This window comes from Myotis nattereri (genome assembly GCF_964212035.1).
Source record: "Myotis nattereri genome assembly, chromosome: 6".
Lineage (NCBI taxonomy): Eukaryota > Metazoa > Chordata > Mammalia > Chiroptera > Vespertilionidae > Myotis > Myotis nattereri.
The window spans coordinates 10,465,714-10,915,903 of NC_138081.1; the positions used below are offsets into that span (position 1 = coordinate 10,465,714).

Below are 450,190 nucleotides of genomic sequence, written 5' to 3' on the forward strand. Positions count from 1 at the left end.
CTGGGGGAAGAGCATTGCAGGGAGGGGGGCAGCCAGTGCAAAGCCCTGCAGTGGTGAGAGGGTGTGGCTGCAGCTGGGCGGGCAAGAGGAGTCGTAGGAGCTGAGATCAGAGGTTAAGGGGGCAGGTCATTTGGGTCTTGGGGTCATTGCAGGATGCTGGGTTTTACGTGGAGTAAAATGGGAACAATGGTAGGGTTCGAACAGAACAACAGGACCTGACTGTAATTTAACGAGCTCTGGGACCTGGGTGAGGAATTGATTGAAGGGGTGCTATAGTATCCACCCCGTGGGTGCCCAGTAAATGCTTATCACATGAATTGATGAATGAATATTGATGGGGCTAGATTGTAAGTCGGGGAAACAGGCTCACATTGGAAAGGCCAATCTACTTGGATTCTCTTGTAAATTAGTTTACAACTGTCACCAAAGGAGCCCTCACCTTTGAACTTTCCAAGGAACTCCACACCCAGGATCCTAAAAATGTCCCTGTGAGGTACGTTACGACAGGTGGCCCCCTCCACTTTACAGATGTGAAACGGAGGCAACGAGATCGTCACAGGCTGGCTACACAGCGAGTTACTGACAATGCCCGCCCTAGAACGATGGGAGTGGAGGGTACGAAAAAGACAGGAGTCCCTCCCCGATTTCTGGCCACTGGTCACAATTGTGCGCTGCCTCACTGTGTGACCGTCCCTCTCTGGGCTCCAGATTCTCATTTCCGCAATGAGCAGGGCCTAGACTGGTCCGAAGATCCCCCAGCGCAGGCTCCAAAGCCTTGCCAGCCGTGTCTGAGCCAGACATCTGGATGCCACCTTTCCCCACGTGAGGGTCCCCTGGGCTGTCCCGAGCGCCCTCTGTCCATGCTAATGTTGGAACAGGGGGAATTTTGTTTAACTTTTCAGTGGATCAAAAGTAATTTGGTTTTAACACCAGCTTGAAAGCACGTGGTCTCCCCCTCTGAGCAGGCGCAAGGAGTGCTGATTTTTTACTCAGCTCTGCTCCCCCACTGGGAAGAAAGTGATCTTCGGGAAAAGTCCGGTCTCTTGACTATTTATTTGTTAATTAAACAAATATTTATTGAGCTGGACATTTGCCTGCATCACAATGGGCACTCTGTTGGAGACATCCAATAAGTGAAGACAAGGCCCTGCCCTCAGGGAGCCCCGGTCTGAGGGGGAGACACAGCCCTGCCCTCGGGGGCCCCCAGCGGAAGTGAGGAGAATGCTACCCTAGGGTTATGGATCCTGCTGTGAAAACGGAGCCAGAATACAGATGTAGGAACCCATACACTGTAACAGTAATAAAGGTGCACTTCACTGAAGGGCCAAGGGGATGGGGAACAAGGAAGGCGCCGGGCGGGGGCCCCCTCTTACTCTGACTTCTTGTCTCCTAGGGCAAGATGGCTTCCTACCCTTTCAGCCTGGTTGCCTGCGGCCATCCAAGTTTCCACCGAGCCCAAGGGAAGCAGCCTGGCGTTTTATTTGGGGCTTTTCTCCTCATGCAAATGTCTCCCTGGGCCCCTGGGAGCCAGGCCTGTTTGAAGGGAGAGTCAGCACCCACAGGGAGGACAACCCACTCTCTGGGAGGGGACAGGCCCCACCCCAGCAATGAAGCCCCCTCCTCACCTCACACTGCCGGCCGCCCAGGGAGACAGAGGTGGGGCGGTGGGGGGGTGGGGGGGTCGGGGGGGTAGTGGGGGGGGTGGGGGTGGGGGGTAGGGGGGTGGGGGGTGGGGGGGTGGGCATGTGACTGCAGAGCACCTGGAGACCTGAAGGCCGCCTGTACTCCAGGCTCATGGACAGCACCCCACCCGGCTTAGAGGGACACCTGAGAGACAGCACCCCCTGCAGGGCGAGCGCAGGGTAGCTGCTCACTAAAACAAGCCGAGCGGGGTTACCCTGACTCACACAGAAGTCAGCTCCGGGCAAGACCGGGATGATGAGGATGAGGGAGGCCCACATTATCCAGGCACTCTGTGAACTAGAGACAAGCAGAAATAATGCATAAACAAGAAGTGTTTTCATGCGCACAGGTGGGGGGAAGCTAATTCCTAGGGAAGGGAAGCAAGCAGGCGAGGGGCGGGATGCTCTGGGGAGTCCTGTGTAAAGAAGCAGCAGGGGGAAGTGGCCCCCACTGCGGCCTGTCTCTGCCGGGCTGAGGGGCTCTGCCCCCGGCATCTGCCCCCAGGGCCCGCGGCCCCAGGGGAGGCATCACATTTCGCTGAGCCGGCCTTCCTCGCCTCGTCCAGGGCAGCTCTTGGGAGCAGGATCAAATGTTCTCCGGCTTGAAAGGACACGCTGGGGAGTCGGGGGGAGGGGGGGGCGGGGGGGAGGGGACGGGAGGAGAGGGTGAAGATGAGGTCACCCGAGGGGAGGGACCAGCTGGATGCAGGGACAGGGCGTGATTCTCGTTGCTCCCTTTCTGTTTAACTTCCTCAGCAAATTCTTTTACCTTTAGCCATCACCTCTTTTTGACCCCTGCAAAGGCCGGCGGGGGGTGGGGGGTGGGGGTGGGGAGAGGGCGGGAGGTGGGGGCGAGGCGGGATCTGCAATGGAATAATCGTACACACACACACACACACACACAGAGAACCGCTGCGTGGCATAAACTCCAGGGGGCGCCATGCACATAGAATACGACAGGATTGGCGCCCACCTCCCACCCTCAGAGTGCGGCGTGGTGGCTCTGCTGCATCGCCCTCTGCTCTGAGCGGCCCCGGGACAAGCTGGTAGCATCCTACCCTGCACCTCATTTCCCTGCTCCTTCTCTTCCCAGCCCACCCAGCCCCCGCTGGCCCCCCAACCTACAGGTCAGGCCTGGCCTGCCCCATCCCCCCGCAGGTTGCTGGGGGTGAGGGAGGGTCCAGGGCCCCGCCCCGCACGATTGTCCTTCTGGACACACCCCGAGCCCAGGGGACCCGCTGCCTTTTGATGAACTCGCCTCATTATCTGGCTCCCCAGGCTCTCCTCGGGGATCCTCCACGCCACCCTGCTGGGGGCCTTGGGAGCCACATCTGGCCCCTGGCGGGCAAAGGGGGAATCTAGTTGACCCTCCCACTCAGCCCAGTGAGGACGGTCTACCATCTCTCATCCTTTCCATCCCCTAAGCCAGGGCTGACCTGAAGCAGAGTGTGGACCAGAAAATGACACGCCTGAAGGCCACTTGCCCTCACAACCACCCTGCAAGGCTGGTAACTTTATCAGCCTTTGAGAGATGGGAGGACTGAGGAACAGAGAAGTTCAGTCACCCCCCCAAGGTCACACAGCAGGTCAGTGGCAACGCTGGTGTTCAAATGAGAGAGTCTGGCTCCAGAGACTAGAGTCTGTACCCTTCACCACTATCTAGTGCTGCCTTTCCACAGAAGAGGGGCCAACGAACTACTGAGATTAAACAAAGTAAAATTTAAAATTCCGTTTCTGTCACAGTAGCCATGTTTTGAGTGCTCAATAGTCACCTATGGCGGTGGCTACTGTGTTGGCCAGTGCAGATGTGGGATATTTCCATCATCACAGGAGTTTGATAGCAGTGCTTGGAAGTCCTTACGTTTAATGCCAGCTCTACTTACTGCCTACTAGCTGAGCAACTGTGGGCAAGTTGCTTAGCCTCTCTGTGTCTCAGTTTCCTCATCCATAAAACAGTGATAGGAACAGTGCCAACCTCCTAGAGCTGTTAGGAGGGTTAAATGAGAAAAGGCATGCGAAGTACTCAGCACAGGGCCTGCCACATTATAGGCAGGCTACACATTATTAGTTTTATTATTAGGAAACATAGTCCAGTCCTTCATATAACTAAGTAGGTAACTAAGGACCAGAGAAACTAAAGATCTGGCTTAAAGCCACACAGCCAATTAAATGCCAAAATCTGGGGCTCTTAATTCTTTTTACTCCATCGCATGCCTAATGATACCACTATAGCCGAGAAAGGACTTTTCGTATTTCACCCTCCCCAAATGCTGCATTAAATGAGGTTTCATCAACCCCATTTTACAGATTAAGAAACTGAGGCACAGAGAGGATGAGGTAACGTCTTCAGGGTTAGAATGCTGTTCAGTAGCAGGGTAGGGACTTACTGCTCAGTGTGCTTCCCCTGCTGCATTCCCCGCTGTCTGCGTAAATGAACGTGTGAGTGTGTGGGTTTGTGTGGGCGTGTTTATGTGTGTTCTTCATTTGTTCACCACGCAGGACTCAGGGGCCTGAGCTATAGATAGAATATAAATTATATAAGTAATATTAATATGGTCTCGGTTATGTAAAAAGCTGTATATAAAATAAAGATGAGAAGGACTGATAATGCCATTTTAATGATTATGGTGGGCGAAGGGATTATGGATGATTTGCATTTCTGTCTCTATATGTTTCTATTTTTCCCCAATTTTCTACAAGCAGTCTGTATTATTTCTATAATCAGAAATAAACAAATGTGATTTTAAAATACATTTTTTAAAAAATAAAGCTCCTCCAGTGTTTTCCCTGTGGCCTCCTCAACCCTCCAAGCAGTCAGGAGGCCTGAGCCGGGGTTTGGCTTTGCCTGGTGTGCCTCTCAGCTCAGTCCCCTTCATGCTGAGGCCCTCCGGTCCCTCTGCATTGGAGTGGGTTTGAATTTACTCAGCAACATCCACATGCAATAAATGTCATACTGTTTTATTTTTTCAAGTCAAATAAATTCTGATCCCAAGTCTCCACTTGCCAGAGTGCTGAGAAATCAGCCTTAGTTATGTTTGGGGGAAGTCTCCAGAGTCGTAGAAGGTTCTGGGACCCAGGAAAAGAGGCCTCGGGGCCTTGTGGTTGCCATAGTAATTGACTCCCCTTGCCTTGGCTCCTGGACCCTGGGCCAGGGCTCAGTCAGCCGACCTGCCCTGGACAGGCTCTGGGAGGTCTCTGCAGCAGCCCTCTCGGTGGTCAAAGTGGGCCCTGGGGACCCGAGGGCTTCAGCACTTACCATTCAACCTCCACACATATCCCCACCTGGCACTGCAGGGCCAGGACCAGGGACCAAACAAAGGCCCCCAAATCTCTGTCCCTTCAAGGGCGGAAGGAACCTCTCCGTCTCCCTTCTCCCTCCCCCTCCTGTGACCTCCACACCTCCCCTCCGTGCTACCCAGACTCTCTGGCCTGGAGCAGGGCTTGGTTTTTCCAATAACTCATTAGCGCGCTTTTGTCATGATTGAAGAAACAAAAGCCCCAACAAGAAAACCACATTCAGCGGCCTTACAGGTTATTTATGAGAGACCCAACGCGGCCTCAGCACTGAGGAAGCCTGGGGGTGGCAGGGAGGCCCTCTGGTTGGGGGCTGGCATATTTTGGATCTGCCTGGCATTGGCCACCAATGCTCCTGCCCAAAACAGACATAACTTCCTTTCTCCTCCCACCTCCCCCAGCCAAAGCCGGCCGTGAGTCACGGCTGCTCTAGACACTTGATATAACTCCACCCACTCATCCAGCTCTTTCCATTCATTTATTTACGTATTCATTTGTTGATTCTGTCATTCATTCAAATTTATATTGAGGGCCTACTGTGTGCCAGGTACTGGCTGATGTCAACATTTGTAAAGCATAGACATGAATCAACAATTGTACGCTGGAGCCAGCCCATACCAGCTCACAGAGCTGATTGTACACATCTCTTCTCCGCTTCACCTTCAGTGGTGTCACGTCGGCAGCGTACAGTCAGCCACGGCAGGCGTATTTACACCATGGGAAATGGCAAGTGGTACATATCAGGGCCTTCCCCCCAGAGAGCAGGTGGTTGCACATTTACTAACACACCACTGTAGCAGGCCTTGGTGTCTGGCCACACAAAACTGAACCCCAAGAACTTATAGTCTAAACCAGAGAAGGACATCGACCCAATTTACAATGTAACTTAGGCCCATCAAGATCTGTTGGCCTCAGAGCTGCAACGTAGGAGCACCAGGCAGGGAATGTACTAGTAATTCTATCATGCGAGACTAGATGGCACGATAAGGAAGGTGTGTCTGAGCTGACCCTTTAGGGATCGGTGGGATGTCAGCCTGAGGCAGGGTGTTCTGGGTGGCAGGAGCAGTTTCAGCAAAGCTCTAGAGCAGTGGTTCTCAACCTTGGCTGCACATTAGAATCACCTGGGAATCTTTTAAAAATCCTGATTTCTGGGCCTCATCCTCCGGAAATTCTGTTTCTTTGTTATTAATGTTGTTGGCCCCACCCCATAACAAAGAAACAGAATTTCCGGAGGATGAGGCCCAGAAATCAGGACTTTAAAAAGATTCCCAGGTGATTCTAATGTGCAGCCAAGGTTGAGAACCACTGGTCTAGAGGAAAGGCCGGCTGAGTGTCTTCACTCCCCTTAGGTAAAAATGCCAAAGCAGGGCCCTAACTGGTTTGGCTCAGTGGATAGAGCGTCGGCCTGTGGACTGAAGGGTCCCAGGTTCGATTCCGGTCAAGGGCATATATCTTGGTTGTGGGCACATCCCCAGTAGGGAGTGTGCAGGAGGCAGCTAAATTGATGTTTCTCTCTCATCAATGTTTCTAACTCTCTATCCCTCTCCCTTTCTCTCTGTAAAAAATCAATAAAATATATTAAAAATAAAAAAGAAGAAAAAAAAAATGCCAAAGCAGGGAGTCGCTCCCACCTACCACCTACCTCCCCAATCACACAGCAAAAGTGAACTGCTTCCTGGAGGAAAAAATGGATATTGCAAGAGCTAGAATGTCAGGGTGCGTTCACCCCCCTCTTCTGAGGTAGCGTGTGTTTCCCCACCTTTCAGTGGGGGACACGGCCTCATTCCTGTGGCAAAGTTCATGGGAGCCCCAGGGCCTCTCAAGGTGGGCCCAGGACCTCGACTCTTCCGGAGGGACGGAAGCTGACTTCTCGGATGGGACACAGGAATATATTGGGAGCATATTGTTTACAAGCACCCAGGGGTGAGCAGTATGTGAGTTAGAGTGCGGGCACCAGCGGGTCCCGGGAGCACACGAGTGGCCGAGGGTCTGCGGGGCTGCTGGGCCTTGGCTCAGTGCTCCCTGGGCCTCGGGAGAGACCCCCCAATAAGCCCAAATGCTCCAAGATCTCCAATGATCTCTACGACGTGTAAGAGGAGGCTTCTCAGGGAGCACTGAGCCACCTCCTCACTCTGGGAGATAGCTGAGCCTCCCCAAGTGCACATGGCCGCAGACGGAGGCCCACATGTGTGCAGAGGCAAGTCAGCATCCAGGATGCAACACCCTGAACGCCAAGCCATTAGACAAGAGTGGGGACAGGCATGGGGGAGGCCACAGTCCATTAGCCTCAGGGATCCCTCCTGGGCCTGCTGAGTCAATGGCCCACACCTGGCCCACGTCCTCCTAGCCACCCTGCCGGCCTCGTCCTACTTCTCTGCCAAGGACCGGAGCTGCCCACCAGTTCAGGCAGGGCCTTCCCCGGTCTGTTGCCCACTGTCCCCCCCCCCGCCCTCCTCCGGGAGGGCACAGGGGACATGACTGTGACTGCATTCGTGGAACACACGACAGTCCTCAAAGGACAGGCCCGCAATCTCTCGTTTCACCCTGGACCCGGTGAGGGGGGATTAGTGTCCAGCCTGCAGATGAGGAAGCTGCGGCTCTGAGTGACTCACCGAGGGAAGCTAGAGCCAGACCCGAGGTGCTCGGACCCAGACATCTATTCCACAGGCATTTGCTAGTCCTAGACGCTGTGCTAAACTCTGCAGAGTCCAACATGAGCACCCATAACAACGATAATTTAGGCCAATCATAATAGCAATGCCTAAGCTTCATGGAGTACAGGGGCAGCATTACCCCGGCCTTCACCCCCCTCTTCTGAGGTAGCGTGCGTTTCCCCACCTTTCAGGGGGGGACACGGCCTCATTCCTGTGGAGAAGTTCATGGGAGCCCCAGGGCCTCTCGAGGTGGGCCCAGGACCTCGACTCTTCCGGAGGGACGGAAGCTGACTTCTCGGATGGGACACAGGAATATACTGGGAGCATATTGTTTACAAGCACCCAGGGGTGAGCAGTATGTGAGTTAGAGTGCGGGCCCAGAGGGTCCCGGGAGCACACGAGTGGCCGAGGGTCTGCGGGGCTGCTGGGCCTTGGCTCAGTGCTCCCTGGGCCTCGGCTCTTGGCCCAGCTTTTATCCCTTTCACACTCCCCCAGGGAGAGCTCACCCACCCATGCCCTGACCACCCATATTGTGACCCGCAGACAGCTGGTGTGAGGGCAGGGGCACTGCCCCGGAGTCAGACAGCCGCTTCTTGGCTGCATGGCCTTGGATAAGCGACCTCACTTCTCTAAACCCAGTTTCTTTGTCTGTTAAACAAGGCTAATAATAATAATAGTAGTAGTAGTAGTAGTAGTAGTAGTAGTAATAGTAATAGTAAGTTCTGCCTGGTAAGTATCGTCTTGTGCACTGAAAGGTTGCCGGTTCGATTCCCAGTCAGGGCACATGCCTGGGTTGAAGGTTGAATCCCTGAACAGAGCACATAAGAAGGCGACTGATCGATGTTTGTCTCACATCCATCCATCTCTCTCTCTCTCTCCCTTCCTCTCCTCTCTCTAAGCATGTCCTCAGGTGAGGATAAAAAATAAGAATAGTAAATTCTTCCAAAGTGCTTACCTAGTGAGAAGCACTATTCTAAAGCCCTTATGTGTATTAACTCATTTAATCTTCGCCCTGTCCCTGTGAGGTTGGCTTTTAGCACAGAGCCGCGTGCTGCACGTACTCAGTCACTGCTGGTTGTTACAGCTCCATCTTCAGCCCAGGGCTCCTTGAGGCTGCCCAGCTCCCTGCTTCAAATTTACAACCTCATTCTTCTGCCTGCACTTCTTATCTCAGCGACCGGTCACCATTTCCCCATCACCCAGGCAGAGACACCAGGGACTCCGAGGTCTTCCTTTCCTCTTAAAATCCACATTCAAGTCCTGTGAATTCTACCTCTGCCTTGTCTCTCATACCGATGCCCTCCATCACTTCTCACCTGGACTATGCAAAGGCCTCCCACAGATTCTGCTTCCAGCCCCCACACCCTGCAACCTGTGCCCCTGCTGTGCCACAGATTTCTGAATTGCAAATCCACTGAAAATCACAGGCCTCGGGACCAAGTTCAGGCTCTTCAGCTTAGCACACCACATGGCTCTGTGGGATCTGGGCCCTGCCTTTCTCCCCTCCACTGCCCACCCGCTCCCACTGCAATATGGCCACAAGTTATGCCAGCTAGTTCATTCTTCCGGTGCCTTACACATGCAGTTCCCACAGTCCAGAGGGCCCTCATGACTCAGCTCAAGCAACACCTCTTCCCAGAAGTCTTCACGGATCTCCACTAGGGTTTCCACCAAACTGTCACCTGGAGGCAAGTGGTTAAAAGCACAATCATGGTATTCAGATGGTTCTATGTCCACCATCTACTCATTAATTTCAGCTCCACCATATTCTAGCTGTGTGATCTTGGGCAAGTTACTTAACCTCTCTGAGTCCACAGTATGAGGCTAATGATAGTACCGACCACATAAAGTAGTTGTGAGAATTGAAATATAGCAGGAAAAGTGCTTAGCATTGTCTGGCAGAATCCTAATGATCAATAAATGTTAGCTATTATCTAATAATACGATTCTGTCTTATTAATCTTTGTATCATTGTTGCCTAAAATAGGTCCAGCATGTGGCAGATACTCAATTAATGTCTGTTGAACTGAATCAAAGTGAAATAACCTGGAGCCAATTTCCATTTCAATCAGGGTGTCTAGCTGCAAGCAACAGAAACCATTCTGACTGATTTATGCAGAAGAGGCATTTACAACGGATGTTAGGTGGCCCGTGACATCTCTGGGATGACCAGAGGACATGGGCTGGAGACCACATAGCCAGGAAGAGAGTCCAAATAACACGCTAGACCTGCTGCAGTGGATACCTTCTACCCTCAGGACTGGGCACAGACCCTGCAGCTTGTGTTTAATGACACTAGGCACCAAACGCAGAGATAGTGCCTAACATTTGCAGGGCCTGGGGAAGAGTACAAATAGAGGCCCATATACAATGTATCACAACATTTCAAAGTTATAAATCTGACAAGCTATTAAATATATTCAAGCCTGTTCCAGTTACTATGGCTGCATAACAAGTTATGCCAATACCTAGTAGTATAAAACAAGCATTTATTATGCCCGTAAGTCCTGCGGATCAGGGATTCAGATCCTGAATGGTTTGCCTCTGTCCCATAATGTTTGAGGCCTCGGCTGGAAGGTTTGAAGGCTGGAGACTGGAATCATCTGCAGGTTTGTTCACCCACATGCCTGGCAGTTGGCTGGGGCCTCAGCTCCTCTCCCCCTGGGCCTCCCATGTGTCTCTCCATATTGACTCGTTTGGGCTTCTTCTTAGATTGGTGGAAGGGTTCCCAGGGCAAGTGTTCTGAGAAACAGACATTCAGAGAGCTGCATTGCCTTTATGAGCTGGCATCTGAAGTCATGTGGTGTCACCTCTGCCACATTCTATTCGTCAAAGCAGTCGCAAAGCCCTGCCCAGGCTCAAGGGGAGGGGGGATAGACTCTGCCTCTTGGTGGGGATAGGAGAGATCTGCTAGAGAAAGTGGGACAAGAAATGCTGCTGTGAGCATTTCTGGAAAATGCAAGCTTCCAAATATTCTCTCACCTTGACAAATATACCTTTCCAACCACAGGGAAGGTCAGGTTCAGATCTGGAACCCAGAAACCACCCACCCGCTCCCACTGCAATATGGCCACACCAGTTATGCCAAACACAGATGCATGGTGGTGCAGCCCTGTCCCTTCCCCTCAGCCTCCCCTGCACCGCCAGGGGGCCCCTGTGCTCAGGTTTGGACATGCCTGCCCACAGGCCCACGCTCTGTTCATGCTGCCCACAAGCAAACAGCCCTTGGCTGTCCCTCGGGCATCAGGGCACTCAGCAGCAGCATGATCTACCCTCGGAAGACAGACCGGGGAGAGGGCTGCACAGGCCCTGGAAGTGGTGTGGGGCCATTTGGACAGGGAGTTGGGGTCCTGGTTCTGGCAGTCTGATGCAGGTGGGTGGTTGTAGGTAGCATGTCCCTTGGTTCTGCAGATTCCTGGCCCTAAGGGGAGAAATGTTGCGGGAGGAGGACAGGAGCAAGACTCTCTAAAATGTGGGGACCACCTCCCCCAGGTCGAAGGCTGGCACCACCTAGAGCCCTTGCAGCACAGCCTCTGGGAGCCAGATGCCTGTGCTGCCACAATCACCCACAGGGATTCCATGCCAGGTTTCTGCAGCTATCCTGGTATATCTGTGCAATGGAGTTTAATTACATACCTGGTGCAAGGGATCCTGGGGAAGTGAGCTCAGCTTCTATTTAGAGGAAAGGTAGGGACATAAGGTATGGAGGTTCCAAATAAAGGAAGACGGTTTACAGGTCCTCGGCAGCCCAGAGGAATGACAGATGTCCACTATCGCGGCTGCCCAACATCAACATATACCCTTCTTCCATTCTTAAACTTACCCACCACAACCACCACCAAAACCTGCTTCCACCTAGAATAATGTAAGTATTCTTCACAAATAAAAACTTACCCTTTTGCCCAAAGGGGGGGTAAACCCAAATTCATATCAGTAATTACACCAGGATACCTGGGATGCCTATTCTCTCTCTAACTCCATCATGTTCCCATCTTGATATTCTATAATCCATGCAACAAATTGCAAATATTACCATTAAAAGCACCCATCCTATATAATAAAAGGTTAATATGCAAATTGCCTGAACAGCGGAATGACTGGTCACTATGATGAGCACTGACCACCAGGAGACAGACAATGCAGGAGCTGCTCCCTGGTGGTCATTGCGCTCACACAGGGGGAGCACCGCTCAGCCAGAAGCCCTGAGCCAGGCTCATGGCTGGCGAGTGCAGCAGCAATCATGGGAGCCTCTCCCGCCTCCATAGGAGCACTAAGGGTGTCTGACTGACGGCTTAGGCCTGCTCCCCTGAGCGCTCCTGGACTGCAAGAGGGCGCAGGCCGGGCTGAGGAACCCCCACTGAGTGCACGAATTTCATGCACTGGGGCCTCTAGTATAAAAATAACAGGGAACAAGGATAGGAAAAACGAAGGAAACTTTGTTAAAACAGATCAATATACCCAAAGCAAGGGGTACATGGGTGTACACTCTAGCTCCTGCTTCTGCATCTAATCACAAGTTCAGAGCTGGTATGAGTCATTTCATTCCTGTCCCATTTGCCCTTCTCAAGTACCTCAGCTAGTGAGAGCTCTTATCTGGTGGGACAGCTGAATCTTCAGTCTGGAGAAGGCTGAGCCTTTCCAGGAGTTGCCTGATTAACAATGGGAAACAATAGGTCATGGAGGTGCCCGGGGCATCCCCTAGTACTTCTAGAAAGACCACAGCAACCTTAATTAGGATCAGTCACCCCAGCCAACACTGTAAACCTCCCCTCACCTTGCATGAGAAACCAAAGGGGCCTGGTGTCAAACTCACCTTCCAGTTCAATGGAACCTTTTTGTCCCCTGCTGGAAGCGTTCCTACCTTGGCTATCCAGACTTCTAAACCAGAAAAGTCTGGAGTCACATGGACAGGAAGCAAAAAACTTGCAAATGGGTATTTAGGCAAAAGAGTGGGAGAGGTCTGGGCTACAGATTTGAACATGGGTTTCACCAGCGCATTGAAACCAAGATCATGGTCGGGGTGCCCCAAAGAGCATGGAGATAAAGACAAGAAGAGAGCAGAAAAGAGGTCCCCGGGGAATGTTGCTTTGCAAGAACAGGGGAGGCAGGAAGTTGGGGAGCCAGAGGTTTGGGTGGTCTTTCTACCAGAGTCCGGCTCTCTCTCTAGTGATCTTTTCAATCTCTGGGCAGCAGCATTCCTCACAGGAGCAGGCATGTCAGGCGTTCACGCCCCCTGGATAAAGCTCACATCCCTCACGCTGTGCTGCAGACCCAGTATTACAATGCAGCAATAACGTCTTCCTGGCATTTCTTGGGAATTCTCTTTGTCAAATCCAAAACCCCAAGGAATGCCAGTCAAGAAAACTGAAAAAAAATGGGGAAAAAAATAATAATTCTCCTCTAAGACTTAAAGCTTTATAGTCAGCACAGAGACGTTACTGGCTTGAAGGGATCCACCGATGTCAAGTTGAAAGCAAGAGCTGGGAACCCTGATAGGTGCAGGTGAAGGTTAACTTCAACATCTCTGGGAGCTGGGGCAGGAACGCAGAGGTGAGACTCACCATGTAATCTGTTGGTCTTGCTTGTCACTGCTGCCATCACACCATGTATGTTTGTGGCCCTGTCTGCTATCGATGGTGAGTCATTTTTACAAATAAAATAAATATTAATAAGTTTATATGCATAGCACACTTTATACAAATCCTATGAGCAATATCCCAAGCAAAATAAGCCCTTAAATTGGCAATTTTTGGTATGTGTTACCTTGCTAGGATTTAAATGTCACATTTTCAAATCCTATCCAATCATGGCCAGTGGCATTTTCTAGTGTTTGAATGGAAACACTAGAAATTGCTGCGGAAGAAATGCAAAGAGGAGAAAATAGGAATGTTGTGAAATTCTCAGACATGACATCAGAAACTGATCTAAAATCTGAAGGAGCAAAAGCAATATCAATTTCAGTGGGGAAAAAAAACAACACAAAAAATGAGTCAAACAGACAAAGTATATTCATTTTAAAAAAGAAGAAGAATCCTGTAGGAAGCACTGATGCCCTAATATCCAAACTGAAGACACCTAAGACATTTTCTTAATGGTTTAAGCGATGTCAACACAAACTATTTTTCTGTCTGAAATGCTTATAGCAAAACAAAGATCAAGACTGACAGATCAATTAATGCTTCGTGTGATGTAGAATGTTCACTTTAAGAATAAAAATGTTCAAATATTAAATGTTTGTACCTTTCCATTTTTAATGACTTTTATTTGCCATTAATTTTGTGTTAATGTTTCCTTTATCTTAATATTTCCTCTTAGCATATGTCTATATTGTGTAGGGAACTATTTTACATATTGGAGTAAATAATCTTGTAAAAATATACTGGTTCATAGTAATAATAAACTATGCATTTAACATTATATTCTTTTCAAACAAAAGACTTCTGAAACTTTTAGCATAACCCTGTGACAGAAAAATAACTCGCTCTTTATTATATAGGGCCACTCATTATTTAAAACATGTAAAGATAGTGTTATGGAAAATGCAGACTAACTTATTATTTGGGGAATTTCCAAGAATTCTCAGATTTTCAGTTTCTCACTCCCAAATCCCCCAAATTGGCAGCTGCTGGGAATTTGGGAACACACTGCAGACCCCTGGTTGGCACCCTGGGTTTACCCAGCTCAGGGGCGCTGGCACCAGCCCCAGAAACTTCCACTGCAGCCCACCAGCACCTCCTCCTCCTGCAGTGACCTCATGCCCAGCACCCAGCACCCTCACCAAATTTGAAACAATCAGAACCCTGCGTCTGCCTCCCTTCTCTCGGGTCCCAGGAGAAGAGTAACATTTACCTTCCTCCTAATTCTGTCCTTTCCAAATGTCACCAGGGAAGGGAGGGGCTCCGTTCCTCCCTCAGCTCCACACCCGCCTCCCCAGCTGGCTCCCTCACTCCACAGCTCACTGCCAGCTCCTGTGGGATGCCGGAGGGGGGGCGGGGGGTGTGGGGACACCCCCTGAAGATCAGGGAGGCTGCCCTGTTGCTGGGAGGAGCCCTGGGCACCTCTCCTCCGGGCTTCCTGGAGCCTGGTCATGTGTAAGGGACGAGAAACCACATAAGGAAGAGACCGTGGCAGGCACGTGAGGCCGACTGGCCCTTCGCCTGAGGATAGATAGCAGTTTTATCAGCCACACAGCCCGAAGTCCCCAAAGCTCAGTAGTTTAAAACAGCAAACCGTTTATTTGATCACAATTGTGTGGTCAGAGATTCAGACAGTCGCAGCAGGGGCAGCTCACCTCTGATCCATGTGATGTCTCCCGGGCTGGCATGCCCGTGGCCTCTTCGTGTACAGGTCGGACGCCTCAGCTAGGAGGGCACAGAGGCTGGGAGCCGGCTGGCATGGCTGACGCGGTCACTCATCTGGGTCCCTCGGCCCACCTCCATGTCGTCTCAGGGCCTCTCCTCTCCGTGGGGCCTTTCCCGGCAGCCGTCTTTCCTAAAAGGCAGCTGAACTTAGGTGGCAGTTGGGGTTCACAGAAGTTCAAAAGTGGACGCTGCCAGGTCGTTTGAAATGAGTCTGTGTAAGTATTTACACCACAGAAATTGACAGGTACTACAAATCAGGTTCCTTCCCCTCTCCCCCCTTTTTTTCCTTTCTCACCTTCCTTTTTCTTTCTTTCTTTTTTTTTTTTTTAAGGAGTTTATAGGAAGAGTGTTTTTTTTAAAAAATATATTTTTATTGATTTTTTTACAGAGAGGAAGGGAGAGGGATAGAGGCTTAGAAACATCGATGAGAGAGAAACATCAATCAACTGCCTCCTGCACATTCCCCACCGGGGATGTGCCCACAACCAAGGTACATGCCCTTGACCGGAATCGAACCTGGGACCCTTCAGTCCGCAGGCCAATGCTCTATCCACTGAGCCAAACCGGTTAGGGCCCTTTTTCTTTATTTCTATGGAGCCAGTTATCAGCACACCAGAGCTACCAGGCTTTCTCAAGGTTTGGGCCAGGAATTGACCCAATGTTACTTCTGCCATCATCTATTGGGTAAGGCGGGTCTCAGGCCAGCGCCGAATCCACGTGGGACGGGAGTACACAAGGCTACTATGCATGGAGTTGTGCTCCATCAGTGGGCACCAAAGTAACTGATTCCCAGGGACAATAAAACTGATCACAGCTTTCGTTACCTTGTGCCCATGAGGTGCCCCACACATGGGCCAGGCATTTTGCAAATATTACCCCCTGTCAGCCTGATGACGTAGGTGTTATTAACCCCCTTTTAAAGATGCGAGCCCTGTGACCAGAGAGGGGGCCCAGCGTGTCAGCCTCAGGTCCTGTTGCCTCCAGGAGCGAGGCATCTCCTCTCAGGAGGGGGAGCATTATGGTCATTAGATGGCATTAGGGAGCTTAAGCTACTGGGGAGCACAGGAAATTGACTCTTCTTTTTGTTGTTGTTAATCCTCACCAGACGATATTTTTCCCATTGATTTTAAGAGAGAGTGGAAGGGAGGGGCAGGGGGAGGGGAGGACGGGAGGAGATCCACCTGAGAGAGACACATTGACTGGTGGCCTCCCCCACGCCCTGACTGGGAGTGTGGTGGGAATGACATGCATGAACATGTAGCAGAAGGGCAAAGAGAATAAGAACGAACTCACCCAAATCCTAAAATATTAATCACAGCACAGCAACTGAGAGCGCTTACTATGTGCTGGGGATGTTGATAAGAGTTTTACACTTCTCGTCTCATTGAATCCTTGTGCTCCTACATGGAGGCATGAGCGTTAGCCCTGTTTTACCAATGAGGAAACGGGCTCAGAGACTTACCTGGTACGTTAGTCTGCTCGAGCTGCCATAACAAAGTCCCAGACGGGGTGGCTTAAGCAATGGACACTTATTTCTCACGGCTCTGAGGCTGGAAGTCCAGGATCCGGGTGCCTGCGGGTTAGTTTCCCACGAGGCCTCTCTTCCTGGGTTGCGATGTCTATTGTCTCCCAGTGTCCTCACATGACCTTTCCTCTGTGCAGGTGGAGAGAGCGAGCTGGGGTCTCTTCCTCTTCTTATTAGGACATCAAATTAGGGTCCCACCCTATGACATCACTTAAAATGCCCTGTCTCCTAAGGATCCATGGCACAAAGGAAGGTTAAGAATGTGTTCAAAGGCAAGTACCAGTAAGAAGCAGAGCTCAGCAGGCCTGTGGTACCCAGAGAGGTGGTACTGGCTGGGCGAAGACACAGCACTGGTTTTAGGGAGCTTCTGGGTGACAGGTGGGGCTTGAGGATACTTCTTAGCCTCAAGGCTGGTGCTGCCAACCCAGAGCTCCACGTCCATGTCAGGGACCGTGAAGCTGGCCAGGCCGGGGACCAGGACTCTGACCTGCTGGCGCTGGTCGGTAAGCGGGAAGGTTGATCCTAAAGGCAAGCTGGTCTCCCCTTCGGCAGACGGCCTTCGGCTGGCTCTCCGCCCTCTTCCCTACCATGTGTGGGCAGCACGGGCATCGCCGGGAGCCAGGTGCCTGCTGCACCGAGAGGCAATTTATGAACCGTGGGTATTTTGTCTGTTTACTTGAAAGCACAAAAATTTGTCACTTGTGTGGGTAATTTGCTGCTAATTACGAGCTTACAATCTGCAGATAGGAAAATCAGGGCCAACGTGCACTTCTTGAGGAAGAGGAAAATTACCCCAAGTACTGTGTAATTATACACTTAGCGGGCACCGCACTCCCAACCCTCACCCTTCTTCCCACGGAGGGCTGACGGTGCAGGGTGAGTTTGCACACACGCCCACGGAGGCTCCCTCCTGGGGAGGGGAGGGCCTGCCTGTTGCTGACACCCAAGACTCAGGATGATTTGGCTTCATCCTTCCCCTCCTCCACTGAGCAAAGGGCTTAGAAACCTCATTCAGGGAGCATCCAATCTGAGTGGGAGACACCATATCTGCCCTGAGGGGCTCCCAGTCTGATGGAGAAGGCATAGGCCACAACCTCAGGAGCCTCCAGTCTAATGGAGGAGACACGGTTCCTGCCTACAGGGACCCCACTCTGACTGGGGGTACAGAGAGCCTGCACCAGGAGCCCCTGATCTGACAGCAGGTCAGACAGCAGATCAGCCCAGTCATCAGAGAGCCCTGGGTTTGTTGGAGAGGCACATCCCTGGCCCTCAAGGGCCCCAAAGCTGATGGAGGGGAACACTCTTGCCCTCCGGGAGCTCTCTGATGACAAAGGCATAGGCCCTGGCCTTGGGGCTAGAACGCCCCCCCCCCCCCCAGGTTCTTGGCGGGAGATACAGCACCTGTCTACAGGGCTCCAGTGTTGATGGAGGAGACACAGCTGCCGCCCTCAGGGAGCCCCTGGTCTGTGAGGGAGAGAAGTGCCTGCACTCAGAGTAACCTCTTGGTTTGATGGGGAGACATCGCCCCTATTTCTAATTGTCTCTGAGCTTCTCTCTGTCCATCTCCTTGTAAAAGGAAGAACTTGGCAATGAAACTCGGGTTAACCACCATACTATCCAGCTCTGGAAGGCGTGTCCCAGCACCCAAAGCCTTCCTGTAGGTATGCCCAGCACCCCCTCCCCAAGACCCTCGCTGCTTTCAGATTCCCTCCGGCCATTCCCGTGGATGAGTTAGGTGATCCTAGAAAATCCTTCTCCCTCCTCTTCCTGATCCCTTTTATTTGCTGGCCTAAATCATTCATGACTTGCAATAAAGGCTCCTTGCCCCCTCCCAGCCCCCCGGAGAAAATATTATTTAACAGAAAGGTGACAGTTATGTAATTTAGTCGCGGTCTCCATTATTGATGAATTTGACCATGAAATATTTAGGTTCCTCTGTGTTCTGCCGCTCGGGGTCTGACAATAACAATGTCATATTCCAGTTTGTCCTCATGCAAGATGTGTCAATCAGGAATTCCCTGCCTCACCCACCCAAGGCTGCATCCCACCGCTCCACACAAACCCCAGCTCTCTCCACTCAGAACTGACAATAAAGGTTCTTTGGTCCCCCAGGGATCCATCAAAGTGGCCCGAGTCCTCAGAGAGCCCTGTAAATTCAAGGCAGTCTGAGAAAAAAGGGAACAAGGAAGGGAAGGAGGGAAGGAGAGAGGAACTCATCATGTCTTGAGGATCTATGTGTTGGCACTGTATTAACTCATTTAATTCTCCCACCAACCCCATAAGGTAGGTATTATAATCCATTTATATTTGAGGAAACGAAGGCTCAGAGAGGTTTAGACACTTTCCTCAGGTCACACAGCTAGCTGAAATGGAACAGCTTTGCAAGCCTCTATTCTCTCCACTCCACCATGGTGGAAAGAGTCTCTGCAGCAGATATAATGGGCCCGAAGACGTGGCTTGGTGAACATAGTGCATGCATTCAGTGACTCTGTTCTGGGTCATAGTTCTGAGCTATGGTGGAGTGAAGAAAAGATAGGAAATGGGAGAGAAGACAGGGTTCTTGTTCTCAAAGGATTTCCAGCCTGACGGGGTGACAGTATCCTTGAGGAGCTGACCTTGTTGGCAGGAAGCCACAGCCAATTCTGCTGGCCCAAGTGGGGGTAGAGCTGCAATTGAGGGAACTGAGGCCTGAGCATCATCTTCCTGGCCTGGAAGCTGGAGGGATGGACTTTGGGACTTTTTACGTAGCACAGCCCTCCAGGGTACTCCGTAACCTTCTGGGGGTGCTGCACCCCTGAAAGTCACTAAGAAGACATTCTTCCTCGTGGCTCTGCAGGTTGACTGTCTGTCTGTCTGTCCTCAGCTGCAGATGATTGATGAGCGGCTCTGGTGTGATGTTAAAATATGCATTAGGCTAATTGCATGCTAATTAAACAGACGAGGCCATTACTGCTGTTCAGGGGCCCATCTGTGCTCTGGGGCATCCAGGGTGGCTGGCAGGGCTGGGGCCTCAAGACACTGAGAACCCAGGATGACAGGGGGGTGGACAAGGTGACCCTCAGAGGGAGCCGAAAGGCTGTCAGACTGAAAAAGGCTGGTTACTGGAGTTTACAGGCGTTGCAATGCAAGGGTATCTTTGTAACCACGAATCACCAGCTATTAAATGAGGGTAATGAGCTCCCTGTTCTCAGAGTTAAGCAAGCAGATAAATGAGGGTCCCTGAAGCAATTCGGGGAGAGAAGGATGAATGACTTCTGTGATTGCTTCCATTTCCGTGATTCTGAGTTTCTAGGATACAGGACAAGCCTTTCTTGCTTCTCCTGCCGCCCCTCAGCCACCCCCTGCCGAGCAGAGCATCCTTGTCCTCTGGCAGGGCTAGGGAGGGATGCACACACAGGGACGGGGGGCGGGAGGGGGGACGGGGGTCTGGAGATTTGCTTCTTCCACCAAATAAACATGTAGCATGTGCCCTGGGGTCCCAGAGCTTTGGGGGATGGGGCCCATGTAGACACCCTCACTTCGCAGCTGCATTCCTGTTCCTGCAGGAGAGGGTTCTGCCAGGGTCTGGGGACAGGCTCGTTTCATTTCATTGTCTGGCGCCTCATGTGTAAATATTTTATATCCCCATTGAATATTTTGGGATGATTATGAATTCTTGATGTGATAAGAACCTTGATATGTATGAGATGCAGTCAGTGCCGGGAGGGGAGACACAGGAGAGGGCAAATCAGATAAATCATTACATACCCTGAGTCCGGAGCGAACCAGCCGATACCTACACACACTCCCTGGCTACATCTACGTGACAACTCCACGCCACCCCATTTCCCACCTGCATACCATGCACATGGCAACCCACATACCAGCACACAACCACATGTCAACACACTCCACCCACATACCACCAATGCAGCACCCACACGCCACCCACATGCCAGTTGCACATCACCCGTATCCCCACCACACACGCACCATCCATTTACTCTCTGATCCTGGTACTTACCATTGTCATCATCACCAGCTCCCATCCACCTAGCACGCGGTCATTCCCATCGACCTCCATGACCAGCATCTTCCGTGAGGTCAGAAGGACAGTGATCATGACCTTGCAGTGACAACGGCACACAGAGGAGAAACCTGTACCCCAAGACCAGGCAGAGCCAAAACAACTGCTCGCAGCAAGAAGTTCTCATTGGGTTGATGAAAACAATCTTTCATTTGGTAATTAAAATATCCAGTCCCTTAGGGGAAAGGGATAGGGTGAGGGTAGAGATGACACAAGACTGGCCATGTGCTGGTCACTGCTGCAGCTGGGTGGTGGTACCTGGGAGTCCATTATAGTATTCTCATTACTGGGAAATATGTTTGATCTTTTCCGTGATAAAGCTTGTGTTTTCTTAAAGTCCAGTCTCTGTATTGCCAGAGAGGCCCCTTCATATAAAGGTGAAGCATCCTCCTGGCTGCCAGCCCCCTGCTGGAGGAGGCGGGGAGACAGTTTCACTTGTCTCTTTCCACAGTGGAGCCCCCTTTCCCATCCCCAACTCACCAGGCCACTTGTGCCCCTCCAAGTCTGGGGGTGGGGTGGCTGAGGCAGGAGAGCGTTCACTCACCCGGTGCTGTCACGGACTCTAGCGGAGGTCTCCGTGGGCGTGGCATGTGTACCAAGCTGCCTCTTCCTCTCCTGGGGATTTTCATGGGTGCTTTTGAGACATCCCCCTCCCAAGCCATTGCTGGGCTTTCGCACCTGTCATCGTGCCCTGGCACGGGTGTGGCACCCATCTGTGCTCAATCTCTGGGCACCGCTGGTCCACTGGAAACACCAAGTTGATCCCGGTGGCCCCCACTTGCTCCATAGGACATCGAAGCATCCTTTGTCCCTACAAACGCTGACTCATCTGCCATCCAAGCAAGTGGCAAGAGCAGCCCCTGACCCTTCAGGTTTCCCAGGCGGGAGTCCTAAACCCAGCCACCATATCCCACCCTCCACACACGGGGCGATGAGACCCAGCTCCCCAGTAGCTCTTTCCTCCTAACCTCCCCGTGGGCAGCGAGTCCCACCCTGCTGGGGTGGTCTCCCATTTCACTCTGGATGGGGGCCAGTGGCACCTGTTGACTTTGGGGCCTCAACTGAGACAGAAATAGTGCCATTTAATGACTGCTGAGCAAAAGTGATTCTCATCATTTGAGAGAGACAGGAAGTACTCTGAAAGGTCCAAGCCGGACTTCGCTTGAGAGCAGGGAAGGCTTCACGGAGGCGGTGTTTGAAGTATGGATGGTGCTTCAATGTGTGTAGATGAGGAAGGCCCAGCAAGAGGAAGAGCATAGAAAAGGCTCAGAGGTGGGAAATGGAGGAACACCTGCCTGACTCAGTTTGTACTCAAGGATCTACTACACTCTGTAATGGAGTAGCCAGGGAGGGGATGTGGGGGACAAGATGGGAAAGTGGGTGCTCTGGGTCTGATCACAGATGGCCTTGATTGCCAAGTGAAGCAGTACAACTTTCACTAGGGGATTCCACTGCTCTATTGAGAGTCGTCTCAGGTGGGCTTCCCAAAAGCAGAGCCTGTGACAGGTACTCAAGCATTGAAGGAAAATGCAGGTGAAAGTGGGGACAAGGTAGGGCAGGGGAGGGGGATAAACAAGGTGTGGTGTCCACTTAGAGTCTAGCTTCAGCCTGATCCCTCAGGAAGCTCTGAAGAATAAATTCCACCTCAGACGTGGCCCTGCTTTGAGGAAGAGGCTGGCCTTTTGCTTCCCTGCATCAGTCAGTCATCGGCTGTGGGCAGCAAGGACCTAACCTCCTGATGGCTTCCATTGCCCAGGGAAATTCTGCAAACCTGGAACGATTATGATTATTATCAGTGAACACTCACAGCAGCTGGGGCTGCGTTCTCATCAGAGGCTTGATTGGAGAAAGATCTGCTTCCACGCTCCCTCCGGCAAAATCAATTTCCTTGTAGAAGTGGGACTCAGGGTGACTTGCTTCTTTGAATCCAGCAGGAGCGAGTCTCTGACCTCAGAGAGGCCCCCAGGCCCTTTCCAAAGGGCTTTCACCTGATTCAGTAAGGCCAACCCAGGATAGTCTTCTGTTTTGATTAATTCAAAGGTAATTGGTTTGGGACTGTAAAATCCCAGAACTCTTGTCATAGCCTGTAGATTAGAAGCAAATCACAGGTTTCACCCACTCTCAAGGGATGGAACACATTGAGAGGTCATCTTAGGGTATGTCTGCCCACAGAAGGAATTAAAAGGGTGATAATTGTTACAAAAGAAAAAGTGCAAGGTGCTGTGGGAGACAAGTGTAGAACTTGTCTGAGCATGGGAGGAACAGCCTATGAAGGGAGATCTCAGTTCATGCTAAAACAGGAATCAGATAGGCCATGTGTGAAGGAAGGGTGCTCTAGGAAAAATGAAATGGCATGTGCGAAGGCCCTGGAGCCAGAGAAAGCTGAGTGAGACTAGCCCAGCCAGTGTGGCTCAGTGGATTGAACAGTGTCCCATGCACCAGGAGGTCGCCGGTTTGATTCCCGGCCCAGGGCACATAACTGGGTTGTAGGCTCAATCCCCAGTGGGGGGTATGCAGGAGACAGCGGGATGTTTCTCACTCATTGATGTTTCTCTTTCTCTCCATCGCTTCCTCTCTAAAATCAATTTTTAAATTTTTTAAAAAAACTTTCCTGTATTAAAAAGAAGAAAAGAAACTTAAGGACCAGTGTGGCTGGCACACAAAGAGGTGGGAGAAGACTTGGCCCTGCAGCGATAGATGCTGCTCACCCCCGGACCCTGCTCTCTTCCCGACCCCCAAACAGCCCGTTGTTGCTGAAGTCCACATAAGCATCGATAAAACCAGAGCCACACAAACACTTGAAGAGTGGTTATCTCTGCAGGGGCTGCTGCTAGGAAGGGGCGCAGGGCCCTTCTGAGGTGCTGGACATGTTCTCGCTCGAGCTCCAAGTGGGGGTTACACCAACATGAATATTTGTTAAAAACCATCGACTTAGACCTAGGATTATGGCGCTTTAAGTTATACTAGTATCTCAATAAATTAAACAAACCACAGCCACAGGTAGGTCCACATGTGCACCAGCTCCAGGCTGTGATCCCGACAGGGACCAGGCACCTCCAAAGCCACACTGTTTGTCCCCGGGGAGGAAGGACCTGAGATGCTCAAGGGCTCAATGTGACTGACACACTCACTGAGCACCTTCTCTGCCCCACATGCAACTGGCCATGAGGAGGCTCAAGGCTGTAGACGTCACTGCCACTGCCCCCAAGATTGCACAGTCTAGGAGGGGAGCCCAACCCCAGAACTGACTTTAAGTAGACAGCGGAGAGAATTTCTAGTAAACACCGTAGGCCTGAGCCCAGGGAGAAGTGTTCATCCCATGAGAAGGCACTCGAAGGGAGAGGCACTTGAATGGGTCTGTCAGATGACACTAGAGACTTCTAGTTGTTCCCCCAACATCCTCTCTCCCTTTCTTCTGTAGCAGAAAGACCCTAGACAAGATGTTTAGCCAGGTGCATGATTCCAAATAAATTTCCCATCCTCCCTTGCAGCTGCCAATGGGTGGAAGTGGAGCGCAGCGCGGTGCCGCTGCTAGCCTGCCTTCAAAGCAGCCGCGCATGCCCCTTGCCCCCTTTGCTGCCTAGGACACAGAGGTGATGGCTGGCGCTCTCGCTGTTGTCTTGGATCATGAGGATGGGAGCCGCACTCCCGGGAGGACAAACCAGTACCTGAATGAGTCTGGGGCCCTGAGGACGTCCTGGAGCAGAGCTCCACCTGGACTTCTGCATGAAAGAGAAATAACATCTCTGACGTTTAAGTGACTGTTACAGTGGGGCCTTGACTTACGAGTTTAATTCGTTCCGTGACGGAGCTCGTAACTCAAATTACTCGTATGTCAAATCAATTTTCACCATTACAATGAATTGAAATGCTGGGCTGATGTTGTGGCGTTCACTGTGACGTTCGCTGCGCCAACTCGCGGTGGGGTATCTGAAGCTGGCTCGTAAGCCGAATTTTAGCTCACAACTCAAAGCAAAAAATCGGCCGAGAGACGGCTCGGTTCGTATCTCAAAAAACTCGTTAGTCGGGACACTCGTAAGTCAAGGCCCCACTGTATTTGGGATCGCTGTTATTTGCAGCTAACCTAATACGGACTAATCAAGTGAGCAGATTGGAATAGATAGGAATAGGGGAAGGGGCAGGGAGGGGCCCTCATGGCTGAGGGACAAATGTATGCAAGTTGCCACCCCCAGGGTGATGCTTAGGCAGAGGTTCAGGGAGAGAGGAGTGACCACGGGGAGGTGGGGTGGAAGGAGCTGGTTGTGATCAGCCACAAAGAGCTCTCCTGTGCCTTCCCGAGGAGTCTGCACTTTGTACTCTGGCTGGAGGGTGATGGGAGAGAACATGATGAGGGCAAAGAATCCCTGTGAGAGGACAGAGGCTTGAGCCAGGAGGGTGGTCAGTGGGAGGGCGAGGAGGGGGAGGAGGATGAGATATTCAGGATGGAGCTCCCCGGGATCCTCATGGGGGCTGGGGGTGACTACCAAGTCTCTAGATAAAGGGACTGAAAGGGTGATGGTGCTGGCTGAGGGTTTAAGGATTGCAGAAGGATAATCTAATCTGCAGACGAAGATTGTGACAAATTACTACAGACAAATTGAATTTGAGGGTCCAGCAGGAGAGCCCAGGGGAAGCGTCTAGAACACGTGGGGAACGCTGGCTGGCGTCCTTGGAGAAAGAGCAGGACAGAGATAGGAATTTATTTGGGAGTCTGCTTGGTGGCAATAAAGGATCTGAAGACAAGAGCATCAAAGAGATCAGTCAAGGGGGACAGGTGGTGCTGGACTTGACCTTCGCCTGCATGTCAGGGAGGACAGAGCGAGGAGCCAGGAACGTGGAGGAGGAGACAGGGGAGGAGCTGAGCTGCCCGAAGGTAGGAGAAGTGAAGAGTTCAGTGTCAGCAAAGTAAAGGGAGAGAGAGTTCCAAGAAGGAAGGAGATGGACACAAAGTGTTAGTGTTGTGCAGAGGAGTGGACAAGCCCAGGAAAGTGGGGCCTCCCCACTGCGGGGGGCAGGGCGGGAAGGCCATGGCAGAAATAGACACCCCTCTTCTATATGAGAACCAATATCTACGGAGTGCATGTGTGTCCTAGGACCAGAGCATGCAAGGCCTCATTAAGTCCTTCCCCAGCCCTAGGAGGACCGCGCTGTTATCTGCATCTCATTTTACAGGTGAAGTGATACACTGTCTGGGACTGACTGGTTGTACCAGTAAAATCCTCAAACAACAAGTATAAGAACGGAAGGTGGAAGAGAGAAAACAAGATTCGAAAAATACTGATAATTCGTAGAAGCTTGGTGTTGAGTACTTAGTTCGTTAGGAACAATTCCCTCTTTGTATGTTGGAAAATTTCCATAATTAAACATAAAACAGTAAAAATAAAGAAGCGGTTCTGGCACATAGTATGTGCTCATTAAATGCTTATTATTATTGCATAAGGATTAACTGAGATAACAGGTGAAGAGCCTAGTATAATTCTCGTGCTCCATGGAAAGCAAAGGTGATTGCTGTTTTGTTACTGCTATTATTATTATTATTATTATCCAGAGCCGGCCTCTCCTGCTCTACCGCCCTGTCCTGCACCTCGGCCCACAGCCGCCTTCTCCCGGACAAGCTCTGTCCTGGTCTCTTCCACCCACCAGCTCCCTCGGGGAGGGCGCGGCAGGCCTGGAAATGACACTTGGCTGTAAAGTCCGGGAGTGAGGGCGTGTGCCTGCCTCCCCGGGTCCGGAGCCCGAGGAGCGAGCACGCAGGCGGCAGGAGCAGGTGTCTCCTCTGTGCACCCAACAAACACCTTTGCCACCCGGCGCCGTGGGAAGCGTGGCGCTCTCGGAAGCGTTGGCTGCCTGGGCTGCGGAGCCCTTGGCTAACGTAGGACCCGGAGCAGCCCGAGGGACCTGCGGGACCCCGGATCCCCAGGGTGCGCCTGCGCTCCCTCTCAGCCACCCCACCCCGCCTCCAGGCCAACGGAGGCGGCACACGAGTGGGGCGGGGGCGCCCCTGCGGGCCTCTCCCTACATCCCAGACGCCCACGCAGAGGGCGGCCTCCTTGGGCTCTAATTTTAACCCGAGGAAAGTGCCAGTCGTTCATTTGCAAAGCTGTTTCAAAGTGACTCTGATAAGCAAATTGCTGGCAGCCCTGGCGGGTGATTATTCCTGCATTAATCAGGGAGAAATTATGCCAGTTACTGATTAACTAATTACAGCAATCAGATCGGCTGGGAGAGCAGGGCAGAGGGAGGAGGCCAAGGTAAACACGACCTGGGAAAGGTGAACGAGGCAAGTGGGGGGGGGGGGGGCGGGAGAGGGGGGGGAGGCAGAGGCGGCCCTGCCTCCTCTTGCCCAAACCACCCCAGCCCAGCCAAGCAGCCCCTAGCACAGAGCTGGGTGCCCAGTCTGATGGGGGAGGCAGGGCCCGCCGCCTGGGGATCAGTGCCCAGGCTGATGGGAGTTGTCCTCTCCCAGCCTTTGCCAGTTCCCAACCTGCTAGAGGACAGGTTCTGGCTTCAAGAGGCCCATTTCTGCTTTAACATAAAAATTAAAATTAAAGACTGAGGTTTCCACACCTACCCCAACCCCCTGCCTGAGGGGAAACAGCCTGGACTTGGTCATTAAGACGCAATCTCAGAAGCAGGGAAACACGTGACAAAAGGGAGTGAGGCGTGGCAGCCAAGGCTTCAGAACCCAGAACCCAGGAGCCACCTGGTCAGCCTGGTACAGGGTAAGCTGTCTCCGCCCACCAGCTCCGCTCCCCCACCCAGAAAGGAGAAGGAGGGCGCCCTGCCCTCCCAGCACTCAGCCACAGCGCCCGCGGCCCAGCCCCCTGGGGAGAGGCAGGGGCTCCGTTCAGAATCCTCTGTGCCCACTGCCTCTCTTCTGCTCGTGTTTGCTTGGGGTGTGTATGTGTGTGTGTGTGTGTGTGTGTGTGTGTGTGTGTATGAGACCAAAGTTAGAGCCTGGTTCAACATTTTCCACTGCAACTTGACTCAGTACAGAAGGTGTCACTGGATGAGACTGACTTTGTCAGAGCAGAAACCACTCTTCCGCCCATGACCTCTAATTATGACGTGGAAGTGGGCGGTGCTATGTCCTCTGGTTACACAGGACTCTGGGGAGGAGTTGTAACTGTGGGGCCCTAGGGAGGCCACGGCTGGCATGCATGTGCGTGTGCGGGTGCGTGTGCAGGTGCGGGTGCGTGTGCGTGTGCGTGTGCGTGTGCGTGTGTGTGTTCCATCTACAGGCTGGATTTACAGGGTTCCCAGGCTTGGAATAGAATCTTGTTCCTCTGCATGGGAAGCCCCTGTGTGTTCCCTCCCCAGAGTTCTAGATGATTTTTATTCCTGGGGTGGCAGGCCCAGGGAAGGGGTGTCCAAGGATGGGGTGAGGGCTGCCCAGCCAGAGGCTGTAGGGTCAGCTGCCAAGGTATCAGCTGGCGGTGGGGTCATGGAGGAAGGTCTCTTCCCCCAGGGGCACCTGCTCTCTTCCTGGAGAACCGGATCTGCCTAGTGCCCCACTCCCCACCCACGAGAAGGGTGACTCAAGGTCCTGTGAGTAGAAAATGGTTTTTCTGATCAATGAGAAGGAAATGGAGACAGCGGCAAAGACACTGCCCAGACCGCTGAGTTCTGGGAAGAGCTGCAGGAGAATGTGCTGGAAAAGGGTGGTCACTTAGGGACGTCAGACTTCTGTCCTCCTCCTTCCCTCCCATTCCCGCAGCTTCCATGTGAGGGCTGCTGGGAGGAGAGGCAGGGCTGGCCTGGCCAAAGGGCTGGACAGAGGGTGTGAGCAGCATCCCACACTGGACTGGAGGAAGGGTAAAGAGAGGAAAGGAGAGAGAAAGATGGCATCTGATAGTCAATAATCACTACCAGTTATTCAGTGCCTACTGTATGGAGACCTGTATTATAAACTGATTTACAGATGGGGAAACTGAGGCTTTAGAAAATTACTAATTTACCCGAGTATTATTACTTGAACCCAGGCCTGCCTGATTCCTCATCTATAACCACCATGCAATATTGTTTAAAAAATCAATATTCAACTACTCTCCACGCCCTTTTGCAAAGTGATTGCCTAAAGGGATCGATATAAAATTTATTTCAAAAATAAATAAATAAATAATTTCCCTGGGCAGAGAAATTAGTTGTTTCCTGATATCAATACTCTTTTTCCTAAAGAACTTTTATCTGGGCACATCCATGTGGAATGAAAATTACATTTCATGCCCTGGTTGGGTGGCTGAGTTGGTTGCAGCATTATGCCATACATGAAAAGGTTTTGGGTTCAGTTCAGGTCTGGGCACATATGGGAGGCAATCGATAGATGTTTGTCTCACACCCATGTTACTTTCTCTCTCTCTGTCTCTCTCTCTCCCCCCCCTTCCTCTCTCTCTAAAATTAATAAAAACATAACCCCAGGTGAGGATTTTTTTAAAAAAGGGAGCATTATATTTTTTAAAAAAAATAAAATTACATTTCTCAGCCTCTATTGCAGCTAGATGTGTCTATTGGGCCAGGTTCTGGTGAATCAGTTATAACCAAAATTAATATGAGACTTTAAAGAAGTGACCTTTTAAGGGAAGAGGGCATGCTACTCTTGGTGCCTTCCTCCTTCTTGTTGGTTAGGATACTGAAGTGATGGCTGAGCTAAAGCAGCCACATTGGGCCATGAGGTGACCTTGGGATTGGAGACCACTCATGGTGGATTGAAGGAACCTGGAGGACTTCTTGGGTAGAACTACCAGGCCAACCCTGAACTACTTACCTCCAGGAGTTTAAGTGACGGAGGAGTAAACTTTACCCTGTTTCAAACACTGCTGTTTTGTGGTCTTCTTTTCTGTTGCAACAGAACCTAATCCTAATCTGACGCTTCCCTGTGCTTTTCCTTACCTACCCCAAAATACAAACATGTCCAGATTTTCATTCTTTTTTTATTTTTTCAATATACAAAGTAAATCTATCACCAGATTGTAGATACAAAATAATTAGCCATTTACATGCAGTAAACATTAATATTTCAAGAAAAAATATTTTAAATATGATAATATTACCAAAACTGTACTAACATAGTATAATATCACAAAAGTTGCAGAAATATTAAAAATCTGCAAATAACAGGATTATTTCTATTATATTCTAAAATATTTTTTTCTCTGGCTCTATTTTTGTTCATCAGTTTATGTTGTTCATTATATTCCACAAATGAGTGAGATCATGTGATATTTATCTTTCTCTGACTGGATTATTTCACTTAGCATAATGCTCTCCAGGTCCATCCATGCTGTTGCAAATGGTAAGAGTTCCTTCTTTGTTTTTACAGCAGCGTAGTATTCCATTGTGTAGATACACCACAATTTTTTCAGCCACTCATCTGCTGATGGGCAGTTAGGCTGTTTCCAAATCTTAGCTATTGTAAATTGTGCTGCTATGAACATAGGGATGCATGTATCTTTTCTGATTGGTGTTTCTAGTTTCTTGGGATATATTCCTAGAAGTGGGATCACTGGGTCAAATGGGAGTTCCATCTTTAATTTTTGAGGAAACTCCATACTGTTTTCCACAGTGGCTGCACCAGTCTGCATTCCCACCAGCAGTGCACGAGGGTTCCTTTTGCTCTGCATCTTCCCCAGCACTTGTCGTTTGTTGATTTGTTGTATGTAGCCATTCTGACAGATGTGAGATGGTACCGCAATGTTGTTTTGATTTGCATCTCTCAGATGATTAGTGACTTTGAGCATGTTTTCATATGTGTCTGGGCCTTCTGTATGTCCTCTTTCGAAAAGTGTCTATTTAGTCCTTTGCCCATTTTTTGATTGGATTGTTTATCTTCCTTTTGTTAAATTGTATGAGTTCCCTGTAAATGTTGGAGATTAAACCCTTATCTGAAATATCATTGGCAAATATGTTCTCCCATGCAGTGGGCTCTCTTGTTTTGTTGATGGTTTCTTTTGCTGTGCAGAAGCTTTTTATTTTGATGTAGTCCCATTTATTTTCTCCTTAGTTTCCATTGTCCTAGGAGCTATTTTGCTGCCTGTGGATTCTTCTAAGATTTTTATGGTTTTCCATCTTATGTTTAAGATCTTTATCCATTTTGAGTTTGTTTTTTGTGTATGGTGTAAGTTGATGGTCTAGTTTCATTTTTTTGCATGTATCTGTCCAGTTTTCCCAACACCATTGTATGCTCTTGCCTCCTGTGTCAAATATTAATTGAATATAATGACTTGGGTCGATTTCTGGGTTCTCTGTTTGGTTCCATTGGTCTATATGTCTGTTCTTGTGCCAGTAGTAGACAGTTTTTAGAACAGTGGCTTTGAAATATAGCTTGATATCTGGTATTGTGATCCCTCCAACTTTGTTCTTTTTTTTCTCAGGATCGCTGCGGCTATTCGGGGTCTTTTTTTATTCCATGTGAATTTTTGGAGAGTTCGTTCTAGGTCTGAGAAATATGCCATTGGTATCTGAATGGGGATTGCATTGAATCTGTGTCCAGATTTTTTAAAGTGGAATCCAAACACATATTTACTCTGCAATTTGATTTTCTCATGAGCAACTTTCCAAGTCAACAATTAGACCTTCCTCCTTTTCAGCAATTACATAATATTCCAAAATTGGACCATCATTTATTCAACCTCCCTCCTGGTAATGCACATGCAGGCTCCCAGTGTTTGGCTATCACCAGCAACGTGGCAACAGATATCAGGTACGAGAGTCTTGCGGGCTAGCGGTTTGGCTTGGTTTTGTCTTTTTCTTTTGGATAAATTCTGCAAAAATAGGCTTGGGTCAAAAGGAACGTGCCTCCCGAGTCCCTGGCCATTAAGGCAGAGCAGGAGGCCCTTATCAGGGACCTGATAAGGACCTCCTCCTCCTCTTGCTCCCACCCCCAGAGGTGCTTAATCTATGAGGATACAAGTAGTTTTGCCCCACAGGTGGAGACAAGACTTGGTCACATCGAGGTGAGGAGCCACTTAAGCCCACGCAGAGACACAAGTCCTTGAAACAGGTCATTTCTCGAGAGCAAATCCTGAGCGTGAAGCGGCCCTGTTCCCCGAAGAGGGAGTGAAGAACCCTTAAGACAAAGGAAAGGGAGTTCAGAAAGGGGTGCTGAGGGCTCCAAAGACAAAACCTATGCAAAGACCCAGAAGACCAAAGCTTGCGACCTCCAGCCTCGTCCATGCTGAGTCGCTCTGCAGTCTCAGGCTGCCTCGCACTTCCCTTAGCCCAGCCGTGGGCAAACTACGGCCCGCAGGCCGGATCCGGCCCATTTGAAATGAATAAAACTAAAAAAAAAAAAAAGACCGTACCCTTTTATGTAATGATGTTTACTTTGAATTTATATTAGTTCACACAAACACTCCATCCATGCTTTTGTTCCGGCCCTCCGGTCCAGTTTAAGAACCCATTGTGGCCCTCGAGTCAAAAAGTTTGCCCACCCCTGCCTTAGCCTCTGTGCCCTGGTGGTCAATGGGCTCAAAGCTACTGTGCATTTTGCTCAGGGTGGGCCTGATACAGGCCTTCCCAATCCAGGCCCTCTCCCACATCACCCTCACCCTCACCCTCACCCCCCCCCCCACCTTGTTCTCCTACTGTCCCTACTCCACATGGCCCAGAAGAGCGAAGTGGTGCTCCCGGACTCAGTTTCCCTCGGATTCCGGTTCGAGGTTGTCATCCTTGCTCCCCGGGGCAGGTGGCAGTTCCGGAAAGAAAGCTGCGCGACCGGCGGCAGGAGGCCCGGCAGAGCTCGTGCGGGCTGTCAGGGGCCGATTTAGGGCGATTGCTTTCTGCTGGGCACATTGTTTCGCTGCAGCAAATATTTCCTCAGTGTTGCTACAAGGCATCCATTTGGCAAATCGCAGCGGACCTGCGGGCCCGCGCTCGCCGGTAAAGAGGCAGGCGGGCACCGCTGATGTCTGGAGTAAATCTGAGCTCACAATTAAAATCTCTTTAGAGATTGCAGCCCAGCGACTGATGGATAGGACCCCGGGCTCCATCCGTCCCCCTCCACGCTCCTCTGCCAAGACAGATATCGACAGGGCATCATAAATAGCCCTGCATATCCTGCGCCTCGGAGGCTGGCGGGCGGGCAGGATGGCGGAGACATTCAAGGAAAGGGCTGCACTGGGCTCTGCTCTGCAGGGTCCGAGTTGCTGGGGAGGTCTTTGCAAATCGTCTTGCGTGAATAGGAAAGGTGTTTTTATTCCTTTTCCATAAACAAGAAAGCTGAGGCGCAGGTATGCAGAGCCAGCCCTCTTGGACTTGAACTTCGGAGCCATCCAAAACGATGTGTGGGCTCCTGAGCGCCTCGGCCCTCACTCACACTGTCCACCTGTCTGGCATGCCCTTCCCTGCCCCCAACACCTACCCTGGCAGGTGGTGTCAGCACCTGGCTGGGCCCCTTTTTCCTGACCACTCCAGTGCTCACCAGCCTGACCCCGTAACCTGGGTCCTTGGCTTGAAGGCAGGCTGGGATGTCGAGGGATTCAGGCCTCCCAGAGTGGCCTCACCAGTGACTGATGGGAGTTGATGGGAGTGTGGGCACCCAGCTCCCTCACCACTCAGCTGGGACACTCTGAGACATGCTCTACTCAGTCTCCCAGAGGTCCCCAGAGGGAGTGAGCCCTGGCTGCCCACATTGGGGGCCCGCTCATTGAGGTCCCCGTCCCCTCCCCTACGAAGCCTCCTTGGATCCTCCCAATCTTTGCACTCTTTTCTTCGTCTTAGGGTCTGCTTCTGGGTGAGCCAAATCAAAACATCTACTCATCTTTCAATTCCCTCGCAACCTGCTCTCTGCGCAGGAAACCTGTCCCGCTCCCTCCCTGTGTCCCGTCCTACCCGATTGCACATTGGCACGGCGCCGCCCCTGTCTTCTGGTACATGTCAGTGCCCGAGTCAGCTCCCCCAGCTAGACAGGAGCCTCTTGGGGGCAAGAACATTGTTTGTGTTATCTATATGTCCCTGAGCCCAGCACAGTGCCTGGCACACAACTGGGCTCAATAGCTGTTTACTGAGTAATTTACTGACTAGATGAGCCAGGCAGTGAGTTAAATGTTCCTGTCAACTAAGGGAATGAGGAGGAGGAATATTTTCTTCCTACAAAAAAGACATAAGCAAGCAAGAGCCACATGAGCAAAGGACAACTTAACTTAGGTCTGTCTTGACTTAAGCAAGGAATATAAAGCATTTTATCGATCTGCCTTTTAAATTAAGAACAGTAAATGTACAGCCATTTAATAAATAAAACATAATGAAAACACTTTGGTTCCAAAGTATGGCTAATTAAGGGAGACAAACAGAGAGAACAAAGTGGGAGCGAGGAGGGGAAATGAGAGACAGGCAGGAGAGACCAGGACAGGGTCAGAGACAGAGAGACAGAGGCAATGAGACAAAGAAAAGCTGCCGTGGTGCTGAGTCACGGAGACACAGCAAGAAACACGAAGCTGGAGGCCACTGCAGCTGGGCCCCTCCAGAGGCGAGGCTGCTGGGGAGATGCAGGGCAGAGGAAAGGCAATTCTGTGCTGGCATTTGGGGGCCAGGAGTAAAGTCTGCCGCAAAGAAGATGCCCCCTTCCCACCTGGGAGGACAGGGCTCTTTCCCTTGAGCCCTTGGAAGGAGACTTCTTAGGGCTGGTCAGGGTTATGAGATTTGTTGAAGTTAGAGATGAGGCCAAAGTGAGTGCAGAAGGTGAGTCACAGGTGTCTGGACACCTGTAGTAGTTTTTCTCTTTTTTTAGTGATTGATGAGAGGGTGGGACGCGAAGGGAGAGAGAGTTTGATTTGTTGTTCCATTTATTTATGCATTCATTGGTTGCTTCTTGTATGTGCTCTGACCAGGGATCGAACCCACAACCTTGGTGTATCGGGACAACGCTCTAACTGAGCTACCCAGCCAGGGCCTGTATTAATCCTTCTAATAACGACGGTGGATTAAACACGTCCCGCCTGCTAGGCTACATGGGCTAAGTATTTAAGTGCCTACGTGTATTGAAACATTATAACAACTCTGTGGGACAGGTACTGTTATTATCCCCATTCCACAGATGAGAAAACTGACGGTCAGAGGTGTTAAGTAACTTGCCCAATATTATCACATGGCAAGGAAGTAGTAAAGCCAGCCAGACTCTAAGGGGGACATAGGTTGTGGATGGTTCATGAAGAAAGAGGAGATGTCGTCCATACTATAGCCTCTGAGTCAGCCAGTCCTGCCCCCACTGCTTTCTGTGCTTCTCTATGCCTGCTCGGTATGTTTTCTAACCTGTCATAAGTACAATTTAGCACTGGCCATGGAGAACCTAAAGAGCAAAGTATAGTGCTAGCCTGCAGACTGAAGGGTCTTGGGTTCGATTCGGGTCAAGGGCACATGCCTGGGTTGTGGGCTTGATCTCCAGTAGGGAGAGTGCAGAAGACAGCTGATCAATGATTCTCTCTCATCATTGATGTTTCTCTCTCTCCCTTGCCCTTTTTCTCTAAAATCAATAATATCCTATCTAATAAAAGAGAAACATGGTAATTAGCCGTATGTCCGCTACCTTTCCCATTGGCTAATCAGGGCGATATGCAAATTAACTGCCAGCCAAGATGGCGACCGGCGGCCAGGCAGCTTGAAGCTAACATGAGGCTTGCTTGCTTCAGTGACGGAGGACTCCAACGTTCCCCGCCTGCCTTGCTGGCCTCTGAGCTTGCAGTTTGAAACATTGTTACAAATATAGAAGCTAAACAAAACCCCAGAAACCTGCTTTCAGCCAGCCGGGATCTCAGAGCTGGAGTTGATACAGTGTTTCGATTATAGAACCCAAACAAACCAGATACCTGCTTTCAGCAGCCTCAGAGCTAAAGCTGGCCCAGAATAAAAAAAAGAAAAGAAAAAAGGAGCAGTTGGGAGCTTCAGTCACCCACCAGCCTGAAAACAGCCCTCAGCCCCTCACCCAGACTGGCCAGGCACCCCAGTGGGGACCCCCACCCTGAAGGGTGTGTGACCAGCTGCAAACAGCCATCATCTCCTCATCCAGGCTGGCCAGGCACCCCAGTGGGGACCCCCACCCTGATCCAGGACACCCTTCAGGGAAAACCAGCCAGCCCCACCCATGCACCAGGCCTCTATCCTATATAGTAAAAGGGTAATATGCCTCCCAGCACCAGGATCAGCGTGACAGGGGGCAGCACCCAAACCCCCTGATCGCCCTGCGGTTCTGTGTGTGACAGGGGAAGGCGCCCCAACCCCTTGATCAGCCCTGCTCTGTTCCTGATAGGGGGGAGCTCCCCAACCCCTTGATCGCCCTGCGGCTCTGTGTGTGACAGGGTGCGGCGCCCCAACCCTCCCCCCCCCCCCCCGCATGGGCCCTGCTCTGTGTGTGATGGGGTAGAGCCATAACCTCCCCATCGGCCCTGCCCTGAGTGTGACAGTGGCATGCCCCAACCCCCTGATCGGCCCTGCTCTGTGTGTGACAGGGGACGGTGCCCCAACTCCCCTATCGGCCCTACTCTGTGAGTGACAGGGGAGAGCTCCTCAACCCCCTGATGGGCCCTGCTCTGTGCATGACAGGGGGGAGCTCCCCAACCCCCTGATTTACCCTGCTCTGTGCGTGACAGGGTACGGAGCCTCAACCCCCCAATCAGCCCTGCTCTGACCCGACCAGGGGCTGCACCTAGGGATTGGGCCTGCCCTCTGCCACCCGGGAGCAGGCCTAAGCCAGCAGGTTGTTATCTCCCGAGGGGTCCCAGACTGCGAGAGGGCACAGGCTGGGCTGAGGGACCCCCCTCCCCCCCGAGTGCACAAATTTTTGTGCACCGGGCCTCTAGTCCTATATAATAAAGAGCTAATACGCAAATAGTAATCACACCATTGCACCCTCACACCGGAGCCGGGGGGCCTGAGGCTGTGCCCCCCCGCCCTGCGGGGCTTGATAGGGGTGAGGGTCTGGGTCTGGGAGACCCAGGTCTGGGTCTCGCGTGATATTGAAGAATGAATGGGTGGGCAGGGACTTGACTCTGGATCCCTCGGTATGCCCCAGACTCTGACAGGAGGGAGATTTTCATATACATTTTACTAATTTTCTTTCATCTCTGACACTTCTATTATAGAGAAAGGGCAAATAGCAATATTAAAACATTTCCTCTAATTAATTCCACTAGTGTGTGTGTGTGTGTGTGTACACACGCACACACACACACACACACACTTTGATAAAAGCAAAGTACAGTGGGGGAGGAGAGGTTTACACGTTGGCCCAAGGCTGCCCACCACTACTTTGAGGGTGTCAGAGGACTGTGGGTTGGGCATCTAGAAAGAAGAGGGACTATCTTCTGTGGGTGCCATCACTTCAGGTCCTGCCATGCCAGTCCATCTGTGGGACTAGGATACTTACACCTGCCTGGCTGAGGTCATGGAACCCCTGCCCAGAGCCTTATATGAACTTAGATTCTCCCCCAGTGACACCTCCCGCCCCATCCAACTCCTTTCAGCCCTTCGGGTCCCGTGCTGGGTCCTTCAGGGTCTATGGGCTGGAGTATCCCCTTTCCCTCTCCCTCTCCATCTTCTATCTTGCCCAGAATTAGCTGGTCTCGTGCCTAGATCAGGGCTCAGGGCAGAAGTCCAAGAGCTCAGGACACTGCTGTTCCTTTGTAAAGAAGTCAGGGGAGGGAAGGCCCTCCTATACCCAGTGTCCCCATGGGCCTAATACATTCCAATCTAAAAAAAAATATATACTCTGGGTAAGGAAATAAAAGAGGAAGTCAAATAATTGAAAAGGATTTTGTGATTGTCTTCATCCCCAAACCCTAAACACACAAAACCCCTTCCGGAAGCCTGCTCAGGCCCACCGCACCCTATGTGAGCTCCTCCCTCTGCCTTCACTCAGCCTTGGTCCCACCACTCATTCTTGGCTCGGCCAGACCAAGCTTCCGTAACGTCCGGGGACCTCAGTGACTTCCCAGTGGATTTTAATTGCCTGACAAAAGTAATACCAATATTTATAAGGGAACAAACACAGTTACTATAAATAAATACATTACTCACTCATTGAATTAATTAGTGTTTAATTACTTGAAATTACCATCAGTTACTACCAATTACTTGAACAAGGAATGCATTCTTTCTCCATTACGGATGGCAATTCCCACGGTTAAATCCAGAGATCTCAGGTTCCATTAGCTCTCCCCTGGCCCTTCCCCCACTGCTCCCCTCTTTTGTTCATTCATTCACTCCTTCATCACATATTTATTGACCACTTATAATATGCCAAACATTGAGGTACATCAGTGGGCAAAAACAGACAAAATTCCTGTCTCATGAAGTTTACCATCCAATGGGTGAAGATAAACAAACAAAAATTACATAGTATTTTCGCCCAGCCAGCGTGGCTCAGTGGTTGAGCATCAACCTATGAACCAGGAGGTCATGGTTCGATTCCCAGTCAGGGCACATGCCCAAGTTGCAGGCTCGATCCCCAATAGGGGGTGTGCAGGAGGCAGCTGATCAATGGTTTTATCTCTCTCTCCCTCTCCCTTCCTCTCTGAAATCAGTAAAAATCCTATATAATAAAAGGCTAATATGCCAATTAACTGAACAGCGGAACGACCGGTCACTGTGACATGCACTGACCACCAGGGGGCAGACGCTCAATGCAGGAAGCCGGGCTCACAGCTGGCAAGCGCAGCAGAGGTGGCAGGAGCCTCTCCCACCTCCACGGCAGCGCTAAGGATATCCAACGGCTGTCAGTCAGACATCCCTCGAGGGCTCCTGGACTGTGAAAGGGCGCAGGCTGGGCTGAGGGACTCCCCCCCCCCCCGCCCAGTGCACAAGTTTTGTGCACTGGTCCTCTAGTATATTATAAAAAATGATATGGCATTTTAGAAGGTGATAAGTGGGATACAGAAAAATAAACAGAGATGAGGTACAGAGAGCTGGAAGTGACATTTAAATAGTGCAGTCATTGGGGACGAGCTGACTGCCTTTGGTTTGCCTCTTCAGACCCTCTCTCCACCCTTCTCCTGTGCCTGGAGAGACTGACCTCCTGGAGTGCATCACCCAGCCCCCTCAGTCTGGCTCTGTCAGTCCGCCAGCACCCAGCTGGCTGCATTCCTTGACCAAAGACCTTAGTCCCTTTCCACTCACTCCTTTTTGCCTCCAGGATTTTGTAACAGCTGCCGCTCTCCAACCCCACCTCCCCACCCATCGTCTGGCCTTGAGATGGCCACAGCCTCTCACTGTTAATAGCTTAGGGGTCCTCGTGGTTTCCAAACACCCTGCCCACTTCTTTGTAAACCCTCCTCAAGGATGGGGATTTGAGTGTGCCATCTGCTTTCTGCTGGGGCCTGACCAACAGCGGTGGCTCCACTGATAAGGTGACATTTGAAGGAGGCGAGGGAACAAGACGTGCGGCTTTCTGGGAGGGAAGTTTCCCAGGCACAGAGAACCGCAAGCGCACACGCGAGAGACAGGCCTGTGAGTGGCATCTTCGTGGCTGGAGCAGAGCGAGCGAGGGGGCGAGTGATCGAGACAAAGTCAGGAGAAGGCAGGAGGCAAGGGCCCCGCAGGCATGTTAAGGACTTGGGCTTTTCCTGTGCGGAGACGGGGACCCTGCAGCACTTTGAGCAGGGAAGTGACTTGGTGGGACACATTTGAAAGGAGATGCTGGCGGCTGTGCTGGGAGCTCACTGTGATGGGAAGGGAGACCACAGTTGACTGTTACAGTCAGCCAGGCAGGTGGCTTGGACCAGGAGGGGAAGAGTGGGGGTGTGAGGAACAGCCGCATTCCAGACATATTTTGAGGTAGAGCTAATGGATTGGACTGAAAAACAAAAAAGAAAGGAATTGTGGACGGCTCCAAGGATTTAGTCTGAGCAACTGGCGGATTTACTAAGATGGGAGACATCCGGAGAAGCAGGCTTGGTGGTAGATCCGGAGCTCGACTGGAACACGTTACGTAAGGGCACAGCCTAGAACAGCGATTCTCAACCGTGCGCCGCAAGAACATGCGATTCCAGACGGTTTAGTCAGGGGCACTGACATCTTTTCCCTCAGATTGTCAACTAACAACAGCCAACACAATAGCCGCCCAGTGTGAACGAATCAAAATTATACCTTTTTTTTGGTCATAGCTGCAAAAAATATATATTTTTTGGCGTGCTGCAGAATTTTAGTAATTAGTTTATGTGCCATGAGATGAAAAGTTTGAAAACTGCTGACCTAGAATGTGGGTGAACGGTGTCCCAGGTATTGGCAGGTTAGCTTGCCATCCCCCCGCCCCCCCCCCCCAAACACAGCTCCTCACTCAGCCTCTCCTGCTGGGCAAAGACATTCCAATTCCTCTCAGTCTTCTCCTATCCGCCCCCCCACCAGCCCCTCCTGCTCCCCACTTAATGGCAGAGTGCTCTGGTCTGGGTGCACCTGCAGCAGGAGAGGAGATGAAATTAGGGAAGTCGGACAATTCTCTCCTGGGTGCAGTGGAGGAGGAGGGAGGCCGCTGCCAAAAAAAAAAAAAAAAAAAGTGGATTGAGAGTAACCCCAATCTCACTTGGGTCAGAGCAATCAAAATGTAATTGGGTTTGTGAATAACTAATGTTTACACTGATGTCGTCCTAATAGGACGATGAGACCTGGAGATGTGACTTTGCTGTCTGCTCAGTGAGAACGCGTTTCCAGAGCCTGAGTCAGGCGGCGGGATGTGGAGGGGAAGTCCCAGTGCTGGGCTCGGCGGCCGGGATGGGAGGCTAGGGAATCCCCCGGGACCTGGGGGACGAGGAAAGCCATCTCACCCTGGAATAACGATCATTATGATCATCATTTTATGCTCAATACCTGGTGTATTGAGCACGTACATTGCATGTGCTAAGTGTTCCACTCTGTTATCCCAACAATGATCCACGAGATGAATTTTACTGTCCCTGCTTTACAGGTAAGGCTTCGGAGGCAGGGGGAAGCATGGGGCTGCCTCTCCTCTGGTCAGTGACACAGAGGAGTCCAGGTCAAGCTCCTCTCAGGACCCCACGCTATCTCCATAGAACCTGGGAAGGCAGACCAAAAGGGTGCTGCTTCGTTCCGCAGTGAGGAATGGAGGTAGAAACAGCCATACAATTTCTAATTATCTCGTTTCTCTGAGCCAAGCTAAAGTGGGAAATGAAGGCAGGATGGTAATTACCTTCCTGTTGGTGATAAAGACGATGCTGGCAGTGGTAGGGATGCTGACTGCGGCAGCGGCAGCTCGAAGGTGATGTCACCAGTGATGGTGTCAGTCTCACCAGCGGCGGCAGTGCCCGGGTGGTGGGAGGGGTGACGCCCTGAGTAGGTGTTGGGATGCTGTTAGTGGTCCTTTAAGCGCCGCCAGCTTAGCTGTGGCAGGGAGAGTGATGTCCGTCCCTGTGGTCCTGGCAATGCTGCGAGACCTCCTGGGAAGCTGGACTCAGCTGGCCTTGCAGCTGGTGCCTTGCCCCACCCCCCACCAGGAGAGCCCCTCTCTCCCTCCCAACCTCAGCGAAGGGGCTGAGGGTCTCCTGTAGAACTGGCTTTATTGCATTCCTTGTTCTGGACAGTGTAAGTGATGGCCCTGTCTCTCCAGAGAAACAAATGTGATAAATAACCAGGGAGGACACGCGGGAGGAGGTGGCCCAGCCTCCAGAAGTCATAAGTCTCTGTCCAGCCATGTGGCAGGCTCATTACAGAGAGCTCCAGGGCTGTACTGGGCTGCCTGGCCTGCGGCTCAGGAGAGTCCCCCATGCGGCTCCCAGCTCTGATGGCTCTGCAGATCCTGGACTCACCAACCTCACCCCCTCAGCCCTTCCCTGCACGCCGGGCCTGGCATGCTCAACCCACGCTGCCGCTGTGTCCAGGCGCTCAGGCCTCTCTTGTCCATTTCCTCCCATCCCCCCCCCCCAAAAAAAAAATCCAAGGAGGCATTTAAGGAGGGTTTCCCTAATGTCCTTGGAAACAGGGTGGACAGCTATGAGCTGGATGGCAACCCAGTTAGATGCGCTGGATTGCAGCAGACCCACAGAGGCCCGGGGTCAGCTCTGGTACTTACAAGTCACATGACCTTGGGAATTCACCTAACCTCTCCTCACTTGCAAAATAGAGACGATAGGATAAAAATGTGAGATGACATATGTAAGCTCCTGATTATAATAGTAATAGTTAATATTTGTGTGCCTTCTCTAAGCCTGGTAAGGGTCTTTGCATAAATTATTTAATTCACACGCTGGTGCGGTGGGCTTAGGTACTACCCTATTCCTCTTTTAAAGATAAGGAAAGGAAGCACCAAGATTGTAATTAACTTGCCTAATGACACATCCCTAGTAAGTGGTGGAATTGGCATTTGAACCCAAGTAATCTGACACCAGAGCCTTTTACCAACAGGGTGCCAGTCCGGTATACATCAGGCACTCAACAATGCACATTTATTGAGCAGCTACTATATGCCGGAATGATGGGGTCCTTCCAACTCCAAGACATACATGACATTTGCATGGAATATTACATTTAATAAACTACTCTCTTATTTAAACCTCAGGAAAGCCTGTAAAATGGGTGTTATTATCTTTATTTCCTTGAGGAGAGACTAGATGCTTAGAAAGGCTAAGTTACTCGAAATGACACAGTTGGAAGCGGCAAGTGAGGCCAGTGCTCAAGCTCGGGGTTTCTGACAAGTAACCTCAAAGTTTCCATCAAGGCTGTTGGGGTTGTCCCTTCTGCCCTGTTCGCTTCAACATGTGGTTTCTGACTCCTTTCGCCTTTCACACCCTCACCGCTTTTTAATCAGGCAACATGGCAGCTTGATTACAAACGATGACAATTGGCATCGCCAGCCCCTCCCTGACATGGCTTCTCACTAAAGGGACACTCATTTCCTCCCAGTTGTCTCCTGGGATCAAATACACTCATTTGCAAAAATAATTGGCTGAGATTAAGAGCAGAGCCAGTGCACATCCAGAATATAAAAAAGGAAACTACTAGAAATCAATAAGTAAAAGGCAGACAGCCCAATAGAAAAATGAGCAAGAGATTTAAACAGACACTTCACAAAAGAGGCCAGCCAAATGGCCAATAAGCCCATGAAAAGGTGCACTCCACATCATTAGTCATCAGGGAAATGCAAACTCAATGAGAGACCACTTCACGCCCACAGAAGGGAGAAGATGAAAAGGATGGACGATACCAAATGTTAGTGAGGATGTGCGTGTGTGTCTGTTGGGAGTGAAAAAATGGTACAACTGCTTTTCAGAACTGTCTGGCAAAATCTACAAAATGCATACATCATGACCCAGAGACTTCACTCTTAAAGACAGATTCAAACTATGAGTACATATGTGCAATGTGCACCAAATTATAAATAACAGAATGTGCAGAGCTGTGCTGTTCATGGTCGCCCCCTCTGGAAGCAGCGCTAATCCGCAGCCGTACAATGGATAAATAAGTTGTGCTAGTTTCATATCCTGGAATATTGTGCAACCATGAGAGCGAATATCTAAAACTACATGCAACGTGGACGCACCCCACATGTAATGTTGGGCAAAGAAGCCAGAAACAAAAGAATACGGCCCCTACCATTCCATGTGTACAAAGTTCAAAAATGGGAGGGGCCAATCTATGGTGTTAGAAGTCACAGAGGGTAATTCTTGACAGGGGGAGGTGACCAGAAGGAGAAATGGGGGGATTTCGGGGGACTGGTATTGTTATTTCTTGATCTGGGTGCTAATTATATGGCGTGTCACACTTATGATATGGGCCTTTGCTGAATGCATGCTTCAGTGAAAAGATTTCTTCTTAAAAGTGTCATGTCAGGGGCTGCAGAACGGAATCCACTCCTCTTCTCTTTACAGGGCTGCTGGGCTGAGGAAGGAAACCGTGTGCCTGGACTTCACTGAGGGATGTGACAAGGCAACTTGGGATGTCCTTGTGAACAAGATGAACTAATACGGCTGGGTGACCCTGTAATTAGGTGGATTGAGCCACTGTCCCCAAAGGGTGCCAATTAAGGAATAAGTGTCCACCTGGAGGGAAATTTCCAATGCCCCCAGGCTCTGTCCTTGTCCTGGGCAGTCCAACGCTGTTATCCAGGCGGCAATGAAGACATAACCGGCAGGCTTATCACATTCACGGATGACATGAAGCCGGAGGGAGCGGAAGGACAGGGCATGGTCCAAAATGATTTTGGCAGAATGGCCAAGTAGAGCAAATCTAATAAGATGAAATTGAGTCAAGGATCTGTGCAAGGCTCTGCAAAGCTAACTTGGTGGGAACAGAATGGGGTGGGCGTCGTAACTTGACCAGTGCTGCTCTGTAGATGGAGGTGTACACTCCCCAAGGTCAGGGACCCTCCTGTTTTATCTCTGGATCCCTCGAGTCTACCTCAGGCCGAGCACAGATGAAGCACTCAGAAACAGTTGCCAAATTAATTCTGAATGAAAGATGGGGCAGTGCCTGATTGTGACCCCCTGGCCCCAGGCCGTGGGAGGGGATCCGTGGCCGTGGGAGGGGATCCGTGGCAGTGGGAAAGGATCCGTGGCCGTGGGAGGGGATCCGTAGCAGTGGGAAAGGATCCGTGGCCGTGGGAGGGGATCCATGGCAGTGGGAGGGGATCCGTGGCCGTGGGAGGGGATCCGTGGCCGTGGGAGGGGATCCGTGGCTGTGCAGACCTGGATGTCTGCTCTGGCAGGTGGCATCAGCAGCCTGCACTCAGTTCTGAGCCCTTTTAAAGGGATGTAGGCAAACTGCCTCCAGGTCAGAAAGGAACCAGGGACCTGTCTTTGAGGAACAAGGCACTGATGTGTTTAACCAGCAAAAGGGAAGCCTGGTGGTAGAACAGAGGTGAGGATGGTCAGGGCCCTCAAACGCCAGCAGGGCTGCCCTGCCCCCTGGGCACTCAGAGCTCCCGGGCAGAGATGGATTCGCCCTGGAGCTGATGGCGCTTCTGCTTCAGGGCCCCTCATTTAAGTAGGCCCCCTCCAAGATTCTTCAGAGGGGAATAGGCAAAACTATTCAAGTGGTCAATGGCTTTGTCAAATTTGCAGACGTAGATATTTTAACCCTAGGCAGTTAAGATCCCTGTCTCTTTCTACTCTGACTTCCCTTCTTCACACTTTCCCTCAGTTGGGTGGCATCAGAGTGGCTGTGGGAATTGAACTCCCAGCTCCCAGGGAAGTAAGTAGTGGACATGTTTATGTGATTTGAAGTCACTTCCATGTTACAGCTGCATGATTGCTAGCCATCCTGGCGCAGGGGTGACATTCAAGAACACTCCTACCATCCGCTGTGCTGACTTACCCTGCTCTGGGACACAAAGGGGCAGAGTCAGAGGGGCGGGTCCATGAGTGTGCCGTGCCTGGCTGACGCCAGAACAGTGGTTCTCAACCTTCCTAATGCCACGACCCTTTAACACAGTTCTTCATGTTGTGGTGACCCCCAACCATAAAATTATCTTCGCTGCTACTTCATAACTGTAATTTTGCTACTCTTATGAATCATAATGTAAATATCTGATATGCAGGATGTATTTTCATTGTTACAAATTGAACATAATTAAAGCATAGTGATCAATCACAAAAACAATACGTAATTATATGTGTGTTTTCTGATGGTCTTAGGCGACCCCTGTGAAAGGGTCGTTCGACCCCCAAAGGGGTCGCGACCCACAGGTTGAGCACCGCTGTGCTAGAAGCACGTGGATAATGGGAAAGAAATCAAGTGAAGAATGTGTGGAACCAAAAGCAAACAAATGAAACCCCACAGGGCAGTCCTATGCAAGGACTCCCTCTTTCTCTACTACCCTGAGGCCGGGAGCAGGTCCTAGGGGTGAGGTGTGGGCCTCATGCAAGTATAGACTTCCTAATAGAGCTACACAACGGACACCCTGGTTCAAATCTGCACCTTCTCAGATCATCTTGCATTGCTTGTGTTGAAAGTGTGGATGGAGCAAGCTCCCTGTCTCTCGAAGGTGGATGAGCACAGGCTGGCCATCACCTCGCAGGGCTTTTGTCGGGGAAAGTTCAAGAACCACATGGACAGGCTTACATTCTCTGACCTTGAGATTCCAAAGTTATAGCCAGTTCGCTCAGGAGCTAAATCCCTGGTCAGTACTATTCAAGGGCAACCATTTATCTTCTCATGCCTCTTGACTCCATGGAATAGTTCAACTTTGAGGGCTTTATTTTTTAATATTTTTTTTAAAAATCTGATAAAATATACATTTACCATCCTAACCATTTTTAAGTGTACAATTCGGTAGTTTTACGTATATTCCTATAATTGTGTAAACAGCCTCTAGAACTTTTTCATCTGGGAAAACTGAAACTCTGTACCCATTAACCAACAACTCCCCTTTGTCCCTGCCCCCGGGCCCTGGCAATCACCATCCTGCTTTCTGCTTCTATGAGTTTGACTACTCCTGATACCTCTGTAAGTGAAATTACATCGTGTTTTGTCTTTTTGTGACTGTTTAGGGCTTTCATTTTTGCAATGTGTAAAATGAGGCACAATTTACATACAAGAAAATGTATAAATCTTTAGTGTGAAGTTCAGTGACTTTTACCTAGTCATACAAGGGTGTTATCACCACAGAAATGAAAATATGGCCCTCCCAGTGTACCCTGGGCCCTCTACTACCTCCGCCTAAGGGTAACCACTGCTCTGATTTCTGCTAAAGTTGTTAATAGCAGAATACATGCTAAGCTTGGAATTGAAAGGCCCAAGAAACGGACAATAATTAATTATTCCCCTTATTCATAGTGTCACTTTAAGGAAGTAATTCTGAGCCATGGTTTCCTCAGCTGTACAACAGGGATGCTAAATTGCAACATAGGCTGCTGTAGGGGGGATCAGATAACGTGGGTTATGAGAGAGCCCAGAAGAGACTCGGTAGATGTTGGTTGAACATGAATGCCCTCCCCTTACAATGGTGCCACAATAGGGTGATGAGGGAAGGACACTAGTCAATGGGTGTAATGAGGGGAGACCTAGGCTATCGAGGACTTTGAGGATGAAGGTGTGTGGGGGGATGGTGGGGAGTATCTCCACGGCTAGATAACTCTGGTCAAACCAGCTGAGCTCCTCGCCACAAACCCACGAACAGACCCATGTGCGTCCTGCTGGTCTGGCCACACTGGACTCTAAGTCCCATGAGCCCTGGGATGGTGGCTGCACTGCTCACCTGTCCCCTGTGGTTCATGGTTCTCCAGAGTGAGCAGGCCTCACACCTACCGGGAGGATTGTTGAAAACAGAGCTGGCTGGTCCCACCCCCAGCGTTTCTGATTTAGGGTCCCTGGGACGGAGCTTGGCAGTGTTCATTTCCCAGATGCTGCTGGCCCAGAGACGGACTTTGAGAATCACTGGTGCAGTAAAACCTGCTGAGTCCTTGCCCAGAAGCCCTGCACCCAGGCAGGTGCGCCGCCCCTCGCCCCTCGGCTGCTGTGCCTGCTAATGGCTCCCAGCTGCCTCTGCTGATGGGCAGCTCCTTGTCCTGGAGGTGACCCACCTCCCATACTCCACAGCCAATGACCGATGGGTGAGGGGTGAAAAGGGCTGGCCCTCCTCGCAAAGGGGGAGACAGTTTTGCAGTTTGGATAAAGCTCCAGAGCTCCCTGCAGATCAGGCCAAGCTCAGCTGTTAGCTGAGACCACATTCTTGCTCAGCTCCTGCTGTGGAATGAATATTTGTGTCCACCCTGACGTGCTGGTGTTTGGAAGGGGGGCCTTTGGGAGGTGATTAGGGTTAGATTAGGTCTTAAGCATGAGACCCTCATAATGGGGTTGGTGCCCTTATAAGGAGAAATAGAGATAGAGATAGAGATAGAGATAGAGACAGAGATAGAGATAGAGATAGAGATAGAGATAGAGAGAGAGACCTCCACGAACAGGCGCTGAGGAAAGGCCCAGTGAGTCTGCAAGCCAAGAAGTCTAATCGGTCCGCACCTTGGTCTTGGACTTCCCGGCCTCCAGAACTGTGAGAAATAAATGTCTGATGTCTATGGCACTCTGTAGAGCAGCTGGAACAGACTAAGACGTCTCCCTCCACTACTAGGGGTTCCTGAAAAGCAAGCCATCCACACCCCCCTAATGAACCATGTCTGTGTGAACCCCTGCCTCGGGCTCTGCATTCAGGGCCTCTGACCCAAGACACACTGCAGTGAGTGCTCCAGGTGCTTGTGGAATGAGTGCACACACACACCCGCTCCCTACCTCTCCCCTGCCCCTTGCAGAGGAGGCCCCGGCCCCACGGCTGCGCTTGGCAGGGCCTCCCAGGCCTAACCTGGTTGGAGGCGCTGCCATCTCTGCTGTGCTGTGTGGGGAGAAGCTGCCCACGCTGCCGGGGCCTCCGGATGGGCTGACTAATTAATTACCGCCAGCACCGGCAAGAGGAGGCAGCCAGCGTGACAGCTCCGGGCTGCTGGCAGCGCCCCTGGCGCCCCTCCCAGCTCCTCTTGGCAGGTGAGGTCTTCATTTCCCAGCACTTGGCAGAGTCGGGCTGGGGAAGGGGTAGGACTGGATGCAGGGGGGTGGGGAGTGTAGTCAGGAGAGCAAGGTCATTTCTTAGGCACCTGCACCCCCATCCAGGGTCTCTTGCGCAGAATTAATCCCACTGTCTAGAATCAGTGGTTCTCAACCTTCTGGCCCTTTAAATACAGTTCCTCATGTTGTGACCCAACCATAAAATTATTTTTGTTGCTACTTCATAACTGTAATGCTGCCACTGTTATGAATCATAATATAAATATCTGATATGCAGGATGGTCTTAGGCTAACCTTGCGAAAGGGTCGTTCGACCGCCAAAGGGGTCGCAACCCACAGGTTGAGAACCGCTGGTTTAGATAGAGAAACTGAGACCTAAGGGGCACAGATTTACCCAGGGGCACAGATTTAGTTGGGGGCGGAGTGACACCCCAGGCCCTCTGCCGCCCAACCTGGCTTTGGCTTGCTTTGCGTGGTAAAGGGTGGCGGGGGGGGGGGGGGCAGATTTCTGGCAACTTCTCTCTTGTCTTCTCCCTACTGCAAACCTTCGCCATCAGCAGGTGCCTTCCCAGCCGGAGACAGACCAGGAGAAAGACTCCGAGGAAGGCCCAGGTCCGCTGCAGGAGGGGCAGGCAATGACGAGGCACTGTCTCCAGCTCTCTGAGTCTCTTTGGGGCTCCCCACCCCACCTCCACTCCTCACCCCACCCTCCCCTTTCCTGAGGCCTGAACTGGGCTGGTAGCTGTTGGGCTGATAGGAATGGCAGCCGCTTCCGTGATTAATCACGGTGCACCACACACGGAGAAGGGAGCAGGGAGTGGGGGCAGGGAGAAGGGAAGACCCTTCAGCAAAGAGAGGGTCAGGGAGGGAGTTTTCCAGGCGGGCCCCCCCTCCGGGGTGTTCTCTGGGGCCCTCCACACAGCTCTGCTGCGGTTGCAAGCCTGGCATTGGTGTTGACAAGGCAACCCCTGGGGCTGTCCACTCCTTGAGGGAGAAATGAGAATTCACCTCTCTGTGCCTCAGGTTTCCCATCTGTAAAGTGGGAACAGTAAGAGTTTCTGCTCAGGAGTAGTTGGGAAGCCCTAGCGTGTTAATACACGCAGAGCAGTTGGGACCGTGTTGGTGTGTGGGAAGCACTGTAGGCAGAGCTATTACTAAATCGAATCAAATCTAAGCTGCCGTGGTTTGGATGCACCACGACTTTATGTGCTCCAAGAAAAATAAAACACTGCTGAAGATAACGGTGCCCTTCGCTGCATATAAGACACATCTTGATTTCAGCAATTTTAAAATTGTGGGGAAAATGTGCTGCTTAGGAAGATGAATACGGCATTATTCTCATTCTTATTGCTCCCTAACTGGAGCACTGAGCCCCCCACCAGCTGCATGGCAGGTGCTAAAATAAACACTTGTTGAGTCAATGAATGAGTGACAGGTCAGCACCCAAGCAAGTGTGAGGAAGGTGAGGGGAGCCCAGCACCTCTCTGCCAGCCCCGCCCACATGGTCCTCCACTCCGGCCCCCAGGCCCCTCACTGTGGAGCCTGCCAGGCCCCAGGCCTTCTCAGTTTCTGCCTCTCCCCCTTCACCCAAACCCGATGGCCAGTCCCTTGGCCTGACACGGCTCCCAACAGGTTAACTGTGTAAACTGATTAATGTCCCTCCCCCACATACACACCCACCAATCAGTGGGCACCATATGTACTCTGGTGCCGAACCCAAATAAAGCACGCCTTCTCTGGGACCCTCGAGAGTGACCCAGGACTTCCTGGCTCTTAAAATGACTGCAGAGGAATGCTGGGGGGAGGGGGAGTGTGGAGGGGGAGGAAGGGGACCAATGTGTGTATCTCTCTCTCCTTCTGCACCCCCCACCCCAGTCCTCAGAAAAGAGGTTCAAATCCCAGCTGACATTAGCTGCATGACCTTGGTCATGTAATTTAACTTCTTGGAACGGTTATGCGGAAACCCCCAGCTGGGCTGGCGTTGCCTGTCGCTGTGTCCAATAACGAAGGCAGAGTTGAATCATATTAGGCGTTTATTGAGAAGGCCAGCCAACCAAGAAGACAGGGTGCTTATAAGCATCAAATCCTGCCTCCCAACAAGGTGCAGGGGACAGGATTATAAAGGGGAACGGGCTAGGGTGAGGGATACAGCTACGGGCAGGCTTGAGGGTCTGCAGACGTCAGCTATTGTAATTAGTCATCAGGCAATGAGATGATGCTGATGAGATGATGTTTGACTCCTCGTGGGTCGGCCTGACCATGCTTATGGGTTCTGCTTGCTGGATTCACAGCTGAGTCACCTCCTCAATTGCTTGGCACAGGCCTTGAAAAGAAAATTTAAGAGAAACTTCACCCCTGTTCACATAAGTATATGTGTTCTAAGATTTAAAATAATATGATTACTTTTCAGATTAATTCAGGGGCTCTATCTATTAGATTATAGGTCCCCCTATCAGAATCTCAGTTTTCCCTATCTGTCAAAGGAAGGATAACAATTGTCATTCCCTCCCTACACTTGGTGAGAGGGTTAAATAAACTCATATGTTCACTCCCTTCCCCTACCCCTCTCCTCCCTCACCTGCCTTCTTCTCTCTCCTCCTACCCCACTCTAGCCCTGGCCTATAACATACTTAATTCCAACACCAATTAATTTTCCTTCAGCCACTAAGATGCACTTTGATCCTGGGGGGAGAGAGGCAGGGAGACTGGGGCTGGGGGCAGCTGAGCCGAGCTTGGTGAGAGGCCTTCCTCACACAGGGAACCTGCACTCTGGCTGTTGCCATAAAGATTTAATTTATGTCTTAATGGGCCTCAGCCTCCTCCGTAAAAGCCCTAAGTGCCTTTTTATTTAAAAAAAATGAAGGTTGCTGATTGTGTTTGCTGCTTCCTGGGGGATGGCAAGCAAAAGACAGAGAGAGAGGGGAGATCAGGAAGAAGAGGAAGTGTGCAGGCCCAGGCTGTCAGATTCTGCTCTCCCCCTAGCCCCCTTGCCTGGGCCCAACGCATGGGGTAATGCCCCCCCCCCCGACCTATCAGTGGGTACCACATGTACTCTGGTGCCCAACCCTGTTTCTCTGGGTACCAGCCTCCCCCCTGAGGACAGAGATTTTTGGGATGCAGCCATTTGACTCAATCCAACCAACAACGCTCACTGGTCTGCACTACCCTGGGTGAAGATCTGGCCAGGCCCCTGGGTTTTCAGGGAGCAGCGGAGGGAGGGGAGAAGGAGGAGAGGTTGAATAGTCACCAAGCTTAGTTGGCCATCCCAGGAGCATGTAGCCCATTCCCCCTCCCTCTCCCCTGCCCCACACACAGCACCTTCAAAGGCCCGCCACAGAGCCATGAGCTAAGCCTTGGCCTCCACGCCTCTACAGCTCTAGCTCCTTCCAGAATCTCTTACTGACGTTTGTTTCTTCTGTAGCTGAAAGATCACTCCACACGTCAATATTGGAGGCAGATGGGTGCAGGGACTGCGAGGGGCCCAAAGTGTGGTGTTCGGGTCTCCCAGCTGGGACGTGCCAATTCCACAACACAGAACTCCCAAACCATTGACTCTTAGTATCAAGACCTCTGCTTCCAACAGACAGCGTTCCCAGCTTTTTACAGTAAAAATCAATTACTACTCATCTGTGGTATCAGAATGGACTCAGATTTTCAACCATACCAGTAGAAGCTAGACCAGCGATTCTCAACCTGTGGGTCGCGACCCCTTTGGAGGTCGAATGACCCTTTCACAGGGGTCGCCTAAGACCATCGGAAAACACATATATAATTACATATTGTTTTTGTGATTAATCACTATGCTTTGATTATGTTCAATTTGTAATAATGAAAATACATCCTGCATATCAGATACTTACATTACAATTCATAACAGTAGCAAAATTACAGTTATGAAGTAGCAACAAAAATAATTTTATGGTTGGGGGTCACCAGAACATGAGGAACTGTATTAAAGGGTCGCAGCATTAGGAAGGTTGAGAACCACTGAGCTAGAAAATAATGAAACAATACCTTCTAAATTCTGAGGGACTTGCCTTTCTATCTAAAGTTACATACCCAGCAAATTTCAACCAAAGAGGAGGTAAATGATTACACATTACCTTTCTGTTTCTCTAGAAAGGGATTCTCTAATGCTCCTGCCCCCAATCATTGATCGGCTGCCTCCTGCACGCCCCCTACTGGGTATTGAGCCTGAAACCTGGGCATGTGCCCTTGACTGGAATCGAGCCTGGAACACTTTAGTCCTCAGGCCTACGCTCCACTGAGCCAAACTGGCTAGGGCCCGATTCTGTCTTTATTGAAAATACTAATATTTGGCCTTGCTGTTGTTTTAGTTTTCTATTGCTACTGAATCAAATTACCACCAAGTTAGTGGATAAAACAACACAGATTTATTATTTTATATTTCTGTCGTATGGAGTCTGACACCAGTCTCACTATCTCACCAAGGTGTCTGCAGAACATCATTCGTTTCTGGAGGAGAGAATCTGTTTCCTCACCTTCTTCAGCTTGTAGAAGCTGCCAGCAGTCCATGGCTCCTAGCCCCATTCCATCTTCAAAGCCAGCAGAATACATATCACATCACATCACATCACATCACATCACATCACATCACATCACATCGCATCACAATGTCCCTACATTTCCTTCCCTATTCTGGCTCTGCTGCTGCTTCCAACTCTGTAAGGACCCCTGTGATGACAGTGTCCCGTCTGGGCAACCCAGGGTAATCTCCCTGTCTGAAGGTCAGCTGATCAACCATCACAATTCCACTTCCCCTTTGCCACATAACTTAACATATTCACAGGTTCCGGGGTTTAGGACACAGACAGGCCTCTTTGGCGGGAGGGTGGGGGAGGCATTATTCTGCCATGCATGGGTTTTGTTTTATATTAATTGCTTAAAAAAATATTACATGAACATATTTCCCTGATTACTGAGTGTTTGTGGTGCCCCTTAAACGTTATGCCTGAGCTGAGTGAGGCATCCTAACCCAGGCCCCATCTATTTTTCCTTCCATGCCCATGCCTTCCAGCCTCAGGCCCGGCCCAGCATGGCCCACTGGGCTTCAGGCTGCCCAGAATCCAGACAATTTCTGCAGGTCCCTTCCCAGCTATAAATTCCTCGGCTCCAGCTTGAGAGATGGGGGCTCAGGTTGCTGAGTCAGAGAAGAAAGGAGAAGTTGTTCAATTTCTCCTGGGCCCCAGGGAGGAGCCGAGCCCCAGCTCCTACACACCTGATCCCCCCCTTGGGGCTGCGGAGACAGTCAGCCTTTCAGCCTTTCAGCCTGGCAGCGAGGACTGAGGCTGGAGGTGGGGGAGCAGATAGGAGAGATGAAAGAGGATCCTGGTACTGCCTGAAGGTCAGGGGCAGTGACAGTGTCTGGGCCACCAAGGGGAGGGGTGCGAGAAAGCTGATGCTCACACACCAGAGAGGCGAGGCCCGGGAGGTGGGGGTCTGAGTCCCAGCCATTTTAGCAATGTCACAAAGGACACTGCTGGGTGGGGGCGGGGGGGGAGGTAGGGGCGGTGCAGAAAAAGACTGGGAAACCAGGGTCTCCATCCCAGAGGTTGGGGGAAGGGGAGAGGCCAAAAGTGCAGGCTGTGTGTGGCGGAGCTGTCCCAGGCGGAGTCCGGATATAGAAGGGCAGATTTAACATGCACACTATATGTAACATACAAAGCAATCCTCGTGGGAGGCTGTGCACGCAAGACCTCGCCCTTGTACAGCTTCTCAAAGTCCCCAGAGCCCTTAGCAGCGGTTCTCAACCTGTGGGCCGCGACCCCTTTGGCGGTCGAACGACCCTTTCACAGGGGTCGCCTAAGACCATCCTGCATATCAGATATTTACATGACGATTCATAACAGTAGCAATATTACAGTTATGAAGTAGCAACGAAAATAATGTTATGGTTGGGTCACAACATGAGGAACTGAATTTAAAGGGCCAAAAGGTTGAGAACCACTGCAAGGTTCTCATCGGGTGCTCACCACAATCTGGGAGGCAGGCAGGAGAGTCCCCGTTTTGTAGACAAGGGGGACTCCATGCAGGGAGTCCCAACTGTCCTCCTGCTCACAGCCCCAGATCTCCCAGGTTCCTCCTGAGAAACTAGAGGTCCCTGGGTCAGAGAAGGGACAAACACCACCACTGCCACCCCGACAACATGTGGGCTCCAAGTGTCAGATCATCCTCCTAGATCAGCCCTTTGTTGTCCGCAGAGGAGCCAGCAGGCTGGTGTTAGGGGCCCACCCCCTGCTGTCCTCCACGCAGAACTGCCTGGTGCCCCTGTCGACCCCACAGAGGGTCAGACGGAAGGGTCCAGTGTCACTGGTCTCAGGCCCCTGCACCCCCCGCCCCTGGGGTGAAGATCAGGCCAGTTGCCCACCCCATACCCTCTGGGCCTCCCTCACTGCCCGGCTGGCTTCAGGACCTCCCACCTCCAATGGCGGGGGTGCTCTGTGCGGGCCCACTGACCTCCTCGCTGGCAGGGCACATGGACGAGGGGCTTTGGGAGGTGGCTTCCCTGAAGACACCCTGTCCACTGCCCGTGCCCACACACCCTACAGCACCTAGACACTGCCAGGCACGCAGCAGGGCCTTGGCCAATATGGGTTAATTAATTCTCCTCTCCCCTGCCATGACTCCAGGAAGAATTTCCCCCTCAAACAGGTGCTGGGGGCAGATCCAGGTGTTCAGAAAGCTGTGCCACCTCCTGGGTCCCGCCAGCATGGCCTGGGGGAGGCAGGGGGTGGGCAAGGTGCCCTCTCAGGCCTTTGTCTGCCTGCTCTCAGAGGCACGCGCGTGTGCGCGCACGCACACACACACACGTGCACGCACACACACGCGCGCACGCACACACACGCACACACACACACCATCAGGGCTGTCTGGGCCCTCTGAACCCATCACATGAGAACCAGGTGCAAATTAAATGACTGAGGCACAAGGCATTGAAATTAGTACATTTTCCATCAGGAGCTCTGCGGGAAGGTCGCCGGGAATGACTCTGGAGATATCCAGAGACTAGGCACAGGGAGGAGACAGCCCGAGAGGCTGGGAGGCTGGAGGGGGAAGGACAGGGGGCAGAGAGAGGAGGAAAAGGAAGTCACACACCATGAAAGGGGAGGAGAGGAGCTGGGAGCTGGAGCCAGAGAGCCTGGCCTGGCCACCAGGGGGAAAGGGCGGGCCAGTTTGCACAGGGATTTCTCTGAGCCTCTGGCTATCTGAACCCTCACTGCCCAATGAGGGTCTCCAGGGAGGGGGCCCAGGAGGGCTGGCAAGCTGAGGGGTCAGAGAGCCTATCCTGGGCCCACAGAGACCCTCCTGGCGCTCCCCTGGGCCCAGTCAGAGGCTTAAAGCACAGACCTGTCAACTATTACTCCCAGGACCTAAGCTGTTGACACACAACTCATCACTAATGGTTTGCCTATTTTGCATATTATTTGCATCCTCTTAGGGTTTGTTGAAACCTCTGAAAGCACTCCCTAGAGGCCCCTGTCCCTGTTTCTCAGGTCTCCATCCCCATCCCTCTGACCCCATACCCTCCAGGTCTAGTGCCACAGACGCCCCTCTCCCTGCTCTCGTCTCAGATCAGATAGGCAGGTGGGGGTGTCTCTCAGCCTCAAGTGTTCACAGTGGAAGGGGTGGCTGAGACCCATCTGGTGATTAATCCTCCTGCTAATGCAGGTTTCACTGTCACCAGGGCTTTTTTAAAAAAATACATTTTTATTGACTTCAGAGAGGAAGGGAGAGAGAGACAGAAACATCAATGATGAGAGAGAATCATGGATCAGCTACCTCCTGCACGCCTCTACTGGGGATCAAGCCTGAAACCTGGGCATGTGCCCTTGACCAGAATCGAACCCAGGACCCTTCAGTCCACAGGCTGACGCTCTATCCTCTGAGCCCAACTAGCCAGGGCGTCACCAGGGCTTTTAAAGAAACTCAGGGAAGTCCTTTAGCTCCATCAGAGCTGTCTGCACCGTCGGACCTCTGGGGGCTCATTAGCAGCCCTCCACCTGGAAATTGGGGGCCCTCCTCCAAATGGCGGTGGGAGGGGAAGAAAGCCTCCTGGGCCTTGAAGACCCAAAGCCATGAGCCAAACTGCAGCAGCTCCACTGTTCCCGCTCCCACCCCCGCTCACCGGAGCCCCCAGGTGGAGTGAGCCTGCCCCTGAGGAAAGCCAGGTCCCAGCCTGGGGCGAGCCAGACCAGAGCCAGGAGTCCAGCCCCCCAGCACTGGGTCCCCAGCCTCCTCCGCTGCCTCCCCCAGCATTAATTTGCTAGAATGGCTCACAGAACTCAGGAAACCCATTTACTCATGCGACTACCAGCTTATTAAAAAAAAAAAAATTAAAGGATACAGATCAGCAGCCAGATAAAGAGATACACAGGGTCCCAAACAAAGGCGCTTCTGTCCTGTGGAGTCTGGGGCCACGTTCTGGGTTCCCAACCTGCTCGCTCTCAGAAACCCCAGCCTCTGGGTTTCTATAAAGGCTCCATGACGTGAACACGATTGATTGAATCACTGACTATTGGTGATTGATCCAACCTCCAGCCCCTCTTTTCCCCCCTCAGCCCCCCCGCCACTGAGGTCTGGGAGTGGGACTAAAACTTCCAACACTCCCATCACATGGTTGGTTCTCCTGGCAACCAGCCCCCATCCTTAAGTGCTTTCCCAAAGTCACCTCCTTCACATAAACCCAGGAGAGGTGGAAAGGGGCTTGCTCTGAATAACAACCTTTTATGTCTCTAAAGCCCTTTTCAGAATCTGAGAACAAGCAAATAATTGCTCAGGGAAGTCCAAGGGCTTGGGGAGCTGTGAGCCAAGAACCGTGGACAAATACCAAATACATTTCTTATAAATCACAACATCGCACTTCCTATGGTTATACTGCTCTTAATGTGCAGAGCTTAACAGGTACAAGAATATTCATGGAGCTCTGTTCATAACTAGAGGCCCAGTGCACGAAATTCGTATATGGGTAGGGTTCCTAGGCCTGGCCAGTGATCAGGACTGATGGGCCTTCCAGCTGCCGGCCGGGGCCTTCCTTCATTCCACACCACCCCCTGGTGGTCAGTGTATGTCATAATGAGCCATATAACTCCCATCCAACTCCCATGGGGACACTTTGCATATTCCCCTTTTATATATATAGATATAGATTGCCCAAAGCAGAAACAACCCAGGCATCTATCAAGAGAAGAATGGTTGTATCCATGCGTATGAGCATGACCAATGGACACAGACAATAGGGGGTGGGGGCATGTGCTGGGGGGGGGGTGTGGGAGCAGGCAGAGAGAGGTCAATGGGGGGAAAAGGAGATGTATATGAAACTTTCAACAATAAAGAATTTTTTAAAAAAAAGAAATTAGTTGAGTGAGCTGTGGTATATTCACACAGTGGAGTACTCTATACCAATGAAAAATAGTGAGTTGCCGCTGCAAGCAACAGCATGGACAAAATTCACAGGCATGATGCTGAGCAAAAGAAGCCAGATACAAAGGGTATCTACTGTATGAGTCTATTGATGTAAAATTCACTAACCAGCAAAACTAACCTGTGGTGCTGGAGGTCAGAATCATAGTTATCCGGAGGTGGCAGGGGTGGGGTGGGCATAGGCTGGGATCCTGGCGTGAAGGGGCTTCTGGGCTCTGGGAACATTTTCTCTCTTGATCTAAGTGGTTGGTGGTTCCAAGAGTAAATGCATATGTTTGGGAGCAGAATTTGCCACCCTAAAATGTATCGCTTTGACACGAGCATTGCTTTAGGCTGGTTGTTTTTAAGAAACAGAGGACTGAGCAAGTTCTTCTCTTTACCTCCTCCCTCCCTGACTAAGAACTGAGAGAGCCTCCACCATAAAGAGCTATTACCAAAGGTCACTTTATTTCATCAGAAAGACTTCTCTGTAAGACACGGCAAACATTTGTTTACCAAACATTTGCTCTTCGCCTCCATGCGAACCCTCTCCCTCCACTTGGAAGTCCCAGTCCGCAAGCCCCTCTCCTTAGCGCGGGATGGCATGTCAGCCTCGGCTGTCTCACTGCCTGTGGGCCTCATATTTGTCTGGGGCCCCTGTACATATGCAATTAACTGTAGCATGTTAATTTAATTCCTAGACCAGCCCGAAGAGCCTGGAAGGTAGAGGAGACAGTTTTCCTTCCCAATGATAAATATGTGAAACTCATCAAGCTGCACCCTTAAGATTTTTCTCCATAAAAAAGGAAAATAAACAAACAAACAAACGTGTAATATGCACTTGAGCCTTGAACAACACGGGGGTTAGGGGCACTGATGTATAATTTTTGACTTCCCCCAAAACGTTACTAATAGCCCGCTATTGACTGGAAGCCTTACTGATAACACAAACACTCCGTTAACGCATGTTCTGTATGTTATGTGTATTATATACTGTATTCTCATAATAAAATAAACTAGAGAAAAAATGTTATTAAGAACATCATAAGGAAGTTAAATACTTTTACAATATTATACACTATTGTAAGTTTATGTGGTCTGTTTTGGGCTATAAGGTTCATTGGCGAGTTTTTTCCAATTTCCCATTAAAAACATCCACGTAGATGTGGAACCACGCAGTTCACACCAGTTTTGTTCAAGGGTCAAGTGTATACCTTTGAATAAGATACAGGGCCCAGACTGGCGCAGCCAGGCGAACTCCGCATCCTGGCAGGAAGGTGTGTGGGGAGGCAGACCCTGACCCCCACCCCCCCAAACCCCCCCTACCCCGTGCTTTGGGGGTGAGGCCCTGAGGCTTTGCACAGGGGGAGGGGTGTCTGCAACCAGGCCCTGAAACCCTCCTCCAGGGTGGGAAGGGGAAGTGAGAGGGAGGAAGAAATGGAGAGGAAGAAGGAAAACAGGAAAGGGGGGCAGCAAGGGGTGGGCCGGGGCCTGCTTGCAGCAAGCCTCCTGAGGTTCTGACTTGGGTGGGATAAGTTCCGTGAGAACCTAGTCTCCCAGGGCGGAGGCGTGGGGCTGGCAGGAGCCTGGGAGCTGGGGAGCGGAGACGTTTGTGTGCATTTTGATGGGCATGAAGAGCACTTGTCCTGAGTGCTAGATGAGATGCCGGCGCATGTCCCAGCCGGGGAGGGGATCGGTGGCACACTGGCAGATTTCCCGGAGGGCGGACTCCTGCCGGCTTGTGTGCCCAGACCAGCCACCCCCACAAGTGCAAGGAGCAGAGCCAGTGCCCACACCCCAGGGCCAGGCTGCCCCCCACCAAGCCTGGAGCCCACCCCAGCCTGCCATCTCTCTGGCTTCTTTCCATTTGCCCATCGTTTCTTCTGTTTCTGATCCCTCCTCTCTCTAGCCCTCTCCCTGCGCTCTTCTCTCCCCACTTCCCTGCCCCTGTTCCTGTCTCTCCATCTCCATCTCTCACCTCTTCTCCTCTGCCCCCCCCCATTCCCCAGGCGTGTGGCTCCTCTCTAGCCCAATATAAATAACAGAAATTAATTTGTCAGCCAGCACATGCGGCCCAGCCAGCCGGCAGCAAGCTGAGGAGGAAAGCTGGTTGCAATAATTATTCTTGACTTAAGAAATCGGTTTTTTGATTCCTGAAGGCTAATGGAGTGAGAGCAGCACCTGGCCAGGCTGCGCTAATGGCGGACAGCGTGGGCCGGGCCAGGGAGTGAGGGCTACTTCTGGTCCTGCAATGAGCGGACCCCCCCTCCCCCCGCCCGCCGCCACACACACACACACACACACACACACATCTCTATTTGAAAGGAAAACGAAGCAGGAGAGGCACTCTCTAGGTTAATGGAGTCACACACATGGCTTGGGGACAGGATTTTTCATCAGGCTCCCTCCAGCCCCTCACTCCCCCTTTCCCATGAGCCCGGGCTCCCCTCTCAGAGGGAAAGCTCCCCACCCAGGTCAGCTGGAGCAGGTGCTGAGCAGAAGGGGAAGGGACCTACTGTTTACTAAGATTCTACACTACGCCAGGCACTGTGCTAGACTCACGACTCACGAGGACGCATTAAATCCTTGCAACCACCTGGGAATGAAGTCTGAGGACATTCCCATTTCCCCACCAGAAAACAGAGCACACGGATGCTCAGGGGAGAAGAGCAAACTTCCCCACCCCAGCTAGAGGGCTGCGGGGCGCGGGGAGTGATGGGGTGGAGGTTTTAAGGGATGCATCCATCAGTCCTGGCAAGAAAAACAAGGCACCCTCAAAGGGTTAACTGAAGGCATAGAAATGAAGGGACTCCTTACAGAGCAGTGACAGCTTTAAGGAACCTAATAAGAGATGATGAAGCACCCAGGCCAGTTACCATCCAGGCATGAAGGGGGGCAGAGAGCGGCTGCCAAGAGCTGTGGCTGTGGGAACTGGCCCGCCCAACAGGAGCCTGGGTGTAGAACGCAGCCGACCAAACTGCCTGGTAGAGAGGGCAGGGCAGCCAAATACCCTGGCCCTTCCCCCTGCTGCTCTCAGACTTACTGCTGGTGGCTCCCATCAGTCAGCGGGCCCAGGGAGAAGCCAGTGAACAGAGACCATAACATGCAGTGGCAGGGGTCAGCCTTCCGGGGCACAAAGCAAAGTGGAACAGGGCAGCACGTGGACCTGAGGGAAGAGAATGAGCAGTACACAGTGGGGTCTCCAGGGCTCTCTGAGGAAGCACCAATGGATGGAACAGAGACCGGGGAGTCTAGAGGGGCAAGGAAGAGACACCCCCAGCCTTGGAACCCAACTGCTGTCCGATGGGAGACGCACCAATTGGTTGGGTATCCTGGGGCCCAGACATCAGTCAGGGAACCAAAGAAACGCAGCTAGAACCAGCACCCCAAGAAATGTCTGAGTAGCCGGGAGAGAGCAAGTGGGCCCTTGAAGCAGGGAGTCTGCCTACAAGTTTGGGGGAGAGAAGAGGAGAAGGAGCTGGGTGATCCCCAGTCCCCAAGCACTGACTTGAGAAGGGGTGAGTTTGGTGACAGGGAGGGGACACAGTCTGCATAAAAGCATCCAGGTAAGAACAGGTGTCAGGGGGAAGGAGAGAGGGCGGGTAGCAGGGGGGAAAGGGCAGAAATCAGCTTCCTCAGCAGGAGGCTGAAGTCATAGAAGGGCTGGGCTCATCTAACCACTGCCCTCCCCCCGTTCCGGGTTTTAGAGGGGGGCACTGTGGCTGGGAAAGCTAGGATTACCCTAAGCCCGCTAGTGGGCAGGGGCGGGTGGCTGCTAAGCCAGTGAGCGCAGAGGCCTCAGGCCTGGTGGATGGAGTGCCCGCTGGCCTCCCTGCTGCTCAGGGGCCCACATGCCATCCATCTTCCCTCCACACAGCAGCCCCACATCTTTCCAAAACACAAGCTCAGTCTTAGCCGTCATGGATCCCTTGGAGGCTCCCCACTGTAAGGATCAAGTTGAATTCCTCCCTTGGTCACTGACATGGGGTCCTTCTGACCTCAGCAGCCTCATTCCCCACCCTCCCCACACGGAGTCCCCAGGTGCCCAGAATGTCCTACGTCTGCCCCTTAAACACATTCCTTCAGCTTAAAACGCTTTTCCCTCCCCACTCGTACCCCCCTCTGGCAAATACCCACTGGCTCTCACCATCGATGTCACTTCCTTCTGAAGCCTGTCCTGACAGTTCTTTGGCTTTCTATTATAAAACACTAGAGGCCTGGGGCATGAAATTTCTGTACAGGTAGGGTCCCTAGGCCTGGCCAGCGACCAGGGCTGATCAGATTCCCCCCCTCCCCTACCCCCCCCCCCCCCCCCGCCTCCCAGCCTCCTTCTTCCCTTGCCATCCTTGTGCTGCTACCATGCGGTCCCCACCCCCGCATGTTCTGCACTGCCCCCTGGTGGTCAGCGCACATCATAGCGAGTGATCAAACTCCCCGTCTCCTGGTCAAACTCCCGAGGGGACACTTTGCATATTAGCCTCTTATATATATAGACTAGAGGCCTGTTGCATGAAAAGATTCGTGTAATAGGCCTTCCCTTCCCCTGGCTGCCAGCACCGGTTTTCCTCCGGCACCTGGGACCCAGGCCTTCGCTCCGGCCGGAGCCGCCTTCAGTCTTCGCTCCACCGCTTCGTGCCTATGTATGCAAATTAACCGCCATCTTTGTTGGTGGTTAATTTGCATATCTTGCTGATTAGCCAATGGGAGGCATAGCGAAGGTACAGTCAATTACCATGTTTGTCTATTATTAGATAGCATAGTTCTCCCATTCAAAACTTCTTATTCAGCAAAGGCATTTGCCTGTGTGTCTCTCTCCCCCTCATTGTAAGCCCCATGAAGGCAGGACTTTGACTCATTTACTATTAAAACCCTACTGCCTAGTGAGGTGCTTGGCATGTAGTAGGTGCCTCATGTTTGTTAGAATCGTACAAGTGCAGCTGTTTAAGACTAAGTAAAGCTGGACATGTGCTCAGGTGGAACCACCGCCAAGATACACTGTGAAGAGCTCAGCGTATGTTTGTGTGAAACAGAACAATATACACGTATTTAATTTTTTAGAAGGAAACTCAAGAAACTGTTGAGGTTGATTGTCTCTGAGAAGAACTGAGTGGTTGAGGGTAGGAGTCGAGGGGACTTGTGGCTTTGGGATGTGGGGACCTACTCATTTAAAAAAAATCATAATTAAAACTAAATGGGAGCCCATCGGTGTGGCTCAGTGGTTGAGCCCAACCTACGAACCAAGAGATCACAGTTTGATTCCCAGAGCCCATGGCTGGGTTGTGCGATTGATCCCCAGTGGGGGGTATGCAGGAGGCAGCCAATCAATCATTCTCTCTCATCATTGATGTTTCTATCTCTCTTTCCCTCTCCCTTCGTCTCTGAAATCAATAAAAATATATTAAAACACTAAATGGGAAATATTTGATATGGAGTGGGTGGCTCAGAAGCCCTGGAGTGTGGAATGTATGAGCTTGGTTGGAGCAACCTGCCACTGCTACCCACTCTTCCTGGGATGTCCAGACCCTGGGCCTGCCACCAGTCGCTTGCGGAGGGTGCCCAGGTTGTGCCAGCTGCCAGAGGCCCCAGAGGGGCTGGTGCAGAGAGCAAGCGGGTGAGAAGGACCTGGGAGAGATTTCTCAGGAGCTCAGTGAGTGTTTCTCTGCTCCTTGCTCCACCCACCTTCGGCTTCTCCATTTCCAGTGAGGACAGAACAAAAGGGTCGGGGAGAAACTCTAAGAGGAGGGATGGAAGTTAGACAGCAGAGAGAACTGCCGGAGGAAAGGGCTGGGCTGTTTCTCTGTCATCTGCCCTGAGTGCCCCAGGCCTGGCTGCAGGGCAGGTGTATCTATTCATCCATCTCTCTCCCCAGAGCAGAACAACTGCAGCTGCACTTTCCCTTGAACCGGGTCAGGGAGCCTTGCTCTGGAGGGCCCGCGCCCTGGGGAGCTGCCCAGCCCTGGCAGCGTCCCCGCTGTCTGCACTGCTGCCTCTCACCCCGCTCTCGGCCTCAGCTTCCACTCTCAGCTCTCAGCAAACACGGGAAATCTCGTAAAGAAAACCCTATCAGGAATCACACAGGAAGGGTTCAGCACCGCCCAGGGTCAGAGGAAGAGCTCTCTTCTCCCCTGGAGGGGGTGGAGGAAATCCAGCTTTCAAAGTACCCGCCTCAGGCCCATAGTACAGGTTCCCACGCTGAGGTGCCTGATGGAGAAGGCCCGCCCCTCTCGAAAGACCACCCTGGGGCAGTTCCCCCCACTGCCCAGAGGGAGCCCTCAACGGAGGGAGGCGAGGCTGGGCTCCTCCCCACTAACTCGGCGGGAGACCTTGGACCAGCTCCTCCGTTCTCAGGCTTCTTTCCTCGGCAGTAAAATCCAATGAACCCCAGAGGTTTGCAGGAGGGAAAGCACCCGCAAGTGCTCTGCAGACTTTTCTCTGCTTAAAAGAACTTGGCGGATTTTATTTGGATTTGCATGTTATCGGTTCCCTCTGCTTAGCATGTCAGGAGAGAACGCCAGGGTACAACCCCACAAACCAAGGGCAATGCCCCTCAGAGTGCATTAGGGGTGGCTAAGAGAAGGGGCACCCACCTGCTCCTAGCACAATGGGCAGGAGTCTGGGAATAGTGGGTGCCCATCCTGTCCTGTCCCCTGAGACCATTCCTGCTTCTCCCCACCTGCCAGACACAGCCCCCCCTCCCTTAGGCATAGAACTGGGACCTGCTCCAGGTGGCCATCTGGAGGGTGTGCACAGGGACTCTGGGGAAGTGGCAGGGCACAGGTAGCACCCTTGAGACATTAGCATCATTTTATTTATTTATTTATTTATTTATTTATTTATTTATTTATTTTTGTTGATCCTCAAACCAGGATACTTTCCCCATTGATTTTTAAAGAGAGTGGAAGGGAAGGAAAGAGACAGAGAGAAACATCAATGTGAGAGAGACACATCAATTGGTTGCCTCCCACATGGACCCCGAGGAGAGCCGGGGATCAAGCCTGCAACCGAGGTACATGCCCTTGACCAAAATCCAACCCGCAATCCTTCAGGCCCCGGGTTGAGGCTGTAACCACTGAGCAACTGGCTAGGGCTAACATTTTTTAAGTTGATATATATCATATGGAACAGTAAAGTGCACAAGTCTTAAGGGTACCGCTCAATTAATTTTCACATATGGGTCACGCATGTAAACCACCACCTAGATCAGTGATGGTGAACCTATGACATGCGTGTCAGAGGTGACACGCGAACTCATTTTTTTGGTTGATTTTTCTTCGTTAAATGGCATTTAAATATATAAAATAAATATCAAAAATATAAATCTTTGTTTTACTATGGTTGCAAGTATCAAAAAATTTCTATATGTGACACGTCACCAGAGTTAAGTTAGGGTTTTTCAAAATGCTGACACGCCGAGCTCAAAAGGTTCGCCATCACTGACCTAGATCAAGACAGAGAACATTTCCATATTTCCGGTGCCTCCCGGTCTACAGCCTCCAAAGGTAGCCACCATTGGGATGTCTATTGCCATAGGTTACCTCTGCCTCTTCTCGAAGTTCACATGCGTGGACCCGTGCAAGGTGTGACGTTTTCCTGCCCGGCTTCTTTCACTCAACATTTTATCTGTGAGACTCACCCGTGGTGTTGCCCATGGTTCCAGGAATTCTTTTTCATTCCTGAGTAGCATTTCACTGTGTACTACTAGGACTGGTACATTGTATGTAAATGCATATAATTCCTATATAATCACAAGTTACTTGTTCAGCTTCTTGCTGGTGGATATGTGTGCTGTTTCCAGTTGTTGGCTATTAGGGACAAAGCTGCTCTGAACCCCCTCATACCTGTCTTTTGATGCATCCATTAACATTATCTTGAGACACTTGACTTTTAAGATATACAGCAAGACACTACTTTCTGCTTCCTCCCACTGAGCTGCGCCATGCAGGGATGAGATTACAGCACCACCGCAGTGCGGGCTGTCTGTGGGAGAAGGGGCAGCCTGGGGCCCCTGCCCTGGGCAGACCCCCAAAGCCTCCATCGGCAGCCCTGGGTCTTCATGCCAGTCCTGGCAGGGCGGAGGCCCTGGCCTAGGTCTGCACCAGAACCGAGGGGCAGGGAAAAGCAGGAAAGCTCCTTCAAACCTGCTTGGGTGCGTCCAGCCTGGGTTTTATGGCTCAGGTGCTATTTCACAGAGAGCGAACAGCGGCTGGGGGAGGCCCGGCTACCTGGCTTCACTTCAAGGCTCTGCCAGCTGCTGACTGTGTGGCCCTGGACACGTTTATTTAAGTTCTCTGAGCTTCCATTTTCCCACCTCGGAGCACAGGTTGTCAGCAAAATTAAATAACAGATGTAAATCACCTAGCATAGTGGTTGGCGTCTATAATAATGGTTTTTTCCTTGTGTATTTTCTGCTTAAGATTACATAGCTAGTGAGCAAAAACAAATACCGTCATAAAATAAATAAATAAAGGAACTAGAGCTCTTAAAGGGAGGAAGGAAGACTGGAGAGGAACAGATTAGGCCTTGGCCATGCTTTGTGTCTGTGTCTTCTCAGCATCCAGCACAATACCTAGCACACTGTCGGAACTCAATAAATGCCTATTGAATGGCTGAGAGGAGGAGTAAACAAATAGACCCAGGCGGCACACTGAAATTGCTTTTCAGCCTTGTTTTAGACCGGCTACCAATGGGATTTATTGCACAGGGGAAACAGACTGGGTGGGACAGCAGGGCTGATGGGTGTCACAGGCTCTAACCTCAGCCGGGAAGGTGTCTTGGCCTCGTAGACAATGAGGTTGGGCCAGAGAGCACAGGGCAGGGAAGAGAAAGAGGCATTGGGAGCCGATGAACCACAGGGGAACCATATGGGCAGTGAAAGGAACTCCCAACAGGACACATTGAACGTGGGGGCGTTGGGGTGGGAGTGGGGCTCAGCAAGGAGCTGGCTGGGTCCAGCGGTCACCCAGGGCACCTGCGAGATAACGAGCAAGTTTGCAAAGAATACTCAGCAAGTCAGGAAACTGCGCTGGGGCTCCTGCCCCCAGTTCAAGGAGGTGGAGTTTGTTCTGCCGATCATTCTTCCTTTGGGATGACTCATGGCTGAGTTGTCAGGAGTGCAGAAGGTTCCAGAGAGGAGGGGCAGCCGCCGCCTCGTCCATCTGTGCACAGACAGTCCTGGCAGCCCGGCAGCACGAGTGTTCCCAGGCTGGCCACAGGGGGGCGAGGGGGAGCCAGGCCTGGCGTTCAGGCCATCTGGGCCATTCCTGCGCCGGGAAGAGCCCTGGACTGGGGGAGTCAGGAGACCTGGGTGCTAGACCTTCCCAGCCTCCTACCGCTGGCCCCTCTGGACAGGTCACTCCCTCCCTCTGTGCCTCAGCTGGACTCCAACAAGGGCGTGAGGAGACCTCTCCTGCCTAGAACCAGGAAGTCTCATTTGAGGTTTAATGCCTCAAGTTTGAGAAGTCAGGGGAGTCTTCCTGGTTGATTTATGTAGGTAAACACACTCCCAGTTTTGTTCCCCAGAAAGACATAGGGAAAACTATTTTCTTGGAGATTGTATCTTACAAATCCATCAGGAGTGCAGACAGGGGATGAGAGAACATGATAGTGCCCGGCTGGCTGTGCAAAACACTTTGCTTTCATGCTTTCTGTGGATGCTCACAGCTGCCCTTCACGCCAGACTTGAGTACGACGGGCATGTTTTCTGACTCTTTACTCTTGTATTAAGCTGTAACTGACTCACATGAAGTCAGGTGCCCTAACCTTAAGTGCACATACAGCCCGACAAGTCTTTGCCTACATGTACGCCTGTGTGCCCACTGCCAGATCAAGATATAGAGCATTCCCAGTGCCCAGAAGGCTCCCTCCTGCTTCTCCCCAGTAAGTGTCCACGGGTAACCTCTATTCTGGCCTCAAAATGCTCTTTTTGCCCATAGGTGAGGGTACTGGGCTCAACCATGTGACTTGCCCAAAGTCACTTAGCTAGAAATAGCATGTTTATGCTTTGGGAGGGAGGGAGTGTTTGGAGAGCTTGAAAGGGATGCAGGTGTGCTGGAAGCAGCCTTACCGCTCAGCAGCTGCCCAGCGTACCCCACCCTCCCCACGGCAGCCAGCTTCAGGCAGGGAACACGTTTGCCTCCACTGGCGGAGGCTGTATCCTCCCTCGCCCCCTCCTGCTTGGCCCCTCTGGTGCCAGAGTACCCTACCCTCACTGGAGGACACCCTAGAAGAACAGAACTATGCCCAATCCCAAAAGGCGTAAGCTGGCAAGCCTTTCCTTGAGACGTGACTGAGGCTTTACTGCTAGCTGGTGACCCCTCTCCACAGCCCAGCACCAGGCCACCTTGCAGTGCTGCAGGCCGTCATGCGGAGACCTTGCCTCTCCCCGGACCTCCCTGGGGTCCTGTCTGTGTTTGGGCTACAAGACGCTGCCCTGTGAGGCTCTCACCAGGAAGTGACCCCAGTGATTTTGGGAGTTTTGTTCCAACCTCCTCCTCTGAGAGGACACGCTGGCAAGGAGCATCATGGGTATTTGCCAGCCCCTCATGTGAAAGTTGTCCATCCCAGTGGGGCTGGCAATGAACTTGTGTTTTAATGAACATATTTGTCTTGATCTTGACCTCAGAATTGTCATTACCTCCAACCCCTAAAACGCTCTACGCCCCTCCTTAAAATTGTGTAAACGCCTTGCCCTGTCCTCCTGGCTGTAGGAAGCAGCATGATTTACAAAAGGAACACTGGCTCTGGGGTTTCGCAGAGATGGGCTTGAGTTTCAGCTCCGGCAACTTCTCCACGGTGTGACGCTGGAGAGATTACTTAATCTTTCTGTTACGAAGGCTGCTGCTAGTGTTGCCTCTCTCCTTCCATAGTAATGGAATCTCAACATCTGTGCTCAGCGCATGGCCACGCAGAAGACATTGCCCAACCTCCCTTATACCTAGGTGGCCATGTGGCTAAGTTCTGGCCAATGGGATGTAAGCAGAAATGTCATGTGGCAGCTTTGGGGAACCTTCCTTAAAAGTCCAGCACCCTCTGCTCTCTTCTTCATTCTTTCTTTACCCATCTTCTACCTGGAACAAAGATGTGATGGCTGGCCCCAACCAGTTTGGCTCAGTGGATAGAGCGTCGGCCTGCAGACTGAAAGGTCCCAGGTTCGATTCTGGTCAAGGGCATGTACCTGGGTTGCGGGCACATCCCCAGCAGGAGGTGTGCAAGAGGCAGCTGATCGATGTTTCTCTCTCATCCATGGTTCTAACTCTCTATCCCTCTCCCTTCCTCTCTGTAAAAAAATCAATAAAATACATTTTTAAAAAAAACAAGAGGTGGTGGCTGGAGCTCTAGCCACCATATTGGACCATCACAGAAGCAAGAAACAAACTTCTTTCTTGGGTCTTTGTTCTTTACAACAGAACCGATTCCTGACTAATACAGCCTCTAAGCACCAGTTTTCTGGTCTGTACAATGGAGGTACCAATGCCTACCTTGATATCTCAGAGAGGTAACATACAAAAGAGCCTCGAATGCCCGGCCAGCATGGCTCAATGGCTGAGCATCAACCTATGAACCAGAAGGGCACAGCTTGATTCCAGGTCAGGTCACATGCCTGGGTTGTGTGCTCCATCCCCAGAGGGGGGTGTGCAGGAGGCAGCCAATCGATGAGTCTCTCTCAACATGGATGTTTCTATCTCTCTCTTTCCCTTCCTCTCTGAAGTCAATAAAAATATAATAAAAAATAAAATAAGAAGAGCCTAGCAAGCATAGTAAATATTAACAAACATCCATCCGCCTGCCCCCCGATGTCTGTACTCCTTCAGTCCCGCACTGAGCATCCTCCCTGTGTCCAGTGCTGCACCAGGCACTAGAGATTCAGGAAAAGAAGGTGCAGTCACCAGAGGACTCCCGGTCCACGGGAGTCAGGTGTGAAACCGACTCAGTGTGGCCAGTGCTCAGTTGGTAGAAATGCCACCAGAGCACAGAGGAGGAGTGCCTGTCCAGACTGGGCAGAGGGGTAGGGCCAGGGGAGGCTTTCTGGAGGAGGCGGTGCTGGAGCTGAGTCTAAAAACCGGAGGAGGAGTTAGCCCAGAGGGAAACATTCCGGTAGAGGACACCAAATGTGCAGAGGCACGGAGGCGTGGCTGCGTGCGCCTTATTTATGGAACTCCAGGAAGCCAGTAGGACTGCAGCCCAGTGGGAGGAAGCAGCTGTGAGAGATAAAGGCCTTGCCTGCCAGGAGCTGTTGACCTTTTGGCGACAGGGGCCACAATACCTGCCTGGCCTTGATTCAGGTGCTAGAGAAAAAAAGGTGACTGAAGTGGGAAGTGGGTATGTGCCTCTTAGAGTGGGAGTATATATAGAAACACGCACATACATGTGCACACAGAGAGAATAAGATTTTACACATATATAAGACTGTGTTGTTTTAGTACTCTGGTTACTAACCGGAGTCCTTAGGCAATTTCCAATGCATAGGCAAAGCCTCCCATTGTCGATGCTTAAGGTAAGTACCATCCCTGACCCAATCCCAGGGATCAGTGAGCAAGGCCATAGCAAACTAACTTGGCCCTTGGAGACCCTCCCTGTGAAAGGGGGAGGGGCAGCCCCACAGGAGTGTGGGAGACAAGAAGGAGGAATCTCAGGGGCCAAGATGAGATCAAGCTGTCCTCATTCTCAACTCAGTGTCTTACAACTAATAATAATGGTATAATAATGCTAATAACATATGGTATTATAATTCTAATAACAACAGAATAATAACGGTAATAATAGGGACCTTCTTGAGGACTTACCCTGTTGCTCAGTGCTGTTGCGAGCATTTTACATGTATTCACTCATTTATGCATCAGAACATCCCGACGAGGTAGGTGCTATTATCACACAGAGGAGGAGGCAGTGTGGTGTTGGATTATGCTTTTGTAATCATCATGTTCTCTCTCCTCACCCCGACAACTCTCAGGAAATTCTACTGTGTCCCAAAGTGTGTGTTTGAGACTTGGCCCCCAGCTCACATGCACATGCACACACATGTGCACACATGTACACACATGCACATGCAGCATGGCTCATGTCTGAACCAGGCTCTATGTGGCTCCCAGCCAAGGCTCAATCACAGAAAAGTGCCCGGGATAAAATGCCTGGCCTTGGCTGCCTGGTGTTTCTATCTGTCCTCACATCCAGATCCTCAGGCCTTCTCTCCTCTGCTTTCAGACCTGCTCCCATGGAAGTATTTGAAACGCATTTTTACAAACATGTACATGACTGAGAAAGATTTAGAATACTGCCCTGTACTGAATAGTCACTAAAAACCAACTCTATGATGCTTAGCCTGGACCACACCATGCTCTAACATCATCCATGGCTCCCCATTTTGTTTTCGGAAAGCCCAAACTCTCACCTAGCATTCAAAGTCCTCGAGCACGGAATCTTTTTTGTTGTTGTTGTTATTGTTGTTAATCCTCACCTGAGGATATTTTTTCATTGGTTTTTAGGGAGAGTGGAAGAGAGCGGGAAAGACAGAGAGAAACATCCATGTGAGAGAAACACATTGATTGGTTGCCTGACCAGGGCCTGGGCCCGGGGGGATTTCCTTTTTTCTTTCTTTTTTTTTTTCTCTAGCACTGAATCTAAACCATCTGTTCAGCTTTATCTTCCACCTCATACAGCCAATGTGTCTCTTTTTTTAGACACAGTTCAAATAAACAGAACTATCTGTCCAGTTTAGTGAGGAAGTGCAGGAAAGATGGAACTTTGGGAGGTTTCAGGGGAAAAAGAAAAAGTGTTCCCAGAGACAGAAAGTGGTGCTGAAAAGTGTTGGCTGAGGGTGTGGGTGGCAAGAAGGACACAGGAGGTAAGAAGGACGGGGCAGAGGAGCCAAAGAGGCTTGTCTTTCTCCCCACATGCCTTGTGCCCCAGGACCGGAAACTAGAGCTGATGGTGACAGCAATACTGATGATGATAACAGCTAATATTTATATTCAATAAAACAGCAGCCAGGCACTGCTCTGAGCACATTAGGTACATTAACTCATTTGATCTTCACAATGACACTATAAGGTAGCTACTGTTATTGTCCCCATTTTATGGAGGATGAAACTGAGGCGCCCATAGGGAGGTAATAAACTCAACTCTTCTGGCTCCTCTGGATCAACTTGGGTTTTTGCTAGAGCCCCATTGTGGTTCTCCTCCTCTCTCACCACATCTCTTTCTGTCTTTCTTCCTCAGCTAGCTTTGGTATCCGGCCTCTCATTCTGCCTCCTGTCCCTGCTGTCTTCCTGTCTCTGCCTCACTTCCCCTCATCCGTTGAGTACAGCACACACACACACACACACACACACACACACACACACCCGCGCTCTTCCCACTCCAGTCTCTCATCATCCATCAAAGTCAAAAAGGGGAACTGGCACTGTGACTGAGCGCTGTGCCATCAATAAAGTGCTAATAATGCCTCATCCAGAGGAGGCTGTTGGAGAGAGGGCTGGGGACACGGAAACGGGGTTGGGAAGACAGGGTTGGGGGCAGCGACCTGGCTGCCTTAATCCTGTTGGTCCTGAATGGGCTTTGGAGGGAAGTATGCATGGATTTCACCTCAGCTCTCCAGGAAGGATCTGGAAGATGATCTGGATTCCTTGCAGCCTGGCTCTATTTCTGGCCGCCTCCCAGGGCAGGCCTGGGGACACAGGGCATGAAATTCCCTTTGTATGCCAGGCCCAGCCCTGGGCCCCTCCTGAACTGGGGGCAGGGACAGCCTAGGGACAGCTGCAGCAGGAAGGAGCAGCCAGGCAGAGGCCCAGGGAGCCTGGAATCTGATAGGAAGAGGGATTCCATGGAGGAGCAAGAGGAGTCACTGTGAGCCAGTGGGCGAGCGTGAAGGCAACTTCGGTCCTTCCCTCTGCACTTGAAAGCCACTCCTTTCCGCCTGCCCTCAGAATGGGGTGCAGTGTCTACCACATGCGGCCATCCAGGCAGCTCCTGTACTTGGAAGGGGCAGAGACTGTACTTGGAGGTCCCTGCCTCGCTGAGAGACCATGTGAAGATCTGGGAGGTGGCTCATCAGTGGATTCGTTATCACCTGCATTAGGTCTCCCAGCATGGCAAGAATTCGCAGGAAAAAAATTAGCCCAAATCCTTAGCACAAGTGCAGTTGGGCCCAGAGCAGCCCGTCTTGATAAGTTAGTGAGCCCAGCAGCTGTGGGTCAAATAAACATCCGATGACCATGAAGCCAGTAGATGGACGTCCTCCAGATTATGACTGTACTTTTGGACTATGGCTTTTACCGCCTTCAAATCTCAGAAATTCTCCCAGGAAACAGACTTTGGCAAAAGGTAGAAATGTAAATATGGCATGTGTGAATGCATGCACACACACACACACACACACACACACACACACACACACATCAGCTTATGATGAAATCCAAGGAGGGGAGCTGGGATTTTCATTCTTTTCCTGATAATGAATCCAGTAGGAGGCGGGGAGCCTCTCGGGCTCTGTACTTCTGGACTCAGGCTTTGTGCTGTGATTATAATTCATTTTCTTTGATTTCCTCTGTGTAAGCTGGAATGCTCTGGCGAGGCCTCTTTGGGACCACATGAAAGCTTTCAGAGATTTATAAATAGAGCTAAATTCCTGGATTGTATTCCCACAGTTTGGTTCTGTAAATTGAGATGGCTGAAGTGAGAGGTGGAAGGGCACAGTGGGTGGGGACTGGCCCCTGCCCCCGCTTTCCCAGGGAAAATTCATTGCTGTTACCTTTGCTATCAGGGCCTTCAACTCTGGGAGCTAATGCACCTTTGGCATCCCAGCTTTCTCCTGACGCTGCAGAGCTTTCTGCCCGCCTGGGGGGCCTGGCGGTGGAGTTCTAGGAAGATGCTGAGGAATTCTAATGGCTCCGTCTGTAAACAGGGTTGGGGCCTACTTCTATTAGAAAATCCCCTCTATTGGAATTCCCTTCTTTTGGAGATCTTGGCAAGAACTTCCCTCTCCCTTTGAGAATTCTAATCTATTGAGAACTCCTATTCTTGGGGCATCTTTACCAGTGAAGAAATCCTAAAGGAAAACCCCTTTCTTGGTTTCGTGGTGGGCAGCCCTGCAGGCTGGGCTGGGTAAAAGTGGGGACGGACGGCAGTTGAGAGAGAGCTGAGTGGGGCCTCTGCATGGAAGAGGCGTTCGGCGTTTAGTCCAAAGGTGGGATGGTTGTGTATTACTTACCTTAGAACAATGTTATTTGTTTAAGAAACTAAACTATTTTGGGAGTCAGGATAGATAAGACATAAGACTGGGGAGAGTGAAAGACGGGCACCGTAGGATCTGGTAGTCCACCCTCCCTCATGCTTCCTCCTTTCTCTGGTCCCTGCACTCCCCGCCTCTAGGGTAAAGAGTCCCAACTAGAGATGATTTTGCCCCACCGGAGGCATTTGGCAATATCTGGTGACATTTTGGGTTGTTACAACTGGGAAAGCAAATGTAATTGGCACCTGGTGGGTAGACACTAGGGATGCTCCTAAACAACCTACAATGCATGGGACAGTTCCCCACAACAAAGACTTGTCCAGCTCAGATTGTCAATAGTGTAGGTTGAGAAACCCTGACCTAGGGCAACGGAGCCCGTTCCTTAGAGGGGTGAGTGTGCCCAGGGGTCAAGTCCTGGTGGGGGAGCCATGAGTGAGCCCTGGCTTGGTGGGCAAAGAGAAAGCCATTCTGCATGCCCTAAAACTCCCAAAATCTGAGGGTGTAATGGGGGACCGTGAGAATGAGGGTGTCTGTGGAGAGCAATGAGATGGTCCGGAGTGGGGTGGTCTGAGGTGGAAGGAGAAAGGGTGGAAGTGCCATGAACTCCCCGCAGCCGCCAAATGGATGAATCTGGACAGTGTAGCCTGTCCCTCCAGAGCAGAGAACATGGGGGTGGTGTGAGCACAAAGCTGGCCGCGCGGCTATTGTCTGGGCCTCTCTCCCCACTGATCTCAGGGGTAGTGTTACTGCAGCTCATTACAACCCTAACCAGAGACAAATACAGCAACATTAATTTAATTTTATTTACATTTCAGAGCCATTTAGATGGGATAAATGGAACCGAAGTTGATTGAAAGTGTCCTCCAGGATAGGCCCTGAGCTTCCTCAGGCTGCCTGGCTTTGATGAATGATGGCAGCTGCTGCCGCCCAGAGCACACAGCCTCCCTGGAAGGCTGGGCAGCACGCGGAGGAGCCAGCCAGGGGACTGCCCCCTCCCAGGAGCCCAAGGGCAGGCCGGCCCCTCTCACTTCCCTGTGCCCTTCACCAGCTCATCATCAATTTGTCCTTTCTCCTCTCCAGTTTTCCTCACAGCCTGGGATGCCTTCCTCCCCCAAATGCATCCTTTAATTTGATTCAGATACAACCTGCACTAACTGAGCTCTGGCACCATGTTAAGTTCTGGGGGTAGAGAGATGAACAAGCCACCTTCATGGGCTTCGGAGGCAGGATTCAACTTCCAGTTTCACTCATGAAGGGTTTGGTGATCGGGGCAAATTTTTCACCTCTCTGCGTCTCAGTTTCTTCATCTTTAAAATGAGACTAAAGCAGGAAAAATGAAAGTGCTTTTAAAAAATGTTTTTTAATTGATTTTTAGAGAGAGAGAAAGGGTAAGGGATAGAGAGATAGAAGCAACAATGAGAGAGGAACATCATGGATAGGCTGCCTCCTGCACACTCCCCACTGGGGATCGACCCCCACAACCCCGGCATGTGCCCTGACCAGGAATCGAACCAGGGACCTCTTGGTTCCTGGGTCAACACTTAACTGCTGAGCCACACCAGCCGGGCGAAAGTGCTATTTTTTAAAAAGCTGATGTAGTCTTTTCTACCTCCTGAGCGAATGGTTCTTTCATTTAGGAAAATGCCTTGACAAGTCTTGACAGGTGATTTTGCTGGGAAAGAGGAGGTGCTATGGGACCAGCTTGGATGGGGAGACTCAGGCTAAGGGGGACTGAATTGCTTTGCATAACAAAGTAGGGGGAGCAGGAGTCTGGGGAAGGGGAGAGAAAAGGCAGGAAAGTCTGGAGCTGATAGTGGAAACTGGCTGAATGCAGGCTGCTTTTATTAAAGACACCTCTTCCTCCTGCCTGTGGGATATCAGGTCAGAGCTGACTGTGGCTGCCCTTGTTTCACGGGGCCTGTACCCTGGAGTTCACCACAGTCCCTCGTTACATCCAGGCCACTTCACCCCAGTACGTTACTTTCCTATTCCATGTAGCTTTGGAGTCTGTGATCTTTACCAGGGACCAGGGGGTGAGCCATCACATGATGGAGAAGGGTCCTAGGAGGTACCCCCCCACTGACAGAATGGCCATATGTTCTAGGGCTTGTGATGCTTAAGCAACTTCGGGTGCTTTCTGCCCTGTGTTGTGATTGCTCCCAGGTGAACCCCAGTGAAAATCAGCACCATCATGAGGAGCTAGTGGCACTCTGAGGGGATGAAGAAAGAGGGGCAGTGTCCAGTGTGGGGCAAAGTGACACAAAAAGAAGACATTGGCCAAGGAGCCCAGGACAAATTTGAAGAGCCACCCAAAAGTAGAAAACGGTGGGTAAGAAGCTGGGGCGGAATTAGGATTTCCTGCGCTGGGGCGGAATTAGGATTGTTCTAAGAGCAGCCAACACTGCTCCAGGCTGGCAGAAGTCAGAACGGCGGTTACTTTTTAAAAAATATATATATATTTTATTGATTTCAGAGAGAGGAAGGGAGAGGGAGAGAGAGAAAAAAACATCGATGATGAAAGAGAATCATCAATTGGCTGCCTCCTGCACGCCCCACACTGGGGATCAAGCCCGCAACCCGGGCATGTGCCCTGACCGGGAATCGAACCGTGACCTTCTGGTTCATAGGTCAACACCCAACTACTGAGCAGCACCGGCCGGGTGATGGTAACTTTTGGGGAGGCGGGGGCTGCCGAGAAAGGCTCCTCTGAGGTGCCAGAGATGTTCAGATGTTCACTTTCTTGTCTGGGTGGTGGTTATGCAGGTGTGTGTGTGTGTGTGTGTGTGCATGTGTGTGTGTGTAAGTCAAACTGTAGATAGAAGGTTTGTGCACTTTTTTGCATGTATGTTAAACCTCAATAAAAAACAAAAGTTAAGGAAAAGCTGTGTGATGCTCAGAGAGTCTTTGTGCCTATTTGCCCTCATTCCCACTCAGCCCTGGCGACCACAAATCTTTCTGCCTCTGTGGATTTAGGTTTTCTTCGTATTTATATTAATGGAGTCGTGTGACATGTGAGCATGTTTTTGAGGTTCATTCATGTTGTAGCATTATAGTACGTCTTTCCTTTGATTGCTAAATTGTATTCCAAGGTTTGGGTATATCATTCATCTCTTAACCGACATTTGAGTCATTTCACATTTGTGTACAAGTCTTTGTGCAGACATATACTTTCATTTTTCTCAGCAGGTAGATACCTAGGAGCGGAATTGCTGGGTTGTATAGCAAACCTAGGTTTAACCTATTAAAAAACTGACAAATTGATGCATCGAACAGTCAAATCTCAGAGGGAAGGTGGGGGCGGGGGAGGGAGGTAAGAGATCAACCAAAGGACTTGTATGCATGTATATAAGCATAACCAATGAACACAGACACTAGGGGGGTGAGGGCATGTGCTGGGGGTGGGGGTGGCCGGGGAGATGTCAATGGGGGGGGAGTGGGGGAGAAGGAGACATGTGTAATACTTAAATCAATAAAGAATAAAAAAAACCTGACAAATTATCTTCCAATGTGTTGCACCATTTTACATTCCTTCCAGCAACAGATGAGGGTTCCAGTTTTCCCACATCTTTGCCCGACTTGTTATTGTCTGTCTTTTTGCGTCTAGTCATTCTAGTGGATGCGAAATGGTGTCTCGCTGCGGTTTTGGTTTTCATTTCCCTGATGACTAATGAATGGTGTTGAACATCTTTTCCGGTGCTGATTAGCTATTCATATCTTCTTCGGCGAAATGTCTACTCAAATCCTTTGTCCGTTTTTAGATTGGATTGTTTGTCATTTTTATTATCAGCTTTCGAGAATTCTTCATATATTTTGGATACCAGGCCTTTATAAAATATTTGATTTCAAATATTTTCCCCCAGTCGGTGGCTTCTTTTCTCATATTTTTTGATGATATCTTTGAAAGCACACGTTTTTATGGACTGCTCCTAAATGAAACGGAAATAAACTGCTGCTGTGTTTAAGCCACTGTTATTTGGGTTTTATGTTATAAGCAGAAAAATAACTGATATGTGCCCCTTCCCCTTCGCAGGCAGAATGGCCCAGAGGTGTGCGGTGTGCACGGGGTGCAGGAACATGAAAGAGAAAGTGCGAACTTCTAAGTGGAACTTTGGGGAATGAGGTCTCCTGGGGGGATTGGCCTTTGAGTTAGATGAGACAGAACGTTCTCCGCTCGGTTTCTCACCTGTCAGCTGTGTCTTTGGAGGGCTGATGCTCCCTCGGTCTGGGCAGCCTCGGTCCCTTCGCCAGTGTTTTTTTTTTTTAATATTTTATTGATTTTTTACAGAGAGGAAGGGAGAGGGATAGAGAGTTAGAAACATCAATGAGAGAGAAACATCAATCAGCTGCCTCCTGCACGCCCCTTACTGGAGATGTGCCCGCAACCAAGGCACATGCCCTTGACCAGAATCAAACCTAGGACCCTTCAGTCCACAGGCAGACGCTCTATCCACTGAGCCAAACCGGGTAGGGCCCATCACCAGTTTTTAGAACAGATTCTCTCTCTCTGTATTATGTGGAAAAAATTTGCCAGGTAGACTCCAAGCGGTTTTCCAGGGGAAGAACTCCCACTCCACAGCATACAGCTTCCTAAGCCTCCATTAAATTGGACTATTCGCTCCAAAAGTTCCTCTCTGGCTGGGTCCCCAACCTGACAACCTCTCCCCACTGCTCCAAGCCTGGGTCCTTCTGCTGAGACTCTTTTCCAGGGTCTCTCCCAGTGGGACTTTCATTGCAGGCGGACCAGTCTGTCCCCATCGCCTCTGCCACCGTCACTCCATCCGGGCCGTCACAGGCCAGGCCCTCCCTCGTGGCTAACAAAGCTCTCTGTTCTGGCCACAGCCGCCCAGAATGAGTCTGAGGCATCTCCCACCTTCCAGACACACCTTTTCTGAATGTCAGCTGGGAGCCATGCTCTGCGCCACCTGGTTTTACTTTATCACGTCATTCCAGCCTCATAGCAGTCTTTGGTAGCATTGTCCCAGCAGGGAGGTAGCCCGACTCTGAGAGGGTAAATAGCTCTCTCCGGGTCCCACAGCCAGTAGAGGAGGGAGCCAGGAGGTCAACCCAGTTCGGTTTGGTGATAAATGCCACAATCTTCTTTTGGCCACACACACTGACCACCTTTGAAAGCTTCTCTTACGTCCTGGTCTACTGACTTAGAACCATCATTAACTCCCCCAGGCCCTCCTTGCTGCTCTTCACCAGCCCTGCTGGAGCACTCAGCGTGGAGTCCGCTAACCTCAACCCCCTCCCCACTCCACAGCTGGGGGCTTCCTGAGGCTGAGACTAAGTCACCCGATTAGAACAGGACCCACCCTCCTCCCACAAGGGTCGGCTTCTTCCTTTCTCTGAATCACTCACAGCGGCTGGCAAGAAGTTTTTTGTTTTGTTTTGTTTTTAACGTTGAACTTTTTCTTTGAGGTAAAACATTTACATAGAAAAGTGCACAAATCATACATACTCAGTCAATGAACTTGCATGAACTGAATGTATACATGGAACCAGCACTTAGATCAAGAAATAAAATATTACCTATGACTAGCCCCCCAGAAGTCCCTCCAGTGCCCCCTTCCAGGTGTTCCCTGCCCCCTACAAGGGTAACCGTTCTCCTAACTCTCGACCTCAGAGATTAGTTATGTAAAGGAAATCATGTAGTAGGTATTCTGTTTCTGAGCTCTTTTGCTAACTCGACTATTATGTGGATAATTCATATTGTCATGTGTAGCAGTAGTTTGTTCTCATTCTGAGATTTGGGAGGAGATGGAAATTAAATATCATACACTGTGAAATTAAAGACACGATCTCAAATCCTGGCTCTACCACTTAAAAATTAAGTCCTTGGTAGTTAATTTGGTTTCCCCATCTGCAGAATAAAGAAGGTAGAGTTTCTCCTGTGTGGTGATTGTCAGGGTTGTGTTACTACAGTATCTGATGTGTGTAAAGCACCCGGCATAGTTACTGGCATGTGGAAGGTAATAAAAAATGGTAGCATTATGACTTATCAATGACAAGTTTGCTAACAGATCTCTGCGAAGGAAATAGAACCACAATGGTCGTGAGCTCCCGGTGTTCATATCCACCTTTGTGCACACATGCACCTACACAAGCGCGCACACAGGCTCCTACACAAGCGCGCACACAGGCTCCTACACAAGCGCGCACACAGGCTCCTACACAAGCGCGCACACAGGCTCACACCTGTGTACACACTTGTACCTGTGTGTGCATGCACACACTCCTACCAGCATGAGCACGACGCAGATTTTCCTCCCAGCAGCTCTTTCAAGGAAGATACACCAGATGGGATTGGGTCTGCTTCATGACTGAGCAGCGCCCCCACATCACAAAGGCATAATCGTTGAATCCATCATGTGGTGCGGCTCTGGTGAGGGCATGGCTCCTCGTCCTGCCCAATGGGTCGTGGAGGAATGTGTCCTCCTCCGGAGCAGAGAGCAGACATGGGCGGGCAGTTTCCAGGCAATGGAGCCAAGAGAACAGATGGCTGCTGCATAGCCTCCTCCTAGCCCCGCTCCCCGGCTGCTGGGGAAGAAGCCGGGCGGCAAGGATCCTGTAGATACCTCCCTCCCCTCACTAGGCCATGCAGCACTCTGTCCTCTTAATGGGCTTTGGGGTAACACAGTTCAGGCTGAACCCCTGCCCTGGCTCACCACCTACCAGCTGAGTAACTTCAGGTAGGATCGAGAAGCCTCTAGAGTGCCTGTAACAGATCCGAAGTCTCTGATCCTAGTATAACCTTAACTCTGTTCCCTAACTGTTAATCAGGGGCAAGTAGCCTTATTTGATTAATCACAGCCTTAGGAAGAAACCCCTGGATAATTTTATCAAATATCACACCACCCAAGTGTACGCGCATGCACACACACACACACACACACACACAGTCCCCAGCTGTGGCAGACATGTAGGTCCCCCATACGTATCCTTGGGCCTCATCCCTTCAGAGTGATCCCACTAACTCCGGGAGGCCAGTGTCTGCATATCTTTGCCTGAGGGCTTTCTCTGAAACAGGAAGGGTGTTCTGCCAGCAAAAGGCAGGCTGAAGTGCTGCGAGCAGCTGTCAACTATGAACAGAAGTGGGTGTACAAACACTCAGTCAGCTGAGATAACTTCAAGGTGTAATTTTGCACAGTCCTCACTGCGCTCTAGTCACTCCCTGTGATAGCTGGCACACCCTGTATTCGCCACCTGGCCATTCCTAGAAGTGTTCTCTGCTCATCCCAGTTCTTGTTTCAGAGTCAGCTTTTGGGAAGGAGAAATCCAAACTTTAAAAAACACACACATATTTTTATTGATTTCAGAGAGAAAGGAAGATAGAAATATCTCTGATGAGAGAGAATCATTGATCAGCTGCCTCCTACACACACCCCACTGGGGGTCAAGCCTGCAACCCAGGCATGTGCCCTTGACTGGAATCGAACCCGGGACCCTTCAGTCCACAGGCCGATGCTCTATCCACTGAGCCAAACCAGCGAGGCCCTTTCATAACCATTTTCCTGAGCCACCAATTCTGCTTAGGGTTCTAAGTATCTGCTCCTGTCTTCCCAGCCCAACCCGTCCACCTCTGGCTCCCTCCCCAGTTTCAACCTGACAATGAATTCTAACCCTTGTTTCTTAACCACTCCCCATTTCTCAAGTACCTTTGGTTCATCCCATGAGATCAGTTCTTGGAGGCCCGTTGTGCCATATATGGTGCCATCTAGATCCTGTCTGCCAACCTGAGCAAGGACTTGATGGGAAACCTCAAGCCAGTCTCTAGGGGGTGACAAAGCGATAGGGCCACACCTTTAGACAGGAAATTGGGAAGGCTGAGACCCAAGTCCTAGATCAGCCGTGGGCAAACTATGGCCCGCGGGCCGGATCCGGCCCGTTTGAAATGAATAAAACTAAAAAAAAAAAAAAAAAGACCGTACCCTTTTATGTAATGATGTTTACTTTGAATTTATATTAGTTCACACAAACACTCCATCCATGCTTTTGTTCCGGCCCTCCAGTCCAGTTTAAGAACCCATTGTGGCCCTCGAGTCAAAAAGTTTGCCCACCCCTGTCCTAGATGATTCACCTCAGGCTGCTCAGGTTGGTACTGAGCCCGAGGGGCTGGGCTGACCATGCCATTGGCCTCTGAGCTGAGCTTGCCCAACATGAGGTGGGGCTGGGCAGGCTGAGGGCTTGGGCTTTCTCTCAGTGTTTGCCCCCTTTCTCCTGCAATTTCCTATCTTTTCCCCTTTAATTCTCTGGGGTTTTTTCCTTCTCTTTTGACCTGTCAGCCGTAACTAGAGTCCTTACGAAAAAAGTGCCCATGTGGGCAATTAAAACACTAGCCAAGGCTAATTCACATAGTTGCTCTGCATTTTAGACGCTTGAAAATAAAAGCCTAGATACAACTAAGAGACGAATGACAGAGAAATAATTTGCAGCACATATGACAAAGGTTGATATTCTTAATAACATAAACAGAGGGCAGGGAAAAAGTAGGTTTACAGTTGTTGGTATGGATAATAATACAACAATTATAAAACCTATATAATTTTATTAACCAATGTCATTCCAATAAATTTGATAAAAATAAACAAATGGGTTTAGCATGGAAAAATACAATCATTAATAAATAATAATGCAAGAATTAACGGTTACAGATACTCACAATAGTACATCTACTTTTGCCCCACCCTGTATCTTAAACTAAATAAACAAAAAAAAATTGTAGAAAAGTGGACAAAGGACATAAAGCGGTAGTGCAAACAGATAGTGCACACATAAAAAAATCCAAAATCCATGCAAAAATAAATTCAAATAAGTCCGAATCTAAATGTTGTGAAGAGACCTCCTCGTTAATAACCCAACCAAAGCAAATAAAAACATCCATTAGGTGCCATTTTTTTTTTTACATTTTACCCTGTCAATGATTAAAAAGAATAATGATGTGCCAGTGCTAGTGAGGTGCGGGGGAACCTGCCTTTTCCTTGACTATTGGAGGGAGTATAAATTGGTACAACCTTTCTGGAGGGAAGTTGGACCACATATAACAAATGTGAAGTGGTACTGCAATTGTTCCTCAAAAATCTATTCAAGACCTTAGGAGGACAAATGGACAAAGACTCATTGTACATTTTTTAAAAAATATATTATATTGATTTTTTACAGAGAGGAAGGGAGAGAGATAGAGAGTTAGAAACATCGATGAGAGAGAATCATCGATCAGCTGCCTCCTGCACATCTCCTACTGGGATATGCCCGCAACCCAGGTACATGCCCTTGACCGGAATCGAACCTGGGACCTCTCAGTCTGCAGGCCGACGCTCTATCCACTGAGCCAAACCGGTTTCGGCCATTGTACATTTTTTAATAAAAGTAGAAAGCTGGACCTCACTGCTCTTCAAGACATCTTAAAAAAATTTTTGTATGACTCCATCACTAGAGGATATGCACCACTAGAGTAGGGAACCTTATCTGTCTCATTCACCACTCTATCCTTAATGCCTAAAACAGTCCCTAACACATAGTGTCTTTGAGTGAATAAATGAACCAATGAAAAGATAAATGAATCAAGAGGGAATTCATTAAATGGTTCACCCATAAATGTGAGCTCAGTCTCCAGTGGGGGACGTGTAGGAGGCAGCCGATCAATGATTCTCTCTCATCATTGATGTTTTTATTTCTCTCTTCCTCTCCCTTCCTCTCTGAAATCAATAAAAATATATATTTTTAAAAAGAAACAATAATGATAGTGAATGCTATGGAGTGTCTACTATATGCTACATACTGTGTTAAGATTTCCTCATCCTATACTAGTATAATAAAGAGCTAATATGCTAATTAGGCCAAACAGCAGAACGACCTTCCAGACGACCTTCTGGACAAAGCCAGGGCTGCGAAGGCCAGGGCAGCTGGGGCTGTGAGGCCCAAGCCCCTTGCACAAATTTCATGCATTGGGCCTCTTGTCCTATATAATAAAAGTTTAATATGCAAAGTGTCCAGTCATCTGGTAAGCCATTCAACCAATCAAAGCGTAATATGTTAATGATATGCTAAGGCTGCTCAACCGCTTGCTATGACATGCACTGACCACCATGGGGGCAGATGCTCTGACTGGTAAGTTAGCTTGCTGTTGGGGTCAGGCCAATCGGGATTGAGCAAGACGGTCCAGACACACCCTGGAACCCTCCTGTGGTCCCTCATCAGCTGGCCAATCTCCCCCATCCTTCCCCGGCCCTGATTGTGCACTGGTGGGGTCCCTCGGCCTGGCCTGCGCCCTCTCACAATCCAGGCTGAGGGACACCCCCCCACCGCCCCTGAGTGCACAAATTTCGTGCACCGGGCCTCTAGTGGATTATATAATTTAAATGTTACAATAAAGCTATGACCTAGGTAGATACTATTATGCATAGTCAGGACTTCTCTCGTTGAAACATACTGAAACCTAACAAATTAGCTTAGGAAAAACATTATTGGTCCATGTAACTGAAAAGTCCACAGGGTAGTTCTGGCTTCAGATTTGGTTGGATTCAAGGACTCAATGCCTTAACGATATAGTTTTTCTCTTTCTCCATCTCTTTTTCCTCTATGTTAGCTTGATTGCCAGACAGCCTGCTCCACATGGAGGGTCCTTCAGTAGTTCTGAGCTTACATGGGCCTAAAGACACTTGATCTCAGAAGGCAAAGCTAGCAAGTCCGCCAGGAAAGGGCCCTGGCTCTCCTTGAGCCAGCTGAACTCCTGGAGGCAGAAACTAGGGTTTCCTGACTAACCGTAGTTAGTGACTGCATCTCTGAGAAGGCCTGGGAGCAGGAGAAGTGGGGTCACCAAAGAGAAACTGGGCAGTTGAAAAGCATAGCACATCACAGATGTTTTCTATAACAGATGAGGAAACTGAGGCACAGAAAGCCTCCGTAACTTCCTTAAAGTCTCAGAGCCAGTTGGTAGTAGAATTCAGATTCGAAACCAGGCAGCTTGACTTTGTAGTGTGATAGTTAATTTTATGTGTCAACTTGACCAGACCATGGAATGCCCAGATGTTTGGTTAAACATTCTGGGTATGTCTGTGAGTGTGTTTCTAGATGAGATTAACCTTTGAGTCAATAGAGGGAATAAAACAGATTGCCCTTCCCAATATGGGCAATCCTGTTAAAGGCATGAGGAGTAGATCAAAAGGTTGAGCAAGAGAGAAGCTGTTCTCTGCCTGCTGGCCTCCCAGCTGTGACATTGGTCTCTCCTGTCTGAGACTGGAACTTATACCATTGGCTCTCCTGGTTCTCTGGCCGTTGGACTGCAGGTTTTGGGACCCCTCAGCCTCCATGATGGCTTGAGCCAATTCTTTATAATAAATCTCTTTTATATGTATGGTAAATATAAATCTCATCTATAGTTATATATACTTTATAAATACATTTTTATCTATCTATGTATCTATAGAGAACCCTAATACATACTGCAAAGCTATATGCATAGAAATGGAAGATGTCCATGACATGTTTCTAAGTTAAAAATAATCAGCGAGAATGTGCTATCTGTTGAATCACCCCATTTATATAATCATATATACATGAAAAGCCTGGAGGGCTGTATACCAAACTGTTAACAAAGGGTGTCTGGGCGGTGGGGGGGTTGGTGGTATTCAGGAGGACTTTTGCTTTCTCATTACTTGAATTTTTTCCCTCACAAAGGTCAAGTATTTATGAGAAAAACAATATTTCCATTCTTGAGAAGAAATTTAAAAGTCAGTAAAATCAAATTTCACACCAAGATGGGAGTGAGAAGCAGGGAAATCAGCAATTGCTTCATGAACATGAGAACACAGGATGTGAAATGGCAGTATTTTCTCCTCTCTTCCCTCTCTCCCATTGCACTCTTCATTGTATTTCATTTATTTTTAGTTTCCTGAGAAAGGCCGGAGAGGGTATGGTTGGTTGCTCTTCCTTTCCCCTTGGTTCTGAGAGTTTATCCATGCCAACTGGACCATAAGTGACTAAAAGAATCAACTGCACAATCAGAAAATTGGAGGGCTAGAAGAGACTACAGAAAGGGTCTGGTTCAGTGACTTAAAAAAAAAATTGATTTGCCCCCACCCCGCCCTTTGAAAAACCAAACCCAAGTCAGGGAGGAGAACAGAAACCAGAATTCTTGATCTGTGAACATGGTTTGAAAGCCATTAACCTAATCTAACCCTATCATTTCACAGAAGGGTCTCAGGTCTTCTGCTCATGGAGAACTGAACCACACATTCTTGAGCCTACACAGGTGCCTCGAAGTGCATCTTTTCTGGACATTCAGAATCTGAGCAGCTCCTGAATTAGGCACAGGACAAGGTTATCAGTGGACAGTGTCTCTGTGTCCTGCACAGGTGAGGAATGCCTCCTTTTCTTTTACTGGTCGCTCATAGACTCTCTTTTTTTCTTTTTTAAGGATTATTGAAACTAGCACCCATTCTCCCCAGGGAACCAGGGTGTTATAGAGTTTTCTGCTCCCAGGAGTGGGTCGGGGTCAAGGGACACAAGAAAGAACAGCTGGGAAAAATACCTCAGTGGCAAGGCCAGGAGCTCACAGAATTAGGGTTGGGATTAGGTTTGAAATCTAGGATTAAATTTTACAGATATTAAGAGTAGGATTAATATTGAGGCTAGGGTTTGGATTGGATGTTGGGGACAATGACCACATTAGAATGAACTATAATGATGAAAGGGTTTGAACTGGGAATTAGAGAGAGATGTTGGGTAAGGGCTAGAATGAGAGTTGGAGGGCCATCTATTGTCGCTCAGTTCTCTACAAGTTCCTCCTTTTTGGTTTTATCGTCCATGGCTAAAGTCTTTGGACTCAGTATTACTAAGAAAACAACCGTTGTGAACCCCTGAGTCACACCTGGCTCTTTCCCGTACCACCTCAGTTGCTACTTCAAGGGCTCTGGCTACCTAGGCATTAATAGTATCTTTCACTAGATCCTATTGAGCATGTACATGGCTCTTTTGGGGCCAATGGTGATTAAAACTATCCCCAAGAGTCACATCGCAGGTTTATCTGGAATGTAATCCACACTAGCAAGCAGCCAAGACAATTATGACAAAAGTATATTGCCAGAACCGGTTTGGCTCAGTGGATAGAGCATCGGCCTTCGGACTGAAGGGTCCCGGGTTCAATTCCGGTCAGGGGCATGTGCCTGGGTTGTGGGCACATCCCCAGTGGGAGATGTGCAGGAGGCAGCTGATCGATGTTTCTCTCTCATCGATGTTTCTAGCTCTCTATCTCCCTCCCTTCCTCTCTGTAAAAAAATCAATAAAATATATTTTAAAAAAAAGTATATCAACCAATTACCCCACACTTTGGTCCCCTAATTTGATGATGTCCTGACATTTTATGTCTTCTCTGAGCTTTTGTCCAACTAAGTGGGCATGCTATAGGAATTGGTTCAAAGACTCTTCAAAAAGAAACCTTGGAAACTCCTAAGAGTGAAGAGCTAGTTGGCTACAGATGTCATATGAAAAAGCAGATGAGCACTGGCCCTCATTGCAGACTCCAGTGTGGTGAGAAGCTCACAGTAAGTTTCAGTCTTCTAGGGAAGTGCGTGGTGACGGAGACATTCCCCCAGGATAATCTGATAAGGATGCCAACTCATATATGGATCTCGCATTGATTAACAAATTATTGTGCTTTTTTATTCATTTAACATGTTTATTTTCATTATATTTCTTTAAAGATTTTTTTTAAATTTAAATTTATTTTTAGAGAGGGAGAGAGGGAGAGGGGGAAACATCAATGCAAGAGCAAAACATCAATTGGCTGCCTCCCACAGGCCCCCTACTGGGGATTGAGCAGAAATCCTGATTAGGAATCCAACCAAGCAACCCTTGATGGCATGGGATGATGCCTAACCCTCAACAAGTTTATTAAATGACTCACCAAATGTGCCCTGGGCATTGTGTAGATAGCAGCGAACAAAACAGACATGATCTTTGGAGAGGAGACACACAAATATTTAATTATATACTGTGATAGGTGCTACAAAGGAAGAGAGTACCAGAGAAGATAAATATGGGGCGACATAATTTTAATTGGGACTGGGTGGGAGGCGGTCAGTGAAGATTTCTTTGAGTGCCATTTAAATTTAGGCCTGAAATAGTTTAAGTGGGAGTTAGTTTGTTGGAGAATTCTTGACCTTGCCCATTGTTCTTTATATTTTGAATTTCAGGCTGCAATTTATTCCTTTTTTGGTGGTAGTCACATTTTAGAATCTTTGCTAAGAACATAAGTAACCTTCTTAGAGAACTGCGGGCTACAAGATGGGCTTCTGGCAGCTATATTTGCAGTACAAAACAAAGAGCCTTGACAACATACTGTTCCAGTGGTTAAAGGCGATTATTGCTAGAATAGACCACCTGACATAAACTATACCAACTGGGATTCATAGATATGAATTAATGTCTGCTGGTTCTCAAAATTTTTGTTGTTGTTGTTAATCCCCACCCAAGGATATTTTTCCATTGATTTTTAGAGAGAGTGGAAGGGAGGGAGGGGAGAGAGAAAGAAACATCCATGTGAAACACATTGATTGGTTGCCGCCTGCACATACCCCAACTACGGCTGGGGATGAACCTGCAACCCAGTTATGTGCCCTTGACTGGGAATCAAACCTGAGACCTACAGCCAACACTCTAACCACCGAGTAACACCAGCCAGGGCCTCTGAAGTGAGGCTAGGCATGCTTGGACAGTCATGTTCTACTTTGTTCCCAGAGAAGCAGAGAAAGCAAGTCTGCAGAAAAGAATGAAGCAGCCTTGTAGGGAGAAGTAGTGATGAAAGAACATTTGACCACAGAGAAAGATAATGAAGGGATAGCTATTTGACTTCCTGTTAATATTTTTTTAAATTTACTAAAAAAACCCAAAAACCAACTTTATTGTTGAGAGTGTTATAGATGTACCTCTTTTGTCCTACTCCCCACTCATTGCCCCCTTCCACCTGGTTCCCATTCCACCCTAGGCCTTTACCACTCTATTGTCTGTGTCCATAGGCAATGTATATATGCTTATAGTTGGATAATCTCTTCCTGCCCCTCACCCTTCCCTATGAGATTCCTCAGTATGTTCCATGTTTCCATGACTCTGATTCTATTTTAGTTATTAATTTTGTCCCTTAGATTTCTTGTTCATTTATTTTGATTTTTAGATTCAATTGTTGATAGATATGTATTTATTGCCATTTTATTGTTCATTTAAACATTTTTTTTATTGATTTCAGAGAGGAAGGGAGAGAAAGAGAGATAGAAACATCAATGTTGAGAGAGAATCATTGATTGGCTGCCTCCCGCATGACCCACACTGGGATTGAGCCCGTAACTGGGTATGTGCCCTGACCAGGAATCGAACCATGATCTCCTGGTTCCTAGGTGAACGCTCAACTGCTGAGCCACATTGGAAAGACTTGTTCATATTTTTGATCTTCTTTTTCCTACTTATTCTTAAAGAATACACTTCAACATTTCATGTAATACTGGTTTGGTGGTGATAAACTCCTTTAGCTTTTTCTTGTCTGTGAAGCTCTTTATCTGACCTTCAATTCTAAATGATGGCTTTGCTGGGTAGAGTAATCCTGGTTGTAGGTCGTTGCTATTCATCACTTTGAATATTTCTTGCCACTCCCTTCTCGCCTGCAAGGTTTCTGTTGAGAAATCAGCTAACAATCATATGGGCACTCCCTTGTAGGTAACTAATGCATTTCTCCTGCTGCTTTTAAGATTCTATCTTTTTTTAAGCATAACCAATGGACATAAGACACTGCAGGATAGGGGAGGCTAGGGGACTGTCGAGGGGGGGGCGGGGGGAAGGACACATATGTAATACCCTTTGTAATACTTTAAGCAATTAAAAAAAAAGATTCTATCTTTGTCTTTAACCTTTGGCATTTTCCCTAATTTTGATGTGTCTTGTGTGAGCCTCTTTGGGTTCTTCTAGTTTGGGACTCTGTGCTCCCTGGATTTGAAAGTCTATTTCTTTCACCAGGTAGGGGAAGTTTTCTGTCATTCATTCATTCTCCTTTTTTTTAAAGATAGTTTTATTGACTTCAGAGATGAAGGGAGAGAGGTAGAAACATCAATGACGAGAGAGAACCATTGATCAGCTACCTCCTGCACACCCCTCACTGGAGACTGAGCCCACAACCAGGGCATGTGCCCTGACTGGGAATCAAACCATGACCTCTTGGTTCATAGATCAACACTCAACCACTGAGCCATGCCGGCCAGGCTCTGTCATTATTTCCTCAAATAGGTTTTCAATATCTTGGTCTCTCTCTTCTCCTTCTGGCACTCCCATAATGTGAATGTTGGTATGTTTGAAATTGTCCCAGAGGCTCCTAACACTATCTTCATATTTTTGGATTCATTTTTCTTTTTGCTCTTCTGATTGGGTGTTTTTTGCTTATATTCCAAATCACTGATTTGATTCTGGGAATCCTCTACTCTACTGTTGAATCCCTGTAAATTATTCTTTATTTCAGTTAGTGTATGCTTAATTTCTGACTGGTCCTTTTTCATGTCTTTGAAATTCTAAAATTCTTGAAAATTTCATTCAGTCCCTTAAAGCTCTCATTAAGATCCTTGAGTAACCTCTTAACCATTGTTTTGAACACTGTATCCAGTAGTTTGCTTGCTTCCATTTCTTTCATTTGTGACATATTTTTTGTCTCTGCATTTTGGTTGCTTCCCTGTGTTTAGTTCTATGTATTAGGTAGAGCCGCTATGTCTCCTGGAATTGATAGAGTGGCCTTGTGTAATAGGTGTCCTGTAGGGCCCAGTGGCTCAGCCTCCCCAGTCACCTGAATTGGGGCTCTATGTGGGCTGTGTGCAAAGTTTTGTAGTTGAGCCTTGATTGCTGTTGGCGTCAGTAGGAGTTGACCTGCAGGCCAATTGGCTGTAAGGACCAGGTATGACTACAGTAGAAGAGTTGCTGTGCAGGAGACACCGCTATGGAGCAGGACTTGTTTCAGTGGGGCTTTGGTACTCACTGAGTCTTTCCCTTGAGTGTGTCACTTGTGGATGTGTAGAGTTATAATTTGGTATGAACTGAAGCTGTCTACTGGGTGCACTGGCTCTGGGGTCTCTTGGGGGGTGCAAAGTCAGCCACTGCCTGGGACCCCCTGGCAGGAGCTACAGAGAGATCTGCAGATGGCTGCTACTTGTATTGGGCTTGGAAGTGCCCAGGTAAGGCCCAGCTGTGAAGCAAGGCAGGCTGGTGCTAATGCCAGGTCTTGGGCCTTTTATTGATAAGCTTGGGGCATGCTGACACCAGGTGCTGCTTGTTTGAGAGATTTTAACAAAGTCTGACGCTTGAACCAGGCAGGTCATTCATATAGAAAAGCCACAGCCAACAGCTTCAGTGGGACTGCAAATTGGATGGGGTGGGGTCTCAGGGAATCACCAGGGCAGAGCAAACAGTGTGGGCCAGGCTGATGGAAACTCAGATATGGCTGCCAGTCAGCTCTGTGATGGAGGAGGTCCCAGCAAGGAACAATAAACCCTGGGAGCACCTCCTTCTGGGAGAAAGCTGCCCTCAAGCTCCTACCTGGATGCCAGACAATCCAGTTTCTCACCATATGTCCTTGGATTCCCCCCAGCCATTGCAGAGGAAGTGGGACTATGGAAGTTCGTGCACCACCCCTTTAAGAGGAACTGTGTGGGACAGCAGCAGCCTCTGTGTCATTTAGGCATAACCCCTGCTGTTTTTTACAGCCCGAAGTTATAGGGGACTTCTCTTCCCAGCTCTGGAACCCTGGGCTGAAGGTCTGGTGTGGGCCTGGGACTCCTTTCTTCTCACAGGAGGCCTCTGCAGCAGAAATATCCCTCCCGATTAAAAAAAAAAAAAAAAAAAAAAGGCCCATGTGGGTGTCAGACCAGCCTGCTCTGCATCTCTGCCCCTCCTACCAGTCTTGGTATAGTTTCTTCTTTACTTTTCTAGTTGTAGGACTTCCATTCAGCTACATTTCAGGTGGTTCTGGATGGTTGTTCTGTATTTTAGTTGTAATTTTGATGTGGTTGTGGGAGGCAGCGTTTACCTACACCATCATCTTGGTTCTCCTCTGCTTCCTGTTAATGTTTTAGATCCTTGTTCCAGTCCTTCATGGATTGAGTTTGCTTCAATCTGACAGATTGTGGACCCCACAAGTCCACAGAGAATGAACAAATAGATGGTATATACAGAAATAAAATAATAACATTTGGTAATAAAACTAACACAGGTAATACCCTCTGAGCCTCTTGTATCCCCACTGGGTTGAGGGTACATAGCTATTTCTATGAACCAGTCCTTCTGGAGCTAGGTTTTGTGAGGAGACAAACTTAAATTTCCAGGTGGCATAATGAGATTATGTGGGCAGAGGAAGGAGGGACCAATTCTGTCTTGTCAGGGTATGGAAGACATTGGATAAGTAACGTGTGGCTAAAGTAGGAGTGTGCTGGGCAAGAAAGAGGAAGGACAGTTGGGGCAGAGAGGATTAGGAGGGACAAGGCCTTAGGAAAGAAATACTGGGTACTCCACAAATGCTTGTTAAATTGAATAAATGGCGAACAGGTAGGCAAGCAGTTTGTAAGATGACAATCACATTTTATATTAAAATATCCTTTTGGATTTAGGGTTTCCTTTTCAATATAGAAAAGAAAATTAAGATGTCAATAGTCTACTTAATCTCAGTTCGTTAAACTTATCGGCTGTAAGTCTTCCACAAATGTGGCAATTTTATGTCAGTTTAAGTGAAGATTTAAGGGCAGTATGAGTCCAGTGAAAGCTAGGTGTGCTGTATGGCTTCATTCATTCTACAGACTTTTGACAGAAATAGTTACTGAAGGTTTGTGAAAATCCACAAAGTCGAAACTAAATGTTTATCCCAAATAAACCAGCACTCACATTTGGGGGTGATTCAGCATTAAATGGTTTGACTTTTCACCATCATTTGTCTTCATCATCAATAGCATCTTTAGGGAGAGGCTAAGCTAAATGTGACCCTTGCTCTTTAGATGCCAGAAGCCACATCAACGATAGTAAGTCCGCAGAGCACTAACGGGAACGGTATCTACAGAAATTAAAGGACATTTGGTAATAAAATCGATCCGGTGTCCCCACAAGGGTCGGGGTACACAGCAGCTATTTCTAAAAAAAGCCAGAAAACCTTCCTTCCTGGAAGTATGAGGGACTTAGAAGTTCACCCATAAGGACCTCGGCTGTGGGTCCTCTCCAGGTGGTCTGGTGCAAGGTTTCTCTGTGTGTTGAAATTAGTCACCAACAATCGCCTTCAGGTTACGTTTGGCTGGAGCTCAGCATGAGTTTCCCAACACAAGACACGGGGAGCCGAAGGACTCATTTCTTAGTGGCTCAAACTTCTTTGGTCACTCATCCATTTCCATCACTGACGAGGTCAGAGCTCCCCTGCAAAATCCAGACATGTCCGCTCTAAGAGGGAAATAGGTTCTCCTAGTCTAGGCTTAGAGAACGGACTTGTGTATCTGAGGCTAGGAGGTACCGAGAAGGGAGAGAGCGGGCATGGACCCTGACCTCGACACAACTCTCCGGGAAGACCCAGACCCACTTCCGGGTTTGGAGGCGCTTCCTCCCGGCCCCTCCCTGCACCCAGTTACGGGGGTCTCTGAGCGCATGCGCAGCGCTCGGCCGCTGCTCTGGGACTGGCCCAACTTACCCTAAACAACTAAGCTGCTCCCCTCCCTCCCGCTTGGGGCATACCATTCACGTGTGTGGGGGGCAACACGCCCCCCCCCGTAATCAGAAGTCGGCTCCCCTTCTTCAGACGTAGGGATGGGGGAAGGTAAGTTTGCCTCAGATTTTAAAAGTCCCAGGAATAAGAAAGCCTCAGGCCCGTCGCCGAGCGAGAGCCTGCCGTTTTAGGTTTGCTCCCAGCCCCACTCGCTTCCTTTGAGGAGCTGAACAAAGTGGCACGCCCGGATCCCAGCTGATCAGCTGCTGGGCTTTGGCGGCGGCTCTCCCGGGCGAGACCATTGTGACTTCGTGGGAGGGGTGTGTGAGGGAGGGAGGGAGGGGGAGGAGCGGCCATTGTCCGGTCAGCGCAGCCTCCGGGGGAGGGGAGAGCGAGCGGGACCTGGAGCTTCACTGCGGCCGCAGCTACGCCGGAGCCGGCGGGGGCCTCAGGTCCTTCCCAGCGCGGCCACACGGGACATCGCTGTGGCTGGGAGCGGCGGTGGGAGCCGCCGAGGGCGCCGGGTCCTCGCTCCTGCCCCTCTCCCCGCGGGCCTCGGTTCACCCGCACGCCCCTCCTCCTCAACTCCCCTCCCACTCCGCTCCGCGCCGCCCCGGGCCCCCCCACCCCCCCGTCTCCGCAGGCCCAGTGGTGCGGCCCGCCTCCAGCTGACCGGCCTGGAATCCCGGCTCGGAGCCCCGGACTCGCGCCCGCCCGCGCGCCCGCTCCCTCCCCCTCCCCCCGCCCCGAGACCCCCACAGTCGCCGCCGCCGCCTCCTTCGAGCGGGGCCCAGGCCCAGCCGCCGCCACCGCTGCCGCCGCCGAGCTCCGCCGCCTCCGCCGCCGAGCACCATGGGAGACGCCGGGAGCGAGCGCAGCAAAGCGCCCAGCCTGCCGCCCCGCTGTCCCTGCGGCTTCTGGGGGTAAGTGCCGGGCCGGGCGGGGGCGGGGGCCGGGGCCGGGGGCGCGGGCGCGGGGGCCTTCCCGGGCAGGCCTAGGCCGGGGAGGCCCGAGCCCTGGGGGCTGGGCTCCAGCCGGGCCTACGGGGAGGAGGCAGGGGCCGAGTCCGGGGAGGGGTACCGGGTGGGGCGTGCGGGTGGGCAGCGCAGACACGGCCCGGAGTGCGCTGCCACCCTCCGTGATCCTCCTGTCGGAGGCCGGGGTCGCCCGGGAGGCCCGGGCCACGGGGGAGGGGGGCAGGGCAGCGGGCAGGGGTGGGGGGGCGGCTGGGGGCCCCCCTTTTCTGGGCATGTGGAGGCCGGCCCTTGTTCCTCTCTCTTCCCCCTCCTTGGTCTGAGTTTGTGCCCAGGCGCCAGGAGGGTATTTCCTCTGACTTTTTCACCTCCCCTCCTCCCTGTCCCCGGGAGACTTGCATCATCACTTCCTAAATTATAATCCCGGTGCCTCATTGACTTTTAGGAAGCTGTTCACACGACACCCTTTTTTAAAAATCGAGAGCAGAGTCCAGGCCGAGGTAAAGTTGTAAGATAGTTGAGGCCTCACCTTTATTTAAAACACATTTCGGAAGATCTGTAAAATTTCCTTGTCAAAAAAAACACAACCCAAAACCAAACTCAAGTCAGCCTGGCTTGGGGAACTTGAGGGTCTATTGGCTCCAATTTCTTTCTATCCCCATTAAAAAACAACAACAAAACACAATGAAAATATTCACATTGGCCAGCCTATGTGTTATTACTTGGCCATTCTGTTTTAGAGTTGAAAAATGTGCGGTGGGAAATCAGCTTTCCCACCCACAGTTTAAATTGGAGGACCTGAGCTGGACGGCTTGCCACGTTTCTCACCTAACAGGTGCCTGGGTAGGACCTGATGGCTCTGCTTCTGTTGTAAGGAAACGGTAGACTTCAAAGGCCAACTTTTGTGATTGAGGCCTTTTTTATTTTTATTTTATTTTCCAAGGACTTGGTATATTTGGAGGTGCATAGAGGCAGTAAGGAAATGATTATTTCTGGGGAGGACATCTTGGTAAGATGTATTTTATCTTTCCTAACTTTCCGAACCTAGGAATGGTTAAGGTAGAACCTAAGGCAATGATTTTGGGAGTGCAGACAAAGATTACGAACTGTGTCTTAATGTAGATTTCTGTGAAATGTGTCAAATCCAAGGGTTGTGACGAAGAAATAGAGTCTTGTTTTCTCATCTTTCTGCCTTTTATCAAGAATTTCCCGGAGGGAAGGACATTAATAAAAAGTTGTGACATTACCAAAGGTTCTGAAGTTGTGAAAGTATTTTAGGCTTTATAGTCTTCCCTTCGTTTTGATTTGAAAATAATAATTGGGTTATTTGCTAAGTGCTATCTCGGACAGTCTAACTCCTGCAAGGACCTTAGGAAATCTTATCTTTGTAGATGAGGAAGGAGGCTTAAAGAGAAGAGGGTGGATAACTTGCCCCTTGCCTACGGGGAGTTCAGGGTTGAGCTGGTGAACTCTTTGGAGTGCTTAATACCATCATGTTTATGACATCAGTCTGCAGTCCTGGAAAACTCTGGTGTCACAAGCCTCAGATTGTAACTCATTATAAGACATGTGGCTCAAAGAAAGTAGTTGTCAATGGCAATGAATGCCCAGAATATATCAAAGTTCTATTTCCTGGCAACATGTTTATGTCCTTGGGACCATTGTCATGAGTGGGACCCTTATTGAAAGACCTATATCAAGACTTAAAAATTAAGGAATTGGAGTAGCCCTTTTCCCTTTTCTCCCTTTGGACAGCAGAATTCTGTGTAATGCCAAGAGTTTGGTAGTAGCAAAGTGGGATAGACTGATGCCATACTTGGCCTATATAAGCAATCAGGACTTTTTTCTTGATATTTCAGCCTGAAATGTTGAACTGCAATTTGCCTAACAGGAGTAGGGGCCACAAAACTAACATTTTTATGATGAAAAGTGTTCCTTTTAATACGTAATGTTTTAACCTTTTCTAAAGGTGTCTGTAGGCACCTGTGTAGTTTGCATTTTATACCAAAGTATAATGAAATTACTGCCTAGTTTCCATCACATCTTAACTGACTTTGAACATGTTTTCTTTATTTCATGGATGACATTCGTATTATGTTCACTAAACTTACAATATATTAATTTTTTTTCTTTTTTATTGTCTAAAGTTTTACATATGTCTCCTTTTCCCCCGATTGTCAAAATTATTTTGATATAATAGTGGACAAAGGGGCACTGGTCCCATTCGCTGGGATCAGGGAGCTCCCAGAGTAGAAAAGTAAAGTTACAGTTACAAATCAATGTGGGAGGTAGAGGAAGGTATCCTGGAGGAGGTGACACCAGCCTAGTCCTGTAGGAGAGAATGGAAATAGGGAGAAGAGTGTTGGAGGCATTGGTGAAGGCCTGGATGTGTGAGAGACACTACACATTTGAGGACCTCAAAGTTCATTGGAGTCGATTGGTAGGGATCACCTGAAAATGAAGCTTAGATGGTGAGAGCAGTTGATAATTCAGGGCTCCAAAGGTGATGCTTAGGACTTTGGACTTTTATCCTGATGCTTTTATCCTGAGGAGTTATTGCAGAACACTGAGCGGGTAGTGATAGGATTTCCTTTAATGTGAAAAACTATTGGATCATCTCAAGAGTGGCCTGGGTGTGTGGCTGTGGTTTATGATTATGAGTCTGTATGAATATGATGTATTATGTAAATTCGTGGGGTGTTACCAGGTTAACAAAAGACTTATCAGGAGGAGTAATACAGGGCAGTGATGATGGTGGCCTGTACTGGTATAGTGGCCAAGGAGAATGGAGAGAAATAGATGTGAAAGCCATTCAAGAGGTATCTCTCGCCTTTTCCTTTCACGAAAATGATGATGTGTCTAAAACCTTCAGTCAGCATCGCACTCTGGGAGCTGTAGGTCTATAAAGTCAGCTAGCCAGAGCCCACACCCAGTGCTTCACAGAGGAGCCTCTCTGCAGAATGTTCTGGCACCAACAGACTAAAGGCATTTCCTTTAGGATTGCTTTTCTCTCCAGTGACAGGCTGCAGGACTTACTGTCCAGCATTTTCTAGTCATGACACCAGTTAGTGGGGCTTGGTTAAATAGAGCTTTGGGGTCTTTCTGTGGGAACATAATTAGAAAGGAGAATGCCAAGAGGGCCATATGATGCAAATGTGTTAGTGTTTAGAACACATGAAGTTTCTAGTTCTCTCCCTCTTGGTTTATAATGTGTAATTGTATGCAGGTAATTTTTGAACCATTTTATAGATAGGCCATCTTGTTGAAATGTACCTGTTTGTAAAACTTGGAGGTTGTTTGCATAATAATACAATGTTTTTAGGGTTAAAGACCATAACCCCCCCTCCCCCAGAGACTTAAAACTTTTAGTGAAATATGAACATTTTCTTACTTATTTTAGGTAATCAACTAATTATGCAAAATACATAATTTATAATTGTCAAGTATGGAATGACATAATCAATTAGTACTTTTTCTTTAGTTGAAATATACATATATAGAAAAGCACTTTTAAACTATACAGATATAAGTGATATTAGTTGAAGCTACATTTTAAATTGTTTGGATGTTTAAAATGTACTGAGGCACTTGGATTTTTCACAGATACTTTCAAAAGTTGTCGATAGAGCAGATCTAGAATATTGTAAAAAAGACAGGAAGAAGATTAAGACAAGAATATATTGAGTGTATTATAGGATAATAGAAAGGATGTTTAGGTAGGTTGAGGAAAGATGGATTTTTTTCTCATTCTACTTGTTAAGTATAAAAATTCAATTACTATTATTAAGACTTTGCTTTTCATTTGGAGACAATCTATTGCAATGTAATTTTATGAAAACTTTGGGAAGTACTATTTCTTCTGTAAATAAGTTTTTAGACAAATGTTCAGTCTGGTATTAGAGAGTAATGGAGTATTTAAATATGGGATTTATTGGGTAAACTGTTAATTGTTTTGATAAAAAAAGAAAAGAAACCTTTCTAATGAATCATTTCATAAAAGAAATATTCGGCCAATATTTAATTTTTGGGAAAATAGATTTTATTAATATTTCATCTTTGTGATCTATTCTGTTGAAGCATTGTACTTACTGCATCTGCTAGATAATTGATATATTTTAATTGCTGTATTTTATTTATTTATTTATTTATTTATAGAATAGAGCACTGCTTTCTTTTTATTTTATTTCATTTTTTCCCATCACCACTTATCCACTCTTTGCCCTCTTCCACCTCCACCACCGCCCCCCCCCATCACGACACTGTTGTCTGAGTTCTTTTATTTATTTTTTAAAAATATTTTTATTGATTTCATAGAGGAAGGGAGAGAGAGACAGAAATACCAATGATGAGAGAGAACCACTGACCAGCTGCTTCCTGCACCCCCCCACTGGGACTGAGCCAGCAACCTGGGCATGTGCCCTTGACTGGAATCGAACCTGGGACCCTTCAGCCCGCAGGCTGATGCTCTATCCACGGAGACAAACAGGCTTTTTCGCTCAGTCCTACTCCCCAACCTCACCAAGAGCTGTCTGCCTGTTCTTTTATCTATGAGTCTGTTTCCAGGTAATAGATATATTTTAAATAAAGATAGGGTTATGTAGAGATCAGTAGTTTTCTCACAAAAATAAATTCTATTCCCGAAATGATTCCTAGTAGAAAGTTGATTGAACATATAATTGAGTTACTTTAAATAGAATTTACATACATATCTATATACCTATTTTCTTTTTCTTCTGAGCCTGGTCTTTGGGAATTAATATTGATCTCTGTTTCTGTCACTTTGTGAGTCATCTGGCTAGTGTGCTTGGCTCCTAAGCAGTGTGTGGCCCTCACACTCAGTTTGAATCTTCAGTCTGTCTCCTAATTGGAACATGTTGCCACACTTCAACCAGCTTAACCTGGGCTTTCAAGGTTGTGAGATACAGCATGAATCACTAGTTAATCGGAATGTTCATTCCAGTGATGTCACTAATTATCCCTTGATTATAAAACCCCCTTAAACATTCTCTTAAAAACAAAGCAGCTTGTTCGTGCAGTTTTTCTTTTCATCTTTGAGTTTTGTGTGCACCTGAAGATACAACATGATTTAAATGAACTAGTCACTGTTAGTGTTTATCTACTTGCTCCGTTTTCTTGATTACATTTGGGGTGTCCAGAAAATAGGAAATTTGCCCCTTTTATGTGATGGAACATAGGGAGATAATTTTTTTAAAAAAGAAAACATGGTCTTTATCTACATGGTTTTGAGGTAGTAGCTTTTTAGAGTTACATCCATTTAACATATATAGGATATTTGGCTCCTCTGGTATTATCCTTTTTTCCTCCCCATTCACCTTTTCCTCCAAAAAAAGAGGAGAACCCAATACTTTAAGCCGTACAGAAAAGTTTTGACTAAAATTTTTAAAAATAATCCTTAATAGTATTAAAGTTATCATTGGTTTTCACAAATTAACTTTTTTCTAGCTGGAAAATTAGAGGGTTAAGAATTTTTTGAAATGAGTGAAGTCCATTAAAAAAAAACCCCTAATGTATTAAGTGTTATTTACTGAGAATAGAGTGAGAATTAATATAATTTGAATTTTTTATTAGGTTATAAGGAGGTTATATCTGTGCAAAGTGATGCAAAGTTTTGAAATCCTGTAATAATCATAATTAAAATCGAGGTTAAAAATTCTTTTTTCTTTTTAAAAAATCCTCACCCGAGATTATGTTTCCATTGGTTTTAGATAGAGATGGAGGGAGGGGGGAAAGAAAAACAAACATGGGATTGGTTGCCTCTCATATTCACCTGCCTCCCATATGCTCCCTAACTGGGCATGGAACCTGCAACCTAGGTGTGTGCCCTGACTGGGAATTGGACGTGCAGCCTTTTGGTGTAGGGGAAGACATTCCAGCCAACAGAGCCACATAGAGGAAGCGACTGGTCACAGCTCAACACTTTAATAATTTTAATGAAACACTTAAAAAATCATCCAGATTCAGGCTAGTTGGATGTTGTAGGACTTTGTGTCAGAGTGGTTTGCAAAAGAGGACCTTCTTCCCAACTAGGTGGATGACACTGATGTCACTCATTTCTACTAGGGGCTTTGAGAAACAGGCTGATTCTGCTTTGGGCTGGGTCCCTACATAACAAGATTACATTGCTGAATGAGATATTTAGGCACAAGGAAGAACTGTCCTATATGTGTTAAGTGCGGGAGAGAGGTTAAGCACCTTTATTTGAAGTGTTTATTGTTCAGAATCTAAGACCCTATTTTAGACTTGTGGTGTCCAGCGTGGTAGCCACCAGCTAAATGTAGCAATTTAAAATCATACTAATTAAAATTAAAAATAAAGATTCAGTTCTTCAGTCACATAGCTACATTTTAAGTACTCACTAGCTCAAGAACTAGTGACTACTCTGTTGAGGAACACATATATAGAACACTTCATTCTTCCAGAATGTTTTGTTAGACAGTGCTGTTCTAGAATGTTGACCAGATAGGCAGCCAGGGTATTGAAGATTATTTTCTTCCCAGTTTTTTGAGATATAATTGACATTCAAACTTATTTTCTTGTGAGTTCTCTAGATCCTGTTTTCTTATATTTTGAAAATAAGGGATTTGTCTAATTTAACTGTTTCTTTCCAGCTCTAACATGATACTTTATTTACATTGGGGAAGCAATGCTATTGTTAATCCATATTACGGGGAAGTGCTCCTTTGATCAGTTTTGGGAACTAAAATTGCAGTACCTATTAGTCTATAATTTGAACATTTCTTTCATGTTTCCTTTTGAGTCAATCATTTTTGCTCTTTTCTTCACACTATTTAACTGGCAATCTCAGAGGTCTATGAAGGGAGATGTTGGACTAATAGAGAGTCATGTTCTTTTTCCCCTGGTACTTTTGTAGAGGAATGATATTTGTTTTCACAAATGTAAATTTCACATGGCAGCTGTTGATATGTGATTAGGAATAAGTGCATTAGATTTTCTGGAAAATGTAAGCCTCTAAAAATTTAAGAGGAAGATGGAATGTATTGGAATATCCAGCAGCAGTGGACAAAACCAGAGTGATCTGTGACATACCAGGCTGAGGGAATGGCACAGATGAATGACAGTGACAGGGGTCAGAACTGCAAGTAGTGATGGACATTGAGGTTGTGGCTGCAGCTGCTAACCAGAGGAAGGAAGAATGCGGATAGGAAGAAGATGCATTACAGCAACTGTTCATTCAGCTGTACCAGATGTCCTGAATCATAGGCAGGTGCTATTTTGTATTAGGGCAAAAGAATGCCTGGGAGAGGTCACTGATGTAGCTTGCTACCACTCTGGCCTTGGGCGGGGAGGGCAGACCACACCACAATATTTTGTGTTTCAAGTTTGTGGACAGACTTATTTAAGCCTCATTGTAAACAGTGATGTTGTTGATATTGTACCTGGGACCTTTTGAGGAGTGCCTTTTCTCATTTATTTCTGCTGCAGTGGAGTAATGTATAGTAAAAGCTGGTGATGTCTTATCTACTTCTTACACTCTGATAAGCTGAAGGCATTTATATAAAACTAGAGGCCTGTTGCATGAAAATTCATGCACTGGGGGGAGGGGAGAGGGGTCCTTCAGCCTGGCCTGCCCCCTCTCACAGTCCAGGAGCCCTCAGGGGCAGGAGACAACCCAGCAATCAGGGGAAGGGGTCGCCCCCATCACATCTCTGCTGCTGCCACTGCTGGCAGTGCAAGCCTCGGCCGGCCCTGATTACCTGAGCCTCGGCTGGCCCTGGGTGGGTGGGCAGCCGCCATCTGAGGCTTGCCTGCACCTCGGGCCGGCCCTAGGTGGGTGGGCAGCCGACATCCAAGGCTTGTCTGCGCCTTGGGTGTCGGCTGGGCAGCTGCCATCTGAGGCTTGCCTGCACCTTGGGCTGTCCCTGGGCGGCTGGGGGGTTGAGGGGACTGGCTGGACCCGCCTGTGGGTGGGCCAGGCTGTGCCATGCGCCTGCTGCCCTGGCGGGGCTAAGGAGACTGGGCGCTGCCATCTTGTGGCTGTGGGCACCGCCATCTTTGAGGGTATGACAGCAATTAGCATATTCCCTCTTTATTGGCTGTGGTCGCTGCCATCTTGTGAGGATGTGACAGTCAATTAGCATATTCCCTCTTTATTAGATAAGACAATGATACTCTCAGCCACATTTCCTAAAAGAGTTAATTGACCATTCAAAAGTATCACAGATACTCCTCTTGCAGTCAGGTTCTTTGGCCAGGCATTTGATTTTCTCTTAAATGCTTGCATTGGTAGCATTCCTGAAACACCATATGAGGTTTCTGTAGCTTATGGTACCTAACGAGTGGGAGCAAGAATTTGTAGACTACAGATTGGGTGGAAGACTTTACTGATCATGTCTATGCATTCAAAGTCTCTGCCTTTTTCAGGCCACCATTTTTCTTTTTATTTATTTATTTTAGAAAGAGAGAGAGGAAAGTGGGAAGAGAAACGTCAGTTTCACTTATTTATGCATTCATTTTTTTTTTTTTAATCTTTATCTGAGGATATGTATTTATCGATTTGAGAGAAAGAGGGAGAGAGGGAGGGAGAGAGAGAGGAGCAGAGAGAGGAAGAGAGAGGGGGAGGGAAAGGGAGAGAAAGAGAGAGAAACATCGATTGGTTCCCTCCCATAGAGTATGCACCCCGACTGGGGATCGAACCCACAACCTAGGTGTAAGCCCTGACCTGGAATTGAACCTGCAATCTTTTGGTGTACAGGACTACACTCCCAACAAACTGAGCCACCTGGAAGGGCTCCTTGGTTGGTTTTTGTGTGTTCCCTGATAGGATGGAACCTACAACCTTGGAGTATCAGGATGACACTTTAACCAACTGAGCTACCTGGCCAAGTTTCAACCCTTTCTAGGGTGCTTTATATGGATAGATGTGCTGGCAAAGTTATCTTCTGAATTTTTTTTTTTTCCTGACATATGAATGAAACACTAGGTCAGTTGAATAATACACTCATTCTTAAATTGTCCAGAAGTGTATTACCAGCAAGAAATAAAAAATAAGCTTCAGGTGTGGTGTATTTCAGTGTTTCTAGATTTATGATTTCTTGGTTTCTGTCCTGGGGGGGCATGGATGGTATTTGTTATCTTTTTCAGATGCCACTGAAATCCAGAAAACCAGGTTTTTCAAGTCTTTGTGTGTCTGCTGCACATGAAACTTTGCATATAGTGTATACAAAATCTCCAGTGAATGGCTTTATGTGGTTTTATCTAGTTTGCTTTTTCCTTTTAACATGACACAAAGCTGTGCTACTCAAATAAAGGGGTGTTCTTGGATGTTGATCAACAAAAATGCTTGCTTAGGGGAACTTGTATTTTATTATTTTGTTGATTGGGGGGCTGTATTCCCCATGTCTGTGACTAGGTCACTGCTGATTAGCTCTGCCTGTTATCCATATTGCCCTCCACCCCCCAGCCCCCCCAGTACTGTAGTACTTTCAAGATGCATCCAAACTGCATTTTATTTGTGAGGCAAATCTTTTTTCTTCAGTGCATATTGGGCAGGTTGTAATCAAAGAACAGTTGCTGTGACTTAAACGATAAAGATATCTTGAGTGAAAGTGTGGAGTATTGCATGGTGTGTTTAGGGTTTATAATCTCAATAATATCAGTATGGATTAATTTAGAAAATGACAGCCACAGTCAAACCTGTTCTGTGGAAGTGTCTGTTCCTAGAGACCGCATGTTCTTATCCTTTGTTTTGAACTGTCTAGGGCAGTGATGGCGAACCTATGACACGTGTGTCAGAGGTGACACGCGAACTCATTTTTTTGGTTGATTTTTCTTTGTTAAATGGCATTTAAATACATAAAATAAATATCAAAAATGTAAATCTTTGTTTTACTATGGTTGCAAATATCAAAAAATTTCTATATGTGACACGGCACCAGAGTTAAGTTAGGGTTTTTCAAAATGCTGACACGCCGAGCTCAAAAGGTTCGCCATCACTGGTCTAGTGACTAGATACACTTATCCCATAGTTGAAAGTCCTCTATGTTTACTTGAATAATTTTTGTTGTAGATAAATTAGGTAGTTATATTGTGTGTGTTTTTGGTTGGGGCTAGGAACAAGAAGAATGAACATGTTGGTTTTGTGTTTAAAGTTGGGTACAAAAAAGTCACTGGACCGATCTGTGTCAGACACCAGATATGGAGGTGGGTTAAAGGGTTAAGGACACAAAAGGATGGTCAAGGGGAAGACTGGAGTTTGAGGGGGATGTGGATAGGGAAATGTGGATGGAAGTGGGGTGGTAATTGGGAATGAAAATGCTTTGTGGTCACCAGCTTCTAGTCAAAATATGAGAGGTGGCCACATCTTAAGAGTTAGTGAAACTAATGTAAAAAGGTGGTGGGTGAGATTTAAGAAAGCATTATGTATTGATGTGTGTGTAGAGTGTGAGTCCTGTGGAGTCTTACAGGGAAGTGTTAAAGATCATAGGATCATAGCCGGACTGCTTTGGCTTGGCTTAGCTCAGTGGTTGTGTGTCGACCTATGAACTAGGAGGTTACAGTTCAGAGCACATGCCCAGGGTGCGGGCTGGATCCCCAGTAAGGGGTGTGCAGGAGGCAGCCAATCAGTGATTATCTCTCATCATTGATGTTTCTATCTCTCTCTCCCTCTCCCTTCCTTTCTGCAATCAGTAAAAACATATTAAAAAAAACAACTAAAAAAGATCATAGGATGAGAGCTATGGTACAGTTCCATAGTGGAAATGGCAGAGCTTTCAGCAAAATTGGTGTTCCATCTATTAGAACCCTATGGGCTCTTTCTTTTGCTAAGCCCAAAGGCACCTTCTCAGCCAGGTAAAGGATGGTGTTTCATGGTGTTTCTGTAGCAGACCATGGAGACTCAATATACCTTCTTTTATTGGGATTGCCACAACCAACTCCATTCTTTGGGACTGATTTTTCTCCCTTTTCAACCCCCACCTTCTAGTTTACTAATTATTCTTGGACAAACACTCTGAGGTTAGCGTAAATCTTAAAGAATTTAATGGTAGTGCTGCCAGGGGAATAAGACCGTTCTCATTTGCTGAGAGGCTAATGAAGGGCCTCCCTTATCAAACCCAAGCTCTCCAAACTGTCTCCAAGGACGAAGGGCATACTGATGTCCAGAAAACCATCTGCACTCAGTGGGTAGGCATGGGCAGGCATGGGCAGGCATGGGCAGGCATGGGCTTTAGAATCATCAAAGTCCTGGTTTAAAAATCTGACTATAACTTTCTGCTTGACATTGGACATTTTACCTCCTCTGTCTCTTTATTTTTAAAAAAGAATATCTTAGAGTTGCTTTGAGGTTTAGTGAGCTCTAATACTGTCAAACCTTTGTCACAGTGCCTGACCATGGTAATTACATTTATTAATGACTAACTTTTCAGCTTTTTGTTTTTGTTTTTGTTAATCCTCACCTGAGGATATTTTCCCGTTGATTTTTAGAGAGTGGAAGAGAGGGGGAGAGACAGAGAAACATCGATGTGAGAGAGACACATCAATTGGTTGCTGCCCGCATGTGTCCGGACTGGGGCCAGGGATTGAGCCTGCCACTGAAGTATGTGCCCTCGTTTGGAATCAAACCCAGGACCCTTCAGTTGTAAGGCTGATGCTCTAACCACTGAGCAAAACGGGCAAGGGGTAACTTCTCAGCCTTGAATGAAGGAGCATTGATAGCAGATGCAGAACTATCTTGCCTCAACTGGACAGTTTGCATTTATGGTCATCTTTAGACCAATGACACCTAGTTAGTTGGTAATGTTTCTGACCAGCCTTTGGTCAGTTTGGCTATTTTTCAGAGCCAATCCCTTGTTCAGCAAGCATTTGTTAAGCACTCGATCGTGTCTTGAGCTCTGCTAGGAGTGATAATACTTTCTCTGACTTCCTCGCTAAGAAAGGGAGGCAGACCAATAAACCGACAAAATAGCATGAGGAAAGAAGCACTATGGGAGATCATCACAGAATACTGTGAGAGCACTGACAGGGCATGTTACTGAGACTGGGAGGGAGGAGGAAGGCCAGGAGGTTTCTCTGGGGAGAGGGGTATAAAAGGTGAGCAGGAGTTAACCATATGAAGATGATGAGGAGAGGGCTTTCCAGGCAGGGAATGGCTTGTGCAGAGGCAGAGAGGAGTGAGAGAGCATCCTGAGTTCAGAGTTGCAAATCCAACTCAGTACGTTAGCTGCAGTGTATAGCAGGAGGGAAGATGAAGCTGTGGAGATGAGCAGGGGCCAATTATGAACATGATTGTCATGCTATTGAATTTGGATTTTATCTTGGAAACATTTGGGACCACTTAAGGATTTTAAGTGTGATTGACATATTTATGTTTCAAAAAATTTACTCTGGCAGCAGTGTGGAAGAGAATTGGAGGGTATCAGCATGGAAGCACAGTCTAGGTAGGGCGTTTAAACCTTTTTGGGTCGTGGATCCCTTTGGCAATTTGATGAAGCTCTTCTCAGAATAATGTATAAAATAAAATGCCTCTGATTACAAAGGAAACCAGATAGATCTAAACACACTTGTTTTCTTTGTTAATCCTCACCCGAGGATTTTTTTACATTGATATTTAGAGAGAGTGGAAGGGAAGGAGGTGCCGGGGTGTGTGTGTGGGGGGGAGATGGATGTGAGAGCCCCTTGGGGATTTAACCTGCAACCCAGATATGAGCTTTTGACCAGGAATCAAACCCTCGACCCTCCCATGCATGGACAGTCACTAACCACTGAGACGCTGGCCAGGGCTAAACACTTCTTTCTATCCATGGACTATCGGGCCAGTAGACCCTACATAAAGCAACCCTGAGTTAATGCTGTGGGAGAAGAGCTGAGAATGAATGTAGGCAGAAACTTGGGTATTTTAGTCCATTTGGGCTGTTATAACAAAATATACTGGGTGGCTTATAAACAACAGAAATTTATTTCTCACAGTTATGGAGGCTGAAAGTCCAAGTTCATGGTACCAGCAGGTTTGGTGTTTGATGAGAGCCTCCTTCCTCTTCCATGCTGTCTTTTCACTGTAACCTCACATGGTGGAAGGGATAAGGAACCTCTCTCCAGCCTCTTTTATAAGGGTACTAATCCCATTCATGAGGACTCTGCCTCCCAAAGGCCCATCTTCAAACACCATCATATTGGCATTAGGATTCAACATAGGAATTTGGGGGGTGGGCATAAACATTTCAGTCCATAGCACTGGAGTAGTGAGGACTGGAGAGTTCGAGAACTTGAGTATAAGAACAGAGACAGATTGGATGGAAGATGGGATGGAGGAGGCGGAAAGGAGAAGAGGGGCAGCAGGATTTCTGATATGGGCAACTGGGTGAAAGATGGTGTCCTTTATTCCTAGGTCCAAAGTGAAATTGTTGAAGCAGCCACTAATGCCATCTGTCAGTGGAGTGTAGAGTTTTGTTTGGTAGACAAGAGTTTATACTTTGGAAGTTCTAAGTTGAAGTGATTGTGTCTAGAAAATGATGAGTGGGGAAGAGATGACTAATTTTAGACAGGTTGGGTATTTTTTTGTGTGAATTAGATAGCATGTCAATGTACTTTTATATTGTATCCTTTTTAATTTAGACTTTTTATTGAAGTGTTATAGTGAAAAATGCATAAATCTTAAGAATATAGCGAAATGAATTTTCATAAAATGAATATGCCCATGTAACTGGCACCTGTATCAAGAAATAGCATTCCCAGCCTCTAACAAACCTTCCTCCTGTCCTCTTCAGTCACTGCCCTCTTCCTCAAGGGTAATCACTGTCCTGACTGCTGACACCATTGGTTTACCTTACATATTTTTTTCTTAGACCTTTCTTCCACTTTTTAATTGAGGCATACTTAGTTTACTGCACATTACAAATGTATACTTTGATCAATTGAAAAATATTTTATTTTTTAGAGCAGCATTAAATTCACAGCAAAATTGAATAGGAGGTAGAGAGTTCTATATGCCTATCCCTATACACAAACAGCTTCCCTCACTATCAACTTTCTCCACGGAATGGTTCATTCGTTTCTGTCAGTGAACCTGCATTGACACATCAAAGTCCATAGTTTATAATAGAGTTCACCGGCCCTGTGTGGCATGGCTCAGTTGGTTGAATGTCCTCCCATGAACCAAAAGGTTGCTGGTTCGATTCCCAGTGAGGGCACATACGTAATTGCAGGCTCTATCCTGGGTTCCTGTGTAGCCAGCCGACCCATGTTTCTCCCTCTCCCTTCCCCTATCTCTAAAACAATATAAATTAAAAAAATAGGATTCACTCGTAGTGTTGTACATTCTATGGGTTTTGACAAATGTTTAATGACATGTATCCACCATTATAGTATCATACAGAATGGGTTAACTGTCCTAAAATATTCATATTCGTACCCCCTAGCAATCACTGATCTTTTTACTATCTCCATGGTTTTGCTTTTTTTTGGAATATCATAATGGTTGGAATAATACAGTATGTAGCCTTTTCAGATTGGCTTTTTTAACTTTTTTTTTTTTAAAAATATTTTATTGATTTTTTTACAGAGAGGAAGGGAGAGGGATAGAGAGTTAGAAACATCGATGAGAGAGAAACATCGATCAGCTGCCTCCTGCACACCTCCTACTGGGGATGTGTCTGCAACCAAGGTACATGCCCTTGACCAGAATTGAACCTGGGACCCTTCAGTCCGCAGGCCAACGCTCTATCCTGAGCCAAACCGGTCAGGGCAGGCTTTTTTTACTTAGTTATATGCACTTAAGGTTCTTCCATGTCTTTTCATGGCTTGATAGTTCATTTCTCTTTAGCACTGAATGACAGATACCACATTGTTTGGATGTAGTGCAGTTTATCAGTTCACATACTGAAGGACATCTTGGTTATTTTCAAGTTTTGTCAATTATGACTAAAGCTGCTCTAAGCATTCATGTGCAGGTTTTTGTGTGGACCTAAGTTCTCAACTTGGTAAACCAAAGATTGTGATTGCTGGATTGTGTAAGAGTGTGTTTAGTTTTGTGAGAAACGTCCAAACTGTTTTCCAAAGTGGCTGTACCATTTTTCATTCCCACCAGCAATGAATGAGAGTTTGTGTTGCTTCACATCCTTACCAGCATCTGGTATTGTCATTGGTTTGGACTTTAGCCATTTTAATGGGTTTAAGGTGGTTTCTCATTTTAATTTGCCAGTTCCTTAATGATATATGATGTTGAACATCTTTTCAGATGCTTCTTATTTGTACATCTGTTGTGAGGTGTCTGTTAGGTCTTTTGCCTGTTTTTTAATTGGGCTTGTTTTCTTATTGTATTTTAAAATTTTTTATATTTGATTATCAGGTGTCTTTTATAAATATTTTCTCCCAGTCTGTAGCTTGTCTTCTCATTCTCTTAAGTTTGATGAATTTTTATGTACAACTTGATTTTTTATATGTATACACTTGTATTATGACCATCTACCCAGATTGACATATAGGTTGGCATTTTCAGCACCTCACTAGGAGTCTCCTTGTGCCTTATTATCCCAGTTAATACTCCCAACTTATTCTGACTTCTATCACCACCATAAGATTAGTTTTGCTTGTTTTTAAATTTTATGTACTAATAAATGGAATTATGTAATATTTATTACGTATGTTTAGCTTCTTTCCTACAGCATTATGGTTTGAGCTTCATGTACGTTTTTGTAGAGGGGTAATGATTTTTTACAGGTATGTGGTATTCTATTGTATGATAGCATAACTTATCTGTTCTCCTTTACAGTTTTTTTGTTTGGGGGTATTATGAATAATGCTGCAGTGAATATTCTTGCATGTATCTTTTGGTGGACATAGCACTCATTTCTATTAGGTATATACCCAGCAGTAGAAATGTTGGGCTATAAGATGTATGTATATAGTTTAGATTTAGTAGGTACTGCCAGTTTTCTAGAGTGGTTATGTCAATTCACACTCCTCCCACCAGTATATGAGAATTCTGGTTATTCCACATCTTTGTCAGTACTTGATATTGTCTGTTTCTTTCATCTTTGTGTATAGAGCTATTGCTTTGTGATTTTAATTTTCCTATTGACTAATTAAATTGAGCATCTTTCTTTGTTGGCTGTTCGGCTAAACTTTGTTGTGAGGAGGTTTCTGTTCAAATATCTTGCTCATTTTTCTATTGAGTTGCTTGTATTTTTTTTTTATCCATTTGTAGGAGTTCCTTATGTATTCTGGATACGAGGTTTTGTTTTTTTCAGATAGCATGTAAATGTACATTTATAACTTTATAGTATATCTTTTAAATCCTTTTAAGAAATTACTAAGAATATATTCATACACTAAATCATTCAAACAACACAAATGGTAAACAATGAAAGTGATGTCTCCTTACTAAGTGATACACTTAGTCTCACTTTCTGGTGAAAACCATGATTTTTTTTAAAATTTTTTATTGTTTAAAGTGTTGTGTATGTCTCCCCTCGCCCCCCATTGACCTCTTCCTGGCCACTCCCACCCCCCAGCACATGCCCTCATGCCCCCTAGTGGCTGTGCCCATTGGTTATGCTTATATGCATGCATACAAGTCCTTTGGTTGATCTCTTTCCCAAACCCCCCATGGTTAAGTTTCTGAAGTATCCGTCCACAAATTTCTTATGCAGACACTGCATTTATCCTTTTTTTCTATCACAGATAGTAGCATACTACACACTATATTGTACCTTGCTTTTTAAAAACTTAATTATGTTGTAGAGTTCTTTCCAAATCAGCATGTACATTTCTAGCTGCTTCTATGGTAGCGCAGTATTCCAATAAGTGTATATACTGACTAGGTTTAATTTAACCAGGTTACCTAGTCACTTCTTTTTATATATATATATTTTTATTGATTTCAAAGAGGAAGGGAGAGAGAGATAGAAACATCAATGATGAGAGAGAATCATTGATCAGCTGCCTCCTGCACGCACCTTACTGGGGGGGATGGAGCCTGCAACCCGGGCATGTGCCCTTAACTGGAATCGAACCTGGGACCCTTCAGCCTGCAGGCTGACACTCTATCCACTGAGCCAAACCAGGTAGGGTCCTAGTCACTTCTTGATGGGTATTATTATTATTATGCTACAAAAATGGTGCTGAGCATGTTGAATTTAAGGCTATGGACCATCTAAATGTGGAAATGCCTTAGGTGTTTGAAGTTTAGGAGAGAAAGGGCGAGCCAGGATTGTATAGCGTGACATGAGTACATACATAGGTCATAATCAATTGAGCAGGTAAGTTTGTGCAGGAAGTGTTGTTAGAACAGTGGTCATCTCTGGAGTGAGGATGGGGTTGTCAGAATCACTATGGTAGCCTTTTCTAAAAAACTCATTACTGTTGCCTCCCCAGTTCCAATTTAGTGTGTCCAAGGTGGAGTCTGGGAATGTACTAGTATGTGTCAGTGTAAGGAGGAAGGACATACTCCACACATGGCCTGATTGCGAGTTAAGGTCAAATTGCATTTTTCAGATATTCTGAAAATATTATTTTGCTGCATTTTATTTTCTATAGACAGTCTTCAGTTTATTTAGCTATATAACTGTTATATTTTGACTCTAAGGAACTTTAAGTATTTCAGTATTTGAACTCTGTGATCAAGAGAGTTGGGTTATTTGAATTTATAGATGAGCTCTTGTGAAAGTACCATTATATGCCATTTTGTTAATGATAAATATGTTACTAAATATGTGTTATAGATATATTTTATATAGATATATTTTAAATTTGTTTAATATTACATCAATACAGTTTAATAGTCTCATGTTTGATGGCAACTTGCTGTTGCTTTAGGCCAGCAAGGTGAGGTTGAAGCTGTTTTGACTTCCTGCTGGATCTAGAGACTAGGACACTTCGCTGTCTTTTAACTCAGAAAGATTAGGTAGTTAGTGCTCGGACTCCTGGCTCTGACAGAATTAGATGTGTCTTTGAAGTGCTGCTGATAATTGTTTTAGATGAAACCTCGGGATAGTCATTTTCTATTTTTGAAAGAGTTTGAAAATTTTTGGATAGGCCTTAATACTGCAGCATTATTGAATGTAGAAAGTAAGTTTCAAATGCTTGTTCTTAATGAAATATTTTTGCTAATTTTTTATATTGAGATAATTCACACGCCATAAAATTCATCCTTTTAAAGTGTACAATGTAGTGATTTTTAGCATATTCAAAAAATTGTGCAACTATCACTACCATCTAATTCCAGAAAATTTCACCTCAAAAAGAAATTCTCTATCCATTCTCAGTCATGCCACATTCCTCTATCCCTCTGGCAACCACATTTTTTCCTGTTTTTATTGATTTGCCAATTCTGAACATTTTACATAAATAGAATAATAAAAAATACATATGGCCTTTGTGTCTGACTTCTTTTACGTAGCATAATATTTTCAAGGTTATCCATGTTATAGCATATATTATTATTCCATTTCCTTTTATGGTTGAATAATACTTCATTGTATGCATGTACCACAGTTTGTTTATCAGCTCATTAATTGATGGACATTTAGGTTATTTCTACTTTTGGGGTATTATGAATAATACTGTAAACATTTGTGTACATGTTTTTGTGTGAATACGTTTGCATTTCTATTGATACGAACCTAGGAGGGGAATTGCTGGGTCATATGGTAACTCTATTTAACTTTTTGAGTAACTGCCAGGCTGTTTTCCAGAGCAGCTGCACTATTCTTGGTACTCTGGTTGAAAATCAGTTAACCATAAATTTAACAGTTTATTTCTGGACTCTCAGTTTTATTACATTAATATATAATGCCTATCTTTATGTCACCATCTTGAATACTTACTTTATATAGTAAGTTTTGACATCAGTAAGTGTGAGTACTCCAGCTTTGTTCTTCTTTGGTCCTTTGCATTCCATATGAATTCTAGGATCAGCTTGTCAATTTCTGCAAAGAAGCTAGCTAGGAATTTGATAAGGGATTGCATTGCATCTGTGGGTTAATTGAGGAGTGTTGCCATTGTAATGATATTTATTTTTCTCCCCTTTGAGCATTGGGATATCTTCCCATTTATCTATGTCTTCAGTTTCTTTTCTTTTTTTATTTAATAAAGTTTTATTTTTCAAAATGTATAGCCAGTGAGATCTGTTGTTCATACATCTTCTCCAGTAGCTGGAACATCCCCACCTTTGGTGTTTCTGGTGTAAATCACTGAGCTCTGTGCTTTGAGACTAGTTTAATAAGTCCTTTACTGAGGAGCTCCTGAAGGGCTGCCCTGGCCAAGGAACCATGAATCTTCAGTCTCTCCGAGGCCACAGCTGGGGTTATAAGCTTGTAGTTGGGAACTTTCTTGCAGAGCTTGTCATATGTTGCTTTGTCAAATAAGACCAGGTTATTGAGCTTGTCCCGAACTTTGCCTTTGGACCACTTCTTTTTGGCCTTGCCCCAGTCTTGTTCATGGGGATCTTTGTTTTTCTTGGCCGACTTTCCAGCATCTTTCTTCTTGTCCTTGGGTGGCATTGCGGGACTTAGAGAGCAGGGATGTGCTGCTGCCTTGCCAAGATGTCGACCCAAGAGGCTTCAGTTTCTTTCAACAATATTTTACAGATTTCAGTGTACATCTTGTACCTCTGTTGTTAAATTTAAAAAAGAAATATATTTCTTTTTTTTAAAATATATTTTATTGGTTTTTTACAGAGAGGAAGGGAGAGGGATAGAGAGTTAGAAACATCGATGAGAGAGAAACATCGATCAGCTGCCTCCTGCACACTCCCCACTGGGAATGTGCCCATAACCAAGGTACATGCCCTTGACCGGAATCTAACCTGGGACCCCCTTGAGTCCACAGGCCGACGCTCTATCCACTGAGCTAAACCGGTTAGGGCAAAAAAATATATATATTTCTTTATTTCAGAGTGGAAGGGAGAAAGAGAGAAAGACAGAAAAATCAATGATGAGAGAGGATCACTGATCAGCTGCCTCCTGCACGCCCCTCACTGGGGATCAAACCCACAACCTAGGCATGTGCCCTTGGCAGGAATCAAACCTGGGACCCTTCGGTCCGCCGGGCAATGCTCTATCCACTGAGCCAAGCCGGTCAGGGCTCTGTTGTTAAATTTATACCTATTTTATTTGCTTTGATACTATCATAAGTGGAATTGTTTCTTAATTTCATTTTCAGATTGGTCATTGGTAGTATATAGGAATAAAATAGATTTTTGTGTATTGATTTTGTATCCTGCAGAACTTGTTAGCTATAATAGTTTTCTTTAGTGAATTACTTAGGATTTTTCTACATACAAGGTCATGTCATTTGCAAGTAGGGATGGTTTTACTTCTACTGTTCCAATTTGAATGCCCTTTATCTCTTGTTCTTGCTTAAATGTCCTGGCTAGAACCTCCAATACAGGTTGAATAGAAATGATGAGAGTGGGCTGTGGGGAGTGGCTACAGTGTTTTGGCCAGTCTTGGACTAATGAAAAGACAGGGTCCTCTCATTGCCACGTGCAGGACTCAGCTGGAGGGCAGCGCCCTCTCAGCACAATTATAGCCAACAGCTATAGTTGTAAGCTTGAACCTATGGTCCGAACACGTGGCCCCACGTGCCTGTGTGCTAGAGTTCAGGTGCATGTAATTGAGTGAGGTTGAAACTCACGAGAATGCTGTAAACAACTTGATCACGCCCCTGCTTTGCCTCGTGGCATCTGCTATAAAATAAAGACACGGCTTGTGGGCGCTGGCACTGTCTCCTCATCAGGGAGCAGCGTCCCACCGAGTCCCAGCTCAGATCTTAGGGGAAAAGCTTTCAGTCTTTTACGTTTGAGTAATGAAGTTAACTTTTACCAAGTTGAAAAAGTTCTGTCCTTAGTTTGTTGACCCCCCCCCGCCCCCCCGCGTGAAAGGGTGTTGGATTTAGTCACATGGTTTTCCTGTGTGTATTAAGATTGTCATGTGTTTTTTGTCCTTTAATCTATCGATATATGATCTATTACTTCGGTTGATTTTCTGATGCTAAACCAACCTTGCTTTCCTGGGATAAGTCCTACTTGGTCTTAGTGTATACTCCTTTTTATTTGCTGCTGGATTTGGTTTGCTGGTATTTTATTGAGGACTTTTGTATCTATATAAGAGATTTTGGTCTCCAGTTTTTATTGTTGTTGTGATATTTTCAGTTTTGGAATCAAAATAACTGGCCTCAAATATTAAGTTGGGATGTGTTTCCTCCTTTCTGATTTTTTTGGGAAGAGTTTATGAAGAACTTGTATTTGGTAGAATTCATCAGTGAAACCATCTATGCCTGGGCTTCTCTTTGTTAATTCTCACCTGAGGATATTTTTTCCATTGATTTTTACAAAGAGTGGGAGGGAGGGAGGGAGGGGAGGTGGGGTGAGAAAGAGAGAAAGAGAGAGGGAGAGAGAAAGAGAAACACATTGATTGGTTGCCTCCCACATGCACTCTGACTGGGACCAGGTATCAAACCTGCAACCCAGGTATGTGCCCTTGACTGGGAATTGAACTGGGAGTCCTTCAAGTGAGTCGGCTGACACTGTCTAACCACTGAGTAACACCATCCAGGGCTGGCTTCTCTGAAGAAAGTTTATCAATTACTAATTCTCTATTGTTTTTCTGTTCTTTATATTAATACTTTCTGTTTACATCATTATTATTATTTCCTTCCTTCTGCTTGCTTTAGGTTTAGTTTGCTTTTCCCCTCATGTTTTAAGGTAGAAGATTAGTTTGATTTAAGATTTCTCCTTTTTAATGCAGCCATTTACAGGTATTTAAAGACTTTCCCTCTAATCCAGAGGTTCTCAACCTGTGAGTCTCGACCCCTTTGGGGGTCGAACGACCCTTTCACAGGGGTCACTTAAGACCATCGGAAAACACATATAATTACATATTGTTTTTGTGATTAATCACTATGCTTTAATTATGTTCAATTTGTAACAATGAAAATACATTCTGCATATCAGATATTTACATTACAATTCATAACAGTAGCAAAATTACAGTTATGAGTAGCAACGAAAATAATTTTATGGTTGGGGGTCACCACAACATGAGGAACTGTATTAAAGGGTCGGGGCATTAGGAAGGTTGAGACCCACTGGTTTGTTGTTTTTATCTATCTCAAAAGTATTTATAATTTGCCTGTGATTATTTCTTCTTCTTTTCTCTCTCCCTCTCTCCCTCCCTCCCTCCTTCCTTCCCCCTCTTTCTCTCCTTCCTTCCCTCTCTTCCTCCCTTCCTCCCGCCCTCCCTCTTCCCTCCTCCTCCTCCCTTTCCTCCCCCCCACCCCCCTTGTATTAGTTCTAATATGTATTAGTACTGGAAACAGTAATAACTGCTACTGTTTTCTGGATGACAGCCACTTGTTTAAAAAATATATTTTATTGATTTTTTACAGAGAGGAAGGGAGAGGGATAGACGGTTAGAAACATCGCTGAGAGAGAAACATCAATCAGCTGCCTCCTGCACACTCCCCACTGGGGATGTGCCCGCAACCAAGGTACATGCCCTTGACCGGAATCGAACCCGGGACCCTTGAGTCCGCAGGCCGACGCTCTATCCACTGAGCCAAACCAGTCAGGGCTGACAGCCACTTTATATGTGTTATTTTCCTAATTCTTATAGAAATTGTGTGGTTGGTGAAATAGTGGTTTCCTGTTTTATAGATAAAGAAACTGAGGCTTAGTCAGTTCTCCAAGGTTTCACTTAGCAAGTTAGTAGCATGACTCTTCAGGGCTTATGTTGTATGCTATATTTCTACTCTAAGCTACTTGGAAATAGTGGTGATACCTTTAAATAGAAGGTTAAGCTGGATTACATTTAATACTTTCTAGAATAGAATAGAATAGAATTTTTCTTTCATTTAAACATTTACAATTTAGGTCTCTCCTCCTGCAAACATTCCCAGGACTTTGTCTGGGTGCTTTTAAATGTGTGTTGTGAAAGCCCTGCTGAAATAGCTTTTGATGGTATTTTGTATTCAAAGTCTGATCTGGAAGATAACTTGGGTCCACAGTTTGTTAAATTTTGTCTTAGGTGAGCCATTGCTTTCAAAGAGCAAGTGTTTAAATATTTTATTCATTTTTTTTCTATACAGTTGGAGGCTTGTGGGGCAAAGAAGAGTCTCTGTTGACCATTTGAAAAATTGACCAAAGGAGTTAGCATACATTTTATGCTTCTTACCAGATTTCTGTTATTATAGTGTTGTATAAAGGATACTTTTTTTTGTATCCTTTGTAATTTATAATTATATGGAACACATTACAGCTAATCGGTAAATACCAAATGATGAAGAACTTGGAATAACCTTTGATCATCCCCCTTTTCTGTTTGTTTCTTCTACCCCACAATGTAAACTTGGAGCCTAGAATTTTAGGCTCAAATTAAAACTTCCAGTGAAACCTAATTTTTTCCCTTCACTCATTCCTTAAAAAGAAAAGAGAAGAGAAAAATTAAACTTTGAAGTGTGCATCAGTTTTCTGGAATGAAATGCAAGGACCTACAGCCAAGTTCACGCTACCCAGCAAAGCTATCATTTAGAATTGAAAGGCAAATAAAGAGCTCCCCAGAGGAGAAAAAGCTGAAGGAGTTCATCCCCACCAAACCAGTATTTGAAATGTTAAAGGGTCTTCTTTAAGAAGAAGAAGAAAAAAAAATATGAACACCAAAATGGCAATAAATAGATATCTATCAATAATTGAATCTATATAAAAAAGTAAATAAGCAGAATAGAAACAGGCTCGTAGATACAGAGAACATTTTGACAGTTGCCCGGTGGGAAAGGGTGAAGGGATTAAGAAGTACAAGCAGGTTGTTACAGAATAGTCATAGGGATGTAAAGCACAGCATGGGGAATATGGTCAATAATATTCTAGTATCTGTGGTGTTGGGTATGAGATTTATCGGGATGATCACTTAGTAAATTATGTAATGTCTAATTAATGGGATGTACACCTGAAATTAATATAATAATGTGTATCAACTGGAATTGAAAAATAAAAATTATTTTAAAAAAATCTAGTCCATCCAGTGTGGCTCAGTGGTTGAGCATAGACCCATAAACCAGGAGTTCACAGTTTGATTTCCTGTCAGGGTACATGCCTAGGTTGTGGGCTCAATCTCTAGTAGGGGGAGTGCAGGAGGCAGCTGATCGATGATTCTTTCTCATCATTGATGTTTTTCTCTCTCTCCCTCTCCTTTCCTCTCTGAAATCGATAAAAACATTTAAAAAAAATCTAGCCCTAGCCAGTGGTTAGAGTGTTGGCCTGTGCACCGAGCGGTCATGGGTTTGATTCCCCATCAAGGTCACATACCTGAGTTGCAGGTTCCATCCCCGGTCCCAGTCGGGGTGTGTGCAGGAAGCAACTAATCAATGTGTCTTTCTCACATTGATGTTTCTCTCTCTCCCACTCCCCTCTCCCTTCCATTCTCTCTAGAAATCAATGGAAAAATATCATCGAGGATTAACAAAAAAAAAAAAAAAATCTAAAAACTTAAAAAAATAACTCCACATGATTTCCTCTTGTTGATCTCTTGCTCAAGTTGCTCTCTATTACTGATGTATTCAGCATGGGTAATCCTTTGTTACTTCTCACTAATCTGTTTTAGGTGTTATTTCTAAATTTACTGAACTGTACTTATATTTTCTACTAGAGGCCTGGTGCACAAATTTGTGCACCTGTGGGGTCCCTCTGCCTAGCCTGTGGGATTGGGCCAAAACCAGCTCTCTGACATCCCCCAAGGGGTCCCGGATTGTGAGAGGGCACAGGCCAGACTGAGAGACCCCACTGGCACACGATTGGGGCCGGGAGGGACTGTGGGAGGGCTCCAGGGCATATCTAGCCTATCTCACCCAGTCCCGATTGGCTGGACCCCAGCAGCAAGCTAATCTACCGGTTGGACCGTCTACCCCCTGGTGGTCAGTGCATGTCATAGCGACTGATCGACTGCCCCCTGGTGGTCAGTGCATGTCATAGTGAGTGGTTGAGTAGCCTTAGCATATCGTTAGCATATTACACTTTGATTGGTTGAAAGGCCGACTGGTTGACCGGACACTTAGCATATTAGGCTTTTATTATATAGGATGTTTGTCTAGTTTTTATAGAACTCTTTCCAATTTATCAGTGTGTTTTGTATCTTGACCTGTATATCTGTATTTTTCTATGATGGATGGAAGCTAAATTGGAGTATTTGGGTTTAGTAAAGAGAATAACTAGAATCTGAGATCATAGAACTTTAATAAACCTTTTGGAAGAAATATTGGTAGTTGGAACTTGCTGAACCTTTGTTTCTTTTAGGAAACTTGATAAACTGAGGGTTGGGAAGGGCTCCTGGAAGTGCTTACAGATAACAGTGCGTTCTGAACACTTAATGATACATGGGAGAACCCTGTGATAATTTCATAACCTTGTAGTTTTCCTTGTGGTGATTTCCTTTTCACTTTGGTACTTTACTTGACATTAATAATCATAAGCAGAATGAAATGTTCTGTATTTCATCTTTTCCTTATCTGTCTCTTGATAGAATTTCTTAGGAGCAAGGAATTGGTCTAATGAGAAGAGGCTAGAGATGTGGGTAGTTTATGAAAACTTCTGATTTGATTTGGTGCTACTCTTTCATATACATTCAACCATCTTGCCAATTTTCATGGAGTTGGGAGTGTGGTAGAGTCCTCTAGAAGAGAACATGAAAAATGGTTTCCAAGGAGGCCTAGCCTAGCACAGAGATGCTGAGGTATAGGAATTCTCACACTATTTTCCTTTTACCTGGTGGCCTTCAAAGCTTGAAAGAAGGAAGTCAAAGCAATTTCAAGGCCGTTCTTCCCTTGTTGGGCACTGTGCTAACAGGGAGTGCCACACTGTGCAGAAGCATGTGGCTGGTGGGATGAGAAAGAGATGCAAGTTAGTGCATAGGCTCTGCTCCTTGTTAAAAATAAGTATCCATTTGGCACCTAACACCCTCCTTCATTCTATGAAAGCAAGCTAAGAACGGCATTTGCTATCACTCTTAATGTACCAAAAAGTCATTTAAAGGTTGTTAGGGCTCCAGTGGTTTGCTCTTTGTTTCAAATGAAATATCTTTTCCTTTTTTTCCATGTCTCCCCATTCACACTGTAGACCAGGAAAAGGGTTGGGGCTGAGGTGTATATGTGGTGTGTTTACTCTGCCTCCTCCTTCTATACACTGTAAGAATGCAGCCTGGGGTAAGCACTGGGAGGCCAGGAAATATCTTAAAAAATTTTAAAAAGTATTGCATGCTTATTTTAAGCAGTTCATAATTGTGTAAAGCATAAAGTTGTCTGTTACTCCACTCCTTCCTTTAATGTATCATTAAATGTTGAGAACTCACTGTTATCTATATAGTCATCTCCTCCTACTTTCTGGAGATGACTACTTCTTGGTATTTAACCTTTCAGGCCAGAGGGTTTCTTTGGTGTAAAGAATAAATGTATCACTTTGGTATGTTTGATGTTTATAACCTTTTCTTATGGAACTTGACTGACATCATTTTTTTGGGGCACTTTGTATTTCTTAAGAGGAAGTAGGACCCTTTGGACTTTTTATGCTCTGAGAGTTGACAGAATATTCTGTTAAAAACCTATCCCAAAAAGTCACAAATCCTCAGTTATTTCCTTTCTTTAGTGAAACAGCATTTTGGTTGTAGGTGTGGTGAAAGGCCTGAAAGCTGGAGCTGTGATCTGGAGGCTTTTCTAGTTACCTGTTGCTTCTTAACAAACACTCCAAAATTTAGGGTCATAAGAAACAATGATCATTTGTCACAGTGGACATGCTCAGCTGGAAACTGGCATAGCATCACTTCTGCCGTATTCTCCAGTCAAAGCAGAGCTGTGATCTGGAGGCTTTTCTAGTTACCTGTTGCTTCTTAACAAACACTCCAAAATTTAGGGTCATAAGAAACAATGATCATTTGTCACAGTGGACATGCTCAGCTGGAAACTGGCATAGCATCACTTCTGCCGTATTCTCCAGTCAAAGCAGTTACACGACCCGCCTGGATTCAAGGGGAGGGGATTTAGACTTTATCTTTCAATGAGAGGAGTGTGATAATTTGAAGAATTTAAGAAAATGGTTTCTGACGCAGGTTGATAATATTATTGTATGTGTATTACAATACAATATAAGCTGAGTATGTCGATTCCTACTCCCTCAAGAGTCTTACTAGGCCAGACTTACTCCTTCTCTGTAATTCAGTCTACTCTAAACAGTGTCCTCTTAGAAACTGTGAAGTGTTTTTGGAAGTGATAAAGTGTGGTTTGAAACCAGCATGGTTATAATTTTCCCACTTATTTGTCTTGCTTATCCTTCAAGATGCTTATCTTTCAGAAGTTTATGGTGAAATTTCTTTTTTCTGGTTAGATTTTAAAAATGAAACAAATTTTGGAATTTGTTTTAGAATTTGAACTTTCCTGTATTCTGGGGTGTGTTCAGTGTTCTTTCACCTCTGTACCTATGCTCTTGCAATTTCCTCTGTTACAGTATGTCTCCCATCATCTATCCAAGGCTCTTATTAAATACCTGTACCACTTTTTCTGATCCTACAATAAATGTTGGTTTTCATTTGCTCCGCTTACAGCACTGGCTTGTGTGCACATGTCTTGAGTTCATTGTAAGCTGTTTGAGTGCTGAGACCATCTCAGACATCGTTATTTCTTCCACAGTACCTCATACTATGCTTAATGTCTTGAATGAAATATACTTCTAGGTGCACAATATTCCATTGAACCCAAGACTTAGCAGAAACTACTGAGTGTTATAAAAAAGTAGAAAATGATACTATGAAGAAAGTCATCAAGCATCTAATAATGGCAGCTGATATTTCTATAGCACTATATAGTATACAAACTTTTTTACCTAAGTTCAGTTGTACATTTTGGCTACTTTTGGGATGGTTGATGGTATTTTCTCTCCTTAACAGCTGAGTAGAGAGAGTTGAGAACTTGCTCCAGCTCCTCATCTAGAAAGAGGTGGAGCTGGAATTCAAATCTAGTATGTAAGTGTTTGAAGCGATTGTGTAATTTTATACTTGTGATTTTTATTCAGCTAGGTTCTGCTTAAGAAGAAACATACCTGAGACACAAAGTAAATGGAAAGACCATAATTGGCCTAGTCGGTGTTGTTCAGTGGTTGAGCATCGACCTAAGAACCAGGAGGTTATGATTTAATTCCCAGTCAGGATATATGCCTGGGTTGTGGGCTTGATTCCCAGTAGGGGCCGTGGAGCAGGCAGCCGATCAATGATTCTCATCATTGATGTTTCTATCTCTCCCTTTGCCTTTCTGAAATGAATTCTTGGCTTAAGAATTCTTGGCTTTACTAAAATAATTTATTTTTCTGGTGGTACATTAACCAGAGAGTTAATTTGCAACAGTTTGATTTAATATCATTCTTTGGAAATGTATTGGATGTGAAAGTTCCTTTTTATATTTTTATCTTTTGAGACTTTAAAATATAAGTTTTAACTGTGTAAAGATTTTTGCCCAAGTTAACAAGTGCTAATAAATCTTATCAGTTAGCTTCATACTGGATGGAATACTCTTATTTAGTATTAGACAATCAAATCAGCACTGTAGACACAGAAAATGATTTGAGTGACTGTTTTCTCAATTCTCTATAGTATGGTACATAATTAGTACCATTCTAGATGATAGGAGAGAAGTTAATCTATCACATACAAAGGATGCCTTAAGAATTAGGTTGGCAACTATTGCTCACAGCCAGATCTATTCAAAGAACTAAGACTTTAAAAAACAAGAATGGTTTTGAAAAAAATAATATTTCTGTGAAAATTATATGAAGTTCTAATTTCATTGTCCAAACATAGTTTCATTGGAACACAGTCACATTCATTTACTTAACTGTTGACAGCTGCTTTCGACTGCCAGTGGCAGAATTGAGTAGTTGTGACACAGAGACCATGTGTTCTGAAAAGCCTAAAATATTTATAAAAAAGATTTGCCAACTTCTTCCTTATGCCGTTAGTACTTAATTTTTTTCCTGTGGAACCACAATTGAGAAAAGCTAAGACTACCAATGAAGACACCTGTTAGATTGCTGTAGCATTCTTTGTATTTAAGGCGGTGGTGGTGGTGGTGGGGGGGTACGGGGGGCGGAGGTGGCCAGTTTGTGTATCACAACTGTTTTGAGAATTTGATCCTCTTTTTTGCACTTGGCTTTGACAGTTGATGCCTGGATTGGGCACCCAGGTTTTATTTTGTTCTAACATGCTGAGTTTGACTAATCTATTGTATTTGACACTTTGAAAAGCACTTTTTAAATGGCTTACATTGAGTTTTGCTTTTGAGAAGCTACTAGTTGGCAATTCTAAACTGGACAGATTGAGGCCAGGTAAAGCCTGTAGGTTCCTGTCAGACAGCAGTGAAGTTAAAAATCACCTGCTGTCAACACTAGGTAATTTTATTATCATTTTCATTTTTAAGTAAATGGAGAATCATTAGATTCCTGGAGCTGCAGCATTCAATGAGGAAAATGAGTAGTCTGCCTCTGTGGAATATTTCCTTTGTCTCTGTAGCCTCATCATAAATTAATGTTTGCTAACCTCGTTTTGGCTTTGGTTAAAAATTATATCTCTGGTAATTTTTTGATTAGAACATGCAGAAATAGAACTGCTTGAATTGTCATAACTTAAACTAGCCACATAACTTTTAAACTGGAGAGGGAGCTGTCTAGCTTAGAAAGTGACTGAGTTTATCAGTGAAGAACTGAAAAAAAACAAAAACAAAAACAAAAAACCCACAAAAAACAGGAGGGATGTATTTGCTGCCTTAATGCTGGTAGTTTTATATTATGTGAAGCCATAGACAATTATAGAAAGGGATAAGAGAATTGTTGAGAAAGCTGTCGACTTCTTCCTTTAAACTTCTGTTTTGTGTGGAACTTTTAGAACTTTGATCTAGCTTTGACAAGTGAGGTTCTTAAACATGTTTTCCTTTAGAAGTAGATCTTTAAATAAAAAATCAACTCCAAGGTTGGACAGAAGTCTTCTGGCACATCAGCCAATAGTGTTGTATTTTTCAAGTAATTGAAAAAACTGCCTTGCAAGTTGAGATAAATTAGCTCAGATTCTACATTCTTACTGCCCTTCTGCAGTATAGCCAATGGCCAGAAAGATGGTGGATGGAGGAGAGGTGGGGAGTGCAGGTGCACCACATCCTAGAGCCAGAGCTCTCCTTTTTGAGTTGCTTTGTGCTACTTCTTTTCTCCTTTTGTCTTACCCCACCCATTTTTTGGTGGTGGGGAGTAGTAAGTAATTTATGAACACCTGTCTGCTGGGGTCCAACCCCAGCAGGTCTAGGGGTCCCCAAAGGTGTGGATGGAGTCGGCGAAGAAGGAATGACACAGAGGCAGCGTTCAGGTGATCATCATAGCCGGGTTCTCTTGTCAGGGTCTCCAGCCAAGTTCTGTTCAGGATCTCCAGCGAAGTTCTGGTTAGGATCTCCAGCCAGGTTCTGTGTCCATGTTCTCTTGCTAGGTTCTCCAGGTTCTCCAGCCAGGTTCTGTAGCCATGTTCCCTCGCTAGGTTCTCCAGCCAGGTTCTGTAGCCATGTTCCCTTGCTAGGTTCTCCAGCCAGGTTCAGTCACCAGGTTCTAGTCAGGTTCTCTTGCCATCTTCTATCCAGGTTCTGTAACCAGGTTCTGTCTCTAGGTTCTTCAGCCAGGTTCTCTCGCTAGGTTCTGTAGCCAGTTTCTGTCCAGGATCTTTTGCCATGTTCTCTCGCTAGGTTCTGTCTTTAGGTTCTGTGGCCAGTTTCTGTCCAGGATCTGTTGCCATGTTCTCTCCAGCAAAGTTCTTCTGTCTCTAGGTTCTGTGTAGGTTCTGTGTCTAGGTTCTGTGTCCTGTTGTCTTGTTACATCTGTGTTTATACCAGTTGATTCCAATCCTATCAATCTCTATTCCAAAGGTTAGGGTGTTTCTTATCTCCATTCCAGGGAGTAAAGATTATGTAGCTTAAGCATGATTGTTCGTAGTTAAAGTGATTAATTACCTGCCTGGCACTTAGTTAAGGGGTTTTATTCCCTCCCTAACTTCAGGGAAAAATCCCCACCTGGGGAAACAACCTTTCTCGGAGAGGTGACCTTGGTTAAAACACATAGCGCCAAGAAGGTAAGCAAACATTAAGAACGGTATGTCATATATGCCAGGTCCCTTGAAACATATGCTGTGCAGATGTTTCTTCCCTGCAGTGACTGTGTCAAGCAGCAAGGATGGACCAGCTCCCGGCACCTGTCATCCCCAAATTATTTGCCTCATTTAATAATTTACACCTGTGCTGTTAGTATATTGATTTTAAAACTTTACCAGGTTTAAGATGAAATAGAGTTGTGATGATAGTAGGAAAATGTGCTGAAGGATAGCTGATGGACTTAAAAGTTGACTTAATCAAGTGCATTGTGGGAGGGATTATGATGGTCCCTAGGAAAGAATGAGTAGTGAGGCTTTGTGGGTTCTGCCACCCTCTCCCTTTCTTTTCCATAGTCTCATCTAGGTATGGATTCTTCTCTGCCTTATCCCTTCCTCTCTCCTCTCTCCCCCTCCTCCCTGGTGCTGCCACTACTGTCTGCTGCCGGTGCCTATGAGATGGCTGTGTTGTAGTAGCAGCAAGTTGAGCAATGGATCATTAAAGAGAACCCTAGAGGCCCGGCGCATGAAATTTGTGCACGGGGACGTTCCCTAGGCCTGTCCTGTGATGAGGGGGCCATCTTCCTCAGCTGCCAGCAACTGGCCCTGCCCCCTGCCCCCACCCACCCCCAGTTCCCTGTTTGCCATTGGGCAATTGGAGGCTGCCGGCCGGGAGGAAGAACCAAAAGGATAGCCATTCCTGCCCCTCGTCAGCCCTGCCCCCCGCTGCCGGTTGGCTTGGCCTGGTGCTGCCCACGTCTGCCACCACCCACCCCAGGTTTCCTGTTCCCCATCAGGCGATCAGGGCCTGTGGGCTAGGGGTAGCTCCTGCGTTGAGCGTCTGCCCCCTGGTGGTCAGTGCACATCATAATGACCGGTCATTCTGCCGTTCAGTCGATTTGCATATTACCCTTTTATTATATGGGATTTTATTATATAGGATTGTGTTCACCCTGGGCACAGTCCCATTAGGTTTACTATTCAATGGGGGCTTGCTTCTAGCCCTTGAGTAACTTATCCCAAAGGGAATATAGATAAGAATAAACATATATAATTGAAACATAACCACTAATACATAAGTGTTAGCAGAAACAAGATGATTTCCTTTCAGTTGAAGCTCTTTGGAGCCAGTCAGGAGAGGCCTTTTGGAAGAGGTTAGATTTTCTTTCTGTGGAAGAATATACTGAGATTAATAAAGCGATTTTAAAAACTGGGATTAAGAATGGGATTGGAAGTGAATTAGTCAACAGACGTTCTGCTGTTGACTTTTTGCCAGGCATGGTTTTAGGTACTGGGGGTATAAGAATAAGTCTCTGCCCTCATGTAGCCTATGTGAGGGTGACATATCTACTGGGTGATGCAGTTACTTAATGCAGCAGAGGGCCTAAGTGAAGTTATGGTGGGAAGTAGTCTAAGAAATGGGATAATGTCCCCTCTAAAAAAAGGCCATGGTGAGTGCTTTTAATTTTTTTTGTTAATCCTCACCAGAGGATATTTTTTCCATTGCTTTTCCAGAGAGAGTGGAAGGGTGGGAGGAAGAGGGGGAGGGGAGGTAGAGAGAGAGAGAGAAACATCGATGTGAGAGAGATACATCTGGTTGCCTCTCACATGTGCCCTGACCGAGGGCAGGGAGTGAACCTGCAACCCAAGTATGTGCCATTGATTGGGAATCAAAACTGCGATCCTTCCGTGCTTGGGCCACCTCTATAACCACTGAGTTATAGTGTTGAATAGTGTAACAACACTGCTCAGGGTCCCTCTCTGGTTTTGTTAGTCAAATGAAAAGCAACACCATTCCTTTCTCTTCTGGGGGTTGTGGGTGGCGGTGCAATGACTTTATGAATCTAAAATCTAGGTTGCATTTCTTTCTTTCTTTTTTTTTTTAATAACTCTTTATTGTTCAGATTATTACAGTTGTTCCTCCCTCCCCCCACCCTCCATAGCTCCCGTCCACCTGGTTCTCACCCCATCCCCTGCCCTTACCCCCCCCCACTGTCCTCGTCCATAGGTGTACGATTTTTTTCAGTCTCTTCCCACACCCGCACACCCCCTTCCCCCTGAGAATTGTCAGTCTACTCCCTTTCTATGCCCCTGATTCTATTCTATTTACCAGTTCATTCTGTTCTTCAGATTTTTTATTCTCTTGATTTTTAGATTCACTTGTTGATAGATATGTATTTGTTGTCACTTTGTTCATAATTTGTATCTTTACTTTTTTCTTTTTCTTCCTCTTCTTAAAGAATACCCTTCAGCGTTTCATATAATACTGGTTTGGCGGTGATGAACTTCTTTAGCTTTTTCTTATCTGTGAAGCTCTTTATCTGACCTTCAATTCTAAATGATAGCTTTGCTGGATAGAGTAATCTTGGTTGTAGGTTCTTGCCATTCATCACTTTGAATATTTCTTGCCACTCCCTTCTGGCCTGAAAAGTTTCTGTTGAGAAATCAGCTGACAGTTGTATGGGTACGCCCTTGTAGGTAACTAACTGTTTTTCTCTTGCTGCTTTTAATATTCTCTTTGTCTTTTGCCCTTGACATTTTAATTATGATGTGTCTTGGTGTGGTCCTCTTTGGATTCCTTTTGTTTGGGGTTCTCTGTGCTTCCCGGACTTGTAAGTCTATTTCTTTCACCAGGTAGGGGAAGTTTTCTGTCATTATTTCTTCAAATAGGTTTTCAATATCTTGCTCTGTCTCTTCTTCTGGCACCCCTATAATTCTGATGTTGGTACGCTTGAAGTTGTCCCAGAGGCTCCTTGCACTATCTTCATATTTTTGTATTTTTTCCTTTTGCTTTTCCAGTTGGGTGTTTTTTGCTTCTTCATATTTCAAATCTTTGATTTGATTCTTGGGATCCTCTAGTCTGCTGTTGGATCTCTGTATATTATTCTTTATTTCAGTCAGTGTATGCTTAATTTCTAATTGGTCCTTTTTCATATCCTTGAGGGTCTCACTATATTTCTTGGAGGTTTCTAGAAAATTCTTGAGTAACCTTATAACCGTAGTTTTGAACTCTATATCCAATAGTTTGCTTTCCTCCATTTCTTTCATTTGTGACCTGTTTCTTTTTCTCTGCATTTTTATGCTTCGCTGTGTGGATAGAGTGGCTTTGTGTGCTAGGTGTCCTATAGGGCCCAGTAGCTCAGCCTCCCTAATTACTTGAGGTGGACACTCTTGGTGCACCCCTTTGTGGGCTGTGTGCACAGTCTTGTTGTAGTTAAGCCGTGATTGCTGTTGGTATCAGTGAGTGGAATGGACCTCCAGGCCAATTGGCTGTGAGGACCAGTTGTGTCTACAATGGGAGAACTTCTGTGCTGGAGACACCTTTATGGGGAGGATTTGCTTCAGTGGGGCTTTGGCGCTCACTGAGTCTGCCCAGGTTTTTAGGTGGAGAAAGGCCAGGCCATTCATATGCAAAAGCCTCTGCGCCCAGCTTGGGTGGGGTTGTAAATTGAGTGGGGCAGGGTTTCAGGGAATCACCAGGGTGGAGCAAACCGCAATGGCTGCCAGTCTGCTCTGCCTTGTAAAGGTCCCAGAGTCTGTGTCCTGTGGCCCCGTGCAGGAACAATGACTGCTGAAGCACCTTTGTGAGAAAGCTGCCCTCACATTCCAGCCCAATGCCAGACAGTCCAGTTTCTCTCCGTATGAGTCTGGGTCCCCAAATTCTCACCCGGAACTGGAGTTTAGAGCAGTCAGGAGCTTGTGTCTCCCTCCCGATTGAAAAAGACAACAGTGTACCCAGCTGCTAGCTCCTTTCGCGCGTGCCTCCTTACCTCCGCTCTTCCGCACCTCTGCACCTCCTACTGGACTCAATGCACTTTTCTCTTTCCTTCTAGTTGTAGAATTTCCACTCAGCCAGCCTTCCCGTGGTTCTGGATGGTATTCATTTTGTCTTTTAGATGTAGTTTTAATGTGGTTGTGCGCAGCTGCAAATTCAGGTGTTTACCTATGCTGCCATCTTGGTTGTCTCTGTATTTCTTTCTTTATTAATTTTTAAAAATATGTATTTTTATTAATTTCAGAGAGGAAGGAAAAGGAAGAGAGAGATAGAAACGTCAATGATGAGAGGGAATCATTGATTGACTGCCGCCTGCACGTTGGACCGAGCCTGCAACCCAGGCATGTGCCCTTGACCTGCATCGAACCTGGGACCTTTCGGTTTGCAGGCCGACGCTCTATCCACTGAGCAAAAGTGGCTAGTGCTGGGTTGCATTTCAAAATGGGCGAGCCGCCTGACTGGCATGGCTCAGTGGTTGAAGGTCAACCTGTGAACCAGGAGGTTTGATTCCTGGTCAGGGCACATGCCAGAGTTGTGGGCTTGATAACCCAGTATGGGATGTGAAGGAGGCAGCCAATCAATGAGTCTCTCTCATCATTGATATTTCTAGCTCTCTCTCCTTTTCCCTTCCTCTCTGAAGTCAGTAAACATATATTTAAAAACAAAATGGGAGAACATATGTAAACTTTATATATTATGAATATACACAGTTAATGTACCTTGTAATTTTTGCTGCCTTACTCTTTGAGGTATAACTAGGAAGAATTTTCGTTCTGGATAGAAACTGGAAAATAATGACTGTTCATACTCAGGCATAATACTGCATTATGCTCCCCCCCCCCCGCCCCCCGCCCCCCCCCCCCCCCCCCCGCCCCAATTCAAGGTTCTTAGAGTTTACACACTGGAAACACAGCTAGGCAAAAACATAGAAGTTGTCCAAAGAATAAAGACAAGTTAAAAGTTCTTCTAGCAAAAAGTACATTTTGAGATTATATTAGTCTTGAATTCTTAGCCCTGTCATTGATCCAGGATGGTTATCTGTCAGAGCATTATGCTTTTCTTGAACTCTGATATTGCACACAAGGATGATCCAATAACCTTCCATTTTTTCCTTGGGATTGGTTCAGTTTCTTCTTTGTCCTTATTTCTGTAAGCTCATTTGCATGGCTTTAAGTAGAAACATTCTTTTTGGATCCATGACCTACCTCCCTCCCTCCCTCCCTCCCTCCCTCCCTCCCTCCCTCCCTCCTTCCCTCTCTTCCTCCTTTCTTTTCTTTCTTTTAATCCTCACCTGAGGATATGTTTATTGATTTTTATAGAGAGGAAAGGAGGGAAAGAATGAGAGAAGGGGGAGGGGGAGGGAGCCAGCCATCAATGAGAGAGATGAAATTACTTTTCATACTCGCTCCAATCAGGGACCAAATCTGAAACCTAGGTATGTGCCCTGAATAGGAAGCAAACCCATGACCTTTCAGTGTTAATTCTCACGTGAGGATATTTTTCCATTGATTTTTAGAGTGGAAGGGATGGGGAGAGCAGAGAGAAACATTGATGTGAAAGAGACACATGGATTGATTGCCTCCTGCTTGCACCCCTACTTGGGGCTGGCCAGCGATCAAGCCTGCTTGGGATCAAGCCTGCAGCTGAGATATGAGCCCTTGACCGAAATCAAACCCACCGTGATTCTTTAATCCATAGGCCAATGCTCAATCCACTGAGCCAAATGGCTAGGGCTCCCACAGCTTTTTTATCCATTCATCTATTCACGGGCACTTGGGCTGTTTCCAGATCTTACCTATTGTAAATAATGCTGCTATGAACATAGGGGTGCATATATTGTTTCTGATTGGTGTTTCAGTATTTTTAGGCTATATTCCTAGAAGTGGCATTGTTGGGTCAAATGGGAGTTCCATGTTTAATTTTTTGAGAAAACTCCATACTGTTTTCCATACTGCACCAGTCTGCATTCCCACCAGCAGTGCACTAGGTAGGGTGCCGTTTTCTCCACATCCTCTCCAGCACTTGTTTGTTGATTTATTGGTGATAGCACTTCTGACAGGTGTGAGGTGATATCTCATTGTGGTTTTATTTTGCATTTCTCGGATATTTGTAATATTGTCAACAATTTTAAAAAAAGGGGGAGAAAGAAAAAAGAAAATAAACCCTGACCACATGATGCCTGTTGGGTTTATTCCAACCAGGCAAACCTTGGGCATGTTAGCTCCACCTGGGGTCAAGAATGGGGGGTGGGAGTGGGAAAAAAAGAATGGGGGTGTGTGTGGGAAGTATAATTCAAATGGGTGCTGTTACAAGTGACAAACCCCATTCAACCTAAAAACACATTTTATTGGAAGCACATGGGAGTTATATATAGACCCTAGAGTAGAGTAATTAAGCCTCAAGAAAGAAAGGAATCCAGGCTGCCTGTGACCTGTAGCAGGATGAGGGTCAGCTTCTTCTGTGTACTGCCTAGCATGGATCAACTACAGCTGTGGACTGCCTCACTTTATGTGGCTCAAGATTCAAATTACTAACCCACAAATGGCTACAGTGTTGGTGAGAATGTGGAGCAACTGGAACTCTCCTATGTTGCTTGTAGGAATGTAAAATAATATATAGATACTTTCTCAAAAAGTTAAACATAAATCTAACATGTGACTTAGACATTCCACTCGTATGTATTTACCCAAGAGAATTGAAGCCACAAGTTGACACAAAGACTTGTACACAAATGTTTGCAGCAACATTGATAGCCAAAAGGTAGAAACAATCCAAATGCCCATCAATTGAATGGATAAACAAAATATGACACATTCATACAATGAAAAATAAGTTGGCTTATAAGCGTAACCAATGGACATCAGACATTGGGGGGTAGGGGAGGCCTGGGGATTGTCAAGGGCAGGGGAAAAAAGGAGACATATGTAATACTTTTTGTAATACTTTAAGCAATAAAAAAAATAAATAAAATAAAAATCAAGTGAATAAATAATCTGATGAACAGAGTAAACTGGTGAATATAATAGAATCGGGCATAGAAAGGGAGTGGACTGACTATTCTCAGGGGGAAGGGGTGTGGGGGGTGCGGGAAGAGACTGGACAAAAATCATACACCTATGGATGAGGACAGTGTGTGTGTAGGGGGGTAAGGGCAGAGGGTGGGGTGGGAACTGGGTGGAGGGGAGCTATGGGGGGGAAAAAAGAGGAACAACTGTAATAACCTGAACAATAAAGATTTAATTAAAACAAAAAACAAAAACAAAAGAGAAACAAAACAAAAAAAAACTTGTAAAAAAAATAAAAATCATTTTTATTAAAAAAATAAAAAGGAATAAAGTATGACGTATATATTAAACTAAATAAAAAGGAATAAAGTATGATGCACACACACACACACACGAGTGGCCAGATTATTATGACCACCTGACGTTTGTAGGCAAATTAGCTATAATTTCCTGCTGAAGTTGCTAAAGGGCCAGACCATTATAAACATCTGCAAAGCACAACATACCTAAGTATTGTTGCTGATCAAGTTCATCCTATCATCTCACACCTGTCAGAATGGCTATCATCAACAAATCAACAAACAACAAGTGTTGGAGAGGATGTGGAGAAAAAGGAACCCTTCTGCACTGCTGGTGGGAATGCAGACTGGTGCAGCCACTGTGGAGAACAGTATGGAGCTACCTCAGAAGACTAAAAATGGAACTCCCATTTGACCCTGTGATCCCACTCCTAGGAATATATCCCAAGAAACCAGAAACGCCAATTAGAAAGGATATATGCACCCCTATGTTCATAGCAGCACAATTCACCATAGCTAAGATTTGGAAACAGCCTAAGTGCCCATCAGCAGATGAGTGGATTAGAAAACTGTGGTACATATACACAATGGAATACTATGCTGCGGTAAAAAAAAAGGAACTCTTGCCTTTTGCAACAGCATGGATGGAACTGGAGAGCATTATGCTAAGTGAAATAAGCCAGTCAGAGAAAGATAAATACCACATGATCTCACTCATTTGTGGATTATAGAGAACAACATAGATTGATGAAAAAGGACAGACCCAAAGACTGAGAAACAGCGATCAGGCTATCAATCCCTAGAAGGAAAGTAGGGGAGGGTGGGGGTAAGGGGAAGAGATCAACAGAAGGACTTGTATACATGTATATAAGCCAAACCAATGGACATGGACAACGGGGGGATGGGAGCACGAGTTTGTGTGTGGGGGGGAGGTTGGGGGTTAAAGGGGGGGATGAGGACACATTTGTAATTCCTTAACTAATAATAAAAAAAAAAGGAAAAAAAAAAAAAAAGTTCATCCTATCATGTTGATGGCATATCCCAATGGAGATGGCTTCTTCCAACAAGACAATGTGCCATGCCACGGTGCTCGTATTGTGCAGGAGTGGTTTCAAGAACATGAGGGAGACTTAACCTGCTTAGGTGGCCCCCACAATCACCAGATCCCAATCCAATTGAGTATTTGTGGGACAAAGTTAAAAGAGCCATCAGGCAGCTGGTTCCACAACCATCAAATCTCCCAGAACTGGACAGTGCTATTCATCAGGCATGGTGTCAGATTCCTCGCATCACCTTTCAACATCTCGTGGAGTCAATGCCAAGAATAATCGCAGCAGTATTGAAGGCGAAAGGTGGCCCAATGAAGTACTGATGGGGTGGACATAATAATCTGGCCGGTCATAATAATCTGGCCACTCAGTGTGTGTGTGTGTGTGTGTATAGTGAAGTGATTGTCACAATCAGTTTACCATCAATCACCACACATAGTTACAAACTCTTTTTCTTGTGATGAGAATTTTTAAAGCTCTTTCTTAGCAACTTTCAAATATACAATGCAGTGTTGTTACCTATACTGATCATACTGTTCGTTTAAGCCTCCGGACTTATCTTAGGAAGTTTGTATGTTTTGATCACCTTCATCCATTTCACCCCTCTCCCCTTCTTTTTGGCAACCACTAATCTGTTCTCTGTAACTATGAGTTCCTTTTTCTTTTTGTTTTTTAAAAGTGAGATTATATACAGTAATTGTATTCTCTGTCTGATTTATTTCACTTAGCATAATGTCTTCAAGTTCCATCCATGTTTCAAATGGCAGGATTTCCTTTTTTTTCATGACTGAATTATAGTTCATTTTATATAGATAATACATTTTCTGTATCCATTCATCTACCGATAGATACTTAAGTTGTTTCCATGCCTTGGCCATAGTAAATAATGCTGCAATGAATATGGGGGTACAGATTTCATATTGAGATAGTGATTTTATTTCCTTTGGATAAATACCCAGAATGGAATTGTTGGACCATACTGTAGTTCTATTTTTAAGTTTTTGAGGAACCTCTGTGCTGTTTTCCATAATGGCTGCACCTGTTTACATTCCCACCAACAGTGCTAACGGTTAGAGTCTTTTTTGTATGAAGACCAATTAAAGAAAATTGTAAAGTAAGACTTGTCAACATTTTCACATATATGTAATATTTTTCTGTTGAAGTTATGCTTTTTAAACACATAAAACAATATCTACAATTGCAAGTAAGCATTTTCTTAGCTTTTTAACTGAAGAAATTCCCTTTTTGCTGAAAATTCAAAAGCTACATATTTCACATGCATTCTAATATCTGTAATGCTTTTATCTTTAAAATATTTTATATCAAATGAGACTATATGTGTAGGATATGGTTTGAGTATTTTTAGTAGAAAAGGTAAATTGGCCTCTGAATTCAGTTGCAGATTAGTGATACAAAGGACCGGCTTTTTTTAGAGCTTCATAGGTGATTAGGAATCTGGAGGGAAGCGTGCTGCCATTGGGAATGGAGAGCTGGCTTGAATAGGATTGGGTTACAGAAAATATGGCCCATAGGCAGGCATGGGATAGAATGGTAAGTGCACAAATTTCTTTGCCCAAATGGTGGAACTGAGAGTGGAGTTTTCACCCTTTAGTCTTTTTGAATCTCTGGATAAAGCATTACTTGATTTTTGGTCTGTGTGCCTCAGTGCCAGATTCTGCCTATTGTTAAAGTGGCATCTTCTAACTGGAACCTTTTGATAGCAACAGCTCTGCCAGTTCCAGACTGATGGTGATACTGGTTGGATTGGAGTGATAGAGAGGAGAGTTTAAAAAAACTGAGGAAGTTATTGGTTGAGATGATCATTCTTTGAATATTTTACATTTCTTTCTGAAATTAGAGTCAAGGGTGGTATTGTAAAGTGTTGCTATATAGTTTGCTTAACATTGTTACATGATATGGTACTTGAAGGAATTCTGAATTTCCTTGATAACTTTACCCTTTTTTTCTTATATGATTAACAGGAAACAAATTAAATCTATAAAGGGCTTAATTTTAAAGACATAATCCAAACATATCTGAATTATTGGAATTAAAGAGACATTTGAAGTTATAAATTGTCTTATCCATAATGTAGTCATGATAAAGCTATTTTGTTGACTACTTGATTAAAAATTTAGGTTATCCAATGGTTTTCGTAGGACACTCCCGAAGATTGTTGAAGGCAGACATTTTGAGTACAGAAGTGTCTGAGACACTGTTGCACTCTACTTGGTAGTGGATTATCCAGTGGCCTGTGAATTTGCTGTGTTGCTTGAAGAAAAGAGGTTCTTATTTTTACTTCAGTCACTGTAAATGTCAGTGAGAGATACTACTGTCGTCACTGACTTTCAGCAGTAGTAGGTCAGGTAAATTCACCAAGCCTTTTAGGAACTTGTGTATAAAGGTCATTGTGCTATCATGAAACATATGGGCTCCTTTATAAAGATCTGGGATGTTTACATAGAAAACAACTCCATTTGTGGAGAAGGCTTATTTTATCTTAATTATTTTCTGTGTTGTCCTAGAGAAATGATGACTTACAGTCAAATGTTCACCTTTGGGGAACACAAAAAACTATGCATAGAAATAATTGGTGTATAGGCAGCTGGGTGGCAAAAGTTAGTTTAAAGAAAATTCCTTCCTGTCTTTTTTTTCTGTAGTTCTGTTAGAGATTATTTGAAGAGACTTGAATTTCCCTGTGTGCTTTGAAGTGAAGTGCAGGTTGTGGAACTTGCTGGCTGTGGGTGTATCACAGATGGGAAGATGTTAAGACAGCATTCGTATTTTCTTGCATGAGAAATTCATATGAATCAGAAACTCAGAAGTGGCCATATCCTCTGGTTTCTCCGTTAAGGAGCTGTGGTCCTAAGTTTCCAGCTGGCAGCTGCTCAGTTAAGGCATTGACAGGTAGCAGGTTAGATACCAACTTAAAAAATACCTTGAGTTACTTGTTTATCTGCTGCATTTTAGACCAGTGGTTTTACCCTTTCTTCTGTGTGGCACAGCTATTTTGAGGAAAGAGGATTTGAGGTTCTTCTTAATGTGGATTTAAATTTTTTTTATTCCACATTATTACTACTTACCCTATTGTATTCATCAACTAATGAAATATAATAGCCATTTGAGTATCTTACTATTTGGTGTAATCACCTTAAATGAGTGAAATGACTGGAAAATTTTAAGCATTGCCACACCAGGGACTAGCACTCAAATCTTCGACCAGTATACTAAAGTCTATCTGTTGTGACATGAGCCTGAAGATAAGGGACAGCATACTATAATGCAGGGGTCCTCAAACTACGGCCCGCAGGCCACATGCAAATACAAATATTGTATTTGTTCCCATTTTGTTTTTTTACTTCAAAATAAAATATGTTCAGTGTGCATAGGAATTTGTTCATAGTTTTTTTTTAAACTATAGTCCGGCCCTCCAGCGGTCTGAGGGACAGTGAACTGGCCCCCTGTTTAAAAAGGTTGAGGACCCCTGCTATAATGGAAAAGTACTTTAGGTCAAAGACTGGATTCTAGTACTAGCTTTCTTATTTGGTTGTATGATTTAACATTTCTGACTCAGAGTTGCTATTATACCAAATGGGACAGTAATATCTCCCAAGTCCCATCCCCCGCGCCCCTCCCCCCCCAAACAAGGTTGTTGTAAGGACCAGTCAGATAAATAAGCACATACACATGTTGACTATTATTATTGAGGTTACTGCTACTTGGAAATTAAGTATGATTTAGATTTGCTTAGATGACTTTATTTGATTGAAGAAATTTCTTTTAATTCTAAACCCAATTCTTTTAGGTTTTCTTTCACAAATGTGTATTGACTTTTATCAAATGATTTTTTGAAATGATCATATGATTTTTCTTCTTTATTTTGTTATATGGTAAAAGAATTTAGCTGTTGTCCTGTAGGAGTGATAGTTGAATAGAGAGACAAATAAATAATCTTAATATTTATTATTATTGAGGCTTACAAAAGATGTAGTGGGGATGGAGAGAAGAGTAGTAATGAAATCAACCTGACAACGTCAGGAAGGTTCTCTGAGGAACTCAGCTGAGCTGCAGATTTGAAATTTGAGGAAAAGGAAGGAGGGGAGTGGCACATTGTAGGCAGAGGGCATGGCCCATTGTTGTGGGAGTATGGGGTGCATTTTGGAGGTTGGTAACTAGAGATGTGTTGCTGCTATGCAGGTGCAGGGTTATGAAAGGAACCTTCCATGCTATATTAAGGTTTCTGTCTTGTATGTGGGTATGAGGAGGAAAAAAAGAATGTATTCTGCAGTTGTTAAGTACAGTGTTTGTTGTGTATCCTATATAATAAAAGGGTAATATGAAATAGACGGAATGGCAGAACAGCTGAACAACCAACCAAAACGTAATATGCTAATGATATGCTAAGGCTGTGCAACCACTCGCTATGATGTGCACTGACCACCAGGGGGGCAGACGCTCCGACTGGTAGGTTAGCTTGCTGCTGGGGTCTGGCCAACCAGGACTTAACAAGACGGGCTGGACATGCCATTTTTGCTTTATGTTTTGTAGCCTTATAAACAAGGCTCATATACACTTATTATTGTCGTATTTCTTGATGCATTGACCTTTTATTATCATGAAATGTCCCTCTTTCTCTCTGGTAATAAAGTCTACTACCTCTGATATGAATATAGCCATCCCAGCCTTCTTCTGTTTCTTACTCTTTTGTTGGTATGTCCTCTTGGATCCTTTTACTTTCAAACCTTTTGCTTCGTGTTTAAAGTATGTCTCTTGTAGACAGCGTGTATTTTGGTTCTTGTTTTTTAAAAATTCTGATAATATCTGCTGTTTAATTTGGAGTCTGTTAACATTTAATGTAATTATTGATATGGTTGTATTTAGATCTACTATTTTAGTATTTGTCCCAGCTCTTTTGTTCCTTTATATTTTCCTGGTTCTTTTGCGTTAATTGAATAATTTTAGGATTCCATTTTAGTTTTTTGGCGTTTTTGCTATACTCTTCATTTTCTTTTAACAGTTTTTGGAGATACAATTTATATACGATTCACCCATTTAAAGTATGTAACGTATTTTTTAAAAATTATATTCACGTAGTTGTACAACTATCAACACAACCTAATTTAGAACATTTTGTCATCCCTAAGAAAAATTATGTACCCAGTAATGGTCACTCTGCATTTCCTCCTATCCCCTTGCCCTCACTTTAAGTAGCCACTAATCTTAATTTCTGCATCTATGTATTTACCTATTCTGGACATTTCATATAAATGGAATCATAAAACATATGGCCTTTTACACCTGGCTACTTTCACTTAACGAAATGTTTTAAAGGTTCATCTATGTTGTTACATATGTTAGCATTCTTTTTTTGGGGGGGGGGGTGCAGAATAGTATTCTATTGTGTGGTTATGCTATGTCTATTATCAGTTAAATTTTGTTAAGTACTATTATAAGTAATGCTGCTATGAACATTTGTATACTAGTTTTTGTGTGGATGTTGGTTTTCATTTTTTTAAAATAGTTTTTTTAGAGAGAGAGAGAGGAAAACAGAAACATTGATTGGTTGGTTGCCTTTCAACTCACAACCCTTGTATGCACCCTGACTGGGAATTGAACTGGCAGTCCTTTAATGCATGGGACAATGCTCAACCAGCTGAGCCACTCTGGCCAGGCAGTCATTATTCTTTATGAGAAGTTACATTGTTGTTTTCTTGTATGTGATTTGTCATTTTTCTTTGGCTGTTTTAGAAATTTTCTCTTTATTTTTGGTTGCTGGCAGTTTGACTACTATATACTTAGGTGTTTTCTTTGTAGTTGTGTTGCTTGTGGTTCACTGAGCTTCCAAAATCTGTAAATTTCCCCATCTTATATTCCATTTGGAAAAATTTCAGCCATTATTTCTTCAGATATTTTTTCTGCTCCATTTTCTCTCACTTCTGATTATAGGACTCTGATTATAACTATTACACATAAGTTTAGACCTTTAATATTGTACCACATATGACTGCTTAGTTTTCTTATTATTCCCCCCCCCCCCCCCCCCGTCATATATATAGGATAATTGCTATTGATCTTTCTTCAAGTGTACCGATTCTTCTGCCATCTTTATTCTGCATCCAATGAATGTTTTAATTTTGGATATTTTTTAATCTAAAATTTTCATTTGGATCTTTTTTTAGTAGTCTCTATTTCTCTGCTGAGATTTCCTATTTGTTAGGAGCAGTTTTCCTCTTTAATCCTTGAGTATTAAATCCTTGAGCAACTACTAAATTTCTTGTCTGTCAAGAAAGACTGAGGCACTACCTTAGGTTGGAGGAGACTAACAATACATGACAACTAAATGCAGTGTGGATAGCTTGGATTGGATGCTGGGCCAGAAAAAGAATATTACTGGATTGAGTGACAGAATTCACATAAGGTTTGTAAATTTGTAGTTAATAGTACTGTATCATTAACTTCCTGGTTTCTATTGCTATATGAGACTTATTTAAGATGTTAACATTAGAGAAACCTTGAAGGTTAAAAAAATTATTTTGTACTAATTACAACATCCAGGTTATTTTGTTGTGGGTCTCTATGAACATTTTCTTTACACTTCTGTGATTCACGCTTCTCTGTTTCTTTGAATGTCTGGTAATGTGGAATTGCATCTTGGGCATTGTGAACAATTCATTATAGAGAATTTGGATCTGTTGTTTACTTCCAGAGAATATTGATTTACATTTTCGTTTTAGCAGGGTGGGTGCAAACTCCAAATCATTTAACCCTGTGGTCAACAGTCTAAAAATTGTATTTAGTTTTCAGTCTAATCTGAAATGCTTGTAGTCTGTCCCACACATGCATATCTCAGGGGTCAACCAGAGATTTGGGACCAAGTTTATATGTGGACTTTGGGATCTCTTCCTTTGTGGCTCTCTCCTTTCCTTGATTTCATCTGGTGGGGTCACTCTGAACTCTGTCCTCTGGTTCTGCATGCTAGGTAAGAGTGTGGTTTCTATCCCAATTCTGTTATCTAACAGTGTTTAACTGAGCCTGCCTTCAAGCAAAAGCCATTAAAACAAGAGAAAAAGCGTCCTCAGTGCTATTCCTTTGTGTGTGTGTGTGTGTATGTGACTCCCCTATAGTCTGCTTTTGATTGCTCACCAGTGCCTTCAGGTATTTACTTAAAAAAAACAATATGTATATATATTCTTATTGATTTCAAAAAGGAAGGAAGAGGGAGAGAGAGAGATATATCAGAGAAACATCAGTGATGAAAGAATCATTGAAAAGCTGCCTGCTTCATGCCCCCTACTGGGGACCAAAATTGAACTTGGGACTTTTGCGCATTGTGTCCTTCGCCCGAAATTGAACTTGGGACTTTTCAGTCTGCAGGCTGAGGCTCTATCCTCTGAGGCAGATGGGCTAGGGTGGTATTTACTTTTTATATTTTGTCCAGAGTTTATAGTTATCTTTGGGACAGTTGGTTGTATAAGAGCATAAAAAGTTTCCAGTATTTTCAGGTAGCAGTGCCTGGAAGTGGAACTTAAATTTTTGGTTAACCTTTCATTGAAATATATATGATACACACACAGATACATACACACCGTGTACCAATCGTAACTCTGCAGCTCAAGATGCTATCATAAATTGAATGCAGCTTATGGAGAGAAGTAGTACATTTTCCAGCACCTCAGAAGCCCCTTTCATATCCTTTCCTAATTTCTACTCCCACCTGCTTCTCCAAAGTAGCTATTCTCCTATCTTCTAGTGTCGTAGATTAATTTTGCCTGTTATTGAGCTTTGTATAAATGATATTCTTTGTATATTTTCTTTTTTGCCTGATATCTCTCTTTATGTTTGTGAGATTATTCCATATTATGTGTAGGAGTATTTTGTTCATTCTCATTGTTGAAATGTGTTTCATTGTGTGTGTTTTTTATAACTCACTTATCCCTTCTATAAATGGGCATTAGGGTTATTTTCATTTTGGGCCTGTTACAAAAAAGTGCTGTTTGAACATTCTTTTATGTCTTTTGGAATACATGTGCATTCATTCCTATTGGGTATGTATCAGGTACTTGAATTACTGGATCATAGCATCTGAAACTTTTATTCAACTGTAGTAGATACTGCCAAACAATTGACAAAGCAGTGTTTTTTTGTTTCCAAATTTGTAAGTGCTTTAATAGTATAAACTTACATACATAAGCAAAGCATGGTAGCTTCTAGTGGTAGCTCGCTGGGAAGAAATCCACACTCCTCCCAGTGAAACCAAAGTGTGGGATCTGTGAGTCTAAGTTCGTTGCCTCTCGAAATCAAAGAATGAAGTCATGGATAAAAATGGTTAGTGGAACTGAAGTTTATTGAGAGAAGTCAGTCCTGGAAAAGGTACAGCTGGGGTTCCATGTTGCAGTTGGGTGTTAAAGTCTATTAGTCCATTTGTAGAGTCCCCCATGGCTATAAGCCACGTGGGTGCAGGGGTGTGCTCCCCGCTATAAAACATCAGGAACCCATTGCTTGTTAATTGTTTTTTTAATGAACAAATATTAGGAGGTTTTAGCTTTTAGGAAATTGGAACCAAAGAATTATTGCAAACACAATTTAGTATTCTTTCCATGTGTTAACCTCTCGTGTTTGACTAATTGGTGGTTTGATAATAAAAGGAAAACACAGATCTAATTCATATATATCGCTTGCTTGCTCAGGCTTATTGAATTTTATTGGCATCATTTATGTGGTTATGATTCTTGGATCTATCATTGACAGTTATATGATGTATTTTATCTAGTTTTATCAGTCACATAAGTTCTGCTAACATTGGTGGGCTTATGAGGTTCATGGTCCAAGAATATGTTAGTTGTTTCCATTAAAATTGGTACAGTTTATTTATTAACTTATTTTATAATGTTTATAAATAATTATTTTATAATTTTCATGCTTATTATATTTTTTAGTTTGATGAGGCATTTATATTTATTACTTGATCTACACAAAGTAGCCTTGGAATATAGGTGTGATGCAGCTAATTTTTCTAAGAAAAGCAGGATACTGAAGAGCACCTGAAGGAAAGATGGAAAATGGTAGCAGATTGACCTATTTGGTGTCTATTCATATCAAATGGTGTGATGCTTTTTGACACAGTAGTTATTCTTAGACTGGGAAACTTTTTCTGTAAAGGTTTAGACAGTAAATATTTTAGGTGATGTAGTTTATGTTGCAGCTACTCAACTCTTCTATTGCAGCCCGAAAGCAGTTATAAGACAATACATAATGAATAAGGGTGACTGTGTTCAAGTAAAACCTATTAACACTGAAATGTGAATTTATATAATTTTCTCATGTTACAAAATAACATTTTTTGATCCCCCCACCCCCGACTGCTTGAAAATGTAAAAATAATTTTTATTGGTCTGCTAAGGCTGCTGTAACAAAGCACTACAAACTGCCTTGCTTATTAAAAAATAAATATATTGCCTCAGGGTTCTGGAAGCTAGAAGTCAGCGTTCAGTGTATTGCAGGATTGGTTCCTCCATATGGATATAGACTTAACTTGTAGATGTTTGTCTTCTCTTTGTCTCTTTATATGGTCTTCCCTTGGTATATGTCTGTACAAATTTCCAAGTCATACTGTATTAGAGCTCACCTTGATGAGCTCATTTTAACTTGATTACCTCTGAAAAAACCCTATATCCAAATAAGGTTACATTTTGAGATATTGGGGGTGAGGGCTGCAGCATATTATTTTGTGAGGGGGTAACAATTCAATCTATAATAATCATTTTTACCCATGGGTCATTAAAACACAGGTGACAAGCTGGACTTAGCCATCTGGCTGTGCTTTATTACACTTGGCTCCTCTGATTGAGGCAGAGCTGATGTACCTGTGGGATTTCCAGCTCCAAAAACTTGTCCAGGTACACCTTTGGGTGAGATGGCTAATCTTGTGGACTCTTCAGGTTCAGTCATCGGTTTCATCTTTGAATATGAGGGACAGCAGTTTATACTAATTTAGTATAGGATTATGTTGTATAGGATTATGTTGTTTTAGATATATTTAGAATTCAGGTTCAAATAACCATTTTTGTGTCTTTAATTGTAGAAAGAATACACTCCCTCTACCCCCAACCTGATTGGAGATGTTCTGGGAGGTGGGTCAGAGTTATAATATATTAGAAGATGACCTAGAATAGTGATTTGAAATAGTTGCTCAGTGTGTTCTATGGAGGTGCTTTTAAGGCTTTCATGAATATTTGATAATTTTATTTTAAAATAAACTCAATTTTAATACATTGGCTACCACTAATGCATTAATTGTTGCTATTACACTGTCATTTTTGTGCAGATTTCAGAATGTGTAATTTTTTTCATCTCTGTTTAATATGGAGAGCCTCTCAAGGCTGTGAGATGACCTGTTATTGTTAACTTAGGCATGGGAATCAGGACTTTTTAAAAAAAATGTTTTCATATATTTTAGAGAGAGAAGGAGGAAGAGGGAGAGAGAAACATCAATGATGAGAGAGAATCATCACTTGGCTGCCTCCTGAATGCCACCAGTGGGGATCGAGCCCACAACCCAGCCTTGTGCCCTGACTGGGTATGGAACTGTACCTGGTTCATGGGTCAGTGCTCAACCACTGAGCCATACCAGCTGGTGGGAATCAGGATTTTGGGTTGCCAACTATTGTATTCTTGTTTGTATGCTATTTAATTTCCCTGTATGATTCTTACAACTCTTGATTTCAGTCTATGTTAATCTAATCAGCCTCCCCCTCTAATCCCCAGTGATTGACTTCATAATATGTGAATGCTTTACATTTGAACTTAGGATATACATATATTTACCCTTGAATACTTCTTTCAGTTTTATAGTCATATTCTTTGTAAGGCTTTATTTGAAAGGAAATTTTTTATTACCTGAAAATTTGGAAAATTAGTAATTATTATGTAACTTAATAAGAATAAGTTGAGGCAATAGATAAAGCAGATCGGTTATTTTAAATTGGGTTAAACTCTGGCTGGTGTGGCTTAGTTGGTTGCGCGTTGTCCCGTGCAATGAAAGGTTGCTGGTGTGATTCTTGGTCAGGCAGGACACATGAGTGGGTTGCAGGCTTAATCCTTGGTAGGGGGGCGTGCACGAGGCAGCTGATCAATGTCTCACATTAATATTTCTCTTTCTCCCTCTCCCTTCCTCTCTCTCTGAAAGATCAATAAAAATATTAAAAAATAAAATTGGGTTAATATCCTAATGAGGAAGGCACAACAAAAATGAAATCAGTTCATTACTAGTTATCAGATTGCTTATTTTAAGTTGGCTTAGTATACCGATGGGGAAGGCACAGCAAAAATGAAATCAGTTCATTACTAGTTATCAGATTGCTTATTTTAAGTTGGCTTAGTATACTGATGGGGAAGGCACAGCAAAAATGAAGTCAGTTTGTTACTAGTTATCCAAGTTTTGTCTTCTTTTCCCCGATGACTCTTAGAATCCTGTGAATGCTAATTTGTTTCTGCCTTCAACTTCAGTAGGCATACCAATCTTTATTATTTTTTGGTATAAGCTGTTTTAGAGTTACTAGTACCTCCTGAACAGGCAAGAACTTGTTTACGTGGTAGTGGTAAGACAAGGCATCTCAGTTAGCATTATGGCAAAACAATTAAGTCTGTAAAGGTCTCGAAACAGATATTTCTTGTCTGTTCTGATAGGTATAGAAGAAAATACAGAAAAGGAAGAGTTCTATCACTGTTGTATATTTTTGGAATAGGTTTTCCTTGCAGTAGTTCCTTTTTGTTTGTTTGTTTGTTTTGTTAATCCTCATCTGAGGATGTTTTTCCATTGATTTTCAGAGAGAGTGTAAGGGAGAGAGAGAGAGAGAAACATCAATATGAGAGAGAGAGACATTGATTGGTTGCCTTTGAACATACCTGACCAGGGCCAGGGATTGAGCCTGTAACTAAAGTATATGCCCTTGACTGGAATTGAACCCGGGACCTTTCAGTCCACAGGCTAACTTTATATCCACAGAGCCAAACCGGCTAGGGCCTAGCAGCAGTTCTTTGTATTTGTTCATGTAGTTGAAATGATCTGTGGTTCTTTTGAGGAGATAATGAGATAGTTAATTTTATCATTGTTCAGCCTTTCATACCAAACCCTATAAGTTTGTAAGGAACAACAGTCAGTTATAGTGTGTGTCTTATGCTATTTAAGAGGCAAAGGGCATTTTGGAGTGTGGTAGAAAGAGCACTGAGCCTCTTAGTATGTACATGCTGATGTGAGGATATTACTGTGTAGAGCTGTATTCCTGTTGGCTTGGAGTAGGATGGTTATTTAATGATCTTGTTGCCTTATATCTGAGATTAAAATGCACACAGATATAAATTAGCTTATTGAATTTAGCTATTTTAGATGTTTAGTTATTTTTCTGTAAATTTAAGAAGTTCTTTTGCTTTGAAAGTATATCTGCTCCATTGTGGCATCTCTGGAAATATATTAGTTTTGTGCCTGCAGCAATCATTTCCTTGAGTGACACATGGGCCCTGGGTTTTAATATTTGTTTATTTATGCAAGCACTTTATACATGTGAATGGAGGGCTGGAGAGTTTTGTATAGGTGTTCAGCAATATGTTTTAAAGACATCTTGATAATCTGTCATAATTTCTCCAGTGGGAATACTTAAAGTGGTGATCTTTATTGTTTTTAGCATGGACATATCATATGACTTCCCATTGGTATTTTCTCCATCCTTGTGGGGAGAAAAATTCCTTAGTATAGCATATTCTCATTTATTATTCTGTAGATATTTAATATGAACCTCAGACAACCATGGAAATGGAGTATTTCTTTGGTTCCTGGTTGTGTAAATATCTTTATTGTTATTTTTAATACATTTTTATTGATTTCAGAGAGGAAGGGAGAGGGAGAGATGGAAACATCACTGATGAGAGAGAATCCTTGATTGGCTGCCTCCTACACGCCCCCTCCTGGGTATTGAGCCTGCAACCTGGGCATGTGCCCTTGATCGGAATTGAACCCGGGATCCTTCAGTCCGTAGTCTGACTCTATCCACTGAGCCAAACTGGCTAGGGCTGTAAATACTTTCTTTGAAACTTGGAGAAAGAAAATAAGCAACTTCAAGCTATTAGGTTGGGAATTAGTATAGTTTCTGAAAAAGGATTTGTATTGATCTGGTTGGTCAGGATTCTCAGAGTAGCAAGGAAGAGACATGAAAATCACAAGGATGGAATGAGAGGTAAAAAGGGGGAATTTGCTTCATTCACTGCGTACCTAATTCCTAATGTTCCTATGAGGTTCTGAAATAGCCAGGAAAGGGGCTCATTTTTGCTAAATGACAGCTAAACTGCTCCATATACCTTCGTATGTACCCTTTAAATCAGTGGTTCTCAACCTTGGCTGCACATTAGAATCACCTGGGAATCTTTTTAAAATCCTGATTTCTGGGCCTCAGAAATCAGGATTTTTAAAAGATTCCCAGGTGATTCTAAGTGCAGCCAAGGTTGAGAACCACTGCTTTAAATTAATCCTCAGACAGGGTTTGATTGGATTGATTTAATATTGCTGTGCCTGGAGCAAACATCCTTGTTGGTCCCAATTGGAGTGAGAACTTCACAGAGGGAAGCTCCCCATGCCCAGCCTATGTGTGATTGATTATGAACCTGAGTGAACTTACTGTTCTTCATTCAATCCCCTGTGACCTATGTAATTACTGGCTTTATGCTCCTAACACAGAACACCTTGGAGGAATTATAGTGGAGAGTGGGATAGGATGGCAGGGAGAGAACAGATTGGGAACACTTTGCTCAAAATAATTTTTGTGTGTGGTAGAATGCTTTATAGGCCTTTGGTCCTGTAAGAACAGATTTTATCTACCTCTAATTTTTATTCCAAATGCAGAAGAGGTGTTTTTTTTTGGAGGAAGGAGATTGATTTTTTTTTTTAAATTGAGAGGATTGTATGAAATCATCATTATTATCTTTGATACCCTCATGGATTTGCATACTAGGAGTAATTATTTAGTGTGGTTATGAAATAGACTTTTTTCTGTGTGAAACTAACAAATATGTATGTAGGTATTTCTACGTACCACAACCCAACTAAATGAATTCACTATATAATCAAAGGTACTTGAATGTGTGAGTTTAAAATTTTGTTTTGCTTGTATTTTAAAAGAATTATTAACCAGTTAACTGACACCCATCCAAAATGGAAACCATCCCCATATCTTCCTTATGCACTAGAATATATATGAATTTAAGTTACCATAATTTTCTTTACAAACCCAGAGATGTCACTGACAAGTCTGATTTTAAAACTGGGCGACCAGAGTTGATATGTGAGGTTTGCAGCTATAGACGTGCGTGGCATATGGGGAAATGGATGAATGCACATGCTTTTTATTTTAATATGGATGTTAGTAAATTCATCATTAGTGGAAGATGCTATTTTGTATGTTATAAAGGTTTTTTTAGAATGCAAGTTTAGTATGAAAAGTAAATAACACTTGGAACCAGATAATGTTTGTTATTTATTTATTTTGAAGTAACTATAATAATACTAGAGGCACAGTGCACAAAATTTGTGCACGGGTAGGGTCCCTAGGTCTGGCCGGTGATCAGGCAGGGCTGATGGGGCCTTCCTTCATTCTGCGTGGCCCCCTGGTGATCAGCACAGATCATAGCGAGTGATCGAACTCCTGAGGGGATGCTTTGCATATTAGCCTTTTATATATATAGATATTCATGATAGCTCTTTAACAGGTACTGTTTTGGAACTTTTTGAGAGGGCTGTGTAGTAGGCTATACATGAGACAGACCATTAGTGTTAGCTGCCTGTCTGTAGTCTAAGGATTAAAAGCAAAATCTTTGCATTTAATGTTTTGTATATTGGTTTTAAAAAATTCACAAGCTTTTAAAGGTTGTGAGGTACGGGTCATTTTTATTCACATAAGAGTTAGGTCAATAAAGCATTTACTAGCATGAAATGTTTTTCTTTTCCCCTTTCTCAGTATTAAAAGAAAGGTGAATGGACAAAATAGCCATTAAAGGATTTAATTTTTAAAAATGTAGCAACAAAAACCACATGCTCTGGCCATCTATGTTACGTTAAGCTTCGTATTTCAAAACTATATTCACAGCTTTAGAAATAAACTCTCCAGTAGCTGGCTGGTATTAAACAAGTGCTTTTCTTTTCTCTATCCTATTGTGTCTGCAGGGATGCTGCAGCAATTCTTTTTGATCTATGGAACTGAAAAAGAAAAATGTTCTAATTTCCTGCTAAAATTTTACCTCAACAGTGAGTCCAGTCAGACACTGGAATAACTTGCTAAGGTAGTTTAGTGAGAATCTTTCCCCCAAAATGTTCCAGAATTGACTTGAACGAGCCACTTGGAATTGAAAATCACACGGGAAAAATTATCCAGGATTAAGGAATAAAAAAGTCTGTACTGCATGTTTTGAGAAAATATTGCCTAAAATCATTATTCAGTAGTTTTTCAAGTATGTTTTGTGCTTTATATACATCTTTCATGAAGGATATATTTAATAATTAAAAGTATATTTTAAAAAAAGTTATATAGTTCTAGATCATAAAGTACTCTTCTATCATATATGTTTTGAAAAGTGTATTATTACATGCCTTACTGTTGTGTGCTAGTGCGTCATACAAGATAGTCTGCAAGGGAGGGTTGGGATTATGATGACTTTTAAATAGCTGGTGGGTGGTTGGCCAGGCTGTCATGGTCATTATTAATGTCCTATAAAGTGATGCCCAAGATCTAGATTTAATTGCCTATTCTATCTTTTTTGCTTAGACCAGCAAGAGGTAAGATTGATACTAGAGGGAGGCTGTTAGCTCTGGTGCAAGGCTAAGCCTTTAAGCCTTCCACAGATTCCCTTTGTACTAATTAGAAAAGAAAACAGCTGGACTGCTGGAGCTTTGCTGTTTCAGAGCGCCTTAGCCCAGCGGTTCTCAACCTGTGGGTCGCGACCCCTTTGGGGGTCAAATGACCCTTTCACAGGGGTCGCCTAAGACCATCCTGCAAATCAGATATTTACATTACAATTTATAACAGTAGCAACATTACGGTTATGGAGTAGAACGAAAATAATTTTATGGTTGGGGGTCATAACATGAGGAACTGTATTTAAAGGGCCAGAAGGTTGAGAACCACTGCGTTAGCCAAAGGTACCTGCTATATAGAGTTTTGAACATAGCAATAGACCACTAAGGGGTTACAAACAGGAATTTTAAGTCTTTGGAACCTTCAGACTGCAGGGATAGAGATTGAGGCAGGGGTGAAGTTGAGGATTATTTGTATTCGTAATTTTAACAAATGTAGTTTTTAAAAAAATCATTCTTCTGGATGCTAATACATACATAAAAATTACAATAAGTTCACCCCAGTTTGCGTGGCTCAGTGGTTGAGTGTCGACCTGTGAACCAGAAGGTTACGATTCGATTCTCAGTCAGGGCACATGCTCAGGTTGCAGGTTCCATCCCCTGTGGGGGTTGTGCAGGAAGCAGCGAATCAATGACTCTCTCATCATTGATGTTTCTATCTCTCTCTCCCTCTCCCTCTCCCTTCCTCTCTGAAATCAATAAAAATACACTTAAAAATAAATAAAAAGTACAGTAAGTTAAAAATGTCTCTATGATCACATGAAGACTATAAATCATTGCGGTGCAGGACTTAGCAAGTGATGTATGTCAGGACAGTTTTATTCTTTTCATTTTCTAATAGCCAATTTAATTTCACTGGTATTGCAGCAGAATGTGCCCGATGTTGAATTTTCCAGGTTCTATAGAGCCTGGTTATTGTAAATATAGCTGTGACATTTCGGGTGCTTTTAAATGACTGGCCAGTTGTGTGGGGGATGGGGATTTTATTGGAGGGCCATCATTAATAAAAGTATTACTTTTTGTGTCTGACACTAAGGCAATCCAACCATCTTTGAAATAGAAAGGACCAAAGCTGAATTAGGTAAAAATGTTAAAGCTGTTTGTTCTAGCAGTGGCTTCTTCTTTCTCCTCTTATCAGTATGAAGTGGCCAGATTAAGCACTCAACCTTAAACTCTTCAGATTCTGTTTTTGGAGGGCAGCGTTCAAATCCTTTTGCCTAAGGATGGGGTATTTGTTAATGTTAGGGCCTTCAGGCCGTAGGTTCCTCTAATCCAGTGGTTCTCAACCTTCTGGCCCTTTAAATACAGTTCCTCATGTTGTGACCCCCCCAACCATAAAATTATTTTTGTTTCTACTTCATAACTATAATTTTGCTACTGTTATGAATCGTAATGTAAATATCTGATATGCAGGATGGTCTTAGGCGACCCCTGTGAAAGGGTCGTTCGACCGCCAAAGGGGTCACGACCCACAGGTTGAGAAACGCTGCTCCTTGAGAGGATTGCATTGGAAGATATGTTTTCCATTCTAGGGGTTAGTTCCAGGTGCTCTACTTCTCTTTGGAGAAGGAAAACAGAGATGAGTATAATTCCTGTATAATCCAGAGACATCAATCTTACTGCTCTACAGCCCTCGAGGCATCCCCACATCCCCCAAACACCCCTACCGTTTGTTAGCAGGGCAGAGTTTGTCTTTACCCTCTTTTTTGACATTAGAGAGGAAGTTCAGGACTAGATTAGCCCAGTTCCTTGGATGGGCTACATATAAAGATGATGAAGAACAGGGAGTAGTTGGCCAGATCTTTTGGTATTTCTAGTCAGAAATCCTCTGTGTCTCTTTATATTTGTTCATTGTGGAACTTTGGAATTTTTTTTCTGTCTTTCTCTCCCCGCCCCCCCAACATTACTCTTGCTCAGGACATTCCAGTGGTTGCTTAATGTTTCACTCTTACTATTCGGTATATGATTATATTTAAAATATCTTACAGTTGGAGTTAAGAAGTTGGTAATGTGAGTCACAACAGTAGAAGTAGTGGACAAGGCACATCTGGAGGGTGACTGCATCCTAGGATAATATTATATCACCAGTGTCATTTGTCACTGTAAAGAGAATTAACATTGGATTTTTCTGTTCGTCCTAATTTCTCTCTCTTTTTGCTGTTGATAGTATAGAAAATATACAGATTACAAATGAGTTTTATTTTCAGATTTTTTAAATTGCTAAGCCTTTAGAAATCTTCATATGTAAATGTTATTTTCCTTTTATTGTCTTCCCCTTCTCCCACCCACTAAGGTAGTTCATGCTGTTCTGGAGATTTTCCAGGCCTGGGAACTTTTATCTAGAGATTCTAAAGGTTACACTCATCTTTTTTGTGGAGAAAACCTAGATGACCAAGAGCTCTAGGTTCTTAGGAATTTATATAGGTAGAAAGATGTCTAGAGTTCTGGCGTATGTGTAGCTCTTGAAATGGAAAATAATTTTGAGTTTGATCACATGAAAGTGGGAGGTTGTTTGGTATGGTTTTGATATTGTTTGGGACCTATCAGGGTTTTACAAGTGGTTGAAAATGAAGTATATCTTGATTTATAAACATGAGAATTGCATTGGGTCAGGTTGCATGTCCTTTGAGAGATTGCTGGAATATTGTTCCAGTGTGGTGTCAGGCTATAGAGCAAGATACCTGTGAAAACTATCTTCATTTCTACCATTTATTTGCCACTGTAAATATTAAGTGGAGAGGCAAGATTAATCAGCAGATTAGATTGTCAAGTCAAGTATGCATTGATGTCACTCTGAATACTTTTCTGAGTGATGTGAATGAAGAAATTACCAGTGGGTTCTTCAAGCTGTTGTTACATAGAGAACATTTATCACAGTTCTAGTCACTCCAGCTATTGCCAGATAGTAGTTTCCAAATCCACATGTGAATTTTGGGGAAGGAATTTTGACTGCATCTTTATTTTCTCCTCTACCTTCAAATTTCATTTTTTTAAAAATATATTTTATTGATTTTTTACAGAGAGAAAGGGAGAGAGATAGAGAGTTAGAAACATCGATCAGCTGCCTCCTGCACATCTCCTACTGGGGATGTGCCCGCAACCCAGGCAAATGCCCTTGGCCGGAATCGAACCCGGGACCCTTCAGTCCGCAGGCCGACGCTCTATCCACTGAGCCAAACCGGCTTCAGCTCAAATTTCATTTTTGAGACAAAAGCAATTCTATGTTTTTAACAGGCCATCTATAACAAACATCCACATGGTTGTTTTCTGGAATTTTTGCTTTGAGCTTCATTAATTACTCTTACAGTGCCATCATTGCTCAAAATGTCTTGGGGGTCTTTTTCCTAGTTTGGTCTTCAGAGACTGAAGAACATTTCTCTGACTGCTCTTCATCGTGACCAATCATTTCTTGGAACTTGGATAGGTCTTTGGAGGGGGGTGGTGGTGGTGGTGGTAATGACTGACATGTTTTTTTAGAGATAAGATTGGAAAAAAAGGGTTGATGATCTCATTGAAGAATGCTGAAGGTCTCTTCATTGAGGTGACTAGAACAGTGAAAGGAGCCGGTGTTGTTGGCAGGAACTTTGCAGTCATAGGAATTGCCCAATTTGATTAATTTCCTCATTTCTTAAATCAGTACTATAGACCTACCTTACAGAATTGGATGAAGGAGAAGAGTCTTGGCACCTAGTGTGTAGTTGGCTTTCACCTACAGTCATTCCTTCTTATGGTTTACAAATGGAGACCGGAAGGTAAGTTTGGGGAAGAATCGCCTCACTGTTCAGATAGAGAGCTTGTTCCCTGAGAGTATACTTCTTTAAAAAACATACGGTTTAACTGGGCATATGGTTTACTTGTTTGTTTAAAGATAAAGGGAAAAAAGTCTGTATAATTCTGAGCAGAAGCAACTGAGCAAATGTTTTGTTTTTCATTTTATTGAAATCATTTTTTTTTAAAGCGCAGTTTTAGGTTCATTGAAAAATGGAGCGGAAGGTACGGAGCTTTCCCGTATACCCCCTTTCACAACACATCCATAACCTCTCCTATTATCAACATCATTCAGTAAAGTGGTACATTTGTTACAATTGATGAGCCTACATTGATACATCATAATCAACCGAAGTCCTTACTTACCTTAGGGTTCACTCTTGGTGTACAGTCTATGGTTTTGGACAAAAATAACATCTATCCATCATTATAATTGTCATACAGAATATTTTCTTTTTAATATATTTTTATTGATTTTAGAGAGGAAAGGAGAGTTAGGAACGTCAATGATGAGAGAGAATCATCGATCGGTCTCCTGCACATCCCCTACTGGGGATCGAGCCCGCAACCTGGGCATGTGCCCTTGACCGAATTGAACCAGGGACCCTACTTCAGTCCACAGGCTGACGCTCTATCCACTGGGCGCCAAACCGGCTAGGGCCAGAGTATTTTCAAAAAATACTCTGCTTTTTGCCTATTCATCTCTCCCCCCGATCCCGATCCCTGGCAACCACTGATATTTTGTTTTGCTGCCTCCATAATTTTGCCTTTTCCAGAATGTATATATAGTTGGAATCATAGAGTATGTAACCTTTTCAGATTGGCTTCATTCACTTAATAATATATATCTAAGGCTTTTCCATGTCTTTTTATGGCTTGATAGATCATTTCATTTTAGCACTGAACAGTATTCAGTTGTCTGGATGTTGAGAAATGTTTTCAGTCCAAAGAATATGCTGAAATTCAGCCTTGAGTACTACAACCAAACTGGGAAACCAGTGCTAGGTTTTAATTGAGGAGTAATGTGATATTATTTTACTTAAGCATCTCTGGGCCTTACTTCTTTGTGTGGAAAATTAGATGTTTAGACTTGATCTGTTAAAACAGAATCCTAGTTGGTTTGAAAGGCTGAATCCTAAAAATGTACAGGTTGTTTGGGCAGGACTAATGATTTCCAATTGGAGGAGATCTTCCATTGTCATAGCATGGAAAGGACCCTTGATTCCAATTCCACATGGATCTCTTCAGCACACTTTTGCTCAGTAAAGCCATTACTATAAAAAGTTAAAAGATGGCTTAATGCATATGCTTATGAATGTCCATATATATGCTACAAGTAAGAATTTCATGTTGTGGATGCTATAATCAAGAAGTTATTGCTTATAAATCTTGCTGCGATTCCTTAATATGGCAATTTATTATTCAATCAATGAAAGTTATAAAGCGTAGAGTGTTTTAGTGAAGTTGAAAGTGTGATGATGTGGTGAAACAAGCCCCTTTTACTTTTCTTTAAAATGTCATTCTAGGTATAAATTTTGTTTTTGTATTTGAAAGCGGTGAAATTGCAGAGTAATGGAAGTAATTCTCTTGTACAAGTACATCAGAACTACTTCTCAGTTTAAAAGAAATGCATTTATTGTTCTTGGCATGTGTAAGAATTTGTATTAAATATGTAATCTTCATTACTCTCTTCTTTTTTTTATCTTCACCTGAGGAGTGAGGATATTTTTTTCCATTGATTTTAGAGAGAATGAAAGGGAGGGGGGAGGGGGAGAGAGAGAGAAACAACAATGACACACCGATTGGTTGTCTCCCACACGAGCCCCAACTGGAGGTGGGGATCAGACCTGCAACCCAAGTATATACCCTTGACCCGTGTGCAGGACAGTGCTCTAACCACTGAGCACTCTGGCCAGCACATGACTTTCTTCTTTAAATAAAACCAGTCCTTGAGGGACTGGTTTCAGGACTCCCTCGTATACCAAAATCTGCAGATGCTCAAGTCCTTTTTATAAAAGGGTGTAGTATTTGCATATACATCTATGCACATCATCTCTACATTACTTATAATACCTAATACAATGTAAATGCTATGTAAATAGTTTTAATGCTGTATTGCTTAAGGAATAATGACAAGAAAAAAAAAAAAGTCTATGCATGTTTACTACAGACACAACTATTATAGGCCTAACTACATAGTACGTGTCAGCAGCCATGAAACATTCTCCCCCACCTCAAAATATATTTGATCCATGGTTGGTTGAATTTGCAGATGTGGAACCCACAGATATGGAGGGCTAAATATGCTTTGTACCAACTAAAGCATTTGCCTTATGTCAGGATTACTAAAAGAAATATCTATTTTTTAAACAGGTTAAGTAACCTTAATGTATATTATGAGAAAAGTCATGACCAAGTTGGAACTTCTGGTAGTTGGGAATGAACTTATGATATAAAAAGAAAATACCCACACACCTTGAATTGTATTCCCTGATGGAAGAATTTGTCTGACATATTTCAAGTCCAAAGCAATTTGAATATAAAATCATATTTTAGTTTTTTTTCTATTTAAATTAGAGGACTGTATTTGGTGCTTCATGCAACTTCCATAAATATACCATATATGCGTTTTTTGCCCCCCCCCCAACATGTGGTTGCCTTATTTAGTAATTAGGTGTTTAATCAATGAAAGTTAATCTAATTAGGCTGTTAAGATGTTTGTTAACTACACCCATAAGTTTGGTACATGTTCTTTTAGCTGTTGATTAAAGATGTGAATTATTCTTTGATAAATTAATATATAGCTTTTTGAAAAGTGCAGTTGGGTTTGGCAAACACATTGCCATTGCCTTGGCAAACACATTTGTAAAGTCACGTTATTTCCAGTGCATTTGGGTTTTTCATTGTGTTGAGATTCTATTTGTATATTCTCATCTATCGTTTTTGACTGTTCTCAGAAGGCATTCACAGATTTTTCTTTTGCGTTTTCCTAATTTACAAAATAGAAAAGAACTATAAGTTGGAACCATAAGTTAAAGTGTTTTCTTAATTGTGTTACATCTTCCTGGTAAGTACTTTATCAGTCTGCAGTGATACATTTTTTTATATGTGTGTTTTAGCTTTCTATATCAGAATATGTTTAAAAATTTTGCAGATTGTGAGTAGAAAAAATTTTAATAGATGTATTAAAAAATAGGCTTTTATTGTGCATTGCTTATGTATTTTTTTAAAGCCAGACCAGACTGAATGTTACACAGTTCAGTCTCTGATACCGTATGGATCAGCTCAACTGATTTCTGAACTAGTTTAATGAAGTCAGGTAATAATATATTCTAAAAAGAATTAACATCTGAAATGTAGTTGCATCATTATGGCATCAATAGGAATGCATAACAATTCAATTATTTTTTATTCTTTTAGAGCTTAATTTTTTCATGTCATTTGAATTGTATATGCATTGAATTTTCTTACATAACTTTCCTTTCCCTTTTCCACAGTGCTCTGGGATCCTGGGAAATTTATGATTAGATGAGAGACTGAAATGCTATTCTCCAGATTGTATTTGTTTCAATTTTGTTTAATTTCATTTGGTATGTTTTGTTACTTGCAGAAAGGTTACTCTTAAAATGGATGAGGACATAAGAGGAATTATTTAGACTACTTTCTTTTATTTTTTTATTTTTTATTTTTTTTTAAATATATTTTATTGATTTTTTACAGAGAGGAAGGGAGAGAGATAGAGAGTCAGAAACATCGATGAGAGAGAAACATCGATCAGCTGCCTCTTGCACATCTCCTACTGGGGATATGCCTGCAACCCAGGTACATGCCCTTGACCGGAATCGAACCTGGGACCCTTCAGTCCGCAGGCCGACGCTCTATCCACTGAGCCAAACCGGTTTCGGCTAGACTACTTTCTTTTAGAACTTGCTGAACCCCTGGATATTTTGGCTGCATGTGGTTTAATATCCAACATAAAAGTGGCTTAAATAAATGCTTTTCTACTATGTAGTGAAGAACCAGTTTTTGTTTAATTTTAATTCATTGCAGTCTTACATGTTATAAAATACGATTAAAATGTGAGAAAATAAAATTGCTATGAAGTTTCTGAAAGCTTGTTCTTAATTTCTTTAATTATCTCATTGTGGACTGGTAATACACACTTTGCAGGCTGGCAGCAGTCCTTGGACCAACCACCCTTTGATTAGCACAGGCTTAACCACACAGACATTTATTATTTCACTTAATAAGAACTCTGGAGTCAGTGTTTCCAGGGTGGGTTCAACAGCTCTACAATTTGCTTGTCCTTTCCATTGTGGTCATAAAATGGCTAAAACAGTTCCCAGTATCCCCCTTCATATGAAGACATATGGAGAAGGAAGGAAGGGAGGGAGGGAGGGAGAAAGGAAAGAAGGGAGGGAGGAAGGAAGGAAGGAAGGAAGGAAGGAAGGAAGGAGGAAGGAGGAAGGAGGAAGGAGGAAGGAGGAAGGAGGAAGGGAAGAAGGTAGGGAGGGAGGGAGGGGACTATTGCTTATTTGTTTTTTATAAGGGAATAAAACTTTTCTTAGTAACTTCTCTGCCACCTCCAGAAACTTCCCTTTACATTTCATTGGCCAGAACTGAGTCTCATAGCCACAGCTACATCAGTTATTGGCAGAAAGGAACAATGGTTGCCATACTGGCTTAGACCAATCTTGATTTCCACCCTGGTGCTATGCCTGGGATCACCAGAAGAAAATGGGGATTTTGTGAGTGAAGAGGATGGAGGAATAGTTGGCTCTGTTACCGGTAGTATTTGCCACACTGAGAAAAGAGGTCAGCTTGAGAAGCACTGAATTTAATAACTTTTTTTGTTTTGTTATAGTTAAGGAAGGCATAGGAAGGTGAGAGGAAAATAATAAATGCCTTTGAGACCCAGTGTCTTTGATATTGGACTGTGGGCTGCCCTTGCTGAATCTAGTATTTGCCATTGGGCATTGCTGTTTTATAATAGTTGCAGCCCTGGCCATGAAGATCAGTGGGTTAGAGCGTTGTCCTTACATGCCAAGGTTTCGGGTTCAATCTCCGGTCAGGGCACATACCAGAGCAACCAGTGAATACATAAGTGGAACAACAAGTCAGTTTCTCTCTCTCTTCCTCTCCTTTTCCCCTCATCTTTCTCTAAAATCAATCAATAAAATTTAATAAATTAAAAATATGGTAATTGCCTACTGGCTAGAGTGTATTTCATTTGAACCATGATTCAATAACCAGTCAGACTTGAAAAAAAGAGAAAAGAAAATGTATTCTTGTTTGTTGATATAACCTTTATTGTGTAATGTATATTTTTATTTTATTCAAATGGATGTTTCAATTTTAGAAGCTGCAAAGTATGTGTTTTAAACATTGATTGATTTTTTCTGATTACTTTTGCAGCTATGTTTGAAAAGTGAAATGATTTGGCATGTTAAGGCATGTTCCATCCATCATCTTTAGGACATTTCTTATAATCCTTCATTTGAACAACTAGATCTCATTTGTTATGTTACTGCTTGCATTTAGTACTCAATCTTAGTTTTAGATGGGACAAAAACAGGAATTAAAAAAAACCATATAGCTTCTGTGTTTAGCTGCTCATAGTAGCAAGAATCATTGTAGCTCTTTCTATATTTATATTCCTGCTGACAACACATACAGGGATTGCTTTGCTTGCATAAGTTTGTAATAAATAATTTTGAATGAGAAATTTATACATGCACATTTATAAATTCTTTCCTAATTAACAGTTGTTTAATGAATATGTGTGTTCGCTTTTTAGTTTTAAAATAAACATCTCACTTTGAGTTCCTAGTAGTGCTTATTACTGTTATTAAATTTGATATAATTAGACGAGTGATTCCTGATGGAAGATTTTTAGACTTTTGTGTCTCCATGGAGAAGGAATGCAGATTTAATGGAAGACCATTAGCCTGAGAGCAAGGAGCCCTTGGCTCTCCTGACTCTGTTATTGACTACCTGTGTGGTATGAAGAAGGCACAGTTGCCTTATCTGCTCTGTCATTCTATCTCTTTGGGTTGTGTGGAATGAATTACACTATGAATATTCTAAAGGATTTCACAAATGTAGTTGACATGTATTATTTTCATTAATAGTAAGTTATGTGGAGTAATTCCACAATAGTAAAAGTACCCAAAGCACCAGAAGTATGGCTAAACTAACATCATCAGATTAGTTTATTTTTTGCTAATTCAAAAAGCAACATTGTTTTATTAGTTTACTTCATTTTGAAATAAACACAGTCTGATATTCTAAAGTCCTTGATAATCTGTGAATTTGGAGATCAGCATATAGCAGAAGTTACTTTAAATTCATTTTTTAATTTTGAAATATTTTGAACTATCTTGGTAATTGCTCCCAGCTTAATATCAATATCTTAAAAGTGAGCCCAGGAATGACTTCAGCCAAATGGCAGAGCAGGCAGCTCTAAACACTCAACCTTCCAAAGAAACATTGAAAAACAAGCAGAAACTGTCAGAACTAACTTCGTTTGGACTCTAGAAAATAATCAAAGGGCTTTGGCAACCAAGCAAATATTTTCATCACCACAAGTAAAATCATGTATGTTTTAGCTATCACCTCCCTACCAACAAACCTCCTCCATTCCCCCCAGCCCTCATCAACCACTAATCTGTTTTCTGTTTCTATAGGTTTCCCTCTTCTGGACATTTTATAGAAATGGAATCTTACGTGGTCTGGTTTCTTTTACTTAGTATACTGTTCACAAGGTTCATTCATTTATGTTTGCTGCCTTTTTATGGCTAAATATTCCATTGTGTAGACATATTTTGTTTATCCATTCAACACTTGGTGGTAATTTCTGTTACTTCCACATTTCCATATAATAGAGCATAAAAATACATAAAGCAAAACTGATACAAAGAAAGGGAGAAATAGACATTTCAACATAATAGTTGAAGACTTCAAACCTCACTTCAATAATGTATAGAACAACTAGACAGGGTATAAACAAGGAAATAGGAGACTTAACACTATAAACCAACTGGAGCTAACAGACATCTATAGATTTTCCACCTAACAACAGAGTACACATTTTTCTCAAGTACACATGGGACATTTCCAGGATATAGCACAGGGGTCCTCAAACTTTTTAAACAGGGGGCCAGTTCACTGTCCCTCAGACCGTTGGAGGACCGGACTATAGTTTAAAAAAAACAACTATGAACAAATTCCTATGCACACTGCACATATCTTATTTTGAAGTAAAAAAACAAAATGGGAACAAATACAATATTTGTATTTGCATGTGTCCCGCAGGCCGTAGTTTGAGGACCCCTGAATTATAGCATAATGTTAGGTGACCAAACAAACCCCAGTACATTTAAAGAATAGAGCTACTGTACATCTGAAACTAATCCTATGTAATAAAAGCCTAATATGCCAAGTGTCTGGTCGTCTGGTCAACTAATCAAAGTATAATATGCTAATGATATGCTAAGGCTGCTTAACTGCTCACTATGATGTGCACTGACCACTGGGGGCAGATGCTCCAACTGGTAGGTTAGCTTGCTGCCGGGGTCCAGCCGATCAGGACTGAGCGAGATGGGCTGGACATGCCCTGGAGCCCTCCAGTGGTCCCTCCCTGTCTGGCCAACCTCCCGTGTCCCTCCCTGGCCCCGATTATGCACTGGCGGGGTCCCTCAGCCTGGCCTGCACCCTCTTGCAATCCGGGACCCCTCGGGGGTGTGGGAGAGCTGGTTTTGGCCCGATCTTGCAGGCCAGGATGAGGGACTCCACTGGTGCACGAATTCGTGCATTGGGCCTCTAGTATAGAATAATGGTGAATGTAAACTGTAATTGAAAAATTAATTAGGAAGGAAGTAGAAAAAATATAACTTACGTTCTACCCCATGGAATTTGGAAAACTTGTCAATATGTGGAAATTAAACAACACATTCATAAATAATCAGTGGGTCAAAAAGAAATCAAAAGGGAAATCAGAGAATGCTTTGAGATGAATGAAAATGAAGATACAATATATCAAAATGTTTGGAATGCAGCTTATGTCGTACTTACAGGGAAATTTATAGCTGTAAATGCCTATACTAAGAAAGGAGTAAGAGATAGTGGAAAAAGCGCAAACTAAAGATAAAGCAAACAGAATGAAGAAAATAATAAAGTTTAGAGCAGAAATTATGACAGAGATAATAGAAAAAAAACAATAGAGGAAATTAATGACACCAAAAGCTAGTTCTTTGAAAATACCAACAAAATTGACAAACATTTACCTAAAGAATAATTAAAGAGCCCTAACTGGCTTGGTTCAGTGGATAGAGCGTCGGCCTGTGGACTGAAAGGTCCCAGATTTGATTCCGGTCAAGGGCATGTACCTTGGTTGCGGGCACATCCCCAGTGGGGAGTGTGCAGGAGGCAGCTGATCGATGTTTTTCTCTCATCGATGTTTCTAACTCTCTATCCCTCTTCCTTCCTCTCTATATAAATAAACAAACAAATAAATAAAATATATTAAAAAAAAGAAAGAATTAATGCCAATTTTTCAGTCTTAAAAAAGGATAGAGGGAGCATTTTCAAGTTCATTTTTATGAAGCTGATATTAGCCAGATACCAAAACCAGACAAAGATATCACAAGAAAACAACACACTAATATCTCTTTGAATATGGATATAAAAATCTTCAACTAAATACTAGTAACATATAAAAAGAATTATACACCACGACCAAGTGAGATTATCTGAGAGGTGTATTATTGATTTAACATCTGAAATTAATTAATGTAATATATTGTATCAATAGAGTAAAATACAAAAATCACATCATTTCAGTATGCTTGGAAAAAACATTTGATAAAATCCATCACCCTTTCATGATAAAAATACTCAATAAGGAATAGAAGGGAAGTTCCTCAACCCTATGAAAGGCATCTAAGTATAGCTTTTTATTGTTATTTTAATGGTTACTTTTATTTTTGTCTAAGACAGTCTGCCTTAAAGAGAGATGCAACTCATATATGGTAGAAGAAACTTCTGGTTTTTATTTATTTTCTTTTTTGGTAATCCTCACCAGAGGATATTCTTCCATTGCTTTTCAGAGAGAGTAGGAGGAGAAGGAGGGAGAGAGAGAGGGGAAGGGAGGAAGGTAGAGAAAGAGAGAGAGAAACATCAATTTGAGAAAGGCACATTGACTAGTTGCCATCCGCATGTGCCCCAACTGGGGGTGGGTAGTGAAGCCAGCTACGTGCACTTGACTGGAAGTCAAACCCGTGACTCCTGGGTGTATGGGCTGACACTCTAACCATTGCCCCGTGCTATTTCTTGAACTTAATGTTATGATTTTATACTTTTATTTCTCCATTTGTTGTATAATCCATGCTACATTGTTATTTTTGCTTTAAAAATCTTTTTTAAAAGATATGAATTGTTTCCATGCACTTGATTTCTTTGTTTAGGTCTGTATTTCTATTTGATGCCATTGTTATACTCCTTGAAATACTTACTAGCATTTTTTTTGTGTATGTGTGGTGCAGGTTTGCTGGTATAGAATTCCTTCAGCTTAATATGTCTGAAAAGGTCGATTTCTCCATTTTTGAAATATATTTTTGTTGAGTATAGAATTCTAGATCAAAGTGTTTGCTCTCAGTGCTCTAAAGATATTATTGTACTGTCTTAACTTGCATTGTTTCCAGTGAGAAATCTGGTGTCATACTTATCTTCTTTCCTGGTTGCTTTTGTGTTTATTGCTAATTTTAAGCAATTTTTTTATGATATATATTGGTGTAGTTTTCTTTATATTTTTTGAGCTTTTTGAATCAATGGGCTTTTAGTTGTAATGGAATTTTTAAATATTTCTATCTTTCTTCAAATATATTTTGTCTTTCTCTTACCCTTTCAGTGACTATAGTTACACATATATTAAGCCTTTTGAAATTTTTTCACTCATACCTTTTTATAAATTGAGAGAGAGTGAGAGAGAGAGAGATTGATTTGTTGATTTGCTGTTCCACTTGTGCATTCATTAGTTGCTTCTTGTATGTGCTCTGACCCGAGATTGAACCTGCAACCTTGGTATATCAGGACGATAGGACTATGTGCATCCTGGCCAGAGCTCACTCATAACTTTATTTTCTTCAGTTTTTCTTATCTTTCATTGTGAATATTTACTATTGCTAGGTATTCAAGTTCATTTATCTTTTTTCTGCAATGTTTGCCCTGCTGTTAATTCTATCCAGTGTATTTTTCATGCCAGACAATGTAGTTTACATCTGTAAGAGTTCAATTTGATTCTTTTTTATATCTTACAAGTCTCTACTTAACTTTTCAAAAATAAAGAATTTAATTATTATAATTACTTTAATGTCTGCATCAAATCTGGGTTATCCCCCCTCTCCCCCCAGATTGGTTTTGATTAATTTGATTTTCTTGTCTTACTGGGTTATATTTTCCTGTTTCTGTGCATGCTTGCAGTTTTTATTATATACCAGAAATTGCGAAGTTTAGCTTGTTGGTTGATGGATATTTTTGTGTTCTTATAAATATTCTTGAGCTTTTTTAAAGAATGCATTTAGTTTCTGGAGTTTGAACATTTCACATTTTAAGCCTTTAAAAATTATATATATTATATATATATATATATTTTTTTTTTCTTTAAAGATATTTTATTGATTTTTTAGAGAGGAGGGGAGAGGGATAGAGTGTTAGAAACATCAATGGGAGAGAAACATTGATAAGCTGCCTCCTGCACACTCCCTACTGGGGATGTGCCCGCAACCAAGGTACATGTCCTTTACCGGAATCGAACCTGGGACCTGTCAGTCTGCAGGCCGATGCTGTGTCCACTGAGCCCGTGGTTGGCGAACTGCGGCTCACGAGCCACATGTGGCTCTTTGGCCCCTTGACTGTGGCTCTTCCACAAAATACCATGTGTGGGCGCGCACATACAGTGCAATTGAAACTTCGTGGCCCATGCACAGAAGTCAGTATTTTGTGGAAGAGCCAGTATTTTGTGGAAGAGCCACACTCAAGGGGCCAAAGAGCCGCATGTGGCTCACGAGCTGCAGTTTGCCTACCACTGCACTGAGCCAAGCTGGTTAGGGTCTTTAAAAAAATATTTTTATGGATTTCAGAGAGGAAGGGAGAGGGAGAGAGAGAAATATCAACAATGAGAGAGAATCATTGATTGGCTGCCTCCTGCAGGCCCCCTACTGGGGATTGAGCCCGCAACCTGGGCATGTGCCCTTGACCGGAGTTGAACCTGCGACCCTTCAGTCCACAGGCCAATGCACGATCCATTGAGCTAAACCAGCTAGGGCAGAACTGTATGCTTTATTTTGTCTTTCAGCCACGAACATGGTATCTCCATTTATTTAGGTTTTCTTGAATTATTATCAGTTAGATTTATAGTTTTCAGAATAGAGGTCTTATAAATATTTCATAGATTTTAATTGGTATTTTTTGAATGCTTTGCACATGGGATGTGTGTATGTGTATTTTAATTTGTTATTTATTTATATAAAAGCCTAAGTGACCGTTATGACTGGAACAACTGGGATGACTGGTTGACCAGTCGCTGTGATGCGCACTGACCACCAGGGGCCAGACGTGCTCCCACAGCTAACCTCCCACGGCCTGCCAACCTTCCCTGGTCCCTCCCTGTGGCTGGCCAACCTCCTGCGGTCCCACCTCCCAGCCAGCCAATCTCCCTCAATCTCCTCCCTTCCCCCTCCCCTCCCCCCCAGCTGGTAGGCCCCAATCGGCCCTGATAGCTGGCTAGGCCTAGGAATCCCACCTGCGCATGAATCCATGCACTGGGCCTCTAGTTTTATTTTATATTTTAAATCAACTGTATTTTTATAGCAGTTTTAGGTTCACATCAAGAATGAACTCTAGGGGGGAGAGGGGTCAGGGAGGGCAGTGGGGGGGGGGAGGGACATATATAATACTTTCAATAAGAAATATTTATTTAAAAAAAAAAGTGAACCCTAACACAAACTATATATGAATGAGAATGAGAATGATGTGTCAATGTAGTTTCATTGATTGTAACAAACATTCCACTCTGATGCAAGATGTCAGTAATGGAGAAGCTGTGAATATATATATGTGGAGGCAGAGAGTACATGGCCATCTGCCTTCTGCCCTTGACTGGAATCAAACCTAGGACCCTTGAGTCTGCGGGCCAGCACTCTATCCACTGAGTCAAACCAGCTAGGGCAATGAGTGATTTTTTTTGTTGCTCCACATCCCTGCCAACATTTGGTATTAGTGTTTTGATTTTTAGCCATTCTTATAGATATTGTCATTTTAATATGCATTTCCTTAATGACTTATGATGTTTAGTTCTTTGCATATTTTGGATAATAGTTCTTTATGAGATATGTTTTTTGCAAATAATTTTACCTAGTCTCTGTCCTGCTTTATTCTTTTTATTCACTTTTTATTATGAAAAATGCAAATAAAAATTAGAATAGTATTATAAATCACTCTTGTACCCATTATGTATTTCCAGCAGTTATCAGCTTATGTTCAATTTGTTGAATTTATACCCCTTTACTAATTTTCAACAAATCCCAGCCATTATATTATTTCATCTAAAACTAATTTAGAATGTATTTTAAAAACTCAGGACAGTTTTTAAAATAAAGATATTTGATTAAGTGTTTAAGGCCATATTTTTAAAATTTTTACTTATTGATTGATTTTAGAGAGAAACATCTATTTGTTGTTCGACGTATTTATGCATTGACTGGTTGATTCTTGTATGTGCCCTGATCTGGGATTGAACTCGAAACCTCAGCTAAACAGGAGGATGCTCTAACCAACTGAACTCCCTGACCAGGGCAGGACAGTTTTTTTCTCTAAAAGTAACATTAGCATCATTATCATACAAAGTAATTACCTTACATAATGCCTTATGCTAGTGCCTTAACTGATGCCTTAAAATCACCAAAGACATTTGAAGCTGTTATGTAGAAATACAGTGAAGTTTTGTATATTGACTTTGTATCAAGCAATCTTGTTCAACTCTGTTAATTTTAATAGGATTTCGGATTTTCTCCTTACATAGTCATTTATTTTGAATTAATTTAATTTCTACCTTTTAAATTCTCGTATCTTTTATGTCTCTTTATTGCAATCACTAGGCTGCTTTGTATACATTGAATAGATGTATAAATGTTGTGATAACATCTGTACTTGTTTTATTTATGTTCTGAAACAAAGCTTTCAGCTTGTCACCATTAAATTTGATGTACCCTGTTGGCTTAATGTGTACTTTTTTTTTGCAGTACCCTTTTTCTGATTAAAGAAGTTCCTGTCTCTTTTCAAATAACCTTTTAAAAATCATGGATGCATGTTAATTTTTATCCAGTTCTTCTCCATCTGGAAAGCTAATATCTTTTTTCTGTATTTTGTTAATATGGTATATTAAACCTACTTCTCTATTATAGTATTTTTTATTGTTTACATTCGTTTGCTCAATTTTATTTGCATTCTTGGCATGTTCATGAATGCAGCTGATCTATACAGTAATTCTGTTTTTTATTTGTAAGGCACTTGTTGAGTTTTGGCATTAAGGTTATGCTAATCTTGTCAAAGGAGCTGACAAGTGTTTTTCCTCTTCCCATTCTCTTCTATGTGTTTATGACTGACTTATTGTTAACTTTGTTTAGAATGCCAGTAAAGCCATCTAAACCTGAAGTTTTCTTTACTGGTTGAACTTTAAATTATGGATTTATGTTCTGTATTAGTTATAGCTTTGATTGGATTTTTCTGTTCTATGTTTTGGTAAGTTTTTCCCCCCTAGAAATTTATCTACATTTCAAATTTGTTGCCATCATGTTCATGATATAGCCTTTTAAGCCCTGTCCTTGTTGCTCAGTGGTTGAGTGTTGACCTACGAACCAGAAGGTCACATTGGATTTCTGATCCGCAGGACAGATGCCCGGTTGTGGGCTTCGTCCCCCAGTGGGGGGGTGTGCAGGAGGCAGCCCATCAATGATTCTCATCATTGATGTTTCTATCTCCCTCTCCTCCTCCCGTCCTCTCTCTGAAATCAATAAAAACCTATTTAATAAAAAAAATTTAGATACGACATACATGTAGTAAGATGTATGATGTTAAATTTACAGTTTGATGAATTTTCACAAATCTATTTTTATATCTGTGTATACCATTGAGATAACTAGATCAAAATAAAGAACATTTTTAACACGCCTGTAGTTTTCTCTTTGCCTTGTCCTAGTCAACCACTGTTTTGATTTCTATCACTACAGATTTAATTTTACCTGTTTGAAACATCATATTACTACAACCATAAATCTTCTTTGTGTCTGGTTTCTTTTTCTCAGTAAAATGGCATCTTCGTTGTTGCTTGGGGTAGTAGTTCTCATTGTATTGTGTGAGTATAAAAGTTTATATGTTTTCTTCTGTTTGTGAACATTGGATTATTTTCAGTTCTTATTAGGAATTATGCTGCTATGAACATGGCTTTACATAGCTCTTGTTAGAAATAGAGTCTCATTTCTCTTAAGAGGGAATTGGTGAAACATAGATATGCATGTTTAGCTTTTCCCATGGTGGCTATACCAGTTTATTCTTCCTGCAACAGTGTAGTAGAATTGCAGTGTTCCACACCTTTGCCAACAACTGGGTATTTTCAGTCTTTAATTTTAGCCATTCTGTTGTGGGCATATTAGTATTATATTGTGATTTTAATTTGCACTTTCTGTTTAATGATGTTGAGTGTTTCCATTTGCATATTGACCACATAGATATCCATATATTTAAAGTGCTTAAGTGTTTTTTTTAAATTTAAATTGGGATGTCAGTCCTCGTATTGATTTATAGCAGTTTTTTTATGTATGTTACACACACACGCCATATATATGTATTGCAGCTATCTTCTCCCAATCTGTGGCTTACTTTTTCATTCCCTTAGTATTATCTTTTGATGAACAGACATTCGTAATTTTAGTGAAGTAGGGTTTATTAGTGTTTTATGTGATCACTGCTCTTTGTGTTTAAGAAATCTATTCCAGTGTTATAAAGACACTCTTTCACTCTTCTAGTTTGTTTTACATTTCACATTTGGATATATACATTTGTGGTAGAGGACAAAACTCATTTTTTTCCTTATGGCTATCAAGTTGACCCAACACTCTTTATTGAAAAGATTATTATCCCCCATTGATTTGCTGTGTTGTCTTTTTGTCTTAAATCAGGTGACTAAATATGTGTGGGTCTCTTTTTGGGTTCTTAATTCTGTTCCATTGCTTTCTCTCTGCACTAATGTCACACTGTATTTTATACTGTAACTTTCTGATAAACCTTGGTATTTAGTAGCGTAGCCCCTTCAGCTTTGTTGTCCTTTAATATTGGTTTAGCTATTCTGTAATTCTTTGCAATTCCATATACATTTTAGAATCATCCTGACATTTGATATAGTAAAGAAGTTGCTGGGGGTTTTATTGAAATTCTGTAGAATCTGTAGATCAGTTTTGGGAGAACTGTCATTTTGCCATTGACCAACAAGAGCCTTCCAACAAGAGCGTAGTGTGTATACCTCCATTTGTGTCTCAGTAGTGTTTTATAATTTTCAGTGTAGCTGCCCTATACACCTTTTACATTTATTTTTTGGTATTTTTTTGGTGCAGTGGTGAAAACTATTGTTTTCAATTTCATTATTTACTTTTTTATTGCTTCAAATGTAGAAATAAAATTTTTGTATATTAACTTTATAGTCAGCTTCAAATTCACGTGCTGATTTTGATGTTTCTAGATTCCTTTGCACGTTTCTGTGTATCCATTTATGTCATGTATGCATGATAGGTTTACTTCATTTCTAATCTTTATGATCTTATTTTGCTTTTTCTTGCTTAATTGTACTGGCTAGGACCTCCAGTATAATGTCACGTAGATGTGGTGATAGTGTACATCCTGGCCTTTTTCCTGACATCAGGGGAAGAAAAGTGTACGATACTTCACTGTTAATTATGTGTTAGCTTGCTGTGGTCATTCTTTTAAGTTTAGCTATTCTGATAAGTGGTATGTTATTGAGGTGTGTGTGTGTGTGTGTGTGTGTGTGTGTGTGTGTGTGTTTTGATTGTTTTTTCTAAGGTGGCATGAATACTTTCATTATCCAAAAATATTCTTTATTTAATTTAGAAGTATATTTGGATTTAAGTTATATATGTACATATACATTAATACTTGAAGTAAGCACCACTTAAATAAGATTGATTTAATTTTAATCCTTATGCCTAATAGACACGAGAGATGCCCATTACCTTTGCATATTTTAAGTAAAATTTGTTTATAATTTTATTTTGTAATTGTTCCCTCTATATTTCGAAAAAACAATATTTACATAGTGAAAAATCAATCAGTTCCAAATGATGTACAGCGAAAAGTGAATCTTTTTATCCAGTTCACAGTTACTTTACCCTGTGGGAAACAACCAGGTTTTTTAAGGGTTCATTAACTTCCATGCTCTAGGAATATAGTAGGGAACAGAGTTCTTCATGGGCTTTTATTCTTGTTGCTGGAGGGGATGGAACAAGAGTAAGGTAATCAAATATATTATAGTAAATACTAGCTATATAATGCTAACCTTATTGTTGATCAGTGCTAGAAAGAAAAAGTGTGCAGGCAGGCTAGGGAGTGCTAAGATTTGAAAGCTAAGGAGATGTATTTTTCTTAAATATTTTTAAAAATATTTTTTATTGATTTCAGAGAGGAAAGGAAAAGGAGAGGTAGAAACATCAGTAATGAGAGAGAATCATTGATTGGCTGCCTACTTCAGGCTCCCTACTGGGGTTTGAGCCTATAACCTGGGCATGTGCCCTAAGTGGGAATCAAACCATGACCTCCTGGTTCATAGGTTGATGCTCAACCACTGAGCCATGCAGGCAGGGTCAAGGGGATGTATTTTAAATAGGATGTGTCTCAGGGAAGGATCTACAAGAAAGTGGCAATAGTGATTCCTTTTAATAGGGGGAACTAGGTGTCTAACAGACAGGGATAGGAATGAGATATATTTTCACTAATACTCCATTAATGTGTTTTTAATTTTCTATCATGATACATTTATAAGAATATATTTAATTGTTAGAAGTGGAGTGGGGGGCAGAGAGCTATCCTACTTTCTGCAGATCATTCTGGGCTTTGTGCCATGACCAGGGCCTTTTATTTTCCTTCTAATACCATATTAAGGAAAAAGATTTCCTGATAAAGTAAGGGAGTTTTGAGTGGCAAATGGGTCAAAGGAGATGAAAAACTATTGTCAAATCTCGTAAAAACCCTTTGGTATTATTGTAATTCATTAACAAGAATATGTTTATCTTTCTAACATGGTCATAAAACCATCCATAACTGCCTTCCAGTGGGCTTCATTTCAGCCTTTTAGAGAGGCTTCAGTTAAAAGCATTGAGGCTGAGGGTGTGATGGTCAGCACCATCTGCTGGGTTGCTACCTCTCCATTACTGCACTTGCAGCCATTGTAGGCTGACTTGAGGTTTCTCTTACAAAAGCCAAAAGGACTCACAGGTCCTTGCATTGACTACTGGCTGGACCTACTGGAGGGACTATCTAGCTGGGTCTTTTAACAAAATTGTAACAATTTCTTACCTTGATATTTGATTCTATGCATCAAACCAATTAATTTATAACACTGGTGCTGTATAGGGTTAATCTAGAGTATTCTCTTATTTTGTCCCTGGTAAATCTAACTTTTTTTTTTACTTTACCTTTCATAGTTGTAAATTTGGCAAGTATGGCCAGTGCCTGTCAGAGGTAAAGATGGTGCTAATTTGGAAAAAGAGTAAGAATATGTTATAAAAAGAATATAATGTCAATAAAATTATAAAACAGATTTTTTTCTATATATTTTAATGTTTTTTAGACCCTTCTAGTCCTTATTTGGTGGATGAATGGCCATATCTCCAATGGTTATAATCATGAATTGGATTTCATTTACTTAACATTTTACAAATCTTATTTTGTGTTTCTTCTCATCTGGAAGTAGTTTTATAGATATTTTAAAATATTCATAATATCAGAGATTATAGCTAGTTATTTCAGAGTAATAGAAAGTTGGAAAATTGGCAGAGTATATTAAGCTATATCAGTGATAATTTAGGATGTATCTTTATACGTCTCTAAAAAATTTTCATTTTTAAAAAGATGCTTTGATCACCAATTTCCACAAAGTTTTAGAGGGTCTTTGTACATATTAAGAATCTTTAAGCATAGAAAACCATTCTTCTGTTATTTATTGAGTATAGTTGTGTCAGAATTATATTTAGTTGTAGAATTGCAAAACTTGTAATTTAAAGTGTAAATATTTAAGCTGTCAAGATAGATTCAATAACAAGAAACCAAATAGTGGGATAGTTGATTTCATTTTTGCACATTTCCCAGAGATTAAATAAAATAGTTTATCACTAATATACCAGTCTTCTAGATTACTACAGTGTTTTTTTGTGAACTTTGTCATTCAGGGCCCAATCATTATTTTCTGAATTTTCTAAATTGCCTTTAAAGCTTCTCCTATCTAGTATATAACCTTTCTTGCTACCTCGCTATTACCTACAGCACTTATTCCCTTTATCTAGCAGGGTAAATGGGAATTGATAGTAGGATTTTAGGATTAAAATTCACACTACTTTAGTAGTAGTCTGTGGTTCTTGAGTGGGAAGGATAAAAGGAGGTTAAACAATTGAGAATTTAAAAGTCATCCATTGATTTTAATATCAATGGCAGTGTACTCTAGTATGATGAATAATTTAATATAACTAGGTAGAACTGATGAAAAAGTTTTAAAATTACTATTGATTTAATAAAAAATATTCTTACTTTAAAAAATTGTTTTCCATAAATAAGTTGGAATCTGTGCTCTGTACCTTGCAAGTTGCTAGCTGCTGTTACCAAACAATCGTCCCTTTGTGAGGTGTGAGGCTTATGTTCTGTGAATATTTCCAAAGAGCTATAGGAGGAAATTCTAAAATAAAGAGTCAGATTAACTTAAAAAAAAAACAAACCCACACAAACAAACTACTTTGCCTACTTGAAAGGGAATAAACATTTATGGGCTACAGTTTTTGCTTTTCTGGAATGCCAAATTTCAGCTCAGAGCAAATTCTTCAGCAGAGCAATAAACCTTTGAAAATTGCTTTATAATGGAAATCCTGACAGACCATTAACTATAGTGGTGCAAATGCACTGCTCTGACATACATAAGGTTGTCCCAAGTTGCTAAATACAATACACCATGTTGGTCCGTGTACATCCTGTAGAAGCCTATGTGGGTGTATATGTTTGCCATGTTATGCCACTTAATTATTAATGGATAAGCTCAAACAATCACCTTTGACAAGTAGGAGAAGTATCATTTTAGAAGGAAAGTGTGATTTAGGCTCTGCTGATGCTGATAGCTCATTTTATATTTGCCACACTGGAAAAGGCCCAGAGTAAATTTAACATGATACATTTAATCACCATTCCAATTACAGTGCCACTGAAGCAAATCACTGTTTTCTTACAACCAATTCATTGGAACTTCTAGGTCATAAAGTATCATTATTAGGCATATAGGAAATTCTCAGCGCAATGGAAATGTAGATCTGGGATTTTTCCAGTTGCTTTGAAGTAGTAATAGAGGCTGCTTCGATGTACATTTTCCCCATGTAAAATGAAAATTGGAATTTAAAGGAGTTGATATGACTAAGTGAGAATCCTATAATGCCCCAGGGAAGAATGAAGCAGAATGTTCACATCTAAAAGTAAAATAGGGAAATGATGAAAAGGGGTGGGTATTTCCACAGCAGTCTGCTTAATGACTGATATATCCCAGTTAATAATAAGTGATGTGAGACTATGTCTTGTTCTTGGCTATATTTGAAGCACCTAGCACAGTGCCTGGCACAGTGGGTGCCAGTAAATATTTATTGGATTTATTTGTGTTTGTTTATTTGAAAACTATTTGAGGCTACATTGTCAGGCAAGCTAAATATTAGATAAGATTACTAATATAATGTGTGCCTCACACACATCCTATATAATAAAGAGCTAATATGCTAGTTAGATCAAACAGCAGAATGACCGTCCGGATGACCTTCTGGACGAAGCCAGGCCTGCGAGGGCCGGCCGAGGCTGTGAGGGGCAGCGAGGGCTAGCCGAGGCTGCGAGGGCTGGCCGGGGCTGCTAGGGCCAAGCCCCTTGCACAAATTTCATGCATCGGGCCTCTAGTACATTCATGATATACATAATAAATATACATGCACAGTTAGAATTCATTAATAAAAGATTTTATAAAAGCATTTTGGTACAATTTGACATATTGCGTATCATAAATTAAAGCAAAGATTCAAGTGTATTTTGGGTAGAATCATGCCTTATGAAATCTAAGTAAATAGATCTGACATCATAACAAGATTATAATTCAGTCTGATACTCCTATACTCTAGTATCAGTTTTAATAGGTCCAGGCTTACCTGTTCTGTTTGACTAAAAGAAGTTTCCCTTTTTCTTTCACTTGACTCAGGCAATTCCCAAACATGGTTGCCTACCTGGGCTTTTAAGAAAACATAAGGGGGCTTGGTCATTAGCCCGGAGATTTCAATTCACTAGGTCTGGAGTGGAGACTGGGAATCTGTATTTTTAAGATATTTTCTTTCCTTGCCAGTGCCTCCACCCTGTCTTCATGATTTACTTTGAAATGAGTGTTGACAATTACCTTGGACCTTTTGGGTTCTCTGGAAACAATAACCAGTACAATAATTAATGTCTTGATCTTATCCTGGTGGAAGGAAAGTAATGCTAGCATATATCATACTGAAGGTCTTTTAGGACTAGTGTTGACTTTCTGTCCATATATTTTGCCAGAAAGCTACTATTAGGACAGTTTGGGGAAGGATATTATTTTCTGGTGTTTTTTTTCCTTATGGCATATTCATAGAATTGTATTACTGGATGGAGTCTTACAAATTATTTAGTTTATTCCTTTGAGTTAATTTTGTAAGTGTTAGGGTTTGATTCCAGCTCTACCTCTCATTAGTTGTTGCCTGGGCCTTGGTTTCTTATACATAAAATGGGGATAATAATACCTACTTACCTTCCTACTAACTTACAGGTTTTTAAAGATTAAAATACAAAAAAAAAATGTCTAGCATGTGTCTTAATATATAAATACTCATTACATGTTAGATTTTATGCCATTTCTATTATGATCCATGATATACATAAAAGCCAAAAGAAGTAGAAAAATTATAATAATTCAATTCAATTTAAATATGCTGTATTAACCACAGAGTTTTTCAAAAATTATATGGTAAAATACATATAACAAAATTCACCATTTTAACCATTTTAAAGTGTACATCTCATTGACATTTAGTACATTTACAATGTTGTGCAACCATCAGCTACCACCATCTAGTTCCAGAACACTTTCATCACCCCAAAAGGAAACCTTAATGGTAAGTAGTCAGTCCCTCCTTCTTCCTTCCTCACCAGCCCCTGGCAACCACTAATCTGTTTTCCCTCTCTGGAGATTCGGGCTATTTTGTATACTTTGTATGAATGGAATCACACAACTTGTGGCTTTTTGTGTATGGCTTCTTTCATTTTGTATGTTTTTATGGTTCATCTGTATTCTAGCACATATTACTACTTCATTTCTTTTAATGGCTGCATGATAGTTAATTTTATGGATATACACCATAATTAGTTTATCCATTTATCAGCTGATGAACATTTGAGTTCTTTCCACCTTTGGAGATTGTGAATAGTGCTGTCATAAACATGCATGAACAAGTTTTTGTTTGAAAACTTGTTTTTAGTTGTTTTGGGTATATACCTATGAGTACAATTTCTGGTTCATATGGTAATTCTATATTTAAATTATTGGGGAACAGTTAAAATTTTTCACGGCTGCCAAACCTTACATTCCACCAAGCAATTTATGAAGGTTACAATTTCTTCACATCGTGGCCAACACTTAAAAAAAAAAAGATAGCCATCCTATTAAGTGTGAAGGGTAGCTTATTATGATTTTGATTTGCATATTGCTGACAAGTGATGACATTAGGCATCTTTTCAGTGTTCAGTGTACTTATTGGCTATTTGTATTTCTTCTTGAGACAAATGTCTGTTCAAATCCTATGCCCACTTTTCAGTTGGATTGTCATCTTGTCGAAGGCAGTGTTTTGATCATAAAATTAATTTATATATTATCCTTGGAATGCCTTGTTTGGGAATATTAAAATACTAGAGGCCCGGTGCCTTGAGGTGGGCACAGAAATTTACAACACAAATTTACAATACTGGAGAACTTGTGCATGGGTGGGGGTTAGCCCTTCCTTGTTAACAATCTCCTCTTCACCTAGCCTTCAGTTGGTAATTCTGGGTGAATGTCCTCAATTTAGTTTTACTTATAGGTTGGTTATGGGAGGAAGTGCAAGATCCACCTACTCTGCTGCCATCTTGAAACAGAAGTGTGCATAAAATGCTTTAAAAAGTAACTTCATTAGTTGTATATTTGAACGGGTATTTTGCATTGTTTTCCTTAGATTTCTGTGATTGGATAAACATATTCCATATGTTTCTTTTACTTGTACTGTAGTTTGTATTTAAGTTTAACGGAGGATTTTATTGTGTGTGGTTGTATGTAAAGTGTGGATATGGATTTATGTTTTAGAAGTTGCTTTGATATTTGGTTGTAATTTAGCATTCAACTCAGCAAGATAGTAATTAATGGAATCCAGTAAGAAGAAAGACTTTATAGTAAATAAACTCATATATCAGCTATTTCACCTAAAACACGGATTTAATTGTGGCTGAATGTTAATAATTTCACTTACAGTGCACTTTTTCTCTCTGCATTTTTCCTTTTCAGATTTTTGATAGACTTGTTTTTTTGTTCGCTGTATTCCTGAAATTGCATGTATTATGCTAATTAATTATGGGTTGAATCTCAGAATGTTACATGTAACCTGTAAATACTTTTCTTTTTCCCTGAGAAAAGAGAATATGGTATGTCAATAATAGTAATTAATGTAAAGCCATTTACTCAGTCACTGTGGCCGTGACTGGCTTGCCCCATGACATGGGAAATGTATACTAGAAATCTTTTAGTTTAATGAGACTGACTGATAGGTAAGTGAAAAAAATAAACTTGAGATTTTAATTTTAAAATTTTAATTTTAAACACAAATGTATATAATTTCTTTTTTTTCTTTTTTTTGCAGTGAGCTTAAGACCTTTTTGTTGCATATCAGTTAACTGATTTTTAGAGTCATACACTTTTTCTTGTATAATCCACACGAATGGTATATTATCTGTGATACAGCATAGTAGGAATATGGCCTCTGGGACTATACTTTCTGAGCTGTAACTCTCACCCTGTCTTTTACTGGAAGGTGAACTTGGGCAAGTTACTTCTCTGTGCCGGTGGATAACAATAGCAATGTGGATAAAACACATACTGTTGGCGGCGAAATGGCACCAGGTATTAAACTGCTGATCAGATCTCCGTTCAGAACTCGGGCTCGAGTTCTGGCTAAGAAAGAATTCAGATTTAAGACTCAAATACAAGGAAAAGTTTCTTTAGAAAGTCACAGAGGTAGAAATCAGGAGCTGTAAAATAATTGTTCTCAGGAAACAAGTTACAGAAGCAAAAGAAGGGCCCTTGGAGCCTAGGAGAAAGAAAGCAGCAAGGGAAACTCTCCTTGGAGAAGGAGGTGGGAAAGACGCAGGCATGTTCCATAGAGAGATGAGCTGGGTCCTCTGTTCTAAGAGCTTTTAAGGGTGGGGATTTTATGGGAGGTCCCAGGGGAAGGTCTCAGTAGACAATTCATCAGCTTTTCAGGTATGTCTTTTAAGGTCCTGGTCTCCACTGATTGGTTGGTGCCAGGGCAGGGCATCATTAACCATTGCAGTTGTTAGTCTTTCCTGAGCCTGTCAGGAGAATATCTGTCCATTAGTTAGCGTCCACTTTTGGTCTAATTTTTAAGTGGAGCTGAAACACAACTGAGTCCCAAATGTTATCTCTAGGGCTTAATGCCTTAATAAGGGAGTGGTGGTGCAAGGGGGTCAGATGAGGCTATTCTACTGTCCCTTGTTGTTCCTCCTATGGGGGTCTGAAACCAGCCAGGGGAAGAAAGGTCAGGGAAGGGTCCTAACTGTAAGACCAACGATATGAAAGGTCAGAGGGTTTAAACTGCAGCGATAGGCTAGGGGAGGAAAGGTCACCCTGGGGGGCAGATTCTTATTTTCCCAGTTTTGCCTATTGCTGGGTATCTGGGGCTTTCTGCCCCAGTGACTTTCTGTATCTGGATCATTGTCCTTGCTCTACTTTGTCTATCTAACTGCCTACTACAGTACTGGCTTTAAATGCCTAACTCATTTAAGCTTGGTGGGGGCTGGCACAGCGGTGCCTAAATAAATATCTGTCATTTAGTTAGCCTCCACTTTTGGTCTAATTTTTAAGTGGAGTTAGAATCTAAAGACATGTGAAGCAGTCTGAGGGCACTATAGATTTTTAAGACTTATTCCTCAGTCAAGTTGTCTGGTTTAATCTGACAGCATCCTTTTTTTTTTTTTTTTTTTAATAGCGACATATCTTTTAACCTATTTGAAATATTTAACAGATTTCATAGAAATAATGCTTTCTTTTTGTACTTACTGGTTTAGGTAGTAACTAAACTGTGATCACAGCAACCAATAAAATAGGCAATAATTTAAGGCATAGACAGATTTGGGAACAAAAAACAACTTCACAATCGCTCAGTTCAACTGATAGTAATGGAAATAAGGCTCTATATTGGAAAATAGCTCTGCTGTCTGGGAGAGCATTTGGGAACCTTTGGGCATGTCATTCTGTTTTATAGAGGGTCTCAAGAGCATAGGTTAATACAGCCACTTGAGTAGCGAAGAAAAGTACTGCTTTGCTATATTCTTTGAAGAAGATGCTGCCGCAGACTCACCATCTTAAGGTACCTACTGTAGGTTATTTCTTATCGTTCTGTTTTTTTGTTGTTGTTGTTGTGTTGTTTTTTTGCCAGATTACAGTCTTTCATCTTGTTTTTTGTCATGATGGTTTAGGTGACATATGTTTGTGAGAGGTACCAAGTTATATGGCCAAGAAGGTAGATGGGCCCATGATTATCAAGCTCTTTTTAGAACCAGTAGGCAAGGCTCAGCACTATTCTTCAGCATTGGGGAGGACAAGGTGGTCATCTACTACAAGTTGAATTTTGTCATATGGGTCCTGAGCTTTTTAATATTTCAAGCATATTCTTACATGGTGGCACAGAATGTGCTCATTGTGTTTGTGAATGACATCAAGTTTGGTGGAATAGGGGCTCAATAGACACCTGGATTAAAATTGAGAGTATCTGGTAGGTTAGAAGAGTTGGTGAATATACATACATGGTGGCATTTAGCAGAATCAAGGCAATATAATTTTCTTAAGGAAAATAAATAGCTGTGGAAATTCAGTATGGGAATAGGATTGAGTTTATACCCATGGTAATGCATCGAATCCCAAAGTGACAAGAAAACCAGTTAAATGAGTCAGTGTTGCCTTTGCATTTAAAACCATCCATAGGAAGTCATATAACTGGAGTGGCACTTAAAGAAATCACAGGGCCATTTTTTCACCATTTATATTAGACCATCACAATGTAAGCTTCAATGAAGATCTCATAAAAAATGTAACAGAGTGAGAAAACCGAAAAAAATTAGGAAATAATCCCCATGAGAAGGTCTTAGTACATATCTAGCCTAGAAAATAACAGAATAGTTTAGTAGTTCTCTTATTAGGTTATACATTATATTTTTGTGTGATCCTAGATGCATAGACTGTCAGAGGTCACTGATCTAAGTAACTTATTTTATTTTATTGGGTGAGAAAACCCTAAAGGTCACACATTCAAGCCAGGCCCTTTCCTCCCAGGTCACTCCCCCTGTAGAAAAACCTGTGTTGTTATACTAATGACAAGATTATGAAGGCATTACAGCAGTAGCAGGGTTATAAATAAAGTAAGACATTAGAAATTCATGATTTTGAGGATTGGGAGGCAATGAAATATGATACAAAGAGAAGCAATGGAATCTGGTGATTATAGAACAGGAATACTTTAGTTTAAGTCTTAGTGAAGCAGAGACAAAAAAAAAGTACTCTTGAGTTTCCTTCTTACTCTTTTGTCTTTTTTCTGCTGGGGATTTATAACTACTCAGGTTGATTGCATGGAGAATTTTCTTTTGCAGACTTTAATCAACCTTGTATTTTGTGAATGATAAAATAGTCAGGAGATGGAAATTTTGAACTTTGAACTTATTTTCTTTTCAGTGAGCATTGGACTGGAAATAAGGAGAGCAGTTTCTCTTCTGCTAATACCTTTCAACAATTTCTCATCTAGATTCAAAGCAGATGTGATCCTGATCTTTTTACCTCTCCCCTTGAGAATATCCTAGTAGGTAGTTATTAAATATATAAAACATCTAGAATTCAAACAAGTGAAAGGTGCTATCTTATATAATAAAAGTCTAATATGCAAATCGACCAAATGGCGGAATGACCGGTCATTATGATGCATACTGACCACCAGGGGGCAGATGCTCAACGCAGGAGCTGTCACCAGCCCGCAGGCCCCAGCCAGCCAAGGCAGGTATGAGCGGGGGTCCTCCAATCGTCCCTCTGGTTGCCCCACAGAGGGAGGCGACCGGTGGCGGGGCCGGCAAGCGGGCAGCGCCAGTGGGGGCCCCCTGATCGTCCTTTCTGGTTGCCCAGCAGAGGGAGAAGACCGGTGGCAGCCGGCCAGGCCTAGGGACCCTACCCATGCAGAATTTTGTGCACTGGGCCTCTAGTTGAAGTATAAAAGACATTTGTGATGTCAGTGACGTTGCCTGAGCATTTGATTTTTTTTGTGTTTATCTATTTGTTAGATTTTGTTTTCTCCTCTTCCATTATTCGTAAATGTTCTGTTGCATCTTACCTGAACGACATGAATTAAATGTTGCATTTTGGAGATGTTTTTTTACTTGGGTATTTTCTCTCTGCTGAAAGTACCCTGTGCTTTTCTTTTTCAGCTATAGAGCTATCCTACCCTTGCTAGCCTGTTTAATCTTGTAGTTTGAACCCTTGTAACTCTTAACCATTTCCAAGGTTTATCTTTCATTTTCTGACAAAGAAAGATCTAATAATAATGCTTTAAATTTACTTTTTGTCTTCCATCACAATTATCCTGCATTTGATTTCATCCTATCTAATAATAGAGAAACATGGTAATTAACCGTAACTTCGCTACCCTCCCCATTGGCTAATCAGCAAGGTATGCAAATTAACTGTCAGCCAAGATGGCGGCTGGCAGCCAGGCAGCTGAAGCGAACAGGAGGCTTGCTTGCTCCAGTGATGGAGGAAGCCAAGGTTCCCAGCCTGTTGCGGCCCAGCTCTGAGCTCTGGATGCAACAATGTTGCAATTATAGGAGCTAAACAAGCTCCAGAAACCTGCTTTCAGCTGCCAGCCGGCTCAGAGCTTAGAGCACCAGTGATGGCAACAGAGTTTCAATTATAGAATCTAAACAAACCCAGATACCTGCTTTCAGCCAGCCACGGCCTCAGAGCTGGAGCCGGCTCTCAGCTCCAGTGACAGCCACAGAAGGTAAATAAATCCCAGAATAAAAAAAAAAAGAAAAAAAAGAGCCTGGGAGCTTCAGTCGCCCGCCAGCCTGAAAACGGCCCTCAGACCCTCACCCAGACTGGCCAGGCACCCCAGTGGGGACTCCCACCCTAAAGGGGGTGTGACAAGCTGCAAACAGCCATCAGCCTGTCATCCAGGCTGGCCAGGCACCCAAGTGGGACCCCCACCCTGATCCGGATCACCCTTCAGGGCAAACCAGCCGGCCCCCACCCGTGCACCAGGCCTCTCCTATATAGTAAAAGAGTAATACGCAAATTGATCCTAACAGCAGAAGGACTGGGAATGACTGGTCACTATGACACACACTGACCACCAGGGGGCAGACGCTCAATGCAGGAGCTGCCCTCTGGTGGTCAGTCGCTCTCACAGCAGGGAGCTCTGCTCAGCCACAAGCCAGGCTGATGGCTGCCAGTACAGCGGTGGTGGTGGGAGCCTCTCCTCCCTCCTCAGCAACGCTAAGGATGTCCGACTGCAGCTTAGGTCTGCTCCCCGCTGGCAAGTGGACATCCCCCGAGGGCTGCCGGGCTGCCAGAGGGATGTCTGGTTGCCAGCTTAGGCCCAATCCCCCTGGGTAGCAGGCCTCAGCCAGCAGATGGTCATCCCCCGAGGGGTCCCAGACTGTGAGAGGGCACAGGCCGGGCTGAGGGGACACCTCCCCGCGCGCCCCCCCCCCCCCCCAGTGCACAAATTTTTGTGCACTGGGCCTCTAGTTTTCCGTAAATATGGATAAGTGAATGTCTTTGCTTGCAAACCTAAATTTTCTTCATAATAAGAATGGCTAAATGTGCACTTCACCAGGATGAAGCAGAAGTATTTGCCCCTGGACAAATGTTCATATAATTCTTCAATAGTTTTTTATGTAATGACTAGAGGCCCGGTGCACGAATTCATCATAGGTGGGGTCCCTCTGGGAGGCCTGCAGGGATCAGGCCGAAACCTGCAGTCCAATGCTGCCTGCAGTTCCTACCTGCCGCTCCCACTCATCCCGGCCCTACTGTGCCTGCCTCGGGCTTGCACCCAATCAGTTCCAATCGGGAGAGGCTCACGCTGCCTCAGCAGCCCTTGCCAGCCATGAGCCCTGCGGCTGGCACCCTCCTAAGGAAAGTGGCCTGTGGGATCGGGCTGAAACTGGCTCTCTGACATCTCTTGAGGGGTCCCGGATTGTGAGAGGGAGCAGGCCAGGCTGAGGGACCCCACTGGTGCATGATCAGGCCAGGGAGGGACCGCGGGTGGGCTCCAGGGCGTGTCCAGCCCATCTCGGTCAGTCCCGATCGGCCGGACCCCAGCAGCTAGCTAACCTACCAGTTGGAGCATCTGCCCCTTGGTGGTCAGTGCACATCATAGTGAGCAGTTGAGCAACCTTAGCATATCATTAGCATATTATGCTTCGATTGGTTGTTCAGTTCTGTCATTCGGTCTATTTGCATATTACCCCTTTATTGTATAGGATGGCTGCAAAGATGATGGAAAATGCAAATCTCAGTATTTTGCCTTAGAAGAATTGGTTCTTTAGTATAATCATTAACCCATTATAGAAATTTCATAGCCATTTAATTACGTCGACCTTTAATTCAGGAAAAAACCTCCATAAATGTAGTATTCCTCACCCTCACCCCGATTTGTGGAAGCAGCATTTGAATTTTTTAGCTATAGAGATATCCTACTCTTGCTAGCCTGTTTAACCTTGTGGTTTGAATCCTTGTAGGGCATTATTGTTATCACTCTGCAAAAAAAATTTTTTTAATCTTCACCTGAGCATATTTTTCCATTGATTTTTAGATAGTGGAAGAGATTGGGGTCGGGGTAGGGGGGCTGGGAGAAACAGAAACATCGATGTAAAAGAGACACATGGATTGGTTGCTTCCTGCATGTTCCCAGCCAGGGCCTTGCATAAAACCTGCAACCCAGATATGAGCCCTTGACCAGGAATCGAACCTGCGACCCTTTGGTGTGAAGGCTGACACTCTAACCACTGTACCGCTGGCCAGGGCAAATTTTTTGTTCTCAGTTTTATTCTCAAATATTTGCTACCATAACAAATGGTTGGAAAGGTTTTTGTGTATTGTTTTCATAGCAGCATGAAGGCACTACTAGCAGTAGTGCCTGGTGTAGTATAGAATTATAAAAATTTACTTCCTTTATGGAACTATAATTTATATTTAATAAAATGCATAATGAATATATACATCTCTGTAATCAGCACCCAGACATAGAACATTTTTTTTACTCCAGAAAGTGCCCTCCATTGATGTAGAATTTTAAAACACTTTGTAAAGTGGGTGGGAATAGGTGATAAATTTAATAGTCAACTTGAATACAATTTCTTCAGGTAACTGGGCAGCAGTAAACTTAGTCTTTTTTTCTGCCATTTTCTTTACAAAGTGAATTTTCCTGAGCATTAGTTTTACAGCAATAGAATTTGAATTTTTTAAAATATATATATTTGCAAATGAAGAGATCCAGATATAAGGGAATCCTCCCTTTTCTCAATAAGAAAAAAGAAATGTTTTGATCCACTTGAATAGAGAAACTTATAGGTGTATAAATGAAATGGTTAAATTTCTAATTAAAATACTAATTGCACATGTTTAAATTTTTTTATTTAAATTTTTATTTTCAGATAACTGCAGATTTATATGCATTTGTAAAATGTAGAACAGAGAGATCACATATATTTTCATTTAGTTTATCCCAGTGTAACTGTACATGCTTATTTAAGATCATAGGTTATATAAAATTAGTATAATTTTTGGATGTGTGCTGATTGTTCTCCAAGTGGGGATAAATATTAACATGCCATTATTACTGTGAATATGAACTCATCCTCCAAACTAGTTGAACAAGGCCTTATCTCTTTTTAAATTTAGATTTTCCCATCCCCAAACCTTTTTCCCTTTGACAGCCATCACCTTGTTCTCTGTATCTGTGCATCTACTTGTGTTTTGTTTATTCATTTTTGTTTTCTTTTAGGTTCCACATAAAGTAAAATAACTCTTCTTAATGAAACAGATTTTTTCAAACTCTCCACATCTTCATATTTACAGTTACTTAGCTATATACTTCCTTGTAAATTGTTTGAGATAGAGTACTTTAAAAATCTGTGACTGTCGCTCTCACTGGAAATTTTATTCAGAGCCACAGAATCTATTCATGTAACATTAGGAGGGTTACCATCATTTTAATGTTATTTGTGATGTTCCTAACATCCCAAGGCTTTTATTGCATTGCTTTCTAAATGATCTTTAAATAAAGGCCTTTTGCAATGACAGTTACTATTGTAATCATGAGATCACACTTTATAAATGTCTGAAATCTGCATTTAAAACTATATTTTACTCACTTTAAAAACTTGCTTAGTGTAAAAACCTTGATAAAGCATCCAACACTAGTGTTGTCTGACATCCTTACAGACTTCAGTGTTTTTGCTCAGTGATAAGAAGAACTTCACTGTTTCTCTCCTTTCACAGATTCTGAATGGATAGATGCACCTGGGAGTTTGATTTCACAGACAAGGTCTTCCTCTTTTGAAATCCCCCACTTTTGTCATTCCCCTGGGCATGACTGCACATCTGAATTTTTTTACTTTAGGTTTTTGGGAAGGTAGGCTTTCTGTCTTCCCTTCCCCCCCATTCTCTCCCTCATTATCCTTTCCTCTTCCTTTCCCTCTCCCCTCTTCACTCCTCTTCCCTCTTTCCCTTTCCTTCCCTCCCTCTCTCCCTTGGTATTTAGTATAAAATTATTGGTGCTTAACTGAAAAGTAATGATTTAATTGTAAAGTAATAACTTGTTTTTGAAGAATAATTTTGGGGCATATATGGTCAGACAGCTGCAGCCACTGTGTATACATTGTGTTGTTAGAGTTGATAGTGTCATCAAGTTTCTCTTGTGTGGGAAAATTATTTGGCACTTTTATTTAGTTGACTTGTATTTTTCTCCTCCTGCTTTAATTTTTATTCTCCTTTTTACTAGTTTATCAATGGCCATGCCTCGTCTTATTTTAATGGTTAGTGCTGGATTAAGCCTTTTTTTTTTAAAGTAATGTTTACGGGCCACAGGTGCTAACTATTGTTTTGTATCTATATATCCTTTTTAGTGCAGGGATTTTTTTTTTTGTTTTGTTAATCTTTATCCGAGGATATTTTTTCCATTGATTTTATTTTTTTTTTAAGAGAGGATGGGAGAGAGGGAGGGACAGAGAGAGGAAGAGAAACATTGATGTGAGAGAAGACATATTGACTGGTGGCCTCCTGCACACTCCCTGACCTGGGCCAGGGATCGAACCTGCAACCCAAGTACGTACCCTTGACTAGGAATCAAACCCAAGACCCTTCAGTGCATGAGCCGACTCTCCATCCACTGAGCCCCACCAACCAGGGCAAGTGCAGGGATTTAAAACACATAAAACAGGAGACATATTCTAGGTCCTTACTGTCTTTGAATTTGTGTATAAAATATTAAGACACTGCTCATTACAATACCTCACTTGGCATTTAGAATATTACATTTGAAATTAGATTTTAAAGTAACATGATCAATATTGTTACATTGTAGAAACTAATCTCAGTTACTAACAACTCCATCTTTTTCTTTGGTAATATTTCCTTAAAAAGAAAACTTTGCAGACATCATGTGAGTGATTTAGAGTGAGGTGTAACAGTTCAGACAGGCTGGATGCACTGTTGGAAAGCCTCCTTTCCAGCCAGCTAGGATGTCATCTGTTTGAACTGGCCCTTTTCTTGTTGCTTGGGGTGAGAAAAGACTGATTTAGTAGAGCTGTTTGCTGCATCCTAGCTGTTGTAGGAAGTTAGACTTTCTGGGTCTAAGTGTATGATGTGACACACAAATTGTTACTAGTCTTTAATTATCTAGTCTTACCTCTAAGGCAACTGGAATGATTTTATAGAGGAGGTGGTGTTTCCTTTTTTTCTTTTTTTCCCCCTTTTCCTTATCTTCCTTCACTAGCCTTTCCTCTCTGAATTATTAAAAATGACTGAATTAGGAAATGTGACTAGTTTTTACTGATTGATTTTCTTCATTAAGAAGGAAATCCTGCCCTGGCCGGTTTGGCTCAGTGGAAGTTGGTCTGCGGACTGAAGGGTCCCAGGTTCGATTCCGGCCAAGGGCACATGCTCGGGTTGCGAACTTGAAGGCAACCGATCGATGATTCTCATCATTGATGTTTCTATCTCTTCCTCCCTCTCCCTTCCTCTCTGAAATCAATAAATACATACTGAAAAAAAAAAAAAAAAGGAAATGCCTTTGTAGCCATAGATTTTTTTTTTTTTTTTTTTTTTTAGTTTTAGTAACATGCCTAACCTAGAGAAATTAGGGAATGTAAGACTTGGAAGGGTTTGATATAGTCAGGCACTGGTATGTTTGTTTGTCCTTTGGCTGTTTATTATTTTGTACGTCTCAGTTTCTTCCTTTGTTTTGGATTAAAAGAAAGTGTTGAGAAACATTGATATAGTGAGTGTTTTTTATTTCCACATTTATATTAAAATATTGGGAGGGAGCTGGCATGCATGTGTTTTCCTGGGTGGTGAGAGAGAGTGGTGCATGGATGTCAGAAAAATATTACAAATAAAATGTTTCTAGAATTTTCAGAAATTAGGAGTGTTATTTCAATTTCCAAGATGAATTAGCTGGAAGGTTAATTTATTTAAAAATTAATATATTTTGCCCCACCAGCTGGCTCAGTGGTTGAGCATTGACCTATGAACCAGGAAGTCATGGTTCGATTCCTGGTCAGGGCACATGCTTGGGTTGTGGGCTCGATCCCTCAGTGGGGGGCATGCAGGAGGCGGCTGATCAATGATTCTCTCTCATCAATAATGTTTCTACCTCTCCCTCTCCTGATATCAATAAAAATATATTAAAATTAATATTCTTCAACACTGGAAAAAATTTTTTTATTTCAGAAGAAAATATAATTAAAGCAAGATAACCATTTATCCCTTCAAGCAAAAATGTGAAAGTAACAATAGCCATGTTGGTGAGAGTGTATTGAAAAAGTATTTTGAAATGCTTTTGATGAGAGAGAGTATAAATTGGTAAAATTTATCTGGGACGTAATTAGGAAATACCAGAATTATACCTTTTTATTTAGTAATTCTCCTCAGAATAAGTTTTTAAAAAAATGTTTTTATTGGTTTTAGAGGGAGAGGAAGGGAAAGGGAGGAATAGAGAGAAACATCGATGAGAGAGAAACATGGATCTGCTACTTACTCCGCACCCCATACTAGGAATTGAGCCTGCAACCTTGGCATGTGCCCTGACATGGAATCCGACTAGTGATGCTCAACCACTGAGCCACACTGGCTAGGCAGAAACTTATTAAAATATTTATGATCAAATATTTATGTCCACAAATGTGTAGTAAGCAATTTTTATAATATAAGAAATCTGGGGAAAAGTTAAACATCCAACAGTAAGAATGTGACTAAATAAATTATAATATTTGTATACAGGGTGGGGCACAAGTAGGTTTAGAGTTGATGTGAAACAGTTTATTCTTATTTTCCATACTAACAACTGTAAACCTACTGTTGCCTCCACCCTGTATACCAGGGGAGGGCAAACTTTTTGACTCGAGGGCCACAATGGGTTCTTAAACTGGACCCGAGGGCCGGAACAAAAGCATGGATGGAGTGTTTGTGTGAACTAATATAAATTCAAAGTAAACTTTATTACATAAAAGGGTACGGTCTTTTTTTTTTTTTTAGTTTTATTCATTTCAAACGGGCCGGATCCGGCCCGTGGGCCGTAGTTTGCCCACGGCTGCTGTATACTAAACTGTATGGAGCAATATAAATGTTTTTGAAGAATGTTTAGTGACATGAGAAATATTAAGTGTAAATATAAAGTGAAAACTTTATATGTTTCTGTCAAATATGTCATATATATGAAAATGTGTCAAAGTATAATAAAATGCACACCTGTGAACATCCCACACAATTTTACCAGTACTGTTAAATATATAAATTCTTAATTTTGTATATCTGTACGTAAGGGAAGAATTCTTTCAGAACGTTAACAGTTCTTATTTGGGGGTGGGATTATTAATGATCTTTAGTTTTTGCTTAAAATGCTTCTATTCTTTTTCTAAATTATGTGAAAGGGGCATATATTTAAACCCAGAAAATATTAAACATCATTTATTGAAAGAAGAAAAAAATTTACGGTGTTCCCCCCCTCCCCCAACTTTATTTAATTGGAAAGAAACTTCTAAAAGTGCCTGCCACCTGTTATCTCCTGAGTGACAAATCATGGCCAGGTACACAGGGTGGCATTATCTACCAGTTGTAGCTAAAACAGTGTGACAGAGCTCCTGAGAGATGACAGACTAACAGCTGCTCTGTCATCTTGGTAGTGTTTGAATGACCTTTACAAAATACATTTTTCAGATCTACTTAGATTGTTCATGGTTCATGCCTTCAAGACAGGATTCATTTCTTCATTTAACAAATATTTTTTGGGGTACCTATTAAGTATCAAGTGACCAAGAGGGTCTTTGCACTTATGACACTTAACTTCTAGTGATGAAAGATATAATGACACTTAACTTCCCATGGTGAAAGATATTCAACAAGCAAACAGGTCAGTGGTGAGATATGAAAGAATGATGCAAAGAAAACAGGAAGAGGGACTGGTTTAAATTGGGTCAGGTAAAGCCTACTAAGGAGATTTGAATCAGAACCTGAGTGACAAGAAAGAGTCAGTAATACAGTGATTTCAGGAGAGGGGGAACAACATTGGCAAGGGCTCTACAACACATTTTAGAACTGAGAAAAAGGCCAGTGTGGTTAGAAATGTGGTATTGAGAGGAGCAAAATGCTAAGAAATGAAGAGGGGAGATAGAGCCAGATCATCAGGAGACTTCAAGGCTTTGGTAGAAAGTTTGAATGTTATACTAAATGCAATAGGAAATTGTTGAATGGCATTAAGTAAGAAAATAGCATGATCTTGTTTTTAAAAGATTACTCTGATTGCTGTGTGTAAAATTGTGAAAGGTCAAAAATGGTAATGTGGAGACCAGTAAAAAGTCATTACATAGATCCAATGAAAGTTAATGGTGGCCAGAGTAGAGGCATTGGCAAAGGAGAGAAGTAGATATTGAGGTCTGTTTGGAAATAGAACTAATGGATCTTGCTGATTATTGTGTATGACTGAGAGACTGCTGGAAGGATGGGAATTAAAATTTGACTTGAGTGACAGGGAAGAGGGTATTGCCATTTACAAAGGTGGACAAAATGAGTCATGCACATTTCGGGGGTATTGAGAGTTCTAGTTTGAAATGTTGAATTTGAAGTATTGAATAGGCAGGTAGATATATATAAGTTTGGAGCAAGGTGATGAGGGTGAACACTTGTGAATCTTTAATATATATGTTATTTCAAGTCATGGGATCACTAAGCAAGAAGTAGAGATAATGAGGACCGAGTCCTTGGACCTCCAGATAAAGTCTTGACAGTGGAGGAGGAGTCAGCAAAGGTGGCTAATGGAGAGCAGTTAGGTGGGAGGAAAACTAGAGGGTAGAGGCATATTTGATCCAGGATCTGAGTGGCAAGAAGGCAGAAGTAGAGTTTAAAGAAGAATCTGGTTGAATGCTGCTGAAGGTGCTGTAACAAATTATCACAGATTTGATGGCTTAAGCAACAGAAATTTATTCTCTTAAAGGTCTAGAGCAGTGATGGCGAACCTTTTGAGCTCGGCGTGTCAAAATTTTGAAAAACCCTAACTTAACTCTGGTGCTGTGTCACATATAGAAATATATATATATTTTTATATTTGCAACCATAGTAAAAAAAAGATTTATATTTTTGATATTTATTTTATATATTTAAATGCCATTTAACAAAGAAATCAACCAAAAAATATGTATAAAATGAACAAAAACAAAAACAGTTGTACATTTAGGAAAAAATAATAATAAAAACAATGATAATCAAATGGTACAAAAACTAGAAATTAGTGAATTTTTTGGTGCTGAAGTTTGTCTGCTAATTCTTCGATTGCAGGTTCATACTTGGCGCACTTCAAGGCCAAGCAGGCGCCACTAACTTCATCTGTTAGCAGTTTCTTTTGTTCGTTTTAATATTACTTAATGCTGAGAACAAAGTCTCACAAAAATATGTTGATGAAAAAATTGTTAGCAAAGCCATCGCTAGATTTTTTATGTCGCTAAAAGTGTCAGGTACTCTGTTCCAAGCATTCAAAATTTCTTGTTCGTAGTTGCACTCTTCTTCATTATTCAAACGATTTCATTCCAGATTTTCAAGTTTTGACCTTAAGTCGACAAACACTTAATTATTTTAATGGTCTGTTCTAGGCTTCTAAATTGGTCGAATCTTTTGCTGAACTGTTCAAATAACAAGTTTACTATATTCTGGCACATAAATATGGACTCCATTACACTCATTGTAGTGGCCTTCTCGAAATACTTTTTTATCTGAGGAAAATACTTGTGTTAGTTTCAGTATCTCGCGTGAAAATTTTAAGTTTACTTTCAAAAGATTTGATGTATCCAAACATAACGTCAATACTTTTGCCAAAACCTTGTAATTTTAAGTTCAGTTCATTCATATGAACAGAGAAATCTGTAAAAAACATCAAATTGCTGACCCACTTATGATCATTGATATGAGGATAGTTTGCCAGATCCTTATTCTCAATAAATACCGTAATTTCTTCAAAGCACTCCACAAATCGCTCAGGTACTTTACCTCGACTCAGCCATCTCACATTATTGAACATCAGTAGTCCACTGGAGGTTGAATCAACTTCCTGTAAAAGTGCAGAAAATTCTCGCTTGTGAAGGGGTCGAGAAGCTATAAAATTCACAATTTTTGGTACAACTGACATTAAATCATTCAATTCTGAGAATCCTGATTTGGCACACAACACCTCCTGATGGATAATGCAATGAAAAGGTACAAGTGGATGTCTAATAGCTTCCATAAACAATTTCAGGAATCCCACATTTTTTCCCACCATATTTGGTGCCCCATCTGTCTTGACTGACACAATTTTAGAGATATCATTGTTTAGGTCACTGAATATTTCGTTTCCTGATGTACTTATTGGCACTGATTCTAACTTTATCAACTATTCTCTCATTGTGAGACCATCAGAATATCTAGCAATAATGGCCAACTGAGCATTTGATGTGACATCAGTAGTTTCATCAAGAGAAATCGAAAAATATTTACAACTATTTAAGTCTTTTTTTAATTGTTGTACATTTTTGTTAAGATCTATTATTCTGTCTTTGATAGTATTTCTACTGAGTGGTAACTCAGAAATTCTTTTAATAATATCATCTTTATTTTTCATATTGTGAAATAGAGCTGGTGCACATTTTAGAAATGTTTCCTTAATAAATTCTCTGTCACTGAGGGCTTTTCCATGCTGAGCTATGGAGTGAGCAATACAGGGCTTTTCCATGCTGAGCTATGGAGTGAGCAATACAATTTGTAAGATGCTCTACAGTTAAATTTGTAGAGCATCTTACAAATTTAATGATGGAATTTGATTGACTTTTATAGAGGTGTAGCTGCCTAGAAATGTATTCCTTCCTTTCATGGATACTTTTTTTCAAGAGCTGACAATGATTAGTTTCAAAATGTCTCTCTACATTCCACGTTCTGCTTACTACCGTTTCATTACACAGTGTGCACAGTGATCTGTTGTTTCTGTTGACAATCCCGTACATCTCGGTCCATATGTCTTGAAAGGGTCGCCTACTGCTACTTCCACTTCCTTTATCATTCAGTCTTGCTTTTTAATTTTTTTGATTCTCCAGCACAAGGCTGCAAAAATAAAGAAATATAAATCACGGCGTTTTTTTATAAAAGGTTGATAGGTTTCTTACCTATTAACTTTTTGCAGTGTTGTTGCACTGACTCCTGGTGCAAAACAATTCAAAGTAGTATGTATAACCAACAAATATATGGTGCTGTAATCAATTATCCGACACGCAGAATGTCTTGTCGAGCACTGTTGCACTGTATATCTTTTTCTTCTAACCCCCCCACTCCTGTCTCCTAACGAACATGGCGATCAAGTGCGTCCGTTTGCCGAATGCACCCAAACGCACGGGATGCTTACCCGAGGCACATGTTGACAATAATGAGGCCGTTTCCAGAATTGGGCATTTTGTCACTCGAGTAAAAATAAAATGTCATGAGTAAAGATTAATCTCTTTATAGTGCAATTCTTAACCTTTTTATATTAATGTCAATATTGGAACAATGTATCTTGGATGTTTTCACTATGTATCTTTGCTACGCAACATTGATGTACATGTTTACATCCGGTTTTAGAATTGCATTATTGATCATGAGTAACGTGAGTAATAATATTACTTGAGTGATGCCCAACTCTGGCCGTTGCGAGAGACAAATATTTGAATTATGCAATTTTTTGTCTCTGTCGATGCGTGTCACCCAAAATGAGTTCGCGTGTCACCTCTGACACGTGTGTCATAGGTTCGCCATCACTGGTCTAGAGGCTACAAGCCCCAAATCTGGCAGGACTGACTTCCCTCTAGGACAGTGGTTCTCAACCTTCCATTACAATGCTGTGACCCTTTTATACAGTTCCTCATGTTGTGGTGACCCCCAACCATAAACTTATTTTCGTTGCTACTTCATAACTGTAATTTTGCTACTGTTATGAATCGTAATGCAGGATGTATTTTCATTGTTACAAATTGAACATAATTAAAGCATAGTGATTAATCACAAAAACAATATGTAATTATATATGTGTTTTCGGATGGTCATAGGCGACCCCTGTGAAAGGATCGTTCGACCCCGAAAGGGGTCATGACCCACAGGTTGAGAACTGCTGCTCTAGGAGTTAGGGAAGAATCCATTCTTTACCTCTTGAGTGGAAGCTAACCTTATCATTCCTGTGTTTGTGACCATATTTCTCTAGTCTGTACCTCCATCTTCACTGAGTGCCTTTTCTGTGTGTCGCTCCAAACTCCTCGTTCCCTGTCACAAAAACATTAGTAATGTCATTGAGGCCCACCTGGATAATATAGGGTAAACTCAAAATACTTAACCTCAAAGACCTTTTTTTCCAAATAAGGTCAATTCTAGGGATTAGGATTTGACGTCTTTGTGTGGTCATTATTCACCCTACTAAACTAAACCTTGGTTTTAGAAACTTGGTAGCCATTGTAGATCTCAGTAAGAGCAATTTCTTTTCAGCAGTGGGGCATAGGAAAATCCTATTCACCTTTCATGGTTGCTGCCACATAGAGAACTCTGTTGTCTGTCCCAAGACTGTGCACGTTGATCACACTTTTTTCCCCATGGCCAGTCTGTAGTTGTATGCCTATGGCTAGCTTCAAGTTTTACATGTTGAACATGAGAAAGGAGCAGAATTTCCAGAAGCCTCTGCCTGCTTTTTTTTTTTTTAGTTCATTAGTGTTGACCTGCAGGATCCAAGTTGGCATTACCAATGGCCATTATTTCTATAGCCAAAATTTGGTTTATTTCAGATTTCAGACATCTGTTTTGATTAATATCAGTAGCAGTGTAATTTCATTTGTAATCTGATAACCATCTTGCTGAAAAATTTCTAAGCAGAAAGAATGTATGTCAGTTAGGTAATATATTGGTATAGTGGGTATTTTAAATAACATGAAGTATCTGAAGGAGAGGTAAAGGGATGCAGAGAAAAATGCTATTTGCCAGTTTTTTCTTACCAGCTTACACAGATGTTAAAACTAGCAAAATTGGTGTTGAGCTGCCCTCAGTTGTTTTCTGTAGACTTTTCATGATTTCTGCTGGACACTGCAGAGCAGCAGAGGTGAGAAATAAGTTGCCTCTGGCTCTAGTGGCACTGCATGGATGAGAGATGGCAATACATCTGGAAGAGGCCTGCTTCCCTGGGCGGAGTTCTAGTAACCAAGGGATTCCTTTATCATCAGATCTTCTATGAGATGGAACTGGTACAATGCCTGCCCTCCTGCTGGTATATGTTTTTGGAGGGGAGGCATTGCGCTTTCACCATATGAAGAGAGCTGACCTAATTACCACAGATTAAATCTTTAGTTGTGGGGCCATTCTTTTTTTTTTTTTTTTTTTAAGGTCATGTGTGGTTATATCAGTGAAGATACCAGGGTGGTGTTCCGTTCTACGTCGGCTATGGTTTACATATTTATTCAGATGAGCTGTGAAATGTGGGATTTTGATATTTATGGGGATCTGTATTTTGAGAAAGCTGTGAATGGTTTCCTTGCTGATCTCTTTGCCAAGTGGAAGGTGTGGTTCCTCTTATGCACTCAGTCTCATCGAGCAAATGTTTTTCAATGCAGATTTAAAAAATACACTATTTCTACTAATCTGCATTTCATTGAGGTATCTTAGCTAAAGCCTAAGTTGATAAGACTCAAATTACTTTAATCACCTTGACATTGTAAAAAGCACTTATGAAAAGCCCATAGTTAATATCATACTCACTGTGGAAAGACTGATAACTTTCCCCCAGAAGATCGGAAACAGTATAAGGATGCCTGCTATCACCACTAATATTCAACATTGTCCTAAGAGTTCTAGCCAGAGCAACAACGTAAGAAAAAGAAACAGTGGCCCTGGCCGGTAGCTGGGTTGGTTAGAGCGTCGTCCCGAGATGCCATGGTTGTAGGTTTGATCACCGGTCAGGGCACATCCAAGAAGAAACCAGTGAATGCACAAGTGGAATAACAAATCTATGCCTCTCCCTCTCTCTCTCAAATCAATAGGTAAAAAAATTTGTAAAAAGAAAAAAGAAAGAGTCTTTTGTGGGCCAAGAGATATTCCCTAATCCTTGTAGGATCTGTTCTGTATATTTAATTTTGGTGTAGTCAAGTTTACTTGTACCTTCCCTTTATCCACTGCCAATGTGAAGAAGAAATAGGATTTAGGGGAAAATGCTCTAATTCAGAGGCTTTTGATTCAAATGCCCTGACACTCACTTTTATGTTTCTAAACTTCTTCCTTTCTCACATATCCCAACCTCTCCAACTTCCTAAAATCCTTCCACTGTGCCCACATGAGTAACCTGCCTAATATCCTCAGCATCTTTTCTAAACGTTCCCTGCACCTTCTTATTTTAACTCCATATTTTTTCAAACTTTTTTAAAAACCAGGACCCATAGTAAGGAATAAATTCTATATTGAAAAATTTGCACATTTATATACATATTCACAACTGAAACAAGATTAGAAAAATAACTTTCTAAAACAAAGCTATATTATATTTTACTAATATGCAAATTAACAAATAAAAAAATGCCAGGGTCCAACCCCAGCAGGTCCAGGGGTCCCCAAAGGTGTGGACAGAGTCGGCGAAGAAGGAACGACACAGAGGCAGCGTTCAGTTGATCAGCAGCCTAGCCAGGATCTCTAGCTGAGTTCTGGTTAGGATCTCCAGCGAAGTTCTGGTTAGGATCTCCAGCCAGGTTCTGGTTTGGTTCTCCAGCCAGGTTCAGTCACCAGGTTCTAGTCAGGTTCTCTTGCCATGTCCTATCCAGGTTCTGTAGGTTCTCCAGCCAGGTTCTGTAGCCAGGTTCTGTCCAGGATCTTTTGCCATGTTCTCTCGCTAGGTTCTGTCTCTAGGTTCTGTGGCCAGTTTCTGTCCAGGATCTGTTGCCATGTTCTCTCCAGCGAAGTTCTTCTGTCTCTAGGTTCTGTGTAGGTTCTGTGTCTAGGTTCTGTCGGACCATTCTTCCAGATTACCCCTCTCCTCTGTATTGGAGGCATGACGTGGTGAAAACAACACAGGCTTTAGAGTTCAGCAGACGAGGTTCATCACCTAACGTGTTTTGTAACCTTTGGCAGGTTATATACCCCCTTGGAGCCTCTGTTTTCTCGTTTGGTGAAATGGGGTTGAAGGCATCTAGTATCTGCTTACCACATAGTAGGCATATAAAAAATGTTAGATTCCTCTATTAATACATCTTCCGTTTTTTCATTTTGTATGCAATTATTGATGCTTAAATTTCCTTACTGCCTTTGTTGTCTTTATATTAAGTAGAGTCTTAAAGAAAAATCCACCTGTTAACATAGCATCTCCTTTGGGAAAGAGAAATAATGACCATCCCTTCTTGGTCGGTCCCCCCCCCCCCAACCCCACCCCCCAAATTTTGTCACCTTATGACAGTTACTAACCATTAGGTCTTTGGTTCCATTACATTGGCATACAATCATAGTCATCAGGGAATACTTCCTGAGGAAGGCTTTCATTATAAAATTTACTAAGGAGGCAGAAGAAAGTTGGTTTAATCCATGTGGAGGAGCGGCTCTGGGCAAAGACTAAAATATGGGGAAGGGAGTTGCTGAGGAATGAGGCTGTAAATAGGTCAGATTATTCAACAGAGTATTCCAGAAGTCTTTTGGAAGAAAGCTGTCGGAATGAGTCTAGTACTTGAGAAAGATTCAGGAAGGGAAATAGAAATGAGAATAACTTAACAGACAACTTATTATTGACTAGAGGCCCGGTTCATGAAATTCATGCACAGGAGGGGGGTGGTCCCTCAGCCCCACTTGCACCCTCTCTAATCTGGAAGCCCAGGAATTAGGCTTAAACTGGCAGTTGGACATCCCTCTTGCAATCCAGGACCTCAGGCTCCTAACCACTCACCTGCCTGCCTGCTCTAACCATTTTGCCTGCCTGCCTGATCCCCCCTACTGCCCTCCCGTGCCAGCTGGATCCCCCTAACTGCCCTCACTTGCTGGCCTGGTCGCCCCTATTAACTTTTTTTTTCCATCTTATCCCCTTCACACACAATTGTATTTGACTTTCTTATTGGCTTCTCCCTGCCACACAATTTCTCTCTCTCCTTTATGTAACACTTTTTCCTACTGACTCATCATTTATAAACTTTTCTTTCCTCGTTATTTCCTACTTCTGTTCCATCCTTCTTCTTCTCATCCTTCTCCTACCCTCCCTCCTTCCCCCCCACATTCCTTCTTAACTTTATCTGTACCCCTGCCCTCCCTCCCCTTTCCCTTCCTTCCCACCTTATTTTTTTCCTTTACTTCCTTCCTTGGACTTGCTTTGCTTCCTCCCCCCATTTCTTCCTTCTTCCCATTCTCCTTTTAAGTAGTACCGGCTCCCCTTTAAAACTTTTCTTCCCTCTTTCTCTCTCATCCTACCTTTCCCATACATTCTTCTCTACTTACTTCCACTGTTTTAATATCTATCTACCTGCCTAATTATTCACTATCATTTATCTTTTTTCTTTTCTGACTCCTACTTTTAAAATCTGTCCCCAATACACAACTGTACTTGATTTTCATTATAGTTCCTGCAGTTTACTCACACATCTTCTTTTCTTCTTTAACTCTGGTCTCTACTGACTCCTTTATAAAGTTCTTCCCTCCCTCCTTCCCTTCTTAAAGCTTCTGCTGGGGCAGGCCGTTAACCCCCAGCCCAGAGCTCAGCCCTGGCCGGGTGTTCGCTGCCCCCCCCCCCCCCCCCCCCCCCCCCCCCCCCCGCTTCCCGGCCCTCCCTGTTGCTGTCCTGCTCCTATTCCCTGTCTAGGACACCCGGCCCAGTGAGGGTGGCTGAGGCCCGCGCGGCCCTGGGCGCTGCTGCCAGGAAGCAGGAGCGCCTCTGCCCAGAAGGCCTCAGCTGTCCTCCTGCCTCCTCCCGCTTCTGGATGCGGCTCCCCACTCCGTGCTGCCTGCGCCCCGCCCAAGGGGCGCACCTGCTCCACCCGCGTTTCCTTCCCTTTTCCATCCCTGCATCTTTTTCTTGTTCCCTTTCTGTATTTCTGTTTCTCCTCTCAGCCTGTCTGCATGTAGGCCTGCCTTCCTCTCCCTCTCCTTCCTTATCCTCTCCTGTCGTATCCTATCCTATCCTGGGCCTTGCAGCTGCCTGAGCAGAGCGCGGGGATGCAACCTGCTGATCTGGTCGTGACATGATGCTGTAATGGACAAATTTACATATTCCTCTGTTATTAGATTAGATTGCCCACTGTGTTGTGCCTGGGCTGCTGTGTGATGCCACATACTGTGCTGTGTTGTGAACAGAGGATCGCAGGATGGCCTTTGGAGTTGGCTCAGTACCGAGGTCACATACTTCCCTCTGTACTTCTCCAACTGTGTGACCTTGGGCAAGCTGCTCATCTTTCACGTGGGCATGCGACTGTATGGTCTTGATTTCCTAAGACCTCTGAATTTAAGACCCCTTGTAGGAGGTGGTGGGAACATTTTCTCATTTAAATTAGTCATTCCTTGTAGCCAATTGCATGATGTTTCATGGTTGTACAAATGTTAATGTGATTTTTTAAAAAATGCATTTAGAAGCAAAGCAATATGATAATACCCATCTCAGGGATGTTAGGAAGATTACGATAATGCATGTCAAGTGCCCACTCAAGTTATTTTTCCGAGACTAGTAGTTATTATTAACGAGGAAAGGACATGAAAAATAATTTTATTGGGAACATCTGAAGAAAGAATTTTAAACAGCAAGGTCATAATGTGACCAGGATCTTGAAATAGGAGTGGAATGAGGGGGAAAAAAGACAAGAGAAAAGTTCAAGTAATGCTGTAGAGATAAATGAATGTGTATACAGGGAGGAAGTTTTACCCCTTTACAGACAAAGTTTTCATTATAGTGATAACTTTGTGATATATGCTCCAGTGTGAACAGCAGGAATGTGGTAATTATGTGGGAGAAATTGACTCTTGTGTCATCATCTTAAGCTGCTAATAACAAAAAATAATGCATTGGATAACTCACAAACAAAAAGTATTGTGTTTTGTTGGGGTGGTGTGGCTGGTTGGGGATTTATTATTAGTTTATTAGTGTGGTTGCCTGGCCAATGATACTGAATTTTTAGCTCTTCTTTCTTTTTGTTCCTTTTTCTTTTTTGCCCCAGGTCCAGCAAGACTATGAACCTCTGTTCCAAATGCTTTGCTGGTAAGTGCAGAAAAGGATTTTTTATTTACTTTTATTTTTCTTCTTTTGGTTGTTCCTAAGACTAGCTACATCATTTGGCCCTCCTTTGGGCTTATGCATGGGGATTTGTTTCTTTGTTTGTGTGTGAAAGCAATTTCTCTTCACCAAGGTGCTTCATATATTTCCCTAGGACTATTGAAATAGCCTCCCCGAATGAAATGAAATCTTATGTGTACTTGCATCAAACAAACTGTCCTTGATGTACAGTTGTGGTGTATAGTGGAATTGTAAAAACTCACATTGTACTAGGGTAATATATCTTCATGTTTGACCTTGAATGATTAATGGTGAATGTTGCCTTTACCAATGAGAATGCAAGAGAAAGAATATTTCATATTGGAGTCAGGAAGACAATCATGCTGAATTAGCCTTTTCTAATCCAGTCCCTCATTTAAATCACCTTGGGTAAGTCACTTAATCTCTTTGGGCATTAGATTCATCATTTGTAACATGAAGGGTTGGGGTTTGATGTTTACCAGGTGTTCTTTCCAGCTCCAAATGTTGATTGGTTGACTCCCTGAATTTATGATCCCTTCATGAAGTTGCAGCCTTCATGCTTTTTTTTTAAAAAAAGAACTTTATATCCAAATGATCTTATATAAAGTAACTAAGTCTTTACTACTTGAGATATGTTTTTCCTTTCAATCTTTTAATTGAGATATGTTTAACTTAACGTAATGTTCCTTCTATTTATTACTTTATTTTTGTCAAAGATAAACAAAGTTGGACACTAGTTAAAGTGGTAAGGACAGCTCTTAATGAGTAATTTACTGCTACAATACAAAGTCCTGTGTGAACTGAACTGGATTTGTGCAGAGGGACTGGTTATTTTAAAAGGTGAGGGACTAGACAGGGTTTGCTATCTTGGCTCAATAGAGTCAGGGAAGTGACAAATTACAAAGGGTTTGGTCAGTGTAAATGATAAGGTGGGGGAGGTGCCTCTTAGCTGACAACCATGGAAGTTAAGATTCTATTCTACAGAGACAGGGACTGAGACCCTCCCCTTCTTGATGATCACCTTTTAAAGCAGCGGTTCTCAACCTGTGGGTCGCGGCCCCTTTAGGGGGCGAACGACCCTTTCACAGGGGTCGCTTAAGACCATCGGAAAACACATATATAATTACATATTGTTTTTGTGATTACTCACTATGCTTTAATTATGTTCAATTTGTAACAATGAAAATATATCCTGCATATCAGATATTTACATTATGATTCATAACAGTAGCAAAATTACAGTTATGAAGTAGCAATGAAAATAATTTTATGGTTGGGGGTCACCACAACATGAGGAACTGTATTAAAGGGTCGCGGCATGAGGAAGGTTGAGAACCACTGTTTTAAAGGAATGGCTTTCATATCCTTGAGCAAAAATTCCAGAATTGTAGGAGATACATATACATCTCAAAGGGTCAAGGATAATTCACAGTTGTAAACTCTTTTTATTAAGTGCTCTAAGATAGGGTGCTCTGGGGCCTGTAGTCAGATGTTGGTTATAACAAACCTTAAATTCTTTTGGCAACCCAGAGCTTTCCTAGGCAGGCACTTAAAGCGGGGCTAGTCAACCTAGGGATGGGGCCTTGAGCTGTTAGAAACTGTTAGTGTTTGTTTAAATCTTCTACTGTTGGGGGAGAGGAATAGATGAAATCATTTGTGGTAAGAGTCTGTAGTTTTTATAGGCCAAGGTTGAGGCTTAGTTGAGAAAGGGCTCAAGAGGATCCTAGCTAGAGTTTGGTAAAGGGGAGAATTTTTGTCAATTTTTATCTTCTATTCATTATGCCGTTTGAGCGCCAAAATAATTATAGTATAAGCTTTAGACCTTTGCATTTATGTCTAAACTAGGGGGTAAGTGGAAGGAGTTGAGAGGGCTGACAGTTTGTATCTGTTAAACGTTTAGAATTTGTCAGATACTTGAGGTCTTTAAAAGGTAAGTTTGGTTTTTATCTAACTTCTAGGAGTATCTCTGCCATGTTAAACAAATGTATTCTGCTTTTCTTATGCTTCATATCTACAATTACAGATATGAAGAGATGCTTCCTCACTGATGTGAGTTAAACTTTATAGTAAAAATGAAAGTAGCAATAAGACAAAATGTTTTGTGGTTATTTCCATAACAGGGTTGCAAATTCTTATATCATAGCAGGTAAATTAAAACATTTTTGCATTAACCTGCAGCTCTTACTGCTTGGAGTTATACTCTAATCTCTTTTCTGCTTTTATTCCCTGTTAGAAATTAAGAATAGAAGTGGCTTAATTCTAGTAACCCTTGAAAGGGAAACATTGTAAGTTACAGCTAAATTTTGAGGATCTGCAGTAAGAGGAACAGAGTGAATCTGAAATTTTTAAGTTGGTTTCCTTTTAGACATTGTGGTGTACCCATCAGGGAAATAGTATTAAAATACTCCAGTTAGTTATTTTATAGCATGGTGAAGTTTGGGGAAGATAGTGGAATCAGTATGTTTCTCATACCTTGATTTTTCAAATCATCTTTTCCCAGAAGAAAGGCAGCTTCTGTTTTTAAGATGAAGCATTTTTTTTATCTCAAGAAAAATGATTTTAAATATGATAATGTTATATGCAGTAAATACCAATTATTCAAGAAAAATGATTTTATATATAATAATATTACATGCAATAAACACTAATATTTCAAGAATAAAAGGATTTCAAGTGTAATATTACCAAAACTGTACTAACATAATATGATATCTCAGAAGTTGTAGGAAATACTAAAAATCTGCAAATAACAGGATTACTTCTATTATATTCCATTATATATTTTTTCCCTCTGGCTCTATATTTGTTCATCAGTTTATGTTGTTCATTATATTCCACAAATGAGATCATGTGATATTTATCTTTCTCTGACTGGCTTATTTTGCTTAGCACAATTCTCTCCAGGTCCATCCATGCTGTTGCAAATGGTAAGAGTTCCTTCTTTTTTACTGCAGCGTAGTATTCCATTGTGTAGATGTATCACAGTTTTCTAATCCACTCATCTGCTGATGGGCACTTAGGCTGTTTCCAAATCTTAGCTATTATAAATTATGCTGCTATGAACATAGGGGTGCATATATCCTTTCTGATTGGTGTTTCTGATTTCTTGGGATATAGTCCTAGAAGTGGGATGACTGGGTCAAATGGAAGTTTCATTTTTAATTTTTTGAGGAAACTCCATACTTTTGTGAATGATCCATGTGCACTTGAGAAGAAAGTATATTCTGTTGCGTTGGGGAGAAATGTTCTATGAATGTCTATTAAATCCATCTGATCCAGTGTTTCCTTTAGAGTCTCTGTTTCCTTGTTAAGTTTGTGTCTGGAAGATCTGTCCAGGGAAGTCAGAAGGGTGTTAAAGTCCCCTACTATGACTGTGTTGTTGTCAATCTCTCCGTTAAAGTCCTCTAGAAGTTTTTTTTATATATTTAGCTGCACCTATATTGGATGCATAAATGTTTACCAGGGTTATATCCTCTTGTTGAATTGATCCCTTTAGTATTATGTAGTGACCTTTGTTGTCTCTTGTGATGGCCTTTATTTTAAAGTCTATTTTGTGGATATGAATATTGCTGCTACAGCTTTTATTTTTTTCTTTTCCATTTGAATGGAAATTTTTTTCCCATCCCTTCACTTTCATCCTGTGTGTGTGTCTTTTGTTTTGAGGTGGGTCTCTTGTAGACAGCTTATAGTTGGGCCATGTTTTTGTATCCATTCAGCTACCCTACACCTTTTGATTGGATCATTTAATCCATTTACAGTTAGGGTTATTATTGAGAGGTAATTATTTATAGCCATTTTAATTCTATATGGCTAGCTTTCTCTCTCTGTTTCTTCTCAGCAATCCCTTATAGCATTCCCTTTAACATTTCTTGTAATGCTATCTTGGTGGTGATGAACTCCTTTAGGCTTTTTTTTTTTTTTTATCTGGGAAGCTCTTTATTTGACCATCTATCGTGAATGATAGCCTCGCTGGATATAGTAATCTTGGTCTCAGAAGATCCTTGCTTTCCATTACCTTGAGTACTTCATGCAATTCCCTTCTGACCTGTAGTTTCTGATGAGAAATCAGGTGTCAGCCTATGGGAACTCCTTTTTAGGTAACACTTTTTTTCTTTTTCTCTTGCTGCCTTTAAGATTCTCTCTTTGTCTTTAATTTTTGGCATTTTTATTATGATGTGTCTGGGTGTGGGTCTGTTTGGGTTCTTCTTGTTTGGGTTTCTCTGTGCCTCCTGAACTTGTGTGACTTTTCTTTTACCAGGTGAGGGAAGTTTTCTACAATTCTTTCTTCAAACACCTTTTCTATTCCTTTCTCCCTTTCTGCCTCTTTTGGTACACCTATTATTCTAACGTTGTTATGTGCCTCTTTGTCCCGCAGCTCCCTTAAGCTGTCCTCATGTTTTTTAATTGTTTTTTTCTTTTTGGTTCTCTAATTGAGTGATATTTTCAACTCTGTCTTCTAATTCACTGATTCGATCCTCACCTTCCCCTAATCTGTTGTGTATTCCTTCCAACGTGTTCTTTATTTGTGTTATGTCTTTCTTTATCTCAGACTCTTCTTTTTTCATAGTTACTATATCTTTTCATACGGTTGAGCACTTTAAAAATCATTACTTGAACTCTGTTTCAGATAAATTTCTTATCTCTGCTTCATTTATCTCTTCCTTAGAATTCTCTAGTTCTTTCATTTGGGGGTTATTTCTTTGTTTCCTTATTTTGGTTGTCTTTCTGGGTTTGTGACTATGTATTGGTTAGTCAGGGTTGGGCAAACTTTTTGACTTGAGGGCCACAATGGGTTCTTAAACTGGACCAAGGGCCGGAACAAAAGCATGGATGGAGTGTTTGTGTGAACTAATATAAATTCAAAGTAAACATCATTACATAAAAGGGTACGGTCTTTTTTTTTAGTTTTATTCATTTCAAACGGGCCATAGTTTGCCCACTGCTGGGTTAGATCCTCCTACACCTCTCAATCTCTAGTGCAGGACAGTGTTAAAGGCTGTTTCTGACTAATTGGATCAGGCAAAGATTCAAAGCCTGCAGAGACCACTTCTGTCTACAGACTAATAGGATTTTGACTTGAATTGCCCCCAGGCAATTATCCTAAGGTGTGGTGAGAGTTTTTTCAACAGGGCGGGGCAGTTGCTTCTGCCTAGAGCAGCGGCCCGCATCTGGCCCTAAAAAAAAAAGACCGTACCCTTTTATGTAATGATGCTTACTTTGAATTTATATTAGTTCACACAAACACTCCATGCTTTTGTTCCGGCCCTCCGGTCCAGTTTAAGAACCCATTGTGGCCCTCGAGTCAAAAAGTTTGCCCACCCCTGGCCTAGAGGCTGTTACTTTTAATCTCTTAAGTGGCCTCAGGGCAAGGTGTTTTCCAATAGGGCAGCGGTTCTCAACCTGTGGGTCGCGACCCCTTTGGCTGTGGAACGACCCTTTCACAAGGGTCGCCTAAGACCATCCTGCATATCAGATATTTACATTACGATTCATAACAGTAGCAACATTACAGTTATGAAGTAGCAACAAAAATAATTTTACGGTTGGGTCACAACATGAGGAACTGTATTTAAAGGGCCAGAAGGTTGAGAACCACTGCAGCAGGGTGTGTCGATTGTCTTCCCCCCAGGCAAGGCAGATGTCTATGTGGGAAAGATGTCCTCCACTGTGTGAGGGAATGGCTCAACCCAGGAAACTTGGGGTGTCTGCCTTCTGAGCTCTATCCCCCGAGTCCCCACTCCTGGGTTCTGCTCTCACAGCTCCAGTCCACTTCACCCTCTCTTTGCCAGAGCACAAGGTGTCTGGCTCTACAGGGAATTTTTGTGCGTTGGCCCTTCAAGAGGGTGCCCGAACTTTCAGCTGCCACTCCCTGGCAGACAGCCCCCCCCCCCCCTTGCTTTTTATAGCTGGATGTTATATGGGTACCCTCCTCAGATTTGGTGCTCTCTGCTGAGGAGCCCAGCTTCAGGATTAGATCCCAGAGTTCTCAGTGGCACCCCCTCACAGCTGAGATATCTCTCCAGGACTTTAATTGCCATCTGTGGGTGCCCAGCTAGCCCTTTCGTGCCTCCACCCCTCCTACCAGTCTCTATGCAGTCTACACTTTTGGTCTTTGGGTATCAGGGTTCTTTCCTGTGAGTTTTCCGTTGATTATTCAGGAAGCCTTTCCACATTTCAGTTATAATTCCAGCTTGTTCCTGGGGGCATGTCTGTGCAGCATCCAGCTACTCTGCTGCCATTTTTCTAAAATGAAGCAATTGAAATAGGGCATATCTGTCTGTCCTAGCCAGTTTGCCTCAGTGGATTGAAACATCAGCTGCGGACGAAAGGGTCCCGGGTTTGATTCTGGTCAAAGGCATGTCCCTTGGTTGCAGGCTCCTGCCCAGTTTGGGCCCTGGTCATAACGCGTGCAGCAAGTAACCAATCAATGTATTTCTCTCACATTGATATTTCTCTCTGTCTTTCCCTCTCTCTTGGAAAAATACCCTCGGGTGGGGATGAAATAGGGTATATCTGTCTTTGTAATTCTGTTGACTTTGATTATTTTCTTTCTTTTTTTTTTTTTTTACTGTTGTCTTCATTTAGTGACTTTGATTTTTTTAAAGCTGAAAGTCTAAGAAAGATTTCTTATGTATAACACATATTGGTTATATATTTGTCGAAAAGTGTTCAGCTCATCAAATTCTCTCAATCATTGTGTTGTCTATTGGAGGGTATCTGTTTGCTGTGGGTGTATGAAAAACCAGAATATTATAGAAAGTAATGTAGAAAACATCCCCAAGCCAATTCGGAATTAACAAATACTAATATTTTGGTCTTCTCCCACTTTCTAACATTTTAAAAGGAAACTAAAATTTCGTAGTTTTCTTTTATCTCAGTTATCCTTTTTCCACTTCAGAGACAACCACTATTTTTTTTTTTTAAATTGATTTCAGAGAGGAAGGGAGAGGGAGAGAGATAGAAACATCAGTGATGAGAGAGAATCATTGATCGGCTGCCTCCTGCACATATCACACTGGGAATCGAGCGCGTAACCCGGGCATATGGCCTGACCAGGAATTGAACTGTGACCGACAACCTTCATTCTTATCCTTGTATTTATACTTTTATTATGAATAGGTATTTATGTAAGTAATATATGATTCTGTTTTTAAAATGTATAAGTAATATGTTATACTAGTCATTCTACAACTTGCATTCTTTTTTAATAATGCTTTTAGAAACCAATCATGATGACACATGTTGCTTTAGTTCATTTTAACTGTTAAAATAATTCTATTATCATTAATGTCCTAGAGCATTCTCCGTTTATGGCTTTTTGTACCAGTGAATATATATAACAACATCCCTTTGGTACTCCTCAGTGTAGTTAATGAATTATTAGCCACCCTCATTATACTATGCCCCAATTTATCTGTTCCCCTGTTAATGGACATGTAAGTTCTTTTCAACTACTGTTTTTATATCACAATTGCAACCTCATGTTTGCTCTATTTTTAAAAAAATTAACACATTTGATTATATTAAGACTGTTTCTATATTGGAAACCCTATTCTTTGTGGGGTAGCTTCATTGTTTTTAAATGAAAGCAAGACAAGGGCAGTAGTTCCTTAATTGATTAGCAAAGCTGAACTCTGGCAGCCCTTTTGGACCTCTTAGTCTATAGCAGTTTGCTGTCTTACTAATAAGTGTTTATAAATTGTGTAGCTAATTGTTAATTGGTAAATGAAGCAGTGTGAAGATATTGTGGAAATTATGTCAAAAACAATTGTTGCAAAATGCTCAGTTTTGTAAGTAACAGAAAGACAACGCCTTTTAGGCTTTAAGTAGAAAAAATGTGACCATATGTCAGTACTTTAGGCAAAAAGGAAGAAATTTAATTGTCACTGGGTCTTTTAAGATACTTTGACTGTCCTTTGGCTTTATTTCTGTTCACATGTTTGTCAAAGTTGTGGTCTCTATACTGGTGCATGGGATTGTCAATTGAGGCACTAAGAGAAAATTGTAGAATTTCTACTTACATCTATTTTTATTATCCTTTATATATTAATGTTTATAATGTACATAATCTAATTGCTATTGGTTTCCTGGAGTTGCTATAACAAATTACCACAAATTTGGTGACTTAAACAACAGAAATTTATTCTCTCACAGTTCTGGAGGCCAGAAGTTTGAAATCAAGAGGTCAGTAAGCAAGGTTGGTTTCTTATAGATTCTGAGAGAAAATCTATTCCATTCCTTCCTTAGCATTCCTTGGCTTCTGGACATTACTCAGGTCTCTGTTTTATCTTCACATGCCTTTCTCACTTGTGTTTCTCTTTTTACTCTGTCTTTTCTAAGGACAAGTGTCATTGGCTTTAGGGCCCACCATTATGTAGGATGATCTTATCTTGAAATCCTTAGTTACATTTGCAAAGGTGCTTCCAAATAAGATTACATCTATAGGTTCCGGGTTAACTTTTTGGGGAGATTGGTGGGGGGGGGGGAGGGCGGGGTTTGAGGATGGGTCACACCATTCAATACACCGCAGGAGTATTTAATTATTAAAAAAACACACAGACATACATGTAAGGGGTATGTGTTCAAATTTTATAGTAATGTTGTACCTCTACCAAAGAAGTTTGGAGACCCCTAGTTTTGAGATCTGCTTGGGTTAGATGTGGTTGTCCCTTTTTCATGTATAAGATACTCTCTTGACTCCACCATGCTACAGATCCTTGAACTGGCTATTTCCTTTGTGCTTGAATTAGAGGGTTACAGTGAGGTTGCCCTTTGACACTTTTCCTGGTTATAACAAACCTTGCACTTAATTACTTGTCCATAGTAGAAATGGTTGGTAAAATGATAGGGCTTTATTTTCAGACCATTAATGTATAACTAAAATGTGATTTTTAATATACAAAATTTTCTGTCAATTAAAAATGTCTCACTGCTCAGCTGGTTCTTAGTGTGTAAACTAGAGCTAGCTTATGTTAATAATCCTATTACCAAAGTTTTTTTTTTAATTTCTTAATTTACTTTTAGAGTAAATATTGCATATAGAGAAGAAAAAAAATACCTTAATCTAACACTTCTGGTTGGGAGAAAAATAATAAGGGTATAATCTTAAAAGAAGAATTCCATAAAAAGGATACTTAAAAAAGAAGTGGAATAAGAATTAATGTTTGTGAAATAAGATGGAAGAAGGGCAAGGACAAATATCCATGCCTTTAAAAAGATGATAAAATTCTGAGATGAAATAATTGCAATAATAATTAAGATTTCTGCAGTCCTTTTATAATATTTTTAAAATATATTTTTATTGATTTCAGAGAGGAAGGGAGAGGGAGAGAAATAGAAATATTGATGATGAGAGAGAATCATTGATGGTCTGCTTCCTGCATGCCCCCTACTGGGGATCAAGTCTGCAACCTGGGCATGTGCCCTTGAATGGAATCGAACCCAGGACCCTTCAGTCTGCAGGCTGATGCCCTATCCACTAACCCAGACCAGCTAGGATAGCCCTTTTATAATTGAAACCCATTTTGCATAATATTTATCTCATTTGATCCCCACAACTTTGGTGATTTTGTATCTCTGTATTCCAGATGAGGAATCTGTGGCTTGGATTTATTAAATAATGTTCCAAAGATTAAATTTAAAGCAAAAAACTGAGATTTGATATTAGGTGTTTAGCGGTCTCCAACCTTTTGGACCTCACGGACACCAGTGGTCCACGGACCACCGGTTGGCGGCCCATGGTTTAGACTACAAATCTCCCACTATTCGATATTGTTAGAAGTGAAGGTTAGTAGGTTTAGATGGAAATGTACTGTAAAAACCCTGTGAGGATGTCACAGTAGCATTGTTTTACATTTGTGCGTAAGTTAGGGCTATACATTTTCCTTGTATGTTCTCTTTAATTCAGTTTCAGTTTGTCTTTAGGTCTCCAGGGAAAATCAGAGAAATAGTGCTGGAAGCTTCACAGCATAGCTAATTTGGGAAAGGTTTGCATGTGTGTTGCGGGGGAGTGTTTTTGTCTAATGCGTTTTCTATTTTGGTGGTGCGCTATTCATTTCTTAACATCTTTCTTGTTCATGTTCGTATAACTTTTAGCTCATTAACCTTGCTCTCTGCACTGTATAGTGAAGCACCATTTCTAATTTAGTCTCCAGTGCTTAGCTTCGCAGAAGGTTTAAAAAAAAAATATTGGAGGTGTGATTTAATTGTAGGGCTGTTTGCACATTGTCGGTATGAAGGCAAAGATGAGGTTCATATTTAGATAGTGCAACCTGCAGGTTTCATTTGTTAAACCTGCTTGTTGGTATTCCCATTCTCTCATACATGAGTGCATAATGGTGTTGAAAAAAATTCTCGTTTTGTTGTATCCATACTTAGCAATTTGGTTGAGTTATGGGAGAGCACCGAATCCTAACTGCTAGACCACCAGGGAGCCTCTGGTTGAGTTATGGAAAAGCCTGTCCTCTGCCTTGTGTATTTGCTCATTTGGAAACCTTGTATAGTTTATAGAGACACTGGTGATTTGTTCCCCCGTCTCCCTGTGGGTTTATTCCATATTACAATCTAATTCCGCCTCCTACTCCCATACTCCTGTGCCGTTAAGATGCAGTTTGTTTCATCGTGTGTTTTTGTAATCCAAACTGAATGTAATGAGCTATGTGCTTTAGGGACCCGGCTTTGCCTTGCCAATTAGAACAAAGCGGTTACTGAGAAAGAGTATGTTTTAAATAAAACATGGCACCTCTGAGTGGGACTGACACTCATTTGGGAGTAAAAGAGATGGTTTTAACTCTTTGACTCACAAAGAAGAGCCATTACTAAAGACCAGTAGTATTTTTGGGGAAAGAACGGTAAAGATTTACCTCCATAAAATACGGTTTGTAAATTTCCTCATGGACTAAATTAAAAATTTGTCCTTTCAGGCCTACTTTTTTTTTCTTTTACAATTAAGATGTGTTAGCAAAATGCTCTAACTTCCTGAATATTTAACCAATGGCTGCTGGCAGTTTCTGAATTTTGAACTATTCATGCATAGAAAAGTGAGGGTATGGCTGGTAGCCTCTTTATTTTCTAATAGATCAAGTCAAGTTTTCGAATTAATAGAGAACCCCCAAAAGATACATGAAAATTATGAGGAAAAATATAAGATTTATAGCGCGTGGCTGTTATTTTCAGATGATAATAGAATTTTGAGTCATCAATGACTTAAGACTCTAATTTTAGCAGCACTTTCATTAAACATTTGAAGGACAGATCTCTTTAAGCAGATATTTATGGGCTGAAAGTTTACTGCTGTACTTCAAGGGAGGCTCCCTCCTAAGTTGGCTCTGGTATTGTATTTGTATCTGCTCTAAAAATAACAGAATTCTGTTTTTAGCTTATATACCAAATAAACTCAAGAAGTTCAACATTGGCACAAGGAAAACATGAAGTTGCTTGTGTTTTTTTCTCTTTTCCATTGGACTTAAAGTTAGACAACGTTTTAACATTTACTAACCTATACAAGTAAGAGAGAACAAAAGGAATACATTCCTATGGAACACTTTAATTAAAAAGTATGTACGTATACTTTGTTGAAAAAAAATTGTTTCTGGAAAAATGAGTTCTGTTCTAGAGGAAGCTAGTTTAATTGGAGAAAATTAAACTAACACTGTCCTATGAAAGGCTTATAAACCCTACTGATGCTTTGAAGAGACAGTCATTATGACAACATTAATAAAATGCCCCATAATCAATTTTTCCCCCTAAAATGTATCTTCATTGATTTCAGAGAGGAAGGGAGAAGGAAAGAGACATAGAAACAATGATGAGAGAGAATCATTGATCGGCTGCCTCCAGCACGTCCCCTACTGGATCAAGCCCGCTACCCAGGCATGTGCCTTTGACCAGAATCAAATCTGGGACCCTTCAGTGCACAGACTGACTCTTTAGCCACTGAGCAAAACCAGCTAGGGCCCATAATCCATTTTTGAAGATTAATGCTCATATTGATAGTATTTTAAGTTTGAACAAATTTCTGAGTAAAAATAACTAAAACTTATATCTGCTGCTACATGGTTCTAACTTGTAGCTGAACTAACCGGCCAGGACAGATCACTTTAAAATATTAAACATCTTCAGAAATCAGTGAATTAACTAGCTTTGCATAAAGTGATAATGGTGTTTTCTTCATATGGTGTAAGATTGAGTAGCTGTTATTCTCTATGCTTGAAGCACAAAGTAATGTCAGAAAGAGTCTCTTTCAAAAATTCTTTTAACACAGGTCCTAGACTTGTAATGGCAATTGAAAGCTAGATTGTTCATTTCTTCTATGCCATGTTTTGTAACATGTTTTTAGGAAGTCTAGAAGCATTGAATCACATTAATCATGTAATATTAGGAAATGGTGATCTTAGAATGTTTGATTGGAAGGAATACTAAAGTCTTTCCTGTCCAAAACACATTTCCTATCCAAATGCCTACTGAATTAGTGAGTTTTAAAGTAAATAGGTGATGGGGGTAAAGTGGCTTGTTTTTGTTTTTTTCATCTTTTATGTATATCTTTCAATCTCAGTTTCCTTCTATGTTATGTTCGTAATCTTGAAGATGTAACTAAAAAGAAATCTGTAACAAAGTGGCAAAAACACTTATTTGTGGGTATTTCTAAGGCATTTTATGCATGTTTCTGTTCACTATTCATTTGCTGATAATTTGGCAAAATTAAGTTTATTCATTATTCAGTAAAGTTGGTACAGTGACAATTTAAAATAACTGATTACAATTTTTTCCCTTAAAATTTTTTAAAATAATGTGGTTTGCATTATATACAAGATTTTATTCCAATTAAAGAATCACTGAAATGTCCTAAAAATGTTTTCTACATCATTAGTGCCTTAAAAGAAACCCCCCTAAACTTGACAAATCTTTGTTTAAGCCTTTTTGTGTCCAAGCCAATATGATTTCATGTCTCTCTGTGAATGGACCTTTTTTATGGTGTCCTTTATTAACCTATCACAAACCAGACAAAATTCTCCTCTCAAAATTCTATTTTAAATTTTTATTGTTTTATTTTTAAATTTATTTTTAAAATTATGTTTTGTTTTTACTGTTGACATTTTTAAAAAATATTTTATTTTTACAGAGAGGAAGGGAGAGAGAGAGTTGGAAACATCGATGAGAGAGAAACATTGATCAGCTGCCTCCTGTACACCCCCTACTGGGGAAGTGCCCGCAACCGAGGTACATGCCCTTGACCAGAATCGAACCTGGGACCCTTCAGTCCACAGGCCGACACTCTATCCACTGAGCCAAACCAGTTAGGACAATTGTTGACATTTTTACAGATGTCCCCCTCCTCCTCCCTTTGTCCCATACACCCAGACCCTCCCCTTCCCTGCCCCATACCTCATTGTTGTCTGTGTGTATAGGCTATGTGTGTATGTTTTTTGACTATTCTCTTCAACTTCTATTCATCCCACCCACCTCCCGTCTGACCGCTGTCAGTCTGTTCCATGCTTCCATGTCTGTGGTTATATTTTGTTTGACAGTTTATTTTGTTCATTAGATTACACATATTAGTGAGATCATATGATATTTGACTTTCTCTGCCTGGCTCATTTTGCTCAGCATTATAATCTCCAGGTCCATTCATACTGTTGCAAAAGATAAGATTTCCTTTGTTTTTACAGCCACATGTTACTCCAGTGTGTAAATGTACACAGCTTTTTTTTTTTATTGTATTACTAGAGAGGCCTGGTGCATGAAATTTGTACACAGGTGGGTCCCTAGTCCTGGCCGGTGATCAGGGCCAATTGGGACCTTCCTTCCCCTGGCTGCCGGCTGCCGGCCGGGTCCTTCCCTCATTCCTCACTGCCCCCTATATTATATAGGATTATTATTTATTGTATTATTCTTCCTTTTTAAAAATTTTATCTTTATTGTTGAAAGTACTCTATATAACAAAAGGCTAATATGCAAATTGTTCCCTCAACCGGGAGTTTGACCAGGGGGCGGGGCCATCCAGCCAACCACCCACAGCTCCTCCCCCCAAGTTGCCCCTCCCCCCAGCTGGACCCCTCCCAACCACCCCTCCCCCTTGATTGCACCCCACTGGTGCATGAATGTGTGCACTGGGCTTCTAGTTATATATATCCCTCTCGCCACCCAATTGCCACCCCTCTCCCCCCAACTCTTGCCTGTAACTCACCTCCCCTGCCCCTGGCCCTCACTACACTATTGCCTATGTCCATAGGTTATGCATATATGAATATAAGATCATGTGATACTTGTCTTTTCTCTGACTGGCTTATTTAGGTTAGCATAATACTCTCCAGGTTCCTCCATGCTACCTCAGTAGATAAGAGTTCCTTCTTTTTTATAGATGCATAGTATTTCGTTTTGTAAATGTATCGCAGCTTTATTTTTTCTTCAGTATATTTTTATTGATTTTGGAGAAGAAGGGAGAGAGAAGCATCAACATTGATTGGCTGCCTCCTGCACACCTCCTACAACACGGGCGAGCGCCCTGACCAGGAATCAAACTGGTGACTTCTTGGTGTATGGGTTGACACTGAACCACTGAGCCACACTGGCTGGCTAACACAGCTCTCTCTCTCTCTCTCTCTCTCTCTCTCTCTCTCTCTCTCTCTCTCTTTTTTAAAAAATACATTTTATTGATTTTTTTTACAGAGAGAAAGGGAGAGGGATAGAGAATTAGAAACATCGATGAGAGAGAAACATCGATCAGCTGCCTCCTGCACACCCCCTGTTGGGGATGTGGCCGCAACCAAGGTACATGCCCTTGACCAGAATCGAACCTGGGACCTTTCAGTTCGCAGGCCGAACCAGTTAGGGCATAACACAGCTCTCTTATCCACTCATTTATTGATGGGCATTTGGGATGTTTCCAGATCTTGGCTATTGTGAACAATGCTGCTATGAACATAGGTCTGCATATATTCTTTCTGGTTGGTGTTTCAAAATTCTTAGAATATATTCCCCAAAGTGTGATTGCTGGGTCAAAAGGAAGTTTCATTTTTAATTTTTTGAGAAAACTCCATACTATTTTCCATAGTAGCTGTACTGGTCTGCATTCCCGCCAACAGTGCACAGGGTTGCCTTTCTCCACATCCTTGCCAGCAGTTGTTGTTTGTTGATTTATAGATGATAGCCACTCTGGCAGGTGTGAGCTGGTACGTCATTGTGGTTTTAATTTGCATCTCTCTGACAATTAGTGATGCTGAGCATTTTTTTTTATATGTCTCTTAGCCATTTTGTAGGTCCTCTTTGGAGAAGTGTCTATTCAGGTCCTAGGAAATTAACCCCTTATCAAATGTATCATTGGCAAATATGTTTTCCCATAAATGGGTTCTCTTTTCATTTTGTTGATGGTTTTCTTTTGCTGTGCAGAAGCTTTTTAGTTTGATATACAGTGGGGCCTTGACTTACGAGTTTAAGTCGTTCCGTGACGGAGCTCGTAACTCAAATTACTCGTATGTCAAATCATAAAGTGAACGAGTGAGACACGTGATGCTGGACTGATGTGGCGTTCACTGTGACTTTTGCTGCGCCAACTAGCGGTGGGGTATCTGAAGCTGGCTCATAACCCGAATTTTAGCTCGCAACTCAAAGCAAAAAATCGGCCAAGAGACGGCTCGTATCTCGAAAAACTCGTCAGTCGGGACACTCGTAAGTCAAGGCCCCACTGTAGTTCCATTTGTTTATTTTTTCCTTTGTTTCCATTGCCCTAGAAGCGTGGTCGGCAAACTGCGGCTCGTGAGCCACATGCAGCTCTTTGGCCCTTTGAGTGTGGCTCTTCCACAAAATACCGACTTTTGCACATGGGCCACAAAGTTTCAATCGCAGTGTATGTGCGCGCCCGCACGTGGTATTTTGTGGAAGAGCCACACTCAAGGGGCCAAAGAGCCGCATGTGGCTCACGAGCTGCAGTTTGCTGACCATGGCCCTAGAAGATATATCGGCAAATATATTTTTGCAAGAGATGTCTGAGATTTTACTGTCTATGTCTTCTAGGATTTTTATGGTTTCATGAATTACATTTAAGTCTTTTATCCATTTTGAGTTTATTCTTGTGTATGGTGTAAGTTGGTAGTCTGGTTGCATTTTTTTGCATGTACCTGTCCAGTTTTTCCAGCACCATTTATTGAATAGACTTTCTTTACTCCGTTGTATGCTCTTGCCTTCAAAGTTTTTAAATGACTCTGCAGGAGGAGCCTAAAAAAAAATAAAGTACTTTTAAAAAAATATGTTTTTGTTGACTTTTAAAGAGAGAGAGAGAATGGGAGAGGGATAGAGAGATAGAAACATCAGTGACAGAGTATCATGGATCACCACCGCCTGCACACCCTCTACTGGGGATCATGCCTGCAAACCTGGGCATGTGCCTTGACTGAGAATCGAACCTGCAATCTCTTGGTTCCTGTGTCAACGCTCAACTGCTGAATCACACCAGCTGGGCAAGAAAATACTTTTTTTATGCTTCCCTCGACCAGAATTTGTCTTTATTAAAAAGAAAGTCAAAAGCAGTAAATTCCTTTTCTTTTAAGATGGTTGATGTCTTGTGATTTGGCCTATGATGGGTGTCACATAGAGATGGTGTCACCACCAGCTTGTGTAGCAATTTAAAAACATGGGTAATGGTAGTGCTGGATATTAATATTCTGATTTTGAGGGGTTAGGGGAAACTGCATATTGTCTAGAAAAATAGCAAGTGAAGCAGATGCATTGGAACATTATCGGCAGTATTATTTTAGGGGTAGTCGCTTAGTTGTGTACATGCTAAATGGTTTAATCTTTATAAAACAAAAATGAATGTCTTGCCTAAAATACTTTTTTATATAGTTGTCACATAAAATATTTGATTTTGTTTTAAGCATACTTTTTTTTTTTTTTGGTGTTAATATTCTGAGTATGAAAAAAACAGCTCTTGCTTAAGTGCTTGTCGGACACCTAGGCACTTGTGGCACTACTGGTTATCAGTCCTTGTTAAAATTCTGTGGGTGCTTCTAGTTGTACCATAAATCAAAATTCAGAGAACCAGTGACACCCTAATATCAGAATGATGTTTTTGATATCCCAGAGGGCTGCTGTGTTTTGTGTTTAGTGGCTTCATTGAAAGATTGTCTGTGGAACCTCTTTGTGAGTTTTAGGTGGAAATAAATGCACAGTATTTAGAGTAAATGCACAAATTCAGAGTAAGAGAACGGAGGGGAATGTAATGGCACACAACAAGCTTGTCTTTTTTTTTTTTTTTAACTGCAACCCAGGGAACCTTTTCAGAGTATATTGTAAAGGTCAGATTTCATGTATTTCGTATCTCAGCTTTGTGTGACTGAATAGAGGCTATTTGGCTTTTTGATTTATAAGATATTTACCTATGATTCAGTATTTTGTGAACACCTCACATTGTCTTTACTGTGGCCCCACCCTTGTAATAGAAAACAAAGACAAAGTCTGCACTGACAGAAGCTCTTCCTTATACACTTTTGTTGCACAACACAAAAGAGCATTGGCCTTAGAGTAAAAGTAATTGTTTAGATTTTTAAAAAACAAATTAGGGTTTTTTTCCCTTCCTTTGTGTGCTAGTATATTTTCAAGTACCAAGATACCTTGTCTTAATAGTTCACAGTTGGGGCTTATTCCCTTTATTCTGTCGGGCCCTGATCTTGGTTAAGGGAGAGGGAAACATTTTTTCTTAATGGAAGTTAACTGAGTTCAAATAAATTATTATCTCTTAAGTTCACTGTGCTTTAATTTCTCACAGTATTATCAAGGAATCGTTTTTTACTGGTTTGGAAACTAGTTTTAATAAGTTTTGCGATAACATGGATGAATCTTAAAGATATTATGCTAAGTGAAATAAACTAGTCACAAAAGGACAATTAACTGTCTTTGCACTTATGTGGGGTACCTAAGAGATCAAATTCAGAAAGACAGAAAGTAGAATGCTGTTGCCAGGGGTTGGGAAATTGTGGAGATGGAAGGTGGTGATTGTTGCACAATGGTGTGAATGTACATAATGCCACTTAACTCACTTAAAAATGGTTGAGATGGTAAATTTGATGTTATATGTACTCTGTGACAATTAAAATAATGATTAAAAGAAATGTTTAATCTTGGATTTTGAGTACAATTTTGTTCTCTGCATTTGCCAAGAATGCAGATTTAGATTTCCTTTATTAACAGGAGGTTAAGTGTTTGTTTCAGTAGCACATATATTAAAACAGGAGGTTAAGTGTGAATATTCTTTCTGTGCAACCAATCTATTTTCAGTAGAGACAAAAAAACAAAATATTTACAGAAACAAATAAAAATTAGAACTGAAAATAGTTTTTCCTCTTTTAATTATCTATGTAAATAATGCCATGGTAAGTGTTGTATATATAATTATCAAAGACAGTGTAGTGGCTCTGACTTTGGGCAAGCTATGCAATCTGGAATATCAGTTAATTTGTCAAATGGAGGTCATTATACTTTTCTCTCTAGGAATCAAATAAGATGATGTAGATAAAAGTCTCCTTTAGAAGTATTTATTTTGTCAAAGTACTGCAAGCACAGTCAAAATAATCCTATATAATAAAAGGATAATATGCAAAGTGACTAAACAGCAGAAGGACTGGTTGCTATGACGTGCACTGACCACCAGAGGACAGACGCTCAACGCAGGAGCTGCCCCTGGTGGTCAGTGCACTCCCACAACGGGAGTGCTACTCAGCCACAAGCTGAGCTCGCAGTGCTAAGGATGGCTCCCTGTGGACCTAAGCTGGCAGTTGGATATCCCCCAAGGGCTCCCAGATTGCGAGAGGGCACAAGCTGGCCTGAGGGGACTCCCCCCCCCCACCCCCCCACCCCAGTGCATGAATTTCATGCACCAGGCCTCTAGTACAGGGGTGGGCAAACTTTTTGACTCGAGGGCCACAATGGGTTCTTAAACTGGACCAGAGGGCCGGAACAAAAGCATGGATGGAGTGTTTGTGTGAACTAATATAAATTCAAAGTAAACATCATTACATAAAAGGGTACAGTCATTTTTTTCAATAGTTTTATTCATTTCAAACGGGCCGGATCCGGCCCGCGGGCCGTAGTTTGCCCTCGGCTGCTCTAGTATGTAATAAAATGACCCACACCTCCCTATTCCTTCCATTTTCCCCCAGAAGCAGCCATTTTCAATTCTTTCTGCTGTTTGTTCTAAATTTATACTCTCCATATTTACCATTAATGTACATACATTGCTATGCTTTGATTTATGACTATTAGTCATTTTTTACTTATCTACACTAATAAAAGAGAAAAATGGTAATTGGCGTACGGCAATACCTTTTTCATTGGCTAATCAGGGCTATATGCAAATTAACTGCCAACTAAGATTGGCAGTTAACTGCCAACAAGATGGTGGCTAATTTGCATATGTAGGCACAATGCAGGGAGGCGAAAGGGAAAGCAGGAAGAAGCCCCCTGCCACTGACAGTGATCGGAAACCCAGGGGGGAGCTAAGAGCTGGGGGGCAGGGCAAAGGCGGCCCTGGGGCCGCCTTTGCCCTGCCCCCCAGCCATGATCGGAGAATCAGGCACCTTTGCTGCCCTGGCCAGTGATAGCAGGAAGTAGGGGTGGAGCCAGCGATGGGAGCTGGGCACGGTCGAAGCTGGCAGTCCCAGGAGCTAGGGGTCCCTTGCCTGGGCCTAAAGCGAAGCCCACAATCGCCGCGCCCCCTGCTGCCACTGCAGGTCCCCGCTGCCTGGGCCGGACGCCTAGGCCAGAGGCGTTAGGCCTGGGCAGGGGCGGAGCCTGCAACCGCGGGGAGCTGGGGGTCCCCTGCCCAGGCCTGACACCTCTGCCGGAGGCCTCAGGCCTGGTCAAGGGACCGATCCGGTGATTGGTGATCGGAGGGTGATGAGGGTCAACTCCTCTGGCTGAGGCCTCAGGCCTGGGTGGGGGGCGGAGCCGGGGATTGGAGGGATATGATGGTCCCCTTGCCCAGGCCTGAAGCCTGGGTCAGAGGCATCAGGCTTGGGCGGGGGGTGGAGCAAGCGATCAGAGGGAGATGGGAGTCCCCTGCCCAGGCATGATTCCTGGGCCAGAGGCCTCAGGCCTGGGCGGGGGCCAGAGCCAGTGATCTCGGGGAGATGGGGGTCCCCTGTCCAAGCCTGACACCTCTGGCGGAGGCGTCAGGCCTGGGCAAGGGGCCGATCAGGCGATCGGAGGGTGATGGGGGTCAACGCCTGAGGGCTCCCAGTATGTGAGAGGGGGCAGGCTGGGCTGAGGGACACTCCCCCCCCCCCCCAACACCCAGTGCATGAATTTCGTGCACCGGGCCCCTAGTTATTATATAAAATGTTTGCTTTCTTATACCACCCTGTTTTATCTTCTCCTCCAAGATATATTCATAGTGCAATTTTTGGTTAAATAATTCATTACTTACATTCCTGTTTTTTATATTTTATTGATTTTTTTACTGAGAGGAAGGGATAGGGATAGAGAGTTAGAAACATCGATGAGAGAGAAGCATCGATCAGCTGCCTCTTGCACACCTCCTACTGGAGTTGTGCCCGCAACCAAGGTACATGCCCTTGACCGGAATCGAATCTGGGACCTTTCAGTCTGCAGGCCAATGCTCTATCCACTGAGCCAAACCGGTTAGGGCATTACTTACATTCTTATGGGCATATAATTATTATGACTACAGGACATTTTAGTATACTATGGTATTTCCTTTTATTTTCTTTTTCTTTCCACAAAGTATTTTTCAGACATATTTGTTATTTCTGTCTTAATTATATTGTATTCAGAAATATGTTTTATGATTTTAGTCCCTTCATACTTATTGAGACTTATTTTTATATCCTGAAATACTATCTATCTTGGTAAATATTTTGTGTGCATTTTGAAAAGACTGTGCTTTCTGCTGGTGTGGGATCGTGTGTGCTATTAATGTCATGTAGCGACCCTTTAATACAGTTCCTCATGTTGTGGTGACCCCCAAAGATGGTTGAGAATATTGTTCTATGTACTGTCTTTGCTGATTTTGCATACTTGTTCTGTTGAGAGGGATATTGAAATATCTGACTATCAAGGTGGATTTATCTATTTGTTCCTTACAGTTCCATCATATTTTGCTTCATGTGTTTTGAAGCTCGGTTACTAAGTGCATAAATTTTTAGGATTTTTATGTGTTCTATGTGAGTTGATTCTTTTATTATTATGAAATTACTGTCTTTGACCTAGGTAGTATTATTTGTTCTGACATCTACTTTGATATAAATTTATCCACTCCAGCTTTTATTAGGTCAGTGTTTGCATGGAATGTTTTATTTTCTTATTTTTTTTAACCTATTTGTGTGTGTGTGTGTGTGTGTGTGTGTGTGTATTTAATTTTGTTTTTTTGCTTAAAGCAGTGGTTCTCAACCTTCCTAATGCCGCGACCCTTTAATACAGTTCCTCATGTTGTGGTGACCCCCAAACATAAAATTATTTTCGTTGCTACTTTATAACTGCATTTTTGATACTGTTATGAATCGTAATGTAAGTATCTGATATGCAGGATGTATTTTCAGTGTTCATGACTCACAGGTTGAGAACCGCTGGCTTAAAGTATTACAAAGAGTATTACAGATGTCTCCTTTTTTTCCCTCTCCTTTGTTTTTATATTTAAAATGCATTTCTTATAGGGATCATATAGTTAGGTCTTTTTTTTATCAACTCCAACAGTTTTACCTTTTAATTGGGGTATTTATACCATTTATATTTAGTGTAATTATTGTTATGATTAGGTTTAAATCTTATATTTAATCTATCAAATAACATTTTGACATTTGTTTCATACTTATTCTATCTGTTATTCTCTTTTCCTGCTTTCTTTTGTATTAATTTAACATTTTTAATTCCATTATATCTCCTTTGTTGACTTATTTTTGTTATATTAGTGCTTACTTATTTTAGTGTGTGTCATACATTTTTAACTTCTCACAGTCGGCTCAAGTGACATTACGTTGCTTCATATGTAGTATAAAAGCCTTAAAATAGCATGCTTTCATTTCTTTCCACCTTTGTGCTATTGTCAGACATCTTTCTTTTGCACATTTTATTAAACATTTACTACTTTGTTACTTATTTTTGTGCCAGTAGTCAGTTTTAAAAAACATCTCATATATTTAGCGTATAATAACTGTTTTAATGCTTTTGACATTTCCTTTATATAAGTCCATATTTTTATTTAGTATTATTTTCATTCTATCTGAAGGGTGTCCTTTAACATTTTTTATGGTGAGAAGCTACTGGTGATTAATTCTTTTTACTTTAGTAACTTTGAAAAGTCTTCATTTAGCCTTCGTTTTGAAGATACTTTCACTGAGTGTAGAATTTTAGGTTGCGCTTTCTCTCTGTCTTCCTCTCTCTCTTAAAGATGTTACTCCAATGTCTTCTTTTTTGCAGTGTTTGTGTTGAGGAATCTATTGTCCTTATTTTAGTTCCTCCATATATCACACATTTTTCTCTGGTTGTTTTAAGGATATTTCTCTTTATAGCTGGTTTTGAGTAATTTGATTATGATATGTCTTGGTATGATTTTGTACATTTGTTAGGCTTTTGGGATTCATTGACATTCTTGGTCCTGTTTCATTAAATAGGTAAACCTTTTGCCCATTATTTTTTCAAATCTTTTTTCACACCAGTCACCCTTTTGGGAATTCCAGTTATATATATTGTAAGTCACTTGAAGTTATCCCATAGCAAAATGATACTTTTTCTCTCTCTTGTTTCTGTTTTATTTGGGATAGTTTCTATTGTTACATGTTTCAGGTTCACCCATCTTCTATATACATAAAAAGCTAATATGCAAAGTGTCCCCTCAGGAGTTCGACCAGAAGACCTAGAGTTTGATCGCTTGGTATGCTGTGCGCTGACCACGAGGGGTGGCACGGAAGGAAGGAAGGCCCCAGCTGGCAGCCAGGGAAGGAAGGCCTTGGCTGGCAGCTGGAAGGAAGGCCCCAGCCGTCAGCCAGAAGGCCCTGATCGGCCCTGATTGCTGGCCAGGCCTGGGGACCCTACCTGTGCACAAATTTCATGCACCAGGCCTCTAGTTTTTTTTTGGTAATTTCTTGTATCCTGGTAATCTCATCCAGTGTAGTTTTCATCTCTGACATTACAGTTTTCATCTATAGAAGTTCAATTTGGGTCTTTTATATCTTCCATGCCTCCTGTCTTAACTTTTTGAACATTGAAAATATAGTTATCTATGTTTTCAAGTCCTTATCTACCAATTCTAGTATCTGTCAGTTCTTTATTCTGTTTTTATTGACTTTCTCCTCACTTTGAGTCATATTTTTTTCCTGCTTCTTTACTTGTTCCATTAGTTCATGACTTTATGTCAGGAACTAATGACTGTAAGTATTTTATCCTTGTTGGGTGTTGGATATTTTTATGTTAATACTAGAGGCCCAGCGTGCACAAGTAGCTCACTTCTGCTTGCCTCAGCTGGCTGCCCAGCCCATCGCTGCTCGTAGCTCGCTACCCCGCCCTTTGCCGCTCATAGCTCTCCGCTGCTTGTAGCTCTCTGCCGCTAGTAGCTCGTGCCCCGCTGGCCACGATAGCTGCTGCTCGTTTGGTCGTGACGGCCACGGGCCTTTTATATAAGAGATAAACCTTCCTATGCTTTATTCTTGGATGCCATTACTAACTTGGAAACAGTTTGTTCTTTTGTGGTCTTGATTTTAAAATTTGTTAAGGAGCCCTGGAGCAGTTTTTCATCTAGCACTAATTATTCCACACAATTGAGGCAAGGCTTTTTTGTTTACTCAATTCTGTGTTTTGTGAATTAAGAGGTTTTCAATTCTGGTGGGAACAAGAGTTTTCTGGTCTGTGTGAGTACCAGGCATGATTCCCTCTAACCACTTAGGGTGGTTCTTAGCCTAGCATTCTTTTCTCACACAGTACTCTTGGTCAGTACTGAGCTAAATACTCAAAAGGGACCCTCTACAGTCTCCTGTGTTCTCTCATCCAGAATTCTGTGTTGTAAACTTTAGCTGCCTTGGTCTCTATGGACTCTCAGTTCTGAAGCTTCAGTTCTGGGAGTTTGCTGGCTTAGCCTGGATTTGTCCACCATATTAGTTTCCTTTCTTTAAAAAGATCACTACTGTCTTTTGTGTCTGATATCTAATGTCTTGAAAAATATTTCATATATTTTGTCTGTTTTTTGTTTGTTTTTTGGTTGTTTCAGGTGAGCTGGTAAATTCAATCTGTCTGTCTTCATCTTACCTAGAAGTGTAAGTTATCTAGATAATCTTTATAAAATTAGTAGGAAAGGTAAAAGGATTTATTGCTTAGATCTGTGAGCTCATCTCAAATGAATTGATTGGTTGTTTTGGGGGATTTTCTGCTGTCCTGTGAATTTACATTGGCCTTTGCTTTATTGATATGTGTGCCATTCATTCCTACTGTACTAAGCAGAAATGCGTTGTTTGGGGGCTTTTCAGGAGAATGGAGGTCCCCAGAGTAGAAAGGCTCAGTGTTGGATCATAGGAAGAGACTGGTGGGTATATCAGGAAATAAGTGTTTTTGGCTCTGAGTACCAAAGTAGTAAGTTCAGCTGTGATCTAGTAATTATTATAAGACACTTAGGATCTTCAGTAGGAAGTTGAATGGTACCAGTTCTTTGTGCTTCTTGGAAACAGTATAGTTAATGAATGAGAGCTTGAACTACAGGGTCAAATAGCCAGTGGGTTCATTTCGCGTCTCTGCCACTTAGCTCTGGAGAAGTTACCAGTTAGACTTTTGCAACAGGGTGGTGTTAGTATAGAGAGCAAGGGGTAAGTCTAAATTACATTGGGATAAAATGATCCAAGAGTACTTGTTCAGATTCATATGTGGAAAAAATCTTGAAAATTTGATGAAAACTGTGGATTCTTCTCTCAAAAAAAGGAATGTGTGCTCATAGTTTTGCATACTTCTTTTGTGTGAGTTCATAAATTTAATTGAGATACCTGTATCCAAGTTAAGAATTTTGTTTTAGGGAGTCTCATTAAGAGTGATAGATGTAGAAGCCAGATTATAAGAAGGAAAGAGTGGGGAGGAAGTAATCGTGGATATGGACAGGCCTTGCTGATTATGAATATTGTTGGTAGTGGACTAATGGTTGTGGAATTTCCCTTCCTGAAAGACTTTAAGCCTGTGGCATTCGGCACAACTCTCTGAGTTTTTGGGGATATTATGAAAAAAAGTACTCATTTCAGAAAACTGAAACACCCTGTAGCTTTCCTGACTTCCTTTTCTGGCCAGTTTTTCTTTGCTACCTTTCAGTTCTGGAGGGGTCAAAACTGTTGACTGTGTTTGGGGTGGTTCAGTCTAATACTATTTCTGTCATGTATTAAGCAAGTTTTCCCCTTTTCAGGAAAAACACAAATTACATTTTTTCTAGAACAACATAAATTATTTTTATATCACTTGCCAATTCTAGTAGGAATATGACTTGTATTCTTGGTTTGATGCACTGGACTCGGCATCACAATTTTTTTCATTGAGTTCCAACTCTCCTTTTGTTTCTTGTGTGACCTTGGACAAATGACTTAAATTTCTCTTCATTTCATTTTGCTCTTTTGCTTGGTAAGGCTGGTGATAACCTATCTTACAGAGGCCTTAAAGGATCAAATAAAATTTTAAGGCACTTAGTAAACTACAAGCCTATATGCATGTAACTTTTTTCTTATTAGATACAGATTAATAAAACATTGATAAGCAATGCTAAAGTGGTCTAGATTTTTTTTTTTTATTCAATAGAAAATTTGGCTCTACTATTTTGAAACTAGAAGCTGGTGGGGAAGTATTGTTACATAGTTTAAAATATGTGAATAAGTGAAAACTATAGGACATTCATGAAAGAAATTCAAGGCACAAATAAATGGAAAGATACCCTGTTTTCATTGATTGGAAGAATTAATATTGTTAAAATGTCTCCTAAAATGGTCAACAGATTCAGTGCAATTTCTATGAAAATTCCAGTGGCATGTTTCACAGAAATGAAAAAGAAATCCTAAAATCTGTATGGAACCACAAAAGACCACAGGTAGGGAGCCAAAGTAGTCACGAGAAAGAACAACAAAGTTGGAAGCATCATGTATCCTGATTTCAAACTATATTACAAAGTTATAGTAATCAAAACAAATATGGTACCAGACACACAGACCAATGGAACAGAATACAGTGCCCCAAAATGAACTCATACATATACAACCAACTAATCTTTGATTAGGGTGCCTACAATGAACAATGGAGAAAAGGATAGTCTCTTCATTAAATGGTGTTGGGGAAAAATGAAAAGGAAATCTATGGAATATATCTGATAAAGGGTATAACATCCAAAATGTATAAGAACCTGTACAACTCAGTAGCAAAAAAACAAAACATACAACCTGATTTAAAATTGGGCAATGGACCTGAATAGATAGTTCTCCGAAGAAGATATACAAATGGCCAACAGGTACATGAAAAGATGCCCAAATCACCAGTCAGGTCAGTGCAGTGCAATTCAAAACCACAATGAGATATTACCTCAAAATGGCTATTGTGAAAAAACAAGAGGTAAGTATTGCTAAGAATGTGAAGAAAAGGGAATTCTTGTACACTCTTGGTAGGAATATAAACTCATACAGCCATGATGGAAAATAGTAAAGAGTTTCCTCAAAAAATTGAAAGCAGAACTATTTGATCCGGCAGTTTCACTACTGGGCATGTATCCAAAGGAAATATCTTGAAGAGATACCTGCATTCCCATGTTCATTGTAGTATTATTTACAATTGCTAAGATGTAGAAACAACCCAAGTGTTTGTCATTTGGGTGAACAGATAAAGAAAAATGTGATACATGTGCATGCACATACATAATGGGATATTACTCAGTCATAAAAAGGAAGGAAACCTGCCATTTGTGACAACACGGATGAACCTGGAGGACATTATGCTAAGTGAAATGAGCCAGACAGAGAAAGATAAATTCTGTACATGTAGAATCTACACTTACATGTAGAGTATAAAAAAAGTCAAACTCACAGCAGCGGAGAGTAGGATGGTGGTTGCCAGGCAGTGGGGGGAGGGAAGGAATGGGAGACATTGGCCAAAAGGTATAACCTTTCAGTTACAAAATGAATAAATTCTGGGGATCTAATGTATAGCATGGTGTCTATAGTTAATAATACTATATTATGTACTTGAAATTTCCTAAGAGTAGATTTTGAGTAGTTCCCACCACACACAAAAAGTGGTAACCATGTAAGGTGATGTGTTAATTAGCTTGATGGTGTAATCCTCTCACATTGTTTATGTCAAATCATCATGTTGTACACTTTAAATATGTACAATTTTCATTTGTCAATTATACTGTAAAGCTGAAAAAAGAAAACAAATGTAATAGAAATAGAGGTGTCAGCTACTTTCTACCTAAGGAATGTGGCTCTACTTTTAGTTGTCAAGGAAATGTGATCTATTCTAGGCAGCTTGTTTTTGCTTTCATATGTTAGCTACAAACCTAGACTGAAATGACAAGGAAAGGCAGCACGAGTCTGGTAAATATTACTAGTGGAGCAATTTATTGATATTCCTTCGGAGAAAACTAAGATATGCTATGCATGTAACATACAGGATGTTTATAGTCTATAATTTGCTTCACTATATTTAGTCCAAAAATCTTGTACACAAATCAGATGGGGAGATTAGACCAGATAAATATGATAGAAAGTAAAATTAAATTGATTGTGTTTGCTGGGAGAAAGAATTTATGATTATGGACATAAAATATTCTTTTGATGGTTGACTTTATTCCTTTTTTTTAAACTATATTTTTATGGATTTCAGAGAGGAAGGGAGATAGAGGTAGAAACATTAGTGATGAGAGAGAATCATTGATTTGCCGCCTCCAGTACACCCCCTACTGGGGATTGAGCCTGGAACCTGGGCATGTGCCCTTAACTGGAATCGAACCCGGGACCCTTCAGTCCACAGGCCCACACTCTATCCCAGTGATGGCGAACCTATGACATGCGTGTCAGAGGTGACATGCGAACTCATTTTTTTGGTTGATTTTTCTTTGTTAAATGGCATTTAAATATATAAAATAAATATCAAAAATATAAATCTTTGTTTTACTATGGTTGCAAATATCAAAAATTTCTATATGTGACATGGCACCAGAGTTAAGTTAGGGTTTTTCAAAATGCTGACACATCGAGCTCAAAAGGTTCGCCATCTGAGCCAAACCAGCTAGGGCTATATTTATTTAGATGTGTAAGTTTTCAGTATAAAAATAAGATTTTTGAAAAATTGCTTTAGGTCTACTCTTGACCATTAAATGTAAATGAGATTATTTTTATAATGTTATACCACTGTAATCACTCTAATCCCGGTAGCTAAATGTTTGATCCAGGATATTGAGCACTTGGTTTGATTTCTATTAGAAGAAAATTGAACTAGACTTACTTGAACTAGACAAGATTCTGAAAGTAAAGTTTGGAATGAATATACATCAGCTCTTCTTCCACACTTAGGCTTTTTAAGAGGCCCCCAGATAGGCAAATGTACCTTCTGTTTACATTGCTTATACTGGGTTGAGGAAAAGTAGGTTTACAATTGTTCATATGGAAAATAATACAATAATAAACAAAAGGACAAGAATAAACTGTGTTTTGCATACTCACAACTATAAGCCTACTTTTGCCCCTTTTATTTTTATAAAGGTAAATTCCCATGGAAAAGTAGAATAGAATCTTGATATAACGAACTAATTCTGGTGAGTGGGTGTCCCTTAAAACCAAAAATCTGTTATATAATAAGATAGGTTTTCCAAATGCAAATGTTAAAAATTTGGCAAATTGGTTTACTTACTTTTGCTTATGTAGACACGTTTATGTAATTAAAATTAAGTATTATGTATGAAAATTAAGTATGTATGAAAAGTTTAATTTTACACAAAAGCTTTTTGTGTATTACAGTAATTTAAAATTTGTACTGAATTTGTACATTTACCCATCACCACGAGTAAACAAATGCACACGACTGGGGCGTGGCTTAGTGCATGTGGGAATGGCCAACAAGCCTTAAAACTGATATAGAAAGTCACGCCACATGACAACAGAACCAGTTACTGCTCCTGATGTGGTGTGATCACGTTGCTAATCATTTGCCAAACATAGTTTATGAGTGATAACTCTTGGATTTACATAGACTATAGTTGTAGCTATGTAATATTTATTTATGTCAACGAAATTATTATGGTGTTTTTCTAACATAGGGTGTATTTGCTAAAATTTGTTAATTGTAAGCAAATCTTGGTTAAAAGCATTTTAAAATTAACAGGATGTTAGTTTTCACATATGACACATAGACCGGAAATTTTGTCTGTTAAATCCAAATTCCACTAAAGTGAGGTCTGCAAAATCGAGGGTTTGTTTACTATAGTTGTGAATTATGGTAAAATATTTCTTCTAAGTTTGCTTCGTGTATTTCTTAAGCTTTTGGAAGATTTGGCCCCTTCAAATGTATCTGCAGAGTTAAGTGTCATCTTCAGGATTAGTATCCATTTGTAGGCTTCAGTTAAGAACTTAGTGAAGAATTAAAGAGCTAAATCCATGGTGAGTGGAAATGGAATAGTGAAGACTGGAATATGGCAGCCCATTTTACTTTCAGAATTCTCTTAAATGCAGGGCTTTGCTTTTGGGCTGCAGTTTTAACGACATGATGCAACATGGCCTAAAACCGTACAGTGGTCCATAAATCAAGCTGCAGTCTAGCTCTGTGAAATTAACGTGCAACATCAGAAAATGTTTCAGTGCTGTCAGTTTTTCCATAGTAGTGATGGTTCCCTGCAAGTGCATTTTAGCCCGATTTCATCATGATAGAAATGTTAGTTATTGGAATCGTATAGATGCCTTCAAATCTGAGAATTTTGTCCTCTGTTGTTATGTGCACAATGTTAAAAATAGATTTTTACCTTAAAATAAACCTATAGTTTAAAGCAGTTAGCATAACCATGTATTTTCTGTTGGCTGTGGTGTATTTTATCTGTGTTGTTTCACCATTCAAAAGATGTTGTTTAAATAATACAGATACACATTATGAATAGAAATGGTAATGAGTTTACATAAATTGTCAAATATATAAATATTAATAGTTGAATCTAAAACAATTTGATATGAACACTATTGAACCTTACTAAAAGACCTTGTCCTTGTGATGCTTGCGTTATGTAAATGAGCATTTTCTGAAGCTGCTTCCTGGTTATATTTGTACTTCCAACATCTTTCCATTAAATTGGCATAACTTTTATCTTCCAGTCTCAGAATTAAATTGAGGCCAAATAGAAGCAAGTTCTTCAGGCTTTTAATTTAAACTTAAACTGTTTCCTTCTAAGAATAATACTTATAACCTGGCCTCTGAAACTTGAAAAAAGTGTGTAAATAAATTACATTGGTTCAAAAGGTAATTTTCTTGAATATCTACTGTGTTTATTGCTTTACATTAAGCAATGTAGAGCAAAGTGTACATATAGTTCCTACTCTCAAAGACAAAGTCTGATTGGGAGGTCAGGCATAAACATCGAAGGGCACATAGTAGACTTTTGTCGTTTGTGGGAGATGTGTTCTGAGACCTTCAGAACACCACTGTAGCTTATCTTTTACTTAGTTTTCTTCGCTGTAAAATGTGGATGACAATACTATACCTCTCCCAGTTGTGAGAATTAAGATCCTGTGTTAAATAAAAACTATAAAATCATAATGAGCTGATCTTGTTAGGCTCACTGATCAGCCAAGTAACTCATGCCTACTCAGCTGTCCTGCAACACAATGCAAATTCATTCTTAGCAACCTAATATATTATATGTAGTGAACCTTGAAACCCCAAGTGTTAAGTCCTTGAATGCCAAATGTTGAGTATGACAGATGTTTCTTTCAGATCTCTGTTGCCAACTCATATTCATATATGCTTTTCACTCTGGACAGAAGGTGATGGGCAGTGCCATCAGGGACATTGTCTGAGCTTGGCAACTGCCTCTCTTTTGCGGAACTGCTCACTTTTCATGAGTTGCATCCTCTTAGCATGTACACACACTGCTGGTATTCAAACAGCCATCTTAGAACCTTGTATAGCTGCTACCTTTCCATGTACATACCTTCCCTTTATTTAGAAGTATAGAAAAGGCTGCCATATTCACTTACTTGTTTATTCATTCTAGCTACAGAAATGATTCTTATCAAAATTTTTACTCGTTTCCATGTTGAATGACAATTATCAGTCTTGAAAGCCCCCTCCACCAATTTTTAAAATTGAGGTTGTGACTGGTTTCTAGTTCTTAGGTTTCCCTCCTGCTTCACCAGCAATACCAGGCACGTCTCCTGGGAAGGCTTTTCGCTGCTTCTGGATGTGAAAGCCTTTCCTCCCAAGTCCTTTCTTTTTCTGGCTTTCTGCTCTTTCCCTCTGAACCGAGAACTGAACATTGTTCTGTTGATCTAGGTGTCAGACCTTTCTACCCAAGATCTCTTTGTTGGGTAGAGCACTCTACCATACTGTAGCAGCAGTAGTCAACAATGAAAGTTCATACAGTGGATATATAACTGCATGTTTTTCTTACTGTTCTCAGGATCCCAGTTACTAATCAATCCTACTTTTCTCAAAGTGTCAACTGTTTTTGGCTTGGACCTGTGTTTCATATCTTAAAAGCCTTCACATGTCTTATTTTTTCTGTTGTAATTCTGTTTTTTGTTTGTTTGTTTGTTTTGTACCATTTCTATTAATTTTTTTCAGTGTTTTTCTTACTTTCTCCTCAAGTCCTGCAAAATGAAACAAATCCTTGAGTCCAAATATGTTTTTTCCCACCTACAGACGGTTTCCATCTTCTCAAAGGTCAGGTAACATAATAGTAGGAAGAAGTGTAGACTGTTATTGACTTTCTAGGCCTACCCTGACCCTTAGCCATTATAGATGGATTCGCTTGGCCACCATGCGAAGCTACTGGACAAGAAGGGGTGCCTGAGTCATGAGGTAGCCAGCCCTTAACCTCTGACCTGTGTGGCTCACAGAGAAATGTGAACTTAAAAGAGAGGCAAAGGGAAATTTAATCTGGTGATGGCAGGTCTTCTTGGGTTGGAGCATCTATGGTTGTGTGCACGTTGAAGCAGAGGAAGCCCTGGGCAGAGAGAAGAAAGCAGAGGTATGCATAATATCAGTGACTGCATAGCCCCCGAGAGAGACAGCCAGCCAGCTTTGGTTTCTGACAATGACCTAATTCCTGCTGTTGGATCCCTGTGATATGTATATGTATTGTTGGGACTACCCATCTGCCTTTACTTGAGGCAGGTAAAGTGGATTTACTCTTTTATACACAGCAGAGTCTGAATCAAAATCCCATGGTTAACAAATGCCAGCTGGTTCACCATGCATTAAAGAATTCTATTTTTTATTATATCTAAGTAAGTGATCCATCCCCCCCCCCCGACCCCCCTAATTTGTGTTGTTTTCAAAACTCTGTGGGACTTAAGTGCAGAAGTCAGACATATTCTTTACTCTGACACTGGGCCAGGTTGTACCAAGTTGTACTCTGTGCCTTAGTTTTCTCATTTGGAAAAAAGAGTAGAGAGGTAGGATTTCCTTGCTGTGAGGACTTAATAAAATATTTTGTGTAAACGTATTTGGCATGTAGTAAGTGCTCAATAAATGTTAGTTTGTCATTTACAAACTTAGGATATGAAAACCTTAGTTTATTGCTTGTAAACTATCTGTGATAAAAGATCAGTTCTATTTTTTTCCAGACTGTCACAATCCAATATTTTTGTAACATACAATAAAAATGAATTACTAAATTAAAAAATCACTTATAGTAAAGGTATAAAATATAAGTCCTGTTTTTATTCAACAAATAGTTATTCTGTCAAGTTAATATAAAACTTTCTTTTTACCCTTGATATTTCTATTAATACTTTCAGAGTGGCACTGGTCCATGGACCATACTTTGAGTAGCATTGTCTTAGGGTGTATAGACCAGCCGTGGGCAAACTACGGCCTGCGGGCCGGATCCGGCCCGTTTGAAATGAATAAAACTATTGAAATAAAAGACTGTACCCTTTTATGTAATGATGTTTACTTTGAATTTATATTAGTTCACACAAACACTCCATCCATGCTTTTGTTCCGGCCCTCCGGTCCAGTTTAAGAACCCATTGTGGCCCTCGAGTCAAAAAGTTTGCCCACCCCTGGAATAGACAGTCTATGGATGGTAGGCTATATGCTCACTAAAATGTATTGGGGAACAAAACAGAACCATTCTTACAACATTTAGTAGTTAGCAGTTCAGATTCATTTATTGACCTGCACAGTATATGAGGGACATCTGAAGGCTCTGGAATGCCTCCCTTACATGATTGTTATTCCACCCTTTCCAGGTAATGGAGTTGTTGTTCATATCCTTTGAGCTGTGCAATTCTCCCCTAGTTGCTCTGCAGTTTAGAAATTAGAAATCACTTCTCTCTGAAGTCCAGATAAGCATGCTTTCTCTTGGACAAATCAGCTCTGTTAAGTGGATGAGAGGAGGATGCTGCCTGTTGCCTGTGGGCTGCGGTGAAGCAGTCACGGACAGTGTGGTCAGAATAATAACTTAAGGACCCCCTAAAAGCCCAACCTTAAACCAGACTGTTTTCTTGTGGACAAAAGGGACCATAGACAAAAGGAGCTTGGCATTTGTGTTTTCTTTCTATGCAAAGGCAAGGACAGACCATTAATTTGTGGAACAGAATTGCAAACAGCAGGTTTTACAAATAGTAACAGTGGTTGACAACCAAAAGTCTGCAAAATGCTAGAAGCAGCCAAGATTGGTATTCTCTTCCCAGTATGTAAGGGGAAACCAAGCATTATCAAATTTTATCTTTAGAGAAGATATACTGTCATTAAGCACATACTAAGTGCCAGGCATTGTGCTAATATGCTTTATGAACATCTCTCTTACTTCTCACCACATATGGATTGATCCCCATTGTTAAACAAGCAAATAAGGTTCAGAGAGATTAAGCATCTTGTCTGAAGCCTTGTAGTTTTAAGTATGTGATTTTGAAAGTAAGATTGCTAGAATCCTAAGTGGGTTTTCTTTTTCACCCTTAAAAAATTCATAACTTTTTCTGGAACCGTTTGAGAATAAGTTTTCAACCTGATGCCCCATCACTTCCAAATATTTTAGTGTTTATTTTCTAAAAACAGTAGCATTTTCACACGTGACTCAGGTACAGTGATCAAAATAAAGAAATTAACATTGATACATTACTATTATCTAATCTTTATGCCACATTCAAGTCTGGCAATTTTCCCAATGATGTCTTTGATAGCATATATTCCCATAATGTCTCTATTCTCTACTGAAATAGTTCCTCAGTCTTTTCTTAACTTTTGAGAATTTCTTGACACTTTTGGAGTTAACAGCCAGTTATTTTGTAGAATGTGTCTTGATTTGATTTTCTGTTATTTCCTCATGATTCAAGTTACACACTGTTAGAGGAATAGCACATAAATGATGTTTATTGTACCCTGTCACATGTCATACAATTTCAGTTTGACCCATTACAAATGATGACTCCTTTATTGAGGTGTTTGTTGTCTGCTGGACTTCATTACTGAAAACTTACTCTCTTCGCTTTGTAATTAATAGATACTTTGTGGGAAAGTGTTTACAACTATGTAAATATTCCACCTCCTGACAGTATTTATTTATTCATTAAATTTGTGTTTGTATGGATTTATAGTTTTCAGTTTTATTTAATGGGTTATATTCTGTTACTACCATTATGTATTTTGATGTCCAACTTGTCCCAGATTTGGCTGGGTTTTTTTTGGACATGTCCCTTGATAAAATACTTTTGAGCATTTTCTTGCTGTCTGGCCCAAGATGAAATTCCATGCTCATCTTGTACTTTCCGGCCCCAAACCTGGATCAGTCATTTCTTCCAGGAACCTTGGTTCTTTTTAGTGGAAAATAGTATTCAGAAGCCAAGATCTGAGTGATTAGTGTATTTATTGCTATTGGGTGTTGTTGCTCTCAAACCCTCTCAGTGGATGCACACCGATTTACTCTATATTTATTTATATCTTTAAGTACATTGAAAAATCACAAATTCATATTAACTCCAATCTAACTACCACAGGATTCTAGATTTCTTTCTTTCTTATTTTAATGCCCCTCTCTTACACTGAGAAACTTGGCTTCAGTTGTTCTTAATACATTTACTAAGTGATCAGTCCCCATCCGTGTTACCAATCTTCCATCTCTGTCACTTCCGCCTCCTCTGTATGGATGCCTTGCTTTCCTTCTTGGGCTCTGACTCCCCATTCTAGACACTTTCCCACTTTCCCTCTCACAGTCTAAGAATACCATTGTATGATACCTCTCCCAGTGGAGGATACCTCAACTTGGGTTCTCAAATGAATTTTCATAATGACCTCAGTCTTATTTTTGTGTTTTTGCTACTGTATGTAAAATGTAACATTGAGTTCTCTAAATTGATGGTCCTACTTGTAGGAGACCACCTACTAAAAATAATCTAAGTGGGAGGAATTGAGAATTAGAGCTGAAAAATACCATTTTCTAGGGTCACTCTGGGTCAGTAGTTTGTATTCTGCAAATTATTACAGAACTGGAATTACTCCTTTGACAAGAAATTGGGGCTTATTAGATTGTCTCTAGAAGTCTCATTAGGGATTGAAAAGAAAAATGAGTTTTACTGTTATTCAGAGGATGTAGAATGAAGTAGGTTCCTGGGTGGGCAAGTGGGCTTAGAACAGAAAAAAAATTGAATCTTCTCCGAAGAGACTAATTGCTAGGCCTGACCATTGGCAAGATATTATGCGTTCAGCAAGCAGCTCAGGGTGGAGACTTGTTTTGGGGCAGACTAGTGCAGAGACTCCTTCTTGGCAGGCTGAAGGAGCGGTGCGACAGAGGATAAGCTGGAGGCATGAAGCTGGCTGTTACTATAGGGGTGGGTGAAAGTTCTATTATATTTGGTCTGTTCTGTTCCACATGGAAAAGAAGCAGTAAAGAGGGCTAGCAGGTACTGAAAGGGAGGTTTTAAATCTCTTAACAGTGAGAATGGGAACAGGAAGTGAGTAAGGTGGCTGTTTAGAGTATGCTGATTCCGAGGATCACACTTTCTCGTTTTTTTTTCTCTCATTAAACCAAACTGATTAGAAAACTTATTTTAACCCTGTTTTTGAAACACCCCAGACTGTATCTAGTAATTTGAAGATATCATAAAATCCAACCTCTAAAATTCTTAAAGATGTAATTTAGTGCAATTATATAAACTATATGCTATTCAGAATTTTGGTTATTTTTTAAGCAAGGGAAAGGTATATTGTTGAATCAAATATACAGTAGTGGTCAGAGTAATAAATTACTCAGAAAAATTTACGATATGGAGGGAAATTGGTCAAGTAGTAACTGAAATTTACACTGATTGATTCATAATTTTTTTTCGTTCCACCCCTACCTGAATATAGTAATTTGGGAGTTACTCCCTGATAGTCCCAAAGGACTATCATCTAGTCCTTTGATGATAACCTTGCTCAGTGTTTATCCTTAGGAAACAACCAAATCTCCTTGTGTTTATTCACTTGATTTAGTATCTTTAAAGTAGGAGAAATGAGAGGACTTGTTAGAATATAAAATCATTTTCAGAAGGAAAAAAACGTACAGGTCAGAGATCAGAAATGTCATATTTTCCATGTCAGAAAATGTGAGCGGTTGATGGATCTGAGTATATGGCAGTTCTTTGTACTATTCTTGCAGTTTTTTAAAGTTTGGAATTAAGTAAAAATTAAAAGCAAAACAATTGTTGCATGCTAAAGTTCCAGCCAATTTCTTTTGTTGTACCAAGATGCTAGGAGAGCCCATTCTAATGACTGGGTAATGACCAAATTTGGTTCTGTGGCAAGAATTACCTAGTACCACAGCACTGAGGACAATGACCCAAAGGTTCAAGATTTGACTCAAATATCAGGGTAGTTGGCATGGAAGCTCTGAGTGATTAAAAAAAAGACTAGCCTTAGCTAGTTTGGCTCAGTGGATAGAGCGTCAGCCTTCGGACTAAAGGGTCCTGGCATTTGATTCCGGTCAAGGGCACATGCCAAGGTTTTGGGCTCCATTCCCAGTAGGAGGTGTGCAGGAGGCAGCTGATCAATGATTCTCTCTCATCATTGATGTTTCTATCTCTTTCTCCCTCTCCCTCTGAAATCAATAAAAATACATTTTTAAAAAAAGACTAAATATGACTTAGCTTAGAGCTCTCATTCATTCCTGCTCAGTTTTTCTGTGATAATTCACATTGAAAAATTAGATTGGTGATGTGGTTTGTGATTTCTATAACATTTTTTTTTTTAAACAGAGATCTGAATGATGTCATCAAGTCTGCATCAGGAATATTTTTTAGCTTTCATATGAGTAGAAATTTTAGAGCCTTCTCACTATCAAATACTCTGCATAAAGCAGATACTTTTGTAGGCCTGGTTACTGCTGCAATCTAGTTATGTGACTTCTTTTCTAAGCCATCAGCATCCTAGCCATTAATTTTTGTAATCAGTTCACAGCCCTATGTTTGTATACACTCAAGCACTTATAAATAAAAAAGATGCTATTCTTTGTATCTGCATGAGGGAATGAGTCCTTGGGTGACCAGGTGTCTCACTAATTGAGATTATTTTTTTTGCTTTTGATACTTGCTGATTCAACTGCCTTCTGAGTAATAAGATGAACACATTCTAAATTTGTTGTTGATGGCTTGATGAAGTTTTTGGGTACATTTCCTCATGTTGCAAAGTTCTAATAAAATGACTAAATCTACTTTTGATTCATTCTAGTCAGCAGCTTCACACTTTTTAAAATTTACTTAAGGATTTTTCTGAATCAACAATATTTGCTTTTCATATTTGCATTATTTCCCCCCCCCCCCCCGTCTTAATAGTAGAAATGGTGGTTTCATATTGCATTTGTATCCGATTTCTTTAGCTGATAGTACTTGTTCTTATTCAATAGTAGAGCTTCCCCAAATGATTTATGGATACATAGGAGGGAAGGAAAAAATGAAAAGCCAAAGTTAGTTGTGTGCATTGAGTTTTCTTTTGCTTTCTTCCTATAGGTTAAACAACCACCCTCATTTTTTAACCTGTTAGTAATTTACTAAGCTTAGTAAGACCCTGCTGTTACACCTCCATGCAGTACTTTTTTCCCCCCCCTTATAGTGCAGCACCAGCCTTTTTGTTTTGTCAGCCATTCCAAGTCTATATTTTCTTCTGTAGGGGCTTCAGAAATAATTGATGATTCTTCTGTTGATGAAAATACCTCCATAGATGTCTGCTGCACATTAAATATGTTGTTAGAATAACAGATACTGCTGCCTAGCCTTTTTTAGACCTTTGCAGATATGTGTAATTGTGAGGATGTTATTTTGAAGATATATAAAGAGTTAGAGCTTATCAAAGTATAATTTGAAACACCAAAGGATAATTCTTAGTGTCACAATGGCTGTTATTTTATTTGAATGGGATTTTCTTATAGTATACTAGAGGCCCGTTGCACGAAGAGATTTGTGCAGTAGGCCTTCCCTTTCCCTGGCTGCCGGCACCGGTTTTCCTCCAGCACCTGGGACCCAGGCCTTCGCTCTGGCCAGAGCCTTCAGTCTTCACTCCGCTGCTTCGTGCCTATGTATGCAAATTAACCGCCATCTTTGTTGGGTTAATTTGCATGCTCTCCTGATTGGCTGGTGAGCGTAGTGGAGGGATGGTCAATTTACATGTTGATTTTTAGGTAAGATTGACTGGAGGCCTGATGCACGAATTCGTGCACCAGTGGGGTCCCTTGGCCTGGCCTGCAGGATTGGGCCAAAACCAGCTCCCTGACATCCCCTGAGGAGTCCTGGATTGCGAGCGGGCACAGGCCAGGCTGAGGGACCCCAGCCGGTGCATGATCGGGGCAGGGGAAAGATGTGGGAGGTTGGCCAGCCAGGGAGGAACTGTGGGAGGGCTCCAAGGTGTATCCGGCTCGTCTTGCTCAGTCCCAATTGGCCAGGCCCCAGCAGCAAGCTAACCTGGTCGGAGTGTCTGCCTCCTGGTGGACAGTGCACGTCATAGCAAGTGGTTGAGCCGCCTTAGCATATCATGAGCATATTATGCTTTGATTGGTTGAATGGCCGATCGGACGCTTCGCATATTAGGTTTTTATTATATAGGACTAGAGGCCCGGTGCACAAAAATTTGTGCACTCCGGGGGGAAGGGGGAGGTCCCTAAGCCCGGCCTGTGCCCTCTCGCAGTCTGGGACCCCTCGGGAGATAACGACCTGCTGGCTTAGGCCTGCTCCTGGGTGGCAGAGAGCAGGCCCAATCCCTAGGTGCAGCCTCTGGTCGGGTTCAGAGCAGGGCCGATTGGGGAGTTGGGGCCCCGCCCCCTGTCATGCACAGAGCAGGGCGGATTGGGAGGTTGCGATGCCACCCTCAGTCACACTCAGGGTAGGGCCGATTGGGGATTGGGGCACCGCCCCCTGTCACACTCAAGGCAAGGTCAATGGGGAGGTTGCGGCGCCACCCCCTGTCACGTACAGAGCAGGGCCAATCAGGGGGTTGGGGTGCTGCCCCTTGTCACGTACAGAACAGGGCCCATAGGGGGGTTGGGGCTCCGTACCCTGTCACACACAGAGCAGGGTCAATCAGGGGGTTGGGGAGCTCTCCCCTGTCACGCACAGAGCAGGGTCAATCAGGGGGTTGGGGAACTCTCCCCTGTCACACACAGAGCAGGGCCGATCAGGGGGTTGAGGAGCTCCCCACTGTTAGTCACAGAGTAGGGCCGATAGGGGAGTTGGGGCACCGCCCCCTGTCACACACAAAGCAAGGTGGATCAGAGGGTTGGGGCGCCGCCCTCTATCACCCACAGAACAGGGCCGATCAGGGGATTGGAGCGCCGCCACTGTCACACTCAGGGCAGGGCCAATGCGGAGGTTATGGCTCTACCCTGTCACACACAGAGCAGGGCCCGTCGGGGGGGCACGGGTTGGGGCGCCACACCCTGTCACACACAGAGCAGGGCTGATCAGGGGGTTGGGGCGCCGCACCCTTTCACACACAGAGCCGCAGGGCGATCAGGGCGTTGGGGAGCTCCCCCCTATCAGCACAGAACAGGACTGATCAGGGGGTTGGGGTGCCTTCCCCTGTCACGAACAGAGCAGGGCGGATGGGGAGGTTGTGGCCCCGCCCCCTGTCACACAGAGCCACAGGGCGATCAGGGGGTTTGGGCGCTGCCCCCTGTCACGCTGATCCCGGTGCCGGGAGGCCTCTCGGCTCCGCTGATCCCGGTGCTGGGAGGCATATTACCCTTTTACTATATAGGATAGAGGCCTGGTGCACGTGCGGGGGCCGGCTGGTTTGCCCTGAAGGGTGTCCTGGATCAGGCTGGGTGTCCCCACTGGGGTGCCTGGCCAGTCTGGGTGAGGGGCTGAGGGCTGTTTTCAGGCTGGCAGGTGACTGAAGCTCCCAACTGCTCCTTTTTTTCTTTTTTTTTTATTCTGGGCCAGCTTTAGCTCTGGCTCCAGCTCTGAGGCCTCTGCTGCTGAAAGCACATATCTGGTTTGTTTGGGTTCTATAATCGAAACACTGTATCAGCTCCAGCTCTGAGATCCCGGCGGGCTGAAAGCAGGTTTCTGGGGTTTTGTTTAGCTTCTATATTTGTTACAATGTTTCAAACTGCAAGCTCAGAGGCCGGCAAGGCAGGCGGGGAATATTGGAGTCCTCTGTCACTGAAGCAAGCAAGCCTCATGTTAGCTTCAAGGTGCCTGGCTGCCGGCCGCCATCTTGGCTGGCAGTTAATTTGCATATCGCCCTGATTAGCCAATGGGAAGGGTAGCGGACGTACGCTAATTACCATGTTTCTCTTTTATTAGATAGGATAGTTGGGACCAGATGATATACTTTATGCCCTCCCTTCCCTTTGTTAGGTTTTTGGCTGATTATATGACATTGAGGAAGATTTTTATTTTGACAAGTGAAAGAGGTAGGTGAATGATAAATAACATTCATTTTCACTATTGCCTGCAAACTGGGATTAGAGTAGTTTTGTTAGTAGTCAACTGGAAGACAGATACAGTGGGGCCTTGACTTACGAGTGTCCCGACTAACGAGTTTTTTGAGATACGAGCCGTCTCTCGGCCGATTTTTTGCTTTAAGTTGGGAGGTAAAATTCGGGTTATGAGCCAGCTTCAGATACCCCACCGCTAGTTGGCACAGCGAACGTCGCAGTGAACGTCACAGTGAACGCCACAACATCAGCCCAGCATCAAGTGTTTCACTTGTTCACTTTTGATTTGACATACGAGTAATTTGAGTTATGAGCTCCGTCATGGAACAGATTAAACTCGTAAGTCAAGGCCCGACTGTACTGTGAAGTCAATAATATGTGGCTTCAGTGAAGATACCACTTAAATGAAAATGGACCTGAATTATTCATGCAGTTTACCATCATTTATATCCATTAATAAAGTGATAGTTTATTTTGAAAAACCTTTGCACTTACTGAGTTTTGTTGGCCTTTCAAGCCCCCGAATTCATTTGTAAAAGTCATTAGATCTTCTATCACTATATCCATGGCTTTTAATTGTTTAACTATTTTTTTCTCAGTTTCTGAGTTGTTGATTTGGTAAAGTTGTTATGATTTTCTTCTCTTCAGCCTTCAAATGTCCCAAAGGGAGGCAGAACAATTTTGAGTGCTAATTACCAATGGCACTTTTCAGGTAGTTAAATACACCCAACGTAAAGGAAACTTTATAGAATTAAAAAGAAAATTCTGTGCTGCTTTCTAGGATGGTGGTGTCTAAAGCTAATTTTATTCCATGGATGGACTTCCAAAAGCATGGACTCATAAAATTGTATTTCTTCAGTGAAAATATTTTTACCAAAATGAAACATCATTTATGAAAATATCTAAAAGAGTAAAAAAGTTTGTGAAAAAGAGACATTATCTTACTCTAAACTGGTCATTCTGGAAGAGCGCTGTCCAGTAAAAATTTCTGTGTTGGTGGAAATGTCTTGTTATCTGTGCTGTCCAGCATGGTGGCTACCGGCCACTTGTGGTTATTGAGCACTTGAAATGTGACTTACGTGACTGAGGAACTGAATTTTCCAATTCATTTTAATCTAAATAGCCACATGTGATGTGACAGCATAGTTCTATGCTGATGTACTTTGTACTGGACAGCACAGTTTTGAATCATTACATTGAGTACCTAATCTAGAGGTTCTGAAAGAAAGTGATCCCATTAGGATTTTCTTGAAGCTGAAAACCTAACCACTCCTTAGAGTTACTCTTGATTTTTCCATAAAATAAATAAGGGCCATCTCCTACTCTTAGTTTTTACATTAAGGAGGTTTTGAAATGTTCTTTCTGATCTATTTAGTAAAGCATTTACTAAGTCTTAGATGAGCATGCAGTAGTCAGCGTATTGTGTTATAGGTTAGATTAGTTCTCTAGCTCAGAGAGACAGTTTTAGTGACCTGAGAGTTTTATTGCTTAATATCTCAAAACTACTGGACTTGGAAGTGGAAATAGCAGCTTTTGCCTTTCCACAACAAATCTTTTTTTGGCTACTTCCTGTACCTGTCACCTTTATCTTTATTACGTATTTATTATATTTGAAAAATTTTTGCCTACAGGTATTCTTTCCTTTATAAAATTCATATGTAGGTAAATCTGGGAGTAATGTTTCATGTTATGAAAGTACTAGAGGCCCAATGCATGAAAATTCATGCACTGGAGGGGGGGGGGTCCCTCAGCCCGGCCTGGCCCCTCTCACAGTCCCTGAGCCCTTAGGGGTGGGAGGCGACCCGGCAATCGGGATGGCGACGCCCCATCACACCTCTGCTACTGCCACTGCTGGCAGCGCAAGCCTCGGCCGACCCTGGTTACCTGAGCTTTGGGTGGCCCTGGGTGCAGGCCCAGCCTTGCCACCCGCCTACCACCCTGGCGGGGCTGAGGAGACTGGGTGCTGCCATCTTGTGTCTGTCGGCGCTGCCATCTTTGAGGGTAGGGCAGTCAGTTATCATATTCCCTCTTTATTGGCTGTGGGCGCTGCCATCCTTGCAACACTGTGAGGGTCAATTAGCATATTCCCTCTTTATTAGATAGGATTCTTGCTTTTTAAGGTAGTCTTAACAGGTTACTCTAGCATCTCTAAAGTTTCTCATCAACCTTAAGTTATCCAAGCCATCAATTGAAGGTCAATTAGAAACAAAACTTTGTTAATGGGGAAATAGATTCTGTGTACAAAAAAATAATTTTTTATTATATATTGCATGAAGTAAGGCATAATTGTCTCAAGAAACTAGCCAGTTAGCCATGAACTGGTGGTGAGCTATCTCCTCACATTTCCATCTGCTTCATTCTAAGCTGCCTCAATTTCCTTGATTGTACTTTAGCAGCAAGAAATCTATTTTTGTGAAGTTACTATAAATAATGAAGAGAAATAATTTTTTCACTCAAGTTCATTCTCTGAATTAGAAAAGTGGTTCTTAAGCAGTGGGAAGTAGAGGCTAATTTGGCCTTTTCATAAATAGGGTTTCACCCAAAGCAACCTTCCTCTGTGCATAGCTCAGTTTAATCCACAACTGAGATAAATAGGCTATAGGAAGATCAGTTTGGTGGAAAGGTTCACTAAAACATTTCATTAAGTATAAAAACACTTTTAGTTGTAATGTAGGAACTTGAGGGAGAATTTGATGGACATTGTTCTCTAACTTGAGAAGTGCTTTTACTGGTAGTGTTGTAAATGTTGAAAATAAAAGAGAAAGGATTCTATTAATGGAGACAGGATAGTGATCTGAATTAGCTGATGTGCCTTATATTTGAACATGTTTATTGTACATTTTTTAAAAAAGCTTATTGAGGTATGTTTGACATATGTATATATCTGTGAAACCCTCCTCCCCTACTTCCCTCCCCTCTTCCTTGCTCCTCTCCTACCTCCCCTCTTCTTCTCCCTCTTCCTCCCTCCCTTCACTCTCTAAAAATCAATGGAAAAAATATCCTTGGGTGAGGATTAGCAAAGAAAAAAAAGAATGAATGTTGGATTTTATAAAATGCTTTTTCTGTGTCTGTTGAGATGATCATATGGCTTTTCTCTTAGTTTGTTAATCTAGTGAATTGATTATACTAATTGGTTTTCAAATGCTGAACTAGTCCTGCATTTTTTAGATAAGCCCTGCTTCATGATGCATTATCCTTTTAATAGATAATGTGGATTCAATTTGATAAGATTGTATTAAGAATTTTTGCGTCTATATTTATCATGGGTATTAGTCTGTAGTTTTCTTATCTTAACAATGTTTTGTCTGGTTTTATTATCACAGTAAATTCTGACCACATGGAATGAGATTAAGCTCCACTTCAGTTGTCTGTAAGAATTGTTTTAGTGGTATTATTTCTTCCTTAAATGTTTGGTAGAGTTCATCAATGGAGCCATCTATGCCTGGAGTTTTCTTTGTGGGAGGGTGACTACTTTTAATGAAGATAAAGGGCTATTCAGATTAACTTTTTGGGTGAGCCTTGGTGCCTTGTCTTTTCAGTAATTTTGTTCATTTTATGCTACGATTGTCGTATTTATAGTTTAGAGTAGTTCACAATATTCTGTTTTTTTAAATATCTCTAAAACTGTAGTGACAACACTTCTTTCTTATACAGGTAATTGGTATTTTCTCTTGTTCTCTCTTTTTTCCTTATCAGTCTGTCTAGACATTTGTTGTTGTTGTTGTTTTTTGTTTGTTTTAATCAGTTTTATTGATTGTCTCAAAGAACCAACCAACTTTTGGTTTCATTTCTTATCTCTCTTGTTTTTGATTTCCAGTTAAAACATTTTTTCACTATGCTTTTTATCATTTCCTTCTTTCTGCAGTCTGAGTTTTAATTTGTTCTTCAGGTTCTAGTTTCTTAAGGTAGAAGAAAAACAAAGGAGGAAGGATGCTATTAATGGATACAGCTGGGTTTATTGATTTAAGATATTTTCTATTAAGATGTTTAATATTATAAATTTCCACCTAAGTACTGATTTATTAGTAGTAGCCTACAAATTCGGCCATGTTGTTCTTATAATGTTGTTATCTGCTAAATCTAACATCTGTGTTAGTTTTGGGTTGGTTCCTAGCTTAGTCCTTTCAGGTTGCTATATAACAAAATACCACAGACTGGATGGCTTATAAACAACAGAAATTTATTTCTCACAGTTCTGGAGGCTGGAAGTCCAAGATCAGAATGCACGTATGGTTGAGTAAGGTCTCTTTTCCAGATCTTAGACTTCTCATTCTATGTTTCCTCACATGATGGAAGGGCTAAGCACTGATACAACTTATGAAGACTCCACCTTCATGACTTAACCCTTCCAAAGGTCCTTCTCTTTCTGCTAAATTTAATCATGAGGAAACTAATTAGGTAAATCTGGAATGTTGGACATTGCATAAAAATAGATTTTGACCAAGGCTTAGCAGCGGTTCTCAACCTGTGGGTCACGACCCCTTTGGGGGTTGAACAACCGACCCTTTCACAGGGGTCGCTTAAGACCATCGGAAAAATAATTACGTATTGTTTTTGTGATTAATCACTATGCTTTAATTATGTTCAATTTGTAACAATGAAAATACATCCTGCATATCAGATATTTACATTACGATTCATAACAGTAGCAAAATTACAGTTACGAAGTAGCAACGAATATAATTTTATGGTTGGGGGTCACCACAACATGAGGAACTGTATTAAAGGGTCACGGCATTAGGAAGGTTGAGAACCACTGCTCTAGTATCATCCATCACCTTTGGAGGTTAGGATTTCAGCATATGAATTTGGGGTGGGAGACAAACATTCAGTCCATAGCATTTGTGAATTGATTTTTATTCTTATTATGGATTGTGTTTTCCACTTCTTTTTGTACCTGGTAATTTCTGTTTGGATGCCAAGATATTGTGAGTTTTACCTTGTTGGAAGCTGGATATTGTTGTCTTCCTACAAGTTTTCTTGAGCTTTCTTCTAGGATGCAGTTAACTTACTTGGAAGTAATTCGGTCTTTGGAGTTGTGCTTTTATGGTTTTTTTATGTATGGCTCTGGAGTGGTCAGTCTAGGGCAGTGGTTCTCAACCTTCTGGCCCTTTAAATACAGTTCCCCATGTTGTGACCCAACCATAAAATTATTTTCGTTGCTACTTCATAACTGTAATGTTGCTACTGTTATGAATCGTCATGTAAATATCTGATATGCAGGATGGTCTTAGGCGACCCCTGTGAAAGGGTCGTTTGACCGCCAGAGGGGTCGCGACCCACAGGTTGAGAACCGCTGGTCTCGGGTTAATGGTTCTCCACTTATGAGGCAAGATCTTCTTGAGTATTTTACCCATTGCCTCTGAATTACGAGTTTTCTGGATCTGACCTTTGGGAATAGCACTATTCCCAGCCTGTGTCCATGACAGGTACTATTACCCCTAATCCTTTTGGATGATTCTTTCCCTGGCCTTGAATCGTTCTTTAAATATGCATGTGCTTATTCTGCTCTATGAACTCTAGCTGAGTTGGATTTAGGACTCTCAGCTTAGGGCACCTGCCAGGCAGGACCAGCTATAAAATTTGCAGGGCTCATATAAAATTAAAGTGTGACCCTTTGTAAAAATTATTTAGAATTTCAAGACGGTAACTTCAGAGCATTAAATCAAACACAGGCCCCTTCTGAGCTGCAGATGCACAGGTTGCGTGCCCCAGAAGCCAGTGCCTACTCGGGGCTTCACCTCACTTTCCCTTTCCTGTTCAAGGGCTTGGAAACTCTCTTCAGAGTAGTAAGCTGAGACAGCCATAGGGCTTGTCTCCTTTATGTCCCATGTCTCAGGATTCACTGTCCTTTTTTTTTTTTTTCCAGATGTTCATAGTATTTAAGATACTTTCTATTAAGATGTTTAATATTATATTTTTTTCTGTTTTTATATTTTTTTCTGTTTTTTAAAATTTTGTTATTTTTTTCAGGCAGGAGGATAAATTCAGTTCCTACTAGTCTTAATCTTAGCTCGAAGTAGTTATTTGTAGTGTAAAGATCTGATAGCTTCTTTTTTTGTTTAAGGATTTGGTAGCTTTTGTGTCAAGTTAAGATTCACCTATTTGGTCTTTTGACTTGACATTTTGTTTGGATAGCTGTTTGGGATAAAATTTGTCTTGTGTCATTTGCTGATATATTTTCCACTCTATTCCTTGGCTAGATGGTCTTGAAGTAGAAGCAAATATCCTGGTAACTATCAACTCATTTTCTGAATTGGACTACTTGATTTCAAGCAAACATTAACTCCCTGCTTGAAATCACTCCGCCCTTATTCTTCCCCATGTTGCATTTAAATGCAAACTGCAGATGGGTGAGGAAATTTCTCTTTTCTCCCATCTCCTGCAAAGTACACTATACCCTTGCAGTGCAATTGGATTGGCATTTGTACAGTAAGGTATTAACAGCCTTTCAGATATGCCCTGCCCTATTAGCAACAATATACAGTGATACAAAAATGAATTTGTCAAGAGTTTTATGGCTCTATGATCTATTGTACAATATTAATCCTACTGCAGTGTTATTAAGTCATTTTTCATCTCCCCTCAAATTAATGTTGACGTTCTATTACTAGATTTTTTTCTTGTCCCCAGATTAAAACTAAAGGAAAAAAGTCTTTCCTGCTACAATATTAAAATTAATTACAGGGTAAGCAGTACCTTGCTTGGTGAAGTAGAATCCTCCTGGAAAATTTTTAACATTAATTTATTTCTCTGTTTTCTACTTGTTTTTATGCACAAAAAAGCACAATTAGAACATACAGTACTTCTAAGGGCACAAAGAGAATATAATATAGCAAGAGGAGTGGGTAGATTAAAGTACATAAGATTTTCCAGACAGAAAATTCAAAAAAGCGGGGGCCTGAGATTGGGAGAACCACACCTATCTAGTGTTTCTAGCCTAAAGGGTGAAAGAAATGCTGATGTATTATATATATAGGTAGAAGAATTTGGACCATATTATGTTATGTTCATGGGAATAAAATGTTCCTTCTAGTCCAAGAAATTAGGACCATTTAAAAATCACATGGTGAGGTCAACATTTATAAACTGGGTAGTGTCATAATCAGTACTCAGGAATAATTTTGTTCCAAAACTAAGACTAAATGATGCTTTTCTGTGAATGCTTTCTTTAACATTTTTTTATTGATTGATTGATTTTAGAGAGAGGAAGGCGGGGAGATTGATTGATTTGTTGTTCCACTTATTTATGCATTTATTGGTTACTTCTTGTATGTGCCATGATTGGGAAGATTGAGTTTGCACTGTTGGCATATTGGGACAGTACTCTAACCCGCTGTGCTAATTGACCAGTCTACTTTTTATTTAAATAACTTATCATTTTCAACCATATGGGAATAGTTATAAGTCTCATGTGACCTCTGTAATGAGATCTCAGGGTATTTTGTTGATTTCTGTTAATGGTTAGATAGGTAATCTGGAATGCTAATTGTTACTGTGGGAGGGATTCTACAGTAATTATTTAAGCCAAGATCTAAATTTTAACTTAAAATATTTCTATTTTTGAATGAAAACAGCAAGCTGAAATGTAGTTATAATGTGTAACTATATAAAATATAACATGAATAATTAAAACATTTTTTTTGTAGAAAACCAACATTAGTTATAAAAATTTAGCCAATTAAATACATTGTTGTTACTTTAAATTGTATAAATAGTGTAGCATCATCCTTCAAGAGGGTGAGAATTGGAGGTAGGATGAGGAAAATTGATGTTGAATCTCTGGTAGGTTGGAAAAATAATCACCATTTATCACATGGATACAGTGAATATTCAGATTTTATTGTCATCTTTATGAATAATATACAGAAGTAAGAGTAAAAGATAGTAACAAACCTTTAGGAATTTAAATTAGAATTTCAGGGTAGCAAACCTCTTTGTATCAAGTAGATTTTGGCATGCAAACATTGTAAAAGATGAAAGAATACTGTCACATGAACATTTAGTGGAATGTGGTGGTCTGTATTCTTTTTGCAGAATATTGTGTGACAGTGCCCTTCCTGATAAATGACTCCCTGATGAAAATACAATATTTTCTTTTTATCTCTAGAAATATAAGAATATAGAGTGCTGCTTTCTGTCTCTGCATTCATCTGATTATCTAATTGTGAATCATCTTCCTCTTAATTTTCTTCTGTTTGCTCTCAGAGGCAGAAAATGAAAAGCTCTGAATTCTCAGCTATATTCATTGAAAGCTAAAAGCAGGCTACAGAGATGGTGTCACCAGTCTTCTTTAATTCCTCCTTTAAACATGATGCAAATATTTTGGACAATTGTTGTATTAAGTTTCTCCTTAACACCTGAATTATTTTATAATCTCAGATGTATCTGTTCATCTAACAAGTCTTTATTGAGTCCCTACTATGCTAAAGGCATTCTGCTAATATCTGTAGACTGAATTTCTAACTAATTCTTCCAGGAAACAAAAAAGTACAGATTGTCTGAAGATGTTTTTGATTTGGCCTGCAGTATTTTAAAAGTAGGGGAGATTTCACAAAAATTTTGCGTGTTTGGCTTCTCTTTAAAAATGTAGTAGTTTTCTTTTCTCTTTTAATTTCTGTGTGACAGAGTTCTGGTCAAGATGGTGGTGTAGGTAAAGGCATTATTTGTAACCTCCCACAGCCTCATCAAAATTACAACTAAATTACCGAATGACCATCATTCATAACTACCTGAAATCTAGCTGAACAGAAGTTCTAAAACTGAGGATATATAGAAGAAGCCACATCGAGACTGGTAGGAGAAGTGGAGATGCAGATGGGCTGGTCACCCCCACACTCATATGTGGTGGTTAAAATCAAGAAGGATATCTCAGCTACATAGGTCCCCTCCAGGAGCAAGGGGTCATCCTAACCCCATATAAGAACCCACAGCCTAGGGTTCCAGTGCTGGGAAGACATGTTCCCATAAATTCTGTTAAAACCAGAAGGGAGTGTTGCTGAGTGAGATGGAGGGCTCTGGAGTCCCAGCAGTCCCTCTTAAAGGGCCTACACATGGACTTACTCTGACTCACTCTGAGCTCCAGTGCTAGGTTGGGAGCTTGAAGTTGCCAAGGATACCAGAGGAAGAATTGAATTGTTTGATTTCAAGGCAAAGAGTGGAGGGGCATCGTGCTCCCAGACAGAAGTGCTAACAGAGGCCATTGCTCCTTTGCTGAGCCCTACCCCCACAGAGTCCATAGGCAGGCATCATATCTGAGTCTCCATAAATCTGGCTAACACTGGTGATTTCCCTGAGATCCCGCCCACCCAACTGGCAGGCCTGCCTAAGCCGTTTCTAGTGGATTTTTCATACAAATGACCGATCTTGATTCATGCATGCCCATGCCTCATGCTAAGTCACCCCAGGCTCAGCAGTAGCAGCAGCCGGCCTTGGTTCACAGTTTGGCCTCTTCTGGGCACCTCTAAGCTCAGCACAAATAGTAGCCATCTGCAGATTGCTCTCTGGCTTATGCCAGGTGGCCCCCAGGCATTGGCTGATCTTGCACCTTCTGTGAGGCCCCAGAGCCAGAGCACCCAGTGGACAGCTTCAGACCACATCCTACCACCTCTGTGAGTGACACACTCAAGGGATAGACTTGATGGGCATCAAAAGCCCCACTGAAGCAAATCCTGCTCAGTAGGTTTGGCCCTTGCACAGTAGCTCCTCCACTGTGGTTGCACCCAGTGCTCACAGCAAGTTGGCCTGGGGGGTGGGCAGGTCCTCCCAGTGACATGCCAATAGCAATCAAGGCTCAACTACAACATGACATTGCACATAGCCTACACAAGGGTTGGGGGGGGGGGGGTTGTGTACCTAGAGTGCCCAGCTCAGGTGACTGGGGAGGAGGGGCTGCACCACTGGGCCTTGCAGGACACCTTCTACAGCCACTCTACCAAGATTGGGAGATGGAACATCACTTCCTAATACACAGAAATAAACAGAGGGTAGCAGCCAAAATGCAGAGACAAAGAAACAGGTCCAAATGTAAAAACTGGAGAAATCTCCAGAAAAAGAACTAAATGAAATGGAGGCAAGCAAAGTACCAGATACAGATTTCAAAACAGTGGTTATAAGGATGCTCAAGAAACTTGGTGAGAACCACACAGCATATAAAAGGACATGGAAAGCATAAAAAAAGAACCAGTCAGAAAGGAGGAATAACACTAACTGAAATGAAGAATAAAGTACAGGAAATCAACAGTAGATTAGACGAAGTAGAAAATCAGATCAGTGATTTGGAATACAAGGAAACAGAAAACACCCAATCAGATCAGCAAAAAGAAAAAAGATTCCCGAAAATGAGGAGCTGAGGGGACTGGGTGCCGCCATCTTGTGGCTGTGGGCGCTGCTATCTTTGAGGGCATGGTAGTCAATTAGCATATTCCCTCCTTATTGGCTGTGGGTGTTGCCATCTTTGTGATGGTGTGACAGTCAATTAGCATAGTCCCTCTTTATTAGATAGGATTATTGACTATATTTCCTATGCTGTGTGTGTGTGTTTTTTTTAAACATCTTTATTGATTTTAGAGAGAGAAGGGAAGGGAGAAGGAGAGAGAGGAACACTGATGAGAGAGAAGTATCAATTGGCTGGCTCCTGAATGCCCCCTACTGGGGATCAAGCCCACAATCCAGGTATGAGCCCTTATCGGGAATCGAACCTGCGACCTCTAGGTGCATGTGATGACATTCAACCAACTGATCTACACCAGACAGGACTCCTATGCTGTACTTTACATTCTCATGACTATTATGTAACTACCAATCTACACTCTCATTCCCTTCACCCCCAACACCCCTCCCCTATGCCAACCATTAGTCTGTTCTCTATACCTATGAGTCTGTTTCTGTTTTGTTTGGTCTTTAAATTTCACACATAAGTAAAATTGTATGATATTTGCCATTCTTTTACTGACTTACTACATTTAGAATAATACCCTCTAGGTCAGGAGTGGGCAAACTTTTTGACTCGAGGACCACAATGGGTTCTTAAACTGGACCAGAGGGCCGGAACAAAAGCATGGATGGAGTGTTTGTGTGAACTAATATAAATTCAAAGTAAACATCATTACATAAAAGGGTACAGTCTTTTTTTTTTTTTTTTTTTTAGTTTTATTCATTTCAAACGGGCCGTAGTTTGCCCACGGCTGCTCTAGGTCCACCCATGCTGTCCCAAATGATAATATATTTTTTTAAACTGAAATAAGGAAGTTTATTACAGGGCCTAGAAGAAGTACCTTCTGCATTGAGCATCTGGTGGTTAGTGTGTGTCACAGCGACTGGTCATTCCATCGTTTGGTCGATTTGCATAGTAGCCTTTTATTATATAGGACAAGCTAACTTTGTTTCATACTCAACTTGTTACTAAGAAGCCTAAGTCATAACTATGTCCATGAAAAATTTTTTTTAGATTGTTTGCTGAATGTTGCAGGCATTGGGGAGTACAAAAATGATTATCATATGATCTCATTCAGATAGCCTACGATTTATCAGGTTTAAAACTTACTTCTGAATGTAGGTCAGTGAGTTATCTCAGACCCAGTATTCAAGAATGTTTAGATTGGAGTTGGGTTTTATTTTGAATCAGATTATGGTACCCACTGACATAGTTTGAAATTTAACTCCAGTTCTAGGAGAGATTCAGAACAAAGGAGGGGGGTTTAAGTGCATGCCCAGCATGAGAGATTCCAAGCATAAGAGGTCCCATTCCTGTAATAAGAGGAGTCAGAAGTTACAGGTGATGATGTTCAGAGGCATTAGCTTCTAGGGAAATGGTTTAGAGCAGTGGTCGGCAAACTGCGGCTCGCGAGCCACATGCGGCTCTTTGGCCCCTTGAGTGTGGCCATGAAGTTTCAGTCGCACTGTACGTGCGTGCCCACACGTGGTATTTTGTGGAAGAGCCACACTCAAGGGGCTGCAGTTTGCTGACCACTGGTTTAGAGTTTTGAATTTGCTCTCGAAGTCTTCCAGGGCAATATCTTATGTTCATTTAATCGGTAATTTTATTACCAAAAAGTTACAATCAAATGGAAAGTTAGTAGAAAATACTATTTTCTTTATAGATATTTAAAATATGGTCTTCTAATGTACTCTTCTGAGAAAAATGAGAATAGCTGTTACTCATGTATGGTATTGGGACTGTAAACCTAAATCTGTAAAACCTAAAAAAATCATAAGTATTCTCAAAGCCGTAGTCGTCTGCTTTGAAAGAGTAGCTCAGAGTTACCTGCTGAATTTTTGTAAATTCTAAACACTGCTGTATAAACACTGTTAACCCCTGTGTGAACACTGCTCTCTTGATAGAGAACTTACGAGACCATTTGCTTGCCCTTTGTTGAATCAAGATTAAAAAGAGAAGAGAGAAGCAAGAGACAGAGAGGTTAGTTAGCATTCTGACTCCTCACTGGAAACTGGTGTGGATCTAATGACTCTAGGACTAGGTTATGATTTGCTTAATTCTCAACTGCTTTCTCTTTTAAGGGAATACCACAAGTTTACCCTGCTATCTAAAAGTAGAGCATTCCTGTGAAACTTTGTAAGTCATAATGGTGTAAAAGCAAAGAAACTATGACAATTAATTTTTATGGAAAAAAATTTGGAATATTCTCAGATGCAAAAAATAACCTACCAAATTATGCCAGATCGTACACAAAACCTAAATAACACTAAATATAGTAAAAGCAGGAATGGTATGGTAAATACACAGCCTGTGTAAAGTAGTAATAGTGTATGTAATGTATATTTCACTAGGACTGATTTCCCTGTAAGTATAAAATAATGTAACACCACACTTTTGTATACTCATCAGTCTGATACTCAAGCAATAGACTTGTCTATTTTATCCATTACTGGATACCGACTAGAAGGGATTACTTTGCTACTAGCAGAACCAAAAGTAATTTCCACAGCTTTTAAGATTAGTAGAAATGGTGGGTGCAGGCAAGTTCAGTGTATACATGCTTTGTTTTATTCACCATGATCAAAAAGTGAGGGATACCTGTATTACTGTTGGACATGCCTTCAAAATGAAACATATCTTTAAGATAATGTATTTTAATGGATTTAGTATTTTTTCTGAGAAAAGTTCCGAGTTTCTAAGGCAAGTCTGGAACTTTTAATTACTTGCATATTCTTGCCCTTAGAGAGCATGTTTTGAAAATTGCTGGTTGGTAAAGTTACTGGAGTTGGAAGAAAACATTATATGTTAGATTTTTTTGGAAAACCTTTTTAATGCTGCATTAGAAGTACAATATTAATTTTGCCAGTTGGTTGAAAAAACGAAGCAAAGTTCTCATAATAATGTTATCTTTGCCCTCACACAGCTGCATTATTACCCCATTGGGCTGTGTGATTAATGTTTTTTTTTCTGATAACCATAGAAGCACAGAGGATTCTTTCTGTATCACTGGGTATGAACTTTAATGCTGCTTTCCCAGTAAGCTGTGTAAATATGTGGTCTCAATATGTATCTCCAGTTTGACCTTTATACTTTCTATTCCTGCCAGACTTTGTGCTAGCTGTGGTATCTTGCTACATCTGTTGCAAACTCTTTCCCATTCCCCTACTCCTTGCCAGAAATGTTACTGTTATGAAATTTGTTTATTTTTCCCCATTCCTGACTTTCTGCATAATTTTCCTGCATGTAATTCAAGCTGTTCACATTCTCTAAGTACAGTTTCTAACTATAAGCTTACTGGTTTTTTGTTTTGTTTTGCAGACCTCAAATATACTACTTCCTAAATGCTTTTCTCAACTCCATGTGTCCTTTGAAGATAACCCGTACTGTGATAAAATAAATATTTGATTTGTTTTCTTATATCTTATAACAGCTCCTCTGTTCTTCCTGCTCTCTTACGGATGTGGTCGTTACTTAGATTGGTAGCTCTTTCCTCTTCTTCTTTTCTCCAATGTTTACTGAATATGCTCTATGTCAGAGATTTTTAGGCTCCAGAAATAAGAGCAATGGGAAGCTTGCCTACCTTTTAAGTGTCTAGTTTTTTATTCATTCCACAAATATTTAACTGAATACCTATCTAATGTATACTAGTCACTATCCTACCACTAGGGATATAGTAGAAAATGAAACTGGCAGTCTACCTTCACTTTTCTTATATTCTTGCAGGAGGAGAGATAAATATGTAAATATGTAATATGTCAGAAAGTGATGAGTGTTATGGAATAAAAAGGGGATAAGGGGGTGCTAGGGAAAGGGTGTATAAATCTGCAGGCTTCTTTATGTAAGGGAGGTTGTTTAATAGGTAAAGACCAAGCCATGTGGTATCTGGGAGAAACAGTGTCCAGGCAGAGGTGACAAGTGCAAAGGCCCTGAGGCTAGAGAGTATTTAAGATGTGTTCCAGAAACAGCAAAGACACCACTTTTAGCTGGTGCAGAGTAAAAGACAAAGAGATAGATTCAATAGTAATAGAAGCTTAATGGCCACATGTGGCCAATAATAACCATTTAGATGGTATCAGTCTAGCCCAGTGGTTCTCAACCTTGGCTGCACATTAGAATCACCTGGGAATCTTTAAAATCCTGATTTCTGGGCCACTGGTCTAGCCAGTACTCTTCTTCACCATGCCTTTTTGGCCACTTCCATTTAGCCTTGCTTCAGGTGCTGATTCTTGGTCTAATTAATTGTAGACATGGAGGTAAAGCTTGTTTTCTTTGTTGCAGAAAGAATGACTGTGGGCATGGCAGGAGTCCTTGTGCTGGATATAGGCCTTTTTGTCTTTTAAGAGCTAGTTAGGAATAAAAATTTGTTGTCTTCCTCGGAGTCAATTTCCACCCAGGATATTGTGCCACATTAGAACCCAATGTTTTGTGAAAGGTCTCTTATAAATTCTGCAGGTTTGAATATTTTTCACTGGAAAAGTGGCTCTGGAAACCTCTAGAGGTATTAAGGAATAGTCCTGATTCTTAAAAGCATGTATCATCATTGTTTTCTAGAACTTAGCTTCTTGATTCATGAGAGAGGCGTTTCCCTTCTATGTCTGTGGAGGGTTTCTTTTGTGAAAGAGGATCCCCTTAGGACTTGTGGTTAGCTTTTGATAGAGAAAAATATACTTCTTCAAACACCTACTGTACCTTGCAAGGTTTTTGCTAGGATTTTGCAGTGTATATCTGATTATTGCAATGTTGTGATCTTAATTAGGGAATTTTTTCCCACATGCTCCTGTTTTGTTAAACAGTAGCATATTTTAAAGGCATGTAGTGTACTTGTATTCTGTAAGTATTCATTTAGCAAATATTTTGAGTATGCACTATATGCCTGGCACAGTTTTTAAATTCTCTATAGATCCTCTTTAGAGTTTCATGTTTTTCAAAGGTTGTTCTCAATCTTTTAGCTTTAACATATTGTAAGCAACATAATGAAATCCTAATAGAAAAAAGACTTGTGGTCATTAAACTTTTTATATTCGTTCAGCATTCTTTCACACTTAACCCATTTGAAGATAAGCAAATGAAATGTTAAGATTTTTTTTTTGCCTCTGGTGATAAATCATGTTTGATAAAAACATTTAAATTTTTAAATAGGCAATATGATTTGCATTTTTTGAAAATATTTTACTATTCTTGCTGACTGGCTTTCTTTAAGTTGATTGGGGATTTTCTTTTAACTTACGTAATAAGGTTTGAGAACTGTGTTGTTTCTTAGACTAATTCACTCACCCTTGAAGGGCTCTCTTCTGAATTTGTTTTTCTAGGCAGCACTTCCTGTGCTTAGAAAAAGAAAGGGTTTAATGTTTGTGCTGCCCATTAGGCAGCAGTATTTATCATCTTTTGCTGCTAAGAGAAATGTAATGATGATTTGGGTGAGGCTTTTTTGGGGTGGGGATGTAAGCAAAGGACAGTACTTCAGTTTGAGACTGCACATTCATTCTTTCTCTCCCCCAACTTTATAGTTTAAAAATGTTCAAACCTACAGAAAAATTAAAAGACTAGAACACAATATGTGAATACCCTTCACTTAGACTGACCAATTATTAGTATTTTGTAATATTTGCTTTTCCTCTCTAATTCTTTGCTGCCTTCTGCATACAAGTTGCAAACATCCCGACACTTCAAACTCGAAATTATTCAGCATGCCCTGCCTAAGAATAAGGATTTTCTTTTATGTTTCCACATTACCATTATCCACCTAAGAAAAATAGCAACAATTTTATAACATTTAATACACAGTTCCTATTCAGATTTTCCTAATTTATCCCAGAATGTTTTTGTTTTTTTTAAATAGCTGTTTTTAAAATTTTGTTTGTAATCCAGGATTCAATCACGGTTCAAACATTTTGAGTATGTTTATTTTATTTTAACCTACAATAGTTTTTCTGCCTTTTATTTTGTTTGTTTTTCTTGACTTTTTTGAAGACTCCAAGCCAGTGGTTCTCAACCTTCCTAATGCCGCGACCCTTTTATACAGTTCCTCATGTTGTGGTGACCCCCAACCATAAAATTACTTTCGTTGCTACTTCATAACTGTAATTTTGCTACTTTATGAATCGTAATGTAAATATCTGATATGCAGGATGTATTTTCATTGTTACAAATTGAACATAATTAAAGTATAGTGATTAATCACAAAAACAATATGTAATTATCTATGTGTTTTCCGATAGTCTTAGGTGACCCCTGTGAAAGGGTTGTTCGACCCCCAAAGGGGTCGCGATCCACAGGTTGAGAACCGCTGCTAAGCCTTGGTCAAAATCTATTTTTATGCAATGTCCAACATTCCAGATTTACCTAATTAGTTTCCTCATGATTAAATTTAGCATGGAGTGTTTTTTGGTTTTTTTTTGCCAGAATACTTTATAGCTGACATGTACTTTTTATTGCATCACATCATGGGTTTCACAGAGTCAGGGTGTGCTATGCTTGGTACTAGAAGCTAATTTTGATTACTTGCTTAAGTTAGTGACTACCAGATTGCTTTTCATATATTTTTTTCCATCTGTAGTTACTAAGTAATCTGTGGGATCTAAACTCACTTTTGGATTAAATTTTATATAGGCAAAAAGTATCTCTTCAATCTAGAAAACCTGGATGTATTAGTGTACGAAACTTTTTTTGGGTTTCCTTATGTGTCCCTAAGCATAATGAAACCATGAAGCTCCAAATACAATCTTGGCTCATTTCTGTTAACCTTTAAAATGAATTTATTTTTAAAGAGACTATTTCTGTGTCATTATTGGAAACATTAGCTGCTTATTGTTACAAATAATAGTGTTGGTACAGATTTATCAATTTGCTTTAAAAGTTCAGGAATTTAATTTGGAAGTAAAAAAAGTTTTCTGAAATATTTAATAACTTGTTTTTAACCTAACTAAATTGAAATTATCACAAAGTAGTGACTGGTTTATTACAGAGTAAAGCATATAGTGTTTTGTTTTTAGTTTATTTGGTATGTAATTCTGAACTCTTTTGAGCCTGATTTTGATATTTTCATTTGTTTTGCAAAGTTACAGAAATCCTCCTTTAAAGAATGAATGTTACCAGTAAATAATAAATCATTATTGTTCTACTGCTTAAACAGATTACGTCATAAAACCAGTGAGAGAATTTGGTTTTTAACTTTTTGGATTTTTGAATTTACTTATTAGAATTAGAATTGTGTGTTTGTGATTTAAAGAACAAGATTATTTGTGTGTGTGTGTGTGTGTGTGTCTGCCTGTCTGTTGGCTTCTTTTGGGGGGGGGGAAGAATTATATAACAACTAGGGCCCAAGTGCACGAATTTGTGCATGGGTGGGGTCTCTCTTTCTCTCCCAGTCTGGCCAGAAGCCATGCCTCCATTTCTCTCCAGGCCTCTACCGGGGCTGCTGATCAGCCCTGCCTTTCTGATCAGGTCCCGTTGATAGGCCCGGAGACACTGAATGGCATAGAAACTGACCAATCAGAACCAAATCTGGTTGAAGTGTGAGGAACCAATGGCTGCCTAAGAGGTGGAGCTTTTGACGCTGACTGGCATAGAAACTGACTAATCAGAACCAAATCTGGGTGAACTGTGAGGAGCCAATGGCTACCTATGAGGCAGAGCTTTTGACGCTGACTGGCATAGAAACCGACCAATCAGAACCAAATTTCCCGCAGAGGAGGGCCGTTGCAGGTGAGATTAGGCCAGCAGGTGAGGGCAGTTGGGGGCGAGATCAGGCTGTCAGGGGAGGGCAGTAAGGGGCGATCAGGCAGGCAGGCAGGTGAGTGGTTGGGAGCCAGTAGTCCCAGATAGTGAGAACGATGTCCGACTGCTGGCATACCCCAAGGGGTCGCTGATTGGAGGCTGGGCTGAGGGAATACCCTTCTCCATGCATGAATTTCGTGCATTGGGCCACTAGTAGGATTATAATGTTTTGGTCCCAGAGTTGGAGCGCAAAGAGGTTAAAGTCACTGGAGGAAAAATCCTAAAGTGTCTTCAGAAGACAGGTGACTTCTCATATTGGACCAGGGAAATGGGAAAACGCTCATTTTATTTATTTTTTCTTACAGTGCCTTCTGCTCAGAATCTGTTAGATTATGTAGACCAGCTGCTGTCTGTCTCTGAGTAGATGGGAATATTTATGAACAGGCTGAAGCAGTTCTTAAGTGTCCACTTTTTTCTTAGAGAGGGACTGCTTGATTTAAGCTCAGACATTACTTTTCTCACAGAAATTGCCTGCAATCACTTCCCTAGCAGTAGAATGACTAATTATGAGCTGGTGTCTTAACATTTTTCACTGTTTTGACATTGTGTGCTTGGCAGCGTGTAAAGTAGTACTTTACTTCTTTAGGGTGTCTATATTTATCAAAAACAATGTAGATTCTTTATAATATTAAATATGTGATTTGTAACTCTTACCTTCCACTTTCCTTCAATAAAGCACAGCTGCTTAGTTACAAGTCAGTTTGGATTAGCAGTTTGTTAACACTTTGTGGTTCGCAAGAGCAATCTGAAACAATGAAGATTTACCAAGAGCATAAGGCCAGGTTTTTGCAGGTGCTTTTCTGTGCCTTGTTAGTATTCCTCTTTAAAGGATAGACTTCAGACATGTTCCCTGGACCAGTTCCCGGAGTAGTGACCAACCCTGATGTTTCCTGTTTCAGAGAGGGGGGTGATCCTAAAGATCGTGTTCTAGAATGTGTTCTAGAATGTTGCCTAGCGATTCCAATGGCTCTGACTGCCTTTGTTGCTGGATGTGGTGTAGCTGTTTAAGAGCTCCTTTGAATGTGACAGTGAATTCATGAGAGTGTAAAAGGCGAGGATAGAAACAGGAAGGTGACACACTGCTGGAGACACCTGTGTGCAGATATTAGTTCTATTTATGCACTGTGCTGTATCAAGGGAAGAAAGGCAGCTATTGACTTCTGGCAGGTCCTATTAATCAGACTTTTTCCTCCTTTTTTAGATGATTTATTTAGTATAAATTTATTTCTCTCAACTTTCTTAAGGTGAGGGAAATTTCTGTGTCAGTCTCATTTGCAATTGTAGGGGCAAGTATTTACTGTCTTCAAGCCTAAAATTCTCAAGCCCAGTTGCCTTTAGCAACCCCAGGTATGTATTAATGCGGTGAATTCTATGTAATGCCATTCTGTTAGTTTCTTGTGCACATTGTTTCCTGGTTTCTGTTAATGAAAGGTTCTAGAATAAAATAGAAATTTCTTTTTGGAAAATTCTATTAGGAATGTGCAGTGCTAAGTAACTCTTCTGTAGCCAGATTGTTGAATAATTTAATTCTGTAGTGAGATGAAAAATATTTAAAGGATTCAATTGATTGATAAATATTCATTGTTAACTATATGTTTTGTATACATACTGTGCCTGATGCTGGGGCAATTCAAAGATGAGTAAAGCAGAGCCTCTTCCTTGAATGAAATACTAGTTTTTTAAAAAGCTTTTTAATGAGTACAAAAGGTAAAACTAATAAGTAAAATGAGTAAAAACATGTTTGAAATATCAAAAAGTCAGTAGGTAATTTTTTTTTTTTTTACAGGATACCAACAAATTAAGTAAAAAATTAAACAATGGCACTCTTTTCTTACAGAAAACATTTTAAGAGCAGATTTTCATAAGTTGTAGTCTTGCCAACACCAGACAAATAATCAACACAAAATATGTGCCGCTTTAAGATTATATTGATAGCCCTAGCTGGTTTGGCTCAGTGGGTAGAAAATCAGCCTGTGGACTGAAGGGTCCCAGGTTCGATTCTGGTCAAGGGCACATGCCTGGTTTGCAGGCTCAATCCCAAGTAGGGGAGTGTGCAGGAGGCAGTCAATCAATGATTACCATCATTGATGTTTCTATCTCTCTCTCCCTCTCCCTTCCTCTCTTAAATCAATAAAAATATATTTTAAAAAAAGATTATCTTGATAGTCTTCATAGTATTTTTTCCAACACTGTTATCTGATCAACACATATATGTGAATGAAATAACCACTTAACATTTATCATACACTTATTTCTTTTTTATTTTCACAAACTTTAAGAATAAATTTTCTAGGGGAACTCTTAAAGACTAGTCAGTATCTCACATTACAGAACTAATAGCTGGCAGAGCCTGGATTCAGATCAGGGAATAGGCTGTCTTAGCTGCTTTTATTTCTTGGGCTCAATTATCTTCACCCCCCCCCCCCCTCACCAGGTTTTATGTGTTTGTTTGTTTGTTTTCTTTTCTTTTATCTGTTCAATATGATTGGAAGAACCTGCAAAACTCCATCTACAGTAAAGAAATATGCTTTTGCCTGGTCCCTGTGCCTCAGTGGTTAAGCATCGACCTATGAACCAGTAGGTCATGGTTAAATTCTCGGTTAGGGCACACGCTTGGGTTATGGGCTTGATCCCCAGTAAGGGGCGTGCAGGAGGCAGCTGATCAATGATTCTTTGATGTTCCTCTCCTTCTCCCTTCCTCTCTGAAATCAACAAAAAAATATTTTTTTGAAATGCACTTTTTTCTTTCAAATTTGTATTATAATAGAAAACTCTTAAGGAAAAATGTGGTTAATTTCATTAAATAATTTTCTGTATGTTTCCTTTCAGTCTCTGTATATATACCTATTTTTGTAATGTGTAAATATATTTGTGATCTTATATTCTACTGTTTCTCTAAAGTGTATCAGGCATTTCACATATAATTTTTTTCAAATTATTTTGAATTATATTATGTTTTGACCTAATTTATCCATGTTTCTTCATCCATTTCCGTACTAGAGGATTGTGTTCTGGTTTTCAGTTTTTCATTATTATACGTAGTGTAGTAATGAACACTTTTCTGCACAGAATACTTTTCTTTTAAATTATTTCTGTAGAATAAATTCCCAGAAGTGGGTCACATATACTCTTGGACCTCATGTTAGATTGTGTCTACTAACACCTTTAATTATGTTAATTAGGTAGGGAGAAATAAATTTGCTGAATAAAATGTGTCATCTTCCTTATAAAGCCATTTTGCATTTATACATCCAGTCATTTTGCATACAAACAATAGAGTTTGAATTATTTATTCTGTTTCTTATTACATTGGGAAAAGTAGGAATTGCAGAGATACAGGTAATATTAAATTAGAAGTACTGTAGCATTTCAGTTTTACCATCCTATAGCATGGTCTCATATTTTTAGGACTATAATTGGTATATGATTCTAAGCCCTGTAAGAAATAGGAATGGAAGAATGGCATTGCATTGATAGAGTAAGGTTCGGGAATGCCGATTGACTATGATGGCACTGGGTCTATGTCATACCTGCAAGGCGGTTAGGAATATAACCAGCTCAGACACATAGTGGCAGGAGGAGAGGAGAGACTCAAATAAATAAAAAAACACAGGCAGTTCATATCCCTAAAGAGCCCCAAGGTAGTTCCTACTTGAGGTTAAGATAGCCACGTCAGGGAAAGAGAGCTGTTGGGGCAAGCTTGGGTACACTGTGCTTTGTGCTCCAAGTGAAGTGCTTTACTTCTTTCTTCCATTGAGGGCTGAAATTACTGTTTCATTCATCCTTAGAGTCCTAGTACAGTGTCTGTCACATAGTAGGCCCTTTGTAATTGCTTATTTAGTTTAGTTAAATTCATGGGTGAGCTTTGCAAAGAGTGTCTAGCGGGAAAATTTATTAGATAACTGAGGCTGCTCGGGCAGATGTGCAAAATTGGTAGGAAGAGATTTGGGTGGCTTCATTGATAGCTAACAGAATTGAAAGACTCCTTAGAAAGAAGAGATGATGTTAAGTGCTATATTGAAACCTTCTTTAAAAACTTAAAACCACACAAAAATATGTACAAAATGTTTTTGTAGTAGCCTCCTTTTGACCTTTATGACCTAGAGACATCCGAGATGTCCTTCAATAGGTGAATAAACAAACTGGTAACTCCATACAATGAAATACTATAAAAGAATTGTGAGCTACCAAGCCCTAAGAAAACATGGCTGAATCTTAAATACATATTGCTGATTGAAAGAAGCTGGTCTGAAAAGGCTATATTCCATATTATTTCAGTTATAAGATGTTCTGGAAAATGGAAACTAAAGTGGTGGTACGGAGATCAGTGGTTGCTAGGGGTTTGGAAGGAGAGAAGAGAGGGTTGAATAGGTGAAGCATGGGGAAAAGTTTTAAGCCGATGAAACTATTCTGCATGATATTAGAATGGTGGGTACATGACACTATGATTTGTCAAAAACACATAGAACTTTACAGCACAAAAAGTAAGCCTAATGTATGCTATTAAAACATCATTTAGGAGGTAGTGAGTTCTCAGATGGAAGGCATAATGTGACAAAACAGACTTACTGTATTACAAGTGTATAAAACAACCTCACTGAAGGAAGGGTAGGAGGAAAAGGGGGCTGACCTAAGTAACTTTGGAAACAAGTAGTCTGTAAGACTAAAAGGAAAAGACCTGCACGTACATACTATACTCCAGTTGATGAAGTTGTTTCCCAAGAAGGGGGGTGGGGAGAATGGGGCTGTACAGATTAACAGTTCTGGATGGTGGCTGGTTGAAGTCAGGTTTCTTTTCACTATGCAAGTGGGAGTTTACAGATAAGCAAAGGATGGAGATTAGAATGATCTATGTGGTAGTGGATTATAGTTGAAGACATCAGTAAAAACTCTTGTTTGGCTTGATATTTATAGATACGTGTACACATAGGTTGGTACACACACAAATGTTTCCTTACTCTGGCAGCTGAGAGAGCCTACAAGCAATGACATCCCAATGGCATTGAGCATTCTCCAATACAAGGAATCAGGGCTCTTGGAGAAACAGCCTGTTTTAGGACTGGGGTAGGAAATATACAAGATGAGCACGGAGCATATTGATGGGAGTATGCAAAAGGGACATACGACCCAACTAAAAAGAGCTCCCCAATAGCTGAAGCTGGAACCATTTGAGCAACAAAATAAGCAGTAACGTATTGTAACCCAAACTATAAAGCACCCAGGAGTCCATCCTATATAGTAAGAGCCTAATATGCTAAGTATCCAGTCAGCCAGTTGGCCATTCAACCAATCAAAGCGTAATATGCTAATGATATGCTAAAGCTGCTCAACCACTTGCTATGACATGCACTGACTACAAGGGGTCAGATAGTTGACCGGTCGACTAGTCACTATGACAGTGATGGCGAACCTATGACACGTGTGTCAGAGGTGACACACGAACTCATTTTTTTGGTTGACTTTTCTTTGTTAAATGGCATTTAAATATATAAAATAAATATCAAAACTATAAGTCTTTGTTTTACCATGATTGCAAATATCAAAAAATTTCTATATGTGGCACGGCACCAGAGTTAAGTTAGGGTTTTTCAAAATGCTGACACACCGAGCTCAAAAGGTTTGCCATCACTGCACTATAACATGCACTGACCACTAGGAGGCAGACAGTCGACCGGTCAACCAGTTGCTATGACGTGCACTGACCACCAGGGGGCAGACACTCCAGCAGGTAGGTTAGCTTGCTGCTGGGGTCTGGCCGATCAGGACTGAGCAAGACAGGCTGGACATGCCCTGGAGTTCTCCCGTGGTCCCTCTCCAACTGGCCAACCTCCTGTGTCCCTCCCCGGCCCTGATTGTGCACCAGTGGGGGTCCCTTGGCCTGGCCTGTGCCCTCTTGCAATCCAGGATCCCTTGGGGGATGTCAGAGAGCCAGTTTTGGCCAATCCCAGAGGCCAGGCCAAGGGACCCCCTGATGCATGAATTTGTGCACTGGGCCTGTCTAGTAATGATATAATTAGTCATTGATTAAATAAGTAAAAGTGGGACAACAAATTTTCTGTGCAGAAAAATTCAAAGTTCTTTATGTAGATACTAGAGGCACGGTGCATGAAATTCATGCGGGGGATGGGGGGAGGTGTCCCTCAGACCAGCCTGCACCCTCTCTAGTCTGGGACCCCTCGGGATGTGGGTAGTCAGATATCCCTCTCACAATCCGGGACTGCTGGCTCCTAACTGCTCACCTGCCTGCCTGCCTGATTGCCCCCTAACCCCTCCCCTGCCAGCCTGATTGATGCCTAACTGATCCCCTGCTTGCCTGATCACCCACAACTGCCTTCGCCTGCTGGCCCGATCACCCACAACTGCCCTCCCTTGGCGGCCATCTTGTGATGACATTGTGCGAGGGTGTCGGTGTGAGGGTGTAATACCACCTAGGCTTTTATTATATAGGACTAGAGGCCTAGTGCACAAAAATTTGTGCACTCGGGAGCGAGGGGGGGGTCCCTCAGCCCGGCCTGTGCCCTCTCGCAGTCTGGGACCCCTCGGGAGATAACGACCTGCTGGCTTAGGCCTGCTCCCAGGTGGCAGAGGGCAGGCCTAATCCCTAGGTGCAACCCCTGGTCAGGCTCAGAGCAGGGCTGATTGGGGAGTTGGGGTGCCACCCCTGTCATGCACAGAGCAGGGCGGATTGGGAGGTTGCAATGCCACCCTCAGTCACGCTCAGGGTAGGGCCGATTGGGGGGTTGGGGCACTGTCCCATGTCACACTCAAGGCAGGGTCGATGGGGAGGTTGCGGCGCCACCCCGTCACGCACAGAGCAGGGCCAATCAGGGCGTTGGGGTGCTGTCCCCTGTCATGCACAGAGCAGGGTCGATCAGGGGGTTGGGGCGCTGCCACTGTCACACTCAGGGCAGGGCCGGTGGGGATGTTATGGCTCTACCCCATCACACACAGAGTAGGGCACGTGGGGGGTGGGAGAGTTGGGGCGCTGCCCTCTATCACCCACAGAGCAGGGCCAATCAGGGTGTTGGGGCACCACCACTGTCACACTCAAGGCAGGGCTGATGGGGAGGTTATGGCTCTACCCTGTCACGCATAGAGCAGGGCCCGTGGGGGGAGGGGGGGTTGGGGCGCCTCACCCTGTCACACACACAGCTGCAGGGCAATCAGGGGGTTGGGGAGCTCCCCCGTATCAGGCACAGAGCAGGGCTGATCAGGAGGTTGGGACGTCTTCCCCTGTCACGAACAGAGCAGGGCCGATAGGGAGGTTGTGACCCCACCCGCTGTCACACACAGAGCTGCAGGGCGATCAGGGGGTTTGGGCGCTGCCCCCTGTCACGCTGATCCTGGTGCCGGGAGGCCTCTCGGCTCCGCTGATCCCGGTGCTGGGAGGCATATTACCCTTTTGCTATATAGGATAGAGGCCTGGTGCACGTGTGGGGGCCGGCTGGTTTGCCCTGAAGGGTGTCCTGGATCAGGCTGGGGGTCCCCACTGGGATGCCTGGCCAGCCTGGGTGAGGGGATGATGGCTGTTTGCAGCTGGTCACACACCCTTCAGGGTGGGGGTCCCCACTGGGGTGCCTGGCCAGTCTGGGTGAGGGGCTGAGGGCTGTTTTCAGGCTGGCGGGTGACTGAAGCTCCCAACCGCTCCTTTTTTTCTTTTTTTTCTTTTTTTATTCTGGGCCAGCTTTAACTCTGAAGCTTGGCTGCAGCTCTTAGGCCTCCGCTGCTGAAAGCAGGTTTCTGGCCTTTGTTAACCTTCTGTATTTGAAACAATGTTGCGATCCTGCTGGCTGAAGCCTGGCGACTAAAGCAGGTTTCTGGGGTTTTGTTTAGCTTCTATATTTGTAACATAGTTGCTTAGAGTTGCAGCTCAGAGGCCGGCAAGGCAGGCGGGTAACGTTGGAGTCCTCCGTCACTGAAGCAAGCAAGCCTCATGTTAGCTTTAAGCTGCCTGGCTGCCAGCCGCCATCTTGGCTGGCAGTTAATTTGCATATTGCTCTGATTGGCCAATGGGAAGGGTAGCGGTAGTACGCTAATTACCATATTTCTCTTTTATTAGATAGGATTCCTCCTTTAGGGAGGGGAAGCCCTAGTCTCCACCCCTTCAGTGTAAACTCTGAGCAGTGGCTTCCTTCCAAAGAGTAGTATAGAAAGCTGGTGGAAGAGTACCTTTAAAATGGAGATACCTGTTAAGCACTTCCTCAGCCCAGGTGATCAAGTTAACATCAACAGTGATCATCATGTTGATAATATATACCCTTGATATGATGTGATAAGAATGGAACTTTACTCAGTGGTCTTCATTCCCCATACCCATAAACCCAGTCTAACTATGAGTTAAACATCAGACAAACCCAAATTCATGGATGTTCTACAAAACACCTGAGCAGTACTCTTATAACTGTCAAGGTCATGAAAAACAAGAAAAGTCTGAGAAACTGTCAGAATTAAGAGGAATCAAGGAGACATGATGACAAAATGTAATGTGGTTCCCTAGGTGGGTTTCTGGAACAGAAAAAGGAATTAGTCAAAAACTAAGGAAATATGAATGAAGTGTGGGCTTAGAGCAGCCGTGGGCAAACTATGGCCCGTGGGCCGGATGCAGCCCGTTTGAAATGAATAAAACTAAAAAAAAAAAAAAAAAGACCGTACCCTTGAATTTATATTACTTCACACAAACACTCCATCCATGCTTTTGTTACGGCCCTCCAGTCCAGTTTAAGAACCCATTGTGGCCCTCGAGTCAAAAAGTTTGCCCACCCCTGGCTTAGAGTATCAATATTGGTTCATTAATTATAATAAATATGTCATACTAGTATAAGTAAGATGTTAATGATAGGGATATGGTTATATAGGAATACCCTATACCATCTTAGTACCCTTTCTGTAAATCTAAAACTTTTTTTTTAAGAAAAATACTTCTTAGTGGCACTCAGCTAGAATTGCTTGTACTTATCTCCTGATGAAATAAAAAAAAATAATTTTTTTTAATAAAAGCAAATTCAGATAAATCAAAAAGCTTCCTGTGATAATCCTAGAGGTTTCAATATAAAAACTGGCTTGGTTCTCATATTTATCACTTCTAAGCCCCAAGCAGCTTCTGTTAGTTAATTATAAACTTTTTCATCTAATTCTGAAATTGAGAAATAGAAACCGGTGTTCTCATGCCTTCTAAAAATGTTTTATGAACAAGGGAAAAGTCCACAGATTCTGACTTTGTAACATGTGCTTACCTCCTACTTTTTGTAATATATATTAGTAGATGTTTTCATAATGAAAAAATGGTAGACACTGAGTCTTCTCTGATACACTGGATAAAGCTCATCATCTACTCTAATTATATTTAAAGGAGAACATGTTGAAGATGCAGGGTAATTTAGGAATGCAAGAATACCTATGTATTCTTTTGAAGGAGAATTTTTAATTTCCAAAATAAACTGTGTAAAGAATTCTGACTCATCTGTATTCATTCTGGATAGCACCAACTTCCAAGTTGAATAATATCCTTCATCTCCTAGGAATAAAATTCAGTATTTCTGAAACTGGTTCACTGTTCCCCTCTTCATGAGTCCATTTCTACTAGTGTCCAACCTTCTGGAAGGTACAGTGTGACCCTGAAACTATAGTTAGGTCTGAGAACTAAAGGGCTAATGCAAAGCCTATATAATAAAGAGCTAATATGCAAATGGTCATCACACCCTCATGCTGTCAAGCCGTAACGGCCCAGACACTCAACACTGGGGAGAGAGGAATGGGGACCAGCCAGGTACAAATGAGCTTGTGAGAGAGGAATGGGGACCAGCCAGGCTGCGGCCCAGGAGAGTGACAAGCCACCCGCCCCGCAGTCCCGGGTACCAGCGGTTGTGCCTGCACTTGCGGCCCGGCCCGGGAGAGGGACAAGCTGCATACCCTGCGGTCCCAGATGCCAGTGGCTGGCACTGTGGCCTGGGAGAGAGATAAGCTGCCCACCCTGTGGTCCCAGGTGCCTGCGGCTGTAGCCTGGACAAAGCTGTCTGCCCACGGTCCCCTGCAGCTGCAGCCAGCCTGGGCGAAGCCAGCCCGGGTCCTGGGTGCCTGCTGCTGGCCAGAGGGAGGGAAGCCCAGGTCCTGGGTGCCTGTGACCGGCTGGCAGAAGGAATCCTGGGTCCCGGGTGCAAAGGCGGTTAGGGGCTATCAGGCCAACAGGGGAGCAGTTAGGGGCGATCAGGCTGGTAGGGGAGCAGTGAGGAGTGATCAGGCAGGCAGGCAGAGGTGGTTAGGGGCAATCAGGCAGGCAGGCAGAGGGGTTAGGGGCGATCAGGCAGTATGGCAGGCAAGTGGTTAGGAGCCAGCGGTCCTGTGAGAGGCAGTCGGACATCTTCCGAGGGGTCCCAGATTGGAGAGGGTGCAGGCCAGGCTGAGGGACCCCCCTCCCCTCCCCCATGCACGAATTTCATGCACTGGGCCTCTAGTGTATCTTATAAGATAGTATGTCTCCTGTTATAAATGATCTTTCCTGCTCAATTTATTTTATGTTCCTGGGATCTTTCCACATAGCAGAGCAACATAAACTATATTGGAATCTTATCTTTTAGTGGGCTTTTGGCCAGAGGTTCAGAGCTCCAGATTTTAGAGAGTATAGCATTACTTTTTATGCCATAAAATTATAGGCTTGATATTAGCACTTGGTCTTTTTTTTAGTCATTGATTTTTCCCATAGTCATAGATAAATATCTTAAATGTGTACGATGTAATCAGTGAGATGTCTGAGTTACCTAGTTTGGATTTTTTGAGAGCATGAATAAACATGGATTTGTACATTTACATAACTCCCAACAAGCTGTGTTGAGGAAGTCAGAGACATAAAAGTAATTGTAACTTCTTTGTCCCTGGGAATAAAAACTACTTGCACACAAAAGAAAAGAGCTTTGGCTGTTGGCCCGAGTTTTTCTCAACCCTTTTGTTTTAGTCTAAATATTGTTACAAGTGAATACAGAGTTTAATAATTTGTGCTATCTTTATGCTTAATTCTCTGGTTATTGTTTATGTTTTCGTTTTCTCATTATTTGAAATGTAGATAAGAATAGTTTCTAAACTTACTGAAATTTAAGTGCTCAAGACCTATTAGCTTTGAATCTTCAGTTTAGATTTTAGTTAAAGCTAAAATTGTACTGGGCTTCTAACATTTCTTTTTCCATTGAAGTCATTGGCATATTAAAATGAAAACAAGACTGACTCAAAGATCAAATTGCTCAATGATTAAAAGGAAGTAGCTTGGTTATATTTGACCAATTAATTTGATTTTAGTATCCTTGAAGGTGAGATGCTGGAATATCTGACCAAGTGGCCAGCAGGTAATAGGTATTCAGTAAAAAGTACCCTTCTTTTATGACCAAGATCTTTAGTCTGCATTTGCCAGATAAGGAACAGTTGAGCTATTTATCATACTTATTATCTTACTAAATGGATATATGTTTTCACCAGTGAAAATATAATCCTCTCTTGTATTCCTTTTCTTCCTTTCCCCTTGCCCTTCTCTGTTGCCCCTTTTTTTTCATTTGTTGGGATTGCTTTATGACAGCAGTGTCCTGATAAAGGCAACACACTATTATTGTAAATGCAAGAAACTTTGTTTTGTTTTTGTAGGTTCATTCAGATGAAAGTGAACAATACAAAATGTAATAAATCTTTCATTTGTACTTTTGACACTATAATTCTAAATTTTGAATCTTTGAATGTGCAACACATAAATTTAAACCTTCAAACTTGACTTTTTAGCCTGAAACATAATGCTATTGTAGAATAGGAATAGGTTGGGAAAAAAGATCTAGAGAGAATTTTTAACTTTTATTTTTAACCACTTAAAGTTAATAAAACTCACATCTCTTCCATGAAATGTTTACCTGTAGTGGCAAAGATATACCAGATTGGAAAAATAGCATGGCAGTTCTTTTGGGGGGCTCAGTTAATAATCAGCCGCAGCTTACCAAAGTCTATAAAATACAGGTCTTGAACTAGAAAATTATAATGATCCTTTCTAGCTATGAAAGTTGGTGATTTTCTTGGCATCACAAATTAGAGAAGTATATGTGGATAGTGAAATGCTCAACCTGTAACAAAAGGATATGGACAGTTTTCAACGAGATAATCAACTTCTGAAAGAGCAGTGGTTTTGAAGTTTTTATATGAGGAAGATAGAAAATGAGAGTCTGCCCAGCAGATTTGCAGAGAATCTTTGATAAATTTCTTTAGTGCCATTTCAAACCCCAGGAGCTCCACATAAGATAGTGTTATTTTGGGCTCTGTTATGGACATATTCTGTATATATACTCTCACTGGATAGATCTGTCTGAGCATTTTTTTAAAAAGAGTACTGAAGTCTTAAAGATGGGGTTTAATATCTTTACCAAGAGATGGCAGACATTGACAGATGGTTTCTAAGGATAATTCCTTGCAATCAAACCTTAATTTCTTTATAGTGTCAGTATATAAAATGAGTATAGATATATAATATTACATTTTCAATAAGAACTAACAGTTGATCGCCAAAAATATACTTTTAATAGCACCCAACTTTTCTAGATCAGAATCATGTAGTGTGATAGAAGGAGCTCTTAAACAAAATTTACAAGTCTCCATCCTTCTCTGTTTTGGGTTTTTGGGCAAATCATTTAACCACTCTGAAAGACAGTTTACTTTTTTTTGTAGAATGATAATATTACTCCCTATTCTGTTTGTATCATAGAATTCTTGTGAGAATAAAGTGATACAATGTATATTAAAGTATTTTGAAAATATATTTAAGAATTCATACCCATGGTACTGTCACAAGCCCATTGATTGGGAACGGGGAAAAATCCAGTAGTTTAAAATTATTTATTTTATTTTAGAATTAATGAAACTGAAATTTGTCTCCCATAGCTAGCAAATTGCAGATCCAGGTCCATGACTCATGTCCAGTTATTCTTTTTCTATAAGCCATATTGATTCTGTTCTTTTCCTTTAGACTAAAAATTAGGTGGGAGTTTAAGGCCACTGCCATTTTAGGGTTATGTATAGACTCTAGGAAGAACTATATACTTTTTTTACTTGATTCTAAATAAATGATCATGTATATTTTCAGCATATGTAATGGGAATTATTTATTAGAAGTAGAAAACAGTGTTGACAGAGCTATCTTTCTCAGAACACCATTGTAATCAGAGTAATTTTTTTTCCTTTGCCAGTTATAACAAATAACTTTCAATTTATACAGTGTTATGCAAGAATATGAACACATTAGATCATACAGTCACATTTTTTATAATGATGGATATGATGGATTTTTAAAAAATCTTTTTAATTATTATACAGTTATTATATTCTGCATAGTTAATAATGTGTGACTTGCCAAGAATAGGTTATTATGGCCAAAAAGTCTTAATTTGATCAGGTTTCTAGAACAAGATAGAATTCAAAATATTGTTCTTTTATAGTTTTTTTTGCTATGTATGAGGTAAAGTAGACTACTTGGCTGTTAACCAATCTACACAAAACTGAAGGTACAGTTCAGGGGACATGAACACATGCATGGACATTTGGCAGATTTATTAAGCCCAGAATTGTGGTTCTTTGTAATCCCCTTAAAAAGGTATTAATTAAGTAGTCACAGATCACTGAACCAGAAGAGTCTTCTCATTGTGTACTAAATGGATTCAGATGAAGGCAGAGCCAGCTAGCTTCAGCAACTGTCCCCTGCATGAGGTAGCTCTGAGACTCACATTGGAGATGTGTAATATGGGTTACTTTTGCTTTGATTTTATGTAGTAAGAGCTTCAACATGCATTATGATTCAGAGAAAGGTCATCGTCTTCCCATTATGACACATAGTATACAGTTTATATATATATAGTCTTTTGTGGGTGAAGGAGTTGGGGGAGAAAGTGAGTTTACTGGACCTGAGCTAATCCTATATAATAAAAGGCTAATATGCAAATCGACTGAACTGCAAAACGACTGGTCGCTATGATGCGCACTGACCACCAGAAGGACAGATGCTCAATGCAGGAGCTGCCCACCAGGCAGGAGCTGCCCCCCCTGGTGGTCAGTGTGCTCCCACAGGGGGAACACCACTCAGCCAGAAGCGGGCTCATGGCTGGCAAGCGCAAGGGCGGTGACGGGAGCCTCTCCCACCTCCACAGTAGCTCTGAGGATGTCCGACTGACGGGCATCTCCTGAGGGCTCTGGGACTGCGAGAGGGTGCATGAATTTTGTGCACCAGGCCTCTAGTGTTTAATAACAGAAGATGTAAGTTAAATTGACCAGCTCTTGTGTGTCTACATTTAATGCAATAGAATGTGGTATAGGGAAAAATTTCACACTAATTTTATTTCACACTTACCAATTCTGATTGTTTTTTTTCTTTAATTATCACCTGAGGATATGGTTGATTATTTTTTTATTGATTTTATTTTTATTGTATTTTTATTTTTATTTCAAAGACAGGGAGAGGAAGGGAAGGAGGGAGGGAGGGAGAGAGAGACAGAAACAGAGAAACAGAGAGAAAAGAAACATCCATGCTTGTGAGAGAGAAACATCAATTAGTTGTCTCCGGTACACGCCCTGACTGAGGATTGATCCCAAAACCTAAGTATGTGCTCTGACTAGGAATTGAACCCACAACCTTTTTGGTGTATGGGACGATACTCCCATGAATTAAGTCACCCAGCCAGGGCTCTAATTGTTTTTAGTTTATTTATTTTATTTTATTTTATTTATCTTCTTATTTTATTTATTTTATACAGGACATGTGAAGTTTGTCCAATTAAAAGGCTGTCCTTTTTAAATTAAATACAAATTAGGCTTTCTTTAGGAACTCTGATGTTCTGAGTTTGTCCTCATTCAGTGTTGTTAATGCAAAATAACCTAACACCCAGCTAATACGTAGCTTCTTTCTGTTATGAATAACACAGGGTATAAAACTCACCCACATACTTATCTTGGCAGAAAACAAAACTTATGCATAACCTGACATGTACTACAGAGCAGAGGATGATATTTTTTTGACTGATTGTTTTATCAGCTCTGGATTGTTCGGAGAGGAGGGAGGAACAAGAGGTGTAGCTTCCCTAAAATAATAAGCTGTCAGAGTTCAAGGGACCTGAGGAATTGCCTCACCTGGTGTGCCGAAATATCTTAACACTGCTCTCCCCTCAATCCAGACTCCCTGAGGTAGTCAGCACAGTTCCATTAGTAAATAATATCCTACCCTGGGGATAGGAGGGGAAGATTTAAAAACATGCCTGGGATTCCAGTTGCTCTTTTGAACGCACGCACACATACACACACCTTTATTGAGAGTCTAACACCCTGTTCCCAGAGAAGGGACAGAGGTATGGAAAAGTTATTTGAATTTGGTGGTCCTTAGATTTTAGATCACATTAAATTGTTTAAAGAATTTAAAAGGAGCCCTAGCCGGTTTAGGTCAGTGGCTAGAGCATTGGCCTTTGGACTAAAGGGTCCCCAGTTGCATGTACCTTGTTTGCAGACTCCTCCTCGACCCAGGGCCTGGTAGGGGCTCCTACAGGAGGCAGCCATGGGGAAATATCCTCGGGTGAGGGGAGAGAGAGAGAAAGAGAGAGAGAGAGAGAGAGAGAGAGAGAGAGAGAGAGATGTATTGAGAGAGAGAGATTAAAACAAGGTTTTAAGTTTATGTGGGCCGCACAAAAACAAAAGCTTCAATTTTCTTAGAAGTGTAGGTTTATTTCAATAGAGACATGCTGAATACAAAGGGCTGAAATGAGTAATTGTTAACATAAAATAATAGAACATTTTAAAAAAATATATATTTTATTGATTTTTTTACAGAGAGGAAGGGAGAGGTATAGAGAGTTAGAAACATCAGTGAGAGAGAAACATTGATTAGCTGCCTCCTGCACACCCGCTACTGGGGATGTGCCTGCACCCAAGGTACATACCCTTGACTGGAATTGAACCTGGGACCCTTCAGTCCGCAGGCTGACGCTCTCATTGAGCCAAACCAGTTAGGACTAATAGAACATTTTAATAAAAATAAATATTTTGGAGGGGAGCTATGAGGGGGGAAAAAGAGGAACTGTAATAATCTGAACAATAAAGGTTTAATTAAAAAAATATTTTTTCTTGAACATTAACTTAGCAGACACTGAATAACTGCACAAATTAATAAGCGTAAAACAAATAAACCTATTTTTCTTGTTCTTCAAAAGCGAAATATTTCCTGTTGCACACACCAAACAAGTCAGTACAAGACTAATGAAATGACATGGCAATTGGCTACTAAAATATTCACTGCTAGTATTAGTGGAGAGAAATGGTGCATCTGCACGTAAGACGCGTAAAGGAAATGAATGCAACACGATTATAGTAATCAGTCATTAGCGGATGTTGCAGTTTGTTTTTAATAATTATGTATAACAGGATATTGTAAAAAATTAAGTTACGAAATTTTTATTAAAACATGTCTTACATACCGTTATATTGGCTGGATCGCAAAAATATTCCTTGTGGGCTGTATGTGGCCCATGGACTGCGAGTTTGACATGCTTTATTTAGGGCCTTGCTATTCCCAGTATAATCCACGGACTAGCTATGTTAGCAGTACATGGGAGTTGCTGGAAGTGCAGGATCTCAGGCTCCACCCTGTATCTGCTGAATCAGAACCTGCATTTTAACAAGATCTCCAGGTGATTCACATGCATAGCCAATTTGAGTACTGTGATTTAGGGGACCTTTCTGAAAGCAAGGGTTTCAAGTAGGTAATTTCACATAGCCTTGTCTTATCTAATTAACTAATGTTCCAAAATGAGGATTATTAGAGAAGATACGTTGTTAAAAATACCAGCTAAGACTAGCCTAAAAGTATAGCCCAGAGGGACCTTAAAGGCCAGCATTAATGATAACTTATAATTAGCTTATCAGTTAGATATAAAGGAATTGGTATATCTAAAGGAATTGAAAATCTGTTTTTAAGATTTATCTTTTCAGGGTTAGTTTTATATTTAGGAAAACCTAGGTAAAATAGAGGAACATTCTTTTGAAGTAGGAAGAAATTTGTCTCAGTTTTTGAACTACAGAGTAATAAGCAATGAAATTTTCTAATGTTTGAAGTTGTCTGTCCCACCCCTCACCCCTTCTCCAGGCAAGCCAGTTTCAGGGCTCTGTTTACAGCAAACATTTTAAACTTGAGAACTCTGCTCTGTTTGGATATGTCTAGCAAGGGGAAATCCTTCCTCCTTCCCTGATTGTCCTCCCCCCCTGATTGTCCTCCTCCCCATTTCCCCCCGTCCTCCCCCACACACTTTATTCTCTCTTTTCTCCACAGATAGTTTCACTGCTAGTGTAAATTTATATTTCTTGACGACAGTACTAAGCTTCTTGAGGACTTTGTCTGGCACTTACACAAAGACTATTGCTCATTTTTTAAAAATCAATTTTAGAAAGGGGGTGGGGGAAGACATCGATTTGTTGTTGTGCCACTTATTTATGCATTCATTGGTTGATTCTTGTATGTGCTTTGACCAGGGATAGAACTCACAACCTTGGTGTATGGGGACGACGCTCTATCTCAGGGGTCCTCAAACTACGGCCCGCAGGCCACATGGAAATACAAATATTGTATTTGTTCCCGTTTTGTTTTTTTACTTCAAAATAAGATATGTGCAGGGTGCATAGGAATTTGTTCATAGTTGTTTTTTTAAACTATAGTCCGGCCCTCCAACGGTCTGAGGGACAGTGAACTGACCCCCTTTTTAAAAAGTTTGAGGACCCCTGCTCTAACCAATTGAGCTACTTGGCCAAGGTTATTGCTCACTTTTAAAGGTCAATTGAAGGGCACAGGTTTAGATCTGCTGAAGGGAGTTAAGAATCAAAATGAAATTTTTAGTAATAGATGGTTAAATGTGTGATCTTCTTTTATGTTCATATACGTGTTTGAGAGCTTTTAGTCCCCTGTAATTAAGAATTCCCTTAAGGATGCTTACCTTCAAGAATGTAGTTCAAAACTGGCTCTCTTACTCCTATATTAGAATAGTTTCCTTTATATCAGGTTGTCAGTATGCAGCACTGTACCTGAATTACCTTCTGTGGAAGAATTGAAAGATTGGAGGATCTGAGCAGAAGGGCATCTTCATTGTGTACCTTTTTGTGCCGTTTGAATTTTGAGCCCTGTGAATATGTTACTAATCAAATAAATAGTTAAGTAAAATTTAAATTTGAAGAAAAATGTTTATAAACTTCACAAAGAATGTGTAATTTGTGATGCCAGCACTTTTGTGTGAATGGGGAGAAAATATGAGGTTTGGCTACATTTTGACAAAGGATAAATGCTTTTGGTCACACTTTCCACTAACATCCTACCTACACTTTTGGTGGTGGAGTTCTTTTTCTCCCTCAGCAGCAAGTAACTTCCAGAACACTGCTGGATATCAGGACAGAAAAGAGCCAGTTGTTTATCTTCCACCTTGCAGTCTTTTGTGTAAATATCCATCTGAAAATGGTTATACCAGGAGAGAGAAGGCCATCTTCCAAATCTCTCAGACATCTGTTAGTCTGCAAGAGCCTGCCAGAACTGTATTTTGAAATTTTATTGGAACCTGCCATAGTCTACCATTCCGATTTTGTTTTTGAGGTAGCTTTGGTTTAGCTACTTTTGAAGGAGGTTTCCCAAGAAATTCCTGGGCCAAATTTGATCTCCTTCCAACTGTATTCACACACCAATAGAGAGACTTCTCTTTGCTTTAATCTGGACATGTTTTAGGGAGCAGATGTTATGACTGGTAGTTATCACTGCCCTTTAAGTTACAAACTGTGTAATCAGTCTCTAGAATAACAATAGGTTGCATTTATATTGCCTTCTCTGAAATTTAAAGTTCATATCATTTGTTTTAGTTTTCCTGATGAAATGACAATATTTAGGGGAAGGATAGTGTGGAGAAAAAGTGTTACTTTGTTTCATTTCTTCCAGGTGACTAGCCATAATGGTACAGGCTGCCCTGGAACGCAAAGCCTCAGTACAGGACTATAACTAAATTTTGAAAATTGGTGTATCATAGTATCATTTTGCTTAGATCAATCCTGGTTCAGTGGTATGCCTTTACTTTTTCTCTGCAGCTGTTAATCTTTGCATGCCTTTGTTAGAGCTTCAGTGGGAATGTAGTAATGACAGATTGTAGAAAGCTCTACCTTTTCTGTTTTAGTTTGTTAATGTAGCTGAATTTTTCTCTATATACTTTTATGCAGAATATTAAAGACTAGAGGCCCGGTGCACAAAAATTTGTGCACTCGGGGGAAGAGAAGGGGGCTCCCTCAGCCCGGCCTGTGCCCTCTCGCAGTCTGGGACCCCTCAGGGGATGTTCACCTGCTGGCTTAGGCCCGCTCCCCGGGGGATCGGGTCTAAGCTGGCAGTCAGACGTCCCTCTGGCAGCCTGGGAGCCCTTGGGGGATGTCCACTTGCCAGTGGGGAGCAGACCTAAGCTGCAGTTGGACATCCTTAGCGCTGTTGAGAGGCGGGAGAGGCTCCCACGACCACCGCTGTGCTGGCAGCTGTCAGCCTGGCTTGTGGCTGAGCAGAGCTCGCCCTGTGGGAGCGCACTGATCACCAGCAGGAAGCTCCTGCATTGAGCGTCTGCCCCCTGGTGGTCAGTGTGTGTCTTAGTGACCAGTCATTCCCAGTCTTTCTGCTGTTAGGGTCAATTTGCATATTACCCTTTTATTATATAGGATAGAGGCCTGGTGCATGGGTGGGGGCCGGCTGGTTTGCCCTGAAGGGTGTCCTGAATCAGGGTGGGGTTCCCCCTGGGGTACCTGGCCAGCCTGGGTGAGGGGCTGATGGCTGTTTGCAGGCTGGCCACAGCCCCCAGCCACCCACGCTCCCAGTGGAGACTGGCTGGAAGCAGGTATCTGGGATTTATTTATCTTCTATAATTGAAACTTTGTTGCCTTGAGTGGAGGCCACAGCCGGCCAGGGCAGGCGGGAAGCTTGGGCAACCAAGCCTCCTGCTTGCTCCAGCTTTGTGGCTGCCAGCCGCCATCTTGGTTGGGTTAATTTGCATATAGTCGCTCTGATTGGGTGGTGGGCGTGGCTTGGGCTAGTGGAGGTGCGGTCAATTTGCATGTTTCTCTTTTATTAGATTAGACTAGAAGGCCCATGCACAAAAATTTGTGCACTGCCAGGGAAGGGGGGTCCCTCAGACCAACCTGTGCCCTCTCATGGATCACGCTGCCACTCGCCTCGCCCGCTCCGCCCAAGACACTGCAGGCCCGGATCCCGCGTTGGGGCGAGCGGCCGCTCAGATCTGCTGCTGCTTGCCCCGCCCGCCCTGCCCAAGACACGGCAGGCCCGGATCCTGTGCTGGGGCTGTGCAGTGGGATCTGCCTACAGTATGCAAATTAGCCGCCATCTTTGTTGGCGGTTAATTTGCATATCTCACTGATTAGCCAATGGGAGGCGTAGCAAAAGTATGGTCAATTTCAATCTTTGTCTATTATTAGATTAGATAGATAGCTGGTGAATGCTTAATTGCAAGGTCACATTTGAAGATAGATGTTCCCATAGGGCTATGCTTTACATATCTAATAGTTTGTAATTGTTTAAGAATCCTGAAAAGAATATGAACTTATAATTTATTGCTTCACTATGGTAAAATCTGCAACTTGATAGCAAAGCCTCCTTTACCAATTGAATTGTGAGACAACACTGGAATATTGAGTTTATCTATTATCATTGGCTGTTTTATAGTTCTTTGGGGGTATATTGAAAAACCATTTTCTATATGTATAAATTTCCTTATACATACATATGATTACTTGATTTTTAAAAATATATATTTTTATTGATTTCAGAGAGCCACGTTGGCTGGACTGATTACTTGATTTTAAGAAATAATTACACCCTTTGTTTTTGTGAACATCTAAGAAAGGTGATGTATGCTGATATGTAAAATCAGCATTGGATTAGAAATCTGTTCTAAGCTTTACTCCATTTTTAGCTGTTAACCTTGGGCAGGTTACTTTTTCTGTGCATCTTCTGTAAAAAATAGGAAAGTAGGCAATGTGTTACTTAAGGTTTCTTGGTAAATGATTATTTAAGTTTATATAGTTCAGGGCAGCTTCATAGATAAAGAAGTAAATTAGCTCAAACACTAGTAAGTGGTTGAAAAAAATAAAATTTGATAATTGTGAAATTGGAGAAGGGGGAAAGAAAACATTGGTGTTAATAGTTTGTAGAAAAGCAACAGATTTATATTAAGGGTAGATGTTCAGAACCAGACTTGGAGTGCTTTTAGGCATCCTTTTAGCATTCCTGATCCCACAGGCTAGGCCGAAACCGGCTTTCTGACATCCCTCAGGGATCCTGGATTGTGAGAGGGCACAGGCCAGGCCAAGGGACCCAACCAGTGCACTATCAGGGCCGGGGAGGGACACGGGAGATTGGCCAGCCGAGGAGAGACCTCGGGAAGGATCCAGGGTGTGTCCAGCCCATCTGGCTCAGTCCCGATCAGCTGGACTCCAGCAGCAAGCTAACCTACCAATTGGAGCATCTGCCCCCTGGTGATCAGTGCACGTCATAGTGAGCGGTTGAGTGCCCTTAGCATATCATTAGCATATTATGGTTTGATTGGTTGAACAGATGAACTGGACACTTAGCATATTAGGCTTTTATTATGTAGGCTATGAATGCCTTCATTTGAGCATCTCTTTAGATTCTTTTATTGACTTAGTAACTCCTGGCCTATTATTTACTGTTAGAATCAGTTTATTTTATAGGTTTTAATGAAATACTATATTAGCGTTTTTTGACTCATAATTTATTTAAAATAACATTTATTTTAAGAGTATACTTTGATGAGTTTTGACATATGTATTTGTGTAATCAGCACCACAATCATGATAGATAGCATTTCCATCATCCCAAAAGTTTTCCTTATAACTTTTTGTAGTCCTCTTCCTTCACATCCAGTGACTGACAATCACTGTTATATTTTTTGTTACTACTGTTTTGCTTTTATTAAGAATTTATATAGTATTTAGTCTTGTGTCTGGTTTCTTTCACTTAATATAATATCTTTGAGACTGATTTCTGTTGTTGTAGGTTTCAGTAGTTTGTTCCTTTTCATTGTTGTCCATTGTATGGATTTACTAGTTTGTCGAGTTGATGGACATTTGGGTTGCTATAAGTTTTGGACTAGAATTAAGCTACTGTGAACATTTGAGTATAGGTCATTGTGTTGACACATGCTTTAATTTTGCTTGCATAAATACACAAGAGAGGCCTGGTGCACAGATTCGTGCACATTGAAAGGAAATCAATTAGAAAAAATACTTTAATATTGCTATTCACCCTTCCTTTATAATAGAAGTGTCATATATGAAAGAAAATTAGAAAACTGTATATGAAAATAATATGTAAATTAATAAATAATAACAACATGATATAGCAATAAAGACATGCTATAAAAACAAAAACATGATATAAAAACAACATTGATAAAAACAATGATTGATAAATTGATTAAAGTTATTCTAATATCTCCCTAATATTTACCACATTAAGAGTAAAAACTCTTTCAGAGTGCTTGACTAATTTTCCTTATGATGAAGTATTTACAACTTTAATGGTACATGCTCTTCGAACTCAAGAGAAAGCAACATATAAATGACCATGTCTGAAAATGGTTCAGGTAGTAGGAATAATTCTACTCTGTCTAGAGTTTGTCCTTGTGATTTATTAATAGTCATTGAAAATGCTGGCATCACGGGAAACTGTCTTTGAATTAACTTAAATGGGAGGCCAGTGTCAGATGGGGACAAATCAATTCTTGGAATCAGAGCAACCTCTCCTTCCGCAGATCCTGTCAATACTTCAGCTTCGATTATGTTAGGTTGCAATCTTTTGATAATAAATCTAGTACCATTCCAAAACCCCATTTTCTATTAAGATTTCCCAGTAGCATGATGATTGTACCTACTTTTAATTTTAATTTATGACATAGCATTCATAAAGAAAGAAATAAATCATTTCATGGGGGATTTCAATAATATCCATTCTGAGAGCTTTATATGAATTGTGCATGCACAAGTCAAAATTTATTTTTAAATTGCCAGTGTGCATCATATGTACTGGCCAGTTGGTTGGGCAGATGGACAGATATACCTACGTACAGTCAGTAACTTAGCCTTTTATATATATAGATGTTAATGTTGACATTATTGCAGACTTTCCTAATTTCTCCCCCTTTGCCCACCTCAACTATCCCTGCATCCCCCTCTTTTGGCCTTCACCACATCATTGTCTGTATGCATGGGATATGTATGTATGTTCTTTAGCTAATTCCTTTCAATCCCCTCACCTCTGGCTCCCATCTATCTGTTTCATGTACCCATTACTCTGTTTCTATTTTATTCATCAGTTTATTTGTTCTTTAGATTCCACATATTAGTGATTTGTGTCTTTCTCTGACTGGCTTATTTTGCTTAGCATAATACTCCCCAGGTCCATCCATGCTGTTGCAAAGCATAAGAGTCCCTTCATTTTTTGGCCCTGTAGTAGTCCATTGTATAGATGTACCACAGTTTTTTTATCCCCTCTTCTGCTGATGGGCACTTGGGCTGTTTTCAGTTCTTGGCTATTGGAAATAACACTGCTATGAACATAGGGGTGCATATTTTCTTTCTGATTGGTGTTTCAACATTCTTAAGATATATTACCAGAAGTGGGATCACTGGGTCAAATGACAGTTCCGTTTTAATTTTTTGAGAAAATTCCACAGTTTTTCACAGTGGCTGCACCAGTCTGCATTCCCACCAGCAGTGCACTAGAGTTCCTTTTATCCACAGTCATCACCAGCACTTGTTGCTTGTTGATTTTTAAAATATGTCTTTATTGATTTTTAGGGAGAGAAGAAAGGAAAGGGAGGAAGAGGGAAAGGGTGACGGAAAGGGAAAGGAAGAGGGAGAGGGAGAGGAAGGAGAAAGAAAGGGAGGTGATGTGAGAAACATTAATCTGTTGCCTCCCATATGCACCTCCACCGGAGACCGAACCCACAACCTATAGGCATGTGTCCTGACCTGGAATTGAACCAGTCACCATTACATGCATGGGAAGACACTCAACCACCTTAGCCATACTGACCAGGGTTGATTTATCATCAATAGTAGCCATTGTCATTGTAGTTTTAATTTGTATCTCTGTTGATTAGTGGCCTCTTGAGCATTTTTTCATTTCTTCTTCCTCTTTGGAGAAGTGTCTTTTCGGGTCCTTTGCCCATTTTTAAAAATTATATTGTATGTTTTCCTTGTGTTCAGTTGTATAAGTTCCTTATATATTTTGGAAGTTAACCCTGTATCAGATGTATCATTGGTGAATATTTTCTCTCATATAAGTGTGTTCTCTTTTCATTTTGTTGATGGTTTTGTTTTGTTTTGTTTTTTGCTCTGCAGAAACTTTTTAGCTTTAGGCAGTCCCATTTGTTTATCTTTGAGGGGAGTTTCCCTTCCCCTCAAAGACGTATTGACAAAAATTGCTGCAAGATATGTCTGAGATTTTACTGCCTATGTTTTTTTTTTTCTACAAGTTTTATTGTTTCATGACTTATATTGAAGTGTTTTATCTATTTGAGCTTATTCTTGTGTATAGTGTAAGTTGGTGGTCTAGTTTCCCCCTCCCCTCCCCTCCCTCCTCCTCCCCCTTCCCCTCTCCCCTGCCTTCCCTTTTCCTCCCCTCCCCCTCCCCTCTCCCTCCCCTCCCCCCTCCCCTCCCCCTTCCCTTCTCCCCCTTCCCCACCTCTCCCCTCCCCAGACTGCTTTTGCTGTGTGCCAGAGATTTTGGGTTTTTGTGTGTGTCCATTTTCATTGTTTGTAGGAATTCTTTGACTTCTTCTTGATTTCATTGGTAAACCCATTCATTGTTTAATAACATGCTCGCTAGCTTCCATTTGTTTGAATGTTTTTGGGTGTTTTTACTATAGTTTATTTTTAATTTCATGCCATTGTGATCTGAGAAGATGATTGATATGATTTCAATCGTTTTGAATTTGTAAATACTTAGCTTGTGTCCTAACATCTGGTCTGTCTTTGAGAATGTACCATGTGCACTTGAGAAGAATGTGTATTCTGTTGATTTGGGGTGAAATGTTCTGTAAATGTCAATTAAATGCATTTGAACTAGTGTGTCATTTAGGGTTGCTGTTTCCTTGCTGATTTTTTTTTCTAGAAGATTTACCCAGTGGTGTTAGTAGGGTGTTAAAGTCCCCTACTGTCGATCTCTCCCTTTAAGTCCTCCAGAAGTTTTTTTAATATATATGGTTGCTCCTGTCTTGGGTGTATATATGTTTATCAGGGGTATATCCTCTTGTTGTATTGATTCCTTTAGTATTATGAAGTGGTCTTCATTGTCTCTTGTTATGGCCTTCATTTTGTAGTCTAGTTTGCCAGATCTGACTATTGCTACCCCAGTTTTTTTGTTTATTTGTTTATGTTTTTTTAATTCCTATTTTCATGGAAAATCTTTTCCCACCCCTTCACTTTCATCTTTTGTGAGTCTTTTGTTCTGAGGTGGGTCTCTTGTAGACATCATATATATGGGTTATGTTTTTTTTATCCATTCAGCTACCCTGTGTCTTTTGATTGGAGCATTTAATCCGTTTACATTTAAGGTTATTACTGATAGGTATTTATTGCCATTTTTACTCCTTATGCCTGTGTTCCCCCCTCTCTCTCTATTTCTTCTTCTTACAACAGTTCATTTAACATTTCTTGGAGTTCCGGTTTGGTGGTAATAAATTCTGTTAGCGTGTGTGTGTGTGTGTGTGTGTGTGTGTGTGTGTGTCCGAAGCTCTTTATTTTATCTTCAATTTTGAACTATAGCCTTGCTGGATAGAGTAGTCTTGTATTCATTCCCCTGCTTTTCATTACACTGTATAATTCATGCCACTTGCTTGTGGCCTGAAGTGTTTCTATTGAGAAATCTGCTGAAAAACTGGGAGCTCCCCTGTAGCTAACTTTTTGCCTCTCTGTTGCCACCTTTAAGATACTTTGTCTTTACTGTTTGCCATTTTTATTATGATGTGTCTTGGTTTGGGTTTTTTTGGGTTCATCTTGATTGGGACTCTGTGTGTCCTGGACTTGTGTGACTTTTTTCTTCACTAGACCAGGGAAGTTGTCTGTCATTTATTTAATCATGTTCTCTAGTACTGGTTCAGATTCTTCTCCTTCTGTTATCCCTATAATGTGGATGTGGTTACATTTCATACTGTCCCAAAGCTCCCTTAAAATCTCCTCCAGCTTTTTAATTCTTTCTACTTCCAATAGTTGTTTTTTTGGTTTTTTTTTTTACCTTGTGTTCTAACTTGCTAATTCAGTCCTCAGCTTCTTCTAGTCTACTGTTGTATCCTTCCAGGGTGTTCTTTAATGCTTCTATGTCATTCTTCATTTCTGATTTATTCTTATTTATGGTTTCCACCTTTTTTTTCTTTTTTTTCCCCCATGCTGGTGTAGTTATCATTAAGTTTCTTATAGTTATCATAAAATTGCTTATAGCTTACTAAGTTGTTTGAGCACCATTATAACCATCACTTTGAATTCTTTTTATATGACAAATTGTTTACCTCCATTTCATTTAGTTCCTTTACTGGTGATTCCTCCTTTTCTTTCAGTTGAAGTTTGTCTGTCTTCCCATTTTAGAGTTCCAGTAGCCTGGGGCACCTGGTGAGGTGGGCCGCATCACAGCAGCGGGTCCAATCTTCTGGTGGAGCTTGGTCTCTCTGGCAGTTGCATGTGTCGTGGGTGTTGGGTGACTCCAGGGTCTGGTCTTCCAGGGGCACAGGGTCAGGCACACCTTGTCATAGAGGCAGGTCCGTGTTTCTGGGTAAGTCAGGTCATGGCTACAGGGTGGTCTCCAAGTGGCAGGGCCATTTGTCCTGGGGTTCTGGGTCAGGTGCAGTGGGTCGTGATGGCAGTGAGTCACAGTGGTTCTGTACGTCTGTCAGTGTTAGGTCATGGTGGCAGGGCCAGGGACTTCACGTTAATTTTTATTTTATGCCAAGTGTTTCTTATACTTGCCTTTCTTCCAAAATCTGGCTGGCAAAGCTACAGCAACAATTCATTGCTCTCCCAAGATGATACATGAGGCTTTCCTTGGGCAGCCACAAGACAGTAGATCTCTGTACTGCTCACCAGAATGTTAAAAGTTAATATAGAGGCGTTAACTGGGTTCAGCCATGCATGTGTTTCACATGGTCTCACCAACACTGGAATCTCTCAATGCTGCATTTTCAAAATAATGTGAATTATTTTTATTTCATCTTCTTGTCTCATCACTATGCCTAGAACTTCCAGTACTATGTTGAATAAGAGTGGTGAAAGCAGACATCCCAGTCTTGTTTCTGATCTTAAGGGAAACACTTTTAGTTTTTGACCATTAAGTATGATGTTGGCTATAGATTTTTCATATATGGCCTTTATTATGTTGAGGTATGATCCCACTGTTCCTACTTTGCTGAGAGTTTTTATCATAAATAGGTGCTGTTATTTATCGAATACTTTTTCTGCATCAGTTGGTATTTATCTTTCAATCTGTTTATGTGATGTATCACATTTCCTGGTTTGGAAATCAACATTGCATCCCTGGAATAAATCCCACTTTATCATGTATGCTTTTTTTCAATGTATTGCTGGATCTGATTTGCTAGTATAGTCTGTTGAGGATTTTGGCATCTATGTTCATCAGGGATAATGGCCTATACTTTTCTTTCTTTGTTGTATGTCTATCTGTTTTAGGTATTAGGATAATGTTTCTCTCATAAAAAGAGCTTTGAAGTCTTTCCTTCTCTTGAATTTTTTGGAATAGTTTTAGGAGATTAGGTGTTCTTCTTTGATTGTTTGGTAAAACTCACCTGTGAATACATCCAGTCCAGGTCTTTTATTTGATGGGAATTTTCTGGTTACTGCTTTGATTTCATTAGTTGTCATTGATCTATTCAGGTGTTCTCCTTCTTCGTGATTCAGTTTTGGAAGTTTTTATGTTCCAAAATACTTGTCTGTTTTCTTGTTACGTAGTTGTTCGTAAAGAGAGACATTTCTGTATTGTATATATAAAGTATAGCAAGTATATGTTTAACTGTTTAAAAAACAGCCAAACTGTTTTTCCAAGTGACTATACCATTTTGCATTGCATTCCCACCAATAATGAATGAGAGTTCCAGTTGCTCCACATCCCTGTCAACACTTGGTATTGTTAATCTTTTCAAATATTAGCCATTCCAGTTAGTGTGTGGTGATTTCCCATTTTGGTTTTGATTTGCACTCCCTTAATGTTTGTTTTTAATGCATGCTGATCTGTGCTTTGTGGCATTGTGTTAGAAGCACCAAATAGGATCAAGTTTTGTGAGTTGTTTGTTTTCAGATTATTTTACCATTTTGGTTTGTAACCCTATGTTCTCAGAACATAATTGGATTCTCCACAATTATTAGCACAATTATTTTATGTTAATTGGTTTTCTTTGTTGTCTAGAAATCTGTTATACTGAAAATATGATCAAACACTGCAAATTATTGTATCACTAGTATAATTCTTTGTGATTGTATCTTATCAATTTGGATTCTGGGGAAGTAAAACCTTATGTAAGTTTTCAAAATGTTTTTAACCTTATCAGTTAATTAATGGATACATAGCTATATTTTATGTCATTTAATTTTTTTGATGAAACTACAATATGAAAGCTTAAACTGTAAAAGAGACGATATACTCAAGTTTTGACATTTGATAGTTGGGATATGATATACTTTGAGGCAAATTCTGTAAAAGTATTAAGGATTGAGACTTTTGTTCTCATATGCTCCAGTACATTAAAGGGATTGCGTGAGCAGACAGTAGTGGAATGCTGATATCCCATCCCTATGCAATTGAAGAAATTGCGTATTTTTACCAAGAAGTAGAGGGAGACATTTGGTAAAATACATGAGCAGCCAAATTTGGTATCTTAACTATTAACACTTCATTGCCCTGAGGAAATTCCTTCTTTCTGTTTGAAACAAATTTTTAATCTTCATTTAATAAAGTGCTAGGGTCCAGAAATTTTAACTTAAATGTCAATTAAGAGCCTTTGAGAAGAAAGTAGGGGAGGTGATGGATATATCAGACTTGGTCACCCTCTAGTGGCTGCTATGGTCATATTGCAACTTTAATTGATCCTCTTTTAATGAACATCTGGACGATAATGGCTGAGGTGTTTATTTCTATAGAACTCCTTTTTTTGTACTACAATGTAAAATATCTGGACTGATGAGCAACTTTAAGTAAAGGAGATCCTTAAAATATCAACATTGTAGTATGACTAAGGGTGACTTTATTTTCACAAAGAGAGATTCTGCCTTACAATTTGATTGTATTTTCCTTGTTTATTTTCATTGTATTTTTGTTGTTGCTGTTTTGTTTATTTTCAGTTGCTTGGAACTGTAACATATTTTGTTAAAGCCAGTATTTCAAGTGATGTGTTGGTGCCTAGTCCCTGAGACTGGCTTAACAACTTTGGTGCATATTTTAAAACTCTGGGTAGTTTTAAAAATCCCAATGCCTAGGCCGTAAGTCATACAATTAAATCAAAGTATTTGGGATGGGAAACAGGCATCAGTGTTTTTTAAAGATTCCCACATAATTTCAATGTAAAGCAAAGTTTATGAACCACTGCGCTATTTAACCTATAATGCAGAGGTTAAAGCTATAAAGTCCTGCCATTCAAAACCTTGTTGTTGTTTTTTTATGACAGAATACCTTTCCCAAGCCATATATAGTGGTTTTGATGGCTTAAGACCTATAAATAATTAACAGGCTTAAATTAACATGTAGATTTTTGCTATTAAAAAGGGCATTTGTTCATATTACTCTCAAATGGTTCAAAAAATATTCTGAGAGAGGAAAATGAATGATAAAGCAAATTGGCCAAAATGTGAAAATATGGTGAATCTGTAAAGATATATGGGAATTCCTTGTATTAGTGTTATAACTCCTGTAAAGGTTTTTAAAACATTATAGTACCTAGTCCTATAAAAAAAGAGTTGTTAACTCAGATTTCTAAACCCATTTATATGTAATTCCAAAACCTAAATTCTGAAACACTGCCTTTAATCTCAAGATTGTATATGCAAGAGGTGGTGACTAAAGCCAGATGCACTCTGCTCCAGTGATTTTAAAAATTAAACATAAAAAATAACTCTAAATATTTTACCAGTTAGAAATTTTTCAACAACTGAAATCTCCATCCTTAATGTATTTGTTCAATGAAAATTATTAATAAAGATACATAGGAATACATTAAAACAGACACAGGTACAACAGATGAAATGATATTTCATGGACTGAAAAAAATCCTTTTTGTGAAGATGATATTTTTGATTTTTAATACAAAATTGCTGTTAATATAGTTTTAATCTGTCTTTTAAGAACTGGCTTTAAATATCTCTAGAAATATATATATATATATATATATATATATATATATATATATATATATACACACACATACATATATAGCTAAGTGACCGTGTACCCTCCGACTGTCCGACCAGCTAGTACATATGACCAGAGAGGAGGGAGCCTGATTCCTCACAGTCCGCGCGATTCTACCTTCGGCCATGGGTTATATTGTTGCTGGGGCACTGTCGCCCCAAATTCTGCTTTACTGCCGAGCTGTAATTAAGTCTTCTAATTAATTTCCTTTCAGTGTGCACAAATCTGTGCACCTGGCCACTAGTTGTATTTTATAAGCCAGACTAAGACATCTAGCCTGGGGCTCCTTCCTACTGTGTGTAGAAAAGGAGGTAGAGCTTTTTTTTCCTTTTTTTTTTTTTTTTCTGTCTTAAACTTTCCTAAGCTGTCATTGCTTGCCATCTAGTCAAATTCATCAAATTGAGATGTGATGGGAATACATTGATATCAGAGAATATTTCATTTTAAAAAAAAATATTTTTATTGATTTCAGAGAGGGAAGGGAGAGGGAGAGAGAAATAGAAATATCAATGATGATAGAGAATCATTGATTGGCTGCCTCCTGCATGCCCCACACTGGGGATCAAGCCTACAACCTGGGCATGTGCCCCTGACTGGAATTGAACCCAGGACCCTTCAATCCACAGGCTGGTGCTCTATCCACTGAGCCAAACTGGTTAGGGCAAGAATATTTCATTTTAAAAGACCACCAGTGAAAAGGATTAAGTCATGTCAGAGTTGTGGGTGTGTGGAATGTGCACAAAGCCAAAGGCAATTGGCTTTTTGAGTACAGAATCAAATTCCTCATCCAGCTTCTCCCAGTGGACTGATGATCACTTCTAGAAACTCCATCCCAAAGGTAACTCACAATTCACCAGAGAGGCAAGAAGTTAGAGGATAAAGCACAAGAGGAAGAACCACTGTGGGGAGATCTGAGCAGGACTGGTTGGCATTCAGTTAGAAGCACTGGCTTTGCATTCCACAGTGACTTCAACTGGTAGTTGAAGCTAGTTATTGGTGTGCCCAGTGAGCCATGCATTCCTGAGGGTTACTCAGTGTTTTTAAAATAAAGTCTGAAAGCTTGATCTTAGTAACCCACTATTCATATTTTTTCTGAAGGCACTTTAGCAGAGTCTGTATTTCGATTCTGTGAGCCTGTTTTTTCATTTTGTGAATACTAAACTATAAAGTAAATGGTGCTCTAAAAGTAAGTACACATTTCAGAGTTTCTGTAATTGATACTTGAGAAGTTGAGGTGGGTTTGGGTCTCACTGAAGAGAGATACTGCTCTTCTCATTAAAAAAAAGAAAAACCCATATATTTCTACATGAACATTTCTGTCTCTCTTACCAGGAACTTCTTTCATCTTTTACTTTCCTAGTCAAAGATATGGGCCTGTTTGTTTTTTTGTATCTGTGCTGCTTCTTTATGGACATAGGTGCTGAGTGTATTTTCTCAAAAGACAGGAATTAACATCCATGTCAACAGTCTTGGATCTCTGGTTTTGGGCTTTGTCCCCTACCCTTCAAGTCTCCATCTCTTTATTCTCGAAAATACGCTTTCCTAGGTTCTTAGAAAATTAATAATTATTTATATTGCCCTGCCTCCCCTTGTTCCTCCACCTTTGGCAGCCTTTGAGGGTCAGCTCCCTTTTGCAGTCCTTGGTGGATTGTCTTAGCTGGACTGAAAAGCCAGTTATCTCAATAGCATATGAATTTAGCATGTTTATATGTGACTTTCAAAATAAGGTGGATTAGATAATGTCACTTGTCTCCTAAATAATTAAGATATAGTATAACAGTCTATAAGGTGGTTCTTAAGAAGCCTATCATCCATATTCTTTATTATAAAAGTGATCCACTGACATTATATATTCCTCTGATGTCTTCATATGGATAAATAAGAGCATTTTAGTTGTTTTCATTTTGAAATAAAATAACTTTATAATATGACACGTTGCTAAGTGAAATAAGTAGTAGAAAGACAAGTAGTGTATGATACCACTTACATGTGTAAGCCAAAAAAGACAAACTCGGAGAAACAGAGTGGTAGTTTCCAGGGGGTGGGAGGTGGAGGGAAATGGGAAAATTCTGATCAAAAGGTAAACAAGTTCTGGGGATTTAATATACAGCCTGGTTACTATAGCTAATAATGCTGTATTATATACTTAAATGGTAATTATGTGACTAGATGGCTAATGCTGTGGTGGTTATCATTTTGTAACATATTTATTTGATTTTTTATCCTCAATTGAGGATGTTTCCATTGATTTTAGAGATATGTGAGAGAGAAATATGGATAGATTGCTTCCCTTCCATACACACCCCCAGGGAATCGAACCTGCAACCATTTTGGTGTATGGGACGACTCTCCAACAGAGCCACCCTGCTATGGCTATTCTTTAAATGTAACCATTTATTTTTTGAACAGGAAGTATACACAGATTCTGCAAAATTTTAAAACAGGTGCAAGAGGCTACATCACAATATTAAATCTGTTCTGGACACTGATCCACACAGTTTGCCTCCCTTAATTTGCTTTTTATTTATACGTTCTACTATAACTTGTTCTTTTCACTCATTTTCTGGAGGTCATTTCAATCAGTACAAATAGAGTTGACGTTTTGAGTCATTCTTTTTTTATGGCAGCAAAGTTTTACATTATACTATAATCCATTGAACCTGTTCTCTGTTGTTGGATATTTAGATCCTGCCCCTCCTCAGGCTTTGACTAAGACAGTGTCTCATTTATTATCTATGTACATTGGGTACTTTGCACATGCAAGATGATATTTGTAAGATGAAGTCCTAGAAGTGGAATTGATTAATGTCAAAGGGTATGAACACTTTCAATTTTGACATTACCAAATTGCTCTCCATAAGGTTTACAACTATTTATACTTCCAGCAGCTGTGTTTGAGAGTATCATTTACTCCGCTCTTGGCAGCAGAGAGCTAACTTTTTGATCTTTGCCTATCGAAATGATTTTTTAAAATGGTACTTTTATCTTAGTTCATATATTCTGTGGTTGTCCATTTTCCTGTACTGTTTAAAGAATGATTTAGATTTCTGTGAATTGTGTGTTTATGTCCTTTGTCCATCTGCTTTCTGTATTTTTCTTTATTTGTGGGAACTCTTCCATTATTAAGGAAATTAGTCCTTTTTCTGTACTATACTGTATGTTGCAAATATTTCCCCCAGTTACTTGTCATTTGACCATTTATGGCATGTGTTGAAATGCAGAAAGTTTTTATTTCTGTGTAGTTAGATTAATAGTGTTTGCTTCTGTAGCTTCTGGGTTTGCGTCAGACGGAAAAGCTGTTCTTTTCTCTGAAATGAAAAAAGAAAAAATTATGTTTTCTTTAATGCTTTCTAGGTTTTACTTTTTAGGTTTAATAGTCTTATTTTTGTCAATAAAGAGAAAGACATCTTGCCCTGGCTGGTGTGGCTCAGTTGACTGAGCATTTACTCCCGCACTGAAAGGTTGCCAGTTCCATTCTAGGTCAGGGCACATGTCCAAGTTGCAGGTTTGATCCCCAAACTGAGTGCATATTGGAGGCAACTGATCGATGTTTCTCTTTTACATTGATGCTTTACTCTCTTTCTTTCTAAAATCAATAAAAAAATTTAAAAAGAGAAATACATCTTAAAAGTTAATATCAAAATACCATTTTTGGTTTTCTCATAATAGCCTTTGCTATTTAATTGTAGGATGGACTGTATGGCGTAGACAGTAGATCCAGACAAATTAATAGTCAAATTATAGCTCTGTTACTTAACTGCTCTGTGAGGTGGGAAGATTAATGTATCAAAGGCTCTGTTTTCTTATATGTAAAATAAGGATATTTGTACCTACCTCCAGGTTATGAATATTGGAAGATAATGTATATATTAGTTATATTCTTGTAGCAGATGTCACAATTTATAATTCAACACATGCTAGTTTTCTTCTTTCCCTGACTTCAATGTCATGGTCATAGGGGGAAAAATTAAAAGGGTAGAATCCGTTAATGATAAAAACATGTTCCAGATTATCTCATAAAACACTGTTTTAGTGATACTTCGCTATAAAGAAAAAAATCTCTGACATAGTCTGTTCATTGTATCATTTATAATTAAATAGTAGAAACTTCAGGCTTATATGCTAAAGCAAGACAGCTACACAGTGACATGTGAAAAAAATTTTTAATGCTTTTCTTAAAGAGGAGTTTAGAAACACATCTTCTTACTCTGCTGCTTTCCCCATTACACAGTCTGCTGTTGTCCAGATTGCTGTGGGTCGTCTCACCAAATGAGTTTTGTGTCTCTAAGTTAATTTTCTGACAGAATCACTTCAGTCTGATGGCTTTGGTGTTTGTGTATCTATTAAGCACACTGCCAGGACACGTCTGTCCACTACTTTCCACTTCGCCCATTAAACAGATGTCAATAGAGCTGCTCCCTTGCTCTGCATTAATTGTAGGGGGCTGCAGGATGCAATGTAAAAGGGTGGAGTTACATGAAACTGGTTTAGGTATCATAGAAGGTAAACATAAATCCTATCATCAGTTTGGTCTAACTTACTAGTGTTATAGGAATAGAAAAGATATAGGAGGAAGTGAGTTTCAGTTTTAAAATTCTGTTTCTTGGTTAACCTTTCTTTCCCTTACTTCATTCAACAACCTCCACCAGTTAAATTCAGCGATTCTGAACAAGTACATACATATTGGAGAAGTCTCGGGTAAGAAGCTCTCATTAAAGTTGTATATAGCACCCTGCTGAGCTTTACAATTGGTTCAGAAATGAGAATCTGTTAGGTTAGAGCAAACATCCTAGCTGTGGTGATAAGTAATGTGGAGATGATTAATGATTTGTCTGTGAAAGGCAGTGAGCATTAAGTCTGCTTTTGTGCCCTTTTTAAAAAAGGTGGAGGTGAGAGAGGTAGCAAGGAGGAAGGACAGACCATGCTTTTCATAGCTATATGCTTATGTTCTTTATCTGAATTAGGGGTTCTCTAGCTCTTTCTTCTTTTATAAAACCAAGGAAGCTTTAAATTTCAGTTACACCCCCAAAGACTAGGATATTTCACTCACTGGAGAAAGTGGGGTGGAACCTGGAATGAGGAGGGGTTAGGAAAAACCCACCTTATGTAACTTTAAAAGTTCTCACTTCTATCTTCCTGTTGGTGATGTAGTTTTCTTTTTCCCTTTTCTCTGAGTAAGTTGTGGTACCATGATCTTTCCTCTTGGGGCACATGTCTACAGGAGAATGGGTGAAAAATTGGTGGTAGAGGTAATGCTGTTCCTCTTAATCCTATTGCATGCATCACATCAGATAAAATTGAGTTGGGCTGCTGTTATAACTTTAGATTTCCTGACTCAGAAAGGCTGCCCAAGATTGTCCCTGCTTCCTCGTTCAGCTGCAAGTGCCTGTTTTCTGAGCCCTTTAAGTGTGAGGCAGAGAAAGTGACATATGCACCATTTTGAAGCAATGTGTGCCTTGGCAGAAAAAGACTGGTGTAGATGAGTACATCAGTACTTAAACACAGATCTGTATCTATCATAGCAAACTTATAATGGTATCAACACCATTGTAATCCTGTGACTTGGAAATCAAGTACCTGGTATCAGGACCAAAGTTAGGTGGTGATTGTTTGAATGTGGTATCCTGTAAACCTTTGCTATTCAAAGTCTGATCTTCAGGCCAGTAGCATCCTCATCACCTGGAAGCTTGTTAGAAATGCAGAATTTCAGTCCCTGCCCCAGACCTACCAAATACTTAATCAGAATCTGCAAGAACCCCAAGTTATGTGAATGCACATTAAAGTGTGAAAAGCTTTGCTATAAAGCGTACCCGCTTTTTAAAAATCAGCATCTACTATGTTTTCCCTTTGGTCAAAGTTTGCAGGAAGGTTTTTAAAAAAAATAGAAAATGCCCTTTATTTCACCAACAGTAAGCCTGATGTCACTGCAATGTCACATTGTTCAGGCTGTTTCTGAATCTTCCTGGAGATGCTATTTATCAATGCAGTTATTTCTACCTGATCTCTGCAACAGAAATAAGTCAGCTCTTTGTTTTACAGCTCTTTTAATAATAAGTTACCATTTGTTAAGAGTTTACTATGTTTAAGGAACTATATTAAGTTTCTAATATTCTCTCATTTAATCCTTACAACATCCCCGCCCTCCTTTTTCCCATCAAAGATGAGGACATAGGCCCAGAGAATTCCAATGTGACTTGGTCAGGTTATATATCTCCTTTAATATTAATTCAGACCTAGATTTGTCTGAGCCCAAAGCCAGTGTCCTTTTCTGTCCCTCTTCCATTTGGTCAGAATTTACCTAAGAGCAGGTAGGTGAAATGTATAATTTGAACTCATGTTGACTATTTGAATTGAAAGATATTCTTTTGATCTTATAGTGCACAATACAATCTGATGGGAACAGCAGCCTTAGACTAGAATAGGAAATCAGAATTGTAGTATAGTTCTACCACTAACTAACTCAGTGTCTCTTTTGTTTGCCTTTTTTTTTTTTGTAAACTTGGGGAGCAGGTAAATGGGGGGTCACTTTAAAGGCAAAGAATTGGTATATTGTTTGCAAATAAGTAAAATCAAGTTTGCTACAGAATGTCTCATTTTGTAATTTGCTAGGGGAAGGGGGTGGTTGGTAATACCTTTCAACAAATCTTTAAGGCTAGAAGGGGCTTTAAGAGATGAGTTAGCCAAACGCTCTGAATGGAGGACGATGTAATCTTTCTGATTGTTTTTATTTAGAAAACCTATCTTGAGAAGGAGCTGTCCATGTTATGTGTGAGATGTATTTTAGGTAGACATTTCCCTTTCTGTTCAACATTGGTTGGTCTGACTGAGGTATTATTGCTAATAATTTTTAAGATACTTTAATAACAATGAGGAAGATTTTATATGTTAAAGAAGACTTGAAAGTGAATTCTAAGGAAGAATTTAGAATGTGCTGCCTCTAAGATGCCTGTGAAACAACTTTTTGGCATAAGCAAGAAGGAAACATTTCATTTTGGCAAGAGGGAAATATCCAGTGTAAGAATAGTTTCATACATACACACAAAAAAGTTTTTAAAAGATTTCAAATAATTGAAGTAGCATTTCTACTTGCTTACTCAGCTTGGTCTCAAATACTTTCTATTAGTATTTGAACTACCCTTTTTTAGAGAAAAAAATCAGGTTAATGATACTGGCTAATTGTAGAAATCACTATATTTAGTATTCCTTTCTTCAAAGATCTATTATTAACTCAGCAATTCTGCAAGGTATATACACCCCCAAAGAATTGAAAACAGGTACTCAAACAAATACATGTACATTCATGTTCATAGCAGCACTATTCACAGTAGCCCAAAGGTGGAAACTGTCCACACATCTTATCATTGGATAAATGGATAAATCAATTGTGGTATCTCTATATGCAGAATATTATTCAGCCATAGAACAGTGAAGTATGGATGCATAGTACAATTTGGATGAATCTCAAAAACATTTACGTGAAGTGAAAGAAACCAGAAACACTAGAGTTCATTTATATGAAACTAGAGGCCCGGTGCACAAAAATTTGTGCACTCGGTGGGGCGGGGGGGTGGTCCCTCAGCCTGGCCTGTGCCCTCTCGCAGTCTGGGACCCCTTGGGAGATAACGACCTGCTGGCTTAGGCCTGCTCCCGGGTGGCAGAGAGCAGGCCCAATCCCTAGGTGCAGCCCCTGGTTGGGCTCAGAGCAGGGCTGATTGGGGAGTTGGGGCACTGCCCCGTCATGCACAGAGCAGGGCGGATCGGGAGGTTGCAATGCCACCCTCAGTCACGCTCAGGGTAGGGCCTATTGGGGGGTTGGGGCACCGCCCCCTGTCATACTCAAGGCAGGGTCGATGGGGAGGTTGCGGCGCCACCCCTTGTCACGCACAGAGCAGGGCCAATCAGCTGGTCGGGGCGCTGCCCCCTGTCACGCACAGAGCAGGGCCCATCAGGGGGATTGGGGCTCCGTACCCTGTCATGCACAGAGCAGGGTCGATCAGGGGGTTGGGGAGCTCCCCCCTGTCACGCACAGAGCAGGGCCCATCAGGGGGTTGAGGAGCTCCCCCCTGTCACTCACAGAGTAGGGCTGATAGGGGAGTTGGGGCACCGCCCCCATAACACACAGAGCAGGGTGGATCAGGGGGTTGGGACACCACACCCTGTCACTCTCAGGGAAGGGCCAATGGGGAGGTTATGGCTCTACCCTGTCACACACAGAGCAGGGCCCGTGGCCGGGAGGGGGTTGGGGCGCCAAACCCTGTCACACACACAGCAGGGCCGATCAGGGGGTTGGGGCGCCGCACCCTGTCACACACAGAGCCGCAGGGCGATCAGGGGGTTGGGGAGCTCCCCCCTATCAGGCACAGAGCAGGGCTGATCAGGGGATTGGGGTACCTTCCCCTGTCATGAACAGAGCAGGGTGGATAGGGAGGTTGTGGCCCCGCCCCCTGTCACACACAGAGCCGGTGATCCCGGTGCCGGGAGGCCTCGTGGCTCCGCTGATCCCGGTGCGGGAGGCATATTACCCTTTTACTATATAGGATAGAGGCCTGGTGCACGTGTGGGGCCCGGCTGGTTTGCCCTGAAGGGTGTTCTGGATCAGAGTGGGGGTCCCCACTGTGGGGTGCCTTGCCATCCTGGATGAGGGGATGATGGCTGTTTGCAGCTGGTTGCTGGGGCCCAACCCCAGCAGGTCCAGGGGTCCCTAAAGGTGTGGACAGAGTCGGCAAAGAAGGATGACACGGAGGCAGCATTCAGGTGATCATCATAGCCAGGTTCTGTATCTAGGTTCTCTTGCCATGTACTCTCGCTAGGTTCTCCAGCCAGGTTCTCCAGGTTCTCCAGCCAGGTTCAGTCGCCAGGTTCTGTCCAGGTTCTCTAGCCATGTCCTCTTGCTAGGTTCTTCAGCCAGGTTCTGTAGCCAGCATCTCCAGCCAAGTTCTGTCTAGGTTCTCCAGCCAGGATCTTCAGCCAAGTTCTGTCCAGGTTCTCTTGCCATGTTCTCTAGCTAGGTTCTCCAGCCAGGTTCAGTCACCAGGTTCTCTTGCCATGTTCTATCCAGGTTCTGTAGCCAGGTTCTGTCTCTAGGTTCTGTGTCCTGTTGTCTTGTTACATCTGTATTTATACCAGTTGATTCCAATCCTATCAATCTCTATTCCAAAGGTTAGGGCATTTCTTATCTCCATTCCAGGGAGTAAAGATTATGTAGCTTAAGTGTGATTGTTCATAGTTAAAGTGATTAACTACCCGCCTGGCACTTAGTTAAGGGGTTTTATTCCCTCCCTAACTTCAGGGGGAAATCCCTACCTGGGGAAACAACCTTTCTCGGAGAGGTGACCTTGGTTAAAACACGCAGCGCCAAGAAGGTGAGCAAACATATTAAGAACAGTATGCCATATACGCCAGGTCCCTTGAAACATATGCTGTGCAGATGTTCCTTCCATGCAGTGACTGTGTCAAGCAGCAAGGATGGACCGGCTCCCAGCAGCTGGTCACACACCCTTCAGGGTAGGGGTCCCCACTGGGGTGCCTGGCCAGTCTGAGTGAGGGGCTGAGTGCTGTTTTCAGGCTGGCAGGTGACTGAAGCTCCCAACCGCTCCTTTTTTTCGTTTTTCTTTATTTATTCTGGGCCAGCTTTAGCTCTGAGGCTTGGCTCCAGCTCTGAGACCTCAGCTGCTGAAAAGCAGGTATCTGGTTTGTTTGGGTTCTATAATTGAAACACTGTTTCAACTCCAGCTCTGAGATCCTGGCTGACTGAAAGCAGATTTTTGGGGTTTTGTTTAGCTTCTATATTTGTAACAATGTTTCAAACTGCAGGCTTAGAGGCCGGCAGGCAGCGGCACGTAGAGAACGTTGGAGTCCTCCGTCACTGAAGCAAGCAAGCCTCATGTTCACTTCAAGCTGCTGGCTGCCGGTTGCCATCTTGGCTGACAGTTAATATCACCCTGATTAGCCAATGGGAAGGGTAGTGGAGGTACGGCTAATTACCATGTTTCTCTTTTATTAGATAGGACTAGAGATCTGGTGCGTTTAATTCATGCATGGAGGGCGGGAGGGGGTCCCCTCAGCTCAGCCTACACCCTCTCTAATCCTGGACCTCTTGGGGGATGTCCGACTGCCGTATTAGGCTCGATACCGGGGATCGGGCCTAAACCAGCAGTCGGACATCCCTCTCACAATCCTAGACCACTGGCTCCTAATTGTTCGCCTGCCTGCCTGGTCGCCCCTAACTGCCCCCCCTTGCTGGCCTGATTGCCCCTAACTGCCCCCCCCCCCCGCCGCCCTAGTTGTCCCTAACTGCCCCCCACTGCCGGCCACATCACCATCAACTGCCCCCTCCCTGCCAGCATGGTCACTCCTAACTGCCCCCCCCACCCCCCCGCTGGCCTGGTCGCCCCGAACTTCCCCCCGTCTATGCTGACCTGGTTGCCTCTTACTGCCCCCTCATGCCGGTCTGGTCACCCTCAACTGCCCCCCCTCTGCCAGCTTATCACCCCTAACTGCCACTCCCCCACCGGCCTGGTCGCCCCTCACAGCCCCCCTGCCAACCTGGTTGCCCCACGCAGCCTGCTGTTCATTTGTTTGGTCATCCCTCACTAACCCCCCTGCTGGCCTGGTCACCCCACGCAGCCTGCTGTTCAGTCGCTTAGTCGTCTCTCACTAACCCCCCTGCCGGCCTGGTTGTACGCAGCCTTCTTGTGAGGGTGTGAGGGTCAATTTGCATATTATAGATTTATTATATAGGATAGGATATACAGAATAGGTTAATCCATAAAGACAGGACTCAGATTAAACTGGTAATTACTAGGAGCAGCAGGGAGGAGGAATGGGGGGGGGGCGGACGACACACAGTCGCTGCTTACAGGACAGAGTTCCCTTTTAGGATGATGAAAATAGTTGGAACTTAATAAAGGTGGTGGTTGCACAACATTATAAATGTACTAAATGCCACTGAACTCACTTCACTTTAAAATGCTTAATTTTATGTTATGTGAATTTCACCTCAATAAAAACTACAAGTTATTCATTATTTCTTCTTTGGTTGAATCTTTTCATATATAGTGGGGCCTTGACTTACGAGTGTCCCGACTAACGAGTTTTTTGAGATACGAGCCGTCTCTCGGCCGATTTTTTGCTTTGAGTTGCGAGCTAAAATTTGGGTTACGAGCCAGCTTCAGATAACCCACCGCTAGTTGGCGCAGTGAACGTCACAGTGAACGCCACAACATCAGCCCAGCATCACTCATTCACTTTAAGATTTGACATACGAGTAATTTGAGTTACGAGCTCCGTCACAGAATGAATTAAACTTGTAAGTCAAGGCCCCAATGTATCTGCCATGTGGTCACTTAATTATCAGAGAGGATGCTCTTCTCAGATATCAATGGCAAGATATATATATATATATATATATATATATATATATATATATATATATATATACACACATATATATATACACATATATATGTATATATTTATATTTTTATTGATTTCAGAGACAAAGGGAGAGGGAGAGAGAGATAGAAACATCAAGGATGAGAGAATCATTGATCAGCTGCCTCCTGCATGCCCCTACTGAATATCGAGCCCGCAACCCGGGCATGTGCTCTTGACTGGAATTCAACCTGGGATGCTTCAGTCCCCAGGCCAACCCTCCTTCCACTGAGCTAAACCAGCTAGGGCGAGTTTAATATATTTTAATTTTGGACTCACATTATATTCTTTTGCTTTAGAAATAAGTTTCACTTTCTAACTCAGGGATGTTAATTAAGTTGCTGTAAACATAGCAGCATTAAAAAAAAGTTTTTACCTCCAGGAATTCGCAAGTCACATATTTTCAGGAGTAGACTTTATTAAGGAGAGGCAATACTTCTCCAGTTTCAAGTCCTAGAACAACTTGCTTTACATCCCGTTTTAGTGCTATAATCAGGGGCTTTGTTTACACACACTGTTACCCAAAGGTAACAATAGAAGGACTTAGCCTTTTAGTTCTGCATCACGTTATGGACTTTGTAAGCTTTTATTATTTATATTATTTTAGGATCTCTTTAGATGAGCTTAAAAGGCTTTTAAAATCTGACAGTGGACATCTCCCCCCTACCCTGTGTGGTAGGTTTTATGGCTCTTTTTTTTATTTTATTTTAACAAAATAATCTAATTATATGGAGAGAGAGAGAGGGAGGGGGAGGGGAAGAGGGGGGGGAGAGAGAGAGAGAGAGAGAGAGAGAGAGAGAGAGAGAGTGAGTTAGTTAGTTTATAGTATAAATCTAAACATCTCTCTTCAAAGTATGGGTGATCTATTTGGGAAGCAAATTTAGTTTTAATTCTTCCACATATATTAGCTAGTTTTTTCTTTTATAAATGAAATCCATGTTCAAGTTTTTAAATGGATTGTTTCCTAAATAAGGACCAAATTTACTGACCTTTTTTCTTTTGGAACTAAATAAATTCCTATTTCATTTTATAAATATTTTCCACAGTCCCAGAAGAGAAACCTTCAAAAGCCTACAGGGTTCTAAGGACATGGACTCTGTAGTCATAGATAATGAACGATGAGCACACGCAAAATGGTATTGTTATGTGGATACAAACATCTGTTAGCCCCTCAAAATAAAGGATAGTTAATAGAGTAGATTACAGTAATTTTCTTCTATGTTCCTCTACCTTCTGCTTTCTAAATATTTCTTGTAACTATAAATTCACTAAGCCTTTCAAATGCTTTATTGTTTACAAGTAATTGGTTCTCATTCAGTCCTCATTCAAAAACCCATGCTGAATTTTCATGGAATCTTTAAGGTCCTTCCCAGAAAAAAAACAAAAGCAAGAACAAAAAAACCAAGGAGATTTGGAGCTTTCCCCCCAAGGTTAACTTTTTTTTTTTTTTTTTTTGGTAAGTATATTTTAGGCAACAGCTTACCCTTCTAAAGGTACCTGTTGTTAATAGAGCATTTTTAATAGAATATATTGTTTAGCTGCCTTGGAATTAATTTTATAAAATATTAATGAATGTGCTAAGGCTTGAAAAACCCAGCAGTGTGTATGTAACTTATCTAGCTTTCAGTAGTTCAGAGAAAGTAGCAAGAAATCAAAGCAAAATTTTGAAGAAAAACTCTTTTCATGGCTGGCTGCCTGGGTAGGTATGAAATATTAATATTTGTACAAAAGGCTTTTGCTCTCAGCAGAGGCTTTGAAACCAATCTGGATATCTTAGGGAGTTATGGTAAGGTGAGTGGAAGACTGACTCAGCAAAACATCTCAGGGAGCCCTCAGCCACAGTCTGAGGTAGGAGGAGCATTGCTGATCATCTGCTCTGTCCCTGCTGTGGAGGCTTGCTTTTGTTTTCTCTGTAATTCTTTCAGGCCTCTTGTTGCAAAGACTGGGAATACATTGCTTTTCAGGCTTAAAGGTGATTAACCAACATTCCCCAGGCCATTGTTTGTTCTTCCCAAGTTGTCACTCTGTGTAGGAGATCACATGTTGTTGCCAGAATGTTTGGAAATTATCTTCAGGTCCTTATTTCATAGAGGTATGCATGCATCCCTGTAGCCAATATCCCAGAAATATTATCTAACCTAGGAACAAGGCTCTCTTTATCTTCCTTTCTCTTTCTGTTTTGTAGTTTGTGCCTCCTACCAAGCACATAATCATATGGCGTATGTTTACAAGATAAACAATGTATGTAAATTAGAAAACAAAGCTCTCTAGCTTCATTTATGAATTTTGGTAGGGTTTGTAGGACTTGAATGTCTGTGTGGTATATTAAGGTTTTAGGTAAACATTCAACGAAATTTTCTGTATTATATTACAATTTTTAAAAATCTCTTAATATTTTTTAAAGTTATTTCTGGATAGCTGTAACATACTACAATTTGTACAGTGGTCTGTATTCTAGGCTTGTATTTATTGTCAAGTCAATGTCTTTTTTCAAATTAACTTCCTCCCATTGCAACTAAAGCTTGTCTGACCAAAGGTACTATGATCCTATATAATAAAAGTATAATATGCTAAGTGCCCGACTGATTGGTCGACCATTTGGTCAACCGCTCGACCAGTCGCTATGATTGATGCGCACTGACCACCAGGGGGAAGATGCTCAGACCTGTAGGTTAGCTTGCTGCTGGGATCCGGCCAATTGGGACTGGGTGAGACCTCCCACAGTCCCTCCCCGGCCAGCTGGCCCCCATTGTCCCTGATCGGGACTGGGTGAGACAGCCCCAATCGGTCCCAATCACTGGCCAGGCCGAGGGACCCTACCCATGCACTAATTCATGCACTGGGCCTCTAGTAGTAAATAATCCACTTACTGACCTCTGAGACTCTGAGCAAATTTCCTAACCTCCATGAGCCTCAGTTTCTCCAGCTATAGATGAAGATAATTACACTACTTCAAAAGGTTGTTGGTTGAGATAACACTTAATTGCCCAATAGAATTTTTACCTAGGCAATTTAATACATTTTAATGTATCTTCCTTATTATACATGTATATTTTACATAATTGGAATCCTACTTGGTTTTGTATCCTGCATTTTTTGATATAATACATCATGAGCATTTATCCATGTATAGTAAGATAATCAATCTATATATATAAAAGGCTAATAAGCTAAGTGTCTGACTGTCTGACCGGTCACTGTGATGCTCACTGACCACTAGGGAGCAGACACTCAACGCAGGAGCTGCTGAGCTGCAGTGACTTGGCAGTGGTTGTTCTCGGGTGACACACCATGAAACCAGAGAGGAGGGAGCCTGATTCCTCACGGGGTCACGCGATTCCACCTTCAGCTGTGGGTTATGTTGCTGGGGGACTGTTGGCCCCCAAGCTGGTTTACTGCACACTTGCATTTGCATTCCACACCCTGTAGGACAGCAACTTTGAGAGTGCCCTCTCGCAGGCCAGGCTGAGGGACCCCACCTGCCGGAGGGATCCTGCTCACTCCACAGACGCTGGGGAGGGACTGCAGGATGTTGGCTCTAGGGCATGTCCGGCCCATCTCACCCAGTCCCGCTCCACCGTCCACCTTCTAATTAATTTCCTTTTAATGTGCATGATTCCATGCACCGGGTCACTAGTATAATTATAATAATTCTTGCTATATGATTGTACTTCGGTCATTTTTTTTCATTATAGACTGTTTTAAAGTTTCACTAATAGAAATAACCCTGTGGAGACCATCTTTGTGAACTCTGATATGGTTAAATTATATCAGAAATATCATTTGGGCTCTGCTCAGTGGTCATGGAGGTATGGAAGGAAGGGCCATAAGTGATAGAGCAAGTTATAGAGAAGCATGAACCTCATTGCCCAACAGTTAACACAATTCTGAGCACCTACTTCCTTTAAAATGTACTCAGGAACTACTGGGAAGGCAGATATTTGATTGTTTTCAAAAAGTGTTTGATGAATATCTGTATCTCTTTTATTTTTTGTTTTTTTCATTGATTGAAACACGCAGTATTTATTAGTATTTTAAAATTAACTTAATTGTTGAAAGTATTACAGATGTACCTCTTTTCCCCTGATTGGCCCCTTCTGGCTCGCCCCCTCTCTCCAGCCCAAGCCTTCACCACACTATTGTCTGTGTCCATGGGTTATGCATTTATGCATGTCCTATATAATAAAGAGGTGATATGCAAATTGATCATCACTCCAATACACAAGATGGCCGCCCTCATGTGGACACAAGATGGCCAGCAGGGGAAGGCAGTTGTGGGTGATCAGGCCAGCAGGGGAGGACAGTTGGGAGGGACCAGGCCTGCAAGGGAGGGCAGTTGAGGGCAATCAGGCCTGGAGGGGAGGGCAGTTAGAGGCAACCAGGCCTGCAGGGGAGGGCAGTTAGGGGCAACCAGGCCGGCAGGGGACCAATTAGGAGCCAGCAGTCCTGGATTGTGAGAGCGATGTCCCAGATTGGAGAGGGTGTAGGCTGGGCTGAGGGACACACACCCCCCTTGCCCCCATTCACGAATTTCATGCACCGGGCCTCTAGTATTCATATACATTCTTTGGTCTGCATCTCTTTTAAAAGCTAGAATTAAGGGCAACTGAGAGAAGTTGCTTATCTAATAACTGGAGGAGAATGGAGACCAAGCAAAGCCCAAAGGTATCCCTGCCTCACTTCAGCTCAAGTGTACCTCCAAAGTTAGAGACATGTCTTACCTTATCCAGAATCTAGCAAATATCTTTGCTTATAATCAGCATTTGATTGATTTAAAAGATGTGTTCTGAATTTACTTGTTGTTATCTATTCAAATCCAGGATCTAGAAAGTAAAGATCAGAATTGGTTTTGTGACTGAATATACTGTGCTGAGCTCATGTTACTGCTCTATATAAGACCATGTCTTGGTTATCTGCCCAAAATTCTAATACAAAGGCTGTTAGGTTACAGTTACTTTGTTGCTAAAAACGTATCGTTTCATAGAAAGCTAATAAGAAGCTCATTGAAAAGATATGGAAGCCTGGTAACTGGAAAATTTAAACACTTTAGCCAAAGTGGCTGCAAGTAATCTCATATCCAAGAGTAGATTCCTGAGATCTAAGTTTGAAATAATTTATTTAGATCTAATATGAGAAGATAGGAAAGGACTTAGCTTGGCTTTAGTTTCTCTTTATAGAAACTAAACTTCCTGTATAGACTCTATAATGAGAAAAGGACAGAATTCAGGATGGAAAATATCAGTCCAATTCTGCTAGTCTTTATTGTTGTTGTGGGGGGGGGGGGTTGTTTGTTTTTTAAGGCTGAAATTTTGCCTTTCTCTGCGTAAATCAAGTTGAAATGCTTTTCTAGCTGGAATGGATGTCATTGCACCAGTTGCTTGTTTGATCTAGTTAATGGAACTTGTTCTTATTGCAATATGTCCTTCCTTACCTCATTGTGAAACCAACTTTGGCCTTTGTAGGGGGGCTCACAGGAATGGTATGCAAGCTTGCTTGAACCAGGCAATTAGATCAGCATGTGTGTGACAGGCAATAGTATAAAGCAGTAATTCAGCTCACTCTGGAAGGAGTATTTACCCTTCCATTTACTCACATTTCTCTGTTTATACTTTATTTTACATGCCAATCCAGAGTTAGTTTCTATAGTAATGTACTGTACTCATTATACAATTAGCACCTGTGCCTTGAGTTGAAAGTCCTTTCATTTTGTATTTTACTGATAGTCAAGAAACAGGTAGATTTTCATGTTCTCCCTAGAAACCTTTAATGGATGGCTCAATCAGTTAATCACAGGACATCTCTGTAACAGCTCTCAGGACATTCATCTAATGGCACTTAGCAAAACAATTAAAATTAGTAGCTTTTAGATATTTAAGCCAATTGAGTTAAAGCTTTTTAAAAATGCTCTACTTCTAGATACTGTTTCAAAATAAATTTTATTTTGCAAATGACTTAAAATTCTAGGATTAAAAAATATATAACTTCTAATTAAAGAATATTGTGCACTGATTTTTTAAATATTGTGCTTTGTATTAAAGCATTAATACAGAGTTGGCCTTTTTACTGAATAGTGGTTTCCTCAGCTTGTTAAAATAGATTTGAAGGTTTTGTATGAACTCAGATGTGCTAAACTGCATTTTAAAAAATGTTTTATTTAGTGAACATTTAGTCCCTCCCCTTTCTCTTTGTATGAAACTTTTATTTTCCCCACTTCCACCTCAGCCCATATGTGAAATGGAGATGTTTAAAATACAAGAAAATAATCCAGCATAAAAAAGGGCAAGTCCATTGAGATTGGTGGAGTCGACCCTTACTAAATCTGCTTTGATGAAGGGCCACCCAATACATTTTAATGTGTTGGCCCTTCTCTAGTTACTTTATTAAGGGAAGAAAAGAAAAAGTATTTTGTATTCCACCTCCAAGTATAAGCAACATCTAAAAGGAAAAACTGGATTTCTTTCTCTCTTTCTCTCTCTCTCTCTCCCTCCCTCCCTCCCTCTATCTCTCCCTCCCTCCCTCCCTCCCTCCCTCCCTCCCTCCCTCCCTCCCTCCCTCTCTCTCTCCCTTCCTCTGTCTCCCTCTTTCCCCCTGGCCCCTCCTCTCTCTCCTTACCTTTCCCCCTCCCTTCCCTTCAACTCTCTCTAAAAATCAATGGGGGAAAAAAATACCTTATGTGAGGATTAACAACAACAACAACAACAAAAAACTGTGACCAGATTTGTCTCTGCCATTATTGCACTCTTGGATCCCCTTTAAGCAAAGATGTGAGGGGTGGGGATGTATTTGGGGATCTTTCTCCCTACTCTCACCTCTTCCAAGGACCCCTCCTGGGTGCCTTGGTCCACTTGCCATCTTTAGACCATAATTTGATAAAAGATCCATTTGGGGGTTATTGGCCCATATGGAACATTGGCTATGTCTGTGCATGAAGCCACTGCCTTCTCCAAATTTCTTCTATTGTTTTTTTTATTATTAAATATATTTTGATTGATTTCAGAGAGGAAGGGAGAGAGGGGCGGAGGGAGGGGGGGGGAGAGAGAGAGAGAGAGAGAGAGAGAGAGAGAGAGAGAGAGAGGGAGAGAGACATCAATGATGAGAGAGAATCATTGATCAGCTGCCTCCTACGCCTCACACTGGGGATCGAACCCACAACTTGGGCATGTGCCCTGACTGGGAATCAAAACCCTGACCTCCTGTTTCATAGGTGGATGCTCAACCACTGAGTGACACCGCCTGGACTCTCCTGAGTTTTAAACAGTGTTCCATGTGAACACAGACCTTGGCGGGGTCAATTTCAGGACCAGTCTACCTTGGAGGTCAGACCTGGAAGCTGGAGAGCAGGGTGAGAGGTTGGAGTCAGGAAAGAGGCCCCTGAAACTGCAAGTGGGGGGGGGGGGGGCGGGGTGGGGGGGCGGGTGAGAAATAAATAAAAAAGAAAACCGTAAAGCCAGCAGAGGGAGCACATCTGGTATCTGTGGAGTTGTCTTGTAAAAAAAATGCTGTCTTTTTAAAGATTTTTGACCTAAGTAACTAAATATAAACAAGATAATTTTTCCAATGTGATTTCAAAATTGATATTAATAAAACCAAAAAATAAAAATAAAGATTCTGTGTCAAAAGCTGATGATAATGGGTCTTTTCCCCAAATATGGACGTCAAGTATATGAAAAATTACCAGTTCTAAAGAATGTTCTCAAAACCACAATGACTTAAGTAGACATTTTAAAAAGTTGTCCTAGATTTTTTTTTTTTAAAGGAGAATTGAATCAAATAACCTACAAGCATTTTCATTTATTTCTGGTATTTATGTTGTAGTTAAAACATTCAGTTTGATAGATACAACTGTTTTACTCTCTAAAAAGAATTAAGTGTGGGGTCGAGGGAGTCAATGGGGTAAAAAGGACAGCTGTAATACTTTCAACAATAAAGATAAATTTTATAAAAGTATTATGTAGTAATGAATTCTGTTGAACTTGAGTTTAATTTTCAAACCATATCATAGTGTTCAAACTAAATTAATAAGGCAGGTTACAGTTGTGAATCTTTGATTCCTCAGGGAAAATAACTACAGTAGTAGACTTAATATTTATTGCTAGACTGACAAAATCAAAGCTTGCAAGTTAAGCATGGTACTGATTGATAGAAGGTTACCTCTTTACCAGTGTTACCAAACCAGTTTTTCACATTGAGGGATTTCACTTCTGGTTAATGTTTGAATGCTTTAAGGAAATCACTTTCCAATATTATTTCTTTCAATACACATTTGCTTTCTGGGGAGTATATCTGTTTACTTCTGTCCCTTATTAGTTGTATGACTTAAGACAAGTTATTTAATCTCAGTTTCCTTATCTCTACTTCCTCAAAAAGCCCCTTCTTCCTCAAAAGAAGGTAAAGCAACTGGCCACAGTATCTGACCCTCAGTAATCAATGAATTGCTCAGTTTACAGGTGGTGGTTGTTTTGAGTTGTTAATCCTCCTCACATAGATTTTACTTCCTCTGATGTTATTACTTTGTGCAACTCTTAAGCTAAATCAAACAAGAGTATATATTTAAGAATCTTTCTTTTTAATAGACTTTATTTTTTAGAGCAGTTTTATGTACTACAGCACATTGAGAGGAAGGTTACAGAGATTTCTCATATCACCCTATCCCCCGCCCCCGCCCCCCCCCCCCCCACCACCACACACACACTCTACACATGCACTGCCTGTTCCATTATCAACATCTCCCACCAGAATGGTACATTTGTTATAATTGATGGGCCTACATATATGTTATTATCACTCAGAGTCCTCAGGGTTCACTTTTGGTATTATATATTATGTAGGTTTAGAAAAGTATATATGATACGTAGCTACTGTTAATAGTATCATACAAAGTAGTTTCACTGCCCAAAAAAATCCTCTGTTCTCCACCTATTCTCCTGTCCCTGGCAACCATGGATCGATCTTTTTTACCATGTCCATAGTTTTGCCTTTTTCTTAATGTTACATATTTAGACTCATACAGTATTTAGCCTTTTCTGATTGGCTTTTTTCACTTACTAATATGTATTTACGATTTCTCCATGTCTTTTCATGGCTTGATAAGCTTTTCTTTTTAGAATTCAATAATACGCCATTGTTTGGATGTAATGCATTTAATCCACTTATCTTCTGAAGGACATTTTGGTTGCTTTCATGTTTCGGCAATTTTGAATAAAGCTTCTATTAAGTTTATACGTTTGTGTGCAAGGTTTTTTTTGTGTGGACATAAGTTTTCGACTTCGTCAAGTAAATACCAAGGAGCATGATTGCCTGGATTACATGGTAAGAGTATGTTTAGTTTTGTAAGAAATCACCAAACAGTTTTCCAAGTGGCCGTGCCATTTGGATTCCACAAGCAATGAATGTGAATTCCTGTTGCTCTACATCCTCATTAGCATTTGTTGTTTTTAATGTTCTGGATTTGGACCATTTGAATAGGTGTGTAATGATACCTTGTTTTAATTTGCATTTCCCTGATGCATATGATATGAAACATCTTTTCACATGCTTATTGGCCATCTGTACATCTTCTTTAACAGAGATGTCTGTTAAAATCTCAACCCAGATTTTATTGGATTGCTTTTTGTTCTGACTGTTGATTTCTTGAAGAGTTCTTTGTGTATTTTGCTGAACTTTATCCGATAGGTTGTTTGGAAGTATATTTCCCAGTCTGTGCTTGTCTTCTCATTTTTTAATTTTAACAATATCCAGTTTATCCACCTTTTTTTTCATGGGTCGTGCTTTATAAAAAAAAAAAAATTTTATTTCAGAGAGGAAGGGAGAGGGAGAGAGAGAGAGAGAGAGAGAGAGAGAGAGAGAGAGAGAGAGAGATCAAGGATAAGAGAGAATCATCTATTTCAGTGATGGCGAACCTTTTGAGCTCCATGTGTCAGCATTTTGAAAAACCCTAACTTAACTCTGGTGCCGTGTCACATATAGAAAGTTTTTGATATTTGCAACCATAGTAAAACAAAGATGTATATTTTTGATATTTATTTTATATATTTAAACTAGAGGCCCGGTGCACAAATGCACTCGGTGGGGTTGGGGGGGGGCTCCCTCAGCCTGGCCTGTGCCCTCTCCGCAGTCTGGGACCCCTCAGGAGATAATGACCTGCAGGCTTAGGCCTGCGCCCGGGTGGCAGAGGGCAGGCCCAATCCCTAGGTGCAGCCCCTGGTCAGGCTCAGAGCAGGGCCGATTGGGGAGTTGGGGCGCCGCCCCCGTCATCCACAGAGCAGGGCAGATCAGGAGGTTGCGATGCCACCCTCAGTCACCCTGAGGGTAGGGCCGATTGGGGGGTGGGGCACCGCCCCCTGTCACACTCAAGGCAGGGTCGATGGGGAGGTTGCGGCGCCACCCCCTGTCACGCACAGAGCAGGGCCAATCAGGGGGTTGGGGCGCTGCCCCCTGTCATGCACAGAGCAGGGCCCATCAGGGGGGTTGGGGCTCCGTACCCTGTCACGCACAGAGCAGGGCCCATCAGGGGGGTTGGGGCTCGTACCCTGTCACACACAGAGCCGCAGCGCGATCAGGGGGTTGGGCGCTGCCCCCTGTCAAGCTGATCCTGGTGCCGGGAGACCTCGCGGCTCCGCTGATCCCGGTGCTGGGAGGCATATTACCCTTTTACTATATAGCATAGAGGCCTGGTACATGGGTGGGGGCTGGCTGGTTTGCCCTGAAGGGTGTCCTGGATCAGGGTGGGGGTCCCCACTGGGGTGCCTGGCCAGCCTGGGTGAGGGGATGATGGCTGTTTGCAGCTGGTCACACACCCTTCAGCGTGGGGGTCCCCACTGGGGTGCCTGGCCAGTCTGGGTGAGGGGCTGAGGGCTGTTTTCAGGCTGGCGGGTGACTGAAGTTCCCAACTGCTCCTTTTTTTTTTTTTCATTCTGGGCCTGCTTTAGCTCTGGCTCTAGCTCTGAGGCCTCTGCTGCTGAAAGCAGGTATCTGGTTTGTTTGGGTTCTATAATTGAAACTCTGTATCAACTCCAGCTCTGAGATTCCGGCTAGCTGAAAGCAGGTTTCTGGGGTTTTGTTTAGCTTCTATATTTGTAACTATGTTTCAAACTGCAAGCTCAGAGGCCGGCAAGGCAGGCGGGGAACGTTGGCTTCCTCCGTCACTGATGCAAGCAAGCCTCATGTTAGTTTCAAGCTGCCTGGCTGCCGGCCGCTATCTTGGCTTGCAGTTAATTTGAATATCGCCCTGATTAGCCAATGGGAAGGGTAGCAGTCGTACGCTAATTACTATGTTTCTCTTTTTTTAGATAGGATAGGATGCCATTTAACAAAGAAAAATCAACCAAAAAAATGAGTTCGCGTGTCACCTTTGACATGCGTGTCATAGGTTTGCCATCACGGATCTATTTGCACGCCTCCACAGGGGATCAAGCCCATAACCTGGGTATGTGCCCTGACTGGGAATCCTGGTTCATAGGTTGATGCTCAACCGCTGAGCCATGCCAACTGGGCATGAGTTGTGCTTTTGGTGGTGCCTCAAAAATAGTCAACCTAAGGTCATCTAGGTTTCCTGTCTTGAGAACCTTGAAAGAGGAAGGAGATACAAAAGAGTTTTTTGTTTGTTTTTCAGCATGTATAATGGGAATAGATTTTAGGGTATTTATATGCTAATGGTGAGAGCCAGCACATAGGGAAAGTTGAAGGGGGGCTAGTTGTCTTGAAGTGGCCCTAATATGCCCTGTTACATAAATCTTTCCAACAGAATTTGGTGGTTTAGATTAGGAGCAGATTTTGGGACTGATCCAGGGTTGGGGGTTTGTTTGTTTGCAGGGCCTGTGGAACAGAAGACAAGGTTGCAAGGGAGTTGGGGATTGGTGACAATTGTCCAAATAATGGGTAATAGGAATTTACTGCTTGGGTAAGGACTTAGACTGGAAAGAAGGTAATGATCACTTAAGAGGAACTGAAAAAGAAAAGCAAGAATTGTAGGAATCCTCCCTGTCTCTCATTTTATCCCACACTTTACAGAAGCTGTATTATCCTGGTACAGTTGCATTCTAGCTCAGGATGTACAGTTAATGTTTTTACAGCCCACATGTCTCCTTGTGAGGGATGGCCACCTTATAATGAAACACTTTGTACTGAATTAACTTACAAATAATGAGCGCTCCATTATATAGCATTCAAAACAAACCCAAATTTCAGAAAGAAACAAAGGACAGGAATAAGGGCGATTCTTAGAAAGAAAGGAGGAACCCAAGAGAGAATCTCTGTAATTCCTTCATTTCTAAAGAAGGTACAATCCTAAGGAGAATTTGGTATCTAATAAGGCAGTAATTCCAACAAATGGTTTTGGAACAACTGCACATCCATATGCAAGAAAAAAAAAAAAGAAAGAAAGAAAGAAAATAACAAGAAAGAACCTCGATCTAAGCTTCATAAATTATAAAAAGTTAATTGAGTAGATCATAGATGTAAATTAAAAGCATAAATCTGTATACCTTTAAGAAGAAACAGGAAAAATCCCTGTAACCTGGGATTGGGCAAAGAGAACTTCAACCAAAAGTACAATTCACAAAAGAAAAAAATTGATACACTGGAGTTTATCAAAAGTAAAAATGGCTCTAGCTGGTTTGGCTCAATGGACAGAGCATTGGCTGTGGACTGAAAGGTCCCAGGTTTGATTCCGGTCAAGGGCACATGCCCTGTTGTGGGCTTGACCCCCAGTATGGGGCTTGCAGGAGGCAGCCAATCAATGATCCTCTATCATTACTGATGTTTCTATCTCTCCCTCTCCCTCTCTGAAATCAATAAAAATACATATATTTTTTTAAAAAGTAAAAATGTCTGCTCTATGAGAGATACTGACTCTTAAGAGATTGAAAAGACAAGCTACAGACTGGGAGGAATATATATATATTCGCTTAGCGACCTTCCAACTGTCCGGCTGGTAGCTATGATGTGCAATGACTACGAGGGGGCAGATGCTCAATGCAGGAACTGCTGAGCTGCGGTGACTTGGCAGCCGCGGTTCTCTGGTGATGCACCCAGAGAGGAGGGAGCCCAATTCTGGGGTACATTACCCAAAAACCACCCTCTCGCAATCCGGGACCCCTTGGTGGATGTTGGAGAGCCAGTTTTGGCCTGATCCCCACAGGCCAGGCCAAGGGACCCCACTTACTAGAGGGACCCCTGCTCACTCTGCAGACAACCTTTGAGCTGCAGCACCACCCCAGGTGCGACCAGCCTGGGAGGGACTATGGGAGGTTGGCTGCAGGGCTTGTCCGGCCCATCTTGCCCAGTCCAGCCCCACAGCCACCTTCTAATTAATTTCCTTTCAATGTCCACAAATCCGTGCACTGGGGCAGTCATTTGTAAATAATTGTATTACCAATAAAGGATACTTGAATCCAGAATTGATAAAGAAGTCTCTAAACTCAACAGTGAGAAAACAAACAATTCAATTAAAAAATGGGCAAAAGACTTGAACAGACACATCACTAAAAAAGATACATGGATGACAAATAAGCACACAAAAAAGATGTTTGATGTCACTAGAGAAATGCAAATTTAAACCACGTAGAGATACCAATGTTCATCACACAAAAACTTGTACACAAATATTTGTAGCAGCTCTATTCATAGTTGCCCCAATGGAGAAGTTAAATGTCCTTTAAACTGGTACATACATGCAAAGGAATACTACTTAGCAACAAAAAGGAGACAAACTATTGATCTATGCAACAGTTTAGATGAATTTCAAAGGCATCATGTTGAATGAAAGAAACCAGTCTAAAAAAAATTACATACCAAATGATTCCATTTATATGACTTTTTTTTTTTTTTTTTTATTTTAGAGGAAGGGAGAGGGAGAGAGAGAGAAACATCCATGATGAATCATGGATCGGCTGCCTCCTGCACGCCCCCTACTGGGGATAGAGGCCACAACCCGGGCATGTGCCCCAGACTGGAATCGAACCCTTCAGTCAATTCCTTCAGTCGGGATCCTTCAGTCCACAGGCCGACGCTCTATCCACTGAGCCACACCAGCCAGGGCGATACTAGTAAATATATATTTTAAATAGAAGGAAACTCAGTTTGCAAACAGCACAGGAGACACGGTTCCCGGGAAGAACTGACATTACTGAGTGCGAAGACAAGGAAGGATATTCCGATAGAGGATATTCCCATAGTTTCAAAGCAATGCCCCACAGCGTCCCTGGGCATAACCGGGGGACAGTGGTAGCTCTCAGGTGAGCACGCGATGCGGGCAAGAACCCCTGAACTGTCGTCAGTCAACACGCCCGAGAAGCAGGGGTGGGGAGCCCTTCTCCTGCCCGGGGCCGTGGGAGATTTCTAACACCATCCGTGGGCCATACAAAATGATCCACTGAAAAATATATGACTTTCTTGATAAAACTGTGGTGATGGAACAGAGGTTGGGGGTGGGGGTGTGTGAATGACTACAAAAGGATAACAGAAGTTTTCTGGGGTTATGAAATAGTTCTATATCCTGATTGCCACAATGGTTACAGTGATCTATGTATGTGTTCAAATTAATAGAAATGTAGATTTTAGTATATGATAATTTTTAAAAGTATTGAAAATCTTAATGTACACACACAAAAAAGAATAGTAGTAATATACGAAAGGAGTACAGACTGTGGAAGGTAAGTAGATTGTGATCAGAGTATGTGGTAGTTAGGTTATTGCCTTGGGAATGGTTAACTGAAGTAGAATGGTGATAAATATCATTAGAAATGAGGTATGAAGGCCCTCATGACTTCTGTGTTTGGGAGGTTGTCTGCAGGATAAGGAAAAAGATAGCAGTTCCTGTTTATTGAGTTTACTGTATGTTAGGTACTGTTTAATGTGCCTTACATGTACCTTATAAAGTCAGATTGTACCCTAAATATACCTTCTCTAGCCCTAGAATTAGTTTGAATATAGGAGAGTAAGAAATAGTCCATTTTTCTTAGAAATGTCACTGTTCACTGTTCTAAGAAATGATCAAGGAATGTTAAGTGGAAATCAGATTGTGCAGAGACAACATATTTTTTTTCAATTAAATCTTTGTTGTTGAGAATATTACAGCTGTCCCCCCCCCCCCATTGCTCCCCTCTACCCAGTTCCCACCCCACCCAAGGGCCTTCACCACTCTATTGTCTGTGTGCATAGGCAGTGCATTTATGCATATAAGTTCTTTGGTTAATCTCTCCCCCCCCGCGCCCCCCCCCCCCCCCCCCGAGATTCATCAGTCTATTTCATGTTTCCATTGCCTCTGGTTCTGTTTTATTCATCAATTTATTTTGTTCAGTAGATAATTGTTCGTTTATTTTGATTTTTAGATCCCATTGTCGATAGATAGGTATTCATTGCCATTTTATTCATATTTTTTTTAATCTTTTTTTTTCTTCTTCTTCTTAAAGAATACCCTTCAGTACTTTATGTAATACTGGTTTGGTGATGATGAGCTCCTTTAGCTTTGTCTTGTCTGTGAAGCTCTTTATCTGACCTTCAATTCTAAATGATAGCTTTGCTGGGTAGAATAACCTAGGTTGTAGGTCCTTGCTATTCATCACTTTGAATATTTCTTGCCATTCCCTTCTTTTTAAAAAAAATTTCTTTATTGATTAAGGTATTGCATATGTGTCCTTATCCTCGCATTACACCCCCCCCCCCGACCCCGACCCCCTTCCACTCATGTCATCACCCCCCTGTTGTCTGTGCCCATTGGTTAGGCTTACAAGTTAGGCTTGCATACAAGTCCTTTGGTTGATCTCTCCCCCTTACTCCCACCCTCTCTTACCTTCCCTCTGAGGTTTGACAGTCTGATCGATGCTTCTCTGTCTCTGGATCTGTTTTGTTCATCAGTTTATGTTGTTCATTATATTCCATAAATGAGTGAGGTCATGTGATATTTATCTTTCTCTGACTGGCTTATTTAACTTAGCACAGTGGTTCTCAACCTGTGGGTCCCGACCTCTTTGGCGGTCGAACGACCTTTTCACAGGGGTCGCCTAAGACCATCCTGCATAGCAGATACTTACATTACGATTCATAACAGTAGCAAAATTACAGTTATGAAGTAGCAATGAAAATAATTTTATGGTTGGGTCACAACATGAGGAACTGTATTTAAAGGGCCAGAAGGTTGAGAACCACTGACTTAGCATAATGCTCTCCAGTTCCATCCATGCTGTTGAAAGTGGTAAGAATTCCTTCTTTTTTATCGCAGCATAGTATTCCATTGTGTAGATGTACCACAGGTTTTTAATCCACTCATCTGCTGATGGGCACTTAGGCTGTTTCCAAATCTTAGCTATGGTGAATTGTGCTGCTATGACCACAGGGGTGCATATATCCTTTCTGATTGGTATTTCTAGTTTCCCGGGATATATTCCTAGAGGTGGATTATTGGGTCAAATGGGAGTTCTATTTTTAGTTTTTTGGGGAAACTCCATACTGTTCTCCACAGTGGCTGCACCAGTCTTCATTCCCACCAGCAGTACACGAGGGTTCCTTTTTCTCTGTATCCTAGCCAGCACTTGTCATTTGTTGATTTGTTGATGATAGCCTTCTGACAGGTGTGAGATGGTACCCCATTGTTGTTTTGATTTGCATCACTCAGATAGTGACTTTCACATGTTTTCATATGTCTCTTGGCCTTCCTTCTGTCCTCTTTTGAAAAGTATCTATTTAGTCACTCAATTCTCACCTGCAAAGTTTCTGTTGAGAAATCAGTTAACAGTTGTATAGGTGCTCCCTTTTAGGTAACTAACTGCTTTTCTCTTGCTGCTTTAAATATTCTCTCTTTGTATTTAACCCTTGGCAATTTAATTATGGTGTGTCTTGGCTTGGGGCTCTTTGGGTTCCTCTTTTTGGGGATTCTCTGTGCTTCCTGGGTTTATAAGTCTGTGACTTTTACCAGATAGGGGAAGTTTTCTGTCATTATTTCTTCAAATAGGTTTTCAATAGCTTGTACTCTCTATTCTCCTTCTGGAATGATGGGAATGTTGGTACCCTTGAAGTTGTCCCAGAGACTCCTCATACTGTCTTCATATTTTTGGTTTCTTTTTTTATTTTTGCTCTTCTGATTGGGTGTTTTTTTGCTTCCTCATATTCCAAACTGTTGATTTGATTCTCAGAATCCTCTACTGTTGAATCTCTGTAAATTATTTATTTCAGTTAGTGTATGCTTAATTTCTGACTGGTCCTTTTTCATGTCTTTGAAATTCTCACTAAGATCCTTAAAAGTCTCAATAAGTCCCTTGAAGCTCTCATTAAGATCCTTGAGCATTCTTATAACTATTGTTTTGAACTCTCTCTCTAGTAGTTTGTTTGCTTCCATTTCATTTAGGTTTTTTTTTCTGGATATTTCTTCTGTTCCTTTATTTATGACATGTTTCTTTGTCTCCACAATTTGGCTGCTTCCCTGTATTCGTTTCTATACATTAGGTAGAGTTGCTATGTCTCCTGGAATTGGTAGAGTGGCCTAGTGTAGTAGAGGTCATGTAGGGCCCTGTGGCTCAGTCTCCCCAGTCACCTGAGCAAGGCGTGTCCTTGTGTGGGCTGTGTGCACAGTCTTGTTGTAGTTGAGCCTTGATTGCTGTTGGCATCACTGGGAAGAGTTGACCTCCAGGCCAATTGGTTGTGAGGACCAGCTGTAAGTACAGTCAAAGAGCTGCTGTGCAGGAGATACCCCTGTGGAGCAGGACTTGCTTAAGTGGGGCTTTGGTGTTCACTGAATCTGCCCTTTGAGTGTGTTGCTTGTGGTCATGTAGAATTGTAATCTCATATGGTCTGAAGGTTCCATCGGGTGCACTGGCTCTGGGGCCTCCAGGGAGGTGAAAAGTCAGCCACTTTCTGGGGCCAGCCAACAGGAGCTACAGAGCAATCTGCAGATGGCTGCTACTTGTGCTGGGCTTGGAAGTGCCTAGGCAAGGCCAAGCTGTGAAGCAAGGCAGGCTGCTGCTAGTGCCAGGTCTTGCTGATACCAGCTGCTAATTGTTTGAGAGATTTTTAGGAAAGTCTGAAACCTGAGCCAGGATAGGCCCTTCATTTGGAAAAGCCACTGCAGACAGCTTGGGTGGGGCTGCAGATTGGATGTGATGAGATCTCAGAGAATCACCAGGGTGTGGAAAACTGTGTAGGCCAGCCTTATGGAAATTCAGATACGGCTCTCAGTTAGCTCAGTGATGGGGGAGGTCTCAGCATAGGAACAGTGCACCATGTCTGGGAGAAAGCCACCCCTGAGTTCTTGCTCCTATGTCAAACAATCCAGTTTTTCCCCATATGCCCCTGGATTTCCCTAAGCCACTGCTCCAGCTCGAGCTCAGAGGGAGTGGGACTGTGTAAGTTTGTGTGCTGGCACTTTAAGTGGAACTGCTTGGGTCTCCAGCAGCCTCTGAGCTACTCAGCCACAATTCCCGCTTGTTTTTACAGGCCAAAATCAAGGGCTTCTCTTCCCAGCTATGGAACCCTAGGCTGGGAGTCTGGTGTGCGACTGGGACCCTTGCTCCTCCCAGGCCAAGATATCCCTCTGCTTAAAAATATATAGGATGTTGGGTGTCAGATCAGCCCTTTCTGTGCCTCCGCCTCTCCTACCAGTCTCTGTGTGCGTTCTTCTTTACTTCTCTAGTTGTATGGCTTCCAGTCAGCCAGCTTCAGGAGGTTCTGAATGATGGTTGTTCTGTATCTTAGTAGTAATTTTGATGTGGTTGTGGGAGGTGGTGAGTACTGTTATTTACCTACGCCACCACGTTGATTCTTCAGCATTATTATTAAACACAAAGAGACATCAAGGTTCCTCTGCTGACCTTTAGAACATGCAGGAGGAGCCATCACCTTTTTTGGGTGGTGAGTCTTTTCCTTTTGTCATTCGATTGCTACACAGCCAGGAAAATGAGCACCATTGTGTAAGTCTCAGGATTTGTAGCTCACAAACAAATGAACCATAAAAGCCTCTAAGACAGACTATGCCCAAGAATTTTTGAACTTTATATGATATTTCTTACAGTTTTCTAATGTAGTTTCCCTAACGGCTACAGGACTGTAACTGTTGGAAACATTAAAAATCATTTTACTCCTCTCCTCTTAAAAAGGAATAGAATAGGATATTCTATTCTTGCTTAAGAAATTCTTACTTTAAGCTTTTGCAGTTTATTCTTTTTCATTATGTTTTATTTCAGAGGTAGTTTATTACTTAAGTTCAGATTAGCAATTAAAATTTAAATTCATTTAATTATTAAAGATCACATTTTGCTTAGATATAACCAAATATAAATTGTGATGGATATCCCATAGAATCAATCTAAGTAAATATTTTCTATATGTGATTAGTGGCACTGCATTCTTTGTAGGTCTTCTCTTGTTATTTTTAAACATAATCAGCTTTGAAATTTCCTGTTAAATGTACAGGGTTGTTGATGGGTTGCCTTTTACCTGATTCGTTCTATTAAATAGTCAGATTGAGTGGAAATTAAATTTTTACACCTCCTGAGCATAATGTAAAGTTGATTTCATATTGACCTTTGGAGTTCATAAATATAGGTCAGCTTTTCTTTCTTTGTGGTTTTTTGACACTTTGATGCATGGGGTTATGGAAATTTTGTACATGCATTAGAGTTGTCCTTTTCCTTGTTGAACTACAACTGCGATGAAGTATGTAACTCAAGAGCAAAAAGAATTGCTTGAGAAGATATCTTCACAAGTGACATCCTAAACCTTCCATTATGTTTGTTTACTTTGCAGTCTCATTTTCAAATATAATAATAGCCATGGCATTTTTCTCTGAACCTCTTTTTAACAAAGGGTTTCCTCCTTCTGCTGCCCTAATTTTGTTTATTCAGGCCATGCTTCATGGTTTCTAAGCAACCAAGATGATATATGGCTGAGCATGTATGTCCAGCATTTAAGTAATAGTTTAGTTTCTTTGAAACCCTTCCAAATAATTCTCTAAAAGTGGTAGGGTGGCAGATTTTCTAATGTACCCACATTCTGGGTTTTCACTAATTCCAGGCAAGAACTTGGCTGAAGAGAATGTAATTTTCCTTGGCACTCTCAGTTTTAGTTTTTTAGGATAAAGATGAATGGAATTTGACAGCAATCAAATTGATAAACACAATGTTAAAACAGAAGTTGGCATTGTGCTTCAGCATTCCTTGACATGCTAGTGTTTTCCTTGAGTTTGCACTACAGTGTTACATCTAGAACCAAGTGAAATGGCAAACCACTTTCATGAAATGGGAGCTTTGCGATTGGTTGTGTTGGGGAGATTTTTTTGCTCTTGATAAAGTACACTTGAAGATACAAAAGTAATTACTCTTTCTTTTCAGAACAGATCTTTTAGGTTTGTATGATTTGTGCTGAAATAATTGAAGTGTGAACTGCAAGGGAAATTGTCCTGCTTTGACATTGTTGGCCCTTACTTCCTAAGCATTGTCTGTTCATTTTTGTTTGACCATTACTTTTCAGCTTCTCACATTTTCAGATCTTGATGTGTCTTGCCTTAATAGCTTATTTGATTCTATTTAGTTGATATTTCTTTAGCATGCATTCTTTGCCCTGAAAGGTAAAATGAAAACAAAACAAATCAAAACAAAACAAAACAAAACCACATTCATTAACTCTGATCTCCTCATACAGAAATTCTAATGCGTTTCATATAGAATTTTATTCCTAATATATTTTCTAGCAATTTTTTTTCTTTTTGGTTTATTAGTAGCTTTCATTTAAACATAGTTATAAGGCATAAATATGTTATTTACAAATGCTGGTTAGAGCGTTAGCCCACATACTGAAGGGTCGTCATGGGTTCGATTCCTGGTCAAGGGAATGTACTTGGGTTGCAGGTTTGATTCCCAGCCCCAGTCGGGGCATGTGCGGGAGGCAATTGATCGATGTATCTCTCACATTAGTTTCTTTCTCTCCCCCTTCTTCCCTCCCTTCCACTCTCTCTAAAAATAGATGGAAAGAATATCCTTGTTTTAGGATTAACAAAAATCAAACAAACAAACAAAATTATCCTTGGGTGAGGATTAACAACAACAACAAATTAGCCATCATCTGAGCCTTCAGCCAATCATAATCATTTGGTTGGTAAGTGGTCTTGCCTTGATGTCCATGGCTGCTAACTGATTACGGTGTTGGTTGCTAAAGGTTGAGGTGGCTGTGGCAATTTCTTAAATAAGACTACAATGATGTTTGCCTCATCTATTGAATCTTTTTTCACACACAATTTCTCTGTAGCCATTGTAAGGTTATTAATTGTCCTAGTTTTAATATTACTGTGCCTTAGAGCAGAGGTTGCCAACCTTTCGGACCTCACGGACCACCAGTGGTCTGCGGACTGCTGGTTGGCGACCACTGCCTTAGAGAGTAGGGAGGCCTAAGGAGAGAGGGAGAGATGAAGGAATGGTTTGTTAGTGGAGCAGTCCAATAACATTGATCAATTGAATTCACTAACTTCTAAGGACACCCCAAAACAACTAACAATAGTGACATCAAAGGTCACCAATCACCTTAACAATAATGAAAGGTTTGAAATAGTGTAAGAATTAACCCAAATGTGACAGACACGAAGTGAACAAATGCTGTTGGAAAAAATAAACTTGCTAGATGCAGGTTTGACACAAACCTTCAGCTTGTGAAAAATGCAATATCTGCAAAACACAATAAAGTGAAGTGCAATAGAATGCGGTTTCCTGTATGCAAAATTTTCTGTGCACACAAGTTATGAACTCTAGTTAATAATTGTTCCCACATATTTGCTTCCCCTTCCAGTGGGGATATTGTATTTCTCTGTCCTCATCATTAGGCTCAGTTGTGTGACATCTTTTAACAAATCAAATGTGAATGAAAAACTTTTATGCTACTTATGAACAGAAACTTCTTTGAGAAGGATATGATGTAGTTTCGTATCTTTTTCATCTTTAATTCTGGATTACTGAAATAAAGATGTGAGCAAAAATAACAAACGATTGTTGTAAAGCCTCTAAATTTTAGGGTCATTTGTTATTGCAGCATAAATTGCCTAAGCTGACCAGGGTAAGAATGCTACATCGATGCTAGATGTAGATAAAGTTTTTTATCTTCATTTCTAATTTACTTTCTGATTTGTTCTTTATTATCTATTTGTCATTAATCTGATTGTTTCTTTACCAGTATGTGGAATTAATAATGCAGTCAACAAAATTTTTATGTTATAAATACTTTGTCTATATTTAAATCAGGAATCTTAAACTATTGGCTTGCCAGGCACAAGTCTGTTGTATTTGGAAGTTTTAATTTTAGTTAAGTTTGAAATCATGTGCCTCCAGCTGAGGCTCACACTTGCCAATTAACCACAGTAACCACAACTCCCTATGTTTTAGGCCAGCTGACCTTGTACATTTATATCTACCTGGTCCCTGGAAACCTTTGAGTTTGTAACCACAGGATTGGCCTTATTACTGAACATGGTTAATGAAACATAAATGACACCAGAGAAATTATTTTTCCTTGTCATAGTCTCAAGCTAGCAAATTTTAAAAATATATTTTTATTGATTTCAGAGAGAAAGGAAGAGGGAGAGGGAGATAGCAACATCAATGATGATAGAGAATCATTGATCAGCAAGTCATGCAAGCCGCTACTGGTGATGGATCCCGCAACCCGAGCATGTGCCCTTGACTGGAATCGAACCTGGGACCCTTCAGTCCATAGACCAGGGGTCCTCAAACTACAGCCCGCGGGCCACATGCAAATACAAATATTGTATTTGTTCCCGTTTTGTTTTTTTACTTCAAAATAAGATATGTGCAGTATGCATAGGAATTTGTTCACAGTTTTTTTTTAAACTATAGTCCGGCCCTCCAACAGTCTGAGGGACAGTGAACTGGCCCCCTGTTTAAAAAGTTTGAGGACCCCTGCCATAGACCGATAATCTATCTACTGAGCCAAACCGGCTAGGGTGCAAATTTTTAAATTGTGTGCAAGTAGGCAAGAAGGGGAATAATAAAAATCATAGTTAATATTGCCAGGCAGTCTTCTGACACTTTAACATGTATTTTCTAACATAATTCTCACATTAACCTTATGAAATATGATTATTCCCATTTTAGAGAAGGAGAAAATGAAGTAATGGAAGTCACATGGATTAGAGGTTGAGCTAGGATTTGAACTCAGTCTGAATTTACACTCCTAAGCACCATATTATGCAGAGGGTATGCAGATAACTATATGTGAGCTTTTCTCACAAGTGGAGAAATTCCTTTGGTTTTTGGTTGATTTGTCTTTATGTGAAGAGCAAGTTTTCCCTTATATTAAGGTGTAGCTTTTAAAAATAACTATTCACAGTGTTCCTCAGAAAGAACACTATCCTTTCTACTATTAGACAGATATCTTTTGGGGATTGTGAATCATATGTCATATTGTTTTGCTATCTCAAATTCACTGGATACAAATTAGTCCTGTAGCCCTCATCTTTGCACTTGTGAAAATCATGGTCTTCTCTGATATGCTTTAATAGGCATAATAAATGTTAGTAAACCCATTACTCCATCCTTTATTTTATTTTACTGATGAGAGAGAGAGAGAGAGAGAGATCAATTTATTGTTCCACTTATTCGCTGGTTGATTCTTGTATGTGCCTTGATCAGAGATCAAACTCACAACCTTGGCGTATTAGTACCGCACTCTAACCGACAGCTACCTGGCCAGGGCACCCATTACTTCATTCTTTAAAAAAATTTCTCTTAAGAGTTTAAACCAGTGTGTGGTCTGTTACTCTTAGCGAAAGAGGTTGACGGTCTTAAAATATACTGTATTGCTTTGTTTGGGAAATATTTATTTGTGCTGAACAGTTTTTAAGTTTTATCTTAAAGAAAAGTATATCTCAACCACCACCCAGAGTTGAATTTCCTGAAAATTCAACTGGAAAAAAAGAAAGAAAGATATGGTCAGTTTGGCAGTAACACTTAAATGCAAGAGGACTGAAGATTGGTGTATGAGACACCCTGATATGAGATGATGAGGCTGAGAAGTTAGTGGAAATGAAGTAAGAGGGGAATGGGAATAGCTTATTATAGGCATGAGTTACCCTCATAGATGGAGGGAAGCAAGGACAAAAGAGAACCAAGGTGCAGGGGTTTCAGGGGCACAAACACTACTCCCCTCCCACTTCCCAAAAAGGCAGATGCCAATAGGAGGTGTTTTTGTTTTCGCTCTGCTCCTGTTATTTCTTCACTGTAAAACAAAGGGCTGGTGATACTAAAACTGTGGATACAATTATAAAAACAATCAAGGATTTACAAAAAGGGGGGGGGGTACCCTGATTTGTTTTCTAATTCCCAACTTTTTTTCAAATTCTCTGTTCTGTTGTCAATGAAGTCTTTTTAGGGCATTTAAAACCTTAGGTCTGAACTGATAAAATTCTTCCAAGCCCAGCCTCTCGTAATTTACATTCATGCCACAGTCATGCCATTGGAATGATTCATGAATGGCAGCAGGGACTAATGGCTTGAGGGGAGGTCTTTAAATCAGCGGTCACCAACCTTTCAGACCTCACGGACCACCAGTGGTCTGTGGACCACCGGTTGGCGACTGCTGCTTTAAATGGTACCAACGATCAGCTATAAACATATAGGTCAGAGGTGTTTGTTTTGTTTTTAGGTTCTGATTTGCCTATTTGATGTTGTCAGTGTTGTCTAGTTTTTCTGCTATATTCCAAGCCCTATTGGTAATTTTGATGGTTAAGCTGTATGTGTAGAATGTGTATGTATAACACACTCATCATTTCAAATGTTCATTTTTATTGAAACTGAATTCAATGTCACAATATTCAGAAAACTCTGTGTTTTCAGTTTTTTTTAAACACTTGACACATTTTGTGGTTAGCCTGGAATGAGGTAAATGTATCTCTTGTGCAATTATTGTATTACTAATGGATTTTTAGATATTGGCTGTGATGTTAACATGGTAATTTATTCCCTATAAATGAATATGGGACACTACTACTGGGAAAACTGTATAGTCTGCACAATAAGTGCTGTATAAGGAACAAGTTCCAAAGAACTTTTTTACTAGTTCACACTTCCGAGCAGAAGGCACTATAGGTGCAAAGAAATCTAGAGACTATATAATTTCATTATAAACCTGATTATAAAATATGCTTAAGAGTTTTATTTGTAAGCTTTATCAGCTTTATATATTCATTCTGTTCTTGACATTTTGTGAGAAGCATTTGAAGACCTGCTTTTGGGAGCTAATGTAACATTATTCCTATTCTCAAAATAAGTTTGCAGCAGTGGTTTAAGGTGAGACAGAAGAGATAGCCAGAAGCCTGTTTGAATCTAAGCAAACAGGACTTGAGAGATCTTAGACTTTTGAAGTCTTTCAGACCAGTTACCTTTGGTAAGTAATAAGGAAGAAAGTTTTGTGCAGGAATACTTTGTAAAATCCAAACATCTGCTTACTGACAGGACTGCTTAATCTATTGTATGTGAGAAGCATTCTTGCTTCCTATAAATAAATGTTATAACGATTTAAAGTCTATTGATGTCTCAGAGAACTAATACTTTTAAACTTAATATGCTCACCAGTATTAAGTTAAATTCAACAAATCTATACTGTGTGTTATATGACAGGCATTTTGCTAGGGCAGGGATGGGCAAACTTTTTGACTCGAGGGCCACAATGGGTTCTTAAACTGGACCGGAGGGCCGGAACAAAAGCATGGATGGAGTGTTTGTGTGAACTAATATAAATTCAAAGTAAACATCATTACATAAAAGGGTACAGTCTCTTTTTTTTTAGTTTTATTCATTTCAAATGGGCAGGATCCGGGCCGTAGTTTGCCCACGGCTGGGCTAGGGCATACAATGAATAAGATATTCATTCATGCATTCAATAAATATTTATTGAGTGCCTTCTATGGGTAATCATTAAGGGCCTCACTGTGGAAACCAGTTCAAAGATGAGTAGGAATTACTAGAGTGAATAGCAGGATGAAGAAAAATAGTTTCCCACATGCCACGATGACAACATTCCAGGTTGAGAAAGAACATGGATATTTGAAAAATCAGAAGAACCCCAAAATGACTGAAGTAGAAGGAGGGACAGGAAGAGCAATGATTTAAGGTGAGACAGAAGAGGTAGCCAGAAGCCTGTTCTTGGGGAGACTTCTAATTTCTAAGCCATGTTTAGGATTTTGGATTATAAAGGCAGTGGGAGGTCATTCTAGGGTTTATAGAAAAAAATTACTTTATCAGAATTTTTTTTATATTACTCTGATTGCTTTGTGGAGAATGGATTAGAGTGGGCCAAGAAATGATAGTATGCAAATAAGTAAATTAGGATGCTTTTGAATGAATCTTCAATATGATGTTGAGTAGGCTAGAGCAGCTGTGGGCAAACTACGGCCCTCGGGCCGGAACCGGCCCATTTGAAATGAATAAAACTAAAAAAAAAAAAAGACCGTACCCTTTTATGTAATGATGTTTACTTTGAATTTATATTAGTTCACACAAACACTCCATCCATGCTTTTGTTCCGGCCCTCCAGTCCAGTTTAAGAACCCATTGTGGCCCTCAAGTCAAAAAGTTTGCCCACCCCTGGGCTAGAGTGTATTGGAGAAGTGAGTGAATTCAAGAAATATTTAGGAGTTGTAAATGACTATACTTAGTGACTTTTGAGATGTAGAATTAAGGGAGGGAGAATGTGGAAGTCTGAGAGGATTCACAGACTTCTGACTTCAGACTCTAACGGCGAATTTTGATGCCATCCCCTGAGAGATTTATGGGCATAGATAGGGAACATAGAACAGAAGTCATTTATCACTAATAGGATATGTATGTGTGTATACTTAAATGTATATGCGGTATGTGAAATATGTATATTTTAAACTTGTCTGAAAGTATTGATCGGTATCAAAACAGTGTATTCTGAGATCAGTGAAGACAATCTGACTTTTTTCCCCAGGGGTAGCCAGATTTTTAAAAAATGTATATTTTTATTGCTTTTTAGAAAGAGAAATCGAGAGGGGGAGAGAGGGAGAGAGAGGGATAGAGGGATAGAGGGAGAGGAAGAGAGGGAGAGAGGAGAGAGAGAGAGAGAGAGAGAGAGAGAGAGAGAGAGAGAGAGAGAGGAGAGGGAGGAGAGAGAGAAAAGAGGGAAAAGAGAGAAACATCAATGTGAGAGAGAAAGATCAAGTGGTTACCTCCTGCATGTTCCCTACTGGGGATTGAGCCCACAACCCAAGCATGTGCCTTTATTTTTTTAAATTTTTTTTTATTTTTTAATATATTTTATTGATTTTTTTACAGAGAGGAAGGGAGAGGGATAGAGAGTTAGAAACATCAATGAGAGAGAAACATCGGTTCAGCTGCCTCTTGCACACTCCCTATTGGGGATGTGCCCACAACCCAGGTACATGCCCTTGACCGGAATCGAACCTGGAACCCTTGAGTCCGCAGGCCGACACTCTATCCGCTGAGCCAAACCAGCTAGGGCTATTTTCTTTTTTGTTTGGTTGGTTGTTTGCTAGGAGTTTTTTTTTAATTACTGGTTCAGTTTCGTCAATTCTCAGCTGATTCAGGTATTTTTTAATTCTTACTGATTCAGTTTTGGAAAATAGTATTTCTCTAGGAAATTGTCCATTTTGTCCAGGTTGTTCAGCTTGTTGGCATATATGTAGTTGTAGAAATATAGTATTTTCTTACAATCCTTTGTATTTCTGTGGTGTCAGTAATTACTTCACCTCTTTCTGCTTTTATTTATTTGGGTCTCCTCTTTTTGTTTCTTGATGAGTCTGGCTAAAGGTTCATCAATATTGTTTATCTTTTCAAAGAACCAGCTCTTGGTTTCATTGATCTTTTGTATATATATATTTTTTAGTCTCTTGGTCATTTATTTCTGTTCTGATCTTTATTATTTCCTTTCATTTACTCTGGGCTTTTCTTGTTGTTCTCTTTCTAATTCTTTAAGTTGTAGGGTTAGTTAGTTTATTAGAAATTTTTCTTGTTTTTTGAGGTAAGCCTGTAATGCTTTGAACTTCCCTCTCAGGGCTGCTTTTGCTGTGTCCCAGAGATTTTGGGTTGTTGTATGTTCATTTTCATGAGGTTTTCTTAATGTTTTCCTTGATTTCATTGGCAACCCATTCTTTGTTTAATAAAATGTTCGTTAACCTTCCTCCATGTGTTTGAATGATTTGGGGTGTTTTTATGGTAATTGGTTTTTAGTTTCATGCAATTGTGATCCAAGAATATGCTTGATTTGATTTCAATCCTCTTGAATTTGTAGATACTTAGTTTGTGTCCCAACATATAGTCTTTGAGAATATCCCACATGCACTGGAGAAAAATGTATATTTGTCAGCTTTGGGGTGAAATGTTCTGTAAATGTCAACTAAATGCATTTAATCTAGTGTGTTGTTTAAGGCCGCTCACTGTTTCCTTGTTGATTTTTTTGTCTAGAAGATCTATCAAGAGATGTCAGTAGGGTGTTAAAGTCCCCTACTATGATTGTATTGCTGTTGATCTCTCCCTTTAAGTCCTCCAGAAGTCTTTTTTATATGTTTGGTTGCTCCTATATTGGGTGCATATATCCTCTTGTTATATTGATCACTTTAGTATTATGAAGTGGCCTTCATTGTATCTTGTTATGGCTTTCATTTTGAAGCCTGGTTTGTCAGATATGAGTATTTCTACCCCAGCTTTTTTTTTCATTTCTACTTGCATGGTAGTCTGGGGCACAGGTGAGGCGAGCTGAGCTACAGCGGTAAGTCTGATCTTCTGGTGGCACTGAGTCAGGTGTGCCTGGTCATGGAGGCAGGTCTGTGATTCTGGGGGTGTCAGGTCATGGTTATGGGGCCAGTCACAAGATGGCAGGGCCGATCTGCCAGGGGCACTAGGTAAGGTCAAACGGGTCTGAATGCCAGGCCCGTTTGTCTGGGAAATCTGAGTCAGTGGCAGGGCCAGTTGCACCATGTTAAGGTGGTGGGGCCAGTTGTGCAGGGCCATTAGATTGGGCATTCCGGGACGGGGCTGCAGGTCCACATACCCTGGCATGCCACTCGTCAAAACAATAGTCTTTTTTTTTTTTTTTAAAGAAGCCGGAAGAATGGTTACAAAAGGACATTTAAATGAACCCAGTCACATTGAGTAGATAACAGTTTCTCTATAAACTAGCATCCAAGGCCATTGCATTTTAGTTTCAATGTAGCTATTCCTTTGGTTCTTGCTAATTCTTATTTAAACCAGTTTGTTTTTGCTGAGGTTATTAACTCAGGTTAACATCCAACTACTAGAATTTTATTAAAATTTTAATTAGATGGCTAAAACTCTGGTTTATGAATTGGCTGGCTACTGCTAATGGCTTTGTAGTTTTTAAAAATAAGATATCCAAGGTTTGTGATTGGGGTGGGAATGTGTAATTTTAAAAACCTAGAAATGTACTTATGAATTAGTCTGTAACCTATTATGGACATAATTGGGAGAAGGGATGAACAAGAGGAGAAAAAACCCTATTCTGTTAAAAGAAGCCTTAATACAGTGCCCTGCAAGACCCAAACTCTGCAAATATTAGAATTGAATTCTTATTTGTGACATTTCTATTTTACTTTAATTGGGTACTTGAAACATGCAGCTTTTTATGGTGTCAAAAACCAAATTAGTGCTTCCAGTGAGAACATGAGTTATAACCTGTGAAATAAATTTGGGTGGGGTTTTGAGACTGGGAGTGCAGTAAGTAGAAAAGTAGACCCTGTAAACTTTCAGCTATTGCGCTGGTATTTTGGCAAGTTGGGCGGTGGTTGCTTCAGTGCTGCATGCCACAGTGGGAAGAGTGTGGACATTATAGTCACATAAACCTAGGTCTCAAACCCTAGCTCCAACACTGGTTAGGATGAGGCAGGCTTCCCCAAGCTTGCCATGCTCCTCTGTCCTCTGCTGAAATGTGGGGATGACATCTACTGCCCAGCTTATTTTGAGAATTAAATGAGAAGATGAATGTAAGACCTCTGGCAGAGTGCCTTGCTCACTGTAGGAACTTAACTCTTAGTTCCTATTTCACCTCCAATTTGATTTTCTTTATACCCAACTTTAGTGTCTATAATAATAATATAGAAGCTGTATTAGTGGCCAAATAGACGTAATGAATGAGTTAGAACAAATGCAGTTGAATTTCTTGTCTTTACTTACGATTATGAAAACAGAAATTCACAGGTACTGAGCAGTTCATCTTTTAGATATGCTAACCCAGATGATGGTAGGAGTGTCCCAATAGGCATATAAAATAGTTTGTGAAAGGTTTAAAATAACAATTGATAATTTTAAATGTAATCCAGTGATAGGTTTTCTACAGAAAAAATATTTTGCCTTTAAATGCAGATAACATTTATTGAGCAGTCTTTTTTTTTTCCTGGGACTATCTAATGTGGGAAACTGACAAATAGATGATTCTTATATACCATAGTAAGTGTTGGGCTGTGGGAAAGCACAGGGTTTGTGTCAAGAGAAATTGACAATATGTACCAAATGCTTTAAAAATTTGCATCCTCCCTTATCCAAGTGATCTACTTCTAGCAGTATGACCTGATGGAGTTCGATAAAAGATTGTTTATAATAGTGGAAAATTATACAATAAAAAGAAAAGAAAACATAGTGAATTAGTTTGTTATATTATAAATGGACATACTGTGTACCTATTAGTGATCACACCATTCTTTATGTGACAAAGAAAAAAATATTCATATAGGTATTGCTCAGAACAGAAACTAGCATACTGAAGAGGATTTTTTTTTTTTAAAAAGACCATTTATTTTCAAAGAAAGGAAATTCAGTGAAATCTTTTCCAAATCACTTTCGTGTTTTTCTCCCTCGAAGAAATCATTAAAAAAGACATGGTTATTGTTATAATCTGGAAGTGGAGTGGGAATTTTGGCAGGTGAACTAATAAGCATCTTGCCAAATCTGTGTAGTATGTTTGGGAGGTCAACAGTTGGGGCATATCCATACGAGAGGTGAGTTTTGAGTAATGACTAGGTAAAGTATAATCCCAGTGAGACTGGCCAGGTGAATGGGCTTGTCAGCAGAGCAGGTGAGGTGTATTTTCAGTGCTCCCAGTCTTTTGAGATACACTTTGTAGTAAGAAGATTGACCTGTGAGAAAAATAATTCTAAAAATGGAGAAAAATATGTCCAGTGACTTCACTGGCCATTTTGGTTCAGTTGGCACCATTAGGTCAGTTTCTCTGTCTTGTGAAAACATCCCATTTCTGGATACTTCACGTTCCAAGAGTACCTTTCTTGAGAAATTATTTTTTCCCTTAATTGATAATAAGGTAAGCTCCCGAGATACGGGTTTCTTTTGAACTGCAGTGCCATTAAAGTTCAAAGGTTTTTACTCAGGTTTCACACATATCCGTTTAACTTGGAAAAGCTTTATTTTTTAAGAACAAGTTTACAGCTTTGGATATACCATTAACTCTTACCAGTTTACAAAAATGGATAGTAAGTGCGGAGATTTCTAGTTTTCCCGCTTATACAAAACCCAGTTGAACAAGCCTTCACTGTGTCTGGGTCAAATGAAGCAACACTTCTGGACCTTTCCCCCACTGCTTTCTTGAGTAGAGTGGTGAGAGGCAGTCTTGTTTGCTTGTCATGTTGTTTCTTTTTCTTTCTTTTCTTTCTTTTTTTTTTTTTTACATGTGATATACACTGAGTGGCCAGATTATTATGACCACCTGACGTTTGTAGGCAAATTAGGTATAATTTCGCGCTGAAGTTACTAGAGGGCCAGACCATTATAAATAGGGAAGCAGGTTGTTTACCACGACAGTAGGAGTGATTTTTTTCTGAAAATATGGGTAAACAACGCGATTTAACAGCCTTTGAACATGGGATATATTTGAACGTGAGTGGCCAGATTATTATGACCACCTGATGTTTGTAGGTAAATTAGCCGTACACTGCATCGTATGGGATATGGAAGCCAAAGGCCTGTTCGAACACCTTTGCTGTCTGCAGTTACCAAGATAAAACGTCTCCAGTTCTCACAGGAACACAAGGATTGGACACTTGAGCATTGGAAAAAAGTCATATGGTCCGATTAATCACGTTTCCAGTTGCATCATGCAGATGGCAGAGTGAGAATTTGGCGGAAACAGCATGAAAGCATGCACCCCACATGCATGAGTATAACCCTTCAAGCTGGTGCGGGCAGTGTTATGGTTTGGGGCATGTTTTCCTGGCATGATTTGGGCCCTTTAATTCGTGTGGAACAACGTCTGAATAGCACAACGTACCTAACTATCATTGCTGACCAAGTTCATCCTATCATGTTGATGGCGTATCCCAATGGAGATGGCTTTTTCCAACAAGAAAGACAATGCACCATGCCACGGTGCTCGTATTGTGCAGGAGTGGTTTCAAGAACATGAGGGAGACTTTACCTTGCTTAGGTGGCCCCCACAATCACCAGATGTCAATCCAATTGCGCATTTGTGGGACGAAGTTAAAAGCCATCAGGCAGCTGGTTCCACAACCTCAAATCTCACAGAACTGGACAGTGCTATTCATCAGGCATGGTGTCAGATTCCTCACATCACCTTTCAACATCTCGTGGAGTCAATGCCAAGAAGAATCGCCACAGTATTGAAGGCAAAAGGTGGCCCAACAAAGTACTGAGGGGGTGGTCATAATAATCTGGCCACTGATGTTCAAATATATCCCACGTTCACTCACGTTCAAATATATCCCACGTTCAAAGGCTATTAAATCATGTTGTTTACCCATATCTTCAGAAAAAAGTCACTTCTGTCGTGGTAAACAACCTGCTTCCCTATTTATAATGGTCTGGCCCTCTAGTAACTTCAGCGCGAAATTATACCTAATTTGCCTACAAACGTCAGGTGGTCATAATAATCTGGCCACTCAGTGTAAAGCTGCTATTCTAGACTTCTGGGAACTTTGTTTATGTCAGAAGTTGGATGCTGACTGATACAGAAAGAAAAGGAACAAGAGAGTAAGAACTGCAATGTCATGTAAACATCATGCCCTTTCTTTAAACTAGGAAAATACCGTTTATTTTTAATGATATTTGTTGAGTATTCATGTGGTAGATACATTACATAAGTACATTATCTTATTTAGTTGATATTATTCTGAGAGGCAGAATTAACTCTCTCTTCCTTCATTTTACAGACAAGACCCCAAAAGATTAAACAGTTTGCTTTTAGCCATATGCCCAGTAAATAATGGTCAGTATTTGAATCCAGATTAAACTCTAAAGCTCTTCTATTGTACAGGCTGCTAATTTAGCTTAAGAGTTAGAAAACTCTGAGGCTTAATTCTGGATTTCTGGTGAGTTGGAATTAACTTTCTTTCTCTCTATGTAGGGAGAGGATTGAGATTGATATTTAAAGTTCTCCTTGTAAAAATTTATGATTCTTAGGTTCTTTATTGAATTGAAGTAGAGAATGTATAGAGTTTATACTAGTTCTCTTGTGTGCAGCCAGTTTGGTTTGTAATGAAGACTTTTCGCTTGATGATTTTTTCATACCATTGCCCTGTGGGGGTGCAGAAAAGCAAGAGGATGGGTTAAAAGTAGGTACAGTGTGCCCTGGTCAGTGGTTAGAGCATCAGCCCATGCACCAAAGGATCCTGAGTTCCATTCCCAGTCAGGGGCAATACCCAGATTGCAGGTTCGATCCCCAGGCTTTGGTTGGGGCATGTGCAGGAGGCAGCCAATTGATGTGTCTTTCTCTCATCAATGTCTCGTTCTGTCTCTCGCTCTTGGTCTCGCTCTATCTCTTTCCTCCCTCCCTGCCTCCTTCCCACTCTGTAAAAATCAGTGGAAACAAATATCCTCGGGTAAGCATTAGTAACAATAACAACTAAAAATAGAAGGTATATTGTGTCAACTGCAGATTTACAAAAGAAAACTTAAAGAAAAGCACCCGAGCATCGAGGAGCATGGCACGCATGGACTGGACTGGAGATTATGTGGGTGGGGCCTGGTAACAGTGTCTTTAAATAAAAACATCATTAACATCAGAGAGGACTGGGGCTTGTGCTAGAGCTAGACGGTACAATGATTACTCAGTTTCAGTTCTTTTAGGGCCTTCTAGCATTTCCAGTTAAATGGTAGAGAGGTAGTTATTGGAGGGACACAGTGATTATTGACATAGCAGAACTAATAAGATGACATGACATTAAAAAAGCATCATTATTGCAGTATTTTTACTCCATTTATATAGTATCTTTCCCTCCAAAGTGTTGTATAAATAACATTGAGATAATAAGCCATTTAAAAATGTCAAAACACTAAAGAATAAGACTGGCTAAGAGAAATAAATACATAGAAAAGAAGCAGTAAGACTTGAGAACAGTGATGGGCACAGCAGGGTAGTGATTTTTCCATTGCACTCATCTTTGCTGCTATAACTGGGTAGGGTCTTGATGTGGAGCCTTTTCCTGGCCAGTCTAGTGTTCACCATTCCTACATCCTGTGATTGAATACCGTGTGCTTTGGTGTCAGCTGGAGCTACATTTAAATCCTGATCCTACTATTTACTAACTTGGAACTTGGAACAAATGACCTAACCTTTCTGAGCCTCAATTTCTTCATCAGTAAAGTGGTGTTAACTGTACCTCCCTTGTTAGCCTTGTCTCTAGGATTAAAGTAAATGTATTATATCCCTAAAACATTTCACCTAACCTCATGGTAACATATTCTGATACTCAGTATCTCAAAACAGTAGTTCTGATAAGGTTATACAGCATAATAGCAGCTTCTCTGTGGTTCAAATGATAAAGCAATGTGGAGTTGCCAGGATCTTCTATTCTTCTCTGAATTGACATAGTAAAATATAATCTGTACTTCATAGTATAGCATTAGATTTTTAAAAATTTATCTTTATTGTCGAAAATATTACAAATGTTCCTTTTTTGCCCATTGACCCCCTCCACCCCACACCCGCACCCAGGTAGATTTTTAAAATGAAACATATACATAACATACATAATAATTTTAACCTATCATCAGCTTTAAGAAATAAAAAAATACAGCTAGATTTGAAATCTCCTCTTCTTTTCCCTCCCCCAATAACGACTATCTTGAATTTGGTGTGTCATTTCCATGCGTGTTTTTGTATTTTAATTATGTGTTCATAAATAATAAATGGTATTTTACATATTTAAATTTATTATATAAATATTATTATACTATATATCCTTCTGTGGGTTGCTTTTCTCTCTGAATTGTTTTTTAGATTTTTCTGTTATATTTGTAGCTTTATTCACTTATTTTAACTGTCATAGAACATTCCATTATATGCTTGAATATATCATTTTAATCCATTCTCTGTCAGTGGAATTCCTATAATTTTGAATATTTTTGTAACCTCTCATCTTCATATCTCCCTTCCTCAACCTAAGAGGTAACCACTATCCTGAATTGTGTTAATATTTTTTAGTGGTTAAACATACACATTCCTAAACAATATATTGAGTTTTCCCTATTTTTTAAGATGTATGTAAGTACAATCTTACTATATTATTTAGTGCCTTGCATTTTTTGGTCAATGTTATGATTTTGAGATTCATGTTGATGAATTTGGTAATAGTTACTTCTTCTCACTATGTACATTATTCTGTTATCTCATTACATTGCAATATATAAACCTTCAGGTTATATCTGACTTTTTACTATTATGGACAATATAAAATTAAGATGTACGTGTGTGTGGAGTTTTTCTCAGGGATATATTTAGGAATGAAATGATTGTGGTACAGGTAATGTATGTGCATCTTTATCATTACTGGATATTGATAAGTAGTAATTTTATTATCATTTTATTATAAGTACTTTTTAATTTCTGATTTAAACCATGAGCTTAAAATGTATTTTTAAATTTTTCCATATAGAATTTTATTATGGATTTTTAACTTAATTGTTCTCTGATCAGCTAGCTAATCATGTCTGTATCATACTAACCCTTTGGCATCTGTTGAAACTTGCTTTATGGCCTAACATGTGTGATCATGGTTTAGCCAGGTTTTAGTTAGTTTTTATAAAAATTCTTCATGTGTTTTTTAAAAATTCATTATCTAATTGTAGGGTGCATGAGTCTATACAGGGCAAAAGTAGATTTGCAGTTGTATGCAAAACAGTTGATTCTTATATTATTTATTATTATATTTTTCATATAAACAACTGTAAACCTACTTTATCCTTACTCTGTATATGCTTATTAATCTTAATGAATTTTACTAGTTATCCTGTCTGAGACAAGTATATTAAAATTTTTCTATTATGTTAGTAAATTTGTCAGTTTTCTGTAAATACAATCATTTTCGCTCTTGAGGCTTTGTTATTAGGTACATATAGTTTCAGAATTGTTTCATTTTCCTGGTAAAAAATTCTTTTGTTACTATTATATGATGATCCTCTTTATCTCTAATAATGCTCTTTGCCTTAAAGTCTGTTTTCTGACAATAGTCGAGCTATTACTGGCTTTTTAATTGTGTATTTGTGGGTATATTTTTATAGACTTAAATTTTCTATATCTTCATATTTATGTTTTTAGTATGTCTCTTGTAAACTGCAAGAAACAAGATTTTGTTTATTCAGTCTGAACTTTCTTTTAACTGCTAAGTTTAGTCTGTCTACATTTATTACCATTACTAGTATGTCTGTACTTATTTCTACAATTTTATTATGTGTTTTCTATTTACCCTGCTTTGTTTTCTGCAGTTTTTTTCTCTTTTTACCTGTCTTCTGTTTGTTTGAGCAACTTTTCTATATTTCTTTTTCTTTCTATTAATTATCCCTAAAATTTTAATATGCATTTTGCTTTGCAAAGTCTTACATTAAAATCAGCATTCTACCATTCTTCTAAACAATGTGAGGACCTTGGAAAGCTTTCATTGTAGTTATCCTCTATCAATTTTATATGTTTTTGACCAGTATTTTACTTCCATTTTTTAATTTGACTTTAGAGAGAGGAAGGGGTGGGGTGGAGAAAGAAGAAGGGGAGGAGAGAGAGAGAGAGAAAGAGAGACAGACAGACAGACAGACATTGGTTGCCTTTCGCATGCACTCCCATTGGGGATCAAACCTGCAACCCCAGTAAGTGCTCTGACCAGGAATCAAACCCACCATCACTTGGTGTACAAGATGACACTCCAACCAGTTTACATGAGCCACACCGGTCATGGCACCTCCATTTTTTTAATCACCCAAATTAGTCTTTATTATTGCTGCTATTACATTTATCTTTCTGCTAACTTTCATTTTGTTCTGATACCCAAGGAGATGCCTTAATTAAATTGGTTTTCTTACTTTTTTTTTCAGATTTTCAAAAGAAACAACCAGACGATGATTCCGCTCCAAGTACAAGTAACAGCCAATCAGATTTGTTTTCCGAAGAGACCACCAGTGACAACAACAATACCTCTATAACCACGCCAACTCTTAGTCCCAGCCAGCAGCCGCTTCCGACAGAACTGAATGTAACTTCACCAAGTAAAGAGGAGTGTAAGTGAATTACTGTCATGCGTTTCTTCATAATGCCTCATCCCAGAAGAGAAGATAGCAGCTTTGTAAATTCAAGACTAATTGTTGGCATATAGGCCCAAGTCAGTAAATTAGAGGATAAGTTTCATCCATTCTGTATAGCTTAAGTTGATCTTAAAAGATTGCCTTTTATGATAATTGTCAAGATATATAAGATTTTCAACCAGTCTAGGCCAGTGGTTCTCAGCCCTGGCTGAAAATTAGTATCCACTGGGAATTTTTAAAACAAATTGTAATCTTCAGCAGCATTTCTTAAGTCTGATTTAATCGGTGTGGATGGAGGGCCAGGAATCTGTTCTTTTTAACTCTGCAGAGGATTCTAAACTGCAGCAAGTGTTGGGAACCACCAGTCTAGGGAACTTGCTCCTGATTTAGGAACCTTGGATTGAAACCTTACTTCTGTCACTAACTGGGCTTTGAATGTTTCTAGGCAATTGACTGAGATAATAACATTGTGGGGGTCATAGAACTTAGGTATTTGAAGGGAGGAGGTTGTTTCTGTTACTCTTCTGTAAGTCCTTAGTGATAGACTACCATTATTATATATATGATTTGGAAATTTATTGTCCACTTAATCTTTATTGATTTTATTTTTTAAAAATATATTTGTTATTGATTTTAGAGAGGAAGAGAGAGGAAAAGAGAGATAGAAACATCAGTGATGAGAGAGAATCATTGATTGGCTGCCTCCTGCACACCCCCTTCTGGGGATCAAGTCCACAAAACAGGCATGTGCCCTTGACCAGAATCAAACCGGAACCCTTGAGTTCGCAGGCCGACACTCTATCCCAGTGATGGCGAACCTTTTGAGCTCGGCATGTCAGCATTTTGAAAAACCCTAACTTAACTCTGGTGCCGTGTCACATAGAGAAATTTTTTGATATTTGCAACCATAGTAAAACAAAGACTTATATTTTTGATATTTATTTGATATATTTAAATGCCATTTAACAAAGAAAAAATCAACCAAAAGAATGAGTTCGCGTGTCACCTCTGACATGCGTGTCATAGGTTCGCCATCACTGCACTCTCCACTGAGCTAAACCACTAGGGCTGTCACTTAATCTTTATAATGCTGTAACCATAGTTGTGTCCTTCAGGGCACAACTATAACTTACAGTGTGTTGAAAATTATGTTATGACATAGCAGTTTATGCCTTTTAAAAGCTTTAGTTAACAGATTGAAATTTGGTACTTCAAATTTCATGAATATCTAGAAATTCTTCAAATGTTCTGTCTACTAACTTTGAAAAGATTACCAGAGAACTAATATTTATCTAAATTTATAAACCATGATACTAGGTAAAATTGAGAATATAAAAGTAAAGAAGGCCATAGTCCCTGTCCTCAAAGAATTTACTATTTAGCAGGGGGAATGAAATATATTTGTTATTAAAGACAGTAACTATTAAAGAAGAGTATTGGTTTACTGGAGAAAGTGTTGTTGAAGACATTCTAGACAGAGTAGAGTGAGATATGGAAAGCCATGTGGATTTCTACAATGGCAAGTGACTCCTTTAGGGCCATGTATGGAGGACAAGGCTGGAAAGGTAGACTATGGTCAAGTTATAAAGGCTTGATTGTTCAGCTAAGATATTGGATATTGGACAGTATTTAGGTTTTTGAGCAGAGAAAGTACTGTTATAGTTCTTTTGAAGAAATAATCTGGCAATATTATAAATGAGAAGGCTTATACTAGAATCACATTGCAGAGAGACTTTTTAAAATGCTGTAACTTTGATTTAGAGACTCAGGGGAAGGTGTAGAAATTGTTTTAAGAGAAGAAAAAAGATGAAAATTGTACTGGTAATGTTATTGGCAATAGATTTTGTTTTGTTTTTAAAAATCTATTTAGGGTCATTTACTTATTGAGGAGCTAATGAAAGCTATGGCCCTTTGTCTCAGAAAAATATACACCATTCTTTTATACCCAATTTTGAATAAAAAATTTTTAAAGCTCACTATGGACATTAGATTAAGAACTCCTTATCTGTGGAAAAGGTTAGAGCTGGTCAGGATCTCATCTGATGGAATTTAACTGATTGGACCCACACATACACCAGAGTCAGGCCACAACAAACCAACTTCAGCAGCCAAAATGCACATGAGACTGAGGTGATAATAGCTACCATTTATTGAGTGCTTTATGTTCAAGTCATTGTGCTATATGTGTTGCACATTTCCTCTTTTATTTCTCATGACAACCAGTGAAATAGATACTGTCATTATCCCCATTCTATAGATAGGGAAACAGACACAGTGAGATCAAGTAATTTGCCTGTGATCATTAACACTTAAGTACATATCAGAAACAGGACTCAAATTCAGGCATGCGGCTTCAGAGAAAAACGTTAGCTCACATTTATATAGTGTTTGCTCCATTCTAAGCACTCTTCTAAGCTCTTTACATGTACTAATATTTTATTTTCACAATACCCTGTGTGGTAGGTGCTCTTATTCTCTCCTATTTTACAGATGAGAAAGTTGGAGCACAGAGAGGTTCAGTAACTTCTGTCCAAAGTTACAGAGCTCCTGCTTTGCAGTGTAGTTCACATTCCAACCCACTAATTTGTCTTCAGAGTCTGTGCTTTCAACCACTATAACATATTATCTCACTATCGTGAAAATGTTACAGACTGTAAACTGACAGACATTTGGAGACATCACGAGATTGGTTACTTTAATAAATGATTTCATTGGTTTGGGTATTCATTTGCTGAGAGCCCGCTTGGTTAAGTGCTAGGAATAGAAATGAGTAAGATTAGGTCTCTACCCACAAGGAAGTCACCTTTTCAAATACATATGCCTCTCCCTGAGTTTCTGGCTTGTTCTTCCAAACAGGTGCATAAGAATTTTGGGGTAAGAGGAAGGCAGCAACAGGAGCAGGTTTGTCATTTACAGAAGCTTTCTCAGGTGGCTTTTACTACCTCACCGAGGTTGAAAACTGCTAGAATGAAGAGATATGTGTCTGGATTGTAGGTGGGGAATATAGGGATGGGGAAAGTAAGGGAGGTTTGTTAAAGCTGTCAGTACTGTCAGGGTGGATACATTAGAAGTGAAAGTGATTGCCAAGTAGTAGTGAAGACTCAGGAGAGATTAGACAGCCTGATCCATTGACACCTTGCAACTTTCTTTAGCTATGACCTACCTAGGAGAAGAAAGATGCAGAAAGAAGCAGTATGGGATTACTTGTGTTGATCTTTTTGTATCCTTAGGAACCAGAATTTCTTAGCTTCCTCCCCTAAAGAGTTATGGAGAAGTAGAGGGTGTGGGAGTTGTAGAGAAATGGGTTTGGGATTTCCAATCCAAGTACTACATAATTTGTAAACTGTACAGCAGTTATAGATCAGTCGTTACTGTGTGTTGAACGGGAAGTACTTTGTCTTTGGGGCTTGTTGAAAGGTTTTATTCCTAATAATCGAGAGAATGAGTATTGCTTACATCTGCTTTCTACTTCTCACTGTTAAATGAATATGTGAACAAAAAGGTTGTAAGAGTCGGTACATTAATGCTGTTTGAAAAGACTGCAGCTAGAATAAGAACTATTGACAAGTGTGTGTAAAATACAGACTTTTATCCAAAAGAATTAAAACGCCTGACTGAAAGTCAAATAAAACAGATATTCAAATTATATGTTTTTGTCTGAACAACACACACATTTCTTCCTCTCCCATTTTGTGGGTCTGCAGAAGAGTTCATGAGATGTTAGCCATTAGAAACATTTTCAAAAAACAATGTAAAAAAATGCAAATATTGACTAAAAATTGTCACAGCATTTAATTGCTGTAATAATGGCAATAGCTAGCACTAGAGTACTCATCAAGGACTGTTTCAAATACTTTATCTGTATTAGCCTACTTTATAATTACCCTTTTAAGGTAAGTACTATCACCATATCTGTTTCACAGACATGGAAATGGAGGCATAGGATGATTCAGTATCTTGCCCAAGATTATAGAGCAGCCCTGCTCTATAATCAGAGCTGTCTGTCTGTCTGTCTGTCTGTCTGTCTCTATAGTGATTTATACTATAAAGGATGTTGCATGTAAATGAAAACAACAGAGGGAAGGGATGTTGTACAGATACTTACAAAGAACAAAATTACATTTCTACTTTTGCTACTACCTATTTACTATCGACCCAATTTCTAGGTTTTTCATAGAGGAGATAAAGTGTGACTTTTTTTAACCTGTGTTTATTGAATCAACTATTGGGGATAATGTCAGGTTGTAGAGAGAACACTGGAACAAATTGTTGTTTTGTTGTTATTTTTGAATGATGGGCAGAGTACTGGTTACATGAAGTCAGAGTCTTACCAGATTGGACTTAAAAAATGAAAAAATGCCCCTTTATAAAAGAAAGCTCCTATAAATGAGCTTTCTTGTTGTCATGCTCTTGAAGGCCTAACATTTCTACTTATGACCTGTTTGGGAGCCTTACGATATGAATGCTTATCTAGGTTTCTCCCCCGACTCCTAGGCCCACTACATACTGGATGGAAATTGAGGTGTTGGAGGAGAGTCAAATGGTCTGTTTCTTTCTAAGCAGGAGAGGAAGAGAACTGCTTACTAGGGAAGAGGAATGGGAAGAAACAGTTTTCAGATATTCTGATCTAGCAGTTAGAGAAGGCCCACCTCATACAGAACACTCTCCTAAGTTCTATAAAGGCACATCTGTCTTATCTAATAAAAGAGAAACATGCAAATTGACTGTACCTCCAGTACACCCACAAGCCACGCCCACCAGTCACACCCACCAGCCAATCAGGTGCGAGTATGCAAATCCAACCAAGATGGCAGCAGCCACGGAGCTTGATCCAACAGGAGGCTTGGGTTGCCCCTGGCGATAGAGGAAGCCAAGCTTTCTGCCTGCCCTGGCTGGCTGTGTGCTCCGCTCAAGGCTACAAAGTTTCAATTATAGAAGATAAATAAACCCCAGATACCTGCTTCCAGCTGCTGTGGCCTCTGCTCAAGGAGGGTCTGGGAGCCTGGGTTGCTGGGGCCGTGGCCAGCCTGCAAACAGCCATCAGCCCCTGACCCAGGCTCGCCAGGCACCCCAATGGGGACCCCTCACCCTGAAGGGGTGTGGCCAGCCTGAAAATGGCTCTCAGCCCCTCACCCAGGCTGGCCACACCCTCATGGGGTGAGGGTCCCTGCTGGGGGGCTTGGCCAGCCTGCAAACAGCCATCAGCCTCTCATCCAGGCTGGCCAGACACCCCAGTGGGGACCCCACCCTGAAGAGGCTGTGGCCAGCTTTCAAACAGCCCTCAGCCCCTCACCCAGGCTGGCGAGGCACCCAGCGGGGACTCCCACCCTGAAGAGGCTGTGGCCAGCCTGTGAACAGCCATCAGCCCCTCACCAAGGCTGGCCAGGCACCCCAGTGGAACCCCCCATCCTGAAGTGGGTGTGGCCAGTCTGAACATGGACCTCAGCCCCTCACCCAGGCTGTCCAAGGCCCCCCCAGTGGCGACCCTCACCCCATGGGGGCGTGGCCAGCCTCCAAACCACCACAGTCCCCTCGTCCAGGACACCCCACGCCCCAAGGGAACCCCCACTCTGATCCGGGACACCCACCCTTCAGGGCAAACCAGCTGGCCCCCACCCGTGCACCAGGCCTCTATCTATACTAATAAAAGGGTAATATGCTAATTAGACCGGGAGACCTTCCGGACGTTCTTCTGGACAAAGCCATGGTGGTGGGGCCGAGGTAGAGGCGGTTAAAGACCAAGAGGGGAGGGCAGTTGTGGGTGATCAGGCTGGTGGGGGGCAGGGCCATTGGGGGTAAGCAGACCAGCTGGAGGGCCTGTTGGGGGAAAGTGGGTCATCAGTGGGAGTCAGTTGGAGGTGATCAGGACAGCGGCGGGGGGGGCAGTTTGTAGTGAGCAGGCCAGCAGGAGGGCAGTTGGGGGTGAGCAGGTCAGTGGGGAGGGAAGGTGGGGGCGAGCAGGCCAGCAGGGGGGGCAGTTGGGGGTGATCAGGCTGGCAGGGGGGGGGCAGTTGGGGGCAAGCAGGCCGGCAGGCAGAGTGGTTAGGAGCCAGCAGTCCCAGATTGCGAGAGGGATGTCCGACTGCCAGTTTAGGCCATAGTATCCTATCTAATAAAAGAGAAACATGGTAATTAGCCGTACATCCACTACCCTTCCCATTGGCTAATCAGGGCGATATGCAAATTAACTGCTAGCCAAGATGGCCGCCGGCAGCCAGGCACCTTGAAACTAATATGAAGCTTGCTTGCTTCAGTGACGGAGGAATCCAACATTCCCCGCCTGCCTTGCCGGCCTCTGAGCTTGCAGTTTGAAACATTGTTACAAATATAGAAGCTAAACAAAACCCCAGAAACCTGTTTTGAGCGAGCCGGGATCTCAGAGCTGGAGTTGATACAGTGTTTCGATTATAGAACCCAAACAAACCAGACACATGGTTTCAGCAGCAGTGGCCTCAGAGCTGGAGCCAGAGCTAAAGCTGGCTCAGAATAAAAAAAAAAAAAAGAAAGGAGCGGTTGGGAGCTTCAGTCACCCGCCAGCCTGAAAACAGCCCTCAGCCCCTTACCCAGACTGGCCAGGCACCCCAGTGGGGACCCCTACCCTGAAGGATGTGTGACCAACTGCAAACAGCCCTCAGCCCCTCACCCAGACTGGCCAGGCACCCCAGTGGGGACCCCCACTCTGAAGGATGTGTGACCAACTGCAAACAGCCATCACCCCCTCATCCAGGCTGGCCAGGCACCCAAGCGGGACCCCCACCCTGATCCAGGACACCCTTCAGGGCAAACCAGCAGGCCCCCACCTGTGCACCAGGCCTCTATCCTATATTGTAAAAGGGTAATATGCTTCCCAGCACCGGGATCAGCGGAGCCGTGAGGTCTCCCGGCACCGGGATCAGCATGACAGGGGGCAGCGCCCAAACCCCCTGATTGCCATGCGGCTCTGTGTGTGACAGGGGGCGGGGCCACAACCTCCCTATCGGCCCTGCTCTGTTCCTGACAGGGGAAGGCGCCCCAACCCCCTGACCAGCCCTGCTCTGTGCCTGATAAGGGGGAGCTCCCCAATCCCCGATCGCCCTGCGGCTCTGTGTGTGACAGGGTGCGGCACCACCCCCTCCCCCACGGGCCCTGCTCTGTGTGTGATGGGGTAGAGCCATAACCTCCCCATCGGCCCTGCCCTGAGTGTGAGAGTGGCGGCATCCCAGCCCCCTGATCGGCCCTGCTGTGTGGGTGATAGAGGGCAGTGCCCCAACCCCTTGATCTGCCCTGCTCTGTGTGTGACAGGGGGCGGTGCTCCAACTTCCCTATCGGCCCTACTCTGTGAGTGACAGGGGGGATCTCCTCAACCCCCTGATCAGCCCTGCTCTGTGCGTGACAGGGGGCAGCGCCCCAACCCCCTGATTGGCCCTGCTCTGTGTGTGACAGGGGGCGGTGCCCCAACCCCCCAATGGGCCCTAACCTGAGCGTGACTGAGGGTGGCATTGCAACCTCCCAATCCGCCCTGCTCTGTGCATGATAGGGGGCAGTGCCCCAACTCCCCAATCGGCCCTGCTCTGAGCCCAACCAGGGGCTGCACCTAGGGATTGGGCCTGCCCTCTGCCACCCGGGAGCAGGCCTAAGCCTGCAGGTCGTTATCTCCCAGACTGCGAGAGGGCACAGGCCAGGCTGACGGATCCTCCCCCCCCCCCCCCCGAGTGCACAAATTTTTGCGCACCCGGCCTCTAGTATATTTATAAAAGTCTAATATGCAAAGTGTCCCCTCGGGAGTTCAACCGGGATACCAGGAGTTCAGTCGCTCGCTATGACATGCGCTGACCACTAGGGAGCAGCACGGAACATGGCAGGCCATCAGCAGTGACGTTGGGACGCTGAGGGAGTGAGGAAAGAGGGAGGTGGGGGGAATCACGCGGTGGCGCACAGGTGGTGAGGGAAGGAGGAGGTAGGAAACCTGATTGGCCATGATCGCAGGCCAGGCCTAGGGACCCTACCCATGCATGAATTTCATCCACCAGGCCTCTAGTAAGAAATAAACAGCAATCAACATATATATAAAACTCTCCTTTACAAGAGGAGTTGGCAAACTACAGCCCAAGGGCCAAATCCAGTCCAGTACTTATTTTTGTATGCCCTATGAGTTAAGAATGATTTTTTTAAAGCATTGAAAAATATCAAATGTATTTTGTGGCATGAAAATAACATGAAATTGAAATTTCAATGTTCATAAATTTTATTGGAACACTGCCATGTTCATTCATTTATGTATTTTCTATGGCTGTGTCTGCTATACAACAGCAGAATTGGGTAGTTTCTACAGAGACCCAGTGGTCCTTTACAGAAAAAGTTTGCCAACCTCTGTTTTACAAAACACATTGACAAACATTTTCCTGAGATCATCCTGACAGTGTGCAACATTGGCAAGGCAGATAATCTCTTTTCTATTCTACAGAGGAAAAGGTGTGTATTGTGACCTGTCTTCAGTCACATGACAGGGCTAGAACTCAGCTCTGGTCCTTTTTCCTCCATAATGCTCGAGTTTTTTCCTACCCTTTTATACTGCATCTACCCAGGAGATGCTTTTGTTGTAGGAAAAGAAAATATACAGAAAAAGTGAGAACCATACTATGCAAATGTTAGTAAATATTTTTAATGACTGAAGTTTAATTTCCAAGTGTGGATGGATTTTTCTTTAATATGACAGTGATTCCCCAAATAGAGATTTCAGAGCATTCTTTATCTGTGGTTAAATTAATTTGGTTGAACAAAGAGATTTCTTTTATTTTCTTGGAAACTGGTTCCCGGGGATACTCTTTAGCTCCCCTAGGCATTTAAAAAGTAAAATAAAACGGGGTGCATTTTAACAGATTGCTTTGCTAGACTGTCCTTGGGTCTTTGATCATGCATTAGGCTTCATTGGCTACTAGTCTTTATTCCTGTCTGACAGGCCCTTATCTGTCCCTTAGAAAATTAATATCACTGCCACCAAGTGGCTAAACTTTTTGTTTTTACCAGTTTAATTTCTAATAATTCCTAAATGAAACTAATTTTCCCTTTTTTGAAGTATTCCTACTTTAGAAACCCAAATAATAGCCAACATAGGCTGGCTTATTCTAGTAGAACATTTAGAAAATATTACTTATTAAAATATTTTATGACTTCCTGCTGAGCTGGTTTTATGTGAAATATTGTGGGGGGATTTATTTACAGATCTCTGTGTATGTGTCTTTCTCTTCCCTTTTCTCTAATGAAGCTCAAAGCATCAGGCTGTTTATCAGAGATAATTATACAGCAGATGGAGCTTTTCTGTTTTATAATAGTCTCAAAGTGGAAGATTCTTTCCCATAATGAAAAATGTCTCTTTTGATTTTAATTTAAAGGTTTTTTTCCCCCCAGTGCATTTATTTATCCTGAAGCTGATTCTGTAAAGCATGCTGCTTTTATTAGGGCTATGTTCTAAAAAGATTGATACTTGGCGGTACAGTATGATAATGTACAGTTATATGCTATATTGAATTGAATGGCTGTAATTCACCAGGAATCAATGTATGGGATCATTAAATTAATCCCTATCAAAATGCAGGAGGACTTGAGCAGTTTAGCAGTGTTTTCTTATGGAAATTATTTTTATTCCATGTTAGCTGGGCTTGAACTATTCAAGCTTTAGTGTCATCTGACCTTCAAGTTATTGTTGAAATAAAGGCCTAAAGAAAGAAACACCATAATTTTTAAAATTATTCATTTGCTGTCTCCCCCCCCCCCCTTAAAGTTTTAACCTTATTTTTAAGAATACAAGTAAAGGTAATGACATGCAGGTTTATCCTATATAATAAAAGGCTAATATGTAAATCAACCAAACAGTGGAACAACCAGTCGCTATGACACGCACTGACTAGCAGGGGGCAGACGCTAAACGCAGGAGCTGCCCCCTGGTGGTCAGTGCTCTCCTATAGGGGGAGCACTGCTTAGCCAGAAGCTGAGTTCACAGCTGGCGAGTGCAGCAACGGTGGTGGGAGCCTCTTCTGCCTCTACAGAATTGCTAAGGATGTCCCCCAAAAGCTCCCAACTGCAAGAGGGCACAGGCCGGGCTGAGGGACCTTCCCCCTCCCCTGAATGCATGAATTTCGTGCACTGGGCCTCTAGTATAGAATAAAAGGTGAAAATACTCCTTTAATTTCTCCACTCCACCTCCAGCAAATTCCCACTCTTTCTAGAGATAACCATTATTTATTCATTTTGGATTATATATTTTTTGCTATGCATTTATGTACATGTTGACATACATTTTTTTCTTTATTTTAATACAAATTAAAATATGCTATCTCTATATATTGTTTTTTAACCTGCTTTTTAATTTAATATATTTTAGAGATATTTTCCAGGTCAGAACAAAGAAATCTGCCTAATTTTTAAAAAACTGCTTTATAGCATCTAAAATAATAAAAAAGCGTAATATGCTAATTAGACCAGACAGCCAAACGACCTTCTGGACGACCTTCCAGATGAAGCGAGGGCTGAGGCAAGCCACAGCGGCTGTGAGGGCCAAGCCCCTTGCACAAATTTCATGCATTGGGCCTCTAGTTTCATATAATTACTATTTTCTCTTTGCTGTTTCTAATATTTCACTACTATTAACCATGTGAAGTAAAAACTTTGTAAATGACTAATGGGAGAGGAACTAACAAGTCAAAGAATTCTATATAATAAAGCTTTAATATGCAAATTGACCCTCACACCCTCACAAGATGGCTGCCTACAACCAGGCCGGCAGGGGGGTTAGTGAGGGGCAACCAAACAACTGAACAGCAGGCTGCGTGGGGCGACCAGGCTGGCGGGGGGGTGTGGGGGGGCTTTGAGTGGCAACCAGGCCGGCAGGGGGGGTAGTAAGAGGTGACCACGCTGGCGGGGGGTCAGTTAGGGGTGACCAGGACGACAGGGAGGGGGCAGTTGGGGGCAACCTGGACGGCAGTGGGGGGCAGCTAGGGACAGCCAGGCCGGCAGGAGGGGCAATTAGGGGTGACCAGGCAGGTAGGCAGGTGAGCGATTAGGAGCCAGCGGTCCAGGATTGTGAGAGGGATGTTCAACTGCCAGCAGTCGGACATCCCCTGAGGGTCCCGGATTGGAGATGGTGCAGGCTGGGCTGAGGGGACCACCACCATCTCCCCCCCCCCCCCCACACACACACCCTGTGTACGAATTTCGTGCACTGGGCCTCTAGCATATATATATATATATATATATATATATATATATATATTTTTTTTTTTAAATTTGATATACATGGCCAAATTAATCTCCAAAATTACATTACTACTTTATATTCCTAAGAATAGTGTTTGAGATTGTTTCCCATATTTTTACCAGTATTAAGTGTTCCTTTATTTTTTATTTTTTTCACAACAGTGAAAGAATAGTCCATTTTAACTTGCATTCCCCTAACATCTCCTGATAGTGAAATTGAGCATTCTTTCATATGTTTATTATTTATTTACTAGAGGCTTGGTCCACAAATTCATGCATAGGTGGGTTCCCAAGGCCTGGAGGGTGATTGGGCCAATTGGGGAGGCCCCCCTCCCGCCCATAATTGGGGAGGGACTGCGGGAGGTTGGCTGTGGGAGTGCACTGACCACCATGGGGCAGCTCCTCCATTGAGCATCTGCCCCCTGGTGGTCAATGCACATCATAGCAACTGGTCAACCAGCAGTTTGGTCATTCGGTCGCTTAGGCTTTTATATATATAGACTAGAGGCCCGGTGTACAAAAATTTGTGCACTCATGGGGGGGTTCCCTCAGCCCAGCCTGTGCCCTCTTGCAGTCTGGGACCCCTTGGGGGATGACCACCTGCTGGCTTAGGCCTGCTCCCTGGGGGGATCGGGCCTAAGCTGGCAGATATCCCTCTGGAAGCCCGGGAGCCCTTAGGGGATGTCCACTTGCCAGCAGGGAGCAGGCCTAAGCTGTAGTCGGACATCCTTAGCGCTGCTGAGGAGGCGAGAGAAGCTCCCACCACCACCACTGTACTGGCAGCCGGCAGCCTGGCTTGTGGCTGAGCAGAGCTCCCCGTGTGGGAGCGCACTGACCACCAGGGGGCAGCTCCTGCATTGAGCATCTGACCCCTGGTGGTCAGTGTGTGTCATAGTGACCAGTCATTCCCAGTCATTCTGCTGTTAGAGTCAATTTGCATATTGCCCTTTTATTATATAGGAGTGCCTGGCCAGCCTGGGTGAGGGGCTGATGGCTGTTTGCAGACTGGCCACAGCCCCTTCAGTGTGGGGGTCCCCACTGGGGTGCCTGGCCAGCCTGGGTGAGGGGCTGATGGCTGTTTGCAGGCTGGCTACAGCCCCTTCAGGGTGGGGGTCCCCCTGGGGTGCCTGGCCAGCCTGGGTGAGGGGCTGATGGCTGTTGGCAGGCTGGCCACAACCCCTAGCCACCCAAGCTCCCAGTGGAGGCTGGCTGGAAACAGGTATCTGGGATTTGTTTATCTTTTATAATTGAAACTTTGTTGCCTTTTGGGGAGGCCACAGCTGGCTTAGGGCTGGCAGGAAGCTTGGCCTCCTCCATCGCTGGGGCAACCAAGTCTCCTGCTTGCTCCAGCTCTGTGGCTGCCTGCCGCCATCTTTGTTGGATTAATTTGCATATAGTGGCTCTGATTGGCTGGTGGGTGTGGTTTAGGGTATAGCAAAGGTATGGTCAATTAGCATCTTTGTCTTTTATTAGTGTAGATATCTTTAGTAATTTTCCTATCTGCATTCTTTGCTTATTTATTAGCATCTTTTTGTTACTGATTTGTGGGAACTCATATTCTGAATAATAAACCTTTGTTATATATCTTACAAATATTTTCTTCTTGTATGTCACTTGGCTTTTATTTTTTATTTGGGTGCCTTGAATTCCATTAGAAAGTATACAAACTTTCAAATTCAAGTCTGTTGGTCTTTTGTCTTCTAGGTTTTTGGGTTTCTTAGGTTTTCTCCATCAGGGTTATAAAAATATTTTCTCTATATATTTTAATACTTTTATAGTTTAGCTTTTAATTTATCTAGTTCTTGAATCCATCTTGAGTTTATTTTGTATATGATATGAGGTATTTTTATTTGATGGAGCTACTCCTCCTTATGTTTATGATTTTTAAATTTTGTTTGTTATTTTGTATTTTCTCTTCCGGATAAGTTTTTTAGTCATGTTGTAGAGGTCTATTAAAAATTCCAGTGTGGTTGTGATTGGGATTACATTGAATATATAAATTTAATTGGGAATAATTGTGGGCATTTTAACATACTAACTGAGTCTATGTCTCATATCATTATGTCATTTGTCTTTATTTATTCAAAATTTACATATTTCTGAGTAAAGATTTATTATTTTCTTAATACAAACCTTATACATTTCTTGCTAGAAATTCTTCTTTACAGCTTTATGGTTTTTCTTTTTCTCATTCCTGACTTTGATGAGACTACTTCTAGTAGGATTTCACAAATATAGTGTTTGCAGTATTTGCAGTAGGTTTCTTGTAGGTATTATGCATCAGATTAAGGAAACTCTTCTGTTTACAAGTTGCTAATATATATTTTTTTAATTTGAGAGGAGTGTTGAATTTTATAAAATGCTTTTTCAGCATCTATTGAGATGGTCATGTGGATTTCTCCTTTAATGTGTAATTTCCTAACTTAATAGACCTCCAGTGTTAAACCATCTTTGCACTCCTTGAATAAAACCTACTTGTCTTGCATTATAATCACTTTTAACAGAGCTTTTAAAATAATGGGAAACTTTTTCACTGAATTCAAAATACTAATTTTACTTTAAATTTTAACCTTTTTAAAAAATATTTTTATTGATTTTAGAGAGGAAAGGAGAGGGAGAGAGAGAGAGAGAAACACCAGTGATTACAGAGAATCATTGATCAGCTGCCTCCTGCACACCTCCAACTGGGGATCGAGCCCGCAGCCGAAGTACATGCCCTTGACCGGAATCAAACCCGGGACCCTTCAGTCCACAGGCCGACGCTCTATCCAGTGAGACAAACCAGCTAGGGCTAACTTTTAACTTTTTTAATAAGTGAGTTAATTTTATATATGAGTGTGTTTATATGTGATGTGCATGTGGAAAGCTTTTAATTTCCCTGTGCTTTACATAGCCTTATATATGATGTTCTGACATTATGCAGTATATTTATTCTTTGAAAGCTTGAAGAAATTATTCATGAAACTGATTGGCCCTATATCTGATATTGGACTATTCATATTTTTGTTTCATTTAAAGATGATATTAGTAATTAATATTATAAAAACATCCATTTTATCTAGATTTCTAAATTTATTAGAATAAAATTACACAGTGTTTTTATTTTTAAAATTTCTTCTATTAAAGGGGCTTTTAATTTTAGAGTACATATATATTATCTAAGTATACAAATTAAATCTTAATTGTTCTGGTATTGTTCATATTTCCTAATTATGAATTTGTTTATGATCCTCTAGCTAAGCTCAATTGAGAAATATTAAAGGTCTGCAAAGTTGTCACTGCCACCATGTTTTTATAGGATTACAGCCCTAATCTTTATACTGTTCTTGCTTCTAATCTTGTTCTAGTCTATAAACTTATCAGATGATTCCCTCATTAATATTGTATTAAACCAAAAGGGATTTCTTCTATTGATTCATCACCTATTTGGTCATCCAGATTCTTTTTTTTTTTTTAATTTAATTTTATTGTTTAAAGTATTACAAATAGTAGTACATATGTCTCCTTTTTTTCCCCCCCATTGTCCTTTCCCGGGCCGCTCCTACCCCCCTCCCCCACACATGCCCTCCCCCTCCCCCACCAACAGTGTCTTGCATCCATTGCTTATGCTTATATGCATGCATACAAGTCCTTTGGTTGATCTCTTAATCTATTCTTCCCCCATAATCTGGACCCTTGTTGTATCTGACCTGCCTATTCCCAGCACTGATGCTGAACTCTGAACCAAATCAGACCCTTGTCCCCAGCTGACACCATGGTACTCATATATACCAGGTTTTTACATGTTCTTGGAAGCCCACTTCAAAACCATTTTATCCGTATTGATTCCTTCCTCCAAGGAATTCCTGTATTTCTTACCTGAAACATCTAATCACATACTGTCTTGGTTACCTCTTTGACATGAGAATGTCATCTCTCTGTACCAGTTTACAGATGAAACCCAAAATCAGCAAAGGTTTTGGGGGATTTTTTTTTGTTAATCCTCACCCGAGGATATTTTTTCCATTGATTTTTAGAGAGAGTGGAAGGGCGGAAGGAAGGGGGGGCAGAGAGAGGAAGGAGGTGTGGGGGGGGGGGGGAAGGAGGGAGGGAAGGAGGGAGAAAGGAAGAGAGAAAGAGAGAGAAAATTCATATGAAAGAGACACATCCTTTGGTTGCCTCCTGCACTGCCCTAACAGGGGCAGGGGATCAATTCTGCAACCCAGGTATGTGCCCTCGACTGGGACTGCATCCCTGTGGGGCACAGGGCAATGCTATAACCACTTGGAAACACTGGCCAGGACAATTAACAAAGATTTTCTTTTATGCTGCTTTGCTGTGCCCCATGGCACCCAGCATAGTGTTTGGCAAGGCAATACTCAGTAAATGCTTACTAATTTAAATATTTAGAAAAGTTTCTTAATTTTGGAAGCCTACTCACATGTGTTTTGATACATTAAAGAGAGGCTTCCTGAACCTGATTTTGAAAAGCTGCTTAATATTTTTTATTATTTTCTGTGCCATTTCATAACCTCAAGATGAAGCAACTCAAAAAGGCAATTTCCCTACCATGTTTAGATATTTGGTTACTTTGTTGTGGTGACAATTCATCCCTTTTACAAGAGCTTTTAAAATAATAGGAGACTTTTTAACTGTGCAAACAGCCACCTATCTGTTGTGAAATAACAGTTTTTTTCTCACCTGAATTTCCCCCTTCAAAATCCCCCTTTGCAAACTTTAAACACTCATTTTAAGGGTCCCTTTAGAAACCTACAAATCTGAAAAGTTAGTTTTTTATAAAGATTTGCTGGGCACCTATGAGATTTTACAGCTATTGATATTCAGACTAGGTTTTAAAGCAATATCATCACTGCCCCCTTTTTGCGAATGCAGAATTTTTAAAAATGTTCTTATTAAAAGAAATGTTCTATACTTTGCTGTGAAAGTAAAGGTCGTAGTGAACAACCACACTCCACACAGATTTAGCCCTTTGCAATTGTCGTATTGTTTTTGTTATGTGTAGACTCAGGTAATGGGTGACACTGCTGATTTTAAACTAAACTGCCGGGGTCCAACCCCAGCGGGTCCAGGGGTCCCCAAAGGTGTGGACGAAGTCGGCGAAGAAGGAATGACACGGAGACAGCGTTCAGTTGATCAGCATAGCCAGGTTCTCTCGCCAGGATCTCCAGCCAAGTTCTGATCTGGATCTCCAGCGAAGTTCTGGTTAGGATCTCCAGCCAGGTTCTGTGGCCATGTTCCCTCGCTAGGTTCTCCAGCCAGGTTCTTTCCAGGTTCTCCAGCCAGGTTCAGTCACCAGGTTCTAGTTAGGTTCTCTTGCCAATTTCTGTAGTCAGGTTCAGTCCAGGATCTTTTGCCATGTTCTCTCCAGCGAAGTTCTTCTGTCTCTAGAGAACATTCTGTGTAGGTTCTGTGCCTAGGTTCTGTCTCTCTTCGTTCTGTCTTCTTACATCTGTATTTATACCAGTTGATTCCAATCCTATCAATCTCTATTCCAAAGGTTAGGGCCTTTCTTATCTCCATTCCAGGGAGTAAAGATTATGTAGCTTAAGCATGATTGTTCATAGTTAAAGTGATTAATTACCCACCTGGCACTTAGTTAAGAGGTTTTATTCCCTCCCTAACTTCAGGGGAAAATCCCTACCTGGGGAAACAACCTTTCTCAGAGACCTTGGTTAAAACACATAGTGCCAAGAAGGTGAGCAAACATATTAAGAACAGTATGCCATATATGCCAGGTCCTTTGAAACAGCAAGGATGGACCGGCTCCCGCCACTAAACCTAGCCTTTATTGTGACAGAAGTGTTTGGCTGAAAAAAATTATATTATTATAGGGGCATTAATTTGGGTGTGTTAGAGGTAGTTATGTCAACTTTACATGAATATATTTTAATTATGTTTGTGAACTTCTCTCCAAAAATCCAGAGCTGTCAATGCCAAAAAATGACTACAAATAACTTTACATTTTGTATTCATTACTTAATAACCATTTTAATTTTTGATCTATCAAAAGGATGCTTTAGACTTAAAAAAAACCAATAAGATTCCACCTTGTTAAATAATTTTTTAAATTCCAAAATATTGATATAAACACTTCTCTACATAATTCAAATTGTGACATTTTCAACTATTACTTGCAAAAAGAGGTCCTTTTAGTAAGACCTGCTAGTGTTCTCTATGAAACAAAAAGGTTAGACTAGTCTGGCCAGCGTGGCTCGGTGGTTGAGCATCAACCTATGAACCAGGAGGTCATGGTTCAATTCCTAGTCAGTGCACATGCCCGGGTTGCGGTCTTGATCCCCATTGTAGAGCATGCAGGAGGCAGCTCATCAGTGATTCTCTCTCATCATTGATGTTCCTATCTCTCTCTCCCTCTCGCTCTGAAATCAATAAAAGTTTTTGTTTTTGTTTTTTTAAAAAGGGTTAGACTAAGGTACCTTCCATTCAGTGTCACTGAAAACACTGCCTCTAGGAGAGGCTCAGCAAAGGGGCAAGGAAGAAGAAAGAGCACCTGTGTTCAAAATTATTTTTATTTTTTAAAATGTTTTTGTTGATTTGAGAGAGAGGGGAAGGGAAAGGGATAGATAGGAACATAGATTGGCTGCCTCCTGCATGCCCCCCACTGGGGATTGAGCCCACAATCCGGGCATGTGCCTGGTCTGGGAAACGAACCAGTGATCTCTTGGTTCATGGTTCAACGCTCAACCACTGAGGCACACCAAAATTGTTTTGAAATGTTCATGGGGCAATACCTCTGGCCTAAATAATTATCTTTTTCCATTTTCTCTGAAGAACATCACTTCCCTTTCTGAAGAAGGCATTGCAGCCTTTCAGTTGTTAATGTAGGCTAAGGTTTATGAAAATGCTCTTGGTAGCTGAACTATGTCAAAAAAATAAAAACTCTCCAGAAGCTCAGTGGTTTCTCCATTGAAGTGATGAAATTCATGCTCATGTTGGTGGTAAAATGCAAATATAGAAATCCAAGTTGGGCCTTAGTTAAGCCTGTAAAGTCAGAACTGAAGTCTGAATTGAAGAAGCGACAGCTCCTGATTTCATATCCATATTAAATATGCTTTGTCACAGAAACAAAAGCATCTAAAAATAGAACTGACTTTATTATCCAGGTGATGTAACCTCTCAAAAAGGGGTTCTTAGTTTTGATCTCCAAGATGGTTGCTTAGAATTTCAGTGTTAATTGCTGTTGTACTTCATCACATCATAATTTGGAGTATTGGTGGTGGGTGTTTAGCAGTCAGTATTTTAATATATGGGAAGCTCTGTTTGGGTCATAATGGTTCTAGGTGAGAGACTGTCTAAAAAACTAAAATCAAACAAATCTAACTGCTTGCTCAGAATTCTTTGAGTTCCATGAAACATGGAACTGCTACTCTTTCCACAAGTAGCAGAAATAAAATATGCTATGTTGAAATAATGACTGTAGAGTTTATTCCACTGTCCCATGTCTTTATTTACTTAAATATTATCATTTTGTTGAAAATGGGAAAACTTTTTACTATTATTTATACTAGTACATCAGTTGGTTTCTGCAAGACTAGAATAAACCAGTTGGCATATGAGAAAAGTTTGGAGAAATTGGAAATTATATTTACCTTTAGGTTCACTGTTTTGTTCTACACAACTGGTTCTCAAAGTGTGGTTCAAGGACTTGTGGAGGGTCCCAAGGTCCTTCATGGGGCCCACAAGGTCGTTCCTTTTTCAATTACATATCTGTTTAAGGGTATTTTTTCTTTATATGCTTTGTATAAGTACCTTGAAACAGATTGCATGTACACATGCAGATGTAAAAATCCAGGTGTCTTTAAGCCAGGCCACTCTCATAGTTTTAAAAAATTTTAAAGTTTTTCATAAAACATGTTGACATGCAATTATTTTTGTGAATTTTAAATGAGGTTATATTTTGCTTTTTTTTTAGTGTTAATTTTAGATCAGGTAAAAATCAATAGTTTTAGCCCATATAAACAAAACATCCATAGTGTCCTTAATAATTTTTAAGCGTAAAAAGATTCCAAAACCAAAATGTTTCAGAATTGCTGTGCTAGATCAACATGTAAATATGGTGAAAATCAACTGTGTTTATTATGAGTTCCAGCTCCTTCTGAATAGCTATGTATGTTCAGTCATTGCTTTTGGCCTGGACCAGTTTCATTCAATAGTGAAAGAAAATATTTTTGTTTTTATAAAAATTGTACATTAAGGAATACAACAGGCTGATTTGATATATAGTGATTATTACAGTTAAGCTAATTAACATATCTTTTCCTTACTTAGTTACCATTTTTTGTGATAAAAGTATCTGAAATCTACTTTTTTAGCAAATTTCTAGTTTTCAATTTTTATTTTATTTTTAATTACAGTTGATATACAGTATTATATTAGTTTTAGGTGTACAACACAGTGATTACACCTTTATATACTTTGCAAAGTTATCACCCCCAATATGTCTAGTATCCATCGGGCAACATATGTAGTTATTACAATATTATCGACCTATATTCCTTATTGAAAAATATATTTTGAAACACTTAATGTGCTAGATTACCAAAATGAGTAAAACTTTGTCCCCACCCTGAGGCTCATTTCATTGAAGTCATTGCTTGTTCAGAAGAGGGCATTTTTTCCAAAATACATCACTAATAGGAATGTTGACTCTGCTGTAAGAGTTTGTCAGTACAGGCAAATGGAAAGCATTCCTGATTTCATTTTGTTTGCAGTGTTTTTCCCTGAGGAAGGTAGTATGGGAGAATTTTTAATTTTGTTTCTGTTGAGCAATCCTTCCCATATAATAAAAGGCTAATATGCAAATTGTCACCTCGGGAGTTCTACCGACGAGGAATTCGACTGCCTGCTTTAACGTGCTCTGACCACGGGGGGCGGCATGGAACAAAGGAAGGCCCTGGCCAGTAGCCAGCAGCCAGGGGAAGGAAGGCCCCAATCTGCCCTGATTACCCGCCAGGCCTAAAGACCCTACCCTGCACAAATTTCGTGCACTGGACCTCTAGTAGACTAATAAGCGGCCATGTGCGTGGGCCAGCACAGGCGTGCATGCACGCACGCATGCACACACACACTAATATTTGCAAAACTGCCCAGCACTGTAACATATAGGGGAATAGGCGTGGAATGGTAATGAAATTTTGTTGAGAAGCCCTTTATGAGCAAAATAGATTGTTACCAATATCAACTTCAATTCGTTTTGAAAATCTCTTCCTCATGAATCTTTTAAGTAGATCTCCATGCTGTGAGACAAGTTAGGGGTAGAACTTCTGAGAGATTAACACTTAGATTGTGCAATAATCTTTGTAAATGGTTTAATTTGGGAGTTTCATTTGGAGAAGTGGGAGGGCTATTATCTGTGCCGAAGATTTTCTGTAAACTTGGATTTCCACTCATTATATCTTTATGTATCCTTGTTTTTAATCGATGGTGCTTTTCAAACTCAATTCTGTAGACAGATTAGCTGTGTCCTTTCTGATTAAAACGATTCATGAATTGCAGGTTTAGGGTGAGGTTGGAGGATAGGTTTTCTTTTCTGAAGAGATGACTTGTTTTCTATGCATTCTGATCTGTACCTGATACTCACTTATTACCATTTACTATTTTAGGTTTTCATGTGTACTAGCACATTGAAGGCTTTTAAAAGAATGAATATTTTATTGCTGAAGAAATATAGACTCTTTGAAGATTTTTAAAAGATAGTTTTACATTCTTAATATGGTCACATCAGGAGACACTGTAGAGTTTATTTCACTATCTCCATTGCATGATGTTTGTTTTTTGAAAGGCTTCATCAAAAAACTCTCAATATGATATAAATCTCTAGAGAGGGGGGAGAATTTTAGCTCCTGAATCTGTTGTCGGAAATCACCTTTGGAACTAAGCCTGGAAAACTTGGATGCTGCAAAGGTAAACAATGTGCAGATTAAGATAGAGTGGAATTGACAAGCTGGTTAAAAAAGGATGATGCATTTCTAATTAGCTCACAGTGCCTTTAGTTGGAAATTAATTAGATGCTGTTATGTAAATGTCATGTTAATTAAGCAAGAATATTAAAGTGTTATAAATCTGCAAAAGGAATGGCTATTTTGTGTATTAATGCTTTGCAGTTAGCATGAAGGATCTGATAGAATATTTGTTTGATTATTGAGCTTCTGGTAATTTTTAGTTGACTGACTCTTTGACAGTCCATTTGTCCTAATTGATGTGTTTTAGCACGTGGTGTAACTGCAGCCAATGAGGACAATAGAACCAAGAACTAAAAATGAAGAGTCATCACAGCTGTTTTAACAAAAGCTTTCCGGGTAGATTGCTGATCTCTATTTCCAAGGTTAAGGAGAAATACTATTTCTCTGTATTTATTCAGCCTTAAACTTTGAGGGCCTAAAATGATTGCCAGCCTGAATGCAGCTGTCCTCCAAACCTATGTTCTCTGCTTTTCCTGAATCATAGTCTTCAGCCCATTTATGGGTGCTAGCTCAGGGCTTTTTGGCGTGCTCAGTAATTCTACAGTTTAAAAGAAAATTTAAGAATTCTGCTACTTTAGCTTGAAATGTTAGTGTTGATGGTTAATGCGATACCTTTTTCAGTCCTGGTTTTGGAAGTTAAAGTGAATTTAATATGTAGATTTGACCCCTGTCTTCAGCTTTACAGGCCTGAAATCAGTACTATTTCCCCAAGAAAATCCACTACCCTGTTGCAAATGCTATTAAGATTTCTAGTTGTTGGGAATAAAGCTGAAGAATTTCATTTCATGGTTCTCATGTGGAATTGCAAATGCAATTCATAGTGCTGCATTATGTATGACACCTTTAATACAAGAATAGAAACATCCCTAGAAGACAAGGTAGGGTATTCAGACTTATGGTCACAAACCACAGCTACCACAGACTCTAAATTGTTGAAACTTAGGAAAAAGTCCTCTGAATGTAGTATCAAATGAAAAATGATATACTGAATATCTTCAGATAATGAAGAGACTTGAAAATATTCTGATAATTTGTTTTAGCAAAAGAAAGTAAAAAGCAGTCATGGTGATTGGTTGAAAGTGAGTTCATGTTGGTTAATCTTGTTACCTGGCCCGAGAGAGTCTGTCAGATTAAGGAAGAAACTTTTAACTGTGCTTTTTTTTTAACGTTTAAAAATCCAAAACTTATTTAAAACTCAGTTGCCACTAATATAGACTCGAAGGTAATGATAGGAATCGTTCTGTGCTTAGAAATACATTTATTTTCCCAGCCTGATCCCACTACACACACAACACACAAACACACCACTCACCAATAGAACTCAGTCATCAGGACACTTTTCACACCTTGCTCCTAAGTTATTAGCTCAGTTCACCCTACTGCTTGGGAAGGAGAGGATGAAGAGCCAAAAATAGTGTTTACAATGATTTGTGGGACCATATGCCAGCCCTTCTCTCAGACATTAACCCAGTAAAAAAAGGCCAACAGCATTTCTTGATGGAGCAGATGCCCTGACTTTGACCCTTGCCATCAACTTTCAAAATTATTTTGTTTGCTTATAGCCACATGGGACTCATGTTAATATTTTTATTGTAGACAGAAACCTGAAAAGGTTCCTCTTGAGTGACCCATAATTTCCTATATTCATTTTAACAGAGTTGATTTGAAATTAATTGTGTAGGAGCATACATCATATCTCCTGTGGCTACTTATTTTATTTGAGAGTACATTAATTTTGTATGTCACCACAGTTATTGTAGTCTATATGTACAGTGTTCATATGCATCTATTCTGGATTTTTAAAGAGTTTCATAGGTTATAGTCTGCCAGACCAAACTAAATTCCAAACTCTCTGTTTATAATATTGTATCAAAGCTGGGATTTATTATCACTGCTAGTTACTGCTGTCAATTTGTTTTGGCTCAGCTCTGCTTCTATTTGTATTTACTGTAATGTAGTGAATATATTGGATTGGGTTGTTAGTTTAATAAGCTCTCTGGAGAACAGTTTCATGGTGATGCATGTTGAGATATGTATGCTAGGTAGCCTTAAAGTTTTTTGCATACTTGCCAAACCTGCATTAGGAATTCATCTATTAGGAGTTTTACAAAGGATAACTGTCACCCTACTGATGAGGTAAAGTTTGCATTTGTAAACATGGGAGTGTTAATTCATGAGTCCCAGCCAAATTTCTTTGAGGGTTTTGATTTGACCTATTTCTCCCTTCTCATAATTTTAATGAATAAACTATTTTATGTTCTTTTAAAAAAGTATTCTGGTGGTTAAGTCGTTACTGACTCTTGTGCTCTGTGCAGCTCACTGTGTTGTGGGAACTCAGTGATCTTGGCCAGATATTGAGCTGAGAGCTAAAGAAATTGTTATCAGAGACTGGAACTATTGGGTTATTATTTACATTGTGCTGTGCTGGTCTAAAAATGCACACTAATCTCTTTCTTTGCCCACTCCAACCTATTGCATCAAAATGTCCAGAGTCAAAGTCTGGGAAACCTGTACTTTAAAAATGCTACCATGAACTTTCTGGATTCCAAAAGTGTTCTAATATTTTTATGTGATAGTCATTATATATATATACATATATATATATATATATATATATATATATACACACACACACACACACACACACACACATATATATACACACACACACACACACACACACACACACATATATATTCTTCAGGGTGTACATTTAAGATTTGTACATTTCAGTATAGATTTAAGATTTGTACATTTCATTTTACTATTTTATGCTGTTATTGTAATACCTCAATTTTTAAAAAAGATTTTAATAGCCCTGGCTAGTGTAGCTTAGTTGAGTGTTGTCCCAGGCACCAAAAGGTTGCCAATTGGATTCCTAGTCAAGGCACATGCCCAGGATACAGGCTTGTTTGCTGATATGGGGTGTGCAGGAGGCAGCTGATTAATGTTCCACTTGTACATTGATGTTTCTCTCTCCTCCCCCCCACTCTCTCCCTCCCTTTCTAAAAATCAATAAAAATATTTTTAAAGAAGATTTTAATAAATGTACATTAACTCCTGATTCAGTCAAGCAGCTTGTATTGTTTTTGCTTTTTTATTCTCACCTAAGGATATGTTTATCAATTTTTAGAGAGAGAGAAAGGGGAAGAGGAGAGGAGAAGGAAAGGAGAGAGAGAAACATTGATATGAGAGAGAAATATTGATGGGTTTCCTCCTGTACACACCCAACTAGGGATCAAACCCTCAATTCAGTATGTGTCCTGAACAGGAATTGAACCCACAACCGTTTGGTATATGGGATGACGCTCCAACCAACTCAGCCATCCAGCCAGGGCTCCATGTTACTTATTTTCATGTCACAGTTGCCTATTTGAATCTATTTAATTTTAGTATGTTAAGCTTTCTCTGGGGAAGTGACATTTGTAGAAAATGCCCTGCTTTTTTGGTCTTCCATTTTATTCTTGCCTTATTTTGAAATTCTTCAAAAGTATTTCCAAGTGATGCTGGCCAATGATGAATATCCTTCTCCCTGATTACATTTAGCATTCATTACTTGTTCCATATTCTTTGACACTTGATCATTTTTGATCCAGCTCTTTATTGCTATCATGTATTTTTCTCAATTATTTACACAAATTTTGTCCTCCTAATAAGCTTGTAAGTTCCCTGAGCATGAGACTGACCCATGATGGCACATAATAGGTATTTGCTAAATGCTCTTGGACATTAATAATACACTTATTTAGTTTTTCCTCCCCTTTTCCATTTCCCCTCTGTGTCTTCTTATACCCACTAAGGTTTGCCAAACTGCTGTTACGTCCTTGGTGTAGAAAAGAGTGGACTAACAATGAACCCTTAGCTATGATTTCTAGGTCCCTAAATCCCATGGATCTTCGTGGCATAAACTCTAAGAATAGGTCTCAGAGCTTTTTCATCTTTCTTTTCTTTCGATGAGTAACTTCAGTGATATGAAATCATCTTCTGGGTGATATACAACTCTGTCAATTAACCATGTTTACCTTTACTAGTCATAGTCACCTGGGACCCTTTTCAGAAAATATGTGTAACATTTGCCTGTGTGTTCTATTTCTTTATGATCATCACCATGGCCCTTTCCAGGGCATATCAAGAACCAGTGGTCTTTATGTTTATTTATTAACTTCTAATTTCAGAAGTTAGGGCATGGTTGGTGGGGAGTGTTGACGTATATATCAATATCAACTTAAGAACTTGTTGGTAGTCCTGATTCTGAACCAACTTAAGAATTTGTTGGTGGTCTTGAAATTATTGCTTTTCAAACCTTCACCCACTGACTGACTAAATCTTTTGCATACTCTTGAATGATGCCTATCCATTAGATTTCTGGACCCTCAAAGATTCCATGAATGCCCTCTTTATATCATATTCTTATAATTAAACTAGACATTTCTTTCTTGGTTCCAGTGCTCTCTTTATATATTAAAATGATCTATATTTCTTTTGACAAGCAGTTTGTTGTTCCTTAGGCAGCTCCCACCCCACGCCCCCCACCCCCCCCAAAAAATAAGGCTAGTTTTGCAATGAATTCAAAGGTAGGGTAACAACTGAGATCAGTCTAAGAGGGTGTACTCTTGCTGTTGCTTTGTAGAAAAGCTCATCTCCCCAAACTTGTGGGTAATTTCTTCTCGTTGGATTGGAATTCTAGTTAAAATTTTATCCTTTAGCTTTTTAACATTATGTGATATTCAGTTAGTTTTTATGAAAAGCATGTTCTAATGTAGAAAAAATATAGATCTAAATTGCTGAGCTAAGTTCATCTACCAGTATCACCACCTTCTCCATCTTTCCTATTATGCATTATTGCAGGTTGATCCCTGCCTTTTTAGGTTTCTTTTTATCCAAGATAGCAGCTATGGGCATGTAGCGGGTATGTCCTGACTGATGTGCCTGCCTTTCTATTTCTAGGTGGGCCATGCACAGACACAGCTCATGTCTCGTTAATCACACCAACCAAAAGATCCTGTGGTACAGGTACGTACATCATTCTTTTTTTTTTTTTAAATCCTCACCCGAGGATATTTTTTCATTGATTTTTAGAGAGTAGATGAGAGAGGGAAAGACAGAAACATTGGTGTGAGAGAAACACATCGATTGGTTGCAGAGCCCGGGCCAAAGAGGAGCCTGCAACCGAGGTGCCCTTGCCTGGAATCTAACCCAGGAGGACCCTTTTGTCCACAGGCTGACACTGCCAAAGCAGCTAGGGCCATATACATTCTTATCTGGCTTCATTCTTATCTGAATTCTTCACAGAAATTAGCTACTGGTTGTAATGTGGTGTCCTTGCCAGGATGCTCTCCATCAATTTTTTCCATCAATTTTGAAGTGATCTAGTTTGTGCTTAATATTGGGAGTGGAGTGTGAGCAGAGATCAAAGTGGTGCTCTTGGAGGTCAGATTGACTGAGTTAAACTGTCACCTAGAACCAAGAAGATAGTTTCCTAATGTCTGAAGAATATTATAACATGAAACATATATTGCCCATTTTCTAGGATGTGGCTAATAAAGTCTTGGACTTATTAAAAAAGGTATTTAAAAAATGGAGACTGGAAGGTGAAAGAAGTTGTAGTGCAGATAATCAGTGTTTTAACTTGACTATTAGAATATCCTAATAGTTTTGGAAAATTACTTTCTCTCTCATCTTCAGTGCATGGGGTACACTGAAATTATTCTTTTTAGATATATAAAGTCTCCCAAAAAATCTTTGTGCATATGTGACATTTTTGTTAAATATGAAGTCATGAATCTTGTAGCTCTCCAAAAAGCAGTCATAATGGCCATTGCTCCCTTAGCCTATAGCTCAATTTATTTTAAACAGTAAATTTGCCTTTTCTAATAATTCTGCCTGCTATTCAAAATATCTCAAGGATTATATTTGGAAGAGTCAAAATAATTATATTGTTTTTCTAAAGGTCACAGTCAGAGTATTTTTCATAATTTAAAAAGTCCTTTTAACTTTTCAACAATAATAGCACAAACTATTTCTATGTTCAAACTCATTCTGAAACCTCAGCCTCTTCAAATGCTCATAATTTTTATGTTAAACTAACTCAAACAGGCCTGACCTTGCATAGTTCCTGAGTAGCATCCAGGCATTGAACTCTGGGAATTTAATTTCACTCTTCTGTTCCACATGACCAGTTTTGAGGCAGGGCTGTGTGAGAAGGTCCTGGGATGCTCTCATCCCTCCTGCCCTTAGTACCCAAGCTCCACTGGGTAGTTCCAATGGAGATGGAAGAGAACTGTGCCCTGGAGAGAGACAGACCATCCTGATTAGCCAGTGGGAAGTCAGAGCCAGCTTCCTACCCTCTCCAGCCAGAAGCTTGGAAACATTCAGAGTCTTTTGATTTCAGGTCCAACACTTTACATGCACAGTGTGCTTTAGTCTTTCTTCTTTCCTTCCATTCTTGGCCCTCAGTGCAGGGTTTCCTGTTAGCACTACCAGTGTGTTTAGGTAGCAGTCAAGGAGTGAACCTCAAGCACATTGGGTAATCCTGAGAGACAGAGAAAAAGAGACTCGCATGCTCAGATTAGGCACCAAAACTAGTAGGAATCCTTCTCTGAATATTGTGTACTTGTGCCCTTCATCTTCTAGGCAGGTGTTTTCTTCTCCCATACTATTTTGTGTATCTGAAAATAATAATAGCATTTATTGCATGCTAACTGTATTACCAGGCACCATTCAATATGCTTTACATAGATGACCAGTTAATCTGCAGAACAATTCTGCAAGAGAGTTATTCCTCTTTTATTGATAGCAAAATAGATACTCAGAAAATTAAGTACATTTCTTGGAGTAATATTGTAGTAAGAAATAGAAACAGAACTTAAACACAGATCTTTCAGATACTAAAGCTTGTGTTGTTTTGCACTACATCATGTTACTGCTTATCACATTTAAACTAATAAAAGGGTAATATGCTAATTAGATGGGATAGACCAATGTCCTTCTGGACAAAGCCAGGGTGGTGGGGCTGAGGCAGAGGCGGTTAGGGGTGATCAAGCCGGCAGGGGAGAGTGGTAAAGGATGATCAGGCTGGCGGGGGAGAGTGGTTAGGGGTGATCAGGCAGACAGTGGAGCGGTTAGGGGCATTAGGCAGGCAGTGTGGTTAGGGGTGATCAGGCAGGTGAGTGGTTAGGAGCCAGTGGTCCCGGATTGCAAGAGGGATCAGTCCTAAACCGGCAGTCAGACATCCCTTGAGGGGTCTTGGATTGGAGAGGGTGCAGGCCAGGCTGAGGGGGACCTCCCCCCCCCCCAGTGCACAAATTTTGTATTATAATCATGTTCCTAGCCTGATGGTGGAAAAGCATATCATTGAATAAGATAGGGAGAATGGGAGACACATATTTAGAAATATAGCATGTAATGAAGTAGTGTTTAAAATGTGAGTTCTAAAAGCAGATCCTAGCTTTATGTATTAGAAAATGTGATTTTAGGTAAATAAGTTAATATCTCAAAATTTGTATTTCATCTGTAAAATTGGATGATAAATCTATTGCATAGGTTTGGTGTAAGAAATAACATGCGTAAAGCTCACATAATACATCTCTAAAAGTAATTGCTATTTTAGTGTAATTGTATCATTAAAGATTATGTGTATACAGTGGCCACCATTAAATGCTGGGGATAACACATCAGGAGGTAATTTAGGTAGAAAGAAGACTAGAAGTGCAGAATTCATTGCTGTACCTAGTTTCATTAATTGATTTTATGTTGATTACATTTTTTGTTGCATTTTAGTATTACAGTAGGAACTCGTAATATTTTTAGGTCTCTGTAAAGTGAAATGATAAGGAAGGATTGAGCTCTCAGTCACACATTTCGAGGCCTTCTTTTAGGTGACTACATAGCTCTTAACTAGGAAATGATTGAGAATTTCCGACTTGGAAGGAAATTAATGCAGTGTCCAGGTCATCTTCTAAAAAGCCCGAAAGAAAGTTGAGATCATTCAGCCTGCATATTAAAGGTTATCAAGTTCAGCATGGTGCACTTTCCAAGAAACTTCTTTGTGCCCCCTCAGACTCACTGAACTAGCCTTACTATGGCCCTGATGTCCGACCATGGGTCAGTGGTTGAGCGTTGACTTATGAACCAGGAGGTCACGGTTTGATTCCCAGGCAGGGTATGTGCTCTGGTTGCGGGCTCGATCCCCAGTGTGGGGTGTGCAGGAGGCAGCCAACCAATGATTATCTCTCAACATTGATGTTTCTGTCTCTCTCCCTCTCTAAAGTCAATCCTAGCTAATAAAAGGGTAATATGCAAATTAACTGTCACTCCATCACAAAGATGGCGGTGCCCATAGCCACAAGATGGCGGCGCCCAGTCCTCTCAGCCCCGCTGAAGTCCCCCAGTCCCGGGGGTTGGGGGGTGGCCGCTGAGAGTAGGCAGCATGAGTGGCCTGGCAGAATGCTTGCTTCATCACCGCGGCCATGGATGGGCCTCTGGCCATGCCAGGACGCGGAACGCTTGCGTAAGAAGAGAAGGAACCAGCGAGCTGAGCAGAGTCAAGTGGCTCCCGACTCCTGGGCAAGGTCAAGTCCGGGCGGCAAGATGGTGGAGGGGTGGAGGATAGTGTGACAGGAGGGGCTGGTGGTGGAGGCACAGGGGTGAAAGGTGGTCGAGAAAGAGGAAGGAAGCCCTTTATCGGAGTTGTGAGAACAGGCAGGGAAGTCGTTTGCATTTCCCACCCACAAATGGGCCTCTGGCCAGGCTGGATGGGGCGTGGATGGGCCTCTGGGCCGCAGAGAGCCCCTGGGCAGCGGGCGTGGAGTGGCCAGGCCCCGCAGAGAGCTACTGGTGCACAGATTCATGTGAAGGGCTACTATTAAAAATATATTTAAATAACAACAAAAACTATGGTCTTGACACCAGAGGACAGAGTTTCATGATTGTCAGAGGTAAATTGAATGATTTGCTTTGAGAACTGCAGGTTGACAGTCTTTGTCTCCATCTTTCTGTCTGTCCTTGAATCAGCAGACTGCCCATGATGGGGATTCTGAGCATTTTTCTTATGAGTCATCATCAATTATAGTGTTACATTGCTGGAGTGTTCTTGTATTCCTTATGTCTAGGTTCTTCAAGAGAGAGCTCATACTTGTAGCATGCTCTGTGGTGCTTCTGCCATAAAAGGGCACAGTCACAGTAGCTCTCCCAAAGAGCTCCTAGAGCACAGGGCTTCAGGCATAGATGATCTATAAATAATTACCTGACAGTAGTATCACTTCTTCCTTGGAGAGAGACCCTGTGAATTAGGTCCTACTGACCTGCTCCAAGCCAATCGGTTCAATACAAGGTTGGACCTAAAGCAGCCTCCAGCATAGTAATGAGGTGTGTTAGGAAAAAGATACTTAGGCTAAAATATAGTGGTTCTTTAGGTCAACAGTCCCTGAAGAAAGCATATAATGTATAATCTGTGAGGTATGGGGAGAAAATAGTAAAAGTTCTTTATCCCAGCCTTTTAAAATTTCTGTTTTGCAGATTTATTTTATAATTATATAGCAGTCCATACAGTTTAAAACCAGCAAATACATAGGATGCATATTAAAGGTATATAGCCAAATATCTTAGAGAATGTACATGCAAAAAAAAAAAAAAGTTATTGACCTTTTCAGTGAACAGGTCATTTTCTTTTTAGTATTTTGAAAATTAGATCTAAAGATTAGCATTAGGCCCATAATTATAAGTCTGAGTGGTTGATTAATAATGTCTCTATGTTTCAGGGGACTAATGTTGATCTGAGGATACTGTAATTTAAACAGGTGGAAAAAAGTGTAGAGTGGCTTGTCTACAACCATCAAAGTGAGAAGGGGAACTCTTTTTTTTTTTACTTTATTTTTACTATTGACACTATACATATCCCCATTCTCCCTCCCTCCCCTCCCACACACACCCTGTCCACGTGCATCCAGCCCCATTCCCCCTTTCCTCTGGCCATCATCATAGTATTGTCTGTGTCTGTAGGTTATGCATATATGTTCTTTGGCTTATCCCTTCACCTTCTTCCACCCAGTTCCCCAAGAGGGAACTCTTTAAGAAATTGCTCTGTGGTAACTGGAAGTCTAAGAAGTCTAAGAAGCAGGTTGCAAAAAGTAGTAGTGGCAAGTAAAAGATGAGTTTTATTTGTGAACTAGGTGAGAAACTCCTTTCTTTAGATGTTGGGTTTGGCTACATAGCACTGGTAACAGTTAAACTCTGTCATCTTTAGATGGAAAAAAAATAAACAGCAGCACCATGATTATTTTGGTATTTAAAGCAGAGAAAAATTAAGTGAAGGTTCTTTGTCGCTTTAGAGCTCTGGGAATTGTCAGCAAAGAGTTGAAAAGTGCTGCCAAATCCCAGGTTGCTTTGGTTAGAATGTGAGAGTTAAAGCATATCACACCTTCAGATTACTAGAGAGAGCTTACCTTTCTTCAAAGGCTTTGGGTATTTTGCACATGTTCCCTTGTTAATTCTCACAACATTCCTGCCAAGAATGAATATATTGTGAAGGAAAAGAGTTCACTTTCCTTGGCAACAAACCACCTTTTGTCCTTCATCTTTTCTAACTATTAAGTAATACCTTAAGCCAAAACGTAATCAGAGCTGTGGTCAACCTTTTTAGACAACTTTATTTGGAAGGTGTTTGGATATTTATGTGAATATCTTCAGGAAGTCCTATTTTTAAAAGTATTTTTTTATTGCTTTCAGAGAGGAAGGGAGAGGGAAAGAGATGGAAACATCAATAATAAAAAAAGAAATATCAATGATGAGAGAGTCATTGACATGTAACCTTTTTTTTTTTTAAATAAGACTTATTTGCTGAGTTACAGTAGAAGTTATTTTGTATTTTATGTATTGGAGTTTGCTATTGGTAAACTTTACAATTTAAGTTATAATGGACAGATAGAACCACGTTTTTTCTTAAATGTTCATAGAGAAAAAGTCTCTCTCCAGGAAGATCTTTGAACATGACTAACCCAAGGACTCTGCTCCTTCCAGATGGAGCATTAAGCAGTTCTTAACTCTAGGACCTGGGTTGACTGTATCAAAGCATAGACTTGTTAGTATACGAAAAAAAGGAAATAGCTCCTTCCCCGTTTTAACCACACCCTATGGCTTGATTTTGTGTTTTCATTTTATAGTCCCTTTATTTCTGAAGTTAAAATAAAAAGTCATAAACAAGCTAGCAGACTTGATGGTACTGTTTACAGGCTTTTGCTCCACTATATCTATATTCACTATTACTCTTCTTCCAGCACATTTGTTGAGCAAATAATATTCTCTCTGATGACTTGAAAAATTATAGTTTTAAAATGCTCTGTGTATGTTAAAAAATGTGATTATAGTTAGTAGAATAGCAAGTAAAATAGCCATTTGTGGGGCCATACGTGAGCTGTAGTATTATTTGAGATGAAAGCAGATGGGACTAGAAACTCCCATTAAAAACCAATGCAGGTTTTCTCAGAAAGTACCATCTTTTCACTCTTTAAGAAGAATGTTAATTCAGTTTGACTGTCCTTTGTCTGCTTTTTCTTTTCTTTCCTCTTGGAAAGCACATGTTTATTAACGTTTTAGGTCACCTATTTTCCTTCCAGCATGATGAACAGTGACATGAACTGGATAGCCTTGTATTGTTCATTGTTTCCCATTTTTCCCTAAAACCTTTTTTTGGCTCATTTCTCTCAGGCAACCTGCTTGTGATATTATTGTCTGTTTTTACAAAGACAAGAGAAGAAAACCCTTTCACCTGGGAGATAAGAGAGGATTGATGTGCTCAACACTTTCCACATCAGTGTTCAGAAGCCACTTAAAGGGGAATGTTTCATTGTTGTTATGTTACCATGAGGTTTCTAGAAGATCTTTTAAATTGATTCAGAAGCTAAAGGGTGGCAGTGTTAAATCAGAAGTGGCCCTGTAAATCTTAGAAATACCCACAGTTGTGTCAGTATTCATGGAAACATTTCGGCCATTGTATTCTAGAGAGTTGAGTCGGTGACTATAAACTGTGTTAGTCCGTATTACACTTTGTAAATGACTCTTCTAAGAAGGACTCTGTAGAGCTTAAAGGAAGGCAGCTTTGGGTGTGATTCAACTATGTAATTCAGTTCTTTTTTTAAGAAAATTCTTTCTTTTTGGTCCTTAAGATACAGCTTTTCCCTCTGCCTGCAGTATCAACATTTGAGACAGAAAGTTAGAAATTTGACCTACTTTTGTAATATGCAAGTTTCCATCAGGATATTAGGGAAGATATAAACCTTTTTTTTTAATTAGCATTCAATGTAACCATTGAAGAAAGATCAAAACAGTAATCTGTCATGGCAAGGAAAAAGTGTTTAAAAGATGTTTTACCTTGTGTATTCATCATCTTGGGTCCTAAAGGAGTTCATTTAATTCTTGAGGCAGGGGACAAAAATGAATACCAACTATTTGGAAGATTGCAAAAAAAAAAAAAATGTCTAATCTAAAAGGTGCATGTTATGTTTTACCATCCAAGGGGAAAAACAAAAAAGGCATTGGTTACCATGTATGCCATAGATTATTTGCTGACAGTATGTGCTTTTTGGCCATTGAGTGGAAAACTGGGGAGGGGAAATAAATTGCTACATGCTTTTTCATGTGTGGTGTTTTTTGGTGTTTTTTTTTTTTTTTTGCCTATATCAACTTTAATTTGCCTGAGTTGTTGCTTATATTAAAGAATAGAATGAGATAGAAAAGCACTGTATAATTAGGTGATATGATTTCAATATGTAAATAATAGTAGGTGAGTTTAAAAGCACCTCATACAATGTATAGATCTGAGAAAAGATTAGAGCTTACTGTTTTTCATTTGTACTCCTGAATGAGAGTTAGGTCCCATTGTCCCCAGTTGTGTTTGTGTTACAGGCTGGCTAGACATGTATGTCATGTATGAGAGTTTGCTGAACTTGAAGTGATTGGCTTGTTTCACAGGCCTTGTTTGGGTTTTCCTCAAGAGAAGCAGTGGCTTCCTTTCTGAGAACAGGCTGATATAAATGAATATCAAGCCAGGATGCCAATCTTACTAACAGGGATTTTTGTACTTGGAGGATTAAAATGCACTCCAGTATAAAAAGGAAAAGGCAATGTGATGAGGCTTGTTGCTATTTGGGGTATGTGGGTGTATGAGAAGCCCAGGCTATGGTGTTGAGCTGCTCACGGTTCACTTGCTTTGTGCTAATTCGGTTTGCTTGGATCCTTGAATGCAGTTACAACTGGGGGTTTTTGCCTTTGTGGTCATTTATTTTATCATAAGTTGCACTCTTACTAAGGAGAGAAGCCCTGAACTTCCATTAATTAGCTGTTCTATTGCTCCACTGGGGCAAAATGCCTGAGCCAACATTGTTTTAAAAAGGATATCAAGGGAATTTAATACCCCTCTTCTCCTCTGAAACTTTTGGATTATTTGGGGGGTGGATACGGGGGGTTTCTTTTCAGGTGCAGCTCCATAGCATGTATGTGCCTGTTAAGAGCACAGCATGTTAGAAGTGTAGCTTTCCCAAAGCAGTCTTACCAGAAGGAGCAAGATAGAACAGCCACAATGCTGCATTATAAATCATCGGGGCCTCGCACTGATACTGCCCATTAAGGAGACTTTTTTTTGTGCTCTACTCAGTTCCTAGCTGTACTAATAGAACAGCGCATCAAGCAAGGCTGTAAATAAAAGTTATTACCTAATAGGTGGGTGCTGAAGTGGAACGGACGGAGCTGAGGCATGGAGGCCTTATTACCGCTCATCAGCAATTATAAACAGGATAAAGTGTCTGGGACTTGCGCTGATGCAGCGAGTGCTAATAGAGGCTGGGAATGACACTGAGCCATGATAGGATGATGTATGCTGATGCGTTTTTACTGTCTCATCGTGCTGCTTGCTCCCAAGACAAGTTATGTTATCCGTTTTCCTGCTTGCTCATCTATTTGAAGAGACAGTCCCATTGCCTCTCCTGCCAGCAGGTGGGCTGGCATTTATTCCTCATACCTGTGTCTCCTTCTAAGGCAACCCCCTCATGAAGAGTCTTCAGAAGTATTTCATAATCATGCCGATTAAAGCCATAATCTTATTGTATCACCTGCTGTCATGGGTATAGATCACACCTTCAGAAGTGGTTGCTTACGTGGAATATAGGACCAGCCGAGGCACTGTAGTTAGTCTGCCAGCCCAGTACTTGATTCAAAGACCACTGTGGCATTTCTGCAGTAGATTCTGTAGTGACATGCAAAAGAAGTGGTAAATATGCATCTTGCCTCTGAGAGCTGATCCCATAAACAGAACAAGTACAGAAACATAAATACTACTAATTTCAGCTATAGAGAGCAGGAAATGTAACTAATGTTTATTTTTAAAAGTGAACACAGGGAGGATAAATTATACAAATCATTATGAGCAAATATGCTAATGTGGTCTTTATTTTATTGCTGATAGTATTACAGAAGTTCCCCATTTTCCCCCCTTTGCCCTCTACCCATCTGCCCTCCCCCCCACGCCCTCTGTGTCCATGGGTTATGCATATATGCTTAAAAGTTCTTTGGTTCCTAAGAGTCAATAGGAATGATAAAGGGATACTGGAATGTGGAGGGAAAGTCTAAAAGTAGGACTGTGTTTTTTAGTGAACAGAAAACTGCAAATATGACTTGGCATCGCTTTTAAGTAGCAGAGGAGCAACTGTACTTGGGAAAATTGAGATACGGCTCTCTTCAGCTTTGACCATTCAGCCTCACTAGATCCCAGCAATTAGACTTAGAGATAGGAGCACTCTAGCAGAGCCACAGGGGAGTGCTTTGAAAGGGTTTACCCGTCTGCTGCAGGAGTTTATGAGCATCCAGTAGTACAATCATTTGTCACTTATGCCTCTAAATCAGCGGTTCTCAACCTGTGGGTTGCCACCCCTTTGGGGGTCGAACGACCCTTTCACAGGGGTCGCCTAAGACCATCAGAAAACACATATATAATTACATATTGTTTTTGTGATTAATCACTATGCTTTAATTATGTTCAATTTGTAACAATGAAATCGGGGGTCACCACAACATGAGGAACTGTACTAAAGGGTCGCGGCATTAGGAAGGTTGAGAACCACTGCTCTAAATGAATACACTTCTTGTTTTTTTTTTTTTGTTAATCCTCACCTGAGGATATTTTTCCATTGATATTTAGGGCAAGTAGAAGAGAGAGGGAAAGACAGAGAAACATTGCTGTGAGAGACACACATCAATTGGTTGCCTTCTGCATGAGCTCCAACCAGGGCCTGGGCCGCGGAGGAGCCTGCAACCAAGGTTCGTGCCCTTGACTGGAATTGAACCCGGCACCCTTTGGTCCGCAGGCCAAGGTTCTATTTATTGAACCAAACTGGTTAGGGCTGAATACACCTCTTTCTACAACACATTAAAAATTAACCTATTAGGAGACTTCCTGCTGTTTGAGAAATTGTAGTTTTTCCATGGAGTTCTTTGATACCTCAAATTATGCATATGTGTACCTCATGTTAAAGAAGCTTGATATATGATAATATTATAAACCAGATAAACTAAGAATGTTATAGGAGAGTCCTTTAGTCTATAAAATGTTTTGCTACCTGGTGAAGGTGGATAGGTTTTTACTTTTGCACATAAAGTAATGTTTGACTTGCCAGATAACCAATTCCTGCTTATCCCATTTATTCACAGTGTTTTCTGTGAGTAGTGGCCAGTAAAATAGAGAAGAGATGAATGTAAGCAAAATGTTTTAAAATAATAATAGGATTTAATGATTGATTAGAGTTGGCTAAAGAAAGAGTATAAAGTTCTAAACATAGGGAACTGAGAGAAGAAAGATGAGATTGATGGCAGGAAAAAGATTGTGAAGGAGAACTGGTTGAAACTATTTTCGGTTTCTGATAACCTAAATTCTAGGTCATTTTAGATTGTCCTGTAGAAAAGTATAAATATAGGCCTAGTTTGGAAATTATTAGTCTAGAAACAGATTAAAGGTGTGCAAGTGGGTAAGGGAAATGAATACAGAAGAACAAGGGGCTAAGGACTGCATTTAGGGGGCTGGGAAAGAGATAAAGATGCCAGTAAGTAAAGGATGCTAAAGAAAGGACAAAACTTTATACAGTATTATGAAAGATGCATGAGAAGAGGGGCCAGGAAACATGAAGACTCAGGGGAGCTGTTGTCTGTAGCTAGCAGAAGATCACTGAAACCCTGAAAGAAGTTCATGTAATGTGGTGGATTAAAAGCTTGATGGGAGGCCATTATGAGGCACTTCATAACAAGGAGAGAAAGGCAGCAGATAGAAATCATTCCGTTTAAAGAGTTAGGTGAGCCATTAAAAACCATTAAGTAATGGTGGTTGGAGGGACAAACAGGGTCAGGTATGGAGGTGGTTAGACAGGGAAATATTTTGCCCTTATTAAAATACAAAGGAAAGATACACGAAGAGAAAGAAATAGAAATATTAGGAGAAATAGAACTGATACAAAAGCAAGATTCTTTAGAGGCAGAAATCTAGAAGGATTACTTCCTTCCAAGAGTATATGGAAAGAGATACAGATATAGATAAATACATTTTCTCTTTTCATGTGTAGATGGTTAGCTGGACAAGATGAACCAAGGAGTTCATCTTAGAAGGTCATCATTTTCTGAATAAATAGATAATACCATCAGCTGTAAAGTAGCAGCAGAGAACAGGTTATAAGAAGAGAATTATTGTGGACTAAAGGAGGAAAAATAGGATTTCCAAGTAATAGTTAATCCAAATTGTCATTAAATACTAGTTTAAATTTACAGTGGGCCAAAGTAAGACTTTCTCTGGAAAGAGCAAAGAGAGAACAAGTGGCACTCATTTCTTTCTTTTTCTATTATGTTTCCATTTTCAAAAGTAACATGTGGTAGCACATCATAACACAGAATAGTTTATGAGAAAATGGTAGTCTAGAGACAGTCCACTCCATAAAACCGACCAGCATTTCTCTCCTGACAGTTTTTATTGTAGTATTTTCATCCTGTAGGTTACCTTTATATCTGTGGAAGGAAAAAAAATTCTGTGTCACCCCAGAATTTCCTTTCACCATTGTTTTATTCCTCATTTTTGGAAATACAACCCCCAAACAAGTTCCTAAGAGGAGTTTTGGGGTTCTTGCATTTCTGAAAATGTCTTTTCTACGCCTAGTATGGTGGAAAGTTTGACTAAGTATGGAATTCTTGGATGAAAATGATTGTTCCTTCCCTTCTATGCTATTACTGAGAAGTCAATGCCACCGATTTTCTTTTTTTTAAGTGATATATCTGAGATTTTTTTTTCCACCTCTAAAACTCTTAGTATTGTGTTTTTATTCTTGGTGTTACAAAATTTGTAGTGACGCATCCAGTGGTCATCTTCCCCTCCTCTCCCCCCGCCTTTCAAGATGTTGGATGCTTGCTGGGCCCCTAAAATTTGAAGACTAATGTCCTCCTTCAGCTGTAGACTGTCTTTGATATTCCCCCAACTTAACATTCTCTTCTCTGGTGGGTTTCATACTGTAGATCTTGGGCCTGCTAGATTGGTGATTTTTCTTTTCTTTCTCATAATTTCCATCTCCTCTTGTTTACTTTATCTTCCAACACTTCTTTTAACCATTATACTTTCATTGAGCTTGCTCTTGTTCCCTGAAAGTTTCTTTTTCATAGTAACCTATTCTTGTTTATAATAATAATAATAATAATAATAATAATAATAATATAGTAATATATTCTGAGTATGTTAGTGATTAGACTTGTGCTCTTCTGGGGTTGTTATCTGTGATTCTCTTGAGACCAGTTTTCTTATTTGTCTTAGTCTTATCCTTCATGTTTCTGTTCTCAGTTGCCTGGTGAAGCTTGGTTTTCTGTTGACTTCTAAGGGGAAAAAATGCCTAAATGGATAGTTTCTCCAATGTCTCTTTCTTGCATTGGAATTTTTACTGTGGGCTCTGTGTATGATGGAGTAGGAAGGCAGTGTTAACTGACAGAATTTATTGTGAGAAAGTTGAGATCGTGCTGTCAAGGCTCTCAAATGCAGAAGGAGGACTTGACTATGAGGAGCCATAAAAACAGCTTTGCCTAGATGGGTCATTCACCTTGTTTAGAGAGGAGCTATCCAGATTTTTGCCAAGTAAATGTGGGCTGCTACCAAGGATGGGGGGTGCAGACTAGTACAATTATTCTGCAAATACACTTTCAGTGGATCCCCCTGGTTTCTACCCTGCTTCTCATTCGGCTTCTCTTAAGACTTGCTTTGCATGTAGTGGCTGCCACCTCTGCAGTCACCAAGTTTCAGTCTCAACATGGCTAACAACATCTAGATATTTGTTTAAAATCTGTTTTTTATTATATTAAATGCACACAATTTATTACAGTGGGTTAATTGTTCATGTTGTTTTTTAAATGTTATTTCAGTTGGGTTTGAGGAGTTTGAAGGGTCAGAGGAAAATGTATTTAGTCCTCTTTATCTAAAAGTTACCTGGGACAAAGTCAGGATTATACTTTCTGATTTATCCATTGGTGGGAGATAAAAGGGAAGGGTAGCTTCAATAGAATGTGTGGTTCTTAGGAAACCTACTAAATGAGAATGTACCCAAGTTAAAGCCTCTAATCCTGAAGGGAAAGAAGTATATAGAGTTGGTGGTTGAGAATGTGGGCTCTGGAGGCAGTTTATGTGGGTTCACATTCCAGTGCTCCATTTTACCAACCATATAACTGGAAGAATTGTTGAATTTCTCTTTGAGTCTTAGTTTTCACTTTTGTAAAATAATAGACCCAATCATAGAGTGAAATGAAACAATGTGTTTAAAGCACTTAACATGATGCCTGGTAAGTCCTCAATAGGTAGATGTGGACAGAAGGTACCAGGTGATCTGATTGAAAGGAGAGTGAAGAGAAATTTGAGGAAATATAGAGGAAAGTGTGAAAGAACTCACACAACTCAGATAGTGCACTAGTGGGGTCCCTCAGCCTGGCCTGTGCCCTCTTGCAATCTGGGACCCCTCGGGGGATGTTGGAATGCTGGTTTCGGCCTGCAGGGATTGGGCCAAAACCAGCAGTCCTACATCCCCTTAAGGTTGTAGTAGTGTGCCAAGTGGCAGGTGGCCGGGGAGGAGCCCACACCACTCTATTCATCCCAGCCCCGCTGCGCCTGCCACCACTCGGTCAGCTCGCTGAGTGGCGCTCCCGCTGTGGGAGTGCACTGATCATCAGGGGGCAACTCCTGTGTTGAGCATCTGCCCCCTGGTGGTCAGTGCGCTTCAAAATAACTGGTAGTTTGGTCCTTCTGTTGCTTAGACATATATATATATATATATATATATATATATATATATATATATATACACACACACACACACACACACATACATACACACACACACACACGTACACACATACATACATACATACATATATTAGAAACCCATTGCACAGAGATTCGCGCAATAGGCCTTCCTTCCCCTGGCTGCCCGCACCAGTTTATCTCTGGCACCCGGGACCCAGGCCTTTGGTCCGACCGCAGCAGAGAAGCCAAGCTTCTTCAGTCTTCAGTCTTCAGTCTTCACTCCAGCTGGAGCCTTCACTCTTTTACTCCGAGCCTGTGTATGCAAATTAACTGCCATCTTTGTTGGGTTAATTTGCATAGTCGCTCTGATTGGCTGGTGGGTGTAGCAGAGTGACACTAATTTGCATGTTTTGCTTTTATTAGTGTAGATATGTGCATATATGTGTGTGTGCATATATATATATGCGCATAAATATATATGTATACATATACATACATACACACTAGTGGCCCGGTGCATGAAATTCATGCATTGGCGGCGGGGGGGCGGGGGTGTTCCTCAGCCCAGCCTGTACCCTCTCCAATCTGGGACCCCTTGGGGGATGTCTTACTGCCCTCTCACAATCCGGGACCACTGGCTCCTAACCACTTGCCTGCCTGATTGCTCCTAACCGCTTCTGCCTGCCAGCCTGATCGCCCCCTAACTGCTTCCCTGCCGGCCTGATTGCCCCCAACTGCCCTCCCCTGCCATGACCCGCCTCCTCAACCAGGCCCTGCCTCCACTGTGCGCATGGCCATCTTGTGGCGCCGTCACGCGCGAGGGCCAGCTAGGCTTTTATTAGTATAGATAAGAAATTGGGAATGAGGACCGGAAGCCAAGCAAATTGGAAAGTGCAGACATGGAAGGGAAGTGGAGGTCAGTGAAATGTCAGGGAAGAGGAGGGGAGAGCAGTCAGTAGCCCTTGTTTGAACATATGAGGGCTGTGAATGACAGGAAGCCCAGAAAACCTTTACAAAAATTGGGCATCAGGACTGCAAAGATCAAACTTTTTTTTAAAAAAAAAATGTTTTTATTGATTTCAGAGAAGGAGGGAGAGGGAGAGAGGGATAGAAACATCAATGGTGAAAGAATCATTGATTGGCTGCCTATTGCACGTCCCTTATTAGGGATGGAGCCTGCAATCCAGGAATCGAACCATGACCTCATGGGTAGATGCTCAACAACTGAACCACACCGGCCAGGTGATCAAAGTTCTTTTTTATTCTGTTTGTTTTGTTTTATTTCTAGGCCTTGTTTTAAAAGTAAAATTTTACTGTATATATTGGTGGAAAATAATTCTTACAGAGATTTCACAAGCTTGCCTTCTGAAAAAAAAAATACTCTTATTTCCTGAGCTCTTCTCTACACTTTTATTCTTATAAACGAGAACTCCTTTTTTGGGCAAATCACAATTCAGGAGCCACAGAGGGCTGATAGTTTTCTTGTGGGTAAAATTTTGATAAAAGGACTGGCTGGTGCATCCAAACCAACAACATGATAGAACCTTAGCCAATAAATTCACTTCTTTATGATTAAAAATCAGACAATTTAACCTTGGAAGTATTTTTGTCATGGGGGACTTCATATTGTGATTAGTTATCTTAACAGCCAAGTGCTTCTGTGGGCTCAGTTAACCAGCCTCCCACTACATATGTATAATTATTTTTAGTACACATGCACACACACACTGCTATAAAAGCTTATTTGGCCTTATGCTCCCTGCCATTTTGAATTCTCTGTTTCATTACCAGTATCCACCCACTGAGTTTTGGAAAGCCATTCCCAAATAGCAGAACCACAACTCAGAATTTTAAATAAACCACGTCTCTATTGGTTCAAGGGACAGGGGAATTAGTTACAGGCTATGCATTTTCCACATCCATCCATCCTTTCAAAACTTATTAAAACTGTATACATATGTAAGCAAGAAAATAGGGCACTTAGATTGTGTTAATCTTTCTGTTACTTTATCAAGGGATAAAGAAAGTGAATACAGTAGACAGTCTTTTAAGATTTTTACCAAGAATGTGGACCAATGTGTACTTGAAAAAAATACACTGGATGCTGCTGCTTTTTTTCTAAAGGATGTTGAACAACCTCAGAGATGTTACTACATTAGATCTTGAAATATTTGTCCAAATATGCAAGATAGCTTTTAAAAGAAATTCGGGCTTGGGGAGGGCATTTAGGTAGTACTGATGTGAACGGGAGGTGTTAGCTGCAGCAGAGTCTCTTTTCCTGCTTTGACATTAACTGATAGTTCCTGTAACTGACAGGGATTTAGATCCACTTTTTCTTTGGTGTCCTGTTGATAAATACATTTCTAGAAGATTAAAATCACATCTTAAGGTCTTGATCGTCATCCTTCCTGGAATAGCAGTTGTAGTAATTGTTGCAAATGAGTCCTTATTGGGATTGGAGGAATACAGACTAAGAGAGTGACATGTAAAAGTCTGGTTAGTCATTAAAGTGTACTTACAGATAAGTGTTGACTTCACTACAAACCTGGAGAAGCATGGGCTTTGGCCTTCCTGTTGGTTCCTGCTACAACCATTTTGTCATGCACTTTCCCATCAGATCTAAGCAGTGTCAGCATTTCTCGGGAAGAATTCAGCAAGCACTTAGCCAACCATCTCTAAGTATAGTTACTCTGGAATATAGTTGTTGGGTTTTATAAAGACATAATTTCAGAAAGATTACATAGAATTCTCAGGCACACACACACCCACCACCGGAGTCCCCAAATGTTATCATTTTACCACGTCGAAGATTGGCTTTTTCTTTTCTCCCCCGTGCATGCGTGTGTGTATTATATCTATATCCCTAACCATTTCAGTAAGTTTCTTTTGTTATACCAAAAACTTCAACATGTAATTCTTAAAATCAAGGTATTATCTTAATAGCCATAGTAGTTCTTTCAGTGAAGATTGTTGAGCAAAGTCAGTGGAATTGAGGTTAAAATGCTAGGCACTTGCTTCTTTTGTGTTTCAAATATGGACTAAAAACAATTTTCATAATAATTTTATGCAGACTTCCTTGCCTCTGATTTTCCAGCAGCTTGTTTTACAAATGAATGTTATTTCTCTTTACTTCATAAGCCATTTTCTCAAGGCAGCTTTCTTTAACCCACACACTTGGTAGTATCTGCATCAGCACTGATGCAACCCTACTGAGTAGTGAAACCTATAAACTAATGGAGGAGGGGTAGGGTCAGGGCTTTCTTTAGGCACCCTTTGTCATCATATGTTAAGTTCTAACTTTAGGTTCATTTACCCTCACATCAGAAAGAGTTAAAATGAGGTACAGAAGTATTTATAAGTTTAAGGATTTAGCCTGGGAGTAATGAGCCAAAAGACAAGACCTTGGATGGCAAAAAAAACTAGTAAGTAGAGAGAACTGAATTAAACTAGGCTAAATTAGAAACCAAAATAGTTTAAAAACAAATCAGCTATTTAATTTTAGCATCTATAGTACTTAGGTATGCATTCAAGCTGATTTTTTTAAAATAGCAAAATAAAAACATTCAAACATTTTCCCCTTACATTAAACCTGGAATACAGCCTACTGATGACAATCTCTCGTGGAAGGAGTACCATCATTAGGAACTTCTTCCAACCAACTCAGCCTCCAGCCATGGCTATGTGTGTGTGTGTGTGTGTGTGTGTGTGTGTGTGTGTGTGTGTTTAACAAAAAATGAGAAAATTTGAATTAGTGTCTCATCTTGTTTACTCATTTCCCTTACTCTACCCCCATATTTAGTGTTTTTCGGTGTTTGTTTTTTTTATTAATTCTCACTCGAAGATATTTTTCCATTGAGTTTTAGAGAGAGTAGAAGAAAGAAGGAGAGACAGAGAGAAAGAGAAATATTGATATGAGAGAGACACAATGATTGGTTGCCTCCTGCACTCGCCCAACCAGGGCCAGGAATGGAGCCTGCAACTGAGGTACGTGCCCTTGACTGGAATTAAACCCAGGACCCTTCAGTCTGCAGACTAACACTCTATCCACTGAGCCAAATCATCTTGGGCATGTTTTTTTATAAAAGACACCTATTTTCAGTTTTCCTGGCCAAAAACCCAAGGCTATGTCAGGTTAACCCTGGGCAAGTCATGCATGCTTTGGAGACCAAGATATGGAGGGTACAACATTATTTGAAGACTTTTGGCCTATCCCTTCCCTCCAAGGCTTCTTCAAATAATAAGTCAACAGTAGGAAAAAGTGGCTATAGTCTATGTCTACATACTGCCCAGGTGCTTAAAACAGTTGTGTAATTTTATAAGGAATAATTGGAAAATCTCTAGGCTTCATGTAACTACAGAGTAAGTAGAAGTCTTACTCCATATTTTTAGTCAACTTCTAAATGAGCATTTTAAGAAACTATATGAAAACAGTATTGCTTGTCTTACACACAGTTATATTATAATAAATATGGGTATGTAGATATTTCATAGATCTCTCAAATTATCCTCTTTTTGGATAAATGAAAATAAGTCATGGCTGATCTTAGTTTTCTGGAAATATGGGCAAAAATAGTAAAACAGAAACTCAAGACCAGTCTTAGCACTGTAAGGGTCTTAGAACCCTCATGGTCAGAAAACAAATTAGGGAATTTGGGCATGCGGCTTTTGAGAAGTATATCCTCTTAGGTTTCTTAATCTTGCTTCTCTCTCTGTCTCACTGTGCGGCCTTATTCTGTACTCTACTGATGCTATAAATGTAATTTTTTTAAAGCAATGTATTATAATGTTGTTGAACCCTAAAGTACCCAAGCGGGTTATAAAAAGGAAAGATTATCTGTGGAGGATAATTTGTCAGTTACATTGAGTAACTGAAAAATCTATGAGGAGAGTAATATAGTGTAGTTGGACAGGCAGGAGAAGCTAAGACAAGGAAGTGATGCCAGGTCAGTACCAGCTACAAAGGATGACTACTCATTGCTAGTCTGGCAGGCCTGCTGACTGGCACTCCTATGTAGAATTTCACTCCTGGTGATACCCTTTAAGTAAATAGTACAGCAGGAATGACACTTATCAAGCAGAGATGGTAGCTGGCAGTTTTTCAGATGAAGGTAGGAGTGGTTTATGGGTCATCTGTGACTTTTTAAAGAGACCTGATTTATGAGCTGTAGGAAGCTATTAGGGTGGTTGAGAAGAGAAGGCTTTGACTTCTGCCTATGGGGCCTATGTAAAGGTGAGAAGGTGTGTTTTACCTTTTCTGACCATTAAAATAAAATTTCAAGTGAAAAATAACTGGCTTTCCTTTTCCTATTGAGAAAAAAAATTTTTTTTATTCTACAAGTAATCACTAAAGAAACTTTTGAGGGCAGATTTTTAAAAAATAATGTGAAAGGGGGGAAAGAGCTGATTTTATATAAATTAAACTAGAGGCCCAGGGCACAGGACCCCTTGGGGGATGTCAGACTGCCTCTTGCAATCTGGGACTTCTGGCTCCTAACCACTTGCCTGCCTGCCTGATTGCCCCTAACCCCTCTGCCTGTCTGCCTGATCGCCCCTAACCCCCTCTGCCTACCTGCCTGATCACCCCTCACTGCTCCCTTACCAGCCTGATCACCCCTAACTGTTCCCCTGCTGGCCTGATTGCCCCTAACCGCCTCTGCCTCGCCCCGTACCCGGGACCCAGGATTCCCTCCTCTGGCCGGTCGCAGGCACCCAGGACCCAGACCGGCTTCACGCAGGCCGGCCATAGCCTCAGGGGACTATGGCGGGTGGCTTCGCCTGGGCCACAGCTACAGGTGCTGGCGCCTGGGACCGCAGGCTGGGCGGCTTGTCCCTCTCCTAGGCCACAGGCACAAACACTGGCATCCGGGACCATGGGGCATGCGGATTGCCCCTCTTCTGGGCCGCAGGTGCAGGCGCAGCCGCTGGTGCCCAGGACTGCGGGGTATACGGCTAGTCCCTCTCCCAGGCCACAGCCTGGCTGGTCCCCATTCCTCTCTCCCCAATGTTGAGTGTCTGAGCTGTTACAGCGTTATGGCATGAGGGCATGATGACTATTTGCATATTAGCTCTTTATTATATAGGATACTGTGACTATAATCCACAGAAATCCAGAGAGTTATCAGGAATCATATTCTAAGAGCAGAGGGCAAGTAGAGTTATTCAGCCATTCAACAGAGATGTATCTTAGAGAAATTGCACCTGCCCTGACTGGTTTTGCTCAGTGGATAGAGCGTTGGCCTGCGGACTGTAGGTTCCGGGTTCGATTCCAATCAGGGGCATGTACCTTGGTTGCGGGCACATCCCCAGTGGGAGGTGTGCAGGAGGCAGCTAATCGATGTTTCTCTTTCATCGATGTTTCTAACTCTGTCCCTCTCCCTTCCTCTCTGTAAAAAAAAAATCAATAAAATATATTTTTAAAAAAAGAAATTGTACCAAAATATTTGGATAATATTCTAAGTGGAAAAGAAAGAGGGGCTTGTTTTTGTTATCTGACTTGGGCCAGTATCTGCTCTTCCACCCTCATCCTGGAGATAGCAGCATCTTTGTATGTAAGAAACTCATCTTCATGGTAAAGTATGCTCATGGAAGAGCAGAAGTAGAAACTTGAGTAATAACAGTTGGAGACAGGATAGTATAGTGTTTAAGAGCAAGAATGCTAGGCCAGGCTGCCTGGGTTCAAATCCCAGTTCTATTTACTAGATATGTGATCAGCAATTCTCTTAACTTGTGCCTCAGTTTCCTCATCTTAAAATGCAGCTAATAGTAGTACCTACCTCATAGCTTTGTTATAAAAGCTAAATGAGTTAACATATGTAAAAGCATTTAGAAAGTGCTATTACCAGAAGTGCTTTGTGTTAGTGCTTATTATTACTGAATCTTAGGAGTCTTTTGTCATATCTGCCTACAGTAACTAAAGTGCGGCTTGTCCAAATTGAGTTTGGACAAAAGGTTACATAGGATGATTCCATTTATGTGTCTGTGTTTATGTTCATATATATGACATTCTTGAAATGACAAAAATGGAAAAATGGATACATTAGTGTTTGCCAGGGGTTGCCAGGAAGCAAGGAGGGAGAGAGGGAAGTAGGCATGGCTGTAAAAGGGCAACGTGAGGGATCTTTGTGGTGATGGAAATGTTCTATAGCTTGACTGTATTAATACCAATATCCTGGTTGTGAGATTGTACTAGAGTTCTGCAAGATATAACCATTGGGGAAAACTGGGTGAAAGTTACATAGGATTTCTCTGTATCGATTCTTATAGCTATATATGAACCTATAATTATCTCAAAATAGTTTAATATAAAAAGCAAATGGGCTTAGGAAATTCCTGATAGAGGAAAAAAATGGCAGTTAAAGCCATGTATATGTCTGAGCAGGTTAGTAAACAAGATGAAAGGAAAACTGTGAGCTAGCTATTGACATTTTAGAGAGATATTTGTGAACCCCCAGAAAAAATTGAACCAGCTGGGGTCAAAGAAAGAAGAATGTGGAAAGATGAACAACAGCATATTTCTCTAAAAACTCTTCAAACTGGTGTTCTACAAATGCCTTTGCTTCCCAGATTGTGAAATGGTCTATTAGTTATGATTTTTGGTAAAAAGAAGTTAGAAGTAGATGAGCAATAGCTTATATACAAATGGTATTCTCAAAAGCAGGCCTCAAAGAAAAGGATCACAAATGTGAGCTAAAAATCACCTCTCTACTTATGTACAATAAAGTTCTTAAGTTCAAGAGGGTATCTTCTCTGACGTTTTCCTCTTCTGCTTCCTAATCACCACTCCTCTAACAGAATTTATCACTTCTTTATTTTGTGCTCATAGCATTCTGTTCATATATTAGTATGCTACTTACTATGCTGTAAGTTTATTTGTATACTAGAGGCCCAGTGCACAAAATTTTTGCACCCAGGGGGACGGGTGTCCCTCAGTGCAATCCAGGAGTCCTTGGGGGATGTCTGACTGATGGCTTAAGCCCGCTCTTCTTTACATAGGCCCCACAGGCCCCTTAGTGCTGCTGCGGAGGTGGGAGCCCACCACCACTGCTACACTCGCCAGCCGTGAGCCCGGCTTCTGCCTGAGCAGTGCTCCCCCTGTGGGAGCGCACTGACCACCAGGGGACAACTCCTGCGTTGAGTGTCTGCCCCCTGGTGGTCAGTGCACATCATAGCAAAGGGTCATTCTGATGTTCAGTTGATTTGCATATTAGCCTTTTATTATATAGGATGTGTCTTTCCCTTTGTTTTTCTTTATTTTTAAAATATATTTTTATTGATTTCAGAGAGGAAGGGAAAGGGAGAGAGAGAGAGAGAGAGAGAGAGAGAGAGAGAGAGAGAGAGGAGAGAGAGAGAGAGAGAGAGAGAGAAACATCAGTGGTAAGGGAGAATCATTGATCGGCTGCCCCCTGCACACCACACACTGGGGATTGAGCCCACAACCTGGATATTTGCCCTGATCGGCCTAGTTGCCCCTCACTGCCCCCCCCCCCCGCCAGCCTAATCCCCCCCAACTGTGTCCCCCCCCCCCCCCCCGCCGGCCTGCTCCCCCCTCACGACTTCCCTGCCGGCCTGGTCGCCCCACACAGCCTGCTTGTTCAGTTGTTTGGTCGTCCCTCACTAACCCCCCTGCCGGCCTGGTCGTAGGCAGCCATCTTGTGAGGGCATGAGGTTAATTTGCATATTATCTCTTTATTATATAGGATGATGCCATTAAAGTAAATAGGTAGATGCGGTAGAAAGAAAAGGAATTCAGGGTGTGGTACATTTCACAGGAAAACTAACCAGTACTATTCAAAAAGTCCATGTCATTTGAATGAAGGAAAGAAAAAAAGTAAGGGATAGTTTGAGTGGCATATACTATTCTGTATTAAAAGAAACTTAGACATAAGATTCATGTAACACATGAAACTTGGTAGGACATGCCTTTGAAAACAATGGAGATAATTTGGATACAGACTGAATGACATTGGATCATTATTCTTAATTTTATTAGGTGTAATATTTTGGTTATGTAAGGAAATGCCCATATTATTAGATGTGTATGTATGAAGTATTTTGATGTTTGCAACTTATTTTCAGATGGTTCAGTGGGAAAAACATGTAAATATGGAGGGAAGAGAGAAAGTAATGTGACATTGTTAACAGTTGTTGAATCTGAATGGAGTGTACACAGGTATTTATTGTACTAGTAGAGGCCCAGTGCATGGATTCGTGCATCGGTGGGGTCCCTCAGCCTGACCTTCACCCTCTCGCAATTCGGGACCCCTTGGGGGATGTCGGACTGCCGGTTTTGGCCCAATCTCGCAGGCTGGGCACTGCGCCGCTCCCCCTCACCCTGGCCCCACTGCACCTGCCGCTGCCACGGAGATGGGAGTGGCTCACACCTCCACAGCTGCGTTTGCCAGCCATGAGCACTGCGTCTGGTGCCCGTTGGTCAGCTGAGCGGCACTCACACTGTGGGAGCGAACTGACCACAGGGGGCAGCTCCTGCATTGAGCATCTGCCCCCTGGTGGTCAGTGCCCATCATAGCGACCAGCTGTTCAGTCGCTTAGGCTTTCATCTATAGATACAGATTATTTGAATTTTTCTATATGTTTGAAGTTGTTTTAAATAAGTTGAATGAAGGCTGAGTACTTTCCTCCTGAGGTTGGGAACAAGGCAAAGATGTCCTCTCAACACTCCTATTCAGTATCATACTAGAAAGCCAATCCAGTACAATAGGCGAGAAAAACAAAAAAGGCAGGCAGAGTAGAGAGAAAGAAACATTGAGTTACAGTTCCTTTGTAACTGTTGGACTCCGGTGCCATGATTTTAAAGATTGTTTTTTTTAAATGAGAGCTGTTCTCCCCACAGAACATTAGCTGCTTCTACGGGATCTTCTGATGACTTCATAATCACTTTTTTTCTGGTGTCAAGATGTGCCACCAGAATCAGCTTTCAGCTACTTTTATAGCAGGAATCGGGGGGAAGATGGTCTGAGAGGAAGTGACAAATTTGATCCAAGTCTTTAAAACATGCTTTTGGGGTATGTAGGTGCTCAACTCCTGGAGGGTACACGTCATGGCTCATAATTGTGCTGCTGTTCTTTAAACTCTCTTTCAACCAGAAATGCCCCTACAAAAGCAGCTTTTGTATTGCTGTCATGAGGACCAAAGTCAGGTGAGTAGATGATGTAGTTACCCCCAGGAAGGTTTCTGATGCCTTATGTCTTTTGAGCATACTGAGGAGGACAGAGACCCCAAAAATTCAGGTGCACTCCCAAGATAGTCAGCTCTACTGTCATACAGATAGATAGAGATGGAGGTAGAGAGAGATATACCACAGGCCTCCCATTCTTGTGCTCCCAGCAGGGAAGAAGAGTCAGACGTCTGCTTTCAGCCTTGAGGCTGTGATAGAGAAGGAGACCTTCCTCGGATGTCTCCCTCGGATTTTTCTGGCCTAGGAGGGAGCCAGAGAAAAGAACCGGAGGCTTTGGGGTGGAGATGGAAAGAGAAGACAGAGACTAATGTTAAGGATAGTACTGCCTGGAAGCTTGAGAACAACTGACCTTTGAAATAGTTATGATATAAGATAGCCATTTTCATTCGGTGTGCCATGGCACACCAGTGTGCCACAAGAATTTTTAAAACATGCAATACCTGGTTATTTAGTCAGGGGCACTGACCTCTTTTCCCTTAGGTTGTCAAATTAAAAAATGATAAGAGCCAAACCAACAATAGCCATCCTGTGTGAATGATTCAAAATTACACCTATTTTTTTGTCAGATCGTGAAAAATATTTTTTGGTGTGCCGCAAAATTGTAGTAATTAGTTTGCATGTGCCAGGAGATTGAAAATTGCTAGTTTGAGACATAGCATCCTAGGTGTATTTCATGCTAGGTTCATCACTATATCATATATCAAGTGAAAATGAAGGCATTTTCCACAAAATTTTAATAACCAACCTCTTCCAAAGACTTGAACTTCTCTCTATGTTCATGTAATAGCGTTTGACAGGTATATTATTCCAAATTGTTTAAAGGCCATTAAAAAGATAAGAAAGGAGAGGGAAATCCCAGTTGAATCAAGTGGGGGAAAAGTTTTTAATGGATAATGAGGGAGTTTTCTCTCCTGAAGTCTTTCATGACACACAGTAAAATGCCACGAGAAGGTGAATCTAATCCCTGCATAAACTCTGAAAACAAAGCATGAAGAGAAACACAGAAAAAGAACCTATAAAACAGATTTTTTTAAAGGCTCATTTTTTTCAGTGAGAGCGTGGTGCTTCTCATGGACAGAGGTTTTACTGCTTAAGCTCCTTTTAAATGGACAAAGGCGAGACAGCAGTGATGTGTGTGGGTTCATTAATTATTGCTCTTACTGATGTTTGCACAGGCTGTTGGGATCATAAATGTCAATCTGTCAGGAGACTGTGATAGGTTCTAAAAAAACTGATTGAGTACCTCAAAAGCTGTCATAGAGCCTGAGATTAAACAGATTCATCTTTCTTTCTTCGAAGTGAGGGAAGGTGTGGGTGAAGTGAATAGAAGGCTCCCTTCTCTTTGTTGCCATGGTGCTTCTCCCACTCTCCTAATCTCTGAGGATTGGCTGTGCCAAGGGCTGAGAGCTCACCTGGGTTGTCAGAAGGCCACAGTCAGTTAGCAGCCCCGGGTGTGCGGGCTGCCAGCTGCACAGTGACGGGAGATTAAGAGAGATGGGGATTCAACTCTGACAGGCCTGACACAATTTATTTGGAAATTTCTGGGAGAGAACATGAGTAATAAAGACAAGAAAAGTGACAGTAAGGGACAAATGTGAATATCTGTCAGAGACAAAACAGAATTTTAAAAGAAATAGCTCTGTTTGTTGTCTCCAGTCAAGTTTTCCAGTTAAACTGTTTCCGAATTAACAGTCTTACCACTATTTTCAGCGATTTGGTAGTAAAGTACAATTAGAAGAATTGCTCTCTTCAGAAGATTAATGTGTTTTAAATAAAATCACTGTGCTTGTTTCTCTGTCACAAATTAAGCACTGGCTATCTTCAAATCTAGGGATCTGATAGGTAAAATACTTTTTCAAAGATTTTTCTTTCTAGGGTAATCACATTATAATTCTTGATCAGACTTTCCTTTGTCTAGAAGACCTGATATGATATTATTCTCATTCTGTTAAATTTAGGCAGAGGAAGAAAGGGTCTAGTAAGTACCAAGAACTATGAACCTGGCATGGGAGTGTGGCAGCTCTTGTGTGGGTATATACAGACTAGATTACGTTCTCAAGAAAAAGCACACTGGGGGGAAATGTGCTTTGCTGGCCCTTTATGAAGGATCTTAATTAGAAATCACTCGTAATTCCTGGGGTGGGGACAGTTTCTAGCTTGCCACTACAGCTCCGCTGGCTGCTAATGAGCATGCTCCTTGCGAGGACTCGTTTTTTCTGACAGTTAAAGCTGCCTGTAAGAGTTATTTCTGTTCACTTTTCTCTCCATATTTAACCCTTCCTGCCCAAGTTCAGATTAAGCAAGTAGATGGTTAGGTGTTTTCTGTCATTGTTGAGGAAATTAAAAGTGCTGCAGGGTAACAAATTATGTTTGTGAGCAAAAAGTAAAGAATCAAAGTTTGATTTATTCGAATATGGACTGTAGATGAGTATTCCTTTGTGTGACCATGTTTGGATCTTTTTTAATGGACATAAAATTTATAATTGAATAGTTGAATTATTTAGTTCATTATTATGTCATTAGAATCCTTGCCCTGGACATCTGTTTCTCTTATTTAGGCAACTCACCCCATAACACATAGTTTCATTAAATAATTAGCAGAGGAGATGTAAATTTCTTATGCAGACATGATGATGATGCTGTAGACTGCTCTTTATTTCATTAACTTCTAATTGAAACAGCAGGCTGGCTTGTGAGAAAATGCCAAGGAATTGTTTGCTTCACCAAGAAGTGATGCATAACACAGTTACCTCCCTGGATGGCATCGAGTGGAGGATGGTGATGGTAAACCATTTAGGGAGTTTATTCTCCCTCCCTCTTTGTGGTAAGGGCATTAGAGGGCACAGGATTCCTTTCCATTATAATAGACCCTGGACTGAGTGAAGAAGGTTAATTGGACATATTCTAGAGCATAAAAGTTATGGATCTCTTAATGTCTAGGGACAGCTCCTTGATTCTAAAAAATAACATTCTGGTAAACAGTGTGTGCGTCTTGGTTTAGAATCATGGGAGGACTGCTTCCCATGGCTCAGATTTTCTGTATGCTGATGCCTTTGGTCTGAGACTTGTGCGCTGCTGGGACATTGACTCTCCGAGGGCTGACTAGCGCTGACAGTGCAGCCAGACGCTCTTCGCAGCATCAGAAACCTCCCTTAGGACCCATTATTTCAGGAATGTCCCGGGCCTTCTGCTATCAGAACAAATAACTCAGTAGTCTTTATCTATAATGTCAAGTGGATAAAAGAATATTTCAGCATGAGATCAAGTAGACTTAGTCCTTAGTTTTGTTATTGAATGCTCATTGGCCAGACAAGGTGGAGCATTAGAAGAAGAGAGATTAGGTTTGGACATGCCTCCTCATGTTGGGGGGCCCTATCAAGTGGGTGGTTTGGTGATGACCAGTAATGATTATGTAAATATGAATTCTGTCTCCCAGTCTTAGGAATCATACATTTTAAAATATGTTCTTCATATATCATTCCCTGGCTTATTTAAGAAATACCTATGGTAGCATTGCCATTGAAAGAAAATTGTCTTCTTGTAGCAAAGGTTTGCTTTAGAAATGGAGATGGTGCTATGCAGGTAGACAGCGAATTTGACAGTTTGGGACAGATTCATGTGAAAATTGGCTTTGTGAGTTCTGCATTTCTAGACACACTCGGTTTTATCAGGTAGCAATGTGAATGACAGGCTTGTGGTCTGAGCACGCCTCTTTTATGTTAGAGGTGTACTGGCATCATGTCAGGGCCTTTTAAATTTTAACAATATTAATAAATGCCAAGCCAAGGATTCCACTGCCTCCCCTTCTCAGGTGGGCCCTTCTCTTCTCCACCCCACCCACCGGGGGTTGAGGGGTAATTTCTTATAAGGATGTTACAGATTTAGGACCTTGTCTCAGGAACAAATACCATTTTTTTGTTATAGCTTTTACTCTAGAATTTTCTCTTTTTGTTGCCAAAAACGGCGGGGGGGGGGGTGGAAGGGGTCTAAATAGGGTTATTAATATAAATAGCGCCATTGCTGGTTTGTGAAAAAGGACCCCCAAAGAGCAGTGTGGCTCATGCAGGGTGAGTTCCTTTTGGCTGGCTGCTTTGTAATGATTTACATTTAGATTGTTGCTTGTTGCTCTTGTAGGGGAAAGGGAGGGGCCTGGTGTGTCTGTACCTGCCTCAGCCATCACACTGACTAGGTTTGGACAGCTTCTCTCAGCAGAGCTTGGAAATAGGCTGAACTTGCTTTCAATTGTTTTCATCAAAGGCCTTGTTTAGTTGGTTTGTATTTGGGGAAAATGTCATGTAGGACTGGAAGAACTAAATGAGATGAAAAATGAAGTTTACAATTGCTAAGAATAGTGCGTGCCTTCCACTTCCGTAAGTCAATGCACAGTGCCATGGACTGGGGGGGCTGTGAGCGAACTGTCACCGTCGTCACTATCGGAACCAGTGACTGCTCTCTGATGAAGTGCAGCATCTTCTTCACACAGAGGGAGAAGGCTGGGGAAAGGGATGCAGACAGCCTTCATTGAAATGCATCCAACCGTCTGCTGCTTCTCACTAGAGCCACTTGAAATAGAAAATCAGGACTGCCTAGGAGAAGATTCAGTCATTCAAGAAATATATATTGAGTTGTAGGCATGGAGGGCACATTAGTGAACAAAGCAGGTGAAACTTCCTGCCCTCCAGGAGTTTACATTCTCCTGGGAGATAATGTTAAAAGTGCTATGGATGAATACAAGGGAAATGCTAGGGAAGGGGGGACAAGAGTGGTCTAGATAGGGTGATCAGGGAAAAAGACTTCATTGAACAGGGTGCTCACTTTGTAAGTTATATAAATGTCTAATCACTACACCTGAAACATGATATTGTATTTCAACTGTAATTTCAAAATACATTTAAAAAGAAAATGTGGCTTAAAAGAGGTTAGATCCCATATAGATCTGGGTGAAGACTGTTCCAGACAAAGGGAGCAGCAAGTGCAAAGGCTCTGAGGTAAGAGACAATAAGGAGGCCAGTGTGGAGAGAGCAGAGGGAGAGAGCAGCAGGAGATGAGGTGAGAGAGAGGAGAGGAAGGCACCTCAGGCAGGGACTTTTGAGGGCCTCAGGTAAGAATCTGAACTTTTATTCTGAGAAGGGGAGCTGAAAAGGAAGGGGTTGTAGGCAAGGAAGTGAAGTAATTCTAACTTGATTTTGAACTGGATCGCTTGGCTGTTGTGTGGAGAATATACTGTAAGGAGGTGAGCAGGGAGACCAGTTAAGCAGCTGTTTCGCCAGGCTGGGCGAGATGGTGATGAATTGGACCAGTGTTGGAGGTGGTGGAGGGGTGAAAAGTGGTAGGATCTGGATCTGTTTTTAAGGAAGATCATTCAGGAGATTCCCTTCCAGAGGTGCTTTAGCACAAACCACTTCAGAGCCTTGGCAAGGGGTGCATCCTCAGTATGCAGTGGGGGCACTTCCAGGAGCACAGAGCCCCCAAGTGCTGCTCTTTTATGGAAGGCAAGAGTTATTTACAGCCTGTCTATAACATGAACTTCATTGCATTTTAGTTACTTTTTAAAGTCATGGGAAATACAAGTTCATTACACCTCCCTCCACCTGCCAATTTGGCACCAACCCTAGGGTGTGTTGTGGTACCACATGTTGCCTCTGTACCACTCCACAGTGGAGGCCCTGGGGCAGCTCTTTGATAAATAGGCAGGGATACACTCCTTAACTCTAAATACAGTTGAAATAATTTCCAATATTAGAAACTGATTCTTGTCTGTTTAGGAGTAGAAACATGAGTATTTTTGCTAGAAAAGATTATAGATCCCCCATCAAACACTGGCTTTAAGTATGGAGTTATGCTAAACATGGCAATACAAAGAAGTACTAGACATAGTCCCTTCTCTAAAGAATTACCAGTTTGAATGGTCTCATAGAGACAACCATTATTAAAAACAACAGATTTTTGTGGAGCCACCCCCACTCTCCTCTCTTGGTTCAGATCTAGCTCATTAGAAGTCAGCCCTGAAGGTTCATGCTTGTCACACTTTGTGGAGTAGAAACCACGCCAGTCAGAGCTGGCTGTTGCTTACACAGGTCCAATTCCTGGAAAAGGGCAGTAGCCTGGTCAGAAGAATGCCTGGTGCACATTCATCAGCTGTGCTTGCCAGGCCAAGCACTAACCCTGACCCCCAAATGTGTTGTTTTGGTCAGATTCACAGTCTGAGAATGAGGCTTCGCCAGTGAAACGGCCACGACTACTGGAGAACACTGAGCGATCCGAGGAAACCAGCCGATCTAAACAGAAGAGTCGACGCCGGTGCTTCCAGTGCCAAACCAAACTGGAGCTGGTGCAGCAGGAATTGGGATCGTGCCGCTGTGGTAAGCATCTTCCCCAGGGACATGATGGAGACGGTGTCTCTGGCATAGCTTTGGAAATTATTCTAAGAGGCTGAACTCCTTTGTTCTTCTTCTGGAAACCTCCCTGAGAGCAGTAGGTGTAGAGTTTGAGAAATCAGGAGTAGAGGGTTTTTAGTTCTAAGCACATACAAAGAAGCAAAAACACTCCCCATTATTTTGTCACATGTCTTTAGAGTTGCATTGTCATTGCTTACTGCTTTAACGTCTTCCATTGATTACTCTGGTTCCTTCTCATTGATGACTTATTTAGAAGTTAACCAAACCAGCCAAATTCTGGGATATGTACTATAAAATTCAGATAGTAAATTAATTCTGAATCAGCCTTTTACTATGTATAATGAATGCAAGATTTCTTCTCCCATATCCTTTTTAAATTAGTTTGATTAGAAAATTATTTTCGTTGAACTGTAATTCATTGTCACTTAACCCCTTGAATAACTTTAAGGTAGCCTCTTCTTCTGTATTATCTATCCAGTGTAATACCAACTCTTAGAATTGCTGCACAGATATGTATTTTTAAAAACTTTATGTGTACCCACATAGAACAAAACTTAGACCAATCACTCCTCTCCCTTCAACCACACATAATTGTAAAGCTGCAGCATTTAGGCCGAATTAGAGTTTTTCTGTTCCTGTTCTTATTTCCTGATTTAAAGCTTAATATTACAAAACTGTTCTATGGGACAGAGCTGTCACCAGGCCAACTTTGAGGCCTAGGTCTAGCCTCTGAGAATTCTATATCCTTGTCCTTAGGAATGAGCTTAAGAAGCTTCCTTTCACCCCTGGGATAGCCATAGATATTCTACAAGTACTGACGCTGACAACCAGGACTAGATGGTTCTTTCAGCAGCTAGAAAGTTACAGGGACTCCAAGTCCTTTACCTTCTAAAGATGAAGCTGTTGCTGCTCTTGTCCCTCAGTCATCTCCGTTGGAAATGAGAAGGAAACAAGGGAGTACTAGCTTCTCATGGAAACTAATTTGGAAATCCCGTTTCTGTCTGTCTGTTGCACACTTTTGTGTGTGTGTGGTGGGGGTGGGGGGGAGTAACAAGATCAGAAGCATATATTCAATTGCAGGAATGGGACATTTGATGGCAGCATGGGGAGTCTAGGTGTCAATGGACAAGTTTTTATTTCTAGATTGGCATTTAGTTTTCTCCTAAATGCTTGTTTGAAAGTATAAAGAGGAGGGTTGGGTAAGAGTTGGGGGCAGAGGCTGTCAGCAGAGCTTTCACACTTCAGTTGTGTTCATGCATGTGGCATGGCCCAGGTGAGCCCAGAATTTTACTGATAGACTGCACCTGGGTCAGCCCTCCCAAGTAATTTTAAATTCTTGATGAGGTAAGGAGGGAATACCATGGTAGCTAAGGAAACTCTGGGGCCTGATGGCTAACCACCTTTGCCCACATTGCAGAGTTTGATCTTTTGTCATGCCCTTTTTGCTTTGGTCTTCATGTGAACTATGGGGGCGGGAGGGTTTCAGCAGTTCAGTCCATTACCAGAGTTGCGAAACCTACTTGACCATTTTTGCCTGTTGCTTCTATAACACAGACCTTTGGTTGTTCCTCAATTAGAATCATGAGATTTTCCTGTACCTTAATGTTCATTTTTCCTTCTGGAAAGTAACTGAATCCTGGGTACTAAAAAGGATTTGCTTTAGTGGATCAAGCAGTTGGTCCTTGCATGTTCCATCTTGCCTCTGTCATAATACCTCCTCTCCTTGTCAGGCCAGCGGTAAGAGTTCCCAGGTTAGCGCTGAGAAATCCAGAGGTGTTATAACCAAGTCTCCCAGCTTACCCTTCAGCTTGGATGCAAACCACCTATTTTCCTAAGGTCTTCTGCACTGCTAAAAAAAAATCTAGAAATACCTCACATGATTCTAAGTGAAGCCAACTTAATTGTCTCTGGTAAGCGTGGATTACTCTGTTGTGCTCCTCACCTCTTTGGATAGGAGGCTGATTTCTGAGTGCCTATTGGGTTTGCAAAAGACATGCATTCTTTTTAAAGGATATAATACCTAGTCCCTTGGCTTATGCCCAATTCTGAGGACCTGCTTATGGAGAGATTTGATTTTTCTGGTGGGGAAGAAAGTTCCGAGCTTCCTGCAGTCCCTCCGGATGTAGCCTTCCCAGAGACAGCCAGGAATTCCATTTGGCCCACTGAGAGCATTACACTTCTGTGCCCAGAAAAATGACCAAGTCCACTGCCACATTTCAAAAGATGAAGGACAGCAGTGGGAACATACACCTCTGGGACTGTCTTTGACAAATAGCTGTTGTGTTCCTCCTGCCTGTCTGCTTGGATCTCTCCAGGAAAGGGTGAGTTGTATAGTTATTTCCTTGAGGATGCATGGAGTGTTAGGGAGACATTTAACTGCCCTGAAAGGTTTTATGGGGGTGGGGGGGCAGTAATTTACTACTGAAAGTGACGACTCAGGAAGGTAGTTTGAACTCAAACAGCACACTTCTCCACTGCAGAAAATGTTATATATATATATATATATATATATATATATATATATATATATTCACAATCTTTTTTGCCATTCCCCTTCAACTCTGTATAGGTTATTAACTGCTGACAAGAAATTCACATCTCATAAATAATGCTTAAGAGCCATTGCTATATAAATTGAATGTGTTATGAATTGTGATGGGCCTTTTTGTAGCATTCGATGCCTAGAGCAGGAAGAACAGAGGATGTCATTTTCATTAATTTCTAATGAGGTGCCAATTAAAGACAGGGAAGACGCTCCAAAGGGAAGAGTGGCCAAGCTCCCCTGAATCCTCTGCCCTGGGGCTGTCATCCAAACACTGCCAGCAAGCCTTCTCTAAAAATTCCATTAAATTACAGTCTCATGGAGCGCACACACAGACACATTCAGCTTCCCTTTGATCTTCAAAAGAGCAATTTGTAAGATGAGTTCGGAGCCTTCTCACATAGGGAACAGCTAGAGGTGGTAGGAATTGTTAATTGCCAAAGCACTCCATGGGCTTTCAATAAATAGATGAATTTTGAAGATGAATCCTCCTCTGCCTCTCTGTGACTAGATAACCTTTAAGTCAACAATACCAAAGCAACAACACCCTTTTCTGTAACATCTTTCAGGATGCCAATTTTGAAAAGGCATGTGGTGAGGCTGGGACTGTATCCTCCATCCTAGAGTAACTTCAACAGTTCAACTTCTCAAGATAGGAAACAGTTGCATAAAAATGGATTTATTTGTTTCATTTTCTATTCAGTAGGTAAATTGATCAGCTCATTCTCTTTATAGGAGTCTTGTCTTTCCAGATGCTACCTAGAGGGTGTTCTTCTGAAACCTGGCCATCCTCATCAAATCTGGGCCCATCTCCGCCACATGAATGCTGTGTTTTCTAAGCAGATCTTTCATGATACACACAGCATGGCTTTTTAATGGCTGTGCATTGCTTCCCAGAACCACAGAATTAATTTTTAAATACTAGTCCACTAGCTTACATAAGTTATTGCATGTTTTTAATGGATAGTGACTTAACAAACTGTAAGCTGATAAGATCCCTTTTGGGACAACAGTGCTTTTACTAACCTGAGTAATCTGACTTTCTTTATTGCTTTCAAATAAATTTTTTATTTACTTTAGAAAGTCAGAGTGATGCTTTAGCTGGGACCTTTAGAGTACTCATCTCCAAGTGCCCCAGTTCTCATTTCTGCCTTATCATTCACTGTCAAACTAAATTGAGCAAGCATTTATTGAGGTATGAGAATGCACAAAGCAATTTGCTAGGTTTTGTGGAACTATAGGAGCTGGATATACAGAATGTAGAAGCTCATAGTCTGGGTCAGTGGCTTCAAATTTTAGTGGGCATCAGAATCACTTGGAGGGTGTGGTAAAACAGAGTTGCTGGGCCCTACCCCCAGGGTGCTAGTTCAGTAGGCCTGTGAATGTTTAACAAGTTCCCAGGGAGGACCATGTTTTGAGAACTGCTGTTCTAGGCAGTTCTCAATCCTGGGAAGCTTTTAAAAAATAGAATATCTGGGCTTTATTCTAAACAAATCAGAAAAGGTTTCCAGGTATTGTCTTTAACTTTTTTTCTCCCTTTAGTTCTGTTTGTAGTTGCTTTATATATTTTGGTGCTCCCTGATTGGGTGCATATATATTGAGAAGTGTTATGTCTTACTGATGTTAGTGTATCCTTTATTATTATTTTTTTCTTCTTTCTTGGTGCTGTGACTCAGATCTGAACCGAGGTTGCTGCGGTCACTACCCTTTATTAGTATGAAACATCCATCTTTGTCGTTTGTTACCCTTGTTATCTTTTTTTTTTTTAAATATATTTTTATTGATTTTTTACAGAGAGGAAGGGAGAGAGATAGTCAGAAACATCGATGAGAGAGAAACATCGACCAGCCGCCTCCTGCACATCCCCCACTGGGGATATGCCCGCAACCCAGGTACATGCCCCCGACCGGAATCGAACCCGGGACCCTTCAGTCCGCAGGCCAACGCTCTATCCACTGAGCCAAACCAGTCTCGGCTACCCTTGTTATCTTGAAATCTATTTTGTCAGATGTAGGTATGACTATTCCTGCTTTTCTGGGAATGCCTTTTGCTTGGAGAATCATTTCCCATCCTTTCACTTTGAGTCTTTGCAGCTTCGATGTGTCTCTTGAAGCATATGGTTGTGGGTTTTGTGTTTTGTTTGTTTTGGGGTTTGTTTGGTCCTCACCTGTGGATATGTTTTTATTGATTTTCAGAGAGAGAGGAAAGGAGAGAATGAGAAAGCAGTATTGATGTGGGAGAGAAACCTCAATTGGTTGCCTCCCACACATGCCTCGGCTGAAGATCGAACCTGCAACCTTGGTATGTGCCTTGACTAGGAATAGGACTTGCAAATTTTTGAGCCAATTGAGCCACCCAGCCAGGGTGGGTTTTGTTTTTTGATCCAGTCTGCTATTCTGTGCCTTTTTATTGGTGAACTCAGTCCATTTACATTTAGGATAACTGTTAATGTATGAGGATTTCCTGTAGCCATTTTATCTTTTGTTTTCTGGTAGCTCTGTGTCTCCATTGGGTCTTTTCCTTTGTGTTTCTGTCTGTTGTTTTTGTTTGGTAGTCTTCCATACTTTTTCCCTCTGTTTCCTGTTTTGTTGTTGTTAATCTTCACCAAAGGATATTTTTTCCATTGATTCTTAGAGAGAGTGGGAGTGAGGAAGGGGGAGAGCAAGAGAGAAACACATTGATTGTTTGCCTCCCCCATGTGTCCCAACAGGGGCCGGGAATGGAACCTGCAACCCAGGCACATGCTCTTGATCAGGAATCGAACCCATGACCCTTTGGTGCACAGGCCAATACTCTAACCATTGAACCACACCAGCCAGGGCCTGTTTCCTCTTTTTTTAAGTTAAGTGTCTCTGTTTGGGGTGTTTTTTGTGTGTGTTGTTACCATTAACTTTTTATTTGGAAATTGAAAGTGTTTTCCTGACCATTTGAGAATAAGTTTTGCCCTGTATTCCAACGAATGTTTCCTGAGAATAGAGATATTATTTTATATAACCACAGCACAGTTATCAACTTCAGTAAATCAATACTAATACAGTGCTTTTTTTATCAAATCTGTTGCCTATATTCCAGTTTTGTCAGTTGGTCCCATAATCTATACTAATAAAAGCCTAGTGACCATCACACCCTCTCATCATCACAAGATGGCCGGCAGGGGAGGGCAGTTGTGGGCGACTGGGCCAGCAGGGGAGGGCAGTTGGGGGTGACCGGGCCAGCAGGCAGAAGCAGTTAGGGGCAATCAGGCAGGCAGGTGAGCGGTTAGGAGCCAGCAGTCCTGGATTGTGAGTCGGACATTCCCTGAGAGGTCCCAGATTGGGGAGGGTGCAGGCTGGGCTGAGGGACACCCGCCCATTGCACGAATGTCGGGCACCGGGCTCTAGTGTCCTTTATAAAAGACATTTTGCCCCTCCAGTACAGATTCCATTCCATGATTAGATATTGCATTTAGTCATCATGTCTCTTTAGACTCCTTTAACCTGGAACATTTTCACAGCCTTTTGTTGTTATTTTCTGAATGATATTGATATTTCAAACCCCTACCCAGATAACCAGCCACACTTTTTTTTTTAATAGAACATTTCTCATTTTGGATTTGTCAGTGGTTCTTCATGAGTAGATTCAGAGTACATATTCCCAGCAGTATACTACTAGCATGTAAGTGATATGTTCTTCTCAGGGTTTTACATTGGGAGGCACAGATGTCCATTAGCCTCTCATTGTTGATGTTAATTGTGATTCACTCAACCATTCAAAGTTCAGTTTCTTCATTGTATAGTTACTATTTTTAACCTTACAGCTAGTAAGCAATTCAGGGGGAAATGCTTTGTTTTTTTAATGCATTGATTTAAAAAAAAATTTTTTTAATTAAATTTATTGGGATAACATTGCTTGATAAATTTATATAGATTTCAGGTGTATAATCCTATGACACATCATCTGTATATTGTTTTGTGTACTTACCTTTCAAAGTCAGATCTTCTGTCATCATATATTTCACCCCCTATACTACCCCACCCCCCTCTTCCCTCTGGTAGCCACCATCTGTGTATATGAGTTTCTGTTTTGTTTTGTTCATTTGTTGCTTTCAGTTTTACATCCCGCATATGACTGAAATAATATGGTTCTTGACTTTTCTGTCTGACCTCTTTCACTTAGCATGATATTCTTAAGATCCACTCATGTTGTCGAAAATGGCAACATCTTTCTTATGGCTTAGTAGTATTCCATTGCATATAGTAGTATTCCATTGCATATATGTGCTACATGTTCTTTATCCAATCATCTATCAAAGGACACTTCAGTTGTTTCCATGTCTTGACCACTGTGAATAATGCTGCAATGAACATAGGGGTGCATATGTCTTTGCAAATAAATGTTTTCAAAAGAGGGATTGCTGGGTCATATTGTAATTCTAAACTTTTTGAAGAACTTACATACTGTTTTCCATAGTGCCTGTACCAGTTGACATTCACACCATCAGTGAATGAGGGTTCCTTTTTCTCTATAACTTCTCCAACACATTCTTGTCTTGTTGATAATAGCCATTCTAACAAGTGTGAGGTGGCATCTTGGGAGAAGTGTTCACTCAGGTCTTCTGTCCATTTTTAAAGTGAATTAATTGGTGTGTGTTTTTGGTATTGAGTTGTATGAGTTCTTTATATATTTTGGATGTTAATCCCTTGTTGGAGCTATTATTTGCAAACTAGGGGTCCAATGCACAAATTCGTGCAACTTGAAAGGAACTGTGGACCGTGAGGCTACAGTGGGCACAGGGGTGAGTCTCGGCCCATCCTCTGCGCCCCACCTGGCTCCTCCTGCCGCGGCCCCTGGCCCAGTCTGCTGGCAGTCCCGCTCCCTCTGCCGCTCCCAGGCACTGATGGCGCCGGCCCTGCTTGTACCTGCTGACAGCATGGAGCAACTGGGGCCGGCGCCAGCAGCAGGTGTAAGCACGCTGGCGCTGTCAGCAGGTGTGAGCGGCAGCTGCTGCCCTGATCACGCCTCAGGAGCAGGGGGAGGTGGAGAAGCCCTCAGGGGTGATCGGGGCCGGTGCTAGGCATTGGCAGCAAGTGGGAGCAGTGGCTCCGGCGCTGGCAGCGGGTTTGAGCACCCGGTGGGACCATGGTGTGTGGGAGCAAAGAATTTTCAGTAACCACCAGAGGCTTGCCCCGATGACAGCAGCCAGCATCCCACCTTGGTCTGGCGCCCCTGCTCACCTGCTCCACCATCCTGCCATAGCCATGCCCACCATGTTCTGCGCTCTGCCACCTGCTACCAACGCCCACCACATTCTGCGTGCACCCCCTGGTGGTCAGCACACGTCATAACAACCAGTTGTCTGGTTGTTCAATTGTTTAACCGTTTGGTCTATTTGCATATTAGGGTTTTATATATATAGACTAGAGGCCTGGTGCACAAAAATTTGTGCACTCAGGGGGGAAGGGAGGTCCTTCAGCCCGGCCTGTGCCCTCTCGCAGTCTGGGACCCCTCGGGAGATAACGACCTGCTGGCTTAGGCCTGCTCCCGGGTGGCAGAGCACAGGCCCAATCCCTAGGTGCAGCCCCTGGTCGGGCTCAGAGCAGGGCCGATTGGGGAGTTGGGGCGTCGCCCCCTGTCATGCACAGAGCAGGATGGATTGGGAGGTTGTGATGCCACCCTCAGTCACGCTCAGGGTAGGGCCGATTGGGGGGTTGGGGCACCGCCCCCTGTCACACTCAAGGCAGGGTCGATGGGGAGGTTGCAGCGCCACCCCCTGTCACGCACAGAGCAGGGCCCATCAGGGGGGTTGGGGCTCTGTACCCTGTCACGCACAGAGCAGGGTCAATCAGGGGATTGGGGAGCTCCTCCCTGTCACTCACAGAGTAGGGCCGATAGGAGAGTTGGGGCGCTGCCCTCTATCACCCACAGAGCAGGGCCGATCAGGGGGTTGGGGCACAGCCACTCTCACACTCAGGGCAGGGCCGATGGGGAGGTTATAGCTCTACCCCATCACACACAGAGCAGGGCCCGTGGGGGCGGGGGGGGTTGGGACAGAGCCCCAGGGCGATCAGGGGTTTGGGGAGCTCCCCCCTATCAGGCACAGAGCAGGGCTGATCAGGGGGTTGGGGCGCCTTCCCCTGTCCCGAACAGAGCAGGGCTGATAGGGAGGTTGTGGCCCCGCCCCCTGTAACACACAGACCTGCAGGGCGATCAGGGGGTTGGGGAGCTCCCCCCTATCAAGCACAGAGCAGGGCCGATTAGGGGGCTGGGGCGCCGCCCCCTGTCACACACAGAGCAGGGCCCATGGCGGGGGTTGGGGCGTCGCACCTTGTCACACACAGAGCAGGGCCGATCAGGGGGTTGGGACGCTGCACCATGTCACACACAGAGCCGCAGGGCTATCGGGGTTGGCGAGCTCCCCCCTATCAGGCACAGAGCAGGGCTGATCAGGGGGTTGGGGCGCCTTCCCCTGTCACGAACAGAGCAGGGAGGGTGATCACGGGGTTTGGGCGCTGCCCCCTGTCATGCTGATTCCAGTGCCAGGAGGCCTCCCGGCTCCGCTGATCCTGGTGCTGGGAGGCATATTACCCTTTTACTATATAGGATAGAGGCCTGGTGCATGGGTGGGGGCTGGCTGGTTTGCCCTGAAGGGTGTCCTGGATCAGGGTGGGGGTCCCCACTGGGGTGCCTGGCCAGCCTGGATGAGGGGATGATGGCTGTTTGCAGCTGGTCACACACCCTTCAGGGTGGGGGTCCCCACTGGGGTGTATGGCCAGCCTGGATGAGGGGATGATGGCTGTTTGCAGCTGGTCACACACCCTTCAGAGTGGGGGTCCCCACTGGGGTGCCTGGCCAGCCTGGGTGAGGGGATGATGGCTGTTTGCAGCTGGTCACACACCCTTCAGGGTGGGGGTCCCCACTGGGGTGCCTGGCCAGTCTCGGTGAGGGGCTTAGGGCTGTTTTCAGGCTGGTGGGTGACTGAAGCTCCCAACTGCTCCTTTTTTTCTTTTTCTTTTTATTCTGGGCCAGCTTTAGCTCTGGCTCCAGCTCTGAGGCCTCTGCTGCTGAAAGCAGGTATCTGGTTTGTTTGGGTTCTGTAATCGAAACACTGTATCAGCTCCAGCTCTGAGATCCCGGCGGGCTGAAAGCAGGTTTCTGGAGTTTTGTTTAGCTTGTATATTTGTAACTATGTTTCAAACTGCAAGCTCAGAGGCCCGCAAGGCAGGCGGGGAAGGCTGGTTTCCTCCGTCACTGAAGCAAGCAAGCCTCATGTTAGTTTCAAGCTGCCTGGCTGCCGGCGGCCATCTTGGCTGGCAGTTAATTTGCATATCGCCCTGATTAGCCAATGGGAAGGGTAGCGGATGTACGCTAATTACCATGTTTCTCTTTTATTAGATAGGATATCTTCTCTCATTTGGTTGGTTGACTTTGTTTTGTTGATAGGGGAAAATACTTTACGATTTTGTAGAGAAAAAGGAACCCTCATTCACTGATGGTGGGAATGTCAACTGGTATAGACACTATACCAGCCGTGGGCAAACTATGGCCCGCAGGCCGGATACGGCCCGTTTGAAATTAATCAAACTAAAAAAAAAAAAAAAAAAGACCGTACCCTTTTATGTAATGATGTTTACTTTGAATTTATATTAGTTCACACAAACACTCCATCCATGCTTTTGTTCTGGCCCTCCGGTCCAGTTTAAGAACCCATTGTGGCCCTCGAGTCAAAAAGTTTGCCCACCCCTGCACTATACTGTAAATGTCTCACTCTTCATCAAAAAAATGTCTCCAAGGTTTCGCATTCATTGATATTGTTGCCTGAAGCAGTCTTTACTGTGATGGCTGCACAATTATGATTTTCTAACTCTAGTCCTTCTTCATTTACCATTTGGCACCCAGTGTTCTTCTGTAAGTGAGACCCCCGCCTCCCCCTACCCCATTTATTTATCTTTTACTGGTATGGACTCATAGGCTCTTATATTTTTTAGTGGTTTCTAATTCATTATTATACTTAATTATTTTGATGTTCAAATTAGCCCAGATTTGGCCAGTGGAAGTTCTTTTTTTTTTTTTAATCCTCACCTGAGCCCTAGCTGGTTTGGCTCAGTGGATAGAGCGTTGGCCCATGCACTGGAGGATCTGGGGTTTGATTCTAGTCAAGGGCATGTACCTTGGTTGCAGGCTTAATTCCCGGTCCCAGTCTGGGCGTGTGCAGGAGGCAACCAATTGATGTGTCTCTCTCATATTGTTGTTTCTCTCTTTCTGTCTCTCCCCCTCCCTTACATTCTCTCTAAAAAACAATCAATAGAAAAATATCCTCAGGTGAGGATTAACAAAAATATAATAATTCTCACCCAAGGATATGTTTATTGATTTGAAAGGGAGGGAGGGAGGGAGGGAGGGAGGGAGGGAGAGGGAGGGGGGAGGGCGAGTGGGAGAGGGGGAGAGAGAGAGAAAGATAGGTCAGTGTGAGAGAGAAATATCAATAGGTTGCCCACCATATGTGCCCTGACCTGGGATTGAACCCACAACCTAGGAATGTGCCCTGACCAGGAATCTAACCTGGAAATTTTTTGTGTACAGGATGATGCTCCCATCAACTGAGCCACTCGGCCAGGGCCAGTGGAAGTTCTCTCAAGTTGACATCTGTGTCTTTGTGAAATGGCCACTCCTCCTCCCTTAATCCCAGCATGTCCCCACTCCTTGGCATAATAGATGTTATTTTGGGTGCCTCTTGTACTTACACGTTTGTCGAGTCCTGGAATTAGCCACTTTTCCAAGGATTTCCAAAGTAATTTTAAAATGCATTTAAAGTAGGGAGTTGCAGGGCCTGAGTGGAAGGCAGACACATGCACAAAATAACATGCATACAAGGCAGACTATCATAAGAGTTTTAACCAAGGCATGAGCCATATGTTATAGGACTATGGGGAGGGAGAGATAAATTCTAATTGGAAGTCTCTGGACAGGCTTCCAGGATTAGGGCTTTAAAAGAAGAGTGGGAGTTAGTGTGGGGAAAGAGGGAATGCTTAGACAAAACTGGTGTTCTGAAGGTGACCTCTGCATCTGGATGGAGCCTTGGGGTCGAGTGAGGAGAAACTACTACAAAGGGAGGGAAGGGATTCCAGTATCCAGGCCATAGGGTTTGGACATTGGGTTGCAGTAAGAAGATACTCACGGTTTTGAATATGGTCTACACGATCTAATTTGACTTTTTTTCTTTTTAAATTGCACAGGAAAGCCGAGGTGGATCTTTTTAAGGAATGATCTGGGAAGTATGTGAATTGATTTCACTGAGTAAAAAAGAATGTGTGTATCTCAGCCATTCTTGCCACTATGGGGGACTGCACAGTGTACGAATAGCGATATCCTAAGGCTTAGTTTGGAGCAAGGCGAAGCGTGTTGGTGACATGAGATTTCCAGGCTGGCCCATTTCACCAGATCAAAAGTCTCCACAAATAAGCCCGTGTCTGTGCCTTTATTTTAACTCTTGTCCGGGTGGGATGTGGACCTATCGGGAACATTTGGTGTTCTGTCCTATGACTCTAAAAGAAAATGAGGCAGTATGTTTTCATGAAAGGCTTCACTCCGTGTAGCGTTCTATCCTGGTTCCGTCAGAACACCTGCTATCCAGGCAAACACCTGAGATCCGTTATCATGACCAAATAGATTTGAGCTGGTTCGGTGTTATCATTACTGCCATTGAGCGGAGAGTCCGTGCTCTGCCATATGTTACATAGAGAGCGCGGTTGCCAAGACCTCACCCTTTAGCAGCTTTTTTTTTTTTTTTTTTTTTTTTTTTTTTTTTTTATGCTGAGTCTGGCAGTGAAAGCTTAGAGCATCTCTAGTACTTCTGCGACAGCAGCTGGGTTACCTCTGGCTCAAGAGGAGGAGACCTGCCCACCCTTCCAAAAGTAAAAACTAGAATATCATTGATGGGAGTTAGATGTATGAGAGCTTAGGGTGATTAGAAATCTTGAGCCTAATTCTGAGGAAATTTTCTCCCTTTCCTGCCCCTTTTCTTTCAGTCTCACTATATTTTTACCTAAACAAGAATATGCTATCTGTATTCCCCACTTCATCTTTAATATTTAAGAGCTCTAATCTAAAACCAGATTAGTCCCTCTGCTGCTCCTCCATAAATTATTGCAAGTTGAAGTTTTAAAGCAAAACAAATCAAACCTTTTATTGAACACGAACTCCATGTATTTAGCCCATTGGTTCAGCACTGTCCCAGAGATCCAACTACCATCTGTGCTTTCACAAGACTGTAGAGAGATTTCAGAAACATGAACAGCTCTCTTCCCCAGCATAGGAGCATCAGAGACCGAGCTTTTAAAAAGACAGTATGTGCAGAGCACACCTGCCGTAGCCTACTCCTACCCCTGACTGACAGGTGAGCCAGGAGACCCTGTCCCATATTTTTCATCTGGATAGCAAATGTGCAAGTACTTCTATAGTCCAACCTTAGCAGCCATCACAGCACAATAACAACTTTCCCAAGGCCATTTGGAAAGGTTACCCTGCTTAGAATACCTTTTTAAGGGGAGAAAATAGATTATTACAAAAGGAAATTAATTATTGCTATTTTTGTTTTAGTTCCAAGAGAAAATAGTTTCAGTTAATTCTTTGCCTGGAAAGGTGTATGTGGGATTTTTAAACAGATTTTTTAAAGATATACTTCATGTATCATAAAATTCACCTATTTGATGTATAGTTCAGTGAGTTTTAGTAAACTTAGGTTGTGTAACCATCACCAAGTTTAAATTTTAGAATATGTCTATCACCCCAAAAGTTTCTCTTCCCCCAAAAAGTCAGCCTCAACACTCTCCCACCCCAGCCCCAGGCAGTCACTGATCTGCTTTCTGTTAATATAAGTTTGCCTTTTCTAGAATTTTAATATCTGTGGATTCATACAGTATATATACTTAGTGTGTCTACATAGATGTTGTTTTTGAGATTCATCCATGTTGTTATGGACCAATAGTTCATTCCTCTTTAATGTTGAGTAGTATCTCATTGTATAGATAATACCACATTTGTTTATCATTTACCAATTAATATAATTTGAGTTGTTGCCAGTTTGGGGATATTATGAGTAGAGCTGTTGTAAATATTCATGCAGTCTTTGTGTAGACATATATTTAATTTCTCCTGGGTAGATACAGAGTGGAATTGCCAGGTTGAATGTTTAGTGTATTTTTAACATTTTAAGAAATCCTGTTAGCAGTGTATTAGGGATCTAATTTCTCCATAATTTGCAGCATTTAATATTGTCGTCTTTTTTAACTTTAGATGTTCTAATAGGTATGTGGTACTGTGTCACTATGGTATATTAATTTGCATTTTCTCATGACCAGTGATATTAAGCATCTTTTTCATATGCTCTTTGGGTACTCATATCTTTTTTTGGTGAAGACTATTCATACTTCAAATAGTTTGCCCATTTATAAGATTTACAGAATTGCCATCTTAACAATATCCTAACCCATGAATATATGTCCATTTATTTACATCTTTTTAAATTTCTCAACAATGTTTTCTATCTTTAGCATACATCTTTTGTTAAATTCTTAAGTATTTTAGTTTTTCATGCTAAGGTGACTAGAATTTTTAAATTTACTTTTTTTTATTCTTTGCTGCCACTTTGAAATAAATCAATTCTTATATGTGATCATTTATTCTATAACCTTGCTAAATTTATTTATCGGTTCTAGATTCCTTAGGATTTTCTCCTTTTCAATTTGTATGATTATTTTTTTCTTTCATTATTGTACAGGCTTTAGACCACCAATGTTATATTTAATAGAAGTGTTGAGGGAGAAAAAAGTGTTGAGCATGTACCTCCTTGCCTTTTCCTTGATGTAGGTGAAAGCATTCAGTTTTTTACCATTGAGTATGATTTAGCTGTAGGTTTTTCATAGCTGTCCCCCACCTCTGCCCCTCACCCTAACAAATATTAATAGTTGTAGCTGTGGAATACATTTTAGGATAACATTGGAAATGTTCAAATGTATTCCCCCAAAGCAGATGCTATAGTTCATGGTGAGCTACCATGTGATCTAAAAGGTCCACAAAGCTGCGTCGTAAAGAGTTTTGTCATCCCATGGATTTATTTTTGTTTATAGTTGAATGAAGCACACTGCCTTTGTTTGTCCTCATATGTAACATGTCTGTCTAACTATAGTGGGGAAGGCTCGTGACCTGAGAATACTCCTTTTTATCATAACACTAGTAGCCCGGTGCACAAAATTCGTGCACATTGAAGAGGAATTAATTAGAGGAACATAATTTGGACTCACTATCTAATATCAATAATATGTGAGCGTGAGGCAGTCCACGTTTCTGAAATTCAATGACATGAATTTTAGCTATTACTTTGCCAAATAAATGGACTTTACAGATATCATTTAAAAGAGCATTCAGCTTAATGTTAAAAACTCCGGCTACCAAGTCAGGTCTGTTTTCAACTTTTTGCCAGCGTTGTAAATTGTTTGCAATATCTGCCCATTTGGGGTTGCATGTCATGGTTATGAATAAATAGGTCTTGTCATACTTTGTTACAATTGCCATAGCATCCTGATATTGCTGCTGCATATTTCTGGGACTACCCTCAGAAGATGATGGAAGTATTATCATTTTACCAATTGGCACATTGTCATTTTCAGATCTAGATTTGAGATAATCTGTTTTTCAACTCTCAACTTAGATTGATTTGCTTTGATGAAATTTATCCGATTGGCCTCTATTTTTTAATATGGATCCATGATGAACTTTTGAGTTAATTTTCCTGCATTTAAAATAGGATTGAACGTGTCCTGCACAGAGAGATGAAATCCATAATACTGCATTTGTGTGACTTGTGTCCTTACATTTTGTCTAGTGTTATTGTCGATTACACTGTTGTCTCTGAGTCTTAATGCAATATCTGTTCCCCAGCCTTTTTCACCATGTGGAAAAAGATGTCATTGCATCTTGTACAATTTTGTTAATTCACTTATTTCATGCATGAGATTGTTGATGTTGATCATGAGTCTTTCTGAGCAGCCTGGTTTTCTGGCACTGCTAATCTTTTACTTGTAGCTTCGGCTGTATCCAAATTTTAGAGTTGAGCAAACTTCCAAGAAACACCATCCGAAGGATGTAAAGTTCCAGTACGGTGATAAACTTGTCCATGTATTCTAAAACAGTATGGCCCATATCCTGATGGTGATGCAATATTTGCACCCATGGAAGCAAAGCAAAAGAACTATTTATGGAACGAATATTTTCCATGAATTTTTTACTGTCAGAATCTTTCATTTGTTATTAATCTTTTTAAATATGCCAGGTAATCTGGAAAATGTATATCATTTGCTACAATATCGAGTAAATTTCCCATCGGATGGTTTTTCATCAGAGAAATTTAGTGATAGGCAAAATTCACATCGAACAGTCATTCCACCACAACTATGTTCGAGGATTGCATCCTCATGTTCTCCATTTTCGCTGAGAAGGCAGTTCCTACCGGTATTGGTAATACTTGTTGATGACTGTTCTCTAGACATATTCTGTCGTCGCCACCGCCTTCTTTCAACTTCAAAGGCACGTTGGTCTTTAGACATTTTCTGTCGATAACGCTGGTGGTTTTCGGCATCAGAGCGACGTTTTTCCAGTAGCTGGTGTTCAGATACATCCTGTCGCAGGCGCCGCCTTCTTTTAAGATCAGACACATGCTGCTCTGCAGATACTTTCTGTCGATAACACCAGCATCAACAGTTGTTCTTTAGACATAGTCCCACCTCTCTATTGTCACGGTCTGAGATGCAGGTGGATGATAGTCCTGGCTATCAGGCCGCTGAGAGCTGTCTGACCAATGTCTGATTCTGTGGGGGTGGTACTTCCTCCTCCCTGCTGTCAGTTTCCACAGCTGTGATGAGGAAGCTGGGGTAACAGAGGGAGCCGTGCTCTCCAAGCCACCCTCTTTCTCTCGCTCTGCTCTATGTCCAGCGGTCTCCTGCTCTGCCAAGTCCTCCAAACCACCTGCTCTCCGCTGTCAAGGTCCCAGGAGCCCATGGGCGTGGCTAGATGCGGTGGCCTTGCCTCCTGTGCCGGCAATGGTCCCGGGAGCCTGCGGCCGCCGTTGCCTCCTGGGGCGCCTGACACCTGTGTATGCAAATTAACCGCCATCTTTGTCGGGTTAATTTGCATGGTCACTCTGTTTGGCTGGTGGGCATGGCTTGAGCGTGGCAGAGGGATGGCTAATTTGCATGTTTCTCTTTTATTATATAAGATGCTCTTCTAGGGTTAGTCTTGCTTTAGGTAATGAAAGCAAACCACACTGAGGGTTGCTTTAAAATGCTTTGTTTGAAATAAATGCTTTTGCCACAAGACAAAAATCATAAAAATTTGTGGGTAGATAAGTATCACCAAGATCAGAGCCTTAGCAATCATTTAGTTGAACCCCACTTTTTTTTTTTTTATAAATGAGGAAACAGACCAGAAAGGGTGCCACTAGCCTTGGATCATACCTTTGTACTAAATATTGATATTTCACGCAGCCTTTGATCTAAGGACTGCTTAAGGTTCCTGACCAATATGACTCCCATGACTCCCACTCCTCCCATCAGCATATACTAACCCCCACTAACTATAGCTTTGCATCACGTGTTCTTACCGTTCTTCCCTGACATCTACTCTGTCATCTCCACTGGACCCAGCTTATCTCTTCTGAAGTACCCAGAAGATTTCTTGATCCTTCCTCCAAATTAGTATACCTAATTCTTTTAACCTCCTCTTAGTTAGGCTTCCAAGACCTTGCTCAGGACTCAGGACTCATTGAACCCTTCATGGCAAATGTCACCAAACTAGACCAGTTGTAAAAATAGTATTAGGCAAAATAATAGGATTTTTAATTTTTTTCAAATTGATAACAAGTTCACAATGTTTTGCTAAAGAAATGTCCTTTTCAGGTCCTTTCATGTGAGTAGTTAATTTGTGTTCACTACACTGTGTGCAAATACTGGTATCTACTACTAGACACACACAGTCTTCCTACTTAGATTCTCACTGTGATTCCCTCTTGAGCAGTACCTCTTAAAAAGTGGGGGCCTGAGACCAGCACTTCACAGGCCTAGCACTTCACAGAGAGATGGGATACTTCCTTTTTAGAAAGTAAAATTACAGTTGCTCAGATAATTCTCATATACCCCAAAGTTTGATATACTGCCTATATACTTAATAGCTCATTTTTCATAGGAAATGCAACAGTAATTTAAGACCAAATAGAATTACTAGCAATTTCAAGTATGAGGTGATCCACATCATAGAAGTTTTATATCAGATCTAGCTGACTCCATTCTCTTTCATTTAAAGATTTATATCTTCTGAGTGTTTAACACATGCCTTCCTCCACTGGTCTGCTAGATTCTAAAATCCTCAGGGGCCAGAACCAGATGTCATTTTGCAGCTTCCCACATTCCCCGTTATAGTATGTGGTCTGTAGTGGGTACCCAGTAAGTATTGACTAATATACAAGAAAAAATTAGAAGTCAGGGATGTGGTATTCTCGTGAGCCTGCTAGTTATCTTTAGGGGAAAGTCCGTTTGCAGTAGTATTTGAAGGCAAGCCCAAGCAGGGGAGCAGGAGAATGTCTGGGTCAATCTCCATGCAAATTTTTGAAGCAAAGGTACAAGTGCAACCTGAGGGTTTTCCAATTAAAAATTTGGCTGGAGGAATAAGGTCTAGAGAGTGAACCTTAGCATTATTTATTACTAGGGGCCCTGTGCACAGATTTGTGTACCAGTGGGGTCCCTTGGCCTGGCCTGTACCCTCTTGCAATCTGGGGCCCCTCGGGGGATTTGGACTGCCAGTTTTAGCCCGACCCCCACAGGCCAGGCTGAGGGACCCCACCAGTGACAAATCCATGCACCGGGCCTCTAGTATGCATATAAGATCTTTGGTTAATCTCTTCCCACCCTCCCCCCACCCCCTTTCCCCTTCCTCCTTCCCCCTTCCCCCTTCCATCTTCCCTTTGAGATTCATCAGTCTGTTCCATGTTTCTATGCCTGTGTGTTGAGCATCTGTGCCCTGGTGGTCAGTGTGCATCATAGCTATCAGTTGAAGGGTTAAATGGTTGCTTAGGCATGTATATACATATATACATGTATATATACATATATATATATATATATATATATATATATATATATATATATATATATCCCGGTGCACAAAATTCGTGCACTGGGGGAGGGTGTGTCCCTCAGACCAACCTGATCCCTCTTGCAGTCCAGGACCCCTCGCTCCTTACTGCCCACCTGCTCGCTGCTTCTTAGCACTTAGCTCACTGCTCCTTAGCACTGCCATGGAGGCAGGAGAGGCTCCCGCCACCACCACTGCGCTTTCCAGCCATGAGTCTGGCTTCTGGCTGACCAGCGCTCCCCCTGTGGGAGCGCACTGACCACCAGGGGGAAGCTCCTGCATTGAGCATCTGCCCCCCTGGTGATCAGTGCACATCATCGGTTGTTCTGATTGTTCCGCGGCAATGGTCACTTAGGCTTTTATTGTGTAGACTAGGGGCCCAGTGCATGAATTCGTGCACCTTGAAAGGAACTGTGGGCTGCGAGGCTGCGGTGGGCACAGGGGCAGGTCTCAGCCATCCTTTATGCCCCTGCCCGGCCCCTCCCACCACAGACCCTGGTCCCCTCTCTGCCAGCAGCCCTGCTGCTGCTGCTGATCCCCCGTGCTGATGGTGCCGAGCAATCGGTACCAGCGCCGGGTGCCAGCAATGGGTGCGAGCTGCAGCTGCTGCCCCGATCACCTCTCAGGAGGAGGGGGAGGTGGAGAAGCCCTGAGGGGTGACCTGGGCCAGATCTGGGTGCCGGCAGTGGGTGCGAGCAGTGGCTCCGAGCACCGGCAGCAGGTGTGAGTGGGGCCGGTGCCAGCAGCAGGTGCGAGCGCTGGCAGGACCGCCGCACGTGGGAGCAAAGAATTTTCAGTAAGCACCAGAGGCTCACCCCCATGACAGTGACCGGCACCCCACCTTGGTCTGGTGCCCCCACTCACCTGCTCCACCTTCCCGCAACAGCTGATGCCCTCCATGTTCCATGCGCACCCCCTGGAATATGTCCTAGCAACCGGTTGTTTGTGCTGCCGTTCGGTCTATTTGCATATTAGCCTTTTATTATGTAGGATTACGTACTTTTATCTGTCTTGAATTTTTATTGGTAGAGGGGAGAAAAATCAGACAAGATATACAGAGGTGGGGAAAAGTAGGTTTACAGTTATGAACATGCAAAACACAGTTTTTTCTTGTATTATTTATTAATGTATTATTTTCCATAGGAACAACTGTAAACCCATTTTTGCCCTATTGTATATACTATCAGATTGGGTAACATTGCTTGCTTAATCTAATTAAAATTATTTGATATGCAGTGGTTTACTTAAATCCTTAACCTTGGGATGGGTATATTTGCATAAATAAAACCTATGATTTGTCTGGCACATAAATAAGATGGGCTCTTTGGAAGTCGTAGACCTATTGTGTGAAAGAAAGCACACTAATCTCCATTCATGCCTAGCAACCTGTCACTCTCTGACGTAAAATCTAAGCACTTGAGTGACTATCTGGTGCCCATCCAGCCCCCTGAACTGATGCAGCAGAAACCACATCAGTAGTGTCCTGACATGTAATCCGAACACTGTGTACATCTCTGGCCTATAGGAAATGTGGCATGGCTTGTTGCCAGGCAGCTTAGACTGGCCCGGTGCTTGCTTCTTCATTGAACTAAAACGAGTTTCCTTGAATAACCCATCCTCATTGCTCCTCACTCTGCCCTCCAGTGTAACCTATCACAAATCACCTTCCTCTCTTGCAAGCCTGCTCTTCTGATCCTTTAATGCAGTGGCTTTGGCTTTCCAGCACCCTAGTTACTGCTGTGCAAGGTCATTCACAGAGGTCAAGAACTGGTGTAGGGGCGTCAAGGACAAGGCGGGGCACAGGAATGCTGGATTGGCCTCAGTATTTGTCTCCACAGCTTTCCTCATCAGAGGCCCTCACAAAATCTTGGTGTCTTTTTATTTTTAATTTATTTTTAGCAAAACCCTTCCCTTGCTAATGTCCTTCGAGATTGCTCAAAAGTCTCCTCTTCTGTGGAGATCCTGGTTGGCCTCTGTTGCTATACTTCTCACAGCATATTGCAATTGTCTGTCTACATGTCTGTCCTCCCTGAAGGGGGGGGGGGGGACCATATCATTTTCTTGGGTGGCTCCCAGTTTCTACTTCAGTTCCTGACATGTAGTGATGCTAGTAAACATTTGAACAAATGAGTGAACCCTATCTCATCGCCATTGTGAGCCTCTGGGTGAAGGAAAAAGAACAGCTTTATTGAGCACTTGCTGTATACTGGATGCCTGAACTGTGTTATATCATTCGATCCTTATAAAAGTATCATTGGACAAATGATATTCCACTTTTACAGAGGTGAACACTCAAGCTTTGAAGTTAAGTAATTAAGGGAACTCCTGGCATTCGAACCCAGGTCTGTCCGACTCCCAGAATCCCACCACTTTTTATGTCCTGTGGGGTACCCTCAACAGTTGAGGAGATGACTGTAGCATGAGTTGTCTACATTTTCAGCCATATAGATCTTAGCCTAGGCCTTAAGCACCCCACATTTCAGAGATGCTTTTTATTGAATATTGTGACCTACTTGTGACCCACCAGAACTGATGTTAATGTCATTCCAGGGCATTGCTCTGTTGTGTTCCATATGCCACTTGTCCCTCCATCTAGATAGGCGCTTCTGCAGGACAGGGCCAGTGTTGCCACATTTTGTCTCCCACTGCACCTGGTAATATGAGCCACAGTTAATTCTTATTGACATTCCATTTGCTCCTGAGTGCTAATTCATGTCCTCATTTTCCTTGAAAACTTATCTCCTCCTGGATACCTTATGCTGTTGACCTCTCCTCAGTGCCCCCAATTTATTACACATAGCTGGATTGTATTGATTTTATTTGCAGTTGATTTCTTGCTTTGCTGCTTATGTCCTTCAGCTGTTTTCCTCTCTGTACATCTCCAGCTGTCTTTAAAGGCAGGAACTGGTGACTTCTTTTTTCTGTTCTCCTCCTGGCCCCAGAACTAGAGTCTGTAAATAGTGCACGGATGACCAGTAAATACTTTTGATTCTTGAGCCTGATAGCTTCTTTCCTTTGCTGGACTGACAGCCCAACACAGGAGCCTGAATCCTTTATTTATTAGATGATATTTCTATAGCATCTTCCCTCTGAAGTGATCAATATCAATGAAGTTTGTTTCTGCTTCTGGAAAGTGCTTTTACCTAAGCAGACAAAGGTTCTGATAAGATCACATGATAGCCCTTACTCCTCAACTCTTGGGCCCTGGAGAGGCAGACTCTAAGAAAAGCCTGGCCATTTCAGGCTTTGCTATCTTGTTCCTGGCAATGAGCCTGAATACAACTGTGACAGGTAGCAACACAAGCTCTCCAGTGTTGGTTGATATTATGCTTCTATACAAAAAAAGAGAATTGAATTGGGGAACACTGCTGTCTTTTGGAAGGCAGATATGGAGAAGCCCATCTTAGAGCTCAGTACATCTGTTTGTGGGTTGTTGACTCTCACACCGTGCCTGATGTCACTAGGCACTATGTGAGAGTCAACTCTTGAGACTGAAAGTCATGCCTCTGGGACAGGACCCACAAAGGGCATGAGACCTAAAGACTCAAACAGGGGCTGGATAGGTGGGGGAAAGTGCTGAGAGATGGTCTCTCCTAGCTTTTGGGAAGAGGAGCTGTCCCACTGCAGATTTGGGTAGTCAAAGCTGACCATGAAATATTGGAACAAAGTTAAGAGGCCAAAACCTGAAAAGGGTGCCTGAGTTAGCCCTGTAATTCATTGGAGAAGTGCCTAAAATAATTTGACCAGCTGGCTTCTGTAGGGAATTACTCCCCTTTCCACATCTCCTTGTTTGTACAGACATTATTCCCACTATCAGGGTGAAGCAGAACTCAGTAGGAAATGTAATCATCTCCTGTGGGCTCTGCAGATGGATGAGAGTGCACACATAGAAGCTGCTTGGTGTGGGTTCTTAGGAGTATCACCAGAGTTGGCCTGCCCTGGGTCCTGCTGTCCAGAAAACGCCCTGCTCTGTCAGGTCCGGAGTTATGGCAACCATAGCTACTGAGGCACCTTGGGAAACAAAGGGGTGGGGGGTTGTTGGAGAGAAAAAGGAAGGAAACAAAGTGGAGGACTAGAAATGTAAGATGTGAGGAAGGGGGTGTGGTAGGTATGGGAAGCACACTGGGATTTACTCAAGCATGGTGTGATCTTAGGAGGATGCCACTGTCTATTCCCTCCTGAGAGTTGAAGGGTGTTCTCTTTCTGTGTTGTTGCCTGTGGAGTTGTGAGGTAGAGCCACCTGTACTATTTTATTCTCTGCCCCAACACAGTGCCTGGACATAGTTGGAAGTAGGAGATGGCAAGGAGTGCCCCTGTTTGCTTATACCTCCTTATACATGATCATGGGTTCTCACCAACTGTTGTACATGCTAAAATGTGCAGTGCCTGGGTGGGCAACTGGGAGACAAATGACACTGGAGGTCTGTGTAGAATTCCACCTGATGGCTCTCTTCAGCAGCAGCCAGCTGAGCCTGCTTCTTTATTCTGATGAGTCCTCCTGAAGAGTACTAGTATTCAGGCTGCAGGGGAGCTGGAGAAGTGTTCCAGACAGGTGCTAGATGCTCTCCTCCAAATTTTTCTGTTAAGTATCAATCAAGGTACTGCTTTGATATAGGAGATGGGTTGTTGTTAGGCCATAACATGGGAGTGGAATGCAATGGCTATTGAAGACATTTCCCATGGATTAAGGAGGCTTAGTCTAGCAGTGGCCCAATTGTTTCTAGAGGAGCTGAGCAGGCCTTTTTCTCACTGGATTATAAGGACACCTGTGCAGCCTCAGGCCACTGCTCTACACAGACATGCTCTTCCTCTTGAGCCATGTCAGCCCAGTACCCCATGGAGGTGGAAGCTGTGAGTCAGCACACGATGGAGTTTGTGCGCCCTTGTGATGAATACACGGGATGACATGTATTCTCTAGAGCTGTGTACTGCAGTGTTACAGATTGACTCAGGAAGGGGAAAATGTTCCAGATTTACAAATTAAAGGTTTGTATTAATACTTTTTTTAAAAAAATTTAATTAATTAGTTAAATTTTTAAGTATATTTTTATTGATTTCAGAGAGGAAGAGAGGGGAGAGACAAAAACATCAATGATGGTGAAAAAGAATCATTGATCGGCAGACTCCTGCACATCCCACTCTGGGGATCAAGCCCACAACCGGGCATGTGTCCTGACCCAGAATTGAACTGTGACCTCCTGGTTCATAGGTCAATACTCATCCACTGCACCACACCAGCCAGGCTAATTTATTTTTAGGAGAAATATTTTAGTATTGCTGTTCACCCTTTCTCTATAATAGAAGTGTCAACCAAATTCACAATCGACAATGACAGATTGAAACACATGCATGCGATTGGTGCTAGCAAGAGCTTCATGTGTGTTGCACATGCGCAAGTCAACTTAGCCTTTTATATATATAGAATAAACTTGCTTAATTAGACCTGCTTTCTGATTTAGCTAAACTTTTTTCAGCCCAATGAAGCACCCCAACTTCTCTTTCAGGTAATTGTCAGCAACACAGCAGTAAATGTCAACACAAAGCAGATTATTGTTGTAGATCACGCAGGGAGAACAAAGGATAAAATATTTAACTGCAGCAGTGTTTGACTATGTTCTGTGCAGTAAGAAAACCTGAAGTCATTTTCAAGGTCCACCATTTCTTACTTCTTTTCAGTTGGGTCAAGTTTCTAAACTTTCTAAATCTCCATTTTCTGGCTAATGAAAAGAAAATAGGATTCCACCGAGCCTCCTATCTACCTACTCCAGGACTTCTATGAGGATCAAATGAGATGAGGCACAGGGAAACAATTCACAGACATTTGGTTAAACTGTTTTCACCTGACTATCAAGCAAGTTGTGTTCCTGGGCTGAAGAAACTCCAAGGAGTCACTAGGGAGAAGAAGCCAGGTGTTGCTACATGATGTCATTACCCGGAGCCCACAGTGACCATTTCCGGACTGGGCTGTGGGCCACATTTTGCACCCTGGGGTCTTGGCAGCGTTGGCTGTGATTTGGTGGGGTGTCACTCCAGGGTGGTGGCTGGGCCTGTGTCCCACTTGGGGGAAGCCAAGTGTTGGTTTGTCAGTGCCAGGTCCATGGTGCCGGCCAATGTGTGTCACAGCAGCTCCTGCATTGAGCGTCTGCCCCCTGGTGGTCAGTGCGCATCATAGCGACCAGTCAGATGGTTGGACACTTAGCATATTAGCCTTTTATATATATAGATAGATTGACTATATTCTCTATGCTGTTCTTTACATCCCCATGACTGTTCTATAACTACCACTTTTATTTCTAAAGTCCTTCATCTTTTTCGCCTCTCTCTCCTAACCTCCCCTCATTGGCAACCATCAAAATGTTCTCTGTATCTATGAGTCTGTTTCTGTTCTGCTTGTTCATGTATTTATTTTTTAATTCCACATATAAATGAAATCATCTGGCATTTGTCTTTTCTGTCTGACTTATTTTACTCAGCATAATATCCTCTAGGTTCATCCTTATTGTTGCAGATGACAAGATTTTATGACTGAATCACATTCCATTGTATATATGTACCACATCTTTATTCATTCATCTATTGATGGACACTTAGGTTGTTTCCATATCATGGCTATTATAAGTAATGCTGCAATAAACATAAATGTATATTTCTTTTCGATTTAGTGTTTTGGGTTTCTTTGTATAAATACCCAAAGAAGAACTGCTGGGTTCTTCTTTTCATCTTATAGCCTTTCTTTTAAAATCTGGTTTGTCTCCTGTGAGTATTGCTGCCCCAGTTTTTGCATGTGTTTCCATTTCTTTTCAGTCTCTGTGTATCTTTTCATCTGAAGTGAGTCTCTTGTAGACAGCATATGTAAGGCCTTGTTATCCATTCGGTCATCAAATGTCTTTTTGTTGTTGTTATTTCTAGGATATTTCGCCATGCACTGGGTCTCTAGTTTCTTATAATACTGGATTGGTGGTGCTGAACTCCTTTGGTTTTTTCTTGTTTGGGAAGTTCTTTATATGACTTTTGATTCTAAATGATGGCTTTGCTGGGTAGAATGATCTTGGTTGTAGGTCCTTGCTTTTCATCACTTAGCAAAGTTTCTATTGAGAAATCACCTATCTTATGGGAGCTCCCTTGTAGGTAACTGACTGCTTTCTCTTGCTTTTAAACTTCTCTTTTTTGTCTTTAACCTTTTGCATTTTAATTATGACATGTCTTGGTATGCGCCTCTCGGTTCATCTTGTTTGGGATTCCCTGTGCTTCCTGGACTTGTATGTCTATTTTCTTCACTAGGTTAGGGAATTTTTTTATCATTATTTTTTGAAATATGTTTTCAGTTATTTGCTCTCTCTCTTCTCCTTCTGGGTACACCAATAATGTGAATGTTGGTACGCTTGAAGTTGTCCCAGAGTCTCTCTACATATCCTAATATTTTTCTAGATTCTTTAACCTTTTGCTGTTCCAATTGTTTTCTGCTTCCTTATCTTCCCAACTGCTCATTTGATTCTCTGCTACATCTACTCTACTATTGATTCTCTATAATTTATTTTTTATTTCCGTTACTGTATTCTTCATTTCTAACTGGTTCTTCTTTATGGTTTCCATGCCCTTCTCTATACTGTTGAGGGTCTCACTAAGTTCCTTGAGCATCCTTTGTCTCCTCATTTTGGCTTTTTCCCTGTGTTTGTTTTTATGTATTAGGTAGAACTACTGTGTCTTCTGGTCTTGGTAGAGTGGCCTAATGTAGTAGGTGTGCTGTAGAGCCCAGTGGCATAGCCTCCCCAAGTCACCTGAGCTGGGCCCTCTATGTAGGCTGTGTGCACCCATCTATTATAGTTGAGCCTCAGTTGCTGTTGGCATGTCACTGGGAGGGATTGATCCCTAGGCCGATCAGCTGTGGTAACCAGCTGCGACAAGAGCAGAGGAGCTTCTGTGCAGGAACTAGCCACACAACTCACTTCAGTGGGGATTTGGTGCCCACTAAGTCCACCCCTTGAGTGTGTCACATGTGGAAGTGGTTGGGTTGTAATCCAGCACGGTCTGATGCTCTTCACCAGGTGCACTGGCTCTGAGGTCTCCCTGGAGGTGCAGGCCAAGGTCAGCCACTGCATGTGCCCTCCCCGGGGCCATCCCCATGAGCTACAGAGCTGTCTGCAGTGTGTTAATACTTTTGCATCAATTAAATTGCTCTTTCCTTGAACTGAAGTGTTACCCCAGGATTAATTTTCCAGGGACTCTGGGGTAACTGACTAATAGGGCAGAGTAGGAAATGAATGTCAGTGGGAACCTGTATGATTATGTTCAGCTCTTCATTATCTGTACTTCCCAAATTTGTGATCACGAGTTACAGCGAAGTTTTAATTCCAAGAGAGCATCTGATGACATCTTGGACATTTTTGGGTTGCCTCTCAGAGCGACCTTAGCAAATATAGGCTCATATAGGGAATAATGGGCAGTAGAAAAGCATAATTAGGAAAGTAAGAAAATGGGATATTCCCCAGCCAGACAATAGTTTTTCTTTGTTTTAATTAATCCTGAGGATATTTTTTCCATTGATTTTTAGAGAGAGTGGAAGGGAGAGGGTGAGACAGAGAGAAACATCGATTGGTTGCCTCCTGTATGCACCCCGACTGGGGCTAAGGATTGAGCCTGCAACTGAGGTATGTGTCCTTGACCAGAATCGAACCCGCAACCCTTCAGTGTGTGGGCTGACACTCTAACCACTGAACCAAACCAGCTAGGACCAGACAATAGCTTTTAGATTGCACTCACTGTAGCCCTGTTCACCCAGCTAATTGGAAGTAGTGTGGAGGCAGTTCTCTCCAGGAGTGGGGGCAGGCTGGTGGTGGTACTGTTGCCAGCATTAAACATTCTTTTATTGCTAGAAGCAATTTTTTCTCTTTTAATGAGGCAAATATTTACTCAAGTTATTTATTTATTTAGTCTACTTACTAATCTTTTTTGAGTTCCAGAGGAATAGCAGGAAATAGCACAGAGGAGAGATCCAGTATGCAGGGAACAGGTAAATAAGGTACTCTGATGGGAGTAAGTGCCATGGTGTGACAGAATGGCAGAGAATGAGGGAGCATGAGGCAGCTTCCACAGGGTAGGCCAGCATCTGGAAGGAGGGGAAAGCTGAGCTCAGCCATAGAAGCTGGGAGAGCCAGCCATCCAAGAGCTGGGAGGGACGTGTGCTAGATGGAGAGAACAGTGTCGGCTGTGGAGGAACAAACGGGCATATCTGGGACCAGAAAGACGGCTCTGGGGTTGGAGCATAGAGCATGAGGAGAGTGCAGAGGCAGGTGGAGATCCATTGGGTCTAGTAGCCTTTTGCAGGGAATTAGAAATTTTATTATAAAGTTGTGGGAAGGCATTGAAGGGTTTGAAGCAAAGGAGTGACAAGATCTGATGCACATTTTAAAAATATCCCTCTGGAAGATAACCATAACTGCTTGTGTATGCATAGACTCTAAGAATACATAAGGACTGGTAGTGGTGGTTGCTTTGCCTCTGAGGAGAGAAACTGAGAATGTGTCGGGAAACTTATTTTGCTGAATATTATTTTATACAGATTGAGTTCTATTATATCCATGTATTACCTATTCAAAGGGGAATTAATTAACTAATATTAAAAAGCACATTTCAGGTCAATTACCCTAAAAAACAAAGGAGAAAAACAAGAAATCCCTCTAACTGCTGTGAGGGAGAAGCCTTGGAGGGCAGGACAGGCAAAAACAGGGAGACTCCTTGTAGGCTCTGGGAGAGGCGTGGCCTCGCTGTGTGGGTCCAGCCTGCTGCCTTTCTTCCCCTTCCGTCAGCATGCTGCACTCATCCTGCCATGGGATGTTTGCGTGAAGTGGAGAGAAGCAGGGCAGATTCAGGACATCACAGAGGGACAGCAACAAGATTACTAAAAAAGATGTGAGGAGCAAGGGAAAGAGAGGAACCAAGGACAAGTCCTGGGTGTGGCCTGGACTGTGTGGGGGTGGTGCCCCTCGCTGAGACAGGGACGATGAGAAGATGAGCCAATACAGGAGTCAGGAGGATTGGGGGTTCTGTCCTGAGCATGTCGAGATGCCAGTAGCCAGTCTGGTTGGAGGTGCTTGTCATGTAGGCAGGTGGATATAGGAGTTTGGAGTTTAGGGGAAGTATTTATGGATGGAAACAAGTTCAAGAGACAACATTTAGATTATACTTGAAGCCCTGGGTCTGGGTGAGATCACTTAGAGGAGGGAATATAAATGGAGAACTTGCAGGAAGACCACATTCTTTGGTGGTTTTAAAAGAGAAGCCAGCCAAGAATTCCAAGGAGCAACACCCATCCAGGTGGGAGGAAAATCAAGGAGCTTGATCATCGCCGAAGGCGAGAGGGAGATGCTTCAGGAAAGAGGGAAAAGTAGACTCATGCTGCTGAGACCAGGATGAGGATATTGGATTTGGCCACTTGAGCTCTTAACTGGCTTTCACTTGTCCCCTGAGCTTCAGAGAACAGTCTATTTGTAGGAACCTCTGACTCATTCACTCAACCGAAGTATTTTGAGTGAGCTGCACATTGTTCTAGGCATAGGGGATGTGTGCTAAATCACAGAAGCATGGTTCTTGTTTTCATGAAGTCTAGTCAGGGAAACACATTAAATGTAAAAATTATACAGATGACCTTACGATTATAATTGTGTCCAATGACGGAAGGAAAAGTCCCAGATGCCTTACAAGCATGTAATGAGGTCCTAGCCTACTCTGAGGGTCTAGGAAGGTCTTCTTGAGGAAGAGCCATTGAAACAGGCCTGAAGAAGCAAGACCTTAATTAGCTGGCCAGTGCGTCTAGAGCTGTGATGGCGAACCTATGACATGCGTGTCAGAGGTGACATGCGAACTCATTTTTTTGGTTGATTTTTCTTTGTTAAATGGCATTTAAATATATAAAATAAATATCAAAAATATAAGTCTTTGTTTTACTATGGTTGCAAATATCAAAAAATTTCTATATGTGACACGGCACCAGGGTTAAGTTAGGGTTTTTCAAAATGCTGACATGCCGAGCTCAAAAGGTTCACCATCACTGGTCTAGAGCATAGAATTACTAGAAAGTGAATGGCACAAGGGGAGCGAAAGAGGCAGCAGAAACAAGAGCACACTGTCCCGATTCTCAGGAAACTGAAAGGGTTTAAATATGAGTCACCAATCACAAACAGGGGTGGGCGGAATCACTTCGCTGCTGTGAAGAGGATAAATTTGACTTGGGCAACAACCTATAGGAGGCTGTGCAGTAGCCTCGGCAAGAGATACACTGGGGGCTTTGACCAGGTGGTGATAGTAGAGAGGGAAAGAAGAGAATGGATTTGATCTTTGGACATAGCATCCACACGACTTTGTAATTGAATGTAATAATGAAGAAAATACCAGTGATGACTCTAGGTTTGTGTCATGAGCCATTGCTGGCATTGCATGGCGGCCTTGTTCTCGTAGAATGGGGGATACTGAAGGAGAAGCAGGTTTGTGGGGCAGTAGTAGCAAGCGTCCCATTTTGGAGATCTTAAGTCAGACATCCAAGATACCAAGTAGGTAATTGGATACAGGCATGGAACTCCAAAGAGAGGTCTGGGTAGAGAGAAATTTTAGTTGTCAGCACATATAGTTAGAACATTACACTTTAGAGAGCATGTGGTGAGACAGCCCAGCACTGGATCGTTCTATAATGTTAAAGGAAGTAGATGAGGAGCCACCAGAGAAGAAGAAGGAAAACAAGGAAAGCGCCTATGTCACAGGGCCCGTGGGAGCAGTCAGCCGTTCCAGGTGCTGTCAGTGAGAACTGACAGGGCTCATTGGATTAGCAGTGCTCAGGCTCCATTCCTGGTGTTTTTTTCATATCACTGAAGTTTTCATATCTGAGCCACCCTCCCCACTGACTCCCCAGATAGGAAGTCTCTAGAATCCTGGAATGGTCTGTCCATTCAGTGAGAGGGTTAACTATCTATAGTACATAATCTGACCCAAAATTTGAGCTTATGTCTGCAGCTAAAACAATCTTCTGTCACTGAGTAACCCTCTTTCCCTCCAGGGGAGGTGTGTTTAAATAAACTAAACACAGGGAATCCAGAAGCCAGCTTCGCTCCCCCCACCCCCCATCTCACACACACACACACACACACACACACAAACAATGGACACACACAAGTTGTGGGACTTGTGACCCTATAGCTCAAATTTTGTGAAAATAGAGACTCATGCTTATACTCCTAAGGTCCTCAGAATGACCTTTTGGAGGTGTGAAAACAAGAAGCATGTGGACTTTTCATTCTTAAAAGTAGCACATCAGACAAGTGCACGTGGTGCTGGACAGTTTGGTAAAACATAGGTGATTTGCAGTGTCCACAACCCATTGCTTCCTCCCATTGCGGCTCCCAGCCCGACCATCTCAGGGAAACAGACATAGGGCTCCTCAGCACCCGCCAGGACGAGGCTGAACTTTGGAATGCACGCGCTCTGCCTCTGCTTATGAAAGCGGCTTGCAGAATTCTCAGCCATGCCTGCGGGGAAGCCCCGCCAGAGCAGAGAAGCACGCTCTGCTGTCCTTGGAAAGTTCTTGAGTCCCTTTCATGGTGTCCCTACCCACCGAGTGCTCTTCAGGCTGCCTTGTGTAGTCTTCATATATTTAAATCAGGTTTCTCTACAATTTGCATATCTTCAACAGAAATCTTTACAACGCTTGTCACTTAGCATGCATGTACAGTCTGTACAGAGACGTTTGTGGAAACTTGTGTATCACATGTCCAGAGGAAGATTTCTTTGTTCATTCTCCTTGTCAGTAGCGGCTTCTCAAAGGAGAAGGGAACCAGTCTAGACTGAGAAGTAAAAGGGGGCGCAGAGCAGGGGAGGAGGTGCCTCCCAGCCTTGAAGCCAGGCGTGTTAGTTGTACTGTGTAAGGGACAGGATGACAGTGGCTGCCAGAGCCACCCCAGTGACAGCCAGCCTCCTTGGTGCTGGGACTTCAGGCGTACCAGCTGCTTTGATGCCCATAATAGCCCCATTTTGTAGGGACCACAACTGAGGCCCTGAAAGGCTACGTAGCTTACCCGCAACCACACAGCTGTTAAAGCTGTGCAGCCGAACGGGGCTCCAGGACTCCAGGCTCAAAGCCCGAGTGCCTGCCTCTCTGGATTACCCAGAAAAAGCTGGAGGGTCCCCTGTGGAGGGACTGGCCATAGCAGTAGGGGTGGGACTAAGCCATAGGTCTCTCCCAGCTTTTGTCTGTCGTCTTTATGCTCCCCTACCACCCAGCATGTGGATTGAAAGGCCATTGGAGAAAATGTAGGGAGTATTCCTTTCTTTCCCAAGTGTTGTTCTGGAGAGAGACACATGGCATCTATAGTCTGATGCCCTCAGTGGCATTGCCACTTGGATATTTTGTGACTTGGATGAACTGGCTCTTGCCAAATTAGCTTTCAGAGATGGCCAAATAGGTCCACTTCCCTAGCCAAGCCACGGGCCCAGGCCGTGCCCTCAGTGGCTCTTGGTAAAATGGTACAGCCCTTTCTCTTGTCTCCACTGCATCTTTGGAGCTGGTTTTCTAGGAGACGTTTCTGTTTGAGAAGATAATCTTTTTCTTTTTTTAATTTAAATTCTTTATTGTTTAAAGTATTACATATGTTTCCTTTTCCCCCCATTGACCTCTCCCTGGCCGCTCCCAACCATCAGGACATGCCCTCACCCCCCTACTGTCTGTGTCCATTGGTTATGCTTATATGCATGCATACAAGTCCTTTGGTTGATCTCTTACCTCTCTCCCCCCCCCCCCCCCCGCCCCCCACCTTCTACCCTCATCTTTCTTCCCTCTGAGGTTTGGCGGTCTGTTCGATGCTTCTATATCTCTGGATCTATTTTTGTTCATCAGTTTATAGTCATTATATTCCACAAATGAGTGAGATCATGTGATATTTATCTTTCTCTGACTGGCTTATTTCGCTTAGCATAATACCCTCCAGGTCCATCCATGCTGTTGCAAATGGTAAGAGTTCCTTCTTTTTTACAGCAGCATAGTATTCCATTGTGTAGATGCACCACAGTTTTTTACTCCACTCATCTGCTGATGGGCACTTGGGCTGTTTTCAAATCTTGGTTATGGTAAATTGTGCTGCTATGAACCTAGGGATACATATATCCTTTCTGATGGGTTCTTCTGATTTCTTGGGATATATTCCTAGAAGTGGGATTACTGAGTCAAATGGCAGTTCCATTTTTAACTTTTTGAGGAAACTCCATACTGTTCTCCACAGAGGCTGCACCAGTCTGCATTCCCACCAGCAGTGTACGAGGGTTCCTTTTTCTCCACATCCTTGCCAGCACTTGTTGATTTGTTGATGATAGCCATTCTGACAGGTGTGAGATGGTACCTCTTTGTCCTTTTGATTTGCATCTCTCGGATGATTATTGACTTGGAGCATAGAGAAGACAATCTTTCAAAGGATAAGGAAATGCTGAAAGAGGAAGCCAAACAATTCAGGAGCCTGAGAGGAGAAAGTCACCCCAAAAACAAGTTCTCTGCCAGGACTTCACCGTTCTCCTGGGCCTGGCGGGAGGCCAGGAGTGCAGGCCCCTCGGAGGGTTTTTCAGATCCTAAAACTGCCCAGGTGCCAAAAGACTAATGCTGCCTGCTCTCAGCTACTGAAATGAAATGATGTTTGAAAGACCAAGTCATTACTCCAGTAGCAAAAACTGCCTTGAGCTCTTTTCTCTTAGTTTTTAAATGTATGTCATCCCTAGATAAAATAGCCTAGCATAATGTGAGCCTGCAGCCAGCCCCTTCTCCCTGGGCACTGAGGACTTAAAGGGCTTGCTCAGAGGAGGGTTCTCACAAGTCAGAGTGATGGCTCAGGATCCTTCGTGGTGCGGACACCCCTCCTCCCCCACCCAGGCCAGACCCCACTCATCCCCACCCCCACCCCCAGTGGCACAAATAAGTTTTTCCTCTTAGAGGCAAGAATGAAGGGTGGGAAGACTTGTTCTCTGAATGTCAGGTAAAGTGAGGCTGCCAGGGTTGGGTGATGGAAGAGGACATTACTGGGTAGGGCACACATTCCCCACAGAGGGGCGGAAAGAAGTCGTTAGAGTTTCTGCAAGAAAGGGGCTGTCTGGGGAGACTACAATAAAGGAAACCTAGAGTGGTGAAGTTTTTATACTTTTAGAAAAGGTGTCGGGAGCTTCCCTAAGCTGGACTGGGCCCGATTCATCTCCCCGCACTGCTGACTGCTCTCATAGCGCACACAGCTGCCCGCGTGCTTGCACAGGGCTCCTGTGTCTGCCTCCTGCCACACTGCTTCTGGTCTAACATTTAGCGTGTATCTAACTGGTATTTTAATTAATTGTGGGGGCAGGTGATTGCTTCTGTTTTAGAATGTTTTCAGTATGATGCAGTGGTTTTTATTAAATTGTCAAGTAGAGTGGCTCTTCTCCTTCCCTTTGAAAGACAGACATACCAAAGCTCACCTTGACAATTCACTGTGGCTTTGGTTCTGGCACTCTGGGCAGCTGACCTGTCCCTTAGCCCATCTCCTCCCCCAGCCCCACTAAGTACTGTCAGCCAACTCAGGAGCCAGGATCCAGGCTGTTTGCTGGAGTGTGATGCTTTTCCCTCCGCCTGCAAAGCCAGGAGTGGAGAAGAATGCAGAGTGGACGCAGTCCATTCCCGAAACACCTGCAGCTGCTTTGCCTGTACCCTGGGCCTGATGAAGTAAATGCATTAAGATCTTTTAATGCGTTTTTGTGTTACAGTTCTGCCTTGGGCATTGGGTCAGTGGATGTGGCGTAATCCAGGGATTGTTGCTGGTGGGAGTATAAATGGCCAATGCTTTCCAGCAAGCTTTCCTGTGGCCACCTGCTGTTCCCCATGGGTACTTACAAATGAGCTATGAGGTCAGTGGGCTGTCCTGAGCTTTAAGAAGCTCTGAACTTGCTGGAAAAGGTGATTCTTTTCTTCTAATGAGCTTGCCTGGTCATTTCAGCCACATGGGTCAGGCGTCTTTGTCATTTATTTCTTAAGTGGGCCCTTTAGATAGCAAATGGTACCTGTGCGGATTTGGGGGTCCTTACCTAAGTCTCTTGGGGCGTTTCTGGAGGACTGGGGTAGGCTCTGCTTGCTGGAGCGCATGCGCACCTGTTGGAGCAGCCTCGGATTTTCCTCCTCACGGGCCACGCCTGCCAGGGCCTCGGTGCCCACGTGTCCATGCACAGACGGGGTGTGCCGCCAGCGCAGGCTGCACTCTAGTGGGTGGGTCTGCAGAGCCTGGGGCCCCATAGCTTGTTGGTATTTTTAGATTCTGCTTGAACCTTTGACAATTTGAAATTCAAATGAACAAGAAAGTGTAAAACATTTCTTAAGAGCGAGGTAAAAACACGGCGCACTGGCGCCAAGACCTGCCTGGTCCCTGGTCCCTGCCCTGACTGAAAGGGGGGCCTCCAAACTGGGGGAAGCTTCAAAGAAACAGCTGTTTAATTAAGGCCAAAAGTGTCCAGAGCTGCCCAGTTCTGTCAACTTTAAATTGTGCTTTTTAATCCAAGACAAAGTCGAAAAGCAACATTTCAGTCTGGCGGGGATCAAATAAAAATGACAAGGGCTCAGACTTTGCATGTGAATTCTGGGTGCCCCTTCTTTGTCTCCCTTAGGTAATTCCATAGAGAGAGATCTAACCCCTTTAATTCTTAGGGTTTGGAAGGAAGTGCTGGCCTGGGGGCCCAGGGCCTCAGCCAAAGGTAGGGGCAGCACTGCCCGGGCCTGTGGGTGAGGGAGCAGCGAGGCAGGGCAGGGAGCTGCAGGGCAGGCCTGCTGTGGTTCAGCTGCCCTGAGGCCTGCCTGCCAGAACTGAGCAGTGGAGGACACAGACTCTCCACGGGCCCTGGGCGAGGCCTCTGTCTAGGTGCTCCTCTGGGGCAGCCATTGCTGCTGGGTTTTGTAAACAAGTAAGTGAAACAGAAGTATCGCAGCAACTTTCAAAGCACTGAGAGCAAGGTGTTGAGTGTATGCCATCTCTGCCTAATGACAGCATTTGTACACATTGTTCTTGATCATCATTGCTTCGTCTTAGAATACCCTGGTCAGCAGAGGTGAGGGTTAGCAGTGGGTGAGCTCATCTGAATGAATTGTGTGCCTTTCAGGTGTTCACTTGAAAAGCTGAAGGGTCAGGTCAGAAGTTTGGTTTCCATCAAATGAGCGTCTTTAGAAACCTATATGTCAGAACTTCGAATCCTGGGAGAATGAGCCTCGGGCCCATTTTCTGCTGGAAATGCGTGTCAGGGCCATCGCGTTGGGCATCTTCAGGTTTGTGTGGCAAATGGCTCGGTGGTCCCAGCCCCAGGTCTGCATCAGGACGGCCTTGTCCAGAACGCTTGCTTGTACCATCGGCACCCTCCGCTGAGATGCCTGTCCTCCCATGAGCACCCACAGGCCTCTGTTCAGGCCGTATGCGCTTCTCTTTCACACAGGACCCTTTGGGGACAGAGTTAGACAGGTCTCAGGTTGCCTTTGTTGCCTCATGCCATAATCTCTGTCTCTGATGATAAGTCAGGGAAGCTCCTGATCTCTCCTCACCTCTTGCCGCCCACAGCCACAGGTATGTGCAGGGCCCTGGGATGAGCCCCTGGTGGTTCAGCCATGGTGGCTGTCTACACAGGCATTCTCTCCCTCCCCTGTTGCTGCCTCCGTAGTTAACGAAGGTTCTCTCCTTCTGAGAGTGTATTTGCCGGAGACCTTCTGGAGGCATTCCAGCCCAGCTCACCCGGGCGCTGCCTGGTATCACCTGCTGTGGTCTGGCCTCCTGTCCCTCTCCCCACGCCCACGATGGCCAGTGAGGTGCCAGGTAATGGCAGGCGGAGAGGGGCCCGGAGCCTGGGGCCGTGGGACATGCTCACAGAGCTGCGGCCTCCCCTCACTCCCTGTTTAGTCAAAGGCACATCCCAAATTGCTTTCGTGCCAGTGAGCAAAGACATGCCCGCACAGGTTCCTGAGTGTGTTGTGCAGATTTACCAGAAACACCTCTGGCAGCTGGGAAGGACCTCTGCCTGCGGCCTCCCCCGCGGCCAGTGCTCCACGCAGACCAGTCGCCTGGGCTCCACGACACGGGCCCTGTGGCCCAGCAGGGAAAGGGCTGAGGTGCAGCCCCAGTTAGCGAGCAGGCCATAGCTTCAAAACGTTTTCATTGGGCGTTTTCCTCTCTTGTGGGGGTCAGCATCCTTTTACTCATATCCTCCTCCCCTTTATTTCTCCTAATCCCTCCAAAGCACTGCATGGTAACGAAAGTACAGCTCTCGTTAGCAAAAGTATACTGACTTGTCCTGAAAAGTGCATGAAGCTGAGCTATGGGGCCTAACGGGAGTGATGGATATGGGTTGTGTGTATGTGAATAAGTAAGTGACTTCAACGTTGACATATAACTTTTTTTGTTTAATATATTTTCATTGATTTCAGAGAGGAAGGGAGAGGGAGAGAGAGAAACATCAATGATGATAGAGAGTTATTGATCAGCTGCCTTTTGCACATCCCCTGACCAGGAATTAAACTGTGACCTCCTGGTTCATAGGTCGACATTCAACCACTGAGCCACGCCTGCCAGGTGATATGTAACTTTAAAATCAGGGGAAGTAATTGTGTGATAACACCAAAGCCTGGGCCACAGCAGCTCTCAGTTCAGTCCCTTGTGTTTGTGCCTCTGGACACGCCTTGTTTGCCCTTCTCTGGAGAGGCCCTGTGGGCTCTGGTGAGCGGTGTGGGGGCGGCCTGGCCAGGGTGGAGGCCTCCAGTCCCCTGTGGTCTCACTGCTCATCACTGAGGTTAGGAGCAGGCATCTTCCCACACCCAGCTCAGTCCCAGAATTCCACCAAGAGTCATCGAAAGTCCATGACACTAGCACTGGTTTCTGGAAATAGACCTGTGGGTAGCAGGAAACGAGGATAAAGGTCCGCCCCACTCCCCGAGTCATTCCCACCCTCCCTGTATCCCAGTACTGACGCTGCAATGCACGTCGTCGATGGGCTGCTGTCAGTGGATAATACCTGTTCAGCATTTGGGACAAGTTCCAGCGGGCACCCTCCTCCCGATGAGTGATCCTCACAGGAGCGGGAGCCGAGCTTCACTGAGCCTCTAGTAACCTCGGCACGGCCACTTGGGAAGCCAGCTTTCCCAATTGCCCAGTGAGTTACAATGCTGTGGACCCTCCTCTTACCAGCATCACCCCCAAACTTAGCTGCTGGTCCGTGGTTTTCACCTTTCAAAAATGCAGTGCCAGGTGCTAATGTGCGTTTAATAGAGGTTCACAGAACTTGGTTAGAGAAATGAGGGTGTTGGGCCGGATGGAGAATCCATGGGCGGGTAGCGAGAATATGCGGAAGCTGCTGTGGTTGTCACCCCTGGGGCTCTCAGATCCACTCAGGTGCTGCCCCCTAGCTGTTGGAAGGCAAGCTAAGCAGAGTTGTAGGGTGCGTGGGTAGGACAACACTGAGTGTCTTCCCTCCGCTCCAGTCTGCCTCGTGAGATGTAAGCCTGAACCAGGTCCACATAAATTTCACGGGCAATCCATTTCCTGCTACTTTTATTCAACGAGCACCATTCATCAGGAGAGATAAGTCCTTATTCCCCTGCATCACCCCAATATCTTAAAGAAAGGGAAGGGAGGGAGCAGGGGTCCTCCCACCCCTCACTGTAAACGCTAGGAATAAAATGCCTGCTCACACTTGCTCCCCCCCATCAGGTGGGCTCTGCTGCACAAAGATTGCTGTGCTTGGTAGGTGGGGGGTGCCATCCACACTTCTGCTGGGAAATCCTTAGGAGAAAGGCAGCTGGTATTGGATAGCTTCGAGTAATGAACTCATCAGTAAATAGAACACGTGAGCTCATTAATCTTCACTTTGCCTTTGGACCAAGTGGGAGCTCAGCTTCTCAGGAGACAAAATTTCATCTCTGTTCCTTTCCTTAAACCCAATCCAATTTAGAGTGAAACATGGCCGAGCTCTCCCTGGGAGCCGTGAGTAATGCGCTTTCTCGCACAGTGGATGGTCCAGGCTTGGCCTGTACCCCGTGCCCCGTGCACACAGGAGCTCAGGGCAGCAAAGGGATGTTCTCTGGGTGAAGTTTATTTTTAAAAGTTAAGGCTGTCAAAACTTTCGTTCATTCTGGCCATTCAGTCTTTGCTCCAACTTCTGCTGTTCTTCTGAAATCACTGCCTCTACCCCTTGTCTCTGAAAAGAACAGAAATTGAGGGTGTGGAGATGAGCGGCTCCCAGTTTGCAAGGGGTGGCCTCCTGGCCATCAGGATCAGTCTAGGCTTCAGAAAAGAAGTCTGAGCAGAGGTGCTGCTTGGAGAGTGAGGAGAGCCCTGGGGCGGCAGGGCTGCTGTGGGGGGCCTGCTCCAGCCAGGGAGAGGAGGCTTAGGGGTGCGTTCACATGCACCACAGGCTGGTCCTGAGGACCTGGTGCAGGCCCGTGGGACCCTGAGGTGTGGCGAGAGACAGCTGATGGATGAGGAGTCAGCCAGCGCTGGCAGGGGCTTCCAGCACCACCTCTTACCCCAGAGCGAGGGCCCAGAGGACATCAGGTGTCTGTCCGCCTTGCACATCCACGTACCCGCCAGCCTTCCTAGAAGTTGATCAGACGAGGGGAGGGAACAGTCACATTCTGATGCAGGGATGTTCCCTCTGTCCTCTGAGCCTCCTCTCGTTATTCCCATCAGAGGGACTGCATCAGCCCCTCCCCATCCCTTTTCCTACCGGCTTCACCAGTGTCTCCCTCGGACCTCCCTGCTCCAGAGAGAGGACCAAGCCTGAGTGCGGGACCTCAGCCTCCTACCTGCCAAGTGGAGTTTAGAAGCATCAGGCCCCTTGGAGATGATGGAGCTCAGCATTTCTGTTCTGTCCTCTGTTTTTATGTCACACCTTTTCTAGCACTGAGATAACCCATTTTCCTTTGAGAGACCCCTGCACATGCAGGTTATGGTTTGAGTTCCCCCACGATCCCCCAAGCCCTAGCTGTACAGGAGGTAGAATGTAATTTCACATCATCACTTGGACTGCGCCCTGTCTTCCTCCGGGAAATGCTGGTGTCCTGGGTGGATGTTCCAGGGACAGTGCTGAGCTGGTGCTCTGCTCCCCGCCTGCCCGTGGCCGGAGGGAAGGAGCTCGGAGCCCCTGCTCTCCTAGGGAAGGTGTGTCCGCAGCAGCCTCCTTTGGCTTCTGTCTCCAGGGTCCATCCAGGCACGAGGAGCATTAAATGCCCAGTCGGCCTCTAAGGACATCACACTGAGCTGAGGAGGGCAGGGGGCTCCGTAATAAACTCTTAGCAGCAGGAGCCTCTGCCGTGACCGTCCACCCACTGAGGTGCCCCTCCCGCCCTCCAGACCGAGTGAGAGCCAGGCTTTGGGCATTTGGAAGCCACCCTAACCCTCTGTTTCTCTGCTTCTTCGCCTCTGCAGGTTACGTGTTCTGTATGTTACATCGCCTCCCCGAGCAGCACGACTGTACGTTTGACCACATGGGCCGAGGCCGAGAGGAAGCCATCATGAAAATGGTGAAACTGGACCGGAAAGTGGGGCGCTCCTGCCAGCGCATTGGGGAGGGGTGCTCGTGAAGGCCGGCACGGCCGCCCGTGACGCTGTTCTTAGTTCACTGATGTTAGCCTTATTTAGGACAGAGTCAGCCAGACACCTTTACTGGGCACGCGTCAGACCACAGCCAGTCCGTTTCCTTCCTTTAGCCAGCCATCCTGGTACTGTAGTTTAGGGGTTGATGGTGGTTGAAATTGATTTCTGGCTGGTTACTAAGGTGCCTGCTAGCCATTGTATAAAATTAAAACATGAAGAATATTTTTTTGAGCATGGCTAGTGGATTTAAAACAACACACACCTGTCACTGCTGGAGTCAAACTTACAAAAAGCCTTAAGCGGAAAGGGTTCCAGGCGGAGACTCTGAGTTAGTCGAGGAGTAGAAGCTGGTGTTCAGTCCCCACACCGCACACGGCTCTGCCAAAACTCTGGTTCATGTCCGGCCTTTCACCTCCTCACTTATCCTTAGTCCCAGCAGCAGGTTGCCTGGTGGCCACGCTGCCTTGGCCACAGGAGGCTGCTGAGATCTGCCACGTGGCTGGGCTGGGTGGTGGCCTCGCTCTCCCACCGAGCACATGGGGTGGGGGAGCAGGTTCTTATGAAAATCTTCACAAAATTTTTTACCTGATTTGTTATGGAAAAACTCATCACATGAGAAGAGAAACAGTAACCTCACTTTGAAAATTAGCTCCACTCAAGTCTAGTCCATTCACGAGAACCACCTTTCTACACAGGACCCAGGCACGAGAGGCCGCCGGGGCCACCCGACCCCCTGGCTCTGGTTTGCCACTTGCCAAGTACAGGGTCTGGCAGTTGATCACATGAGGCTGATTGCAGCGCAGCAGTGAGGCTGGGTCCTCATCGGCCTCTGCAGCCAGAGTTCTATATTGGGGGTTTTTTAAATGACGTTTCATAGCCCACAGGAGCCCCTGGGAAGCTGCTGCCCAGACTCTGCCCCTTCCAGCAGGAGCCTGCTTGGCCCCAAGGGTCAAGGGGAGGATGGCCTCGCCCCATCTGCAGCCCTGTCATCCAGGGACAACAGTCCACACCTGCCACACAGCAGGGTGAGGGAGGCAGCGTGTGCCGCAGGGGCAGCGGTGTGTTGTGTACAACTGTGGTTCTTGGCCGGGGCCAGGCTCCGAGGGAGACATTGGCTCAGCAGGTGGGGGCACCTTGCTCAGCCTGTGCCTCATCACATGGGCAGACAGGAGTGCAGTAGCCCGGGCGGGTGGGGAAGCGGGTGGGCCTGTTTTCCCACGTTAGGAATCATACCAGCCGGGTGGGGGGAGGGTGGCAGACAGGATAAGCCAAGCAGGTGTGCGTGGCCCAGAGCCCCTGTCATCCAGGCGGTGAGAGCCGAACGCTCCTGCAGGGGCAGTTTGGATCTGTCCACCCGCAGGCTGTGGGAACAGTTTAACGCAGCAACTTGCCCTTTCATACCACAAGCAGGCCAGCTCTGTCTGCCAAGTAATACCTGCAACTGGGAATGTTCTTTGGTCCAGAATCCGAAATAGGAAATCATGCTCTTCCCAACCTCCCCCCACCCCACCCACCCCACCCCACCCCAACCAGAGTGGAATCCGCTGCAAAATCTCCAGCCTTAATTCTTGCTTCAGGACCCAGACCGGTGTCTTGCTCTAGGGCAGCCCAGGGCAGAGGGGCCGGGTCTGCCCACGTTTACCACTGTTGTCAAGCCACGGCCTCCGGCCAGTCCCGCCATCCTCAGTGAGCTGGCCGCCTCGGCCCCACCACGCTCTGCTCCCTCAGAGGCCCCGAGCCCCCCTCCCTCCTCAGGCCCCACCGGCTGCTGCTCGGAGGCAGCGATGGGGAGCCCAGCACACAGGCTCGGCCTCACTTCCTGGTGGCAGAGCGGGGGCGGGGCGGGGGGCGCTTGTTCCCTGCAGTATCTGTTCTGTGAAGTTTGTTAAATGTAAGGAAAGCTTAAATTCTTGTATCTTTAAAGAGAAATCTTATTTAACCCTTTTGTGTTCTAGATTTACTTACACAGCCTAGAGCTCGGTTTTAGTTTTAACATTGTGAAAATATTAAAAGACTCTTGTAACTTTATTCTTTTTTCTCCTGCTGAAAAAATTAAACCAGTCGTACGAAAGCTCAGGTTTCTCTGTTTCACCCATTCTCCTCCATGCCCCTGGCACCACCAGGAAACTAGTAAAGGTCTCCCTCCTGCAGCCCTGCAGTCCCTCTGAATTGTCTGTGGGTGGTTCCGCCAGGGGAGGCTGGGCCTGCACAGGAGGTGTGTCTGCTGGGCCAGCTTTGCCGTCAGCAGGAGGGTGCACATCTGGGGAGATGGAAGTGAGCACCAGCTCTAGGCCGGGTTTGCATGGGTCCAGGGAAGGGGGTCAGCACCCAAGGAAGGACCCAGAGGATGAAGCGTGGCGCTTCCCTGGAGGGAGGCCCGGGATGATGTATTTGCTGTGTGAACGCGCTAGTGTAGGGCAGCGATTTTCAACCGTTTCTTCTCATGGCCACATAAACTACTCAAATTCTGTGGCACACCAAAAAACATTTCTTGCCGATATGACCAAAAAAATTGGTATTTATTCACACCAGGCAGCTGTGTTGGCTGTCGTTTGTTTGGCAATCTAAGGGAAAAGAGTCAGTGCCCCTCAGGAGTCGGGCATTGCATGTTTTAAAATCCGGTGGCACACAGTTGGAAATCGCTGGTGTAGAGGGTACACTTGTGAGGATGTTCAAAAACATTTGGCCGAGGAGTGCACCCCTCCCCACCACCTTTAAGGCAGAAATATTGGCCACAAGTGGTCATGACGATGATGAAGGATCCGCAGAGGAATCCGCGGTGCACAGAGTGAACAGGCGGGCAGAGGGCACCAGGCCTGGGGGCCTGGGAACACGCTGCGCCGTGGCCTTGCCTCCAGTCAGCACCCGGCTTTGGGGCTTTGGGAAGAGGAGGGGCGTTCGAGTGGGTGCAGGGGGCAGGAAGCCCCAGCCTGCAGATATAGTGGGACCGGTCGTCAAGGTGGGGGTCAGCTACACGCTGGGTACTGAGAGGCCTCCCGCGCGGAGAAGGGAGGACCAGACAGGCACCAGAGCGGTGGAAACGCCCGCCCGAGGAAAGACTGCGGGGCCTCAGAGCTTACCTCCTTCGCAGCCATCCTCAGAGCTTCCCCAGGGAGGGCTCCGGAAGAGGGGAATAACCAGAGAAAGATGGGGAAAGACGGGAGAGGAAGCAGTGCGGGAAGGCCAGGCCTGGGAGGGGCTCCGGTGAGTCAGTGTCTGCACTTGATTTACCTTCTACCATGGGGTTCAGATATGAGTCTTAGAAAATTACACAAACAGAAATAGACAATTTATTGCAAAACAAAAATAAGAGGAACCATAGACCCTGCGTGACTTAGCCGTGAGCAATATCGAATACAAGTCATGTGAACACAATATTGAATACAAGTCATGTGAACACAGACACAGTGACGAGTGTTGCTCTGGGAGCAGTCAGTGCTGGGACTCAGGAGACTGGGAAGCCTGCAGGGTGTGTGCAGGGGGCGCCAGGTTCCCAGCGTCCCATCGTCCTGTCCACGGGAGGAGTCGCGTGTGTAACATTTAAGAGAGCATATGTGTGAGTTAGAAATGGTAAGTGCAGCACAATGCTCTCCAGGTCCATCCATGCTGTTGCGAATGGTAAGAGTTCCTTCCTTTTTACAGCAGCATAGTATTCCATCGTGTAGATGTACCACAGTTTTCTAATCCATTCATCTACTGATGGGCACTTAGACTGTTTCCAGATCTTATGGTAAATTGTGCTGCTATGAACATGGGGGTGCATATATCCTTTCTGATTGGTGTTTCTAGTTTCTTGGGATATATTCCTAGAAGTGGGATTGCTGGGTCAAATGGGAGTTCCATTTTCAGTTTTTTGAGGAAACTCCATACTGTTTTCCACCGTGGCTGCACCAGTCTGCATTCCCACCAGCAGTGCACGAGTGTTCCTTTTTCTCCACATCCTCTCCAGCACTTGTCGTTTGTGGATTTGTTGATGATAGCCAGTCTGACAGGTGTGAGATGGTACCTCATTGTTGTTTTGATTTGCATCTCTCGGATGATTAGTGACTTTGAGCATGTTTTCATATGTCTCTGGGCCTTCTCTATGTCCACTTTCAAAAAGTGTCTATTGTCCATTAGATCCTTTGTCCATTTTTTGATTGGATTGTTTATCTTCCTTTTGTTGAGTTGTATGAGTTCTCTGTAAATGTTGGAGATTAAACCCTTATCTGAAATATCATTGGCAAATATGTTTTCCCATGCAGTGGGCTCTCTTGTTTAGTTGATGGTTTCTTTTGCTGTGCAGAAGCTTTTTATTTTGATGTAGTCCCATTTGTTTATTTTCTCCTTAGTCTCCATTGCCCTAGGAGCCGTGTTGGTAAAGATACTGGTACGACATATGTCTGCTATTTTGCTGCCTATGGAATCTTGTAGGATTTTTATGGTTTCCCATCTTACATTTAAGTCCTTTAGCCATTTTGAGTTTGTTTTTGTGTATGGTATTTTTCAACTTTATATAAATGAAGTAATATTATGTGAATTCTTCATCATCTTTTTTTAAAATTTATTTATTGTCTAAAGTTTTACATATGTCTCCTTTTTCCCCAATTGATTCCCCCCCCCCCCCAAGCCATTTCCACCCCGGGCACCCCTATGGTTCATAGCAGCACAATTTACAATAGCTAAGACTTGGAAACAGACTAAGTGCCCATCAGCAAATCAGTGGATTTTTTTTTTAATATATTTTATTGATTTTTTACAGAGAGGAAGGGAGAGGGATAGAGAGTTAGAAACATCGATGAGAGAGAAACATCGATCAGCTGCCTCCTGCACATGTCCTACCGGGAATGTGCCCACAACCAAGGTACATGCCCTTGACTGGAATCAAACCTGGGACCCTTCAGTCCGCAGGCCGACGCTCTATCCACTGAGCCAAACCGGTTTTGGCAAATCAGTGGATTAAAAAACTGTGGCGCATTATACAATGGAATACTACGCTGCGGTAAAAAAGAAGGACGTCTTACCATTTGCAACACAAGGATGGAGCTGGAGAGCATCATGCTAAGCAAACTAAGCCAGTCGGAGAAAGATAAATATCACATGATCTCACTCATATGTGGGATATAATGATCAACATAATTTGATGAACAAGAATAGATCCAGAGACAAATGGCGGGGGGTGGCGCGGGGGGCGCCGTAGAGAGTAACCGAAGGACTTGTATGCATGCACATTAGTGTAACCAATGGACACAGACACTGGGGCAGTGGGGGTTGCCCGGGTGGGAATGGCTGGGGGGGGGGGGGGGTCAAGCAGGGAAAAAGGAGACATATGTAAAACTTCAGACAATAAATGAATTTTAAACATGTAAGTGCAGCAGAAAAAGCTGGCAGTCCACTCACTCTCTTTGGAGTGGGGGTGGGAGTGAAGCAAGCTGTATGTGTCCTGCCCTAGGACTGTACACATGCATGATGTTGATGTTAAAATTCAAATTAAAGACAGAAGGGACCAGCCCTCCCAGGGTGCTGGGCACAGGCTTCAGAAACCAGCCTGCCCCAGCACCCCCCAAACCAGGGGCACGTCCAGGTCCCCGCCATGCCGAGTGGGGTGCTGGAAGATGCAGTTGGCGGGCTTAGCGGGACACACAGCACAGGACTTTTTCCCTCTAGCCCAGCGGTTCTCAACGTTGGCTGCACATTAGCATCACCTGGGAATCTTTTTAAAATCCTGATTTCTGGGCCTCGTCCTCCGGAAATTCTGTTTCTTTGTTACTAATGTTGTGGCCCCACCCCATAACAAACAGAATTCCCGGAGGACGGGGCCCAGAAATCAGGATTTTAAAGATTCCCGGGTGATTCTAACGTGCAGCCGAGGCTGAGAACCACTGGTCTAGACCTTTTCTTAATTGGTGCATCTTGGGACCAGCTGTGCCGGTCACGCCCTGAGCACCTTCTGTGCTTTTGAGGAGGACCTGCGGGCAGCCCGGAGGTCAGTGCGCATGGGCCTCAGTGCGGACCCTCACAGCAGCCCAAACCCACGCCACCTGGCGGGCGTGCCGGGCCAGTCCTAGACCTCGCCTTCCACCAGGTAAAGCCTGTTCCCTGGGTCTAGACGGCAGGTGTTTCCCAGCAATTATTGGAGGGAGTTGGGGGTGGATAGTGAGCCAGGAGCAACAGGTGGGTGACCACAGGCTCGAGAGCTCCCACCCGGGGGCCCCGCTGACCTGCGGCCAGAGCCCCGGCAGACTTCAGCAAAGGCCCACAAATAGCCCTGGCCACGTGCCGTGGTTGGAGCCTATTCCGTGCACCAGAGGTTGCAGGTTCGGTCCCTGGTAGGAGGGTGCATACGGGAGGCAGCGGATCAGTTTCTCTCCCTCTCTCTCCAAAATCAAACATATCCTCAGGTGAGGATTTTAAGAGAGCTACAAAATAAAACTGACAGGTCACCCTCCGTTTGCACCTGGGCTTGGCTGGGAAGGGGAGACAGGCAGCCCGGGGCTCAAGGGCGTCTCACAGACGCGGGTGATTAAGCTGCTGCTGCTGAGATGCTCCCTGGACTGGGACTTAGGATCACGTGTGATGGTGATAAAATGTCCAGTTGGGTTCATGGACTTAGGAGGCAGGCTGGTTGGCACCCCCATCCTGCCTCCTTGGGGGGGGGGCTGAGCCTGAGCTATTGGAGGGGTGGACTTGGTGGGGGCAGGGCTTTGGAAGGCTTTGGAGCAGGAGGCCAGTCAGAGGTGAGAATGTGCCTGGGCGGGGGCTTTGGAGTCCACAGGCCAGCCTGCCAGCTGCAGAGGAGCCAGGGGTCCGGACAGGATGGGAGACAGGACCCAAAAGGAGGACCGTGACCAGGACAGGCCTGAGTGACGGAGGCCTTGGAGCCCATCGGGCAGAGCCTGGCTCCACACCTGCCGCTCTAGGCGCTGAGACAGTGGTGAGATGGGACCATCCAGGGTTTGCGCTGTGGAGGGATGTGGTCTGACGGGTTTTAAGGAGAGTTACCCAGGGACGAGGCTACTGGGTAACTCGAGCGACCGGTGGGGGGCAGAGCTCAGGGGCAGGGAGGTGGGCTGACCTGTGAGGCAGAGCTGACAGGAGCGCAGACGGGGTGTGGGTGAGGGTTTGGGCCTGAACATCTGGGATGGGAGGTGGTCCCTGTAAGGGACTCGTGGTTGGGGCGGGTGGGAGCAGACAAGCGTAGGTGCAGGCTGGACATGCAGGTGGAGACTCTGAGGAGACCCCATAACAGCCCTCGAGCTCCGCAAGGGGTCCTGGCTTAAGGTCGCTACGGGAGGGAGGGAGGGAGCAAGGCCCAGGGAAACGAGGCACCTGCAGAGGCGGTGGAAGCTGCCAGCAAGGAAGGAGGCGACCCAGAGAGCAGAGTCCTGGGGTGTTCCAAGGAGAAGGGGGGCGTGGGCACCTGTGGGGATGCTGCTCAGGGACCGGGCACCTGGGGACTGGCCACTGGGCAGGAGAACCGGAAGCCTGGCTATAGGGGCTTGCTTTTCGAGGAGAACTTGGGCAGTAGTGGAGTGGGTGTGGGGTGAGAGCTTATTTTCAAGTAAAGGAGAAATTACCATTGTGACGCCAGTTGAGTGACCCAGTAGAGAGGGATGAGCAGGTGATGCAGGAGGGAGGGGACAGTGCCGAGATGGGGTGGCGAGCAGTGCGGGCAGGTGGCCGCCGGAGGGAGGGGGAGGTGGGGGAGCCAGCGCTTGTGGAAGTTCTGTTCTCCTGGGAGCAGGCAGCTGGAGACCGTGTGACAGGTTCCCTGGGTGCTGAGGTGGCTTCACAGTGAAATGACGTGCTAGCCGAGGCCCCTCCCTCGCCGAGACCCCTCCCCTACCCCTGCAGGTCCCAGGGTTTATAAGTTTGCAGGAACCAGATACTTAACTGCGGTTGGTGGAAAGGGTTCCGGGTTCCTCGTTCAATTCCAGCTTCTCACCACCACACTCCCGCCCCTGTGGGAGGTGCTGAGGCCACATGGGCATTTTGGGGATTTGGCCAAGGGGAGTTGAGTTGGGGAGAGAGTTAATTCGGAATTAGTGGGTTATGTTGGTGTGGGTGCAGTCCGTCCCTGTATAGTGGGTGACTGGCGGTCATCCTGGGCGAGGGTGGCCTCTGGGAGACCAGCCGCTCACTGTGCCGGGACTTGCGACTTGAAGGTGCAGGGCGAAGGTTGTTGCAGCCGAGCGTGTCCTGCAGAGCCTGGCCAGGCACAGCTGAGTGGAGGGGGAGGCTAGACGGGGAAGGTATGGAGCCAGAGGTAGTCCGCGGGAAACTGTCCCCGTCGCTCCTTGTCCAGGCCTGCGGGAACGGGTGTGCTCAGCGGCGACGCAGACGTGCCACTTTGTTTCAGCGAAGAGGGCAAGATGAATTCTCGCTGTGCCTGGATTCTCACCGCTCATGCAGCAAGACCTTGGTCACGGTTTCCCCAACAGTTCTCAGATTCACGTCTGTGCCAGTGAGTTGTGAAGATGAAAGAAACTTCTTGAAGTATCAGCAATGCAAAACACATTGTGGTCAGCCGAGCTGGAGAGATCGCACTCGGCTCTGCCTCCCTCGCAAGAACTGTAGTGTGGATATTCTGGGCTTTTTAATGTTTGGGTATTTGTCAGCTTTTAAAAACAGAATGTGTTGTGATCATTCTTACTCAGATTCACCTTTGAACCTAATTTTGTAGTCATTTAAAACATTCTTAACGAGGGGCTGCCAGAATGTACAAACTTCAGGCGAGTTGAGGGGGATGAGAAATGGTCATTTAAGCTCACGGTGCTGCGGAGCGGGGTCCGAGGTCCTCCCCGTGCCCCAGGCTGACACGAGGAGCTTGGGTCTGCGTGCGGCCACCTGTGTGGCTACGCACCTGCTGAGGTCGGCTGACAGTCCTGGTGGAGGAAGCGGGGCGCTGGCTGTGGTGTGAGCACCGCGTCATGTCACACGCTGGCTGAGTAGCACTGGTCTGAGGACAGATGAGGAGTGCCGTGGGCTTGCTGTGATTTTAAACATGTCCTTGAATGCCCTGAGCCCCTCCCCCTGAATGTGGCTGGCCTGGTGACTTGCTTCTAAGACTGGCACATGGAGAGGGCCGCTTCCTGGCTGTGGGCTGGGCCGCTGTCTGACCTGTGCCGCAGGGGCTCGGGGCCGACAGGTGAGGGTCTGACTGGTCACGCCCACGAGGACCTTGATGACCAGAAAGTGGAACAGCAGGTGTCGTTGTTTGGAGACGGAGCCGTCGGGCACTGTTGGTGGGTCAGGAATGGTGTGGCCACTGCAGAAGGTGGTTTGCTGGTCCCTCAGAAAGTTACACAGAATTACCGCATCATCCAGCAATTCCACTCCTGGGTGCACACCGACCATGAAAGCAGGGACTCCCGCACGTGCGCACACACGTCCACAGCAGCTCCACCCACCGTGGGCAAAGGAGGCCACACATACGCAACTCCATTTAAATAAAAGGAAATTCACAGACGGAAAACAGATGGGTCGCCACCGGGGGCGGAGGGCAGAGCACGGGTGCCCTTTCCAGGTGATGAAAACGATCCGGGTGCTGTTGGCACACCATCGTAAAGGTACTAACCGCCACCGAATTGGTCGTTTAAAGTGGGGGAGTTTATGTTGTGTGAATCTCAACTCAATTTAAAAAAGAGTCTGGCTGCCTTGGAGCCGCCGCTGGAAAGCTCGGGAGGCAGCGGTGCTCGCCACACACACGCAGGGAGCATTGCGGAGCAAGAGGGTCCATTCCCACCAAAGGGCACACCAGCCAGGGTCTGTTACCCAACACCCTAAACCCAGCGCCCCCATTGGGTTCACCTGCTGCTCAAGGTTTGCCCACCCAGAAGAGACCCCTCCCTGGGGGAGGGGCCCGCAGGTGATGCTCAGGTGCTCCAGAGGGGAGGGGCGCAGGTGGAGGAGCCAGGCTTGATGAAATGGGGTTTTAGGACTATTTCTGGAGTAAGGAAAATGAAGACGGAAAGGCCTGAAGACTGCGTTAGGCCAGCGGGATGACGTTAGCGGATCATCAGGATAGCTGGCAGTGATCACACGCCTACTTCGTGCCAGGCGCTGTCCCAGGAGCCGTTGAGATGCCTTTTCTAATCCTCGCAGTCCTGTGAAGCAGTAACTGTTCGCTCCATTTGACAGGCGCGGAACTGAGGCTCAGGGGCCAGCCTTGTAGCCCACACGTCTCCTGAGCCATGCGTCTTCTCTACAGATAATTTGAGAGGCACTGAGCTGGCCCGGCGCCAGGAGGACCCACAGGCCTCCCCGTGGGACACACGGCGCCACCTTACAGAGAGGAGGCCCCTGGGTGATCATTCCTGTGTGCAGACCCGTGTCCTCGTTTGTTCCCGTGTCCTGTGTGTCAAGGTCAAATCCAGCCCGCCATTGTATCTCCCACCGCTTCCTAAGCCTCCTTTTTATCCTGACTTTTTATTCTGACTTTTTCCTCAAGCCATGTGTCGTTTTGGGCCTTGCTTATGATTTTGAGGGAGGGGAAAGCGACGGTGGACGTCATTGTGCCTCGTTTGCACAAGTTGGAATTGAGATTGCCCATTGCCCTCCAAACTAGCATCTGCCACCCTTGACTTCAAAGTCCAAGACTTTAGATCTTTAAAATGTAAATAGATGCAACAAGTAGAATATACGCAAGTTCTGTGGTCCAGGTAGGGGGAGGGGCGGTCAGATGGTAGCTACTGCAGGAAAGTTCATCCTCCCACGTCCTGGGCAAGTGCGTCCTGGCACAGATACTGTGCGGTAACCCCTGGCCGTGGGGGGAGCCTTGGCAATGGAGGGAGTGCTCCAGCCCAGCAACATGAAAGGGCAGCGTGTTAGGAGGGTGAACATTGAGAGGGGAAAGTGGGGACCCACACCTGAGCTCACAGCCAGCCGCAGGGGCTGTCCCAAAGGCGGTCAGTTCCAGAAAACCGATTCCACCAGAACCGAACGCTGTGACACTGAGCGCCGCCTCGGCTGTCACCACCAGGTGCCCGGCCCTCAGCCCTCGCTGCTCACCTTTGGGCTCCACCGGCACCAGGGCTCAGCCTGGGCCCCGTCTCTTGCTGAGTGATCCCTTCCCGGCTCCATAACCACCGGGGAGGTGGCCCAGGTCTTCCCCCGCCCAGGCTCCAGCTGCTCTCGGGTGTAGTTCAGCTCCGAAGGCTGGGTGCTTTGTGGGAACCGGACTGCAGCCCGACCGCCACCCGCAGGCCGGGCGCACGCACGTGGCACCTTGCCAGGTCCCCAGGCGGGTCTCACACTAACCTGCCCGGCGGTGGCCGCGCTCGCACCGCCCTCGGAGAACGCCGTCACACGTCAGCTGCAGTGAAGCCTCAGGCATCCCGCGCCTCCTGGGCCCGTGTAGCAAAGCCCGAGGGTTTCACAAACACCCTGCAGGCCCCTCCAGCCCAGAGGGGCTGTGGGAACGTGACCGCGCTACATGCAGTTCCTGTTGTTTTCCCTCGGGCCTCGCTGGGCTTCGTGTTCGGTGAGCAGGTCCCTCTGAGGTCCGGCTGCAGGGCCTTCCTGGTGTGACAGACCCAGCCTGTCAGGAGCTGACCCGCCCAGGCCGGGCCCTCCCATCCCTCGGGTCCACAAACCCTGCGGCCACCTGCCCAGCAGCCGCACCTCCCACCGCGGCTGCTCGTGTCCACGCGGCCCGGCTCTCCCGCTTCTGCTCTCGGCTGCCGCGGCTCTCCCTGCGGGAACTGTCCTCGCCAACACGCCTGCCCTTCCGCTGGCTCCGTCGCAGCGGGCCAGTTCTCTCCCTCCAGGCCCCTCGGGCCAGTTTGGTCCTTTCCCCTCGGGCTTTGCCCAGCTGTCACCTCGGAGGCTGCTCAGGGCCCACCCGGACCTGGGAGTGGCTTCTAGTCCTCACCTCACGGAGCCCACAGCGGGCGGGCGGTCACCCCCTCGGAACCAAGGGCCCGAAGCAGATCCTTTGTTCTGTGGGCGTTGATGGCCCTGGTCCCCAGCACTCAGAGCATGAGCATGGCGGGCCCGCCCTGTGCTGAAAGACCAGCGATGGGCCGAGTGGTGGGGCGGCCCAGGGGACGGAGGGGGAGGCAGCCCGGGGGGGCGGGGGGGCGGCAGGATGGCGGACCCGCTGCTCCCTGGATGTGGTTTTGTCTTGTTCAAGACCTCAATCAACATGAAGCTCGGAGGTAAGCGCACGTGACCAGGCCTAAATCAAGTTTCCCCACGGCCTTGCTAAATGGCGGCTCCCCGGCGAGGCCCGGGCGGGGGCAGCCTGCCTGCTGCCAGCCCCGCAGTAACAGGCTCGGCGGCGCGGAGGCCCAGTGCATCGCGGAGGCGTTTCTTCCACCAGAACACGGAACAGGCATCTCGGGGAGGAGGGAGGTGGGTCCCCGGTGCGGGGAGCGGGCGGCTCCAAGGCCTCTGCTCGGAGGAGGAAGCGCAGAGCTGCGGCCCAGGGACCGGCATGGCCTGTGTCAGCGGCTGCAGGAGGCGGAGGCGACAACACTGGCTCCGAGGCTCCGCACACCACACACCACGGGGAGGGCACGCGGGGGGGGGGGGGCCTGGATGGGGACCTGCCCCAGGGAGGGGCCGCGGGCGGCTGTGAGTCCTCCCTTCGCTTCCAAGCGGCGCGCTCTTACAGGCACCGCGCGGGATGGTTGGGACGCAGGCTGCGTAATTGCTCACTTCGGCTGCTCCACCACGTGAGGGGCCGCAGCCTGCCCTCAAGTCCATCCCGTGCCAAATGGCCCACCTGCCCGGAGCTTCCCGGGCGCCCAGAGGAGCCGTCCCGGCCCCGCACACTGGCCCCACCCCATCTCGGAGGCCCCACACCGGGTGGCCCTGTTCTCGGGGAGTTCAGTTTGCACCAGTGTGACCAGAGTCGTCACGGCCAAGGCCCCCGTCACCCTGAGGGGCTCCTGTCACTCCACACCCCCGTCCAGGCCTCTCCCCTCTGACTTTTGCAGGCGCTGGGGGGCCAGGGCGCCCTTGGGACCTTGGTTGGCAGAGGCAGGCCTTGGTCAGCAGCTCTGCCCCCACCATCACCTCCTCAGAGCTCATCAGTGCCCTGTCCCATCGGTGGTGGGGCTGCTGACCAGGGCCAGGAACACCCCATTGCTTGGGGCCGGTCTGCGATGGTGCATCTGCCCCCCCCCCCCCCAACTCTGTCAGGCGCAGGACAGGCAGTAAACCCAGAACCCAGGGCTACAAGCTGCCATGGGACCAGCCTGCCCTGTGACCACACCCCCCGCCCCCGCACCCAGGATCCGAAGCCAAGGCCACGCCCCCAGGGCCAGGCATGGTGCCCTCACACAGGCTGGTTCTGTCCACCCTGGGGCTCATGTGGCAGGAAGAAGCTATTTGAAGGCAGATGGATGGACTGTCATAGTCAATGCCACTAGGGTTCCCAGGGCCTCAGACCTACTGCCCGCCTCCCTCCACACCTCCCAGGGCAGCAGGTCTGCTCTGCGCCGCCCCCCGCACCCTTCAGGCCTGTCCTCCGGTGGGAAGGAGCCCGCACTCTCCAGCCGCCCCAGGGAGGAGGCCCCTCTGGCTGCCTGCCGCAGCCAGCAGGGGACAGCCGTGCAGGCCTTCTCCTCACCTCCTGGCTCAGGGCTGGAAATAGGATGCAGATGGCAAATGCACAGACATTTACCACAAATGCAGGTGGGTGACTGAGTCCTTAGGGGGGCCTCTGGGGAGAATGTCAGTTCTTAAAAAAGGAGCTAAGGGTGGTGGGGCCCCTCCATCCGGCTTGTCCGGGAGAAGCCGGCTCGGTGAGTGTCACAGAGGAGAGGAGTGGCAGGCCCAGGGCAGAGGGACTCAGAATGAGCCGGGGGTGGGGGTGGGGGGGTGGGGGGGGGCACCCTTCCCCCTTCTGCTATGTTAGAACATTATTCCATGAGCATTACCTTAATTTTTTTAATGAGTCATCTTAAAAGACCAGTTCTATTCTAACAAGGGTATAGGGGGCTCATCTGGCCCCCAGGTGCCTGCTCCCCACCCCCGATGGAGGCAGGGCCAAGCCCACATCAGTCCAGCACAGTCCTGCCTGAAGGGGTGTGGGGGTGCTTGGTGGGGACTCAGTCACCCACACAGCGCCCGTCTGCAGAGGCGGGTCCCAGGCCCCAGGGAAGTGCACAGCCCCTGCAGCCAAGCTGCTGGAAACCAGAGAGCCCGTCCTCTCTCCTCCACAGACCTGCAGGCTGCTGGGCACAGAAGGCTGCTCTACCCGCCACCCTTCCCATTCGTTCTGTTGCACCTCCAGGGCCCCTGGATCCTCACCTGTAACCAGGTGTGAGGGCAACTTCCAGGAGGCAGCAGCAGCACTCGGGTGCCTGCATTCTCTCAACCACCCTCCCCCTTTCCCAGAAACCTGCAGGCACACCAGCACCCTGAGGACTTCTAACTTAATATTCTAGGCACAAAGCCCAGGTGGCACAGACAGGCACTGACCTCAGTTCCTGGGGCCACTGGTGAGCACAGGGCTGCTGCTGGAGCTGTCGGGCCAGCGCGCAGCGTTCAGGGCTGCGGCCACGGCCCTGGCCACGGTCACAGGCAGCAGCTATGGCCACCTCGGCAGCAGCTATGGCCACCTCGGCAGCATCAAGGGACCTGCCACCCACAGGAAAGGCAGGGAAACCCCGGAAAGTAAACACTAATGAGGAAAAACTCCTGGAAGGAGACCAATTTAATTTTTCTTTCCCCCTTTGACCCCTTTCTCTTCTGTCCAAAGGGAGACTCTTAACTGCAGCCGCGATGGGGACACTCCCTCTGTTACAAGCGGCTGCGGCACCAGGGCCCTCTGCTCTTTATCACACATTGCGCCTTCCTTTCCCCCAGTCTCTGAAAAGGATAAGTGATTACAATTCTGTTATCTTCTAAATTAAATAAAGGTGAAGTTGACTGGGCTGCAGCCGTCTGCACAGCAGTTTAGCAATTGGGGCGACAGCGTAACTACTGGGCAATTTTTTTTGCACAATTCGAAAGTCATTTTTTTCTTCTTTTTTTTTTGCCAAGGAATCAGTCTAACAAACATCCCACTGTTGCTGAAAATAATGTCTTTTCCCAAATCATCTAGGAATAAAACACTTTTAATGTATTTGTCATTAAATAAGATTTTAAAAGTGACAATTTAAAGAGCAATTGAGAAGAGTCCCACATCCATCATGGGCTCATGG

At 42.9% G+C, this 450,190-nt stretch overlaps 2 protein-coding genes across 3 annotated transcripts; one reads left to right on the forward strand and one right to left on the reverse strand.

Annotated features, from left to right (window-relative positions):
- Positions 1–93,695: 93,695 nt before the first annotated feature.
- Positions 93,696–437,084, forward strand: ZFAND3 (zinc finger AN1-type containing 3). 2 transcript variants are annotated; one of them, XM_081093918.1, is made up of 6 exons: positions 93,696–94,284; positions 198,839–198,879; positions 337,440–337,622; positions 363,806–363,871; positions 394,545–394,712; positions 434,889–437,084. In XM_081093918.1, exons 1-6 carry the CDS (start codon positions 94,214–94,216, stop codon positions 435,041–435,043), a joined length of 684 nt encoding a protein of 227 aa, XP_080950044.1. In that variant the 5' UTR covers positions 93,696–94,213; the 3' UTR covers positions 435,044–437,084. The 2 variants fall into 2 exon arrangements, with proteins under 2 accessions (XP_080950044.1, XP_080950045.1); XM_081093919.1 differs by lacking the exon at positions 363,806–363,871 and having other exon boundaries at positions 93,697–94,284.
- LOC308521374 (small ribosomal subunit protein eS25-like) lies at positions 113,499–113,810 on the reverse strand (the record flags this gene model as incomplete). The annotated part of the gene is made up of 1 exon (XM_081094372.1): positions 113,499–113,810. One exon carries the CDS (start codon positions 113,808–113,810, stop codon positions 113,499–113,501), a length of 312 nt encoding a protein of 103 aa, XP_080950498.1.
- Positions 437,085–450,190: the final 13,106 nt, after the last annotated feature.

Bases quoted from the DNA above. Each gene is read 5' to 3' on its own strand.
- ZFAND3 (XM_081093918.1), top strand. From the start codon at position 94,214: ATGGGAGACGCCGGGAGCGAGCGCAGCAAAGCGCCCAGCCTGCCGCCC. The intron at 337,623-363,805 runs GTAAGTGAATTA...TTCTATTTCTAG, and splicing joins TTCACCAAGTAAAGAGGAGT to GTGGGCCATGCACAGACACA. The intron at 394,713-434,888 runs GTAAGCATCTTC...TCGCCTCTGCAG, and splicing joins ATTGGGATCGTGCCGCTGTG to GTTACGTGTTCTGTATGTTA.